Here is a 576,716-nt window from a genome sequence, read left to right on the forward strand (position 1 = left end):
TAGGTTTAAACTATTAAATAGAAAACATGACATAAATATGACATGACGTGTTCTCGGTAGAGTGCTGCTGCTGTTTTACATTTTTGGCTAAGTTATTTATTTTGCATTATGTATCGAGCGCAGTCAGCATTACTGCCTAATGAACAGGGGTGTGTGTGTGTGAGAGAGAGAGAGAGAGAGAGAGGTGTTTCCTGCAGCGTTAGGGCGGGACCAGCCGGCCTTCCAGGAACGAGCAGGCGCAGAGGGAAGAAAAGGACCACAACATGCTGAGTGTGAAAGTGTGAACGCGTCCCTGTAGTGATTTCCAAATCGCTCATGCTTTAGCTTTTCGGCCTGTTAGGGTGTGGTCGTGTTTCCGCTGATCTTTGCTGCGTGTTGGCGCGGTTTGTACGCGCGTCAAACTTGTCAGAGGCGCCTGGAACTGGCGGACGCCATCTTTAGGACTGCTCAGGGAAGAGTCGAGTCTCCGGGCCACCGTTAGCCCCGCCGGAGTCTCACTGTCCTGGACTGTCTGCTTAATGCACTTCCATAAAGTTAGCGACGACCGCGCGGTGTGGAAGTCAACCCAGAGCTCACCCGGAAGCTCTAGACATCTGACAGTGACTTGACTTAAAACTGCTGTCGTGCTGGAGTCGTACTTTATGGACTGTTTATCGAGTTGAAACTCTGAAGACGCTGCACTCGCTGGCTGTCGCAGGGTAAGTCAATTAGCCTGCTAGCTAACTTTGCTCAAGCTAGCTCTGAGCACTGCGCTAAGGTTATTGCCAAAAAGAGCTGCTCTATACAACTGTGTTAACATTAGCCACATTTATCCGCATAGAAAGAGTTCCTGAATGTGAGTAGAGTTTTCAATATAACGCTAACACAATAATAACGTGAACATTTCGATATTTCAATCCTACGGTATTGTGGAGTATTGCCTTTCCGTGTTTAAGCTTGCAACCTAAGCTAGTGGCGCTGCATTTGTAAACATAACCTAAAGCCTGAGCTTACAGGAATTACATTTTGTATGGCGGTATATATTACTACCATGTTATTGTTTCTTCTATGTGATTATAGAGGTAAGGCAGCTCTGCAGCCTTTGGTATGTAATTAAAGTGATAACGTTAACATATAGCTCGCTGTACATCATATGTTAGGTTTTCTCAGATGTATTTTAGCCACAGACCCAGTCGTATAATATGAACATTACTTACGTGTGCATAGTAATATTTAGTATGCTTTTGAAGAAATTGATTTTTATGTTCTTGGATTTTCCACTGAATGAACACATTAGGTCCACTACTTGTATTTTAGTCATTGAGCTCAGATTATTTCAAGTTAAGTTAAGTTCTGTCACAGTAACTTCAAGTAAAACATACACAGACTCCGGCTACGTTTAAATACACCTTTAGGGTTCTCCAGACCTTACATCGGGAACCCTGTGTCTTCAAGTACATCTTCAGTACAAAGTGTTATCCCTTGTTTTATATGAAAACCTAGCAGCTTTATTGATTTAGTTTGTGCTTTGAGACATGGTGTGAACTATATTATTCCCTGTCTATAACAGCTCATTCTTGCTTTTCATGATTCAAAATGATGAGTGAACCAAGGTGTGGTTGCCACCTTAAGTTGACTCTAAAAGAAGGGATTCACCATGATCACACACAGTCCTCTCATTCTAATCTTCTCTTCTCAGCTAGTCAGTCTTTCCATGTGCCAGGACACACATGCTTGCTTGTTTGCTTGCTTATGCTCACTTTCAAACCATGACCTTGCTGTAGGATTAAATAAAGCGGGGTGAATTTAAAGGGATGAACTAGATGCACCTCGTGTCTCCGTAAATGTTTTCTCCCTTTAAAGTAAGTAGCAGAGGCACACTGTGAGTCCCCCCTCCCCCCACCCCAAACAGGAAGTTTGATTCCATTTCATTGGAATCTAGATGCTAGATTAGAACTTGTTTTGGGATAAATTAGTATTGCTTGTCGTGGAGTTTTGCAACTTTAGTTTTGTTTATGAGCTGGCATATGTGTGTAAAACATCAAAACTCCACCATTGTGTGTGTCTACCATATGAGCTGACATTATTCTCATTACACTGATTGTAAAGAAGAGATGTGCAGTCATTATAATCTTGTAAGCATGTGCTTCACTAACCGACCCGATTTGTTTATGGGCTTGTTTCACAGACACATGCAAACCAAGGGAGTGTCAAACAGACTGAATGGTGCGTCTGTTGATGGGAGACACTGTCCTCTTTCTCTCTTTTTTCCTGATCTTATTGCCACCACTTAAAGCTAAACCTCAAGTCTTTTTTTTCCTTCATAACTTGAAGCTTCTTAGAGTCTCTCCACACTAACATGCAAATTGTATTTGCCTTCTGATTGACACTGATGTCTTTAAGTCTTCAGAGAACATTTGTCTTCAACTTTAGCTCATCAATTCTGACTTGTTATTGTCATATTATGCTAGTGTGTACTTGAGAAGAACACTAGCAGATTGGAATCTTTTCTTGTGTGAGAATAAGAGGTCTTTCAGATCTTTTTAGTGATTATATTCATTGCAGCTTAATTTTTAAACACTTATCATATCAGTGGGATCACTGTCTGATTTTTTTTTATCTGTTACCCTTTTGTTAACGGTAGTCTCACTTTTCCGATTTATCACAACTTAAATATGCTTGTGTCCTAAAGCACAAATTGCTGTTTGTTTTAGAGGAACAAATATATTATGTGTAAATCAGGAGCTAACAGTGCATGTGAGTGAAAAACAGTTACAGTTAAAAACATATAAATCACATTACAGACAGATTTTTTTTACAGACTTTTTTAACAAATTAAAATTAAGTCATTTGCAATGGATTTTGTCCCCATTTTAAAAAGTTCTATCTATCTACAGTACCCATCTATCTAATCTATCTATCTATCTATAGTGTGTGTGAGACACTATATTATCTGTAGTACAAATGTAAATGTTTATCTTGTCTGGATTATTTTATTCACCATACACGATTTCCAAATGTACCTTAAAACTGTATAATAAAAAAAGAAAAATATATAATAACATTATAGAAGAATATATGCCTGTAAAGTAGGCAACATTTTACATAACAGACCAGGTTTCAGATGAAGAAGAAACTAATATAGGCTACCCTAAGAAAAAATGCTTTTGGAAACATCATAAAATCTGTAAGATCACTAAAGAATAATAGAATAAACGTTTGGTCTGAAAACTCATTGTTTGAAAATGGCCAATAAGATTAGACAATTGAGAGGGTAAAATAACTTAGGTTTTACTGAGCATGCTGGAGAATATAAGCTTCTGATTACTTTGTCACACTTGTTTCTTAGTATTTTCATGCAAAACCCTGGATATATGTATGTATGTGTGAAATAGGTGTTTATTATTTATATTTTTTATAAATGAGGACAAACTTCGTTACAAGTGTTCTAATGGAGAAATATATCAAGGTGTTTCTTGTGTATTCCCTAAGGTTAATAATCACATGAATTAGATTTGAAGATCTTGCCAAATGAAATGATCAACACAGGTGGAGTAGCTTGTTGTTGTGACTCACAAGGTTACAGTCAGGCCATACTTGAGTACTCAGTAATCATCTGTAGGTATTACCTCGCAACTTAAACACCATTGTGGATAGAAATGACATACATCCATCATTTTTTATTTAAAGGATGGTGAAGGCAGCTTTCTGTTGTGATTGTTTACCTTCAGTGCATGATTGACAACGGTATAAATACCTCAGATAATTTGGAAGTTACATGCTTTTAAGGTGCTGATTAGGTGTCCAGCTTGTGTGATGAGGAAGTCGCTGAACCGTAAGACAGAACCGCATGCACAAGGAATTCCTGCCCTCCTGCCTTGTTGTCCTGCCCTGCTGCATTCCATGTGGTTGTGTTGGATGGCATGCTGTGGCCTTATTCAGCATCTTGCCTCTAGGTCCTTTTTGTCTTAAATAGAACTCTGTAATGAGAAGCCATGCAACATATCGACACAGTGAGAAATCGGTCAGTAGGTTCTCTTTGTGTACAGTAGGAGTGTGTATGGTGACTGATTAACAGTCCAAAAATATTTTACATATTACATTAATTAAGATTATATTAAAATCTCTCAGTTGTCGTCGGTTGGTGTGGGCAGCGTATAGGTCAGTGAGACACGTGATTGACTGTGCAGTGCGGTTTTACTGTGGTGTGTGTTGGGATTGAAAGAGTAGAGCTCAGTGCCAGGGTGTGAGGCAGCTGGTGAGTTGGTGGGAGGCAGAAGCACAGTCCGGTCTTGTGACCATCGCATCAGATCATTTCTCTGCTTTCAGCATTGTGTCTGTGCAGCTGATCATCTGAGCAGCACTCAGCAGGGTGGGGTGATACTGAGCAAAGCAAAAGCAACAAACAAACAAAGCACTATTTTACAATGAGTGAAGCTATGTTCACATTGCAAGGAAAAGTGGCCCCTATCAACCAAATCCATTTTTGGTAGACTGGTTCGTAATGTTTTTGACATACCCTTTATGTGACATTAGTCTAAACCAATTACACTCCTAAAATTACTGAGGTTGCGTTGCGCCCAAGAAATACAAGTAAATAAATAATTTAGCCTGTATTTGATTTAGGACCACATATAGAAGAGGCTCAAATCAGAATAAAAATATTAGATTTTGTGGTGTTCACACTGTTATAAAAACAGACACGAGTCACATATGGGCAAAATTCGGCAAGATTTGGGACACTTTCTACCTGCAGTGTGAAAATAGCCTTAATTGCCATATGGTTGACCACACAAATGGACCAGTTAATAATGCTTGGAATTATAATGGAATAATATCAAATAATTTGACTTTAGGCTTTTCCATTGTGTAAAAAGACAGAACACTTGATGGAACATCAATGCTTCGTTGTAAGCATGAGTTAAGAATTTGATGATGCAGGTGGGGACAGGTGAAGTTGGCCACCTATCATACAGCAGGGAGTGATGGAGCAGTGTATTTGTAAATTCTGGATCCTTATGCTGGTGTAATGATTCTTGCTAGTTTACTCTCTACTACACCCTACTGATTTAGATTTTTTTTTTTTCATATCTGTCACATTTAAAAAGTTAGATTAGTTGATTGAAAAGCATTTTTCTGGATTGTTAGACTACATTCACACATGAAAGTCAGCATAATTGAGGTTAAGCAGTCTGGAGTCACATTTTAAATATTAGTCAAAAACATGTACAGTAGATTAAAACGTTGCTTGAATGTGTTTGATTACAGTGAAAGCGTTCCTTTTTCACCAGTCATTATGAAGGTAAAACAGTAGCAAAACCCGAGAGCTTGCAAATTCGAATGTGGGAACTTGTAAAATGAATATTTGTATTTGTAAGTTGAAATTTGTACTCACAGCTCTGATGTGAAAAGCTGCATCTATCGATTTGCACACCTGTGTTTTGAATTCGAAGTTGCAGATTAACAGGCACAATTGTGTACTACACATTTATCTTTGCGCTTTACTTCAGTTTCGCTGTACAACCACAAGTCAGCGCTCACAACCTCTCAGATCTGGCAGTACAACCTCAAATCCCAGCGCTCTGACTTTTGCTACTCATTTTGCGATATTCCTGTAACAAAACTGACTTGTGCACTTGTAAACGCTGGGGCGGGGCTGGGGTGGAAATGAAGTCATTTTATTGGTCAATGCCTCACCATGCTAGGTATCCAGAGATGATTTCTGCTCACAAAGGTTGTAAAGAATGTTTATTTAGTAATTGTAAGTTACTGTAGCCTTCCTATCAGCTCAAAACAGTGAGCTCTCTCTCAGCACTAAGACATTTCCCACAGAGATACTTAAACCAATCCATCAAGCACTGTCAACCATGCCATGATCAAAGGCACATCAAAGTACTGTAACTGGAGCTCTTGACCTGTATCTGCATGAATTATATATTGTGCTGCTGCCACATGATCAGTTGGTTCAATAATTGCTTGAATAAGCAGGTTCAAAGGTGTTCCTAATAGAATGGCAGGCAAGTATAGTCAGACCGACTAGAGCACAGATGTAACTTGTACTACAGTACTTATTTGCCGATTGATTTCGCCACAACATCTGTGTTGCTTAGGGAAATGTTTTTAGGTCATCGCCTTTCATTAGATCATTTCTTCAAGCTTTAGTCACAGCAGTCATAGACTGCTGAAGCTAAACAAAACCTAACTTATTGCGAATACCTGTAAGAACTTTAGCATGAAATATGCCTAAAACCTTAAAAAAGGTTTGTCTGAAATCAAGCATAGAAATTTGTACTTTTATTGCAACATTGAAGTTCTTAATGACACCACCTAAGGTCCTTGATCAAGGTTTGATAAGCGATTTAGGATTCAGCCTTGTTTAAGGGGCTGTTTAGCTTTTTAGCAGTAAAATAAAAGAACTCAGACATTTGCATTAGATGATTATCTTGCAGCATTATCTTGTGTTTTCTTGCTGAAAATGCTTCTGTGACTGATCTTGATTGTGGTTTTCGGCAGCCAGTTGCTCTCTCCTCAGTTCTGTGGACCATACAGGCCTACTTTCACCATAAGATAGTGTAATTAATGCTTATTGGAACATCTGTGACGTAGGGTAATATATAATATATGATGTAGTTTAACATTCCTGTGCTGTTATTGTTAATTTTCATGCCTTTCTTCCAATCAATGAACAGCCTGTTCACTGTGCGAAACTGTTTCTCTACAGTGCATGTGAGACCATCAGTCATGACATTTCTATACTTTACAGTTTACTTCACTATGTCTGAGTACAATGCTCTGGCACTACCCCTCCTGTATCTATTTATTCTGCTTGCACAAGAACAAACTGCTCGCTACTAGGTAATTGATCACGGAAGACAGATGGATAGATTTTTTAAAAGTATAGGTAAATACTCCTAAGTCCGCCTGAGTATACTCTCTGTGGGGAAACACTGCAATATATGTTTACATTTAAGGTGCTCTTTAATTGTTCACATCGTGTGCTCCTGAATATTAGTCTTTGTGCCATATCTAGTATTAGAATACACTTCCATCATAAGGAAGACTGGTAGGAAGACTTGGTATACTGGGAATGCTTTGCTCCATGTGTGGGCTGATTAGTCTTATCTATCTCTTTTCCTGTCCCTCTGTTTGTGCATATCAGACGGTCAGTCAGTGTGCATGTAAGTCTCACTTGCTGTGTCAGAGAGCCTGGCACATAGCAGAGTTTGGTGGCCCTTCACATCACTGTCGATGTGGTTTCCATGGAAACCAGGGTGTGTGTTCCGTAGAACTAGAACAAAGGGATCTCTCTCGTGCCTGCACTGTGCAGTCCAACATGATGGGATCATGGCATGACCTCAGTGAACAGGTGTAAGTTTTTTTTTATTTTATTTTTATTTAATAGCTGCAAATAAACTTTTAATTAGGGTCAGTTTAGGTTGCACTTCACTTATTAATTCTGTTTTCATGATAAGAGACCAGATTATGGTTTATGTTAAGAAGTTCAGAAACTTTACATTGTATCTTTTTTTATTTATTTTTTTATTTTCCTTTTTTTTTTTTTTTAAAGACACCAGCTGTTATAATATCTTTATACAATTAAGAGGATAATGCTCTGGCAGTTGTAAGATATGTTGATATTTACAGTTATCTCAAGTAAAGTTGAATGCTAAACTATCATTTAGTAAAATCAAAACATTGTTTTGATCAGCATTGTTTGTTCTGTTTTAAATGCATCTGTTTCTGACCAGTTTTCTCTCCGTATTTTGCTATTTACCTGTCATTCTGCTATCTGTGCTGTCTGACAAGTCTCACTCTTGTGTATTTAGAGCGTAAAGCGCAGCTCTGGTTCCAAAATTGGGAACCGGTATGAGCAGTGGAAAAGGGGTACAACAGGAGCTTATCTTTTATCAGTACCCCCAGTGGGATACTGATAAGACTGTCTTTCAGGTTTTTGACTTTGTATGTTGTGGCACAACGTCTGTCCAGTATTCTAAATCCACAGACAAATTGGCAGACAAAATGGTGGCTGGTTTGGTTTTAAATCAGGTCTGACATTAGCTATATCTGTGCTGAGAAAATACAGGAAAGTGGTTTGGGTTGATGGTGTTTGTTTTTTTGTAATGAAATGGTAATTGCAGTTCTTTTAAGTGATATAAACGTGGTTTGCTGAAATGATTCATGTACTTCAGCACTTGCCATGTACTCCACAAAGGCCTGACTGAGGAAGTGAGAGCTGATGAGTGCTCAGTGCTGTGAGTATCTGCTGCACAGTTCCTCTCTCTCACTCAGCAGACGAACAAATTATACAGTCAGCTCAGTATTTGGTCATCTGTCATGAACTTTGTTGGCTAAGGCTGACCACAAAGCTTTGTGGTTTGAAACAGTAAAAGAACTGGTTCAATTTTAAGCTGTTTAATGTAAACCTTATGTTCAGATCAGCTCAAAATAAACTGTTTTTTACTAACATTAGAGTAATTACTTGCATAAATAATTACATACTTAATTACATTACATAAATTCCTTATGTATGGGTTATTGACTTGGGTTAATGGCAGTCAGTATTAAGTGTTTTAAAAATGGCTAAACTTTGCTATCTCATTCCTTCAGTCTTTCTTTACACCTACTTTTGAACATGCACTTGCCAAGTATGATAAGGACTGTGTGTTTCTATAAATACTGCCTATTTTGACGATTATAAATAGCTTGGTTATTTTTAAATGGTTGTACGGCTGTAATGTTTATAAAATTAGTTCAGACTAGGGCTGGGCGATATGGCTGAAAACTGTATCACAATATCATTTTTATTTTAAACTTAACCTTCCTCTGATCATAGTCCCCAGTTATTAAGACAGAAATGTCAATAACCATGGAAAACTCAAATAATTAAAATGTAAACATAAGTCTAAAGTCACAATGAACACTTAACAATTATCACTTAACATTTACGGTGCAAAATGAAAGAAAATGTAAGAAATGCTTAATAAAATGTAATAAAATAAGTGCATTTTCTGCTTTTAAAGAGGAATCCAGTTGTGATACTGTTACATGATTGATGTTAGTGTATCACTCCCTACGTTGCTAGGTTACCAGAGAGCGAGTGCCTTTGTTGATGCAACGGTCACGGGCAACCGGAAGCGGACCAGAAGACTAGCAGTTAGCCCTTTTAGCGTGGACGGTAAATCCAAACGCGGAAATAGCGCGAACAGGCTGGGATAACCACGCCGAGAGCAAGAGTTTACACAATTATACCCGCTGTTGCGGGAAAGAGGTTGATTTTACGGCAGCTGTTTTACGGGAGTGTAGTCCAATGCGGGCAGTGCTTTGTGGGTAATGCAGTCCAATGTGCGTGAGCGCGGAAATGTGAGATGAGCTGGAATATAGAGCATGAACTTGTTTTCTTTTTGTAGTTTTTGGTTTGATTTAAGTACGGATTCCAACTGGAAGTTTGTAATATCACCGACAACGCAGAAAATAAAAGAATGGGCATGCATCGACTCGTTTGTTTTTTCATCACTGCATGGGCATGAATTAACGGGCTGTTGCGCTACCGCGAGAAACGGCAAAATAAAGCGGAGAAGTTAACACCGCGTTCTAGCAACACACACTCAATCAGGAATTGGACCCAAAATCACATAAGATCTGGCGAAGCGTCGGACACGGCATGGGCAGACTCTTGTCTCCTTTTATACTTCCTGAATCGCAACCGTACTCATTCAGGGTCCTAGTGCCGGTCGCGGAGCGCGTTCGCATGACGGCAACCAAACTAGCTTCGCGACCTCTGTTTTCTTCCAAAAAGAATAAAAATTATCGAACGTTTTATCGAACACAATTTATATTGATATCGATCACATGTCTATCACAATACATATCGTTTTATCGCCCAGCCCTAGTTCAGACCTTCATTGCTATTTATGAAACAAAACAAGGCTTAAACAGTAGAGATGAAAGAAAAATCGATTCAGTTATGTTTGGTGATTGTGTTATGTAGCAATTCATGTATATTATTATTATTATTATTATTATTGTTATGGAATTTTTATCTGTGTACATTTGTTGTGGTGTATTCTAAACTAATCAAAAATTGGCAGGCAACGCAGCATCCTGCATGGTAAGAGCAAATTATTTGGCAAGTTTGTTTACAATTGTAATAAAATAAAAAAATAGAATCAGGGTATTTATAAAAATTTGTTTATATAAAATTGTATATATAAAATTGTGTTTTTAAAAGAATCATAGTGCAAATTGCATCAGCATTTAGGTATCATGATAATATTGTATCAGGTGGTCCATCCCTGTTAAAAAGTGTCCAGTGGTTTACAGTGAAACCTCAGATTGCGAGTAACACAGTTTGCGAGTGTTTCGCAAGACGAGCAAAGACTTTTAAAACATTTTTACTTGGAAAACGAACAAGTCTTGGTTTACAAGTGCCGAGTATCATGTACCACACATGCGCTTCTTGTGATGCGCTTCAGTGATCACAACAACGGTTTTTCTCTCTTGTGCTGCAGAATTGTGGGTAATCATCTGCCCTGCTTGGCCTTAGTGCGTTTCTCTTACAGGCATAATCAACATCGGTGCACGCGTGTACAGTTTACTATAACACTGTGGCCATGTGTGTGTGCGTGAAACATATTTCATTTTGTGTCTGTATACGTGTGCGTACAGCACGCGTGTAAAGCAAAAGCAAGTCTCATTAGAGAGGTTAGATCCAGTTTATCTCTCTGCTCAAGGCTCAGCCTGCTCTTTGTGTCTGTGTGCGCACGCGTCATTGGACATCGCCATTCTGCGCCATTCAGCTGAATATTAGGATTTTTGTTCATATTTGTGAATAGGTTTTAATGTATGTAGCCTACAATTCTGGCTAATTGTTATTTACAAAGGGTGTTCAAGTCAAACCAGACCTTGTGATTAAATTTCTCATGACTAAGGGCATAAAACCCATTGACATTCACAAAAGTCTTTAAAGCACAGTACAGTGATGAGACTCTTAGTCGCAGTAAAACATTTGATTAGTGCAGACGTTTTAAAGAACGCAGTACATCCAGAAATCCCCACATACCTGGTATTTGAAAGTCAACAAATAACTTGTTACCAATAAAAGAGATTGATCTGTTCAGGACCTCGGCTGGGAAATATTGCCCCATCCCCCGTACAGTCCTGACCTCACTCCAACCATATGCTTGGACCATTAAAGGAATTCCTGGGAGGCCAGCATTTCAAATGTGTTTCAGATTGTTTTTAGATCATGGCTCTGGTGTACTGAGAACCTTCTACCCTGATGGTATCCAAGCACTAGTGAAATGTTGAGATAATGCATTAGTATGTAGCAGGGGATTATATAGAGAAAGAAAGGAAGTTTTTACTCTCATAACTGTTCTGTTTTTATGCACTATATTATAACAAAAGTCTGTTTCATGAAGTCTCTACACACAGCAGGTGGTTGTTTCTTTCTCTCTCTTTATTTCATGGATGAAAGATCAGAACATCTGTGCACAGCTTTTCGTTCAACAGGTGAAACAGCAATCATGCTAGCTACCGCAACGATCAAAATGGCAGTGGCAGAAATTTCAGTAAAGGGTTAGCCAGTGGATCATAACGCACATCATTTGTTTATTTTTACTCATGTGGTAATTAAATTTGTTAGCCAGAGATAGCAAATATTAGAAATGTGGTTAAAAGCTGATGCGGTAACCATGCCATGATCATGATATCAGGGACTTGGGCTTGAATCTGAGTACCCATGACCCAGGTTCCAGTTCATTTGATTAGTGTGGATACAGTGCATCATACCCAGGCGCACATCATAATAATCGAACTCAGGCGCACTTGAAAATGTGCTCTCGATTATTGTAACCAAACATGAGAATACGACAATATAACTATTTTACTGTCCTGTTCAAACATGGCTGCAAAAAAATAGCTCTGGTTTAATAATGAAATTTTAATTATTGCTTGATATTCATTTATTAAATGCTTGCTTGAACTAAAAGCAAATGATAGTATTGTTAAAATAGTGCGCGTGCGTGTGCGTGTACACTGGTGTAACCCACTCGGAGGGCAGCGCTTTCTGCTTGCATGAGCTCACAGGTGCCCATGATTGGCTGTAGAGCCGTAATTAATGTAATGCCTCCCACCCCACTGAGAGCTCGGCCAATCAGCTCTCTCTAGGCCCTCGGGAATCGGGTAATGCTGCATGGTAATCGGGTAATGCCGCATTTACCACTGTGCCACTCGACAATCTCTTTCTCACACAGACTCTCAACCAGACTCTCCTGTCTTTGCTCTGTGCTTACTAGTGTCAGATAACACTGAATAATTTGGCATATTATGGCCTATAATAGCAGTACTAAAATATCATACTGTAGCTTAATTTTATAGGCACATACACAAAATTAACCGATTTAACAATTTTTATAACCTGCCCAAACATTGGTTTCAGTCAAAGGTGATAAAAGTATAATATAATATTTCTATCTCTAAATTTATATCCCTCCTATTTGTCTGTTTGTTTTTGTGTATGTTCAGGTGTGTATCTGTATGAGGCCATTGTCCTGCAGATGAGCCATATCCGGGGGCTGTTGCGTCGCAGACCCAGATAATCCCTGGTGGCTGCGGCCCAGGCCCCGCCCTACCCAGCATGCCCAACTCTGTTCGAGCGGGGAGTCTGAGGGACCCCGAGATCGCTGAGCTCTTCTTCAAGGAAGATCCTGAAAAACTCTTTACTGATCTCAGAGAGATCGGCCATGGCAGCTTTGGGGCAGTTTATTTCGTAAGTATCAACCGTATATGTAGGCTACAAAGTTCAATCATCTAGTTTTGCAGCTGTTTAAATCAATATTGTTGGTTAAAAATGGCAAGAATTGTTTATTCTTACAACAATTTGTGCTTTGACCACAGGCACGAGACGTGCGCACCTCAGAGGTGGTGGCTATCAAAAAAATGTCCTACAGTGGAAAACAGACCAATGAGGTTAGTGTTTGAATTTCATTATAATTTTTATGATAATCATTAAGAAGGCTCGAATCTTGTCATGTTGCCGTGTTTACATTCACCCACTTGTAAACTGACAATCTGTCCTGTTCATAACCATACACAGCACTCAACCCTCCCAAACATTTTTTTATATTTAATTTAATTTAAATGTTGGAGTCACATACAGTGGAACCTTGGATTACGAGCATAATTCGTTCCTGAAGTGGGCTCGTATTCCAAAACATATAAGAAATAATGGAAACTTAAATTATTTGTTCTACAGCCCCCAAAAAATAAATACATAAAAATAATTAATACAAAATATTAAGTAAAAATAAAACAAATTAACCTGCACTTTACCTTTCAAAAATAAATCCCGGCAGATAAGCGTTTCCCTTTGTGGACGCAGGCGCTGTGTATGTGTGTGTGTGAGGCTAGAGTAAGTGCTCTTGCTTTCAGCCCCTCCTGTATCCCCCTCCTCATCTTACACATTAAAACTTTCTTCTCTTGTTTAAACACACTTACACAGACATTAACGGAAAGACTGTTGTTCTCCTCTAAATTATTAAAGCTCCTCCACTTTATTTTAATGTTGCTCGCGGCAGCGTAACAGCCCGTTAATTCATGCTCGTGTAATGATGAGATCGACAAACTCGCCGATGCCTGTTCTTTTATTTTCTGCATTGTCAGGTTACAGTACAAACTTTGGGTGGATCCTGTACTAAATCCAACTAAAAACAACTTAAATCCAACTTACAAACAAAACTCAGACTCTATATCCTAACTTAAATCTCGCATTCGCGTTCACACACACCGGACTGCATTACCCACAATGGATCTCCCGCACTGGACTACACTTCCGTAAACAGCGGTCATAAATCATTTTTTTAACAGGGATATTACAGGGTAGACATGTAATGTTAAAAACCTCCTTATAAATCCCTATAACACCCACCCCACCCCTCCCTAGCTCCAAGCCAGCTTTACAAGTACAAGGAAAGGCTAGACGCCAGGCACAACAAAGGAGAGAAACTAAAAAAAGAAAAAAGAACCTGGAGCTGGAAGTCTTTTAGTTTTGTGTACAACAACAAAAAGAGAAAAGAGAACAAACAAACAAACGATTAAATAGAAAAGGAATCAAACTATAGATGTATATGAAAAAAGCGAAGGAAGGGCCCCCACACCTGTTGGAATTTTAAGTCTGGATAATGGATTGAGTAGTGGATCTTCTCCAGGGACAGACAAGACATAATATCTCTGAGCCACTGGGCGTGAGTGGGTGAAGTGGCATCCTTCCATTTGAATAAAAGAGAACGCCTGGCCAGGAGTGTCGCAAAAGATAACAAACGCTGTTTAGCTGGAGTTAAACGCTTGTCTTCCTCTCCAGTGACACCAAAGAGAGCGATCAGAGGATCTGGTTCAAGGTTACATTTCAATATGTACGACAAGGTTTTAAAAACATCCCTCCAGAATTTTTCCAAATTCGGGCATGTCCAGTACATATGAATAAGAGACGCCTCTCCACTTTTACATTTCTCACAACAAGGATCAATGTCTGGGTAAAAACGGGAAAGTTTAAGTTTGGAGAAATGAGCCCTGTGTACAACCTTAAACTGTAATAAAGAGTGGCGAGCACATAAGGAAGTTGAATTGACAAGTTTAAGAATTGAATTCCAAGTATCATCTGACAGCGAGAGATTTAAATCTTTCTCCCAAGCAGTTTTAATTTTACTTAAAGGGGTGTAACTCAAACCCATCAATCCACCATAAATAGTGGATATTAGGCCTTTACGCAGCGGGGACAAACATAGGAGATTATCTATAATATTTGCAGCAGGAGCTTCAGGGAAGTTCGGTATTAAAGAGCGAATGAAGTGTCTTACTTGCAGGTATCTGAAAAAGTTTGAATTGGGTAGGTTAAACCTTTCAGAAAGCTGCTCAAACGATGCAAACTTATGGTCAACAAACAGATCTTTGCAAAGCTTGATACCCTTGTTGTACCATTCCTGAAACACTGAGTCATGTAAGGAGGGTTGGAAGAGATGGTTAGAGACAATAGGACTGGACAGAGAGAAGCCCAGAAGACCGCAGTGCTTTCTGAACTGAGCCCATACTCTCAAGGTGTGCCTAACAACTGAGTTATTGATTAATTTTATTGAGGGGATGGGGAGTGCAGATCCAAGGAGTGCAGAGACAGAGAGATTTTTGACAGACTTTATCTCCATTTCCACCCAGGCAGGCCGATTAGGTTGGTTATGAAAATATGCCCAAAAGATGACAGATCGAATGTTTGCTGCCCAGTAGTAAAAGCGAAAATTAGGCAGAGCCATGCCACCATCTCTTTTAGATCTTTGAAGTAGGGACTTATTTAATCGTGGATGTTTACCTTTCCAAAGGTAAGAGGATATAATTGAGTCTAAAGCACCAAAGTAAGATTTGGGAATGAAAACAGGTACAGACTGAAAGAGATATAAAAATTTAGGAAGAATACTCATTTTAATGGCATTAATGCGGCCCACCAGGGACATGGACAGTGGTGACCATTTTTCCAAGTCCTTTTTAGTTTGGGTTAACAACCTAGTAAAATTTTCTTTAAAAAGGTGTTTATGTTTCCTTGTGATTGTAATACCGAGATAGGTAAACTGATTTTTCACTATCTTGAATGGAAAATTGTACATACCAGTTGTTACTGCTGTATTATTAAGCAGAAAAAGTTCACTTTTGCGCAAATTCAATTTATACCCTGAAAAGTAGCTAAATTCACTAAGCAATGACAGCACAGGTGGAAGGGAGGAGATTGGATTTGATATAAAAAGTAGAAGATCATCTGCATAAAGGGAAACTTTATGTTCTTCTCCCTGCCTCCAAATCCCAGATATATCCCTACAACTGCGGAATGCAATTGCTAGTGGCTCAATGGCAAGGTTAAAGAGCAATGGGCTAAGAGGACACCCCTGACGAGTTCCCCGCTGAAGGCTGAATGGTTGGGACTGCTGAGCATTTGTCAGAACTGAGGCAGTAGGGTTTGAATATAATAATTTAACCCAAGCAATAAAACTTGGACCAAAATTAAATTTTTCTAAAGCCCTAAATAAATACTCCCATTCCACACGATCAAAAGCCTTTTCAGCATCTAAAGAAAGGACACACTCAGGGATCCCCTCTGATGGTGTGTACAGGACATCCATAAGACGTCGAATGTTAGAGTAAGAAAAGCGATTTTTGACGAAACCGGTCTGGTCCTCAGATATAATAGAGGGTAAAACAATCTCTAATCTTCGAGCCAAGACTTTAGCAAGGATTTTAACATCCACGTTGAGAAGAGAGATTGGTCTATATGAAGAGCACTCTGTTGGGTCTTTATCTCTCTTTGCTATAAGAGTGATGCGAGCCTCATTAAATGACGCAGGCATCTTACCTTGCTTAAAAGATTCAGAAAGAACCAAAGCTAGTTGTGGTGCAAGGTATGAGGAGAAAGATTTAAAAAACTCTACAGGGAAGCCATCAGGACCCGGGGACTTACCAGATTGCAATGATGAGATAGCGGAACTAATCTCCTCTTGTGATATGGGCTCTTCTAATCTTAATCTAAAATCAGGGGACAGTGTTGGGATATCTAGTTGATTCAAGAAATTCTCAAGTGAATTACAGTCCTTTGGAAACTCAGAAGTATATAATCGAGAATAAAAATTCTTGAATGCATCATTAATTTTAGAATGGTCGGTAGTAATGGTACCATCCTCCATCTGAATTTTTGTAATGTGTTGTTGTGCTCTAAAACCTCTTAACTGATTAGCTAAAAGTTTCCCAGATTTATCACCATGAATGTAAAATTGGCTCCTACTCTTTAATAATTGGCATTCGATTACATGCGTCGAGATGAGTTCAAAATTAGTTTGCAATTCTATGCGTTTTTTATACAGATCAGGGTTTTTAAATAGAGCATACTGCTGATCGATTTCTTTAATTTGGTTGGTCAAATCTTTTCGTTCTTTATATGCCTTCCTTTTCATATTTGCAGTATACGAAATTATCTGTCCCCTGAGGTAGGCTTTTAGAGCATCCCAAACAGTTAAACATGACACTTCAGGTGTTTCATTTGTGTTCAAGAAAAAAACTATCTGGTCTTCCATAAATTTTTTAAAATCATTCTCTATCAATAATGAAGAATTAAAGCGCCAATGTTTATTAATTTGAGGAAGATTGGGGAGCTTTATAGACATAACAACTGGTGCATGATCCGATATCACAATGCTCTGATAAGCGCAGGAGCTAACCATGGGGATCAGTTGATTATCTAAAAAGAAATAATCAATTCTGGAGAAAGTATGGTGGACATGTGAGAAAAAGGAGTATTCTCTCTTTTTTGGATTAAGAAAGCGCCATATGTCAGAGATACCAAAACTGCAAAGATAGGACTGAAGTAGCATGGCGGATTTACTCAGAGGTATAGGATTGGGAGATGACCTGTCAAGTGATGGATCTAAACAGCAGTTAAAATCTCCCCCTAATATGAGAGAGTATGAGCTCAGATCTGGTAGAACAGAGAAGAAATGTTCAAAGAAGGAAACGTCATCGTAATTAGGGGCATATAAATTAGCCAACACTACATTAGTATTAAATAACTTCCCTGAAACAATGATATAACGACCATGTATATCTGCAATAATATTATGCTGCTCAAAAGAAATGTTTGGATTAATGAGAATTGAGACACCCCTAGCTTTGGCCTGAAAGGTCGAGTGGTAGTGCTGCCCTCCCCAACGCGACATAAGACGAGAATTATCGGAACTGCGAATGTGAGTTTCTTGTAAAAATGCGATGGCAGTGTTAAGTTGTTTAAGGTGTGAGAGCACCTTCCTTCTTTTGACCGGATGGTTTAAACCCTTAACATTCCAGCTCACAAAGTTTAAAGAACTATTCATTCTCCCTAAGAGGAGATGCAGGTAGATAAACATAAATAATAATGAAATGCCCAGCGTCAGTCCTAAAACAGAAGTGTAAAACACAGAGCAACCTATCAAAGATACACCGTGTATACTGAACTAACACAATACTGGCTTTGGAGAACCCCCACCCCTGCCCCACACACCCCTCCCCCACACACCCCACTACCCCCAAACAAACAAAGATAGCTGCTAGGAAACATAGCAGCAAGCTCTTCCATCTTTCCATTTTCCACCTAACCAATCTTCCTGCCGCTAACCACACCATCTTCTGCTCCGACACAGTTTACAAAAACTAAGAATTAAATATATAAATAAAACATTTCCCCACTCCAATACTGAAATCTCTCAATAAGAGAAAAACACAAAACAACCCCCCTCCCCCCACATCACATTGTAACTCTAAAAAAATAAACAGACATGTAAATTATACGTGACTAGAAATAGAGAAAATAATAATAGAAAACCAACAACAACTACACGTGTTTAACACAATACTCTTACCAGGAAAAAACGTAAAAATGGCTGGATTTAAAGTTAAAAAGGGTACTTTCCTGAGAATTGTAGTATTAAAAAGAAATAAAACTATAGTGCACTAGGTAGTTTTCGGCAGACTGTCTATGTGTTTCTGCGCCTCTTCTACCGAGCGAAGCCACTTCTTCTGTCCGGTAGAGAGAGTGATCCGGAGCCGTGCTGGATACAGGAGAGAAGGCCGGAGTCCACGGTTGTATAACTCAGACATAACGTCTCTATACTCGGCTCGCTGGCTTAAAACTTCGGGAGCGTAGTCTTCCACGATACGAACCTGCTGACCGCGGTATTCCAGCTTCCCTCTCCGCCGAGCCTCCCGAACCAGAAGGTCTTTAACCTGGTACCGGTGTACACGGAGAATGACGGGCCGAGGTCTCTGACCTGAAGCGGGTTTGGATGCAGGTATGCGGTGGGCTCTGTCAATCTCAGGCGGGGATGGGAGCGTTTCACTTCCAAACACCTCGCACAGAAACTTCGAGAAAAACTCGGTAGGGAGTCCACTCTCAGTACCCTCCGGAAGACCCAGGACACGCAGGTTCTGTCTCCTGCTCCGGCCTTCTAGGTCTACGACTTTGGCCGTTAACTTAGTGTTGTTTTCCCGAAGTCCGGAGCAGATGTTCTCTAACTCGCTCACACGCTGGCTCAGGTCATCTGTAGCGAGTTCTAACGAAGGTAAGCGCTGTCCATGGTCCTCTACTTGGGATTGAATTTGGTCCAGTTTACTTTCCAGTAAACTTAACGAAGATTTAAATTCAGCCACTAACGCTTCACGTTGTTTATCTAACAGCGCAGAGATGGCCTCGACTGTTAGAGGGGTCACAGTGTCGTCTTTTTTCCCGGCCTTAACACTCCTTGTAGCCATTTTAAATGTGAAAAGTATGTAACCGTGGGGAAGAGTACAAAGTTATTGTATCCTAAAGATTTAGTTTAGCATTTAGAAACGAATAAGGGAGTGAAGGAATGTAAAATTGTCGGAGCACCTAACTTACACGTCTACTCCATGTGGCTGCTAACCGGAAGTCCTAATAAGGCTGTTTAACAATAACAAAACTTGCTTCCAAGTGCTTCCAAACCGCCGACATACTCCGTGTTTGATGCGTAATGACAGTGCGAACGATAATGCTATTTCGGCCGAAAATTTTCGGCGGCCGAAATTTCGGTGCATCCCTAGTAAACGGTGCACGCGTGCACAGATGTTGATTATACCAGTAAGAGACGAGCACTAAGACCCAGCAGGGGAGACGATTCCTCAGCGCAAGAGCGAGAAAAACCTTTGGCTTAGCTGTGATCACGTGACGCTCGGCGTCAAATGAAGAAGCGCATGCGTGAAACATGATACTCGGTGCTCGTAAACCAAGACAATGCTCGTTTTTAAGTTAAATTTTATTAAAAATCTTTGCTCATCTTGCGGAACACTCGTAAACCGTGTTACTCGTAATCCGAGGTTCCACTGTATTCTGTTTTAACCTAAATTAAAATAACAGCTCCCTGTCATCCAAATGCAATAACCTTCTTTGAACAGTTGATATTAAGATATTTCTGCTACGTATGCTCTGTAAAGCCTTCATAACTCCTCTAACCTAAGGTGCTGTTAATTGGTGAGGCTGGTAACTTAAATTAACTTCTTCTCTGTAGCAGAGTAAGTTTTGGTCTTGCTTTCTTGGGATATTCTAAATGAGAGCCAGTTTTATCATGGTGTTTGATAGGTTTTGTAAATGCCCTTGACAATACCGTTTTTGCAAGAACTATTCCAGAACAGCCAACCTTTATGTTTTAAAATCACAACTCACTATTGTTGTAACTTAATTACCCAATGCGCCATTTTATAGTTTTGAAATCTTCAGTATTGTTCTAGAATTTAGAAAATAAATCACAAAACAAAAAACTTCGAATTAGAAGGTGTGTCCAAACTGGTACTATACAAATTCACAGGTAAACAGTAAGATTAGTGGTGGTATTGTGAGACAGGCAAAAGTCCAGTGTGTTTTCATTGGCCTTGAACATTTGCCTTCTGCAGGGAACATGCGTTAGGACAGTGCCATGTCTGAATTATTTTGTTTGGTTCTGCGTTCCTTAGTTCATGTATTTTTGTTGTCTTCTTTCTCTTAGAAATGGCAAGACATAATCAAGGAGGTGAAATTTCTCCAGAATATAAAGCATCCAAACAGCATTGAGTATAAAGGGTGTTACCTGAGAGAACACACAGCATGGGTCAGTGTTCTCGATCTGTGACGACTGTCTTATATACCTTGCTGAAATGTGTGGAAGAATTAAAAAATTTAAATTGAATTTTTTTTTTAATTAGTTTTATGTACGCTGCCTTTAAAACTAATGTAATACATCACAATACACAATGTTCCAAGACTGATCACTGTGTGAATTTGTAACTTGTGGAGGTAAAATCTTTGCTGTCTTCGCTTTATGTTCCCTCTGTGTGTCTAGCTGGCAATGGAGTATTGTCTGGGTTCTGCTTCAGACATCCTAGAAGGTAAGATCTAATGTTTTATTCTTGCGTAATGCTCGACCACTGCAGAGATATGGAGATTGCAGACTTAGCTCCTAATTAACACTCAGATTAAATGAATGATTATTAGGCTAATATGTTTTAATAAGCTGACAGTTTTTATCTTCTAAGAGCTTTCACAAAGATCAGATTTATTACTTGATATCTTGCAGTACACAAAAAGCCATTGCAAGAAGTGGAAATAGCAGCAATTACCCATGGTGCTCTACAGGGGCTGGCATATCTTCACTTCCACAACATGATCCACAGGTGAGGGCAAATTCTTTAAGTGGATATTATTACCTGTTACTGCATAAACATATGGCTGACAGAGCAATCTTCTTAGTCCTAAATCCTTTAGATATCTTTGAATGCTCTTTTATAATTGTCTCTCTACGCATTATGTTGGTCTTTTATTTTTAATTTTCATTAATTAGTTTTTTTCAATATAAACAGTATAAATCACCCAGTCTGTTCTCAAATTGTACACTCTGGTTAGGCTTTTTAGTGTTTTTAGAAGCTAAAATACATTTGTCCTGTTTTATATAACAGAGACATCAAGGCTGGGAATATCCTGCTGACTGAACCAGGCCAAGTGAAACTGGCTGACTTTGGCTCTGCTTCCATTGTGTCTCCTGCTAACTCATTTGTGGGAACTCCATATTGGTAAGTGATGTTAGCTCTGCATTGCTTCTGTCATCTCTTGCCAAACCCACAGCTCCGTATTCAGTTCAGGGCAACCACGTTTGCCCCTAAAACAGGTGGGCTGCTCCATGTGTTTACTTGGCTTAAAGATCTGCATCTTTTACATCCTGTTTCTGGAAGCAGTTCCTTTTGCTTTACTTTTAACTTAATCTTGTTGATGTATGACTAATTTGTGAATTTGCTAATCAGTTTTGTATGTCAATAAATAAATAAAAATTAAAGAATTGATCAGTGGTCTGTTCCTCCACCTAAAATAATTGAGGAACCACTGAAAATTAAGTTTTCTTGGCGGTAAATTAGTGTCCTTTTTCCACTTTTTCTACATGCTAGGATTTCCTTCCTAACTGTTCTAGAATTATGTATAATTTATGGACATTTCGGTCTTATTTTAAAAGAACTAGTATTAAAATAAGCCTGACATATTATACTTTGAACTTTTGGAATAGCAACCTTGTATACATCATGAAGAAACTTCTATCACTAATGGGAAAACAGTAAATGTGATTTATATAATAATTGCTTCAGCAACAGTGTAAATATTCCTGGAAATTGTATTCTGTCTAAATCATAAGCTGATATTGGACAATTACATTAACACTATAACCCCTAAATCCTCATGTACTTTAAGTTGTTTGTCTAAAGAACGCCTAATGCTATTTGGCAGAAAATGTAAAAAAAAAAAAAATTAAAAAAAAAATATCTGTTTATCAATCGTTTTTTTTTGTCTTAGGATGGCCCCTGAGGTAATCCTGGCGATGGATGAGGGTCAATATGATGGCAAAGTGGATGTCTGGTCCTTGGGAATAACGTGTATTGAATTAGGTAAGTGTGTAATTGCTACAGGAAACATGCTCATACAGGATTTGTTGTACATTTACCCCATTTATTTTTTCTTTCTTTTTGTTTTTTAAAAATAAATATAAAAGTATGTTGGTTCACTTGGTTGTTACACACATTCTACTTTATTTTTTTTGCAGCGGAGAGAAAGCCTCCACTTTTCAACATGAATGCAATGAGTGCCTTATACCATATAGCACAGAACGAGAGCCCAACACTGCAGTCAAGTGAATGGTGAGTGCAGTGCATATTGATTTTCTCTGGTTCAAGCCGAGTGCCTATGCACCTACTTAATTAGGTCTTCAGTAATGTGAGTTGTGTGAAAAAAATCAGCCTGTTTGCTCTGTTTTCAGGACTGATTTCTGTAGAAACTTTGTGGACTCCTGCCTACAGAAACTCCCTCAAGATAGACCTACTTCTGAAGAGCTTTTGCAGGTAAATCAACGAGAAACCTTTTGTAGAACTTTGGTTACTAATTGAACACTACTTAAAAATGTATTTCTTGCACAGTTCAGAATGTTTGCATGATGAAGCATGCTGACTAATATGGGTCATGTTCTTACTAGTGTTGTAGTGGAATAAACTGTTCATGCAGATTGCAGAATAAAACATTTGAAAGCAAGGATTTTGGGTGTGGTCGAGCAGGCGTTTTAAAGCAATTTAATGAAAAGACGGCAACAACTGCTGAGTTGTGTTTTGCTGTGACTTAGATAATCTATTATTATATATTATATTATTAATATATTTTTAATGCACAGAGAAGGTGACTATAAACTTTATTAAAACAGCTGTGCTGTTAGGAAAATTAATCACTAAATGCCATTAGTTAGATATGCATAACCATCTACTAAGATTACATGTACATGGAAACAGTGATTTTCAATGGAGTGCTGAGTTTAAGGCGCCTTATTTAACTACAAACTGGGATTCTTCATTTGTCTATTAAACCCAATGACTTATATTGTCGAATATTTCACTATAAACTGTCTATGAATATACTGTCATTACATAAAACGTATTAAATTATTCTCATTGTGGTTCTTCCTGCTCTACTGCAGCATGCATTTGTTGTGCGTGAGCGAGCTGAGTCTGTGCTAATGGATCTGATCCATCGCACCAAAGATGCTGTGAGAGAGCTGGACAACCTGCAGTACCGCAGGATGAAGAAAATCATCTTCCCTGATCCACAAAATGGGCTCGTGGCAGAGGCTCAGGACGAGGAGGAGGTTAGCTCTTTGAGTTAGAGGGTTTTTTTTGTTGTTGTTTTTTTCACACTTCATGTCATTGTTGCTTGATGATTTCTGATTAATTGATAGTCACAATTTCTAAGCCATAATTTGTCCCTTAATGTAATATGTTTGCTGAGAAACCCCAGATGGCTGTAGTGAAAGTGTTTGTTCTGCAGGAGCAAGAGCACAGCACAGGGCACACAGGCACAGTGAACAGTGTGGGTAGCAGCCAGTCCATTCCTAGCATGTCCATCAGTGCCAGCTCTCAGAGCAGCTCTGTCAACAGCTTGCCTGATACTACTGAGGATAACAAGAGTGAACTGGACCTGCTGGAGGGAGACCACACGGTCATGTCCAACAGCTCTGTCATACACCTTAAACCGGTCAGTGCATTAACTTCATATTAATTAGTACAAAACTTAAGATTGTTTATCTTAAACATGTAACTCCAAAGCTTTAAAAGCTGGAAAAAGTCTTAAAATAGTAAGTCCATAATGTAAATAATGTACTTAAATTATTTTCGATATGTCTCTTAACTGAAACTGAAAAAAGGTAAACATTTGTAACTGATTTGTTTATCTGTATACATCATAAAAAGGGAACATTGGTATATTGTGGATTGCCGATAAATAATTTTTCACACTATAGACAAAGTATTTTATTTTTATAATTAACAAACAATTCATCTTTTTTTCCCTGAAGGTTAATATCTAAAGGTCTTGACCTTTAGATCCACGATTAATTTTAGTATTATAACTGAAAGTGCTTGAAAATATGCTTGAAGTTTCCAGTTTTTGCTGGCTGTCTGTTTTCAGCTATTCTTTTGAATCAACATATAACATTGTCAACCACTTTTTTTTAAGTGGCCTGTGTTCACACTAAATGTCAGCAAGCTAAAACTAAAATGTTAGATGTTGCAAACAGTCATCAAAAAAGTGCTAAAGCAATTTCACTTAAAATAAGCAACATGCCTATGAGGAAAAAACATGTTTGTTTTTTGTTTGGCTTGTTACAGGAGGAGGAGGTGGAGGAGGAAGAAGAGGGGGAGGAGGAAAGTCAACAGGAGACCCCAGAGATTCCTACGGAGCCAGCTGAAGAGCAGTCTCCTCCTGCACAGACTCGCCGTCACTACCGTAACAGAGAGCATTTTGCCACCATCCGCACAGCCTCACTGGTGTGACATTATTTCACTATTTGTAACTGAGTATTTATTTCCATCAGGCCTAAATTGTATGTAGTTACCTGCAACAGCTTGTTGGTAAGTTGCTGAATACATACGTTTGCCCAGTATTAATTGTGTATATTCTCCAGGTGACGCGACAAATTCAGGAACATGAGCAGAACTCAGAGCTGCGGGAACAAATATCTGGGTACAAGAGAATGCGGCGGCAGCACCAGAAGCAGCTGTTGGCTCTGGAGAACAAGCTCAGGGCAGACCTAGATGAGCACAGGCTCAAGTTAGACAAGGAGCTGGAGAACCAGAGGAACAGCTTCGCTGCTGAGATGGACAAACTTGTCAAGAAGCATCAGGCAGCCTTAGAAAAAGATGTAATTGACTTCTGGGGCTAACTCATTGTTATCTTGTTCGTCTGCGTTTGAATCTGATAGTCTTTCAATTGAATTACAGATAATTTGTTTATGGCTAAAAAAAAAAACATTGTTTCCTCATTTAGGCCAAGAACTTTGCCAATGATGAGAAGAAATTCCAGCAGCATATCCAGAGCCAGCAAAAGAAGGAGCTCAACAGCTTCCTCGAGTCTCAGAAACGTGAATACAAACTACGCAAGGAGCAACTTAAAGAGGTTAAATGTTCTCTTGACTAGCCTGCCATTTAGCTGAGTCTCGTATTACGTAACATCTACTAATAAACTCTTTAATTCTTTTGATTGTGTAAAGCTGCTTTGTGATGATGTAAATCGTTAAAAGCGCTATACAAATAAAATTGAAAATTTAATTGAATTGAATAATAAGCAACTATTTGTTGCTTATTCTGTGTAATGTACTTAAAGCATAAAAATAAATTATGGGTGAATTTGTTTAACCTAATAATAGCCATCAGGTGTGGCCTTTACCCTCTCTGTGTGCCGGCTGTTTTATGATGGGCAATAGTTGCCGCATGGGTGGAAATTGTCAGGAGCAATTAAGTCTTTAGTATAAATTGAAGAAAAAATAACGCAAGACGATAATGCTTCTTAATAATAAAAATGGGGATTTTGTCGAAGTTTGAGTCTTTTCCCCTAAAAGTTCACATTGGGAGCTTTCCCTTAGCATATAATGCAGTATTTATTTACCTGCTAGTTTCCTATGTAATTCTATATTTGTATTTTATATTATAAGCGAGCTATTACTGAATTACTTGGTTTCTTGGCATTACCGAATAAAATCTCCACATTTTCCTTTTTCAGGAACTAAGTGAGAATCAATCTACACCAAAGAAAGAAAAGCAAGAGTGGCTATCAAAGCAGAAGGAGAACTTGCAGCACTTCCAGGCTGAAGAGGAAGCAAACCTTCAGCGCAAGCAGCGTCAGTACCTGGATCTTGAGTGCCGAAGGTTCAAACGGCGTATTCTTGTTGTTCGTCACAATGTGGAGCAGGACCTGGCAAGAGAGGTGAGGACGACTAGCATTTGCCAAAGTACTCCGTGCCTATGAAGTGTGTGATCAAAGTTTTAATAACTTTCTTCACACTAATACTAATGGTTTTCTACTCTTGGTTGTTTAAAGGAGTTAAACAAGCGGCAGACACAAAAGGACCTGGAGCATGCCATGCTACTTCGACACCATGAGTCCATGCAAGAGCTGGAGTTCAGGCACTTGAGCACCATTCAAAAGACACGGGCTGAGCTTATTCGCTTACAGCACCAGACTGAGCTTACCAACCAAATTGAGTACAACAAACGCAGAGAGAGAGAACTTCGACGCAAGCATGTCATGGAGGTCCGCCAGCAGCCCAAAAGCTTGAAGGTAACGTTTGCAATCTGATGTTTACAAGTGTAGTTATAATCCTGAACTACAGGTAACATGACTGCCTTAGTCATCCATTTCATTTAATTTCATATATACACAGCTCAATACACAGGAATAATATCAAGAGGAAGATGGATTGTCACAAACCATTAAGAGAAACTAAGCTGTTGGGTTTTTTTGTAAAAAGAGTGGTATAGCGTTACCCAGCAGCAATGTCAAAAACTGGTGGAGAGCATACCAAAACGCATTAAAGCTATAATTACAAATCGGGGTTATTCCACCAAATACTGATTATCATAGTTATATTTTGAATTTAGAAGAAATATTGTCAGCAGTTCACAAAAAAATAAAACAAAAGTGATTTTTTTTTTTGTATATATGGGTATATAAATAAAAACACAATCCAAATTGGAGATACTGTGTGTGTGTGTATGTATATATACAAACACGCTAAACTCTTTTTAGGCCTAGTGTAATTGAGGCTGTTTTTTGTGTTCTTTGAACAGCATGGTGTAGTGCAGTAGTTTCAGCGCTACTGCCCCCAGTGATTTCACTAGAGTATTACATTCGGTCTGAAATAAGAGACCTGTGAGTAGATGACTTGTTACATAGTCAGTATTATTGATTACTCAGACTAATACCAGTCCACTTTTCCTGTCCTTCTCTCAGCCCAAAGAGGTTCAGATCAAGAAGCAGTTTCAAGAAACATGTAAAATCCAAACACGGCAATACAAGGCCCTCAAGAATCAACTGCTAGAGAGCACACCCAAGGCAGAACACAAAACCATGCTAAAGAGGCTGAAGGAGGAGCAGACACGCAAACTGGCCATTCTTGCAGAGCAGTATGACCATTCAATCAATGACATGCTCTCAACACAGGCTGTAAGTGACATGCATTCAAGTCATCGCTGGAATTTCTGGCGAGGAGCTGATTTTTATATAATTTATTTAAATGGTCAATTTTTCTGTCTGTCACAGTTGCGGCTCGATGAGGCACAGGAGTCTGAGTGTCAGGTATTGCGGATGCAGCTGCAACAGGAGCTGGAGCTGCTGAACGCGTATCAAAGTAAGATCAAGATGCAGACGGAGTCACAGCAGGAGCGAGAGAGGAAAGAGCTGGAGCAGAGAGTATCTTTGCGTAGGGCTCTGCTGGAACAGAAGGTCTGGTGCATTGCACAAATACAGTCATAAGCAAATCACTTATCAGTTAATAGAGAATGCAACATTTTGACTTAGAGCTGAACATTAAACATGTTTTGTGATTCATCCTTCTGAGCTTTTTTAAATCTACACAACCTCAGCCTCATCTGCACTGGCTCAAATAATAACTTCCAAAAGTGCTAGTGCTACTGGTTTTTAAGAATAATAAATAAGAAAATTAATCAAACCACACACATGCTCTTAATAATGCACAACCACAAGCTAATTTGTGGTCCCACCTGTAATTTCTTCTTGCTGATGCTTGGTATTTCTTGACATGGATGTGATTTTGATCAGGGTTAAGGGAATCAAGTAAAGTATGACACGATAATGAAGCAAGGATTTTAATAAAGCAGTGTTTACTATAATGTGCATCTGTCATGTGCTGTGGCACGGTGCAGCAAACTTGAAATAATCTGGTACCATACTATGTGTAATGTACAGGTCCTTTTAAAAAAATTAGCATATTGTGATAAAGTTCATTATTTTCTGTAATGTACATTACATGTACAATGAACATTAGACTTTCATATATTTTAGATTCATTACACACAACTGAAGTAGTTCAAGCCCTGTTTTAATATTGATGATTTTGGCATACAGATCCTAAAAATAAAAATTCCTATCTCAAAAAAATAGCATATCATGAAAAGGTTCTCTAAACGAGCTATTAACCTAATCATCTGAATCAACTTATTAACTCTAAACACCTGCAAAAGATTTCTGAGGCATTTAAAACTCCCAGCCTGGTTCATTACTCAAAACCGCAATCATGGGTAAGACTGCCGACCTGACTGCTGTCCAGAAGGCCATGATTGACGCCCTCAAGCAAGAGGGTAAGACACACAGAAATTTCTGAACAAATAGGCTGTTCCCAGAGTGCTGTATCAAGGCACCTCAGTGGGAAGTCTGTGGGAAGGAAAAAGTGTGGCAGAAAACGCTGCACAATGAAAAGAGTTGACCGGACCCTGAGGAAGCTTGTGGAGAAGGACCGATTCCAGACCTTGGGGGACCTGCGGAAGCAGTGGACTGAGTCTGCGGTCTGAGTGATGGTCTGGGGTGCCATGTCAGCTGCTGGTGTTGGTCCACTGTGTTTTATCAAGGGCAGGGTCAATGCAGCTAGCTATCAGAAAATTTTGGAGCACTTCATGCTTCCATCTGCTGAAAAGCTTTATGGAGATGAAGATTTCATTTTTCAGCACGACCTGGCACCTGCTTACAGTGCCAAAACCACTGGTAAATGGTTTACTGACCATGGTATCACTGTGCTCGATTGGCCTGCCAACTCTCCTGACCTGAACCCCATAGAGAATCTGTGGGATATTGTGAAGAGAAAGTTGAGAGACGCAAGACCCAACACTCTGGATGAGCTTAAGGCCGCTATCGAAGCATCCTGGGCCTCCATAACACCTCAGCAGTGCCACAGGCTGATTGCCACGCCGCATTAAAGCAGTCATTTCTGCAAAAGGATTCCCGACTAAGCATAACTGAACATAATTATTTGAAGGTTGACTTTTTTTGTATTAAAAACACTTTTCTTTTATTGGTCGGATAAAATATGCTAATTGTTTGAGATAGGAATTTTGGGTTTTCATGAGCTGTATACCAAAATCATCAATATTAAAACTATAAAAGGCTTGAACTACTTCAGTTGTGTGTAATGAATCTAAAATATATGAAAGTATAAAGTTTTTTCAGTACATTACAGAAAATAATGAACTTTATCACAATATGCTAATTTTTTTGAGAAGGACCTGTATATTGTGTCACTGTTGTTTGCCCTTAATATTTTTATGATGTCTCATTGGGTCCATGAAGTCATCATACACTTATTAAGGGCAAACAAAAGAATTGAAGTGATATATATATATATATCACACACACACATGCATCAAATGGACTTTAACTAAATCTGGACACTGTACAAGCCCCTGTAAATGTTTTTAAACTGCAAGCCTATATTTTTGTTTGCTTTTATCATACACTGAAAACCTTTTGGTTTGGGACTAAAAGATGAATATAAGAGACTAGATCAGGATTTTATTATTCTAAGTTTAACACATCTTAAATTCTAATTTATTGTCTCATTTTCATCCCTTGATCTCAAACCTAAATGTCTTCAGTTCATATCAAAAACAGAAGAATTGGCCTTGACATTCCAGTTGATTCGGTGAGGTTTATATACAGTGCATCCGGAAAGTATTTACAGCCCATCAACTTTTCCCACATTTTGTTATTTTACAGCCTTATTCCAAAATGGATTAAAATAAAAAAAAATCTCAGAATTCTACACACAACACCCCATAATGACAACATGAAAAAAGTTTGAGATGTGCACTGTATATACTACAAATGTTAGAACATATACTTAGTGCTGCCTGTCTTGTTTTACTGTTGACACCAATATCCTCTGCTGCGTGACCCACAGATTGAAGATGAAATGCAAATTCTGCAGAATGAACGCTCTGAGCGTATCCGCAGCCTGCTGGAGCGTCAAGCTCGAGAAATTGAGGCCTTTGACTCAGAGAGCATGCGTCTTGGCTTCAGCAACATGGTGCTAGCCAACATTTCCCCTGAGTCACTAAGCAACAGCTTTCCTGGAGCACCAGCCAACTGGGCCCAATCAGCCAATTCCCAGAGTTCTCAGTGGAGCTGTTGCTCAGGCCCTGGCCATCAGTACCAGGCAAATCAGGGAGGAGCACCTGGCCAGCAGGTCTGGGGAGCATCTGTCTCAGGAGCAGTACCTCCACAGTGGAGCCATACACCGGGGGGCCTCCTAGGGGCTGTGCCAAAGGGCAGCGGGAGTATGGTCATGAAAAACAGCCCACAGGCCCTTAGGAGGACCACGTCAGGGGGGCACAATGAGCAGAACATGAGCAGGAGCACCAGCATCACCTCTCAGATATCCAATGGCTCCCACCTATCCTACACATAGACCCCAGAGTACCAGTTCCAGGCCTCCACACACTTGTACAGGTTCAGGGACTGCCAAACTGCAGACAGGCACCTAGAATCAGCTGAATGGCACATCACATGCTAGTCCTGCCCTGTGTTTTGTCTTTTTGTGTCCTGATTGAAAGTGTGAGGTATAGATAAACATTGCTCAGGTCAATAGCTGTTCCATCTGTGCATGACGGTTAACTGGCACATATGCGGAGCTAGAATTTGTCTAATATTACAACTTACATGATGCTCTGTTGATTTCCGTAAATCCTTTTAACTGTCTCTGCAATCCTAATTAACTGTTTAAAATGCATGTATATTATTTGTAATGAAAACAAAACATTTTAAACATTTTGCCTGCCTTTTGAACACCATAGTGTCAATTAAGGTCAGATTTAAGGGGGATGTAAAAAAGACAGCGACACATAAGTATAGTAATAATAGACTAAATGCCAAAATAAACTTAAATCAAACATGTAGATGCTTCTCATTCTGCTACATTGCCAGCCTGTTGTTATGCCCCAGGTGAATCCCATGAATGTTCCTCTTCAGGTAGAGTGTTAAACTATAATTTGTGTTGAAAAAAAGCTATTGGCTGCTGCGTGGTGTGTAATATGAGGCTGAGTGTCGAAAAGTAGTCAGTAAACTTCAGTGTAGATGTGCAATCATAAACCTGTTAGCGGATTAGAGGATTTTTATTTTTAAGATTTACATGTTTGAAGAGACATACTTTTACTGTCAATAACAGTGATCTTTTTAAAATCCAGGCTAAAATGTTAGTGCCAGCAGGACTATTTGTCATCATTATATTTTAAATAGTATCTGGATATCTAAAATATTTGGTTTCCTTCTGGCATGCCAAACAAATCTTTCCCATAATCCTGTAGAAAGTCTAAAACACAATATAGTTTTTTAAAGTTTAAACTGTATGTTAAAAGTTATTAAGCACTTTGGAAAACGAGGGAAATATTGCGCATCATGTCCTTTACAGTTTTACTCCTACATCTGCTTGTGAAACTGGTTTGTTTTTATGCTTTTTAAATCTCATCTAGCAACATATTTAACCAAAGACATCAGGTTTGTTTTACCTGTTTTGAACTTGAGTGCCTTTTTAAAGCCTTTCCTTGATTAGTCATCACATGACCCTGACAGTTTTACTCTGTCCAGTAAATTTTGCCAATTAAAGGATTAATTCGAAATTGTATTCAATGGAAGGACGTGAAACAAAACCTGGTGCAAACATCTTTCATGCTCCCATAAGTGTTGCGGCCTGGAAAATCTTTGCTATAGTAAAATTCTGAAAAGGACAGATTTCCATAATTTGATGTCCCTAAAAGTGAAAAATATATTTAAACATTCCAGCTGTTTAAAAAGTATTTAGTTTCTTAAAGTGTCAATGTGTGTTAGAATGGTGGAAAAATATATATTTTGTGGGGTTTTGGTTGTCAGAACGCAGCTACTGTGTATTCATCTTATTAAACTGCAGGGGAGTGTGTTTATCAGCAGTGTGTGATGTACGGTTGAATCTGAATGCCATGCTAGAAGAAGGTTGACTTAAAATGAATGCAGAGGGTATGTGCACCTGAACATGGGTATTATTTCTGCCTTATTCTGTAGACAGTAGTCTGTGGCTCCTTTTTTTTTTTTTTTTTTTTTTAATGCCAAACAGGATCACGCTTATGTTATGGGATTTTTTTTTAGCAAAATGCTTTGACCATGAATTTTAAATACTATGTTTAGTATGCCATTTTTTTACTGTCCCACTAAAGGACAAGCCACAACACTGTCTAAAACACCAAGTAGGGACACAGAGTAATTGTTACTGCATTGCCATGTATCAGTCCAAAGTTTGTTTAAACCTTTCTGAATGAAGGACTTGAGGATTATTACTGTATCAAGAGTTCTTAGCAAAGTGGGACAATGAAAACATGATTGTATGTAAGCTAGCAGTTGCCTCATAGACTGAAGGACTGCATGTTGGGAAGAGGGCTGCACTTTGTGTTTTTTAAGGTCATGACAGCAGGCTTAGCAGTGCAAATGGGCAGATCTGTATGGGAGCAAGCACTCACTCTGAACTAAAAGTCACTAGTTTTATTTCTTGTGAATGACAGTCGGAAGATAAAAAATCTTTTTTTTTTATTTAAAAGATAAAGAGGTGACCAAACACAAGCAGGGAATATTAGTGTATGGTTTTCATTTTCACTCTTGCTTGGTCTTGTACTCTGTGGAGTAGGTAGTGCTGCCTGGAGCTCTGGGTACATGAGTAGTGTTGCTGATGCCCCTGTTAGCCCTTAATCTCAGACCACCTCCTCCTTCTCCTCCTTGGCTTCACACAAAGCCAAGCTCTGCCTGGATCAAGTGTTTCAGCTGATGGATGAGTGAATGCACTTTGAAACAAAATTTGTTTGCTCTTCAAATCAGTTTTGTTTACACTCTGAATACGGTGACTAACTGGATTCATGGTGATTGAATTATTATTTTTTTAACCTTTTAAACTGATACTGATGCACGCTTTTTGTTTCTTTCTGGTATGTTTTTTTTTTTTGTAGTGCACTTCTGAGTAAAGTAACTTCTCTTTCTCTTAAGGCAAAACAAATGAGATGAGCACTGGTGTTTTTCTGTTTGTTTGTTTAGTTTTGTTTTTAATTAAAATCTGATTTTATAACCATAAATCCTTACTTACTGAAAGGCACCATCCTTTAAAGACAATTTTATTGATAAAGTTTATTTAATTAATAATCAAGATACTTTAATCCACATTTGGGTGTTTGTGGAATGTTCATATTGTATAATAAGACAAACTAAAGTCATCTATGTGCAACCTCTCATAGGGAAAGATGCTGAGATATATGAACTGTTTTGATTTAGGTTTTGCAATTGGGGAATTACTCTGGAGGGGTCTCCAGGTTGGATTTCAGGGATTTGTGTGTTTTACACTGCACACTTTGTGTTCTCCCAATTTTATGAAAGAGTTTAGACTTCAGTTCACAGCACCGAGTCTGCATGTGTTGTACTCTTCATGATTCTTTTTTATTCTCCATTGCATTTATGATCCACCTTAAGTGAAAGCCTCCGAATATTATGCTTCCATTGTACAAGAAAACTGATATCTCTTCCCATAAGCAAAGGCTATAGTCTTCAACTTTGTTGAAAAGTTAGGTTGTAGACTTAGTTCGGCCAAATCAGTTTTCTGATTTAAATGTTTTGTGTTATTTTGTGGTTAAATACATTAACATCTTTTGCTTTTCATGTTTTTGTTTACTTCCATCATTTGGATGAAGCATTGATTCCTTTTTTTGTGTATATTATCTTTTGTTAATTTTAAAGTTTTGTCCTACTGACTAAATTTAGGGAATGTGTAATACTGATCTAAGAAATACTGGTATCAACTGTATACATTTATTTTGCATTTTATATATGTTGGAGGTTAAACCTCCAATAAAATACTGTGCCATTTCACAGCCACCAAGCTTAGTTACTACTGCAGTGTCTCCACACCAGTAAAATCAGCAGTGGTTATTTTACAGAGTTTTGCCACTCTATTGCCAACATTGAAGAAATAAAATGGATAAAGGGGCTATTAAAAGTAGAAATGGTACATTTCTGTAAAGAATTATGTCAGTATTCATTATTTTCTGGTTGAGCATCACCACTACAATTCATATGTAATCTGTATCAAAATGTATAGTTTGTGAAACATGTTACTGAATGTCTAAAAGATTATGGCTTGAGATTATATTAAAGTATTCATAAATCAGAAAAAAAACATCTAGGATTTAATGAACAATTTTCCTTGTACTGTATTGTCTTGATGAAAGAATAATGGAGAGAGGATTAGCTGTAATAAAATAAAAACATTTTAGTATAATGGATTGTCTGTCTTTTATTTGTTTGAGTGGGTAATTAGTTGTTTATTATATACATGAATCAGTCATAACTTTAAAACCACATAAAGGTGAAAATAACATGAATTATTCATTGTATGTTTTGAAAGCAGGGACAATGGGTAAGAGAAGCATCTGATTGACTCTGATATGATACTATTTGTGATGGTTAGACATTGGGTCAGAACATCTGTAAAATGTTCCTGGTATGCAGTGGTTAATACCAAAACTGGTCCAAGAAAGGATGACTGGTAAACAAGCAACCAGTTTGCAGTTTTATGGGCATACGAGGCTCAGTGATCTGTGTGGGGAACTAAAGGCTAGCAACAACATCAAGAGTTAATTAAAAAGTTAGTTCTGAAATTTTTTTATACATTCCATTACAGTGTGTATGGCACTCGAACCAGTCTCAGACCACTGACTAGTCAGGGTGCCTGTTCTGATTCCTGTCCACCATGAAAGTGCCTGCAATGGGTGTATGAATATCAGAAATGGAAGAAGGTTGCCTGATCTGATGAATAGTATTTTCTTTTCATTTTGGTGGCCTAGTGCATTGCTTACCTGGGAAAAAGATGGATTTGCTGAGAAACCTTTGGCCATGATGTCCATCTGAGTGTTATGTTGGCATTTACCACCTACCTAAACATTATTGCACACCTTTAGGGGTATTATGGATTTCATACCTTAACAGGTTAGAGCTGTTGTGGCAAAAAAAGGTGAATTAATAATATTATGCAGGTGGTTTTAATGTTATGAATAATGCAGTTTAGATAATTAACTAAAAATAAAGCATTTTACTTGGCAGATAGCATTTTGGCATATTGCAACTCAGTAAAATTTTACCAAGAACTATAATCAAAATATTTGAAATGTTGTTTTCCTGTTAATGTATGAATACCTTTAACACTGTCTTCCATTTCTCCTTTCCTCAATTAAACATGTATGGCTAAATGTATGCTTAACACCTGTCCTTAATCATCTATTTAAAATGTACTCCTTTTTTAGTCATGCTGTTGTTATAAAGTTCCCTATACTGAGGAGGCCTGGTTTTTGGAGTGTGGCTGGGCTTATTCATTTCATTGTAAATTGTATGCTTCAGCACACAAAGGCAATTGTGGCAACACTTCGGGGAAGGGCCGTGTGTGTGTGAGAGAGACAGTCAGGTGTCTCAATAAACTTGCAGCCATATAGTGATGCTTATGGGGGGGAAATATCTGACCACATTTACCCCTTTTGTATTACAATATTTGGAATATTCCATAGGTCACACTGCCCGCTGAGTATCCTGTAGATCAGAAAATAACTTGACATGTTAAAAATGTACTTTATGTTAACATAAATGCATTTTCTACTAATAAACAACTTGACTTTCAACCTTAGAACACATTAAGGAAGGAATGTATTTATGGCCGTGCTATCTAGTATCATCCAAAAGGCTTTTCTTTCGAATCTGGTTCCTTTTGAGGTTTTTTCCTCATGTTGTCTCAGGGACTTTTCCTGGCCATTGTCGCCTCTGGCTTCCTCATAGGGGACAAACTGATAAAGCTGAAGAATGTATACATTTTTCACTTTATACCCAGATATTTTTTTTCAGTTAAGCTATTAAAATTCTATACACTCACTCACTCATTCTCTTTACTGCTTTATTTTATATACAGGGATTAAGCGGTATACAGGATTGCGTGGGGCCTGAAGTCTATCCCAGGAGACCGAGGCAGGGTACACTCTGGACAGGGTGCCAATCCCTCACAGGGCACACATACAGAAGCGCTCATTCACACACTACGGGCGATTTGAGAAGGGCAATTAGACTCACCTGCATGCCTTTGGACTGTGGGAGGAAACCGGAGTTCCCAGAAGAAACCCTGCAAGCACGGAGAGAACATGCAAACTCCATGCACTCAGACCCCAGGTGGCAATCGAACCCAGACCCTGGAGGTGCAAGGAGACAGCGCTAACCACTACAGCACTGTGCCGCCAAGTGCTATACAAATCAATGTCGTTTTTTTATTTCAAATTATGTTGTGATATTGACAGTCACCCTGAAATTAATGTAAAGTAATTGAAGTATTTACTATATATAAGGCCTCTTAAAACCGTGTCTCTTTAAAACCAGTGAAATATCAAGATCAGGTTAGCTCACGGTTACTTCCTGTACATTACTAGCTGTAAAATGCTTTATAATTGTCGTTCTACATTCTTTATCCCACTAATTAGTCCGCCTATCTACTGCGATGTATGTGGGGGATATCAAGACTGCATGGAATATTTCCTGTGCGAATAATAAGGTAAATCCCTCCCAAGTGAACTAGGGTTAGGAACTAGCTAGTGAATGCAGGGTGTTTGGGACAGGCCACTGGAATGTAAAGTCTGGTATAACCCATGTGGGCCACCGTAGGGAAAATGTACTCGTGGTTAAAGGGGGGAGTATTATTTACCAGTGACGTGAACGCTGGAGGTAACTGGTGTGTCGGACATGTTGCAGTTCTCCAGACTTCTCCCACAGTCCTGAGAGTTAGAGAGAGTTCCAGGTGCTGAGAGACGGAGGAGCTGTTATTGTTGTTATGAGGACGTTGTTAGCTTTGATTTAAGTCGAGTAACTGGTTTACAGCGACACACAGGCGTTAGTATGGAAATAATACACACGTTCACGGACTTCACTGCTGAACACTGAGAGAGAGAGAGAGAGACGCTCCTGTTCGCTTCAGGGTTCTGGTTCCGGGCGGAATGGAGTCCTCCTGCGCCTCCTCGGGAACCTGCGCAGTGAACAGAGAGCAACCCGAGGGAGTGTGTGTGTGTGTGTGTGTGTGTGTGTGAGTGTGAGTGAGCGGGACTGAGGAGCTATGGGGCTCAGAGCTCAGGGGCTGATGTGTGGACTTGCGGCTCTGTGTGTGATCCAGCACCACTCAGGACTGAGCCAGCTCTGCGACAACGGCAAGGTAACCTCAGCCCAAGCAGAGCTCAAGCATGGAAAGGGTTTAAAGGGCGAGAAATTCCCGCCTCGGGTCTGTGTGCGTGGAGTTTACATGTTTCAAAAAATTTTTTTTTTTTGCACTTTCCTATTATTTACTACTGTTAGGTGATAAACTGATCATTGTCTCTCTGTTTTACATGTACTTTGCAATGACAACACTTGTTATGTCTGTCTGTCTGTCGCATTTATATATTCTCAAATATGACCTAAAGACAAAGCTGGAGACAGACCTCCCATCTCCGGATGAGTTTCTCTGCCTGAAGCCAAGTCCACTAACATCATCAGCTCCGGTAACATGTTTTATCATAATCACACTGGAGAACACACCACTAGCATGGTGTTACTGTTTATATAAGAAAAATATTCTCATTATGTTTTTTTTTTTTTTTTTTTTTTGTAAAATCTCAAACAATGTCTCACATATTGGTCTCTTAGTAAAACGAAAGAGACCAATATGTGGTCTCTCTTTGCCTAAGCAAACCAAATGAAAATAATTTTTCTAATCCACATTTACTAATATTTTGGAAAAGCTGATTTTCATGGTGCTTGTATACGTATGCTGATAACACATTTCCGACACATTTCATCTCATGTGTTGATGCCCACTTAACCAGCAAAAAAAAGTACAAAGCCTAAGGCAGAAATAAATTTTATTTTGATTTACTAATGTGCAATTAAATATATTAAATAATCTTTAATATTTATAATAATAAGTGAGCGCAGATGAGGCATTTGTTTACAGCTATACATGGACAGACTGGCTCATTTCTCTTTCAAAATAAGCACCATTTCTTTTGTTATAATTTCTTCTTTTGTTCACCATTTCTTCATCCCTAGGGATTGGGGTAATCCATGCACTAATCCTTGCCAGTTAATTGATTTGAAGTACAACACCTCGAGGTTTACTTTAGTCAGACTTCCTATACATAGGAATACATAAATTTTACATTTACACACACAGGCGCACAAAGAGCATTTTCATGAACACCAAATTTCTTCTTTTAAGCTAAAAAAAGATGCTGTGATTGAAAGACTGCCTATTGATCCAGAAATACGTGTTTTGTTTAGTTATGGTCAGGATGCCATGTTTTTTGTGTAATTGGCATGTGTCATGTATGATAATGTGAGCAACGTGAACAATTTTAGGAGAGGCAGCAGAGGTAAAAGTGTAATGTTTTCAATGCGTTAAAATTAAAATGCCCAATCTGATCTGCTACCAATTCATCACCTCACATCGGTATCTGGTTGGTACATCCCATACATCTCCAGGAAAAATCATAACATGAAATGAGAGAGTTCTTATTTCTGTAGGGATAAATCTCAGTAGACAAGTGTGAACATGTGAGGCTTAATGTGTGGTGTAATGAACCTTGTCCTGTATTGGAAATTTGACCTAATTTGTTATCTCCCCCTCCTTGTGTTGCAGGAGCTCCTGGATATTTCCACCAAATATATTCCACAGGTAAAACATTCACCACTCCATGTTTAATTAACTACCTTACTATCTGAGTGTTTTTCCCCTCACCTATACAAATATAATTGTAAATCTAATGCTGGCCCACTTTGTTGACCCTAGATACTGTCATTATAGTAATTCTTAATAAAACACAAAACAGCTGAAGCCACGTCAGACAGACAGATTTAAACATGTCATTGGTCCCAGCTGGAAATGGGGCACACACACTCAAGATCCTTTTAGATCCTTATAGATCCTATAGAGGGAATTGTAATTAGCAAAACTAATGTTCAAGTATTTATCAAGTGAAATATTGACCTCATCAAAACAACCCAGACCATGAAGCTATAGCATACAAGATGGTCAGGAAAAAAAACTCAAAAAAATCTGCTATATTGTCCCAGCATGTGAAATATAGGTGGATAGCTTTTAGTTATAAACGGCATGGTGGCTTAGAGGTTAGCGCTGTTACCTTGCACCTCCAGGGTCCATGTTTGGTTCCTGCCTTTGTGTCCATAGAAGACATTCGGATTAGGCTAACTAGCGTTCTCAAATTGCCCTGAATGAGTGTGTGGATGTGTGTACGCTGCCTCATGCCCTAAGTGTCCTGGGATAGGCTCCAGGCCCCCAACGACCCTGTGTACAGGATAAAGCGGTATACTGTGTGTGTAAGAGTGAGTGGGTGAGCTTTTAGTTGTGTCTTCAGCTTTGCATCTGAAGCATCAGTGCATGTCAGGACAAATAGATATATTTTTTATGGATTTTGTTATACACTGTAAATAATGGTTTTTATCTTTTCAGTCAGCTAGGCATGTCTGCATGGGTTTACCCATAACATACCATCAAACAATCCCTAACAGGTATGTCCACACACAGTGTGCTGCATTCTCAAGGGTTGTTTTGTGTTCTTGATTTGCTGAAAGGGTTTTGTATGGAGACCTTTTATAATGGAGTTGTTACTCTTTATAATGAAGTCAATCACTTGTTATAGGCAAAATGAAAATGTTAGTAGGTTTTATTTTTTTTTATTGTACAGTTTTTAAATATAGAGTGTTTTCTGTTGTGTGTGTTTTCTGTTTTTTACTCCAGTGGAGCTCACAGGCCTATAGGAGCTCAGAGTGGAGAATACTTGTACTGCCCTCCTCAACGCTGGCTTAACAACCTGAAGGTAAAAACTCCAGTCAAATTTTCCATTTATCTTCTAATTTCATGCTACAGCTTCATTTTTTTTTATTATTTTTTTTTTTATTGTGTGGAAAAACCTTTTACACACAGGTTCAAGACATTACCCAAAGTGGCATTGTAATTCAAAAGCCAGATTATCCAGATGTTGGAGCATGTGGTATGCACAGGTTGTAGCAAAGCCTGGCACTTATGCTTTTGGGGAGTTGATGAGTTTGTTCATTAGCTTGTTGACTGTAATGGTGCAACATTGGTGGTGGTTAATGGGTGGTTAATGATCACCGGGTTGAGCTCAGCAGTGAAGACCAGCGGAGAGGTGTCAAATCTAATGAAAACAAGTCAAACATGTTTGCTTTTGTCTTGGCTGCTCCCCTGCCTGGTATGCTGCTCTCTTACAAGTTTCTCTTCAGATTCAGTGGTATGTTGTTGAGGAAAGACTTTTTTAAATTGTATGTAGTCTGTCATAACAGTGGTGAGGCCATTAATATCTGTAGTCATCAATGAAACATTCCACAGCTTTGCAGAATCACGTTTCAGACTTTAATTAATTTGGTTAGATGGAGGTGCCCACGCTGACACAGGTGAGGTAGTGAGGCTAAAGGTGCAACTAACATTAACAGATCACTAGTACTTTATTTCCTTGTGTTACTTCAAGTTACAAATTGTGTGAACATTGACAGCATGGAGAAAGGAGGTGCTAACCAGCCCCAAGCCTAAATTAACAGATCAGTGAACAGGGGGGAAAAAACACATGACTACCAACATCCGTCCAATCAGGACAAAGAGACATTTCAACATTCTTATCAGTCATATTGGTTTCTCTCACTCTCTGAACCTGTCTGTTTAATGGTCTATTTCACCTACCAAGAACCAATTTAATTCAAGACTTACCTTTACCAACAGAGAATCTCTCTTGGATACTCTCTTAATCTTCACATTAGCATTTAAAGTATCTAGTCTGGACGTGTGTGTGGCATTAAATGGAAAACTGAAAAGGAAAAATTAGGATATTAATGAAGTTTGCTCATCAAAACTGTTAGGCAGGATGGGACAACTTTGGTCATTCAGGACACTCAATCAGTTGACTTAATTTTGTTGCCACATAATGTTGCAGAGCCTAAACTTGACCAACTAATGCAACCCCAGATCATAACACTGCCTCCAGAGGCTTATACAGCTGACATTATGCATTAACCCTCTACACAGATTTGTGGCTACAAGAAAACCACTTCTTTGTGAAAATAATTAGACAAAGGCTGCGATTTTTAATCTAGTTGAAATATCACCCTATTTGATGGGTGCATCAGGGTATGAAGGAAAGCACATGAAGCATTGCATCCATTACTCTGTAACAGGATTAGTCTGGACTCCTCAGTCTACATAACTTTATTACATTGCTCAAATGTCCAAACTATATGCTCGCTTGAAAATATAAGCCTTTTTTCTGGCTATTCTCACTAACAAGTAGTTTACTTATGGCCACACAGCTGTTTAGCCCTAGTTGTGTGTGAAAATCTTCTTACTTTCATTATTTAACATATCTGTAATTTCCACTGTTGTTTATTACAGCGCAACCTCACAAGTGATTGAGTTCTTTAAAAAATTTTTAACCACATATCCTCCACGAAGGTTCACCACTATCATTTCAGGTTATAATAATGTGTTTTCTAAATTGACCTTAGTTTTTCTAATGCAGGCCTTAACTAGTGAGGTTTTTTTTTTTTTTTTTAACTGACCGTGTAATTTCTCAAAGAAGACTCTCAGCGGGAGCCCAGTTAACACAGTTGTACATGTGTTTATGTTTCTGCATGTTACAGATTAAAATAAAAATGTGGTTTTATGATGCAAAACTTAAATAAAACTGAAGTAATTTCCCTACCTCCACAGGATGGCGCCACAGTGCTCCTGTTTCACCCCTGTGCTTCTCAGGATGCTCGCAATAGTCTGGCGGCCGTGGCTCATTCCTGTCTGCCTCACTTTATCCTCACAGCTTATCCTGATCTCAGCCAGCAAAGAGTGAGTCAGTGTTTCACACCACCACCATTCTGATGAGCAAAGTGTGGAAACTTGCTGACTCAGTGTATTACTCAATAATGAATGTTGTCTGAAATGAATTAATGTGTCTGGCCAACAGAATAAAATTATCTACAAAAACTATAATATGTTAACAAAAACATATATTTAAAAATAACTACTTATTTTAAATTCCATAAAAAATAAGGTATTCTTTTCTGTGAATAACTATTGGAGTAGATGTACCATCAATAACCATGAGCATTTTGACTTGTAGCAATTAAGCATAATGTACATCATATCATAACCCACTTTAGCTAATGCTGTTTGTTTGAAATGTGAATTTATATTCAAGTGCATCTCAGTAAATTAAAATATCATTGAAAAGTTGATTTATTTCAGTAATTAAATTCAAAAAGTGAAACTTGTATTATATTATATTATATGCATCAGTCTCAGTATCTATAGACTGATGCATTTCAATTAAAAAAATAATATTTTTAACACAGAAATATTAGACTTCTAAAAAGTATGAATATGTACAGTACTCAATACGGTGAACCCTCCGATTGCGAGTAACACGGTGTGTGCCACACACAGACCCCTCCTACTTTCGCCTTCACACACACTCTTTCTCTCGCGATTCTTTTCAAAGGTAAAGTGCAGGTTAATTTGTTTGATTTTTTACTTTACAGCAGTAGTTTCTGATTAAAAGGTGTTTTCGTTGTGTGCGCACGCGCGTGTGAAAAGAGTGGAGGAGGGGTAGCTGTGTAAGACGATAAGGGGGAGAGGGGAGCTTACTTTAGATTCACTTACACACATGCACACAGCCCTTGCACACACAAACAAACACTCATCTGTCGGGATTTATTGTAACTTGTAACTGTAAAGTGCAGGTTAATTTGTTTTATTTTTACATTTTGTGTTAATTATTGTTATGTATGTATTTTTTGGGGGGCCGTGGAACAAATTATTTGAATTTCCATTATTTCTTATGAAAAAAAAAAATTGGTTTACGAGTGTTTTGGAATACGCTCGTATTCCGCAGGGGTGATAGCGTTCCGGCACCACGCCGGATTTCCGGCGTACTGTGGCTGCGGGGGGGAAAAATCAGCTTCGTGGATATCGATCTGTCATTTCTCTAGATCTGAGATGCGCAGGTCAGAGAGCAGCTTTAACGCTCAACGACTCAAACAATACACCTACTAGCCGATGAGCCAATCAGAAGTAGGGAAGGGGACAATTCATTCCATGATGTTTTTTGATGGGTATGCGCTTTTCAGCAGAGAAAATTAATATAAATAATTTGAGCCTCCTAGCTACAAAAGAAAAGAAAAAAAGAGTTCCATTGCGTTTACTTTGCTTCAGCACTTCCTTCACAGGAAGGATTTGTTTTAGCTTTGTAGATGTTCAGAGCTTGTATGGCTGTAGCATCTGTAGCATTTACTTCCAGTGTGAGAAACTTAACCAGACTGAGAGACTATTTATTTTTGAATTAATTAGCTGATTAAAATGTGACACCATGAGTCTCCAATATTGAACATTATTACAATATTCTAATTTTCTGGGATACTATTTTGGGCTTTCATTAGCTCTAAGCCATAATGATAAATAAAAAGAATGAAACACTTAAAATACATCAGTCTTTGTATAATAAGTTTCACTTTTTTGAATTGAATTCCTAAAAATAAATCAACTTTTCAATGATATTTTAATTCATTGAGATGCACCTGTACATCCAAAGTCATACATGCCTAAAACAATTAATGTAGCAGAGCTTTTATTACATTGTATATAATGCCATTAACTCTCATTAACTGGCATTATGAACAAGCGGATTATAAATAGGAGGCGGTTTACAGTTACTTTTCTGTTTTATTTCCTACAAGCCAATTGCTTTGGTTTCCTGGGGTCGCACACTAGAGATGTCCCACATCAGCACAGCAGGATTGTGTGAGTGGTTGTTTACATCGTCCTCCAGCTTTAACCAAACAACAGCAAGCCACAATTACAACCTGTATTTGACAAAAGCTGCACCAATAGACCGTGCACTGAATACATCTGTGAAGGTCAGTGATCATGAGTTGCTCTTAATACAAGACATACTTTTTACAGTGTATTGTTAATATTTGTGTAATATTTTGTCAGTCCCTGAAAGCATGCTGTGTGGAGACTCTATCTGCCTACGAGGCTACAGCGAGAATGAGGAAGGTCCGATCAGTCCCGCAGCCTGCAAAAGAAGAAATGGAGAAAGAAGAAGTGAAACACTCTAAAACTGCTTTTTCCATCAGCTCTGAGTCTGCCACACTAAATTCTACACACAGACAGGAACTGAACAATAGCGAGGATAAAGATTCTCTTTCTAAAGACCCTCACAGCAATGTCAGCACTGTCCATACTGCTGTGCATGCAGAGGAACGTGGAGGTGGTGTGAGGACGGACACAAAGACAGCAACCACACAGATGAAGACACTAAAAGACCCACATGGCGACACCAGAGGAGATAAACCTGTGATTAACACACATGATTCACAAAATGATGTTAAGTCTCCAAAGTTGATCAACACTGACACTTCAAGGAAGCAGCGCATTAAGACTGATCTAGGTGAGCTGAGTGCAGTAGGGTGTGCGGGTTCCGGTCACTGCGGAACTCCTGACATGGACCCTGCAGTAGTAAGAGGACCACTGAAGGGACGCAAGATGACTGTCCAGCGCACCGACGAGGCTGTGTGGGCAGCAGCAGCTCTGGGTTTCCTCCTGGTTTTGCTCACACTTTCAGTGCTCCATACACGCTTGTACCGAAACTGCCGTGCACCGTCCAGCCTGTACTGGCGAGAGAGCCAGCAGGACTATGAAAGTGTCGCAGGTATTAGCTTGCATATCAGATACACCTGCATTTAAAATATATTTAGTGTGTTACTAGCATTTTGATAAATATCTTGGGGAATACAAACAGACTGGTCTCCTCAAAGCCTCAAGAGTGCTTTATAGTAAAAAAAAAAAAAACTTAAAACTTAAAGAACTGAATATTTTATCCTTTCTGTTGCTCATCTTATCTTGCCTTGCTTTTGCATTTTAATATTTAAGGTCATTAATAAAATCTTAAGCCTCATTTTGAGCCACTTTAAATAAAATCCTGTTAGATAAGGCATTTTCAGCTGATGCATTTCATTACTTTTATTTAGATATTTATTGTTGGTGTTATATGCAGTTGAAGACTGTGTAAGCTTTCAGTAGTAATTACAGCTGTATAAAATCTGTAACAGGATGTGCCTTTTTGTTGCAGACATCATTCGCAGGAGGCTGAAGAAGGTGGGCAGGAGGAAGAGGAGAGCGAGCCAAAGCAGGCGGCAGGAATGTCCTTTGCTCTCTGACTCCAGCACTGATAATGACTGACTCACTGTAGGACAGTGGATGTGAGGAGTCCAGTCTCTTCCCAATTCACTAAATGCAAGTCTGCATTTAACAGCACTGTAGTTCCCTGTTGTGCACAGGAACCTAAATGAAGGACCATCTATTACATGACCCAAAACAGGTTTTTGTTTTTTTCTAAACCAATGAAGTTTGTAAACATGTACTCTGACTTTATTTAAGCCTTTTAATTGTGTGTTTTTAGACGGTACAGTGCCTCGATATAGAAGTCTTCACTACCCCCTTTATTTATTGACTTTTTTTTTTGTACTGTATTTTAACATCAAATTTAAGCATATCAGAGTAAGACTTTATGTGCTCCTATCAAAGTGACGACAGAAATAAACTACACAGATGTCCATTAGAATTATTTTTGTAATTTCAAATTGGAAAACTTAAAAAGATTTGTGTTGTCTCAGATTTAGACTTGTTGAGCTTTGTAAATTTTTATTTAGACATTTTCTTTCATTCCTGTTAAATGAACATTGATGGTTAGCAGTTATTATTCTTCAGTAAAATTTATGTCTGGCCTTTGATTGTAACTTTAAACTGACCAAAGAAATTCTGAATTCTAAAGCTGTGTAATAAAATCAAATATAAAGTTGCAATACAGTAAAACAGTAGTTATCACCAGGGATGGGGTGTTTTACTTGTAGATTGCAAGATGTGTAAAAACATTTTTGCGTACTGTATGATGCAAAGGATGAATGGGAATGCTGAAGTATTACTGCTAAATATTACTGCATATTCAGTACGTTAAAATATAAAAAAATTACCAGTGCAAAATATATTTTTTAGGTATTTTCATTTTATAATGCAGTAAAGGTTTTCTAAACCTGTGATAATTACATTTCAGAAACCTTTTGAAATCAGCTCCTTTTTCAACTGAAGCAGAAGTGCTCTTCTCAGCTCGGCCCTGTTTCTTAAAAGTTCCATAAAAACAAAATTTTGTTGTAAAACCAAAATTAAGATTTTTTTCCCCAATTTTTACTAAATATTGTTAGTTTTAAATTCTCCTCGTTTTCTCAAACTGTAATGTTTTTGACCATACTTTGTTTCGTATGAAGTATAACTGAATTGATTTAAGTAATAACCCAAGGAGTGTTGTTATACTGAGTATATCAGCATGGCTATAATGCTTTTGTAGATCTCACAGCTGTGAAAACAGCACGACCTTGATGGGGTCAGGGGTAGCTCAGTGGTTAAGGCATTGGACTACGGTTCGGAAGATCCCAGGTTCAAACCCCACAACCACCGAGTTGCCACTGTTGGGCCCTTGAGCAAGGCCCTTAACTGCTCGGATGTATATGAGATTAAAAAAAAATGTAAGTCGCTCTGGATAAGAGCGTCTGCCAAATGCCTAAATGTAAAAATCACACATCAGTCGAGATTTTTTGCCCTGATGGCACAGGGATGCTCTAGGACCTATATTGTGAAAGAGTGGTTCTGGAAACATACGGAATCATTCTCACACATGAACAAGCCACCACATTGTGTGCTGTCTTAAAGAATAAAGGGTATTGAATGTGAATTTTTTTAGCCTTTTTTATTTTGGCCTTAAGATGTTTTTGGGTTGTTTTAATGGTACGCTTTGGGTCATCTTCAGTTTTGTAGAATTTGCCTGAATCTAAACAAAAAGTACAAATTAAGAATTCATCCGAGCGACCCAGTTTCACAGGCAGCTGTACATACTGTAACACTGCCTTCACTATGTGATACAAAAATCATGTGGTATGCTTTGGATCTTGACCTCTGAAGTTAATTTTGGATTCTTCTGTCCAAAGAATCTTGTTCCAAAACTGGACATGTTTTTTTCATGTCTCTTGAGTGTAGACTTTGACAATGTTATGCTACCCTTCCAAGAGTGTTCTTGACTTTGCTAGATTTTGTGAAGGGGTTTCTCTTCACTAAGGAAATAATTTTATGATCATCCACTGTAGTTGACTTCATTAATTTTGGCCATTACTAAAGTTTTTGCTATCTCTCTGTTGGGTCTGGGGTTTGTTTTTTTTTTCAGCTTAATGATGGCCTCCTTCACTTGCATCAATACTTTAATGGACCTCATTTTAAAAGTTCCCATGAACAACTACAAGATGCAAAGTCAACACTTTTATCTCCTGAATTCGTCATAAGTAAAACTACAGGCCATACCTGGCTGTGAAGCTGCTTATCAGTTAGTTGTCTGATTTACGTTTTAACCTGTTTAAATAGAGGCACTAGATTCCTAAATGATTAATAATAAATATTTTAAAATAAAAACTCAAAGTTTACACTATTTTTAATATCTTAATCTATTATGGCAATGTACAGAGGCAAAAACACAAAAGCTGTGTCACTGTCTAATACCCAACTGTATGTAATAATGGCCCTTACAATCTAAGAGTCAAAGAATCAAAGAGTTATGAACACCATATTATTATTAATATTATTACTACTACTACTACAGTTAACACCAACCAGCCCTTACAAACAAACAACTTACTGAGACTCATTGGTAATCTCTATGCTCTTACACAAGTGGGAGTGTGTGTGTTCTGGATACTGTTTGTAATTATCACAGCATTAAGCAAGAGAAGCAAAATAATAGATCCAGTGCAATATGAGGATCATTCGCCTTAGGCTTCATATTGTGAAACTGTTGTAGTAAATAAGAGACACAGAAACAGTATGACAAGCTATTAGGATTGCACTCAGGCAGGTGGCATTACACAATTTGCTGCGTGTTAATATATACTGAGTGTAGACAATTCTAAAGGACAAACAATCGACTAAATGGCATGTTTATGACTTCATATGCAAGCCTGTCATGTCTTTCATTCACTGCCACCCCTACATTTCCATTCCCAACTGGCAAATTCACATTTCACAGTTAAAAAAAACAGCCCACAATTTACCTCTAATAATTCCAAATCTTCTTTAGATCCTCTTTATAAAAGATATATTTTTTATTTTCTATTTTCTCCCCCCAAATCTGAGAGGGAGTCTGTGGCTGGCAGAAACTGTAGGTAAAATGAAATGTTAGTACAACAGCATCATGTTAGATTTACATCTATGTGAAAAATTATTAGCTCCCTGAATATTTTCTTTTGAGCAGATCAAGCTGAGATTTTCAAGCTTTCCTTTTTAATTGAACATCATATGGACAGTCTCTAAACTACAATTATAAAGGAACCTTATAAATATTGACAAATGTTCTTTAAAATCCTTTTTATCATAATTTACTCATAAATGAACATGCAGCAAAAAATGGCTAAGGGGATGGAATTATTATGGTTTAAGAACAGATTCATTAACACATCAATGAATTAGCTCTGTAGCTGTAACAGCTGCCATTGCTGCTGCCGCTGATGAGAATGATTCTCATTATTATTATTATTATTATTATTATTATTATCTATACATTTCCAAAAAAGTGATTTTAGTGTCCTGCGTCCTTACCGAACTCCTCCCAGCGTGTGAGCTTTTTCATCCTCAGCGCTCATTGAGTCATAGGTATGTGTTAAAAGGCCTTTCCAGCTACCTTCCTCTTCCAGTCCAGCTCTTCTCTAGCTGGCCGCTTTCAGCAGCTCTGTGATTCAGAGCCGGACGATGGGGCTCTTTTTGGGTTTAGTATGTGTCTTTGCTCTTTTTGCCCCTCTGTATCTTGGAGCTCCTATGCAGCAGGTTGAGCAAAAAATTGCGACATTGCATCAGAGGGAAAAACGCAAGGATGACATGGAACTGGCAGCTGTAAGGTTTTTTTTCTCTCATTTTCTTTAATAATACATTGTTTAATTGTTTACAGCTAAATTATTAAATTAATTTAAATATTAATTTAAATTATTAAATTAAATAAAAGTGAATTATTAAATTCACTTTTGTGATCATAAATGGTATGCTTTATGTAAAACTAAAAATTTGTTGCTAATTTATTGAAACGTGTTCTTGTCTCTAACTTTACACTAGTACGTTTTTAATTGAAAAGATGCTCATTGATCCTACACATTGGTTTGGTAATAAAATATAAAATAAGCCAAAAAAAGCATAATCGCTAAAGACGTGTGATTAGAAAAGTAAAAATATACTGAATAGCTATGATATTGAAACAACTTGCCTGATATTGTGTAGGTCCAATGTAGTACTGATAAAAAAAAAAAAGCTCTAACTTGTCACGGCATGGACTCCGCAAGATCTCTGAAGGTGCGCTGTGGTATCTGTCACCAAGACGTCAGTAGAGCTTTTGATTACTGTAAGTTGTGAGGTGGAACCTCCATGAATTGGACTTGTTAGTCCAGCACATCCCACAGTCGCTTGTCCCGAGTTATAGAATTTGGAGGTTGAGTCAACACCTTAAACACTTTGTCTTGTCTTCAAATCATACTTGAAATTTTTACTGTGTGGCAGAGAGTATTATTCTGCTAAAAGATGCCCCTGCCAACTGGGAAAATCATTGCCATGAAGAGGTGTAATGTCTGCAACAATGTTTAGGTAGGTGGTACGTGTCAAAGTAACATCCACATGAATGCCAGGACCCAAAGGTTTCCCAACAGAACGTGCCTTCTTCCCATAGTTCATCCTGGTCCCATCTTTTCCCCAGGTAAACAACGCACATCCACCCAGCTGTCAACATGACGTAAAAGAAAATATGATTTATCACACCAGGCCACCTTCCTCCATTGCGCCATGGTCCATTTCTGATGTTCACATGTTGAATGTAAGCACCTTTGCGAGTGGACAGGAGTCAGCATGGGTATTCTGACTAATCAGCAGCTACTCAGCCCCATATGCAGGAAGCTGTAAAGCATTATGTGTTCTGATACCTTTCTATACAGTAGCTTTGATACAGTAGCTTTTCTATCTGATTGGACCAAATGATGAAGCTTTTGCTCCTCACATGCATCTGTAAGACTTGGGTGCTCACAACCCTGTTGCTTGTTTATTGGTTGTATGTTTTATTAGTTGCAGTTTTTAGTTGTTTGGACCCAGTCGATGGGGCAAAACAATTTGGCCTTTGTCAAATTCACTCCTGGCCATATTTCCTGCTTTCAGTTTCCATCCAACTTCTTGCCATTGTAACAAGATAAGCAATGTTTTTCATGTGACCTGTAAGTGGGTTAAATTTTATGGCTGATCTGTGTATCTACACAACAAAACACGTCCAACTGTTATAAAGAGAAAATAGGAAAGTCATTCGAACTTCCACTGCTGTGATTTCTTCCTTCTCTTTCACAGAAATACATCGAACATTTCTACAGTTTTCAGACAGGTCCCCCTGGTCACAGGAAGAGAAGTCATCCTTCATTTTCCTCTAAACTGATTGACATGCAGAGCTTTTTCGGACTGAATCAGACAGGCAGACTGGACACAGAGACACTGGCTGTAATGAAGATGCCCAGGTGTGGTGTTCCTGATATTGAGGAATATGTTTACAACCGAGGCAACAGATGGAAGAAAAACACGATTTCTTACAGGTAATAAACTTCACCTGTATATGTGTTCAGAACTGGTAATTAGCTGTACTGCTGGGGCCTAAATTTTAAATAAACTTAAATGACAGATATTTAAACCCCAAACATTTCACATTACCTATGTTTAGGCTAAGAATAAGGGTAACTACTTTATTTTATTATAGGAATTTATTTTAGAGTAATACTTGAGACAAATTAATAAAAAATTTCATTTACTATATATTTTTATTATATATATATATATGTTTTACTAGATTTTCGGTTTATCAGAAGTTTACATACAATCGCTGTGTATTTGTTTGAAATGGTTATTCATTATTAATCAACACCGGGGCTAGGCCAAAGGCTTCCCACAGTACTTTGCTAGAATTTCCTCTGAGAGAACTGGTGTAATGCAGGCAGGGCTTCTCCTATACGTTCATTTTGTAGTCTTTAAGCCATTTTTCTACTAATTCTAAGCTATTTTCGGGATCACAGTCCTGCTGGTAGACCAAGTTGCAACCAAATTTTTTGCTCATGTCCTTAGGTATTGCTTCAGTATTTCTCCATAATCCTGCTTTCCTATGATACCATCTGTTTTCCAAAGAGCATTAATCCTTCTTGTAGCAAAACACCAAAACTACCTCCACAGTTGTGATTGTGTTCTTCTTGACTTTTTTGACAAAACTAATTAAATCACTTGGAGATCATTTCTAGCTCTTTTCGAACAGTGCAGTGTTTGTTTGGTCTTAAGTTTTTTTATTTTATTTTAAAATGCAGATGTTTGTGCAGATGTGTGTGGTATGTGCAGTTGTTTGGCTATTGCTCCTAAGGGGCGACTAGACTTGTGGAAGTCCTTGATTATTTTTCTGAGGTCTCAGTTGAGTTGTTTGGAGTTTCCTATTGTACCAAGGGCAAAAGGGCACTGACCTTTAAACACAGCCACAGGTACATCCTCAGTTAAATATCAGTAATGACCATTGACCATTGATATTATTTCTTAGCATCTTTCAGACTGTTTAAAGACTGAAATGCCTGGGACTGAACACAAATCATTGAACACGCTATAAACTTTATGTCTAAACTGTATACAGTATGCCATTCGCTCAGTTTTAGAATAAAACCTTTACATTTCTCTTGACATTTCAGCATTGGGCGGTACACCAATGACTTACCTATGAAAACAGTAGACTCCTTGATTGGAGCAGCTCTGGATGTGTGGGCAAAGGCCAGCCCTTTACATTTCTTTAGGTCCTTCTCTCAACAAGCTGACATCATGGTGGAGTTTGGCTCCAAATGTAAGAACACTTGTGGTGATTTCAGACCTACACAAAGTTTACTGGACAGAGACGAATGCTCTATGGGCTCTTAGATTCTAATAATGAGACATTGAGAGATAATTAGTTGTACACTCTTATATGTTATATATGTATAACTATACCAGTTCCTTTTTTGGGCTTGTCTTTATACAAAACAATCCAAGACCATGGAGACAACTATCCCTTTGATGGACCTAAGGGTACACTGGCTCATGCTTTTGACCCTGGAGAGGGCATTGGAGGAGATGTTCACTTTGATGAAGATGAACTTTGGACAGCAGATTCCAGAGGTACTTCTTTAGTTTGTCAAATTAAATATGCACTACATGAATGACTATGCTAGTGGGACAATTTAATCAAATATATTTCTAGAATTGAAGTTCCTGGGAGAGAAGAATAGTAATTTCTGAAATTTCTAAAACCAAGTTATATGTCCTCTTTCTTAAAAAAAAAAAAAAAAAAAAAAGGACCTAAAATAGTAATATTGCTAGGCTAGCGTCAATTTTAAGCTACTTTGAGCTCAGGTTCTTGTTGAACATTACACCTTTGAACATTTTAACATTAAACATTTCACCTTTTTTTTCAAATAATCCCACAAGGAGTTTAAGCTGTGTTGACTTTGCAAAAGACTGTTTACTTTGCAGGGGAGTAATACACAGATTTGGTCCTTAGCACCCAGTTGTCATCCTCCAAAGCCTCATAGGAAGATGGAAACTTTAAAAGGGTTTGTTTTTCTTCGTGGTGTATTTGAGAACGACAAGTGATTTTACATAGGATTTCTGTCTCCCACTCCAGGATTTAACCTGTATTTGGTTGCAGCACATGAGTTTGGACACGCCTTGGGTTTAAAACATTCTCAAAACCCACAGTCCCTCATGTATCCCACATACAGAAACCGTCAAACACAAAACATGCTTTCCAGTGAAGATATTATGAACATCAACGCCCTGTATGGTATAAATTCACTTACTTTTTTTTTTGCCCACATTTAAAGTAAAAAAAAAAATTAAAGTCACTGACATTTGCTTTCTTTTTCAATTAAACATAAAATTATAAATAATGTTCTGATGTTCCACAGGGCCAAGCGTTACAGCGCCGTATTACCCACGGCTGAATTGGAATTATCCGTTCAAATCTTGGCTCTCTGGCTTTTACTATTCAAGGGCATTTAAGGACAAATGTGATCCTGACCTGTCTTTTGACTCTGTTACTAATTTAGGGGCAGCAACTTTATTTTTCAAAGATCGGTAAGTCACTTGCCAACATTTATAGCATATTTATAGAATCATAAAAATCCCTTAATACAGTGTTTTTTTCATGCTGTGAGAAACCTTCATTGACATGTTTGAGTCCACTTGTGGAAAATTATTAAATAAAATTTTTTTATTACGATAAAGTCTTTCATCTTAATGATCTCTTTTAGGATTGTCCTCATACACTGAATGTGTGAAGTACGATATTCATATTAACAGTTTTCAGGTCTCAACCCAATTAAACACCTATGGGGGACGAGTTGGACAGTGTTGTCCACCACTATCATCTAATCATCAACTGGTGGAATGTCTTTTGGAAGAATTATGTTAATCTCTCAGAAACTTTAAATATCTTTGCAGATGTACCCAAAGCTGTTGATGCAGCTGCATGTACTTTTTCCTTTAATTCATCACCTGCCTGTACATATGATCTTTAGACCTTTTCGGGCATTTGATACAGTCATCACTGTGCATGTAATTAATTTTCATTACAGTACCAGATGAACCATACCACATTGTTTACTTTTCCTAACATAAGTGCTATCCTTGTTTATCTGTGAAGGTATTTATGGATCAAGAAAAAGAAAAATGACATAATAGAGGGTCCCATTAAAAGTTTCTTTCCAAAAATCAATTCAACCATTGACGCTGCCTACTGGTTTCCACAACACTCCACTACCTTCCTTTTCAGCGGTATTTACCCTCACTTAAACAGTTTAGCACAATTACAGTATGTATGTAGGTACTATGGTAATAGTCTTCAATTTATTCATCTTTATATAGGTTCCAGCTACTGGACAGGGAAGAGCTTTTGGAAGAAAGGCTGGCATCATCAGAAAATCACCAGATTTGGTTTCCCAGCCTCAGTCGACCACATTGATGCAGTGGTTCACATTCCCAACACTGGCAACACCTTATTCTTTACTCAGGATCACTACTGGAGGTATGTGATACATGAATCAAATGTCTTGTATGTAAACATACTTAGCAAAATAATACCAGATTCTAATTCTGATGTAGATGAGTCTATATTAATAATAATAATAATAATAATATATAAGATATATTATTATATCTACATTATATTTATTCAAATGATTTGCTTCTTTAGATATAATGAAAATCGTAAAGCCTTGGAAAAATCTAACCCACACATCATCTCAGATGATTTCCCTGGCATCAAGTCTCCCATCAGTGCGGCTGTTTATAAGCATGGTGGGTAAACAACACAAGTCTATATCCTATTTTAATCTAGTTCAGTGTAATATATTGTTAAATATTTATATGGATAATGCTCATATTTTAAAAATTATTTATGTCTTCCTTTCCAGGTTTCCTTCACTTCTTTGTTGGAGCAGAGGTGTACAAATATGATGTAAATGTAAGGGAGGTTATTAGAATTAAAAAAGCTAATTCTTGGCTTGAATGTTAACAGATAATTTAAATTATATTTTTATAGGCTCATACAACCTACACTTATAATTGTGCAGGAAATCATATGAAATTTGTAATCTACTTGGCATATAGTGTGTTAAAGTTTACCAACTGGTTTTAAAGTACTTTTTTCAGAGGGCATGAGAAACAGATGTGTGTGTGTGGGGGGGGGGGTGTAAGTACAGTCACTTATGTTATGTTTGCATTCATTCATATCAGTCCATTAACACTTGTATGAGCATTAAATACATTGTAGAATACCTCTACTGCTAATTAGATAGTGTGTTATTTTTTCAGTATCGGTACATTTAGCATGAGATGAGAGAGCATCTCCTTTAAAAGTGTTTATTTTTTTAATAACTGATACTGTAGAATTTGCCCTAAATTTGCCTAATATTTAAAATGTAAAAGATGTAACTGATTTCATACATGACAGACTGTTTAAAATGTATTATTATTGTTTAGATCAAATTTAATTGTCATATTCGGTCAGACTACATGAATAGTTAGATTTTATGCATAACTGGAACTAGTGGTGGACAAAGTACACAAATTCTGTACTTTAGTAAAAGTAAAGATAGGTAAAATATTACTTCGATTAATGTACAGTGGAACCTTGGATTACAAGGATAATTCGTTCTGGAAGCGGGCTTGTATTCCAAAACAATTGTAAATCAAAGCAAATTTTTCCATAAGACATAATGGAAACTCAAATTATTCATTCCACAATATAAAGTAAAAATAAAACAATTTAACCTCCACTTTACCTTTAAAAAACAAAACAAAACAAAAATCCCGACAGATAAGTGTTTCTGTTTATGTGCATGAGTAAAAATAAGAAGCGCATGAGTAATAAATGATCCTCGGTACTCGTAAACCAAGACTTGCTTGTTTTTTTTTTAAGTCAAAATTTATTAAAAATCTTTGCTCGTCTTGCGGAACACTCGCAAACTGCATTACTCGCAATCCGAGGTTCCACTGTATGTAGCAGTGTTCTTTTTATATTTCCACTTAGGCAAAAGTATAAAATTGCTTGCCTTCAAATATACTAAAAATAAAAGTATAACATTATTATAGTTTGGTATCTTTAATTAGGTCAGGGGGTAGCTGGGGGGGGGGGTGACTTCAGGGGTAGCTGAGTGGTTAAGGCATTGGACTACGGTTCGGAAGATCCCAGGTTCAAACCCCACAACCACCGAGTTGCCACTGTTGGGCCCTTGAGCAAGGCCCTTAACCCTCAACTGCTCAGATGTATAATGAGATAAAAATGTAAGTCGCTCTGGATAAGAGCATCTGCCAAATGCCTAAATGTAATTTGACTCTTGTTGATTAATCTACTTATTTTAGGTGAGAAGGCTCTAAAGTCACTCTCAGCTCACAGATCTGTTAATACAAGGTCATTAAAGTAGTCTGACACTTGTATGACGCAAGTACAGTATGACAGAAGGAATTACTTACTTGCGATCATGTTGTACTGAATATCAGCATTGCTATGATGTTGCCATATATGCATATGTATATAATAGTACAAACTCATGTGTGATATTGATTTTGTACTATAGTTCTTTAAATGCACTTTTCAACAGATTATGAACCCTGACTGGCAAAGCTGGTGACAATTAAGTGTAATTACCAGAGGTGGTTTACTTATGAGTATTATGTAGCAAAAATGTGAGAAAAATCAACCATGAGGTGGTGCACAGTCCTGTAAATCCTATAAGTTTTTCTTCATATTTCTATTTATTCTTCTTTAGGACATCACCTAATTTCAGGGGTTCCAGTCTTTGAGATTTAGGCTTGTGTTAGAAGGTGTGAAGTTCACGTTAGCTGTGAACAGAACAATACAGACAGGTCAGAGGAAAATTGGATCAACTTAGTAAGCAATTACTAAGGAGACAGAGTCTTTCCAATGACAACACTATCAGATGTATTTTCACATGGGTTTTGAAGGTAAGTTGAGAGACCTGAACATTCATCATGCAGCTATTGAATCACCCAATAAGGTAGAAGCAGCCCAATGCATAAAATCTTACTGTTACAATTCAGGAGTATTCTGTAAAGTGGTCATTTGAAATGAAAGTTAAAACATTTTTCAGAGATTCAAGTTCATATTCACATGCCTGAATCATTTGGTTTAACTGCTACAAATCTCTCATTTCACCTCAACCCAAAGATGTTCTACTAGATTCGGTTCTGGTAACTGAGGAGGCCAATAAAGTACAATATTTAAGTTAATTATATTTATGAACCAGTTTAGGAAACAATAAGATTTGTGACATAGCACATTACAGCGCTGGAAGTAGCCATTGCACGAAGATCGGCAAATGTGGGCTTTAATTTGTCAAAAACCCGACATGCCGAATATTGCTGTTGTAGCCTACCGATATCAATATATAGACGTATATATGCATAATGTTCTGCTCACCTCAGTTGTAAAAACTAAAATAATGATAAAATAATGAATAAAAACATTAAAATCATTCTGGTCATTTACAACTGATTTCTCCCTCATCTCCAATGCATTTCTGCCCATAGAACATATGCTCAGCTGAAGTTTTTTTTTGTTTGATTGTTTTTTGCATCATTTGTGTAAACTCTATAGACTGTTGCATCAATCACATTAGATCAACAGTCTGTGTCTGAAAAACCACTCCTTTCAATAGTATTGCCATGGTCCTGTCCCTGTCAATGAGATCGCATTTTCTTATTCTGATGTTTATATTAAGAACAGTAACTGAAGCTCTGAACATATCTGCATTATCTTATAGATTAAACTACTGCCAGATTATTATAAAAAAAGAGAGATTTTCCTTATTTAGAAATTCTATTTAGTTTTAAAGTTCTCCAGACATGTTTCAAGATAACTTTAAAAAATAATTGTAAAAGTCCATAACAAAAGTACCCATTGCATTTTAACTACTATACAACATTGCAAAACTGCCAGTAAAATATAGTACTGAATATAAATAATTTATCTTAAATGTACTATATTTAAGTGAACATTAAGCAGTGTGCAAGTGTGGCTATACAATAACTAATCTTTTTATAATAACTTTTCCTGGGACAGTAAGTATTACACATTTACAACTATACATAACCATAATAAGAAGCATTAGAAATGGAAGTATTTCGTTCTTGTGTCCTTTCTTGTGACCTCCTTCTTTGTTGCCTCTTCAGCATTTATTCTGAACTTTTTGCCCATTTCACTCATTCGTCATAATGCAACGATGACAGGAACTTGTCCACATCTAGGTCATGTGGGAAGGAATCAAGAAGCTTCTTCTGTTTCTACAAGATAAAGGAAAATGGCAGATATCTTCTCAACAAATGTTTCTTCAAAACAGATTATTTAAATTTTATTCACTCCTACATGACAGGAAATATCTTTTAATTTCAGGACCCATGGGGTCAAATTCTTTTTCCAGTGAACATTTAACTCCACTCACCTTGGCCTTCTTCTTACTGCCTGATGAACTCGTGAGGTGTAAATCTTTCTTCACTGTAGGGCTCAGGTCAGTGTGCTTGCGCTTCTTTCCTTTGGAAGCACTCGATTTGGCAGCACCAGCCTCCTCCTGGCGCAAGCTGTTTTTTAAAGGCCCTCCTGTTCTGGCAGCACGCGAGAGGATCATGAGTGTATGGGCGGCCATGTTGATGCTGTTCTCGCTCCCTGCCTCGCTGGCTGGGCTGCAGGTTGGAAGGTCAGGTGTAGCAGGAGGAGCCAGGTGTCTGGGTGTGCCCTCTCCTTCGTGCCCGTGCCTTTGCCTTGAGGGTGTTCTCAAACTGTCCAGCAAATCATCCTGGAGATGCCCAGGTACAGGGGTTTTTGGAAGAAGCAGGTCTGAGGAGGTTCTCTTTTTGGGTGGTGTGGAGACAGGACTCTGACTCTGGATGTCTTGTAACATCTCCACTGCCTGCTTGGTAAGTGGACTTGTTTTACATGTTGTTTTTCCCAAACCACCCTGAGACACTGGAGTAGGAGATCTTAGTGTAGACACTATTGGGGCAGCTGCTTGCCAACCACCTTCGACTTCATTCTCCTTGTTTGCAGTGATGTTAGGCGAGTCCTGTGTGACGCTGCTCTCAGAGGGTCCCTCAGGTGTTTTAACAGGTCTTTGTTCACGTTTTTCCTCCTGTAAAACGTCTTTTGTGAAGCTAGTAGACATGGGCTTGAGGCTCTGAGAAGAAGACTTGAAACTGTGCTCAGGGTTTGATAATGCTGCTGAGTCAATATTTTTGGGCTCTAATCTACTAGACGGACTGTTTAAGGATGTGCTGGAACTGACAGTCTGTTCAGACCCGGTTTCTGTTCGAGTGCTTTTTGCAGCCTCTATTTTCTGTTGATTTGTAAAAGCCCTTTCGGATTCCTTTGTTCCTGTACTTTGACTTGGCTCTGATAATCGTATGGTCTCGACCCTTCTCTTGGCATTAGTGTTGCCTAAAATGCAAGGGTGGGGTTGCTCTGTCCTTGTGGATTCCTCCATAACAGGAGAAGATGAAGCTGAATTTGTACTTTTCTGGCTAGTGTTCTCATCAAAGCAAAGTATTCTTCTGTGACTAGAGCTGGCACTGGTTGTGAAGTTTGACTGCTCTAAGCTCTGAGAACTGTTTAAGACTTGATTAGAACCGCTAACTGGTGTGCCACTTTTGCCTGAAAAATGTAAACACCTCCATTTTAGATTTAAAAAATAATGAGGGGAAAAACATGTACATAAAAATTAAGATGATCATTCCTATGTAAAGCTTCTTCCGCATTCCATAAATCTTACCCGATTCCACATTATCCTTAGGCACTAATTTAGGTTTTGACACAACCTTTGCTGACTGGTTCACCAATTTCGGACTTGGCAACGCCAACACCTGTAAAGAATGTTAAGTTACAATTTTTTTTATCTACAGATTTCCAAACAATAAACTCAAGCTTAATCTTCCACCAAAAAACTGATCTGTCTATCAGCACAACATACCTGACTGGGTACCACTGTGAGTTGTCCTGTACTGTTCTGTCCCAAAACAGACACTGGGACTGCCACATTCTGTATCACAGGCTGAACCGGTGATGAAATGATAATGGCTGATGCTAGAAATATACACAGCACTGATCAAGCCACAAAAACACTGGCAATGCTGAATATGAATATGACAAACATCTGATTAAAAATGCAACTAATGCAGCTGTCTACAATTCTTTGACTTACCGGGTGGGAATGGTTGAGCTGCAGTTGGTGCAATGGAAACCACAGTCCGAGGTCGTGGTGGTGTAGCCATAACATGTGAGGGCGAACATACTGCTCCTTCACTTGCACCACCTGAAAGCAGCATCATACTGGAACGCTGGTCAACTCCTGAATTTCGATCGGTCACAACAAAATAGCTGCTTGGTCCTCCGAATGTAGGGTTAGCAGGCAACAGCTGGATGAAACCAGTCTCTGGTGCTATGGGCCGTGCCTGTGCAGGTGGCAAATTTTTCTGCAAACTTATGACTGGGTCTCCAGCAGCCTCGGATCCCTGCAAACAGCTCACTGCCTGCTCAGTCTCCTCTGGGGTAATGGAAGAGCCAGGAGTAGAAGGTGGTACCTTGGTCAGAGATTTGGCTGGGGAGGACAGGAAGATTGTGGGGATAGGCTCACTGCTGATGCTAGAGACAGCTTGGTTTAAAGCAGAATCACTGCCCTGTTGCTCCTGCTCATCACTAATGATGATCTTAAGTGCAACTATCTTATTAGGATCAGACTCAATAGTTTGAGACTGGGAAGGATTAATAACTAAGGAGGCAGAGGAGGTGGGGGTGGTGGCGTCGGCTGTAGATACAACCGAAGCTAATGGCTCAAAGGAAATTGATGCTGTGCTGTTAGTCCTGGTTGTATTGGGGCTAGACTCCATCTCCTGCATTACAGTGTTGAATAACGGAATCTTATTTGTTGCTTGTTGATGACTCAATGTTTGATTCAAAATTGAGGTTTCATTGGTGCTGTAGCATGAAAGCTCCCTTTGATCTGAAACTTCATGAGCTCTTGCAACTAGTTGTGTTTTTCCCCCTTTCTCTGCTCCACATGTATTCCCTGATGTGTCTACTCCCACTTTGGAAGGGGCTTCTGGTTCCTCAGTGGAAACAGAAGCAATTTCATCATTTAATGGAGTCTGAGAAATTTCCTGATGGACTTGCTGTGTCATCCCTTCGGTACTGCATTCCAAGGACATTTCGAACGTTGGATCATCCACCTCCATGCTTGCTCCCTCTTCAGATAAAGATGGGCTTGGTATGTATGGATTAGATGTTGATACAGAATGTCCTTTGTTGTTCAGCTGCCCTTGCAAGGCCTGCTTCTTGCTGACTGGGCCTCTGCTTCTGCTGGTGCCTTTTTTGTTTTGTGCGGTTCCTGGTGAAGTTGCTGATTTCTTAGTAACTGCACATGACTGAGAGGGTGCTGGAACCTGCCTACCTGTGTTTAAAGGAATAGCGGTCTTCCTTTTACTTTTTGCCTCTTTTATGTTCCTACTTCTTAGTATTCTTGTGGCAGTTTCTCCGCCTAATGTGGAACCTTCCAGTCCAGTCCCTTATAAGATTTAAAGAAATACATTAATACATAATTAAAAATAAATAAATAAAACACACAATTATCTTGTGTTAACAAGTAATAATAATAATAAGTAATTTTGTGGTCAAAGAGCTTCAGTGCTATGAATAAAACATTCCCTGTCTGGACATGTAAAAATGATATGTAAATAAGAAAGTAATCTTTGCAGAAGGGTCAAATCATTGTAAATAAGTTCCTATGATTGGAATTGGTTTAAGAATTGTCCAACATATTATTACAGCTATTCTGAAAGGATAGTGCTAAAATGTCTATTTTGTGAAATTAGAAAAAAATATTCATTACTTATATGCTTGATAAAGTTGGATCATAAGAAAAAAAAAACTATACTATAGACTAAACAGGGAGAATGCTAGGGAGAATGTATACTGGACTTTTGAGCAATGAAAAAAGGTCATGTGGTCTGATCAGGTCAGATTGACCCTGTTTCAGCAATGAGTGCATCAGGATAAGAAGGAAAGTGCATCATGCATAGTGCCCACTGTGTAAACCTCTGGAGGTAGTGTTATGATGTGGGGTTGCTTTAGGCTCAGCACCATCCAAAAAAAAATTACATTTTAAAAATGCTGAAAACGGGAACATTTCCCAAAATTCATCACAATGACCGTTAATCAGAATTAATTAAAGCCCGTGGGACAGTTATACTAGAGCTTACATAATGTGACCGTACCCGTGTCTGTAGCACTATCCACAGGAGCAGGCTCATCGCTCTCCTGAGTACTGTTACTTCTATCAGCAATCTCACAACCTTCAGAAGTTTTATTTTTCCCTGCAACCAGTTAAACAGTTACCTGCTAGTAAGCAGTGCGTACAAGATAGATACAAAATGCACATGACATTGTATATCAATTGTCAACTAGTAGCTTGCAAACCAAAATGAAACAGTTTTAAACACCCAGATAAGTGCTCTGTGGGTGTATGAATGAATGAAGTAATTTGCTTGAACTAATATATATATATATATATATATATATATATATATATACACACAAACAGTAATTCAATCAAATGAATGCAGGATGATCTAGAATTATGATTAATGTTTTTTTTGTACAATATCAATATAATGCACTCATTTTAGTATATATTTATATATACCTATACAAATACACCAGCTCATTTTTACAGTTAAAGAGGCCAACCACATGGCAAGGGCACAATGGATAAAATCGTACAGATGGAAGGTTTTTCCATACTCTTTCAAGTAATACTTAAACCTGCAAATAACTATACAATGGTTGAGGATACAAAGATCACATTTTTCTTTCATTCTGATGTTCGATGTAAACATTCACTGAAGCTCTTAACCATACTTTGATGCACTGTGCCTCTGCCAGGTGATTGGTTGATTGGACAATTACAGTGGTGTGAAAAACTATTTGCCCCCTTCCTGATTTCTTATTCTTTTGCATGTTTGTCACACAAAATGTTTCTGATCATCAAACACATTTAACAATTAGTCAAAGATAACACAAATGAACACAAAATGCTGGTTTTTATTATTTAGGGAGAAAAAAATTCCAAACCTACATGGCCCTGTGTAAAAAAAGTAATGGCCCCTGAACCTAATAAATAGTTGGGCCACCCTTAGCAGCAATAACTGCAATTAAGCGTTTGCGATAACTTGCAACGAGTCTTTTACAGCGCTCTGGAGGAATTTTGGCCCACTCATCTTTGCAGAATTGTTGTAGCTTTATTTGAGGGTTTTCTAGCATGAACCGCCTTTTTAAGGTCATGCCACAACATCTCAATAGGATTCAGGTCAGGACTTTGACTAGGCCACTCCAAAGTCTTTATTTTGTTTTTCTTCAGCCATTCAGAGGTGGATTTGCTGGTGTGTTTTGGGTCATTGTCCTGCTGCAGCACCCAAGATCGCTTCAGCTTGAGTTGACGAACAGATGGCCGGACATTCTCCTTCAGGATTTTTTGGTAAACAGTAGAATTCATGGTTCCATCTATCACAGCAAGCCTTCCAGGTCCTGAAGCAGCAAAACAACCCCAGACCATCACACTACCACCACCATATTTTACTGTTGGTATGCTGTTCTTTTTCTGAAATGCTGTGTTACTTTTACACCAGATGTAACGGGACACGCACCTTCCAAAAAGTTCAACTTTTGTCTCGTCGGTCCACAAGGTATTTTCCCAAAAGTCTTGGCAATCATTGAGATGTTTTTTTTTTTATCAAAATTGAGACGAGCCTTAATGTTCTTTTTGCTTAAAAGTGGTTTGCGCCTTGGAAATCTGATATGCAGGCCGTTTTTTGCCCAGTCTCTTTCTTATGGTGGAGTCGTGAACACTGACCTAAATTGAGGCAAGTGAGGCCTGCAGTTCTTTAGATGTTGTCCTGGGGTCTTTTGTGTCCTCTCGGATGAGTTGTCTCTGCGCTCTTGGGTAATTTTGGTCGGCCGGCCACTCCTGGGAAGGTTCACCACTGTTCCATGTTTTTGCCATTTGTGGTACCAGACTGATAGATCTCAATTACTTTTGTTCTCATTTGTTCCTGAATTTCTTTGGATCTTGGCATGATGTCTAGCTTTTGAGGTGCTTTTGGTCTACTTCTCTGTGTCAGGTAGCTCCTATTTAAGTGATTTCTTGATTGAAACAGGTGTGGCAGTAATCAGGCCTGGGGGTGACTACAGAAATTGAACTCAGGCGTGATAAACCACAGTTAAGTTATTTTTTAACAAGGAGGCAATCACTTTTTCACTTTTTTGGGGGGGATTTTTTTTTCTCCCTTAATAACGTAAACCTTCATTTAAAAACTGCATTTTGTGTTCAATTACGTTATCTTTGACTATTAGTTAACGTTTTTTGATGAGCAGAAACATTTAAGTGTGACAAACATGCAAAAGAATAAGAAATCAGAAAGGGGGCAAATAGTTTTTCACACCACTGTATATGAATGCGCAGTTGTATGTGTTCCTATAAAACAGGACAATGTGTTTACACAGCATACATATGCACGCACATGCATTAGGGTCTAGAAATGGCATGTCTGCTTGAATTAACATGATAAATCTTACCATAATCAAAGAGGTCAAAGAGAGCCTGAAAGGCAGGATCTGACTCTGTCTGTTCTAAAATATCCTGGATGGCATCATCAGTCATATGAATCTCGCCCTAAACATAACCCAGAAAACATTAGCCACAAATTTTACTTCTATAATATTTTTCATGAACAAAGGACAATGTTTATCTCTTACTACATGAAGACAAAATAAATACATTCACATGGCATTACTTCATACCCCAATTTGCACTACATTCCCTTTGAAGCCTCTAGACTAGTTTAAATCCCATTAAATCCCATCAAAAAACAAAAGCATGCATTTTAAGTCTTCTCTGTCCAGTGATTGGACAAACACCCACTGATGGAGACTGAAGCCCTACCTCTTCATCAATCAAAGTACTAAATTTAAATAACTATTTTTTAACAGTATTCTTAGTCCCTGACCCATTTATCTTAGCAAGATATTTTTTAGGATTATGAAGCACTTCTGCAAGTGAGTCTGGATAAAGGTATCTACTGAATGCTGGAAACATCAGTTAAAATGATTAAATGAATCCTTCACCTGTAGGCCCAGTATTTCATCTATGGATTGTTCTTGCTCCACTGTGCTGCACACAGCCTTTGATGACTGCGGGCTGTTATCGCTGTTAACAGATATAACAAAGAATCATTACTTACATACCTGAACACCAGCAATGTGACATCTAAATATCCATAACAAGAACAGGAAAATGTTGCACATCTGTAAAAATTCATTACCTGGCCAGAATTTTGTTGATATTTTCTGCAAGTTTTTCTTGTAAAGATCTGTCATTTAGAATCTTTTCTCTGGCATTCTCAATCACCATTTGCTGCAAAGGAAAAAAGCATACCACTAACGATAAAACAGTCCTACACTGTGATTTAAGTAAACCCTTAAAGCAGCAATGTGCAAGGTGAGGAAATTGTTTTCTTTAAACTTACAGACAAATTCTCCGTCACAGCCTCCTGGCTCTGTGATTCCACAGTGAGCATGCTTGTCACTGTAATTCCTCTGCTGATTCCAATCTGACCCGCTCTTCGTCTTGGAGAGTCACTGGATTAACACAGAACATGCCTTGATGTCATGGTTAATTTCAGCACCAAGCTGACTGGGATCATGACTACTTGTTGTGACTTCGATTTGCATAGAGTAAAGTTAGAATAAACTCCCCATAAACTTTGTCTTACCATTTCCTGCGACCTGGAGATAATGGCCCTGGTGTGAATCTATGGTCAGGTACTATTATTTGCAAAGGTGTGTCTTCTGTGAATGGAAGAACACAAATAACAAACCATTATTTTAAAACCTTCTGGAACATAACTGTACACATACATGTTTAATTAATTAGTTTAATATTCAGGTCTCACCTGACTGAGAGAGGTTGATGGTAGAGGGTCTAGTGTGGGATGTATAGCACACAGGGGTGGAGTGTCCCAAGATGCCCTGGGAAGCCGCGACAGGCCTGGCGACACAGTTCCCTGGAGTAGAAACAGTCAGACCCGCAGTGGAAGGAGTCTGAGACAAGGCCCTCTGACGCCGCATACTCTGAATGCTGTTCTGGGTGCGGACTGTTCGCAATACAAGAACCAGTAATAATGGTTAAAAATTTATAAACACTTCCATAATGAAAAAAAATGCATTGTAAAGTTATGCTTCCTATGCACGTCACTATTTAATGACTTGAATTTCTGATCACAACTTTTAGTTAAAGTAACTATCAAATAAACTAGGGATGCACCGAAATGAAAATTCTGGGCCGAAAACGAAACCGAAATTTTTGGATGCACTTGGCCGAAAACCGATACCGAAACCGAAAATGGCTTCATTAAAAAACATGTTTAAAATATTTTTTTTGTTTGTATTAAAAAAACTACAAATTAATTAAGCAATCAAACTTTTATTGATAATAAATAACAGTAATAAGGCTGTTTAACAATAACAAAACTTGCTTCCAAGTGCTTCCAAACCGCCGACAAACTCCGTGTTTGATGCGTGATGACAGCGCGAACGAGACGGGAGGATGGGAGAGGCGTGGCGACAATTTCGGCTTTTATTTTCGGCGCTTTCTTACGTTTCGGCCGAAACCGATAATGCTATTTCGGCCGAAAATTTTCGGCGGCCGAAATTTCGGTGCATCCCTAAAATAAACATCATGTATATTAATCTTAAAGGGTGTACAAGATTTATTTTAGTATAGAATAGAGTTGACACTTTTTATCAACATGTTGGTCTAGTTTCTACATTCTGTTTAATGCTGTTTAACTACCAGCTGATAGTAGAGCCAGTTGGATTTATCATGTCCTCTACTATAAATTCTGTTTAAAGAGATAACCTTTTAAAGCTATAACGTTCACATTAATACTTCTATCTACATCAGTGTGTCATCTTCCAGATTGGGAACTCCCCAAGCCAGGTTAAAGTTAGTTAGCTTTCTCACTTTGGGGATTTTTTTTTTTATAATGTGATATTGAATCCTACTTAGGAAAAAGAAATATGGTTTAACACCAAACCCTGACCTTTATCCTCATGTGTGAAATCAATGTATCCTTGCAATTAATATTGAGTCCCAGACAATATTAACTGCTTATAAATATAAACCCCTATCCCCCATCCCCCCAAAATCAATAAAATTTCTTTTCACATCACAAATATTTTAATATAAAAATAGTTTCACGGTGGACCTTAATTTCATAGCTTAAATAAACAGTGTGTTTGATGTTTAACTAGTTTTTAGTTTACCTTAGCAATTTAGTTTATCAGAATATGCTGATTGGTCAGACTGCTATAAATGCATAAAACTAAAATATACCCTCTACTGAGCGATCAATTTAGCTGTTCAATTTAACAGAATACAACTGGCGAGTTATAAACTAGGTACTAGGTAACTTGTTCTCTAGTGCAGTGGTTTTTACAGCGTACTTTATGAAGCATGGCCAGGGGGTCGAAAACGATGTGATTTTGTTTCAATGGAATAAATCATTTCCAGATTATAAAATCTATTATATTTAAAGATTTAAGCACTAACCAAGTCAACCTAATTCTAATGTGTTCAGAAATAAAACGATATATGACACCAAAATTTTTTAAAATATAAAATGCTTTTTACATGCAGCAAAACTGAGAGGATCAATGGGATTAATTTTACAGTTAAAGAGGTGTATGGCTAAAACAATATTTGAAAACAGTTGCTCCAAAGCAGTACTCATTATAACTTTTTAGATTAGACACAGATTCAACTTACGCCGCTGGATTTGTTGAACAGCAGGAGAGTTTTGCATAGATCTGTAAAAAATTAAGCATACTTTTTAAGCAAGAAAGTTTTGTTAAAAAACTAACTTCAAATATCCATATTAATACTAAACACATATGAGCTTTTGGCTCACTTGATTTGGTTGAGGGTGAAGTCCAGCCTTTTCCATAATGAGGTCATTACAGCTGGTATTTGATTCTCTTGACATGTTTCTATAAAAGAAATACATGTGAGTAATGACAGTACAACTGATTTAAGTCAAAGAGACATCATAACTTATGTATGAGCTGCTACCTTTTGCTTTTGCAGCAACGTATTCATTTAGTATTGTGGTCAGGTTTTTTCCAAAAAGGGACTGTAAAAACAAGATCATTCATATTAGACATCTATCAGGTGTTTATGTGTTAATTATACCGGGTCACTCCATGGATATTGCAGCCATTTGCTAGCCACTTGTGACATTTCAAGCAGGGCATTGTGAGGTCACTCTTATACCATTCTGTAGATTGTATGTAGATAAAAACTAAAAGAACAGATATGGGCTTCATCACTAATCACTGCATTCTGCTAATTTGTGGCATCCATTTTTGCTTATACCGCAGTTAAAAATTCACTGATGCAACACGTTCACACCTGCACAGCAGTAACTGGAGAGGCGCTTGCCTTGAACGAAAAAAAACGGACTGATAAGACAGTGTGGCCAACAGAAGTTTTAATATCGTTTTTAATTCATCCTTGTGCATGTAATAGTATTTCGTTGCTTAATCATGTTTGGGTGCTGATGTGGGTCTTTTGCCACATATGTCATGTCTGATTGGCTTGTCACCATAAGCATAGGGATGTTCTTTAATATACATGTTGAATTTTACCCTAGTTTGGCTGCAGTGTTCCTGGAGTGACCCTACTGCATATCAGCATTTAAACAAAATGTTGGATTATTGCTATGAACAGCATCTACAATGACCAAATCAATCATGTGGAAGAATCATGAACATAAACAGGTTAAATAGGGGGTTCAAAAAGTTGCCATACAAACACGCAGGCAGGTATAACTCCATCCTCAGAGCTGTGTTCAGCATACTCTCTCAGGTTAGGGCTCTCCAGGATAAACGCCCGACTTGTAGCACTCAGTCCTTCCTGCTGCAGATATCCTACACACACACCACCAACAACAGCTGTGCTTTCACCAGGACAATAACTCATAATTCTAGCCGTCCAGCAGGGTGGACCGACATAAATTAGTATTAAAATGTGTATTCTTATCATTTTTAATGTTGTTATTGTTGTTTCTCTCTTGTGTTCAGAGCCCGCAGCTGCTCTGCGTGCTAGTCTGTAACCTTAACAACGCAGTGCAGAAATGTCTGAACTTACCCAGCACAAGTCTCGCGACATCAGACGGAAGCAGCATGTTTAGATCTTAGTTTATCTGGAAAACGAAATTAAATTGTATACGAATGCTTTGTAAAGGCATCTATTACCAAACATCATTATGCTTAATAGAAATATCGCTGTCGGTTTGGGTCAAATGTTCCATAAAGCGAAAAGGCGCGGAGAAGCTCGAGTCACCCGGATGTGCTTCAGTACCAGACGTGCTGGGAATTGTAGTTTTCCGGTATTGCCCAAGAGTGTTCGGTTGTTTTTTTTTCTAACCAGTTTTTAATTAGGTTTTCTTTCAGATCTTCTGTATAGAGTATTAGCACTAGTGTTTGTCTGTTTCTGTTTACCAGTTTTTGTCTGTTCCAAAATGATATATTTCAACAAATATATACAGTCTTATATTCCTTCCACAGGTGCTTATTTAAAAATGCATGTGTGGGTGTTAGAGCTTACAATAGGTGGGTGGACAGTGGTGGTGAAGTGGATGTCACTGAGGGGCCCAACTTGGAAATTGTGTCCTCCTGTCCTTAATCTCTAATTTATAATGTCTGGCCTGTTCCCTAGTTTCATATCAGGAGTCTTCCAGTCTGGCTTTAAGCTCTTAATCATTATCTATGCAGACCGATTTTTTTGTATGGATTGGATGACACTCAGAGCCTCTGGAATGCTAAGATATTAGCATTGGCAAAAAAAAAAACAAATACTCTACAATGGCAAGGTTTGTGATTCCAACTTTAACAGAGTTATCACAGTCAAGAAGGAAAGAAGAAACTTAGCTGGAAAGAGAACAGAGAGTAGCATCAGGAAGGCTACGAATATCTTCTTCTTTAAGGATGATAGATGGTATTGACTGCAGATTCTTCTAATACACTTGATAAATTAAGATAACTACAGAACAAAAATGGCATGTGTTACTGTGAATTGTGCAGAATTTCAATTAAATTTAATTGTACATTTACAGTGCTTTTAACAATTGTCATTGGTGCAAAGCAGCTTTAAACAATCAAAAGAAAACTATGGAAATTTGTATGAAATGTGAAAAATATGAATCAAAATGATCAGATAATCCCTGATGAGCATGCCAACGATGACAGTGACAAGGAAAAACTCCCTGAGATGGCAATCGGAAGAAACATTGAGAAAAAACAGACTCAACAGGGAACCCATCCACATTTGGGCTATTTATGAATTTGGAATAATTGTGGATACTTTTATTATATAAATGCTGGTCTAAAATATTTATGTCTACCTTTTTTAGGATTGTCATTCATAAAAACCAAATTATCCTTTTTCCACTGGTACATGTCATAACTCTCTGTCTATATCATTATGTTGTACACAAAAGTGCATGCAGGTGTCTCCACCTGACACTGTTGTTCTGTTCTGCCTACTCCAGATGCTACACTTTACCTTGTTGTAGTTTTGCACATATTCTGTTATAGTAATTCTGATGCAGTCTTTATGCACCTTGGATCTTACATTTTTAAGTCTTACATTTTTGCACATTATTCCTTTTATCTCTTTGCACCACCTTAACTGATAATACATATTGAATATCATTATTAAATGTTATGTCCTTTTTGTCCCCAATTTTCTCATTTTACAAGGATAGCATTAAGACCTTCTCTGATTATGTACAAATATATTTTTTAAAATATATCCAAGTAGGACATGAATGCTCTGAAATAACATAGATCAGTTAATAGCCTTAACCACCATATTATTTGTAATACAAATGTTGTTATATGTTTACGAAGTCTGCATTATTATGTACATAATCATTCGCCATTTTCGAAAATAAATTAAAACATTAATAAATGACCAACACTACATTTTTGTCTGTAAAGAAAGCATCATATTACGTGACAGACCTAATGTAGGCTTATCATATATACACTCATCATATACAATATACCACTTTGTCCTGTATACAGGGTTGTGACAATGGCATTAGGCGGCGTACACCCTGGACAGGATGCCAATCTATGCTCCTGGGTTTTGTAAGAAAATAGAAAGTTGCAAATGTGACAAAGTAACCAGAAGAATTATTAAACTGCACAAACCTATATGTAAAATTACTGGTATTTTTAAACAGTTTTTACACAAAATATTAACTGTGTTTATTTTATTACTGTTTAGTGATTTTATAGAAGTTTATTTCATGTAGAAATGTTTTCAAAAGCATATTTTATTATGCCTTTTTTCTAGGTTCCCAGCTGTTAGGTTTTACTGTGTGTGCTGGAGAATATGACTTCTTCTAATAACTTGCTTCTTTTTATTTAAGAGCATATATATATATATATATATATATATATATATATATATATATATATATTTTTTTTTTTTTTTTTTTCTGAAATCTGGTCTGTCATGTAATATGTTGCTTACAAGCATGCAAATAGTTTTCTGTACTATTATTTATTAATTTATAAGACATGTTTGAAAATAGTGAGTGGTTTTGTACATAACAATGCAGGCAGATTTAAAATATATAACTACAATTCGTAGCACATGTAATAAGCATTTGTGAGGTCAGACGCTGATGTTTGATGAGAAGACCTGGCTTGCAGTCTCCGCTCTAATTTATCCCAAAGGTATTCTGTCGGGTTGAGGTGCAGGCTAGTCATGTTCTTCCACACTAAAACTCACTCATCCATGTCTTTATGGACCTTGCTTTGTGCACTGGTGTGCAGTCATGTTGGAACAGGAAGGAGACATCCCCAAATTGCTCCCACAAAGTGCATATATATATATATATATAGAGAGAGAGAGAGAGAGAGAGACTATATATATATATATATATATATATATATATATATATATATATAGTCTCTAAATATCCTGTTTTAGTAAAAACTGCACAAGACTTTTATTGTAGTGAAATACCGCCTCCTGCCCAGGCTGAGATAAACAGAGAGAGAGAGAGAGAGAGAGGAGTAGAGAGGGAGAGAGAGAGGGGTATAGAGGGAGGGCTGAGCTGCTCCTCGCGGATTAACCTGCGTTGAAGGAATATTATTATTGTTATTATTATTTACGTTGGAGTCTGTGAGTGTAACGTGCACTATGACGACTACTGTGGCTAAAAGGTCAGTATTACATATTTTCTCTTATTGGTTTATTACACGCATTTGTTCGGGAAATGTGCCTGAACTAAAGAACAGCTGGCTAACTGCAGCTAACAGGCTAACTGCAGCTAACATGCTAATACACACAGAGACACACAGGCAGGGAGTAAAATGTCTGTGAGATGAGGTCTCCCAGCGTGCTCGGGTCAGGAGACCAAGGCTCCACTACAGACTTCTGTTTATTTCTCATGAATTGAGTTTTTGGTCTGAAAGCGTGAATGTGAGCAGTGTTAATTTTCATGTAAAGGTCAGGAGTGGAGCAGAATAAACAGGTTTGCAGCATAAAGTGCAAAACAAAGCCCCAGCACTCGGCTAGGAGCAGCCAGCCATGTTATTATTAGGTTTTGGTCTGAGACACTGTTCAATGGAGAGTGTGTGTTTGTTGATTGAAATTGTTAGGAAGTTAACCCATTCATAAAATTTCAGAAAAAACACCGTTGTACATCTTTATATTTTCTTATTTACTTATCTGATGTTTTTGTTATCTTTTTAAAGATAATATATAATTTGCAGTTTATTTCAGCATGTTCTAACAAAAAGAAACTGTGTGTGTGTGTGTGTGCATGCAGATATACATAGACAGATACAAACATATATGCATTTCATCTCACACACACACACATATATACATTTTTTATATATAATTTATGTATAGATACATTTTTAAGAATTATATTTTGCCTGTGTTGTGTGAGTTGGTGTGTCTGTCCCATAATCTAGTATCTGAGCTGCAGGGAACACTATGTTTCTTTCATACACTCCGCCCCTCCAGCTCAGCTATGTTTATGACCCTCTTATGGACACGCCTCCCGAAGTGAACTTTCATGAACTAAGTACACTTGAAGAATGTTCAGCAAGACACCCTTTCGGTCAGTATTTTGAACAAATCAAATTTGAAAAGTGTTAAAATGAGTGGTTTGGCTCAGACTGAGTGATGGGTTTCAAATGTTTTGGGGTGTATCGTGTCTGTCCTTCACAGACAAGCACAGAGGAGAGTTGCATGCAAAGTGTTGGGACTTGATGTCAGCAGAGTACTCAATGTTCCTAAAATATGGCGGAAGTTCGTCAGAGCCATGGTCGAAAGACACACACATGCTCTAACTCTCACATGCTCACACTCTCTCATGCTCTCATACCAAACAACTGGCCTTTTGAATTAGAGCACAGGTCTTCACCTTTTATTCTACTTGGAGCTCACATGTGAGCTGTGCACAAACATTTGATTAGTGTAATCTAATTAATCATAAACAAGTTTTTTTTTTTTTTTTTAACATTCCACCTTTGCTCCTGTTTTAAAATGATGGTACAAAACATTTTGTATGGAGTTACCAACACTTTTCTTTATTAAAATTTACAATATAAAATAGTTTAAAACTGGCATATTTGTGTTTTTTAAAGGTACTAGTTGCTTAAGCTTATAACTAAGTTTGTTTAATAATAATCATAACATCTCTCATGGTAAAAAGTCAATCATTGATCATGGGCTCCTTGCAGGACTTTGAGGCCCATCTTAAGAACCTAAAAATTATAAGAGATGTGAATGTTTAGATTTTTTTTTTTTTTTTTTGCAACTTTTTGAAATATATTTAATAATCAATTATACTTACCCATATTGCCAAGTGTTTATCCTATCATATCTAACTTTGACATAACTCTCACTTTGATAGAGTTTGTAAGAACGTAACTCCGAAATCCTAGTGTTTGTGACTCTGACTCCTATGTACATTAGAAAACTCAGCAGTTTATTAAACATTTTTTCTCCTGCCACCTCCTACATTGGCTGTTTGGTTTTGTTTCAACTTGCACAGGCCTGAGGCGAAGTGGCTTGACCTGCATGACCTTAAGCATTGTTCGTCTGCAAGAACAAGTTTTTGACAATACTAAAGTACTTCAGGATAAAGAGAATTATCACATTCAGCTCTCACACATATCCCAAAACTGTTTATTGATTTGAAATGTTCCTGAATTATGATTAAAATGTGTTTTCAACCGCAGATATACCATATTTATTAATATGTTACAAATATATGATGCATATTATTACAGGCTAGAGATGGGAATAACCAGGGTACCATATTATTAGGATACCTAAGGGCAGATTCAATTTGTATTGAATTCAATTCTGTAAGTGGACAATTTTATAAACATCTCGATTCTATAGTAAACTTTTTTTTTGTATTTTGTTACAATTCTAAAAAAACTTAGCAAATAGTTTTCACCTGCCTGCCAATGTGTGAATAGTTTAGAGCACCACCTGTAGGATTATCAATAAACAGCTAAATTTTGCCACCTCAAATGAAAACATATATAAATTCTGAAAAGCTTTAGATGCATGAATTGCCACATGAGTGAAATGTGATATGTAACTAAAATCATTTTTTCCCTCTCAATTTTTTTCCCATCTCTATTACGCCTCTAGTTCTATCCTAGCCTCAAAAAGGAGTAGTAACCCAGCTCTGATTTTATATTGGCAGTTGTCCTGGTTATATATGAGCACTGCATGCCCACTCTATATGTGAAGTTGAGAACTCATGTCATGGTTAGGTTCTGTACAGCATTTTCTACACATTCCACAAGTTTTTGTTTTGAATGAACAACAATATTTCAATGAGACAAACTCCACCAGGGTTTAGAATGAAGGCCATACTGAACTGATGAAGTCAGTCATCTTCTTGCACCAGTCACATTTTTTTTTCATTACCCTGTACAGCTTTGCGTCATTCGTATGATGTTTATTCAGGGTAAGGTTTTAAGCTGGTTGTTCATTCCCTGGTTAGGATAACAGCCTGTGTACTATTGCAGACAGCTGTGTGTTTGTTTTGGATTTAGTGTCCTTCAAGGAGTATTAAACTTACATCCTGGGTTTTTGTGCTGTTTGTTATTAAACTGTCCACTAAGTCCAGACATGCCTTTTCTGCTCATTCTGAAAAAAAAAAGCAAAGAGGAGTAGAACACAGACATGTTTTCTATTTTTGAGATTGTTTTTTTTACACATGAACTGTTTAAGGGGAAGTTATTGTAAAGGAAAGACGATGCTCCAAAACAGGCATCTTAATTTTTCAAGTATATGGTTTCAGTGTTGTATTGTGATTTAAGAATTCAGGATTTAATGAATCCAAGCGTCTGATTTGTTCCTGGAGCACACCCTACAAGGATGTTTTCATGTTTCCGAACTACGCTTTAGTGAGTTTATTGGTTTAGACGATAGTGAACAAACAGCTGCTAGTTTTACTCCTGTTACGTCATGAAATTTATTATTTTTCTGCTCATCTTGTCAGGTGTTTAAAACAACCTCACCATAATATTTGCTAAGGTTTGTTCGAAAATTATCATGCAACTAGTTCATATATGTCTTTTTTTTTTTGTTCTTGTAGTTAATAAATAAACAATAAATTTGTTTCTTTGGTTTTAACCATAATTTTGTGTGGAGTTTTAAAGACGTTAAGTACACCTTTAGGACACTGAGTTACATAACAGGATTTTAAATTCTCTGGGCTTTCTTTCATTAAAAAGGGCATGTCTTTTAAACCAGTTTCTTGTCACAATGCAAGCTTTGATTGAAAGACTGAAGCTTTTCTTGTAAGTGGTAGAAAAGTGTGGCGACCTCGCATATTGTGACTGACATTCTGCAGGTCCCAGCAAACAAAGTCACAAGACAGGTTGAATTTTACTTTTATGGGGTCAAAGAAACGTTAGAAATGAAGCTCCTTGGACCAACAGCAACCATGTTGATTATCATTGATCATCATACATATGAAAAAGTTTCGGGTATATACAGTACGCTGAGCAACAGATTTACCTATTTAGTTTTTTTGTTCAGGGTCTCTTTATATATTTGAAATATAATAACATAAGTTAATAGAAAGTGCTGCAAGCATTATCCAAAAACAGAAGAGGCCATATTGGTCATTTGGGTGCGGGGGGTGGCTTGAAAACAGTCCGGTGCACAACTCTACTTAGGGGCATATTGAGGATTCAGCTGGTGTCTCATGATGGGGTGTTGGGGTTAGGGTGCACAGGAGGGGGCCTGGAGGATGGGCTCTGATGCCTAACAGACATCAAGCATTTCTGTGGGGGAAGGGGGTTGAGTGGGAAGAGAGTTAAACGGGGGTTTTGCCTTAGTGAAAGTTGATCTGGCATGCCCTAATTGACAAAACAAAACCTGACAGCCCCGGGACACTGGCATTAATATTAGGGTGCAGAAAGAAAAAGTGGATTAGTCCTAGTTGGGTGTTTTTGGGGGTAGTTCTATTTTAGTTTTATCTAGGTATAAAAGTTTTTCTTGCGAAATTTGAATCTGAACTGTAATAAACTTACTTTTGTTTTTTTCATAAACAAAAGCAGCCACCTATTTAAGTCAGGTTTGTGTTTGTGACACATTGTTAAATTGTTTTCAGTTTTAGGACACTCACTCACTTCCTCACTAACTAACTATCTAAAGTTAAGTTCAGCCTTTATTTGCCACATACATTACTGCACAGTGAAATTCTTTATTCTTCGCATATCCCAGGTTCTTGTTAGTAGAAAGGGGTCAGAGCGCATAGTCAGCCATTTTTTACGGTGCCCCTGGAGCAGACAGGGTTAAGGGCCTTGCTCAAGGACCTAACAGCAGCAAATTGGCGGAGCTGGGACTCGACCCGCCGACCTTCCGATCCGTAACTCAAAGCCTTAGAACACTGAGCCACCACTGCCCCCTAACTAACTAGACGGGGTACACCCAAGAACAGGGGGCCAATTTGTTATGGGACATAAGCATGCACACACTCGCACACACTATGGGCAGTTTGGAAATGTCAATTAACCTAATGGCTTTAGATTGTGGAAGGAAATCGTAATACCCAGAGGAAACCTACCAAGCATGGGTAGGACATGCAAACTCCACATGTACCGACCCAACAGCGAGACTGAAGCGCTCACCGTATAATTTTTTTTTACATCACTCTCTCTGTAGGCCAAGCTCGGAGCAGAGGAAGGTACGTCTGCGTGATGCAGCTCGCTGTAGGCGGAGTCAGGAGACAGAGGTTTTCTACGAACTCGCCCACTCGTTGCCCCTGTCACGCCGCATCACCTCCCACCTAGACAAAGCTGGGATCATGAGGGTGACCCTTAGCTACCTGCGTATGCGCCACCTTCTCCACTCCCGTAAGTTGATGATCAGATCCGAAAATCACTGAGAATGCTGGTGACATTCTGACTGGGGCAAGAAATTTTTTCCCTTTCGATATTTTTTTCAATAATCATCTTTCTGAAAGAAGAGAAAAATATTTTTAAAAGTTATGCTTTTGGCCTTTTTATTAATACTTTTGTTTTTGCTATCTGTGACTTGGTTTTCTATGCAGCTTGGACCAAGGTACCAGATACCTCGGAGGAGGAAGAGGAACCCACTGATGCTTTCTACCAACAGGCGCTCGCTGGATTTATCCTGGTGTTGAATGAAGAGGGAGACATGGTCTTCCTTTCTGAAAATGTCAACAAGTTCATTGGGATCACACAGGTCTGTGCAGCACTTAAAGTGCTAATTCCTCTCTGAAGAATGAATTCTGTGTATAATGCAATAGTCAGGTCCATACATTTTGGAATAAAGATAAGTTTTTTTGGCATTTCGCCTCCGTATACAACCACATTAAAATGAGGTACTTAGTATCTGAGGAAAAACAAGACCATTTTCATCAGTCCAAAGAATCTGGCAAAGCTCTCTGGCAGAGTCTAATGTGGCCTTTCTGTTCTTGAGCGTTACCAGTGCATTGTGCCTTTGTAAACCATCTATATTTATGACATCTATTTCCTTAAGAATGTTCCTGACTTGATGTTGTGAAAGGGTATTTCTTCACCACTGAATGTCTGGTCATTCCTTGTGTAATCTTCTCTAGCTGGAGCTGCTTGGCCAGTGTGTGTATGATTATGTCCATCCATGTGATCAAGAGGAGCTGAGAGACCTTCTTACTACCAAACCCGGTAAAATAATTTTTAAATGGAAGTGCCTAAAGAAATTCATGTTAACTTATGTAAGCTAATTGCAGTGTCTTTTTTTCCAATATAGGACTCTTTAAGAAAAGGTCTGAAAGTTGTACAGAGTGCAACTTCTTCCTGAGACTGAAAAGCACACTTACAAGCCGTGGCAAAACAGTGAACATCAAATCAGCCACCTGGAAGGTATTCTCAACTTGATTTTGCAGTAATGACTGAATGACGTGAGATAACATGTTTGTTCCAGAGGATTTGATGTCCCAGTTGCAATGCTGCAATCTAAATTTAAAGGAGAGTAGATAGTCTATTGACAAAATCAGAATAGTAATGCTGTACATGATCTTCTCTATGATAAAGGCTTGTTTTGTTTATTTTCATTCAGAGTTCTAATCTTTAGCCCTTAGGCACTGTACATTAAGAAAAAACTGATTTAAACAAACACAATGCACTGAGTTAATTTAAAAAGTGAAAATGTTTCACTTTTTAAAAAGAAAATGCACCATTAAATTGATCAGGTTTAGTGTACACAGAACAGCAAAAAGTAAAAACACACCTGCAGGTTAATGATGACATGTATAAATAAATAAACCTTGAATTGCTTTAACATTTAACAGACTTTGATGCATACATTATTAATACTGTGTAGATTTTCTTTTAGCAGTTTTAAGAGCAACAACTTGCAGAGGCATAGAGTGAGGGAGCTGTTCTTAACAAATATTTGAACAGCACTAAGACGTCTTTTAGATGGCCCAGGTCATGACACTGTTCATATGTTACCCTTTTCCTTAAATTGAACTATAATTAACTATGTTAATAATAAAGAAGCATTACAAGATTCCTAGTAAACAATCTTGCCTCTATGAAAATCAGAAATTTCTTTGGATTTTTACTTTTTCTTTGTTTTTTTTTAAAGTTATAATATGTTATATAAAGTTATATTCCAATCTGAAACTAAAGAAACAAATCATGGTCAAAATATCAGCAACATATTTTAGTGCACAAATTTATCAAAAACCCTTTGGTGTTTAGTTACTTGTTGCATATCTGGGGACATTCATGCCATAGCTAAAATCCAAGAAATGATGCAGCAGTTGATTAAAAGGCCTGAAACTAGTACAATCCCTGGAGCATCATCACAAGGTTTCAGCTGTCAACAGAAGACAGTACAGAAGTCTGGTTTTACCTGGCTGGAATTTGCCAGGCAGAGATTTTACATTTCTCTTCCCATATGCAGGTGATTCACTGCACAGGCTACATGAAGACGCTCAACCAGGAAGGGGAAGCATCATCCCTGGGAGAAAGCTACATGACCCTGTTGTGTGAGCCTATCCCCCACCCGAGCTGCGTGGAGTTCCCTCTGGACAGCAGCACCTTTCTCACACGCCACACCATGGACCTGCATTTCAGTCAGTGTGACGGCCGGTAAGCATGCAGCACCAGATGTGACTCAAGCGTGGACACCCCAGCTTGTATTCATCTGTCAGGCCAGCACAGTTTATGTTTTTATATATATATATATATATATATATATATATATAATAGTGTGTGTGTGTCTGTCCATGAATGCACTCTATACATTCTTGGCACTAAGAATAACTGTGCTGAGCCTACGTGCAGGAACCTTGTTTTTCTGCTGGAACTGTACAGCCACTGGTAAACATAAATAGCTGAAGTTTACTAAATCTAGCACAAATATTTTTCAGCACACACTGTGGTAAAATGTTTTGCACCTGGGTAGTAACCGTGCACACCCCTATTGGCATGAAACTGAGAGTGTAGATAGTTTTTCTTTTGTTTAGTCAGCTGTTGCTTTTCGAATTCTATGAGATGGCAGAGCTTGGAAAAACTTCTGTTATGATGAACATACAATGTCCTATTTTTTTGGTACATGGTGCCAACCATGAAAAAAATTACATGTCCTAAAGTCCTGTGTTATCTGTTCAGCTATTAGATAGGACACAGATAAGGTGATTAGATTTTTGGAATTTATCCAGACAAGGTCAAATTTACAACAAGCTAAAATCCCTGAGATTTTTTCCTGCAATGAAGTGTTCTGTAGACTTCAGCATCATGTCCATTTGACCATTTTCTGTTTAAAAAAAATGCTATTGCTAATCATTTATTAAACATGACCTGGTGTTATGTCTTTAAAACAGATTGTTACCACATGCCAATATGTGAACCTTAAAATTAGTAGATAGCGACAGAATTTCTTTTATGACCTGTGGATGTTAAGAGTAGCTTCTGAAAGAAATGAGCAATTGTTTATTCTATTTAGATCTTTTCTCACTCTAACCACAAGGGGGCGATGCTGATCAGAGCGTGAACAAATTTTTCATTCGCTGTACTCTGTCAAGGACAGTGTGTTCAAAACAATATTTCACCATGAACATGTGTTTACAGGGTGACGGAGCTTGTTGGGTACCATCCCAATGATCTGATTGGCCGATCTGCCTATGATTTTTTCCATGCACTTGATTTTGATCATCTGACAAGAAGCTTGCATGTCTGTAAGTAACTGTGTCAATATTTACAGTTAATAAAAGCAGTGTTAAAATTGTTAAAAAGACTTAAAGAGCTCAAATGGCGAACGTTCTGCCCCTGTCCTCCCTCAGTGCTCTCCAAAGGTCAGGTATGCACTAGCCGTTACCGATTTCTGGCTAAGAACGGGGGATTCGTTTGGACTGAGACCCAGGCCACAGTGCTCTATAACAGCAAGACTTCCCAGCCTGAAGCTGTGGTGTGCCTCAACTTCATCCTCAGGTGCTTAGACCATTGCAAGATCCTTATATACTTATGTGTTGTATCTAATAGCTGTTCTTCCTGTTTATCTTGTAGTGCGGTGGAGGAGGCAGACGTCGTGTTTTCCATCGAGCAGACACGCAGTGACTTGATGCAGGACAAACTGAGTGTGATTGAGGTGGAGGACTCGGATGATGAGATGAGTAGCAGCAGCAGTAGCAGTGAACTTTACCATAGTTTGAAGGACGATCCAGAGGATCTGCTGCAGCTGGCACCGGCCCCTGGAGATACCATCATACCACTGACAGGTGAAGCCTGAACGCACTTCTCATGTTATAGGATTCTGTTAAAAGATGCTTAGTGAATGGATGCACTTGGCACTTCTCTGGTTTCTTGTTTGGCACTAAGCCAAGAATGTTGCTGAGTTTATGGCATGCATTAAAGGAGTGGCTTATCGAAAAGCTTTCACATTTTCACTGCTGTTGTATGTTTTTTTTCCCCCATTCTGCAGGGCATACAGAGTTGTTCTTTGTCCCACCATCCAGCCCCAACTCGGTGCCCAAATGTCCAAAGGAGCTGTGTACTCCCAAACTCCGCCAGCTCCTCTCACCCATATTCGACAGCTCTTGCCCCACTTCCCCTGATCATGTGGGTCACACGCTCTGTCTTATGTAGCTTGAGCTTTTGAGTTTTCTTTCCATTTTGTGGAATATTATTTATTCGTCATTGTTGTTGTGGCCTTTAGAGTTCAGGAGATGAGTTTCCCATGGACACTGGTGAGGTGGAGAAGTTCTTTGCCGACAAGCCAGAGGAGACTCAGAAAAAAAAAATGGAGGTACATGCTTGCTACCATCTAAAAAGTTTCAGGATCTTAAAATAGTACAAGCAGCAAATAAAAGCTTATCCTGATTCTGCTGTCTTTCAGGATATGGATGACATAGATTTAGATATGTTGGCACCGTATATCTCCATGGATGAAGACTTCCAGCTGACCTTCTTGCCGCAATTGCCTGAGGCAGACACACAGACTCCTGAGGCACAAATCACAGCTTCTAAGAAAAGGTAGTGCTCTAGTGTAGAACATAGAGTGTTATAGCTAAACTGCCTGCCATCTAACACACAGTATGAATGCAGATCAATTCCTGCTTTCTGTTTCACCCCAATGAGGATGGGTTCCCTGTTGAGTCTGGTCAAGGTTTCTTCCTCTTGCCATCTCAGGGAGTTTTTCCTTGCCATCGTCACCCTCCGTTTGCTCATCAGGGACAATCTGACCATTTTGATTTATACAAATTCACATTCCATACAAACTTAAATATTTTTTTGACTGTGTAAAGTTGCTTTGCGACAATGACGATTGTTAAAAGTGCTATACAAATAAAATTTAATTTAATTTAATTAAATAGAGTAGTAACTTATGGCTGCTCGTTTCTTGTGTTCAGCAACAAAGAAACCCTCATAATAAATAGTGTTAAAATATAAACACTGGGTGTAATTTGGGAATAGACTTGTGTATATAAATTGCAAAATACTCATGTATTTATTTCTATTTTAAGGAATCTGATCAGCTTAATTCAGAGTTTGTGAAGGTATAGGAAAGTGTGCACTGACGCACAAAGCTGTTTTCTTATCCTAAACAGAGCTCTGGACGAGGAGGACGACATGCCATCTCTAACATCCAACTGGGAGAAGAGACGGAAGAACTGCCCCATAGAGGATGAGTTTCTGCTTTCACGGTCCTCACTGGTAAGAAGATCGCTGATGGTGTTAAAGATACTTAACAGTAAAAGCAGGAGTCTGTGGTCTGTGTTAATGTTTAAATTATGTGTTTTGGATCAGATGGACCTGCAGGTTGCTGGTGGTTTAGAGGAGCTGGACCCTGACCGCTGGAAACCGAGTCAGCTCCTGACCGACAGAGACCCTGTCCTGGGAGCAACACAAGCACTGTGCGATACAGCAGGTATACACTAGAGGGCACTGTTTGTTACATTCCAGTTCACTTGTGTCACCCTTAATCTAAATAATTTTAGATATTTCATGCAGCTATATGTTTATATAGTAACTAATGAATAGTGCAGACCCTTACCTTCATTTCATTCAGTTTAATGTATTTTTATTTATTTTGCATTCAAATCAGGCACCTATCCCACCTTCTTTATTTGTGTGGATTGAAGTCAGATTGGTTTCATATTTCTTTTACAAAATTTATATACATATAAATGTATTTTGTGATTTTACATATAAATTATTCTCTACAAATATATTTTTCAGCGCACACAAAAATATTTCTTAATTTTGCATTTCTTTTTCCAAACACATGGGGAGTAATTCGAGGGTATGATTGAAGGTGAACATGTTGCGTTACATCTGTGTAACATCTGTTAAGCCCAATTAAAGATGTGCATGATTACACGTTACTTAAATATACTCATGTTTGAAGGCTTGCATAGTCAGTGATGTGGCATGTACATATGCACACTTGCTCAAATGTAATGCAGTGTAAACACATTCATTCAGAACTTCATATTTATCTTTCTTTGATATGACTGAAAATTTCATAGACATCTGATAGGCTGCAGGAACGTCCTTTGCAAAAAAATGGATTTTTTGAATTTTGCATGTCGGAGTAGTTTCACACAAATGCAGGAATGTTCATGAATGGCGAGTGGTTTGTAAATGCAGGTTTATCAGTCTGTAAAAAAATTTAAGTATAATAAATTTGTGAGTCTTTCTATGCAAGTCAAAAATACATATGTGAATTATGTGACATTTATATGTGAAATACATTTGTGAATATGTTGTTCCAGATCCCTAAAAACTTTTTTTTCTTCTTTTTTTTTTTTAAGTGTTAGAGCTCACCAGTGTGTTATTATTTTAAAGTGATCCAGATAGTTGATCTGACCACATGTCATGTTTTTGCTAAGTATCCGATGGATTTGTTTTGATTATATTTTTCCCTAACCACTTAATAAAAAGTGATATAATTTCTTTACCGTTCCTGATTTGGGTGTACCTGAAGAGACTGACTGAACTGAAGTGTACCATACCAATTCTTTTTAAATGTATTCAATTCAATTCACTTCAATTTTATTTGTATAGTGCTTTTAGCAATTGTCATTGCCGCAAAGCAGCTTTACACAAACAAAAGAATTATTTAAGTTTGTAATGTATGAAACGTTTACTGTAGGAGCGTTTTGTGTATGCATGTTTGCCCATTAACATTGTGTTGCTGTCTTTTCAACAGCTTTAATGAGGAATTCTTTCTCATCACAACCACCGGATTTAATGGCTTAATTAACTGGGACTATATTGCCACTCGCCTGAGGAGAGAAGTGTAATGTAAATCCTAAAGCTACAACCAAGGAGCATAATTATCTTTTTACACATTATATTACACATAACTCAGTTCAGGAAATTCTAATGATGCATCATCTGTGAATTAAAACCACTTAAGAAAGAACAGATTCTTAAAGGTTTCTTGTGCCATTCTCTCAAGACTGAGTGTACCTGGGTTGTGAGAACTAATCTCGCTTTACTATGGTTTAACTAACCATCCTTTGAGCAGAATCGGTCACTGGTTTTGAAATCAGTCACACCACACTTGCTTCACAAGTGTGCACCTCAGACTCGAGCAGAGCTGGCTGATGCTGTGAAACCAACTATTGTCCAGACCCTAACACATACAAAAACAGACAGAACTCTATCCGATGAGTAAAAGTTTGCAAAATGTGCTATCTCAAACCTGGACAACCAGTTAATTCAGGTTTTTATTATTACATTTTTCTGCTGCATAAATAAACATGATTAAACATCAGTTTAGTGTCACATATTGCAGAAGATGTCAAAGTAAAGTAACCACAATATTTCATTGTAAATGAAAATACTTTTTTTTTTCTATTTGAAATGAGTGATTTTTTTTTTTACAGTAGGTTCATTTTGAGCCTCACTTTTAAATCGAGGAATTATCATGTCTGATTAATGCCATACGTAACGCACACAAAATCCTCACCTATTTCTGTAACGTCTTTTTATTAAAAATTTTATATACCTTTGCATATGTAAAGTGTGAGTCTAAATACAGATGTTTGTTTTGTTTATACAATGTATGTTCCTTTTGTTTCTATTTGAAATTCACAGTAATCTCTGCAACATGTCTGCTCTTCTTGTAGTGTTCATGTTAACAGAAACATGTCATGTATAAGCTTTAGCAGTTTGGGGGAAAGTGGCTGGGAAATGTTTTTAATAGTCTTTTACATGTAAGCACTGAATGTGTTGCATTTTGGTCATATAGTTTATCAATATACAAGCTAGCAATATGTGAAATGATGCAGTATTCAATTTTCATGGAATTGTGTTCTCAGTACTTTTTGTTTGTTTATTTTTTGAGGGGATGGAGGAACACTTGCCCCTATTTTAAAGATCCTGGTTGGAATGCCTTACAGGATATGTTGATGGCCAGTAAGGCATGCCTTGCTTGTACTTTTCTTTATTACTTTGTTCTTTAAATCCTGTTTGTCGTTTCAGTTCAGAATATTACATCCTGAATTTGACCTGTGATGTTTAACCATGGATTAATTTTTTTTTTTTTTAACAGAAATACAATAAAATGAGTATATGATGATGTAACAATCATTTTTTTAAACAAAGAAGTAAGCAGAAACGAATCAATTGGAAATTAAATATTATAACCCAGCCCGATGTGAACACTACTCATCTAGAAAATTTGCATTATCCTTGCCTTGCCTTAAATTGCAAAATCTTCCAGGATTTATTAGGTTATTACAAATATTTTTAAATATAAATTTCTTCATATTAAATTAAATTATGCAGCTTAAATTAAAGCAATGAAATGTTTTACTGCAGCAGAAAACAAGCACTTTGCACTGCCAAGTGCTTAAAGATAAAATTTTTCTTTGGTAAAAGTACAAAATCGATTGTTTATGTAACAGCCTTGCCTTGTGGTGTAGTGGTTGCCAGTGATGTGTGGATGAGTGTGTGAGTGTTGGTATGTGTGTGCCCTACAATGGATTGGCACCCTGTTCAGGGTGTACCCCACCTGGGAGAGACGATGAGTGAGTGATGTAACAGGCTCAGAAGGAACCTCATTTCCCCTCGTGTCTGTTCCACTCAACCTTCAGCATCATCGGTATCCTGATCACTCTAATCCGGCATCTGTTTCTCACTGATTTGTGCCTCAAGTTAGATGGTTTAATGTTTAAATGATTTAAAAAACTCTAAAACTGGTCAGGTACAAGGATTAGACTGAAAATTAGAGCCAAAAAAGGCCTTCAAGGAGCTAGAAGAAAATGTTAAATGTTTAAAATACATGATTGTCTGGCTCATTGGAAGCAAAATATGAAGAAATGAGGGTTGGCTTAGGATATTTACGCAATGCCATACCTATTATGTTTTGTTTTATGGAGTTAATTATGTGCCAAAATGTAACAAACAAACACAATCTGCTTTGCGAAGAAAAAATCGACTCACAAATGCAATGGAGCAACTTCCTCGTATGCGACATGATGCATCAAAATCTTTTATAATTAGTGATCATATCCCCATTTAAATAGTCTGTTTCTGTAGTACAATCCTACATTGTAGACAGCTGTTGCAGCGTGAGGTGTAGATACAGTAAGATTCAGGAATCATTGTATTTGACTGCATGAAATTAATGAAACTTTTTACAGCAGGTTTGTAATAGAATTCTGTCTGTAATTCAGTATGTTTACTGTTCATTTAAAGCTTTTTCCCCCTTATAACTTTGTTAAAGTTTATTTAAATGTAGATATGATCACAATATAAAAGATTTTGATGCATCATGTCGCATACGTCCATTATGGATATAAAAAGCCAATGGCAGTTCTTTCAGCCTTCAATAGTTCATTAAAATGCAACTGTGGTTTGATATAACTGTATTCCCCTACAGGGCTCTATCCTAAAGATAGTGGAGTGTTAATATGTCTGGCTGTCTGGATATATAATGGACACCTCAAAACTGTTCCCCACTCATATTCCTCTGGGACATAAGGGTAAACCATATAAACATGTTGTTTGAGGTCTCGGGAGAATAGAGTAAATTGACCGATAGCGCCATCTGCTGTTTTGGAAGAGGAAGTTGCTCCATTGCATTTGTGAGAAAATACGGTGGGCGCATTTGTGAGAATGTCGATTTTTTATTTTTTTATTTTTTGCAAAGCAGATTGTGTTTGTTTGCAAAACGCTGCATTTGTGAGAAAGTCGATTTTTTTTTTTGCAAAGCAGATTGTGCTTTGCAAGCGTTTTTCTTGCATTCGTAGCATCCGGTCAGGGTGGATCAAGCGGCGAGTGTTTTCTACACATAGGAGTCAATGAGAGTATTCACACAAGCTTTGGTGACGTCCGTTTGTCCGGCATTAAAAAAACGTTGCATGCAGCTTTATCTTGTCGTTCAAAACCCAATGAACGTAAGGAAACCGCTTCTAGAGCGTTTTCTTCGCGTTCATTTTACGCTTCGGAGGACCGGATATATCCCATGGTCCTACATGCTATACATAGCATGTGAAAATATGTGAGAATAGCGGGAAAAGGCAAAATAAAAAAAATTAATTGTTGAAAAACTTGCGCGGCATTCCTTCATAAACCACAAAAAATGTCCTTTAATCCGACGTTGTGCAGTGATCCCGGTAGTGGCGGGCTTTCATATCCAGTTCCCGACACACTGCCCCCACAGGTTAACACACAAACTACAGTTTGGGCTGCAGGCTGACGTTAGAGACAAACTAACGCCGGTGTAGAAGTCAATCAAGCGCCACTACAAAACGCAACATAATGTATAGGACGTTTAGAGCACGTTCGTTTATCCAAAAATTTAACGCCCGTGTGAACAAGGCCTTAGTGTGCATTTTCTCTCTTCTGAGTTCCTTTACCCATCAACCTCACTCCTTGCTGTTTCCTCACCACTTCTGCACCCATGGTTTCTGTCAATAAAAAAATTGTCTTAGACTTCCCTTCTCTTATACAATTTCACAATGCTTCCTCACTGAGTAGTGACACATGTTCTTATACTTAGTCAAGGTCACAGACTTGTACTTTCAGTATGCCTCACTGGTACTGATATACAGTAAATTAGCTTTCTTTAGTCATTTAGGGGAATGTTAGCTTCAAGTGAGAAGAGGGAAGAGGATTACAGGATTACTTGCAGGTGAATTTGAGGTCATCCCAAAATTTTATCAGAAATTAGCAAGGTATCACAGGGGTCAATCTGAAAATTAGTTTTAATAATTTTCCCTTTAAAAAGATTTATACTATATATGAGAGTATAAATATACATACATATATACACACAAACGAAAAAAAAAAAAAACTTGTAATAATATTATTGATTACTGTTTGTAGATAAAGAAAAAAGCAAAAGTGCACATTCAAATACACCCCATCTTCTGTGAACCAGCATCAGAGAACAGATAGCATGGCTTTATGTGGATAGTTTGACTTCATAAGCATTCATATATTAAACATTATACAATAAAGTTCCTCATAACTAACCTTATTTTAGTTATTGTAAACAAACCATGAACTTTAGCATTAATGCACTCATTAACAATGGAACTAAACATGTGTTAATTGCTGTCTTTTTTTTATAGTAAGCTGTATAATTATAAATTAGTGAAAATGAATCCGTAATAAACAAAATGAACTAACAGAAAAGCAAGTTGCAATATTTACACATGGATCAAAGTTAAGTAAATTAGCAACATTTAGAAAAATGTTGTAATCTAACTTCCGTCAGTTTATGTTCTTTAATAATCTTAAAGTTATGGACTAAATATACATTTTGTATTGGCGTATATTTCATTACCAGTTATACCAACATCAATGAGTTTGTGTTAACTTACTTTATTCAATTGTTAACATTACTTTCAGTTTACTAACATTGAAGTTCAAGGCTTCTTAATGTTTACTAATGCAGTAAATATTAAGAAAGGAATAACTAGGGGACCCTCAATGCAAAGCATCATATACACCCTATATGCCAGCTGTTAAATAAGGGTTTTCAGCAGCAGTCACAGGTAACTGACACTGCAAACATGAAAGAACAAATAGAATGAGGAATCCAACAAGGGAAAAGCTTCTCACGTGGCAGAAATGAATCATTAGTCCACCCTCAGCACCTAGGCAAGCCCTTTTCCTTTACATTATCCATACTAATGGAAGTTCTGCTAGAGTCACATTCATTCATTTACTCAACATGGGCAACCTAGTAAGTTGCAATCCTTCAACAGAAAATCACAATCCACTAAGGTAATGTCTGTGTTATTACAGTCCTTGAGACCACTGTGGTCAAGTCCCCTCACTGAGGGTAATAATATGCATGTCTCCAGCAGCACTGAAAACATTTTCTCTTGAGCACGTCACAAACTCTCACTCACTTGCTAAATACCTACGCCCTCTCAGCTGCATTGTTTTATTTAAATAAAAAAATACCCAAAACTTTGTTCAATTAAAAACGTTGGAATCTGACAGTAAACTACACCAAGAGGCACGAAGCATGGCAAGAAAACTAACAATCAATTAGCTGAAGGTGAGCTCAAGCACCTAAGAGTTAGTTGTCCTTTTCAACAGAAAGTGCAATGTGTGAGGCCCGTGCTTCTGCATCATTTCCTCCATCCACAGAACGTGACTGCATCTCCTCATAAGGTGGTGGCAGTGCCTCTGTGCTCTGACTCAAAGTGTCTGTGCAGTTAGTGGAACCTGACTGGATAAGAGACGATAATGGGCTGTTGTCTGACGAGGCTAGCAAGAGCTGCGTAGGTCCACGTAAGGGCGGGATCCGCTGACCCCAACTTCCGTACACCGCCTCTTCATAGGTGGGGAGAGACACAGGCAGGCCATTGACCATCAGGTCCAACTGATCAGACGATCTCCTGCTGAAAAAGCATCAACCGTTATTTTTAGACTCTATTAGGCTGGTGAAGGCAATTTTATGAATGATTTGCTAAAAACATTATTGTAAATTGAGACTGATTATTTCATCATTTCATGAGTTATACCAGCAGCTCATTTTAGCTTTTTTCAGGAACACAAACAGGTTATGGATGTCCATACACACAGGTGAAAGGTATGGAAGAATAGAAAGGTAGACAGATATTCATGGACAAAAAATGTTTGTTGTACTATAAAAAAAAATGTACATGCATGTACATGCAAAAAAATCCCATCTGATTATATCCAGATGACATTTTGGTATTAAAGGTAATGGAATTATTCTGACTGTGAATTTTATCTTTATATTATCATGCCCCATTAGACAATGGTAGTAGAAAGAGGTTCATCGAAATGTGTCAATTTCATAGGCTGGAAATACTATTTCCAGGCTATGAAGAAGATTTTAAACAACTGGTCCTAGGGCTGGAAGTCAAGATAGATCTAGATAATTGAATGGCATAATTTAATAAACTGTACAGAAAATCAATCTGTACAGAATTGTACAGAAAATTACAGCCTAGTAAATTTGCCTCCACGTAATTGTCAACATTGTTTGAATTTAGAATTTCTGGTGCTGATGGACTCCCAGATTTTTGTAAAAAACTGAACTCTCATTTCTATAACATTAGTTTTATAAGAAATGTATATTTGCAAGGATTCTTTTGTCCATGATTACAGATACAAACATATGCTGTAAGTGGCTATATAAATGAACAAGTGGGTCGATAGATAGATGTATAAATAGACAGAAGGATGAAAACATTTACATTTGTCAGATGCCCCTGTCCAGAGTGATTTATTTCATTATACATTTAAGTAGGTAAGTGTTAAGGGTGTTGCTCAAGGGCCTAACAGTAGAAGCCTGGCAGTGCTGGGGTGTAAACCTGTAAACTTTTGATCAATAAACCAACGCCTTAACCACTAAGCTACCATTGCCCTAGATGCTATGCACTACCCTGCCCTAGATAGACGGATGGATGGATAGATAGACTTCTAATCTAATGTTTTATACTAATGTAAAATTATAAATTGCAATAAATTCTAATAAACATAAAATTGTGCCACTCTACCCAAATGGAGTAATGTACTCAGAGCACTGTACCTTTGAGACTGACAAGGGAAAAGCCGTGACTTGATGACCATGCAGGCTGTGGTTGTGAGAAGAAAGATGGATACGCCCACGGCTGTAGTAGCCACACTCGGGATAGAATTAGTCACTTTGTCTTCATATTTAGCATGTCCAGCTGTAAGAAGATAAACAGCACAGGATTTAATCTACGCACAAGCCTGATGGAGGCATCACCCCAGATGTACAGTACTTTAATTGTAACGTAGACAGGAAGTTATGCCAACATTAGAAAAGTGTCTCTACTAGTGGTTTTTCAAAATCTTTGAAACTGATGACACAGTACTTTCTGGGTCTTTAAATGCATCACAGAACAAGAAATATTGGTTAGTATGGTGACCATGTTCACTTCCTGTTCTCACTATTGGTTTCCTGTCTCTGTGTGGCTAAGCTCAAAAGAGGAAGCTAACACATGCTGTGAGCGAAGTCAATCTTCCGCTTTTCACTTCTCTTTCACAGTGGCACAACACAGAGCTTATGTAGGTCATTCAATAAATATTTCCTACCTAGAAGCAAAGATTCCCAGCACTGGCCCTGGAGTAACTCCTGTCCTGTACATTTTAGCGTTTTCTTTGCTCCAACACACCTCATCCAATAAGCTAAATAACAGCACTTTCTGATTGGCTTTTGGGGTGTTAGAGCAGAGAAAATATTATAATTATTGGGGCACGTGGTACTTCAGTTTTAGAGTTGGGAATTCCTGCTATAGAAAGTTAATTGTCCAAAATGTCAGAAAAAGTAAATGGGTTTTTATTTCTATTAATATATAATACATACTGTATAAATACACTATTCCCATATATTTGTGGACACCTGATCATCATCATACCCATATGTGCTTCCAGATTTAGTCCCCTTTTCCTGGGATAATCATCTTTACTCTTTTAAGAAGATGTGCACCAGATTTTAAAGCATGGTTGTGAGAATTTTTTATTAAATATTTAACCACATGAGCATTACTGAAGTCAGGTATTAAGTTTGGGCAAGGATGTAAGGGGCACAGTATGTGTTTCAGTATATCCCGAAGGGTTTTAGTGGTCAGAGCTCTGTGCAGGCCAATTAAGTTCTTCCACACCAACCTAAACAAACCATGTGTTCATGGTCCTTGTTTTGTGGACATGGGAATTGTCGTGATGAAATTGGTTAAAGCATCCTGTACAAAGATGTTCTTCCAACTTTGTGGCTACACTTTGATAGAAGAACCACGTATAGGTGTAATGGACAGGTGTCCACATACTTCTGGTCTAAAATTAAATAATAGGTGCAGCCATGGTGTCTTACCTGTGCTAGGTATGCATGTGGGAATACTGGGGTCCCATCGGCCTTTGCGGCAGGTGGAGTGGTGGACGCGGTTTGGCAGGACATACCCCGACTCACAGAAGAAGTAGATACGGCTCTTTGCAGGAAAGCCCTTACAGGGAGAAGGTTTACAATAGAAGCCGCCATGCTCAGGGATAATCGGGTGAGAACAATTCTGTCCTGAAAGATTAGGAAAAAAAAAAGATTTATAGTGGATATTTCTTTGAATAATTAATATATAATAACATAAAATATAATACATATAAAATAATATCTATTTGAATATATAAAAAGGAGTGCTAATGTTAATTAGTTCTGGTGTCTGTCTGGGGTGGTGGTTTGGGTGTGTACAATAATAAACAAAAAGCATACCTGTGCTGATTTCTGGCAGAAAAGTCAGGATGAAGACCATATAGCCCATTAGAGCGTGTAAACATGGCCAAAGAGGGAGTCGGTATGTAGACATCAAAAACACTCGTCCTATATATATATATATATAGAGAGAGAGAGAGAGAAAAAGAGAGAGAGAGAGGGATGATGCATAAGCGCAAGGGTCTCTGGGAACTTTTTGTTGCGTTGTGTTTACTGAAAGAGGTGGGGCATGTGCACAGCTGCACATGCAACAACTAGCTAGTTAACAATCACCACACCCTAATCCTGACCAGAGGAGAAGTGAACCTGAGCAAGACCTGCACATGCAAACGAGGTCAGTAAAAAGCATGCTTTAAATATGTGCATAGTGCACAAGATTGGTGGTGAAATGACTCGCTGCTGTGCCACAACTTCCTGAACTGAATTCTGAAAGTAATTCACAGAGGTGAACAAAAATATAAACACAGTGCACTGGCATGCCTATATAAATGCCAAGAGGTAGTCTGAGGGGAACGCTGCCTTCTATACTATATAACATTTGCACAGACTGATCAAGTGCAAATCAGACCACAACGTAGGTGGCTGCTAGCTATGTAATGATAAAAAGTATCAGAATGAATAGGCACAGCATACATCAAAGGGTTTTGGGGTACTGAAATCAACACCTTGATGGTTTGTAACAGAAAAAAATAAAAAATAACTTGAAAAGAAGGTTTTGAGTGAGACAATTTTTACTATTGTACTATTCTTTGAAATAATTTCAGCTTAACTGAAAAAACTCTTTTGCACAATTTTAGGAATTCGCAAATCAATTCACATAAAGTTTCTTTCTCTTTTGGGGGATAATACCAGCTTTACCTTTTTAAATTGTAGCATGCCATCAGGATGACAAGATCGCTTATCCATGTAAAAAGTAAAGCTGGAATTATCCCAAACAAAGGAAAAACTCTTTCATAAATCAATTCATATCAGGTGTCTGTCAATAATAATATTTCTGTATGAATAGTTATCATGATTTCTAACAGGCTTTATATAAACCTTCAATGAAACACCTTCAGTACACAATTATTGTTATTAAATATACTGATCATCATTACCATCAGCACCAACATAATTATAATATATATTTATACACACAGTATATATAAAATAGATTATTAATATTTTTATTATTATTAAGTATATATTACTTAAAGATGAAAGAAAACACTCTTTACACCTTATTTGAAGTCTTCACGGGAAAAAGATCCCCTGAAGACTTCACATCAGATGTCTGTCAGAAATAATACCATAAATAATATACAAATAAAAATTCAAATGTATATTAAAGATACATAAAAGTATATACATTATACAAATATTTCTGCTTAAATACAGTTATCATGATTTCTAATGGGGAAACCAGAACCTACAACATTTTTATGCATCTTAATACATCTTAAAATCTATTAAGTTTTTTTTTTCTGAAAGTATATAATAATGTGACCTTTCTCAAAAATATCTACCCTGTTAAAAAAAAAAAAACCTCCAGATAACTTGTGTAACGTGTTTGTATCTGTATAAAAGTAGAAATGCTCAGAGGCAGGCGTGCTGCTGTTCTGCCCTGTGCTGCTGTGAATGCGCTTCATTATCAACAGTGTGAGACAACAAACACACAGTAATAGCTAGAAACAGCCCTGAATGCTTGCAAAGCCAATTTCTAGACTTTTCTCTCGGGATGCCGTCCTTCTGGAAAACGCTTTCTCTCTCTCTCTCTCTCTCTCTCTCTCTCTCTCACACACACACACACACACACACACACCTATTTATTGGTACTGTACTCTCACACCGTCACAAAACACAAGGAGTACTGTAAAGACGGTTACCTGGAGACGCAGCTACAGGCGATGAAACGTCGATTAACTAACAGACTGGAGATTTACATAAAGGTCCTGTTTATTATTGCATGATGTTGTTGTTGCCGTTGTTGTTTTCCCTGAGCGTAAGAACCGCTGAACGAACGAGCGCGCCGCAACAAGTGCGTCTCTTTAAGCGGCGCTGCCAGATGACTCACCGCACAGCAGCGTTGCCAGGACGGGCGAGACCTCTGATTGGCTGCTAGAGCCGCGCGCGCAAGGACAACGCGACTTCTGATTGGCTACTTGAGCTGAAGGCTCTCCTCGGTTCTACCCGAGGCTGTCGGGAAGAGAAGCCGCCCACACACACACACACACACCGTCTTGAAATGCGCACTAATTCCGTGGAGGCATTTAGATTTACTGTTTCAAGCAGTGATTTTGCCCGCACTGCCATTCTACAGATTACACTTCATCTATCACACATACATATATATTATTGACTAATAACATTAAAACTAATGTTATTAGTCAATAACTTGATAAACACACCTTCAGGTACACACTGTACCAAAACTGTTGTAATGGCTCAGGCATGTTGTTCTTACTCAATAGTGCTCACGCAATGTTTACGCATGTCCGAGCTCATGTACAGGCAGGTGAAAAGGAAATTTCATCTATCAGCATCCTTTCGGATGTGCTTAAGTCTGATCATGTGATGATTCGTTTTACTGCTTATCCTGTGTCCCATCAGGGGCCTGGAGCCTATCCCAGGAAGTCAGAGCACAAGGCAGGGGGCACCCTGGATTGGGTGCCAACACATTGCAGTGCACTGGCACAAACATACACACACACACACACTACTGACAATTTAGCAAGACTGCAACACATGACTTAAACTGTGTCACCCCCAGAGAAAACCTACAAAGCTCAGGAACAAGCAAACTGCAATTACCATATATTTTGATTAATTTTGCCCCAGTCAAAATTACCATGTAATTAGCATAGCAATATAGTGTGGCGTGTAGTGAAGCTCACTCGTCTCTCCAGTATTCTTCCCGGCGTAAAAACGCTACAATATATATTTTTTTGCATCAAGTGCCTAACATGGTTTTAATGTTCAGTACTGTATGTTAGCACAAAAACCATGAAAGCAACATTATATACACTCACCTAAAGGATTATTAAGAACAGCATAATAATACAGTGTTTGATCCCCTTTCGCCTTTAGAACTGCCTTAATTCTATGTGGCATTGATTCAACAAGGTGCTGAAAGCATTCTTTAGAAATGTTGGCCCATATTGATAGGATAGCATCTTGCAGTTGATGGAGATATGGACATGGTCAGAAACAATGCGCAGGTAGCCCGAGGCATTTAAACGATGCCCAATTGGCACTGAGGGGCCTAAAGTGTGCCAAGAAAACATCCCCCACACCATTACACCACCACCAGCCTGCAGAGTGGTAATAAGGCATGATGGATCCATGTTCTCATTCTGTTTACGCCAGGTTCTGACTCTACCATTTGAATGTCTCAACAGAAATCAAGACTCATCAGACCAGGCAACATTTTTCCAGGCTGAAACTGTTTTTCAATTGTAGCCTCTTCTTCCTATTTGTAGTGGAGATGAGTGGTACCCGGTGGGGTCTTCTGCTGTTGTAGCCCATCCGCCTCAAGATTGTGCGTGTTGTGGCTTCACAAATGCTTTGCTGCATACCTCGGTTGTAGCAAGTGGTTATTTCAGTCAAAGTTGCTCTTCTATCAGCTTGAATCAGTCGGCCCATTCTCCTCTGACCTCTAGCATCAACAAGGCATTTTCACCCATAGGACTGCTGCATACTGGATGTTTTTCCCTTTCTTTGTAAACCCTAGAAATGGTTGTGCGTGAAAATCCCAGTAACTGAGCAGATTGTGAAATACTCAGACTGGCACCAACAACCATGCCACGCTCAAAATCGCTTAAATCACCTTTCTTTCCCTTTCACACCCCTAAATGCATTGAAGCAACTGCCATGTGATTGGTTGATTAAATAATTGCATTATTAAGAAATTGAATAGGCGTTCCTAATAATCATTTAAGTGAGTGTACATGGTTGAAATACCGTTTGTAAACTTTGGATAAAAAAATCTTGGACCAGGATCGTCGTTTATGGTTGTACGGATGTATGGGTTATACAGCATTCTTTAGGCTCTTAGCTGCAGTAAAACATTTAAAATGTTTTACAGCAGCTAAGAGCCTCATCACTGTACTGTACTTGAAATCTTCTGTAAATGTGATCCATCACATCAAGTGAGGTATTGAGTCAGATTTTCTGCTTCAGTTCATTTTTGATACAAAATTTATTACTGTATCATGTCCAGTTGCTGAGATATGGCCAGTGCGAGTTTGTTAAAGAGGGGCATTACAAGTCCCAGCTAGACTTGAGTGCCCCTCATAATACTGATTCTACATATTATAATTAAGATTAGAATCTTATAAAGCCAGGAATCCCAAAATTTAAGCATGTGATATGAGTGGAAAGTTTGAGTTACTACAAAAAGGGATTTTTAAAACTTCTTGCAGCATTACTTTAAAAACACTGTGAAGCCGTATCAGCATATATTTATTTTATATACACAAACTATTATTTAATTGTGCAAACAAACAGGGTGTGTCAATATTCTCCATACATCCAGAGTGTTTTGAACTGGAAAAGTGATGGTATGGCATGGGATAAGAGAATGTTAAACCTTATTTAATCAAAAATGTCATGCTCGATGAGTGATCAAACTGCTGACAGTTTGATAGACTCGCTACCCAAGTGGTTGTATATGGAGGCTCGGTCAGTTGTTGGTAGCTCCTTAGCCACTATTCTTTTCTCTAAAACTGTATCTTTAAAAAAGTCACAATGTAAAAACTTTGTTGTGCTCAACTCCATTAGAATTCTGAATCAAATTAAGACTGCTTTGAATATTACATGTCCCTCAGTACACCTGCCTATCTGCAATAATTTTTTGCCTGGCAAGTCGGACAAGGTATTCTTACTGTGGAGAGGCAAAGGACTCGCCACAGTTAAGGACTTTTATATAGATGGAAAATTTGCCTCTTTTAATCACTTATATAAACTCTTTGATCTTTCCCAGTCACAATTTTTTCGATATCTACAGGTGCGTCATTTTATAAAAAATTATTTTATTGAGTTTCAGAAGCTACCGCAAGACCATGATTTGTATAATTTTTTGGGGCAATCTCCCATGGCCAAACATTTAGTGACACAGTTTGTTTCTTTGTTTGTCTCCCATTTTGCAGTGTCTTCGGATCACCTTAAAGTAGCTTGGGAAAGTGATACTGGACTCAATATTTCAAAGGAGATTTGGGAGGAGGGACTGAAACGAATTCATTCCTGCTCTATTAATGCAAGATTACAACTTATACAGTTTAAAGTGCTGCATAGGTTACATTATACTAAATCTAAACTCAATAAAATTTACCCTTCAGTTTCCCCACTATGTGATAGATGTAGAAGTATTAGGTTTGACACATTTTCAGCAATTGTCTCTTATGTTTGGTATGGTGGTTACTAAAAGGGTGATTTTGATGCATTGGAAGTCCGCTTTACCACCCACTTTTCATAAATGGTTGGTTGAAATGGTTGCTGCTCTCAAGCTTGAAAAGATTAGATTCTCTAAGATTGACGCTTATAAAAATTTTGATAAAATTTGGGGCTCCTTCCTCACTTATCTCTTTAAGAGTTGAAATTTATGTTATTTGTTTTTCACTCCATGTTTAATATTTTTCTAAGTCTGTGGTTTTGTTTTAGGTGTGTATCTTTCACTGTATCTGGTGCATGTTTTGGTATATGTTGTTGTTGTTGTTTTTTTATATATATATATATATATATATATATATATATATATATATATATATATATATATATATATATATATATATATATATATATATATATATACAGTTTGTGGGATTCTGGTTTTTGTATCTTCAAAAAATGGTTTGAAAATCTGTCAAAAAAAAAAAAAAAAAAAAGTCATGCTCTTCCTGGTAAAAGAAGATGGAGAATTAATTTCACCATCTATGGGTATGTTTGTTACACTATTTGGACTTTGGGCTATGTACTGAAGCAAATATGCCTAACTCCTAAACTTTAAAAGTGTCATTAGACTTGAGTTTGCATTTTTTATTGGTCTAGTATTTATGTTTATTTATTTATTTAAAAAAAATCCAATTTATCTGTTCAGACAAATAGGTTAATAACTATAATAATTCTGATTAAGGTGTATTCTACTATAAAATAAATGCCATAGGGAATTGCGCGTTTTAATTAAGCTGTGTTTGGTTTTAAAAGCAGGAAAAAGAAGAAAATTACATAAATTTAAAAAGCAACCAGGTTTAAAGGAGCTCAGATGTCACACATCTTTTCAGGAAAGTGTATTCCATAGAATAATAATAATAAAAAAAAAAGTTCTTTTAACAATAAAAATTCACAAATCATGAAGGGAATGGACATTAAAGTGTAACCAATTGTTAACAAAAGTAACCATTCTGCATGACTACAGTTAACACAATAAGGGGCCTGGACTCAGAGAAAGAGAGACAAACATGAACAAGCCAGTCAGTAGTAGTCACAGTTGTCACAAACAGGTTTCAGAGATTGTGTTTGAGGAAATTAGTCTAAAATTATAATTCGTTGTTTACATGCTATTAATCAAATGTTCCTTATCTTGTTCATTCATTGCAAAATATTTAATCAAACAGTTGATCATTTAAAGTATAAACTACTGCTGACAAATTGTAGAATTACAGATGTTGCTTTAAAAAACACTTGAAAATACTGTATATAATTGGTTTAGAATGTAGTGAACATGACAAATAAACACGGCCCATTAGTGGGACTTGTGGTACGGCAAACTGACAGATCTGACAGGAAAGAAATTCATAACGCACAATGGACAATATCAGTACCATATCTGACTCAGCACTCAGACTAAATAAACATTGATATCAGAAAATCTAGCCGCGATATGACACATCTACACAGTGAAAGTACACAGTGAACATGAGGCGTTTCTACTGTTACTGTCTGCACTCAAACCATATTTTTAGTATTGAATGTAAAGAATGGCATTAGTGTAAAAATGTTAGTGCATCTTCAATATGTAGAAAGTAGCACATGAGTGAGCATGGGCGAAATCGTCAAACTTTACAAGTGGGAATGCAAATATGAGATAGACAGAAGGGTACAAGACATTTCATACATCTATAAAGGGTTTGCACATTTAAGCCATATCACTCACAGTACAGTATTTCCCATTTAACAACAAAGCAAGGCTTATGTTTTTAGGGCATGTAGCGGGTATGTTAAAGATCTAGATTTGGGAGACTTTTCCTCTCCGTCACAACCCGTAGAGCAGATTGGTAACTGCGTGTCAGCGAGTGGTGTAAAAGCTTTATACGCATTTCTGCTATTTGCTACTGAAGGAATAATAATTATTCCAGGATCCTATTTCTGTTGTGCTCTTTCTACTTACAAGCAATCCCATTATATATATATATATATAAAAAGTCTAGTAATCCTTACAAACTTCTGTACATTTATAAACCTAAGTAAACCTACTTTTACTGACATCAGCATGTTACTTAGATGTTTGATTGTCTTTTAGTTACACCTCCAAAAAACTGAAGTACTCTGTTGTAAGATAAAGGCTGGTAAGTATTATTAGTTTAAAGACAAATACACTGGTTTCTAGATCTATACATGGGTTGGTTTTGTAACTAGGATTGTACCTACAATTACAATGAGAGATGTTAGGGCATCTGATAAGATTTTTAACATTTCTCATAAATTATGTACAACACTATTCCCTCAGTTTTCCTACTTTCTAAAGAAGCCTTTTTCAACTCATTTAGATTAAACCTACAATACGGCAAAGTTCTGTACACCAAAATGATGTAAATGACCATCAAAATCTTCTTCAGACCAATTTGCTTTTAAACATCTTTCTAGGCCTCAACCTGAAGCATGAACATGTACAACAAAACTGTGTGTAGTGTGAAAAGTCTCTCTCTTAGTTCATAATCTTTGGTTGGTTTCTTGGTGCAAGCCAATGAGCTCCCAGCTTCAGGAACTCAGGAATAGAAGATAAAGGCACAGTTACTTATAGTGCTCTGCACTGAAATAGAACACATGCGCTCATACAAATTTGTACTGTAGCTACATTATCCTATGTGTGTCTCCTTAGTGTTAATATGCAGCAGGACACAAGGATGGCAGCTGTTGAAGAGTCAAATTAAGGGAAGCATCAACTTCTGAAGCTGACATTCCTTGTTAATAACTCCTAACAAACTTGGCCCTTAACAACTTGTCACCAGTCCTAGTGAGCTACAAGGTAGTGTTCACTATAATGCATCAAATTAAATTGGTATTCTAATTGCTTAAGCCTTCACAAGCACTGCCTGCTCGGATTAATCCGACCCTAAGGCCTAAGTTATGTCTTTATGTAGTCGTGTACATTTCTTTTATCCTGTTCACATCTTACAGGACTTCTGCACAAGAATGTACACTGCATGTTGAAATGCAAAGCTACAGGTTAAGTAATCCCTTTACACATTTGGTAATATTTTATCCTGTTTGATATTTTTTTTGTAGAATAAAAAGAGAGAAAGAAATAGGAGTGCATCTTCAATTTTAGAACAGTGTAAAATGTCACTGCCACCTGTAAAATGTAAGATGAAAAAAAAAAAAAAAAAAAAAAAATCAAGACCAAGTTTCATTAAACGCTCAATAACTTGGAAGGGGTTTAAATTTAAATCACACAACCAGTGTTTACCAAGTCTAGTGTTGTAACAGAACCCTAGGGTTTTTTCCTTCCTTTTGATGAAGTAAATATAGCTCTTCAGTAGTTAATATAATCTTTAGATTGATTAAAAGTCAAAAAGTGGTTATGGTGCAGGAGGTGAAGTTTGAGTTTAGAAACAGAGCACTGCTTCCACAGTAGTAGTGAAACAGGCAGCTGCAAAACGTTCCAGGTCATAAAAAGTTTTAAGTCAGAAAGTAATCGCTTCACACAGAAAGAGACAGTTCAAACTTCAAAATCATCCAAAACCACTTCTAAGTAAAAGAGGAACACTCCAACACCGAGTTCTCACTTTACCAAAGATGATACCATTGTTTCCAGTGATCACACAACTAGTGTAAAATCATCAGTGTTGACTTTGCAGGGCATCTTTTGATTTAGTTTTTTCCAAAAACCTCAGCTCAAGCCAACAGCAGTGTTTAGAGTATTTGGAGACAAGTCTGGTATTTTCAAATACTTGCTTAGAAGCATTAAGTGTGCAGAGCTGCAGGCCGCATGCTGCAAATTGTCTGTACTTTGCATGCCGCAAATAGTCCGTACTTTGAGATAACCAAATGGTCCTGGTGGAATGGATGTCACAAATGCACTCATCTCATGCGGTTTTGCCTCATGAGGGGCACAATACAAGAAGGAGGACCAGATTTAGAAAGAAATGGATGTTTAAGCAGCTCCTGGGCTGTGGCCCTCTGAGCAGGGTCCCGAACAAGCATCCTGTCCAAGAAGCCCTTGAGAATCGGTGAGACCTGATGGAGTCAAATGTGATTGATGAGAAATCATACCATAAAATAATTTTAAATGCATTTACTTCATAAGTATTTTAAACAAGAAATAGAAGAATGTTGAAGGACTTACCTTGTGAAGGTTCTTTAGCTTGGGCGGCAAATTGTCTCGAATCATCTTCATTGCTTTGAGTGGAGGTTCGTTGAAATATGGAGGCTCTCCATCGACCATTTCAATTACCATAATGCCAAGAGACCAAATGTCCACCTGCGAACAAAAAGGTAATTTTCAGGATCCCTTTAAATGCACCAACTTTTAATTTACATCAGATATTAGTCAGAGTGCAGTGAGATTGAATGCAAAGAAAGGCTCAACATAATGGTTAAAGACTAAACATGTTTAAGTGTGGCATGACAGGAAAGTAAAAATGGAGTCTCACCTCTGGTCCATACGGCAGTCTTGAGATGAGCTCAGGTGCCATCCAATAAGGAGTTCCAACCAACGATTTTCTTCGCTGCACCTCTTTTGAAACTTGTGCACAGAAGCCAAAGTCAGACAGCTTTATCTGAAGATGTTAAAAAAAGGACCATGTTTATAAAAACATCTGATGAGAATAAAACATCAAATAATGCTGTACAAATAATGTCCACACACTGAAATTTTACAGAGGTCATTTCCTGTCAAGCTTTTATCTTGATGCAACACCATTCAATGTTGTCAAGTTGGCAACTACAATCTGAGCCAATACTATTGTTGCATTTCACTTTTTTTGGTTCACATTGAGCAAAAAGTAATTTGTCCGGAACATTAGCGTATTAGCAGATACATAGATTCTCAGCTTTTAAAAGAATAATAATACGGACAGTGCTTTTCAGGCTATTTTAAAGAATGATGTAATGTGATTTATTAAGTACACAGAAATAATTTTAAAGCTAATTAAATTTGTTAAACTCCTTGCACTACATGGCTGGCTAAACACAAGAGGGTTAATGACCCCACGATGGCTGGCCAACATGACATGAGGAAATGAAACATGAAAAAAAAATGCAAACACTCAAAGCTTTGCTGAGAAACATCTGATGATTGCTGAGAACAAAAAAAAAAAAAAGAAAAAAAAAAAAAAAAAAAAAAACACTTCCTCTTACAGCAACCACAAAATGAAACCTTCTCCCTGTGTAACACATTAGTGCTTGTTTTAGGGGCACTGTCAGTGCCTAAAACTCTCCACACTCTACTACATGGTGATTTTGCCCTAGGTCAACATACACTTATTTTTTTGTTCTCACACATAGCATCAAGCTTATTAAAACAAAGTGTTGCTAAAAGGAGTTTAAACCACAACAGACAACAGGTCATACAGGACAGGTAACGGTAGTAATGGTTTTTAAAACCATTTTAAACAAATTCCCAAATCTGTGTTTGGAATACCTGCTCTGTGGCACATTTGAATATTTTCCCATCATACCCACATTAACCCAGCTTATTAACTGACTCTGGTGTATTGAAAACACAACAAAATAAAATACGCAAAACACGAGGGGTACACCATTATCAAAACATTAAACCTGTTCTTTAAGCCAAGTGGTATGACTTCTCTTAAACTGAAAAACACTCACTCTGCCATCATGAGTAAGTAAAATAGAGTCACTCTTGATGTCTCTGTGGATGACACCCTGAGCATGCAACACTGACAGGGCTTTAAGGACAGACAGGCACACAGTGGCAATCTGCTCTTCATTCATTCTGAAACACAAACAACACACATATATCTATAAAGTCTGATTCGGTTGTGAAAACAAGTTAATGACTAGACTACAAACCTGCCCTCTAGTGGTGGACACTAAATTAAATTATGTCTAAATTAAATTATTATGATGATTAAAGAAGTTCGGTGGAGGCTTGGATTGCGAGTACCTTGGTCAAAGAATTTCCTTACAGGGAAATTTGCTTTAATAAACAAGTGTTTTGATTTACAGTGAAACCACTGATTGCAAGTAACACGGTTTGTGAGTGTTGTGCAAGACGAGCAAGGATTTTTAAGAAATTTTGACTTAAAAAACAGTCTTGGTTTACGAGTGCCGAGTATCATGCATCACACATGCGCTTCTTGTTTTGATGCCGAGCGTCACATAATCATTGCATTGAGGCAATGGTTTCTCTCTCTCTTGCACTGCAGAATTGTGGGTAATCATCTTCCCCTGCTGGGTCTTAGTGCTCGTCTCTTACTGGTATAAATCAACATCCGCGCACGCGTGTACTGTTTACTATAGTCTGTTTACACTATATGTGCGCGTAAAACATCTTTTATTTTTGTGTTTTTAAGCGCTTGTGTACAGCGCTATATTCACAAATACACAAACACAGCGTGCATAAACGGAAACACTTATCTGTCTGGATTTTTTTTTTTTTTAGATAAAGCGCAGGTTAATTTTTTTTCCTTTATATTTTTTCTAGTAATTATTTGTATATATAAATTTTTGGGGGGCTGTAGAACAAATAATTAGAGATTCCATTATTTCTTATGGGAAAATTCACTTTAATTTACAAGTGTTTTGAAATATGAGCCCACATCCAGAACGAAATGTGCTTGTAATCCAAGGTTCCACTGTACAAGTATTTTGATCTACAAGTACGCTTCCAGAACGAATTATGCTCACAATCCAAGGGTCAACTGTAATGTTACGTGCCAACATGAGATGAAACACCGGTTGTTGAACGCAACAGTACGATGTGAGTAATCTACTTTAAACAGAGAGCGTATTTGGTTGACAATAAAAAAAGTACATTCAAAAAACTTTATTAACCCCAGAGGGAAACTGCTTAAAGGAAAGTATAATAAAAAGTAAAAACACATGAAAATTCCGAGAGCAACCGCATGCCATCATTTACATCCAAGTGTAAAAGAAGGTTGTTTACAGTAAGATACTTAATCTTACAAAAAAAAAAATTCTGCCACTAGTAAGTTAGGCAGAGAATTCTGCCGAACAGACAGACATGTACGTGGGCTTCAACCTCTTCACCCGTCAATAACAGGTTCTTACACTAGTACACCATAAACAGTAGTCAGATCCATTACATTAATATGGTAAAATAATTATTCATTTAGCAACTGTTGCACATTTATTTAATTCTACTCATTCACATAATCAGTGAGTGTTAAGAGAAGTTTGCGAGGAATAAGAAATAACCAAACCTTGTATGTGTGACTATATCAGTGAGTGCGCCACCTTCAAGGAACTCCATGACAACCCAGAGCTCATCACCAACTAAGTAACTGTTGTACATGTCCACAACATTCTCATGGTGATAGTCTCGCATGATCACCACCTTAAATAAATAAATAAATAAATAAAAAACCTTTCTAGATATATAATTAAAATATTAATAAAATAGGACAATAAATTAATTAATTTACGAAATTTACAACTGTGTGTATGCTGTTTTTAACCTGAAAAAGTTAGCGATAGTCACAACAAAATTTACCTCATTAAACAGCAGCTCTCGTCGCTGTTGTTTGCGCAGATCCATCTTTTTCACAGCCACCAGTTTGCCTGTACTCTTAACTGTTGCAATACACACAATACCGGTGGAACCCTCGCCAATTTTGATGTAGTGGTCCAGGTAGGTGCGAGGGTCACCAGGATCCACCACCATCTGAAGAGCCGCACGAAACTGCTCGTGAGAGACACGCTGGGGTTGCTGGGGTGGTCCAGGCGGAGCAGCAGGTCGGGACACTGGCGGAAATGGTTGACTCTGGGGGGGATCTGGACCCAATGCAGGATGAGAAGCATGATGCTGCTGAGAGGAGACCTTACCCCCAGTGTTCCCACTTCGGCCCGACCCACTGGATGGGCCATTCGGGGGAGGGTCTTGAGTCCTGCTTGGCTTCAGGTCCTACAATGAAAAAAAAGTATAAGATTAAGATTTAATTATTGGTCACATGCACCTTACAGCGAAGTGATTTTTTTTTTGCATACCCCAGGAAGCTGGGGTCAGAGCACAGGGTCAGCAAGGATATAGCGCTTCTGAAGCACATAGGGTTAAGGACCTTGCTCAAGGGCTCAACAGTGGAAGCTTGGGTGTTTTGGGGCTACCGCCGTTCTATTTCTAAGCATAGACATATCCTAATGATTTCCTGCATTATGCTCTGCTGGGATTTGAACCCATTCTCCTGCTTATTAGACAAACCATAACCACAGTGTCAAAAATAAATAAGAGAAAAAAGCAACAAAAAAACAAAAAAAACTTCAGTGTGAATTTTCTCAGCTGCTCCTAGTCATTGTTTTCTGGCCTGTACTCACCTGACTGCTGGGGTTTCTTGCTGAATCACTTTCAGCACGAGGATAAGTGTTAAAACCCCGGTTTTGCTGTGCCGTCTTTATAGACCCCTCTGCAACAGGCAGGTTGGGGGTTCGAACATTTGGTCCAGAGAGAGGTCTCTTGTCCCGTGGGGACTGTGGGCTTTCGTCCTGACTTGTGTAGCTGGATTTTGGTCTTTTGTCATTGGCCGCTTCCCTCCACACCACTGGATTGTGGTGGTCTCGATCCTTGTCTCTCTCTCTCTGAGGCGGTGCATGAGGCTCAGTGGGTCGTTCTTGTTCTTTGTGTTTGCCTGTCTCCTGGCCACGAGGTTGCATTGGTTTCCCGTCTTCTGGATAGGCTCGAGCTGGTCTCTGGGAATTGGGGCGAGTTTTCTCTCTAAGGACACAAATAAAGGAAAAAGCATCAGCCAACTAAAATAAAAGAGCACAAACACAGCACAGCATAAAACAAGCTCTACCTGTCTCTGGTCTCGCCTGCGATCTCATGTTGCCGGTGAGAGTGCTCCCCATTCTCCTGCATGCCAGAGGGGCCTAAGTCACTGCGAGGCTGTATGGGAGGACTGCCCCGTCGAAGTGAGTTTGAACGGATCACCGACATGGTTTCAAACTCATCCAGGAGCCACGTCAGAGAGCCGTCAACGCCTATCTTACTGCCTCGCACTATGGTCTAAAAAACAGACATTGGACCAAAAAAAAAGAGCAAAGGTCAACAAAGCAGACACTATTTAATTACCCTAAAAACATCTGTTGCCTTTTAGCACTGACAAAAAACAAAACAAAAAAAAAACAACAAATTGCCATCTGTACCACAAAGAACTGTGTATTATACATATCTAACACACGTCCTGCCGGATAAACAAAAAAAAAAAAAAAAAAAAAAAAAAAAAGATTTTAAGCACTGTTAATGGTCAAGTTCTGCTCTCAGAAATTCATGCAGTAACTGATCATTAAGAATTAACATTCACGCATGCCACAAACATACCATAAGTGTTTCTGAGCATCTCTTAACAATTAGTTTCTCTGAACAGATAAGTGACAATTACTAAGAAAAGTGGAAAGTAATCAGATACAATAATATTTTAATCATGCAGTTGTTGCAAAGCAAAACAATTATATGGAAATACTTATTCCACCCAGAAACTAACCTTGCGAGGCTCCACAGTGGTGATGACTGTTGCATCGATGAAGGGCTTGGGCCTTTTGGCAGTGTCTTCGATGAGACTCTGCCATTGGCGAGGAAGCCCAACAAACTTCTGCTCCTGCTCATCAAAGTCAGTGTGCACACGGTGCTCAAAGTTGGAGGGAGCTGAGATCTGAATGCGCTGCTTTTTCTTCTTGCTGAACATGGCTGCAGCAGAGCATCAGAACTAGAAGGGAGAAAAGCATGACCATAAGTACACATGATCCTGTGTTCTACACACGAAAAAGGCCCTAAAATGCCATACCAAACACAGGAAATCAAGTCAAATGATTTAAAGGTCTGTTAGAAAACTGTGTATGCAAAGGTTAACAATAATGTGCTGTATTTTACTTGTTTCCTTTTGGGCTAATTTGTAGCCTATATAAGCCATAATTAGAAGCAGAATAACAAACACCTTACACACAGAGTAACAGAATGGATAAAGCCAAAATTAGCTCCAAAACACATGTACAGTAGTTTACATCAATATATAAATAAAAGACTCCATGTTCATTAGTGCTCACTGAATTCCTTAAAAATGTCAATTCAGAATTAACACACTTAAATTATTTAGAATTTTGTAGCAAACAAATGTACAAAACAAAGTTATTTACAAAACTGGTTTTGCATTTTGAGTTTATGGTAGTTGCTGCAATACTGCCACCTACTGACCTGGAATGTGGAGCAGTCGAAAAAAATATTCTTGCTTGTTTACAATGTAAAAATGTAAAACTCAAGTTACAGTAAGCATTAGTAATTTTTAATCGAATCAAAAAATTAAATAAATATATTGCCCAAATATCTCATTTAAATGAATCGACAGGCTATAATTGAGTTATATCCAATACTGCTATTAACTAAAATCAATCGAACTGCTAAATTTTATTCATGTATAAACCCTGTCTAACAAAGTATTTATTTCTAAATTTACAATTCAGTGATTTAAATCTGAATTCTTTTGTGTTTTTATTTATTAAGTTTATTGAAATAAACATAGGAACATTTGCAGCCAAAGATACACATTCAAATACAGACTAAATAGCGTAGAGTGTCTTTATACAGTAACAAACTCTTTCTTCTGTTTCTGTTTCAATAAAGCACAAACTCTTCCAGTAGGAATGAGACACTCCCTAAAGTCAAACACACTTATGTCTTGTAGAGTTTGATGGAACCCCCGCCCCTCATCCCGGCCAGTTAGGCCTGGGAAACTCACTGTTTATTGGTTTGCGTCTGTATTGAATCTTTTTTTCAAAAGTGCAGCAGCTTTTGAAGTGAAATCAGATGGTTTGTAAATATGTCAGGAAGCACATGAGCTCAGCATGAATGTATTACTAGGGTTGATGACATGCTTTTTTTCCCCACCAAGAAGTGTATTTTTAAAATACCACAGAAGGTCAACTAAAAAGATTACAGGAAATGTTGTGCAAAAGCTGCCATAATAATGTATTAAACTTAACATGCATATGGGATGTGTGGAACAAAAATTACATTTACATTGGGCATCATAGTGACTGTAGTTTATTTTTTTCTGCAAAACCTGATAACCATCCTACTTCATCACCGGAAAAGAACCACTAATATTTAATTGGTGCGCCATTCTGAACACAGTGAACATGGTAACACAACAGTGACACTTTAGTGTGCATTTGTATGAAATTTGAACCCTGTAAATATTTACTGATCACTTCATCAGACATTATACATGCCTACCTTGTTGTTCCAGCCTTGTACATATACAGACTACAGAACAGGCCGTACTATTTAACCTTTAGCCCTAATCACAATGACAACCAACAATACAGTACACAACTATATACAGTGAAACCTCGGATTGCGAGTGTTCCGCAAGATAGTACTTAGTTTACGAGTACCGAGTACCACGTATTAGCTTCATGTTTTGACGCAGAGTGTCACATGATCACAACTGGGCCAACATTTTTCTCTATCTTGCGCTGCAGAATTGTATGCGTGTGTGTGTGTGTGTGTGAACAGCGCGCATGTAAAGCAAAAGCAAGTCTCATTAGGGAGGTTAAAGATCAATTTTCTCTCTGCATCAGCCTGCTCTTTGCGTCCGTGTTCGCACGCGTCATTGGACACCGTGCGGGTCAAGTGTTCTCCGCTTCCGGAACAAATTATGCTCGTAATCTAAGGTTCCAGTGTAATGGTTTTTCAGTAGCTTTTGAGTAACACCAGCCCTTAACTTAACTGAGCTGCCTTGAAGTCTCGCCTTCGTGCTCTATGATTGAATCCAGCTGCACTTTAAACCATTTAAACCAAGATATTTTTGGGTTACCTGCTGTTTACTGTTTTTTAAAATGCTTAACATCTTATAATCACACACACATCACATTTCTCAAAAGGTCAGACCCCTGTTCCCCCTTTTCACACATATGTAGTCTCACCCCTGTCACTACCTCTATTCCTGTATTGAAGGCGAGTCAACACTGATCCCTATTTCAGACTTCAACCCTTCTATATGAAATGCAAAGGCGCAACAATGACAGAATGTTCCTGCACTGAACTGAGTGCGTAAATAGGTCTTTCTTGTCATTTTCTTTGCTGAACAGAAAAAAGGGTGGTGAATTGGATATGACGAAACTAGGGAAATATAAAATATAATATTAAAAATATATATAAATAAATAAATAAAAAGAACCTATTAGAGACAAAGGAACAATCCAGCTATTAACACTATGGTGAAATATAGGATGCATTTTTTCATAGTGCTAAATTTTTTTTAACAAATAAGCATCAAGGTGGCACGGTGGTGTAGTGGTTAGCACTGTCGCCTTGCACCTCCTTGCATGGAGTTTGCATGTTCTCTGTGTGCTTGGTGGGTTTCTCCGGGTACTCCGGTTTCCTCTCAGTCCAAAGATATGCAGGTTAGACTAAATGGGGTTCCCAAAAAATTGCCCGTAGTGTGTAAATGAGTGAGTGTGTGTATAGATTTGCACCCTATCCAAGGTGTACCCCGCCTCATGCCCCAAGTCTCCAGGTCCCCGCGACCCTGAATACAGGATAAAGCGGTATAGAAGATAAGTGACTCTAAGGCTACGTTTACACTGTCAAGTAAATGTGACCCAATTCCGATTTTTTGCTCATATGTGACACATATCGGATATGTTCCATGTCCGTGTGAACAGGAAAAAAAATGCATGCATTCCGATATTTCATGATCGGTTTCAGGCCTCCTTCATATGTGGAAATAAATCAGATATGTGCTAATGTGATTGTCGTTCAAACAGACAGATCGGATTTTCTGAGTCGTCGTGTTCTGTACGTCATTAAAACTGCGACTTCTTCGCGGTTTAATGACGCAATGTTATTCTCTGGTGGAAGCGCGTGTGGAATTATAACATCACAGGTGACATGTAAAAAGAAAAGCACCCAGCACCCCCCCCCGCCCCTTTTTTAATGCTTAATGGGATAAATAACATTAAGAAATCATTATTTGGTGAATGAAGCATATGCGCAGGCTGCAATTATGCAGTTTTTTTTCTCCTCGTCTGTTTTAAAAACATGGTGACGTTTCGTAAACTTTGCATATATCGCAGAGCGTCATCATACTTTACCTTCATCTATTCTGGCTAGTTTGTAGCGCAAAAACCTCCCTTTAAGTATGCGCAATGTTTCAGGTGACGTGGCAAGTGTACACTTGAAAGAACGTGTAAACAGACGGTCAAAAAAAAATCTGATATAGGCAACAACTCAGAATTGGGCATCGAGACCTGCAGTGTAAACGTAGCCTTAATAGCGTAGATAAACATGCACATTTATGTACTATGTCACAGCATATAAAATCTAAGCACCTTAAAACTAGGTACAATGGAACCTTGGATTACGAGCATAACTCGTTCTGGAAGTGGGCTCGTATTCCAAAACACTCATAAACCAAATTTTATTTTCCAATAAGAAATAATGGAAACTCAAATTATTAGTTCCACGGCCCCAAAAAATAAATACATAAAAAAATTAATACAAAATATTAAGTAAAATAAGTAAAAACAAAACAAATTAACCTGCACTTTACCTTAAAAAAAATTGTTGGCATGGTGTCAAATTACGCGCACACAGGCTAAGGAAGAAAATGGATTTTTAACCTTCTAATGAGTCTTTCTTTTGCTTTACATGCGCGCACACACGTGGGTTATAAGAATCAGTATGTACATGCTGTAAACACAAAATAAAATATTTTTTACACACATGGTCACAGTGATATACTACAACATTCGTGCACGCGTGTACTGTTTACTATACCAGTAAGAGAGACGATTACTCACAATTCCACAGCACAAGAGAGAAAAAAAACGTTGGCTAAGTTGTGATCATGTGATGCTCGGCGTCAAAACAAAAAGCACATGCGTGATACATGATACTCAGTGCTTAAATTTATAAAATTTATTAAAAAAATCTTTGCTTGTCTTGCGAAACACCCGCAAACCGCGTTACTCACAATCCAAGGTTTCACTGTATTCCAAAGCCCATCATTATAAACAAACAGGTTGTTATAAAAATATTAAAACCCCACTGAAAAAACCCACAAGCCTAATATTGTAAAAGTCTAATACGTCAAGACTTTAGCAGGAGATCCTTTAAGTTCTGCAAGTTGTGGTGGTCTGCCAGCACATCCCACATGACCGAATGAATTGACATCTGGGGAATATGGAGGCTAATTCCTAAACAGTTTTGCAGCCTGGCAGGAGTCACAGCCAGATGGTATTTGCCAAGTAGCATATACATGAATCACTTAAGGTTTCAAAGCAGAGCAATGCCCAGAGCATCACATGAACTTGCCTTTTTCCTGCATCGCATCCTTTTGCCATCTCCTTTACAGGTCAACAACAGACACACACCAGATCATTGTGAGTAACGTGGTTTGCGGGTGTTTCGCAAGACAAGCAAAGATTTTTTATTTTTTTTTATTTTGACGAGCAACGAGCAAGTCTTGGTTTACAAGCACCGAGTATCATGTATCAAGCATGCGCTTTTTGTTTTGACGCCGAGCGTCACGTGATCACAACTGAGCCAACGGCTTTTCTCCCTCTTGTGCTGTGGAATTGTGAGTAATCGTCTCTCTTACTGGTATAGTAAACAGTACACGCATGCACCAGACCAAACACATGATGTTACCATGATGACACCTTTCTAGCCCTCACAACTTTTTTCAGTTTAGCATGTAACAGTATTTGTATAACAGTATCTCTTCCATTAGACAAGGTAGGCTTGCCTTTACGTCCCAAGTGCTTCCATTAAACACAGGTGTCCCTAACCCGGTTGCCTGTTCATTGGTTGCCCTAATGTTCCATATAATTTTTCACAGCTTATTTGGTTATATTTGATGTTGATTCTACATTAAGTGCCAAAAGTCCCAAAACATATGGGATAATAACATTTGACAATTACCTTTTCGAATGCTTTTAACATAAGAACGCCATACTGAAAGCATTATCATGGCCAGATTAATAAGAACACACTCAGAGTGCAATTACTGTCAAACTCCACAAGCTCATGAGTGGGAGAGACAGACAATTGTGTCCTAAAAAATAATCATGCAAAGAATGCTTGGTAAATAAAATTATATTTTGTCAACTGGTATGGTACCTTTTGTACCACTCTGTGTTTTTATTTATTTTTACATAAGGAATAACATTTTAGACCTGAAAATAATATTCCGTAGCTGTGCTTGCAGCTATGAAATGATTCCTCGCAATTTGGTGAGAGACGAAATCAACATAGTCAGGGCTTACTGAAGTGTACCTTTAACATACTGCAGGAAGATGAAAACACTATGTTTAAGGTACAAAGCTGACACTACTAAAGAATCAGGAATGTATGAAACTTATTTTGATGTGTTTTATTAACAGCAGCAGAAATCAAACAAAGATTTAAGTGGGGCTGTGCAATTAATCAAATTTCGATTTCGGGTCTCAACAATCACAAAAATGGTTTTTATTCACTAATTAATTTTTCACTAATTTAATTATTATTCACTTTAAAAAAAGTTATTTTGACCTGCGTTCTGACGCGCGCACATCCGCACTTTCGCCCTTCCGGAAGCCCGAACTCTCACTCTATTCGGTCACCAAAAAAGTTGCGTATGTGGTATCTAATCACATTTAAAAATCAGGTCAAGTGAAGATGGCAGAAAAAGAGCAGCCACAGAAGTCTTTGGTCAACAAAAGAGGTAGAAGCAATTCTGTTGTTTGGGAACAGTTTGGATTCATTAAAGCGGACGTGGATCCAAAACATTAGGTGCAAGATTTGCTACGCGATTGTGTCGGCACCGGTAGGTAACATCACAAATCTTTTTAACCATTTAAAATTTAAACACAGACCGACATATGACCAACTAATAAAGAAACAGAAAGAACAACGAACAACCCCCACAACATAGTCTGGAACACAGTCATCCATTAAAGACATGCTCTTCAGTGCAACTCCGTATCCATCCAGCTCAGAAAGGCATAAAAAAAAATAACAGATGCCGTTGCATACTTTTTAGCCGAAGACATGTGCCCTATTAGCACGGTTGAGAACGAAGGATTCATGAAAATGATAAATACTTTTGACAAGCGTTATGCTTTTGCTTTGACACCATTAATAATAATTTATAATTGATTTATTATTTTATTTAATATTCATATTTTATTTATTACTTGTTTTCAAAAGATTGTGGAAGTGCACTACATTGTTGATCTTGTTTGCCTTTATCTGTTTTATCTGTCTTAATCTTACTGTTCTGTTCAATAAATGCAACATATTTCCAAAGTCATTTAATCGTGAAAAATAATCGTGATTTCAATCATGACCAAAATAATCGTGATTATGATTTTTTCCATAATCAAGCAGCCCTAAATTTAAGACACAACATCTAAAGGAGTCTTTTTAATGCAAGAAAAATATCTTAAGAGACTGCACATTCGAAACGAGCATCTGTTTATGCACTTAGTATGCCAGGAATGTATGCAGCGCCCAGTACAGATTTCATCCATCTAAATTGTCTAACACGCTGTCCCTCAAAGTTCAGGATGTGAGCTACCGTAAAATAATCGAAAAAGCATTACAATAACTTGACTACAGAAAAATATAACAAACTAAAAAAAAAGAATAATTTACTGATTACATTTCGAAAAAACTCCAGAAAACCTGGATGCTTTTTACTGGATTAGAAAAGTAAAAAAACAAAATGGCAACATTTTGTTTTTAAATGGTCGCTATAAGCAGCATGTATACTAAGGCTTCATAAATAATCTTTAAATCCTAGTAACAATACATACACAAAAAAAAAGCATGACCAGCTCAGCCCTTAATGGTTTCAGGTTTTACTGACTATTCTGACCTCACCATGGTATCACCAATAAGAATAAAATCCTAAAAAAAAAAAAAAAAAAAAATTCATTACACCATGTCAAATTAAAATGACAGAAATCACCACACGGATTTATTCTAAGGTCTAACTATTTTAATATTAAACGCAGATCAAGCGCCAATTTTTGACGCACATGCGAGCCAATTTACCCTTTATTAAAGTAATTATATCTTTTTAATACTAAATTTCCCATTTAAAGACAAATTTAATTGGAATAATCTTTGACTTGTGTCTTAAGTTCCTTTCAGTTTTGCTTTTAAACTTCAGGTTCCTCTATAACCACGTTGTGCCATTACTTTTTAGACCTCTTCAAACAGAAAGTAATTGCAAATTTGCATCTTCTAACTTTAACTCTAATTTTGTTTTATAGCAACATCACCCTAAATGTTTAGCATAACGCCATTTGTTTAAGCACAGGAGCTAAATCTGAAGCCTACACATGATTATGCGCCCTCATTTTTGTTAGATAACGTCGTGTGCCAACAGAGCTGAGCTGCTAAAATCCTACTAGCAGCTTTTATGGTAGAATGCGATTATTGTGTTTGGTCAACCATTTCATTTGATTTTTAATAGTTCTCTTACATGACATGAGCATTACTAGGCTAATGATAGGATATTCAGGTGCTTACATAAACATACACAAATTTCAGCCAGATCAGAATGCAGATTTCAGTGCCTCACAAATTTTTTAGAAATATCTGTCCTCTGGTTCTCTAAAACAGACGTAAGAAGCATCACCCTCCTCTCTGCATGTGAAAAATTATTTCCCGACTGAAAAAATTCATCAAGAATGCAAGCCAGAATGCTTTAGTAATACCAATCAAACTGATCTTAGTAGTAACGCATTATTAGGTAGTAAGTAAATTAGTTGTGCTTTGTATTTACTTACATTGATGTATACTTTAAACTGTAAAAAAATTTTTCAATAAAAATACATTCTTTAATGTAATCCACCATTTTTTGTGGATCTTTTTTTAAATATTTGTAAAGCATCGGTTCAGGCAAAGTTTAGGTGCCGTTACCACTTTAAAAAGTATCAAAACAATACCCATAAATAAATAATTTTGGTCCACTTCAACCACTAAAGAGAACATCATATAATAATAATAATAAAAAAAAAAAAAAAATAATAATAATATATATATAATAAATATAAATAAATTATAATAAATAGTAATTATAACACGCAAAAGTAATGTTTACACCAGATCTAGAGACTTTTTTTTTTACATTAGGCACAATTGATTCATACCATGCCTAGGAACGATTGCTCCTCCCCTCCCCACTGGCCAGCATTCGCATTATTTTTCCTATCTGTTCTCGGATAGGCTTGCATGGTGGACAGGCTTGCTCAGTCTTCAATAAGGCAGGTGGCAGTGTGTAACATGTATTTGGTTTGTGAGCCCCTATTAAACACAAGAGAAGAAGGGATCTAGGAGGTTAACCTTAGCGTTATATTATTGTTATTTTGGAAAAAATGTTAAGAGCCATGCTCTCCCTATTTTATCAGCTATGGCTATGAAGATCAAAAGAAGAGATCGGTGCTATGCGCACACAGCTTTCAAAAGCGACTGATGACACTGCATCTAAACAGCAATCTACATCCATGCACAGGTACAATCGGCTTCCATATCTGATTTGATCCATGCCCGAGTATGCCGTATCTTTCTCGAGACTACCTTTTCCAGCAAAGATGCGTACAGTTCCTGAGTGTAAAACAAACCTGACTTTGGAGTCAAATATTTAGAAACAATCCCAGGGACCTAATGTAAAAACGCTGAGGTTTAATTAATTTTCTACAAAAGCAGCTTTGAAAGTAGAGCTGGCTATAATGCAAATTACATCATTTGGCAGATGCCCTTATCCAGAGTGAATTACATTTATCTCATTATGCATACGAGCAGGGGAGGGTTGAGGGCCTCTCTCTAGGCCCAAACTGTGGCACTTGGAAGTAATAGACTTTAAACCCATGTCCAATGTCTACCAAGCAGAGTCACTCCTGTCCCCGCACTTGTATTAATACTTGTTTCTACAGTAATGACACTTTGTTATGGTGGACACCCACATGATCCCACACTACCAGAAGAGTTATTCCCAACACTGGCCCTTGAGTTTTGTGTCAGCTCCCAGCACATTTGTTTTAGTCAATCAGCTTATTAATCTCATTTTCTTTAAAGCGAGTGTACAAGAACACTAAAATGTGCACAACAAGGGGTCCGACCCAGGACCAGGGTTAGGAACCACTGTACCAGGAAAACACTTTAACAACATGCTGCTATTTGAAAGTTTGCTATTACTTGAAATTTTTTACAAGTAACTGTTAATTTTATCTCTTGACTGCAAGTGTGTTGTAATGATCAGCCATTTTTTTTGACATTGTAACAAGAGGATGACCAGTTGCTATTTTTTTTTTTTTATTAAAAAGAAGAAGAAAAGACTGGTGATGGAAAACAAACTTGTTAAATAGAACACGAAAAAAAAAGTTTAAAAAATGATCTATTCTTCATTAATACATTAAATACAAATAAACAAAAGCTAATTTTAAACAGTGCGCCCTTGTTTGGTGGAGTTATATTCCTTACCTGATAGTGTCCAAGGGTATAGCGTTATAAGAGTAATATCAAAGTCGTAATAGGTTTAAAAGTGACAAGTCATAAACTAGTGACAACATAGTAATTAACTATACATTAAACAATTGAGAAAGTTCAGATTACAGATTTCTAACTTTATATATCATGTTATACCTTTACAACTGATAAACCAAGATAAACCTACACTGATATAACAAACATAATTCAGACTGACACTTTCTTTAGCTAAATACAAATAATATAGCAACAAGTAAAACTTCAGACTTGTTTAGTTATTTTCTTACGATAACAAAACTTTATAAAACAGTGAAAACCTTATATTAATCATAAAGGGTCTGAGCTAACCAAGAAGCTTAGCTAGTTAAGACGAACACAGGTGACTAGCTAGAAAGAAGGGTGTCGATATATAATGTAAAACTGTGACAATACTAACTAAAACACATTAACTTTTCATAAAACAATGAATCTGCTTATGTTTTAGAAAAATTAAGTTGAAAACTAAAACATTCTTCTAACAAATCCGCTTTTAACGTTACGATTTTTAAAATGAATATGCTAGGCTAACTGACTCTGCCATGCATGTAAGCGACTAGTTAGCTCACTAGCTAGCTGCTCCTTTAGCTAACCATTAGCTTCCCGAATCACCGAAACTCAAGTCTTTAGTATAAAACTTTTGTCGAAAAAAATGCACAAAAGTTATCAGAACTCAGACGTTACCTGGTGTATAATGTCAATTCCGTCAAGCATTCAACTCCATAAACTCCACAGAGCGCCTTGTTTAACTGGGAGACGATTATAAAGTTTAGTACAACTGGCTAAATGCGCTTATCGAAAGTCAACCCCCTCGGCAACAGTACCTCCCCCGCGCCATGTTGGAAACTGGAACAACATCCGGGCACCATCGTGACTCCACAGCACCCACTAATGGCGACCCAACTGGCTCGTCATTCGGTTCTGTTACGTAAAATTTGATCATTGATTTATATGTTTTACCGTCAATTAAACGTTTATGTCGTTAAAGTATCAAAATATGTAAAATGTGCTTTACAGTTGCCTTAGAGTTGCTGTTGTGGTTCAGTAACCTATTTTTCCCATGAGAGGTTGCACATGAGGCTCAAGATGACCTCTTAAGGTTGCAGCATTGCAAAATGATTGCAGTTACTGTAGGGACTCCTTTTACTGAAAATCTAAAGTTAAAAGGCCCAATTCATGATCACAGTACACTAGTCTACAGCTATAAGAGTAAAACTATGTTTATTTCTCTATATAATATTGTCCTGCATCAAGTAAAGAGAACAACTAAGATTAGAAACTACTAAAATTAGAACTAAAAAATGCATTATTAAAACTATAATAATGAAAAAAAAAAACCGGCTATGTTTAATAAGGGCCACTTATCAGTGAGGTTAATCGAAAAACAGGCATCAATTTGTGAGGGAGTATAAAGAATAGATTGTTAAGCATTGGAAAAAAAGTAATGTGATAATTCAGCAATGTTATTTCCCCCATGTGATCAGCTGATGAATATACTAAATATACTGAATGACCAGGTTTTTTCATCAATGGATTTTTTCTTCCCTGATGGCAGAGGCACATTTCAAAATTTGAAGCACATGTAGATAATATTACCAAGATAGCATTCCTTCACATCAGAAATATTGCTAAGATAAGGAATCTATTGTCTATTATTGAAGATAAATTACAGTATTTCATGCTTTTATCACCTCTAGGTTGGACTATTGTAACACCTTACTGTCTGGTTATTCAACTGGGTGCATAAATAAGCTTTAGTTATTCCAGATTCCAGCAGCGAGATTCCTTACTAGAACCAGAAGATACGAGCACATCACCCCTATCTTATACACACGGCACTGGTTCCCTGTAAAATTTTGCATCGACTTTAAAATACTACTTTTGAAGTATAAAGCATTAAATGGTCTCGCGCCGCAGTATCTGAGTGAACTGCTAGTGTCATACGATCCACCACACCTACTTTGATCAAAGGATGCAGGCTGCTTGTCAGTACCCTGTTATGAAAACCACAGCTGAGGGGAAGATTTTTTTCTTACAAAGACACAAAGTTATGGAATAGTCTTCCATTTAATGTTTGGGACTCAGACACAGTGTTAGTGTTAAAGTCTAGGCTAAAAACCTATTTATTTAGCAAAGCATTTTTGTAAATAGGTAAAAGATCAGATCTGGGCATCTACATCTCAGGCAAATTTGCATATTAAACTTAATTACATACAATTCCAGACAGTACCACAAGCTTCAAATCTACAAGCTTTATATGGAACATTTACAGTAAGGTCAATAAGTATTATCACCCTGTGATTTTGCAAGTTCTCTTACTTAGAAATTATGGAGGGGTCTACAATTTTCAGCATAGGTGCATTTCCATAGAGAGACAGAATCTAAAAAGAAAAATCCGGAAATCACATTGTATGATTTTTTAAACAATTTATTTGTGAATTACTGTGTCAAATAAGTAGGTATTTGATCACTTGCTTATTAGCCAGATTTCTGACCCTCAAAGACCAGTTATTTTTTGCTTTTAAATAGTCCAGCTACACTCTGCTTATGATTCTAAATTAGTAGCACCTGTGGAGGAGTCATGGGAGAAAGTCCTGTGGTCAGATGAGACCAAAGTAGAACTTTTTGGTCTTAACTCCAGTCTCCGTGTTTGGAGAAAGAAGAATGATGAGTATCATCCCAATAATACCATACCTACAGTGAAGCATGGGGCTGGAAGCACAGGGGCCAAAAAAATCCTAGCATTTTGTGGTTTCCACTGTATTAAGGAGAGGATGAACGGGGCCATGTATTGTGACATGATGGGCAAAAACCTTCTTCCCTCAGTCAGAGCATTAAAGATGGGTCGTGGCTGGGTCTTCCAACATGAACATGACCCAAAGCACACAGTCAGGAAAACCAAGGAGTGGCTCCGTAAGAAGCATATGGATTATTTAGAAGCAAAATAACTGGTCTTTGAGGGTCAGAAATCTGGCTGATAAGCAACTGATCAAATACTTATTTGACAAAATAATTTTTTTTAAATAAATTTTAAAAAATCATACAATGTGAATTTGCAAAATCACAGGGTGATCAAATACTTATTGACCTTATGCAGACAAATTTAAGAAATAACAATTATGTAACACAATTCTACTGTTTTTTAATGGCTCCTTAAATAATGCACAAACTGCTCTCAATTCTCGGAATTTCTATTACAACAAATGGAAAAAACTACTAACAATACAACAGCTAAAGCCAGAAGAGAAAGGAGCAACAACGAAACGAGAAGCAACCAAGAGAACATATGTTATAACCACAAATTACAGATGATGTGGAATATAGATTCAATCATCTTAAATATAAGAACAATTTAAAGTAAACATGTAAATATAACATATTAAAGAAAAGGTTTCAAAAGTAATCTTTCTTTATTTATGCAGTATGAACGCTGGTGCAGAAGCCAGTGTCTGATCTTCACCTATTTTGCATCACGAGATATATATGTTATGTTAAAGCAAAATTAAAACGCATGGGCAAAACAAAGGTGATGATCCACCACATGACTATTGTATTCAAAATGTGTGCTGGTCCTCAAGTTCACTCTCAGTAGTAAAAGGACTTTTGTAAATAAAGATGCACGTGGTTCATCTAGGGGAGCTGCAACCATCCGAGGTCCTGTGATCTGTGAATAAGGAAATTGTCAATTTCATGTTTTCTTAATACCTAAAGCATATTCTCTTTACTCAAGTAATTGTATAAAACAACTTAAGTTTTATACAAGTTATATGAGCCTAATTACAAGAAGATACACCCAGGACTGGTCTGTTTAATCATGTTTTGGGATGAAGATTATATGCAGAATTTACACGGAAATGTGCAAGGTGTTTTTAAATGCTAACCGTTTTTTTTAAATATGTAATTTAGTGTTATGCAGTCTTGTGCAGGACCTCCATATGAGTTACTACTTTTACATCCAACGTAACACCAAATTTCAGAAGACTATCTTCCTTTTCCTCTGCTGTGTTTAAATTTATTTTTTTTTAAATCTGTACGTATTTAAAAAAGAGAAAGTTAGCGTTTTGTGGTTTCTAAAAAAACAAACACTTATAATAATAAAAAAAAAAACAATGCACTGATGAGTAAAGTTTCTTATTAGTCAGTTTCAGCAAGAGTCTCACACATGCATAAGTCACGCTCATGCTTCTGCACTTAGATAATTGCACAGGTCCATGTCACGTTTTAATGCAATTAAATAATGACTGACTAAACAAAATGTAATACAAAATGCATGCAACCTTTATATACTATTATACATAAAATTAACATAAAAGAACATATAGTTGTGTTTAGTTATCTTGCTTACATTTCTGAACAAGGACACTTACTTAGCATCTAATTTAGAAATTTTTTTCCCAGTTGCCATTATTTCTGCCACCCTTGAGACAGCCGGGTCGAAGTCCAAGCTGGCTGCTGCAATAACTTCATCATCCCTGTAAGGTGACACAAATATTGTGAGAAAAGATTATGACATTATTGACTGTTAATCAATAATGTATGTATTTACAATGTATTTAGTTATTTTAGCTTTAAAATAATTAAAGCTAAATCTTGCAATTTACTTTATATAAAATGCAAGAAACTTTCTCTCATCAGCACTTCCTTTGAAAACAATGTCCGTATAGCCTTCAGCATAACCTTGACAGAAAAGAGAGGGAAAAAGCGATACTTTGTTAAAAAATATTGCCCATTTTCAACTACCCGTAGCAAAATTACTGGATATTACTACACTATGAGGATGTTAAATCAGCTTTCTTTTTTACTGCCCAACAAATAAACAAAATCACAGATATGACACAAAACAATTTTTAGTAATTTATTTGTAATTAATCATTTGATAGCTCTTTTGTTGGTGCCAATTCCTCCAGTGTGTTATGGTTTGTTTAGGACTCTTTTTTTAAATGGAGACTAATCATCATTTTTAGATTTGTGTCAATATTTATTTTAGAAATGCAAATTACAAAAGGATTCCATAAATTTTAAATCCATTAATTAAAATCATTTCATTTATTGGTTTGAGTTATGTTTCACAAGAGCATCATATTCATATTTAGTTAAAATTAGTTTTGTGTCATATGTGGGATTTGTTTATTTTCTATAAAGGCAAAACTGTGTTTATATTCTTGTAGTGTGGCAATTTCATAATTTTGGTCCATACAGTAAATTTGTTAAAGTGCATTTCTAATGGTCACCTGTGTATCGGATACTTTTTCCCAGCAACACAGTCCAGAAGTATGGGACAGAGTGGAGTTTAGTCTGCTTCTTCAGCATGTTTAAAGCTGCAACCCGACCTAAATTAACATTTATAAACAGAAAATTTAAATTATTCCATTTTTGTAGTTATTATGAATATTTTTACTTGTCTTTCCACCTTACCGTGTGCTTGTGCCAACTGCCAGTGCCCAATATTAACCATTTTATCTGCATGAATTGAAAGAGGAAAGGATGCCACATCCCCAGCAGCAAAGACATCTGGAATGTTGGTTCTCATAAACTTAAAAACAAAATTAGAAAAGAAGTAATGTTTTAAGCCTTTTACAATCTGTAATAATTTGGGGGTTTATTTGGGGTAAAAATTTCTGGGGTTTGGGTTTCTAAGAAGAGCTTTCTTTTCTTTTTTTTCTTTATTAGCTCAAAGAATGCAAATGGCAAAATTATGTTTTCTGGTGTCCATTTACTTAGTGAAATCCAGTGACTTCTCAGAGAATTGTGACTCTTCTTATCACTAGCTCAGAAAACCTTTTATTCTATACCTCAGTCAAAAATTTTAATTTCAATACACCTTCTGGTGCTACTTGGACACGTCATCAGCGAAGAACCCGGGGTCATAGGGGTTTTGGTTTTTAATCTTCATACACCCTCGCCCGGGGGACACAGCCAGGGGTGATCAGTCCCCGGCCTGTGTCCAAGTGGCCTTTAGCTCCACGGATCCCCCCTGCGAATCCACAGCCAACGTGAGGCTCTCTCTGCGACATCTTAGATGTTCGTGGTGGCTTTTTTCAATTGCAGTCCTCTCACTCCAAGGAGTTTGAGGGTTTGCAGCAGTGAGTGGCTTGCAAAGCCTCTGCACCCGACCTTGACTGGCTCACAGTGAACTATCCAGCTGCTGTCCCGGCACACCGAGCTGAGCTCCGCGTACTTAGCCCTCTTGCGTTTGTGGGCCTCTTCAATGCGGTCCTCCCAGGGGACTGTCAGTTCCAGGATGACCACTTGCTTGGTAAGCTCTGATGTTAACACCATATCTGGGCGGCGGGAAGTGGCTTTGATGTTGCCTGGGAACTTGAGCTGTCTACCTATGTCAACTTGAAGCTGCCAATCGTGAGCGGTGGAGAAGAGCCCCCCTGTAGGGCTAGACTGGCGGTGTTGTACCTTCTGCCCTGCTCTGATGAATTGTTTGTTGGGGGGCTGCCTGGGTCTTGCTATGCTGAATCACTGTACAAATGATGTCCACCAAGGCTTTTAGCACCCGGTCGTGGCGCCAGCGGTACCGCCCCTCCCCTAGTGCTTTTGAGCAACTCAAAATGTGCTCCAAGGTGCCTCTTTTCTGGTACAGCTTGCACTCGAGAGTGTCTACCAGGCCCTAGGTGTGCAGGTTGGCTGGGCTTGGAAGAACGTCATAAATGTCATAAACGGACTGGACCAGAAACTTGATCCGAAATGGCTTGGCTTTCCAGAGCTCTTTCCAGGTGATTCTGTAGGAGTTTGCATGTTCCCACCTGGTCCACGTTCCGTGCTTGGACATGCCGACCATTTTGGTGTATCATTCTTCCTCCTCCTTTGCTCGTATCTCGTCCTGAATCAGTCTGCGCCTTTCTGACCCACGAGGCAGATCGTAACATGGCATGGGAAAACAACCGAGACCTGCACGCCCCGTTGCCATGGAACCCACCAGTGTTTTGTGCCTTAGCCTCAGCTTCAGAGACGGCTTTTTGCGCCTGCCACTTCCTTCCGGTCTCCACCAGGATTCCTGCTGCTGCGACTTTTGTATCACTGGAGTCCTTGTACATCAGCACCTCTCTTGAGCGGGTGACTTTAAACTCCTCCGATAGTCCACTCAAGAAAAAATTCAGCTTGGTGAGTGGCCGTACAGGGCAATGCTGCTTAGGGACTGAGGGAGCCCCAGTCATCTCCTGAGGAACTGGCTTATAGACTTCTCTAGAGCCTCGACTGTTGATATTGATACCTCGTAGACTAACAGGGGCCAGAGTAAGACTCCGTGCTGGTATATAATCCAAGCTTTTGAATTTTCCGGGAAGGCCAGATCTGTCAATCGCTAAAAGCCAGATGTTTTTTTTTCCCCCCAAGATCGCCACGAAGAGGATGACAGCCTAATTTTCGAGCTCCCTGACGGTTTTATAAAATAGCCCCCAAATTTTTTTTTTGAAACACTTTGTGAATATTTTACACAACAATGGAGAAAGGGGTTATTACTAGAAGTAGGATAATGGCAACTGTAACATAAAAGGACCATAAAGCAAAACAAAATAGCAGAAGCAGCTCTCCGACATCATTCCCTTATGGCAAAGATAGCTCCGAAGTTAGCTTTCAATGTATTTTCAATTAACTTCGAGGGTTCAGAGCGGACAATAAGGTACAGCTTTCCGATATTAAACAAGAGTTGAAGAGAACAAATGACAGACTGCAGGAGGCAGAGGAGAGAATTAATGAAACAGAGACAGGGCTTCAAGCTACATCAATGCTAATCAAATGACTAACACAGCGTCAAGCTAATCTGAAAGCCAGACTGATAGATCAGGAGGGGCGCACTAGTAGAGACAATTTGAGGATTTACGGAATAGCCGAAGATAAAGAAGGTATGGACATGGTTGGCTTTCTAGATCACCTGTTGAAAAGTGCACTAGACTTTCCCCAGGACAGAGAGCTTGGGATTGAACAAGCACACCGGGCACTGACACCGAAACCCAATAATTCGCAAGCAAGGCCGCGGTCAATCATAGTCAAGTTCTGCAGTTACCAAACAAAGAAAGAGGTGCTTCGAAGAGCATGGCAGAAAAAAGAAGTGTTCTGCAACAATGCTCGTTTTTACATCGACCATGACTTCCCCCCTGAAGTGCTTAAGAGACGAGGGGAGTATGCCGAAGCCAAGAGAGTGTTAAAAGGAAAACAAATAAAATTCCAGACACCGTATCCGGCAAGGATGCACATATTTTATGATGACGGCATTCGGCTGTACCAGGATGCTACGGAGGCAACGAAGGACATGGTTTCACAAGGATTTTCCGTTATAGGATGGTGAAGTCATCCACTAATACAGATCAGGAACAAGTCGTGCTATTATCTACTTGGCAAGTGGCGGGGAAGCGACACGACTGGGGCAAGGATCAGGAATCTGGAGCAGCAGAAGGTTGCACTCAACCCAATAAAAATGCCCGCTCGCAATATAAAGAAAAACTCCAGAAGTTCAGGAAATGATCATCCAAGAAAAGTCCATCTAAGTCATAATTGCAGATAAGTTCTAGCTGACTTTCACAGATGTACTTTGTATTTTGATTGCTACCAACTTTTATGTAGTGTAAATCCTACGGTTTATTATTTGAATAATTAAAGTAGTCAGGACTTGTTAATTGGCGTGTTATCCGAAAAAAAAAAAAAAACTTTTTTTTTGTTTTTGTTTTGTTGTTTTAGTTAAATTATTTACAATTTCATTTGGAGTACCGTACGACCATATAGTAGGGCCCCACTTCTGTCACAAGCTGGGACTTTCCCTCACGGAGGCTTTGATTGTATGACGCCCCCCAAGGCTCTTTTAAAACGAGCCTCAACACCGGAAACAACTGTTCCTGTTTGTTATGGTGGCGTTTTGTTGTTTAAAATTGTTCTAGTTTGGATCTTGTTTAGTGTTTGTAGTTTGGGAGAGGTACTGTTAATGTGTAAGGTGAATACCAGTGGAAGCACTGGGAGGGGTTAATCTTGGTAACCAAAAAAGACTATGGATAAGCACAATCTTAAAGTTACTACATTTAATGTGAATGGTATTTTGAACCCAGTTAAGAGAAGTCAAATACTGTTAAAAATGAAAAGGGAAATTCAAGTGTATTTAAGGTGTAATACTCATCCTATAAGTCAGACCATAGAAGAGGAGTAGCAATTTTAATATCACAAAAATTTACATTTGATTACCCCTTTAGAAATCTCAGATAAGGAAGGGAGATATATAATAATTACAGAAAAAATAGATGACACTATCATAACAATATGTAATGTTTATGTCCCTCCTGGAACTGATTTTGCTTTTTATAGGAAAATATTTGACTTGATAGGAGCCAAAGGAATTGTCTTGTGTGGTGGAGACTGGAATATCCGTCTTAACCCAAAATTAAATTAATCGAAAATCTTAAATTCCACTTAATTACACAGGAAAATAAATGTTCTAATGGCAGGGCTGGGTATACTATATTTTTGAGAGATTTTTATCCATCAGGTCGGGACTATACTTTTTACTCGTGCCTCCATGATGTATACTCAAGGATAGATTATTTTTTTGTACTAAAGCGGGATCGCCATAGAATACAAAGCTGCGATATAGGATCTATTGATTTGTCTGATCATGCACCTCTCTCTTGCATTATATATATCAATTAAAGACAATCTGGGAACAACACGGTGGAGGTTAAATACAAACATTCTAAATAACCAACAATTTCAAACTCAAATTAAAGAAGGTATAAGAATATTCCTTGAAGAAAATGATAATGAGGAAGTTAACTCAGCCATAGTATGGGATGCTTTAAAAGCCGTCATTAGGGGCAAAATTATATCCTTTTGTACTTATGAAAAGAAATTAAACAATTAAGACTAACAAATCTTAATAACGAACTAATAGAACTTGAGAGACAACAAAAAAGAACAAAAATGTTATGAATAAAATAAAGAAAATCATAAATGAAACAAATATAATATACTCTAAAGAAATTGAAAAAAAGATGATATCTATGAAACAGAAATATTATGAATCAGGCTCTAAATCAACTAAACTTTTGGCAAGGAAGCTATAGAAACAACAAATGGATAATACAATATATATAATAAGGGATTTATACTCTTAAAAACTTACAATATAAACAAAAACGAAATACAAAAAACGTTTAAAAAATATTATGAGATATTGTATACACAACCACGCCTAGAGGATGAGCAGCAGATTAGACAATTTCTCTACTCCCTCACTTCACCAGTTATAACAGTGAAACAAAATCAAACACTAATAGCCCCGATGGCTTTACGTCAGAGTGGTATAAGACTTTTCGGTCTGAATTAATACCAAGTCTTCTTCGGGCTTGCAATGCATCATTATTGGAGGCCAAAATGCCTCCATCATGGAGCAAGGCAGTCTTCTCAGTTATTCCAAAAGAGGAAAAAGATAAAGTAGAATGCATTTCATACAGACCAATTTCAACAGTCAATTACAAACTATATGCAAGCATCCGTGCCGGAAGACTAAAAAAGATTCTACCGCAAATAATACATAATGATCAGACTGGGCTCCTTATTTCTCAAAGACAAACTCATGATAATATTAGACGATCTCTGCAGATATTAAGTCATATTCAACAAGACGAACTGGAAGCTCTTCTAATTAGTTTAGATGCGGAGAAGGCTTTCGATTCTGTAAGTTGGTCTTTCCTGTATAGGGCTCTTGAAAGATTTGGCATTCACAACATTTTTGTTAGGAGAATCTGAACAATATATAATAAACCATCTGCCCGAATAAAAATAAATGGGTGCCTTTCAGTTACCATTATCCTAGAACGTGGATTAAGACAGGGATGCCCAATTTCACCACTGCTTTTTGTGCTCCATATAGAGCCTATCGCACAATGGATAAGGCAAACTGAAAACATTAAAGGCATCCGTGTACATAGAGAAGATCATATTGGCTTTATATGCTGATGATATTTTAATTTATTTAAGTAAACCCACTCAAATTTGGCAGATATGCAGGATATAAATTAAATGTACAAAAAACGCAAATTTTGACCTTGAATTATACACCTCCAAAATAAATTAGAGATAAATTCCTACTTAATTGGCATCAAAATTCATTGAAATATTTGGAAATACATTTAATGAAAGAAATCTCAGGGCTAGCAGAGGCAAATCTAGACCCACTGTTAACAAAAATCAAAGATAATATTCATAGATGGAATGCCATCTCTTTCCTAGGTCTCAGTCATAGAATTGACTCAATAAAAATCAACATCCTCCCACGGTATCTTTATCTGTTTCAAGCTCTCCCAGTAGAAATTCCCTCAAAACACTGGTCTGAATTAGATAAGATAATTTCTAGGTTTATTTGGCAAAGGGAAAAAACCCAGGATTAAATTCAAAACATTACAGCTTTCAAAAGCGGAAGGAGGTATAGCATTACCCTATTTTAGGGATTATTTTTATGCGGCCCAAACTAAATATTTAATTAACATATGTAATCCGGTGTATAAAGCTAGGTGGAAAGATATTAGCAACAATGAATGATCCACCAATTCAAGCAGTATTGGTACATAAACATTTGAGAAGATTTATAGATGAGGTCCAAAATCCATGGATTAAAGCCCAACTAAAAATCTGGAATACAATAAAAGAAGAGTTTAAATTGGATTGTAAATTACAAATAATGGTGTGCTTATGACCCTGGTTTTAAACCAAATAGAATGGATTATAGATTCAAATCATGGACCTCAAAAGGAATAACAACATTCTATTCTCTTACGAAAAATAGAGATTTGAAAGACTTTAAAAGTTTAAAGAAAGAATATTATCTTGAGAAACATGATTTTTATAGATATCTTTAACTATGCAATCACTTTGAAAACAACATCAAAAGTAAAACAGACTTTGACGACCCAATTGTAATATTTATAGGTGCTTATCAAGGTGATTCAAATAAAGGTGTCATATCCAAATTTTATAAAGGTTTTAGAATAAAAAAAATTAACTTTACAGAATATATTAAAGAAAAATGGGAAAAAGAGGGTAGTTTGATTGGTGGTAGTTAGAGTGGGTTGATGTATATAAATTCCCATGGAAATGTACTAACTCACTCACATATGGCGGGAATTTGGGTAGAAATGCCTTATCAGATTCTTTATTACACCAAAACAGAGGGCACATATTGAGGGAGGGGACACCAAATGCTGAAGACAGTGTGGGTTTCGGGAAGCCAATCATTGGCATATATTTTGGGAGTGCCCAGTGATAAAACCTTTCTGGGCAGACCTTAAAGCAGTGGAAAGCATAATTAAAACTTCAATGAACCCTGAACTTTTCCACATTATTTTTAGAAAGTGTTGACTTCCAAATAAGATCCTCAGAGAGATACATGGCTATTTGGCATTTTAACAACTGCTGGTAAAAAAAGCACTTACAAGACGTTGGTTGCTTCCTGAACCCCCAACAGGGATGGATATAGTAAATGATATTTATTTTATGGAAAAGATAACTTTTTCTCTTCGTCTGCAAAAGAGTGTGTTTAGAAAGGTCTGGTCCAGGTGGGTCAGATATATAAAACCATTACGGCCAGACTTTGTGGAAGTATAAAACAATTACTCTTGCTTTTCTGAATGGTAAATATTGTAATTTCTATGGTATGCCTTTTCCTTGTCGGAAGCCAGCGGATTTTTCCCCATAGTTTACAACGTAGACCAGGAACAAACATTTGACATTATTCAGTACAGCGTAGGATTATTAAGTTTGTGTCTAACCTGCCGCGAATTGTAAAAATGATTATTGTTATTAATTATATTATTTGGATTTTATTTTGTTTATCTAGTTCTGTTTAAAAAAGGAAATTGATTGGCAGAGAACTATGTAATTACATTTGTTTGGAAATAATGTATTGTTTAAACTGCTACATCAAAATAAAAATAAAAAATAATAAAAATAATAGTAAAATAAAAGCCAGATGGTCAGGTCACACCTAGTTCAGTCCATATAAACTAGCACTGTTAATTGAATGTTTGGCATTAAAGTTTTGTATTTTTTGTTTTTGACATATAATAATAAACATTACTTATACATTCAATAACACTTCCACAGCGTATGTTGTAGTTGATAATCAAGTAACTTACCTTATCGACAACAATGGCATTTTTTGAATCAATTTCCACCATGCTCCCCTTCAGGAAATTAGAGTTTGGAATGACACCTAACGAAGAATAAAAATCAGATATACAGAAACATAATCTATTATAAAATTAATAGTTTTATTCTTACCAATTCCCACAATTATAACATCTGCTGGCAACACATCACCATTTTCCAGTACAACTTGCTTGACCTGCAAAAAGTGACAAAAGCACTGTTACAAAAGCACGTTATGCTTTTTTAAAAACTTTTTTAAAAGTCTTACCTTTCCATTTTCCCCTTGTACCTCTGCCACACCATTATTCATGTAGAACTTTACATTTTTCTCCTCCAACATCTGTTAAAAAAAACTATTTAAAAGATGGACACTTTTACAAAAAACAGTATAAAAGTGAGACGAGACAAAGAAAGCCTCTGACCTGCATAGTCATTCTGCCAATTTCTGGTCCCAGTGAAAACTGATAAGGCACGTTAGATTTGCCCACAACAGCTACACTAGCTGCTTTGTCAGACAAAAAAGCTGCTGCTTCCATTCCTGTATTTATCAAGAGATTCATACAGTATTTGATTTTGTAAAAGGGTCAAATATTAAATTTTTCCTTTTTATACATTTGAAATTATAATATTTGACCCATCCTTACCATCTGGGGTGTGGGGAATCAACAGAATAGCCTTGTGTTTGTTGTTTTATTTTTGTATAGTGTAATAAAACACTTGCAGTCAGGGTTACAATGTATCCTAATCTCTAAAACTAGGGCTCTAAACCCCTTTTCAGTGCCTTTTATCTTGGTTCATGTGTTATTATTAATTATAAACATTTTTGTAAAAGCCCTGTTAGTAAAACAGGAGTCTCTCCATTTATCTAATTATCAAACCAGGGTTTGATTGCAAGACAGGCAACTCCAGCCTCAAGATGCACAAGATAATGCGGTCTCAGTGGCAGTTCCAAGCCGAGATGAAGTAGATCAAATATGCAGATTGGACGATCTGCTTTCGCAAAATCTCATGCTAAAAGAACTTGACATTTGTGTATAAAATTATAGAGCGTTAAGGCATTTATTATTTTTTAAGCTTTTATTACTTACTATCACTCACTGTCACAGAAGGAGCTGGAACATCTTCTTTTTAAGGTGATAAATTTTAAATGTACCTCTCTGTGAAGTCGTTGCTTTGGCTATCTGACCATCGTCATACTCGTAGTCCAGATTCTACAAGGTAAGCATCACCCCTCTGAACACCCTTCAACTTAACTGAGTTTAATTAACACAGTTTTCACCTAAAATGTGTTTTCTTCCATGATACTGCAAGCAAACTTTATCCAGAAACTCTCAGAATCTGTACAGACTTGAGAGGAAGATGCCAGTGATAATTGGTGACCTTGCTGAAAGCCTAGGCATGTGCAAGAAGGTTTTCATTTGATGCTCATTGCTGTTGGTGGTTCATAAAATTAGTTACATGCATACACAAAGCAAAATATACCTATACCTATAAAAGATGTTCCGATGATCACCACCCTGTTGCCAACACTCATCTGATAAATGTCAGCTGCATCTTTGTGGCTCTGCAAGAATTTCACATTCTCCAGTTCAGCACCAGAACACTGCAGACTCCGAGGTCTACAAAATCAGAACTGTTAGCTATAAGTACCTGAAGAAAAACAACAGGAAGAGAAAACACAAAAAGAAAAAAACTGACCTTGCTCCTGTAGCAATCAAGAGCTGATTATAGTGCTGAGTGGTACCATCGTGAAAACTGACTGTGTTTTCTTCTGTATCCATGGACACCACCTGCAATTAAAAAAAATCTGTAAGCCAGGAAGTAATTAAAATTTTAGTAACTTATTTTTATCTCTATCATCTTTGATTCATTAGACATAGCTATACACAGTACAGTATGCACCAAAATATACACTATACAGTATATCCTTTTGCAGGTGTCCACAGCAACATTTGTTCCGGGAATCAGGGTTAAGAATTTGCGTGAACGGTATAAACACTGTCTACAGCAAGGCAGTGCACACACTTTGAACACTTGCATTACACATACCATGGTAAATCAACATGCTAATAGTGTGTATGTTAGTTACTTTTAGGAGAAATAAACTTACAAATGATAACAAAGTCATACTGTTTTGTCTTTTCAATTCAGTACTGTATATTTTGGCACATACAGTAAATAACTCCCTGCTAGAAGGATACAGGAGCTACACAGGAGCCATTTCACATAAATGTGAAATGAAAATTAATTTTGTTTTAGAGATGAAATATGTTGGATGCTGCTCATGAAACTGCAGCTCAGCTTGGAACATGACTGAAATTAAAATTTGTGTCTTCTCCACACACATATGCTAAAGTTGTGGTAAATTCAGAATTTTATTTACTTTTCATTAGAAATGTTGACCAAAAAATTTTTTTTTTTATCTTTTAGTGATCCTTCACTATCAAAACAAACCAAATGGCTTAATGTGCAAATGGCAAATAGTGAAATTAAAATACTGTAAGGATTTTAGTATAAAGTTAGTATAAAGCAATCCCCCTTCTAAATATTATAAACATTGTCTTTTACCTTGTATTGATGTTCATTGTTCCCTATTGCACAAAATCTTTTCCCATTCATCTTATTTTTTATTGACATGTTGTGTGCTGCTATCTGTTTAATACATACACATTATAATCTCACTATTACACCAATGGGGATCTGCCTCAAATTGTGGCCATGAAGTTAAAAAGCAATTTCCCTTCACTGGAACTAAGAGGGCCAAACATGACAATGCCCCACAGAAAGGAATGTCAATAAAGACATGATGTGCCAAGTTTGAAGTGTAAGAAGTTTATATGCACAGAACACAGACCCCAACACCCTGCTTAATGCCTTTAGGTTGACTAGCACCTCAGGCCTTCTTGCTTAAACATATCTGACCTCACTAATTCCTCTTGTGATTAAAGGGCAAATCCCCACAGCACTTTTCCCCAGAAGATTATAACTAGCAAAAGAGGACTAAATCTGGAATGGAATTTTCAACAAGAACAGGTGGATGTGATAGTCAGATATCCACAAATGTGTGATCATATAGTGTATTGTGATAATATTGTGAAAAAATTTCGGCTTACTTCCTTTTCTGTCCATACTTCAATACCATGCAGTTTTAGGAAGTCATTTGGTCGAAGTAATATTTTTTCACTCTCTATATTCATGGCCTGTAAAATTCACATGCATTTTTTTTTCAGTCAAAAACACCAGATTGACAGGTCTAATTAATATTACACAATAATAATATATGAATACATTTTTATTTAATTCTCACTTTGCTCAATTTTGTCTTGTCAAGGGGCAGCTGCTCATCTTTGGTAACCATTATAATCCGCCCCAGGTAGTTATTCTGTCTAAGGGTTTCTGCACATTGCAAAGAGGCAGGCCCTAAAAAAGCACACAGTTAATACAAGCATGTGGATGTTTCCCCAAATATCATTAAAATACATCCAATGAAAAGTTATTGTAAAGCATAGTTTATATAATTCAGATAAATTAATGTTCATAATATACAGTACAAGTGTAACCATTTAGTCCATTGATCATTAACTTAATTTTTTGTAGCAATGCAGATAATGCAAGGATATGGTTATAACTTAGATAGATAGATTGACAAATAGATAGATAAAAAACTTAATTAATCCCGAAGGGACTGTCTCAGATAGCACTAACATTAGCACTAGCACTAAGCTCCTTAATTAAGGCTGACTGGAGTGTTCCTAGTTGCAGTTTACAAAGCATTTTATTGTTTGTCTTAGATTAATCTTCAATACTGACCAGGAAATTATGACCCACTTTTTATATTACACAATATATGTATTTTATGACCTACAAAAAATACAATGCATACAGTATTGTTGACACAAAGCAACAGGGGGCAATGAAGCCAGCTAATCTGTTACAGTATTTTCAAACAGTCGTTTCTCACATGATCTGCAAACTTAAATTTCATGGTCAATGATTTCTGCAGATTTTTACGATTATATAAACATATTTTAAAAAATAAAATAAAACCCTTCAATTCTCACCTCCTCCAATTAAAAGTATGTTGTGACAGACTCCAGGCCTTCTACAGCTCATTTCTTTAACACGTTTAGTCATGTTCTGGGATGAAAGAACAGCAGGTAAGCTATCATTATGCAAACACTATGACTACATTTTACATTTGTTTTCTTGTGCATCACCGGCTTCCAGCAATATGACTGTAAAGTAAGTCCAATAAGCACTAACCTGTTTCTTTCTTGTAACATGAACTTTGCCATTCTCAACTTTCACCTTTAGAAATGAGACAAAAAAAATACATGTTCAACACTAATACAGTATGGTTGGTGGCGGTAATTTTCCCACAAAATTCAAAAATAAATGTCTTCTCACACTACCTTGTATGTGGGCAAAGAATCCAGGCCTGGAAACTCTTCAATGTCTCCTGTTTTAGTGTTAAAACAAGCCCCATGCCAAGGACATCTCACTCTATTTCCCATCAACGCACCTGTTCATGCAATACACATAGAGTAAATGATACTAATGCTGAATTAGAATAACAAGGTGAAAAGACAGCACACTTTTAAGCTTTAAGACTAAAGAACTATATATATATATATATATATATATATATATATACAGAGAGAGAGAGAGAGAGAGAGAGAAAAGGCAACCTTATTTAACTATCAACTAAATACCAAAAAAAGCTGTCTGGATCAGATTACCTTTAACAAGTGGAGCTCCATAATGAGAACACAGAGCTCCCATGGCCCTGAACTCTCCTTCATTTCGAACCAACAGGATTTTCTGATTATCCAGCTCAACCTCCTTCATTCTGCAATAAACAACAGTTGTAAGAAACAGTGACAAAAAAGAATACACACTGCAAGTGTAAGTAACTATTCTATGTTAGAAGCAGTAGTAGCAAATAATGTGTTATGATGATAAGGGGTGAAAATATTACTGTCCATCCTGAAGCTCTGACTCCAAACACACCACCTCTGTAACTTCATCACACTTAGCGTGGGCCATGTTTGTTAATTCTGCAAATACAGTATGATATACAAATTAAAAATATTTACATGAATAAAAAAGAGGAACATGAAAGTGGAACTAAATTATACATACAGTAGTAAAAAATAAAAGCTTTACCTCGTCAACTTCTGAAAGAACTGGGTTTCTTAATGTTTTATGTTGTTGGTTTCCTCACAGGTACAATGACAATCCTCAGGTGTCCTTGGATGAAGATTTTCCAACCTTAAAGGAAAGACAAACAACATAAACCCTTGTAACAAAATAAACCCTTCCTCAAACAACTGGTAAGCACCTATGGGACTGCAAATAATCTCATGATCTTAATCACATACTAGATCTATAGTAGTTCCTGATATAAACTGAGAAATTTGAGAAGTATCTACTCATATTTCATTTAACAAAGACACAAGAACCATGACTCACTCAAACTTCTTGTTTCTTTGTGGTGATGTAACGGAAGCTTCTGTGCTCCACTGTATCGCTCACATACCCCTATAGTATAGGTTTTCCAGGCCTTATAACAATCTTTCTATGTCCTAGTTAAACACAAGAGCACTAGTTCAGCATCGGTACTAACCGCGGCAGTGCTCCATCTGCTAGCGTAGTGTGGTGATGTTAGTCTGTGGTGAAAACAGCTGACGCACGGTGACTCAGTGTATCAGAGCAGGAGGAAGGTGCCGCCTACCGCCCCTCATTGTACGGTTAATAACGCTGCAGGCAGGTGCACAAAGTGTGTATTGTTATTGCGGAAAAAATCATTCGTCTTCCACAACCGCTTTTAAGGCCGGTGAATCTAAAGCACTGGCTCCGTCAGAGACTCAAACAATTAAACATGTATTCGGCTAATAGTTTATTCCAAATAATCACAATACGAGTGTAATAATTTCAAATGATTGTTAAAACAGAATATGAAATTATTTCTAAAGTTAAAACAGTTCGTATTACATGAAAAATCCCCAAATAAATAAATGCGCTAATATGAAAAGACAATAAAAATAATAATAGGGATTTTTTTCGACGAACATTTTCGAGCTGTACTTGTCACGTGGCTAGGGATCACTTGATATTTGAGGAAGAACCATGGCCGTGACAAGGAGGAAAAGAAACAGGCAAAACAAACAATAACAGATTTTAGAAAGAATTAAAAAAAAAAAGAGACATAAAGTGGCGCCAGATACCTTTCAGCCAAAGTAGAGTTTACACATGACACTGAAAATGGCCATCATGTGATTACGAGCTTTGTATACAGTACGTTTGAGTAGAGAAACTGTAAGCGATACTTACAGTTTCATACTAATGGCGGAAGTTATGCGCATTTAAAAAACAAACATTGTAATATATGTCTGTATCGTGATAATTTCGTATCTTTACAGTTTTAAAACATTCAGCAATAAGACATATAAATGTCTATGAACTAGTCCTCTTGTGCTTAACCTAGACACCGAAGGACTAAATATTATTTTAGACATCACCAAAAAGAAACAAGAAGTTTGAATGAGTCATTAGGCCCCATGCTCTCTTATATATATATATATATATATATATATATATATAGTGCCCTGTGTTGCTGCCAAGTTCATCACCAGGCTGCTCACCCAGGAGCAGAAGGAACATTACATTGTTTGCCAAGTCTGCCAAGAAGTCTGTCAACATGCCATGGATGACATGGATGACGAGGATCATTACTTTAGTGTATGTTTACTACTGTACCCTGAGACGAAGCAACAGTCTTCTAAGTGGAAGAGCACATCATCACCATGACTGAAAAAGTCAAGGCAGGTCCACTTTTCCCCCCTTGTATATGGCAGCACGGTGGTTAGCACGGTAGTTATGGACCTCCAGGGTCAAGGGTTCAATTCCCATCTCAGGATCTGTGTAAATGGAGGACCTCCGGGTACTCTGGTTTCCTCCTACAGTCCAACGGCATGTAATTGGCATACCCAATTTGTTTTGTGTGTGGCCCCTACATCTACAGTACGTACTATAACAGGAACAGGCCAAAGAAATAAAAATAAACCTTTTTTCAGATATTAAATATGTTTTACTATAAGATTTGTAATGTGCTTACAGCTTTTTTTTTAATGTACATGTGTTCTATATTTTTATTTTTTAATACCATTTTAAGCATATTTTATTGTACCATGTAAATTTGTAGATTTGTGTATGTAATCACAAATGTTTCTATTTAATTTTTTTATTTTCATTTCAGTTTTTACTTGAAATTCTATCTTTAGTTTAATTGTATTCTTATTCTGCAATTTTCCTTTTATTGTAGCAAAATCTTTCTACAGTATTCTATCAAATCTTTCCACTTTAGGTCATAGACTGTCATAAAAGCATTACACTGCACATCATTCTGTCTACAAATAAAAATGTAATTAAAGTGGTATAAATCTTTTATTCTTTTGTCAAAGTTAGTGGTTGCTGGATGTTTCTGCTTTTGGAGTTTTTAATTAAATCCTAAGTAATAACATCCAATTTTTCCTGTTAACTCAAAATAAAGTGATGTTCAATATGCAGTTTTTCTACAATAAAAGATGCAAAGAAAAATAAACTCTTTGCAGTAGATTTAATGTGCTGTCACTAGGGCTAAAGCTTACACTAAAGCCCAGGGGAACAAGACAGTTTCCAAGCAGTTGTTTTTCTTGCATACCTGGATGTTTGTGTTACACATGGCCATGTGTTATTCCATAGTCTTTATAAATTGTGATCTTGTTCTTCTGATTACTTAAGTTAGAAATTGCTTTATATAATTATATGTTTTACACAGCACAGTAAATAGTGGTGTTTAATTTTTTTTTTTTTTCAAAATAACAGACATCAGCCTGCACTATTAAACATGTGTACATTTAGATAAGACTAAAATGATTAAACTACTACGTTGTAATAAAAAAAAAAAACATTTGGTAATTTTGTGGTTAATTTGCTTACTGGAGAGAGGGCTGAAAACATAGTCTATCTGAATGGAAATAAAATCACAGAGTTATGACTGAAAGTGTTGAAACTACCATTACACCATATAAATCTCATCCTGCCAAACATGCTGTAATGTAGAATGAACAATTCTAAAGGAAGTTGTTTGCAATTGTATTGGGTGCACACAATTTCCATTAATAGTTGCATTTTGCTTCAGTTAATATGTTGACATTTTGGGGAAATTTTGCTGTCTTCTGAAATGTTTTAAGTAGATTTATATTTAGTAAAGTCACTTCCTGAATGCTCATGCAACATACAAATCTTCTTGCAAAAAATTGAAGAACGTTTTTAAAACTTATATGCTTATGCCAAATACAGTGCTTGAACACAATTCTCATTAACCACTGCACCTCTTCAGATCACACTGCATAACTGTTGAACCTAAAGGGAAAGGGGAGCTACGCAGCCTTGTAGTCTGAACAGCCTCAACCCCTTTATCCTTATGCCTCTGTGATAGGGCAGTGGTCTCTCGGCCAATCAGGGTGGGTCATGACATCATATTGTTGTTCATCAAGGCAATAATCCACAATAATACTTGTGTCATGTCTGGGTAAAATGTATGGCTACAAGTGGCTTTTATTGTTAAAATATCTTATTAAGATATGGCATGACTTATTATTAATATTTGCAATAAACAAAGTCTTGCAAAATACGGTGTAGGCTAGTAACAGATGAGGTATTCTGTGGACAGAACAATGACTTAATGATAGGGATGATGCATTTACTCCTTTGCGGTAACTGCTTCAATTCAGAAGCCTATAAGGGTAACAACTTATATAAAATACATTACAGTACCACTAGGTGTTGCTCAACCTCAAGGAGAATTATTTAGAAACTGCTTTGTACTCTGTACAGTTTTTGACTGGTTTCAGTAGCTAAAATTCTAACATGAGAGGCACTTCAGTATGAAGGTTAGAGATGAATGCCGCAATGATGTATAGATGCTTTCAACAGTATTTGTTTTAAAAATCTACCCTAATGTAAGAATGTCAATATCTGTTCTTTTTCATAAAACATAATGTAGAAGCACATATTGTATTGGGAAAACTACAGTTTAACATGTTTATTGTTTTAACATAAATTAAACATATGTAAAATATGTAGATTCTCCCAGTAGAGTTCGGTGATTGCTCAGTGGGATATTTTACCAACCACAAGAACATTATTCAGACACAGATGTGAGGAGCATTTGCTGTTGCTGTTAAGGTGTTGAGACTGAAACTAAAGCCAGTCATATCAAATTCTTCCACACCAAAACTAACGTGTCTTCATAGATCTCACATTATGCACAGGGGTATTGTCATGCAGGAACAGGTTTGGGCTAGACTGCTTAGTTTCAGATAATGGAATGTTGTTAAAGCTATTGCATTTAAAGACATCCCAGACAATAGTATGTTTAAAAACTTTGTTGCAACAGTTTGGGAAAAACCTATGTAGGAATGTGAAATCCAAAATCTTTTGGCCATGTAGTGTAGCACTATGTTTTATGTGTTTCTTTATAAATTGTAGATATAGGTTAAACTTGTGGGAATAGGTGTCGATAGATAGATAGATAGATAGATAGATAGATAGATAGATACATAAGAAATATTTTATATCATGCTGTTGACCATGTGTCATTATGTTAAAGAAATGACCTCACAAGGATAGTGAAATGTGTGTGTGAATTAAAGTTATATATAAACCAAGATTGTTCCCTCACTCACTTGCACTGTTTAATCAGAGTTTGAGCAGAAGAATGAATGATGTTGAAAATGTTTTTTTAGTAAGGCAGATGAAGAAACAACTGGAGCTTCAATGCTACTATTAAGAACAAACAAAATACTAAAGAAGTGATGATGCACTTCTTTAATACATCATAAAGAAGTGATGATGATGACAATGATGATGTATGGTCACAGGTTTGTGCTCTTTTGATTTGATTTACTTCTCAATATAATTTCATGTCGTGTGTTATGGCATAATTTTTTATAAAACAACTCCTGACCAATCAGATTTAAGAAGTAAAGTATAACGAATCAGACAACAAGGTTTGAGGGTTCGATCCCCGCCTCAGGGTCTGTGTGCATGGAGTTTGCATGTTCTGTCCGTGCTTAGTGGGTTTTCTCCGAGTACTTTCCTCCCACATGGCATTGACTGCTCAGTGGTAGATTTCTTGCCTGCCATGCGGAAGACCCGTTCCCACCCAATGCCCAAACCCTAGCTACTGGATGCAGTGCCAGTCGCAAGGATAAAATGGGAGGGATGCCTCAGGAATGCGTAAAACCTGTGTGGTATGTGCGGATCGGATGGTCCACTGTGGCGCTTCGACAGAAGAGGCTAAAAGACTAATATAATACATAATTAACCAAACTATGCATGCAGAAGGACCTTTCTTACTTACCAGGATATGTTAGATTTTACTTGGTATATAAGTAAATGTACTTACACTCTAAAAAACTGGTGGGTTAAAAAACAACCCAACCATAACCCAGTTGCTGGGTCACTATTGGACAAAACACACGCTGGGTTGTTTTGACCCAAGTGCTGGGTTTAAACATTTACCCTGAAATTCTGGGTTGTTCATCTGACCCAACCAGTGGGTAAAATTAACATTCTTGCTGGGTTAAATGTTAAAGTGCTGGGTTATTTTATTTGACTCCACCAGTGGTTAAAATTAACACTCTTGCTGGGTTGACACAGTTCATTTGATTATTTTTTATATATACACACACACACACATATATATATAATAGATTAAATAGATTGTCATATATATATATATATATATATATATATATATATAAAAGCTGCAAAATGCACATAACCTTACATAATGTAAATAGATTGTCAAAGAATAAGAAAATGTGAATAACTCAATTGTGCCAATACATTGCAGAGCACATACACATACACACGTCAATTAACCTTACCTACATGTCTTTGGAATGTGGGAATGTGGGAGGAAACCGGAGTACCCGGAGGAAACCCACCAAGCACAGGGAGAACATGCTAACTCCATGCACACAGAGACGGGAATTGAGCCTGCCTGGGAATCGAACCTGGACCCTGGAGGTGCAAGGCGACAGTGCTAACCACGACACCATTGTGCCGCCCCCAAGGTGACCATTTGTTAAATATAAAATAAATGTACATAAACACTCTATAAAACAATAAAAACAAGAGGCCCCTGTAAATCTGATTTAAATTGCATTTTTCTTTCATTTAATACAATGTTTAAAGACTTTTTATATACAGTAAAATTTTTCAATACAAATCTTATATTGCCCACATGACATCAAACATTCCCCATCTAATATTTTAACAATTAATTATTTAATAGTTAAAATAACTATTTATCTATTTAATTTCCTGCAAAATGACATTAAAAACAAAAATAATAAAACTTTTTAAAATATTATTAATTGAATGTGGGGTGAAAAAACTATTGTTCTCAAAAATTTAACAGTTGAGTACTCGTGTCCATCAATATGATCTACAGTATGCTGGAGGAACTCCTAGGAGGAAAGACAATGCTTTGTGTAGTTAACATCAAAGATAAAAAAAAACTTTAAACCAAACATCAACGGCCTCCACCAAATAGTCTGTATCAATAGCGTTGCCTCTAAATGGGAAAGGTTCCTCTTATCACATTCCCAAGGCACAAAACCTAGTGGTCCCACCAAGGTCCCCACCTGTGGATTACACACCATCACTTAGTGTTGCAATATTTACGGTAAGCATTTTTGTTAGGGACATACATCTATGTATGCTATGAAAACATTCACCCCTATGAAAACATTTACCCCTTTTCAAATTCTCAAACCCTAAATAAATACCTGTTTAAGTGGTCAATTTACAACTTACAATAAATAATTCATAAGGATGAAGAAAAAGCTTGTTTTAAACGATGATGCATTCTCATTTATTGAATAATAAAAACAGAATGAAAAAGCATTTAATTTGAACAATAAAATATGCTTGCTCCTACCCCAACTTACTATAAAAATAAGTGAAAATGTACATTAACGTTCCACACACAGCTTTAATGAAGATTACTAGTAATTTACCTAAAATTACATTTAAGATTACATTTAGTTAAAAAAAAAATGTTTTGTGCTTCAAACGCACTTTTCTCATAAAATACAGTATAGTCGACTATTGGCACAGAATATAAAAACATGAACACCCTACAGTTTCATATCAAAGTGCGACTTAAAAGATGGAAAAGTGAATGAACATGAAAATGAGCTTGCTCCTACCACAACTACAACATTGAAAATTCAGGTACAAATTCATTATAACTTACCATAAAATACTGCCAGCTTTAAGTGGCGTGCCCCTCGCTTCAGAAGTGAAGAATCAAGAAAGTTCGTCAAACCGTGTCTCAATTCCAAAAACGCAAAGAACAGCCTTGACTTGGAAGTGCACACTCGAGGGTTTGAGGACACCGGGTATATTGCAAATGGAACGCAGCGTACAGGATGCGTCACACAGCCGCGATATATTATATTATAACTGCATTATACACACGATTGGATTTTAGAAATACACTAAGTGAAATAAATCCGCTGTTTTAACCACTACAGAGACATCACAGCCAGCGGAAGTTTTCAGAAGTTCTTTCCGTGGTGAGGCAGCGTTGGGCGGCTACATGAGCGCAGGGCACCTGTATTGCCTGGAGCTCAAATCTCCGAAATCGTTGTGGCACTTTTTTAAAATAGACGCTATCTTTAATAACCGAAAAAGTTACCAGAGAGAAACCAGAGAATAAGTAAAAAAAACAGTTGTTGGGTCAATATAACCCAAACAGGTGTCATTTGTAAACGACCCACTACATCTCATTTGACACAACACAGGGCAACCCAACAATGTGTTTAAAGTACCCAAAATTACCCAGACTTTTTAGAGTGTACTTAGTTTTGTACCTCCCTCGGATATCGCGGTCCCTCCCTTCCGCAGTCGTCAGTGCTGATGGGCGGGGATCCTCCTCTGTGCATAGTGTGGAGAGAAAATGTTACACAAGCACTTCAGTGTTTTGTAACACATGATTGTAGTGAGACTACATACACTGACTTTTCCCACTCATAACCAAGAGTCCACGCTGAATCAGAGCTTGTTTCCAGGTAAGAGGGCGTGGTGTTTGGTTTTATTTATTTATTTATTTGTGTTTACTACACGAGGGGCAGCAAACCAACGCTTTAAAACAGCGAGAGGAACATTCATCTTTAATGTAACACACCCTGAAATAGTGAGAAAGTAAGAAAGCCTTCCGGACGCGGGGAAATAAAGGATAGAGACAGCAGAGACGCGAAGAAAGCAACATGGAGTTCCACTCAGTCCTGCTGACCACCGGCGCGTCCGCGGGCTTCTTCACCCTGGTGAACCGTGGACTAGAGACGCTCTACATACCAGAGACAGCTCAGAGAAATATATGGAAATGGAGAAATATCTCGACATCTTTCATTCACAGCCTCATCACTGGAATATGGGCTGTGCTTTGGTAAGTGCGCGCGCGCACACACACACACACACACACAAACACTAGCCTGTTGCTTTCAAAACACTGTTCACTTCTTTATACCGAGAAAAATCAATCCATGTTTTTTCCACAGTTTTTATATGCATCCTGAAATGGCTGAGGATTTGATAGAAACGCACTCTGTCTTCTCACATGCTTTGGTGTGTGTATCAATTGGTAAGTGAAGCAGGTAGAAAGCTGTACCACATGATTCACACAAGCTTACACAATATTTAGTAGATTAGTCTCTATATGGTTAGCACTGTTGTCTTGCACCTATAGGGTCTAGGTTCAATTCCCACTGTGGGTCTCTTTGCATGGAGTTTGCATGTTCTCATTCTTTGTTGGTTGGCGTTGGCAGAGGTTAGGTATGGCTGCAGAGTCAATGAGGGGCTTTGTGGCTTTACTGTCCATCCCAGGCACAAGCACCCAGGCCTTTAGTCACATGACTTCATGAATGGGCCAGTAGTCCAAATGCACATTTTATTATATGATTATCCAGTAATGGCATCAATAAGCATCAGAACGACAAATACTGTTAGGCCGCAGGGTAATGTGTTAGATAGTGAAGTAAATTATCCCCTGGGGGTTTCATGAGTTGCAAAACTCTTCACACTCTTTTCTTTTACATAACGAACAGATTGTTACATTGCTAGTGTTTAACATTTGACCATAACAAACAGCAAATTGTATATGACGTGTGTCATAGACATGTACTACCGTTCAAAAGTTTTAAAACACTTTATAACTCCATGATGGTTCCTGATTTTTATTTCTTTCTACATTGTAAAGGAATGCTGAAGGCGTCCAAAAATGCATTAATTTCCTATGAACAGTTGATATTGAGATGTTTCTGCTACTTATGGTCTGTAAAGACTTCATAACGCCTCTAATCTGAGGTGCTGTTAATTGGTCATTTTTCAGGCTGATAACTCTAAATGAACTTCTCGTCTGCGGCAGAGGTAGGTTTTGGTCCCGCCCTCCTGGGATGGTCTTTATGAGAGCCAGGTTCATTATGGTGCTTGACGGATTTTACAAATGCACTTGACAATACTGTTCTTGCAAGAACTATTACAGAAAGGCTGACCTCTGTGTCTTAAAATAACTAATAACTGTTGTTTTTCTTGTTGTTATGTAATAACCTAATCCCATATGTGTTATTTTATAGTTTTGAAATCCCCAGTATTGTTGTAGAATGTAGAAAATAAATCACTAAACAAAAACAACGAAATTTGCAAGTGTTTTAAAACTTTTGAACGGTAGTGTATACGTTTGTGGAAATAATAACTGTTTTATGGATAACATACATAATGGTTTAGTTAGTTCTGGAAAGAGATATCAGATCTGTGGTTAATATATAAGGAATAAACATACTGTTACAATAAAATACTTCTCAGTGTGACTTCTTAGAAACATGTATGGGTGAAATAAATTCCAAAGGGTTAAAAGCTTTAAATCAGCAGAACAAGCATTAAAGTTTTCCATCTAACTGAGACTGAAGCCACAACACTTCATCATTAGGTAATGGCAAGTTGCAAGTTCTGTTCATTTCTGCACTTTTAATGGGCTGTCTCCATGGATACATACATGGTGGGAGATGTTTTATAAATAGCCATTTGTCACTGACATCTTGGTTACCATTGTCATGGGAGCTATGCTAAAAATAATTGCTTGTAATTCTGCAGGCAATGTTTTCATGAGCGGGTTTAATTGATACAGTAATGAGTGTGTTTTTCTTGTAGGATACTTCATGTATGACTTCTTTGACATGGTTTTCAATCAAAGGATTAACCAGTCATGGGAGCTCCTTTTTCATCACATGGTGGTGAGTATAGATGTAGAAATACCTCTGACGATGTAAGGCAAGGTATGAGTTGATTAATAACTTTATGGTAAAAAAGGTTATTGTAGAAAGCAGACTGTGTGATTCCTGATATTCTTGATATTCCTGCCTGCTTGTCATTTCCATAAACTGTACAACCAGTCTCGTAACATGTTACCCAGCAAATATGTAGACATCCCCATTTAACTTCTGTGGTCTGTGGTTTAGAAACACTCCTGAATAAAAATGCATTTATTGTATGCACTACACAGTCCGAGCAAAGCTGCCTTAAACACATCGAGTATGTCAGTTAAAAAAAAATAAAAGAGCAAAATTTGTACAGTCCTAATCAATTTTTTTTAATATACATTATATACAGTACTGTGCAAAAGTCTTAGGCACCATATTATATGCTGTACCTGTTTTGTTATATAGTATGTTTATCATGTCTGCATAATTATGTTAAGAATCATTTAGTATTTCCATATATAACTTAAACATTATTAAATAAATAACATTACAGGAGAATATATGCATGGCTGTAAAGAAAAAAATATATAGTACAAGACAGACCAGTTTTCAGATGGAATCAAAACCTAATGTACGCTCCTGGGAGTGAGTGTGACAAAGTTGCCAAAAGAACTCTTATTCTCCAGCAAGCTCAGTAAAACCTAACAGCTGTTTTACTTATAGTACTGTGCAAAAGTCTTGGGCACGTACAAAAATATGGCATAAGCAAAGGTGCTTTTGAAAACGTTTCTGCATAAAAGAAACTTCTATAAAGAGTAATAAAATAAAAAGTGAATATTTGGAGTAAAAACTCATTGCTTAAAATTAGGAGTTTTAGACACAGATTTGTGCAGCTTTATAAGAAAACAGCTGTTAGGTTTTACTGAGCTTGCTGGAGAATATGAGTTCTTCTGGTAACTTTGTCACACTTAGCCTTGGTTTTGCTGTTTTCCAAGCATTGTCTAGGAGCTCATTCATTGAAATGTCTGGACAGGACTAATCGCACTGTAATTACTTTTTCACTACCAGATATCACTTCCTTCTTGCCTTATCTGTTTGGTGAATGATTCTGATTGTTGTTAAACCTGAAATGATGTTGCAGTTGCCCATGGCTTTACTCAGGACGACGCCCATTACCGAAATTCCATTACCATTGGATCATTCCATTACAATGCTGGATGTTTGACATATATTTTGACCACACAAATACGGTTTAGTTAGCTTAAAAAAAAGTATAAAGTTCTATAAACAGGCTTTTTTTGCAGCCATTTTCTATTATAACTGAATGTTCATGTGGATCAGTGAATTATTGTTACTGGCTTTCTCCCGGCAGAAAAGAAACTTTCCCCTGCAACTCCTTGACCTTCCTGTTCTTCCAGAGAAACTCAAAAAGACCCTGAAGTGTGGAACAGAAATAGGGAGAGGATGTATTGATTGAGCAAATATTCATAAACACAAGCAGAACAGTGGTTTAGTTGTGGAAAACAGAAGTACTCCTTAGTACTATGCGTTTAGTTGGGTAAAATAAGGAATAATTTATTGTTCTTGTTAAAGTGTTCAGTTTTTTATATAGGCGAGTACCACTTGGCAGTTGTGTCTGGAAATATTGTGGTTTCCCAAGGTGGTGGAGTGGAAAGAAAAAGATTTGCCCTAAAGTACAAGTAATCCAAAGTAAACTAGCAGATGAAAAACAGTTTCCTCCGATTATAATTTCCAACAGGATTCCACCAGTATGTGGTTTAGTTTGCTCAGGTGCTCCAAGCACATATTGATCTTATCCATGTGTCATTTAATAGAATCAAGTTTGCTAATTTGAAGTGAAATGCTCAAGAGGCATGAAACATCAATTATTGCCTAAAGACAAATTTAAGCTATTAAGCTTGCATGTCTTCAATCAGTTATCTTTAGTAACTGTGTTATCTGGGCAGGGTCGCAGTGGATCTGCAGTCCATCCAGTGAACACTGAGCTTGTAATAAAATTTACTGATTTCTTCCTAGTTAAAAATCATTAAAACAAAGTCCCTAGAACAGTTTTGTTGTCTTAAAACTGAAGATTTCCATTCTGAGCTAAAGCTTTCCCTTCTGAGTTATATAAAAAATGTAACTGAAGTTTGTGGTAGAAATTGAGAAGAAGGTAATAAATAATAATTTATTATTAATAATAAATGTAATAATAAATAATACATTTCTTTTGTGACAATTTTTATTTAAATAATACAGATCAGATGCAGTATAGGCTAAAATAACACATAATTAATTATATTTAAAGAAGTGTTAAACTCTCTTTTACTTGAGAGGTCATCCTTGTAGCCACTTGGTTATTAAGACATATAGGTCAAGGGTTATACTTCTTAGGCTGGCTGGAAGTAGAATTAAAAACAATTACAAATGGAAGGTTACAAACGACCACATCTATATATAGATCTCTATTTTTCTCCCAGTCATGCTTACTAATCCTTTCAGCCCAAAACTCTGATCTGCCCAAACATCCATAAATGCCTCAGCAATTCACTCTATGTAAACAGAACAATATTTGTGATTTAATTTTGAGGGTTGAGTCTTGAATTTTGTCATATAAGGTAGTGTCCTGACCGTGCATTTTTAAATTAATTTTCTTTTATTTGAATTCATGAATTTCCCAATTTAAATGAAAAGCTATATATGCTCAGGGGTTAATAACCAGTTTCTCTATTTCCATAGAGAATAATACTAATACTAATACTAAATACTACTACTACTACTTGGTGGTGTAGTGGTTAGCACTGTCGCCTTGCACCTCCAGGGTCCGGGTTTGATTCCTGGCCAGGCTCGATTCCCGTTTTTGTGTGCATGGAGTTTGCATGTTCTCCCCGTGCTTGGCGGGTTTCCTCCGGGTATTCGGTTTCCACCCACAGTCCAAAGATATGCAGGTTAGACTAATTGGCTACGTAGACTACGTCTAAGTGCTTTCTGAATAACCCTCAGACTAAGCCGGAAAAGGTGCAGCTTGTTTAAAATATTTCTACAACTTGCTTTTTATTTTTGGTAAATGTTGTCTGACAGCTTCACCAATGTTTCAGAGCTTCTGTGCACCCCGCAATTAAGTTGTTTAGGAATTTGTAAATGTTGTAAATTATTGGGTTTCCTCCGGGTACTCTGGTTTCCTCCTACAGTCCACAGATGTGCAGGTTAGGCTATTGGCGTTCCCAAATTGCCCGTAGTGTGTGAATGAGAGTGTGAGTGTGTGTATTTGTGTGTGCCCTGCGATGGATTGGCATCAGGGTGTACCCTGCCTCGTGCCCTAAGCCTCCTGGGATAGGCTCCAGGTCCCCGCGACCCTGAATACAGGAGCGGTATAGAAGGTGAGTGAGTGAGTGAGTGTAGCCCAACTAGTTGTTCTAAATACCATATGTGACACTCTGGCAGAACTTACCTTCTAAACACTAGCACACAACTTTAACCATTAAGCTTCTACTGCTCCATATCTTCCTCTGTTCTATGTAGCGTCGGTGGGTGAAAAGCCCTTATAATTGTTATTGTTTTACTGAGAAGATTTTTGGTTGTGTCTCTTTTTTCTAATAGATAATTGGGTAGCAGTTGAACTATGGGTGCTGTAAAGTTTAGACAATTTTTTTAACCTGTAGTCAGGAATGGACTAAACATTTATCACCTTGGCTAGGTACCAACTGGAATCTTTATTATTATTTGAAGTTGGGAATAAAATCTGAAGAAAAAAAAAACTGTTTTAAGAAATACAATGTAATATCCTGGTTCTCACAGACAGCATGTGATCAGTGGTCAGTTATGCACTTTATACGGTATTTTAATACTACTTCTACTACTACTTGTGCTTTAGGTTTTACTGCCATTCATGGTTTTGTGTTAATGTGTTTGTGTGACTTGTTTTTGTGTCTTACTGGGGACCAAATGCTCCCATAAGGATCAGAATATGTGACAGGTATGGGATGATTTAACTGTCCATTTGGAGAAATCTATCTATCCATCCATCCATCCATGCATCACGTTAAGAGACAAATCAAGGCCAGGAAGAAAGCTCTTGGATGCTTGCGCATTTACACTAACTACACTCATTATCCTGTTCGCTTCCCACTGCATCTTAACTGCCCTTCTTCCTTTTCACTTTTAAGTCCACAATCACATGCAGTACATTTTGTCCTATACTTTCGTTTACTGTACAGTACATTTTGGTGGTGTAATTTATAGAAAAATTGAGTTTGCTTTTAAGTACTGTGCAAACATAAGCCTTTGTTGTGGTACCATACGAGAAGGTGTAATATGTCCCGGCCAGGGAAGGAGACATTTAAAACACATTTAGATTTTATTGTCTTGCAGATTGGTGAAAGGTTTGACTTAAGGATTGTACTTCCCAGACTGATTTTCTAGTCAGTGTGGTATTTTTTGTGTTTTTGAGTAAAGGTTTTCCAGTAATTTTTTGGTCACATTACCTCTCTATCCCTTTCACCCATGACCGAAATACCACTGGTATGTGTCAGAAATATACTTGTCATTTAAGTATGTGTAGCATGTGCTAAATAACCTGTTTTTTCACTGCTATGTTAAGACACACCTCAATATGCCACTTTGAGTTTATCTCTATTTCTCATCTACTGTTTGCTCTCCCTTGTACCATCTGGTGCATGTATTTTACACACGAGTGTTTTGGCAGTGTCTGTGTTTGTTACTGTATGTTTAGTATAAGACATGAATGGGCTTCAAAATAAAAATGGGTATTATCAAAATAAAAATTGTGTGGGCATTACAGCTACTAAATACCTTTAACTTCAGCACATAGGGCCAAGTGAATTTTTGTGTGTGGTTCTGTAGTGTTTGCTCACTCATACTTGGAAGTTCTGCCACTTGTCCTCTTAGCTCTCAGCTGTTCAAAGTCTGCCCTGAACCTTAATACCTGAAGTCTCATGTACACTGCAGGCTGTCAGGCTTACTACGTGCTTTCTGGATAACCCTCAGACTAAGCCGGAAAAGGTGCAGCATGTTTAAAATATTTCTACAACTTGCTTTTTATTTTTGGTAAATGTTGTCTGACAGCTTCACCAATGTTTCAGAGCTTCTGTGCACCCCGCAATTAAGTTGTTTAGGAATTTGTAAATGTTGTAAACTATTGGGTTTCCTCCGGGTACTCTGGTTTCCTCCCACAGTGCTAAGATGTGCAGGTTAGGCTAATTGGCGTTCCCAAATTTCCCATAGTGTGTGAATAAGTGTGTGAGTGTACTGTATGTATGTGTGCCATGTGATGGATTGGCACCCTGTCCAGGGTGTACCCTGCCTCGTGCCCTAAGCCTCCCGGGATAGACTCCAGGTCCCCGCGACCCTGAATACAGGATAAAGCGATATCGAAGATGAGTGATAAGTGTAATTTATTGTTCTGGTAAGATTCCCGGGTTGTGTGCATGGAGTTTTTCCATGTTTCTTCCAGTGCTTGGTGGGTTTCCTGCAGGTACTCCAGTTTCCTCCCACAGTCCAAAGACATCCAGAGTAGGATGACTGGCGTTTCCGAATTGCCCATGATAGGTTAAATTACTGTTATACTTTATATATTGATATATATCATAATATCATAAAAAGATTAATAAATGTTTCAAGATGCTCAGTTTAGTGGATGTATTAATTATTATAACTTCCATAACTGATAGATGAAATGTTTTTTTCTGATACTGCATTCTAAAAACTACAGTTTTGGTTTTACTCTACTTAACTCATAAAAGGGCTTTTAAATAGCAGGAAAATACAGAATTTTCCATATGGTGTATATATTAAGTTTATAGTTTGTACCCATGTAGTCAACTGCCATACACGTCCTGAATATAGCAGTGTAATATACATGTGGTTTTAAACACTTAAAATATTGTTGTTTGTTGATTATTTTGTCCTAGCCCTGGAAATGGTCAAAAAAAGATTTCGGTAATAAATTGCAACAAAAGCAGTAACATGGGGGTTAAACAAAAATAAAGAAGGCAGGATAATAACTATACAGAACCTGGGCTGTAAACTCTAAACAATTGGTAAGATAGCAGCAATAGGTTTATTGTTAAATAGAGTGCCTGATGCAGCTTTGTAAAGTGCTTAATCATAAAATAAGCATGCGGCTTTGGGAAGTGTCAGTGATTAGTGTGGTGGTGCTGGAGGTTTCTGTCACAGAGGCAGGTGTGTAGAGAAGCTTCTTGATGTCCACTGCAGACAGATAAATTACTTGGTCAGTTCTTGGGGTTGGTTTTCACTGCTGGCATGTTGTTTTTGTGCTTTGAACTACGTGTAGAAATTGTTCAATGCACATCCGAGGATCACAATCACAGACAAATGGTAAAGCTTTGTAGTCCAGGATAGCCTAAATGCCTAAACGACACGTACACTTTGTGTAGTTACTGTTCAGGAAGTGATTATTGATTCTTTCTGCATAGTGTTATTTTCCCTCTCTGACAGCCTGGGACAAAATAACTGTTGCTTTTGTCTGATCTGAAGGCAGAGTGTGTTTTAGCAATCATCTACAGTTCCTTTTGTGTATCATCATCCATCCGTGCACTTGCTGATGTAACTTTTCTTTGATGCTGTATATTCCTCCAAGCATGTGTAGTGGTATGTAGCAGTCCCTCTATGAACACACAGACATATTCCAGTCTGTGTGTCCAAATCTGTCTTCAACACCTGAAATGAGTAGGCTCAAAGAGGTCCTCACCTGTTCAGAATCAGTTTGGCATGTTTTAGAATTGGTTTGTTTTCTGGGATAAACATAACCGTGTTGTGATCCGAGCAGCCGAGTTGGGGGTGAGGTGGAGACATTGATCTGAATTTATAATGTGATATTTGTAGATTTTTACATCAAGGTGGTAGGTGTTTCGCCTGCCATGCGGAAGGTCCGGGTTCGATTCCCAGACAGTGCCCAAACCCCAGCCACTGGATGCAGTGCCGGCCCCAAGCCCAGATAAAATGGGAGGGTTGCGTCAGGAAGGGCATCCGGCATAAAACCTGTGCCAAGTGGGCCTGGGCATTCCGCTGTGGCGACCCCTTGCCGGGAGCAGCCGCAAGACCAACCAACCATTTGTAGATTTTTACATAGACATTTTACAAGACTATAAAGTCTTGAGTGTTCATATCGTTAATAATTTCTTCCTTTTTAAGAATTATATTACTTCTGTTTTACATTAAGGAATTTATAGGTGGTGGAGTTGTTTATTGCCACAGAGGATCTATGAGACTGTAGTTGCTTAGTGAATCGTGCTTGGGGGATTTCTGGGGACAAAAAGAGGATTTGCATATAGACAGCATATAAACAGAAAAAATTAGGCCTCGGGGATTCCAGTGTACATATTTTCACAATACTGTCTCACAATATTGTATGTTCAGCATTGTAGGAGCACTAAGATCTAGTAATATTAATTCTGTGGTGGAAATCCACTCCTGTAATTTAAAACTCAATAATAAATTAAATGCTCAATGAATATGTATAGAACATTCACAAGATCACAGATGCTCAGGTAATTGTACTCATACCGTACCTTACGTCATAGGGCTACGAGGGACTGGAAATCACACAGTATAGTTAGGAAATTCATACACACATCATATCATGTACAGTATATGTACATGTATATGTATACACACATCATATCATGTATATGTACATTGTCATTCCAAAAGACACAGATCAACTAATAATTTGTTCCAAGTTATGTACTCCAACATCACATCAAGCTTCATATTTTCCTATCTAGTCTTGCTCTTAAGTGCAACTATGTCTACAACATCTTCATAGTTTAACGTTTTACTCAGCATGAACAGATACAACGTTCAGGGTACAGTTCATATTATACAAGGCTGAAGATGTTTAGTGCACAGCTATCTTTGAGAACACTATATCATATCAGTTGTTTATGTTCTACACACACAATGACCCTGGCCTCATTTAAGGTGACAGCATGTCTGGAACATATTGAAGGCGTTGGAGAAGACAACAGTAACACATTTGGTTAACATACAGTACTTCATATCAAATTATGTAGTTAAATTTAAAGAAATGGGTAAAAAATTTTACTTTGACGAAGTGCCTAAAGATGGTTTTGTTGGTCCGTTTGAGGGGTCGCCAAAACGGACCAACTGACCAATTTTATCTGGGCGTGGGACCGGAACTGCCTAAAGTTACAATTTAAAAATTGGTACAGGGACTGGACTTAAATCAGAGCCAAAAAGCTGACAAAAATGAGAGCCAAAAAAGTCCTTCAGGAAGCCTGAAGAACTAGTCCTTAAGACTATATTAAAATTCAAGAAATTCTGGTTCTTTGGAAGCAAACTATGAAGAAATGAGCACAAAACCCAGTGTCAAAACTGTCCTTAAGGGCTGAGGGGGGTAGGCTCCTTCAAAAGAGGTTCTCACCTGTTTCAGAAACAGTTTGGCATGTTTTAGAACCTGTTTGTTAGCTGGGATTCACATAACCAGGATGTGATCTGAGCAGCCGCATTGGGGGCGAGATGGAGACATTGATCTGAATTTATAATATGATATTTGTACTTGTATTTGTGTTCCAGAACTATAAAGTCTGTAGTAATAATTATAAGTATTTTTTTTTTCTCTAAAAATTTTAATTACTCCTGTACATGTGATTCTTTTCACAGAGGGTACTAAATTAAAAATAGTAATTTGGATATTGGGACATACTCACTTCATTTGAATTCTTTGATCAGAACATTTTACCACAGTACTTATAGTTGTTTTCATTTCAGGCAATATTTCGACTCCAGTCTTTATACTGCAATAGATATGTTCACAACCCAGAAATTTAAATTTGTCAAAAAGGATGTTTTTATTTTAAGGAGCTGCTGAGCTGCTGGAAATAATGCTTTCTGTAACGTTGCTTATGGAGGATTTGAGACAGGGCTGTAGTTATTTGGTATGGAAACACTTAGGTTTCTTTTTTTTTGGAAGGAATTGTAGGTTTTGTTTTTTTATACAAATCTGGGGGAAATTATTTAAAGAAATAGGAAGCAGTGGACGATCCGATCCACACACTACTTGGCACAGGCTTTACACTGAATACCCTTCCCGACGCAACCCTCCCAATTTTCTCACCGCACGAGTAGTATGGGGTGTGGCAACCCACCAATAGTGGGGCTCAATCCTCATTTCTCCAGAAACCCCCAATCAACAACCTAGAGCATTAGCTGCATAAGCCACCACTCCCTTAGTGGGATGTTTTTAAGTAATCCCCCATAAAAAGCAAACACTTTTGCACAGTTGTGCAGCTCACACACATTGGAGGAGCAATAAGAATTTGGAATGTTTGAATACACTGTGAAAAAGTATTTTAAAAAATAAAGAAATAGGAAAAGAAAGAAAGTATGTATATAAAAGATGAATTAAACTGAAAGGAAGATGAGGGAGGTAGCAGAAATGCATCTTATTGGATTCCAAAAGTTGTAAATCAAGAACGAATGAACGAGTTGCGCACTTAGTCCATTATTGCCTCATAAAGGGATCATCATAAAATAATTTAATCCACAGCACTTACAGTTCATGTCCTCTACTCCTTTTTTTTTTTTTTTTTTTTTACAATTGAGGCACACCTTACTGACCTTTACACAAGGGCTCCTACAGAGTCTTTTTTTTTATTATTTGTAGTGCTTAGATACTTAGTTGTTGCGCAACCTTTTCTTACAAGTTGTCCAGATGTTTAAGGTTTTTTTTTTTTCACCATAAAGAATCAGAAGAAAGAAGATAAGGAATTATAAAGCTTATAAGGGTCTGTCTTATCAGTGTTTTATTTGTTGTGCATTGATTTAGTAATTGCTATGTACAGAGTGCAGTAGGTGTTGTACAAATGTGTGACTAAGTGATGATTAATTGTTTAATACTATTGCTTCTGCCATTAATGCACATGAAGTCAACTGACCTCATTTTATATTCACACATGCAGATTACAGTGAAACTCGTAAGGGAAAAGAGTTTTAACTCTGATGGACTGAGAATTTTCTTTAATCATTAATTCCGATGTAGTTCAATTTTATTTGTATAATTCAACAATTGTAACAATGCTCATTGTCATAAAGCAGCCTTACAGAATCATAAGAAAATTAGGGAAATGTGTATGAAATGTGTAAGGGAAATATGCATGAATCAAAATACATTAATACGTATTCATTGTCCCTATTCATTGTAGCAGGGATTGTTTTGCAGTCATACTGTGTGCTAGGCTGCTGGAAGTTCAATATTACAGGCAAGGTGTTTAAGTTAATATGACCAGTTTGTTACTGCAGGCTTTCTTTTCAACAAGATTAAATCAGATCAGCTATAAGGGTAAGCTGCTTCCAATACTTAAGCCTTTCATGGTTATAGTGTGACCAGCACTATACTGTTACAGCACACTGTTGTTTGTATTTAAAATAAAAACCACACATCACATGCTTGGTTGAAAACACACAGATGCCACTGGCTACAGATAAGAGTCATATGCTCTCAGTAAAGAACACACAGTTTGTGCAGTGTTAGCAGCCACTGTATTGCCTGTCAGTGTTAGTCTTCTAGCAGTTGTGACTTTGTGAAAGCCGTGCACAGCTGTGTGTTTGTTTGGGACAGGCTGTGTGAGGTGGTTCTAGCTTTTCTGACTGGGCCGGAAGTCTCAGCTAAAATAGTCACCTATGTTTAGGTGTTTGTTTACACCTACATTGATTCATTTCTGGCTTATTGACTTAGAAGTCAGAATACAGATCAGTGAATTTGGTCATGATGATGTTTCGTCTTAGACTGACAATACCTGAAGAAGAAAGTAATGGCTAAAGTGAGCACATGTTAATAAAACCTAATATTTTAATAAACATTAAATAAACTTGTTAAAGACCTAAAAACCTAAGGTTATCGCGCTTCTGCAATGGATTGGCACCCTGTCCAGGATGTACCCCGTCTTATGCCCTAAGCCTCCTGGCTCATAGCACCATCTAGTGGAGGGGATTTTGTAGATTAATGGCAACGTGGCACAATGATTGGTTGATCAAATGTGAAATATTCATTGGGAATGGGACAGTTAGAATAAACCTTCTAAATAATTGTTGTGGCATTTTTTTATGCTGTGGTATTTTTAGTTTGTAAATTTTCTCAATATCACAAATACTACAAATAGAATAATAATAATAGAAGAAGAAAAAGTAGATGTTCTGTGCTTTAAATATATTTAATCTGTGAGAATAGATCATTAATATATTTAAATGCCAGAGCAGTGCTGAGCAATATCATGATTAATTGAATATTTTACCTCGATTTTAATTAATGAACGCTTATTTTGCACTCCTAGTACACTGACGAGGTTTGTAGTATAAATATTTTTTTTAATAGGGATTTTTTTCTCTAATGAAAGAGGTCTCCATGTTGCATCTATGTTGCAGACTACATGGGGCGGTGTCATGTGATTACGTATGCAGTCGTATGTTTTAAAGGGGACAGTACATGAACACACACCGTGGGGAAACTATCAGCAGAATAAAAAAAATAAAAAATTAACATGGGAAAGATTATGTCGATTGCAGGTTCTGAATGTCGGTTTGATTAAGTGCGAAGTTCTGGTATGTGTTCATATGCCAACATGGGTTACAAAAGGAAAAATATTTACTATTTATAAGGTTTATAGATATAGATGTAACAAAAATGTAAAAAAAATATTAATTGTACTATTATATTTAATATGAATAAATACTATCTTACCTTTATGTGGACGGGAGCTTAGCTTTGTAATAGGAACCGTTACTGATCTTAAAGCACTGGGGTACATTTATACATAAATAGAATTTGGATTTCAGCATTCCCTGTGTAAAGTGTCGAATTATTATACACCAACAATCCCAGACAGATCATTTCTGTTTAAGATCAGTGCATTCTTTGTGATCTCAGTTGAAGATCTCTCTGCTGATGCCTGTTCAATTGTGTCTTTGTGCTCATAACCTCAGCTGCTTAGCATCATGATGAGATGAGACTGGATGCAAAGGGCTGATTCATTCGGCTCACATTTAGCAGAAACTCAGAGCAACATCATGTAAGGCTTAGCCACTTGTATTCATATTATTTAAATCTTAAAGTTATGTGCACTATAGAAATGGGAAAAGGTGATTTATAATCCATATCACACTGTCTATCTATCTATTTATCTATATCTATCTATCTATCTATCTATCTATCTATCTATCTATTGTATCTGTCTACTGTATCTATCTACCCATCTATTTATCTTTCCATTTATAAAAACAAGCAACATGTTAAGAGTTTACAGGATTACAGTTACAGTTAACATCTTATAGAGTAACTACAGCATTTTTTAAATGCAGGTTTGCTTTTTTATCATGTACAAGTACACACCGCAAAAGACATCCAAATATTATGCAGAGTTACTTTCTTTTTAATCGTCTGAGTTATGTGTGCGTCATGTAAGTTATGTACACATTTAATTTGCAATATTTCTTTTCACTCAGATGACACACCAATAGATAGGCACACCTATACACTTCAGCTTAATTTTACATGACCTCATCTCCCAGTCATATACACACATACCCATTACTAACCCATCAACCCAGGAGTTATTCAGTCTTGCTATTATTGCTGCATAAAATCCATCTTTGATGTTATCATTATTCTTTGTTGTTTTTAATGTACAACATTATGAAATGTAATCTTATAAAATGCATTAAACTGAATTAACACATTCTGTTTTTGGAGTAAATTTAAGCAAAATTACTTGTTAGAAGGATTTAAGTAAAACTTGAAGATGTCAAGAAGAAATTTTTTTTTTGTATTAATTCTGTAATATCAGTATTTTAAAACCAGATGGTAGAATGTATAGCTCTAATATATAACTATAACACTCTGTTTATCTGTGGTTTTTCTTTATTTGTTTATTTTTTTCAAACAGGTGATCACTTGCTTTGGCTTGTCAGTCCTGACGCGTCGTTACGTGGGCTTCGCGGTTGTGGCCCTGCTGGTGGAGATCAATTCCATCTTCCTGCACCTCAGGCAGATGTTGCGGATGGCCAGTATTGCCAAGAGCACTGTGTACCGTGTAAATAGCATGATTAACTTGGGCACATACGTGGTGTTCCGCATCAACACTCTGGCATGGATGACGCGCTGGTTGGTGCTGAACCGTGATCACATTCCCCTTTTCAGCTACACAGTGGGGAGCGTGGGTATGGCCATTATGACCCTCATGAATATTGTTCTGTTCTACCGCTTGCTTCGTACCGACTTCCTTAAGTCCAGCCGTGAGAAAGAGGTCAAGAAAGACAAGGACGTGTAGTAGGAGCAGGAACGCACTCTTGTCTGAAGTATACATACTTCGTCCAGAGCCTCACGTTCCACATGTTGCTGATGCCAGCATCTGATGACAGGTTGTTCTGTATTATACCAGCTTCTGATGTAATTCCTCCTAAAATTATAATTCCCTTAGAAGAAAATACGCTTAAAGATTGTCAGTAGTTTATAGCAAAGAATCTGATCAGGTGATGAATGAAACCAATACTTAAATATGAGGGGCGTTTTAGTCAACCCGAGACTTGTGATGAAATTTCTTGTGAATGAAGGCGTAAAACTCTAGGACACAGTTAAACATCTGAATGAGGTAAAACTTTAAAAGAAGGCTGTTTGTCTGTGAACAACAATCCTGGCCAACATCCTGTTAATGTTCAGCAAGTGGAACGCCTGATCTCTGAAAATCTACAGATAACTTTAGTCACCAATTTTTGTAAATGATGTATTTTTCTGTGGAAACTGTAAACACTCATGCGCAACATTCACGCATATTACCTCACTTGCACATTTTAGGAACATGGCTGGGAGATTCCCTGTACAGTCCTGTCCAGCCATATCCACATGTTTGGGCCATTAAAGGAGTCTCTGGGTCGCCAGCATTTCAGACGTGAAGCAGGCAGTCCAATTATGGCTTCCATGTACTGAGAAAACTACCTAGATTGTATCCAAGCACTAGTGAAATGTTAGTGTAGCTGGGGATTATATAGAGAAATAAAGACAATTTAAATTCACAATCAAAAGTCCCGGTTTGACTTAAACTCCCCTCGTACCTAAATTACAGAATGAATGGTGTCTGTCTGTAGTTATGATTTAGTTAAACCACAGCAATTTTTTTCAATATAATTATTAATTAAAAACTTACAACTAATTATACCAGTTACTAAATGCACTAACAATATTTGTACGATCCTTTGCCTATTGCAGACCTCAGAAAGGTTTGTTTAACCTTTTAACACCTACCTCTGCTGTCTCATAATCATGTAGCGATTGAACAGTAAGTCTTTGCCTAGTTCCGTCTGTGTATTCAGGGTCTGTTAGCAGTTCTAGCAGAGTGACCAGAGTTTTGCCTTTTTGGGAAAAGATTACTGTTGAATTGTAAAAATGTTGTTTGTAAAAATGCTTTAAACCAGGTTTACCTGTTTAACGATGATTGCAAGACTGCTCTGAAAATGTCATCAGTCTCAGATGTATGCAGGACCACCACCTTAATGCTGGACTAAAATCCTCTTCTTCTCGTCCATGCAACACTGACATAGTGCATGATATAGTGCAACAAGTCTGATGTCTGATAAATATCACAAGCTTGGTGTTGACCGTCACTATGATCTCATGGTAGCTGTATTTACAGGAAACTGTTAACACTGTGCCAATATTGTGAAATGTTTGAACAATTTCTGAAGACGTTTTGTATATTTGTGTGTGGGAACATTTTGTATATTTTTGTAATTTATTTTTACATAAATTTTGTTCAAAAGTCATACTAAAATGCATTTATTGCTGAAAAAAAATTTAGTTATGGTATAAATTAGTTGATAGTGTCTTTATAAAATATTTATACACTACAGATACACTACAGATCTTTTTTTTTCTAATCCATATTTTAATGTTTCATGGTGTTTTGACATTAAAGCATAAAAAAAACTAATCAGATGTTAATTGGTAGTGTGTAGAGTTTATGCTGGCTTTGTCAGGGTTATGAGGCATTACATATCATATGTAGCACTTTGGTAACCATGCAGCATACCAGTATGTGCCACAAATGAACAGTTTTAAATAAAATTACATCAATCATTACACTTTTTGACATTAAACAGTTCTTGAAGATTCACCTCCTGGTGAATAGAAGCTCCAAATGGAAAAACTCTTAATTTCATCAATTGTATCTAGTTGATTAGCTAGGGGGAAAACACCCATTACACATTACCCATTAACATTACAAACAAAATTTTACAGAAAATAATTACCAAAATGATAATTAACTTATTCATATATAATAATGAGCTCAGTTAAAAGATGTATAAAATGCCAAATTAACTTTGTGTCGTTATTGTGAGGTTTACCGTGCAACCAAGCTTTAGGATGTGAGCTCAGGTTTTAGTGAGAGATTCAGATTCTTTTAGGATGTACTGGTAACACACTTTCACATCATTAAATTAGTAAGGTTGTAATCTTTTTCGTCAATTCAATGAAGTGCAGTTCTATTTTATGCAGTGACAAAAACTGTTGTTACATTTTAAAGAAGTGCATCATCACACTGTTCAAAGCCAGGGTTGTATCAAAGTGGTTTCTTTGTGAATGTAATAAAAAAAAAAAAGGTTGCTATTGTTCCAGCGTGAAAATGACAAGCTGACAAGCCTTATAATTAATATGACTGTGTTTAAATTGTACATAGCAGTAGTTTGTATACATTGATGTTTTGTAATTAATATTTCCATTCATATATAAAGAGGTGCAAAAAATGTATACACACTTCAACAGCTGTTATTTATGGTCTTTAAATTTATGCTCTCTAAAAATGTAATTATGGCAGCAATGTGTAGTATTATGTTTCCTTATGATATCAGTAGTTGCACCATCGTGGATGCTTTCATGTGACCACCAGAGGCATATATTTTTCAGGTTGAAGTGTATATACATTTTTTGTGCCCTTACAAATATTTAAAAATAAAGCAACACTTGCCATTTGGACTGGTCATTTTGGATTTTGTCATGCATTTATAGGCAGATGTAAAAACAATGCAGTGTGACAATGCTATATAAATAATAGAATTAAACATTTCCATATTTATTACACTGCATTATACTGCAAATACAATATGTAACTATATTATTTATAATTCCTACTACTACCTCCTACAGTCCACACTAAGCATAAATTATATATAAATTAAATTATTACAGTTTATTGATTTATTAATTAAATTGAACATTATTCGTAAACACTTAAATTAACCATCATTTATTAAAATTGTTCATGTTTAGGAAACTGCAAGTTTGGGGAATGCTTTTGTTATATATATATATATATATATATATATATATATATATATAATGTATTTACACTGCCTGTCCAAATTAAATTTTAGAAGGGTTAAATTATTGTGCTGCATCAAGCAAAGAAAACAACTAATGATATTTAAATTTACTGGAATTGTAAACATTATCAAAACCTGGAAGGATAGTGCTGGCCCATGACCTCTGTGGAAGAAATGTGGTCGGAAAAAAAATCATGAATGGAGATGACCTGGTAAAGTTGCATGATAAAAAAATCAACACTAAAAACCATAGTTAGTGTTTAATAGTAGGAGTGGGAGCACTTCCATACGCGATAGGATGTGATAGGAGAACTCCCAGGATTTAGAAGCAGCTGTTTGACCTTAAGAAAACCAGTTCTGGGACCATGAGGAATAATTTTTAGACATAAACTGGCCACTACCTTGTGCACTGTAATCAAAGCTAAATGCGACTGAATTAAATTTTTGAAGTGTGACTTTTTTGGCGAGGCACTGTATATTGAAGCCTTTAAAAGGCTGCCCTGGTGTGAAACCTAATGCAAGGTTTATACTTTTTGTGTATTTTTTAAGCACCTTTGCTCAAAGCTGTTTCATGAGGCTATTGGAAAAAAAAAACTATTCAAAAGAAGAAATGTTTTTAATATTTCACCTCGACAGCCAACAAATACAACTGCCCACATGGCACAAACACTTTGCTCATGGGGGTAAGGCGAGATTATCATGATCAACTAAAAGTTTGTAACTGCCATCTTTAAACAATGGATTCAATATGTAGGACTCAGTGACAGCTCAAATGCTTTTTCGCAATGATAAAGCTAATAGAACTGTTCTTAAAGTTATGTTTAAGTTCACCATTGTTGGTGTTGTACTTGCTGCTAGCATTTTTTATTTTATTTTTTTTGCTGCTAACAGTAGCATTGCTACTATCATTTCAACTAGCATTGCCTCTATCGCTAGCATTGTCAGTATCATTGCAGTTAGCATTAACATTGCCGCTAACATGGCTAGAAAAGTGTAGACATGTAAATGGAGGTATATAAGTGACATAATGACACAACACTCTAGCCCATGGAAAGCTAGTTCTGAGTTTTATAACATTATATTGTATGTTCATATATGTTCATGTCAAAGGCATATAAAACCAGTAAGTTTGAAACGAACATACAATATAAATAAATTTAGTCAATTCATTTGACAAAATCTGTCTTCTTTCCAAGCACTGTCATCATATGGCCAAAAACCATAACCACGCCTAAAGAAATGAATCTTACAGTGAAATGTTGTCTCTATGATTAATAGAAAATATAAAGTAAAAATAAAACTAATTAACCTGCACTTTAGCTTTGAAAATCCGCTGGAGGACTGTGTGGGAGGGAGATGACAGGAGAGGAAGAGGGGCAGGAAGGGGGGGGGGGGTTATTGTGTAGGATGACTTTTACACACAAGCACACACATGCACAGATGTTAACTTTAATTAGACTGCAAACTTATATAAAATATAACAGTTTTGTGTCTGTGCCTTTAAATCGCGTGGAGAATCTTAAATGCCATTCTGTCAGCTGTTTTCCACATTCTTGGACTGTGAACACTGTTTCCTTGAGGATTTTCCAAAATTAGGATTATTCACCATCAGGACATCTTTACAGGACAGCCATTTGCTATCATCGTGCTTCCCGGATTCTTTGAAACTGGTGAGGCAGACTAATTTCTCCCGCATTCCCACACGCACATACATAAAATATACCTGACATTAGACATCTTATACATTTATCTACACACATAGATCATATAAAATAAAATAATCCTGAATTTAATTGTAAATATTGGTATCTGGTACACTAAAATGTTTATTTTTTGTACAATACACAGCTACTTCCGTGATTTGTTCGCGTCAATGAATGTGGAAATTCGTAACTCGAATACAGTATTCGTAAATTTGGGACTACCTGTAGTTCTTCCTCCTTTTTGATTTCTGATGACTGTCGCTAAATGTTTCCTCTCCCGTTCTGTGCACAAGCACAGGCTCCTCCCCGCAGCGGTGATTGGCGGGATGTTTTGCTGCTCGGGTAGGACGCCAGTTTCTATTTCGCATGTATAAAGCCAGGGCTGCGCTGTCTTCGGCCAGAACTGACAGCTAGCGAACCGAAAGGAGGTATTCCATATTTTTTATTATAATATAATCAATTAGTGGACATTTAAAAGCCCACTGCTGCTGCTGGATTCATGCAGATGTGCTCGGGTTTGCTGTGCCAGCGTGCGCGTGCTGCTCGCTCTTCTCGTCCAATCAGACTGAACGCTGATCCTGTGCTCTCCGCTCGCGGGCGGGTAGAGAACACGGCACGCGCCCGACGTGCAGAGAGAAAAGAAGAAGATCGGGTCACGCGCAGGGATTCAGGACCGAGCTATACTGTGAATGTGTCGTTTAATAAAACCACAGGCTAGTGAGATGCTTTGATATTCGTTCGCATTGCTTCATGCAGCCTTTGTGATAGCGATGTTTAAATGCTTCACTGGACATCAACAATTAGCCTCGTCGAAAGATGTCGTCTCGGCTTCATCCTGCATTGTGTGCACGGAGCGGATTTCACTTCGGACCTTATAAAAACCTCCACCTTAATTTCGGGGATAGGTTACGCTCATTGTAAAGCTTTGTCTTCCTCGTCTGGGTGTCAGTGCAGCCTGCGCTCATGGAGCGCCCGGTAAGTGTCACACAGGCAGTTTATGCTGCTGATTTTCATGCAGCACTTTTTTTTTGTTATCAATTAAACTCGTTTTTTACACATGTTACAGATGCATGTCTTATGAATATAATTTTAATGACAACCTAGTAGTGTTTGTCATTGTGCTTGCAATATATCAACCATGCATCAGTTAAAGGTGAGGACTAGGGTGGGGGTTTACTGTGCAGGACCATAAATAAATTGCAGTCAACAGACAGGGTTTATTTGCAGTAAGGGTGTCAGATGAAATAGGTTAGATCAAAAAACTAAATTCCTCATTTAGCATATGGAAAGTCATAGCAGGATCACTGCAGTGCTCATGTATTTAATTCGTCTTTACTACCTTTTTTTCTGGTCATGGTTGTGGTGGACCCGGGAATACATTTTGCATGGTTTATCAGTTGACACCCTGGGGCAAATTAGACTAGCCAATTCACTAGCATATTTTAAACAACTAGGACAAAAACTCAGAAACAGAAACTTTGAACATACAGTAAAGTAAACTAGGGTGGCTAGGGTCATTTAAAAAATCTATTATTTTGGTCAGTATTGAGGTCATAACTCGATATAGGCCTATATCTACAGTATAATTGCCACAGCCTCACTGCCACAGAGTCAAACGGAAGTGCTGCAATTATAGCACAGAATGAGAACATCATTGTGAAATGAAATGCAACACAATAATCGTTCACCAATTTATTGATTATCTTGTTTTTATGATTATTAATTGTGAAAATGGTAAATCGTTATGTAAATAAGAGATATATTGTTTTTCTTTAACACTTTTTTTTCTTTGTTAAGCGGACGCAGGTGGTGATGGACAGGAGCGCACTGGCGAGGCAGGTGGAGAGCGTGGAGAGAAGCATCGTATTCCTGCGCCAGGAACAGCTGACGCTACTGCACGGCTTACACCTGGAGATTCTGTCTCTGCAGAAACGCTGCACAGGTGAGATACACATTCTCTGTGTATCTGTGCAAAAATCCTGAGCAGTTGCATGTAGTAGGGCTAGTAAATGGGACAGCTTTAGGAAGTGCTGAAACACAGCCTTTTATCAGCAGGACAGCTGAATTCACAGAAGTAATGTCAGAAATGCTAACAGTACCACAGCAAAGCAAGCCATAAATACTGCCACTTTCGCCAATGAGATATTATTGCTTACCTGTCTTATTATAAATCAATATTTTCAGAGCTGGACTGTAGTGTCAGAAATAGCTGACACAGTGTAATAAATTATGTACTACAGAAATACACAAATCATACTTTTTAAGTTTTGTGTGCATGAAATGCAATAGCTGCAACCAAGGTGACTCTTTGCAAGATTTTGAATTTGATTATGTGAAACATTATAGTTGTGATGGCACAAAACACATCAGTTGTTGATTCTCGAGACCTTAAAAGAAGGATGGTAGTGTAATATCCATATCAAACCTCTTACAGTACAAAGCCTGTACTAAAGAATGCTATAATGTATAATATATGTATAAAGTATATATTTTATATTTATAAATATAAAATATATATGTTATAAAGTATAACAAAGATTCTTATGTAAGCACACTGTATGCTGCCACACCCAAAGAATGCACATTAATGTGAGTGCATGCTATAGCTGGATCATACCACTCATCTTTTTGCTTGGGGAAGGGATGCAGTGCTGTTTTCCCCCTCTCTGTCTCTCTGTGGGATGGTATAGACTCTACCGAGAGCAGTGCAGGTCAATAGCTTCCTGGCAGCATGGGCTTTGTGTAATACAGTAGGTCCACATGATCCTGTCTGTGGAAATGCTGAAACAGCTCAAGGAGGAAAAAGGGAAGCGCTTCTGCATGTTCATGGCTTTGTCTCCCTCTTATTGCTGAATGAGACTTTACTATCACAAAATGCCCTGTGCTGTGCAGTTTTTGTTTTTTTATCTCTGGGGGAATGAACCAGGGCTGTAGTGGATATGAAAATGTGAGCACATGCATATGAATTTAAGTAACATCCAATTCTTAATCAATAGGGTTTAATATGACGTTGGCTCAACCTCTGCAGCTACTGCATGACAGCTTCAACTCTTCTGGGAAGGCTTTCCACGAGGTTTAGGAGTGTCTTTATGGGAATATTGACAGTTCTTACAGAAGCGCGTTTGTGCGTCCACTGATGTTGGACGAGAAGGCCTGGCTCCATTCTAATTCACCCCAAAGGTGTTCTTTTGGGTTGAGGTCAGGACTCTGTGCAGGCCAGTCAAATTATTCCACACCAAACTCCCTCATCCATGTCAATATGGACCTTGCTTTTTGCACTGAACAGTAAGGGCCATACCCAGACTGTTCCCGACAAGATTGGGAGCATGAAATTTTCCAAAATATCTTGGTATGCTGAAGCATTAAGAGGTGTAAAAAGTGTGATAAAAGTTTAATCACATAATGAAAAAGTGTGGAACATCAGCCACTGTTCAAATAACTGAACAATCCATCATTGCAGTTCAATGAGGAAAAAATGTGAATGTTATAAGAGTTCCAAATCATATCACCTATAGCCCTGTACTAATATGAAGAATATTTACAAGACAGTTATATCTTGCTGCTGGTGTTTTTTTGTGTTCAAGGTCTTCTGTCCTTTCAAGGCTTCAAACATTGTCATATATCCATGTTGTCAAACTTTAACTGGCTGATACAAGAGATAATGTGATTGGACCTAGGAGACAGTCAGGGTTCTGCAAATGCTGATTAGGCAGCACAATACAGAATACACTACAGTTTGATCTAGCATAACAATATGAAAAACCCGAGTTGTTGAGAGGCTGTTCAAGGAATAACTTTAGCACATTTTAAAGCTGCATTAACACTAATCAGAGGTGCGTAAACATTATTTCAGAAATGTAGGATGTGCGTAAATACCACTTACTATCATGTATGCACTTTAAGCATCCACTACAGCCCTATGATATTAGCAATGGTAAAAACGGGTACAATTGTTTAGTCACACAGAACAGTACCTACTTCAGTCAGTAGGGGAATTTCTTGTCACTAATAGCTTCCTTAATGATTTATCTTACAGAACTGACCCATGAGCTGAATTTAAAGCCTCCTGGCAAAAGTGAAGAAGGTGAGTGCTCCAACATTCACATGTAGTAGATAGAGAGACACAAAGAAGAGTTCCAGATTGCTTTGACCTTGATAGCCTTTATCCCTACTGTTTTATTAAACTAGGCTTCTTGTAATGGCTTATATTTTATAAACCCCAGGCTGGAACTGCTATAAAAGCACAACAGTCCTCTACTGCACAGCATTTCTGTTTGAGGATACTAATCAGTTAGAAAAAGTGCAAAATGTGAATATGCAGTATGCTATATTAGAGGGTTTCCAACGTGAGCTATAATCAACAATAAGTTATGCCTAAACAAAATTTCTGCATGAAAAAAGCAGTCTTTTGTTTACATTTCCCATCATCCTGTATGTCAGCCCTGGTATACCATGTAAAAATGTGAAAAGGGCTCCCAAGTGATGCAGCAGGATAGCTCTTGCCCCAGTGTCAGGAGATGCTTATATCCTGACTCTACCTGAGACCAGTAGTCAGGGTGGGAGGGATGGCGCACCTTCTCTCATTTCTGTTAGTCACCAATGTCTATGAGACCATGTATGCAGAAGAAGGTAGCCACTAACTCTCCAGCTTCTGTTGTATAATAGTGTTGAGCTTTTTTATTTCTGAATTTTATATCTAATCAATAATATATTGTGACTTCAAATCTGCTGCAAAACTTTTTTTTTTAATATAAGGGGGTATAACATTGTAGTAATAAAATAAGTCCAATAATTAACATTTAACATTTAGTCATTATTAAACAAACCAAAAAAATCTCATTAAGGCTGTGATTAACCAAAAATGCTAGTAGTAATGTAGACTACAATTCTTACTAGTTTATTATCTGAGAAGATTTTGTCTGCACTGTGGACAAAAGTCTGTGACACCTGTTTGTCACATAATATGTGTACCTCACTAGTGTTGCCACAAATCTGGAAGCAAACTGTTCTAGTATGACTTCACTTGAGAAAGGGGCCCGAACTTGGTCCACCTTGACAGTGCCCCATGCACAATGTGAGGCTGATGAAATAACTCAAGGGTCTTGAATAGAAATATTAGAGGCGCTTTTACTATAGTGCAACCTCGGTTTATGAATGCCCCGGAGTACTAACAAATCGGTTTACGACCAAAGAAATTGCAAACAAGTGGCCAAGAAACAAAAGAGAGAAACCCCCGGAAGAGAATTACTCAGTGTTATTATGTAAGGGCACTCTTCTTCTAATCAATAACCTCCTCCACATACCATATATTTGTATATAGTTTTATGTATATATTTATATTTAGTTCTGTATTATTTGTGTATAATTAAGGCTTTTCATACGTTGTTTTATATTTTGTGATATAAACAAAATGCATCAAAAGTTAAATATAGTTAATGATGACAGAGACCGGATTAATTCTATTTTATGAATAGATTTTTTATTAATGAAAAAAATTAATTGGTGTACAACCAAATCGGGTTACGACCAGAATTTAGGAATGAATTATGTTCATAAACCGAGGTTCCACTTTTTATTATTGCATTTAGTATATTCCTAAAACCTTTTCATTGGAACCCGAGACATACCAGTATCCATAGGATAACTTTAAGTTTACAGAAATCCAATTAATTTGAAACTTTAAACTTTTATTTAAATTGCCATCCTGGCCACAATTTTTTGAAGTACACAAACCAAACATGATATCCTTCAAAATGAAAGCTGCCTCTTTCAAATATTCCGTAATACATTCCACTAGCCCGAATGACTCCAGAGATGTCCATTTTACAATCTGTCGTCCAAGTAAATAAAAGAGATCATGTGTTTCTCTGTATATGAGTTAACTGTGCAGACAGGGACGTTGCTATGTCAACCAGGCTAAAACACACCCTCTCTGTTACACACGCTCACTGGACTCATAGCCAGTATGGATGCTTATATCTTGGGAACTGTGTAGGGCAGGAATAAGCTATTTTCACCATTTTGCCAATTGCATATTACACCCCATTTCACAATTTCTCTATGAATTCTTGTCTTCAAATTGATATTGACCATCCATTTTGTTGTTTTGTCATCTAATAATTGACATTTTAATGATTAAATGGTTCCGGACATTTCCACTTTGTGTCACACTGCAATTTTTTCTCATTTTTCTTTGTATTTTTCAAATAATCTATCTATTTTAGTAGATGAAGTGTAACAAAATGTTTTACTGTTTTAGTACTGACGCCAGAATTTCACAATCCTTCTGTCTCATCAGGACAGAGATCTCTCCTGGTCTCTTCCCCCACAGTCTTGCTCCTCCTCTCTGATAAACTGATCTCTCCACTTCCCTCCCTTTTCTCCTTTTCAGTACAGTGCCAGTGGGAATATCCAATTACACCCTTTTCTTTTTGTCTCACTGAGAAAGTATTAGTCAGGGAGACAGAGAGGATGAGGCCAGTAGGGGTGTAGTCATATTTATTAAAAACTATGCAGAGACAGTGAAATGGATCCAACATTAAAGGGAAGTGGGACAAACAGCATTCTTATTCAAAGGAATACTTAAGAATCATGTGTTTCAGAATTTTGCTGTTAATACAAATGGTTTAAAATGGTCTAATTTCATTCAATATTGTGTCAGATCTGGGAAGCTGGATCAGTCAAGGTTTTAGAAGGGAGAAGGGAGGAAGTCTAAACAATAGAGGGAGTAGAGGATCAGATAACACTGCATTTTCTATATTCACTCCATGAGCTCATCTGAGTCTGACCTGCTGGGTGGCTGATGGACTGGAGGTGATCAGGGGAAGGAAATTACTGTAGCATCAAGGAATACCTGCAGAGGCATCAGCGCCGATCCAGGCACATGAGAGAGAGAGAGAGAGAGAGAGACGTACAAGTGGGAAATCTTAAAAAAAAAAAAAAAAAAAAAGTATTCAGTATTTCCAAAGTTTCTGTGTTGTCAGTAAAATATTTTCCTTATAGCATCTGCTGCTCAAGGGTCCACTAAGAACCTTACGCACAATTAGTTCAAATTTCTACCTATTAGGTAGAATAGCTAAATTTCTATCTATTAGTTTAAATGTCTCATTTTAAAGTTCTAATTTCACTTTTCAATTTGAGATTCAATTTGTAATTTAAGTATACCTCACTTTTTCTCATTTCTATTTTTGTCTTTTTACTGTTCTGTTCATCAAGATTGATTTTTAGAGTTCTGCTTTCTGTTCATCTCATTTAGAGAACTAACTATTGTTTTTTGGAATTGTAATTTCTGTTTATATTTGTGTTCTCATTTCTATTTATTTATTAACATTTAGAGTTCTAATTTCTGTTTATTTAATGTTTAATATAAAAACCCAGTGTCTAAAAACAGGCAAGTTTTAAGCGATCAAACGGCATAAAGTGGGGCAAAGTTATAGACCTGAACAGGCAAACAAGGTAAACAACTGATGATGGGTAGATGGAGGATTATTATACAGTATTTTCAATTTCTAGCTAGATTCTTGTAGTGTTCATTACTATCTATTTTTTATGAGTTTTAATATTCATCTCTAATCAGGCTCACCACTTTAGAATTGCTTTAGTGGCTTTAGACTTCTATGTTGAGGTGACCTTATTGGTCATACTAAAATAATTTGCTAAAAATGTAATTTTCCTGTACTTTTAGTTATTATTATTATTAGTAGTAGTAGTAGAAACTTCTGTAAAATTTTCAACTAGACGTTCGCCCTTGATTTGGCAAAGGGCTTGAATTTGTGACGAGCTTGATATATTGCATTATTACGTGCATAAGACATCCCAGTGTCTACGTAGTTGTTTGGCTTAAGTGAATGTCCTTGAATAATTAGCCATCTGTCTCCCTGAGCTGCAGTATTATCTTATTTTCCTCCTATATTTTGGATGGATAGCTCAGACTTTATTTGACCGGCTGCAGATTGAAGAGTAACATTCTCCTTTTACAAAAAATACACTGAAATGTAATGTTAACAGATAATAACAGAAGAGCAGACGCCTAGTCAGCTTTTTGTATGGTGTCTAATAACCTTGAACAGATGGCACACCCTGCTAGTGGTCTGGTCACAACTGATTGGAGGTTTAGGATTTACTTAATAGTTCTCAAATTCTTGGCTGTAGTCTCCTTGTTTTTTGCCATTGCTTTTATTTTTTTAAACCCCATCAATTAATAACTTTAGCTGTTAATATGCTAACAGAGCCATTCATAAGATTTCTCATATTTAGATTAATTAGTTCATTTGACATATAAAGGGTTTGTTGTATTATTTTAAACTCTTGTGGGAAATAAGCATGAGCTGTGGAGTAAAGCATACTGTATGATAGCTATGATGAAGAACAGTGCTTAAAAAGGTTAAATTTTTTGTGTGTTTGTGTGTGTGTGTTTGTGTACATTGCTAGCGGTGCATGAGGAAGAAAAGCTGCTAGAGGCACGCAGTCAAGCCGCAGAGAGCAGACTAAAAGAGCAGAAGCACTGTCAGGATGAAATACGTGAGGAACTGAGCCACAAGGGGGTGCTGGTGGGAGCCCTTAGGGCAAGCCTGAAGGAGAAGGAGCGCCGTTTCCTGGACGAGCTCAAACAGCGCAGCCACAGGAGCACTGCACTGAACTCCGAGCTACAGAAGCAGACCAAGACTGCCGCCTACCTGTCTTTCCAGTTGCACGCTGCCAGGCAAAAGCTGCAGCAAAAACAACAGCAGCAATATCGCAGGAGACTAGAAGTGGTTGGTACAGATAATCCCTCCTCTCTTAGCCTGTCTCAGCATGATGACTTTACCGCACCTGTGGTCAAACCGAAACGGCGCAGTGGAGTCAGGATATGCTCACACCTCCGTGCCGAGCGTGCCAGGGAGTGTGTTCCTCGTGAAAGGGTGACGGGTCCCGAGGAGCCCATGGCCATGCCTGACCCTGCACTCTTCCTCCATCCGCGCAAACCTGCAGCCACTCGAGCATTTCAGCATCAGACACAAACTGCAGTGCAGGGGGCAGAGGGTGGAGAGGAGCCAGATGAAACAGAGCAGGGAGACTCAGCCAACAGGCTGGTTGCCACGGTCCCAGTAAAAACAGCAGCTACTGCTGGGAGCAAAGCAAAGTGACAGTCCTGAACTGCAAACATGGCCTGCTTATTTCAATGCTGTTTACCTCTAATCACTAACTGCGTTGGCACTGATGGACATGCTTTTTATCCCTATATTTAATTTATAATTTTTTCTTGGGTGTTGTTTCAAAGAAAGACAATGATGGCCCGCGATTTGGCCATAGTTCACTGCACCGCTGAGTTTTTTTGCCTTGCAGTAGGAAGGACAGCCATAGGGCAGCTCGTAGTCGTCTACATGTTGGGGTTCCTGTGTGTCTGGCTATTTGTTACTAATGCGCCCTTGCTCTCGAGCCCAGGTTTGCACAGGTTTTGTTTATATACACTATAATCTACATCATATTTCCATACTTTTTCAAGCCTGCACATTCTAACTTTTATGCTTATGTTTTGCCCTTTTTGCCAATATAAAAGATCAATCTGTTTTATAAGTACGGATGTGTACAATAGTCGAGATTTGGGAGCTGTTGACTATAGATCAAGGCTCAGGGGTTACTTAGTGTAGAGATTTTAAGAGACTGTGGTCTAGGTACTTAAGCTTTAGGAGATTCAAGTAAGGGATTGTATTTTACTAGCGTTAGAAATCAGCAGTTTGCTTCAAATCTGTTAAGCACCTGTTGTTTTTTAGAGTGTTTCACATTTGGTCAAAGGTGGTCTCCAATTGATTTATCTCAACAGTTTTTTGCATCTGTATAGTAAAAAAGCTTACTAACTCATTTAAAATGACCCACAAACAAACTACTCAGACTAAACTTTTTTTGTGGCCAGTTCATTTATGCATTTATACATTTCCTATCTGTATCTCTTAATGTAGATAACACACAAATTAGAAAAGGCAAATAAAAAAATGGAAAATGTTTGCTAGTGGATTATCAGGTCTTAGGTGGAACGTGCAACACTACTCAATATGTGGAAGGAGCATAGTCACCCTCGACTTCCAGAAGAATATAAAGTTATGGTCAATCTGTCATACCAAGTGTCATACCAGGTGTTAGGTCACACAGGTTGCTATTTGGAGCTATGGCCAATAATGTGCAGTAAGTGGAATGTATCAAATCTTCAATTTTTGATCTTTCAATTTCTAAATTTTTCGTATCTTTCAACCTCATAATATGGTTAAGAAAGTTTATCTAAACATTATATTAAAGAACTTTAATGAACACTATCCACACTAGTTACTCGAGTTGTAGGGTTAGCAGGGAAATCCTGGTGTCGAAAGGAGCCTGATGGTTCCCTTTTTCTTATTATTTCACATAATCCTGGTTTAAATATTCTAAAAGCAGGATTTCGACTGAGTTGTCCGAGGTGCTCCTTGTAAACAAAACTTGAATTGATACAGTTAGATACTAGGTATAAAAATGGAGCTTATTGGAATGGGAATCTGAAAATATACATAACTCGAATCATTCATATGCAACTTGAAATGATGGGTCCCATATAAGGCAAATATTTGATTTAATGAGGGTGAGCAGGGAGTTGAAATCAAGGATAGGTGTCTCTTTAAGCAATGAAACTAACAACAAAAGTGGCAAGTAGAATTTATATAGCAGGTTTATATAGCTGTGAGATCTTACTAATAGTAAAATGAGTTAAAAGAGAATACAGGCTTTTTAAAACTATTCCACTTACACTTTTAACACAAAAAGCAGCAAGAGTTATTCAGTAGAGTTATTCAGCAGTTAGAGTATTTCCAGCTAAGTCTGTTAAAAGTAAAGAGTAGTTAGTGCAGATAATGAGAACATCATTTGTAAATGTAAAGTTATGACTTTGGGATTTTTTTTCAGGCAGCCCAAAATGGCTCTAGGGGTGTGTGTCTTATGATGAAGTGCGTTTGGAGATCAAAAGGGATTTAGTGAACGTTCTGTGCAAGCATAGCAATATTTAAGAATGGCTTAATGGTACGGTTGAAACTTAGATGATGACGATGTTTGAAAGTCAGCTTTCCTGAGATAGATTAAGCTCAGTCCAATAGAGAATCCACAGTGCAAAGGCTGAGGTGTCTGTGGTAATCTGTTTCCACAGAGTGAACTTTTAGAATCAGTGTTCTCATCATCATGCACTTGAATTTCACAAAAGAGCTAGTGTCTGTTATTTCACTAGGGGGTGAGAATTGTGCAGTAAACTCAGGGCCATAAAGTCAGCTACAGATAAAATGTGCTAATGATGTAATTCTTCATTAGTTAGCTAAAAAAATGTAACAGTATGATTGTGTTTTTTAAAAGGTAGTGCAGCAGTAGAGATGAATACTTGTGCAATCACCACTTGCAAAATATACAGACTTCCCCTTCTCATGTCAGTAAAGTACACTTATGAGGATAATTGCTCATTTAGGACATTTAGGTTTAGCAATGTGCTGTGTATCGAATCATGAAAAAGTTCTAGACAACCTGATTTTTAATTTTATATTATTTTTTTTTACCTTTACTTTGTTTATGCTTGCTCTTTTTTTCCATAATGAAAGTAATATATTACATTTTAGATTTAAACATCATATAGTCTGTTTAGGGTTTTTACCCAGTGTAGAAAGTGAGAGCTTAGGTCTCCAGAAGGATCACAACAAGTTCTCCAATTAACTTGAAAACTCATGCAGCCAAGGTTACTATAAAACTTCTCAACAGTCTACATGACTTGATGCAAATTTAAAGTTAATCTATATTTACACCAAATGTTGCTTTGAATTGGTTGCTGGTTACTGTTATTTTTGAAAGCATGTTCACTTTACATGTGTCATTTTATCACATGTCCCTAAAATACTATTCAGATGGTTTACGATTTTTTAAATGATCCTGAAATTATATCCACCTCATATTAATGCAAACTGCGTGCTTCGGGTTTGTGGCTACACCTGATCGTTAGTAAGTCACATGACCATAAAGTGTTTGTGAGCGGTATCTGTGCTAGGAACATAACTTGTAAAAATCCCTGGTAGTGTTGCTTCTCTGAGAAGTCCTTTTAAATGTCATGTGTGCATTTCTTGTTTTGTTCTTTAAACTCGGCCAGTTCTAATTTTAATTTGATTTTTGTGAGACATACCCAAACAATAAGTAGAAAACCTCTTTTCCAAAATTATGTAGGAGATTTTTTACCAACATGTCAATTTGGACAGTGTTTATTTAGATTAAGATTTTTATTTAACATAATCTTTCCAGAAAATTACTGATATGCTGGCTTCAGGTGTGGCTAAAATCCCAGAAAATCTGTTAATCGTGTAAACCAACTCATCTGAATTGGGCTTACTGCTTTTGCACACTACTGTGTAGCCATTATCTAACCATTATGCTGATTAATAGGATTATAGTTTTATATAATTATAATTATAATGAGGTTTACTTGACTTGACCTTTTGTTTTATACATGTATTGCTTTATCTCTCTTATTACTGTGATTAAACTTCCAGGGCTTGTAGTGACATGCCATTCAGTACATACGTACGTACAGTACATACCGTATATAATCAGCTGTTTATCATGCACCACTTTACTCATTTAAACACTTTTCTAAATGCTTTACTTTTTACTTAATTGAGGTTAAAATTTGAGACTGAGAAACTGTCTTCCTTACTCAGAGTCATAAAACTATTTGACTGTTACACATTATGTAGAAGTTTCGTTATTATGCAGTGGCCGCTTAGTGCTGAATTTACTACCGAAATTTGTTTGCTTCAAACCAGTTATGTGTTTAGTTTCTATATGAAATGAGACTTTGTGCTCCAAAAGTTTGCAATAATACACTGTATTCTCTGCCACAATATTAAAATTGTTGTATCCTTTATTGTCTGTTGAGGCATCTTTGTAAAATTATTTGTCTTTAATCACAGTCTCATCATGCTTTTGATCAAGATACAAGGGTAAGTCAAAAATCATTTGCACTTGATTGGACTTATCAGTGCTTTTCCTGCAAGGCTATTGACTCCCCATGTTACATCAGTTTATCTGTAACTGTGGTGTGGGGCAGTGGTGGCTCTGGAGTATTGATCGGAAAGTTGTAGGATTTGAGCCCCAGCAACATCAAGTTGCCTATATTATTATTATATCTATTCCAGGGGTGCAGTATGCTGGCTGACCCTGCGCTCTGACCCCAGCTTCTTTACTGGAATATGTAGAATTTTTTTTTTTACTGTGCTGTAAGGTTAATGTGATAAATAATTGTATCTTAATATTGACTCTAAATGAACTTCTATGCAGAGGTAAGTTTTGGCCTTGCTCTCTTGGGATGGTGTTCATGAGGGGCTTGACGGGTTTCATGGTCTTGACGGGTTTTGTAAATGTGCTTGATGATACTGTTTTTGCAAGAGCTATACGAGAGCAGGTGACCATCATGTCTTAAAATAACAAGACATGTCTAAAAATAACTGACTGTTGTTGTTACTTAAATACTGAATGGCAAACTTTTGTGTCCAACTGGTACACCCTGGACGGAGTCCTATTCCATCGCAGGGCATACACATATGTGCACTCATATGCCAATTGACACACTATGGGCAATTTGGGAACATCAAATACCTAATATGCATGTCTTTGGACTGTGGAAGGAAACCGGAGCACCCAGAGGAAACCCACCAAAAACAGGGAGAACATGCAAACTCCATGCACACAGACCAGAGGCAGGAATCGAAGCCAGACCATGGAGATGCAAGGCATGGTGTTAATATATGTAATAAATACAAACTTTTGAATGGTAGTATATTTCGTTACAATTTATTGCAACGCACTGCTGCCAGATGATTGGCTGACTTGATAATTGCATGAATAAGGTGGGATAGATATTTTCTATAAACTCGAAACTAGTATTAGACAACACTGATAAAAAAGATATTTATGATGTGTATTTACAGTATAATTCAAATCTACACCATGTGTACAAAAGAATATGGCAAAATCTGCAATGACATTATATCCAAATACATATACGTCAGGGGCGTAGATTTAGGGTGGACAGAGGGGATGTGTCCCCACCAATATCCTCTGACCATTGAAATGTCCCCACCAATAATTTAATCCACTTAAAAAAATCGTGCTGTCAACATTAACCTAGACACGCAGAAAGGGATAAATCACGTTCTCTCCGTGAGTCCTCCCGCCCCCAAAACACATATGAACATTTTGATTGGCTGTGCCTTTCCATGCTATCATGTGAGAGCCTATGGCTGCGTTCAGATACAAGCAGCGCCAAATGCAGTGGATTTTTTTCTCGTGCAAGTGTGTGTTGGATGACATACATGTGAGGATGGCAGCAGCAGCAAAAAAAAAAAAAAGCTGGACATAAGGAGCTTTTTTTTCAAAGAAAAGTGTAAGTCACTTCAAGTTCGCTAGTGAATCTATCAAAGTCCATCAACGTAACGACAACAGTTAACGTTAACGCTAGTGTTTTTTTTTTGTTTTGTTTTTTTACCGCTTTGACGCACATTCATTCTAGCAGGAGAGGCTATAGTCTGTGAATACGGACTTAAAACTAACAGCAGATTAAACAGCTAAATGTAAAGGTATAAATATGATCCCTGTCAGTTCTCCTAATGTAATGACGACTATTAGTCAGAAATCAGTCTTGTGAAAGAAATTGATGTGCTACATAGTAATATTGCCATGGCTAGAATTTTGTTGACAGGTTACCAATAGACAATCCGCTTTGCACAAATAGTTTTTAAAATGCATTCACTGACTTGAAAAACATTAATGATTTGATTCGAGATTTGCACACTAAGACTCAGAAAAAGTGGAATAAAATGATTGCTGAAAAAGTGAAATAAAATGATTGCTGTTTAAATGGCATGTGTTTTTCCTGTTTTGTCAGGTGACAGAACCTAAACAACTGCTGTATATCAGACAGCGATGGAGAGAAGGGTCTTTGGCTCCAATAGGCATTGAGCTGTTGTGTGGTACCTAACAGTAGTTCATGTTAAGATGTAATCTACTTTTATATATACTGATGTTTGAGATGTTTCATTTGCACTATGGCTCAATAAAGAATAGTCATAGGTCCCCACCAGATTTTGGAGTGTTTCTGTGGAAATTTCATTTTGTAAAGCATTCATGAGGGCAGGCACTATTGTTGAATGAGAAGGCCTGGCTCGCAATTTTTCGTTCCAGTTCATCTTGAAGGTTGAGGTCAGGGCTCTGCGTGGGCCAGTCACGTTCTTCCACATTGAACTCATTAAACCATGTCTTTATAGTGCATAGAAGGGACCTTCTCTAAACTGTTGCTGCAAAGTAGGCTTGATTTAAGATTTGCTGGGGATAAGGGACCTGATTGAAACACCTAAACTCAATAATAAACTATTTTGGCCACATACTTTTGTTCATAATGTGTATTTCATTCACATGTAATTTCCTCTTGGCTAGATTGTAATGAGATCTTGGTGGTAGGTGAAATGTTCCTGTATGCTTGCCGTAGCTGTAGATGGGCGGGACAAATACAAAGGCAGAGAGGTCAAGAGGAGGAGAAAACACGTGGGTCGGCTTGTGTCCGGAGACCTGTCCTTCTTCCTTCTGATGTCAACTTGTTTTGTGCTGTTGATGTGTCTGCATGTAACGTTAGCTGGCTCACCTTGCTGACCCGACAACGCCGGTGAACTCTATTCATTCACATCTGACGTCACAAAACAACGGATTTCTGTTGCTCATTCTGTAAGCTGGTTGTTTGAGCAAATTTACATCATGGTGAGCAAAACAGATGAGATGCCAGCAGCAGCATCAGTGGCGACCTGCGCCTCGGTGCAGGAAGGAGAGACAACGAACAGCCAGGACACCAGCAAGAAGAACCTAAAGAAGGGCTGTCCATGCGGTATGTCAGCCCCAGAGTATGGGGTCTGTTTATTCTTCAGCCTCATCTCTGAGGCAGGTAGTTTGTTAGGTAACGTAAAATTACAGAAAACATTGTGAAGCTGTGTCATGTTTGAATGGAGAGAGAGAGAGCTCAAAGAAAAGCACAAGCAACGTCTCTTCAGTCACCTTAGCTAGGCTAGCTGGCTAACTGTAACAGTGACAGAGATCAAAAGGACGTATCACGTGGATGACATAGATCAGTGTGTGTGCGTGCGCGCGCGCCTGGGGGGAGGGGGTTCTCAGAGTTCCCCCTATTGCCTATTTGTTAATTAAAAATGCAGTCGAATGAGAGATGCCGGTGTGTGTTTGTGTAATGGGTTTATACGATGGGTGATGAATTTGATTTCCTGCGTCTAGGAAATTATTCGCTAGCATAGTCGCACAATTGTTAATGATTTATTCTGTTCTCGTTATCTAAACTTACTCGTATCTCATAATAAACCTCTGCATGTTATACTGTGTAGCACGATCTGGTCAGCTCTGCAGCCTGGCCGCACATGTTCTGTACCAGCGTGCAGCGGCGAATGAACTGAAGGTCACCTTCATTGGAACAAACCAAGTCATGACACAAAATAGGGGTGTCTTTGTGGACGCCTTCCTCTGCGCTGACTTCACTAAGCTCCGGTTGTTTTGAGAATATTTTCATGTGGAGTAAAATGTTACTGACAGAACTTCGATGTAGTGACGAGGTGAAAGCACACCGGGTTTACGTTTCATACCTCCCCCCTCTCGTCTCCTCCCCCTGTGCGTGTAGCGCTGTGTGCTCTGACCCGGGAAGCGGAAGTTACTGCACATGGAAAGTCGTGGTGCTTGTATGCCGATAGAAGGTTATTGCTACCTGTTCAGTATAGAGTGATTCTGTCGGTAAGTTTTTAACTGATCACTTTACCAAGATTAATTCCAACAGATTTTTAAATCTTGCAAATCGCAAATTATTCACATTTGATTGTGTGTTTATTTTATTCGAACACCCGGCCAAGTTATACAACTGAGTTGGCTAGCAAACACATTCAGTGTCATTTTCCAAGGACCTTGGAATAGCTGTGCAGCTCGATTGAAGTTGATCACTCGGGTGTTAGAAACGAGCTCAATGTTTCAGTACGCTATCAGGGAATGACATCAGTCTACACCAGTTTAACTTTACTATTTGCCTAAATGCATTGCAGTTGCATTCACTGCAGATCAGATTCTGACCTTCTACCAGAGCCAGACCTGTGTGCATTCGCTTGTTAGTCTGTCAGTAGGCTTTGTGTGTGTGTGTGTGTGTGTGTGTTGGCGGTTTTGACAGAAGATTAGTCCAGACAGCAGGGGGGCTGTCTGACCCCAGGGTGAACACAGCTCTTCTCCAGTGCTATGGCTTCTTAAGCATTCTTTCATCCTTCGTGCATCTGGCTGATCCACTTGCAGACCGTACCAGCCTGTCAGGTTTCATCCTGTTGACAGACATCCTGTTTTCAGAGGAGTCCTAACATATCTGCATTTCTACGTCTCTTGTAAATTGATATGCGTTCATTGTGATGTCCAAAACATAGCTCTGGCATTGTTTCCTGGGGATTATGGGTACTGATGGGGTTAATGATTTGTTTCCAAACTCCTGAAGTTGCCATGAGCATCTAGAGCAAACTTGATATTTCAATGGGAAAGTTGCGTTATGAAATTAGAACTTGAATCCTTCTTGCTTTTTATCTACCTTGCTAGATTTGATGTCTTATTATTATTTAAAACATTACAGTACATTATATTTTACTGTCAAAGTCCTCTCTCTTTTTGACCTGACAGGATATAGTGTATGTGTTTAGTAAAGTGAATAAGACATGCTGTTTATAATTGCACACCTTGGTTGCTCTTTGAATGATTTACCAACAATGAGTGACCTGCTTGTTTCATGATAACACTGAATAGTCTACTTAAGATTCTCCTCAGCAGACATTCTTGCCTAATACTGCGAACCTGAAGTGAAGAGAATTTCAGTATTTTGTTTAAAAGGAAGGGAGATTGTTCACAAATACTTGGCCTATGTCTGGTGCTTCTTTTCATGGAAATAGGAAGACTAGGGTCATGCTTAATAAAACATTTGTCTCATAACAGTTATGCAAAATAAGTGGTTATTGGTCAGGAGTGAAAAGGGTGTAGGGCGGATGGACTTCACTCAGACCCCAGGGAGGGGACAGAAGAGCACAAGGGATTGCCTTTGGAGTTGTGCAATATAGAGGTAAACTTCCCTCATGCACACTTTGTCCCATTTGTAAAGCCAAATAGGCCTGTTTTGCAATGTATTGGATTGAGCTGATAATAATGCTGGGGGCTTTTATAAAACATTCTAGATTCTGTTTGCATGAAATCTATTTTAAACCTAAATTATTATTATTGTAATCGGTCTTATTACAAGGTTTATACTTAATAGAAAGATTTACAAAGAGTTTATGATGCTTGATGCCCTTAAAACCAGTCTTGTTAATTTTTTTTCTTTATTTACGGTTTCAGTTAAAATGTTTCCAGTTATACAGTAAAAGTAGTTCTGTTCCTTCCGATGCAGAGCTGATTGAATGTCGTGTAATGACTTGTGTGCAGATTAAAAGTAGGGAGGACTTGGGGTGTGTCATTTGTGTGGATCAAGAAGCATTGTCAGTATTTTAGCAGAATTTAAATTGCAACTTTCCTGACTGGAATGAGCGATATCCGAAAACAAACTGCGTGTTTGGATGTAGGTGCAAAAATGACTCATTGCTGTATGATTTGTAAAAAACAAAATTTCATACACTTCAATGATGGATGGCTGTGTGTGCCTTTATTATTATCCAGCTCTTATTGTATTTGTTTGATTTACACCCCATGTGTAATGAGATGCCTAATGTTTGTTGCTAGAGCCGTGACCCCTTGACTGGTTACCTTGAAAGCAGTCAAGGACAAGTTGCATTTGTCCGAAAGCAAACAGTGAGCCTTCTCTGGCCCTTGCTCTGTTCTAGCAAAAGCAGCTGTGATAAATTAGAGGCTTTGATAAAGTTGTCTTTTATCCTCCAACTTTGAAGTAGAAGTCTAGTTTATGTCTAATGAACGCGCAGGTTCTGGGTGAGAGAGATTAAAGCAGATTCAGAGCTCTGGGTGTTTGTGATATGATGTTACTGGCATGGATGTATTCAGCTGTGGAGTTTGGCTGGAATTTTCACATTCTCAGGATGATCAGCTGTTGTTGTCTTTAAAGAAATCCTTTTGAATAGCCTTATTGAATATGCAGTGTGTCTGAGAGTGAGCAACTGATCTGTGATCAGAAATATGAACAGTAATAAATCTGGCACATGCAACTAAGCTAGATTTCACACACTGTCAAGAAACATCAAAAGAAGAGAGAGGCTAAAGAGTAAAAAGAAAAAACAAAACGTATGTGTTTATATAAAAAAGCAAAACAATGCAGATTAGTTTTCCTGTTTCACACAGGCAATAGGTCAGTACTGGTTTGACTTGTTTGCTTATCTAGACTGAATAGCTAGCATGCTGGTACATGTGTTTATTTGTTTGTCTGATAATATTGCATTACTTCTGCACAAATATTCAGCTTACCTCCTGGTATGCCAGTTCTGGAAAACTGTGTTTATGGGACAATAGCAATATAAGCGAAAAGTTTTGGAATTCAAGTTGATGGGCATTTTAATATTAGGGCCCCACACTCATTTCTGAGAACACTTGACCCCAAAGTCTGGTTCATTTTGATCAGTGAGAGCACAATTCTTTAGCACTATGGAACCATGCTTGAGGTGGCATGCAAATTGACTTCCTTGTTCCCTTCTTCTTTTGTGTGTCATGGTGGCTCACAAACCAAGTATGTGCATACTGCCACCTGCTGTATCGGAAGGTATAAAAACATAAGTGTACTGTAGCACAAAAAAATAATGTGAAGGCTGTCTAGCTGGGGAGTGGGGAGGGTGGAGTAATTGTTGCTTGCTATGCTACAAATACAGTGGAACCTTGGATTGCGATTAACTTAGTCTGCAAACGTTTTGAAAGACAAGTAAAATTTTAAATAAAGTTTAACTTGTATCAAGACGTTGTTCATTTATTATGAGTAGTATGCATGTGCTTTGTCTGCCGAGCGTCACAGCTTAGCCAATGTTTCTCGTGGATAGGGGACTATGGGTAATCGTCTCCCATGCTCAGTCTCAGTGCGCATGCATCACTCGTATAGTCAACATCTGTGCACGCGTACACTGTTTATTAGAACATTGTGACCACGTCTGTGCATAAATCAAAAATAAGGGTCATTAGAGAGGTTCCTTGTTTAAGACGTTTTTCAAGAGAGCAGTGTTTCCGTTAGTGTGTTTGTGTGAAATTTGTCCTACACTGTAGCCCCCTCCCCCTCCTCTTGTGTACACACACACTAATGGAAACAAACTAACTAATGGAAACACTACTCTGCTTTTTTTTTATTTTATTTTATCATCTTTTAGTTTAATTGTGTTCTTCTGGTGCAAATGTTTCTTTAGTTGTAGTGAAACCTTTTTGTTCTATGCTATCTTTTTTTATTTTAGGCCTCAAAAAGTCTTCAACATTTCACGGTGTATCGTTCTGTATATGGTTTAATGAAATAAAAATGTAAAAATTTGTGACTAAAGAACTGGATAATGGGTTGCTTGCTGTCTGACTCATTGTTAGATTGGCCCCAAACGTTGTCATTTAATTTAGTTTTGTTAAAAATGTTAAAAATAAAAGAGCTACTATCGTTATAGCTACTATAAAGAAACGTCCTCTGACTTTCAACTGTTTTTACTTTCAGTAAACTTAGTGTAAATATTTTTATGAACACTAAAAGAGTCAACACCATAAGACATGAACTAAAAATGTTTCAGAATGTGTCCCTGAATGAAGGGAGGCTCAAAATCAAAAGTACCAGTCAGTATCTGGTGTGGCCACCAGCTGCTTGAAGTACTGCAGTGCATCTCCTCCTCATGGACTGCCTATTGCAGACAGTCTGAGCACTGATGGAGGGATTGTGTGTTCCTGGTGTGACTCGGGCAGTTGTTCTGGCCATCCTGTACCTGTCACGCAGGTGTGATATTCGGTTTTACCGATCCTGTGCAGGTGTTGTTACACGTGGTCTTCCACTGCGAGGATGATCAGCTGTCCTTCCTGTCTCCCTGGAGCGCTGTCTTAGGCGTCTCATGGTGCGGACATGGCAATTTATTGCCCTAGCCACACCAGCAGTCCTCATGCCTCCCTGCAGCATGTCTAATGCACGTTCACGCAAATGAGCACACACATATATATATATATATATATATATATACACACACACACACACACACACACACACACACACACGAATTTATGAACTCCAAGCTCCTCAGTTAACTTACGAACTGGAATTCCCAACTGGTGATGTTTGAGGTAACGCGATGTTAAGTTGTTTTACATACTGGGCTTTTTGTTTTGTCATTAGGTTTTTTTGTAACAGACAAACATGCTATGTTAGCTTGTCCAGTCTCATGTCAGTCAAACTTTTAACGGACAAATCTTCCTGATACGATATTTATCTTACTCTCTTAGACATCACTAAAATTAGTAATATCCCCCATATTGCTGGCTGTATTTATGAAATTAATGCTTGCCTCTTAGTCTAGTTTAGCCTTAAACATCAGCCTTTAACTTTACAATGCAGTCAGACGTTCCCTGTTATTTTTTTAGTATTAAGTGCATATAAAATATAGAATAGCTTCTAAATACTATCTACAAACAAGTGAACGACATCAAGACACTGAGTACGTTTCCATAAAAAGTTATTTTCTATTTAAGAAGATGGACAGAGCCAGTAAGAGAGCAAGAGGCCATTATCTTACCATTCTTGTAATTCAACATAAGGTGACTGAATTGTCATCACTGTTTTTTTGGCACTCAATAATTGTGTAGTTTTGGGATTCTTTTGGTCATTTTCAGCAAAGCAATCAAGAAATCCCTGTTGAATCTAAAATAAGGATAGTTTAAGTCAAACTGTGAAATTTCTTATGAATGTAGACATAAAATGGATATTTGCAAAGGGTAGGGGTGATTAGCCTTTTAGCTGCAGTGATACTATTGTTTTATAAAAGGTTGTACATCTGTAAATTATGATGCCGGCTGAGTTGGAAAACCTGATTCTTGGAAAATTGACGGATAACTTGTCACCACTTGTCTTGGCTGGGAATTATGTCCACATCCCCCGTACAGTCCTGACTGCACTCCAGTCATTTCCACTAGGGCTGAGCGATTTGGCCCAAAATCAAAATCTCGATTAATTGAAGATTTTAACTCGATTACGATTAATGAAGGATTATTTTATTAATTTTTTTGCCCTCATAACACATTTTGTTATGTGCTTTAAGTATTTTGATTGTGCTTTAAGTGTTGAAACAAACTGGTGGTGTTACCTTTGGGCGTCGAAACTGTTTTTCTACAGTATCTACATCTGACTTCATTTTGTTCAGTGTCATCCTTACAGAAGCCAAAATGTGTCCAAATAACGGAGACTGCATTTTTCTTTGGTACAAGCTGCTCTTGTTGCTCAGTTGTCAGTGTTTAAGCTCTCCATGCTCGACATGTTGGCGAAATAACGTCACGGAGCGGGGTCACGTGACTCCACACGCGGTAATGTTTTTAATGGGAAAGTAATGGAAATAATCGACCTGGGAAAATTTAATCGATTATAGGTTCTAATTGTCGATTTTGATTAATCGCCCAGCCCTAATTTCCACATGTTTGACCCATGAAATGAATTCCTGGGGGGGGCTAGTGTTTCAGAAGAGAATCAGGCAGGCCTATCATGTCCTGAGACATCTTTATATCTTGATGGCAGCACTAGTGAAACGCTGGGTTGAGTGCATTAGTGTAGCAGGGGATCATATAGAGAAATGAAAGTTTTTAACTCTCATAACTGTGTTCTGTTATTCTACACAACTAAAAGTCCTAGTTGGACTTAAACCCCCATTGTATAATTGTTTTTTATAATCAGCTGTCTATGCAATGTGTTTAATTTCTACCATAATCAAAATATTTCTTTTGCCTCATAGCCCACAGTGCAGCTACAGCAGTAATGAATGGTGAGGGAGGACATGACCAGTCCGAGGAGACAGAGTCCAAGCAGGACGGCAGCACTGATCCTGATGCTGGTGATGACTCCAATGAGCAGGAAGTGATTGTTATTCAGGACACTGGCTTCACTGTGAAGATTCAGGCGCCAGGCATCGAGCCCTTTGACTTGCAGGTACATCAGCTCTGGTCCTGTTTTTACATAGTGAAAGATAAAAAGAGGAGTTTCTTTATTTAACAATTCTCCTCCTTTCCTGTTCAGGTGTCTCCTCAGGAGATGGTGCAAGAGATCCATCAAGTGCTTATGGATCGTGAAGACACCTGCCATCGCACTTGTTTTTCTCTGCAGCTCGACGGCAACGTGCTGGACAATTTTGCCGAGCTAAAGTCCATAGAGGGTCTCCAAGAGGGGTCCCTGCTCAAAGTGGTGGAAGGTGTGTTTTATAGACCAGTGCTGTTTTTTTACAAATGTTTTTTTTTTTTTTTTTTTTCCCTGCCTACATTCTTTCTATATCTGTGTCTTGCTTTCACTCTGCACAGAGCCCTACACAGTACGCGAGGCTCGCATTCATGTTCGTCATATAAGAGATCTGTTAAAGAGTCTGGATCCCTCGGACGCTTACAACGGAGTCGACTGCAACTCTCTGTCCTTCCTAAGTGTCTTCACAGATGGAGATCTTGGAGGTGTGTTTGTAACAGTTCATTAATTTGCCAACAGAAACAGCTGCAGCCTGATCTGCTGTGATTTAATACCCGTTATATTCTCACATCTGCAGATAGTGGCAAACGCAAAAAGAAGGGCAATGAGCTTGAACAGATTGACTGTACTCCTCCTGAACACATTCTGCCTGGCAGCAAAGAGCGCCCCCTAGTCCCCCTCCAGCCACAGAACAAAGACTGGAAGGTAAGCATCGCCCCGCTTTTTACAGTAGCATTCGACAAACTGAGCATTTTCTATGGATGTGCCCAAACAATGGGCAATTTTGAAAATGCTAATTAGCCTGTTTTGCGAAACCTTGTCTTGATCGATCTCATGTTGTGCACATAGGCGTTGCCATGCTATTACATTTGTATTGATGCACCTTGATATTGTCTGACACGAACATTCATCTTTCCTTGTACTGTACGTTATCTGCAGCCACTTCAGTGCCTCAAAGTCCTCACAATGAGTGGCTGGAACCCTCCGCCCGGTAACAGGAAGATGCACGGAGACCTCATGTACCTGTACATTGTAACTGCAGAAGAGCGGCATGTCAGCATCACTGCCTCCACACGCGGGTTCTACCTCAACCAGTGAGTCCATCCAGAACCTTTTTTTTAACATCGTCCTTCTTTTTCTGCCTTTTTCTATTTCTGTATTGCGTGTGTATATATAACGTTTCTCCTACCTTTGTCCTATATGGTGTATAATTATAATGTTTTTGTTTAGGTCCACCACCTACAATTTTAACCCTAAGCCTGCCAGCCCCAGCTTTCTGAGCCACTCTCTGGTGGAACTGCTAAGTCAGATCAGTCTGGCCTTCAAGAAGAACTTCACCGCCCTGCAGAAGAAAAGGTCAGGGCTTAATTTAATTAAATACTTTTCCAAAGTTTCCAATGAGTGTGAAAGTAATTTCTCACATGCTTTTTTTTGCAACCAGCACCATGTGCTCTCCTGAAATATGTTTGAAATCTCATTAATGTAAACTTTATTTTAGCACTGTGGAAACTTTTTTATTTGCTGGTGATGTGCTTCTTATGATTTTTAAAGTTAAAAATATAGTTAGTTGCAAGCAGTGATAAGCGGGCCCAAGCACCTGTGTCATCGTCACCTGGGCACAACACACAAACCTGTGTGCCTTTTGAGCATGTTAAGACCTCTATTAAGCACACTAAGACTTGAATATGCAAACACGCTAAGCACGCTAAATATGGCATAAGTATAAGGTATCGACATGTCTTTCTGGTGCGCCCAGAGAGCGATGTCTCTATTTTTTTTTTTTTTTTTTTTTTTCATTACTAAAGATAGGTGCTTGCTTAATTACAGGGGTTACCGCATGTTTGGGCCATGAAAAGAATTCCTGGGGGGCTAGTGTTTCAGAAGAGAATCGGGCAGGCCGATCATGTACTGAGAAATCTTTATATCTTTATAAGAACCATTTTTATTGACCACAAAATACTCTACAAAGACTTAGTTAAAATAGTTGTTTGGAGTATTTTGGCAATTTATGGAAAAAATAATAAAAACTTAAATATCCTACTTACATACATCCATCACTTGGGTTTTTAACGATACTGTTGCTTTAAAAAATCACCGCCCAGTCCATCCCTGGCATGTATGTAGAAAAGCATTCCCTGTAAGAGTCCTGATCTTGCTTTATCTGACTTCCACATGTTTGGTCCCCTAAAAGCAGCCCTATGAGGGCTAGCTCGCAGCTCAGCCCAAAATATTTTTGAATGTGGTAATGAATGCTTGTTGACAGATGGACAAAGTATTTTTTTATGTCCATTTTGAGTCAACTAAAATAATGTCTACAGCCAGAGTATGAATAATTTTTGTCTCACCCTCCTATTTCTCATTAGCCAGTTCTTTAAGGCGTGCAGTGCCACTTTTATTCTTCCTTGCGCAATATGAAATTATCTTGCCTCGTAAATATGCCTGTGACTCCCATATAGTTGAAGAGGACATCCCTGGTGTTTGGTTGATCTCAAGGAATAATGCAATCTCAGAGGAAATGAATTCAGTGCAAGCCTTCTCTGATAGAAGCAAGGAGTTTAACTTTCAGGGACGGTAGATGGATTGTGTATTGGGGATGCGCATTTTCATAGTTAGGGGACCATGATCAGACATAACTATAGCTTCATAATGACATTTGGTAATAAAAGGAAGAAGTCTCGTCTAGAAAAAAAGTATTTATACGGGAAAAGGTCTTATGAACAGAAGAAAAGAAGGAATATTCTCTGGAAGTAGGGTTACGAAACCGCCAAACGTCAGCTATACCATATGATTTAAGAAAAAAGTTGAATTGAACGTGCTGATTTAGAAAGGGGAGCTTTTTTGGACGAGCTACGGTCCAAAACGGGGGACAGTACACAATTTGTGTCGCCACCAAGAATAAGGTAGTGTGATGATATATCTGGTAACCGAGAGAAAATATTTGAAAAGAATGCAGGTTTATCCCAGTTTGGTGCATAAATATTGGCCAGGATGACTGGGAGGGAATAAAGCTGGCCCACCACAATGACACATCGCCTCAAGGAATCAGCCTCTACACTAGTCAGGTGAATGGCGTATTTTTCTTGATGAGTATGGCCACACCTCTAGCTTTTGAATAGAAATTGGATATATCTGTTCCGCCCAAATCCCTCTGAGCCGGAAATGAACAGCCATCCAGCCCTTTGGAAGTTTGGATTGCTGTCATCTTAAGGGGAAGTGTATGTATGTATGTGTGTGTATATGTATATATATATATATGAAATCCATAAAAGCAACTTGAAAGTAAGTGAAAATTAACATGGACATCTGACAGAATAAGTCTGGTAGAAAAAAAACAACGAAAAAAACCCTCCACCCCCCATCACCTACAAGAACATGGTGAACAAAATACCCTGCAAAAAATAAAAAACACACATTAAGTGTTTGTGTTGGGAGCTCTACAGAGCCAACAGCTCATGCTCCCGCCGAACTCACCAGACTGAAGTTACTCAAATAGCGCATTATGATATGTTGTAGAATCTGCGGAATAAGATGGTAATAACAACAAGAAAAACAGTTAAAGTAAGCCTATTGACTCCGGCAAAGGCAGTAAGATTAGACGCTTCTCTTAAACTGCAACTAAGCAACACAAGCTCACAATTAAGGAAGAGCTATATTATTAATTAAAATATATAATAAAATAATAATAATAATAATAATAATAATAAAATAAATAAACCAGAAAAAAAAGTAGGGAAGAAAACCTTAACGGTATATTAGTGATGTTTCCATCACCAGTGAGATTATTAAGTAAATATTGTCGTCAGTATTATCCGTGGAAAGTCTCCTGCTCATGACTGAATAGTACCTTGTACGCCCTCTGGGAGGAGCTAAAAACAATGCGAACAAAAGGTCACTGCTCCACTAAAACGCAGTCTAGGCTGGAAAACGGTATAGACGGATAGAAGTTAAGTGTTTTTAAAGTTTTAAGCCTCTGTGTGGATAATGTTCTTCCTGATATACCTCATGGCTTCCTCTGCATCTGTGAATACCATTTCTGTCCCGTCGTGTGAAACACGTAAACGGGCTGGATATAGGATGCCATACTGGACGCCCTGACGATTACGCAGTAGTTTCCGAGCCTCGGTAAACACAGCCCTGGCTTTGGCAACACAGCCCTGGCCTTGGTGTAATCCAAAAAGATGGCGACTGATTCTCCGTTAAATCTCAGCGGAGCCCGAGCGCGCGCACGGCTCAACACCTCGACACAGTCTTGGTGATAGTGAAGTTTAGCCATGATGACATGCGGTTTTCCATCCGATCTTCTTTGAGCCTGAAGTCTATGCGAGTGGTCCACAAGCACATCCTTCTCTAGTTGTAGTGTCTTTTAGCAGCCTTGAAACAAACATAGTAGAGTTTGATCCCTCTGTCTCAGCCACCCCCACTATCCTGAACCTTCTCATTCTTCCCTCCATGTCCTCGCATTTCCCTCTTGGCTCAGCTACCTCTGTTTTTAAACAAGTGACCACAGATTTTAAAGTTGTCACCTCGTCTGACCACGTTGATAGGCCGCCTTCCACCTCCTGTATCACGGTCTTCATTTGTTCTATTTCCGAAAGAGTGAAAGGCCGCCGCATTATTTATAATTTCCCTTTTAATGGATTGTATCTCGTTTTTAAGGGCGCTGAAGTCATCAGCAAGCGCATTTTTTTTTTAGTTCAGCCTTAATTACTGCCGAGATGTCTTCTTTTAATGAGTGAATGGGGACCGGGTAATGGACCGGGTGATGGTGGAGCACGAAGACGAGGTGACATTGGGCCTACTGTTGGATGATGCATCGTATTTATATTTGCGTAGTTTTTCCGCCATTGACCCGCATGTTAATTTTCCCCTTATTTCAAAGTGAAAATCATATAAAATTTTATATAGTGTTTTCGTAAAATAAAGCACTTATTATTATAAAAAACAAGAGTTCGGCGAGAGCACAAGCCAAACACGTCCCCGCCCCCGTCAACCCCCCCCCCCCCCCCCTATTTCTAACTACATATTAAATGTAATTTGTTGATACCCCGTTTGATTAAAGGCCTATTTTACTCTTTGTTAGTTTCCACCTTCTATGTTGTAAACAACTGAAATATCTTAAAATATTTGTGCTGCAGAGTCCAAAGACATCCATTTGAGAGAATAGCCACACCATTCCAGGTGTACAACTGGACTGCTCCCCAGATTGATCATGCAATGGACTGTGTGAGGGCAGAGGATGCCTATACTTCCCGTTTGGGATATGAGGAACACATTCCTGGCCAGGCAAGCTGTTTTTGTCCATTTGCAATTTTTTTAATGCTGTATAAGAGAGTGGTCTTGCTATTGAGTTGTTTATGCCTCTTTGTAGACCAGAGACTGGAATGAAGAGCTGCAGACAACAAGAGAGCTCTCACGGAAGAACCTGCCAGAGCGTTTGCTGAGAGAAAGAGCCATTTTCAAGGTAAGTGCACAAAGAACATTTTGAGACTCGTAGTATAAGGGAGTGTTATCCCCTTAGGACTCTGACCCGAACTTCTTTCAGGTTCACAGTGACTTCACTGCAGCAGCTACGCGGGGTGCCATGGCTGTGATTGATGGAAACGTAATGGCCATAAATCCAGGTGAGGAGACACGGATGCAGATGTTTATCTGGAACAACATCTTCTTCAGCTTGGGCTTTGACGTCCGTGATCACTACAAAGAGCTGGGAGGAGACGCTGCAGCACACACCGCCCCCACCAATGACCTGAATGGAGTGAGAGCGTATGGTGCGGTCGATGTGGAGGGGCTGTACACTTTGGGCACTGTGGTTGTTGACTACAGGTAGATATGGCCCATGCATCATTTTCCCTCAGTCTTTTAGCATTTTAGCAGTCTTTATTTTGTTCATTACTAAAGATAGGTGCTTGCTTAATCACAGGGGTTACCGTGTGACCGCCCAGTCCATCATCCCTGGCATCCTGGAACGTGAGCAAGAGCAGAGTGTCATCTACGGCTCCATTGATTTTGGAAAGACGGTAGTGTCTCACCCCAAATACTTGGAGCTGCTTGAGAAGACGAGCCGGCCACTGAAGGTGCAGCGTCATGCTGTTCTAAATGAGAAGGACACGGCGGTGGAGCTCTGCTCATCTGTCGAGTGCAAGGGGATCATCGGCAACGATGGCCGCCACTACATCCTGGACCTGCTACGCACTTTCCCTCCAGATCTCAACTTCCTGTCTGTGGAAGGGGAGGAGCTTAACCCTGAAAGCCAGAAGCAGGGTTTCCCTCGACAGCATCGCCACCGCCTGGCCTGTCTGCGTCAGGAACTCATTGAGGCCTTCGTAGAGCATAGGTAAGCTTGACAGATGAGTACTAATGTTGTATAGAAATCTATCAATTTAAGTAACTTGAAATGGGCCAGACCAGTGACTAATAACACTCTAATACCTAAAATGCCTCAGTAGCTCGACAATGAATCTGCAGGATACAAGGGTAATGAATCTGCAGGATACAAGGGTAATGAATATGAGCAATATGTTAAGATATAATATGTTATGAGCAATATGATAAGAGACATTTTCATTGACCTTTTCAAGCATTTTATGTTTTACACTCATCTTAAAATGGATTTTAATAGTTTTTTTTCCTCATTATTCAAAATTACACAAAATACTCTACAAAGACTCAGTTAAAATAGGCGTTTGGAGTGTTTTGACTATTTATGGAAAAAAGAATAAAAACGTAAATATCCCACTTACATACATGCATACCAATGGCGGCTGCTCTAAGACTACAAGGGAAGCTCCGCTTCCTCTACTGTGTCAAAAAATAAATGCTCATATCTGCACTGTCGTATTTATATTGGTTTTAATGAAAGTGCGCTAGAACGCGTTCAACTTCATGACTAGCTCGTTCAGAGTCAGGTATTTATAGTAGATTGTTTGACGCGATTTTTTTTGTCATACATTTCCGTGCAGCACAGCGCATTAAACCCTCCTGAAGCCCAGCTTCACTGGAGCTCTATGGGCAGCACAGAGTAGCTTTTTTCACTGCAGAAAAGCTGGACGGTAATTGTAGAAATGCACCAAAATCATTACTTCCAGGCAAGCTCAGCTTCTCTGGGAGTGAATGGAGCAGTGGGCGGGCCAGGACACTGGGCTGCTGCATGATGATTGGAGGAGCTGTTTAAAGGGCGGAACCCCTTTTTTGATTGACAGCATGTCTTAAGTATACATCAGCGCTACAGAGATTCCAGTTCAGTCCCATGCGGATTTGCAGGTGAAGTGGTACGACTGGTGATGTAAAACATTTTTGTTTGTACAAATCATTCTTTAAATAATAAAAAAAAACGTATTATAGCGTTCTTGACTTTGCTCCTTGTTTCAGCACTTTAGAGTTAGTTCGTTCATATAATTAAAGTAGCTTGTGAAAGGGGAAACTAGCTAGCTAGCAAGCTGTGCATAAAGGCAGACGGTGCTAATATTGTTGACCCGCTTTTGGCAAAACCATTTAGTAGTCTTCCTTACGGCAGGGTAGACCAATGCCCAAGATTGATCTGGTGCAAAAATCTGGAAAAAATAACAGGTCTTTTCAGCTCTCCTGGTATGACAAGTAAACTGGCTGACTGGAAGTGCTGTGACAAAGAAAATGTACTGTTGGTCATGCCTCTTGACGAAACCTTCTCAGGGAATGGGATGTGTTTGGTCAAACGTGGGTTTTGGAGATCTGGGTAACTTTGCCAGGGCATACAAAAGGCATGAAAAGTGCAAAGAACATGTGAGTTCATGTGCAAGGTTAAGTTGTCTGGGCAGGGTCAGGTTTGAACACGCAATCAATGAAGGTCTTCGCATTCAGGTGGCAAAACATAATGAAACAGTAAAAAAAAAAAAAAAACAGGGCTTTCCTAAACCGTCTAATTGATGTGACTTCCTTGCTTGGCCGTCAGGAGCTGGCATTCAGGGGGCATGATGAGAGTAGTGAATTAGCAAATAAGGGGAATTACAGGAAATTTACAGAAACATTAGCTAATTATGACTCTGTCTTGGCCATACAATTTCAGTCATCAGCTGTGTTTTTTGGGATGTCCCACTCAATCCAGAATGACTTGATCTCTGCTCTCGCAGCCACTGTTTTTGATCATATAAAAGGTGAAATTCAGACTGCTCCTTTTTTTTTTTTGCATGGCAGGTGGATGAAGCGACTGACATATCTTGCCATGCCCAACTGTCTGTCATTGTTAGATATGTGGATGGTGCAGGTAAAATTCAAGAGTGCTTCTTTGGATTTTTGGATGTGTCGGGGGTCGAGATGCTCAGTCTGTCTTTGAAGTTTTAACCGAGAACATGCAGGGCTACAGTTTTAGAGAAAAACTTGTGGCACAAACCTACGATGGGGCTGCTGTCTTTGCTTCATCTCTCAATGGCCTACAGGCCAAAGTTAAAGTAATAGCCCCTTGTGCAGTGTTTGTGCAGTGCTATGCACACAGACTGAACCTGGTGTTGTCCCAGGGTGCTAAATGCTTGCCTGAGTCAAGAATATTTTTTGCATCTCTCTCTGGGTTCGCCACATTTTTTTCAAAGTTCACAAAAAGGATGACTTTTCTTGAGTCTGCAGGGTCTTCAAGATTGTCCAGAAATGCTCCTACTCGATAGAATTTCACATCACAGATAGTGAGCACTGTGGCAAACACTTATGATGGCCTCCTGCAGACTTTTAAAAAGATTACCCAGGATGAGAGCATGGATCATGACACATTAGATGCTGCCAAAGGCTTCATAATGAAACTGGAGGATTTTAAGTCTGTGTTCATTGTACACATATGCACAAATATTCTCTGAGACAGATGTCTTTGATATTGTCCAGTAAAGGGCTATGGATGTTCTTTACTGCAAAAAAAGAATTGGGTTTCTCCTTGCTTTCGTCAAGGAGAAGAGGTCAGAGGAGGCTAATCAAGCAGTTTATTCAAAAGCAGCAAATCTCACATCAGGCGCTCGAGATGAACCTATTAGAAAGTGCCGTTTGTCACAATTACAGGATCCCCAGGACCGTTACAGAAATTTGTACATGGCCATCCTAGATAATCTCATGGAGCAGATTTTTCAGCGTTTTTCGAATTTGGAAAGCATGAGCTTCTTAGAATTAGTCAATCCAGGGAAATTTTATGAAATGTTTCCAGAGGAGGCATTTGAAAGTGTGCTGAAAAGTTATGGCCATTTCTTTGACTCAGGGAGACTGAGATCTGAACTTTAGATCCATATTCCGATCATGACTTACAGGGGAGCAGGGGGTAAGCTGTGTGATTTCTTGGTGTTTTTTAAAGACATGGAGTTGGATAGTGCAATGCCTCAGCTATACAAGCTGTTGTCATTAGTGGCAACAATTGGCGCTACATCAGTAAGTGTAGAGAGGAGCTTCTCTTAAAACGGGTCAAGTCATACATCTGCAACACGATAGGCCAAGACCGTTTGAGCAACCTTGCTCTCCTGGCCATTGAGAGGAAACTGGTTAAGTCCCTGGAAAAGACCGCCAATTGGTACGACAGTGTCACAGACCATTTTCTGCAAAAGGAACGGGGGGCAAAATTTAGATACAAATGACATAATGAATTTTATGATGAAGGCATAATATGAACTTTCCCTGTTTCAAAAGCTAGCAGCCGCCACTGATGCATACATACATAAGTGTTTAGATCAATCATTTGGTATTAAGGTTGGGTATTGTTTGGGTTTTTAACGATACTGGTGCTTTAAAAAGGGTACCAGTGCCTAAACCAATACTTAAAAAAAAAAAAAAAAAAAAAAGTAACATTTTATAGACTATTTATTGAAAGAACATTTATTTTAAATATACTCTCTCTCTCTCTCTCTCTATATATATATATATATATGATGTATATAAAAAATATTATATTAACGCACGCACTGCCAGCTAATGTCCGCAAGTTGTTAAACACTATGCATCCTTCTGCTTTTAATCCATGTGTCCTCAAATGTTTTATTAAGTTTGCCGTGTTTCCCCCTTTACACTTGCTGCATGTGTTGATGTCCGAAAATACAGCCATACTTTACACTTTGTTTAGTTTAGTGAGTTTTTAGGGTCCAATGTGAAAACGACATGACACTCGCATTACTATAATAATTAGTTGGATTTGTATTATCAAAGCTTTCCGACTTACGTCCATGTGCATTTTCTTAGTCTGGAAATTATTTTTCACATGCGGTGAGGGGGGGGGGGGGGTTGATGCATCCGTTTCAGGGAATCAGAGGACAATCAAGCATTTAATTGGCACTGGGTTTTTCTGTAACCAAACCAACATAGTACTTGGTTAAAGTACCTTTGGCAGCAGTGACGGCCTAAAGTCTGATTATGGATGATGCCACAAGTTTCTATAACTTTTTTGGAAGTTTCTTCCGTTTTTCTTGGCCAACTCGGGCAGGGTCAGTGCACAGCTATTTTCAGGTCTCTTAAGAAATGCTTATTATTGGGTTAAGGTCTGGACATGGGTCTTTTACAGAGTTATTATAATGTCACTCCTTAGAAAAAGGCACATGGCAGCGCGCCTGAAGTTTGCCAAAAGACACCAGAAGGACTCTCAGACCATGAGAAACAAAATTCTCAGATCTGATGCGACTCTCTGCCCACTTTACCATATAGGCCTGATTGGTGGATTGCTGCAGAGATGGTTGTTTTTTTCTGTAACCTTTCCCAGATTTGTGCCTTGAAACAATCATGTCTCGGAGGTCCACAGACAATTCCTTTGACTTCATGCTTGGTTTGTGCTCTGACATAAAATGTCGTCAACTTTGAAACCTCATATAGACAGGGGTGTGCCTTTCCAAATCATGTCCAATTAACTGAATTTGCCACATGTGGACTCCAATTAAGCTGCAGAAACATCACAAGGATGATTAGGAGAATCAATTTCTCCTAATTGTTAATTCTCTCAATTTTGAGCTTTATGGCAAAGGCTGTAAATACTTATATACACATGCTTTTTCAATAATTTTTTATTAATTAGCAAAAATCTCAAACTTTTTTCATGTTGTCATTAGGGGGTGTTGTGTGTGTGTGTGTGTGTGTATATAGAATTCTGTGGGGGGGAAAATTTTTAAATCCTTTTTAGAATAAGGCTGTGATATAACAAAATGTAGAAAAAGTGATGCCCTGTGAATACTTTCCAAATAGTGATGCGCGGGTCGTCTGGGTTGGGGCGGGTAAAGATATTGTCACTTTATTTGCGGGGCGGGTCATTAAAAACAAAATTAAATAAAAAAATCCATGTATGTTGCGTGCAATTCCCTATAGCCTATATTGAATATTTGGGAATATCTATTTTATTTTATTAAGTTCTTTGATAAGGTTACGTCACGTGACCAGTCACGAAAGCACCAAGCAGCTACCGCTGCCAGTCACAACAAAAACAAAGAAATCAAAGTGAAGATGGAAGACGAGGTGCGGGGGAAATTGAGGTCGGGAATTTACATCATTAAAAGAAAAAAGGTTAGGCTGCTAAATCTAATGTTTTGGAATTCTTTTTTTTGCACAGCGAACGTAAAAACGCTAAATGAACATTTCCGTGTGATAAATGGAAAAAAATGTCAGTGGTTATTTAGTGTAGGCTGTAAACTGTAGGCCTGCCCTATACAAATCCAAAAAAAAAAAATTGTTTAGCCTAGATTACAAACGCTGCTTTATAAATGTTTAAAATGTGTATCATTATCTTGTTATTAATATGATCTGATTTATCGTTCATATTCATATGATATGAATCATAATCATATAATATAATATGATATGATGAACTGAATTTTATTTACTCACTCACTCATCTTCTATACCACTTTATCCTGTATTTAGGGTCGTGGGGACCTGGAGTCTATCCCAGGAGGCTTAGGGCACGCGGCGGGGTACACCCTGGACAGGGTGCCAATCCATCGCAGGGCACACACACTATCATTCACACACTACAGGCAATTTGGGAATGCCAATTAGCCTAACCTCCATATCCCACTAAGCACGGGGAGTATATGGAAACTCCATGCACACAGAGGCAGGAATCAAATCCGGACCCTGGAGATGCAAGGCGACAGTGCTAACCACTACACCACTGTGGTGCCTGAATTTTATTTAATTATCAATTATACAAACATGACTTAATGAAAAAATGTTTGTCATAATTAGGTCACATAGAGATAGAAATAGAACAGATTGATAAGATCACACATTTTTATAGAAGCTTTTGGTTGTTTCTTTGACCAATAATAATATTAATACTATTAACAATAATACATATTAACAATAATGCACGTTTTAAATTGTACATTTTTTGTGACATCATTCCCATATTTCGGGAGTGGTACAATTTCCATGTTTTAAATGTTGTGGTAACTTTGGTTCTACGTTAAATATCAGAATACCACAATGCGCAGTGTGATGTCTGAAGCCTCTGCTGTTGACGAACACCAGCTTGCATATAAATTTTTTTTTTTTTCCCGGTCCAGTGCTGTGACAGGTTTTGCCACACAGATCCGCGCTGCTTGAGTTGCAAGGGTTAATTCTTCGTTTTTTTTCTTTTTTTTTTCTTTTTAAGAGCAGCTCGTTCACTGTGTGACACTGTGTTTCTCTGCATGTGCTACGACCCTCTTATACTTTTGATGGCAGTTGTCATTTTATTCTTTCACATATCTGTCTTGCAGGTCTAAAGACAATTCTCTCAACCCCATGGCTTTGTTTTGACTTTGCATTTACTGCCTCGCAGTACACCATGCTCATAGTAATGCTAATACCTGGTTATTCTTCTAGTTCGAGAGGGAACTGTCCGCTAATAGTTAATCGATTACAGAAGGGCATATTTTCAAAAGGGTCAGCAAATATACTTTTGGCGACTGTCAATATAGGTGTGGGAAAACACTGTGATTCCACTTGTTTCTTTTTTTAATTTTTTTTGCCATTTAATAGATTTAATAGCAATATCGGTTGTGTCGCATCTGCTTGGTTGGAACTAAACTCTGCACCCACAGTTACCCTTTCTGGGTATGTTTTGACACCACTGCTCTATACTGACTAGTGTCCCAGTTGCAGAAAAAATCCTCACAGCATGATGCTGCCACCTCAGTGTTCGACTGTAGGGACGGTTTTAATGAGCTGATGCACATTGCCAGATTTAATGATTCCGAATAGGTTGGGGCATCAGAACACAGGATTCAGTTTCTCATTTACGGAGAGTCCTTCACATGCTTTTTGGCCAACTCCTAAGTGGCTGTCATGTGCGGTTTAGTAAAGAATGGCTTCTGTCTGGCCACTGATTAGTGAAATGCTGGAGTGATGGTTCTGTAAGTCTTCCCAAGGGAACTCAGGATCTCACTTATAGTGACACTTAGGTTCTTCCTTCGTCTGCCCAAGGCCCTTCATCCTGATTACTCCCATGTGTGTGTGTGTGTGTGTGTGTGTGTGTATATATATATATATATATATATATATACAGGTGTGTCCCTTGTCCAATGAAGTCAGGTAGGCACAGGTAGACTCCAGTTAAGTTGTAAGTAGAAGTCGGAGCAGAGCTTAATGTCAAGTGTCATAACAATGGGCCTGAATACATGTGTAACTGAGGTATTCCCTTACTTTATGAACAAAACCCCATTTTTTTTACTTTGTGGAATATTATGTGTAAAATAAGTAATAAAAGTATTTACATCAATTTTTAAGGTGAGTGTGAAACATATGTGGAAAAACTTGAAAGGGTCTAAAAACTTTTTATTGTGGTTGTAAGCATATCTTATTGATTGAATGGTAGGAATCATGTGGGGCAACTCTACACATTTACACACACTGTGTTCATGATTAATTCTTTTGTCTATAATGCTCTACTGTGTTTGTTTCCTTTTAATTCCACTTACAGATACAGTACAGAACAATTATGCTTTTCCCAAATATTATTAAAAATCCTAAAGTTGTAATGAATGTCAGCAGCCCCATCCTCACAAATTCTTTATATTTATATTATTATTTTTTGTCCTAATGGCCCACATAATCTGTCCTGTATTACTTAACAGCAAACAAACTCATTGGCATAGATGCCTTAAATAAAATGTTAATGATAAAAGAATATCTTTAAAATACAGAGGACTTCTCCTTGCAAGCCCATATATATTAGCCATCCCTGGCCTAAGGATTAAAGATTACTGTTCTAAAAAAGTACAGACAGTTCTGTGACTCCTCATTAACTGTTTGAACTTTTTTATGGACCAAAGGTATCTTCTTTTCATGAAGATGGCAGCACTTCAGCTAATGCAGCACAAAGCAAATAAAGATGCCAAGCCTGCAGCCTTGTCTGAGAACTCGGCAGACGAAACCGAGAGTAAGCCAGCATCAACTCTGGAGACCTATGAGAACGCCACTGACACTTCAGTTCCAACCTCTGTTCTTCCAACCGTTTCCGAATCTACGCAGACGTCCAAGGCGGCCGAGCACCAGCAGGCCATGGTTACAGAAAACTCTGCAGTAACCACTAATGGTACCGTCTCATTGGGTGCTGATCAGAGCCACAATGGAGGCTGTGACAGTTCTGTGGAGGGTAAGGAGGCCCTTGAAACTATACCTGGATTAGCCCAGGCTAAAGAGCTGGCTGAATCTTTAGCAGCAGACGATGGATCTGGGATTGGTACGTCATGTGAACAGCTAAATATGAGCTGTGAGAAACAGGAGCGCACACCTAACAGAGATAAAACAGATCTTTTCTTGTACTGTCTTCTTTGTCTGTCCTTGCACTTCAGAATAACTTTCTATTTGTGTTTTTTAGTGCATTAGGAGCTTTTTCTAGCCCGTTCTGGCATAAAATCAGCATCTCTGTTAGCATGTGTGCTCCTGTTCCTGTTCAAGGCTCATTTATGGAAAAATCTTAAGAATTGACATGTTTGTTTTTCTCCCTTAACTCCTCATCTCAAACTCTTATTGACAAATTGTTTGATTAACAATATTGGGATCTGAATAACTTATGGTGATGGTCTGATGGTCCTGCTAATCAGTCTGCCTTCCTCATACACTGTGTTATTGTCTAATTGGAGTGGGTTCGAATAGCGTTAGCATTGCAGTACGTCATATAGTCGTAAGGAATTGTTGTTCACTTTGTATTTTGTCTGTGGGCTGGAAACAGACCCAAAAAGCAGAGAAGTCGTCCTGAATGCCTGTAAAGCGGTGGGCTCCATCAGCAACACCTCCTTTGACATCCGTTTCAACCCAGACATTTTTTCTCCAGGTATGAAAAAAGAGTGCACCGTAATTACTAGGTTTGTGTTTTTTTTCTAATTGAAGTGAGGCAGCTGTGGTGATTGTTTTTGTGTTAAACTTAGGAGTGCGTTTTCCAGAAGAGCGTGCTGAAGACATTCAGAAACAGAAGCAGCTTCTCAAAGATGCAGCAGCCTTCTTGGTGTCTTGTCAGATCCCATCTTTGGTGAGTGATGATTATATGGTGAAATAGTGTGTTAGCCCTACAGCTCTATTGTCCAGGGTTCCATTAAATATGTCTGCAAAAAACACGTCAGTATGTAAATTGCATACTCTACACTATTCCATGTGTCTAATGTTTCCTGAATGTATGGAATGTCCGTTTTCTGTGACCGTGACCAGGATAAGAGGTTACTGGTCATGAAAAGAGAAAATGAATGCAAATTCCATACTTGGTAACTGCTCTACTTCTTATCCTGCAGATAAAAGACTGTTTAGACCACACAGCCCTGCCAATGGATGGGGCCACGCTGACTGAGGCCCTCCATCAGCGTGGTATCAACGTGCGCTACCTTGGCAATGTGCTCGAGTTTGTGGACAAGATGCCTGCAAAACCACAGCTTGATCATTTCTATGTATGTACTGAGGATCTCTGTTCTTATCTCATGTTTTTGTTTCTCGGAATTATCCCTGTGCTGTACTCGATCCATTTTTTTTGTTCTCATTACAGAGAATAGGAATTACTGAGCTGATCACAAGATGCACCAAACATATATTTAAAACCTACCTCCAGGTGAGCTTTCAGTTTTCATAACCTGTGACATTTTAACTTTGACAAAGAATTTTGTGTTCCATGCAAATATTTCTATTTGTGTGTCGGATTATAGGGTGTCGAGCTTTCAGCCCTGTCTGCTGCAGTGAGCCACTTCCTGAACTGCTTCCTGAGCTCTTTCCCAGATGCTGTGGCCCACCTGCCTGCAGACGAGTTAGTCTCACGGAAGAAAAACAAGAAGAGACGAAACAGAGTGCCTGGAGGAGGAGACAACACAGCCTGGGCCAGTCTGACCCCAAGTGAACTGTGGAAGAACATCAGCACCGAGACTCGCACTTATTACCACTTCGCTCTACTGTGGTGAGGAACTTTTAATATTTTTTTTTTTGTTTTGTGTTCTGTAGTAATGATGGGTTTTATGTGCCTTATGGATGAATTTGATTTCAATTCAGAGGCTCAAATTCCTTAAGGATAAAATATATAGGGTACATTTAGTGCGGCCATTTGGAAAATAAATTAATTTGTAACATATTTATTGCTATTTTTAATGAGCACGCGTTACACAGATTACACTTAAATCTTATAAAACCCAAACATTTAAAAATGCGAACCAAAACCAGATAAAAATGCAATGTATGCAACCTTGTTCTCTGTGCCTGTTTTGGCAGTGAGAGTGTCGACCAGGCAGTAGAGAAATACGGTCTGCAAAAAATCACACTCCTGAGGGAAATCTCCATCAAAACTGGCATCCAGGTAATGCTTTTATTGATCTTGCCATTGTAGCAAATGTCTGTGTGGTAATGGACACTTGGGTCTTCAATAAGGCATTGCTTTGTGCTGTCTCTGCAGATCTTAATAAAGGAGTACAACTTTGACAGCCGCCACAAGCCGGCTTTCACAGAAGAAGACATCCTGAACATCTTTCCAGTCGTAAAGCACGTCAACCCTAAAGCCTCTGATGCCTTTCATTTCTTCCAGAGCGGACAAGCCAAAGTCCAGCAAGGTAATGTACATGATAAACAACATTTTAAATGCAGAATATTGAAAAAATCTTTGTACTATTGTGTTCGAATATTCTGCAGGTGTTGTGACCAAGTGTGAGGTACAAAGTGGTACTGGGGTTTAAATTTTTAGATTCTCTTTACGTGATTTAAAAGTAATACTTTTTTTAAATAGAGTTTTAACAAGAGCAGCTGTAAAGAAATCCAGATATAAATGGACCATTGTCAGCAGTGGTTTTTAACCCTGATCCTGGAGAAATGCCTGCCCTGCACATTTTAGTTTTATTCCTGCCTTGTACTGTACATCTACTTCAACTAATAAAAAGCTGTTTATTTTAAATCAGTTGAGCTGAGAAACTGCTAAAATGTTTAGGGCAAGAGTTGAGAATCACTGATCTACAGCATCACCAGTGCACAAAGCTCCAAAACCTAGACCAAGCATTTTGATTGCATTATGTCACTAACTAAGTAATATGTGCTTCCCACTTGCGTCTTTAGGTTTCCTTAAGGAAGGTTGCGAATTAATCAACGAGGCATTGAACCTCTTCAACAACGTGTATGGAGCCATGCATGTGGAGATTTGTGCCTGTTTGCGCCTCCTTGCACGCCTCAATTACATCATAGGAGACCACCTTGAGGTCCATATGTCTACCTGTATTTTACATTCTATTCATCAGAGCAGTCTGAATTGTTCCTCATCTGGATTGTCTTCCTTTCCAGGCTCTTAGTAACCAGCAGAAAGCTGTTCTGATGAGTGAGAGAGTGCTCGGTATTGAGCATCCAAACACCATTCAAGAATATGTACGTGCCTAGACATAAACTACTCGCACCTCTAATAACGTAATTATCCTTCGATTGTTAATGTGATATTGATTGAGATTTAATTGACCTTTACTGTTACGTTTCTTACAGATGCACTTGGCACTGTACTGCTTTGCTAATGGCCAGCTGTCCACTGCACTGAAGCTGCTGTATCGTGCCCGATATCTTATGCTGCTAGTGTGTGGAGAGGATCATCCTGAAATGGCTCTGCTAGATGTAAGTTGGAAGCAATTAGTATATGGATAGTACCTTCATAAATGTTTGGTAGTGCTTCAATCTTAGACCGTTCTTCCTACTACCAGCATTCACATTAGTAATATTAAGCTGCATTCCGATCCGCAAGTTAGTCCTGGGTTGTATACTGCATAGGGTGGTCAGCCATGTTGGGTAAGATTCCAAACCATACGGAGCGAAACTGCACACACTCTGGAGCGCAAAAGAGAGAAACACACACATAACGCACACACAGTAAAGTAGAGAGAGTGTGAACCGGCACGGTGCAAATTATGTGCGCGCGCACACATAAGGCACACACTCCGCAAAGCAAAAGAGAGAAATGCACACACAGTAGAGGCGAGAGAGAGAGTGTGTGAGACCCGGCACGGTGTCAAATTACGCACGCACGTGCACACAAGCTCACACAGGCTGAAACAGAGAGGCTGAGGAAGAAAATGGATTTTTAACCTAATTAGATTTTCTTTTGCTTTACACGCGCACGCACATGTTATAAGAAACGGTACACGCACCCTGTACACACATGCTTACAAACACAAAATAAACAATGTTTTACACACACTGTCAGTGTTATAGTAAATAACACAGAAGGGCGCACGGATGTTGATTATACCAGTGAGGGACGAGCACTAAGACCCAGTAGGGAAGACGATTACCTGCAATTCAGCAGCACAAGAGAGAGTAAAACCGTTGGCTCAGTTGTGATCACGTGATATTCGGCGTCAAAACAAGAAGAGTGATACACGATACTCTGCTCGTAAACCAAGACTTGCTCGTTTTTCAAGTCAAAATTTATTAAAAATCTTTGCTCGTCTTGCGGAACACTCGTAAACCATGTTACTCGCAATCTGAGGTTTCACTGTATCCCTAACTTTTTGTGAGTAGTGTAAATCAAAAGGGATTTATATCTCTATTAGCGTTATTAATATCATGTCTTCAATAGTAATACACAGAAAAAATAATTAATGTAATAAAAAAAAGAATAATAAATGTATCCTTCCTACTATATATCTAAAAAGAATGTGCAAAAAAAAAATCGCAATTAATAATAAAAAAAATGACTAGCTATACACATTTCAGTAATATGTTTTATAATCATATATTTACAGTTTCAATATTTATTCAATATTTAATTTCCCATAGTGTGAAATTTCCACATTAGCAGCAACCGGTATCCGAGGTGTTTGGATTACCAGGGTAACACGCTGAGGAAGTGATGTCTGCGCTGTAAACTTGCAGGGTGTTCTGAATGCTGGAATATCTCATGGAAGTTCTCTTAACTGACTTTCCCTGCACAAGGGAGTAGGAAGGCACCCTGTAAAGTTCACTGTAGAATGGAATGCAGCCTTATTCTGTCCTCGAGTACACTTTACACTCCCCGATTGTACAGTATGGCTGGATAGTTCATAGTATCAGATTAGTGTGTGCTGTAAGGAGAAGACAGCCTGCACTGACGACCTCACGTTCCAAACAGCGGCCCACTTCTGTGTTCTGGTATGATTGGCTTCTTATTTGGTTAAATTCATGCCTGTATGAGCTGTACTGTGCTCAGAACCTCCTCTTCATGTGGATTTGAGCGTGTGTGTATGCTTATCCATTTCTAGGCGTGAAACTGCATTACATTAATATCGGTGAAAGCACCTTTATGCTTAATATACAAAAAGTGCAGATTTATACAATTCTTAACTTTAGGCATGTTATTCTAATTTTAAGTGAGGCAGTGATTCTCATTAATCATGTCTGTATTGCAAATATCTGTGGTTTTCACTCATTATTACTATTATATATATTATTATTCATTATTTCACCTCATCATTAGGTAAGCTTTTCGATCTTTGTCTAGGATCCAGAGATTTGCATGTCCTCTATGTGCTTGTGTGGGTTTCCTCCAGGCCCTATGAGGTTTTTTTTTTTCCTTTTTTTTTCTTTTCTTTTTTTCTGGTCATACAACTTTATATTTCTTATGTCCAGTTTATAATGCTTTGCAAATCCCAAAGTTTATTTATTTATCTTTTTTACTTTCTCTCCATGTTTTACAGAGCAATATCGGTTTGGTGCTACATGGAGTTATGGAGTATGACCTCTCGCTACGCTTCCTGGAAAATGCCTTGGCAATTAACTCAAAATACCATGGACCCCGATCCCTTAAAGTTGCTCTTAGGTAAAAGGAATGTTATATAGTTTGAGTTTAACACTACTAAACTGGAATGTGAATTTTACCCTGACTGATCCTGCTCTCTGCATGTGTGTCTGTGCAGTCACCACCTTGTGGCTCGGGTTTATGAGAGCAAGGCTGAATTCCGTTCAGCTCTGCAACATGAGAAGGAGGGCTACACCATTTACAAAAACCAGGTACATTCTTCCACTTACACAACCAGGGTTACAGATGATGTAAATTTGTAGAGAACTACAGTTAAAACTTGGATTACAAGCATAATTAATTCCAGAAGTGTCCAAAGCACTTGTGTGCATGTATGTATGTGTGTGTGTGTGTATATATATATATATATATATATATATATATATATATATATATATATATATATATATATATATAATGTATATATAATGTATATGTATATATATAATGTGTGTGTGTGTATGTATGTGTGTATATACATATACATACAGGGGAACTTTGGATTATGAGCATAATTCATTCCGGCGGCAGGCTCGTATTTTAAAACACTCGTATACCAAAGCGAATTTTCTCAGAAGAAATAATGGAAACTCAATTAGCCCAAAAAAATAAATACATAAAAATAATTCATACAAAATATAAAGTAAAAATAAAACAAATTAACCTGCACTTCACCTTAAAAAAAAAAAAAGGAAAAATCAATTCTGACAGATAAGTGTTTATTCGTGCAGGCCCTGTGTGTGTGTGTGTGTGACGATAAAGAGGAGAGGAGGAATTGGACCCTAGGAATCGGTCTCACACACACACTCTCTCTCTCTCTTTCTCGCGGACGCGCATTTAGAGTGTGTGTGAAGCAGAAAGGGGGTTCTTCATACACACACACACACGCTCTGTTCCTCACAGAAACTCTGCTCTGTCGCGATTCTTTTCAAAGGTAGCGTGCAGTTTGGTTGTTTGTTTCACTTTACAGCAGTGATTCCGTTATTAAGCGCTCACACAAGTGTCATTAGCGATGGTCCTTGCAAATTTTTCAGACAAAACAGTCTTCTCGTTAATGTGTGTTTATGTGAAATTCAAATAAGCAAAGTTTAAAATCGATTTTCTCCCTCAGCCTCTCGTGTGTGTGTGTGTGTGTGTGTGCGCGCGCGCATGCGTAATTTGACACTGTGCCGGTTCATACACTCTTTCTCGGGTGGGGCTAAACACACACACACACACACACACACACACACACGGAAACATTTATCTGTCGGGATTAATTTTTACTTTTTTAAGGTAACGTGCAGGTTAATCTGTTTTATTTTTACTTTATATTTTGTCTTAATTATTTTTATGTATTTATTTTTTGGGCTGTGGGACGAATAATTTGAGTTTCCATTATTTCTTATGGGAAAATTAAATTTGGTTTACAGGTGTTTTGGAATACGAGTCCACTTCCGGAACGAATTATGCTCGTAATGCGAGGTTTCATTGTATGTATATACACTGTATGTATATACACTATGTATGTATATACAGTCAAATCTTGGATTATGAGTAACTTGGTCTAAGAGCATTTTGCAAAACGAGCAAAAGTTTATAGCCATAGTTTTAAACTATTGTTTATAGTTTTAAATACAAGTAGAATGCATGTGCTTGGTCTGCTGAGCGTGTGTTCGTAAGAAATAACGGAAACTATAAAAATAATGAATTCGTTCCACAACCCAAAAATATTCATATAAAAATTAATACAAAAAATATAGTAAATATAAAATAATCTGCACTTTGCTTTTCAATTAATTAAATGTATTCATAAAGCTCATTTAAAACAACTTCCGCTGACCAAAGTGCTGTGCAAGTATAGAACAATGAGTCAGCAGGTACTATATAGGGTATCTACTTAATATTCATCGCTCACTATTACAAACCACAAGGCAGACATCCATAGGATAAAATTAATAATAATAATAATAATAATAATAATAATAGTAATAAATAAAATAAAACTAGCTTAATAAATCAAATGGAATAAAATGCACAAAAGGAGGCTGTTTCACAGGCTGGGGGCTACTACCGAAAAGGCTCTGCCACCTCTGGTTTTGAGCTTTGTTCTGGGGATGTGCAGTAGAGAATGATCAGAGGATCGCAAGTCTCTGGAAGGGGAGTACGGAACAAGAAGCTCCGACAGATAAGCAGGTGCCAAATTATTTAAGCTTTTAAAAACAAGAAGTAATAATTTAAACTGGATCCTGAAATGTACAGGAAGCCAGTGAAGGGAAGCCAGTATGGGTGTAATATGATCACGTTTTCTCTTCCCAGTCAGAAGGCGAGCTGCTGCATTTTGAACAGCTTGTAGCCGTTGAAGTTGTGACAGACTGAGACCTATGTATAACGAGTTACAGTAGTCAAGGCGTGACGTGATAAAAGCATGAATTACTGTCTCAAACTGTTCAGGGGGATATAGTGCTTAACTTTGCTAAGAAGTCGAAGTTGGAAAAAGCTGGACCTTACAACTGAGCTGATCTGTTCATTCAACTTAAAGGCAGAGTCAAAAATTACCCCAAGATTTCTGGCAGACGTGTTGAGAAAAAGATTCCAGCGATCCAATAACATCATAACCACTGAGGAGATTAGACTTTCCAAAAACAATAATTTCTGTTTTATTTTTGTTCAGAGTGACAAAGTTTATCTCCATCCATGTTTGAACATTTCTGAGACAGTTCAGCAAGGTCTGAATAAACGGATGACTATTTGTTGGGATAGACGGATAGATTGGAAGATCATCAGCAAAACAGTGGAAGGCAATTTTATGTTTCCTGAAACTGGACCCAATTGGAAGCATATACAGTGAGAAGAGAATTGGACCTAAGATGGAGCCTTGGGATACGCCACAGCCAAGAGAAGACACAGTGGATGTATACTTCCCTAGATGTACTGAGAAGCTCCTGTCTGACAGATATAATTGGAACCATTTAAGAACAGAACCTTTAATTCCAACGCATGTCTCGAGGCGTGATAAAAGGATGTTATGGTCTACTGTGTCAAAAGCTGCAGTCAGGTCCAATAAAACCAGAATGGCAGAATCACTAAATTCAGCAGCTAAAAGCAAATCGTTAAACACTCTTATGAGAGCAGTTTCAGTGCTATATCATGACTTAAAACCAGACTGAAATTTTTCAGAGATCCCATTAAAATCAAGGTGTGCCTGTAACTGATTATAAACAACCTTTTCTACAACTTTTGATAAAAAGGGGAGCTTAGAAGTGGGCCTGAAGTTGGAAAGATCAGAGTGATCCAGATTGCTCTTTTTGATCAGTGGTACTACAGCATGTTTAAAGGCAGCTGGAACACAACCGGACATCAAAGATGAATTAATTAAGTCCACAAGTTCACTTTTGAAAAGAATCCTAACAGAGCAGTTTGTATGTGGAAGTTTCTGTTTGTATGTGTAAAGGCGAGTGGAGGAGGGAGGGGGCTACTGTATAGGATGACGCACGCGCACACACGCACGCACTAACGGAAACACTGCTCTGTTGGGAAACTTTAACAAGAAACCTCCCTAATGACGGTTGCATGCGGACGCAAGCACACTAATGGAATCTCTGACCGAGAGAAACTCTGGAAACTGGATTTGTAACAAGGAACCTCTCTGACACTTGCTTTTGCTTTATATGCGCACACACACGCACGTGATCACAATGTTGTAATGAACGGTTGACGCACGGATGTTGACTATACGAGTAACGTATAGTCAACGTGGCTCAGTTATCATGTGATGCTCAGCAGACCAAGCACATGCATTCTACTTGTATTTAAAGCCCTGGCTATAAATTTTTGCTCGTCTTGCAAAATGCTCATAGACCAAGTTACTCCTAATCCAAGATTGATTTGACTGTACTCCATCTGCATATATTTTATGAATATTAAGGGCATTAAAATGTAAACCTTGTCTGCATACTTGAACTAAAACGTTTAGAATGTTTATTTTTAATTGCAGAGCTAAACTAGTGTGTTTTATTTAATGTATATATATTTATTAGTCTATTTTATACTATTACTATTTTTCGGCCCTTTTTTTATTACTTTATTTTATTTAATACTTTTTTCTTTTTTATGTCTATTTTTGTTCTTCTCTGACTTATTTCTAAGCTTTGCCAAAACTAACATATTTGTCATGCCAATAAGGCACCTTAAATCTAGAATGAGATATGTAGCATCCATCAATCTTGACAGGTTGGTGAAGCTCATGAAAAGACCAAGGAGAGTTCAGAGTACCTGAAGTACCTCACCCAGCAGGCTGTGGCCCTCCAGAGAACCATGAATGAGATTTACAAGAATGGCTCAAATGCCAGCATCATGCCTCTCAAAGTAATTTCAATGTTTCTTTATTGTTTTGAAGGTGTATATATCATGCATTCTTCATTTCGTTTTTGGTAGTCGGCTCCGAGTTTGATATTTAATTCTGTTTGTTTTCTGTGCAGTTCACAGCGCCAAGCATGGCCAGTGTCCTGGAGCAGCTCAATATTATCAATGGCATCATCTTTATTCCTCTAAGGTATGTTACATTTTATGAGACAACATTCACTCACTTAATCTTTTATATCTATTTATTTATTTAAACCGGCCATAAATGGTACTTAATCAAATCATGTACTACAGTGTTAAGCTTGCAAAGTGTTAAACAAATGTTTGAAAGACAGAACTGTTGCTTTGCATTAGAAAATACACAAAGGCAAGATCCCTGTTGTTGTCAAGGACTGATGGTTAAATTATAGGTGAACACTTCCAGAAAGCTTATGACAGTTAAGGACATGCCCGATGCAATTAATAACCATTCATTTTAATTCTCACCGATTTCAGTCTACCTTAATAATAATTTAAAAAAAGGGCCATTTATATTACCTTTGTTCAAGGATTATGATTTGAGCAGCCTCTAGTTGCATCGTGAAGGGCTTATATGGTAGTGGTAAGCATAGGTAACCACGAGAAAGATGTACCGTGGTTACTCAAGGGGAACGTCTATTACTGCCGCGCACTCTGTTGCGGCCAAACGGCAACAGCCAAAATAAATCAGTCGTAATTCAAAGTAATTTGTGAAATGATTGCCAGGTGGTGCAAAGGGCCATTTAGCAAACGGCTGCAATTATTTTTGTTAGACAGACTCTCTGTTTCTATCTGTCTATTGATATTATTAAAGCAAACAGCAGAAACAACAGCTCAAGGGCTTGTAAAAACATTATTTTTAATAGTAAAAATGTCAATTTTGGAATCCGCAGAAGCTCAGTGGTCCGAGCACAACATAATCTTTGTATAATAAAATGACTCGTGGCATGAATCTACGTGAAACGCTTGTTGTTTCTTGCAGTTGTAAATAATCATTCAACGCTGAACCCAACAGCAAAAGAACATGATGATAATAATAATCAAAATAATAATAATAATCGTGCTTTTTGCTGTTTCTGTCCAGCATTAAATATTTATTTAATTGTTAATGATTAAAGCTGCTTACATCGCGCACTCTTTCACTTTTAAATAATGCAGTTATGAATCAGCAAGTATATGTCGCCCCTCTTTATGATAGATGAATGTTTATGACTGGAACAAAGCTGCTTGTGCCAGCTCATATCGGGAGCATTTTGATCAAAGGGGAGGTGAAAAGTAAAAGTGTGTACCAACAACACAGCACAATGCATGTCTGTGAACAGCTGAAATGTAGTTGTGAATAAGCCTTTTAGTAGGGATGCACCGATACCACTTTTTTGGAAAACGAGTACTTGCATTTCAGTACTCACCGATACCGAGTACCTAATAAAAACATGATTTAAATTTACAGGTAACAGCTTTAGTCATATAATTTAACAAAAAAAAAAAAAAAACCAAGGGACTAGTTTGGAATTAAGAACATTTATTTAAAATGAAAAGCATGTTGTATGCAACATATTACAGAATAAATAATAAAAAAAAAAATGTAAACAGTGACAGTGCAACTTAAGTATTTTTTTCAGTTTGTTGTAAACTCTGCCGCTTTGGAGAACACTTTGTCATGTTGGGATTTTAGGTGCTTGTTTAAATTACTTGTGTTAAATGCGCTACCTTTTGAGTCTCCTCCGGACAATTTCGCTGAGCACAATTTGCAGTCCGCCTTTGTTTTGTCGTCTTCATTCACTTTGAAATAGTCCCACACGGCTGACATGTCTCGCCTCGCCTTCTCCCCGCTCTGAGTTGCACCTGAGTTTCCCCCTTACACAGCGCTTAAACATAGACATTTCTCAGACCGTGGTATCGGTCCCCGGTATCAGGGAACTTGAACGAGTACGAGTGCTTTAGAAAATGTGGTATTGAGGCCGATACCGGTATCGGTGCATCCCTACCCATCCCTTGCGTGAACCCGCGGCGCGTGTGCTCTTTCACTTTGGAAAGTTTTGATCCTAAGAAAGATGAACGCGCGCGTCGATTTGAGAGATTTATAGAATGCGTCGGGGAAAACGGCAAGGAAACTCACTCTGGCCATTTTACTAACTCATTGATAAGTTGATGTCTTTGGTTTCGGCTGTGATGAAGGTGATCATGTCATCACGTCATCTCTGCAGCAGTGGAGCGCCAATAAGTCACCATTAATACAAATGACATGAGCTGATTTATGTATGTATGTATGTATGTATATAAAAGCAGACATTACGCTTTCTGCAAGTATATATTTTTCACGTCTGTGAGGCGAGTATACACGGAGTTTCGTACAGAATACTGCTTGAGTACCTACAATCTATAGGCAAATTTTTTTTTAAGTTGATTGTTACAGCAGCTGCTTAAATTTTAGGCCTCTTACTTCATGGCATTTGCATATTTTTTTTAATATAAGAAGATCTGAGTTTAGATAAAAAGAAAGAAACATGTTGACTGGTGTATGGTCTGGTTTTATCAATCTGTAATCCTGTATGGAATTTTATATGAGGAAAATGCCTATGGGTCCAGACTTTTGGGTCATGCTGTAATTAGAGCTGTAAAAAAGTTTTGAATACAGGTTTTGGTAAAAATGTCATTATCTTGCCTGATTGCTTCAGTTAAGTGGTAACTGTAACCTGATGCCTTGCAGCCAAAAGGACTTGGAGACCCTGAAGGCAGAAGTTCAGCGCCGGCAACAGCTACAAGACACTGGGAAAAGTGAGGAACATCAGGAGAACGGTCAACCTGCTCTGGACGACAAACTTCCCGTCGACGATTAATCAAACATGCGTAAACCCTGTAGCAGGGAAGGCCATGATGCAACAGTCATCTGCTTGAACCTTTAGAACTGAGAACTAAGCTGTGTAATTTAAATGAGTATATTTTGAGCTTAAAGCAGAGGGAACAGGCAGTGAAATGTATAGCGGTCGGTACAGTGAAAAAGCAGTCATAAATAGCATGGAACCAGTGTTTAATGCGGGCAGGCAGAGGGCCAGACTGAGGCCTTCTTGTTACTGTTTTCCTACCAGTTTGTTTGAAACTGGTAACCAAGAAATGACCATGACGTTATATGCTAGAGCCTTATCTATCCATCCATCCATTCATCCATTTTCGCATTTTGCTATCCATCTATTGTGTCGAGCCCTCCTGATCTTCTTTTCTCTAGAAGCTTAGGAATCCAAGCCCTAAACTTACTGTGAGCTTCAGTGAAGTAAAGCCCAACACCACCACTTTCAGCCACTACTATCTGCAAACTCAGGTGATGTCTATGCTGCTCAAGATGAGAGCGGAAACAAAGTTTAGATGGATGCACAAGAAGTAAAACGCTGGCTACAGAATGTACCCGCAATGGTCTAAATTTCAAAGACCATTTACGTATAACAGTCATGTTATGTCCCGTATTATTAATGTACCAGGTGGTGGCTGCTGTATCTTCACAATGTTGTACCCGTGTTCTCATCTTGATCTTTTCAGATTGATTTTGATCTTTTCAAATGATGTTCTGTAAAAAAAATTTTTTTTTTGGTAATAGTATGTGTGTGTGGGGGAATTAAAGCCATTTTATATCCTTCCATAATTCAACCATTTAAGCTTTGTCTGTTTTATAGAGATATGTTCAAAAGATGTGTATGTCTGTGATGTGTGAAAAACTTGATTAATGTTGATCGAAATGCAGGTTCAAAAGGTCCAGTTTAAATCTGATCATTTGAATCTTTTCAGTTTTGTCTGTGTGTTTATTATACTAGTGCATAAAGCTCCCACTGCTGCTGTGACAAAATCATTTTTTACATAAATTTACAATCATAAAATGACTAGCGCAAAACTTGAATAATGTAGAAACATGCAGTATTTGACACAAAAGCATGTTAAATCATCATTTAGCTGACGGACTGGACTTCTTTGATACTGACTGAACAGTTTTTGTGACACTATTCACTTATTTCCAGTTATACAGGACCATTCCTGTATTCCATCTTTTTCTTTACCAGTATTTGGCACACATTTCCAACTAGCACCAGGAAGAGAGACTGCTTTTGTGTAATGCACCAAAAAAAGGGGACGAATGCCATGCTTGCCTGTATAAATGCTGTGCAGATCTACCTTCCAAATGCCAAAATTATTGCCGTAATAAATGTACAAGTTTAAAGCAATAGAAATGCTGGAACTTGCCATCTATGTGCTGCAATAGTTTGCACTTAGAGGAAAGATATATTGCTACACTGATTGTGTGTTTAGTCATGGGATATGTGGGCTTTTTCTAAAAACTGGGAAGGAGTAATTAAATGTTTTCCTGCTTATTGAACAAAAAAAAGCAAATCACCTTGCAAATGTGTGAGATTCTGCCTGTTTATGCGTTGCAAAGGAACCAGGCTGGTCTGTTTTGTCTTTTTGTGCCGTCCAGAGGGTTAACCCTTTTCTGATTAGACTCTTTTTTTTTTTGCTGTTGCTTTAACCTTTGTCTGCCTATCAGTGCTTACGAAGGAGCCACGTTGTATGCTGGGCTTGTCCCAGGCTGCAGTACTCTTAGTAGCCACTGAGGAGTGTTCTAGTCTCACAAAGGCTCTTGGCGCTCAAATTGCAGTTGACAATAAATGCAGTTTCTAATGGAACACAAAGTGTCATTACTAATTTAGACTTTATGCAATTGCTTCCAACTAGATGTTAAATAGCTTCATTATTTGAATTTGATCTAAGTCCCGTGGTTCTAAATGGCTGGGAATATTTAAAAACAATTGCTGTATACCCCTTTATAACACCTAAAATGTTTAATATAGTTGATTTTCATTGCAATTATGCCAGAATTTTATTGGTGTTATTAGTTCATTGTTTTTTTTGTTTTTTTGCATTTTATTCAAGATAATTAGTGCAATATAAAACAAAATTTGTCATCTACATATTTAGTTATGGGTTTGTGTTTTTTTTATGTAGACTAAGAAGATATGATGCAGGTTACAAATACACTTACAGTTTTAAATGGGAACTGTTGTTTTAGGATTACTAGTGTTGACAAGAGGTGAACGTGTGATAATTTGCATAGAAAGGAATTTAAATTTTGACTTAACTTCACCACACATCTCATTTTGAAAATGTTCTACAAACGAGTCAGCATCATACACTCCTCACAATCGACCGTTCTTATTCCCACCGTTCTGGATCTAGTTTTAAGATAATTGCTTGTATGTATATGATCTGATATCCCAGAATAAATCCAGAAACTCAGCTATCATTAAAAAAGGCCATCAGTGTCCTTTAAAGACCTAGTGTCTATTATGGTCACCTTAGCTTCACCAGCTGTCTAACCCACAATCACACCTGAACCTCAATGTTTTCCTCTCATTTCAGATCATTAACCTGCAAAATTTGTCCAGACCCTTGCCTACCTTTCTCTTATTTTCTTTTTAATGTGAAATGTTTGTTGAGCTCCATAAATAATAATTCAATTATTTTTGATCCAAGTATGCTTTTGTATTAAAAGAAATAAAGGAACTGGCAAATATGGAGTTGTCTCAGTAAAGTTTAACAGCCTACGTTCTCCATGTTTCACAATCATTTGACTTACTCTGTAGTAAGTGATTTTTTTTTTTCTAAACCATTACAAGTCCATTACTTACCTTGGCTATAACCTAAATGTGAGGGGGTTTGTACGCATGAAATTTAGAGCATCTGAAGTAATTTGATCTGATTTGCTTTTATGGCACATAATATTGCTCATGCTTTCATTGTTAAACTAGTTACCAATTTAGATAATATTTAAAATAAAAATTTATTTAAAAGTAATGAGGTGCACAGTGGTTCAGTGGTTAGCACTGTTGCCTCTTCGGGACTGAGGGCTTGAATCTTGCCTCTGGTCTATGCTTGGTGGGTTTCCTCCAAAATGTTGTGGGATGATTGGTGTTCCAAAATTGCCCATAGTGTATAATTGCGTGTTTGAGTGTGTGCACCTGTGCAGTATACAATTCTTTTGATTTCCATGCATCTTCTGCATGGTGGTGTAGTGGTTAGCACTCTTGCCAAGGTCCGGGTTCAATTCCTGTCTTTGTGTGTATGGAGTTTACATGTTCTCCTTCAAGCTTGGTTGGTTACCTCCTGGTACTCCTGCGACGGATCGGCACCCTGTCCAGGGTGTACCCCGCCTAGTGCCCTAAGTCTCCTAGGATAGGCTCCAGGCCCACCTTGATCTAGACGATAAGTGAGAGAGTGTGCAAAGCTGATTTGCGACAATGACAATTGTTAAAAGTGCTATACAAATAAAATTTAATTTAATTGTTTGCACGCCCATTGAGGGCGGGGTGTATACACCACCTAATAACCCAAGTTCCCTGGGATAGGCTTTAAGTCACTGGATACCCTAAACAGAATATGAGATTTACAGTATTAATTAATGCAAGCTAATGTTAGCTAAAGCACACACAGTTCCAGATGAACAGTATTTGTGGCTTAATTTATGTCTCCCCCATTTTCTCAAACATCTCTGCCCTTATTCAGTATGTCATAGAAATAATATTTAGTGCAACCACTTGGCATGAAGCATAATGCCTCTTATTTACACAGGACAACGAAAGACAGTAACAAATCACAAATTTTGTACTTCACGTTTAAGTTTACCATTAATATGAAATCTGCTAGGTGACGTCATTAACAGGTGCCTCGTGGGGCCGGATTATTCATGAAAAATTATCCTGTGACCACGCTCACTTTGAGGTTATTGACAATTTCTATACATATAGATTTTAATTCAATCTTAAAGCCGCTGCAGTAAAAAGAGGTAAAGCCTGTATAATGAGACTGCTAATGCTTAGTTATAACAACCTAATTAGCTAAAATCAGGCTGTAAGAAAGTGAAGGGCGTGCGCTCGGCGTCGCTGTAAGTCAGGTCCGACGCATGCGCAGTCCACCTTAGTGAATGCTGTACAGAAAACAACGGTAGCTGCTAGGAGCTAACCCGGGAGAAGCGGCACGGAGGTGTAGCCCTACAGCTTTCAGGTCCTTTGCTTTACCAACATTTAATTGCTTTCTGTTTGTCTTCTACAGATACGAATTCGGTGGTGACAGTATACGGTAAGTGTCTTTCTTGTCATTATGTTTATGGCTGTAAATGCAGGAGAAAAATGCACCTCCTTTTTGCAGTGTCTCAAAATGGCGGCTGGGCCGTTAGAGAAATAGTTCTCATAGTCTTCTTTTGGCTTGCTGTAGTAAAATTACCGGAGGACACTTTGAAATGATGTTACTTTCAAGTGTGTGTGTATTATTTTGCACTGTGTGCTTTAGTGTGACCGTGCAGTTTCGGGTAGATAGCTATCAGCTTAGCAGCCGGTGAATCAACACGTCATTTCACCAACGCCAAGCTGCGCGAGCGTTCTAGCGCGCGAGGCTGCTATCAACAGTTGGCTAACGTCGCTAATGATGCAGGAGGATGCGTCGCTGATGTGCTGGTAATGTTTTAACTGAGCAGACATAATTAAGCCCCTGCGCATATAATGCCAACCGGTAGCGCCTGTAACACCTTGATAAATCTGAAAGTAAAGTATTTAGCGGGTTACTGAGAGATGTTGGAAGATGAACGTTAGCGGGTGAGCTAGCTGTTTTGCTCACAGCTGTACGGTTGACATCTGTGTGTCTGGTTAACATACAGTCGTCTTCTATACCTGTATTCAGGGTCGCGGGGACCTGGAGTCTATCCCAGGAGGCTTAGGGCACGAGGTAGGGTACACCCTGGACAGGGTGCCAATCCAACGCAGGGCTGGTGCAAACCTATTTTTAAATAAAAAGTGTTAATCATCATAAATCCTCTAATGTAAAAAATACTCTAAATTTTTGCTTAATTGCACCGATATGTTATTTGAATAAAGTGTTAAACTATTATCATCTAATATTAATATATTGGTAACCCTGGCCAAAGTGCCAGGTTAGTGCAAGGTGCATGGACTTCAGTTAAATACTGAACCGTTTAATGACAATCACAACAGACTGTCTAGTTATTTAATGGATCTTGAGCTAAGGCTTTAAACATTTCAGCTCTCTGTTGTTGTATTATGTAAGTGGATTAAAAGCACACAAAGTAAAAAGTTAATTTGTGAAAAAAAAACTTAAACCAGATGTTTACCCATCTGAAGTGCTAACAGATTAACTACACTTGAACTGATCACCAGGTGGCTGTTGATTTCATGTAAACTAAACTGTACATTGGCTGAAGATGATCAGGCCATGATGGATGGCTGAAGCATCCCAGGCAGGGTAGGGTGGAGCTTTAGTAAGCGTGCAGCCTAGTCCCAGCATTCAGACAAATAACCCAAAAATAAACTAGTTGGCTTGTTGTAGCATTTTTATCGGATGTGTGTACACTTTGAGAAATAAAGGTACTAATCTTCTGAAGCAGCACCACCAAGGGTACAGCTTTTGAACCTATAGTATATATCGTTTACCTGTTTAGGTTTATGTGATATTCTTCAATTCACATTTGTTCACAAAGTGATAACTGGTCCTTGTGTATTTTGGATTATTTACAAAGCTGCCAAATTTGTAATTGATGTAAAAAAAAAAAAACTACAGTTTGTTAGCTGGATTTGTAAGAATGTACATTAAAATGGGTATTTAGCATGTATATCTATTTGTATAAATACACGTTTTGAGCAAAGTCATGTTTTGATGCTTTAACTAACACATTATTTAGTGCATTATCTAAGGTGTCCTGCATTATTCAGAATAGGCTTTAGTCATCAACTTTTTCTTTTTTGGCAGAAATGTATACTATATTTCGACTCTCGAGTTAAAGCAGTAATGGATAATTACCGCTGGACTGCACCACTGTGCTGTGATTCTCCTCTACACGGATAGTTGCTAAGAAACCATGCAAAGTTGCTTCATGAAATAAGGCACTAAGAGATTGTGTTTTACTGGGATTCCAAGATGTACTGTGTAATGAGCCAAGTGAAACAGGTTGTCAGTAAGGCTGTGTAACTTTAGTGTGGAGATAAAGAAACATGTTAGAAGCATCTGGAATATGTTTCAAAACCGGATATACTCTGTATAGCCAAAAGTTTGAAGACCTCTTACCATCGCAACCATGTGATTTTTAACCATCCAGTTCCAGATTTATTCCTCCATTGTGCTTATAATAATAGCTTTCTATACTGTTGGGAAGGGTTTTTACATCTACAGGGGTTGGACAAGGAAACTGAAATGCCTGGTTTTAGACCACAGTAATTTATTAGTATGGTGTAGGGCCTCTATCTGCGGCCAAAACAGCATCAAATCGTCTTGGGAATGACAGATACAAGTCCTGCACAGTGGCCAGAGGGATTTTGAGCCATTCTTCTTGCAGAATAGTGGCCAGGTCACTACGTGATGCTGGTGGAGGAAAACGTTTCCTGACTTGCTTCTCCAAAACAGTCTAAAGTGGCTCAATAACATTTAGATCTTTGTGCAGCCAAAGGGAGATGTTCAACTTCACTTTCATGTACATCAAAACACTTTTTTACCAGTCCTGCTGTGGTGTATTGGTGCATTATCATCCTGATACACTGCACCGCCTTTAGGATACAATGTTTGGACCATTGGGTGCACATGGTCCTCCAGAATAGTTCAGTATTCCTTGGCAGTGACGCGCCCATCTATCACAAGTATTGGGCCTAGAGAATGCCATGATATTGCAGTCCAAACCATCAGTGATCCACTCCCACGCTTCATTCTGGGCATGCAACAGTCTGAGTGGTACGCCTTTTTTGGGGCTTCTCCACACCGTAACTCTCCCAGATGTGGGAAAGTGAAGTTTGCCTCATCAGAGAACAATACATGTTTCACATTGTCCACAGCCCAGGATTTTCGCTGCTGGCACCATTGACATTACTGACATTTGGCATTGACACGGGTGACCAAAGGTTTGGCCATAGCAGCTCGGCCATGTACATTGACCCTGTGGAGCTCCCGACGAACAGTTTTGGTGGAAACAGCACATTTAATTGCAGTGAATTGGGCAGCTGTGGTTTTATGTTTTTTGGCCACGATCTGGGTTAGCACCCGGACATCCCTTTCAGGCAGCTTTCTCTTGCGTCCACAGTTACTCCTGTTGGATGTGTTTCGTCCTTCTTGGTGGTATGCTGACATTACCCTGCGTACTGTGGCTCTTGATACACCACTTGCTGTCTTTGTGCATCCGCTGGTGTATCTGTGACACCAACAATTTGTTCTCTTTTAAACTGATATGTCACCCATAATGTGCATTGCAATATTTTAATCAAAACTGCAGTCAATTAATCTTGGCCACCAGGCTGGTCAAATTTAGTCATGAAACCTCCAACACTAAATTGGCTCAGGTCACTGTTTCATTGTCCAAGCCCTGTGGATTTTAACACTTGGCTATGGGGATTTGTATACATTTAACCACAAGATCATTATTAAGGTTGGTAAATTGAGATCTGCAGGACAGTTGACATTCTTGTTCATCCCAGAGTTCAGTGGGGTTGAGATCATGGCTCTGTGCAGACCACTTTAGTTATTTTATATTTAACCTTGGTAAACCATATGTTTATGGAGCTTTTTGTATGGAATTGTGATCTGGAACAGCTCTGGCCTACTTGGTTCTCCTGAAAGGAAATAGTAATGCTACAGCTTACAGATGATGGTCAGGTGTCCACAAACTTTTAGTCTATTATTGTATCTAAAAATCGTTGTCAGTTGTGTTATGTGCAAAAAACATTTTTGTAAAAGATTAAACATGGTTTGTAATTAAAGAGCTTAATATTTCTTTTCCATCCTCTTAATATTTCATTCTATCTGCATCAAAAGCACGAACTGATTGCTGTCAGAGTGATTTCATCCTGAACCTGTCCACAAATTGAACTAAACCAGCTTCTAAACGAACCAAATAACAGGGCTGTAATGATACTAAAACATGACGTTTTTTTAAAATATTTGGAACACTGTTTTAAAAAATTGGATGTGAAATTTTCACAGGATTTATAATAAGTTACGTGTTTCAAATGCTGGGGTGTTGTGTATGATGTCTTGGAACAAATCAAGCTTGTCAATTTTTGCTCTGACTAGTCAGGGCCCTAAAATCAGACATCTAGGTTTACTCAGGTTTATTTGAATTGACTATAATTCTCTTTCTGTTTTGTGTAGGTCAGGAAATTATAGTAGGAAATTATATACCACCTCTGTGCTTTACTGAAAGTACTCTCACTTAAACAGCATTATATTTTTAATATCTAGCTAATTTACAGAACACTTCCTTTTCTTGTTTTCTCTTATTTGCATATTGTGTGGGATGCATGCTGCTTTTAAACCAAAACATAGAAAAGTTACAGAATTCTCAGGGCTTAATGAGTTTAAAAACAGGATGGGAATCTAACTAGATTTTATTGTTGCTTTGGGCATAAAATCTTTCAGATTTACCACATGAGCTGTGCTTTCTTTTCAAGATATGTGAGTATGTTCTCATGAAGATTAATATAGATGAGGCATCTCTTCATCAAATTAAGAAACCTGTTTGTTGTTATTAAGCAAGGTGGGGCATTAGCTTTCTGAAATAGGTTGATGCTTGAATCTAGGTCATTAGACTTAGAGACATTAGAGTTTTGCATGTCTGAAGCACCAACTGGGGCAGTCTGAATCCATAACATAATACTCAGCATGGTGATCTGGTGCTGAGGGAAAATATATTTTATATATTTAGGTAAAAAAAAGATACACATTTAGATAATAAAAGTTTGAAATATGATTTTTTTTTTCTTCCCTTTTTCCTTTCATTGCATGCTTGACTTCCCTAAAGTGTTCTTGGCTTGGTCTGACGTTCTCACCACTTTGTGTCTCACCTTCCTTCTGCAGATGCAGTGACAGTCTGACTGGTGGATGTTCGCAGACTGTCTTTGTGCAGTGTTTACCGGAGCCAGCCTGTCAGACGAAAAGCACGGTGTGATCAGTGTACATCCCTGTAAGCCACAGTCTGTGTTGGATTGGTGATCTCCTGCCAAGGAGACAGCAGCTCCTGCGCACCTTTCACCTGAACCCCCTCCCTCCCCACTGCCACCATGGTGCTGTCACAGAGACAGCGGGATGAACTGTAAGTCCACAAGCCTACAGGACCATTATGCACATATTTACTTCTGCGCAGAGCAGCCTCAGGAATGTGGGTTTTTGTAAAAAAAAAAAAAACAGTTCTACCAATTGTAACACACCCGTCTACTCAGTACAGAGGATGAATCAACCCAAGTCACATTGCAGTCGTGTGTTCCACTGTTATAATTGTTGGATCGTCTGCCTAGCCACTTGATTTACTCCATTAACCATTTTACAATCACCCTGTTACAATTTAAATGTATTAGAGATAGTTAGAAAGACTATCTGTGGTCAAGAGAAATAAGTACTGGATAAAATAAGACCATCACCTGCATTAAGTCAGACATAATGTCATTAAGCATGAGAGCATAGACAGTGTTTAATCAGCACTAGTATGAGGAAACAACTGGACAGAGATTAGTCTAAGCTATGTATATTACCCTTCCAAAGTGCAAGCTAAAACTTGTTTCTTACATGTTCATGTAATAAAGATTTAATTTGGTTATTGACATTTAGTAGTTTTATCAGTGGTGAAAACACATTATTAAAACCTGAAAGAATAGTGGTGAATTTCTTTTTCGAACAACAAATGTGGTCAGAAAAACTTCCTTAATGAGCTCGATTGGAGATAAATTAAACACTTTGTAAAATCTAATATTTATAAAACAACATTAGAACGTGCAGCTATGTTTAATGGTGAAAAGAAGAGCATTTTCACAGACACCATGCTTAGCACCTACTGTAAGCCTTGTTGTTGGTCAGGTATAGATTCAACAATGTTATGTGCCCAAAAAATATGATCAGCTGACTACATTAATATACGGAATAACCAGGATTTTTCAACATGATGGCACAGGCATATTACAAGATGATAATGTCAGGGCTGATCGAGTTAAATTGTGAAATAGTGGTTTTAGGGAGCACAAGAAATCATTTTCACACATGACCACCTGGCCACCATAGAGTCCACACTTAACTCCATTGAGAATTTTTTGGATGTGTTGAAGAGGCTTTATGCAGCAGTTTGACTCTTCTGCCGTCTTAGAGGGAAATTATTGTGACTCTTGATAGAAATATGTTGTGGCCAAATAGGTACAACGGTGTAGTCTTGTAGACAATTCGGTTCAGTTTATATTTGTATGTGTGTTTGGTCTCTTGCAGTGACCTGTTAGCCCATTCTGTTACTCTGCAAAGTTAAACAGCAGCTATGTTTTGTCAGTTGTTAGGGTAACTGTAAGTCAAGTAAGTAGACATTACCACAAACATTTCACATACAACCTCACTGGGCACTTTATTAGGTGCACCTACACACCTACTCATTCATGAAATAGCCTAATCTGGCAATTCTTTGGCCAGCATTATTTGATAGGTGATGGGAATCCCCAGTCACCACCCGATACGGTCTCCCAATACCTTGGTGCTGTTTCGATTAATATTGCGATTTTGAAACCATCACAACTTTTATAAATATGTCAGTTTAATAAGTCTTTTTTTGTGATTGTTACAATTTTAAAACCTACTTGTTTCACAACTGAATTGATGAAAGGATGGCATTTAAACAATACAAACTAACTTTGATAATAGGTAAATAATTTTTTTTTTAAAGCTTAATTTTTACTGAGCAGCATGTCTGTCTGTGTGTGTCATCCACTATAGTTATCATTTCTAAACACACTTAGGTTGCCATCGTGGGAACAGTTCAGAGTGTTCAACCTGTAGGACTATAAAGAAATGTTTTACTATCTCAGATGCCTTCAAAGTCTTGAGTGCGTGTTGATCAATTGTAAGCCAGAGGCCTTGTGCAGCTTCTAATGTGGTCATGTGTGGCTTCTAAAGCCTTTGCTTCATGACTAATTGGAACTCAGTGTCTTAAGACCAGTGTAAGCATGTGTAATGAGTGGGTTTCGAGACTGATTCGCTTATAGAATTTGGAAAAAGGCAGGCAAAAGGTATATATAGGTAAATATAGGGCCAGGGGTAGCTCGGTGGTTAAGGCATTGGACTACGGTTCGGAAGTTCTCAGGTTTAAGCCCCACAACCACCAAGTTGCCACTGTTGGGACCTTGAGCAATGCCCTTAACCCTCCACTGCTCAGATGTGTAATGAGATTGAAAAAAAGTAAGTCGCTCTGGATAAGAGCGTCTGCCAAATGCCTAAATGTAAATATATATAGTATAAAGGTATATATATAGTTTTTGGGGGATTAAGTTAATTTTCATGGCAAAGAAGGACTATGAAATTCATCGGATCATTCTTCATAACATTCTGGAGTATATGCAAATTGCTATTTTAAAAACTTAAGCAGCAACTATTTCACTTTCCAATATTTATGTAATTCTCAACTTTTGGCCACGACTGTACACGCAATTTTTTGTCCCATATACTATGACAGCAGTGTGCGGAATAGGGGGGGAAAAAAAGTTAAAAGCTTTTTTCTGTTTTTTGTCCTTTTAATCTTATTATATAGTCTTGCAGGTCACATGGGCTTTTGAATAGCTTTTCAGTCAGTCACCTTCCTTAGAAACGGCTTTATAGACCTTTTAAGAAATATTTTTGAAAGTCTCTGTCTGGGTGGCTGTAAATGGTTTGGTTATTTAATTAAATGTATTTTTTAGGGATGCACCGGAATGAAAATTCTGGGCCGAAAACGAAACCGAAATTTTTGGATGCACTTGGCCGAAAACCGATACCGAAACCGAAAATGGCTTCATTAAAAAACATGTTTAAAATATTTTCTTTTTGTTTGTATTAAAAAAATGTTGCATATTGCAACTTTGCTGTCCTCATCTGAAACTTTGAAGTGCTTCCAAACCGCCGACATACTCCGTGTTTGATGCGTAATGACAGCGCGAACGAGACGGGAGAATGGGAGAGGCGAGGCGACAATTTCGGCTTTTATTTTCGGCGCTTTCTTACGTTTCGGCCGAAACCGATAATGCTATTTCGGCCGAAAATTTTCGGCGGCCGAAATTTCGGTGCATCCCTAGTATTTTTAGAACTGCATCATTTTATTTTCAAGGTTTTAAAAAAGTGCATCAGTTTCAAATAAGTAGTTTGTTTACCCCCTGTCTCTTTCCCTAAAGCTAAGCTTTTCTCATGCGCTACAGTTGCACAACATTTTGTATTAATAATTTAAAGGTAAATTCATAATTAAACCATTCGTTCATGAGTACGTTTTTGTACATCCTGCAAGGGATTTTTGTTAGAAATGAAAGAGACAAGTTTGCATGGCATATAGAGCAGCAAATTGTTTTACATTTGTTAATTTTGTGGGATATGTGTGCATGTGCACATATAGCAGGGAATATACAGTAAGTATTTAGTCAGCCACCAATTGTGCAAGTTCTACCACTTAAAAAGATGGGAGGCCTGTAATTTTTATCATGGGTAAACTTTGTCACCTTAACTATGAGAAACAAAATAAGAAAGATTTTTATAGAATTTATTTGCAAATTATGGTGGAAAAATAAGTATTTGATCAATAACAAAATTTTTAATTTTTTGTTGGCAATGATGAAGGTCAAGCGTTTCTGTAAGTCTTCACACACTGAAGGTTTTCACACACTGTTGCTGGTATTTTGGCCCATTTTTCCATACAGATCTCCTCTAGAGTAGTGATGTTTTGGGGCTGTCGCCAGTGATGTTTTGGGGCTGTCGCCAGTGATGTTTTGGGGCTGTCGCCAGTGATGTTTTGGGGCTGTCGCCAGTGATGTTTTGGGGCTGTCGCCAGTGATGTTTTGGGGCTGTCGCCAGTGATGTTTTGGGGCTGTCGCCAGTGATGTTTTGGGGCTGTCGCCAGTGATGTTTTGGGGCTGACTTTCTCCCCCCAAAGATTTTTTTTATGGGTTTGAGATCTGGAGACCTCCTAGGCCACTCCAGGACCTTGAAAAGCTTTTTACGAGGCCACTTCTTTGTTGCCCAGGAAGTGCGTTTGGGATCATTGTCATGCTGAAAGACCCAGCTACGTTTCATCTCCAATGCCCTTGCTGATGGAAGGAGGTTTTCACTCAAAATTTCACAATACATGACACCACTAATTCTTTCCTTTACACGGATCAGTCGTCCTGGTCCCTTTGCAGAAAAACAGCCCCAAAGCATGATGTTTTCACCCCCGTGCTTCACAGTAGGTTTGGTGTTCTTTGAATGCAACTCAGCATTCATTCATTCTCCAAACACAAAGGTTTAATTTGGTTTCATCTGACCATATGACGTTCTCCAAATTTTCTTCTGGATCATCTGGATCTCTAGCGAACTTTAGACAGCCTGGACATGTACTGGCTTAAGCAGGGGGACACGTCTGGCACTGCAGGATTTGAGTCCCTGGCCGCACAGCGTGTTACTGATGGTAGCCTTTGTTACTTCGGTCCCAGCTCTCTGCAGGTCATTCACTAGGTCCCCCTGTGTGGTTCTGGGATTTTGCTCACAGTACTTATGATCTTTTTGACCCCATGCAGTGAGATCTTGCGTGGAGCCCCAGATCGAGGGAGATTATCAGTGGTCTTGTATGTCTTCCATTTTTTAATAATTGCTCCCACAGTTGCAGGTCTGCTGCAGGTCTACAATTTTGTTTCTGGTGTCCTTTGACAGCTTGGCTATCATGGAGTGTTACTGTTTGAGGTTGTGGACAGGTGTCTTTTATACTGATAACAGATCGCATTAATACAGGTAACAAGTGAAGGACATAAAAGCCTCTTAAAGAAGTTGTTACAGGTCTGCGAGAGTCTGTGTTTTCCACCATAATTTGCAAATAAATTCTTAAAAAATTCAACAATGTGATTTCCTGGATTTTTTTTTTCCTATTTTGTCTCATAATTGAGGTATACCTATGATGAAAATTACAGGCCTCTCCCATCTCCCAAGTAGGAGACCTTGCACGATTGGTGGCCTACTAAATAATTAATTTCCCAGCTGATTATACCTTTTCCATTGCAGTGCTTTATTAACTTTGACAAGGTTTTGTGAATAATGGACAAATTTTTTTTTTTGGTGCCTAAAAAGAGCCTAAAATGGTTGATGAAATTTCAGCCCAGATACAGTGGAACCTCGGATTACGAGCATAATTCTTTCCGGAAGCTCGTATTTCAAAACACTCGTAAACCAAATTTTATTTTCCCATAAGAAATAATGGAAACTCAAATTATTCATTCTACAGCCCAAAAAAATAAAAATAATTAATACAAAATCTAAAGTAAAAATATAAAACAAATTAACTTGCACTTTACCTTTAAAAAAAAAAAAAGGAAAAATAAATCCACAGATATATGAAATTACTTTAGTCACACCTAACAGAATTTTAATATGTCACACCTAACAGAATTTTAATATGTAGTCCAATGTTTTATTTTTAGTTGAGGATGTAAACCGTTCAGCTGTCGCTTGCTGCGGGTAATGGGTAAAGGCGGATGTGTGTGTATGTAAGTACCCACCACTGGCTTGTGTCCTTACTTACATGACTAAACACAGCAAAGCCTTTCAAAGCCTCTCAGTCCTTGTAGTCTCAGGACCATCAGCACTTTGGTGTCTATACAAAACAATAATTGTTCTATATTTATAGTGCCACTGAAAATAACGCCAGAGTTTATATCTTTGTATTGTTTCCGTTTCCCCATTTGCCTTCTTTTGCATTTACATTTTCTGCATTTACAGAGGAACTATTCACCTTGATATCCTCGTCCAATTTCCATGTGGTGTCAGACGTGATTTTTCTGGACAAAATCTTAAGACTGGGCGAAACCTTCCAAGTATTCGCATTTCGTGCTGGTGGGTCATTTCGTGCTGGTGGGTCTTACCAGGTTGTAAGAACTGTCAAAAGAAGGAAAAGGAGCAAAAGTAAAAAATAAAAATAAAAAAAGATAGGCAGTTGATTTAAAAACAGAACTGAGCGGTCTTTCTCATGGGTCTACTAGTCCGAGTCGTTCGTTCTTTTGTCTCTTGATTCCCATAGACCCTATGCAGTGCACTAGATTCAAAAGAACTTCTCAAGACTTGCACTACAATAGCATCTATGAGAGTCAAGTGACAAAAGAATGAATGATTCGGACCAGAAGATATGAGAGGTGAGCTCTGCTTGTTCTGTTCATCATAAAATGTTCTTAGTTGCATTGTAATATTTTCATTACTGGAACTTGTTGGTTTTTTGTTTATTGAAAATGTCATATTTTCATTAATTTTTGATCAAAAGAATGAAATTAACTAAATGACTCAAACAAAGATTTGTTAATTTTGAAGAACGAGATTCTGAGAGTTCTGAGTTTTGGGGGGTTTATCACTTGATTGTCCCATCTCAGGAATTTTTTAAGAAATTTAAAATGACTGTCTTACTGCATCCAGCCTCGGCAGCAGTGGTGCGTTGCAAGAGCCCTTTTTTGTGCAGCTTAGCAATCCTGCCGGCGCTAGCCGCTCCTTCCGCGTGCACGAGCTCACAGACGCCACTGATTGGCTGTAGAGCCGTGATTAATGTGGGAGCGCGAGTACCTTTCATCCCTCCCCCCTGAGAGAGCTCGGCCAATCAGCTCTCTCTGTGCCTCCGGCTGTGGATCTCCGGATGATAGGGCGAGCGCTTTACCACTGCGCCACTCGGACGCCTCAGATTTTATCTTTTAAAGGCTATTGTCTTAAACTTTTGATCAGCTAATGACCAGCTTGTTTGAATTTAAATGCGGTTTTTAATAAATTTACCTACCTCTATTCTTTAACTTGTGATGATTAAGTTGGCTAATTGACTGTTAAGTCCTGGGGGAATTGCTTTATGCTGTGGACTTACAGTTAATGCTGTAAATTATTGTCTATGACTTGATTATATTTTTGTTTGGCATTAAGAATTTCAATTCAATAACATTGTTTAATTTCTCAGCTCTATCTAATAAAGTGTAGTTAATTAAATGTAATAAATGTTAAAATGCTAATTCGATTAAAATTGCGTTTCTGTAAATATCACGATATTATATTATTATGAATATTCCCAGTTTTTGTTAGAATTTTAAACCTACCGGGCAGAATTTAAACAATACAAACTAATTTCAAATCCAAGTGTTTAACATTTAACTTAAAATTGAAATCAAACAAAAAAGCTACATTGTTACTAAAGCACCTACTGAAGTCATCCGCCCTAATTATTATTTCTAAACAAAATTAGTAGATAATTTGCGGGTGCGTGCAGCTTTTTAACTCAGATATGCATGGCTTCTACCACATGCAATTCTGTTATGAGTGGGATAAAGAATAATTTACTCAGAGTTTTGAGAAAAAGGCAGATCACTGCTGTCACCGTTTAGTAGAAGCATTACCACTAGAATCTCCTTTCCTGTTCCTGCACACTGCAGTCCTCTGATGCTGCATGCTAGTCTGTGACAGCCTCAGCTGAATATCAAAGCAGTATTCACTTTCCTGAGGCAGTGTTTTAAAGAGATTCCAACAGAGACTTAGAACAAGCTGGTTTGTGCAGAGCAGTTTACTTTTTAGTTTGGATGGATGAATGGTTTGTGCTTTGTGTTTGACTTGGATGTAAATGCGGAAGTAAATGTAGAGAGGACAGGAAGTGATAAGCGCTAGACGCGCTCTATATGAGGTTATTTTGGTTGTGCACTTGCACTTTCACAAGCTGCTGCCATAGATTTCCTTGGAATTATGAAGCAGCTTCTAAGCTGTTGAGCAAATCAGTGCTTTCACTGAAAATCAAATGTTCCCCTTGTCATCTCTGCCTTTTCTTGCATGCTTTTAAGGTGTTACTTCTTGTCAATAAGTTGTCTTCGTGCCAAACTTTACAATCAAGATATGAAGAATTGGCAGCATCAAAGTTTCCCCAGGTAGAGTTTTTTTTTCATGGATTTTTCCATGCTGTTCATCCACAGTTCCTCTGCAAAAACACTATACTGTCTGTCTTTGAATAAAATATTGCTATTTTTTGATATTCATATAAAATTGCTAAACACTGCTAAAAATTGTAGAAATGTTTAAACTAGTAATTCTTTTATTAGTTCTCTGGTTATCACTGCTAAATAAATTGTTGGTGATTCTTTATTTACATATACAGCAGATCTTCTCCTGTGTTCTCTCCCCTCAGATATAACCTAGCTTCTTTAATTTGATGTTTTGCTTATAACTATAAAAACAAATCAGATTATTATTTATGCATAAAAAACTTAAAAAATGCAAAAGCCACATATAGAGTTTAATGATCTTTAATTTTGACATTTTAAACCTTAAATGAAATGTAGTATATAATATACAGTTTGTGTATGTATATATGTGTGTGTGTATATATATATATATATATATATATATTATATAATTTTTTTTAAATACACTGACGTATTCAGTTGTTAAGATATAAACAGCTAAAATAATGTTTTTTTTTTCTATAATAAAATGTATGCATAAGTAAAGCCACAGTAAATTACATTTGTTACAAGTTAACTTTGTAGTGGACTATAAAAAAAAAACTGTAGAAATGCATAAAGCTAATAGTCACAAATGTACTGTTATTTGCATTCGCTGAAAACCACAACAATCACATCAACAATGTGATGCTAGCGAGTAGCACGTGAACAGATCTAGCGCGACTGTCCCGAAGTTAGCAAACGGTTTAAACAAAAACACTTAGACTATACAACTTTTACACGATAGAGATACAGTTTTTACTGACCCATCGCCATCCGTAACACCACGTTTTCTTTGTAAGTGTTCGTGCATGACATGCCATAAAAGCTCGGTCTTGCATAGCATGCAGGTTACCGTCTTCTTGGAGGCGTTTAATATAAATCGCTCCCATACCTTGGGGGACTCGGGGCGCGTGCTTTATCCTGCAGACGGTTTGTTACCTCCATTGCGCGAGCGGCTGTGTATCTGTGTGTATATGTGCATCTTGTGGTCGCACTCCTCAGTGACGTGAGCAGCCCAACTAATTGATAACAGCATTCGTTGACAACGAATTTCATTATAATCGATAATTATTGATTTTATCGATTAGTTGTTGCAGCCCTACTGTGGTTTTCACTTTTTCCCTGTGGTTTTCGCCACTTACTGAACAAAACTTTCATCACTTCTTTTTCTTTTGTTTTCCTTCAAACCAAACTAGACATCACATAAACCTTTTTTTATTATTATTATTCTGTTGAGCCATACATTGTTTGATTTTAAACACGAAACAGACAATATGAATTGATCCTTTTCATTTAATTTGTCACATAAATTGTGGAGGGTAAATACTAAGGGGTTGTTAGTCTCTTACAAACATTTGAAGCCTTGCACTGCAACGTTTCAAACTGCTGCTTATGTTGAGCCACAAAGTAGCATAACACAATAAGAGCACATGTTGTGGGGATAAGCTTTAGGTTCACAGCACAAAGGGTGAATCTACCAAGTTAAAAAACCAAGCCCCTGTCCTGCTTCTAAAACATCTGCTAAAAGGCAATCATAATTTGAATATATCTCATTACTTTAAATAGGTCAGTGTATCAGGCTGTATTCCATCAGCCTGGGATAGGGATGATGATGATGATACTGTTGTATTGTCTCGTACAATGTTTAGGCATTCTCTCATCTCTTTTATAATTTGTTAAATATTAGCAGGTTTTATTAATTTTATGTTCTTTTTTTTGTATTTTAATTTCAATTTTGTATGTGCATTTTCTTTCTTTCTTAATTTTTTAAAATTTTTGGTAGAAATGCAACTGGCTCTTTTAGTGTTCTGTTGTAAAATTGAATATCAGTTTTTGTAACTGAAAATAGGTAGTAAATAGTGATGCGCGGGTCGGGTATTTTTCCAACCCGACGGTCCCGCTTTTATGAAATTATTCGGCCCGCCCCAGCCCGCTCCGCACCACTGTATTTATTTTAACGCCACGCCCCGCCCCGCACCCGCGACCATTAAATAGACATACTAGGCGTTGTAATTCAAATGAAAACAGCCTTTATTTCAGCTTGAAAGTGCTTGAAAATATCGCCCTGTAAACTGGCAACAACATATGAATATGAACGATAAATCAGGTAATATGAATAAGATAATGATACACATTTTAAACATTTACAAAGCAGCGTTTGTAATCTGAGCTTAACTTCTTCTTTGCCTTTCGTAGTTTAAAGAACCTCAACATCTTCAGCTCTGCCACCTCCAACTCTGCCTTCTGTCTTTTCTTCAGTGCCATTGTCTCTAAGCCGTAGAGCATCGCTGGTCTCACCACTGTCCTGTACACCTTTCTTTTCATTCTCGCTGATGCTCTTTTATCGCACAACACTCCTGAAACTTTTCTCCACCCATTCCAACCTGTCTTTACCCGCCTCTTCATCTCCTTTCCACACTCACCGTTGCTCTGGACCGTTGACCCTAAGTACTTAAAATCCTGCACCTTCTTTACCTCCGCTCCCTGTATCCTCACCGTTCCTCTTGGGTTCCTCTCATTCACACACATGTATTCCGTCTTACTGCGGCTAACCTTCATTCCCCTGCTTTCCAGAGCATACCTCCACCTCTCCAAATTTTCTTCCACCTGTTCCCTGCTCTCGCTACAAAGCACAATGTCATCTGCAAACATCATAGTCCATGGGGACTCCTGTTTAACCTCATCTGTCATCTTGTCCATCACCAGAGCAAACAAAAAGGGGCTTAGAGCCGATCCTTGATGCAGACCCTCCACCTTAAACTCTTCTGTCACACCTACAGCACATCTCACCACTGTCTTACAGCTCTCATACATGTCCTGCACCACTTTAACATACTTCTCTGCCACTGTAATCTGAGCTAAACATTTTTTTTATTTAGATTTGTATAGGGCAGACCTACAGTTTACAGCCTACGCTAAATAACCACTGACATTTTTTTCAGAAATGTTCATTTAGCGTTTTTACGTTTGCTGTGCAAAAAAAGAATGCTAAAACATTAGATTTAGCAACCTGACCTTTTTTTCTTTTAATGATGTAAATTCCCGACCTCAATGTCTCCCGCGCCTCGTCTTACATCTTCACTTTGATTTCTTTGTTTTTTGTTGTGACTGGCAGCGGTAGCTCCTTGGCACTTTCGTGACTTGTCACGTGACGTAATCTTATCAAAGAACTTAATAAAATATGAAAATATATATTCCCAAATATGTAATATAGGCTATAGGGAATTGCACGCAACATACATGGATTTTTTATTTAATTTAGTTTTTAATGACCCGCCCCGCAAATAAAGTGACAATTTCTTTACCCGCCCTAACCCGACCCGCGGGGTCCGCAGGTTACCAGACGACCTGAGCATCTACTATGCAGAATAAAGAATGAAAAGACATAATGAAACCAACAATATTATTTTAGCCAGCTGTGTTTTCTCCTTAGATGTGTAGTTGATTCTGTGACATGAAAAACATGTGGCCAGGGATCATGGTCTAAAATTTGTACTTTGTCATGAAGTAAATACTCATTGGTGTATGATGCCCTTCAGGGGGATTAGTTGTGTTTCTTTAGAGTTGTGTCACATGAGTGATAACTTCAGGTTGGCCTTGACTTTACTTCATTAGGGCTTGCAAAATAAAAAAATCCCTGGTAGCCTTCCTCTTTAGTTTTTGGTGATCAACCTCCATCACATGTTTAAGCTGCAAAAGATTTCACTTGTCACGTTTGAATAGTAAGCTAAAGAGTGATAAGATGTCAGAAGAACTGGTGCGCAATTTATTTGTCACTAACCAATCAGTACTGCCGCTCTCTATATACACAGTTTGCGCAATCGCAAAGTGAAATTAAAAAACAAGCGCAAATTTAAACGTGATTTTAATATTTCACATATTGACATTGGCTCATCGATGCCCGAAAATGACATAATTACCCAGCTACATTTGCAAAAGAATGCAAAAGCATTCTTAGAACCTAATGCAAATTTTGGGGTGAAAATAAATCTATCTAGATCCGTAAAAATGGTGTACTGAGGCTGTTGTTCTGTGTTAGGCTGGGTTAGTGCTTCCTTTTATGCTCATCTCGTCTGATAACACAATACCAGGAAGCATCAGGGCTTCTGCAGCATCTATGTGCCTCGCATGTTTTGTGTCTGTTATCTCTGAAACCAGTCTTAGCATTTACATTTCACTAACTTGCCTAAAGAGGATATTTGAGAGACCCCACCCCCTTTACCAAATGTATTATATTTATGTATATTATTGGACTATGAAAAAAATTAAGTACAAGAAAAAGCATATATTTGATTAGATTAGAGGAAACTCTTGCACATTCCAAATGTTATCACATTTTTAATGTTGCAGCTCCAAATTTGATATCCAGCACGAAAGTCCTGCATGTCTAGATCCAACACACATTTGATAAAAACATGTCTTTATGACTTGCTGTAATAATGTGACTGGTAGAAGGGTACATATAAGTGCTTCAAATTTAAATTTTATTTATCACATACACAGTACAATATGCAGTGAAATGCTTAGAAAATGGTAACATGCTTGCATGGTAACAGTATAAACGGCTGAAAAATTGTAAGAAGGAGAAAATGGTAAATGGCAAACAACTAGAATAACAATTGTACTTAGTTGTAAGATTTCCGTTTCATTTTAGGATGGGGGGTATAGGATTGTTTAATGAATATTGCAAAATGACTGATCTTATTATTGTGATTACATTTGTCAATGGGTTGAAATAAAATGGCCAAAGTGTGCCATTGGTGCTTATCTGGAATTTCTTTGGGGATCAGTAAAGTGCTGCTCTGTCTTTTGGGTTAAATGCTGAGTTTAAAGCAATTTTCCTATTTTTGGGTTTGATCAGTTGGTGGGAAACTGTTGCATTTAAGCAGCCTGTTCACCATTAAAGTCAGATTTCTTATAATATTCTTGGAGACCTTTTATGCAGGTGTTTAGCCTCCTGTTATTTAAATTTCTTGTCTCTAGATGGTTAATTCTGATCATTTTAACTTTGTTTTATGTTTAAAATTTTGTAATTCACTTACAGTATATGTTGTATCATGTCAAATAGGTGCAGTCATGCAGTTTTTCTTTGACACCAGAAATATAGAAATGATAGCTGTGAATGTTCCCCTCAGACTTTGTTTTCTGTTCATTTTAATAGAATCATCAGCCTGCCCGTCACTACAAACTAATTACTCTTCTCTTCCAAACCCCCAGAAATAGAGCAATAGCTGATTACCTTCGTTCCAATGGCTATGAAGAAGCGTATTCAGTTTTCAAGAAGGACGCGGAATTAGACATGGTGAGTGGGGGGAATACCTTTTCAATTTCTCCATATACAAACCAAGGACTGAACAATGTTGCTTAATTTCACATAAATCTTGGTTAATTAAGCCAGAATTTTATTTGTTTTAAATACTGCGCATGCGTGAGCGTGCAGCAGCTTGGAATTTTCGTGTGTTTTTACTTTTTATTATACTTTCCTGCTATTATTTGCTTCCATCAAGTAAGGTCGCCCTTTCAAACCATGCGTTTTGAAAGTGTTCTTGTTCTGAGTTACGCAATATTAATTGTTAATTAAAAATAATTAGTTTTCGGCGCTCCGGGTGATCAGCGCGCAACAGCAAGGAGCCAGCTCCTTTGTTTACACCAGGGAACAGCTGATTGCACTGAAGACGGCCGGCATCAGAGACCTGATTCTGTATAGAACTCTAAACATTCCGGATGAGATACGGAGGAGGACGACAAGAGGATGCAGAGGTGGAAGGAAGGGGCGCAGAGGAGCAAAAGAGGAAGAGAAATGCGAAGTGCATAAGGAAAGGATAAGAAAGTAAAGTCGTATGTCCTGTCTCTCATCATGGGCAATGTGAGATCTCTGGACAATAAGATGGACGAGTTGACAGCTTTGTTAAGGACTGAAAACATCTTCCGGGAGTGCAGTCTGATGTGACCCCGGGGAGGTCGGATCACAACCTGGTCCACCTCATGCCAACATACAAACCCCTTGTTCAGAGACAGCCTGCCATAGTGAGGCGTGTAAGAAGGTGGTCAGAAGGAGCCACTGCTACATTACAGGATTGTTTCGAGGCTACGGACTGGGAGGTTCTCAGTACATCATATGGCGAGGACATTGATGGAATGACGGACTGCATCACGGAGTACATCAACTTCTGTGTTGACACATGTGTACCGATGAGAGATATTCGTTGTTTCCCCAACAACAAACCCTGGGTCACCAAGGACATTTAAAGCGTGTATAAATGCAAAACAAATTGCTTTTAGGTCTGGTGATAAGAAAGCAGTGAAGAAGGCTCAAAAAATGCTAACTGGGAAAATCTAGGAGGTGAAAGAGTCATACAGGAGAAAACTGGAACAAAGGCTGAAACAGAACAACAAAAGGTGTGGAGGGGCATGAGGAGCATCACTGACTATAAGACAAGCGGCCAGGCTATTGAGGGAAATGTGGAACGTGCAAATGACCTCAACACTTTCTTTAATAGATTTGATGTCCTTAAGTCTCTCACTTCAGCCCCAATTCACACTTTCCTGCTCCTATGTCCTCCCCTACACAGAGATCAGTTACTACTCCTGCACTCCCAGCAATCAATATCTCAGTGGATCAGGTAAAACATGGCCTCAAAAAGTCAGCCCTACAAAAGCTATAGGTCCAGATAATATAAATCCAAGAGTCCTGAAATCTTGTGCTCCCCAACTATGTGGTGTCCTCCAGTACCTCTTTAGTCTGAGCCTGTCCCTGCAGAAAGTCCCTGCACTGTGGAAAACATCATGCATTGTGCCGGTACCCAAAACACCACGTCCTTGTGCCCAGAACGACTTCAGGCCTGTTGCTTTGACATCGCACATTATGAAGGTGTTTGAGAGACTGATCCTGGATACACTTCGTCCCCTGGGGTCCGTTCTTCGTACGTCGCTAACTCAGTTAGCTGGATTTGATTGTTGTGGATTTGTCCTGATCTTGGATTGTTTCGTTCTTCGATGCGCTTCTAGCATTTGTTGTCATAGCAACATATCCGTAAGCTTGAACCTGCTCGGGAGCAGGTTTATTTCATGTAAACAGGATTTAGCCTGCGCTCCTGCCAGGTTATGATTGGTTGAAATGGCGAGGTCACATCTGATTGGTTAAAGAGCATGACTGACTCACGTGGAAAAAGAAAAGTATATGCCCCCTGCCATGGACTCCCCCCCACTCTCACACACCCACACACACACACACACACATAATCGCTATCAAATATTATATATGAACATAAATTCATAGGTTTAGTATTATCAAATATGATATTACTTTTATAATAAACCCTAGGCATGAGACAGCCGAGACCATTATTACAAACTTTTGTATAATGTTTATTTTGTAACATTTATTTTTCAGGGGTTTGTCATAAAAATATGCTAATAAATATTTATATATATTAAAAATTAATATTTTATAATGATAAATTGGACGAAACTAATTTTATTATAAAATAAACAATATAAAAGTATACATAATATTTCTATTTTTTCATGTACAACATATTTATTTTCATATTGCTTATTTTATTTTATTGTCTCATGTAATTTGTAATTTGTAAACCATTAACCTATGAATTTATGTTCTAATATAATATTTGATAGCGATTATGTAGGGGGGGCAATCCATGGCAGGGGGCATTTCAGCGCATATAAAAAAAATTGAGCCGCTCTTTTTCCATTTCGTCAACCAATCGGAGGGCTTGTGATCAGTGTTTCTACTGTCGATGCATATCGCCTTTTAAACCAACGCACGAGCGCGCAATAATCCTAGACAACTCAGTCCAGCTATACTAATCATCAACCACAGGTGAGCTCAAAGAACCAACTTAGCCGGATCGTAATTAGCACGATGATCTCATCTTAGATGTGTCAATTCATCTCGGATGTGTCAAGCGACGTACGAAGAACGGACCTCTGGTGAAGTCCTCTCTGGACCCTCTTCAGTTTGCTTATCAGCCGTTCATGGGAGTTGATGATGCCATAATACCCCTGCTACATCGTACCTACTCTCACCTTGACAATCCTAGGACCACCGTAAGGATGATGTTTTTTGACTGCTCCAGTGCCTTCAACACCATCCAACCGGCAGTACTGGGGGAGAAACTAATGAACATGAACATTGACACCCGCTTGGTTTCGTGAATCATGGACTATCTGACCTGCCGTCCCCAGTATGTCCGACTACAGAACTGTGTGTCCGAGACTTTGATCTGTAGCACTCGAGCCCCCCAGGGGACTGTACTGTCTGTTTCTTTTCACCCTACATACATCTGACTTTAGATATAACTCAGAGTCATGCCACCTGCAGAAGTTCTCTGACGACTCTGTGGTTGTTGGGTGTATAAAAGAGGGTGACACCTTGGAGTACCAGTCTGTAGTGGATGACTTCGTTTCCTGGTGTAAGCGTAATCACCTACAACTGAACATCAGGAAAACAAAGGAGATGGTTGTAGACTTTAGGAGAAGCAAGACCCCTGTGACTCCTATATCTGTAAAGGAGGAGATAGTGGACATGGACTCTGAATACAAATATCTGGGAGTCCATCTGGACAACAAACTTGACTGGTCACTTAACACAACGGCACTCTACAAAAAAGGACAGAGTCGGTTGTACTTTCTTCGAAGGCTCAGGTCTTTTAACGTCTGTAACACCATTCTGCGGATGTTCTATGAAACCGTTGTGGCGAGTGTAATTTTTTTACGCTGTGGTCTGTTGGGGTGGTAGCATTTAAGGTGTGTGATGAGAACAAACTGGACAAGTCAGTTAAAAAGGGTGAATCTGTGCTAGGCATGAAGCTTGACTCTGGATGTAGAAGCGAAGAGGAGAATTTTATTCAAAGTACAATCCATTTTAAACAATCCTTCTTACCTGCTATACAGTGTCTTCGCTGAACAGAGGAGCAGTTTCAGCCAGAGACTGATTACTATCAAGTGTTCCACAGAGCGCCACAGGAGATCCTTTCTCCCAACGGCCATAAAAGTTTACAACTCGTCTCTGTAACTCATACACACATGTATGTGAATTTTTCACTAACTGTAACACAACAGGACATTAACACTTACCATATTAATAATATGATGACTGCAATACTACTTAACAATAAAATATGTACTACAAGATTACATATAATAATACAATATTACATACATATACTAGATTACCGTGCAATACTTACAAGTGGCCTTAATTCATATTCTGATGGTACTTACTGTTTTAGGAACTTTTTTATTTATTTAATTTTTTTCTTTTCTTTTACCTTTATTATCTTTTCTTAGTTAACAAGTGTGAGCACCTGTAACCAAGCATGGGCAATTTCCCTCTGGGATTAATGAAGTTATTTGAATCTTGAAATGAATCTTGAGAAGGAAATTGTGCTGAACGCAGAGAGATTTCCAGAGTTTTAATGAAAATACTCAAAAGTCAGAGGTTCCCTACAAGGCAAACGGAACTCCCTAGCCAGTGATGTTTATATTGTATGAGCGGTAGCTGTTTCAATTATCTATCTTGTTTATAGAAGAACCACAATAAATAATTGATTTCATTGGTCGAGAGAGAAGCACCATATCGGATAAGCTTGCAGCTGCTGGTTGCACAGGGCTAAGAGGTATTGGTTTACTTAGCCTATAGGAGGTATTCTGAAGTAATTTATGCAAAAGACTAAATCCATAAAAGACAAATAATATGCTGCCATTTGTTGCTGATATGAGATGACTTTTCATTTATTGTTCTCCTTTTCCTTTTTCCATATCTTAGCTGTTTAATTATAAACAGGCAGTTTAAAAGCATGCAGCATGAATTGCTTTTATATGCTGGCTTTACGTTAGTCCTTTGTGCTGTGTGATCAGGCCATGACCATTGACTGTGTTTAGGCTATATAAACAAAAATATATTCTGTTCAAATACCATAAAATAAATGTTATTGATATAATTTTACATATAAAATGTTATTTTATATAAGATTATTGATTCAATACAAGAAACATATACTACATATATTATATGTAATAATACATGTGTTAAAATAAAATGCCTACCAAGGAAACCTCGGATTGCAAGTAACCCGGTTTAAGAACGTTCCGCAAGACAAGCGAAATCTTTTTATTAATTTCGACTTTAAAAACCAGCAAGGTTTGGTTTACGAGTATCATGCATGCGCCTCTTGTTTTGATGCCGAGCGTCACGTGATCACATCCGTTCCAGTGGTTTTTCCTCTCTCGCACGCGGTGCAGAATTGTGGATAGTCGTCTTCCCTGCTCGGTCTTAGTGCGCATCACACACACACACACACACACACACACACACAGACTAATGGAAACAAGGCTCTGTCACGATTCTTTTTAAAGGTAAAGTGCAGGTTAATTTGTTATATTTTTACTCTACAGCAGTGATCCCATTAGTGTTTGCGCATTTGAGTGTCATTATAGATGTTTCTTTTAAATTTTCCCATAAGGCATTGTTTCCGTTAGTGTGTGTATGAAAGTCATCCCATACAGTCGTACTCACCCCTCTCAAATAAGAGAGGAGGAAGGGTTACTGTGTAAGAAAGAGGAGGGAGATGGGTGGCTGTCATTTCTTCTTTCCACACACACAGCGTAAATAACGAATAATTTGAGTTTTTAATCATTTCTTATGGGGAAATTTGATTTCGGAACAACTTATGCTAGTAATCCAAGGTTCTAATGTATGTGATATTAAACTATTATAATTATTGTTTAATACAAGACACTACATTCTATATGTGTATATGCAGTTATATACACACCTTCCTCTACCAATAATTAAATTAAACCATAATTCAATTATCCAATTGAAGAAAATATACAGTAAATCAAGTTTCTTTTTTTAGTGCAGGCAGTATTTGCCAGTTTATTCTGTGTTAACAGTAAGTGGCAGATTAAGAGTTTAATATAAAAAAAATATCTTCTAGATTGAAGAATGTAAACAATGGGGGTGCAACGGAGCGCTGTTGATCCGTGATCCGTGCGGATCACAGCCCACAGTTCGGCATGCATGTGACCCCTTGGATTAATCACACTTTTTATTTTTTTTATTTTTTTTTATTGCAGATTAATCTTACGTTTTTAAAGATTGCAAAGTGATTCTGCCGATATTGGTTTTTAAGTAATGAATTAGAAGGAACAAAAGAATGTCATAAAAAAAAAGATCACATGAATAGTAGCATTTTGGTAAAATATAATGACGGAAGAAGGGACAAAATGGTTAGTGTGTAAGCACTGTGGTACGAGAAAGCCGTATAAAAGCGGCAAAACATCGAGCATGGCCACGCGTCTGAAGTGACATCACCCTGGTGTGCGGTTACGATGCAAACCGCAACAACCATAGCAAGCTCACCGGTGTATTTAAGCAGCCCTTTGCAACAGAACCAGAGTGAGAAATTCCCAAATCTATTGGGAGTTTATCGCAGCAAACATAAGGCCATACTCTGCTGTGGAAAAGAAAGGATTTATAAACATGTGGAACGTGCTCGTCCCTGCTACGAAATGCCCACTTCAGCATGAAATTTACGAACAGGTCTGTGATTACCACGGATAGTTGGACATTAAGGTCTATGGAAAGCTTTGTAACTGTGATAGCTCACTACATTGGTTATTTGTGTTAAAATAAAAAGTTGCCTCCTTTTTTTGCTGATGCGAAAAATTATCTGATCCTTGACTCTCAATCCGTGATATGATCCGAACCGTGATTTTTGTGATTCGTTGCACCACTAGTAAACAATGTTAATAGTATTACACTCTTAGCTTGATGAAATCAAGTCAGATTTGATAGTAGGGATCAGGTATACATTTTCCAAGTACACATTACACTGTAATCTCAGTGAGCTGTCGTGGTCCATATGAGATTAACACATGTGAAGGGATTAAGAGGAATTGACAGTTGCCTACTTGGTGATGGGTGTATATTTACGGTTAGAGTATATCCAGAGGCTCTTTCTCTTATATGATTGCAATAATTATTTGCAAAATGCATTACTCTGTTTGGATCTAATGTTTCCTGCTTGTTTTTGTCATTAGAATGAAGAATTGGATAAAAAGTATGCTGGTCTTTTGGAAAAGAAATGGACTTCAGTCATCAGATTACAAAAGAAGGTGTGTACACAGCTTGTATAAAACAAAGAAAATATTTTGTTGTATAACTTGTAGATGATTATTCAACCAACACCCATTAAAATAGCAGTGTTATTTTATGACCCTTACTAGCTCACATTCTCTTATTCTTCTTATTTTATGGATACCCTTAAGGTGATGGAGTTAGAATCAAAGCTGAATGAAGCAAAAGAGGAGATTACTTTAGGAGGACCTATAGGACAGAAGCGAGACCCCAAGGAATGGATCCCTCGCCCCCCTGAGAAGTATGCCCTCAGTGGCCACAGAAGTCCTGTCACCAAGGTCATCTTCCACCCAGTCTTCAGTGTTATGGTGTCAGCCTCAGAGGATGCTACAATAAAGGTGGGTTTTCTTGATTTGTTCTTCTCTCACGAGGCATGCAAAGTAAGATGAATTATACAATTATAAATGAATAAATTATATGTTATTCTTGGGTGATTTATTATGTTACTTTTAAATCTATTCATTGTGTTTTTGGTCTCAAACCGGTCAGTTTCCACTGGTCTTATTTAGGCTCCATTGAACTTCTCTGTGTCTTGCTATCAGTGATAGTTATTAATGTAATTGGGAATTTTGTCCTTAGACTCTTCCTGTGAAACTCAAGCATCATGAATGCCTGTTATTTAAAATACAAGCTCTATGGTTAAAGTATGTGCCCCACTTTCACCAACTTGGCATCAACAGCAGAACTCTGTAGTTTTGCTTACAGCTCCAGCACTGGCTCCAAACTCGCTGTTACATAATTACACATAATTGTAGCTGGTTATTATTATTTTTACTGTGTTTAAAAAGTAGAAGGAGATGCTTTTATGACTAGTTCATAAAAACGACTTCTTTCTGCTTCTACTTCGTTCTTTAAAAAAACTATTTTCCCCCAGTGCAGCTATGGTCTCACACATTCGCACAAGTAGACTGTGTACCTTTTACAAAGTCCATTTAAATGAATTTAATAATTCATTAATAAATTAGTATTTTTTTTTGGTTTCGGCTGTGATGAAGGCGATCGTGTCATCTCGTTGTCTCCGCACCAGTGAACGTGCCTATAATTGACTTTTCATTTGAATTATTTATATTTCCTTTATTTTAGTAAAGCAGACATTTCGCTTTCTATAAGTATATAATTTTCACGTCTGTGAGGCGAGTATACACGGAGTTTCGGTTCTTTTTCTGACGCGCTCAAGTTCACCGAAAACAATATAGAATAGCGCCCCCTGTTTACTTTCTTTATTTAACATATTCATAATGTTTTTTCATCATTGTGAGCACACTTAAATAAAAGTAGTGTCTTATAAAGGTTGTGTAGCTTATATAATTTTACTATATAGTATTTGCACATTAATCTGACAATGTTTTAATTGTATGGTCATTTAGTTTCATTTATTTCAGTTAATAAATCTACTAAAAAGAACACAAAATATAAGATGACACAAGGCCCTACACACTTTACTTTTTTTTAATTACACATAAAATGTAAAGGATCAATGTGTTACCGTTTACATTGCTTAAATTCAATCCTAAAAATATTTTATTTAAATTATTAATTTGTACTGTAATGTTAGTACTGTGATTATAAATTTGTTTTACAATGTTAATTCTGTGAAGAGAATGAATGATAGTTATATAGCGCCACTCAGCGGTAAAAGCCAGCAAACGCACAAACCCGAATGCTGTCGCTGTGAGGTGCGGCGGTAAAAGTAGACTACAGCTTGTCTACCTACTGTAGTCCTAGATTTTAATTCTATAGAAAATTCATACAACATTGAAGAAACTGAAACATCGAGTTTGCCAAGTGGCAGGCAAGAAACCTTAAAACTTAGGAAATCTTGAAAATCAAACTGTATGTGTGGCCAGAAATGTGTTTCGCTTCCAGACAAGAAAGAAATTATGGTGTTGGATGGAACCAAAAATAACTTTTGGTTTTGCATTCAGGTATAAGGGGCAGTGGTAGCTCAGTATGTTAAGGCTCTGAGTTACTGATTGGAAGGTTGGTGGTTTAATCTCCAGCTCCTCTAAGTTGCCACTGTTGGGACTTTGAACAACGTCCTTAACCATGTCCTCTTCGAGTCACAATATAATGGCTTGACCCCAGCTTACTAACAAAAAGCAGGGATATGCAATTAGAATAAAGAATTTTACTGTGCAGTAATGTACATGTCATAGATACTTGGCCTAACTGAATTTACAGTATTTATTCCCTGGAGTTGTTATAATCTTGGCTAAATCATTTAAAAAGCCTTTTAAATCCAAGGGATTAAAATGTAATTACAGCTGGGTTGGTTTGCATGCTTGCTTTTTCACTAGACCGAATGAAGAGAGGCACATGGCTGTCGTTTCTGCCACCAGTAGACCAGTTGAAATAAAATCCTGTTGTTTTTCCTCAGGTATGGGATTATGAGACTGGAGACTTTGAACGTACCCTAAAAGGCCACACAGACTCTGTGCAGGATATCTCCTTTGACCAGACTGGAAAGCTGCTGGCTTCCTGCTCAGCAGATATGACCATTAAACTCTGGGACTTTCAAGGCTTTGAGTGTATTAGGACCATGCATGGTAAGTGTGCAACATCTGAATCTGAACATTTTCACATGAATTTTGTAAACCTGATGCTTGATCTGAAATTGGTGTTTCCTAAGGGAATGGGGTATTAAGGGGAAGTTGTTGCATGGTACTTGTTAGCATGTTCATTTCCTATAAGTTTATAAAAGAAGAGTTCAGTATAATAAGACCCACCCTATTTTGGGGTAATATTTCACCTCCTGTTATTGCTGCTTGTTGAGGTATTGTTCATTCATGCTTGAAAATCTATTTCTTCTTGAATTCCATCCTAAATAATTTCTTCCTCCATAAACATTAAGGGTGCTGTCCTTGCTCACTTAGACCTTAAACAATACGTTCTTTCAGATTTTAATCGCTCTGCAAATTGCTGTCCTATATCTGAATAAGCTTGCAGGCTACTAAGACAGGGGAAGACAACAGAAATTTTGCATTTTAATCTGTCAAAATGTATAAATCCTTAGTGATACTAATCCAGCACATGAATATAAACAGCATAATAAACAGCACATGTGCAACAGCTTTTATGTTTAAATGTGGTGCCTTGTAATTTACACCCTGTCAGTTAAACTGGCACATTGCCGTCAGACCAGCAGACCGTACTGATTGAGGGGAAACATAACAGGAATCCCACCCACTGCTCCATTCCACTCAATCTGTTTCTCCCTCTCCTGGCTGCATGCAAGACAATTCTTTATTTCTATTTCTGTGGTTCCTCTCTCCCTGTGCTTGCTTTCTCCTTTTCATAGTAATTTAGATTTTATATATATATAAAATATATTATTTCTATTTTTTTTTTAATCAAACTACATATTTAATTATTTATCTAATTACCCAAATTAATATTCAAATATCCTGCTATGGTGAACACACAATTGGCTAGATTATGTATAATTAGGTATGAATATCTAGTGAAATAGACACTGTGGCAGGCTTTCTTTTGCTCTCATTTTCTTTCTATCCAGGTAGGAGATAGAGATTTGTGTGGCAGTTTAATTATCCTTCCTAGAACGAAACGAAAGATCATTTTCTGTGGAGCTTTCTCAATATTCAACCCTCTTTTTCTTAGGTACTTATTTTCAGTACATGTTCAGTAGCTTTCATTTGTGCAAAGAGCAGTGATCGATTTTTTTTTTCCTTATGTTCTTTTGAGGACAAAGCCACCCGAGGCAAATTGCCCGTCACTTTCCTTTTATGGTATTGCCTAATGTGTTTTAACATTTGGTCATGGTGGCAATTAAAAAGCCATTATTAAGTTTTGCTGGAACAATCCGATTTGCATGGTAAAAATGTGAGTGGTGTTATGGCTGAAGATTTAACAGTACCAAGTGCACAATATGAGGTTATATGAATATGAATGTTGAGTCTGCTTCCTCGCAAGGTTTCTTCCTATTCCCATCTCGGGGAGTTTTTCCTTGCAACCTTTGACCTCAGCTTGCTCATCAGGGACAATCTGAGCATTTTGATTCATACACATTCAAATTTCAAACACACCATAATTTCTTTTGTGTGTAAAGCTGCTTTCCGACAATGATGATTGTTAAAAGCGCTATACAAATAAAATTTAATTGCATATTCACCATCTTCATACAGTGGTCTGATGTGACTTTGTTTATATGTTAATTATAGCAATTCATCTCATCATCCCTTTGTCTTTTTATTTTTTTTATTTTTTTTATTTTTAGGGCATGACCACAATGTTTCGTCTGTAGCTATAATGCCCAATGGAGATCATATAGTATCTGCTTCTAGGGATAAAACCATTAAAATGTGGGAAGTTGCCACTGGGTAAGTACTGTTATTTTAACCATTGTTTAAAATGACAAAATCATACTTTTGTGTCTTTATTTTGTTTTATTCTGCAGCTATTAAGACACCTTTTACATTTGAAAAAATACCTAAGATTAAGTTTGTGTTTAGACTTGTAAAATTGTTTCTTTCTTCTCATTATCTCATGGCTGTTGATTAAAATTTTCCATCTGTTCTATAGATACTGTGTGAAGACATTTACTGGCCACAGAGAGTGGGTGCGTATGGTACGGCCCAATCAGGACGGCTCCCTGATTGCAAGTTGCTCTAATGATCAAACTGTGCGTGTGTGGGTGGTGGCTACGAAGGAGTGCAAGGCAGAACTGAGGGAACATGAGCACGTTGTGGAGTGCATCTCATGGGCTCCTGAAAGTGCCAGTCCCACTATACTGGACGCCACTGGCTCTGAGGTGAGAACAGCTTTTTAGAAGCTTTGAAAGATCTGCAGTCACTTAAATGAGGCAGCATGATGTTGAGTTGCAGTGCTTTTAAAACTTTTTTCGTTGTGTAAATTTTCGAGAATCTTGACATACTCCTAGTAAAATAGACACTGTGGGAGCCTTTTTTTGTATTGTGCAAACAAGATTGCACATGCCCTTTGATCGGAGAGGGAAGATTCCAGAAAATCAGGGAAAATAATTTACTGTAAAATAGAGTAGGAAATACCAACACTTAATTGCCTTGGGAGTCTAATTAAACGAGTTTGATCTTTATGAATATCCAATTTTCTGTTTATCAGTTGGAACATTGGCTCGCACAGCACATGTTTCCTTAAGGCAGCATTAGTACAATGACTTTTAGTTGTAATCACAAGAAAGGGATCTTCCTATCGTTCCCTCAAGCTAAAATAAACACTTTTTTTGGCCCTGCCAAACCTGTTCATATCGAATAGTTATGGGATTTTTTGACATCAATTATACTGTCACAACTGATAATAGTGCAGCCGAATGTTACTGTAATGGCTTCTTTACATAATACACTTGCTTGTGTGAACATATTCAGCCCTTTCATTTAGAAAAGGTAATTCAACTTTGTCTTCCCCTCTGTTTTTAACTCTGTAGCCTGGGTATATGTACAAATTTTGCATGTGAATAAAATACTTAGATTAGACTGTGCTTCGGGTTTATTACTAAATATCGAACAAATATGTGGAACCACATAGTTCTTAATTTAGGAAAGGGTCTGTTAAAGATTCATAATTGAATGTAAGTTAACATGGGTTGTTTCATGAGAAATGTAGGAAAAGGGTTATCTAAAATAAATGTTCTTTTAATAACAGCAAACATGTCATAAATTGTGTAGCTGAAAAATGTCTTTAGAATAACAGGAGACATTGATACTTTTGCAACCAGCTATTTAGTTTGTTTTTTAAAATTACTGGACTTAGTATCCATTCAACCAGTACAAAGGGTTAATCAGATATGTCAACAAACACACATGTTCAAGAGTCAAGCTAAGTAATAATGCTAATTGTAGTCCTTTGCTCTTGGGTTACTGGAGTCTGTCTCACTGTGTTGAAAGGGGAGGCAAAATCTGCATTAAATTTTTCTTAATCTTCCCTATAGTGACCATTTATTCTGAAGAGCTCTACATACACACACAAACTGTAAACTGTATCACTGTGTCTTTGGCTCATCTACTTGTTTGCTTTTCAGACTAAGAAGAGTGGGAAACCTGGACCTTTTCTTCTGTCTGGCTCCAGAGACAAAACTATCAAAATGTGGGATGTCAGCATTGGCATGTGCCTTATGACGCTGGTGGGTAAACGTAGTGGAATGAGCATTGTCTGTACTTGTTTGGCACTTGTGCAAGTCAAACATGAGCATAACCAATCTGAATCTGTACCAAATGTACAGATACTTCATTTACATTTATATAATTAAAATATAGTATTATATTAAGTGTAGTAAATTAAGCTGATTTGATGCAATAAAGCAAATTTTGCATGCAGTGTATATACACTGTGTACAATTATTAGGCAAGTAAGTATTCTGACCAAATCATAATTTTTATGCATTTTGTCCAACTTCAAGCTGTATAAACTTGAATGCTTATTAGATTTATGCATATCGAATGTGCATTTGGGTAATATGTGTGTGTGTGTGTGTGTGTGTGTGTGTGTGTGTGTGGGGCCTAAGGAGATCAGCACCCTATATCAATTATTAGGCAGCTTCTTTTTCTTTAGGCAAAATGAACCAAAAAAGAGGTTTAACTAACTCTGAAAAGTAAAAAAAAAAAATTGTAAGATGTCAGTTAAATCATCAAGACTGGGCCAAGAAATATCTAAAGACAGATTTTTTAAAGGTCCTATGAACTGATGAGATGAGTGTCTCTTGACTGACCAGATGGATGGGCACGTGGCTGGATCAGTAACGGGCACAGAGCTCTACTTCGTCTCAGACGCCAACAAGATGGAGGTGGGGTACTGGTATGGGCTGGTATTATTAAAGATGAGGTAGTTGGACCTTTTCAGGTTAAAGATGGACAATCAACTCCCAAACCAACTGCCAGTTTTTAGAAGACACTTTCTTCAAGCAGTGGTAAAGGAAAAAGACTATCGTTTTAAAAGACCATGATATTTATGCAGGGCAATGCTCCATCGCATGCAACGAAGTACTCCACTGCATGGCGAGCCAGTAAAGGCTTTAAAGTAGAAAGAAAAATGACATGACCCTCATCCTTACCTTATATGAACCCTATTAAGAGCTTGTGGGCCCTTCTTAAATGGGTGATTTATAGTGAAGGAAAACACCTCTCTGAACAGTGTCTGTGAGGCTCTGTTTGCTGCTGCAAAAAAAAGTTGTTAGTCAACAGATTGAGAAACTGACAGATTCCATGAATTCAAGGCTTATGACCTTGGTTATGAATTTGCTATTGGAAAGAAGTGTGGCTATATTGGACACTGATTTATTTTTTATGTATGAAATGTTTATTTGTAAATTTTTAATTGTTTATTATTCTCACTTTAACAGATGAAAATAAACAAGTGAGATGGGGAAGTTTTTCATTTAGTTGCATAATAATTATGACACTAGTAGTTGGCCAATAATTGTGCGTACACAGATATTCTCCTAAGAGAGCCAAAACCTCACTTTCACTTTCTTAAATATTGAGATTTTGGATTGATCAAGAACATTGTAGTTCAATAATGCAATTAATCCTAAAATGCAACTTGCCTAATGATTGTGCACACACTACCTGGTATTAATCAAACTACCTGGTATACCTACCAGGATTTGGTGTGGTGGTCAGTTAAGACTGTACTAATTAGCCCTTTATCTGCATAATAGGCATCTACATACAAAACCATCATAAAGCACTGACCTGAATGTTGACTTGTGATGCTTGAATAGATTTTTTTTCTGCAGCACAATTTTATTCATTGTATTTAAACAAATTCCTTTAAAAATTATTCAAGAAATAATTTTTTGTCATCTCTTGAAAAATTCTGTGACACATTTTGTAATTTTTTTTGTAATTAATTAAATCTGTGCACTTCCAAGTATGAGATTCATCGGTGTGTTTGAGACCTGAGCAGTACACCGATGAATCTCATACTTGGAAGTGCACAGATTTAGTTAAGACATGCGTTTCTATGATAAGTAATGATGAAAGGCCAAAATTTATTATCATTGAAGCTTCTTCTCCTGATCTCCCAATCACCAAACTTTACCCTTTTGCTATACAAAAAAGTATTACAGGAATAGCAGGAACGGTAAAAGTAAAAAAAAATGACGAACTGGAAAAAGTCTTGTGTAATGTAACAAAAAGGCCAATGCTGAAAATGTATTACATGCCAACATGTTAGCTGGGGTACATGTTAAGACATCACCAAACCCAACGCTGAACTACAGTAAAGGGGTAATCCGTTCCAGAGAACTGGATAATGTTGATGAAGAAGAAATAAAAAACGACCTTAAGACCCAAGGAGTAATAAATGTAAAAAGAATAATAATCAAAAGAGAAGAACGAGTAATTAAAACAAATACCTACTTCATCACATTCAATAAACCTAAGATACCCAATCAGAATTCTTTCTGGTATTTAAGTGTTCCAGTAGGTCTCTTTTATACCCAATCCTAATAGGTGTTTCAACTGCCAAAAATATGGTCATGGATCGAATGGATGTAAAAATAAACATCTGTTGTAATTGTGGCGAAGGAGGCCAAAACAAAGAGCTGTATATAGAACTTTAATTCGATCAAAACTGGATTATGGAAGTATAATTTATGGTTTAGCCATAAAATCATACATTCGCTTTCTGGAGAGTGTACATCACCAAGGCATACGAATGGCATTAGGAGCCTAAAGAACATTACCAATCCAAAGTCTGTATGTCGAAGCTAAATAACCCTCCTTGGAAAACAGACGATTAAAATTGGCGCTACAATATACAATCAAGCTGAGAGCAAATAAGGAAAATCCAGCATATCCAGCAGTCTTCACAAATCAACATTTAACAATCTATCAAAAGAAACCAAACTTTATCTGGTTTACGTATTAAAACACATTTAGATAACCTGAAAGTTGACTTGAACATCCTAGAACAGACACATTTTTGCAGAATTGGCACCTAGAATCTCAAAAACCCGAACAGCTATCTGGATCTAGAAAAAAAAAACAGAAGTCTAAAGCCCAATTAAGCGAATATCAGCAGCACTTTCTGGACATTCTGGAAAATTACCACAGCATACCCCAGTTTATACGGATTAATCAAAATCAGGAAATAAAGTGGCAGCAGCCTTTGCAACAAATCTCCTATAGCGGGGTGTACGCATCCCAGATCAAAGCTCAATTTTTACTGCAGAAGCTATTGTTCTGCTCATGGCTTTGAAATTCATTGAAACCACATCACGAAAGGATTACCTGTTAATAACAAACTCAAAATCATGTCTCCAAGCATTAGAAAATATAAAAACAGATCATCCAAAAATTTTGGAAATCCTAACCAAGGTATCATTCTTAGAAGAAGCAGAGAAAACTGCCAAAGAAGCATTTTCTAAAAAAAAAAAACAATCAAATGCTTTATATCCTTCTTAGATTTAAAACCAATTTTTAATGAATACATAAAAAATAAATGGCAATTGGAATGGGACCAATGCTTAAATAATAAACTATATTAAATAAACTTTGATGTTGGATCAAGACACACATTTTCTTTTAAAAATCGCTGGGATCAAGTGACCTATACAAGATGCAGGATAGGACACTCAAAAGCAACACATACATTTTTACTGTCAAGAGAAAAAAACACCACAATGTTTATCATGCAGAACCCAGCTGTCCATCAAACATATATTATTTGACTGTAACTCTTTTACTTCTTTAAGGAACTTGTTTTACTCTGTTGACACTTTTTAAAAGGTTTTTAAACAAGTAAATCCAAATATGGTTTTAAGGTTCTTTAGAAAAAAATAATTTTAAACATCTTATCTAGTTTTTGAATAACAAAAATGCTTCTCGTCATGAATATAGCCATAGAAGCTGGCATGGCGTTAAAAAAAGAAGAAAAGTAGTATACTCAAGTAGTAAGTACTCCTAAATGAACTGTTTAGAGTGGTATTATGGAATTATGGCTGGTTAACATTAGGTGACTAGATTAGGTTTCTGTAGGAGGGGGGTTTGTGTGTAAAGGCGGGAACAGGAGGGGGGTTTTGTGTGTAAAGGCGGGAACAGGGGGGGGGTATGCGTGTGTAAGGGCGAGAGGAGGAGGGGGGGTGGGGGTGCGTGTGTGAAGGCAAGAAGAGTAGGGGTGTGTGAGAAAGGTGCCCAATGACTGGACATATATATATATATATATATATTTTTTTTTTTGGTATAGCCAGCTAAAATATGAATCATTTAGCTCACTGCTAAATTTATATTACATATTTCATGTAAATGTATATAAGGTTAAAATCATGAGTGCCATAAATGTGTGCATTAGCTTGTTTTTCCATGAGCTGAAGATAATGCATCAGTTGCACCAACACAGCATGTTTTGATGTATACCATTTTAATGATTCAAAAGCTGATTTGTTCATAAAGCATTTCCTGCACTTAAATATGTTCTTGTTGCAGGTTGGCCATGATAACTGGGTGCGTGGGGTGCTCTTTCACCCTGGAGGGAAGTTCATTGTGAGCTGTGCTGATGACAAGACTTTGAGGATCTGGGACTACAAAAACAAGCGTTGCATGAAAACCTTGAGTGCCCATGAACATTTTGTTACCTCTCTGGGTAAGCTCCTGGAGCCATCTTGAATCACTCACTACTGTCTGGCTTTTAAAATGTTTTACTTTTACTTGAACAACAATAACTCCAGGCAGCGTAAAACAAATCTTTGTGTAAGGATAAAAGATAGGCTAGGATATGAAGTGTTCTAAGAGTCAGAGATGCGATTGTTCATCTTCCAAGAACAGAGCAGCATCCTCGGGGCTCTTGACTTTATGGAATTTTTTTTAGTTGAGAACTCTCTAAATATGCCTCAACCGTTCACCTAGTTTTTAGCAGACAAACCTTTTTGTTGTTTTAAGGTCTACCATTTTTTAAATTACTTTACTTTATTCATAAGATGTTTATATATGTTTATATATGTTTATCTCACTTAAAGAATTATTAGGAACACCATACTAATACAGTGTTTGACCCCCTTTCGCCTTCAGAACTGCAAATTCTACGTGGCATTGATTCGACAAGGTGCTGAAAGCATTCTTTAGAAATGTTGGCCCATATTGATAAGATAGCATCTTGCAATTGATGAAGATTTGTATGATGTACATCCAGGGCACAAAGCTCCCGTTCCACCACATCCCAAAGATGCTCTATTGGGTTGAGATCTGGTGACAGTGGGGGCCATTTTAGTACAGTGAACTCATTGTCATGTTCAAGAAACCAATTTAAAATGATTCAAGCTTTGTGACATGGTGCGTTACCCAGCTGGAAGTATCCATCAAAGGATGGGTACATGGTGGTCATAAAAGGATGGACATGGTCAGAAACAATGCTCAGGTAGCCCGTGGCATTTAACCGATGCCCTATTGGCAATAAAGAGCCTAAAGTATGTGAAGAAACCATTCCCCACACCATTACAACAACACCACCAGCCTACACAGTGGTAACAAGGCCACTTTCTGTTTACGCCAAATTCTGACTCTACCATTTGAATGTCTCAAAAGAAATCGAGACTCATCAGACCAGGCAACATTTTTCCAGTCTTCAACTGTCCAATTTTGGTGAGCTCGTACAAATTGTAGCCTCTTTTTCCTATTTGTAGTGGAGATGAGTGGTACCCGGTGGGGTCTTCTGCTATTGTAGCCCATCTGCCTCAAGGTTCACAAATGCTTTGCTGCATACCTCGGTTGTAACGAGTGGTTATTTCAGTCAAAGTTGCTCTTCTATCAGCTTGAATCAGTCGGCCCATTCTCCCCTGACCGCTAGCATCAACAAGGCATTTTCGCCCACAGGACTGCCGCATACTGGATGTTTTTCCCTTTTCACACCATTTTTTGTAAACCCTAGAAATGGTTGTGCATGAAAATCCCAGTAATTGAGCAGATTGTGAAATACTCAACCATGCCAGGCTCAAAATTGCTTAAATCACCTTTCTTTCCCATTCTGTCATTCAGTTTGGAGTTCAGGAGATTGTCTTGACCAGGACCACACCTTTAAATGCATTGAAGTAACTGCCATGTAATTGGTTTATTAGATAATTACATTTATGAGAAATTGAACAGGTGTTCCTAATAATCCTTTAGGTGAGTGTGTGTATGTGTGTGTGTGTGTGTGTATGTATGTATGTATGTATGTATGTATGTATGTATGTATGTATGTATGTATATATATATATATTACAGGTCTTTTAAAAAAAAAATTAGCATATTGTGATAAAGTTCATTATTTTCTGTAATGTACTGATAAACATTAGACTTTCATATATTTTAGATTCATTACACACAACTAAAGTAGTTCAAGCCTTTTATTGTTTTAATATTGATGATTTTGGCATACAGTTCATGAAAACCCAAAAAATCTCAAAACATTAGCATATCATGAAAAGGTTCTCTAAACGAGCTATTAACCTAATCATCTGAATCAACTAATTAACTCTAAACACCTGCAAAAGATTCCTGAGGCATTTAAAACTCCCAGCCTGGTTCATTACTCAAAACCGCAATCATGGGTAAGACTGCTGACCTGACTGCTGTCCAGAAGGCCATCATCGACACCCTCAAGCAAGAGGGTAAGACACAGAAAGAAATTTCTGAACAAATAGGCTGTTCCCAGAGTGCTGTATCAAGGCACTCAGTGGGAAGTAAAAAGTGTGGCAGAAAATGCTGCACAACGAGAAGAGGTGACCGAACCCTGAGGAAGATTGTGGAGAAGGACCGATTCCAGACCTTGGGGGACCTGCAGAAGCGTCTGGAATAGAAACATCCAGAGCCACCGTGTACAGGCGTGTGCAGGAAATGGGCTACAGGTGTTGCATTCCCCAGGTCAAGCCACTTTTGAACCAGAAACAGCGGCAGAAGCGCCTGACCTGGGCTACAGAGAAGCAGCTTTCGGATGAAAGCAGATTTTGCATGTCATTCGGAAATCAAGGTGCCGAAGTCTGGGGGAAGACTGGGGAGGGGGAAATGCCAAAATGCCTGAAGTCCAGTGTCAAGTACCCACAGTCAGTGATGGTCTGGGGTGCCATGTCAGCTGCTTGTGTTGGTCCACTGTGTTTTATCAAGGGAAGGGTCAATGCAGCTAGCCATCAGGAGATTTTGGAGCACTTCATGCTTCCATCTGCTGAAAAGCTTTATGGAGATGTAGATTTCATTTTTCAGCACGACCTGGCACCTGCTCACAGTGCCAAAACCACTGGTAAATGGTTTACTGACCATGGTATTACTGTGCTCAATTGGCCTGCCAACTCTCCTGACCTGAACCCCATAGAGAATCTGTGGGATATTGTGAAGAGAAAGTTGAAAGACACAAGACCCAACACTCTGGATAAGCCTAAGGCCGCTATCGAAGCATCCTGGGCCTCCATAACACCTCAGCAGTGCCACAGGCTGATTGCCTTCATGCCACGCCGCATTGAAGCAGTCATTTCTGCAAAAGGATTCCAGACCAAGTATTGAGTGCATAACTGAACATAATTATTTGAAGGTTGACTTTTTTTGTATTAAAAACACATTTCTTTTATTGGTCGGATGAAATATGCTAATTTTTTTAGATGAATTTCATGAGCTGTATGCCAAAATCATCAATATTAAAACAATAAAAGGCTTGAACTACTTCAGTTGTGTGTAATGAATCTAAAATATATGAAAGTCTAATGTTTATCAGTACATTACAGAAAATAATGAACTTTATCACAATATGCTAATTTTTTAAAAAGGACCTGTATTTGTATGTGGTTTAACTGTGTTAAAATCTGGCTGCTGTTTAGTTTATTGTATTTAAATACCCATGATGTTTTGTCACATTTTTTTTTATTGCACTTGCTTGATTTGAAAGTCTCATCTGTCCACAGATTTTCACAAGACTGCTCCGTATGTGGTGACTGGGAGTGTAGATCAGGCATTAAAAGTGTGGGAGTGTCGCTGATGTTAATCTGCAGGACCCTCACGGTTACCACACCCCTTTCACCCTCTGACCCATTTCACTCTCCCTTCTCCGTCTCACCTGGATGCACTCGACCACCATGGTTATGACTCACCTAGCTCTGGTTGAATAACTATTGTCCTTTTATGTAAATTATTCTGGATGTCAAGCTATTAAATGTTACACACAAAAAAGTATTCTTGCATGGTAAATCCAAAATTGTATACTGTAAATTTGCATAATGTTGTCTAGAAGTACCATAGGTTTAACCCAGGCTGAACCCTGATTCAGCCTTACCGGCCGAAAGCTTCAACTGATTAGGTTAATGTAGGGCACCATACTAATAATTTAATGACAGTGTCATTCTAATTTTTTTTTTTTGGTCTGTCCTATTTTTTTAATTATTTTTTTTTACCTCGACTTTTTTCTCCTTTTTTTTCTGTTTATTATTAATATTTTGTCACTGTCATAATCTGTTGGTGCCTAGCTTGGTGATGTTTTAAGGGGGAAGGACAACAAAAAGGATTTCCCATCTTCTTCAAATGGAAACATGTCTATAGGGATTATCAGAATAATCTGTAGCTTTGTAACATCATTCTGAAGTATGCTTACCATTCTCTTATTGTGGAACTAGATACAATTTTAACAGCTTTATATAAAAATTATTCAAACTGTTGTCTGGGGAATAATCTTTGTAAATTTGCCATGAAATGTCCTACTGAGAGCACCCAGAGATTTGACTAAATCCATGAGAACTCAGAAGAAAACCTAACTTGAAATTTCTTCTTCATCGACTGGCCATGCTGATTATGAAGCAACAAAGCCACATAGATTTCGGACCCAACCCCCGTCCTACCAGCCTACTTTTTTGGCCTTAGAAGCCATTAGAAGAAGAATTAGAGCACTAAAATATTTCTGCTGTAAAGAACTTAAATTGGCCATTCTACTCTGAGTTAATTTGTTCCTGGGTTTTATGTGTCTAGTTGCCAGGAATCATGTTAAATTAAAGTTGTTTGGGATATGACAGCGATTTATGCAGAAAAACTTTCTGTAGAATATATAAATGAGTCCCAGTTTGGATACAGAATACCACATGACTTGGTCTTAGAGTTTCCCAGTGTTGGGTGGGCTGTGCATAGATCTTTGATCTGTTTAAAATATGTGGGATAATGACAACATCTCTAATATGTCAGTATAAGTTTGCCACTGTTAAAATGTCTACCCTGACTGACAGGTTATGGGGGGATTTATCTTAAGGAGTCAAATGAGATGCTAACCGAGGTCATGCACGTCTGCCTGATGTTTCTATGGTTTTAAAATTATTACATGCACAGGAGCTTTCTCTCAGTATGGCACAATCAGCCATTTAGGATAGAGTGCAGGTGACTCTGTGAATAGAACGCAACAGGAACTAACCAGAAATTAATTAATGTTTTACGAGCAGCTCATTTTCTCCTGTTCAGCTTGTAGTCTGTTGGTAAATGTAAAATATAGACGTTGTGGGAAATGTATTTAACGAATCCCAATGTGGAAGTAAACCATTCCACGTGTTAATAAAAGGAAAGAAGCCTGCCTTTGTTTTTGGCAGCAAAGCAAAATGTTTAAAAAGAAGAGAAAATTCTAACTTGCACGTCCCTGCTCCTAGATCTTTAGTTATTTAAGACTAAAGGTGTAAGCCATTTAAGATTTATTAATATGTGAGTAAAACAATATTTTAATTTGCCCTTTTCATTACAATGCAATTATATAATAAAGAATTCCACTGCTTAACCAGTCTTTTATCTCGCGATTTCCTGTTGTGTGCCTCTTCAAATCTGGTTATTGATGGTCTTGGATTTACACCAGTCAATTTGGCACTGTCTGTACTGGGGTGGAAGGAACACAAACACCCTGCCGAGATATCATCTGACATGCTACCTGTGAAGAGTTCAGTTTGTGGTCGTAGGCGGCATGATCTGATTTTGTCCAAATCATGTTATTTGTGATGTGATTGCAGCACAAAATAGCATGGAGAAGGGAGAATAGTTCACCACATAAACCCACTGCTGGTGCCTGCTGTCAAAAAGAGAGTAGCAGCATGATATAGATGTGCACATTGTCCCTTTTTGTGACGTAGCTGAATGATTGAAAAAGCAGAAATGTGTCCCTAGAGTAGTTGAAAGTCTTTGTTTCACAATGTTAAAACTACCCCAAACAATGTACAATATCTTTATCTGTGATCTTAATAAAGATCTTTAAGAGTCCTAAAATCAAATTGAAATGTCTAAACAAAGCTCTCCACTCCTTGTATTGTCATGGAAAGTTAAATATTACATTTCTTGAACACATTATTTAAATGCTTATGTGGGGTCTCCACGGTTGTGTGTCCTCTGAGAAAATAATGTTTGCTATTCAGTCCTAGGCAGTCCCATTGCTGCACTCAGTAAATGGGCTAATGTACAGAATATTTGTAGATGCCTTCTCCTCTAGCTATAAGTTCATCTGTCGGCTCTACTTGCTTTGTAAATAGAGCAGAGGCTTTGGTCTTCACAGCTCTAATTTTGCTGTCATGGTATCACTTTACACTGTTAACAATGTAATCTGAATGCCTTCACTGTTTGCAAAATAATTAAAGAAAAAAATTCAAATGTTACTCTGGTAATGCTTTTCATGTGAATAGTGAGTTGAATAATAAGAATTTTCATTCAATCCTTACAATTAAGCACATGGGTCATTTAAGTTAAGTGATGGCCCACTAGTCATTTAATTGTGTGGATGTTTTACATTCCTATTAAAATGTGTAAGCAGGATTGGTTGTGAGAAGAAATAGATTTGATCAGGGTCGCTACAGCTTGATATGACAATGAATCAGCATAAAGAATACCCAAATAAAATAAAAATGTATTGTGATAAAGGAGGTGAAAATGGTCTCTAATGTAAAAAACTGTAATTTCTTATAAAAACCCTTATTACTGAGTAATACGGATACTTAAGGATACGTTTAATCCTTAAGTAAAAGGATTAAACGTATATACTTTTAAATATGACAAAATGGCTTAAAATAAAGTTCATATTTATACTGCGAGAGGGAGCGCTATGTTGGAAGGCTTTCACTCCCTTTCAGCTTTCCAGCTCCGTCACTCGTTACGTCATATTTTGGTGCCGGCGCATGTTTATGACTTCACCCCAAACCCGGAACAAACAACGTAGAAACAACGTGATTAAATCTGCAACTGATCCTACAGGACACCGATCATCTGTTTGTTTTTATCAGGTTATAAAGCGCATTTAGAGAAGCGACTAAACGACACAGAGGTGCTTGTTTACACTCGTGTTTCTTGCTGTACAGGAATGCATGATTAGAACCCATTATTATGCTGTTTACTAAAAGAGCCTGACTCTCAAATGACTCCCTAACCTCTATTTAAAAGATAGAAAAGTGACTTGTACGCTGTGTGTAGTGCACTTTAAGTCTAATAAGAGTCATAAATTAAAGTGGTATAAACGCAAGCACTACGAAATAAACTGTGGCTGATGTCTAATTCTTTCCTATTAGTTTGTATTGCTAATTTAATGTGCATCACTGATTATAAACTGTGTCGGCAGGATGGCACTGAACAAATCCATGCATCCGCGAAACCGTTATAAGGACAAACCACCTGACTTTGCCTACCTGGCTTCCAAGTATCCGGATTTTCAGAAGCATGTGCAGACTACATTAACCGGCCGGGTGATGTGAGTAAACTCCTCTTCTCAGTGTGTCCTTGCTCTTTCTTAATATTCTTTAGCCAAAAAGTTTCCCAGCAGATCATTGCCCAAAGCATGCGGATCTCCTGGCATGCCTTCTTCATGTAGTGCATCCTGGTGCCATCTCTTCCTCATTCAAGCAATGCACACACACCTGTGCATCCACATGATGCAAGAAAATGCATTCCAATTTTTAAACTTGCGTGGCAGTTGTAGGTGCTTTTGAAGAGGGACGCGAGTCATCGAGGGCCTTCTGACCAGTCTGTGGCTTTGCACGGTGCACTGTGTGTTCTGGCACCTGTTTATCAGAACCAGCATTAGCTTTTTCAGGAAATTGAGCTGGCCAGGCATCATTGTGCTTTGGCCCCCATAACCCAGTGAACTCGGGTATGGGGGCCAAGGCTCACTAGTTTTCTTTCTTTGGTCCACTTTTGGTATGTCCTTACCGATGCAGACCAGGAACATCTCAGTTTTGTAGTTGCTCTGACCCAGTTGTCTAGCCACCACAATTTGGCACTTGTCAATGTCACTCAAATCCTTATTCTTGCCCGTTTCTTCTGATTGCAACACAACGTTTACCTGCTGCCTTATATATCCCACCCACTTCCAGCTGCCACTGAAATTGGCTGGTCTGCGCATTGGCTTGTGCATCTAAACATTAGGTTGTATGAGTCGAGTGTTGCCAACTTTTTTAAAAGGGCAAGTAGCTAATGCATGCTTGTACGTTACTAGAAGTTGCCAGATGACACCACAGACTTTATTTATTCATTATCATCGTCTGTGTATCAGCACAAATTATGTGAAGAACGAATATAAATAAAGCGAGAATAAAACTCACTTGTGTGATGGTAGTTATTCCATGAGAAGGTGGTGTGTTGGAATTTAGAAAGTTATACTGTAGGTTCAATAGTCTACTTAAAAATAAATAAATAAATAAATAAATATATATATATATATATATATATATATATATATATATATATATATATACATACACATACACACAGTGGTGTGAAAGTATTTGCCCCTTACTGATTCCTTATTTTTTTGCATGTTTGTCACACTTTAATGTTTCAGTTCATCAATTGTTATAATGTTCTTTTTCTGAAATGCGGTGTTTACTTTTACGCTGCAATCATGGGGTAATTTTGGTCAGCCGGCCACTCCTGGGAAGGGTGGTTCGCTGCAGTCCCAAAGCTTTAGAGATGGCTTTATAATCTTTTCCATTTTTTTTGATAGATCTCAAATATTTTTTTTTTCTTATTTGTTCTAATTTCTTTGATCTCGGCATGATGTCTAGCTTTTAAGGATCTTCTGGTGTACTTCACTTGTCAGGCAAGTGATTTCTTGACTGCGAACAGGTGTGGCAATAATCAGGCCTGGGTGAGGCTAGAGAAATTGAACTCGCGTGTGTAAATTGAGTAATTCGATTACAAAAAATAATCTTTGTTTAATTAATTTTAAAAGCTTGCATTATGTTTTTGCACAATTATTTGTTGACAGCGCGCTTTTGACAAAGTGTGCTTTCGGATCCAAGCCGCCATTAAAAACCAACGAAGAAAAAGCGCTTATGTCACCCACAAAGCGGAAGGAGACGCAAACAGTTAGCTGTGTATTTGATGACGCGTTCTATTATGGGTTGCAAAATGGAAGAGAGCGATAAAAATATTAGCGAGCCAAGAGAAGAAGAAACCAGCAAGAGAAAACGACAGAAATTGTCAGTAAAGGTTATTTTATGCCTGAGATGTAGATTTTGAAACTTTTAGTTCTGAAAGTTTAGTTGCACACTTTAGTGTTTTTGTATAATTCTTTAGTTCAACGTGTGCCTTAGTTTTTTTGATCCTTAAAGTTATTTGTAATACATTAAAAAAAAAAAGGCTTTAAACACTTTTCACACCACTGTGGGTCCCATAAGAAATAATGGAAATTCAAATTATTTGTTCCACAGCCCAAAAAAAGAAATACATAAAAATAAGTAAAAAAAATAAAACAAATTAACCTGCACTTTACCTTTTAAAAAAAAGTCAAAATAAATCTCGACACAAAAGTGTTTCCGTTTGTGTGCGCAGGCGCTGTGTGTGTGTTTGTGCTTGTGTGTGAAGCTAAAGTAGGAGGAGGGGAGGAATCAGATCCCCCTCTCCCTCTTCTTGTCTTACACAGTAAACACTTCCTCTCTTATTTGGATTTTACACACACACGATATTCGTTATTTTATAGACAAGCTATTCTGTTGATTCTACAGTCCCCATCCCCTGTCTCTCTCTCTCTTGTGTCTCCCCCTGTCTCTCTCTCTCAACAGTCCCTACCCCTGTGTCTCACTCTTGCTCTGCTGTGAATACATTCAAGGCACAGACAGTAGTGACCGCTTCCAGTGGTGTTAATCATTTTCTCACAGCAATCTTTGCTACAACAACAATTTAACAAATAACAGGACATTTTTAACCTGTTCAGTTTTTAGCTTATGCATGTTGTCCTCCACTCTACGTCGATTGACACATCCGAGATGAACTTACACATTTAAGATGAGATCATCGTGCTAATTACGATCTGGCTAAGTTAGTTCTTTGAGCTCACCTGTTGTTGATGATTAGTATATCTGGATTGAGTTGTCTAGGATTATTGCGTGTTGGTTTAAAAGGCGATATGCATCGACAGTAGGAACACTGATCACAACCCCTTTGATTGGTTGACGAAATGGAAAAAGAGCGGCTCAACTTTTTGTAACACGTGTTATGCGCTGAAATGCCCCCCTCGCATGGATTGCCCCCAACCCCCCCCCCACACACACACACACATAATCGCTATCAAATATTATATTAGAACATAAATTTATAGGTTAATGGTTTACAAAGTACATGAGACAATAAAATAAAATAAGCAATATGAAAATAAATGTTATATATGAAAAAATTGAAATATTAATATTTTTCTCAAATACAACATGTATACGTTTATATTGTTTATTTTATAATAAAATTAGTTTCGTCCAATTTATCTTTATAAAATATTTTTATACCCCTGAAAAATAAATGTGTTACAAAATAAATATATACAATAATTTGTATTAATGGTCTTGACAGCTGTCTCGTGCCTAGGGTTTATTATAATAGTAATATCATATTTGATAATAAACCTATGAATTTATGTTCATATATAATATTTGATAGCGATTATGTGGGGGGGAGGAGTCCATGGCAGGGGGGCATATACTTTTCTTTTCCCACGTGAGTTGGTCCCCGTCAGTCGTGCTCTTTAACCAATCAGATGTGACCTTGCCATTTCAACCAATCATAACCCGTCAAGAGCGCAGGCTAAATCCTTCCTGTTTACATGAAATAAACCTGCTTCCGAGCAGGTTCACGCTTACGGATATGTTGCTATGGCAACAAATGCGAGAAGCGCATCGAAGAGCGAAACAATCCAAGATCAGGACAAATCCACAACAATTAAATCCAGCTAACTGAGTTAGCGACGTACGAAGAACAGACCTCAGGTAGAAACAGCAATACAAAACACACACACTCAAAAAAAACTTTGCTGATCTAGAGATCCCCCCACCAACCCAAACCCGCCCAAACCAACCATGGTAGGCTCTAAAAATAGAATATATTCTCTATAATAAGCGATGAAATACAAAAAGGGAAAACTAAATCAGTAAAAAAAATAAAAATAAAATAATAATATTAAGTAATAATAATAATAATAAGCAATAATAGTAAAATAATAAAACAAAAAATTTTATAATGACTTCATAAAAGCTGAACATTAAAAGCTGCATTCAACAAACTCACAATTTTCAAATTCAAATTTTATTTGTCACATACACAGTCATACACAGTACGATATGCAGGAAAATGCTTATACGACCGCCGGTGACCTTAAAAAGAAAATAAAAAACTATATATAAGGAATAAATATTAATAAAATAAATAAAATATTCATGCTAGATCCATGTATCCAACAAGTACACAGCCCATATTTGTCTGTTCATTGTGTGAGGAGGATTCCAGTGGTTGACTAACGTTTTTAGATTTGTAAATTTAATTGACGTGGAGTCAAACTCATATTAATACTCACCAAATATGATAAGTCCTGTAAAAGTTGAGTCTAGAATGGAGAGTGAGAAGAACACTCCCGAAATGGATTACATTTTGGAGAAGAGGACAAGTTCATATAAAAACGGTTCTTAGGGGTCAAGTAGACCCTATGTAACAGTTTCCAGTGTAACATTTGATAATTAGGATTTTTTTGAAGACAATTTAAACATGCCCTACACTTGATCCAAAAAAAGAACATGCACATCCTAATTAAGATCATTTGCCCGGACAGTTGTAATGGATAAGGGATTGTATAATTGCTCAACCAGAAACCGATAAATAACTGAAGCAGATGATGGAGAAATCAGTATGTTTATTTAAATATAAGTTAATTTTTTTATATTAAGTGTAATTTGCTGGTCAGAATATATAATTTACATCTTTGGCATTTTTAATGGTGACCTGTGATTGGCTGATGGGAAAAATGGTGGCCTGTGATTTTCTTTTGGGAACAGTCGTGTCCTATGATTTGTTGTTGGAAACAACGGTGACCTGTTTTGGGTCGTTGGGAACAACGGGGACTTGTGATTGGTTGCTGGGAACAACAATGACCTGTGATGGGTTGTTGGACATTGCTTTGTGCAACTATAACTCAGTCAGGTTTTACACATGTAAGAGTGAGTCAACTAAACCTGTGCTCTCATATACCTGTATAACCAGCAGCTGTGATGTGAGCTAAAGAGCTGTATGGAGTGCAGGACAGTTGTCTTTATAGGTTGATTAAAAGCCATTAAACGTCAGTAATTTTGCAGGACATGTTGGTTAACAGGTGTAATTTAAATGTGGGATTGTCTATAGAGGCTGCCGTTAGCATTTTCATTTTTACATTTTTGTGATAAAGGAAATGCCTTGTGTGCAGTTCAGCCATCCGCATTACAATTTTCGATTTCATCTCGGAGACACTCGTGTTTATTTCTAACCTTGCCAGGAGGCACACAGACACCCTAAGTGACTCCAGGGCAGGAGCATTGTAATGATTGTTAGCTTCAGGGCTTTTTAAAAATAGGTCTCCAACCTTGTCAGGCAGAGCGGGAAAGAAATCCCCGCAAGAGTCTCTGAGGGTTGGTGTGTATGTAAGTGCTGGTGTCTGGTGGTGCTGTAGGCTACAGTCAGCAGGGAAATCTCTTCAACTACAGGCCCAGGCTCAGCTGCTATTCTTCAGTACATCTCTCAGACTGAACAACACTGTCTGCATAGCCTTAGGGTTTACACACACAATGCATAACCTTGCACACTCTCCCAGATTTAGTACTGGTCATAATGGCTCATTTTTTATTTTCATTTTTAGTTTTTTGATGAACCAAAATATTTTAGCAAATTCGGTTTAGTTATTAATATGTTACTACTACTATAATACTCTTTTACTTTAGTCTCCCAATTAGTAATTGGAATGTAAATTCTTCAGAGCTGCAAGAGAGCTACCTGTCTACATGGATCTTTATGTTAATAAACCCTACTTAAGGTGTCCCTGCAATTTGGACAACATGTTTTTGGGCTGGACACTAAAGGCACTCAAAATATCCAATAATCTCCTTTAAATAGTTGACATTAAGATGTGTCTTCTACTTACAGTATCCTCTGTAATTCCTTCATAACGGTTCTAATCTAAGGTGCTGTTAATTGGTCATTTTTGAGGCTGTTAACTCTAAATGAACTTCTCCTCTGCAACAGAGGTAAGGTTTGATCTTGCTTTTCTGGGATCGTCTTTTCATCATGGTGCTTGATGGGTTTTGCAAATGCACTTAATCCTGTTCCTGTAAGAACTATTCTTAAAATAGCAGCTGACTGTTTTCGTTGTATATAATACCATATGTGTTATTTCATAGTTTTGAAAAATATTGAAAGTATTGTTTTCTAAGCAGTATAAAAGATAAGATGAGGTAAACTTATTAATGTAAATTAATTTCACCAGGCATAATTATTTATTTTTGGCCTGTGGGTCTAGGCCCTAATTTATTTTGGCCTGACCTAATACATAGCCTGAATATGGACACCTCTGCCTTGAAGGGTCAGAAAGTGTAGCCACAAGTCCATAAGAGCACATCAGAGGACATCATGTCACATATAGTAGCCATTAAGGCTACTGAATTATAATGACTTTCAATAGAAGAAAGATGTAAGGTAAAAGAAAACATCTTGCTGTTAGATCTCGCACAGATAAATATGTAAAAGTTGAAACTTATAGGTTTTAGTACAATGTACGGATGAAAAGATGAAAGAGTCTCTTTAGGCAGAGATGAATTTGCACTGGTGACAGTATCAAAGAGCAGTCAGATCGCGTAATATAGGAATATTGTGGGTAATATAGAAAGCTTTTTGCACAACTGAAGATCAAGTATTGATTATCAATTTTGATATGCAGATCTCTCGGGATGGATGTTTCCTTTAAATCCACTTGTGTATAATGTTCTTCACTCACGTCACACTGCCTCAGCAGGACAGCCATTATAGCCTGACAAAGAGACGTCTATCAGTGTCTCCTCACAGAAAAAGAAGAAAAGAAAGCTGGACCTTGGAGATGTGCTTTTTCTCAATCTCATCTCATCTCTGCTGACACCTGGAGAGAGTGAGCTGGGTCTGTGATCTGCACCCCATCTGTCTTTGTCTTTCTCTCTTTATCTCGTCTCTCAATCTCAAATGTGCTGTCACGGGCCGCTGTGGATGCTGCTTTTGAAGGTGAAGCATGAAAAGGATCCCAAGTTGCAGGCCTCTTCTTTGATTCCTTATAATGATGGTGTGGGAGCGCTAACAGTCTCCTGCAACTTGGTGTTCCACTTATATTGCAGTCAGTTCCAGAATTACTGGCACCCATTTTTATAAAAGAATAAACAGGTTTTTGTTTTTTTATTGAACATACATAATTATATGTATCTAATCTATACATTAAGATATTTTTTTCCATGTTTATTGATTTTGCATGTAAGTTTCTAAAAATTAAGGATTTTTTTTTTTTTATTATAAAAAGAAAATACTCAAATTATTAACAACTCATACATAGCTCATACATAAATTCCAGGCCTATGTGTATTAGTGTCTGGATTAAATTGCAGACTTTTGCAACTAAATACCCGCACAGTTCCATATAGCCATTTTAATTTTTATAAGATTAATGGTGCAGTACTACTGAAGATGCCTATTTTCCTTTAGTTCAGTTTGTGTGTGTCTCACACTCTACATTCAGCCCTGGTTATTTTCTACCTGACCTCTCTTAATGTCATGGTAGTTCCTCACAACCTAAATCTAACCTGGTATGAAGGTAGAGTCATTTGAAGATACTTGAAAGCATTTTACAGTATTTGTTGCATATCGCTGTTTAGGTTCATGGTGTATAAAAAAAAAAGAAGTGGGATACTTTGATGTGAATGAAACCTTAAAATAAACACCTACTGATTTACCATAATTTATTAAACATTCGGTTTAGTTATGTTGTTCGTCTGAGGCTGTATTTGCGGAATACCGAGATCCACTATGATCAGATGATTTAGGTTTTTTTTTCACAAAAACACAGAATTAAACGAGGTGGTAGTAACTTTTTAATCTGCATGTAAATTACACCTCTGTTCTTTAGTATTAGTTAGGGAACCTGCTAATATGTTCCTAAGAGATTTGCCGATTACCCTCAGTGATTTATTCCACCAGTCTAGAAATACAATACCTATTTTTCCTATAATAAATAGATGACACAAAATTCCTGTAGCACAGTTTCACAAAATGCACAGCACTTACGAATTAGGTGAGATTTTTGTATAAGTAACATTATAATTTTGTAAATTTATGACTAATGTCATAAGCCTGATCAATTAGACCGTCCAATGGTAAAAATGTCATGCTTTTTTGAATTCCTGTGCAGATCCATTTTCAAATCTCTTATAACACACACACACTTGTACATTTTTAGTACCGTTTACTGTGCAACACTAGTACCGTTACATTTGTGCTGCAGAATTACTGTACATAAAAATCAAAATCACAAAGTGGACCTGTGCAGTTATTTCATTGAAGTTGCAATTTTTTACAGATGAAAAAAAAACACACAGTGGGGAATTTATGTGGAGTTTGGCAATAATTTTAGCATTTGTTTATTTTTTGAGTTTACCAATATTGGCAAGCTTATTTTTTTATTAATTTTTGTTAATTCTCTTAATTAACTTGTTTGTGTCAGAATTTGCTGTTAGTCTACATACATATGTTTTGAATACAAAATTTTACATTTAACAGTTAAATAGAAATAAAAAAAATCATATTTGCAACATGTGGCAAAATAATCACAGTGTGATTATTATTATTATTATAACTACTGTTATTTTTTTATCAAATTGTACAGCCATATTATGAACAATATATTGTTGTGACTACCTGCAAGGCATGGGACCCCTGAGCTCATACTGTGTATTCCTAAATCATGCCTAACACTGGTTAATAATCTGACTTGATTGCATTTTTCCTAGTTTCGTATTTGCAATTTTTTCTTCGTTTGTAATCCAAGACACACATGACAGATACCCACTGGGGAGGGTCGACTCCCAAACACACGACTTTGAAATCATCAGGAATTGAACTTGTAATCTACTTAACTTGGTGACACTGAGTGACATAACACAGCTTTTTTGTATAACATCGGCCATAATTCATTTAAGTGTACAAAGCTTAAATAAAAAATTAAAAAAAATGTTTTTAATACTCACTTACTCACTCACTTATCACATTCTGTTATCGCTTTTGCACCTTGCAGATGGGACTCTCCTAAACATACACATGATGTTGCCTTGTCCTGTTGGAACCAGCCCACACATGTACACAGCATGTGTGAAAGGAGGAAAATTGCATTGTGTAAACGCAGATGAATTCAGTGCTCCGTTGATTTCTTTGTGCATGTGCGTGTGTGATGACCTGGAGAATTTACACAGCTACCCCCACTTCCGCTCAGTATCTGCAAAGTGTGTGGATACTGAGAGAAAGTGGGGGATAGCTGTGTAAAATCTCCAGGCAATTTTAACAGGTATAGGTTGCAGCACACATCGGTCTTTTGCAGACACCAAAAGTCTCGGTGTTATTTGTTTCCGGCAGTCTCCAAGTCTATTCAGGTTCAGAAAACACTTACATTTGCACAAGTCATTAGTCCTTCTTAAATATTATTATAAATATTTCTTAAATATTATTATTATTATTATTATACGGTTTAAGACCACCCTATTAATACTTAGATGTAGTCACATGACTTTGATATGCTTCCTTATGCACTGCCTGCCCCCCCCCAAAAAAATCACTTGGATTTAACTAAGCAAACAGATAAGAGCCTTCCATTACATAATTACTGCAGTGATTAATATAGTTTAGCTGGCAACAAGTTATTAAACTCTAACTGATGCAGGTAGTAGCTTCTCATTTCTTAAACAACCATGTCAGAAGACATTCTGTAGTCATGTCATTTGTTCATCAGTATTAGAAAGGTCAAATTTTTGTCCTGCATCAGACAAAGAAAACAACTAAGGAGATTTTCCAAAACTGCTAAAATTGGGTTCCAAACTGTAAAATGCATTATTAAAACCTGGAATGATCATGATGAACCAATATCTTTTAGAAAGAAATGAGGTCCAAAAAAGATCCTGAATGAATATAAGAGATCGCTTAAATGCTTAGTAAAATCAATTCTTAAAAAAAAAAAAAAAAAGTAGAACTCAAAACTATGCCTAATAGTAAAATTAAGAGCATTTCCGTACACACAACGCAAAGGTATCTCAAGAGGGACGAGGGACTGGGATTAAACATTTGTGTAACCTTAAGAAAACTACTTGTCCGTGAGGCTATTAGACAAATGCTTCAATTTGCTCTGCAGCACAAAGAATGGATTGTTGAGCATTGGAAAAAGGTCTTGTTCCAGAGTGACCTGTGGGGGCTGTTTTTTGATCTGGCATTGTTTCTGTTGGTCAAGTCTAGTTTCAGCAGCGTTGTGTGTCCAAAAATGAGGTCAACTGACTACCTGAATATACTGAATGACCAAGTTTCTCCCCCCATCAGTGGATTTTGTTCTTCCCTCATGGCACAGGCATATTCCAAGATGATAATGCTGGGATTCATCAATCTTTTAAGAATGTTTGGGATTTGCTGGAGAAGACTTTATGCAGCGGTCTGACTCTTCCATCACCAGCACAGGATCTTGGAGAGAAATTACTGCAACTCTTGACTGAAATCAATGTTTTGGCATTTTATCAGGTCATCGAAATGGTGGTTGGCAGTAATCAAAGTAAAAGAAATGTTAATGTATTTAGCTTAAGTATTTTAGGCCAGAGAGAAATAATCAGAGTATACAGTGGTGGAAGAGAGAGGATCAGGAAGCATTGAACAGACACAATTCATCATGGTGGTCTCAGCAACCTGGACAATGTGCTCTGGGAAATTATAAAAAAAATCAGTTTAGAAGCATTTTAAATTGTGGTCTGCTTTGACCAGAGGTATAGCTTTAGTCAGTTGCTTGGTTTATACGAGGTGTATTAATCCTCACAGCCTGCTGCCAGTGGGAGCTGCATTATTAATGCTGAGGACCCTTGTCTCACATAAGGGAAATAATTAAGGGGGTAGGCAACAGCCCACTTTAAAATGACTCGCATACAAGTCAGGGGGTCTTAGCTGGAGGTCCCTTAATACCACATCCTGTAAACAGGACATTCGACTGTTGCTAAATGTTCATGTGTTTCAGTCTTTTCTGATTGAAATGTGTATGCTATTGTAACGACTGGCCATCATCACGCAACTGCTTAATTTTCTTACTGGGTTTAAAAAATTAAATAAAAATGAAAATTATTGAAATGAAATGTAACTGCATGTAACATTTTGGTTACTGAGGTTACAGTTAGATTTTGTTGTAGCGTGTAAGGTTGTTGCAAGGATAGTGTTCTTGTGCAGGATTATCTATTAATGTAACTGTATACAATGCAGAATTGTGCCATGTTGAAAGTGTTAGAGCAATTAAGACTGCCTTCCTAAATTTCACAGAGAAGTGACCAGGGTGCCATAAAGCCAAAACATTATTTTGCTGTTAGATTAATGGAAAAGTGAAGAAGTCAGGGGATTGTTTATATTTTTATTTTTTATTCTGATCAATGGGCACTTGTGTGTGTCATGGAAAATATTTTCCTAGAAACAGAGGGAATGCTGATGGTGTTTATTCTGCATGTTTAGTTTGGACTGTTATGCCAGGCTATAATAGTCATGAACAGTTTGTGAAAAGATTTTCAATGAGGTTTAGAGGTGACCTTCTGCGAGGTGATGCTTAAATTTAGAGCTGTTTTCAGTCAACACCACAGGGTCTTTGTCTGAGAGAAATGTCTGTTATTGGTATGCATGTGTGTGGGGGACGGGGCGTAATTGGACACGACTTTGTGAAATTACAGTATATTTACTTTCCTCCTGCTTTCTTTCTTCCAGTCCTCTTATGCATGTTATTGAGCAGAGCATTGCAGGATAGTGCTCTATATCAGTGTAAACTATTAAACTCCTGTTACATCAGTGTGGCAACATTCCCGTTATTGAACTTTCAGTGTTGTATCATCTCGCAGCAGCAATGACATCAAGATACCCAGTCAGCAGCACATACTTACAGTGCTGTGCAAAAGTCTTAGGCACCATATTTTATGCTGTACCAATTTTCAAATTCAAGATTCAAAGAACTTTACTCCTAATCTTACTTTACTAATCTCCTATTAACAGTTGATATTGAGATGTTTCTGCTACTTATGGTCTGTAAAGACTTCATAACGCCTCTAATCTGAGGTGCTGTTAATTGGTCATTTTTCAGGCTGATAACTCTAAATGAACTTCTCGTCAGTAGCAGAGGAGGTTTTGGTCTCGCCCTCCTGGGATGGTCTTTATGAGAGCCAGGTTCATTATGGTGCTTGACGGATTTTGCAAATGCACTTGACAATACTGTTCTTGCAAGAACTATTACAGAAAGGCTGACATCTGTGTCTTAAAATAACTAATAACTGTTGGTTTCCTTGTTGTTATGTAATAACCTAATCCCACGTGTGTTATTTTATAGTTTTGAAATCCCCAGTATTGTTGTAAAATGTAGAAAATATATATATATACTTTATAAAAATATTAACTTTGTTATACATGTTATATATGTCTGCATAATTATGTACAAAATCATTCAGTATTTAGACAAGCTAGTTGTGTTAAAATGGCCCTATGTCTTAATGTCACATTCCCATTTGAAGTTATATGTCAATTACGGTCTATATCTAATGGACTAGTTTTTGCCTCAGATGTATTGATTATGCAAGACTCATTGCACACATTTCTGGCCACATGCTCCAGAGGTCACGATGTTATGGCATTTCAGCACCTCACTGTGTGTGCACACATACATTAGAACTTTAGAGCACTTTTAGTGCATGGTATGGTCATGGTACTGAAAACTAATTCGCAGCGTCTTTTCTTTAATAGTATGTTAAGAGATTTCTTTAAAGGAATCGTGGGTGAGTAAATCTGATACCTTTGCAAGTTTGCAGACTGATCCTATAAAATGTTTGCTGTGATTTGTTATTTAGTAATTAAAAGCAGAATCTAGCTGTCTGTGTTGCTTAAATAAATGAACTCCAGTTACCTACATTTGGCTGTAAACTGCTTGTGCAGTTTATTATGCATTACATTTTTTAGAGAAGCGCATGTGTCAGACCCAGCATGGAAGCAGTTTTTAATTCAAGCTTTCAGCATAGGAAACTGAATACAGAGCCAAATAAGCATATACTGTAGAGAAAATCAGCATAATAGAGAAAGTGATGCTGCTCCACAAACCAATCCATTAGAGTGCATAACCTATTGGTGGTTAATAAAAGCATTTGAAAAGAAGTGAAAAGATTCAAGTCCAAACTAAACCGATTTAGTGCGCAGATCTTTGTCTTCTTTAATGTCTCATTTATTTATGTTGTTTAGAGTACTTTTTCTCTGAACACTTGACTGTTTCATTATATCGACTTTCTTTTCCACCCTATTTTTTTATCAATACATTTTACCCAATTAAGCCGTCATGGAAACCTTCTGTTACAACCAAATTCCTGAAGGTCACATTAATAAATTATTAGGCCTTGGGAAAATGCTGGGTTAGTTAAAGTTAATCTACTTTTCATTTAGAACAAATTATCTATTCACTAAAACCTGCTAAAGAATATGTAAAAGGATAATGCTTTAAAAATGTCAGTATTGACGGAGAATTTTTTTTAAGAGTGGGGAAGGAAGTTCTGTGTTTGTAGCATGTCTTTTTTATCTGGTTTTTTTTTTTTTTTGTATTGCACCTCTTGGGAAGTCAGTCTGTGTTATCCACACTGCATTATAACACTGCAGCCCACTAACTGCAATGAATTCAGGGCTGAAGCAAACATGACCTTTCTCTTCATAGCTGGTGTTATAATTAATGTGAGCAGTCTATAGGGTCTTCTAGAGGAGAAGTGAAGATCAATAATCAGGTATAGCAGATGCTACCTCCGTGATTTTTCTCTTTAGAGTAGCTTGAGGGTTTTGCAGAATGCTAATAAAAGTTTTAAATTATTGAATTATTTCTAGTGCAGTTTGAACTTGCACATGCATTGTGGTTAGATCACTTTCTTTGCATATGTCATATTTAGCTTAAAGGAAGAGTCAGCGACACTGGAGAAAGGTTGTTGATGTTTGAATTGAACAGCTAATCAAAACTCTTCTCTTTTTGCAATATCACAGAAATGGGAACCTACCAACCTTGAGTGTGATATTGCTTTTATACAACATTTTTACAAACATCATTGTTAATACAAATTACAATTTCAAAGTGTAATTAACTATGTGAAAGTAGGTTCAATTCTTATTGATACTATGTACCAAAAAGGTGAGGAGAATAAACCATAAAGATTGTGCACAATCCTGTTAATCTCCCAAGTTTTTTATATTTCAACTTAAGTTCAGGGTTCCAGCATTAAATCCCAAATAGCGTCAAATGGAATGCTAGTGCGCTGTTTAGGGTGTACAATCCCTTGTCTGACACAGTGAGTAGGGCTGTTGATCAGGGGTTAGAGAGGGAATTGAGATTCAGCCTTGTGTTTAGGTGCTTTGTAGCCCATGGTAGCTGTAAGGGCCATATTTCATTCTTGTGATTTGTTGTTATGTTTATCTTATTTCAGTTTATTAGTTAAGCATTAAGCATTAAGTATCATACATATAATTTGTATTGTGACATCATGTCATGTGTTGTTCTGTGACATCATCCCACAGTTATGCAGTTCCATGTCTATCACGCATGTTAGTTGTAGTTGTTGTTAAGACACGGAAGGATACAGAAAGGTGTGGAGCACACAAGCTTTTGACCGTGATAACGTGAGACAGTAAGCTAAAAGGAATACAGTAAAATAAGTTGTTGTAACTGTAATCTATCGAAGCTACAGAACACAGCAAGCAACTTGTCGTGACTACAGTGGATTTATGCAAGAAACTGTAACAACCGTTGTTTTTGATGTTGGAAATAAACAAGAGACAAAGAAATCAACGAAACGTCTGATGTCGTCAGTGACACTGTGTAACTAAAGACACGCGTCAGAACTTGTGAATAACATGCACCTACAGTAGCCATGAACTAAACATGCATGGTTTTTTTTGTTTTGTTTTTTTAACTCTTTTATTCCTGGACCCTGATGTATCGCTCTGTTCATGTTCATGAACTTTGTCCTTTAAACATGAATTAACATCCTGAGAGAAATTAAATTCCATAGTTTCTTTATAGCATAAAGACACTCCTGTGACTATTTTTTTTCTGTCAGCATTCACAGAAACCAAACCAAACCTCATGGAGGGTTGGGGTTTGAGCTTCGTCACTCCCTGGTTGCCAATTTTGGACACTTAGGGCCCTTAACCCTGTGCCCACACAAAATTACATAGTTGTTGCCTGATCTAACGCTTACGTTTCGAATGCAAAATAAGAAATGCTTACTCATTCACGTCTAAAGACAATTTAGTAATGACCATGTACCTACTATTATTTTTTTGATGTGCAAGGAACCAAAGAAACCAATAAAAAAAAAAAAACAGGCAGTTACGTGATCTCAGGATTAAACTGGAATCCATTGAGCTTTGACACCATAAAGTGAAATCAAGATGTTGAGAGAACAAGTTAAGTGAGAACAAGTGACAGAACAAGTGGCTTTACGTGCTTTAGTTTAATATGATAGTCTTTTAACGATCTTTGAATTCCTTAAATTTAAAGATTCTTCAAAATGTTTTATTGTGTTTCTGTTGTTGCTTTAATGTATCTTAGAAACCATATGATTTTGCGTTATTGTAAGCGGATCCTCAATGTGCATTGTAGTGTAGTATGGCGTTTACATTGTGCAGCACTAGCTTTATTGAGATTTGCAGCTCACTGCTGGTGTTTTAAAGTGCATTGCAGTCTGACAACTCAACAACACAACAACGTTTTACAAGCCAAGACTCGATTCTAAGCTGTCCCACTGAGAAGCACACAAAACACACACATGCAAACCCCCTCTTTCAAGACGTGCCAGACTCCCCTCTTTACAAGGAAGCATCTAATTACATATCGGGAGGTGTAAATGAGGCTCCTTGATTACACCTATTCTTCCCTTTGTGCTCCACATGTGCTGCAGAATGCATTAAGAATGGATCGCTGCAGGGAAACTGGGGAGTTTCTAGTGTTGATCATGCGCACACCATCAGGGAGCCATTACACATGGAGAGAGTTGGAGTTAGATACACTCTGTTGTATCTAAACTAGTGTGGATGTCGGAGTTTTCAGCACTAACGAGCTGAAAGCCACTATACTTTTACTAATGCACATTAAGGAGGAGGAAAATAATCGATTCCTAGGCGCCTCACAAATCTAAATCTCATCTGCAAAACTGTGCTTTAAACCATACAGTTCCACAAACCTCTAGAGAATTATTATTTTTTTATTGAATAAATGATTCTAAAATATTTTGCAATATTTCTTCTTCAATGTTATAGTAGCAGTGGCATACTCTTATAATCCTAAACCATTGAAACCCTTTAAGAATATAAGGCTTAATTTTGATGCATGATGCAAGTTTTCTTGTCATTGATATTTGGATCCACGTAAACATCAACCATCTTAACTAATGTTCACACAGATGAGTCAAATCCCAGAAGCACACTCATTCACTATACTTACATAGGGTGTGGCACAAGGGCATTTCTTGTAATCAAGAAAAGAATTACATTAAACAGTCACCTGTTGTTTAAGAAATTAATATGTGCTTTAAATTTAAATACATTAGGCTACACTCATATTACCAGCCTGAAAGCCTGAAGTGACTAAAAAACAGATTTTTAAAGCTAACGTTAGGCATATGTTTTTTGGGTCATCTGAATGCACAAATTTAGTTTTTTTGACGGGATGAGTGGACCTAGATTGTATATATATCCGATAAGACATTTGCTGTTAAAATAGCTAACGTGAGGCATCTGGCTTTCTTTGTTTTTCTGAACCTTACAGCAACTGCTTACTGTCCTCCAGAGCAAAATCCCAAGAGAATTAGTGGTGACACAAATATGACGTATTTTAAACCAGATGGCACAAGCAAAGGCATTTCAGAGGACATTAGAGTCAGATCAAAATCACTTGTAATTATGAATGTGAATACTATGAATTTTTGTGACTAAAAGGTAAAACAAAAAAAAAAGTTTAGAGCTTTTCTTTAGGTTTAACAGCCGGAAAACGTTAATAGTGAAATTAAATTTTGAAAAGCTCTAACAAAAGTGCCTATTGTTTTTCATGATGAATACAATATGAATTATAAAAGCAGCAGTTAGTCATACTGTGGAAAAAACATCTGAAATTGAGTTGCATCATTATACATATTGTAGCACCTTTATCTATATTGTAGCTCTCTTTACGACGAGAATCCCTAGAAATTCCCACTTCTACATACCTAATCCACAGACTATAATACGACAATGTTGTTTCTCTTTTTATCTCTTTTACTCTTTCTCCTTTTTTTTCTCTGTCCTGTAGGCTGAATTTTAAGGACCCTGAGGCGGTGCGTGCTCTAACATGCACCCTGCTGAAGGAAGACTTTGGCCTGAACATTGAGATTCCTGTTGAGCGGCTCATCCCCACTGTCCCACTGCGCCTCAACTACATCCACTGGGTGGAAGACCTGATTGGAGGGCAGGGCAGTCCACGCAGAGGCATTGATATCGGTACACACGGTTCTTTAATGCAGTACCACATTCCTGGTTCTTTGCTCCCAGCAGCACACAAGCATGCTTCATGGACAGCAGGCTTCAGTTTCTGTTTTCTGTTTGTCAATCAGACGAGGTGACACTAACTTTACATTCCCTCGAAAAAATCTGAAATGTGAAATTATAGTTTTTGTAGCCAACTCTAGTAGTAGTTAATTATCACACAACGTGCCTTACCCACATCATTGGCATTTCTGTGTTTAATATATGCATCCAGTGGGTTATGAGTATTGGAGTTTTTATTTGCACATAAATGAAAAAGGCATTGGGTACAATCCAGCTATTTTACACTTATATACTGTATATTGTTTGAACCAGTAATCAAGAAAGCTAGCAGTTAATGTAATGCTAATTATTTTACCATTTGAACTTGTAGATTTGATCATTAGAAAACTATCTAACATTAACCTATAATGTAATGTTATGTTAGGTTAATAATGTAATGAACCTAACTTGATTCTGTACAGGCTACCGAGTGGTGCAACAGAAATCTCTTTTGGTGTGACGATTACCAAATGTTGCACACATTTAAAGTTTCCTATCTGCTTTTATCTCTAAAGTCCCTGTGTAAATTAGTCTTGAAACCCAGTCGTTACACACTCTTACACCAGTTTTAGAACACAGCGAGCACTAATTACTCTTGAAATACGTGAGCTATAAGTTGCAAGTGCCTGTTTTAGAAGCTGCACATGCTCACAAAAAGCTGCCAAAACCAATAGTCACACGTTTAAGACTTTGAAAGAGTATTGGGAGCTGTGTAACTGGTGCTATTTTGACCATATGTGTTTATGTAGACTACGTCTGCAATTTCATCATAAACAGCAAGTTGGAACAAAGAGCGAATGTGAAATTCTGCAGTACAGTTACTAAAGCACCAAAGCACATGCGTACTACTCACAAAGACCTCCCTACCTTGTCTGGAATCCAAGATTCCACTGTATACTGTACATCAGCGGCCGTTGTGAAAATTATTTCTGCCTTTTACTTTGCTTAGGAGCTAATCTAAGCAGCAGAATTCTGACTTTTCATACAGGAAGCAGATGGAAAGAGACAGACCACTTTGTCACCTGCTGTGTGAAAAGCCCTGGTTCAGCTGTGCCAGTAGGTTTACAAACAGGCAGATGTCTGCTGGTGAATTCTAGAAAGCTCCTCCAAATCTTTTATCCCCCTCGCTCATTGCATTTGAGCCACTAGGATGTCCTCGTCTCCGCTCTCTCTTTGTGTGATGGACGCAGCTGTCCATCTGTTTATTTTTCCTATCCCGGTTTTTCACTGTGGCTTTTATTAAATTGAGGTGATGTTATTGAGTTATTCGCTTCTAGACGGTGTTGTACTGTCAGACACATGATAAATTGGCCCTGTGTACCTGCTTAACTCTTCAGAAGCCTTTTTATCTGTTAGGCATTTTAGGAGGAGCAGACATGGGTGGGTAAATAATGGATGAGTGGAGGTGGCCTGCTGCACATGATTGTATTAGAGATTTATTTTCCTGAGTTGTCTGTCAATTCAGGTCATTGTGTTAACAGATTCTTGCTCTTACTGACTTGCACATGTCTTCTCACACCTTGTAGCTCTTTTTACACTAAGCATGTCAATATGAAAACTGTAAAAATATTTTTTTTCACATTTTTACTTTTCTCTTGTTGTTGGTTTTATCCATATTGGTTTTAAATGTATTTCCTTCTTCCTATTTACTAAAAGAATCAAAGCATACACTGATAATAGGTGTATCTCAGTGAAATTGACTCACTTCATTAATGAGGTTCCACAACATTGTGTTATTCAGTTGGAATTACGTGTGTAATGACATATTATTAAAATGGCAGACCTGGGGTGGATCTCCCTGCAAGCTCTTTGACTTTTGTGTGTCTGTGTGTGCGCACGCGTTTGTGTGTGGTTGCAGGTACGGGGGCCTCCTGTATCTACCCCCTGTTGGGAGCCTCAATGAATGGTTGGTACTTTCTCGCAACAGAGGTGGATGACATCTGCTATGATTATGCCAAGAAAAATGTTGACCAAAACAATATGGCAGACCTGATAAAAGGTACTAGTTTGTTCATTCACTGATGAGGGTTTCATGCTTTCTGTAATTCGATTTTAATTGGGATATGAGCCATTTTGTGTGTGTGTGTGTGTGTTACAGTGGTGAAAGTGCCCCAAAAGACCTTACTAATGGATGCACTAAAGGACGAGTCGATAGTATATGATTTCTGCATGTGCAATCCTCCTTTCTTTGCTAATCAGCTGGAGGCTAAGGTAACAGTGTTTTCTCTGCCTCAGACCTGAACGTCAGGCCATTTGCTTTTAATGTGAACATCTGTCTGTTGAATTTACTTGACTCCCCATGTCCAATACAAGTTTCTGTATAATTCCACTCGTTTCAGTTACGAAAGAAGTTTCTATTGGTTTGTGGCTTGTGTTTCATTCGCTCTGTCAGGGGGTCAACTCAAGGAACTCACGCAGACCCCCGCCAAGCTCCATCAACACTGGAGGAGTGACCGAAATCATGGCTGAGGGGGGTGAGCTGGAGTTTGTGAAAAGGATTATTCATGACAGTGTGCAGCTTAAAAGGAGGCTCAGGTTTGGTATTCACATAAACACACGTATGATAGCATACATACATTATAGTAATTAAACATAATACACAGCATTATGCATCAACTAAATACTAAGTGCACACCTGTCCATACCATGGTTGGGATGTGTTCTGTCATTTTTCCATCAAATAATTTGTTGCATAAAAGTAGGTTATGTGACCACTTTGTGGTAGTGGTGATTAATGATAAACTAATTCAATACTTAATATAAAATCAAATTTATTATTATTTATTATTATGTCTTTTGCTTTCTTACTTGATGTTAAAATGTGTGAAACTTCTCAGAAGGAGACACTTCAAGCATATGTTGTGATGATCAGATTAAAAAGGGGTTGCCAATACCTTTTCATTTTAGAAACCGAAAATGTTGAAAGTACACTTTGAACAAATGTCCTAAAAATTAACAAAAGAAATCCAGTTTTTATAAGTTCTAGAATGCAGAACTGTTATATGATGTTACACCCCATGTAGTAAACGTAGGGATGGGAATTACTAGGAACTACCTGATACAGTACTATCAAGATACCAAGGTGCTAATTAGATTTATATTGCAATGTATTACGATTTTACTAATATCCAGATTTGTTATTATTCTTATTATATTAGGATTTGTTACAATTACAAACAAATAATGTGCTAAGGACGCTGTCCTGTGTGAATAGTTTAGAGCACACCGTTTGTAGGATTATAGAGGAACAGCAACATTTTACGTATTTTGCAAATAATTTTTCATCTCCACTTCTATATCATGGGTAATGTCCATTTAAAAAAAAAAAAAAAAAAAGAAGTATAAATCAGCTAACGCGTGAAATGTGTAGCGCACTTTCAAATGGAGAAGTGGCTCTAGTCCCATGTTGCCACTTTTGCATGAATGAAGAGAGTGCATTTGGCTGTCTTTTGATTCTGATATATTTGCCAGATTCATGTAATTAGTATACATGTCTTAACACGATGAGCTGCTCAACAATCTCAGCGGACAGCAATATAAAAAGTCCTGTTTGGCTTTACGTATACGAGAGCTGGGTGCTGTAGTCAGAAAATCAAATGCTTGCATGTAGCCGTTGAGACTTTTTTTTCATTCAATAGATGCTATGGAAGGTTTTTTTTCTCCTGAGGGGATGCGGAGGGGAAGAAGCTGTCCTGATAAAGGGGCACAGCAGATGGAGTCAGAGATGGAACTGTCATTCAGAGTTTGTTTAATTAATTGGCAGGAAAAGCAAACGATTACCCGTGCAGCATCCGGCTTGTCCGATGGGAGGGTGTGTGCGTGTGTGTGCGTGTGTGTGCGTGTGTGTGCGTGTGTGTGCGTGTGTGTGCGTGTGTGTGCGTGTGTGTGCGTGTGTGTGCGTGTGTGTGCGTGTGTGTGCGTGTGTGTGCGTGTGCGTGCGTGTGCGTGCGTGCGTGTGCGTGCGTGTGCGTGCGTGTGCGCGTGTGTGCGCGTGTGTGCGCGTGTGTGTGTATGTATGTGTGCGTGTGTGTGCGTGTGTGTGTATGTATGTGTGTATGTATGTATGTATGTATGTATGTATGTATGTGTGTATGTATGTGTGTATGTATGTGTGTATGTATGTGTGTATGTATGTGTGTATGTATGTGTGTATGTGTGTGTGTATGTGTGTGTGTATGTGTGTATGTATGTGTATGCATGGCAGTGAACATTAGACCTGATTAACAAAGCAACACCAGGAAGTACCAGGGGAGTTTTTACCTGCATATGCGAGTACATGCATGAGACAGTGCAGAACTGCAGGGTTTTCTGCTTTGTGATACATTTCATTAGTGTAATGCAGTGCAAATGAGCGCTTTTTTCCTCTTAAGCGAACTGTTGGCAAACTATAGATAGGGATCATACACAGTGGTATGTGTGATTTATTGTAATTTTCTCTTCTGCCTTCTCCTCTGTGTCAAACATTTACATGCAAGGTGACTGTTATACATATGTACACGGTTCCACCTCAATACAGATTTAGTTTCTTCTTCATGATTTAAAGTCTTTACATCTTATTTCTAATAATTTTATTTCAAATATCTTAAGTTATTCTCATGGTGATAGAGCAACTGTAGTTGGGTTTCTGATTTTAGCCTAGCACTTTTGTTTTTGTACTCCATGAAAAACAGATGTTTTTCAGAGAACCTCTGGAGCTCTGGTGGAGTCACCATCTATTTTTTTATTTTTTTAGATTATTTATTTTTTATAAATTTGCAAAAATCTCAAGTAATCGTTTTTCATGTTGTCAATGTGGGGTGTTGTATGTAGAATTTTGAGGAACAAATTAATTTAATCCATTTTAGAATAAGGCTGTGACATGACATAAAATGTGGAAAAAGTGATGCGCTGTAAACACTTTCCGGATGCACTGTATATTTTTCCTTCTGTGGTGTTTCTGAGTCCAATGATGTTGGTGAAGTCCGGTTAAAAGACCGGATGTGGATGAGATTGGAATCGGACATTTATTGGCTTTTATAAAATGCGAGCATCATTGTTTGCTTTGTATAACTTAGCAGTCAATAATATTAACACTGTTAGAACAGAAGATTTATGAAAGAGCTTTCGGCTGAAGGGTCAATACAGAAAGATGTGTTCCGGGAGTTTACAGCAAGTGTAAATGAGAAGTTTCTGTCAAAATCATTCGAGCTTTCAGGCTCTAGGTTTAATCTCTGATTGCACTGTTCAATAATTAATTGTTTGACTACAGATTTGTGGACACCTTACCATCACACCCATGTGTGCTTTCTTCCCTGACCATGTCTTCATGAATTTTGCTTTGTGTATAGTAGTGCTGTCATGCTGTCATGTTTCAGTAGATGGACATAATGTACGAAGACATTTAAAAAATCCAACTTTTGACTTTATGGCAACTTCTTCTTCTTTGTCTTTCGGCTGTTCCCTTTCAGGGGTTGCCACAGCGAATCATCTGCCTCCATCTAACCCTATCCTCTGCATCCTCTTCACTCACACCAACTAACTTCATGTCCTCTCTCACTGCATCCATAAATCTCCTCTTTGGTCTTCTTCTAGACCTCCTGCCTGGCAGTTCCAACCAATTCACAATCTCTCCTCTAAACATGACCAAACCACCTCAATCTGGCCTCTCTGACTTTATCTCCAAAACATCTAACGTGGGTTGTCCCTCTGATAAACTCATTCTTAATCCTATCCATCCTTGTCACTCCCAAAGAGAACCTCAACATCTTCAGCTCTGCTACCTCCAACTCTGCCTCCTGTCTTTTCTTCAGCGCCACTGTCTCTAAGCCATAGAGCATTGCTGGTCTCACCACTGTCCTGTACACCTTTCCTTTCAGTCTCGCTGATACTCTTTTATCGCACAACACACCTGACACTTTTCTCCACCCATTCCAACCTGCCTGTACCCGCCTCTTCACCTCCTTTGAACACTCTCCGTTGCTCTGGACCGTTGACCCCAAGTACTTAAAATCCTGCACCTTCTTTACCTCTGCTCCCTGTAGCCTCACCGATCCTCCTGGGTCCCTCTCATTTACACACATGTATTCCGTCTTGCTGCGGCTAACCTTCATTCCTCTGCTTTCCAGAGCATACCTCCACCTCTCCAAATTTTCCTCCACCTGTTCCCTGCTCTCGCTACAAAGCACAATGTCATCTGCAAACATCATAGTCCAACAATTTCTATGGCAACTTTATGGCAACAATTTCTTTAAAACCCACATATTCATGTGATGAACATTTGTGTTTGTTTTGTTCTTAATTTAATCACAGTTGGTGAGACATTTTACAGAATTTTTTCATTCGTCACTTTTGCCACTAAAATGGTCATTTGTTAATATGTGTAACTTGACTTATTCTGATCAAGTTCATAGAAGATCTAGTGCGTATCCCAAGAACAAAGCGTATAAGGTGAAAATCCACAACAGGTGGGACACCATTCTGTTTCAGGGCACCATGCATACACTTTCTTTTTCTTTGTCTTTTGGCTGTTCCCTTTCAGGGGTCGCCACAGCGAATCATCTGCCTCCACCTAACCCTATCCTCTGCTTCCTCTTCTCTCACACCAACTAACTTCCTGTCCTCTCTCACTGCATCCATAAATCTCCTCTTTGGTCTTCCTCTAGACCTCCTGCCTGACAGTTCCAACCTTACTATCCTTCTACCGATATATTCACAATCTCTCCTCTGAATATGTCCAAACCACCTCAATCTGGCCTCTCTGACTTTATCTCCAAAACATCTAACATGGGTTGTCCCTCTGATGAACTCATTTTTGATCCTATCCATCCTTGTCACTCCCAGTGAGAACCTCAACATCTTCAGCTCTGCTACCTCCAACTCTGCCTCCTGTCTTTTCTTCAGTGCCACTGTCTCTAAGCCGTAGAGCATCGCTGGTCTCACAACTGTCTTAAACACCTTTCCTTTCATTCTCGCTGAAACTCTTTTGTCACATAACACACCTGACAGTTTTCTCCACCCATTCCAACCTGCCTGTACCCACCTCCTTACCTCCTTTTCACACTCTCCGTTGCTCTGGGCCGTTGACCCTAATTATTTAAAGTCCTGCACCTTCATTACCTCTGCTCTCTGTAGCCTTACTGTTCCACTTAGGTTCCTCTCACTCCCACACATGTATTCTCTCTTGCTACGGCTAACCTTCATTCCTCTGCTTTCAGAGCATACTTTCATCTCTCTGGATTTTTCTCCACCTGTTCCCTGCTCTTGCTACAAAGTACAATGTCATCTGAAAACATCATTGTTCATGGAGACTCCTGTCTAACCTCATCTATCATCCTGTCCATCACCATAGCAAACAAGAAGGGGCTTAGAGCCGATCCTTGATGCAGACCCACCTCCACCTTGAACTCTCCTGTCACACCTACAGCACATCTCACCACTGTCTTACAGCCCTCATGCATGTCCTGCACCACTCTAACATACTTCTTTGCCACTCCAGACTTCCTCATACAACACCGCAGCTCCTCTCCCGGCACCCTGTCATACGCTTTCTCCAAATCTACAAAGACTCAATGCAACTTCCTGTTACCTTCTCTGTACTTCTCCATCAGCATCCTTAAAGCAAATACTGCATATGATGTACTCTTTCTAGGCATAAACCATATTCCTGCTCACAAATTCTCACCGCTGGCCTTAACCTGGGTTCTACTACTCTTTCCCAAAGCTTCATTGTATGGCTTATCAACTTTATTCTTCTGTAGTTGCTACAGCCCTGCACATCCTCCTTGTTCTCTCCAAAATCTTGGTAAACAGACTAGTCAGAAACTCTACTGCAACCTCTGCTAAGCACTTCCATACCACCATAGGTATGTCATCAGGACCAACTGCCTTTTCAGTCTTCATTCTCTTTAACGCCCTTCTCACCTCCCTCTTACTAACTTTTGCTACATCCTGCTCCACAACAGTCACGTTTTCTACTCTTTGTTCTCTTTCATTTTCCTCATTCATCAACTCTGGAAAGTACTCCTTCTATCTTCCCATCACCCTCCTGGCACCTGTCCGTACATTTCCATCCCTATCTTTAATCACTCTACATTACCATGCATACACTTTAAACATACTTTATGTTAGAGTCCTGAGATTGTTTTCAAGAAAACGGAGAGAACATAATCGTTCTTTGCATAGGAACTGTGCCCATGTCTGCTGGAAAAGGTGGGCCCAAGAACGATACAGTGTACTCGGGCACACATCAAATCAGATATGAAAGCCAATTGTACCTGAGCTCGGAAGTGGACAGAATTTTCTTGAAGCTACTCCATAATTGTGGCATAATTCATTTTTACAATTTTATTTGTATAGCGATTTTAACAATTGACATTGTCGCAATGCAGCTTCACACAATCAAAAGAATTATTCAAGTCTGTATGAAATGTGAATGTGTATGAATCAAAATAATAAGACTATCCATGATGAGCAAGCCGAGGATGAAAGCGACAGTGGCAAGGAAAAACTCCCTGAGATGATAATAGGAAGAAACCTTGAGAGGAACCAGACTCAACAGGGAACCCATCCTCATCTGGGTGAAAATGGATAGCAGAGATTGTTCTGCATAAAACTATGTGAGACTGGAAGTTCAGTATAACAGGAGATGTGTTGTGTATTATTTGTTCCATAAAAAAAATAATTAATAAAAAATAAATACAAAAAAATAATTAATACAAAATATAAAGTAAAAGTAAAACAAATTAACCTGCACTTTACCTTTAAAAAAAAGTTTAAAATATATCCTGACACATAAGTGTTTCCGTGAATGCGCACGCACTATGTATGTGTGTGTATTTGTGTGTGTATGCGCTGTGTATGTGCACATATGCGCTGTGTGTGTGTGTGTGTGTGTGTGTGTGTGTGTGTGTGTGTGTGTGTGTGTGTGTGTGTGTTTGTATGTGGGTGTGTAAAGCTAAAGTAAGAGGAGTGAAGTAATGACACTTGTCTTACACATTAACCCTTATTGACAGGGGGGAGGACTACTGTGCGGGACAACTTTCACATACACACACACTAATTGAAACAGTGCCTCATTGGGAAAATTAACAAGAAACATCTATGATACTAGAGTGCGTGCACACACTAACGGACTCCCTGCTGTAAAGTAAAAATAAAATAAAATAACCTGCACTTCACCTTTGACAAGAATCGCAACAGAGCCCTGTTTCTGTTAGAGAGAGTGTGTGCGTAAGTGTAAAGTGAGAGGAGAAGGGGCACGGTGTCCAATGAAGGCAAGAGGTGGAGGGGGAAGGGGCGCGATGTCCAATGACGCAAGCACACATTACAAAAGCAGTGCGGGCTGACGCACGAAGAGAGAAAATGGATCTTTAACCTCTCTAATAAGACTTGCTTTTGCTTTTACACTTGCGCCGGGGGGCGCGGGCGCGATGTGTACTTTTGGTTACATGTAATGATTTTTAGCAGTTTGTTTAGTGTAGGCTACATGCAAACAGTTCATGCAGAATCTTCGATCGGAACTGACTTGAATTAACAGATACCCCTGCATGTAAACACAGCTGCTGTCTTTGTCTTTTACAGATGGTACAGCTGCATGCTGGGGAAAAAGTGTAGTCTAGGACCCTTAAAGGAGGAGCTGAGAAAACAAGGGGTGAGTTGTGCTGCTCGTGTCCGCTTGTAGGCTACACAATTGTTTGGTGTTTTTTATTAACCCTCTCCAGATTGAACGTAAAAATCTGAAGTACTGAAAGAATCTGCAGGTTAATTGATCTAAATCAGTTTTCCTCAAGTGGTCCCCAAAATGCCCAGTGAAACGGAGAATGATGGTCTGGATTTCATTAGTTCATTAGCATTCATTAGCAGATGTCCCCACCTCCATGAACAAATAAGCCCCCGGTTTGGCTTTGTGTGTGAGCAGGATACTTTAATAGCTGTGACTGCAAGCTGTTCTCCCCGTTTACAGGTTATTAGGCTGGTATCGGTCTTCTCTCCTTTCTTTATCCGGAGGTGTCAGAGTGTTGTCACTTCTCATCAGAGCAATGGTGCACTTGGCTGTGTTCCAACACTGAAGCCTGATGCCTCTGATCTGCCCTGTAGCCAACTAATGGGGCTGTAATTAATATGCTAATGAGACTTTCTCACTTTCACTTGCTCATTTCCTGCTCTTCTCCTTTTATCGTTTGTTTAAACAGCCATCGCGTTTAGAGGTCACTTAGCAGTCTAACCATCCTGTTTTCTGTGAAGACAGTGGGATTATAGCAAGGATGTCGCTGTCTGATTCTGTACACACAGCCGTGATCCATGATGAATGTTTATAAAGGCATCATTTTACACCCAGCCACAGACTCTCTTCAGATGGAAAGGGATTGATTGATGACCTACTGCTACTCTTAGTTCTCTCATGCTATCTTAAGCCAAGTAGAAAGTCCAGACTGCTTTTGGGTCACACATGATTTGTGTGTTTTGTTTAATCGAAATATTCTTTCAGAAGACTATTATTCTTTATTATATTATTTTATTATATTATTTATATCATATTATATAGATTGCAGCTGTGTGTAGGCAAGACTAAACCTCATCTTTGTTCATTTAAAACCAACTTTTAAGTACAGCCATTAAAATAACATATTTCTAAGAACATTTACTGTGCAAATCATTTTATGATCACACGTTTATGGCCATCATAATACCTCCTTTCTAAGTACTATCATGATAAGATATTTGGATATATATTATTTGTATTGTGCAAAAAAAGTCTTAAACCACCCCATATTTATTTATATTAAGTTAAATTATGTGGATTGAATTAAAGAAATGGTAGCAAATGAGCAAATGTGACAGGCTGCAAAGTGCCTAAGGATACAATTATAAAAGTTGGGTGTTTATGTAACAACCTCAGCAGCCATCCTCATTTGCCCCCTTGTCAGTTCCAATCACTCAGCATTCAGCATCACCAGTGTACTAATCAACAGCTTAAACATTTCTTATCATTTGTTAAAGATTCTCTTTTTCACTGGTTTATGCTTTAAGTTAGATGTTTTTATGATTGAATGATTAACGATTACTGTGAAACTGGTCAGATAAAGAGACCAGACTAAAAATGAGAGCCAAATTTTTTTTTAGGAAGCCTTAAGACTATTCCTCAAGACTACATTACAAAATGAAAAAGTGTGGCTCTTTAAGAGCAAAATATAAACTAATGTTGGGCTTTGCACAGTATTGTATGTTTGTTAAGTAAGAAGTAAATTTAATCACAAAGATTGAAGTGGCTTCATGATTATTATGCTTATAATTCATGAGCCCTACATGTACTTACCTCCTATTCCTTTTGGAACTTTATTATATAGGGTTTATTTGGAACTTTATTATAAGCATCTGCCGTAGTATGTGGCTTGGTTAGTTCTGCTTGATCATTAAATCATGTGACTATAATTTGTTGGTAGGCTGTACCACTGTTAGGAACTCATTATTCTGATGAAATTCTTTTGAATCTAAATTGTATTGTTCAGTGTTAAACTCTGCCAATACCAAATTTCTTTGTTGTTTTTTTTCACAATAGGAAAGAGTGCTTCCTGAGTTGTCTGTACCTCCAAAGCCTAGAATGTAATCTTTATCGTTATAAAATGTCATTTTGTAAACTCAGATGAGATGTATACTCTGATATTTCTTTTGGTCATTTTATGGAAAGTGAAAAGGCAGCACAGTCTTTGCAGAAAAGTAGCTGATGTGACCGATTCAGACAGGTCTGAGATAAAAAAGATAATTTTGTAATTGTTGGTTTCTTAAAATAAAATGTGTATTGTGTCTCTTAAAGAATCCAATCTCTGTTCTACTGTTGATCACAGCTCTCGTTTTGTACTTTGTGAACAGGTCCTCAAAGTAACACACACAGAGTTTTGCCAGGGGCGCACCATGCGCTGGGCTCTGGCCTGGAGCTTCTACGAGGATGTAACCATGCCAGTAAGTTTGAGCTTCAATTCAATTCAATTCAATTCAATTTTGTTTGTATAGCGCTTTTAACAATTTACATTGTCACAAAGCAGCTTTACACAATCAAAAGAATTAAGTTTATATGAAATGTGAATGTGTATGAATCAAAATGATATGATTGTCCCTGATAAGCAAGCCGAGGACGACGGCGACAGTGGCAAGGAAAAACTCCCTGAGATGGTAATAGGAAGAAACCTTGAGAGGAACCAGACTCAACAGGGAACCCATCCTCATCTGGGTAAAAACAGATAGCAGGGATTGATGTGCATAATATTATGTGAGACTGGAAGTTCAGTATAAGAGGAGTTGTGTAAGATTAAAATCCAGTTTGTTCCTGGAGGCTCAGGTAGACTGTAAGAAATTCCAGTCCTGAACAATTGAGCAACTAAAGTCACAGGTCCACAGGACCACCTTCATGGAAAAGTGGAGCCATCCCCAGTCACCATACGCATCCCAGGCAGACCACACGGGGCATCCATGTGATGAGATCTCCAACCAGAAGCAGGATGAGAGGACAGGTCCAGAGGGCAGAGGAGGTCTAGATCAATGGCAGCTCAGGAGCGACATGTATAGCTCGACAGAGATAGGTAGAGGAAAAGGGAGAGAAAGAGAGAGAGAGCAGAAGAGGATAGAGCAAAAGAAATGGCAGTTAGGTATGGTCACAGTCAAACAATGTATAAGGTGAATGTATATTTAGTGCAGAGGGCAAGCAGAGACTCCGGCAGGACTATGACAGCATAACTAAAAAGGGAGAGCCAGAAGGAAACACGGACATAAGGGCTTCCTGAGATGTAAAGCAACCAATCACCTTACCGTCAACAAACCTGAGTGATCAATGAGAGTGGGGAAGACAGCATCTAAACATACCAGTTCACCTAATACTCTACGTCCATAAGTCCCCCAGATCTGCTCCTTTACCTAAGGCTAGTTTTTTTATTACAAAAATGCTTGGCTAAATAAATAGGTTTTTAGCCTAGACTTAAACACTGAGACTGTGTCTGAGTCATTAATTGGAAGACTATTCTCTGACAAGCAGCCTGCATCCTTTGATCGAAGTAGGCGTGGTGGATTGTAAGACACTAGCAGTTCACCCAGATACTGCGGCGCGAGACCATTTAATGCTTTATACGTCAAGAGTAGTATTTCAAAATCGATGCGAAATTTCACAGAAAGCAATGCAATGTGGATAAGATAGGAGTGATGTGCTCGTATCTTCTGGTTCGAGTGAGGACTCTCGCTGCTGCATTCTGGACTAATTGAAGCATGTTTAAGCACCTTGTTGAAAAACCAGACAGTAAGGCGTTACAATAATCCAACCTAGGCGTGATAAAAGCATGAACTAGTTTTTCTGCATCATTTGGTGACGATATATTTCTTATCTTGGCAATATTTCAGAGATAAGAGAATGCTATCCTGGTAATATTATCTACATGTGCTTCAAATGAAAGGCTTGAATCTATAATCACACCAAGGTCTTTTACTGTTGTACTTGATGGAACAAAAAGGTCATTTAAAATCACAGTGTGTTTAGAAAGCTTACTTCTATCTGCTTGTGGTCCTATGACTAAAACTTATCAGGATTAAGCAGAAGAAAATTAATTAACATCCAATCTCTTATGTCCTGCACACATTGCTTAACTTTAATAAACTGGTTTTTCTTATCTGGTTTTGCTGAAACGTATACTTGTGTGTCATCAGCATAACAATGAAAACTAATACCATGTTTACGAATTATGTTGCCCAGAGGAAGCATGTAAAGGGAAAAAACAGTGGGCCTAAAACAGAACCCTGTGGAACACCAAACTCAACTTGAGAACATGAGGAATGGTCACCATCTAAATCTACAAACTGATAACGATCAGTCAAATAGGATCTAAGCCATAAGAGGGCCGTTCCCTTAATTCCTACTACTTTTTCTAATCTGTGAAGGAGAATACTATTATCAATAGTGTCAAAAGCTGCACTGAGGTCGAGTAACACAAGTATAGTGACGCAACCCTGATCAGAGGCCACTAGGAGGTCATTTACTACTTTAACAAGTGCTGTCTCTGTGCTGTGATAAGGCCTAAATCCTGACTGATACAGTTTGTTTATGCTATTTCTATTTAGATATGAACATAGCTGCTGTGATACTACCTTTTCCAGAACTTTAGAGATAAAGGGGAGGTTTGATATCGGCCTGTAATTGGAAAGCTGACAGGGGTCAAGGTCGGGTTTCTTGATTAGTGGTTTAATAACTGCTATTTTAAGGGATTTAGAAACATACCCACTGCTGAGTGAACAGTTAATTACTTTCAACAGGGGTTCTGTTATTGCTGGAACTATCTGCTTGAGAAAATGTGTCGGTATAGGATCTAATTCACAGGTTGACGATTTTGAAGAGGAGATGAGTGAAATTAGTTCTAGGTTCTGATGTGATGTGATTAATTTATCATCTGTATCACTTAAATTGTCTGGTTTCAAAGCCTGATTGTTTTACCTAATATTTATGATTTTTTATTGAAAGAGTTAATGAAATCCTTACTACTTTATGTTGTTGTTGTGGAGATTCCTGCAGTGGTCTTGTTTTTAGTTAATTTAGCTATAGTATTAAATAAAAAACTAGGATTATTTTTGTTATTTTCTATAAGAATAGAGAGATACATTGATCTAGAAGCACTGAGAGCTTTTCTATAGTTCAGGATGCTCTCCTTCCATGCTATTTGAAATACGAACAATTTAGTTTGATGCCATTTGCGTTCTAGTTTCCGAGCGGTTTGTTTTAGAGTGCGTGTGTGGTCATTATACCAAGGAGCGAGTTTCTTATCTCTTCTTCTTCTTTGTCTTTCGGCTGTTCCCTTTCAGGGGTCGCCACAGCGAATCATTTGCCTCCATCTAACCCTATCCTCTGCATCCTCTTCTCTCACACCAACTAACTTCATGTCCTCTTTCACTGCATCCATAAATCTCCTCTTTGGTCTTCCTCTAGACCTCCTGCCTGGCAGTTCCAACCTCAGCATCCTTCTACCGATATATTCACAATCTCTCCTCTGAACATGTCCAAACCACCTCAATCTGGCCTCTCTGACTTTATCTCCAAAACATCTAACGTGGGTTGTCCCTCTGATAAACTCATTCTTAATCCTATCCATCCTTGTCACTCCCAAAGAGAATCTCAACATCTTCAGCTCTGCTACGTCCAACTCTGCCTCCTGTCTTTTCTTTAGCACCACTGTCTCTAAGCCGTAGAGCATCGCTGGTCTCACAACTGTCCTGTACAACTTTCCTTCCATTCTGGCTGATACTCTTTTATCGCACAACACACCTGACACTTTTCTCCACCCATTCCAACCTGCCTGTACCCGCCTCTTCACCTCCTTTGAACACTCTCCGTTGCTCTGGACCGTTGACCCTAAGTACTTAAAATCCTGCACCTTCTTTACCTCTGCTCCCTGTAGCCTCACCGATCCTCCTGGGTCCCTCTCATTTACACACATGTATTCCGTCTTGCTGCGGCTAACCTTCATTCCTCTGCTTTCCAGAGCATACCTCCACCTCTCCAAATTTTCCTCCACCTGTTCCCTGCTCTCGCTACAGAGCACAATGTCATCTGCAAACATCATAGTCCATGAGGACTCCTGTCTTACCTCATCTGTCATCCTGTCCATCACCAGAGCAAACAAAAAGGGGCTTAGAGCCGATCCTTGATGCAGACCCACCTCCACCTTGAACTCTTCTGTCACACCTACAGCACATCTTACCACTGTCTTACAGCTCTCATACATGTCCTGCACCACTCTAACATACTTCTCTGCCACTCCAGACTTCCTCATACAATACCACAGCTCCTCTTTTGGCACCCTGTCATACGCTTTCTCTAAATCTAAAAAGACACAATGCAACTCCCTGTTACCTTCTCTGTACTTCTCCGCCAGCATCCTCAAAGCAAATACTGCATCTGATGTACTCTTTCAGTTTCAGATAAGAGTTTATCTCTAATATTTTTTTTTTTAACTGGAGCTACATTATCTAAGCTATAACGACGTGTTGACTCTAGATGTTCAGTCGCTCGATCAAGTTCTGTGGAGTCAGATGGCGATCCAATCAAAGTTGATAACTCTGGGAGATTATTGATAAAGCTCTGTGTGGTATTTGATGTAAACGTACGTTTAAGACGGTAGCGCGGTGCTGTGCGTACATTATTACTATGAGACACTTTAAATAACTTCAGACTGTGGAATTGTAATTAAGTTTCTTATACTTAATCCAAAGGATAATATTAAGTCCAAAGTGTGACCTGCTTTATGAGTGGGTCCTACTACACACTGATATACTCCTACTGAGTCCAGAATGGACATAAATGCTGTTCTCAGAGGGTCTATTGGATTCTCAAAATGAATATTAAAATCTCCAGTAATTAACGCTTTGTCTACGGAAACGACTAGGTTTGAGAGGAAATCTGCAAATTCACAGAGAAACTCAGAGTACGGCCCTGGAGGTCTGTAAATGATAATTAGTGGAATCGTCTGAGCTGACTTTGTTACTATAGAGAATTTCAAATGCATTAAATTTAAATCTGTGTTTTTGTACGATAGCCAGATTATCGTTGTAAATAACTGTGACGCCTCCTCCTCTACCAGTTAACCGAGGCTGATATATGTAGCTGTATCCAGGAGGACTAGCTTCGTTTAGAGCTACATACTCGTTCTCTTTAATCCAGGTTTAAGTTAAACGTAATATATCAAACTCCTGGTCTTTGATAGTTTCGTTAACAATAACTGCTTTAGATGCGAGAGATCTAATATTTAACAGTCCTGTCTTCAGATCAGAGGTGCCGGCTGTGCATTCAGTGTGATCCGAGTTTGTGGTATCTATGTTAATTAAATTACTAAAACAGACTTTCTAAGTCTTTCTAAATTTGTTTTTAGCTCGGGGAACAGACACAGTCTTAATACAGTGAACCCTAAATGACGACTCTATGTAGCTAGCAGACGGTTGGTTTAGCCTGTCTGTCTGCTCCCTGGCCTGGGCTCTGGATTGTCACCGATTAACTAGGCCTCTTCTGAGACTATGAGCTATATTACAGGAAATAAGAGCAGCACCTTCCCGAGTGGGATGGACACCGTCCCGCCCTAACAGGCCAGTTTTGCCCTCAAAGATCTTCCAATTATCTATGAAGCCCACGTTGTTTTCAGAGTGCCACCTGGACATCCAGCGGTTCAGTCACCATAGCCTGCTGTAAACTATGTCACCACATCTCATTAGGATGGGACCAGAGCATATTACGTCATTGGACATCGCCTTTTAAACACATTTTAAACACCTCTGAAAAGTTATTCTTGCTAACCTCTGACTGACGAAGGCGTATATCATTAGCTCCAGCATGTAACACTATCTTGGAGAACCTGTGCTGTCCTAGAGCCCTAAGATTACCTGCTATGTCCGGTGCTCTGGCTCCCGGGATACACCTAACCACTGCCGCTCGCGCCCCTAAAGGCCTGGCTAATTTCACATGTCTCAGTATAGTGTCTCCTTTAACCAGAGCTCTTTCAGGCTTCTTAGTGGGTGCATCACTGAGGAGAGCAAACCTGTTGGACACGTGTTGGAGCTCTGTGTTCTAGCTTTCTGTGACTTTAAGGAAAAGATCCTACTGTGACCTACTAAGTTACTTGGGAGTTTTATGTCCAAGTCTGTGTCTCTGTGTGTGTCTGTGTCTGTGTGTGTGTCTGGGTTCAGTTTAGAAAAAGCCACACTGGCAGAATATTCACGCTGCTCCAGATTGGTGCCTGTGTTAATAATGCAAACCCGGGCCATTCCATTAGACACACTCTGACTGCTCCCTGCCGTCTGGCTCTCTTCCCCAGTTGCTGTAGCCTGGCAACAGTCTCCAGGGCTGCAGGGCTCTGTTGTAAAGCTGTGCTGTTGTATTGAGAAGTAGCGATACAGAGAGCAAATGAAAGATGTTAAGCATAATGAAAGGGGCAGGAGGTGGAGTGTTTCTAGTCTTTCCCAACTTCCCTACATGGCTTTGTGCAGAGGGCACTTAAGCAGAAAGATTGGCCTACATTTGTGTCTACATTCTGCTTTTCTCCTTATTACACTGTCACGAGCATACCATGCGATATGCCACATGTACACCAGTGATCATTCTACACAAGACATGTTTGAAATCTTTAAATGAAAAAAACTATGTATATAATTATTAAATATATAAAATGTATCTTTTAAATTCATTTTAGTAATTTCATACTAATCAGTGTTAGCCCAGATTTAATTCCCCCCAAAATCCCAAACACTCCCCAACCTCCAGGCTGAGACCCAGAAACCAAATCTGTCTGATTTACAGTTTGTTCTTTAATTTAGTCGTAATGGAAGTCATGAAAAGTTATGACAGTATCACATTTGCGGAATATGATCCTCTTGTCACAAGGATGAAAGCAAGAGACACAGAAAGGCAGGAAGGAAAGAAGCGAGGGATTCATGGAGAGAAGTCGTGCTTTGCTGTCTGCTTATCCAACAAGTGAACAGAAGATTTACAGTGTTCGGCTGCAGGGTCAGAGGTCAGGCTTGTGAGCCACTAAAGGAAACAGTTTTAAGAGCAATACAGAATGGAAAAGTGTCAAAATCAGTGCAGCTCTTAGGCTCAGAGTTTAACCTTTGATCATCCTGTCGCTCATCCACATCTGTGTACGTTCAATAATTAATATGTGTAGCCTTTTAGTCATACTTAGCCATACCAGACATTTTAAATCTATTTTGGTCTTTCTTCCTGTCCAAAGCACAGATGGTGTTGGACAAAAAAAGAATGCGGATAAAAGATTTGAAAAAAGTATTTCACAACCGGAAAGGGAAGTGTTTGTCTGTGTCTGGATTCTTAATATGTGTATTGTAATGTGACTAATCGAAATAGAGTGGCTCCTTGGTGCACTTTATGTATGTATTTCCTACCAGCTCTTGTGGAAGTGTGGACTAGTTGGTGCTGTGAAAAAGCTACGAGGCAGATGGTAAATAATACAGGCAAAAATTACTTTTAGTCTGAAAATACTGTATCTCCAACTAGATCAAGCCATTTCTAGAGTCAACTGCTATTACGATAGTATTACGATAATGCTATTACGATATAAGATTACATGAAATGTCTATTTGTTTAAATATTTCCTTTTACTTTAAAGGTCCCATACTTTACAATTTCTTTAAGTTAACAAGATAAAAATTCCCCCAAAGTGTGTTGTAACATTTTAGCGAAAATTGGAATAATGCTTTTAAAAAAAATATATATATATATATACAGTAAACTCTGTTTCACTCCTCATACAAATGTGCAGTTGCAGTGTCTGTGTACAAAGATTAATTCCAATGAAGTTGGGACGAAAAATGTAAATAAAAACAGAATACAATGACCTGCAAATCCTTGTTGACCAATAGTCGATTGAAAATACCACAAATAGAAGATATGTAATGTTTAAACTGATAAACCTGATTGTCTCTTGCAAATGTTAACTTATTTTGAATTAATGCCTACAACATGGTCCAAAGAGGACGTGTAAGGAAATGTTTCATCACCTTTTCTTTTAACTACTATTAAGCGTTTGGGAACTAAGGACACTAACTGTTGAAGCTTTGTAGATGGAAATCTTTCCCATTCTTGCTTGATGTTTAACTTCAGTTTCTTCACAGGATCTATGTTGTCGTAATTCATAATGTGCTTTATAATGCGGCATTATCAATGAGAGACGAGTCTGGACTGGATGCAGGACCATCTAGTACCTGCAATCTTTTACTATGAAGCCATGCTGTTGTTACACGTGCAGTGTGTGGCTTGGCATTGTCTAGCTGAAATAAACAGGGATATCCCTGTAGCCAAGTCTGTTTGATTCTGGCTTTAACACATTTTCTGCTTTTTCTTTTCAACATCTGATTTTTCTAAAAGTGCACCATATGAGGTAACATCCATACTGTAGGTTTTGAATTCCTGTAAGCGAGTACAATACATCTGTAGATATAGCGGTAAATTAGTTCACAGCTGTGTAGATACAGCAGGGTTTTTTTTAGTGAACATTTGTTTTTATTACATTTGTAATAAGCGCTAACAAATCCCCGCCCCCCCCAATACCTTCACAGATGCTGACTTTTGAACTTTAAGGAAGTGACGTCCATGATTTCCAAAAACCTATTTGAAATGTGACTCTAACTAGTGTTCTAACTAGTGTAATACTGTATATGACTGTGTATGTGACAAATAAAATTTGAATTTGAATTTGTTTCCAAATTGCCCATAATGTGTGAATAAGTGTGTATGTGTGTGCCCTGCAATGGATTGGTAACTTGAAATAAGGAAACTAACCATATCTTCTGTGTGGAAATATGGTGAATCACATTTTTGCTTATTGAAATTTTATCATTTTTATAGTATTGATTTTGCAAGCACAATTTTATTGCAGATCCTGCTGGAGCTGGACATATTTACAGTGGTGTGAAAAACTATTTGCCCCCTTCCTGATTTCTTATTCTTTTGCATGTTTGTCACACTTAAATGTTTCTGATCATCAAACACATTTAACTATTAGTCAAAGATAACATAATTGAACACAAAATGCAGTTTTTAAATGATGGTTTTTATTATTTAGGAAGAAAAAAAATCGAAACCTACATGGCCCTGTGTGAAAAAGTGATTGCCCCCCCTTGTTAAAAAAATAACTTAACTGTGGTTTATCACACCTGAGTTCAATTTCTGTAGTCACCCCCAGGCCTGATTACTGCCACACCTGTTTCAATCAAGAAATCACTTAAATAGGAGCTACCTGACACAGAGAAGTAGACCAAAAGCACCTCAAAAGCTAGACATCATGCCAAGATCCAAAGAAATTCAGGAACAAATGAGAACAAAAGTAATTGAGATCTATCAGTCTGGTACCACAAATGGCAAAAACATGGAACAGTGGTGAACCTTCCCAGGAGTGGCCGGCCGACCAAAATTACCCCAAGAGCGCAGAGACAACTCATCCGAGAGGCCACAAAATCCCAGGACAACATCTAAAGAACTGCAGGCCTCCCTTGCCTTAATTAAGGTCAGTGTTCACGACTCCACCATAAGAAAGAGACTGGGCAAAAATGGCCTGCATGGCAGATTTCCAAGGCGCAAACCACTTTTAGGCAAAAAGAACATTAAGGCTCGTCTCAATTTTGCTAAAAAACATCTCAATGATTGCCAAGACTTTTGGGAAAATACCTTTTGGACCGACGAGACACAAGTTTAACTTTTTGGAAGGTGCGTGTCCAGTTACATCTGGCGTAAAAGTAACACAGCATTTCAGAAAAAGAACATCATACCAACAGTAAAATATGGTGGTGGTAGTGTGATGGTCTGGGGTTGTTTTGCTGCTTGAGGACCTGGAAGGCTTGCTGTGATAGATGGAACCATGAATTCTACTGTCTACCAAAAAATCCTGAAGGAGAATGTCCGGCCATCTGTTCGTCAACTCCAGCTGAAGCGATCTTGGGTGCTGCAGCAGGACAATGACCCAAAACACACCAGCAAATCCACCTCTGAATGGCTGAAGAAAAACAAAATGAAGACTTTGGAGTGGCCTAGTCAAAGTCCTGACCTGAATCCTATTGAGATGTTGTGGCATGACTTTAAAAAGGCGGTTCATGCTAGAAAACCCTCAAAAAAACAATTCTGCAAAGATGAGTGGGCCAAAATTCCTCCAGAGCGCTTTAAAAGACTCGTTGCAAGTTATCGCAAACGCTTGATTGCAGTTATTGCTGCTAAGGGTGGCCCAACCAGTTATTAGGTTCAGGGGGCAATTACTTTTTCACACAGGGCCATGTAGATTTGGATTTTTTTTTCTCCCTAAATAATAAAAACCATCATTTAAAAACTGCATTTTGTGTTTACTTGTGTTATCTTTGACTAATAGTTAAATGTGTTTGATGATCAGAAACATTTTGTGTGACAAACATGCAAAAGAATAAGAAATCAGGAAGGGGGCAAATAGTTTTTCACACCACTGTAGCTGCTGATCATATGACACATTGGAGGGATAGTGTTTATTACAATGTGTTTATTACTCCCCTTGGTAGTTGTTTTTAAATGTGTGCACTTTAACTCAACCAGTTAATTGATTGTCTTTTATAATTGCAAATGTTTTTCACCAGTAAAGACTTCTGCCCATGAGGCATGATACTCTCTTAAGCAAAATTACTTCAAGCTCACTGTTTTTACCTTTCCAAATTTCTCTTGCCTCTTCTGTGCTAGGGCCACAATAAGGGCCTGATATTATTTAAAAGCAAAAAGCTCAATTTATTACAGAAAATATATGCCTTGTTAGGAATTTATGTAGGGGTTGACAATAATTTAGGTATGTTATGTTTATTTTTTTTATTAAATAATATTGAGTTAATGAATATTACTGAAAATCCTCTTGATCCTTTTTTGGCGTTAGCCTAGATAAATGTGCTTGAATATAAAATGTGGTACATTTAATAAACTATTAAATCTCTCAGCGATACTATGATTACAGTTTAAAGTTCACGTATGTCTGAGAGAAGGATCTCGCTTTGTTCTCATAGCATATTTAGGTGTAGCTTGTACGTTGTTTTAATGCTGATTTTAAGGAAGTGCTTTATTTTGGGTTTGGGTTGGCCATTATCAATTTTGTAAAAACTGATCAGCTTAGGCTCAAGGCCAAATGAGTCACAAACATTGTTGCATGTGTCCTGACCTCATTATGCAGAGGTGCAAAATAATTATGTTTCGTATTAATGTTAACAGATCTTCATGATTGTAATGGACAAATACAGTGAAACGCGAGTGTCCCACAAGACAAGCAAAGATTTTTTTATTTTAACTTGGAAAACAAGCATTTAGTATCATATAGTATCATTTATATGACGCATGCGCTTCTTGTTTTGACGCCGAGCGTCACGTGATCACAGCTGAGCCAACGGTCTTTCTCTCTCTTGTGATGTGGAATTGTGGGTATTCATCTCCCCTGCTGAGTCTTAGTGCGCATCTCTTACTGGTATAATCAATTTCCATGCATGCGTCTACTGTTTACTATAACACTGTGACTGCGTGTGTTTGTAAAACATATTTTATTTTGTGTTTGTAAGCACGTGTGTACAGCGCCCGTGTACTGTTTCTTATAACACATAAAAATTCCTTTCTTCCTGTCCTTACGTGTGCCCGCGCGTAATTTGACACCGTACCGGTCCTCACACACACTCTCTCGCCTTTTAGTTTGTAGAGCAGAGTTTGTGTTCACACACACACACACCGTTATTCCGTTATTATGCGCTCACACAAGTGTCATTAGCGATGTTCCTTGCTAATTTTCCAAACAAAACAGTCTTTCCTGTTAATGTATGTGTGTGGGAACAGTGGGTGGGCATTACAGGCTCAGCCTTGTGGTGGTTTAGGTCCTACCTCTCTAATAGAACCTTCTGTGTTAATATAGATGGTTTCACTTCCAACTCTGCTGCCCTTCCTTGGGGGGTACCACAGGGCTCCATTCTTGGTTCACTTTTATTTTCAATGTATTTGCTCCCACTCGGAGCTATTTTCCGAAAATAAAACATCTCCTTTCATTTTTATGCAGATGACTGTCAAGTTTACCTCCCATTAAAGCACAATAGTGCATGTTCTGTCAAGCTTCTTTTGGACTGCCTTGCTGATGTTAAAAGGTGGTTGGCTTTTAATTTCTTAAATGTCAATGATGAAAAGACCGAAGTTATGTTGTTTAGAGCAAATCTGCTCGCTTTAACCTCGCCTCCTTGGCCCCATCTGAGAAAGCCTTGATTACAAATTTGGGTATTAAAATGGATCCTACTCTAAAAATGGATAGTCAAGTAAATGCTGTGGTAAAATCCTGTTTTTTCCATTTGAGGCGAGTAGCAAACATTAAGTCTATATTGTCAAGGCGGGACCTGGAATCGGTTGTCCATGCTTTTATAACCTCTCGTCTTGACTATTGCAATGCTTTGTTCTTTGGAATCAGCCACACCACTATGGCGCGCTTACAGTTGGTGCAAAATGCCACACCACGTTTTTTAACTGGTATAGGCAGATGAGAGCATATTACCCCAATCTTAGCTTCCCTTCACTGGCTTCCAGTGTATTTTCGGATCCGTTTTAAAATTATTTTATTTGTATAAATAATTTATTTGTGTTTAAATGGTCTTGCTCCAGCCTATCTGGTGGAATTGTTGCACCCATATGTTCCACCTCGCTCTCTCAGGTCTACTGACAAGCTGCTTCTTGAAATTCCAAAAACCCGTTGCAAACTTCGAGGTGATCGTGCCTTTTCAGTAGCTGCTCCTCAATTATGTAATGAGTTACCCTTACTCATTCGACAAGCTCCATCAGTGGCTGTTTTTAAATCACGGTTAAAAACTCATTTTTACTCTCTGGCCTTCAACTCAGTGTTAAGCATTTTGAGATGTTTTGTGTTTTATATCATGTTTCTCTTTGGATTATTATTATTTTTATTATGACTATTATTAGTAGTAGTAGATTATTGTGTCATGTTCTTAGTTGTTTCCTTTTCTTGTTACGATCATTTTAAATTTTAATTTTTCGTTTTTATTTATCAAATTTAACATTTTTTATTATAAAACACCCTACAGTATATGTCCTGATTGTTGTCTTTTGTACAGCACTTTGGTCAGCTTTGTTGTGCTTTAGAAATAAAGTGGTATGGTATGGTATGTGTTTGTGTGAAACACAAATAAGAGAGGAGAAAGGTTTACTGTGTAAGATGTGAGGGGCTGTCTCCTCTTACTTTAGCTTTACACACATAAACACACACACACACACACACACACACACAGCGTCTGGATGCATAAATGGAAACACTTATCTTTCTGGATTTATTTTTACTTTTTTTAAAGGTAAAGTGCAGGTTAATTTGTTTTATTTTTACTTTATATTTTTTATTAATTATTTTTGTGTATTTATTTTTTTGGGCTGTAGAATGAATAATTTGTGTTTTCATTATTTCTTATGGGAAAATTTAATTTGGTTTACGAGTGTTTTGGAATACGAGCCCACTTCTGGAACAAATTATGCTCGTAATCCAAGATTCCAATGTAGTGTAATTGTGAGGGAAAGAGAATTTTGCTCTGTACTTTATTTTTTTTTCATTGAGTGTATGTCTGTTTTATAACAGTTTAACCACATTATCAGACCCTTGTACTGTAAACATCAACCCTGATACTTACAATGTCTTACAGTAATTGTAAAGTATTATGACATACAATGGAATGTTTTTTGGACCTCTTAATCCAATGCCTTTCCCAGACATCACTGGTCATGTCCCGGTGGGTCAGACTCTCGACACATGGTGCACACACGTCACATACTGTGATATTGTGGTATTTGATGTACTGTAAACCCAAGGTCAGGGACAGGAAAAGCAGCCACACCTTTAACATTCTAATTTGTGCATTGCTGCCATCTGCTGGTAAAATCTAGCTTATATTAGAAGATCATGGTAATGTCAAATTACAGTCAACGTTTAATGCTTTTTACAATATTGAAACGTCAGAATTCAAATGCATTTTACATGAACAGCAGTGCTGTTTAGAAAAATCAGACAGTGAAAGTTGTTACTGTATTAAAGAAAAAACAGTGTGGTTATATCAGATCATATTTTATATTAGGCTTTAAGAATTTAACTACTCTTTTCATTAAAAAAAAAAAAATTCCTACCCTGTACCCAATGTGTTTTATTTATTTTTATTTTCGAAAGTTGATTTTTCTTGTAAGTTAGTCTGATTCTCAAATGCCAGAGTAGTTGTGTGCAGTAAATATCAGTTTGAAAAATATTTTTGAATGTAAAATGTATTAAATTTAATAAATAAAGTCTAATATAATATGTTACTAATGACATACATTTATTTAAAGCAATTTTCTCAACAAATCAAAAGGTAGGATTTGTTTTTTTGGGTTTTTTTCTTCCCCTTGAATAAGAAAGGTTCTTCTTTTAGCCTATAGTAGGTTAATTCTGAGATGAGAGGGAATATTCAGTAGGAATTACTTAGCATAGCACGTTCCAGATAATAATGTCACACTTGCCAAATTCATACATTCTAAATAAATGCAAAACAAAAATCAGTTTGTCTGATTGCGCAGTCATTTAGTCTACTGACATTTATTTTGTGTCTGTGTGTTCTAGTCTCCGCCAAACAAGAAGCGTAAGCTGGAGAAGGCACGTAAGCCACTTAGCTTCACCGTGGTAGAAGCCACAGCAGCAGAACTGCACTCTCAGGCTCTCCGCATTGGACAAACACACACCAGCAATGTAGAGAGCATCACGTACTGGTTGGAGAGCATTCTCACAGAGCTAAAGGTATATAATATACACATGCAAGCTTTATTTTATTTTGTTTATTTTATTCATTATTTTTAATAACATTATTAATGGAAGGTTGTAATAGTCACAAATGTAACTAAACAAAAAACTCCCTAGTTACGCTTACTAGAAGAAGAACAGGCATGGTATGACACTTTTGCACTATGTCTTCAGGTCTTGCACAACCGTGTTCCCTCCTGCGACTCTGAACTCAGCCTCTTCCTGACTGCTGTGGAGAACACCTGGGTCCATGCTCGGCAGAAACGGCGTGAACAGAGACGTCAGCTCTGTGAGCTGCCTAAAGCCTCAGAGCCTGAAGCCCCTGCTGCCCACTGCATGGACCTGACCCTGAAACAGGACCTCGCGCATCCTCCAAGTAATGAAGAAGAATCCAAGACAAAGCGGCACTTTGTAAAGGATACAGATGTCCCCTGTAAGACCTCCAGTTCAGCTATTTCCCCAAGCTCCAGCTCAGTCTACAACTTCCTGTTTAAGTGCCTGATGAATGTAAAGGTGGAGGACAGTGATGTGTTGGTTGAGATGCACTGGGTAGAGGGTCAGGATAAAGATCTTATGAACCAGCTCTGTACAAGCATGAAGAACTCACTCTTTCGCAGAGTAGCCAAGTCTGTTTGATTCTGGCTTTAACACATTTTCTGCTTTTTCTTTTCAACATCTTATTTTTCTAAAAGTGCACCATATGAGGTAACATACTAATGTTTTGATTACCTGTAAGTCTGCAAGTACATCTGTAGATACAGCGGTAAAATAGTGCACAGCTGTGTAGATACAGTAGTTTTTTTGTGAACATTTGTCTTTATTACATTTGTAATAAACATTTTAATTGTTGGTGGCTCAGAATTTTTTTTTATTTGTTCTTTCATACATAATCCGTTGGGTTCTCTGCATTCATATGTTTCAACTAAGTGATGCCTGTCATTTATTGTGTTCATGTTATTTGTTTAAGGGGCATTCAAGTAAAATTTGGACTTGTTGTGAAATTTCTCATAAATAAAGGACTAAATCCAATTGATAATTACTGCGGCTAAGGATCCCATCACTGTACTCTACTGTACCACTGTATACTGTCTTCCATAAAACTTTTGAATGGTGTAAAGTTTTTAAAGAACGCTGTACATCCGTGGTGGCTCAGAGCCCACTCCATTTGTTCCCATAAGCATTCAGCAAATGGAACGTCTGATCCTTGAAAATACGGATAACTTGATATTTATATATTTATTTATTGATAACTTGATTTGTGTAAAAGATCAATCTGTCTGTGGGAACTTTACAAACAATTATTTGTGAACAACACTAGCACAAGGGCCATTAAAGGAGTTCCTTGGGGGCCAGCATACTGAACTTTTTACCTTGATGGTATCCAATCACTAGCAAAACGCTGGTGCTTTAGTTTAACAGGGAAATATAAAGAGAAATAAATGTAGTTTTGTTTTTATAATGATGTTATTCTGTGCAATCAGAAGTCTGATTTGAATGTCTCACTTATTTGTAAAATATTTTTAAAAAGGAAAGGATAGCTAGTATGTAGTTAGTCCCTTAATATTTAGGTTAGCTCTGTTAAATAGGACATCTCATGGTCATGTCACATTTTTTTTCTCTGTGATTCCAACTTCCTCATTTGTTGATGTTAAGAGCTAAAAGCATTTTATAGGACTCAATGGGTTCTTAGTATCCAGTTGTAGTTTGCATGTTTGATTTTGATTTACATCTTTTCGTTAAGATTTTTGTGCGGAGTAGGATTTCCTGTCTGCAGTTTCCCCTGCAGGAAATCACTGCCTGTGGACTTCTGTGAGTGGGAACGGCATGAATAACAGGAAAACGGCACCAGTTAAGGAAGTAACCATTAGAAGCAGTGATGTTTTTCTAGAGTGGTGGGTCATGTGACGTTTTTTTTTAACCTAGAGATAAATCATCTGCTGTGTGCCTGTTCTAGCTTACACTTTTTCTGGCATGAGCAGGGACTTTGCTCTGCATTTGCAAAACTTGTGGAAATCATGTGACATTTTGTGAACAGAATGTTTGAATGATTGACACCCTGTCCAGGCCCTGTGATCCTGTACACACAGGACAAAACTGTATAGAAAATAAAAGATTTTTATCTTTTATCTGTGGATGTGTATTTATCTTGTGCACTTAAACTGGTGTGATCTAAAATTATGCAATAAGTCATAATTTTCCTCGAATGACTCAATAATTATGTAAAAATCCTACAAACTTTAGCTTTAATTAAAGTTGGGTTAAATATTATTTCAGGATTTCTGTACATTTTATAACTTTATATATATATATATATATATATATATATATATATAATCATGTATGGCCAGCTTTCATCATGTGGAGGTTATGTACTGTTTTGGGGCCAGGGGTCAGGGGTAGCTCAGTGGTTAAGGCTTTAGTGTGTGGATGATGTTTTATAACTGCTACAACGAACTAACTCGTCAGGACGAGATCCGTTCACTTGGGATAGGTTTTTATGTGAGCCTTCGGGCCTGGTGACGTCAACCCGCTGAATGTTGTGCACGTGATCCGTTACCATGCCGCCCTGTTCTCTGTTCCTATTGGCTGATCGAGCCTGGTGTTTCATTTATCACGGACACGCGCGACTGCGCAACTATCCTGGGTAAAATCCGGAAACCGGCACATAGTGGTTTGTTAATGCATGTGATGTGGTTTTTAATGATACTGTTAGAGAGTGTTACATATTGTGTAAATGCTCAGTTTATATATAGCTCATAGTTTGTAAACGTACAGTAAAATATATTTTGGAATCCACTCCGTGTTTTGGATGTGGGCAGAGTTACACATTGTATCGGCGGGGTCATGTGGGCGGCGCTAAACTCGGAGCGGGCTGTGCTGTGGGTTTTGGGCGCTCAGGCGCTTACAGGCCGCCATCTTGTTGTTGCGGTGCTACTACGTGTGTGCGCGCGCGTGTTCGTGTTCCTACAAGAGGCGGGGATCAAGTTGTTTTTCCCCTGTCAGTTAGGTGGAGATACAGGGTGAAGGACGTAGGATTACTCCAGAGGTTTGCTCAGGTGTTTTATTTTGCGGTGCTGAAAACAACACAACAGAGATGAGTATCGAGACGCTTTTGGAAGCAGCCAAGTTTTTAGAATTGCAAGCAGAGCAACAACAGAAAACACGTGGTAAGAAAAAAAAGACTGTGTGTGTGTGTGTGTGTGTGTGCGTGCGCGTGCTCGCGCGCGCACACACATACTGCTAAAACTGTAATCTCGCACATTGTCCTGGAAGCTCTTGATGGTATGATTTTTAACTATTATCACAGTTATAAAGGCCCCCTTTGAGAAGAATGCATCATTTACATTTATAACGGTATTGTTTAAAAAAAAGGGGAGGGTGTGTGTGAATCGCGTGACATACTACTTAAAATGTAATGTATTTGTTCACACAATGTTTTTGCGCTTGATGAAAGCTTGTCAAATACACGTCACACAACGTGAATGTCAAAGATATCAATTTGCTTTTCAAATGTTTCCTATCGTATTTTCTGTTTAAACCCGTCTGCGCTGCTCCTCAGGGCGGTGGCGGCTGGAAGCAGAGAGTGTCAGTTGAGTTTTTACAGAATGACGCGACACTGCCGCGGTGTCAGATTTCGCGTTTTTTTTTTTTTTTGTAGGGGCGGGACAGAAATAGTTTTGCGCCTCGTAGCACACACACACTCGGGTGCTTTGTGACTTAGTCGCTGTTTATACGGAACGTTATTACAGTATTCTCTTGTTTTCTCCTGTGTTTCTGCGGAACTGCGCGTTCTTGAGGGTGACGTGTGTGCCATGGCCACGCCCCCGTAGTAGAATCCGCGTGGACAAACTCCGCCCCCGCAGCCACGTGCGCGCCAGCAAGCGCGCGCTCTTCCCAGATTTTCGGGGGGCGGGTGCGGCTAATAGGTCATGCAGTGTGTTGCACAGTTCTACAAACTATATTTACCTTTACTGCTCCTTCCATTGTTTATGTAATTCTCTTTGTGTACGCACTCGAGGCTAAATACCGTACGAATAGTGTGTTAAAAACAAGTTGTTGTTTTTATCATGAACATTATTACCTTTGTGTTTGTTCTGTACACATTGTCATCAGGGCAAGAGTGCTGAAGGTTTGATTCAGTTTAGTTGTGCAAAGATTAAAAGAATGGTCATGTTTCTCCAAACATTTTTTTTTGTGTGTGTGTGTCCTGCATTGCTTTTAAGCGTGTTGCCATGGTAACTGGATAGCCTTTCTCCACACACTTAGTGTATGCCTGCTTGTTAGATGAGCATCACACTGCTTGGTTGGGAAGGGGTAGTTTACGGTCAGCTGTTGTGACTTGTACAATGCTCATGTAGCAAGGCTCAGTAAACACTTAGGGCTCATACTGACACATTTAAAAATGAAAAGCACTTCAGGAGGGTAGGGATGATTCGATTCAATAAAATTTTATTTGTATAGCGATTTTAACAGTTGTCATTGTCGCAAAGCAGCTTTACACAATCAAAAGAATTATTTAAGTTTGTATGGAATGTGTATGAATCAAAATGGTCAGCCGAGGGCGACAGTGGCAAGGAAAAGTTTCCTGAGATGGCAATGGAAAGAAACCTCAAGAGGAACCAGAGTCAACATGGAACCCATCCTCATTTCGATGAAACAGAGAGCAGGAATTGATCTGCATTTATACTGTGTTAGGTGGCTGGCAGTTCAGTATAACAATTCATGTTAATTAATGTTATTATTGAGTCCAGGTAGTTATTGAAGGCTCAGGTAGACTTTGTGGGAAATTCCAGTCCTGACCTATTGAGCAACTGCTGCCAAATTAAGTCCTCTGAGAAACAGCTGTCAACATCAGTCGTGGCCAGAACCGTCTTCATGGTAAAGTGAAACCATCCCCAGACACTGGACGCATCCCAAAGAGACACGGGGCATCTATGTGATAAGATCTCCAACCAGAATCGGAGCACCAGGATGAGTCAGACGGGTCCAGTGGGATTCTGGATAAATGGCAGCTCAAGAACGAGATGTGTAGCTTCGCAGAAGAGGAGAGATAAATTAGGTATGGTCACAGTCACATAACGTGAATGTATATTTAGTGTAGAGTGCAAGCAGAGACTCCGGCAGGATTAACTATAACAGCATAACTAAAATGGAGAGCCAGAAGGAAACACAGACATGAGGGCTCCCTGAGATGTAAAGCAACCAATCACTTTACCGTCAACAAACCTGAGTGATCAATGAGAGTGGGGAAGACAGCATCTAAACATACCAGTTCACCTAAAACTCTACATCCATAAGTCCCCCAGATCTGCTCCTTTACCAAAGCAAAGCTATAGTGGTGTAAAAAACTATTTGCCCCCTTCCTGATTTCTTATTCTTTTGCATGTTTGTCACACTTAAATGTTTCTGCTCATCAAAAAACGTTAACTATTAGTCAAAGATAACATAATTGAACACAAAATGCAGTTTTTAAATGATGGTTTTTATTATTTAGGGTGAAAAAGTGATAGCCCCCTTGTTAAAAAATAACTGTGGTTCATCACACCTGAGTTCAATTTCTGTAGTCACCCTCAGGCCTGATTACTGCCACACCTGTTTCAATCAAGAAATCACTTAAATAGGAGCTACCTGACACAGAGAAGTAGACCAAAAGCTACACATCATGCCAAGATCCAAAGAAATTTAGGAACAAATAAGAACAACAGCAATTAAGATCTATCAATCTGGTAAAGGTTATAAAGCCATTTCTAAAGCTTTGGGACTCCAGCGAACCACAGTGAGAGCCATTATCCACAAATGGCAAAAACATGGAACAGTGGTGAACCTTCCCAGGAGTGGCCGTCCGACAAAAATTACACAAGAGCGCAGAGACAACTCATCCGAGAGGCCACAAAAGACCCCAGGACAACATCTAAAGAACTGCAGGCCTCACTTGCCTTAATTAAGGTCAGTGTTCACGACTCCACCATAAGAAAGAGACTGGGCAAAAAACGGCCTGCATGGCAGATTTCCAAGGCACAAACCACTTTTAAGCAAAAAGAACATTAAGGCTCGTCTCAATTTTGCTAAAAAAAAAACATCTCAATGATTGCCAAGACTTTTGGGAAAAAACCTTGTGGACCGACGAGACAAAAGTTGAACTTTTTGGAAGGTGCGTGTCCCGTTACATCTGGCGTGAAAGTAACACAGCATTTCAGAAAAAGAACAGCATACCAACAGTAAAATATGGTGGTGGTAGTATGATGGTCTGGGGTTGTTTTGCTGCTTGAGGACCTCGAGGGCTTGCTGTGATAGATGGAACCATGAATTCTACTGTCTACTAAAAAATCCTGAAGGAGAATGTCCGGCCATCTGTTCGTCAACTCAAGCTGAAGCGATCTTGGGTGCTGCAGCAGGACAATGACCCAAAACACACCAGCAAATCCACCTCTGAATGGCTGAAGAAAAACAAAATGAGGACTTTGGAGTGGCCTAGTCAAAGTCCTGACCTGAATCCTATTGAGATGTTGTGGCATGACTTTAAAAAGGCGGTTCATGCTAGAAAACCCTCAAATAAAGCTGAATTACAACAATTCTGCAAAGATGAGTGGGCCAAAATTCCTTCAGAGCGCTTTAAAAGACTTGTTGCAAGTTATCGCAAATGCTTGATTGCAGTTATTGCTGCTAAGCGTGGCCCAACCAGTTATTAGGTTCAGGGGGCAATTACTTTTTCACACAGGGCCATGTAGGTTTGGATTTTTTTTCTCCCTAAATAATAAAAACCATCATTTAAAAACTGCATTTTGTGTCTACTTGTGTTATCTTTGACTAACAGTTAAATGTGTTTGATGATCAGAAACATTTTGTGTGACAAACATGCAAAAGAATAAGAAATCAGGAAGGGGGCAAATAGTTTTTCACACCACTGTTTTTACAAAAATGCTTGATAAAATAAATGGTTTTTAGCCTAACGCTGAGACTGTGTCTGAGTCCCGAACACTATTTGGAAGACTATTCCATAATTTTGGGGCTTTGTAAGTAAAAGCTCTGCCCCCAGCTGTAGTTTTCATAATACGCGGTACTGCTAAGCAGCCTGCATCCTTTGATCGAAGTAGCCGTGGCGGATCATAAGACACTAGCAGTTCACTCAGATACTGCGGTGTGAGACCATTTAATGCTTTATATGTAAAAAGTAGTATTTTAAAATCAATGCAAAATTTCACAGGGAGACAATGGAGAAGTGAAGATAAGATAGGGGTAATGTGCTCATATCTTCTGATTCTAGTGAGGACTCTCGCTGCTACATTTTAGACTATCAAACGGTAAGGCGTTACAATAGCCCATCCTAGAGGTAATAAACGCATAAACTAGTTTTTCTGCATCGTTTTTTTCAGAATCTTCGCGATAAAGGGGAGGTTTGGTTTGATATCAGCCTGTAGTTGGACAGCTGACAGGGGTCAAGGTCAGACTTCTTAATTATCGGTTTAAAAACTGCTAATTTAAAAGTTTTTGGAACATACCCACTGCTGAGTGAAGAATAAATTATTTTCAACAGGGATTCTGTTATTTTTGGCACTGTCTGTTTGAGAAAATGTGTCAGTGTAGTAGGGATGGGTAATATAACCAAAATCTTCTATATAGAAAAAGATATATAGAATATTTTTCTTTCTTCACGGTAAAAGCAATTTTCTACCTCAATAACGATATATCGTTATTATATAGATCACAATATAGCAATTTGTATCTGTAAATGCATAAATAAAAATTCAAACACAAAGAAACTGTTTTACATAATGTAATTTTATTTAAACTGTGAATTGCTGAGGTTTGATGCATTTTTTACTTTGGCCATATTCGTTTGGATGCTTGGATTTCAGATGATTGAAAAGGTTTTACGTGTTTCCACCGCTTGCTAAAACAGTGCACTTGCATACCTTGCAAACCACGTTCATCTCATTTGTATCACTTTTTTTTATACCCAAACCAAATTTCTCACCACAGACGATGCACCTTTTTTTTTCTTTACAATCTCCTCGTTGTTGGTTTCGTCACATGTAAGCAAACTCACTGCTGCGTCTTCTTCCAATGTCGAAATGTATGTGAAGCCAATCACATCGAAAGTGAGACAATACCTTGGCAACCGATTGAACCAAATATCTGCGCGACCTAGTGGACAGCGCAGTGCGACTATCTGGATAGCGCAGAGAAGATCTGGTTTATTCGCATAGCCCGGTGAATCCAACTTAAGCAGCGCTCAGCACTTTGATAGAAATAGAACGCGCCGACCATCAAATTACATTTTACCTACAATTCCCGCTGTAGTTTAGAGTGCACAAAGTGGAAGCTGTTTTTTTCATACTTAGGCTAAAACAATATTGGCAGACATTATGAAGTTAAACTTTATTAAATTTATTACGTTTATTTTTCCTTTATGGAAACTGCAGTGTTTGACGACAATTTATTTAAAATGTCAGGACTGTTTAATATTGTTTCCGCCTTGCCATGCCTGGTTTGTATGTGCGCATCCCAGCTGGGTAAAATGTAATTTGATGGTCGGCGCGGTCTATTTCTATCAGCGATCTATTTCTGCCCAGTGGGTCGCACAGGTTTGTGATTCGAGCAGTTGGTCCGCGCTGCGCGATCCACCTGCCTGCGCAAATAAACCAGATCATCTTTGCGCTATCCAGATGTCCACTGGGTTGCGCAGATATTTGGTCTGCCCACACCGGCTCAATCGGGTGCCACAGTTTTGTCCCACTTTAGATGTGTTTGGGTTCCTATAGAAGTGAATGTGTATTGCGTGGTTACGAAACGTGCATTGTCAATCGCGATTAAGACGATCTCTATCGGTTGACAAATTTTTACCGGTTAACCGTGTCTACCTGTATATCGCCCACCCTTACGGTGTGGGATCTAATATACAGGTTGATGAATTTGCAGAAGAGATGAGTGAAATTAGTTCATTCTCTTCAAGGGGAGTAAAGTATTTTAGGTTCCAATCTGACATCCGGTTAGTTTAACATCTGCATCAATTACATTGTTCAGTTTCAAAGCCCCAATTTTATGCCTTATATTTACAATTTTATTATTTAGAAAAGTTTGTGATGGTCACTACTGGATGACGTTGTTGTGGAGATTTCTGCAGTGGTCTTATTTCTGGTTAATTTGGTTACGGTATTAAATAAAAATCTCGGATTATTTTTGTTATTTAATATAAGAGTGGAGAGATATGTTGATCTAGTTACACTAAGAGCTCTTCTATAGTTCAGGATGCTTTTCTTCCATGCTATTTGAATTACTAACAATTTAGTTCGACACCATTTACGTTCTAATTTCCAAGCGGTCCGTTTTAAAATGCGCGTGTGATCGTTATACCAGGGATCAAGTTTCTTATCTCTATTAATTATTTTTAAACTGGAACTACAGTCGTGGCCAAAAGTTTTGAGAATGACACAAACATTAGTTTTCACAAAGTTTGCTGCTAAACTGCTTTTAGATCTTTGTTTCAGTTGTTTCTGTGATGTACTGAAATATAATTACAAGCACTTCATACGTTTCAAAGGCTTTTATCGACAATTACGTGACATTTATGCAAAGAGTCAGTATTTGCAGTTCCTTCTTTTTCAGGACCTCTGCAATTCGACTGGGCATGCTCTCAATCAACTTCTGGGCCAAATCCTGACTGATAGCAACCCATTCTTACATAATCACTTCTTGGAGTTTGTCAGAATTAGTGGGTTTTTGTTTGTCCACCCGCCTCTTGAGGATTGACCACAAGTTCTCAATGGGATTAAGATCTGGGGAGTTTCCAGGCCATGGACCCAAAATTTTAACGTTTTGGTCCTCGAGCCACTTAGTTATCACTTTTGCTTTATGGCACGGTGCTCCATCTACTGGAAATGCATTGTTCTTCACCAAACTGTTGTTGGATTTTTGCTGTTGGAGGGTGTTTTGGTGCAATTCTTTATTCATGGCTGTGTTTTTGGGCAAAATTGTGAGTAATCCCACTCCCTTGGATGAGAAGCAACCCCGCATATGAATGGTCTCAGGATGCTTTACTGTTGGCATGACACAGGACTGATGGTAGTGCTCACCTTTTCTTCTTTGGACACGCCTTTTTCCAGATGCCCCAAACAATCGGAAAGAGGCTTCATCGGAGAATATGACTTTGCCCCAGTTCCAGCAGTCCATTCACCATACTTTCTGCAGAAGATCAATCTGTCCCTAATGTTTTTTTTTTTTTGAGAGAAGTGTCTTCTTTGCTGCCCTTCTTAACACCAGGCCATCTTCCAAACGTCGTCGTCCCTCACTGTGCGTGCAGATAGGCTCACACCTGCCTGCTGCCATTCCTGAGCAAGCTTTGCACTGGTGGCACTCCGATTCTGCAGCTGAATCCTCTTTAGGAGACGATCCTGGCGCTTGCTGGACTTTGTTGGATGCCCTGAAGCCTTCTTAACAAGAATTAAACCTCTTTCCTTGAAGTTCTTGATGATCCTATAAATTGTTAATTTAGATGCAATCTTAGTAGCCACAATATCCTTGCCTGTGAAGCCATTTTTATGCAACACAATGATGGCTGCACACGTTTCTTTGCAGGTTAACAATGGAAGAACAATAATTTCAAGCATCACCCTCCTTTTAACATGTCAAGTCTGCCATTCTAACCCAGTCAGCCTGACAAAATGATCTCTGGCCTTGTGCTCGTCAACATTTTCACCTGAGTTAACAAGACATTTACATTTAGGCATTTGGCAGACGCTCTTATCCAGAGCGACTAACAAAAAGTGCTTTAATGTTTACATCATTGGATACATACTTACACTGGGTTAACTAGGTTAATAACTAAGTGCCATTAGTCCAACACAACTGGGAAGAGGTTTTTCTTTGGGGGGGGGTTAGTCCAAGTACTGGAGAAACAGATGCGTCTTGAGTCGTCGTTTAAAGGTAGTCAAAGTCTCTGATGTACGGACATCTAGAGGAAGTTCATTCCACCACCTAGGTGCAGACGATTACTGTAATGATCTCAGCAGGTCCTTTAATGACAGCAATGAAATGCAGTGGAAGGGTTTTTTTGGGATTAAGTTAATTTTTTATGGCAAAGAAGGACTATGCAATTTATTTGATCACTCTTCGTAACATTCTGGAGTAAATGCAAATTGCTATTATACAAATTAAGCAGCAACCTTTAAAAATTTCCAATATTTATGTAATTCTCAAAACGTTTGGCCACAACTGTGTTATTTAAGGTATAACGGAATGTTGACTCTAAATATGCAGTTGTCTGATCGAGTTCTGTGGAGTCAGATGGATAGTGATCGGAGATAACTTCAGTGAGTGGAATTGTGAATGAATTTCTTATACTTAATGCGAAAAATATTATTAAATCTAAAGTGTGACCTGCTTTATGAGCGGGTCCTACTACACACTAATTTACTTTTACAAAGTCCAGTATGGACATAAATGCTGTTCTCAGAGGGTCTACTGGATTCTCAAATGAATATTAAAATCTCCAGAAATTAACGCTTTGTCTACAGAAACGACTAGGTTTGAGGGGAAATCTGCAAAAACCCAAAGAAATTCAGAGTACGGCCCTGGAGGTCTGTAAATGACTATTTGTAGCTACAATTATGTTACTATAGAGAACTTCAAATGCATTAAAGTTGTGTCCGTGTTTTTGTACAATAGTTCGATTATCACGGTAAATAACTGCGACGCCTCCTCCTCTACCAGTTACTCAAGGCTGGTGTATGTAGCTGTATCCAGGAAGTCTTGCTTCATTTAAAGTTACATACTCGCCCTGTTTAATCCAGGTTTTTGTTAAACAGAGTATATCAAACTCCTGATTTGTGATAATTTCATTAACAATAACTGCTTTAGATGCAAGAGATCTAAGATTTAACAGTCCTAGCTTCAGATCAGAATTTTTCAGATTCAGATCATTTAATTACTATACAGTAGGGACAAAAAATTCAGAACACACTGAATACACAGTCAGCACATTCGGTGTGTTCTGAATTTTTTGTCTCTACTGTATAGTAATTAAATTACTAAAACAAACTTTTAGTATTTTTACATTTTTGCTTAGCTCGGAAAACAGACACAGTCTCAATATGATGAACCCTGAGTGACGATTCTATGCAGCTAGCAGACAGTTGATTTAGCCAGTTTGTCTGCTCCCTGGCCTGGGCTCTGTATTGTCAACGATTAACTAGGCCTCTTCTAAGACTATGAGCTATACTACAAAAAATGAGAGCTAACCTCTACTAACCTATGCTGTCCTTAAACCCTAAGACTACCTGCTGTACCCGGTGCTCTGGCTCCCGGGATAACCACTGCTGCTGGCATCCCTAAAGGCCTGGCTAATTTCACGTGCCTCAGTATAGAGTCTCCTATAACCAGAGCTCTTTCAGGTTTCTCAGCGGGTGTATTACTGAGGAGAGAAAACCTGTTGGACACGTACACCGTGGTTATCTCCACCTGCGGCACCCAATCTTTCCGCTATGGGAATAACACTGGTCTCGCACGCTCTGACCCTCTCTAAAGTCTGGATGCGCTCCTCTAATGCTGATATTTTCCCCCGTCAGAGTGCTCACTAACACAAACCTATCACAAGTAAAATTATCACTAACGACGAGGGAAGAATGTTTAAACACCGGAAACTGGTCCCCAAGCTGTGATAAGGATTTAATTGGGACTGAAGCATCAGATCACACAGAACATCATTAGTGATGTTTTTAGTCTGTAGCACTTTAATTCTCAGAAATCATGCATCTTGCACAGAATATATCTGGCCTGATTTGTTTCTCGACATTGGGAACACTTTTGTTTTCTCTAAATGTAGATTTGGTCTATGTAAGCCCTGAAGTATTAGGCTTATCTGAAAAATTTGTGTTACCTTATCTGGAAAAAAATGTTACCTGTTGTTAGTGTTGGGTCGATGGCCAATAGACATCACAAAGCTGAGGCGAAAAACACACACTTAATCACACTATATAGCCAAATGAAATGCATGCTTTCAATTTCCGCATCTTTACTTATTTTATTATTATTATTATTATGAGAAAATAATAACAAGGAGGTTGTTAGCGATCACAATACAAATTACAGTGAACTTCAAATAAATTACACGAATTGGTTCGTTTACATTAATAAATGAGGCATACAAAAACAGCAGAAAAAAATCTAAATAATTTTAATTTAATTAGATTGAATAAACTACACCAAATATGGCTTTTTTATGCTTTTACCATAACGAACAGAGCTTGGAACTAAAAACAAGTTTAAATATGAAGGTTTCTGAACGGAAATACTAATGTTCACCTTTTCTGGCTTTAATAAGCTGCGAAGTGGAGTAACAACATTACCCGCTAATCACACATTCAGATGGAGCACTGGTTCACTTGTGCGTGATGACACTGGCAATGAGCTATATTCCGCGGGATGGTAAACACACAAATGGTCATGTAAATTTGTTGTCTGCGCATCTTCAGACGTTTCTCGTGGCTGTCCTCTCTTATTCGGTCTAAAGCCAAGTATTGCCAGGTAGGTGAATTTGCACCTTTTTTACCAAACAAGTTTGTTGACGCCATTATAGCGACACAAATCACTGTGCCTATTCATGCCAAAGTCCTGCGGAAAAAGTGATTGACAGGTGGTAATTTGTGTGTAACTTGACTTAGTAAAACCAAGACCATGCGGGTCAGGTAGTAGAAACGGTAGGCTACAATTAATTAATTCGTTATGAAATAATTGTTTAACAACACCCCCCCACGACGACGACTGATTTGTAGGTTAATGCGCAGTTCTTACAGTGCTTGCAGCCTAAATGATTAATCACTAGCTTGAACAAATGTTATGTTGTATTTTACCAAGGCTGCATTTCCATACTTACAACTTGCTTTTAAAATGCCAACCAAAACAACTAGAAACTTTTTTTTCCCACTTAAGTTTATTTTAAAAGCATTATCTTTTTCCCTGTCTTTATATAGTCTTTATATCAGACTGCCTGTCTAAGTGGAAAATTTGTTTCAAGGTTTTTATGCTTTAGAATTGTATATATGGACCACTGCACCATAGGTCCCAGTTTAACTGGTCTCAAATTTTTTGGAGCCACATTTAAGATTTGATAACGGTCCAGCAGCTAGTATTGTGCGTTTGTGTATGTTGAAAGTTGGTGTTGAAGTAGTCTTTGGAAGCAAGATTAGAAACGTTATAACCTAAAGGCGATGTCCTAATACTGAGTGATCAGGAAGTGATAATTTTTTTGTCCTTTTTAGTGGCTTACATAATTTTGTAACATGGCAGAACACAAGAGGATTGTTCAGCACAAGCTCTCTTTAGAACTGTCATAGTTTCATTAATATCAAAAGTCACTCTACTTTCAAAGAGCATCTGCATTTTTAAGAGTCAGACCGGATTCAAACCGATGTGTGACACTGGTTAACTTTACCTAATTAACTCTTTTCTGCAGAGGAGAACGAGCTTCATGAGAGATTGCACCTCAGACAGAAAGCAGGAAAGCAAACGGTGCATGATAACCACCTGACCTCAAGGGAGGAGTTAAGTCCTAAGCATAACCCAGCCACTCCACCAGCCCTGTCCTCTCCCCCTCCTGCTCCCTCCGTTCCCATCACAGTCATTCCCGTTCCTGTGGTGTCACCCAGCTTGACGACATCACCTGCATCCCCACACCACAGTGTGCCCCAAAAAGACACCCACTCAACCCCATCTCACCATGTTCTGCCCCAATGTCTCCTACCCTCTCAGACCAATGGCCCAAAACATGCTCAGACTCTGCAGCCCTATCCTGGATCCATTGTTCGAGCTTCCCAGCATGCTTTGCTCCCCCAGCCGACAAACACACCAACACAGTTAGGCCTCATGTCCAAAACCGACCCTCGTGATGATCATCGTGGCTTGGATGGCAAGAAAAGACCTGGAGGGTGAGTTAAGGGTTCAAGTAATCTATTAGTGATAATGTACAAATATGATTATAACTGCATTAAAGAAGCGTCCATTTGCATGAAAGTATTTTTTTTTCCACTCTCATTTGAGGAATGATATTTGTGTGTGTGGCCTCTGTGTTTTCAGGGCAGGAACAAGGGAAGTGCATAACAAGCTTGAGAAAAACAGGTGAGTTATTGTGTAGTCTCTATGTTGTGGCGATTTGTTGCTTAATCCTTTTCCCTGGAGAACACAGACATTACACATGAGCCTTTAGGGTTGTACTGTTACAATGAAGTTCACTTTTTATTGAACTCAAATGTTCACTGTGAGGATATGCTAAACACTGTAAGAACAGAGTGAAATTAAGTGTTTTTTTATTTGTTTTTTTGTGTATGTTTTTTTTTTTTTTTTAAACAGACGTGCACATTTAAAAGAATGCTTCGAAACACTTAAGAAGAACATCCCCAATGTCGATGAAAAGAAAACATCCAATCTGAGTGTGCTGAGAAGTGCGTTGAGATACATTCAGGTAGAGCTGGCTTTTGCATCTCATGTCGGCTGGCGTTTGGTGGGTGTACTCTATGATGTTGTTTTAGTTATTCCAATTAATTGAACTGTAATTAAAATTTGGTATTAGAAGTCTTAAGATTTCTCAAGCTAAATCCAAAATTTGTGTGGGTGGGTGGGTGCCACCTTGTCGAGGATGTTCCCCGTGTCATGCGGAACAAGGGAACAACGCATGGAATTTAGCTTGGGTGCTTTACTTTTCTCTTGACCACTACTAACATGCTTCTACGCCTTGGTTGCAGTCCACCTGCGGTAAATTAGACTGGTTGGACATGATTTGGGAAGGCTTACAGCTGACAAAAAAGGCCATAAGGTCAAGGGAACTTAGAGACAGGATTACTTGTAGGCACAGATCTGAGGAAGGCTACAAAAATTCTGCTGCACTGAAGGTTCTGATTTAATGAGTCTAAATACATTCTTAAATAGACTGTACCTCATAAAATCACAAATAATAATCACAGTGTACACCATCATCATCATAAAATCTAGCACTTAGCTCCCTGCCAGTGAGTTCAATTTAAGATAATTTTTTTTCTCTCCCCTTAAAATTATTAAATTTTTTATCCCCGTACTTTATTCATTTTTTTTCATGATCAAAAATAATAGTAAATCATTTAGCAGGCACACTGGCTGACATATTTAAATTTATTCTTCTTATTATTATTCTTATTATATATTTTTTTATAAATATCAGCATTTGTTCCAGATATAAAATTGGATATTGACAGCCTATTCCTTTTGCACTTGAAATTATTCACTTGGTGTTTTTCTGGATGCTCAGATTCTCCTGTCCGTGTTTCTTTGGTAGTCTGCACCCTCTGTAGTGTTTACTCAGATGGTTACATTGATAAACATTTAAGCTGTTTTCTTCTGGTACAGTGTGAATACATGATGACTGACTCCCTCTATTGCTCTCTCTCAGTCCAAGCAGACTAGTGTAAGTTGTCTGTCACAAATGACTGCTTTTGACAGGTACTGCACTTCATGCAGGTGTGTGTGTGGAAGTGTCGAGTGGTTGTTTTATGGTGTTGCAGTAGCTGTTTGTGTGACCAAGACATTTCAGGCGTCAAGGCCTCTGCAAGCTGCATAGAGAAAGCCAAAGCTGTTCTTGAGGACGAGTGGCTTTAAATTGCTTTTCATTTTGTTTCATCCTTTCATCCTTCTGTGATCTGGCACTTTGGCTCCACTAGTGCAGCATTCCCCTTGACTCCATGTGACCTGGACCTATAAACTTCTAGTACAGTCACACTTCCTTGTTTCACTTCTTTGTGAATATGCCAGAAGGCAGTGAATATAACAAATGTAGAAAAAACCATAAGCTGTTAAAGACGGATTCGTTTTTTTTTTTATGCGAATGTTGATTTTGTAGGTGTTTATATTTTTCAAAATCTGTAAACATGTATGTTGTGGCTTTTCAACGTGCTGATGTAAAACCATATAACTTCCTGTAGACCCCTGCCTTCCCCTCTCCCCTTTTTCCTCGATCATACTGATTTAGCTTTATTCTGGTCCAAGCCACATGAGCGCTGAGCCACATGGCTAGCCTGAGATGTGTGATGTCAGCTCACCTCCACCCCCACCCCTGTTATCCAGTGCTTAGTCGTGCAGCTCAATATGCACCTATTGCTTGAGCTATATTAGCCTGGCAGCCTCCAATCGTGCTTATAACCTTTCTGGGTTTTTACATCTTACTTTAAGAAGGATAAGAACCATGTTATTACATCTAGCAAACTAGACTGGCCTTTTACTGTCATTCTTCGTGTGATTTTCTTTTTTTCTTGTATTAAATTTTTTTTTTCTCTGATCCTGTATGTTTTGATGGCTTAACATTAAGCCTGTAATGGTTGTTCATGTGTTTCAAGCTTAAATTCCCGCACTTTTTTTCACATCTAACTGTTTAGCTTCTTTTTTTTAAACCATGTTGTCTGTCACTAGTTGAGATTCTGTGTAATTGCAGCAATACCTAGGGTGCCAACACAATTAAACCATCTAGGAATATGCAGTAGTGAATGCAGCAGTCAGTTATCTCAATGATGCACTTCTGAAAAAAGCAAGTTTTATCTAGGCTGCACCTTTGAGGCCTATTGGCTGTCTTTCCGATTAGCAGTCCAAATGGCAGTATAAATCAGCATGTCCTGGTACGTTAGCTGTTTTTTTTTTTTTTTTTTTCATCAGTAGGCATCACAGAGGGTCTGCATGCTCATTAAAGGCCCTAAAGCGAAATAGTTTCTCAGCCTTGTGCTCTCTGAAAAAATAAAACCGGGAGGCTCTTTCAGCTCACTCGATTGTCATTTTCACTTCATCCCAGACAGTACTTGCTTCCCCAGCTTATGTTCTTACAGGATATAATGCTAGTCTGGTGAGCTTTTTTGGTTGATTAACCTATAAAAAAAATAACACCTAAAGCATTGTGTAAGACAATGGATTTTTCTTTTCAAGCTAATAAGTAGTACTCTAATTGACAGATTTTTCAGAACAGATTTTTCTTTTGCTTCCTCTACCTTGAAAATCATTTGTTTTTCTAATTACATGGCAAATTTTGGTGGTTTTTTTTTTTTGCAGGTAATAAGACTCTCAAAACAGTCCTTTCTGAACAATTATTAATGCAGCATGTCTGCAATGTGGCTATATATGCCGCCAGTCTTACTGCTCTAGCCCCATTTCTTTTACTCTTTGCTACAGAAATGAGTCAGTAAGCACCCCACAGAGTCAAGTTAGTCAAGGCCCTCTTTCTCCCTGGCTCTGACCATGTGCTTAGCACTCGCATTGCATGTGACTATGCCTAAAGTGTCAACCTTCTCTACACAGCATGACCTGCTCCACTTACATGTACACAGGTGGTGCAGGAGGCTTTGGGTCTATAGAGGAGGGGGCTGCCTTTCTTCTTGATGTGTAATAAGAAACTGTTTTCTTTAGTGTCAACCTTTTATTTTTTGTTCTTCAAAACCAGTTGTAAGCTTTAATCCCCCAGTAATATGTTTAAACTAAATTTCCACGTTACTTTTTGAACTCTCTGGTTTTAAACAGGTGAATAAAAACTAGCATCACTGGGAGAACATTTAAACAATGAATCTAAAACCTGGTATTTAAATTTAATAAAGCTTATAAAGCTTGTATGATTGAAGCCACATTAAAACTTTTTTAGTGCTTGTGGGTGCGGTGCAAAGCAGATAAATTTAAACTAGCATAGTACAGCATGGAGGAAACTAAAATACAAATTTTATGTAAATAAAATACTTTTTTTTAAATATGACTAAGCAATTATGACTGAAGGACACAAAATATGGTAATTAATTTATCAAGTAATTTTTTTATACAGTATATACAGTGGTGTGAAAAACTATTTGCCCCCTTCCTGATTTCTTATTCTTTTGCATGTTTGTCACACAAAATGTTTCTGATCATCAAACACATTTAACTATTAGTCAAAGATAACACAAGTAAATACAAAATGCAGTTTTTAAATGATGGTTTTTATTATTTAGGGAGAAAAAAAATCCAAACCTACATGGCCCTGTGTGAAAAAGTAATTGCCCCCTAAACCTAATAACTGGTTGGGCCACCTTTAGCAGCAATAACTGCAATCAAGCGTTTGCGATAACTTGCAAGGAGTCTTTTACAGCACTCTGGAGGAATTTTGGCCCACTCATCTTTGCAGAATTGTTGTCATTCAGCTTTATTTGAGGGTTTTCTAGCATGAACCGCCTTTTTAAGGCCATGCACAACATCTTAATAGGATTCAGGTCAGGACTTTGACTAGGCCACTCCAAAGTCTTCATTTTGTTTTTCTTCAGCCATTCAGAGGTGGATTTGCTGGTGTGTTTTGGGTCATTGTCCTGCTGCAGCACCCAAGATCGCTTCAGCTTGAGTTGAAGAATAGATGGCCGGACATTCTCCTTCAGGATTTTTTGGTAGACAGTAGAATTCATGGTTCCATCTATCACAGCAAGCCTTCCAGGTCCTGAAGCAGCAAAACAACCCCAGACCATCACACTACCACCACCATATTTTACTGTTGGTATGCTGTTCTTTTTCTGAAATGCTGTGTTACTTTTACGCCAGATGTAACGGGACACGCACCTTCCAAAAAGTTCAACTTTTGTCTCGTCGGTCCACAAGGTATTTTCCCAAAAGTCTTGGCAATCATTGAGATGTTTTTTAGCAAAATTGAGACGAGCCTTAATGTTCTTTTTGCTTAAAAGTGGTTTGCGCCTAGGAAATCTGCCATGCAGGCCGTTTTTGCCCAGTCTCTTTCTTATGGTGGAGTCGTGAACACTGACCTTAATTGAGGCAAGTGAGGCCTGCAGTTCTTTAGATGTTGTTCTGGGGTCTTTTGTGGCCTCTCGGATGAGTTATCTCTGTGCTCTTGGGGTAATTTTGGTCGGCCGGCCACTTCTGGGAAGGTTCACCACTGTTCCATGTTTTTGCCATTTGTGGATAATGGCTCTCACTGTGGTTCGCTGGAGTCCCAAAGCTTTAGAAATGGCTTTATAACCTTTACCAGACTGATAGATCTCAATTACTTTTGTTCTCATTTGTTCCTGAATTTCTTTGAATCTTGGCATGATGTCTAGCTTTTGAGGTGCTTTGGTCTACTTCTCTGTGTCAGGTAGCTTCTATTTAAGTGATTTCTTGATTGAAACAGGTGTGGCAGTAATCAGGCCTGAGGGTGACTACAGAAATTGAACTCAGGTGTGATAAACCACAGTTAAGTTATTTTTTAACAAGGGGGGCAATCACTTTTTCACACAGGGCCATGTAGATTTAGAGTTTTTTTTTCTCCCTTAATAACATAAACCTTCATTTAAAAACTGCATTTTGTGTTCAATTATGTTATCTTTGACTAATAGTTAACGGTTTTTGATGAGCAGAAACATTTAAGTGTGACAAACATGCAAAAGAATAAGAAATCAGGAAGGGGGCAAATAGTTTTTCACACCACTGTATATTATCATTACCTTACTAACTAGGAAGCCAAGGGCATTTTCACCTGTACTTTGGTTCACTTGTATTTACATCCTCCAATTTCCTGGTGGCAGTATGCGCGCACTTGGTTTATGAGCCGCCATTAAACGCAAAGCAAGATGATGACGAAGAAGCTAATTTTTCCGCTATGCCTAATATTGTTGATGTTTTCTAAGAAATGTCAAGCAGCACTCTCACATGCCTTCCTGCTTTATCAGCTGTGTAGGTCAAAGGATGAGATGGCACTGATTTCGTGTCTAAACGGAGATCTAATCCCATGTTCAGATACGATCGGCTTCCATATCTTATTCGATCTGTGCCAAAGTGTGCTGTACTATGTCCGAGATCATCTCTACAAATGGACTCATGCATGGTTCTTGAGAGCGAAAAAATTGTGATCTCCCTAATCAAAATGAACCAGACTTTGGAGACAAGTCCCCACCCGGGGCCCTAAACACCTTAAAGAACCTACCAATCAATGTTAAACTAACACAATTTCAGAAGTTAATGCATGGTAATCAGCATAGTCAAGTATTTTATTTTCCTCAAACTTAAAAACCTTTCTCTGTTCATTGGAGCACCAGTATTTCCACATTTAGTGCCGGGTTAATGTGGAGCACGGACGAATTTTGAACATTCGCCGAGATTAAGCAGAAATTGGAACGTGCTTTAAGAAAAATAAGAGTGTATGAGGAAATAAAAGAAGAAGAATAGTCGCAGGCTTCACATGAATAACCGACCAAATAGTGTATAAACTAAAAAACTGAAGAAAGACTTTCAGCGGTTATAACACGTTGAATAAGCTGCTTTTGGATACTGAAATACATTTTCATACTAGTTTGGAGAATAACCAGTAAAATGACTTCGGCCATGGTCGTTTCTGTTTAGTGGGCGTGGCCTTTGACGTATTATCATGCAGCTCCCGCTGAGCTCCTGTCTAGTGTAAATGTGGGCCGGTTCTGGTGCTCGGCCGGTGGACTGTTTTTTTTTTTTTTTTTTTTTTTTTTTTGATTGTTTTTTTTCTTCCTCTGTTGTCTTGACAAAAGCAGGGAATCCCAGTAGGGATCCAGATAGTTGAGGGAGATTTCCAGTAAATACTTTGTCTGCTGCATGCACTAATCTGTCTTTCTGTCTGTTTGTTTCTTCTTAAGATTTCTTTAAGTTTTGGTGCCTGTTCAGTGAAAAATGTCGTAATCATCTTATGTGATGTGTGATACATCCCACCTTCCTCCACAGCCATTTGCACTATGCTGTTTGACTTGCAAGAGTATTTAGGAGAAATTTCAAAATTACAAGTCATATTAAATAGTTTCACAGACACAAAGTAAAACCTAACCTGTGGTAGTAACTGGACATGTCCTGTTTCCTCCCATTTTAAAGTTCAGTTTTGTTTACAGGAAGGTGTCTCGTTTATCTGAGCTGCAGGTCACTGACGCACTGTTTATTGTTAACTTTGTACAGACAGCATCAAAGTTTCTTGGATCCCTCTTTGGACAATTAATGGGTGATTTTGTTTTATTCTTTTAATAAAAATGTACATATAGCAACATCATGATCTGCCATAAGAATACAGCACAACTAGTACCAAGTCAGTACTAGTTGAGGAGTCAGTACCTTAATACACCAGGACAAATTATATAGATAGATATATATAGATAGAGAGAGAGATAGATAGATAGATAGATAGATAGATAGATAGATAGATATGCAGGCTGACACGCTGGTGACACTGTTCTGGATTTCCTATTTACACTGATTTGAATCAAAGCATGCATTTACATACTTCAGATACTCATAACAATTCTTCCCCAAAAATTATTTTAGCTGATACACAGTTTAGAGCTCTTATTTGTCCAGCTGACTCCAGAAGCTTTGTGCAATAAACCCTACTGTGGGTAACTAGTAGAATCCATATCTGTATAAAGTTTTTTGTATATATATATATATATATATATATATATATATATATATATATATGGACATGAAGGTTCACAGACTGGTTTTCTAATCCAGGATAAAAGCTTCAGACCGGTTCAGGTTTACATGGAGCTTCTAGGACCCTGCAGAGAGAGCCTTTAACCACAAAGGCCACTTAACACTGAAATTTTAAAGCCATTTAATTTCTAGGTTTACAAATCATGCATAAATCTTAGTGTGCTATAATTTCGTGTTAAAACGTAATTAGTTGCATACTTGTGAGAGATTTGCATTTTCTTTTCTTTGTACAATTTGATCATTTTCACCAGTTTTAGTAATTTGCAACCTAAATAATTCTGATCAATAATAAAATCACAGTTATGACAGTTTTGATCTTTATTCATCCCTTTCAAAGCTTTTTAAAAGAACTTGGTCGTGTTGCTTATTGCCAGCACGTGGATCCTGCACCAGCTGACTAAGCTTCGAAACTGGGTCACTGAGGCACAGGGGTGACCCAGTTTAACGTACACCCTACCCCTCTCACTGAGATCACTACTGTTGTGGATGAAATCAGGAATGATGTATTCGAGTGTGTGTTGATCAAGAGCTGCGATGTTCCTACTTGTGCTAGTATTCGTGGGGCCTCTGACTCAGTGCTTTCTGCCCAGATGTCCACCTCCGATTGGTTCAGCTGACATCCCACAGTCTCCACCCACCACACTACTGCACTGACTGAACCTGTTTATTCATGGTGTAACTGCCTTCTTCCCAGAAGTGGGAAGGGCTTTACAGAGCCGCACGAATACAGACTGGGAACCAAAAACGGGAGGGCTTTGTGAGAAAGCATAAAAAGTGGCCTTTATGGGGAAGCATGACTAATCATTCATACACAGGCTTGCTCTTGTTCTTGTTATAAAGCCAATGATCTTAGCAGTTTCAAGATTAGTGCAGGACTATTAGTTGGTCCTAATGCAGATAAGACCGGATCAGCGGTTGGGAGAAGCGCACATGCTCAATGTTGATGTTGGACCAGAGTGACCTGTTTTTCTGCTGTGGAACAGGGAGATCTTTCCTTCCACCAAGCATGACATTAGCTTGGGCTTGATCTCGGCTTCAGAGAGTATTAATAGGCTTCTGACTTATTTCTAGAATGCTTTTAAATGACTGTTGAATAAAGCTGAAAGTTTAGTGTGTTTTGATTTTGTATTAAATCTAGTGAATCAATTTTATCTGCCAGTAAGGATTTTGCATTTTAGTGTAGCACGAGACTTATAGATAATCTTATTCAACTATAAGCAAGAAATGTTAAATTTCCTGTGTATATCTAATTATCGTGATTATTCAGCTTATATTGCTGCACTGCTGCGTTTTATATAAAGTCCTGGACAAAATAGTTATATTTTTTCCTCCAGTATTGCCCATTTATTACCATGTAGGGCTTTTGTGTAGGTTTTTCTGCTAAACAATGGCCTTGCAGGCTTTAACCGTGATGCATTATGGCATTATCAGTTTGTTTTTAATAAATTCCTGGGTATAGCAGTATTTTTATTATTATTCTTTTTTTCCCTTATTTTGTTGGTCTAAATGATGCAGCTCCATTAACTACAAAACTTCTGTTTCCATTATCTTACCTTATTTGACTTAACATGTGAGTCAATAGTTCCATGCATTCCTTATTTGTTCTGAAGTTTCACTTATTTTGGTTTCCAACATATTTTCAGCCAGTTGCTAAAGTTTAGCCGAGTTAAAACCTGGTCCACACGCACAGGGCAGATTGCATAACAAGGGGCTTTGTTTTTGGATGCCCTTTAGTTATTTTGTAAAAGCACAAAAAAATTTCATATAAGGTCATGTAGTTACCCACTCATGCATTGTAGAATTGTGTGTGGGAGAACAAGAAAGCAGTTCCTCTCCTTTGTTTTCATAGACTCTGAAGAGGAAAGAAAAGGAGTATGAGCATGAGATGGAGCGCCTGGCCCGAGAGAAGATCTCCACCCAGCAGAGGCTGGCCGAGTTGAAGAATGAGCTTAACCAGGGCATGGACATGATGGAGATTGAGCAGTTGCTACGTCAGACTGTCCAGCCCGAAGATGACCAAGCATCCACCTCCACAGCTTCCGGTAATCTTATTATCTGCACTTAATTTTTTAAATCTGTTGTATTTTTCCATCTGTTTTATTTTTCCATGTAGTAAGTTTTTTTTATTTAAAATGTATTTGTTTTTTTGAGTCAACAAAGTAGCAATAACTACACTTTAGAGTAACTCAGCGTGTCATTGTTTTTCATTTGCTTCCCATAGAAGGTGAAGATAACATAGACGAGGACATGGAGGAAGAAGGCGTACTGACCTCACCTTGCTTCTTACCCAGAGTGTCTCAGCCAGAGCTCAGGAAGCAATTTTCGTCTCTGCCTCAAACTCTTTCTGTCCCATCCAAACCCTCCCAACCTCTACCATCTGCTACTTCGTCCTTGGTCTCAGCCTTTGTCCAGCCTTCCTCGCCTTCATTCTCCTTGCCCCCAGCACAAGTAGCAGTGACCAAGCAGCCCCAGGCCATGGTGGCTCCTCAGACCCTTACATATGGGCATATCGTTGCCACTCCAAGCATCCAGCCAACAGTAATAACACATGCTTCTTCACACGCCTCTGTCATTCAGGCTGTCAATCACACCACCAAGACGGGCACCAAACACATAGCCCACATCTCTCCCTCCTCCCCATCCTCTTCCACCAGCGCCCTACAGCTGGCACCTGTAACTCAGACCATCGGGCACATCACGGTGCACCCAGTGACGCACCTTCCCACGCTATACCAACAGCCAGTCACCATTTCACACACCCTATCACATGGCCAGGCCAGCGGAGCCACAGCGTTGGCCAAACAGACGCCCGTTGGGCATCAGGTGCTCACACATCACCCGCAGCTGGTGGGCCAGACTGTTCTCAACCCCGTTACCATGGTGACCATGCCCTCCTTTCCCGTCAGCACATTGAAGCTGGCATGAGCGAACCGCCTGACGTGGGCTTTGCACTTGCCTGGCACTTCCAGCATTACAGAAGACAAAAGCAGTACATTCCAAATCAAAACAAATCTATGAAGAGTCTAAAACAAATTTATAAACAAATTTATATTTTTTTATATATAGCTATTGCTATTGTGTTATATGTTAAAAGAGATGTGTAGCTAAAATTAGGTTGTGATGTCCTTCATGCTGCTATGTATGTGTTTGTGTGTTTGTGTGTGTGTGAGAGCGATAGTAAACAGAAGAGTGGATGATTTGGCAAAAATGTATTACATTAACTTGACATTTTTACAATATATAATTTTTAACTTCATATTTCCACTTGCTCACAAAGTGCCAGGAAGAGATCAGCGCTACAGTAAAAAATAGCATGAAAGGGGAAAATTAAATACTTAGGACAAATATATAATTTGAAATACTTTTAAGGGGGAGTAACAAGTTTAAGAAGTATTACTATATTACCCAGCACCAGCAGCATATATTTGGGATACACGTAAAGTTTTGGGGTAACCATGTTGATTTCAGCAGGCTATGATGTCCTAAGAGTATACAGTGCATAACTGTAGTAATCTGCACTTTAGGGCAGAACCAGATGGGATCTCACTCTCATTGGCTAATAAAACGAAGTTTTACATTTAGCAGACGCCCTTATCCCAGAGTGACTTACATTTTTATCTCATTATACATCTGAGCAGTTGAGGGTTAAGGCCATTGCTGAAAGAGCCAACAGTAGAAACTTTGATTGTGGGGTTTGAACTTGGAAGCTTCTGAACCATAGTCCAATGCCTTAACCACTGAGCTACCCCTGACTTGATAGTAAATCAAGCTTTAAAATAAGATCAACTGAGTTTCAGAATTGAGCTCTAGAGCTCTATCAGTTTCGTACCTGCCCTTTAATATGGCCTTTATTTAAAGTTGTTGGTCCACCTTTATCAGAACATAGCAGTTTAGCATGCGATTTTCTTGAAAGTCTTCTTGAATTTTTCCTATCTAGCATTCTGAGTGTTGCACAGTTGTTTTTTTTTTTTTTTTTTTTTGATCAATGGTTCTGTATTGTGGCCTGAGGGACTAGAGTGAAATTTTCTCCTGTGCCTTTAACATGCTTTTGTGGTGCTGCTGTTCTCTCCAATGCTGCAGAGACGTCCTCTGGTGTCCTCTCTCTGTAACTGCACTCTCAGCTAACTCACTAGCAATTAACCGCAGAATATGATTCTGCTCAGCCTAGCCAGCACAACACGAGGTCACGGTTTTATAGCCATCATTGTGCCATGAAGGGGTTACGGTATATAAAACAAAACAAATATGAAATTTCAAACTCCATTGTAAATGTTTTTTTTTTTCCTGTGTTCAGATGGAACATGTTCAATGCCTTCATCATGTTGTAGCTGATAAATGAGCTTTATGCTTGGCAGTGCATAGGCATTGTTGCTATGGAGGTTGTGTGTGCTTGTGGTAGGTGTGTATGGCATATTTTATACCTTGTCAACTTCCAACTGATTTAATGCTGATTCATTTGACTGTATGTATTTGATAGTGTGTTTGTAACCAATAGTACGTGGTAGAAATGCAAAGAAAAAATACAGTACATCAGCCAAAGCTTCTGTGAAAACATGAATGTGATTCTGTAGGAGTGTAAATTTAGAAAGACAGGTGTTTATAATCACTTAGCTACTTGAAGGTGGTGGTGGTTTATAATACCAATCTAGATGCCTGTTGCTTTTCTGAACTACACCAAACACTCCCCAGACCTACAAATCCAACCTATCCTGGTTGTCCTCTGAGATTTGACTCATAAACCTCTAACACTGTGATATAGCTTATGTGGCCCACTAAAGAAGAGCCCAGGTTTATGATATGAATATTACCAAGCACTCAATTAACCTAGCAGTCCCTTCATTCATTTTTATGCTTAAACTTCATCTTTACTGAAACCAGCCTGGAATTTGCATTTATACACACAATAAGAATGTGTGGACGTATTTGCCAGTTAAAACATCTTTTTAACTGGTACATGTTTAATTTTATCATCTACATGAATGACTTGTCAGGGGGAAAACTGTTTTAGGGGACCATATAAAGTACTGTATACTATGGGCAACTTTTCTGACCTCTGTCCATGTTAATATCATATATACAAAAAGTGTGTTTTTTCCCTATGGAGAAAGTTAATGTGTATATGGCCTGTACATTTGGGGCTGCACAGATGTAACTGTCCATCATGTTCAAGTTCTGAATGAAGAGGAAAAGCAAGAACAAATGTAAAATAAATGACATCTTATATTTGCATGGTGTCTTTTCGGTCATTTTTTTTGTTTTATTATTTAATTTGCATTAGCTACATCATGTTCATCCTTTTGTATTAATTACTTTATCCTGGCCAGGCTGGTGGTGAATCCAGAGCCTATGTCTGAATAACTGCCTATAACTGGGCAGGAGGTTAGCCTGGATCTGATGCCGATTCTCTTCTCGTGGGCAGATTGCCAAATACACTAGTGAAAATTCTATTCAAATTCTTTCAGTAGTTTTTATGTGATCTGTGCATAAACAGATGGAAAAAAAATTCAATAATCATCTAGTTTGTTACTTATTGTTACTCATCTTGCCCCCCCCCAATAATTTTTTTTTCAAAACATCTTCAATGTACAGACACTTAAACTTTACAGTTTTATTATATTTATAGATTAGCTGCTTAGTTTTACTGAACATCCTGTAGAACCAGCCATAGTCCTTTGTCTCATCTGCTTTTTTTATGCAAGTGAAACCCAAAAACCTTTTTTTTTCAAAATAATTTTAAAATGAAACATTAAACATCATTTACTGTTCTTTTTTGACTACAAATATTTCTCTGCTCGTTTAAATTACTTTCTGTGGAATACTAATTTATAAAAATAATATTATTGGCAGTGGCATCGGACCTTCTTGTAATTGATTTTATGAAATATGTTCTTGAAACTTAATGCAACACACATTTTTATATATCTTTATATATTTTTTTATTCAGTATATTTCTCAATTATTGTTGCTGCTAGCGTCTAAATTCCTAAAGCGATATCGTTTCTTTGGTCATCCCCTTTCTCCTTTTCTAAGGCTTTTTTTTTTTTTTGAGATTTTTATAATTCCATAAACAGCTTCTTCCAGAATTTGTTCATCTCTTATTGTTATATGGTGATGGTGAGAGTCAGGTGTGGGCCTGAAGAAAAGTAAACCCAATAGCAGACAGACAGTGTTTATTGCTTTATTGAAAGGAGTTTCATTGTGTGGATGAAGCAGGAGAAGGGGAGAGAAGAAGCTTGAGTGAATAGGGAGTCTCCTGTGATGCGAAAGGAGGTGGGTCGATGATGTAGGGAAGGAAACCCCATATCCCCGAAGTGGAAGGCGAAGTGGGAGTCTCCCATGACGACTGAGTGAAGGATAAGAATGTGTGTGTGTAATCGCGGCGTCTGATGTCTTGGGAGCTTGTATCTGGCAGAAAGTGAATTCCCGCTCGTGTTGACAAAACTCTTTTGTCCAATATCTGCGAACGCGGAAGTGCGCACAAGCACACACACACGCACGCACGCACGCACAGCTTGAAAGGAATAATGTTCCTTGTGGGCATGATCGAATGGGCTTGATCTGGGAGACATGGAATGAGGGGTTGATGAGGCGCATAGTGTAAAAGCAGTCTGACTGTGCACGGGTTATTGATCTTGGAGACGGTAAATTGGACAATAAATCGAGGAGAAATCCTACATAAGACAGTATTAATGGGGATGTTCCGGGTGGCGAGCATGACTCTCTGTCCAACACGGTAGGTTGGGGCAGTGGAGCGGCGGCAATCTGCATGATGTTTGAAAAGAGATATCGAATGCCGAAGGCTAGCCCTTGCCCGTAGCTAGGTCCTCCTGCCACGGCGTATGAAAGCTTGGGCTGAGGGGACTGCCACCTCCTCCTCTTGTGATGGAAATAAGGAGGGTTGGTAGCCCGACTGCATTGAAATGGTGAGACACCTCTGGAAGCTGAGGACTTAGGGTCGAACAACCTGAGGCACGAAGGTTCAACGCCTGCTTAACCAGGGCCTCAACATCAAGAGAGGTGGCCCAAATGAGACAGTCTGAGGGCAGGATGGTAGATATTGGAGTCCGAGGTGTCTACCAACACCACGAACTGGAGGGAGGGATCCAGTTGTGTAAGGTGAATCATTTCTTTAGTTTGAAAAAGGAGTACTCCGCCTGATCTGACCACTGAAAAGGAATCTTGGTGGAGGTGAGGGTAAGGAGTGGGGCTGCTACTGATCTATAATTGCGGATGAGCCATCGATAGAAGTTGGCAAACCCGAGAAAGCACTGGAGATCCTTTCGGGTGGATGGTCTCGTCAAGTCGGTCATCGCCTTTATCTTGGCTGGTCCATTTAGATCTAAAACAAGGCAATGATAAAGCCCGGGAAGGATGCTGGCGGTGAAATTTACACTTCTCTGCCTTCTCCAGGAGTCTCTGTAGGACTTGGCGAACATGCAGCCGGTGTTCTTCCAGGGAACGAAAAAAAAAAAGAAATCAGGATACCATCCAAATTTACAAACACAAAGATATTTAGGTAATCCCTGATAATGTTGTTTACCAAGAATTGGAAAAAACACTGGGGCGTTAGCTAGGCCGAAGGACACTACGAGATATTCGCAGTGTCCTGACGGGGTGTTAAATGCTGTCTTCCATTCGTGACCCTCTTTAATCCTGATCAGATGATAGGTATTTCGCAGGTTGAGCTTTGTGAACATGTTGACTCCCTGCAGAAGGTCAAAAGCTGTGGACATTAACCCCAGGAGAGGGTAGCGGTTCTTAATGTTGATCTTGTTTAAGCCTCGATAGTCGATACATAGCCAGAGGCCTCCCTCTCCTGAGGCAACAGGGAATATAGTCTACCCTTGGGGGGGTCGTGGCCGGTAGAAGGTCAATGGCACAGTCATAAGGTCTGTGAGGTGGTAAAGAGAGGGCCCGCAATTTCCTGAAGACCTGGTTGAGGTCGGCGTAGTCAGGAGAGACGGCTGAGATGTCAGGGAACTCCATCTCGATAGGGGATGAATCGTGGCTAGGGTGCAGTGCTCTGACTTGAGACAGGACAACAGACACAAAGAACTCCATTCTTGAATTTTGTTCTTGACCAAGTCAATGCGAGGATTATGACGGGTCAACCAAGGGCATCCGAGAACCAAGGGCGAGTGAGCGTTATGCATTACGAGGAAGGAAGTTTCTTCAGAGTTATTGCCAGAAATCCGTAGGGTTATCAGTACTGTGTGTTGGATAATCAATGGCAGAGGGGTCCCATCAAGGGCTCGGACAGCTAATGGTGGTTCAGGGCTAGTGTAAGAAGATTGAGATCCTTAACCTTCGATGGAGAGGTCAGATTCTGGTCAGAGCCGGAATCAATTAATGCAGGGATCATGTAAGCATCCAGAGGTAACCTGCTGGATGCTTTGCATAAGGGAGCCAAGCAGCTCCCCCTGCTGTAAAAGGGACATCCTTAACTGCTCCAAGTCCGCTGGGTTTGTCAAGGCCGATGTATACTGTCAGGTGTGGGACTGAAGGAGAGTGAACCCAATAGCAGACTGACAGTGTTTATTGCTTTATTGAAAGGGAAGCACAAAGGAGTTTCAGCATGTAGATGAGACAGGAGAAGGGGAGAGAAGAAGCTTGTGAGTGAATATGGAGTCTCCTGGACGCAAAAGGAGGCGGGTCAATGACGTAGTGGGGGAGAACCCCACAGCCCGAAAGTGGAAAGTGAAGCTAGAGTCTCCCGTGACATGTAAGTGAAGGATAAAAATGTGTGTGTATAATCGCAGCGTCTGATGTTTTGGGAGCTTGTATCCGGCAGAAAGTGAATCCCCGCTCGTGTTGACAGAATTCTTTTGTCCGATATCCACGAACGCGGAAGTCCGCACAAGCACACACACACACACACACAGCTTGAAAGGAATAATGCAAGTCGAGGTCGGAGAGGCAGGCAAAGTCGTGACCAGTAATCCAGCCACAAGAGAGATTAAATCCAGAGCGTGATCCAAACTCAGCGTAGATAAACAGACGAGGTCATACACATAGGCAAATCCAGAGGGCGAAAACACAAAAACGAAATCCAAAACAGGCACGGTCGAAAGACAGATATAGGACAATAAGAATTTTTTACAAGTGAACGAGACAAGAGGCACGCAGTAAGATACATCGACAAGGTGAGAAACTCACCTAGCACCTAGCCTTATTTTTAAAGCCCCTGGCTAATTGCCAAATTGGTAACAGGTGTGCTCCTGGCCTTGGCGCAGAGAGTATTAGCAGGAGTTATGACTTGGATGTGCTGGGCTGACCGGGCTGGTTCGTGACAGGTGAGTCTGAAATTATCCGGTATTTTTTTACTGCTTCTTTTAATACTTTCCTCTAGATGTTTCCATTTTTGCACAATGATTTTACTACTTAATTACCTATCTCATGTGTATATGAAAGGATATCATACATATTTCTTGTTTCTGTAATATTTTCTCAGGATCATTTGGTTTTAAATCCCCTCTTTTTTTATCTTGATCTCCAATTTTATATTTATTTGATTATGTTCAGAGTATGGGTATGTTTCACATCATTTACACTGTATCTATATGGACAAAATTTAGTTGGTACACTGTTGTCTAAGTTGAGATTTATTTAAGATAACTTAATTAGATCAGTGACTGATTAATCACTAATAAAATTTTGCTGTACCAATAAGGTTCCTGATACCTTCTTTCTAACATTCAAATTAAAAAGCCTCTCAAGGATCTCATTGTTGGGAAATATCATTCAGGACAGCGTTATGAAAAAATCCAAGGCATTAAATATACAGTACTGTACTGGTATAGTGTAAAAGCAATAATAACTATACCAGTAAGTACTGGAATAGTGTAAAAGCAATAATGGTAAAGCTACTAAGAATAGGACACCCTTCTAACATTGCTAAGACTGGTCATGAAGGCTATGGCAGTGTGTAGAAATTTCTACAGTTTTATTAGTTTTTACCTACATGTAAAATGTTGGTTCGTTTCACTTTGACAATATGACAATAAAAACCTACTTGACTAGACATCAAGCAAAGAAAACAACTAAGGAGTTTGCTAAAACTTTTACAATTGAGTTAAGAATTGTAAAAGCGTGATAGGGAACCTGGACCATATCCCAGGAGACTTGGTGCATGAGGTGGGGTACACCCTGGACAGGGTTCCATTTCATAACAGAGCACACACACACACACACACACACACTACATGCAATTTCGCAATTCGGAAACGCCAATTAACCTAATCTGCATGTCATGGACAAGAAAATCCACCAGTTGACCCACCAGACGACCGTGCTAACTACTTAGCCACCATGCTGCCTTGGTAAAATAAAAAAATAAAAAATTGTAAAAACAAAGACTGTTAACACACACAATGTAAAATAAACTTTAGGGATTGGCACAAAACAGCAGTGTAGCCTTAAGACAACCGCTTATCAGTGAGGCTAGTCAGAAAAAAAGGTGTCAGTTTGCAAGGGAGCAAAAAGAATAGATTATGGCGCACTGGAAGAAAAATATCATGTGGTCATTTACAGATTTACCCTGTGCTATAGTAATGGGTCAATCAGAGAAGTAGATGAAGTGATCCATCCATCATGTCTTAAGCTTAGTGTACAAGCCTGTAGGGGCAGTGTTATGATCTGGGGTTGCTTCAGTTGGTCAGCTCCAAGTTCTGCAACATTATGTGTCCAAAAATTAAGGTCAGCTGATTACCTGAATATACTAAATGACCGGGTTTTTTCATCAATGTATTTTTTCTTCCTTGATAGCACGGTCATTCCAAAATGACAGTGCCAAGATTCATTGGCCTCAAAATGTGAAAGAGGGAGCATGAGACATCATTTTCACACATGGATTGCCCAACACAGAGTACAGAATTTAACCTCATTGAGAATCTTTGTGATGTGCTGGAGAAGACTTTATGCAGGGGTCCCACTCTCCCATCATGAAAAAAAGATTTTAGAGAGAAATGAATGAGACTCTGGATAAAAAGGAATTTTGGACATTGCACAAGCTTATGGAATGATTCCACAGTAAATGCATGGCATAATCGAAGTATTATTAGATTATTAGACAATATTAGAGTGTCTCACTTTTTTAAGCCAGGCAGTATAGTATAGTATGGCAAGGTATAGATAGAGAGAGAGAGAGAGAGAGAGAGAGTCTGGGTTTCTAGTTCATCCCAGTCAATATCCAAAACATAAAAAGAGTTACAGTTGATATTTTTAAATTTGACAAAATCCAACATACTCCTAAGGTAAACTAAATGCAACTGAAGTACAGGCAATGACACTACACTGAGAGACATACAGTAGCATCAACCTAAAACTAAATCCACATGGAATGTTTACCTCAGAGCTACATTTGAACACTGTTTAAAACAAATCCATTTTTATTCTCAGCTGGAAGACTCTTTCCACTGCAATCAATTGCACCTTTCTCTTGATTCTCAACTTCTGAGCTCATTTGTTCATCATCATCAAATTCAGCAGCCTGGTTGTCATGTCCTCCCTCCTCAGTCACTGGTTCAGGAGTTTGGTTTGGTGTAGGGATTATATTGAACATTATGAAACCCACCATGATCACCATTAAAGATACAACATAGAGTCCTGAGAACTGAATAGAAAAAAACAGATCACTCACAACATACATAAAATGACTCAATTGACTCAAAATGACTTAATTTCATATTTAGTCCTTATATTAGAAAATGATTTAGCCATTTGATTTTCTATTAAGTTAGACTTTGAGAATGATATATAGAAAGGTACAAAAGTTAGATTATACATTAACAAAGTCATGAACAGTAAGCGCAGGTCAATGTGACCCAGTACTAAGGTGTCTACGGCTGTTTAAGCAGAGCAGAGTGCACATGAACAGCGATTACAGGTTATTGATTAAAGTAAAATTTTTTTTTTCCAAAGTCGCTGCAATGTGCTCTGTAGTACTTTTGTGCATCTTAGCATGTGTGCATGGTTGTACTGTAACCACTCACAGTGAACTGGAATAGGAAAAGTCCACAGAAGATGCTGAAGAGATCTGCTGTGAGCAGAGAGAGGTTAACTGCCGTGGCGCTGGTCATATTGATCACCACAGGCATACAGCTGTACAGTGCATACATACATACGGCAAAGCCACACAGGAGCAGAGCTAAGGAGAGGGCCAGAGACATAATTAAGACAACCTAGAAAACAAATGCAACTCAAACACTGAGAACTTAAACAGGTTTTAAGATGCGGGATTGCAAAAGGTTATGGAAATAGTAGATTTACATTTACATTTAGCAGTTATGTTGCCTACGTATATGCTTCCACAATTGGCAAAACTAACTAATCACAACTGGTGGAGCTGGAAACCAACAGTTAATGTAAATAACAGCAGTGAAAGTAGTTTTAAATGCTTACTGGTACTATTTAGCCAAAAGGTGATGAGAATTACCCATGGAGAAGAAGCTACAAAAGGCAAGCTGACTGCAGGTTCTCTCAGGCTCCTAAATTCAGGGTGGGGCAAAGGGTCATGCTTGCCTTGACCATGCAGCAAGTCATTCCCACATTTCATGTCACCCAGCTATGCCGTCTCGCCTCACGCCTCATAACTATATGTACAGTACCACTTCATGCTGAGGAGAAGGCAGCCAAAACCCACATTCTAAATTTGGATGCACTTTCAGCTAGAAAACACATCTGATAACCTTATGTCATCTTAAACAACACTTTGTTTAGTTAATAACTGCTTCTATCTCACTCTGAATTAACACAATTCTGAATCCCAAATGCCTCTCTACCTTTAATCAAGGTCACTACTTCATGTGTGGAAAAAGTAATTGTACATTCAAGCAAAGTAGCATTGCATTTAAAGCTATCTGGCATTTAACCCTGGAAGCCGGAAGTTAATAGAGCTGATATTCTAAATAGTTCCAAATAGTGTTCGGGACTCAAACACAGTCTCAATGTTTAAGTCCAGGCTAAAAACTATTTATTTAGCCAAGCATTTTTATGAATAGATTTGCCTTAGGTAAGGGAGCAGATCTGGGGGATCCATGGACGTAGAGTATTATGGTGAACTGGTATGTTTAGATGCTGTCATCCTCACTCTCATTGATCACTCAGGTTTGCTGACGGTAAGGTGATTGTTTACTTTACATCTCAGGAAGCCCTCATGTTTGTGTTTCCTTCTGGCTCTCCCTTTTAGTTATGCTGTCATAGTAAGTCCTGCCGAAGTCTCTGCTTGCACTCTACAGTTAATATACATTATACATTGTGTGACTGTGACCATACTTAACTGCCATCTTTCCTCCTCTTCTCTTTCTCCCCCTCGTTCTCTTTCCTCTCTTCCCCTGTCTCCCCCTTTCACTCTTTCTCTCTCTCTGTCGAGCTACACATGTCGTTCCTGAGCTGCCAGTGATCCAGACTCCCTCTGCCCTCCGGACTTGTTTGACCCATCCTGGTGCCCCACTTCTGGTTGAAGATATTGTCACATGGATGCCCCGTGTGTCTCTTTGGGATGCGTCTGGTGTCTGGGGATGATTCTCTCTACCTAGAAGACGGTTCTGGCCTTGACTGGTGTTGGCAACTGTTTCTCTGGGGACTTGACAGTTCGATAGTTCAGGACTGAAACTTCCTACAAGTCTACCTGGGTCTTCAATAACTACCTGGACTCCATATTAACATCAATTAACATCAGCTATTATAACTGAACTGCCTGCCACCCTACACACTGTATAAATGCAGATCATTTACTGCTTTCTGTTTCACCCAAATGAGGATGGGTTCCCTGTTGAGTCTGGTTCCTCTTAAGGTTTCTTCCTATTACCATCTCAGGGAGTTTTTCCTTGCCACTGTCGCCCTCGGCTTGCTCACCAGGGACAAACTGACCATTTTGATTCATACAAATTCACATTATATACAAACTTAAATAATTCTTTTGATTGTGTAAAGCTGCTTTGCGGCAATGAAAATTGCTAAAAGCACTATACAAATAAAATTCAATTGAATTGAATTAAATACAATGCAGTTGACCAGCCAAACATTAAAACGCAATTTGCAGCGATCGCCGGTTTTCCTAATGTAATCGGAGCGATCGACTGCACGCACATTGCTATAAAGGCGCCATCCGAAGATGAATTTGCATACGTGAATCGGAAATATTTCCAATTAATTCTTCTTTGTCTTTCGGCTGTTCCCTTTCAGGGGTCGCCACAGCGAATCATTTGCCTCCATCTAACCCTATCCTCTGCATCCTCTTCTCTCACACCAACTAACTTCATGTCCTAAATATTTCCAATTAATAAATGTGCAAATAATATGTGATGCTCAAATGCGCCTAACAAATATTGTGGAAAGGTGGCCTGGGTCAACCCATGATTCATTCATCCTCACAAACAGCATGGTTGGGATGAGGCTCCAAGGTGGCAGGGGGTGCGATGGTTGGCTTCTTGGTGTGTGATGTATTTAAAGATATTATTCCAGCTAAGTTTTTTTAAATTTTGTTATTAATTCCAGAGGATAAACAATTATGCAAATAACAGTTTTTCTCCGGTCTACCTCCGAAAGGAGCACCTCCAATTCACATTCTGTGAAGTTTCTTTTCTTGCTTGCTTTTGCCATTGCTTTTTCGTTTGGTTTTGCCAAAGTGGAGTCATTAACATATTTATATGGGGGAGAAGGCAGGAAGGGGTTTTGCGCTCGTGCACGTGCGTTCAATTTCACGTTAATTGGGATGTACAAAGAGAAATTGCTGGGATTCCGCGTACGCAGTGTTTCATACATCAGATTTTTTTGCTGCGTATGCACATTTACAGCTTCGTCCGCATGCAATGTTTTAGTATGAATTCAACGCAAGTCTTTGTACATGAGGCCCCAGCTCTGCCAGTTGTGAAAATATATGTGTTGGTGGAGCAAAAGCAAGTGACTAAATAAACAAACAAATCATGAGGTGCTAAAATTTGTAGAACAAATTATTAAAGTACAAATGTACCATCACACTCAAGGCCATGCTTTTGTACTGGATATTTACATGGTTGTAATAACTAACCCAACAGCACTCCCTTTTGTGTGATATTGCCTAATTATTCTACTTTAGAATATCAACCAACTTCTGTGCTTTTTGGGTTCTATCCTAAAAAGCTTCAAATGGAAAGCTAGAGTGCTGGGGTGTACTAGAGTGATACAGTGCATCCGGAATGTATTCACTTTTTCCACATTTTGTTATGTCACAGCCTTATTCCAAAATAATTATTTTTTCCTCAGAATTCTATACACAACACCCCATAATGACAACATTAAAAAAGTTTACTTGAGATTTTTGCAAATTTAGTAAAAATTAAAAAAATTGAGGAAGCACATATACGTAAGTATTCACAGCCTTTGCCATAAAGCTCAGAATTGAGCTCAGGCGCTTCCTGTTTCCCCTGATCATCCTTGAGATGTTTCTGCAGCTTAATTGGAGTCCACCTGTGGTAAATTCAGTTAATTGGACATAATTTGGAAAGGCACACACTTGTCTCTATAAGGTCCCACAGTTGACAGTTCATGTCAGAGCACAAACCAAGCATGAAGTCAAGGGAATTGTCTGTAGAGCCCCGAAACAGGATTGTCTGGAGGCACAAATCTGGGGAAGGTTACAGAAAAGAATTCTGCTGCTTTAAAGGTTCCAATGAGCACAGTGGCCTCCATCATCTGTAAGTGGAAGAATTTTGAGACCACCAGGACTCTTCCTAGAGCTGGCCGAAACTGAGCGATTGGGGGAGAAGGGCCTTAGTCAGGAAAGTGACCAAGAACCCAATGGTCACTCTGTCAGAGCTCCAGAGGTCCTCTGTAGAGAGAGGAGAACCTTCCAGTAGGACCTCCATCTCTGCAGCAATCCACCAATCAGACCTATATGGTAGAGTGGCCAGACGAAAGCCACTCCTTAGTAAAAGGCACATGGCAGCCTGCCCAGAGTTTGCCAAAAGGCACCTGAAGGACTCTCAGACCAAGAGAAACAAAATTCTCACGTCTGATGAGGCTCTCTGCCCACTCTACCATATAGTCCTAATTTGTGGATTGCTGCAGAGATGGTTGTTCTTCTGGAAGGTTCTCCTCTCTCCACAGAGAGCTCTGACAGAGTGACCATTGGGTTCTTGGTCACCTCCCTGACTAATCGCTCAGTTTAGATGGCCCGCCAGCTCTAGGAAGAGTGCTGGTGGTTTTGAACTTCTTGCCACTCAGCTCATTGGGACCTTCAAAGCAGCAGAAAATTTTCTGTAACTTTTTCTGTAACCTAAGGCTGTAAATACTTATGTACATGCGCTTTCTCAATTTTTTATTTTTAGTAAATTTGCAAAAATCTGAAGTAAACTGTCATAATGTCAACATGTTGTCATTATAGGGTGGTGTTTGTAGAATTCTGAGGATTTTTTTTTCAATCCAATTTAGAATAAGACTGTGAGTGCCTCCGAGTGGCGCAGTGGTAAAGTGCTCGCCCTATCAACCTGTCTATGCACATTTTAGCATGTTTTCCCAGTGTTCTGGTGCATTTACTTAAGGTTCACTGGTTTGTTCCAAACACCCAAAACAAGCTATGAGATACAGTATCAGCTTGATAGGAGTGAGTATCTTGATATGATAAGACTGACTGCTCTAAATTTCCTATGGTAAAAGTATTCACTCACCCATCCAAATCATCGAATGCAGGTATTACAACCACTTTCATGGTTACCTAGGCATGCAGACTACTTCTACAAACATTTGTGAAACAATGGATTACTCTCCGGAGCTCAGTGAATTCTATTGGTAACGTGATAGGATGCCACCTGTGCAATAAGTCCAGTCGTGAAATTTTCTTGCTGTTAAAAATTCTGTTAGTGGTATTATAATGAAGTGGAAGTGATTGAGAAGGACAGCAACCCAGCCATGAAGTGGTAGGCCACATAAAACCACCAGAATCACGCTTCTGAAAAATTGGTTAAAAAATTCCCATAATCACACTCCTAAACCTTGTGAAAAGCCTTCCCAGAAGAGCTGTTATAGCTGCAAAGAGTGTGCCAACATCATATTAAACCAGGTGGATTAAGAATAGTATGTTACAGGCAGGCAAATACTTTTGGCAATATAGTGTATATCTAAATGTGCATCTAAATGACTTCTCTAAGACTTCTCTAATAGATAGGCAATCTAACAGTGATATGATATGATAAGAATTGGGATACTAAGGATTATTTTAAGGGTCACTTTCTTTCTGTGTTGTTCAGTGTGGCAACATACTTGGGGAAAAATATCAAATAATCTCACACTGTAAAAACGCAATAAAAACTATAATGTGGTGCTCTTACCAATTTGCCATGTCCACTGAATATTTGCCACCTCCATATGTTCTAAAATACCTCTAAAAATACATGGTGTTAATACATGGGTAGACCCATTCATCATGACATTTTATGAAAAAAATCTTCTACATAGCTGATTCTTCATGTACCTCAGCATGCAATTTGATAAACATCCAAATGAGTCTCACAGCTGTATTCCGCTGATCAGTGTCCCAAAGAGGCCGACCATGCCCAGATACTCCATCCGGTTCCTTTTCTTCACAATGTACTCCTGACACATGTTGGAGACTGCATACAGAGTGGCACTGATGATAACTAGGCCATCGCCCAACAGAATGTTACTGCCTGTATAAGTCAGGATGATATACCATTCAGTATAATAGAGTATGATTGTGAACATATGTTTGTTACAAATCATTACAAAGGTCAGCAGGCAACCATACTAGTGGAGTAGTGGTTTATCATTATTATATACAGTATAAAGCAATTAATTTTATTGCTTTTTTTGCTGTAACACTGCGAAACTCTCAGTTCTGATTGGTCAGAGGGTATTGATAAGTTCCAGCACCAGTATCAGTAGCTCTACTATTTTTTAGAAGCACTAACAATAATTCAATATTGTTTTTATAGTTACTGCTTATTCATGGACATGTGTATGTCAAATGCTCCAAATCATCTAAATGTTTAATAATAAACATATTTTTAAGGTATAAGTATTTATGTTGAAACTTCCAGTAAGGAGCTATTTCTTTAACATTTATGGAAGGAGCCCCAGCTTCGGATAAGGTAAAAGGGAGGCATAAAATTGTTGTTTTACATTTTGTTTGTGATGTTCAGTTCATATGTGAAAATTATTCCAGTTACAGCTAAACGTCGTTTTTTTGTTCTTCTGCGACACTCCTGCCCAGACGTTCTCTTTTATTCAAGTGGAAGGATGCCACGTCACATACTCACGTCCTATGGCTCAGAGATATTATGTCTTTTTCGTCCCTGGAGATGATTCACTACTCAAACCGTGATTTAAGACTTGGTATGGGGGCACATCCTTAGGTTTTTTCATATACATTTATTGTTTAATCCCCTTAGTATTTGTTTTGTTGTTTGTTTTTTTCCCTTCCCCTACTCCCTTTTTTCTCTTCTCTTTTTTTGCACACAAAACCCAGACTTCCAGCTCCACGTTCTTGTTTCTTTCCTTCTCTTTAAATATGACTGATGTTTAGCCTTTCTTAGACATGTAAAGCTGGCTTGGAGTCAGGGATTGGCGTTCCCAAATTGCCTGTAGTGTGTGAATGAGTGTGTGAGTGTGTGCCCTGCGATAGATTGGCACCCTGTCCAGGGTGTAACCCTGTCTAAGCCTCCTAGAATAGGCTCCAGGTTCCCGTGACCCTAAATACAGGATAAAGCGGTATAGACGGAGAGTGAGTGAGTAAGAAAATGACTCCTCATGCTTTCAGAATCAGTCTTATGATTATACAATATGAGTCCTGAAACATGCTTGTGCCATCAGGAAAATAAACTCCATAAATGTGATAACCTGGTCATTCACTATATTAAGGTCATCAGTTGACTTGCTTTAGGTCAGCAGTTTATTGCCAACACTCCCTCCAGACGCTTGTGCAGTGGGCACTATGCATGATGGGTGCAAAACTTCTGGCAGTTTCCTTCTTACCCTGATGTACATTCAAAAGATTTTTAAATGACTCTCTCTAACAAGTGTTTTTTTGATGCCCAGACAGCTGTTTAGTTCCAATAATGTGATTTCTCATCATATTGTGTGTGTATGGACATGCTTTTACCTTCACTATTAAAACAGCAAAGCGATCTCAATTCTTTATTTGTTTTACCTATTTTTTTTCCACAAAGTTGACGGTTTAAAACTATCCTTCCAGGTTTTGATAATGTGTTGATAATGTGATAATATGTATTGGGGCTTAACCCCAGTCTTAATAATTCTGAAAAACTGTTATTTGTTTTCTTTGCTTGATGCAACTTAATAAATTGACCCTTCAGAAATGTTGATTTTTTTGCCAGGCAGTGTACTGTATGTATATTAAATATAAGATTTTTTTTTTTAAATAAATAGACAACTGTAAAACAATGTAGCCTTTGATGATTGTATACTTAACAGCATGCTTCTACTTTTTTTTTTATAACTTACTTAACATTGAAGGAAAAAATTAAACTTTAAACTGTTAAGCTTAATATTTATTCAGTAGAAAGTCAATAACTAACGCCCTTACTTGATCCTTGGTCTCTCCCTGAGACTAGATCTGCCCCTACCATGGCTCCTACACCCCCCAGACACACACACACAGCCACATAGTGAATGATTCTGTAGCGTGTTTTCAGGAAGACCCAGGATAGGATCAACAGCATTGGAAGAATAAAGCAATCCAAAAGCTGTAACACAGATAATTAGTCAAAACAGTCATGCAACAGCATTAACATATCTCCTAGAAATTTTTAGGCAGATACAAATCCAACAAATTGTAAACCTTTCGATAACATGGCTATACATAAGTCTGTTTCACCTGTATGCTGGTTAATGTGGTGTACTGGTAAGCCTTCACCACTGCATAATTTGCCTCCACATCTACCAGCCCTAACAATACATACTTCCACCATTTTGTCCTTAAGATCTGCAGAATATTTTCATCACCTATAGTATATTGAAAGAAAGAACACAAATACAAAACATTAACACTATGTCTATGTATTAAATAAAATAGAATGTAGCATTTCTTAAAATAAGCCCTATAAAAAGAATATCTCTATCAATCTTGCCCAATAAATCTCTGGCTCATATACTTTTTAAAACATAATTACTGTTACTGAGAAAAAAGCAGAAATGTGTTAAATGTAAAAGCAGTTATAGAATTAAAAAGCAGTCCACAAACTGTAAAAAATAAATAAATAAATAAAAAAATCTAAACGTATGTATTTGTATAATACCTCATTATAGAGGTTAAACTACATTAATTCACATAGCAACTAAACTTCTGGCAGAGTAACTGACTGGTACCACTTTTTACTAACTAGCAACAGTTTATGAAAAGTGGATGGTAATTACAAATGACTATATTCAGTAAAAAGAGCTTAAGTTACATACTGTAGATTTTTTTTTATTTTATTAAAGTTAACATTGATGTAAACTGAAAAAGCCCAACCTCTTTTGAAACAAAGTGCAGTAGTGTATGTGAGGCAAAGAAGTATATAATTGATGCAGCTCTGAAGCATTGGTACGTCCAGGTGAAAATCTGTGGCCAGGTACTGAGATGTGACTGCAGTTCCACAAATCAGTGCTGAGAGACCCTGACCCATGGCTATTGTTTTCAGAAGCTTCCTGTAAAACCATGTACAAAGAGTGCCCAGTTAAGTCAGGGCTAAATTACTATTTCAGAAACTAACCCTGTTGCTTACACTCTCAGAAAAATACTGTATCGTGTTTTGGCCCTGTGTAAATACAATCAAGTGTACTCTCAATATGTGAACAGATTGTAAATCAGTAAATTAGTATTCCTTTAAAATCTTTTAAGAGCTGATTGGCCGAGCTCTCTCAGAGGGACTCCCTTGCGCTCCCACATTAAACACGGCTCTACAGCCAATCAGGGGCGTCTGTGAGCTCGCGCACGCGGAAGGAGCGGCTAGCGCTTTCCCCTGAGTGTGTTACTCAAATTAAAATTTAAATTCAAATTTTATTTGTCACATACACAAACATACACAGTACGAAATGTAGTGAAATGCTTATACGACTGCCATTGACCCTAAAAGAGAATTAAAGTTTACAAATAAGAAATAAATATGAATAAAAGAAATACGATAGAAATTAAATAGAAAAATTTAATTAAACTAGGAAAAATAGAACTAAAAATAAAAATAGAAATGTGCTAGGAAAAAATAGAACTAAAAAATAAAAATAGAAATATGATGTACATAAAAATAGAAATATACTGTGCAAATTGAAATATACTGTACTGGGTGTGCAAATATGCATAGAACCAAAGTGTCTTTGTGCAGAGGTTAAACATGTAGTGTAGTTGTGAAGGTAGGTATGCAAAGTTATTAAAGTGTCTTTGTGCAATGGTCCAGGATGTAAACGTACAACATGTAGTGTAGATATGAAGGAAGGTGTGCGTGTAATTGTACATAGTGTTCATGGATGTAAAAAGATTGATAGATTTGATCAATTATGAAAAGATTGTGTTAGTTCTGCAACTAACTAACTCCTCCCCTAAAGGTGCATTTAAAAAAAAAATTTTATTCAGTTTGTGAAAAGCAAACAATAACAAATGGTCTCAGTCCAAGGGAAGTCCAAAGTCCTTTAGCAAAGCCATCGTTCTTATTGCTTTTAAGTTCTTTGATAACTCAATTGATTCAAAATACATTTTCAACTCAAGTTTAAATCTTAAAAAAAGAGGTTTGCATTTAGAAAATTTACATTTATGAATATGATATTTAGCAAACAAGAAAATAAGGTTTATGAGATAAGTATCACCATTTTTTTCACATTCGTGAAAACCAAAAAGTACATTTCTGTAAGTAAACTCAAAATTAGGATTCACATAACATTTGACAAATTTAAGAATGTCACACCAAAATGATGTTGTATAAGAGCAATTCCAGAATAAATGTAGAGAAGTTTCAAGGTTATCTAAACAGAAACAACAGTTGGTGTCAATATCCTTCTTCAGTCTTTTAAGAAAGCACTTATCCGGATAAACTCTATAAATTAACTTAAACGCTATTTCTCTCATTTTGTTAGTAATTAAATATTTGTGAGGTAATGACCAAACTTTCTTCCAGGGAATATCACTAACTAAACCATTCCAATAAGAGAGTACATAAGGCACAGAAATAGACTCCATCTGAAATAACACTCCATGTGGAACTGCATCAGCAACAATGGCAAACTCTTTCGGACTAACAGGAATTCCATGCTTAACTAAAAATTCTGAATAATTACAAAGCAAACCATTCTGATTGAAAAGTTGAGACACAAACATAATACCATTTTTAAACCAATTTTCAAAAAAAAAAGATTTATGTTTATACAGTAGATTCTTATTGTTCCAGATTAGATACGAGTGAGGTGTAAAATTATGTTTAAAAATGAGGGACCAAGCTAATAACATTTGTCTATGAAAAAGAGATAATTTGACAGGGATTTTCATGATATTATAGTTACAGATTAATAAAAAATTTAAACCACCTAGTTTAGAAAAAATAGCATTAGGGATCAGATTCCATATAGATGAGGGCTTATTGATAAAGTTTTTTATCCAATTTATTTTAAAGGTGTTGTTCAGTGGAGAAATCAAGAAAGTTCAATCCCCCTTTCTCAATGGTGTTCATCAGTACAGATTTTCTAATAAAATGAGTTTTATTCTTCCAAACAAAGTTGAGAAGCATTGTATCGATTTTTTTAAGAATGGCAGTGTCAACATTCAGAGAGAGAGCCGCATAAGTTAATCTTGACAAACCTTCAGCTTTGGCTAGTAAGATTTTTCCCTTCAATGAGAGATCACGTTGGAGCCACATATTTAATTTTTTCTTAGTGCTTTCAATTAAAGGATTAAAATTTAAGGAGCATCTTTCTAATTCATTTTTATTTATAAGAACACCTAAATAAGAAATCTGATCTTTGATTTGAATATTACAAATTTCTGCCAAATTACATTCTTTGGTGGACATTAATTCACACTTTGAGAGGTTCAAGAACATCCCTGATGCTTTGGAGAATTGCTGAATATACTTCAGTGCTAAAGGAACCTGTTTAGCATCTTGCAAAAAAAGTGTGGTATCATCAGCCAGTTGACTGATAAGTGCCCCTAACGGTGCGTGAGCGAGCAGTTCGAAAAGATGCGGTCGGCTGACGTCATGCGGTTCGGAGGAAACACGTGATAGTCTTCGCCCTCCCGGCTGAATGGTAGTAGTAGCCTTAATGTGGGAGCCCCCTAGTGATGGGGAGAAATTGGCCACGACTAAATTAGGGGAGATATGCCACATATATGGACTACAATTTGTTTTTAGAATTAATATTTAAAGTTTTACTATATTAAACTTTGCCTTTAAAGGGGAAACTAATCAGCCATAATGTTACAAAGCAAAACATTATGTGTTGGGTTCCACTTATGTTGCCTGGGCAGCGCTGGCTCCTCAAATAATGACACCACAAGACCTCTGCGCGTGTGTTGTGGTCTCTAGCACTACAACATTGGCAGCGGATTCTTCGGGTGCTGTAGGTTACAGGATGGGCCACCATGGATCAGACTTGTTTGTCTTTTGCATCCCATGGGTGTTTGGAGGCCGAGTCAGCAGCGTTGAGCTCTTTGCAGCATTTACTTTTTTCATCAAGTTGTGCTACATTGGCTTTTCTCTGGGATCAGACCAGACAGGTGGGTTTTTTCTTCCCACTGGCATAAATGATCCTTGGCTGCCCATGATCCTGTCACCAGTATACCAGTATATAACTAATAATTAATGTTAATGTGCAATATCATGTGGTATTAATGTTATGGCTGGTCGGTGTACATACTAAAGATACAAAAAAGCGCCCACTTAATAATATCACCCCAACAAAAAGAAAATGTACAGTTTAGCTTCCTTTTTTCTGAATAATGGTTACACCGAATAATGGTTACACATCTGTAGGATATTATTACACATTTAATAATGCTAGCATGTACTTTGGTAATCACTTGACATTTAGAATGACCTATTTAAGAAGTAAATCAGCTTGACAACATTCTTTGTTAGCATGGAAAGGAAAGGGGTAAAAGGGATGACATATCCTCACTCACCATGTGAACATTTCCCTCCATTTGAAATCTTTGAATTCTCTTGAGAGCTTTTCACAGACTGACTCTTGTTGTTCATGACTCATCTTTGCTTCTCTGTTGTTCTTACTCCTTGTGCTCCAAAGTGAGCTTTGGACAGCCGTTGTGTGACCGAAAGGAACACAGTACCATGTCTTAACTAATGATGTGAATCATTTACTGTGCAACTTTCAAGGTTAAGAATGATAACACATTTTACAACCCAAGCATTAGCATTTAATTCATTTATTCAGTCATTAATTTTCTATACCCCTTTATCCTGTGTACAGAGTGGCGGGGACCTATCCCATGAAACTTAGGGCACAAGGTTGAACAGGGTGCCAATCCATCGCAGGGCATACTCACACACACACCACAGGAACCTAATCTGCATGTATTTGGACTGTGGGACACAGAGGAAACCCACAAAGCACAGGAAAAACATGCACACCTGAACCGGGGATTGAACCCTCAACCCAGGAAGTGCGAGGCCACAGTTAACCACTAACCACTACGCCACCATGTCCCCTAGCTTTTATACATATAGATTATATATGTATTAGTGTTTGTTTAAAAAGAACCTGATCTTTAGTCAGTTACCTTTGATGTCATAAACATTTATGCCCTATGTGTATATAACTGGGTGTGACAGAGCGAGAGACTTTGACTTTAACTATTAAACGTAGTGTCAGTGATTGTGGAACAGGTTAATCCAAATCAATTGATGAGGACTCCAGCATCACAGAGGCTGCATTCCATTCTCAGTCAGTAGAGAATAGGGAATAGATGTAGTATTTCAAAGGGTACAAATGTCTCACTCCTGATCCATCATTCCAGCCCTGTTTCCACCATTGCTTCACTCCTTTTCACAACACACTCCTCTACTCCGACTTTGACAATTTGATAGTGACCTCAAAATCCACTTTTCTGGTTGCTTTTTTAGCCAACTTGTCTGCTGTCTTGTTTCCTCACATATCTGAAAGGCCTGGGACCCACAGGAAATAATTTTTTTTTTTTTGTTTAACTATTTTTAAGTTAGCTAAAAAGATTTTACTCACAAGTTTCTGGTGCCTTCCAGCTGTAACTGTACTAATGATTGTAAGTGCTGCTCCTGAGTCACCACAAATAACGGTGACTAATCTATTCTACTGCCACCAATAATGCATATAGCTTCCGGGTACATAAACTATGACAATTAGAAATTTCTAATGTGTAACTAGGTATAGTAATGGCAGCCCCAGTTTTCTCTGATTTCTGGTCCTTAGACCCATCTGAGAAGACCTGTATGCTACATGCTGTATGTATCTTTATATTTCTAGTCGATATATCTATAATATTCGCCAACTAGGCCAGCTGTCTCATCATTATGCTTGATCATTAATAATTTCAAATACACATTTGCCATTTTTTAACATACAAAAGGGTCAAATATGCCACACTACGGTTGCAGCAAAATCTTTTCCATACACACACATCTCTATTGCTGGCTGATCTCATTTCCAAGCAAAGATTTCCTTCTGAGGCCTCTCCTTCTCCCAACACTCCTCCAGCTCTATCTCCATCAGGTGGATTTCTCCAAGCCCTCCTATGTTGATCCGATAATTAACCACTAGCTGTTTTCTTCATAGCCAAAATGGCATTTCACCTGCTTCAACTTGAAGAGCACTTACTTGGGAGGTTTTAGAACAGCATATAGTGCAAGCTCACTTCACAGATTGGAAAATGTAGTAGGAATTAAGAGAACGGGCTTCTCCTGACTCCTATTTGACTGATCGTTATCAGTTTGTAGCTTTAAATGATGACTATTCTGCATGTTCTCACGTGGAGTTTGGAGTTCCACAGTGTTCAGTTTTAGGCCCACTGCTTATTTCTCTTTACATGCTTCCTCTGGGCAACATAATAATTATAATAATAATAATTAATAGTTAACATAGTAATGCTGTGACGTAGCTTCCTGTTTTCATATTGTTACCGCGAACGGTCCTTGTTTGTTTGTATCAGGGTTTAAATTATACTGCTTTTCCATTAATACAAAATAATAACAATAATAATAATAATAACTAGATTTTACATTTTAATACTACTGGACTTTTTCAGTTTTTTGTGCTTTTTCGGAGAATGTGCATATCTCTTCGTTTAGGAACAACAAGCGGAATCCATTTTCAAACAACCAAAACTCAGGTACGTTACAGTATGTCTAGTATTCAGCTCGTTCAGTGTGTGGATTGCAGGATGTTAAGACTTTCTTCCTCCGTCATTAGCGATAACTTTGCACTCTGACGGAGAAGATATTGGGGTTGAAGGAGCGCATCCAGACTTTAGAGAGGGTTAAAGAGCATGAAAGTAGTGTTATTCCAGTAGCAGAAAGTCTGGGTGCCGCAGGCGGAGATAGCCAGCCCCCGACTCTGGCGCCATACTCGTTTAGAAAAGGCTTAGGCTAACCAACGGGTGCACACCTTGTGCTTCACTTGCTCTTCTCAGTCATGCACCCTGTGGGACGGTTCCACTTTGGTCCTGGCCTTGGCTGATGCTGACAGCTGTTCTCTGAGGACTTGTGACTGCAGTCGCTTGATAGTTCAGGACTGGACTTTCCCACAGTTTACCTGAGCCTCCAATAACAAACTGGACTCCACAACAACATCATGCAATAGTGAGGACTTCATGAACTTTTTTAATAATAAAATTGTAAATATTAGGCATAAAATTGAGGTTTTGAAACCGAACAATGTAATTGATGCAGATGTTAATCTAGCCATGTCAGACCAGAACCTAGAATACTTTACTCCCCTTGAAGAGAATGAACTAATTTCACTCATCTCTTCTTCAAATTCATCAACCTGTATATTAGATCCTGTACCGACACATTTTCTTAAACAGATAGTACCAGCAATAATAGAACCCCTGTTGAGAATAATTAATTCTTCACTCAGCATTGGATATGTTCCAAAATCTTTTAAATTAGCAGTTATCAAACCAATAATTAAGAAACCTGACCTCGACCCCTGTCAGCTGTCCAGTTACAGACCAATATCAAACCTCCCCTTTATCTCTAAGATCCTGGAAAAGATAGTAGCGGAGCAGCTATGCTCATATATACATAGGAATGGCATACATGAACTGTATCAGTCAGGATTTAGGCCTCATCACAGTACAGAGACGGCGCTCGTTAAAGTAGTAAATGACATTCTATTGGCCTCTGATCAGGGTTGTGTAACTATGCTTGTATTACTTGACCTCAGTGCAGCTTTTGACACTGTTGATCACGCTATTCTTCTTCACAGATTAGAAAATGTAGTGGGAATTAAGGGTACAGCCCTCTCCTGGCTCAGATCCTATCTGACCCATCGTTATCAGTATGTAGACTTAAATGGTGATTATTCTGCATGTTCTCTAGTGGAGTTTGGCGTTCCGCAGGGTTCAGTTTTAGGTCCACTGCTTTTTTCCCTTTACATGCTTCCTCTGGGCAACATAATCCGTAAGCATGGTATTAGTTTTCATTGTTATGCTGATGATACACAGTTATATGTCTCAGCAAAACCTGATGAGAAAAAACAGCTTACTAAAATTGAGCAATGTGTGCAGGACATAAGAAATTGGATGCTAACTAACTTCCTTCTGCTAAATCCGGATAAGACAGAAGTTCTAGTCATAGGACCGCATACAGCTAGGAGTAAAATTTTAGATCATACCGTAACTTTAGATGGCCTTTCTGTTCCATCAAATGCAACAGTGAAAGACCTTGGTGTGATTATTGATTCCAGCCTTTCATTTGAAGCACATGTAGATAATATTACCAGGATAGCATTCTTTCACCTCAGAAATATTGCCAGAATAAGAAATTTATTGTCGCTAAACGACGCAGAAAAACTAGTTCATGCTTTTATCACCTCTAGGTTGGACTATTGTAATGCCTTACTGTCTGGTTGTTCAGCTAGATGCATAAATAAGCTTCAGCTAGTCCAAAATGCAGCAGCGAGAGTCCTCACCAGAACCAGAAGATATGAGCACATCACCCCTATCTTATCTTCACTCCATTGGCTCCCTGTGAAATTTCGCATTGATTTTAAAATACTACTCTTGACATATAAAGCATTAAATGGTCTCGCGCCGCAGTACCTGAGCGAACTGCTAGTGTCTTACGATCCGCCACGCCTACTTCGATCAAAGGATGCAGGCTGCTTGTCAGTACCGCGTATTATGAAAAATACAGCTGGGGGCAGAGCTTTTTCTTACAAAGCCCCAAAGTTATGGAATAGTCTTCCAAATAGTGTTCGGGACTCAGACACAGTCTCAGTGTTTAAGTCCAGGCTAAAAACCTATTTATTTAGCCGAGCATTTTTATAAATAGATTTGCCATAGGTAAAGGAGCAGATCTGGGGGACTCATGGACGTAGAGTATTATGGTAAACTGGTATGTTTGGATGCTGTCTTCCTCACTCTCATTGATCACTCAGGTTTGCTGACGGTGAGGTGATTGTTTGCTTTACATGTCAGGAAGCCCTCATGTTTGTGTTTCCTTCTGGCTCCTCCCTTTTAGTTATGCTGTCATAGTTAGTCCTGCCGGAGTCTCTGCTTGCACGCTACAGTTAATATACATTCACATTATACATTGTGTGACTGTGACCATACCTAACTGCCATCTCTCCTCTTCTTCTCTTTCCCCCCCTCTTTCTTTTTCCTCTCTCCTCCTGTCCCCCCCTTTCACTCTTTCTCTCTCTCTCTGTCGAGCTACACATGTCGTTCCTGAGCTGGCAGTGATCCAGACTCCCTCTGCCCTCCGGACCTATCTGACCCATCCTGGTGCCCCGCTTCTGGCTGAAGATCTCGTCACATGGATGCCCCGTGTGTCTCTCTGGGATGCGTCTGGTGTCTGGGAATGATTCTCTCTACCTAGAAAATGGTTCTAGCCTTGACTGGTGTTGGCAACTGTTTCTCTGGGGACTTGACAGTTCGATAGTTCATGACTGGAACTTCTTACAAGTCTACCTGGGTCTTCAATAACTACCTGGACTCCATATTAACATCAATTAACATCAGCTATTATAGCTGAACTGCCTCCCACCCTACACACTGTATAAATGCAGATCATTTACTGCTTTTTGTTTCACCCAAATGAGGATGGGTTCCCTGTTGAGTCTGGTTCCTCTCAAGGTTTCTTCCTCTTACCATCTCAGGGAGTTTTTCCTTGCCACTGTAGCCCTCGGCTTGCTCACCAGGGACAAACTGACCATTTTGATTCATACAAATTCACATTTCATACAAACCTAAATAATTCTTTTGACTATGTAAAGCTGCTTTGCGGCAATGAAAATTGCTAAAAGCGCTATACAAATAAAATTGAATTGAATTGAATATTAACTTAAACACATCTCCTGTTATACTGAACTTCCTGCCTCCTAACACACAGTATGACTGCAAAACAATCCCTGCTATCCGTTATGACACAAATGAGTCTGGTTCCTCTTCCTACTGCCATCCCAGGGTTTTTTTCTATGCCACTGTCGCCGTCATCCTTGGCTTGCTCATCAGGGACAATCTTATCATTTTAATTCATACACATTCACATTTTATACAAACTTCAATAATTCTTTTGATTGTGTAAAGCTGCTTTGCGACAATGTCAATTGTTAAAAGCTCTATACTGATAAGATTGAATCGAATTTAAAAAAAGTGCACACTTGCACAGAGCCCGCCACTTTTTCCCTGTAATGCATCTCATGACATTTAATACTTTGTTTAATTTATTAATCACATAACAGGTTATATGTTCAACATTTTTTCACAGTTTCTATAAAGCTCCATTATTACTTTAGCAAAAAGTGATTTCCCCATATCTGCTAAAATATTTCCAAAAATCATAATAGAGAACAGAGTTGAACATACTCCCATTTTTTTTTTACCTTACACTGGCTTGATACTTCTGAGCCTATTTTCATCTGAATAGTTCTGCTGTCCAACAAGTTCTTAACCTAATGAAACATCATGTGCATTTTTATTATCATCCCCTCTTTCTACAACATATTATATGCTTTTTCTATTATACTGTATGCTTATATTATCAAAAATACTGCAGCCATTTTCTCTTTATTGATTTGAGCTGTTCTTACTATGTGCTTTAGGCATATTACTGGCCTGGCTGTAATGTCTCAATCCACTTTAATAAAAAGCCATCAAACTCCTCTTTTATAGTAAGTATAGTAGCATCTGATTTACCATTCATTCCATGGGTTTACAGACATGCAGTGTCAAAGCAGTTGGTCTATACAAGGGGCATCTATTTTTAATGTACTTATTAAAATAATTATTGCCTATACTTCTTTTTCTTTATTGCTTAACAGTGGTTGAATTCCAGTGGGTTGGTTACTTACCGCCAACTGTACGTCTCATTGACCCTCATCTTCCCGGCCTTTTAAAGGCAATTTTCCTGACTGGTCCTCCTTAAAACATCTGACATTCTTCCCTGATCTTGTCTTTTTTTCTGTCTTGAACATTTCATTTGCTTCATCTGCAGAACTTCCACTAACTCTCTCTTCTCGACATGTTTACCTTTCAGTTCTACTTAGCAGCAAGTTGATTTCTGTAAGTTGCATCACCGACACCTATAGATCTTACTCTCCTCAACTTCCCAGTCTTTTAAAGCTGACTTTCCAGTCTTCCTCAAAAACAACCTTAAATTAAATTTATTATTAACAAACAAATTAAATTAATTATTAAATTATTTCTGATCAGTGACTTCCATTCTAAAAGACTCAACATTACCTTATACTTTCCCTAGTTCTTGGTGCTGTGCCACCATATCTAGCGTCCCTATCCATATACAGTGGTGTGAAAAACTATTTGCCTCCTTCCTGATTTCTTATTCTTTTGCATGTTTGTCACACAAAATGTTTCTGATCATCAAACACAGTTAACTATTAGTCAAAGATAACACAAGTAAACACAAAATGCAGTTTTTAAATGATGGTTTTTATTATTTAGGGAGAAAAAAAATCCAAACCTACATGGCCCTGTGTGAAAAAGTAATTGCCCCCTGAACCTAATAACTGTTTGGGCCACGCTTAGCAGCAATAACTGCAATCAACCGTTTGCGATAACTTGCAATAAGTCTTTTAAAGCGCTCTGGAGGAATTTTGGCCCACTCGTCTTTGCAGAATTGTTGTAATTCAGCTTTATTTGAGGGTTTTCTAGCATGAACCGCCTTTTTAAAGTCATGCCACAACATCTCAATAGGATTCAGGTCAGAACTTTGACTAGGCCACTCCAAAGTCTTCATTTTTTTTTCTTCAGCCATTCAGAGGTGGATTTGCTGGTGTGTTTTGGGTCATTGTCCTGCTGCAGCACCCAAGATCGCTTCAGCTTGAGTTGACAAACAGATGGCCGGACATTCTCCTTCAGGATTTTTTGGTAGACAGTAGAATTCATGGTTCCATCTATCACAGCAAGCCTTCCAGGTCCTTAAGCAGCAAAACAACCCCAGACCATCACACTACCACCACCATATTTTACTGTTGGTATGCTGTTCTTTTTCTAAAATGCTGTGTTACTTTTACGCCAGATGTAACGGGACACACACCTTCCAAAAAGTTCAACTTTTGTCTCGTCGGTCCACAAGGTATTTTCCCAAAAGTCTTGGCAATCATTGAGATGTTTTTAGCAAAATTGAGACGAGCCTTAATGTTCTTTTTGCTTAAAAGTGGTTTGCGCCTTGGAAATCTGCCATGCAGGCCGTTTTTGCCCAGTCTCTTTCTTATGGTGGAGTCGTGAACACTGACCTTAATTGGGGCAAGTTAGGCGTGCAGTTCTTTAGATGTTGTCCTGGGGTCTTTTGTGGCCTCTCGGATGAGTTGTCTCTGCGCTCTTGGGGTAATTTTGGTCAGCCGGCCACTCCTGGGAAGGTTCACCCCTGTTCCATGTTTTTGCCATTTGTGGATAATGGCTCTCACTGTGGTTCGCTGGAGTCCCAAAGCTTTAGAAATGGCTTTATAACCTTTACCAGACTGATAGATCTCAATTACTTTTGTTCTCATTTGTTCCTAAATTTCTTTGGATCTTGGCATGATGTCTAGCTTTTGAGGTGCTTTTGGTCTACTTCTCTGTGTCAGGTAGCTCCTATTTAAGTGATTTCTTGATTGAAACAGGTGTGGCAGTAATCAGGCCTGGGGGTGACTACAGAAATTGAACTCAGGTGTGATAAACCACAGTTAAGTTATTTTTTAACAAGGGGGCCAATCACTTTTTCACACGGGGCCATGTAGGTTTGGATTTTTTTTCTCCCTAAATAATAAAAACCATCATTTAAAAACTGCATTTTGTGTTCAATTATGTTATCTTTGACTAATAGTTAACGTTTTTTTGATCAGCAGAAACATTTAAGTGTGACAAACATGCAAAAGAATAAGAAATCAGGAAGGGGCAAATAGTTTTTCACACCACTGTACCTATGGAGGTATGGAAGTGCTTACAGTAGCAGAGCTCTGGAAAGCAGAGGAATGAAAGTTAGCTGTATCAAGACGGAATACATGTGTGTGAATGATAGAAGAACTTAAGTGGAACGGTAAGGCTACAGGGAGCAGAGGTAAAGAGAGTGCAGGACTTTAAGTAATTAGGGTCAACGGTCCAGAGCAACGTAGAATGTGAAAAGGAGGTGAAGAATGGTACAGGTAGGTTGGAAGAAAAGTGTCAGGTCTGTTATGTGACAAAAGCGTATCAGCGACAGTGAAAGTAAAGGTGTTCAAGACAGTGGTGAGACCAGCGATGCTCTATGGCTTAGAGACAGTGGCACTGAAGAAAAGACAGGAGGCAGAGTTGAAGGTAGCAGAGAGGAGTGACAAGGGGACAGTAGATAGGATCAAGAATGAGCTCATCAGAGGGACAACCCATGTTAGATGTTTTGGAGATAAATTCAGAGAGGCCAGATTAAGGTGGTTTGGAGATTGTGAATATATCGGTAGAAGGATGCTGAGGTTGGAACTGCCAGGCAGGAGGTCTAAAGGAAGACCAATGAAAAGACAACAAAGAAGATTTTTAGGAGGTCAGGAAATTTGAGGAGAGAGAGAGAGAGAGAGAGATCTATGGGTGGCAGTAATGTAACTTACAGTAAACTTACAGAAGCCCAAATAAAGACTTAGAGTGGTACTGGGAGGAATCATGTCAAAAAGAGTGTCGGATAAAGCAGACAAAGAGTTCAAGACACAGAACAGGACCAGACAGAATTAGGGGAAGAAACGTTAAACTTTTTTTAAAAAAAAGACAAGCTGGTCTGGAAAATCGGCTTTAAGATGCAGGTGTTCCGGGAAATTCAGTTTCCCTACGTTTCCCCGGCGCGCAGATTCGAATCATGACGTCACACGCTACCAAACGCTTAGAAGGCGAACGAGGATTTTAACAGTTTTTCTCTCGTTTTAAAGTGTTTTTACGAACTTTGTGAATTAAACAGATAACCTATACAAAATAATCGAGTGTCTTTTTTTGTATATTTGAAGATAATTCAGACGTTTTAAGCCGCTGCAAAAGGCTGGTTTGCTGGGCAAGTACTGACATCACGACTACTTTTATTACACGTACATTGGCTGTGTGATGATAGATGTGATCCTGATTCATTCTAAATATATTTAAGGTTATACTTTGTAATTTATTATACTCAAGGGTAGAGTGTCTACTCTTTTTTTACCCACTCAAACATCCAGTTATATGGTGTACAAACACACATGTACAGCGATTATAGGAAACCACACTTATAGTTATTCATCTTATTCACATCTATCTATCTATCTATCTATCTATCTATCTATCTTTCTATCTCAGCACCCACATATGATGGGGAAACATGATATCCTGAAATCCATGATATACTGTATGGATATTCATGATAAAACAGACATACATAATTGGCACAGCACTTATTATAATAGCATTTTTACATTAAATTATGTATATACATTTGTTATTTTTCTTTAATTTCACAAAATATGAAAACTTGAAGTTTATTACAAATGTTAACTGGGTGAATTGATTTTCAGGAGTCTCTTGTTAAAAATAGTGTTTTTAAAAAAACATCATCTCACTGTATTACCTAAGCACACATGTCTCTAAGGCAATTTCAGACATCCCTGATACTTCTACGTCCAGTAGGAGGAGGGAAACCGATTTTTCTGATTCCCAGGAAAATATGTTTCCCATACCTAAATTAAAAGACAGTGTTTTTTAAACATTTTGTGCATAATGTGTTACCTGTGCCCCATGTATACATGTCTTTGAGGTAATTTCAGACATCCCTGATACTTCCACAGCTATTAGGGCGGGCGAAACTGATTTTCCTGATGATCAGGAAAATATGTTTCCCATACTTCAATTGAAAGACAGTGTTTTTTTTAAAATATATTTTGTGCATTGTCTTACCTGTGCCCCATGTACACATGTCTCTGTGGCAATTTCAGACATCCCTGATACTTCTACGGCCAATAGGAGGAGGGAAACCGATTTTTTTCCTGATGACCAGGAAAATATGTTTCCCATACTTCAATTGAAAGACAGTGTTTTAAAAAACATTCTGTGCATTGTGTTTCCTTTGCCCCAAGTATACATGTTTCTGAGGCAATTTCAGACATCCCTGATACTTCCACAGCTAGTAGGGAGGAGGAAACCGATTTTCCTGATGATCAGGAAAATATGTTTCCCATACTTCAATTGAAAGACAGTGTTTTAAAAAACATTCTGTGCATTGTGTTTCCTTTGCCCCATGTATACATGTCTCTGAGGCAATTTCAGACATCCCTGATACTTCCACAGCCAGTAGGAATAGGGAAACAGATTTTCCTGATGCCCAGGAAAATTTGTTTCCCATACTTTAGTTGAAAAGACAGTGTTTTTTAAACCATTCTGATCACTATTTTATCTTTGCTACGGGCACACATGTCTCTGAGGTAATTTCAGACATACATGATACTTCTATGGCCAGTAGGAGGAGGGAAACCCATTTTCCTGATGCCCAGGAAAATATGTTTCCCATACTTCAATTGATTTTTTAAAAGTGTTTTTGAGTGTTTTTAAAAAACATTCTGATCAATATTTAATCTTTGCTACAGGCACACATGTCTTATATTCCAAAATAATATTTGCATGTCAGGTTCTGCTTGAAAATAGAAAAGCGAATGTGACAAAGTAACACAGAAGAACTGAACACACACACACACACACAGTATGTATTTATGTACAGTACCAGTCAAAAGGATGGACACACCTTCTAATTCAATGTTTTTTTGATTTGTGATTTATTTTATACAATAAAGAACAATACTGACTATTTGTTAATTGGATTTGATACCATTTGTAAATGGTATTAGGCAATTAAGTAACAACCACAACACTGCCAACAGTCAGCTGCTATTTTTTAAATGCAAAGGTCAGGTCTGTGTGCTGAACATAAATATACCTTTCAGATTGTGAAATTAAACATTTTAAAAATGTTAAAAATAAATTAAAAAAGAAAAAGGAAAACAAGCAAACTTTTAATTAAATAAACAAATTTTAAATTCAAATAATAAATGAATTACAAAGGAATTGGGGGGTCCTAATCTGTTAAAACAGTCTTACAACTTCACACTGCGCGCAAAAAAAGTCCACATCCGTTCGTGGGTTTCCACTTCAAAACATGTGAATCCACCTGTCGCAGGCACTGCAGGCAATCTGAAAGGTAAACAAAATCACATCAACTGAAGAAAAACCTTGCAGGGTTGGCCTTTGTCTACTAAAGCTGGCACAATCTCCAGATGCCTCGGGATGGGTAGAAAAATACAGAAAAGATGGAGAGAATTAGCGTAGTTGCCATTCAGGATAGGTGTACTGGAGTATGAGGTTATGGGATGAGTTACGCGAATGCCAGATTAAAGAGATGCGTCTTGAGTCTACTTTTGAATTGGGAAACCGTGTCTGCTCCCCGAACAGTGTCTGGAAGGCTATTCCAAAGCTTTGGAGCCAAATATGAAAATGCCCTGCCCCCTTTTGTAGATTTTAAAATTCTGGGAATTACCAGAAGTCCGGAGTTTTGTGATCTTAAGGGACGTGGTGGATTATAGCGTATCAGAAGACTGGTTAGGTATGTGGGAGCTAAACCATTTAAAGCCTTGTATGTAAGTAGTACTATTTTGTAATTAATTCTAAATTGAACAGGTAGCCAGTGCAGGGATGATAATATAGGTGTTATATGATCATATTTTCTGGATCTAGTGAGAACCCTGGCGGCTGCATTTTGGACTAACTGTAGCTTGTTTATTGAGGATGCAGGACAACCACCTAGTAATGCATTACAATAGTCCAGTCTGGAGGTCATGAATGCATGAACTAGCTTTTCTGCATCAGATACGGATAGGATACTCCTAAGTTTGGCAATATTTCTAAGATGGAAAAAGGCTGTTTTTGTGATATTGGAAATATGATTTTCAAAAGACAAGTTACTGTCTAATATCACGCCCAGGTCTTTTACTGTTGAGCTGGTAGTAACAGTACATCCTTCTAAACGCAGGCTGAATTGTGAAAGCTGTTGTGTGCTGGTTTTTGGGCCGATGAGCAATATCTCTGTCTTATCTGAATTTAGTGAAAGAAAGTTATTGGTCATCCAATCTTTTATGTCCTGGACACACTCTGTTAATCTAGACAACTTGAATACATGTGCTTAGGTAATACAGTGAGATGATGTTTTTTTAAAACACAATTTTTAACAAGAGACTCCTGGAAATCAATTCACCCAGTTAACATTTGTAATAAACTTCAAGTTTTTAATTAAAGAAATTTTTTTAATTTTAAATTAAAGAAAAATAACCAATTCAGATACATAATTTAATGTAAAAATGCTATTATAATAAGTGCTGTGCCAATTATGTATGTCTGTTTTATCATGGATGTCAATACAGTATATCACGGATTTCAGGATATCATGTTTCCCCATCATATGTGGGTGCTGAGATAGAAAGATAGATAGATAGATAGATAGATAGATGTGAATAAGATGAATAACTATAAGTGTGGTTTCCTATAATCGCTGTACATGTGTGTTTGTACACCATATAACTGGATGTTTGAGTGGGTAAAAAAAGAGTAGACACTCTACCCTTGAGTATAATAAATTACAAAGTATAACCTTAAATATATTTAGAATGAATCAGGATCACATCTATCATCACACAGCCAATGTACGTGTAATAAAAGTAGTCGTGATGTCAGTACTTGCCCAGCAAACCAGCCTTTTGCAGCGGCTTAAAACGTCTGAATTATCTTCAAATATACAAAAAAAAGCGAAAAGACACTCGATTATTTTGTATAGGTTATCTGTTTAATTCACAAAGTTCACTTTAAAACGAGAGAAAAACTGTTAAAATCCTCGTTCGCCTTCTCAGCGTTTGGTAGCGTGTGACGTCATGATTCGAATCTGCGCGCGCACTGCGCGCGACCGGGGAAACGTAGGGAAACTGAATTTCCCGGAACACCTATTTTACAGGAGAGCGTGTGAAACCAACAGTTGGCAGTAATGTACTGGAGTTACAACCGCCGTTTTTCAGAAAAAAAAAGAGATAACTTTAGCTCCATTTTTTCACGCATTGAGGCGCAGTGACTGATGTGAATTTACTTCCGGTGAAGTGAAGACCCGTTGTTCACTTGTTCCCTACACCGTTTACAGTTCCCTTTGAGCTGAGCAGTTCCGCTCTCAGCGGTTTGGAATCGCACTTAACATGACTGATCACTTCTTAGGGAACTACAAGCTGATCGAAACACAGCCACAGAAATAGCTAACTCTCCTCCGGCTGTTTTGATACCATGATGGAAGATGAAGAATTAGAGCTTGTGGAGGATTTGGACGCGATATTACTCCTTACCCCTGAAGTGCAGCTGGCAATCGAACAGGTAAAGAGTTTCGTGTTACTGTGCTCCTATAGCGCGATAGCTACTGCATTCTATCTGGCCAAGGTAGGCTAGCTGTTATTGAGAGAGGTTGTTGAGTGGTAAAGGTTTGCTAGTTAGCTTTTGTTATCGTGTCTATTATTGTCATTTTATTCATTGATTACACTGAACAGTGATTTTGTCGAAATCATCGACGATATCGTAACAAACAAGTATAACTACTTTAGTCTCGTGCTCTAGCTGAAGTCGTTTTTGACAGTTATTTAGCTATTTCAGCTATAAGACTAGCTGGCTAGTTTGGTATTACAGTATATTAATCATATCTGTACTGTCACAGTGATATATAATAAGTGTGCAATAAGTAAAAAGACGCTACAAGAAGTGCGGTTCTCACATATAATCTAAATAATTACATTTCTCCTCTTCTCTTTTGTTTTAAGGTGTTTCCCAGCCAGGACCCACTCGATCGAGCGGATTTCAATGCAGTTGAATACATCAATACTTTGTTCCCCACTGAGCAGGTAACTTATCTTACTGCTTGCGTTAAACGTTTGGCAAATTTCTCTGAGGTATGTTGGTCTTTTTACAAAATGAGGGATAATGAGAATACTTAAGAAAGAAACTAGGAAGAACATATATGAGCAATTGAAAAGTAAGATGGTAAGGGGGCTCTGATTAGGGTTTTAAGGAACAATCTAAAATACAACTGTCTTACTGCACTTACTCAGTATAATGTGCAGCACATTGGGCAAAGCTGCCTCAATGAGTAACAAATCAAAACTCTGCGCTGAACATTTAAAATAAATATAGACATCAGTCACTTTGTACTTGGCAAGCCAATCATGGCTATTCATTAGTAAGAAGTGAGAGCAGGCTGTTCTTCATAAATATCAGAATTTCTGTATTTTTTGGAGAAAGTATGTTCCTCTTATCATCCAGAATGTGTGCAACCGTACTGAATATTTGCTTAATGTCAGCCTGCAATATAATTTTTTACTGCAATTATATTTTTGGGCTCTTTACTCTTTTACATGGCAGGCTGGGGTACATTGTGTGTTCTGGTCCCCTTTTATCGTGGTCACTATTTACTTTTTTCTGTCACTTTTATAACTGTAGGCATGAGTGAGCCTTGAGTGCTCATGATTCTATTACCACTTTATTGGTATATAACTAATGTTCAGTGTTGCTAGAGGTGGTATTAATGTTATGGCTAATTGGTGTACACACTGTATTAGACTATATTACTCTTTACCTGTTGATGAATATTAAACAATGTGGGATATAGGTTGTGCAATATGTTTTCTAGCAAAAAAAAAAAAAAAACCTTTCTCCTTGAAATTTGGCCCCTCAGACTAAATTTATAGTTTTTCAAGATTGCCTTTTGGGAGTTAGTTTTAGGAAGACATGCATCCTTTATTGGGACTGACCCATAGAGAGTAATAGTGGGAAAAAGAAATGCTCAGTGCAAACGGAAATGATTATCATTTCTTAAAAAGTGTATAACAGTAATTAAAAAAAGACTTTCTGTTGGAGAAAGGCATGTACTGATCTCCTCATACTGGTCTACCAGCTTTTGTGCGATACATAATGTTCTGATTTTGGGGCACCAGTGAGTATCTTAGAGTTACTACCCTTTCCCCCCTCCCCTTTATTTCACCACTAGGTTGTGCTATCATACTGTACCCTTTTTTATCCTTCACTAAGGCAGTGCTTAATAGGGCCATAGGGAAAGGGTAATATTAATTGCATGGATAAATTTTTCGTGAGTCATATTCTAAATTTGATCTTGCTTTTCAGTCACTAGCGAATATCGATGAAGTGGTGAACAAGATTCGACTGAAAATCAGGTGAGCTTTAAGTTTGTCTCTTACGATGCCTGATACTAGGGCTGCACAGTTTAATTAAATTGACATTGTGATTATTTTGATATTAAACTACAACATTTACCTATCAAATGTGACACTTTTCACTATTTTACTATTTTTATATATGTATACATATATAAAACCAGTCACCGCTTCTCATCTTACACAGTAAACCTTTTCCTCTCTTATTTGAATTTCTCTCACACACACACACACACACACACACACACACATTAACGGAAAGACTGTTTTGTCGGAACCATTAGCAAGGAACATCGCTAATGACACTCAGGTGAGCGCATACTAACGGAATCACTGCTGTAAAGTAAAAAAAACAAACAAACAAACCTTCTTTTTACCTTTGTAAAGAATCATGACAAAGCAGTGTTTCTGTGTAAAGCACAGTGTGCGTGCGTGCGTGCGTGCGTGCGTGTGTGTGTGTGTGTGTGTCTGTCTGTCTGAAGCTAAGAGGGGATGGGGGGTGTAAAGGCGAGAGAGAGTGTGTGTGAAAGGGCATGGTGTCAAATTATACGCGCGCACATAACGACAGAGAGGGAGAAAATGGATCTTTATCCTCTCTAATGAGACTTTGTTTTGCTGTACACGTGCGCGCACACGTATGTTATAAGAAGCAGTACTCGTTTGACATTGTTGTTTAATTAATCAAAAGTACATTTTATCCGATCACTTAATTAATCGATACATTTTTTGGTAGAATACTAGATTACTAAAATATTCAATAGCTGCAGCTCTACACCCGTGCATGGATGTTGATTATACCAGTGAGAGACGCGCACTAAGATCCAGCAGGAGAGACGATTACTCACAATTTCAATGAGAAAAAACATTGGCCCAGTTGTAATCACTTGATGCTCGCCGTCAAAACAAGAAGCGCATGCGTGATACATGATATTCGGTACTTGTAAAGCAAGACTTGCTATATATATATTAGACTGAAAGCAAATAATGGCACTAGAAGTAGTGGTATGAAGGAAAATTATTTCTAATATATTTCTGGTGTATGTGTTTAATTTCTGAAATCCATTTTTCACAACATGGCCACCGCGAACTGAGCTAATATCTGGTGGCCTTTGTGATGTTCTTGTCTCTTTGACGTTTTCTGGTTTGGCATGACGGGAAATATTTATATTAATAAAAAAAAACAAAGAAACAGCTTTTCATGGTTACCAAAACCACACACACACACACACACACACACACACACACACACACACACACACACACACGACTGATTTAAAACAAACAATGCACTGATGAAAGAATCTTTTGGTTGGACAGATTTATATAGTCCAAAGGTCTGGTGTACTTTACATAAAACTCTTGATTAATTACCGACTATGCATCCATTACTTGTAATAAATTACTCCTTTTTTTGCTACTAGATAATTGCACATCCTCATATTGCAATTTGATTTATATATGTAATTCATTGATTCGCTAACAAGTGATTTAGCTGATTTGTGTGATCTTTTTTTACCAGGCGGCTAGATGACAACATCAGGACAGTGGTGAGGGGACAAACTAACGTAGGACAGGATGGCAGGCAGGTGGGTGTCTCACATCATCACATTATCAGCCCATGGCGCAGTCCTGTGAGAATGATCCACCCAGAATTAAACCGTAATGAAAGAGTGTATGGGCTTTATTGATGTGTACTTTCAGCTCTCTCGTATGAGAGAGTTTATGGAAAGGGGCCTTAATAGTGTGTTTGTGTGAGATGATGTACAGTATTGTTGAGTGAGATGAAAAGGTGAATTGAGGTAGCAGAGAGCTGTTAGTAAAGCTTTTTTGAGGGCTGCTTTAATCTGTAGGGTTGGATGTGAAACTGGATCCTGTTGAGCTGCTGTCAGGAGTCTTCTGTCTGCATGCACACAAATAATTGTCAGTGCTTGAATTTTTCTTTAATAGATATTAGGTATTCCATGTCATAGGGAGTTATTTTTCAGTGACATCTAATTTCCAATGTATTTTTGTTCATTGTGTGCATCTAAGCTATGATTATTCAGAACTGTTACGTTTCCATCTTCTGTACATTGCTATGTGTACACACACACACACTGGAAGAGAAGGCACATTCCTTTTAGGTTCTCCTATTTTTCGGCTATGCTGGCATTCCACATTGTGGTTTTGAGTCCCGCTGCTTCTTGGAGCTGGTGGAAAACCCTGATTCAACACAGATCCATGCTCAATCGGAGCAGCAGGCAGAGGTGAAATGTGACACCTGTTTGTGAGGTATGAGCAAGCGAAGACTGCAAGGAGCTTGGTGGTCGTCCCATAACCTGCTCACTTGGTGCTGTGGAAAGTCTCGGAAAGTCTCGGGGCCGGTATTCCTCTAAGATGTTTTCACCGAGCAAAAAGAAAATCCCTTCTGTAGATGGAAATGCTGGATTACAGATGTAGAGGCCAGGGGCTGATGGAGAAGAGATAGAAAACACACCGGCTTGTTTTTTGTTTAGTCTGAGGAATATTTATTATTAGGGTGGAGACATGTGCTTCTGAATCAAAGTCTTAGGGGCCTTTATAATGATGATTAATTTTAGTTGTGTGGAGTGATGGGAAAACGCATTTCCTTGTTTCGGTGATTTTGAAAAGATCACTGTCATTTTTGTAACAAGGGGGCGTCGCTGAGTGTTCATATTGTGGTGGAGGTCATGGCCAGATAAGCAGTGACTTCAGAATAGCACAGTCATATTACAGATGTTCACCTTAATTAAATGCTTTGCGGGCATCTTGGACAGAGAAAAAAAAGAAATGGCGTTGTCTGCATGTTGATCTGGTTCACTCTTTGGAAGTTATGGGCAGCTGTGCACCCCTGGAGAAAGCCGATTCACTAAATATCTCGCTTTGAAGAAAAACCTTAATTACCCTGTATTCAGTTCTGCAAAATCCTACATACCTGTCTTCACACTGACACTTTGATACTGTTTGGTCAACACATTTGCAAAATAAGCATCATTTCAAGTTCAATAGTTTTTAAAATAGAAAGCAGTTTTACAACAGGGTGAAATTTGCGCACATTGAGTATAGCCCAAAAGACACCAAAATACCAAAGCATCTGAATGTCAAGTTATTGCTGACACTGGAACCTATTGGTTCTCTGTTGTCTAACCTTGGCAAAACTATGATGTGTATTAAATTCTTTGATGCAATTTAAACGGGTGATTCTCACGAAATCTTGGTTTAAAAAATTGCAAGCATACAAATTAAAAAAATAAAAAATATTTTTTCTAGCAACAAAGTCTGAAGTATTTGTAAACATTATTTTAAAGCTTTACTCACTATTCAACATCTTTTTGAACATAATTTTTAAAGTAAATTCTCATTACTGCAACATTCTGAAAACATCAACATTGTTAAAAAAGCAAATAACATTACATTTTTACATACATCATACACTTGCATTTGATATCAAAGTACTATTTTCTATTAATTAAATTAACATCTAATAAGCATCTGATCTGATTCCAGAATGAATTATGCTTACAATCCAACATGTAACTTTGTCGTGGTAAAGTATAGCATTACTGCAACAAAGTTACATGTTGGATTGCGAGCATAATTCGTTCTGGAATCGTGCTGGTATATTAAAACACTCCTATATCAAAGCAAATTTACCCCATAAAAAATAATGGAAACTCAGATGATTCGTTCCAAAAATATTTATATAAAAATAATTACTACAAATATAAAGTAAAAATAAAACAAATTATCCACTTTACCTTTGAAAAGAATTCTGACAGAGCAGTTTCCGTTTGTGTGTGCACCCAGTGGGTGGGTGGGTGTGTGTGTGTGGGTGTGTGTGTGTGTGTGTGTGTGTGTGTGTGTGTGTGGCAAGTAAGTAAGGAGAGAGGGAGGGAGGGGGCTACTGTGTAAGGACAACTTTCACACATGCGCGTGCACACAAACACACCCACGCATGAGAGGAAGAACTATTGGCTTAGTTGTGATCACGTGACGCTTGGCAGACAAAGCGCATGCGTACTACTTGTATATAAAGACCTCAGGCGTTAATCAAGTAAAAAAAAAATGTACATCTTTAAAAGAGCTTGCAATCCAAGGTTTTATTGTATAGATTTGGGAAATTAGGTTAATTATTTCAGTAACAGTTTTATTGTGTAGTGGTTAAAAAATACAAAAGCCAAAAAAAAAATTAAGCATTAAAACAGAAATAAACAGCCATGCTACACAACAGTTCTACAATGAAAGAGAGGGACGTGGAACAGTAAGAATACAGTGCAGTACAGGAGTTTAATTACTTGGGGTCAGCAGTCCAGGGTAATGAAGATTTGGGAGGAAAGAGGAAAAGAAGCAAGTGCAGAGGTTGGAATAGGTGGAGAAAGGTGTCGGGTGTTCCGTCCGAAAATATCTGCAAAAATTAAGGGGAAGATGTACAAGACAGTGGTGAGACCGGCCATGGTGAATGGTTTAGAGATGGTCACTGAGGAAGAGACAAGGGTCAGAGCTGGAGGTAGCAGAGCTGAAGATGTTGAGGTTCTCTTTAGGAGGGCCACAGTTTTAGGATTAGGGATGAGTACATCAGAGGAAAAGCTCATGTTGGAGGTTTGAGAGACAAATGGTCTATGGAGGCCAGTTAAAGATTGTTTGTTCAGAGGAGGTAGAGTGAGTATGTTGGTAGGGGAAGGCCAAAGAGGAGGTATATGGATGTAATAAATGAGGAAATTAAGCTAGTGGGATATTTTTTTTTCCTACATTCTACATTAGGTTAATTTGGTTAAGTTACAACATGACATATTCAAACTCAGCAGGTGATGCTTCTAATGCTTTTTTTTATATCACAAAATCATTAGTGCCGTGGTGTTCTAATGGTTTCGTGAGAAACACCAAAACATTCCATATAAAAAGCTTGCCGTATTAGGTTTCCAGATGGGTTTGGGGTTAGGGCTTTTGTATGAGGATTTTATAGCTGTCAAAGAGCGAGTTGGAATCAGGATGTCTACCCTTTTATATAAAATATAAATGCGTAAATGTCGAAGGTGTATAGCCTATGTATGTGTATTTTTAAATCACTCAGCCCTGTCTTTTTTATGTCTTTTATATGTAGGGTAGGACATGTGCTTGCTTTTAAAAAAAATAAGAATTAAGGTCAGACTGATTACTGTCAGTGCTTTATTGTCTTCAGTTTTACTAAATAAATTCCACTGTTCATACTTTGTTCTGCTCCCCTCTCTCTTCTAATAGTTATTAATATATTGGTTGGTTGTCGTGTTGTGTTTTTACTTTTAAAATTTATTTTGTAAGTTACAGTATTTTTGTTATACAGTGGAACCTTGGATTATGAGCATAATTCGTTCCAGAAGCAGGCTCGTATTCCAAATCACTCGTAAACAAAATCAAATTTTCCCATTTAAAAATAATGGAAACTCAAATTATTCGTTCCACAGCCCAAAAGAATTAATACATAATATTGACTAAAATATTAAAGGGGTCATACGGGCCAACATGCACTTTTTTAAGCTGTTTGGACTGAACTGTGTGTTAGGAGAGTAACTCTACGATGATAAAGAGTGATTTTCTTTTCATTTATTAAAATAACATACCCCTTCTGAAATCAGGCCAATCTCCAATGCCTTGCAGTGTGACGCCACACCAAAAGAGGCCGCTCCTACTATAGTTGATTGACACTGGTGTTTTAGCAAAGACCCGCCCCGAGTGAGAATAAGCTTTCGGCCATTGTTTTTCACCGCTGTAGCAAAATGTCGCCTAAGCGAGTGTGGTGTACAGTTGTTGGGTGTAATAGCGAACACAGCAGTCGTCATTCACTACCGACATCTGAGCCGCTGAGGACGCAGTGGCTGAATTTTGTTTTTGAAGCTAACGTCCCCGCCGATCTCCCTAAATGCGTTCATGTTTGCACTAATCATTTTTCGCGGGTCAATATAAAGCAGGTTTTGCTAGGAAGCAGCTCCTAAAAAATGGATCTGTACTAACGCTTCGTGTTCCTGCTTCATCTTCACCAGGCTTAGTGAGTAATTTCTAGGGCTGCAACAACTAATCGTTAAAATCGATAATTATCGATAATGAAATTCGTTGTCAACGATTGCCGTTATCGATTAGTTGGGCTGCTCACGTCACTGAGGAGCGCGACCACAAGATGCACAAATACACACAGATACACAACCGCTCGCGCAATGGAGGTTACAGGAGCGTCTGCAGGAAAAAGCGCGCGCCCCGAGTTCTCCAAGGTTTGATAGCAGTTCACATTAAACGCCTTTAAGAAGACGGTAACCTGCAGGCTATGCAAGACCGAGCTTTCATGGCATGTCATGCACGAACACTTAAAGAGAAAACATGTTGGTGTTACGGATGGCGAAACGTCAGCAGGGTCGGTAAAAACTGTATCTCTTCATCGTGTAAAAGTTGTATAGTTTAAGTGCTTTTGTTTAAACTGTTTGCTAACTTCGGCACAGTCGCGCTAGATCTGTTCACGTGCTACTCGCTAGCATCACATTGCGCAATCACCTCATGAGCAATAGTGATTAGTTAAATGGCGCTATTTTAGATTAGCTTAAATAACACGGTGCAAATAACAGTAGAATATTACATTTAGTGATTGTTGTGTCGCAAATAACAGTACATTTGTGACTATTAGCTTTTTGCATTTCTACAGTTTTTTTATAGTCCACTACAAAGGTAACTTGTAATTTACTGTGGTTTTACTTATGCATACATAGTTTTATTATACAAAATTACATTATTTTAGCTGTTTATATCTTATCAACTGAATATATCAGTGTATTTTTTTAAACTATATATATATATTAACTGTATATATTATATACTACATTTCATTTAAGGTTTAAAATGTCAAAATTAAAAATTATTAAACTCTATATGTGGCTTTTGCATTTTTAAAAGTTAATTTTTATACATAAATAATACCCTGATTTATGTTTTTTTTAATAGTTATAAGCAAAATATCAAATTTAAGAAGCGGTTTTATCCGATTAATCGATTAATCGAAAACACAATCGCCCAACTAATCGATTACCAAAATAATCGTTAGTTGCAGCCCTAGTAATTTCTTTTTTTTATGAATCTTTGCAGATCGCTTGTCTAATAATCACGATGAATGCGGAGTGTAAGTTAACTTGTCTTTATGTGTTATGTTGTCTTCTCTATGTACAGCCGTCTCTATATAATCCCTAATTGCCCGTTTATAATAAACAATGCATTAAGGTGATTGTCTAGTTGCAAACTGTGTACGTAGTCGGAAAACTATATTATGCTTACCTTTGTAACGTTAGATGTTTTATAATGATGTCTGTCGAAGATTAAGAAGTCATGTAAACACATCAGTAAACACATCGCGTCCATATCTCTCTCAGTGAGTTTCTCCGCTTTTGTTGTTGTTGCTCGCGGCAGCGTAACAGCCCGTTAATTCATGCCCATGCAGTGATAAGAAAGACAAATCGAGTCGATGCATGTCCATTCTTTTAATTTCTGCGTTGTCAGGCGATATTACAAACTTCCGCGTAGGTTCCGTACTTAAATTAAACCAAAAACTACTTAAGAAAACAGGCTCAGGCTCTATATTCCAGCGTTTTTCAGTTTGGACTGCATTACCCACAAAGCATTGCCCACACTGCACTACACTCCCGTGGCTATACCCACGTGTGTTGTGAAGACACGCCCCACAGAACTGGGGGGGGCAGGCTCAGCAGAGATCATAAGCATTTAAAGGAACATGTACTAAAACAGGTTGCTGAGAACAGAGCTAGTTTTTACCAGTTAAAAGTAGTGTTTTTTTTACACAACCATTGAGAATTTTTAATTAAATATATTACAAACTTTTCATTAGGACCCTAAAGATCATATTAACATTTTATGAAAAATGTTTCTGGATGACCCCTTTAACTAAAAATAAAATATTAACTAAAAATAAGACAAATTAACCTGCACTTTACCCTAAAAAAAAAGTAAAAATAAAATCCGGAAAGATAAGTGTTTCCGTTTGTGCACGGAAGATTTGGAAAAAGTAATGCGCTGTGAATACTTTCCGGATGCATTGTATATAACGACATGTGTATTAGGCTGCTGAAAGTTCAGTATAACAGAAGTTGTCTAAGTCATCATGACAGAGGGGGATCTGGATCACTGGGAGCTCAGGAGCAGCATGTGTAGATCCAAACCATCAGGAAGCAGAATCCAGCTGAAGGTGGTCCTTCTCTGGATGCCATAAGATCCTCGCAGGGTTGGCCTTTGTCTATTGAAGCTGGCACAATCTCCAGATGTAGAAAAATAAAGAACAGGTGGAAAGAATTAGCGTAGTTGCTGTTCAGGATCAGCACTAGATAAGAGTGTGCAATTAGATGCACTGAAGTACAAGGTTATGGGATGAATTATGCCTATGCCCGGCCATGTACATTGACCCTGTGGAGCTACAGACTAAAAGATTTGGTGAATACAGAAAAGTTGAGGTGCACATTTAATTCTGCATTAAGTTGGGTAGCTGTGGTTTTGTTTTTTGTACACTCCGGGTTGGCACCCGGACGTCCTTTTCAGACAGCTTCCTCTTGCGTCCACAGTTACTCCTGTTGGATGTGGTTCGTCCTTTTTGGTGGTATGCTGACATTACCCTGGATAACGTGACTCTTTATACATCACAAGACTTGCTGTCTTGGTCACAGATGCGCCAGCGAGACGCGCACCAACAATTTGTCCTCTTTTGAACTCTGTCATCCATGTTTTGTGAATTGCAATATTTTAAGCAAAACTGTGCTATTAGGCCTTGTTCACACGGGAGTTAAAATCTAGCATTTTTTTTGCGTTCGTAGCGTCCAGTGAACGCGGATCAAGCGTCGAGTGTTTTCTACACATAGGAGTTATTGAGAGTGTTCACACGGGCTTTGGTGGCGTGCGTTTGTCCGGCTGCGCGTTTATACGGCATTAAAAAAACGTTGCATGCAGCTTTTTCTTGGCAAAACCGCTTCTAGTTAGTTTTCTGCGCGTTCATTTTACGCTTCGGAGGATCGGATATATCCCATGATCCTACATGCTATACATAGGGAAATGCGGAAAAAGGCAAAATATTAAAAATTAATTGTTGAAAAACTTACACGGAAATTTTAGCATTTCTTCATATACCACAAAAAAAACTTCCTTTTAATCCAACCTTGTGCAGTCAGAGAGTGAACCCAGTAGCGGTGGGCTTTTATATACAGTTCCCGATACACTGTCCCCACAGGTTACCACACAAACTACGATTTGGGATGCAGGCTGACGTTAGACCGAGACAAACCAACGCCGGTGTAGAAGTCAATCAAGCGCCACCACAAAATGCAACATAAACGTCTAGGACGTTCAGAGCACGTTCGTTTACCTGAAAACTTAACACCCGTGTGAACTCTGCTTATGAAACCTTTACACTTTGCCATTACTTTGTCGAATGTGCAATCAATGAAGATTGGCCACCAGGCTGGTCAAATTTAGCCATAAAACCTCCAACACTAAATTGGCCAGTGTTTCAGTTTCATTGCCCAATCCCTGTATTTATATTTCTTTATTTACATTTAGGCATTTGGCCTAAATTGAGCAGTTGAGGGTTAAGGGCCTTGCTCAAGGGCCCAACAGTGGCAACTTGGAAACTTGGTGGTTGTCGGGTTTGAACCTGGGATATTCCAAACCGTAATCCAATGCCTTAACCACTGAGCTACCCCTGGCCCATTAAATACAATACATTAAATCATGTGTGCCACAATTATTGGCACCCCTAATGTTAATACTTTTGTACTACACGCTTTTGCCAACAATGAAACGTTTAACATTTTACAAGATTGAAGACAACAGATAGTTAAACCTTGGATTGCGTGCATAATTTCGTTCCGAAAGCGGGTTTGTATAAGGCCTTTTGAAAGAAAAACAGCATCACAGATTATTTTTACCATCCTTCACAGTGGGCATGAGAAGCTTTTCTAAAAACTCATCTCACTTAGAGTGTTTGTTGCCAAACTATCTTGGTCTCATTTAACGACAGCACATGGTCCCAGTTGAAGTCCCAGTCCCAGTACCTCTTAACAAACTCCACATGTTTATGTTTGTAGATGAGAAAAATGTTTTATTTTGCATGGCTCCCAAACAGCTTGTTAGCATGTGGATAGTGTCTAATAGTTGTTATGGAGACTTTGTGATCCCAAGATGTCACTCTTTGATGCAGGTCTCTAACAGTGATTAGTCCAACCTTGTTGGACGAGGAGTCCTTATCCAACCTTGTTTGTCACTTCCAGTTATTTATATTTTCTAATTGTATTTATTAATTTTACATTATTAACAACCACCAGATTAAAAACATAATTAAACATTTCACACTTGCCTAAAAAAAAAAATACACACACACACAAAAACTAACAATTAGACGATTACGATTGAAAACTTAAATAACTAAGCTGCCGGAGGGGGGATATAATAAATGTACAACATGCATCAGTAGGATATGAGTAGTTAAATCTGAACATTAGTCCTGTCTTTGTCGTTATCCAGATAGCCAAGAAACAGAGCCCCATTATCTAAAATGTATTCAAGGATTTGGATCTTGTGTACCCTAATTTTTCCATCCAGATAATAGACACCATCTTCAAAATCCACCTTTGAAAAGATGTCTGTGTGTGATTAGATACCCTCCTGTATCCAGAATTTTACACCTGTCACATTGAGCTGAAACAGATTGTAACGCGCTACACCCAACACTGCTGATCAATTTATCAAACTACTTGGATTATTTTTTCGATGTAACAAGTAATTTAACGCGATAGGTCCACCATTTAAGTACTCAGTTATTTAGTTATGTTTTCAAAAATGGAATGTTATTCAGACAGTTTATGTAATCCGTAAGCCAGACAGCAACTTAAACTTAAAATTAAGTTAATTTTAACTTGAAAACATCTTTAAGCTGGCTACAATGTAAACAATATGTCCCCTGTAACTGCAAAAGGAAAACTTTATCCACTGGACTTTTATTAGGGCAAATTACCTGAAACAGGTAAATACAAGAGGAGTGAAACTTTTCACTTACTTTAGTATTAATATTATTAGAGAGCGGTACCATGTCTTTAGCTAAGTGGAAAGTAATAGCGCTGGTAATATCGTTCCACCATTTGCTTTTCTTGACGTAGGCAGTCCCCTTAGTAAATGCGTCTTTAAGTGACGTCTGAGTCGCGTTTTGTGTTTCAGTGCCAACTTTATCATCACCTGCAGATGTGGAAGAGGATGCAGATCTTAAGTTTTATTCTTCATATTCCAGGACATGTTTGTGACGGAGGTGGTGAAGCAAATTGCTGGTGTTACCTCCTGCGGCTACAACTTTAGCCCGACTACATTTACATATGATGGTTGTTTGATTAACGTCAGATTTTTTAAAGCCGAAGTATTTCCACATAACCGACATGGCTCCTCTTTTCGGAAGAAGTTCCTCTTTGTCTGACATTTTCTTCGTCCATGCTGTTTACCGCTCAACACACACAGGCCGTGCTTCCACCGCTCTCATGCAGACGCATACAGTTAGATGTCCGGGGAGTTTTGTAATTCCAAATATAAGAGAATAACTGAATCCAAGGTTTTAAAAAATGCAGATATTGGTTCGAACCCCGGGTGATGCTGTTTTCCTCTCACAGCCGGAGGCACAGAGAGAGCTGATTGGCCGAGCTCTCTCAGGGGGGAGGGATGAGAGGTACTTGTGCTCCCACATTAACCACGGCTCTACAGCCAATCAGGGGCGTCTGTGAGCTCGCGCACACGGAAGGAGCGGCTAGCGCTTTCCTCCGAGTGTGTTACTCCGCCCCTAACGGAGCGTGAGCGAGCAGTTCGAAAAGATGCGGTCGGCTCGCGTCACATGGTTTGGAGGAAACACGGGATAGCTTTCGTCCTCCCGACTGAGTGGTGGTAGTAGCCTTAATGTGAGAGCCTCCTAGTGACGGGGAGGAATTGGCCACGACTAGATTGGGGAGAAAAATCGGGGAAAAAAGAATTGGACAGGACTAAATAAAAAAAAAAATAAATAAATAAAATAAAAATGCAGATATTACAGTAAATTTTGACACAGACAAAGAAATCTGGGGACACCATTTTAATGAAGTTAATACAGCCAATCATGGATAAAGGGTGAATTTTACAGCAATCTATGTTCTGCTTAAATCTAGATGTAAAAATTTTTGTATAAATATTAATTTAGGGTTTTTTAGGAATTTTTAAGCCCAGGTAAATGATCTGATAGCTGACGTTTTATCACCGGAAAGGATGTTGGAGAGACGAGTGAGCTTGATTGCTGCCCAATGCAATGGCTGGGAGTACTTTTTCACACAGCATTGTATAGCATGAGCAACACATTCACACGAGAACCAGACCCAATTCAGCCTTAGCATGAACCGGAGCACATTCAACAGGTCACACACACTTAACACACCCAAACTTGGCCGAAGCCACCAGCCCAAACAACCTTTCCGAACAGGGTGAACACATAGAGAACCCCCGCAAGGCATGATGGTCGTCAGCCGCCGCCCCGCTTATGCCACACTGCCCCCACCCGAGCTGTGACAGTCCCCGGTCACCATGACTCTTAGTCTTGGAGGCGTGAAGGCGGTCGGCACTGTAAACGCCAGGGGCCTTTTGTGGGGAAGGGAGGAGCGCAAACATTGTCCTGAGGCGGTCCGGCCTCCGCAGAGTTCGACGTTTCGCCGGTGTGTGTCCACGCCCATACGTGCCCCCACCTCACCTACGTGACCATAGGTGCCTTACCGTGCAGAGGTCGCATCGGTGGACAAAGAGTTTACTGTCGTTTTGACAGCCCGGCCAGTAGAAACGAGCGCGCAAACGCTGCAGAGTTTTATTCACCCCGAAGTGTCCTTGGTACCAGCAGCTGAAAGCATTCGCCTGCGCCGTGCGGCCATTCCCAGTGACGGTAGAGTAACCCTTCACGCAACGCTAGGGGAGTAAACTGGAAGCGAAAGAGCTTTTACCTTTCGCCCTAGATGAGCGACTGTGGTATAATCAGGTCTCTAGCACCCTGTGAAGAACCGAATTGATTTCCTACACGTCCAGACCGGAAGTTGATTGCACTAGTTGGGGGAACAAGGACGGTTGCAGGAGGCGGCTTCCCCTTAGCATACCCAAAAAACTCTGCTAGTTTAACGGCTGCTGGTGTACACTGTCCCTCGGGCCTGAGAACATTGCAACGGTAGTCCCGAGGTCCCGTGCCTCGGCATCGCCGCAAATCCTCGGAGACTTGTTCGTTGTCTAACCGTGACGGGTAGCTCTGTCCCCGGCTAGATTCACCTACCGAGCGCCCCTGAGCTGCAGGAGGTCGCTCGGCTCTTTCGCCGTGATGCCATTATGGGTTCTGCGCGCTCCGCCTCGCGTATTGCTTCAGAAAGGGAAGCTGATGCCACTAACCTGATGTGCTTGCGGAGCCGCGGCGGTCGGAGAAATGCCCGCGGCGGTCGGGGACCAGCCCGCGAAGTTGGCAAAAACAAGCATACTGGACTGTTGTAGATTATTTTTACCCAAGAGATAAATAATTCACCAATGCCAAAATGCTGCAACGACTCAAGCCTATACGGCCGTTCTAAGTGGTTTAAAGCCTTCTGTGCTTCCAAGGATATAATAGTAGTTTAATTAGTCTAGACATGATCTGCATATATTGTATTAAGTAGTCGTCTGACATTAAAAAAGGGAAACCTTCCTGGGATGAACCCAGTCTGATCAGGATAAATAATAGATGTAAGATGTTTACTCCATCTTTTTGCCAGCACCTTTGTAATAACTTTTCTGTCAATGTTTTGAAGAGCAATTGGCCTGTAATCGGTGGGGTCACTGTCTTCTTTTCCTTTTTTCAGTAAGAGACAGATATTGGCCTCATACAAAGTTTTGGATAATGTCTTCTCTTTTGCGGAATGACGAATCATTCTGAGTAGTAGTGGAGTTAGTAAGTCTGAAGATGCTTATAAAATTCGCTGAAAAACCCATCAGGATCCACCCGGTAGTAGGGCAGGGCAATATGGCCAAATATATTTATCACGATATATATTTGAAAATTTGCGATTAAGATATAACCATGTATAATATCCACAAAACTTAAAAAGAGTTGCTTTGCAACATAAAACTGCAGTGTGCCAAATATATAAGGCAAATAATAAAATTGCACAAACTCTTAAGTAAAAACTAAATAAGCAAACAAAAAAATGGATAAATTATGCTACTGCTCATTGAGGTTTTCTACATTTCAAGCTTTAAGATTCTTTGTCATAAACACTAACATGTTCACAGATGTCAACAACCAGTGCTTCTGCTTTAAATGATGAAATAGGTTTGTGGTGTTTCCTCTCTTCGCCACGAAGACACGCTTATATGTTCTACAAAAAATTGTGCTTTGTTGGGTATTTGACGGGCGAAAACCAAACCAGGTCCACACCACTGAAGTTGCACCATTTTTACAAACCAATTCTGGTTCATCTGTTTTCCGCTTTCGCCCTTCTCATTCTACGCCGCCGCCGCCATGCTTTTTCCGCCATGTGCGTTTAAGCGTATGAAAACAAAGGCACTGCACATGCGTGTTTTACCCATATTCTATCGCGATATTTAATTTTCTTATCATTGCTTAACATTGTACCGGTATTACCGTTATAATATTACGGTAATTACGGTATAATATGGCCCAGCCCTACCCGGAAGTAAATTAATTACCGAAAGTAAGTCTTCCTTGGTAAAATCAAAGTCCAATTCTTCCCTAGCCAAATCTCTGAGCTTTGGATTCTTCAGAGTGTCAAAAAAGATATCTAGGTCAGATTGTGTGACATTACATTTAGAGGAGTAGCGGTCACTAAAGAACTCTCTAAACCTGTTGTTGATGCCCTTTAGGGTTAGTAAGAAAACACATGAATTTGATTTAATTTTGTAGATTGACCTAATAGCTTGTAAGCTTTTAAGTCGCTGTGCTTACAGCTTCTGCGGCTTTTCTCCTAATGCAAATAGCTTTTATTTCACTTTAGGAAGTGAATTATTAATATTGCATCCTAAAATACAGTTGTATTCATATTTTAAGCTTCACAATTTCATTAAACTTTAATGGTAATTTTGAAATTTGTTATGCTGATTCAAGCATGGGTACCTGTAGGATGCTTTCAATTTCTATTTGATGCTTGTCTATTTGCTTTCAAACAGTAGACTGATAAGAAATTATATTCCCACGCATTACCACCTTAAGGTTTCCCCGAGGGTTGAATCTGAGACCTCCCGTGTCGTTTGTTTCAGTAAACTCCATTATCTTTACTGCCATGCTTTTACGAAACTTATTGTCAGCTATTAACAATCTCTAACAATCTCTAATCTCTCCTCTGAGATACGGTGCCAATGTACCGGACCGAAAAAGAATGCGAATTTCAGTTCGTCATTTCGGTGCGCCACTTAAATGCCTGAACTGTCGATTGAAATATTTGTTCTCTTATCTTAGCTTGTTAAATTAAACTTTCGTTAAAATGCCTAAAACTAAACGGTCGAAAGTGTGGCCATATTTTACAAGAAAGGATTCCGACACCGCGACGTGCAGCAAATGTTTTACAGCAGCAAAATCTTGCATTCATGCTAACAAATGGTCAAACGATTACATTAGTATTTGTAAAATAATAATGTAACATGGATTCTGTTCATAATTATGTCTTTCCAGCTCGTACCAGTGGTACTACAAGAGTGACTTCATTTACCATTGCCAAGAAGGCTATGCATATCCTGTGCAGGGCATGCAATAAGTCAGGAAATGTGTTGTATTTTGCCAGAAAAGGCAAATATGGTGAAATTTCTGCAAAAGAATTGCTAAAATTTGAAGCGGTTTAGTGATTGTAGTTGGGTTAGGTGGCTTATGGTTTGTTGTTGTTGTTTTTTTGGATTTACTTATATATTCATATATTCTTTAAACCTTTAATATATTGTTAAATTTTAAGCATTACATTTTTTGTTTAACAAAAATGTAGTCTTGAGTCATCCACCATCATTTTGTGGCTTTTTTAAAGTATCGGTTCAGGCACCGTTTTGGCACCGGTACCGTTTTAAAAGTATCGATTTGGCACCCGTATCGAAAAAAAAACAAACGATACCCAACCCTACCATTTTAACAAAAGTTTAACGTTAGTTGCTGCATTCACGCGCATCTCGGATGGTCTCTCATTTCCTGATGATTCGTACTTTTTTTTTTGGATGTAATTTTAGCCCCACCTCTCTGATCTTTACTAACTCCAAATGTCTTTCCCAGCTCGTCCTCTTTGCAAGGAAAACAGTCTTGAAATTCCATTAGTAGCTGCCACAATTGCCCATGCTGTTGCTCATTAAGATCACTGACACTCCGCTGCCATACCTTGCGCAGACAGCCCATTCTTCTGTCCATGCTGTTCATTGTGACAACTGGGTATGTAGTGCAACTCTGAGTAGCAGAGCTCCCCATGGCCTCCCCTCGAAAGCTATACTGAGCTGGTCCCCCCCTTTGACTCTCCCATGTCTGCCATCAAACAAAATTGTGTTCACTAGGCATCCCCCCACTGTCTGTCTGTCTGTTTTGTCTTTCGTAGTCTTTGAGGTAGTACTGCCTGCTCTGCCCTGTACTGTCATTGCGGTCCCATATTGACTGAATGTTTCCTGCCCAAAGTCATTTTGGCTTTCCCTAGGTGCAGCTTACAATCATATTCCCTCAGGAAGTCCAGGCCCAAAATGCAAGTATCTTTCATGTCCGCTACCCACACAGGGTGCTTCACAGTCTTTTCCCCAACAGTTAATGTCAGCTGTCCCCTCCTATTTATTGGTGCTAGCTTCCCTGTTACTGTCCGAAGCTGAACTGTTGTGGCCTCTAGCTTCGTACCCACAGGCACTACCTCTGGGTGGACCACTGGGTGGACCACTGTGACTGTTGACTGTTGATTCTGTATCTACCAGAGCTGTTAGCTCTATGCAAACAGGTATGTGGCAAAAGTCTGAGATAGAAGTCCATCCGACGACCACAACCTCCTGCCCCTCACCACAGGTAATCTGCATGTTTCGGAAAAAGTAGTGGCGGCAGTGAAAATGATGAATGGGACATCAATGTTGGGGTATGTAACTGTACAGTATTAACTGTCCCATCTACAGACCCCCTGTTGTTTCTCGTCGCCTTGGTCAGAACAGGGCAGTCCCTTACCTGGGACTCCTGACCACAACCTCAGCAGAGGCGAGTCTGAGCCGGTGATCTTGTCTGCTGACGCCTGGCTGCGGGTAGGGCCAGCTCCCTGATCACCTGTCACCTCCTCTACCCAAGCTGCCCTCTCAGTCTCAACCCCGTGTCCCCCCCATCTTACTAACTACTGCGGGAGTGTCCCTGCCCGCATTGTTTTGTGCTGCTTTTATAACCATCTCTCTCCAGTGCATAATCCAAGGCCTCAGGCAAGGTGCGAGGACGGGCCAGCTAAGTATGAACAGTCAGTTGGAAAGAGTGCCCCGATGAACTGGTTGCGGGCCAGCTCTGTCTGCACTGAAGGCGGCATATGCGCGTATGCCTATCTTGTCAAGCATTCAATATCATTTGCCAACGCCCGTAGCGATTCTCCTGCACGCCTTTGACGGCCATGAAGCTCTGACCTCAGGAGTTCTGCGCGAAAGAACTGACCAAACCGCCTCAGCACCCTAGTTAATGCATCATAATTAGTTCTCTCACTGGGATCTAATAATAGTGGGCAAAGACAATGCATCCTCTGTTAAACAAAGAGCAAGTTGGAGAGCTTTCTGTTCCTCTGACTAGTCATTTGCAAGTGCTAACAGTTCAAACTGGGCATGGAAAGCCTCCATATCCGATTTGCCTGCATACTTAGGCATTTTAATGCCTGAAATGCGCCGCAATCTTTGTTTGCCTCCATGCTTGGAACAGTATATGCGCCGCCATCTTTGTTTACCTTAACTCTGGAAACCGCATGGGTGCCACCATCTATGTTTACCTCCGCAGCCCCCACGCCTGAATAGTCGTCCACCTCCTCCTCCTCCATTTTAATGTACACCGCCGGCTCCATTCTCGCACATTTGTCAGGTGGCTAGGGCTCCATATCCACGCTGAAAGTTTTACTTTACTTCGGACACCAGTTGTAGTGCTCACCGCTATAGAAACCACATCACGAGTACAACAAAAGAGTTTTATTAACTTGACTGTTGTCGGCCACAGCCACCCCAAAACAAAAACAAACATAATCAGAACAATATCCTGCCTCTCTAACTCAGAAGCAGACTTGACTCAAACAGCGCTGTGTATCTTCGTCTCTCCAACTTCTCGCTTCTTCACGGCAGCGCTTTAAAAGTGGACCAGGTGACCTCCTGCGTCACCGCTAAACTCTTGCTACCTGAATGCATATTCTCGTGAGAGCACCTTCATGGGCCATCACCTTTCGTATGGAACAAAACAAAACGTAAAGGACACTTATGGGGCACAGCTGCTCTACCTTTATATAACCTTTAGCGTATGCCATTTTTTTCTGTGGCTGTGCTACAATGTATATGGGCTTCAACCTGAAATATCATCATCACTGATTACATTAAAGCTGATTAGTTTACTTGTAACTTTTTAAATATTTCTAAAAACTTTTTACCAGTCAACTACGGGTACTAATCCTAGAAATATGTGTAATTTTGTTTCAATTTTAAACAAGTGGGCTAATTGCAAATTCATTGCTGCTATTTATACTATTTAAAAAAATAACAATAAATAAAATAAAATATATAATATATATATATATATTTTTTTTTTTAGAGTTTAGGATTATAGAGGAACTGCAACATTTTACCACCTCAAATGTAATAATGTAGTAGTAGTAGTAATAATAATAATAATAATAATAATAAATTAAAAATCTATTTGGATTCAGTGTGGCAATACATCTCTACTAACCAGTTTAGGCTGTTCATCCTTGACTAAAATATAATTTTTAGGTCATTGCTGATTCGTTTCTGAAAGCTTTAATTAGTGCTAAGAGTATATACTGTATGATGTGTTCTCATTAGTCAGTGCAAACATCTCAATCACACAGATATGTCAGGAGTTTTTATGTTAAGATTGATATTCTGTTGCTGTATTTAGTCAATGGGATAAACACAGTTTCGGTGGGCAGCTAAAGTTGTCATTAGAATTGAATTCTTGTATGGAAATTTTTGCAAATGCCCTGAATGATTTAGAAGGTTACTCATGTGTCTTATGTCTTTTGCACAACCGTGATTTAACTCTGATTTTAGATGATTAGCTCTGAGTTCATCAGACAAGGTCCTGTATTCTTTTTGTTCTGTGATGATTTAAGTTTATGACTGGAGCTTTCCCTTAAAGAGAATTTTTTTGTATTTTAATCTGAAGCATTTAAACAACACTGATAAATCTGTTGAGTCCTATTATTATCTGATTTTATCAGCCAACAGTATATTATGGTCATGGATATTGAGGGATTCAGACTTTTACTTTGGGTAAATGATTTTTCAACTACTCTCCTACATAGACTTTATCAGGCTTGGCGACAGAGATATCGAGAGACCGCTAAGTTAGACTTTTTAACTGCCAAGTTTCCAAAGGGCCTTCAGTTTTAAAATATGTTGCTCTTCACAAAAATATTCTGTAATCTGTGTGTGCGACAGAGTATGTCTGTGTCCATCTGTGTTCTAAGGAGGCTTTTAAAAGTGGTAAATTCCACAGGCAGTTGGTGCCGGCTGTTACAGTAGCATTCCAACTGCTTGTAAGAGAGTGGGTGGTCAGCTTTGGGCCTGGCAAAATACACTAACAGTGACTGCCATTTTTAAGAACCAACAGGGCTGTGTTACAGGACATTGTATATTGTTGTAAAGTTTGGCACTGTTTATAACTGTTGGTGTGGAGGTCAGCCCACTTTAAGGGCTAGGCTGGATGCTTCATCGATGCCAGTGGGTTAGATAAGTGAAAATGTTACAGGCTTAAGTGCAGCTGCTGTACACTTATGTTGGAATGTGAGGACAAACTGTGGATGAGGATTTTTCAAGTCTTCCCATTTGGTTCTCATTTCTCTGCTTGTATGAGAGGAAGACCACTCACTAAAAATAATGAAAGGAAAGGGGAAGAAAACAGTATTTAAAAAAAGCAACATAATCGCCATCTCTTCTTCAGAATTTTAACTGTATTCACTGGGGATTGCAACTGGTGAAAAGGTTAATTGCTTTGATCTGTTTTAAAGATTTAGTTTGCTATTGATTTTTTTGAGATTTACTAACCAATGGAAATTCTATATTAATGTGCAGTAGATTTTCCCCTTTAAACCTTCATAGCTATTATGTATTAATTATCATTTGACTGCAGCGTGAAGCCAGTAAACCATTATGACACATTTGGGTGATTACGATGCAGTGTTTCTGAACTTCTGCCTCTATTCCAGGCTCTGGAGGAAGCTCAGATAGCCATCCAGCAACTGTTTGGCAAAATCAAAGACATCAAGGATAAAGCGGAGAAATCTGAGCAAATGGTAAGTAAAAATAAACCTAACAAGGCCTAACTTTGTTCTTTCTGCTGCTTGACAGCTACAGATGTTACTCATGCGGTATTCTGGTTTTACCGCTACGCCTCACGGTGGCAGCATTTGGGTTTGTGCGTTTGCTGGCTTTTACTGCTGAGTGGCGCTATATAACTATATACTGATGCCTCAGGCATCAGTTCATTTTCTCAAGGATTGATGAGCCGCAGCTCCTTTAGAGCTGGACGTAGTAACGAATAAAAGTGAAATATTGTAGTTAAACAAATTTATAATCACTGTGCTAAAATTAAGTACAAATGTAGAATTTAAATTAAATTAAATCCTATTATGATTGAATTTAGGCAAAATAAATGTTAACACAGGTGAGCCTTTAGATTTTATCATGTGTAATTAGAAAGTCTACGCATGTATGTTTTTTTTTGTCATCTTATATTTTGTGTTTTTTAATTTTGTAGTAAATTTATTAACTAAAATAAACAAAACTAAATGACCATAAAAATTCTTACATTGTCAGGATGTGTTTCAGCAGTTGTCGATGTGTTCTTTCATTATTATAAGAATTAAATGCAGTAGTCTGTTGTGATCATCATAATGTTCTTTAATAAATAATGAAAACGTTTTAATAAATTACGTTTTTAAATCCCAGCACCCCCGTTGCGCTGTACCACCGCTGGCAAAAACCTAAAAAAATACAAGTGAAACGTTAAACGAATTTACAATCGCAGTACTAAAATTACAGTACAAATTTAGAATTTAAATTAAATATAGGCGTTGCTTAGTTCCATCAAATTTAAACAAATGTTAACACAGTGATCATGTGTAACACTTGTGGAGCCTGGGTGTGTATCAGAAAAAGTGGGTGTGTCACAGGTGTTGTCAGATTAATGGGAAAAAACGATATAATAAAACTATATAGATACATAGCCTTTATAAGACTATACTTTTATTTGAGTGCATGCACAATGAAGACAAAACGTTATGATTTTGTAAAATAATGAAAGCAAACAGGGATACAGCGCTATTCTGTATCGGTTTCGGTGAACTTAAGCGTCAGAAAATGAACCGAAACTCCACATCAATGAATTATTAAAATGGCCAGAGTAAGTTTCCTTGCTGTTTTATCCGATGCATTCATAATCATTAGTCTACTTCTGCCGGTGCAGTGTTTCTTAACCCCACCCCTGTTAAAACCGCATATTCTGAGAAAGGCTCGCCTGCGAAAGGTTGTGCGTGTGCGGTCCACGACACAGCAAATATGTTGCCGCTCACGTCGGCGCGTGTTTTGCACAGCGCCGCAAAGACAGCGCTCATTTAACACCTACAAATTTGTGTTTGTTGTATTTCTGGGAAAGAGAAATCTCTTATAAATCTCTCATATCGGCAAAACTCGTCTTCACACACATGCATTGTTCTGTGTGTACCAACACAAGCAGCTTTGTTCCAATATTCATCCTTCATAAAGAGAGGTGACATATACCTGCTAATTAAACACTGCATTTTTTAAAAGTAAAAGCGTGCGCGATGTGAGCAGCTTTAATTATTAATAATTAAATAATTGTTCAATGTTGGACATAAACAGCAAAAGGCACGATGATATTATTTTTTTTATTATGAATTTCATGTTCTTTTGCTGTTTGTGTTCAGCATTGAATGATTATTTGAAACCGAAGTGCTCGGACCACTAAGCTTTCGATTCCAAAATTGACATTTTTACCGTTAAAAATAAAAATGTTTTTACAAGTTCTTGAGCTGTTGTTTGTGCTGTTTTCTATATTAATAACAATAGACAGATAGAAACAGAGAGTCTGTCTAAACAAAATTAATTGCAGCCGTTTTGCAAAATGTCACTTTGCGCCACCTGGCGGTCATTTCACAAATTACTTTAAATTGCGACTGATTTTGGCTGTTGCCGTTTGGCCGCAACAGAGGCGCGGCAGTAATAGACATTACGCTTGAGTAACCACTGTAGGTGGAAAATTGAGATACCTGCAGTTTTTTTTATGCTGTACCCTTTTAAATTTTTTAGTTATGCACTGGCTATTTGTATGTTAGCAGTGCTGAACAGGTCAGAGGAAGGGCAGGGTATGGGTTTCCGGACTAGTGGGAAAGGAGAACAATAGGAAGCCAGAAAATTCTGGCGTAATCAGCTCTGAGATGTTTGTTTCCTTGCCCAGGTAAAAGAGATCACCCGGGACATCAAGCAGCTGGACCATGCAAAGCGTAACCTAACCACATCCATTACTACCCTTAATCACCTGCACATGCTAGCAGGCGGAGTGGACTCTCTGGAGTAAGTGGCCTTACAGAGCAGAGACCGAGGCACTAAACCATGTGCAGTTTGCTTAGTTATATAGGTTCAAAATGTCTTTTTTTAAAAATCTTAAAAGATCAAGATGTCTTTCAGGGCAATGACACGCAAGAGGCAGTATGGGGAGGTGGCCAACTTGCTCCAGGGGGTGGTCAACGTACTGGAGCACTTTCAAAAATATATGGGCATCCCTCAGATTCGACAGTTGTCTGAAAGGTAAGCGCAACCTGTCCTGCAGCCCTTCCCCACCTACTTATGCCCTGTTGCACAAGATGCTCTAAAGGGCATTCAGTGTTTATATGACTAAGTTTCTGGTGTAATTCGCTAAATTGAATGATGTTGAGGGTATGAAGTTCCTGTTTATGTTTACCACAGATGCAACACAGGATGGAAATCTTTTCCACTTTCCGCTGTTTTTTTTTTTTTTTTTTTTTCCTTGCAGGACAGAGGTTGCTTTTTTTTCAACTTTTTTCAAGTTCTGTTGTATTTATAATAAACCATTTAAGTGTATAAAACAAGTTCATGTGTCTGGCAACTCCAGGATTAAGTGTAATCGTATCGGGGTGTAACCAAAACCTAGATCGGTTATTCCAATTCAGAAATGGGGGAAATTAACTATTTTCATTCTGAGCCGTTGCTCCACCTTAAACAAAAATGAATAAAGATGATAAAGACATTTCATCAGGGACAACAGCTGTGAATCCCACCACACTTCAGACCTTGCTGGGTTTCAAGAGTATTTGAGAAAGCAGACATGTATCAAACTGGAGTTTGGATGATGTCTGGGTAGAGAAAGTTGGCTCCTCTTTTCCTGAGTTCTTGTTTATTCTGGAAGGCACTTGTTGTTCTACTGATTGGGTTTGACTACATCCCAACCAACAGTCAATTTAAAAATCTAATTTGAATTTCACATCCACAATGTTCTGATACTCCTAAACGTGTTTATTGTAATTATTTTTTTTCAACTTGCCATGAATTGTTACAGCTGTTCATATTAAGCAGAAAGGGGCACAGAATGTGATGTACCCACATCCCCACAATGCTAAAGTATTTTTAGGTAATGTTATAATAACAAAATATGTCTTCGCATATACTCTCTTTGCAAGAGATTTTTAGTCTGTCTGTGGGGTTTCTTTTATTGAAACTTATATGTCTGTCTTTCCTTCTCCGCAGAGTGAAAGCAGCACAAAGTGAACTAGGCACACAGATCCTAGCTGATTTTGATGAGGCTTTTCCTGCACAGGGCTCAAAGGTACTGCGTTGTAACAATAAAATTCAACAACTGTATTACTGCATTTATTATACAGATTATAATAGATGTTTATATGCTGAATACATGAATCCTATCCATTTTTTATTTTTAATATTTATTTCTCTGGATTTTTTTAATTTTTCATTTTTTTTCCCCCAATAATTTAGTCAAATCCAATTCCCACCTGTCATTAAGGCATTCCCATCAAGGCTGCAACCACCAACCAGGGTGAAGGCTATCTGCCATAGAAGGGTTTTCCTCTGCCATCATTTTTCAAACTGCTTGGAGAGCACCATACGCTTCTCCCGTCTGCATGAGCTCATTGACGCCCATTATTGGCTAGCATCGCAACTGGTGTTCCTCTGATTTGGCCAGTCAGATTTTTTTACTCTCCCTGGCCCTGTGAGGCTAAAGCGTCACACTGGGATTTGAACTTGCAATCTCTGAGAAATAGGTGTTACAGTACATGTAGATTTTTTTCTTCTTTAATTGACATTAATCATCTATTGTTATTTTCAATAGAAATAAATGAAATAAAAAGCCAGACTTTTTCTGCCCCCATGTATATAATATGACCGTCAAAATTCTTTAAACTATTATGTTTGGTTGCATGTGAATTAGAAGTAGAAAATTCTATAGAAAGTAGAAAGTAATTAATAAAAAAAAATATATATATATATATATATATATATATATATATATATATATATATACAGTGGTGTGAAAAACTATTTGCACCCTTCCTGATTTCTTATTCTTTTGCATGTTTGTCACACAAAATGTTTCTGATCATCAAACACATTTGACTATTAGTTAAAGATAACACAAGTAAACACAAAATGCAGTTCCCTTTCAGTCGATTCACTCGGTACAACACATATAGTATGGGATATCACGCCCTCTCGTGTCCTGGCTGAAGCCACCTTTATTCACGCCGTAAAGGCAGGCAAACCTGTGGTGACGTAGGTGTAGCCCCGCCTACACCTATAAACCATCGTCGCCACGGTTGACCCTCAGTTCTTACGCTCTTCACCTCGCTGTGAACACCTTTTCCGTAGAGTTTTCTAGGTGCTGCTAGTAAACTCTACGTTTTACGTTGAAAGACTGCGCTTAAAATCAGCTTAACTGCTCTTGTTGGCGTTAGCGACAACAGCCTCATTTTGGTGAGTCGTCTACCCGCGGGGCGCTGACTTTTAAGTTTTCTGACAGTCAGAACATTAGCAACATCTCAGTTAGTTGGCTTCTGTTTAGCTGTGCTAACAGCGCTAGCTAAGATGAGCATGCAAGCTAATGTAGCTAAGAAGAGGTCCGCTGTTCGCCCCTGTCCTCAGGAGTGCGGCTTCTCCTTGCACGAGAAGGACCAGCACGAAGCGTGCCCCGTCTGTCTGGGGATTCTCCATGCTAGGAGAGCTCTAGCTGAGCCAGAGTCATGTGAGCTTTGTCGCCAGCTCCGGCGTTCAACGCTGGAAAGACGGGTCACGTTCGTGGAAAGGACCCTGGGGAGAAATACAGTCGCTCAGCAGGACCCCCTCCTTTCCGAATCAGCAGTCCCAGCTTCGCCTGTGTCTGCTGACGAGGAATTTCCGTCAGAAGTCCCCGCACCTAGCTGGGCGGACCAGATGGAGTATCTCGAGGGTTCGGAGGACCGTGGGCTCTCCTACAGCGCTGGCCAGCAGCCAGGCACCGAGCAGCATGCTTTCGAGGACGATGACGTGCTCGACATCGGCCTAGAGATACATGGCTTGTCGGAGGACGAGCATGAAATTGTGCCGCCTGTTCAGAGCTCCGCTGCTACTGCGTTAACCGCTCGGGACGACACTTCATTTTTTGCTCTCTACCGCCGAGCGGCTGAGAAGCTGGAGGTGGAGTGGCCCTCCCCGCAGCCGGCTCAAAAACCGTCAAGGTTCGCGGGATTTTTTCTTCCTCCTGAACCGACAACAGTTAAGAACTGCTTGCCCATGTTTCCCGACTTTGTCGGCGAATTAACGTCGTCATGGAGCAAGCCGCTGTCGACCCGTGTATCAGTGCCCGGTTACGGACAATATTTGGAATTAGACGGAGCTGAGAAGGCAGGACTAGTTAGCCCACCGCCAATGGAGCCATCTTTGGCTGCTTATTTGGCACCCTCGCACAATCATGGAGTGTCTGGACCTACTCTCCTTCCGTCTAAACATTGTAGATTCTCCTCTGCCCAGCTGGAGAAGATTTATCGCGCTCAAGCGGGCACTGCTCGTGCGCTCAATTCCGCTACGCTGCTTCAAACATATCAGGCAATGTGTTTGGCAGAGCTCGGCTCACTGGTGCCTCAGGAGAGCCCGTTCTGTGCGCTGCTTAACGAGGTCAGGACAGCGACAGACTACATTTTGCGCATGTCTCGTTGTGCGGCTCTTTCCCTCGGAAGAGGGATGGCGAGCGCAGTAGTAGCACAGAGGCATTTATGGCTCACGCTCTCTGACATTCCTGATAGAGACAGGGCTGTCTACTTGGACGAACCGCTGTCTGCTGAGGGTTTGTTCGGCCAGTCACTCGATGCCATTCAGGCAAAGTTTGACTTCAGAAGGAAACAGGCCGAAGCGTTGCGAGACATTATTCCGCGACGAGAGGTGAAGCCCAAACAGGCTCGAAGTATGACCACTCCGCGACCACCTCATAAGAGACCACCGCCGGCAGCTAGCTCGAGCTCTTGACCGGAGAAACAACAGCCTCCCAGGCAAAACCCACGGCAGTCGGCCTGGGGTATGGGCCCCCCACCGGGCGTCCGAAAGGATTCAGCAACTAGGAGGAAGAATCCTCACTCCTCCTAGCTCAGATTTAAAGAGAGAGGAGCTCTGGCAGCAGGGAGACACTGCTTCTCCTCTCTCAATGCCGCCCAAGAGGCCGCTACGTTATGTTCAGGAAATCAGTCCCAAACGGCGCTGCACTTCCCTAACACAGTCTCCCAAGCACAATCCCCCCCCCTCACACACAAGTGTTTATGTTCGAGTTATGAACCCCAGTTGGGGCGTGTTAAAAAGTTCTCAGGGACTTACAGCAAGTACCCTCGATGTTTGCAGTGTGATTGCCCCAAAAATGGTGCATTTTGTAAATCATGTGAATGTTACATTATTAAAACCAATAAAGAATTTTCCTGTTTACAATGTTGCAAAACAAAAAAGCCCAGTGCCATCGATGAGGCTGCACTCTGGCGAAACGCCAGGGGGCAGCAGACCCCTTTCAGAAACCAATGCGGGCCGGTTGGCGTCCCACGTTCTCGAGTGGCGCGCATGCGCAGTCTCGACATGGGTGCAAAACACAGTCGCTATGGGATATCGACTGCAGTTTCGCGTAAAGCCACCGCGCTTCTCTTCCATAATCAACACCGAGGTGTCGGACGACGCCGCAGCGGTGCTTCGGGAAGAGATAAATTCTCTTCTGAGCAAAAGGGCGATTCAAGTGGTGCCTCCTTCGGAAGCGAACTCAGGTTGGTACAGCCGGTATTTTGTCGTTCCGAAGAGGGGGGGAGGACTGCGTCCTATTTTGGATCTGAGAATATTGAACACGTTTCTAAGAACGTACAAGTTCAAAATGCTTACTCTGAGGCAACTGCTAAATGCAATAGGCCCGGGAGATTGGTTCACTACGATCGATCTCACAGATGCTTATTTTCATATAGCGATCTTTCCGCGCCACAGAAAGTTTCTGAGGTTTGCATTCGAGGGCGTGGCCTACGAGTACCTAGTGCTGCCGTTCGGCCTGTCACTAGCTCCCCGAACGTTCACGAAGTGCGCCGAGGCGGCGCTGTCTCCTCTTCGGGAGAAAGGCATTCGCATATTAGCCTATTTAGACGACTGGGCACTGATAGCGAGCTCAAGCGAGCAGGCAGAGAAACAGACAGCACTAGTTCTGTCTCACATTCAGACTTTAGGGTTCTCAGTAAATATGCAGAAAAGCTCACTGATTCCGAGTCAACAGTGTTCATTCCTGGGTCTGGAGATATGCTCCGTTACCAGCCGAGCACGTCTCTCAGAGCACAGAATAGCCGCGTTTCAGCGCTGCCTTGCTCTGTTTCAGTTGCAACACAAACTTCGTTTCCGAGTGTTTTTACAACTAATGGGAATGATGGCGTCTATGATCACTGTGGTGCCTCTCGGGCTGTTGAACATGCGTGCGTTTCAGCGCTGGGTGCGCTCTCACCGCCTATGTGCGGCGCGCCACCTCAACAGGAGGCTGACGGTGACACCGTCATGCATGTCAGCCCTTCTGCCCTGGAGGGAACCCAGGCTATTACGTCAGGGCTCTCCGATAGGCAGGGTATCGTTTCGCAAAGTGGTGTCAACAGATGCCTCCCTCAGCGGCTGGGGCGCTCTGTGCGACGGCTCCGCGATCAGGGGGGCGTGGTCACAGAAACAACGCAGGCTTCACATCAACTATTTGGAGCTGTTAGCAGTGTTCTTAGCCCTGAGTCATTTTCGTCTGGCTTTAACAGGCCATCATGTTCTAATCAGGACAGACAATACAACAGTGGTGTCGTATATAAACAGACAAGGGGGGACTCGTTCACTTCCCCTGCTGAAACTCTCTCATTCTCTATTGCTATGGTCCAGTGTTCATCTTCTGTCACTCAGGGCCACTCACATTCCAGGGCACCTGAATTTGGGGGCGGACCTTCTATCCAGAGGGGGCCCGCTTGTGAGGGAATGGAGATTACACCCATGGGTGGTAGCTCAGATCTGGGAGCGCTTCGGCAGGGCAGCAGTGGATCTTTTTGCATCCAAAGAAAATGCTCACTGCCCACTATTCTTCTCCATAACGGATCGCAATGCCCCACTGGGGATCGATGCGCTGGCACACTCATGGCCCCCAGCTCTATTGTATGCTTTCCCTCCGGTAGAACTGATTCTGCCTGTCACAGAGAGGGTACGTCAGCAGGGCCTGTCACTAATCCTGGTGGCACCTCATTGGCCGGCGAAGTTGTGGTACGCAGAGATAGTCAGCCTGCTAGCAGCAGAACCATGGAAACTTCCTCTCCTCAGGGACCTTCTATCTCAGGCAGGGGGAGAGGTAGTGCACCCGCGTCCCGAGCTGTGGAACTTGCACGCTTACCTGTTGAAAGGTCCAATTTGTTAGCAAAAGGGCTTCCCCCGAATGTGATTGAGACAATCCAAAGTGCTCGGGCCTCGTCTACTAGAGGTTTATATGCTTACAAGTGGCGAGCATTTGAGCAATGGTGTCAAGAACATAATGTTCTTCCATTTCAGTGCTCCATGGTGGAGATTTTGTCTTTTCTACAAGAACTATTAGAGAAAGGCCTTTCCTTTTCTACTATTAAAGTGTACTTGGCGGCTATATCAGCCTGTCATGTTGGTTTTGACGGAGTGTCACCAGGGGCTCATCCGCTGGCAGTACGGTTTTTAAAGGGAGTGCGACGTCTGCGACCCACTACGAGGTCCAGTGTTCCGTCCTGGGATTTATTGTTAGTGCTTGAGGCCCTCTGTGGTCCTCCTTTTGAGCCAGTTGAGTCTATAGATATGAAAATTCTTTCATATAAGACGGCACTTCTTCTTGCTTTAGCATCTGCTAAACGAGTGGGCGATCTCCACGCTTTATCCGTGCATCCATCCTGTACGCAGTTTGCTGCTAATGGGTTAAAGGTTACTCTACGGCCGAACGCGGCCTATGTACCGAAGGTCGTCTCCACTGATTATAGCTCTATGGTCTTTGACCTTTATAGCTTTTTTCCTCCTCCTTTTGCTTCTGATGAGCAGAGAAAATTGCATAATTTGTGCCCCGTACGTGCACTACGAGTGTACATGGACCGTACAGTAGATATGCGCTTATGTGATCAACTGTTTATCTGCTTTGCCAGTCCAGTAAAGGGTAAAGCGCTGTCTAAACAGCGGCTTTCCCATTGGATTGTGGAGGCTATTACACTAGCTTATAGTAGCAAGAGTGTCCCATTGCCTCTGGGTGTGAAAGCACATTCAACGAGAGCTATGGCAACATCATGGGCTCTGTTCAAAGGAATGTCTGTGGGCGAGATTTGCGCGGCAGCCAGTTGGTCCTCACCACACACTTTTGTCCGGTTCTACCGACTTGATATAACGGCCCCCTCGGTGGCTCATTGTGTCCTCTCTGCGGGGTCCTTAATGCAGTAGAGTAGCTGTCAGGGTTCTTGTGACTAACTTTGATAGATACTCGGCGGGGCGTGAATATATGTCCCATACTATATGTGTTGTACCGAGTGAATCGACTGAAAGGGAACGAATGGTTATGACTATAACCTCTGTTCCCTGAAGGAGAGGAACGAGGTACAACACATTGCTGCCCCGCCTCATAGTTACGCTCGGCGAAGAGCGGCTATCGAACTGAGGGTCAACCGTGGCGACGATGGTTTATAGGTGTAGGCGGGGCTACACCTACGTCACCACAGGTTTGCCTGCCTTTACGGCGTGAATAAAGGTGGCTTCAGCCAGGACACGAGAGGGCGTGATATCCCATACTATATGTGTTGTACCTCGTTCCTCTCCTTCAGGGAACAGAGGTTATAGTCATAACCATTCGTTTTTAAATGATGGTTTTTATTATTTAGGGAGAAAAAAATATCCAAACCTACATGGCCCTGTGTGAAAAATTAATTGCCCCCTGAACCTAATAACTGGTTGGGCCACCCTTATCGCAAACGCTTGATTGCAGTTATTGCTGCTAAGTTGCAACGAGTCTTTTACAGTGCTCTGGAGGAATTTTGGCCCACTCATTTTTGCAGAATTGTTGTAATTCATCTTTATTTGAGGGTTTTCTAGCAAGGTCATGCCACAACATCTCAATAGGATTCAGGTCAGGACTTTGACTAGGCCACTCCAAAGTCTTCATTTTGTTTTTCTTCAGCCATTCAGAGGTGGGTTTGCTGGTGTGTTTTGGGTCATTGTCCTGCTGCAGCACCCAAGATCGCTTTAGCTTAAGTTGACGAACAGATGGCCGGACATTCTCCTTCAGGATTTTTTGGTAGACAGTAGAATTCATGGTTCCATCTATCACAGCAAGCCTTCCAGGTCCTCAAGCAGCAAAACAACCCCAGACCATCACACTACCACCACCATATTTTACTGTTGGTATGCTGTTCTTTTTCCGAAATGCTGTGTTACTTTTACGCCAGATGTAACGGGACACGCACCTTCCAAAAAGTTCAACTTTTGTCTCGTCGGTCCACAAGGTATTTTCCCAAAAGTCTTGGCAATCATTGAGATGTTTTTTAGCAAAATTGAGACGAGCCTTAATGTTCTTTTTGCTTAAAAGTGGTTTGCGCCTTGGAAATCTGCCATGCAGGCCGTTTTTGCCCAGTCTCTTTCTTATGGTGGAGTCGTGAACACTGACCTAAATTGGGGCAAGTGAGGCCTGCAGTTCTTTAGATGTTGTTCTGGGGTCTTTTGTGGCCTCTCGGATGAGTTGTCTCTGTGCTCTTGGGGTAATTTTGGTCAGCCGACCACTCCTGGGAAGGTTCACCCCTGTTCCATGTTTTTGCCATTTGTGGATAATGGCTCTCACTGTGGTTCGCTGGAGTCCCAAAGCTTTAGAAATGGCTTTATAACCTTTACCAGACTGATAGATCTCAATTACTTTTGTTCTCATTTGTTCCTGAATGTCTTTGGATCTTGGCATGATGTCTAGCTTTTGAGGTGCTTTTGGTCTACTTCTCTGTGTCAGGTAGCTCCTATTTAAGTGATTTCTTGATTGAAACAGGTGTGGCAGTAATCAGGCCTGGGGGTGACTACAGAAATTTAACTCGGGCGTGATAAACCACAGTTAAGTTATTTTTTAACAAGGGGGGCAATCACTTTTTCACACAGAGACATGTAGATTTGGAGTTTTTTTTCTCCCTTAAAAACGTAAACCTTCATTTAAAAACTGCGTTTTGTGTTCAATTATGTTATCTTTGACTAATAGTAGAAAAATTTAAGTGTGACAAACATGGAAAAGAATAAGAAATCTGGAAGGGGGCAAATAGTTTTTCACACCACTGTATATATATATATATATATATATATATATATATATATACATATACACACACACACACACACTCTCACACGCACACACACACACACACACACACACACACACACACACACACACACAACTAACTTATATTGTGTGTGTGTGTGTGTGTGTGTGTGTGTGTGTGTGTGTTTAATAGAGGCCTGGAGGCCCCAGCATTGTGCTAAGGGATGCCTGTTTGGTGGCCAGTGTTCTGGATCCTCGCATTAAGCAGGAAATAATCAAGAAGTTTATTAGGCAGCATCTCTCTGAGTATCTTGTGCTCTTTCAAGAGAACCAGGATGTAAGTGTGTGTTCTAATATGTTCTCACAATGAAAAATATGCAGATCTGAAATCTGACAGTCGTAATTTAAATGTAGGTGGCATGGTTGGACAAGATTGACCGGCGCTATGCATGGATAAAGCGTCAGCTAGTGGACTATGAGGAGAAGTACGGCCGCATGTTTCCCGAAGAGTGGTGCATGACCGAGCGGATTGCTGTGGAATTCTGCCACATCACCAGGTACCTCTAGACCAATTTTGTTTATATGATGTCTTTCCATTCCTTTTTTTTATAGTAACCGTTGCGTTCCTCTTCATCATTATACGCTTCAGTGATTTCTATTCTGTCAGGCTTCATTAATAAAACCTAGAGCAGGTGGAGCTCATTTTGGCATGACAGATTTTTCACCTTAAATTGCGGCTGTGGTTGCTGTGGTCAGTTTAACCAAGTACACGTTTTACCCTACAAACTGCCTGTCCTGAAGAAAACTCCACATCTTGCTCGATGTCCTGCTGATCACTGCCTGTGTTTCGTCTCCCAGGACTGAGTTGGCCAAGCTGATGAGAGCTCGTGCCAGGGAAATTGAGGTCAAGCTCTTGCTCTTTGCTATTCAGAGGACCACCAATTTCGAGGGGCTGCTGGCTAAGCGCTTCTCAGGCAGCACCTTGAGCGACAGCCCAGGGGTAAGTCTAAGAGGATGTTTCGCTGAAACTGAAGTGAGATCTGATGTCTCACTTTTATGTTTAATGTTTCTTTGTTTCCAGAAGAGACCTGAAACTCCCTTGGAGCCCACTAACCCTTTTCTGGAGGATGAGTCAGGAGAGGACAATGTTTCTGAGAAAGACGATGATCTGGTCAAGGTAATGTTATTCCTCCTTGTCATCATTACCACTTATGTTGTCTTTACAGATTACATTCAGCACTGCAGTTTGTCTTTGTATAAGTGTGAAATTATCATTGTAATTTTGCGTTACGAAAGCTAAAACATTTGCATGATGGGCAGCTGGTGTGGTGGAGCATATAAAACGTGCTTTCAATGTCAATAAGGGACATGACACTATTTCCTTACCGGTTTTTATGCAATCAGCATTTTTTTATAAAGTACAGTTTAATTTCACAATGGTGGTGACATGGTAAGCAATTAATCTGTGTGTGTGTCATATCATTTTATGTGAATTTAGATAATGTTTAGCATTGTTTATAGTTGTAAAAAAGTAGTTGACACGTCATGTTTAACATTTCAAAATCTTGGAAATGTACAAGGTTGCAGATGTACACACAATGCAATTTCCTTCCACATTCCACACATTATTAGATATTCGGTCAAACTGTTTTTTAAGAAAGACTTTGTGATGCCCTGCCAAGGTGAATAAGGGCCTGACTAAATGATTTCCTCCTTTCAGCCAAAGAAGCCTAAGACCCCAGAGAACCCTTTCCATGGCATTGTTTCCAAATGCTTTGAGCCTCATCTCTATGTCTACATAGAATCACAGGACAAGTGAGTGCAATGTGCAAGCCATTACACAAGGACAAAGTGACCCAACACCCACTACAAGAGGCTTTTGTATCACAGTGTAAATTGAACTTTTCTTTACTTCCAAACTGGTTTAAGTCGTTTGCTTTCATGCCCTGAATGCTTGTGTATTCACTGTGTATTTAAATGTAATCCTTTATCACTATGCTACATGCGTTAAAAGTATCCCTGTCATTAAAATTTCATCAGTTATCTCCAAATCCTATTGTTCTATTTTTATCTTTCTAATAAAGCAAAAATGTTTCCCATGTTAATCATAGCCCATTCAAAAATGTGTCTATTTGAATTTTCAATCTTACAATCTTATTTCCATTCACCCTTTTTTTTTACACACCAGATCTCCCAAAGCTGGCCTCTAAAGAAGGATTTGTAATGGTACATTGCCTAAAGTAGACTGACCTTTTCTTGACAATAGCATTCTTTGTTCTAGTCCAGCTTGACCTGTTTGGCATGAAAAATGCCCACATTCTTCACTTGGGCATTTGCAGTAGTTACTGAGTGCTGAAGGAGATGACCCACGGTGGCGGCTTGAAAAATATGTTTCTTATTCCGCAAAGTTCTCAGCACATTGCTAATCGCATTACTGATGTTTTAGCCCTCTATTGTTTTCTCATTGTAACAGGAACCTTGGGGAGCTGATTGACCGCTTTGTGGCAGATTTTCGAGCCCAGGGTCCCCCTAAGTCAGGCACAGAAGAAGGGGGAGCTGTGTTGCCCAGTTGTGCAGATCTTTTTGTATACTATAAAAAGTGCATGGTGCAGTGCTCTCAGCTGAGCACAGGAGAACCCATGATTGCCCTCACTACCATCTTCCAAAAGTACCTGCGAGAGTATGCCTGGAAGATCCTGTCTGGGAACCTGCCCAAGTAAGTGATGGCCTACAGCGGTGCACTCAGCCCCTCATATGGTTTAACTTTGGCTTGCTTTTTGTCTTCTATTTCGGTCATGACTGGCCTTCATGATCATAGCAGTCACTGTAGCTGTTTATGCTATTGTAATGGCTAATGCTCAATGAACAAAAGCATTTTGGAGATTACCCTTTGTGATGCCCTGCCAAGGTGAATAAGGGCCAGTCTCCATCATGGGTGGCTAACCCTTTAATAAATTTCAAGCTCAAACTAAAGGAGATTATAACAAGTTCTTGTGGGGTTAAAGAATAGAGCGACTATATATATATATATATATATATATATATATATATATATATATATATATACAGCAGTATATATACAGCGAGTTCTCTTACTTAGAAATCATGGAGGGTCATACATTCAGCATAAGTGCATTTCCACTGTAAGAGACATATTCTAAAAAGAAAAATTCGGAAATCACATTGTATGATTTTTTTTTTTAACAATTTATTTCTGAATTACTGTGTCAAATAAGTATTAATTCTAAATTAGTAACACCTGTTTGAGGTCGTTAGCTGTCATAAAGACACCTGTGCACCCCACAATCAGCCAAAGTCTAAGTAGATACATGGGGTATCAATGATGCTAAGAATGGTGAAGAATCAGCCCAGAACTACCTGGGAGGAGCTGGTCAATGCCGTGAAGAGAGCTGGGACCATCGTTTTCAAGATTACTATCAGTAATACACTAAGACGTCATGGTTTAAAATCTTGCATCGCACTTAAGGTTCATGTCCAGGCCCGTCTGAAGTTTGCCAGGGACAATCTCGATCCAGAGGAGTCATGGGAGAAAGTAGAACCCCCATGAGACCAAAGTAGAACTTTTTGGTCTTAATTCCATTCGCCCTGTTTGGAGGAAAAAGAATGATGAGTATTATCCCAATAATACCACACCTACAGTGAAGCATGGGGCTGGAAGCATCATGCTCTGGGAGTGTTTTTCTGCACGGGGGAACAGGACGACTGCACAGTATTAAGGAGAGGAGGAACGGGGCCATGTATTGTGACGCATTGGGCAAAAACCTCCTTCCCTCAGTCAGAGCATTAAAGATGGGTCGTGGCTGGGTCTTCCAACATGACAGGGACCCAAAGCACACAGCCAGGAAAACCAAAAGGAGTGGCTCCGTAAAAAGCATATGGACTATTTAAAAGCAAAATAACTGGTCTTTGAGGGTCAGAAATCTGGCTGATAAACAGGTGATTAAATAATTATTTGACGCAGTAATTTACAAATAAATTGATAAAAAAATCATACAATGTGATTTCAGGATTTTTCTTTTTAGATTCTGTCTCTCACAGTGGAAATGCACCTATGGCAAAAATTGTGGACCCCTCCATGATTTCTGAGTAAGAGAACTTGCAAAATCACAGGGTGACCAATACTTATTGACCTCACTGTATGTATGCATGTATGTATGTACGTATGTGTGTGTGTACAATCACCTAAAGAATTATTAGGAACACCTGTTCAATTTCTCATTGATGCAATTACAGTATCTAATCAACCAATCACATGGCAGTTGCTTCAATGCATTTAGGGGTGTGGTCCTGGTCAAGACAATCTCCTGAACTCCAAACTGAATGTCAGAATGGGAAAAAAAAGGTGATTTTAAGCAATTTTGAGCGTGGCATGGTTGTTGGTGCCAGACGGACAGGTCTGAGTATTTCACAATCTGCTCAGTTACTGGGAATTTCCCTCGCAACCATTTCTAGGGTTTACAAAGAATGGTGTGAAAAGGGAAAAACATCCAGTATGCGGGCAGTCCTGTGGGCGAAAATGCCTTGTTAATGCTAGAGGTCAGAGGTGAATGTGCCGACTGGTTTAAGCTGATAAAAGAGCAACTTTGACTGAAATAACCACTCGTTACAACCAAGGTATGCAGCAAAGCATTTGTAAAGCCACGACACGCACAACCTTGAGGCAGATGGGCTACAACAGCAGAAGACCCCACCGGGTACCACTCATCTCCACTACAAATAGGAAAAAGAGGCTACAATTTGCATGAGCTCACCAAAATTAAACAGTTGAACACTGGAAAAATGTTGTCTGGTCTGATGAGTCTCGATTTCTTTTGAGACATTCAAATAGTAGAGGTTGAACTTGGCGTAAACAGAATGAGAACATGGATCCATCATGCCTTGTTACCACTGTGCAGGCTGGTGGTGGTGGTGTAATGGTGTGGGGGATGTTTTCTTGGCACACTTTAGGCTCCTTAGTGCCAATTGGGCATCGTTTAAATGCCACGGGTTTCCTGAGCATTGTTTCTGACCATGTCCATCCCTTTATGACCACCATGTATCCATCCTCTGATGGCTACTTCCAGCAGGATAATGCACCATGTCACACAGCTTGAATCATTTCAAATTGGTTTTCTGAACATGACAATGAGTTCACTGTACTAAAATGGCCCCCACAGTCACCAGATCTCAACCCACTAGAGCATCTTTGGGATGTGGTGGAACGGGTGCTTCGTGCCCTGGATGTACATCATACAAATCTCCATCAACTGCAAGATGCTTCCTATCAATATGAGTCAACATTTCTAAAGAATGCCTTCAGCACCTTGTAGAATTAAGCCAGTTCTGAAGGCGAAAGGGGGTCAAACACTGTATTAGTATGGTGTTCCTAATAATCCTTTAGGTGAGTGTGTGTGTGTGTGTGTGTGTGTGTGTGTATATATATATATATATATATATATATATATATATATATATATATATATATATATATATATATATTCATATTCGAATGTGGAAATCTAATATTGAGTGAGGCTTACGGCACCACTTTGGGCCGCACTTACTAACATGTTGACCATCTCTTCATTTCTCAGAATCGAAGCAACCAAGTTTTTCGCGAACTCGCTTATTCTTCCTAAAGATGGCACTTTGTTTTGATGATGTCATGTTTCAATCAATACATTCAGACTTTTTATTCAATATATTTAGAATCCATTCAATATATATAAAGTTTCATTCAATATATTCAGAATCCATTCAATATATTTAGACTTTCATTCAATATATATAGAGTTTCATTTAATATATTCAGAATCCATTCAAAATATGTCAAGTTTTATTCAATATATTCAGAATTCATTCAATATATATTGAGTTTCATTCAATATATATATATATATATATATATATATATATATATATATAGAGTTTCATTTAATATATTCAGACTTTCATTCAATATATATAGAGTTTCATTCAATATATTCAGAATACATTCAATATATATCGAGATTGATTCAATATATATAGAGTTTCATTCAATATATATAGAGTTTCATTTAATATATTCAGAATCCATTCAATATATATTGAGTTTCATTTAATATATTCAGAATCCATTCAATATATTCAGACTTTTCATTTAATATATATGGAGATTTCATTCAGTTCTCTTATGAAGATTTTCCTAAACGGCTTGTTTATGTTGTGTTATGTCGTTGTTGCTCGTTTGCACATTTGCCCGTGCACTTTATGCTGTCTGTAAAACATGTAGGTAGTTTTCCTTAGTTAGGTAGTTTTTGTTAATTTATGTTAGGACTATCTGCCTTGTCTCTGCTAGCCAGCTAACTAGGCCTCTTAGTTAGCTAGTTTAGCTTCTGTTAATTTATGTTGTAGGTTTATGTTGCATGTTTCCACTATATTATGGCACGTTGTTTCGTTTTACTGTGTACTTACTGTATATGGTTGAATTGACTATATATATATATATATATATATATGTGTCTGTATATATATGTATGTATGTGTGTGTGTGTGCGTATATATGTATATAAATATGTATATATGTATGTGTGTGTTTGTGTTTTCTTTACAGAACAAGTAGTAACAGTGGAGGTCTGACCATTAGCAGTCTGTTAAAGGAGAAAGAGGGGTCAGAGGTGGCCAAATTTACCACAGAAGAACTTTGCCTAATTTGCAGTATCCTAAGCACAGCTGAATACTGCCTTGCTACCACACAGCAGGTCATTACACACACTGACCTCGAATAGAAATTACCTGTAGAAATTAACAGATCTTTTGTTGGTCACAAATTTCACCCTGTCCATTAATTTTTTCAAATTTTTTGCTTATCAGTACCTATTTTAAAAGGTATAAAAGGGAAATGTAAGTAAGTACATTTTTGGCTTTTTTAGGCAAAAAATGTTTTTTAGGCAACTTTGTAAGCTATCTATCATGTTAGTAATGACAGGAAACAAAAATTGTATCAACATTACAATGATTGAAAAAGCAACACTGAATTCCACTGAATCAGATTATTCCACGAAGTGGTGAAATTGAACAGAGTACTCAGGAAAATATTCAGGAACCATTCATACATTATTCACTTAGCAAAGTTCATGTTACTGTAATTTAGGGAACTGTCCTTCTTGTTGGTCATGGATGCCTGGCATTTAAAGCTCGAGCTGCAATTCCAACATAGCGAAAGATCTTATTGATGGTTGGAGGTTTTTTTTTTTTTTTTTTTTTTTTAATGGTATGCTATTTTATCCACAGCTAGAGGAGAAGCTAAAGGAGAAAGTAGACAAGTCGCTCATGGAGAGGATCAATCTAACAGGGGAGATGGACACCTTTAGCACGTAACTGTCAACTGCCTAAATATGCATTTGGCTTTGTATAGAAAGCTTTTTAAAAGTTACTTTTTCTGTAACTGCTTTTATTTGTCATAGTGTGATCTCCAACAGCATCCAGCTTTTGGTTCAGGACCTGGATGCTGCATGTGACCCAGCCCTTACAGCTATGAGCAAGGTGGGTTAAAGACCTACCTCTGTTTTGTTTCTGAATAAACCATTGGTATTTTTTTTTAAACTGTTGGTTAATTTCACAATAATGGCTGAATTTGTGTAATTCGTCTAGTACAATACTGTTTGTATCTGTTTATGCAGATGCCATGGCAAAGTGTTGAGCATGTTGGTGACCAAAGCCCCTACGTCACGTCTGTCATCATGCATATCAAACAGAATGTACCAATTATTAGAGACAACCTGGCTGCCACTCGCAAATACTTCACCCAGTTCTGCATCAAGTTTATTAAGTCTGTATTTGAACTTAATCAAATAACTTATTTTTTACATAAAAAATTTATTTCTATTCATAGCGCATGTCTTTTTCAGCTCATTTATTCCAAAGTTCATAAACCACCTGTTCCGGTGTAAACCCATCAGCATGGTTGGAGCTGAGCAGGTAAACAAAAAGCTACAGTTAGCAGATTTCCTACTTAAAGATGTATTCTGCTCATTTTCTTTCTTTTTTTTTTATAAAAAGATTACACTGTGTTCCAAACTATTACGCAAATGATATCTTTCTCTGATTTTCATAATTAGTCAATGCAAATGACAGTTAGTATAATTTTCTAGTCATCAACTATCAGGGTAGGCTATAATTAGAATTTTATTGAACAAACTTCCTAACAATATTTATAAAAAAAAAAAAAACTGAAAACGCACTGTTCGAAATTATTATGCACAACAGAGTTAAAACATTTTATAGGTTGTAAAGAACTGAAAATGGGCTTTTGTTGAATTTGCAGCATTAGGAGGTCATATTTACTGAAATCAAAAACTATTTCACTCAAAAACATCCTAACAGGGCATGTTACAGCTTAACATAGGCCCCCTTCTTTGATATCACCTTCACAATTCTTGCATCTATTGAACTTGTGAGTTTTTGGACAGTTTCTGGCTGCATTTGAATTTATTTTGAATCAAACTGCCTCCCACCCTCATAGATCTTTTGAGGATTCTCCAAAGGTTCTCAATGGGGTTAAGGTCAGGGGAGGGTGGTGGCCACACCATGAGTTTCTTATCTTTTATGCCCATAGCATCCTACACCTTGAGGTTCGCGGGACTCCAGAGGCACCAGCAGCTTCAAATACCTGTTTGCTGCTTTGTAATGGCATTTCAGCAGCTGCTCTTTTAATCTGATGAATTTGTCTGGCAGAAACCTTCCTCATTCTGCCTTCATCTGCACGAACCTGTCTGTGCTTTGAATCAGCCACAAATGTCTTCACAGTACGATGAGTTTTCGTGAAATATCTAATGTTTTTATACCTTGTCCAATTTGACGCTTTTCGGCAACAGAGAGATCCTTTTTTTTCTCCATATTGCTTGAAACCTGTGGCCTGTTTAATAATGAGGAACAACCTTTTTCAGTACTTTTTCAATAATTTTGCTCATCTGGCAAACTAATTATCACAGGTGTATGAGATTCATTTCAGTAATCCAAAGAGCCCTGAGACGCAATACCATCCATGATTTTAATTTAAAAACTAAACATTTATTGTTTATGACACTTACATCCAATTTGCATAATAATTTGGAACACAGTGTACAGGTCCTTCTAAAAAAATTTGCATATTGTGATAAAGTTCATTATTTTCTGTAATGTACTGATAAACATTATACTTTCATATATTTTACATTCATTACACACAACTGAAGTAGTTCAAGCCTTTTAATTATTTTAATATTGATGATTTTGGCATACAGCTCATGAAAACCCAAAATTCCTATCTCAAAAAATTAGCATATCATAAAAAGGTTCTCTAAACGAGCTATTAACCTAATCATCTGAATCAACTTATTAACTCTAAACACCTGCAAAAGATTCCTGAGACTTTTAAAAACTCCCAGCCTGGTTCATTACTCAAAACCGCAATCACGGGTAAAACTGCTGACCTGACTGCTGTCCAGAAGGCCATCATTGACACCCTCAAGCAAGAGGGTAAGACACAGAAAGAAATTTCTGAACGAATAGGCTGTTCCCAGAGTGCTGTATCAAGGCACCTCAGTGGGAAGTCTGTGGGAAGGAAAAAATGTGGCAGAAAACGCTGCACAACGAGAAGAGGTGACCGGACCCTAAGGAAGATTGTGGAGAAGAACCGATTCCAGACCTTGGGGGACCTGCGGAAGCAGTGGACTGAGTCTGGAGTAGAAAATCCAGAGCCACCGTGTACAGGCGTGTGCAGTAAATGGGCTACAGGTGCCGCATTCCCCAGGTCAAGCCACTTTTGAACCAGAAACAGCGGCAGAAGCGCCTGACCTGGGCTACAGAGAAGCAGCACTGGACTGTTGCTCAGTGGTCCAAAGTACTTTTTTCGGATGAAAGCAAATTTTGCATGTCATTCGGAAATCAAGGTGCCAGACTCTGGAGGAAGCCTGGAGAGAGGGAAATGCCAAAATGCCTGAAGTCCAGTGTCAAGTACCCACAGTCAGTGATGGTCTGGGGTGCCATGTCAGCTGCTTGTGTTGGTCCACTGTGTTTTATCAAGGGAAGGGTCAATGCAGCTAGCCATCAGGAGATTTTGGAGCACTTCATGCTTCCATCTGCTGAAAAGCTTTATGGAGATGAAGATTTCATTTTTCAGCATGACCTGGCACCTGCTCACAGTGCCAAAACCACTGGTAAATGGTTTACTGACCATGGTATTACTGTGCTCAATTGGCCTGCCAACTCTCCTGACCTGAACCCCATAGAGAATCTGTGGGATATTGTGAAGAGAAAGTTGAGAGACGCAAGACCCAACACTCTGGATGAGCTTAAGGCCGCTATCGAAGCATCCTGGGCCTCCATAACACCTCAGCAGTGCCACAGGCTGATTGCCTCCATGCCACGCCGCATTAAAGCAGTCATTTCTGCAAAAGGATTCCCGACCAAGTATTGAGTGCATAACTGAACATAGTTATTTGAAGGTTGACTTTTTTGTATTAAAAACACTTTTCTTTTATTGGTCGGATGAAATATGCTAATGTTTTTAGATAGGATTTTTGGGTTTTCATGAGCTGTATGCCAAAATCATCAATATTAAAGACAATTAAAAGGCTTGAACTACTTCAGTTGTGTGTAATGAATCTAAAATATATGAAAGTCTAATGTTCATCAGTATATTACAGAAAATAATGAACTTTATCACAATATGCTAATTTTTTGAGAAGGACCTGTGTGTGTATATATGTGTATATGTATATATGTGTATATGTATATATGTGTATATATATATATATATATATATATATATATATATATATATATATATATATATATATATATATATAAAATAATACATAAAATGCACACGATTTGGGATTATTGCCTTGAATGAACAGAAAACACGGACGGTCCAGAAGCGATGCTGAACGACTTGAAAGCAATTTAGGAGACAAAGATGACTTAAAGATATCGGATGTATTATCTTGCTGAAAGTGCTTCCATATCTGGTTTTAAATGTGGGTTTTTGCATGCAGCTGCTCTCCACTCTTTCCAGTACTGTACTGACCTAATTTTATTTATGCTGGCTACTTACAGCTAGAGTAGTTTATGATTATCCGAACCTGTGACACCGAATGATACATACTGTATAGCTAAACATTCCAGTGCTGTCATGCTTCATATCGCCTCTCGTGAAATTACTCATCCGAATAGATTACTCTTTCAGAAGTGATATTCTATAATCATAGTTTAAACAGTCAGCCATTGAAATGATTATATAAATTTTTTTTAGCCTAAATATAAGCTGAAAACTATTTTAACCCTGTGAAGCCCACTGTTGCAGAATTACATCACATTTAACAATTTAAAAAAAATTAAAAAAAACAAGCAAATGTGGGTTTTTTTTTCCTCAAAACCACATTTTTCCCAACTTTTTCAGTTTCAGAATGCCACCAGTACAGAAAGGTCATCTATTTAGTGTGCAGGATGTGATTGCTGCAGTCCAAAATGGAGAAAGCGATTTTGAAATGGACTCGGATTACACTGATGCAAGTGACTCAGAGAATGAAGATGCAGGTGAAATGGTCAAACAAAACCACCAACCCACTGACTGCTCAACCAATGATGATGTGGACATCAAGCCCCAACCAAAAAAAACACACCATGGCCTGTGACAGGTTTCTGACTTTTCTGGTTCAGAAATCACCAATGATGCTACCTCCCTTCTCACCCCACTGGCGTACTTCCAAAAGTTTGTGACAGAAGATATGATTGAGGCTCTGACAAGAAACACAAATGAGTACAGCTTGCAAAAAAATGGAACATCTGTAAACACCAACAATAAGGAAATTGAGAAGATGCTTGGCATGTACCTGAAGATGGGCCTAATGCAAATGTCTGGTGTCCGTATGTATTGGGAGACAGACACACGGTACACCTGTTTCTGATGTGATCCTGCAACACATTCCAATCTCTGTTGGCTTTATTACACTTCATAAACAACTTAACTGTGTCAGAGATGGAAAAGAAGGACAAACTCTGAAAATTCAGACCATGGCAAAACTGGATGTATGCAAAGGCATGATTGCACATTTCCCAGTAAAGACGAAGAGAGGACGCTGCAGACACTGCAATAATGGATGCACAAACACACTGTGTAGCAAGTGCAATGTTCACCTGTGCTTCTCAGATAAAAAGAATTGTCTTAGGGACCATTACTGCAAGTAAACACAGACTTCATTCAAATCACGCTGAATGTGGCCAAATAATTTTTTCCAAATATTTTAATGAATAAATACTTATTCATAAAAAATATGATTGTTGTGTAATTATTACTTATGATATATACTGCTATGGCGCTACGTAAGTGAACAACCCTGCAAATGAATGCCTAAATGTTCTGTATACAGTACCTGTTCAGACAAAGTGAGAACAAGCACAGAAATACTGTTCACAACTAGGCCCAACATTGCAATATTACAACAGTCCCCTAAAAACTGACTAAAATGTTAAAAATCTTTAATTCCTACATCAGAGGCCTCCTAAAACAATATCTAAGAGGTCAAAAAATGTTTTGCTCATGTTTTTTTTCATATTTGGGTCTTACAGGGTTAAAACAAATGGAGTTTTGTTTGTACAGTTGCTAAATAACAAAGTTCTGTTCACTAAATATATAATAAAGTACATTTCTTCCTGTATCTGTACAAACATTTCTATGTTTTTCTTGCTTTCTCAAATGAACAAGCAATTAATACATTTTATTTAAGCTGTTTTTTTTTTTCTTAATTTTTTTAATATAGCTTTTATTGGACACACACTCTCTGAAGACAGTTTTGTTAGATCTCCCATCCATTGGCTCTCAAGTCCTTCGCAAAGCTCCAGCGAGTTACACAAAAATAGTGGTCAAAGGGATGACTCGGGCAGAGATGATACTAAAGGTAATAATTTCACTTCATCCATTCATACACTATCCATCTTAATTTTCTACTGTTCTATAATATTAATGAGGACAATAATGCTATTCAAAATTTATTAAAATGTGTATAAAATGTAAGAAAAAAGGTGGGAATTAGAATGACAGGTTTGTTAATTGAATTGAAATACCTTATAATTCTGAATAGTATTCGTAATGAAGCTTTTTATACTCATCTTTTCAAACAGCATTGAGTTTTCTTTTGTTTCTTTTTTTTTTTTTAAGAAATTAATTTCTCAATATTTTAAGAAATTTCAAGTCCAAATTGCTTAAGCACTGTTTAAAATAAAACTGCTTGGACAGCAACTCGTCCATTTCAAATTGTCTTTGAATAGAACTTCAACCATAAGCCCATATCAAAGTTCATTCTGGTGTGTTTAGGCTTTTGCCTGATAATATACATGACCAATAAAAAAAAACATCACTTGGAAACTCATTGGAAGCTTATTTTCCGAGATTTCTTATTTAACAGCTTTGCCCTTCAGACTGCAGGTTTGACCTCCTGCAGGAAAGTATTTGATTATGATCAGCTCATAAAGGCCCTCATGGCTGTGCACTGCAGAAGCTCTTGCCTGTGTTATAATGAACTCTGTTGCCCTGGACAGGAAGTACCTAGGCTCAGCAGGCTACTACTCAAAGTGGAACAGCTGCTCACATACAGAGATGTTTTAATGTGCATTGATCCAGGTTTGGTTCTTTTTTTAGTCTAAACAGAAGACATGGTTGGATGTTTTTTTGTTGCATTTTTTTTTTGGTCTGTCTGCGACTTTCCCTAAAAGAATAAGGAGGAAGGCTATAATTGAAAAAGTACTCCTAGCAAAAAAAATTGAATAAACACACACACTCCTGGTACACTATGTAGTTTGTATTTCAAACTCTGTGACATGACTTGTTTTCTACTTCCAAACTTTCCAATTCTTGTAATCTTTTTTTTCCTTCAGGTTTTCTCAGTAATGGGGCACATCTACTGTAGTCTAGAGCCAGCTCACATAATACCTTGTTTTCCTCTCCCTAAACCCTATTCCCTTGCCACCCACCAGGATCCCCTGTGACTTTCTGCTCTTTTACTTATCTGCCTGTTATTCAGCCTTGATCTTCCTAACATGCAGACTGGGATCAGCTCTAGTCATGTATTATCATGCTACTAAACAGGTTTTCTAACAAATATTTCTAACAAAGTTTACTGAGAAGTGATAGCTTGATATTATTATAAGTCAGTTTAAAATTTTGCATACATCAAATCATCCTGTTCTTTACAGGAATGTTTCCTGGTTCAGTTTGCATCTAAACTGCTGTCATACTGGTATTGCCGCGTTTTTTCTTTTTACTAATATTAAAATTGCTGTCATTAAGCATAAACTTTTCATGCGCATTAATGACAGCAATTCAGTCTGTAGACTTATGTATATCTGTATAATAAAGTAAGTTATAATGCATATTTAAATGAAATAATTTCCTTTTCCCCAAAACCTATATCTGATCTTTATTAGTTAAATGCTGGACTTATTTTCTTATATAGTTCTAATGTATATTTAGCCTATTGTAGGATCTTGGGGAAAGTCAGCAGTATACTAGTAGTACAAAATGTAGTATACTTTTGTCAACTTCAGCTAATATTTCCTCACGGTCAGCTGGCTTGCCATGATGCGTATAACGTAAAAAAAAAACTATTTGTTGTTTGTACACAGACCTGGTACTATAAATAGAAAACACTTTGGTACAGAATGCCACACAACATTGTTTTAGCAAATCAGCAACAGTTTGTTTAGATTCGATGACCTTTTTAATAATATTGGTCAGCTATTTCAACAGTTGTTTCAGTTGTTTAACTTCTGAAGGAGCCCTGAAGAGAGAGGTTTTTTGTGTTTGGGTTTTGCATTTAAATATCAACAACCTTTTCGATATCTCTGAATTCTTATTTAAGAAAACCTTTTTTAGGTAAAATGGCTAATGTAATTTGTTATATTATATAAATTCTATTATTTTTTTGTTGGGTTTAATTGGCCATTTAGCTACCTCCTGTTTGTATCAAACTAGATATGGATTATTGATCTGTGTCAGAACATGGGCTGATGACCTTGTTTAAATTCCTGGTCATTAATGTTTACAGTGGTGTAAAAAACTATTTGCCCCCTTCCTGATTTCTTATTCTTTTGCATGTTTGTCACACTTAAATGTTTCTGCTCATGAAAAACCGTTAACTATTAGTCAAAGATAACATAATTGAACACAAAATGCAGTTTTTAAATGAAGGTTTATGTTATTAAGGGAGAAAAAAAACTCCAAATCTACATGGCCCTGTGTGAAAAAGTGATTGCCTCCTTGTTAAAAAATAACTTAACTGTGGATTATCACACCTGAGTTCAATTTCTGTAGTCACCCTCAGGCCTGATTACTGCCACACCTGTTTCAAGATCCAAAGAAATTCAGGAACAAATAAGAACAAAAGTAATTAGGATCTATCAGTCTGGTAAAGGTTATAAAGCCATTTCTAAAGCTTTGGGACTCCAGCGAGCCACAGTGAGAGCCATTATCCACAAATGGCAAAAACATGGAACAGTGGTGAACCTTCCCAGGAGTGGCCGGCCGACCAAAATTACTCCAAGAGTGCAGAGACAACTCATCCGAGAGGCCACAAAAGACCCCAGGACAACATCTAAAGAACTGCGGGCCTCACTTGCCTCAATTTAGGTCAGTGTTCACGACACCACCATAAGAAAGAGACTGGGCAAAAACTGCCTGCATGGCAGATTTCCAAGGCGCAAACCACTTTTAAGCAAAAAGAACATTAAGGCTCGTCTCAATTTTGCTAAAAAAAAAAACATCTCAATGATTGCCAAGACTTTTGGGAAAATACCTTGTGGACCGACGAGACAAAAGTTGAACTTTTTGGAAGGTGCGTGTCCCGTTACATCTGGTGTAAAAGTAACACAGCATTTTAGAAAAAGAACATCATACCAACAGTAAAATATGGTGGTGGTAGTGTGATGGTCTGGGGTTGATTTGCTGCTTCAGGACCTGGAAGGCATGCTGTGATAGATGGAACCATGAATTCTACTGTCTACCAAAAAATCCTGAAGGAGAATGTCCGGCCATCTGTTCGTCAACTCAAGCTGAAGCGATCTTGGGTGCTGCAGCAGGACAATGACCCAAAACACACCAGCAAATCCACCTCTGAATGGCTGAAGAAAAAAAAATGAAGACTTTGGAGTGGCCTAGTCAAAGTCCTGACCTGAATCCTATTGAGATGTTGTGGCATGACCTTAAAAAGGCGGTTCATGCTAAAAAACCCTCAAATAAAGCTGAATTACAACAATTCTGCAAAAATGAGTGGGCCAAAATTCCTCCAGAGCGCTGTAAAAGACTCATTGCAAGTTATCGCAAACGCTTGATTGCAGTTATTGCTGCTAAGGGTGGCCCAACCAGTTATTAGCTTCAGGGGGCAATTACTTTTTCACACAGGGCCATGTAGGTTTAGATTTTTTTTCTCCCTAAATAATAAAAATCATCATTTAAAAACTGCATTTTGTGTTTACTTGTGTTATCTTTGACTAACAGTTAAATGTGTTTAATGATCAGAAACATCTTGTGTGACAAACATGCAAAAGAATAAGAAATCAGGAAGGGGGCAAATAGCAAAAACCACTGTATATGCATTCCTTTTGCTATTGATAAGCTGCATGAATAAAAAATGACAGAAAACACAGATGACTGTTAAATCTGGTTAGCATTAATGATTAACTTTGCGCTGCCCCAGTTACCTCCTGGGTAATTGCTCCCATCCTCTACACCACTTTGCCCTTTGCAGGGCTTTATAGTTTGCTTCACAGGTGAAGGTAATCATACACTGTACTGTTGCTTTGCCTTCAAATTAGTTTTACCTCAAAAGACCGATGAGTTATTGTGCTCAGTGGACTGATGTCAGTTTTCGCCTTTCTAGTGCTAGTCTTTCCAGTCTTTGAACACGCTCCGTTGGTCAACGGTCCAGAGCAACGAAGAGTGTTCAAAGGAGGTGAAGAGGCGGGTATAGGCAGGTTGGAATGGGTGGAGAAAAGTGTCAGAAGTGTTGTGCGATAAAAAAGTATCAGCAAGAATGAAAGGAAAGGTGGTACAGGACAGTGGTGAGACCAGCAATGCTCTACGGCTTAGAGACAGTGGCGCTGAAGAAAAGATAGGAGGCAGAGTTGGAGGTAGCAGAGCTGAAGATGTTGAGGTTCTCTTTGGGAGTGACAAGGATGGCTAGGATACAGAATGAGTTTATCAGAGGGACAACCCACGTTAGATGTTTTGGAGATAAAGTCAGAGAGGCCAGATTAAGGTGGTTTGGACATATTCAGAGGAGAGATTGTGAATATATCGGTAGAAGGATGTTGAGGTTGGAACTGCCAGGCAGGAGGTCTAGAGGAAGACTAAAGAGGAGATTTATGGATGCAGTGAGAGAGGACAGGAAGTTATTTGGTGTGAGGATGAGAGAAAAGGATGCAGAGGATAGGATTAGATGGAAGCAGATGATTCGCTGTGGCGACCCCTAAAGGGGACAGAAGGAGTGTTAGTTTTTCCAGAGCATCATTAAGTTATTTGTGTGAAACATTGTTACTTTTATGACACATTTAATGGTTTCGGGATAAATTGTGAACCCGCTGTGGTTTTTAAGCTAGTTTTTAGCTGTACTTTTGGTCTGTAATCCATGTGTTCTCTAGCCCTGTTAGAAATATGAATGGTTACAAGTTTATTCTCAAAGTGGAAAAAAAAGATATTCACGGTATGGACCCATGCCTTTTTAACTGCTTACTTGCCCAGACTCTCTCATTATAGCAAAAACAATTACTAACATGTTAATTCAGCTTCGTTTAAGTGTGAAGTAATTACTCAATTTAAAAAAAAGTCCTAAATATAACTCCGGTGTGTTGCTTTGTTTGCAATTTAATGACACTCTAATGCTCTCTTGCTGGCTCTACTTGGATCATGTGGGAACATTTAACTGTTAGGACAAAACCAATGTCTTATTGAGTTTTACAGAGCTTTCTGTTCTTCAGGTGGTTATGGCTCCTCATGAGCCATCGGTGATCTTTGTGGATAATTATATCAAGCTTCTTGCTGATGGGAACCCAGAGACTTTCCAGAAAATTCTAGACATGAAGGTAAACCCCATTTAGATTAAATGAATGAATAAATAAAGGATAAAATGACTGCCTTGTTCAGTCCTTTTGTCAAGGCAGGTCTGTCTTTGTGTTTGTGGCCCTCTCATTTCCTCTTTCTCTCTAACTCTTTTTTTCTTTCTTTCTGTGTGTGTGTGTATCCTTAGGGACTGAAGCGCAGTGAGCAGAGCAGTATGCTGGAGCTCTTTAGACAGAGGTTGCCCACTCCTCCTTCAGGGCCAGAGACGGGGCCTACCATGTCTTTCAGTGCCCCAACCCCTGAGCAGGAGTCCTCCCGCATCCGTAAATTGGAGAAGCTAATCAAAAAGCGAATTCAGTGACATTTTCTTCATAATTGTAATTCACAGGACTTGTTAAAGCTATATTTAATTATGGCTTTATTGCAATGCAATTTATAATATTGCAATTTATTGCATTCAAAGATCAAAGTGGCATTATTTAAACGGGTAAAAGAGAACAATTCCATATTCATACGAATCGGGTGTCTTGCATTGAAAACCTTCAAATTAATTAAGCTTTTATACTATTAATTAATGTAAACCACATGAATTAAAAGTTGTTGTCAAACTTTCTAGAACATTGATGGCATGTATTGCACCCTTTTGTCAATGTTTTTTCTTTTTTTTTTTCTTTTATAACACTAATTTGCAGGCTTTCCATAGTGGTAGAGTCATTTACTCTGCACATTTCTGTATTTCTTCCGGCATGTGAGTCTGTACATCAGAATGATTTAACGGCAGTGTTTTCTCTAAAAGTCCCCTACACCCTCACCATTACAGTAAATGGCTATGAGGCAGTTTGTGAATGATGTGTTTTTGGGGACTCTGCGTGTAAATTATCTTCATCTGTAATTTTGGCTTCAGTTTTAGGAGTAGAGCCCTAGGCATGCTGAGCTGCAGAGAAACTAGGGATTTCTTGTCTCTCAACAGGACACGAGTTGCCTTTTTCCCCCTTGGAATGAACAAAACTGTAAAAGAGGTTTAAAAAAATTCAAATGTCTTGTCTCATGGGTCATGTAGTATACTGTAGAGTCATGTCTTGTACATTATATTTGACGTTTAAAAATCAAGGGTGAATTTTTTTTTTTTTTTTCTGTCCATACATGCCTGTTAAATGTGAGTTTAATTTTTTTTTGCTGTGTGCTTGGCTCGCTCTCTGTCTCTATCGCTGATATACTTTTTACCCTGACTACTGCTCCTAATTATGCGATTATTATAACGTCTAAACAAGTATTCTTGGAATGAAGTGTAAGGTATCTTAATGTGTACTAACAATGTAAATGTTGTAAACACACTATTCTGAAAATAGTAAAATACTATATTACTGCATGTACGCTACTGTATGTGGACACATGACCATCACACCAATATGTGTGCCTATCCCAAAATGTTTCCACAAAGTTGGAAGCATTGATTGAATTGTCAAAACTGTCTTTGTATGCTGTACAATAAAAAAAAAAAAAAAGAAACATGTTTTTCAACGTGAGTGTTCATGTGCACTTCTTCTTTCGGCTGTTACCTTTCAGGGTTCGCCAATCGGACAGCGAATCATCTGCCTCCATATAACCCTATCCTCTGCATCCTCTTCTCTCACACCAACTAACTTCATGTCCTCTCTCACTGCATCCATAAATCTCCTCTTTAGTCTTCCTCTAGACCTCCTGCCTGGCAGTTCAAACCTCAGCATCCTTCTACTGATATATTCACCATATATTCTTTTCTTCAGTACCACTGTCTCTAAGCCGTAGAGCATCGCTGGTCTCACCACTGTCTTGTACACATTTCCTTTCTTTCATCGCACAACACTCCTAAAATATTTTTTTTCACTCATTCCAACCTGCCTGTACCCGTCTTTTCACCTCCTTTCCACACTCTCCGTTGCTCTGGACCGTTGACTCGAAGTAACTAAAGTCCTGCACCTTCTTTACCGTTGCTCCCTACTCTTTCCCACAGCTTCATTGTATGGCTCATTAGCTTTATGCCACTGTAATTGCCACAGCTCTGCACATCTCCTGCACAAAGCTTGCTTTTTCAGGAAATGGTTTACCAAGGGTGCTGTGAATGAACTCCGGTGTCTTGCACAGAGCTCTGGCCTCAACTTCAATCTTTTAGGTGACAGTAAACTAAGCTTCTTTACTATAAATTAGAGCCTGATATCACTAATGCTCTTATGGATGAATGGGCAAATTCCCATAGTTGTGCTGCAAAATCAAGTGGAAATCCTTTTCAGAAGATTGTAATATACAGTAACGGCAAAAGGTGGACTTAAATCTCAATAGTCAGTAATGCCATGTATGTGATTAATCTAATGTCCACATACATTTTGCCAAGGTATGTTTCATTGTTCATGAATATTAAATTATGTGTTTAGTTGTTTGGCAACCCAGCTCCTAATTTTCCAATCTTGAAATCTGTCTCATTTGTTGTAGCGCTATATCACTACTGTACAGTACATGCTGGTGTAAGTCTGTGTTCGTGCATGTTTGCTGCCTCTTTGAACTGCCAAGATGGATAAGGTATTTTAAAGAAATTAAAGTTTAAAGGAATACCCAATCAGTTTTTCAGCATAATCCTTATCTACTGCATCTGTACCACATCTTAAAGATGTAGCAAGTCATATTGTACTGAGTAAAGACCCAAAACTGTATTTACTCAAAGCTTAAAAAGATGTTTAAAATGCATGACTGTGTAAGAGCAAAATAAAATAAAAAAACCCTGTAACTGTTACAATCAGTATGGGTCTTCAAACAAGATGGACATGAGGAAGTGTCTTAGTATGTTTGTTTGTTAATAGACCTTAAGTATCAGACTTCAGTGTTGGAGCATTGTAAAAGTAAGTCTTGTACATAGCTACATGTCAACTATAACAATCTCATCTTTGTGAGCATTGGGTGCCCATGACTCTGTCACATTATTGTTAATGTTAAGTACAGTTAATGATGTAGTTGATAGTGTAAGCGAGTTTTGAGTAACCAGGTTTTTTTTTGTCTCTGTGTTTCACAGCACAGGGGAAATCGATGTGGTAATCTCAGTTTTGTTTTGTTTTTTAAAGGAAGAGGTCAACATCTTGTTCTACACTCCTTTTATATAGTCTGCATCATAAAAAAAGATTAATTACAGACTGTTTTTGACTGGGGTAACTGGGTGAAGGGGGCGGTGACCCTTTGGCGTACGGAGGCAGTTATAAAAGCGTTTCCGTTTCTCCTGCTAAGGGTAAAACAATGAGCGTTTTTGAAGGGAAACACATTTAATCATACACATAGCAAGCCCAGCGCTGGGGGATTTTGTGGGGTTGATTGATCGCAAATAAACTCAGGTGAGTATAATATGTAGTCGGTGATTCTGTGCTGCTCACCAGGTAAAAGGTGCACTTTTTTTTTTTTTTTAAATAAAGAGCTCTCCAACAAAGGAAATAAAAGTCGTTAGGCGACGAGTGGATTTAAAGAAGGAATCGCTAAGGGAACTGAGGACAGTCAGAGACAGAGCTGCGGGTTTAAAGGCAGCGCACACGCACGCGTTAGGCTGGCAATGGTGGGGAGGCTCAATTTGCGCAATGTGTGTGACGAAGACCTGCTGGAGATGAATCTAAAAGCTGAGAGACTGTTGGACAGTCCGGATTCTGGACTTCCTCCCAGCCCCAGTGTGAGTCCGAGCCCCTGGCTGAGCGGGGACAGGAGCACGGCCAGCTCCGTGTGTGAGGACGAGAGCAGAGCTGCAACTCTTGCTGCGGTAAGTTTTACACACCAAACACAAAGGGTAACTCCAAACCAGGTAAGGTTAGGTACCTTTAAGTTTTACGCTGAATATAATTACACTTTAGTTATGTATTCCAGCTCTGGAATACATGTCTCATGTGAAACATCGCATGAAAAGCAGTTAAGGGACATAACAATGGGCAGTGATTTGAACTCACTACCTTCCCTCCAATAGCTCAAATCCTTAAACAGTTGGGAAGAAGAGCACCGTATAATTATTTTACTCACACATTGGAGACAGAGTGCAGGGACTTGAAGCAGATAGGGTTAAGGGTGCAGCTTGGTGGTGCTTAGGCTTTATCCCCTGACCTTCTGTTCAGAAACACCAAATTGTGAACATTTACTGTGCGTGAGCACCTTAAACACAATTTTGCATTTTAAAACAACTTCTTAAACTGTATAGATGGTAGGACACTCTAAAAACACGTTTTAATCCTTTGCTATGTATGTAGCCCATTATGTTTTACATAATGATCTTGTGAGACTTTACTATAAGTGCCTTTTAAACACACTATATTCTTAGAATTGCAGATAAAATTTAATTCAATTGTCTGGCTCAAAAATGCTGAATTGAATTTGACTAATTATGTGCTTTATGGCATTATTGCATATGATCTTTAATTAAATACAGGGCAGACTTGTTTTAAAACATTGTTGTATCAAAAAAGAAATTCTTGCTTTTTTCTTTCAGGGTCCTCCTAAGCTTGTTAGAGGCGTGTTTCAATTGCACCCGTTTTCCTATGGTGAGGGAATTGAACTTGATCCTCTACCCCCAAAAGAATTAAGGTGATGCTCATTTAAGTTCAGCTGACTGCACTTTGCTTTTAGAGTGTGAAATTATTTAAACATGCAATGAACTACCTCTTATCATTTCAGATACACATCATCAGTGCGGTATGGCTCGGATCGTCACTATATTCAGGATGTGTGTTTACAGCCTACAGGTTTAGGGCTGGAGTTGTGCAGCCAGACCATCATAGCTAGCGCAAAGAGCACATGGAGACGATATAAGACCCAACTGGAGTTAGTGCCCCGTCAGCGGGTACATCACTACCAGAGCACCACCATTGTGTACCCAAAACATGCCAGGACCCTTTACACCACACAGCTCAACTATGATGGACGCAAGTTGGCCAAGCGCTTTCTGTCCAGTGTGGAACTGAAGGTGTCCAACTGTAAGGCCAATCAATATTAAGAAATGACTTTCTGGAAAAATTATAACAGAATTTGTAAAGATAAATCTTACTTTACTTAACTATGATTGCCATTAAGGGTGTTTAGAACCAGATGGGTGGAATTGCCAAAGTATGTATGTTAATGGTTCAATTAGAAGGTTTGCTTTTAGATGGATGGTGTATCATGCATTTGGGGGGGTTGGATGAGTTTTAATGTTGCTTCTATTCAAATGTATATGAAATATTTTATGTAATATTTTCAGACCAGTTAGTTTTGCGATTCTGCTCTGTGATGTTGATCAATCACTTATTAAACTTTTATAGTAATATAGTAGCACTGTGCTCAGTAAAAGCACTGAAGAGCTAGGGTGAAACAGGAAAGTGATGAAATAGGAAAAAAGTGAAAGAGTTAAATTTAATTCAACCTATGTAAATGTTTAGTATTTTGTTAATTGGTGTCCATACTGAGTTGTTTTGCCTCAGTAATTTGTGGTGTGTAAATGGTTTTCTTGAGTTCTGGAATAGTGTGAAATGTTGCACAGTCATGTAATGAGAACAGGTATATGGATGTCTGAAAAACAAAAAACAGTAGAATGGGTTGATAAAGGTTGTCTGTCTACTACTGTAAGTTTATATTCTGGCTTTTTTATGTCCCTTTTTTCTCTATTTCACTTTGTTTTTTTCTCAAACATTCACTGCTCAGTCAGAGTGAATACAATTTAGGCATGTTCTCAGAGGAACTGAACAATTTTTAATAATTGTAAAATCTGAATAGCTGAACTTGCAGACAAAATCAGTGTTTTTGTGATGACTTTAAATTAGTCATGTGAAGTTATAAAATCAATATTGCATTATATTTATTTAACACTTTTTAACTGTACAATACACCAGTACTTCAGTTCTGCTACATTAAAGTTAACCACTAATTTATTCTTAGATAGATATTTTGATCATTTTAGTCTGAACTTAAAATAACAATAGCAATCTATCAATAGATGCATGAGCAGAGCATGAAAATGCTAATCATGATAGAAACATTGCAAGCAGGAAGGTTAGAGCCCCAGGTAAAAAATAAAAAAAAAGTGTTTTAATGTCCTCTAAGCGGTGTTATTAAAGCGCAGACTCCTATAGAAGCTTGATCAACATCAATTTTAAATATGGTCTGTGTTATTTATTTTATAGTTTTTTTTTTACATTTTGCTTCTTTATACTACCACAAAAGATTTGAAATGAATCTACAAATATGTGATTAAAGACTGAAGATGTTTGATTGTGAACTTCAGCTTTACTTCAAAGGGTTTAACCTTTTAGGAATTAGGCATTATGTACATAGCCACTCCTTTTCACAGGGTCAAAGGTACAATTAAATAATAAACAGTTTTGGGCCTGTTGTGGCCTGTTTCCACGTTATTTTATGATGTGATACATTTGCATTTAGTAGATGTTCAAGGGAAGTCTCAATATGAACTCTGCATATTATTAGTCTCGCATATTATTATGCATGTTTTCACCCAGATACTGTAAGTCCTCAGCTTGCTCATCAGGGACAATCATATCATTTTGATTCATACACATTCACATTTCATACAAACCTAATTCTATTGATTGTGTAAAGCTGCTTTGTGATAATGGAAAGCGTTAAAAGCGCTATACAAATAAAATTGAATTTAATTGAACTCTGGTGAAGTGCCGATTTTGTATTTTCTTGTTGATGAGCTTAGCAACACCATAAAGTCTGGATGACCACAAAAGACAACCTAAGTGGATGCTTTTAGTTTTTCCTTGTCTTTTACACTTTTCCTATTTCATCACTTTCCTGTGTTACCCTTTCACAACATCTCAAAAACACTAGTATGCATATCATATTAAAGTCTAAGTACAATCAAGAAACAACTTAATGAATGTTTTACCTCAAGATGCAAATATCTGGTAACAAGAGTAGAAGGCCAGATTAGACTTTGCTAAAAAAAAAAAATTAAAAAAGTCATCTCACTCTCTCATTATCTTTACTGCTTAACCTGTACAGGAGGCAATGCGTCTATCCCAAGGGGTTCTGGGCACTAGGAGGAGTACTTTTTGATCAGGGTGCCAATCCATCACAGGGCACAAGCATGCACACACAACTAGCAATTTGGAAAAGACAATTAGTCTAAACTCCATTTCATTGGACTGTGGGAGGAACACAGTGAGAAAATGAAGACACACACACCTGATGGCGGGACTCTACCGTAGCGCGAACCACTACGCTACATTGTTAGTTTATTTGATCAATTACTTTGGAACCGATAACAATGACAATGGAAAGATTTTGTAAAAATGTCAAATATTCCTGAATGACTAATATAATGTTTTTGGTTAAGCTTCTTGAATTAAAGCTGAAATTCTAAGTTTTGGTTGCTTCAATTCAGATCCAATGTGGTGGTTTACAGAGGCTAAATTAAAATAATTGTTTTCAGTCACTAATAAAGCAAGTATTAGAACTAACAATGTTATCTCACTCACTCACCATCTATACCAGTTAATCCTGTTTACAGGGTCCCTGGAAACTTAGGGCATGACAATCCATCGCAGGGCACACTCTTGCACACTCATTTACACGCTATGGGCAATTTTGATGCCTTTGGACTGTGGGTGGTACCCAGAGGAAACCCACCAAGCACAGTGAAAACATGCAAATTCCATGCACACAGAGCCGGGAGTCGAGCCTGGCTGCTAGAAAGGTTAGTGGGCTAACCAATAAGCCACAGTTATCTCAGTCCCTGAGAAACATAATATTTGAACCATGAACTTATTTCTAGCACTTTGCCCCCCCCTAGAGGTGAGAAGAAAAAAACGCACCACTAAAACCTTGTTGAAATGTTTGTCGGTATTTGGAAAAGCAAAACATATTTGAAGTTCAATTCAATCCAATTCAATTTTATTTTATTTGTATAGCGCTTTTAACGATTTACATCATCACAAAGCAGCTTTACACAATCAAAAGAATTAAGTTTGTGAAATGTGAATGTGTATAAATCAAAATTATGATGATGCAGCAAGCCTAGGACGACGGCGACAGTGGCAAGGAAAAACTCCCTGAGATGGTAATAGGAAGAAACCTTGAAAGGAACCAGACTCAACAGGGAACCCATCCTTATCTGGGTGAAAACAGATAGCAGGGATTGATGTGCATAATAATATGCGAGACTGGAAGTTCAGTATAAGAGGAGATGTGTAAGATTAAAGTCCAGTTTGTTCCTGGAGGCTCAGGTAGACTGTGAGAAATTCCAGTACTGAACTATTGAGCGACTGAAGTCACAGGTCCTCAGAGAACAGCTGTCTGCATCAGTCGAGGACAGGACCACCTTCATGGAAAAGTGGAACCAACCCCAGTCACCACACGCATTCCAGGCAGACCACACGGTGGCATCCATGTGATGAGATCTCCAACCAGAAGCAGGACTTCAGGACGAGTTAGAGAGGTCCAGCGGGCAGAGGGGGTCTGGATTACTGGCAGCTCAGGAGCGACATTTATAGCTCGACAGAGAGATAGGTAGAGGAAAAAGGAGAGAGAGAGAGGAGAGAGAGAGGAGAGAGCAGAAAAGGAAAGAGCAAAGAGATGGAGAAATAACAGTTAGGTATGGTCACAGTCGAACAATGTAAAAAGTGAACGTATATTTAGTGCAGAGTGCAAGCAGAGACTCCGGCAGGACTAACTATGACAGCATAACTAAAAGGGAGAGCCAGAAGGAAACACAAACATGAGGGCTTCCAGAGATGTAAAGCAACCAATCACATCACCGTTAACAAACCTGAGTGATCACTGAGAGTGGGGAAGACAGCATCCAAACATACCAGTTCACCTAATACTCTACGTCCATGAGTCCCCCAGATCTGCTCCTTTACCTAAGGCAAATCTATTCATAAAAATGCTTGGCTAAATAAATAGGTTTTTAGCCTGGACTTAAACACTGAGACTGTGTCTGAGTCCCAAACACTATTTGGAAGACTATTCCATAACTTTGGGGCTTTGTAAGAAAAAGCTCTGCCCCCTGCTGTAGTTTTAATAATACGCGGTACTGACAAGCAGCCTGCATCCTTTGATCGAAGTAGGCGTGGCGGATTGTAGGACACTAGCAGTTCACTCAGATACTGCGGCGCGAGACTATTTAATGCTTTATACGTCAAGAGTAGTATTTTAAAATCGATGCGAAATTTCACAGGAAGCCAATGCAATGTGGATAAGATAGGGAATGTGGATAAGAAGTGTGTTTTTCTTAGCCTCACCCCCGCGTAAACGACCGCAATAAATTTGTTTTTATATTGGACATTTGCCACACATTCATGGTTATATCTTCTGTATCTTGAGAAATAAAGACACAAAAATAGCGTATTTTCTTAATCTGGAGTGGACAGAGAACCGATTACAAATGAATCTGTTATTATATCTCCTGCTGGTGCTAAATCTCTCAGATGATTTACCAGCGCTTTATAGCGACGAAGTCAGCAAGGGACCGTCTAAAAAGTGTATGACCAAGACAACCATTACAGAGGAATACCTCACAGGACTTCAAACATATTACAGTGTTAGGCTTCTTCTTCTTTGTCTTTTGGCTGTTCCCTTTCAGGGGTCGCCACAGCGAATCATCTGCCTCCATCTAACCCTATCCTCTGCATTCTCTTCTCTCACACCAACTAACTTCCTGTCCTCTCTCACTGCATCCATAAATCTCCTCTTTGGTCTTCCTCTAGACCTCCTGCCTGGCAGTTTCAACCTCAGCATCCTTCTACCGATATATTCACAATCTCTCCTCTGAACATGTCCAAACCACCTCAATCTGGCCTCTCTGACTTTATCTCCAAAACATCTAACGTGGGTTGTCCCTCTGATAAACTCATTCTTAATCCTATCCATTCTTGTCACTCCCAAAGAGAACCTCAACATCTTTAGCTCTGCTACCTCCAACTCTGCCTTCTATCTTTTCTTCAGCGCCACTGTCTCTAAGCCGTAGAGCATTGCTGGTCTCACCACTGTCCTGTACACCTTTCCTTTCATTCTCGCTGATACTCTTTTATCGCACAACACACCTGACACTTTTCTCCACCCATTCCAACCTGCCTGTACCCGCCTCTTCACCTCCTTTCCACACTCTCTGTTGCTCTGGACCGTTGACCAACGGAGAGTGTTCAAAGACTGGAAAGACTAGCACTAGAAAGGCGAAAACTGACATCAGTCCACTGAGCACAATATATATATATTCAACCCTTGATAACTCATCGGTCTTTTGAGGTAAAACTAATTTGTTAAATGAGAGTTGGGGTGGTTTTATTATTTAAAAAAAATTATTGTAAAGGTAGGTTTAAAAATAAATGCACTTTGATTATTATAAGTTGCAAAAAAAGACAACTAAACTAACTACAGAATTCAATAACTTTTTTGCTATAGAAATTTCACAAGTAAAAACCAAAACCAAAAAATATAATTTTTTGATTATATAAAAATATTATACAAAAATAATAAAAAAAATACATTTTGTTTGTTTTGTTACATAGTTCAAGCTTAATTTGCTTTGGTAGGACATTATGGAGGTTTTTCCCCCCCGAATCAATACACATAAGAAAAAACTAGATGGCGACTGCATGTTGATGACATTAGGCTCTATTCAACATATTCACGTCACTCTCACTTACTTACTCATCTTCTACCTCTTTATCCTGTATTCAGGGTCGTGGGGACCTGGAGCCTATCCCAGGAGGTTTAGGGCAAGAGGCAGGCTACACCCTGGACAGAGCATTGCAGGGTATACATACATACACAAACTCATTCACACGCTACGGGCAATTTGGGAACGCCAATTAGCCTAACCTGCATATCTTTAAAAATATGAGGAAACTGGAGTACCCAGAGAAAACCCACTAAGCATGGGGAGAACATACGCCATGCACACAGACACGGAAATCGATCCTGGCCGATAATCGAACCCGGACCCTGGAGCTGCAAGGCGACAGTGCTAACCACTACACCATCGTGCTGACTATTCACATTCACATAATAAACAATTAAGGATTTGATAAATGATCAAAATAGGTGCCACATACTGAATGGGGAGAAGTTCTAAAGTTAAATCATCCATCCAGTTGGTATGAGAAAATCAGCTCAAAATCTTCTACTTAGTTTTGTTTACTTCTGCTTGAAGGTTTGGTATTTCCCCTAAATGCAGTTTTAAGGTATAGTAATATACATACCCCAGGATTGTTACCACATTTTGCTGGGTACATTTCCTAATGTTAATAAACTCCACTTTTTAATTACAAAGTTTCTTTACAGCCAGATAAAACACAATGGAAAGATTTAAGAAAGGTCCAAAAATGAGACAAGATTTATGTTAAAATTTTTGTTATAAAAGTTTATTTTGTTCTAAATGATGCTCAGAAATTTGGGGATTACTTTCAAATTAAATCTTTGGAGAAACAGACATTGGCTCTGGGTTGTGGGGAATGAAAATCATATAAGTGTAAAAAAAAAAAAGTGGAGGTGAAGTCATGCAGGAGGGGACAAAAGAGGATCCAAAAAACTTAAATGCAAATGCAATGCATGACAGAAAGGCAGATGAGTCAATAAAGACAGGGAACAGGCATTGCATTTTACAATACTCAATGAGATACAGTTGACGTGCATGTTGAAAGTAAAACATAAAATTATACAAAGAAGACTGCAGTTCCATCAAGGTAAAAAAGCAAATTTTGGTGAATGGTCAGAAACTGAAACACTAAGTTCCCCCACATATGAAACTGAAAATCAAGTGTCTCAAAATGGAAGAGGGAAACACTTAAAAGAGAGAATAAAAAGTAAAGATAATCACTCTTACCACCTGTGGCTGAAATGCTTGCACTCTGTACCATCATTAACTTTTTGGTAAATGCAGTTTATTTAAAAAGTCTCCAAATTTTCAATTTTGAAAGTGAAGCAAGTCGAGACAGTCTTTAGTTGGGCACATATTTCTTGAAAGGTCATACAAAATCTGCAATAGACAGGCCTCCTTGACAGAGATGTCAAATTTACCCCTGTTGCATCTGTGTGCAACACATGTAATAAAGGCTGTAAAACAAATCATCCACAAGCAAACAAATGATAAGGGTCTTAAGGGTTTTGCAACATTTGTGTTTCCCCGACTCTTAAACATGACATCATTAAATGTTGCATTGCATATATTTAAGCATTTAAGCATAGTGTTGACTGCAAAAGACTGCACCCAAAGAGTCCAAGACAGCATCAACTTGCCTAAGGATCTCATTGCCAAAATAAGTATCTGAAGTATCTAATGAGGACTCTTGTTTTAAAGAAAAAAACGTGGATCATGAGAATTCCTGACCATTGTGGGATGTCACCTTTTTCCAAAGTGTTTAAATCAGTTCATCATAAATCATGTAAAAAGGCTAAACAAACACTTAAAAAGAATGCCTTTCACTGTCCTGGGACTGTAAAAGCCTTGATTCTTAACTAAATGGGCATATTTGCTTTATGGAATGGGGTACTCCTTGGAGACTGGAGTAGAAATGTTAAGAAAAATGAGAAACTTAATCAAGGGAAGGCTATTCATGTAACTCATAGCACAAACTGTCAGGGTGAAACATGGTTTGGCATTGTCAAGTCATCCATTCTTCAGGGAAAAACACACTTGAGACCAGGGGTCTTCCTGAGAAAGATGCATTTATCCTTGGCTGGAAGGTATAGAGAACATATTCTTTATAACCAGCCCCCTTCAAAGCTTTTAATGTAGCCATTGCAATGCAGAAAAAATGAAGATGCTGACCAAGCTGAGGAAACATGGGCAAAGAATGTGACAATCAAAGTACTTTACATCTCCTCCAAATGTACCGAGGCCTAAACATAAAAAAAATATGTACAAAAAAGTGTAATGACAATGGATGCAATTAAGAGTAAAGTAAAGGAATTAAAAGAAGTTCCTGTGCAAACCAAGAAAATAATAACAGAAAAAAAAACACAGCAACGGCAAAGACACTGATCCTGAAGAACACAAATCCACAGATGTCTACGAATCTAAAAGTCCTAGCATTAATGAAAAGGTAATAAATCATGCTTAATTACATTGGGTATAAGTGTAAAATATGCTAATACAATGATGTTTTTACTAAACTTTGTGTTTAATAGGTTCACAGTTTGTGGAAAATAAAGAATAATGAGCCTGTTGTTGCAACTGTAAAGACATCGGACAAGAAAATGACTTTCCAGTTGCGTCACACTGGATTTCTCACTATAAAGCCCCACAACTGTAATAAAACCATTACACTACTAAAAATATAATAATAATAATAATAATAATAATAATAATTTGTTTTTTAGACTATGGAGATGTATATACAAGCACTACTTAACCAGAAGGACAATGCCAAATGACTGTTGCAAATAAACTTTGCTTAGCAAATTGTGTTTTGCTTATGTGTTCTTGTAATTCTGTCAAGAGTGTCTTTCTCTTTTGGATTCCCGATGAATCATCTCCTGAAATCTGAGAAGGTGTACTTTACACTTCTGATAAATATTGATATGTTATTTGTGTGGAATGCCTATTAAATGTATTTGGATTTCTTGGAATATGAGCTTGTTGTTTTGTCCTTGGTCAGCATGATACATTTTGGTGTTACTGTAAATGCTTCACTGAAAATACATGTTGCCATTGTGCTCTTTGTCATTTACATTTACATCACACTTTCAGTTTTCTTTCTAAACCTTGCCTGTGGTTTAGCTACTGGAATATGCATGCTCATACAATATATATTTTTTTACTTTAACTTATTACATGTTTATTATCTTATTTATTACAGGATAACTTTGACAATTGAGATGGAGAGGTAAGCTTTGTGAATACAGTATGTTTTAAGAAAATTAAATTTAATTTATCTGCACTTCTTAACCTGCGCAAGCTGAGCAGTACATCCTCAATGATATCTGAAAATTCTATCAAAACTAGTTAAGTTATGTTAAGACAATGTTTTTTAAACACTGCGTAATTTTAAGAATCATGCAATCCACTTAGTGACTACTTCAAAAGGCGGCTCAATTGGTAAAGAAGAATAGACAAGCAAAAATTGGAAGCCAGGTTTTATTCAACACTCTACCCAACAAGATGCCACCAGCTGTTGAGTTCTTGTAATGCAAGTAATATCTCTCTCTCTCTTTATATATAAGAACTGCTATACATTACATATTGATATGATAATATTATTAATATTATATTAGTATAATGTACATTTACACATAGTATGTTCCTTTTTCTGATTCTGTATTTATACATTTTTGGGCTGACTCTGTGTACATACTGTATACACACACCCACACACCCACCCACACACACACACACACACACACACACACACTTACACATACATACACTGCCCCCGAAAAACCCCAAAAAACCCCACTACTAATCACTTTATCTGATTTATTTCCATACTGGACTCAGTAGGAGTAAATCAGTGTGTAGTAGGACCCACTCATAAAGCAGGTCACATTTTAGATTTAATAATATTCTTCGGATGAAGTATAAGAAATTTATTTACAAGTCCATTGTCTGAAGCTATATCAGATCACTATCTTGTCTCAATTCAAGTGTGTCATAGTAATAAAGTACACACAGCGCCGCGCTATCATACTAAACGTACATTCACATCAACTACCACATAGAGTTTTATCAGTAATCTCCCAGAGTTATCAACTTTGATTAGATCTCTGACTCCACAGAACTCGATCAGGCGACTGAATATTTAGAGTCGACGTTCCGTTATACCTTAGATAATGTAGCTCCAGTTAAAAGAAAAATTATTAAAGATAAGGAACTTGCTCCCTGGTATAACAATTATACATGCTCTTTAAAACAGACCGCTCGGAAATTAGAACGTAAATTGCGTCAAACTAAATTGTTAGTATTTCAAATAGCATGGAAGGAGAGCATCCTGAACTATAGAAAAGCTCTTAGTGTAGCTAGATCAATGTATCTCTCCACTCTTATAGAAAATAACAAAAATAATCCTAGATTTTTATTCGATACTTTAATTAACCAGAAATAAGACCACTGCAGAAATCTCCACAACAACTTCGTGTAATAGTGAGGACATTTTTAATAATAAAATTGTAAATATTAGGCATAAAATTGAGGCTTTGAAACCAAACAATGTAAGTTATGCAGATGTTAAACTAGCCATGTCAGATCAGAACTTAGAATACTTTACTCCTATTAAAGAGAATGAACTAATTTCACTCATATCTTCTGCAAATTCATCAACCTGTACATTAGATCCTGTACCAACACATTTTCTTAAACAGATAGTACCAGCAATAACAGAACCCCTGTTGAGAATAATTAATTCTTCACTCAGCATTGGGTATGTTCCAAAATCTTTTAAATTAGCAGTTATTAAACCGATTATAAAGAAACCTGACCTTGACCCCTGTCAGCTGTCCAATTACAGGCCAATATCAAACCTCCCCTTTATCTCTAAGATTCTGGAAAAGATAGTAGCGGAGCAGCTATGCTCATATCTACATAGAAATGTCATACATGAACTGTATCAGTCAGGATTTAGGCCTTATCACAGCACAGAGACAGCACTCGTTAAAGTAGTAAATGACCCCCTATTGGCCTCTGATCAAGGTTGTGTAACCATGCTTGTATTACTCGACCTCAGTGCAGCTTTTGACACCATTGATCATAGTATTCTTCTTCACAGATTAAAAAATGTAGTAGGAATTAAGGGTACAGCCCTCTCCTGGCTCAGATCCTGTTTGACCGATCAGTATCAGTATGAAGACTTAAATGGTGATTATTCTGAATGTTCTCTAGTGGAGTTTGGTGTTCCATATGGTTCAGTTTTAGGCCCATTGCTTTTTTCCCCATTACATGCTTCCTCTGGGCAACATAATCCGTAAGCATGGTATTAGTTTTCACTGTTATGCTGACGACACACAGTTATATGTCTCAGCAAAACCTGATAAGATAAACCAGATTACTAACAGACCGAAGGGCTGTAGGATGTGCTAGGAGGTGAATGTTACATAGTAGGCTGCAGTACAATTGTCGAAATTCATGGTATACTTGTGCCATTTTGTCGAGATGATAGAGTCATAAAGTCTGAGCTATCTCAAACAGCTCACAATCACTTTCCCCAGTCTTATACAAACAGGTATTCTCAAGGAGTTAGGGCCAAAAAAAACTTGCCCCCCCCTCCCCAAAAAAAGATCCTAGGATCTTTTCCTACAATCAATCTCCACCCAAATTTGTTACCATCTACACATATTCCCCAAAATAAGCCCCTAAGGGATGTTAAAACCGAGAAGTGGGCCATGAAGCCTTAAAAAAATAGTTGCAAGACACGATGAGCTGGCCCAAGCACCTGTACCATCACCACTCAAGTGCAACATTGACAACATCCCTTTTCAGCAACATGTGTCCCTTTTTAGCACGTTAAGACCTTTTAAACAAATATGACATAGGTTTAGGTCATCGTCATGTTTGGACGTGTCTTTCTGATCCGCCATTGCTAACTGTCACTCAATGTGGGTTTGGTGGTGACTGTAATGACTAATGTACTGAGAAGTATAGGTGTGTGTGTGTGTGTGTGTGTTTTACGATAAATATGACTGTGTGTAGGATTCGTTGTGTGTATTTAGCATATATATTGTGTCTGCGTGTTATGTGTCTTTGTAATGTGTGTGTTTATATGTGTGTAGTATGCCCATGTAATGTTTGTGTGTGCAGTTTGTGTGAGTGCAGTATGTGTGAGTGTAGGATTTATAGTGTTTGTGTCTGTGGTAAGTGAGTGTGTGTTCAGGATGTGTCTGTATTCCTGGAACCAACCCTAAACCCCCGGCTCAGTTTATCGCTGCTTTCTGCCACAACCTTTCCTAGGACCCACCCTTGTGGCACAGAAATGAAAAGCATGTGGATGACGCTGAAGTGCTGTATGTTGTGCTATGTGAATCAATCACACTCCAGTATTTTACAAACAGGTGGACTTATAGGAGATATTCTTAAGGGGTTAGCGCCAAAACCCAGGCCCCCTACCCACCACAAAGATCTTAGGATCTGGTCCGTGCAGACAATTTGGCTACCGTCTCCCGATTATTCCAGTGCAAGCCTCTAAGGCCCAGGGCCCGGTTTCTCGATAACGCACACTATTCGTGAGCTAAGAAGACTCTTAAGATATATCTTACGTAAAGTGACAACTTTTCTGAATGTATTTCTCGAACTGTCTCTTAGGAGTCTTCTTAAGTCGCTGCCTCTTATCTGTCCGGCGCTACAAGTCGCTGTCTACAGTGAATGTACTGAATTAGCTGACACCGGTTGCTCAAGAATCGATTTTTGGCTCCTTTTGCATGACAGTGTTAAGGAAGATGGCACTTATATGCAAATTAAACATGGCACTAAATTCTTTTAATAACATTTATTTCGACATGGGTTAACTTTAATCAATAGCATGCCATAATAGACAAATATATAAATGAAATCACCAAACCGTCGCTAATATTTTTATGTAACCTGTAGTGACAGTGAAACGAACCGAGTATACAATCATAGTTGATTGACAAACAGCTGACAACACTCATGTCAGTGGTTGGGGTTGTATAACGCACTTATGGAATGAGATGACAGAGTAGAGGTTTAATACCCCTACAGTATCTCATCTTAACGGTTTCGCGCGGTGGCCGTAAGTATGGTTCATCATGATTCAGCGCGAGTTTTGGTGCCGTGGTTAAGTGCCATGGTTTGGTGCCGTGGATAAGTTTCCATTTTACCACGCAAAAAAATTAAACATGTTTAACATGGGGAAGCTCGCGGACCTTGCAGATCTTCGCGGAACGTCGGGCGGGCACTCGAGGCGGCTCACGGTGCCTAATACCCCTCTCTTACCTGTGCGGCTTGACTTAGGTGAGATGCGATGTTAGGCACCGTGAGCTGCCGCGATTGCCCGCCGACATTCTGCAAAGTCTGCAAGCTTCCGCGAGGGCCGCCAAAAAAATTTACGTTTAATTTTTCAGGTGGAAAGATGGAAACGTAATCACAGCGCAAAAACTCGCGGTGAATCATGATAAACCCTACTTACGGCCTCTGCGCGAAACCACGTAGGTGATATAGGGGTATTACGCATTACAATCACTCAGAAAAATGAATAGATGCGAGGTTTTAAACTCCCAAGTTTATTTTCTCATTTAACAAAAACAAATTTCATAAAATAAAACGTGTCAAAAGAAAAGCCCTTCCAGTTATGGATAATGGCTAATGATCAATGAAACATATTTTAAACAAAAAGCAGCAAGCAGCTGGACATCGGGATGTAGAGCGTAAGTACGACGCATTGGCCTGGCAAGAGCAGGTCAAGAAGCTCCATAATCTGTTGCCTTGGAAAGCGAAACATTTTTTTTAAATAGCCACCTCAGGGAAAATATGAAAAGGGCTAAATTTTTGTCTAAAGAAAAAATGTACATGAACCACACGGCTCCGCGGACGGCGCCGTCTTCAGTTTAGCACAACACGCTGTATTGCTGCCAAATTGTTTGCCACCTGTTTAATATTAAAAGTGATCGCCAATTTTAATGCATTAGTCACATTATGAAATAGGCTAATTAAAAGTCACTCAATTAGTTTGATATCAAATAAAATAAAATTCTTAAACAGGCTTACAGTACATTCCATCATTTTTACGACTTTGATAACGTGCCATACTGTGCATCCATATGCCGCTGATTTATAAAGACTGCTGCTTAGTAGCGGCGACGAGCGTCTTAAGCTGAAACTATGCTAAGAATGAGTTAAGGTTGAATCCAAGAGGTTATTCCTGTGTCCTTTTAAAATTAAAAGAAGAAAAATTGTTACAATCAACAATAGGCCCAAGCACTGTGCCATTGCCTCTTGGGTGCATCTCACAACCTGTGTACTTTTTCAGCACACTAAGACGTCTTAAAAATATATGACATGAGTTTAAGCCATCATCATGGCTGGACTCGTCTTTATAATTTTTATTGTGACTGTAATGGCACAGGGGCTTGAGCAGGCCATCGTTTGTGTGGGATGCGTTATGCCTGGGTAAAGCGTTTCCTGCGTTCTTAGTGCTGTACGCAGTCAGAAAAGCGGTTTTCTCACACAACTAATAAATAATTATGAAAAACATACAACATATGTTTACAAACATTTTTCAGCATCAAAATGTGAAAAAGAATAACATATAAGTTGTTTTTCTACATGTACGCCAAAATGCATGAATGTTTTGGAAGTGATCAATTAATTGCTTAGGTATGTATGGATAAAGCGTTTGCTGCGTTCTTAGCGCTGTACGAACTCAGGAAAGTGGTTTTCTTACACAACTAATGCATGTTCATTGTAAAACTTACAAAATGAGTTCATATACAGTTTTTATGGAAAAAAACATAAGAAGAGTAACACAACAAGTTGTTTTTCAACATGTTTGCCAACATGCATGAATCTTTTGGAAATGATCATTTATATTAATTTTTTTGCTTAGGTATGGTGAGATAAAGCGTTTGCTGCGTTTTAAGTGCTGTACGAGCTAAGGAAAGCGCTTTTCTCACACAACTAATGAATAGTTAGGAAAAACATACAACATGTGTTTACAAACATTTTTCAGCATCAAAATGTGAAAAAGAATAACATAAAAGTTGTTTTTCAACATGTACGCCAAAATGCATGAATGTTTTGGATAAGAATCATTTATTTGATTTGTTTTGCTTAGGTATGGTGAGATAAAGCGTTTGCTGCGTTCTTAGCGCTGTACGAGCTCAGGAAAGTGGTTTTCTTACACAACCTAAGAATAGTTATGTAAAACGTACAAAATGAGTTTATATACAGTTTTTATGGTAAAAACCACAAGAAGAGTAACACAACAAGTTGTTTTTCAACATGTTTGCCAAATTGCATGAATGTTTTGGATAAGAATCTTTTTTTTGATTTGTTTTGCTTAGGTATGGTGAGATAAAGCGTTTGCTGCGTTCTTAGCGCTGTACGAGCTTACGAAAAATAGTTTTCTCACACAACTAAAGAAGAGGTATTTAAAACGTACAAGATGAGTTCATATAGAGTTTTTTATGGTCAAAACCATAAAAAGAGTAAAAAAAAAATGTTTTTTAACGTGTTTGCCAAAATACACGAATGTTTTGGAAATTAACATTTATTTGCTTAGGTATGCATAGATAAAGCGTTTGCTGCATTCTTAGTGCTGTATGAGCTAAGGAAAGCGCTTTTCTCACACAACTAATGCATGTTTATTGTAAAACTTACAAAATGAGTATATGTACAGTTTTTATGGTAAAAACCATAAGAAGAGTAACAAAACAAGTTGTTTTTTAACATGTTTGCCAAATTGCATGAATGTTTTGGAAAAGAATCATTTATTTGATTTGTTTTGCTTAGGTATGGTGAGATAAAGCGTTTGCTGCGTTCTAAGTGCTGTACGAGCTAAGGAAAGCGGCTTTCTCACACAACTAATGAATAGTTAGGAAAAACATACAACATATGTTTACAAACATTTTTCAGCATCAAAATGTGAAAAAGAATAACATATAAGTTGTTTTTCTACATGTAGGCCAAAATGCATGAATGTTTTGGAAGTGATCATTTATTTGTTTAGGTATGCATAGATAAAGCGTTTGCTGCATTCTTAGCGCTGTACAAGCTCAGGAAAGTGGTATTCTTACACAACTAAACCATAGTCATTGTAAAACTTACAAAATGAGTTTATATACAGTTTTTATGGTAAAAACCAAAAGTAGAGTAACAAAACAAGTTGTTTTTCAACATGTTTGCCAACATGCATGAATCTTTTGGAAATGATCATTTATATTTATTTTTTGCTTAGGTATGGTGAGATAAAGCGTTTGCTGCGTTTTAAGTGCTGTACGAGCTAAGGAAAGCGCTTTTCTCACACATCTAATGAATAGTTAGGAAAAACATACAACATATGTTTACAAACATTTTTTAGCATCAAAATGTGAAAAAGAATAACATAAAAGTTGTTTTTCAACATGTACGCCAAAATGCATGAATGTTTTGGAAGTGATCATTGACCTGCTTAGGTATGGTGAGATAAAGCGTTTGCTGCGTTCTAAGTGCTGTACGAGCTAAGGAAAGCGCTTTTCCCACACAACTAATAAATAGTTAGGAAAAACATACAAGATATGTTTACAAACATTTTTCAGCATCAAAATGTGAAAAAGAATAACATAAAAGTTGTTTTTCAACATGTACGCCAAAATGCATGAATGTTTTGGAAGTGATCATTTAATTGCTTAGGTATGGTGAGATAAAGCCTTTGCTGCGTTCTAAGCGCTGTACGAGCTCAGGAAAGTGGTTTTCTTACACAACTAATGCATGTTCATTGTAAAACTTACAAAATTAGTTCATATACAGTTTTTATGAAAAAAACCATAAGAAGAGTAACAAAAAAAAGGTCTTTTTTCAACATATTTGCCAAAATACATGAATGTTTTGGAAATTATTTTTTATTTGATTTGTTTTGCTTAGGTATGGTGAGATAAAGCGTTTGCTGCGTTCTTAGCGCTGTACGAGCTCAGGAAAGTGGTTTTCTTACACAACCTAAGAATAGTTATGTAAAACTTACAAAATGAGTTTATATACAGTTTTCAGCATCAAAATGTGAAAAAGAATAAGATAAAAGTTGCTTTTCTACATGTAGGGTCAAAATGTTTTGGAAGTTTTTCAACATGTTTGCCAAATTGCATGAATGTTTTGGAAATGATCATTTAATTGCTTAGGTATGTATGGATTAAGCGTTTGCTGCGTTCTTAGCTATAAACGAGCTAAGGAAAGCGGTTTTCTCACAAAACTAATTAGGTAGGAAAAACATACAACATATGTTTACAAACATTTTTCAGCATCAAAATGTGAAAAAGAATAAGATAAAAGTTGCTTTTCTACATGTAGGGTCAAAATGTTTTGGAAGTGATCATTTAATTGCTTAGGTATGCATGGATAAGGCGTTGGCTGCGTTCTTAGCGCTGTACGAGCTCAGGAAAGTGGTTTTCATACACAACCTAAGACTAGTTATGTAAAACATACAAAATGAGTTTATATACAGTTTTTATGGTAAAAACCACAAGAAGAGTAACAAAACAAGTTGTTTTGGAAGTGATCATTTAATTGCTTAGGTATGTATGGATAAAGCGTTTGCTGCGTTCTTAGCTATGAACGAGCTAAGGAAAGCGGTTTTCTCACAAAACTAATAAATAGTTAGAAAAAACATACAACATATGTTTACAAACATTTTTCAGCATTAAAATTTGAAAAAGAATAACATAAAAGTTGTTTTTCAACATGTAGGTCAAAATGTTTTGGAAGTGATCATTTAATTGTTTAGGTATGCATGGATAAAGCGTTTGCTGCGTTCTTAGCGCTGTACGAGCTCTGGAAAGAAGTTTTCTTACACGACTAATGCATGTTCATTGTAAAACTTACAAAATGAGTTTATATACAGTTTTTTTGGTAAAACCTATAAAAAAGAGTAACAAAAAAAGTTCTTTTTTAACATGTTTGCCAAAATGCATGAATGTTTTGGAAAAGAATCATTTATTTGATTTGCTTTGCTTAGGTATGGTGAGGTAAAGCGTTTGCTGCGTTGTAAGTGCTGTACGAGCTAAGGAAAGCGCATTTCTCACACAACTAATGAATATTTAGGAGAAACATACAAAATATGTATACAAAAATTTTCCAGCATCAAAGTGTAAAAAAGAATAACAAAAAAATGGTTTTGCCACATGTAAGCCAAAATGCATAAATGTTTTGGAAATGATCATTTAATTTATTATTAGCTTAGTTTCTGCCAGGGTAAAGCGTTTGCTGCATTCATAGCACTGTACGAGCTTAGGAAAGTGGTTTTCTCACACAACTACTGAATAGTTATGTAAAACATACAAAACGAGTTCATATACAGTTTTTATGGTCAAAACCATAGAAAGAATAACGAAAAAGAAGTTTTTCATCATGTTTGCCACAATGCATGAATGTTTTGGAAATGATCATTTATTTGCTTAGGTATGCATAGATAAAGCGTTTTCTGCGTCCTTAGCTATGTACGAGCTCAGGAAAATGGTTTTCTCATGCAAATAATGCATGGCCATTGTAAAACATACAAAACGAGTTTATATACAGTTTTTATGGTTAAAACCATAAGAATAACAGCAAAAAAAAAATGTTTTTCAACATGTATGCCAAAATGCAAAATGTTTTCAAAATGATCAATTATTTGTTTTTGTTTTTTTTCCTTAGGTATGGTGAGATAAAGCGTTTGCTGCGTTCTCACTGTGCGAGCTCAGGAAAGTGTTTTTTTCGCTTATGCATAGTTATGTAAAGCATAAGAACTATTTCATGTAATATTTTTCAGCATCAAAGTATGAAAAAGATCAACAGTTCTCATTCATAATATAACATAATAATTATAAATGCTTTTTAATATGTTTGCCAAAATGCATGAATGTGTTGGAAATTAACATTCCTTTGACCTTTAGCCTGCTGATGTTGAGATAAAACGTATGCATTGCTATTTTCATCAAAATGTGAAAAAGAATAACAAAAAAATTGTTTTTCAACATTTATGCTAGATTTCATTATTTTGACTTTTTGGCTACTGATGCTGAAATTATAATGCTGATGCTGAAATAATGCATATAATGAATGACGAATTGTCTAAAAGACATTTTTAGCATGCATTGAATTAAAAAATATTTGATTTTGTGAACATGGAACAAGGAATTTTCAATTGACATTCCAGTAATTTAAACATGTTTATGAAATTTTTATAACTGTTTAATGTGCCATCAAATTTGTTGTGACAAATTGTCAACAAAGTAAAAAAAAATGTTTAAAAAAGTAAATTTTTTAATGCTTTAATCTAAAGTATAATGAATTAGAGTGAAAGAACATAATTTTTAAAGCACTAATATCATTTTTTTTTAAATAATAATAATTATAATATTATATGATTGGTAAACGTATGCACAAAGCATGCGAGTTCTACACATTGTTCAAGCTCAGAATCCCAGAGATTTTGCAACACTTGTACATCGTTAAGTAAAATAAAGTTACAATTTCTAGGTTAGGCTTTCACATGCGGGTCAAATAAAAATCATGGGTATTTAGCTTGTTATTTGCTGTATGTGTGGTACCAAGCTCAAATGGGATTTTCTTTTCATTTTAACCATATAAAGTTTAGTACACAGTGAAACGAAAACACTTTGCTCCAGGACCAAGGTCCTACATCCAACATAAATTAACAACATAAATGAACAAAAACTAACTAGCTTACTAAGCATCCTAATTAGCTAACTGACTGAGACAATTTTTACGTTAACAGAAAACTAAATTCTATACTATAAAAAACTGACAAAATAAAGTGCTCATGCAAATAGTGACAAAGAGTGACAAAGTCACAATGCAACAAAGGGACTCATTTCAAAACCTTTGAATGTTGACATAATGAGGTAATGAGTTGAGGTAGTGGGGGAAGAAACAGTAAACAGGACACATTCCTTTGAAGTAGCAGCAAAGATCAAATAGGCTTGTGCAAATGACAAGTAATGGATATTATACAAAAGCGCAATTACAGATTGGTGTGAAAACTTTTTAAATGTTGATCAGTGTGATTGCAAATGTGTCGTTTATCAGTTCAGACTCAATGATTTGAGGTAGTTGAGTTATATGAGTTATTGTGTGTGTGTGTGTGTGTGTCTGTGTCTGGTGTGTGTGTGTTTACACACACACACACACACACACACACACACACACACACACACACACACACACACACACACACAATAACATATATTTGTATTTGTTTATCAGTCCAGTCCCTTTTTGTTGAGGAGACAAATGGCTTGTGAAAAGAACCTGATGCACAGTCTGGATGTGAGTGCTTGAATGTTTCTGGTTGGTCGTGAGATGATGTTCTTAGAGAGAGTGAACTCCTCCAATGCAGTAAGTTGCAACCTTCTTAAACAGAGTTCTCAAAACTGTCCTGAAAAGCAGAGATGGCTTGTATTGGTCGGTTTTCACCTGCTACAATCTTTGCTAGGAGTCGCAAAGAATGAAAAGCAGCCAGGAATGTAAAGCACACGGAAAAGGCTGAAGGGCAGTATGATGTACTAGGTGGTGAGCATTCCATGGAAGGCCGCAGAACGTTTGATGAAATGCCTGGGTTACTTGTGACATTTTGTCAAGCAGATATAGAGTCATAGTGTCTGAGCTATCTGAACCACCCACAACCACCTTTCCCAGTGTTTCACAAACAGGTGAACATTTACATTCACATTTACATTTACATTTAGGCATTTAGCAGAGGCTCTTATCCAGAGCGACTTACAAAAAGTGCTTTAAAGAGGTAGGACAAAACTGCCACCTCCAGAAAGAACCTAGGTTTGCATGATCAATCTGCTCGCTGCAGCCAATTTGGCCACCGTCTACCCATGTTACCAGAGCAAGAGCCCAAAGGCTCAGAGCCTCACCCAGAACAATGCGCCTGGAAGTTCCCCAAGAACCTCCTGCCGAAGGTGGAAGCCAAGAAGTACATCTGGCCATTTAAGATACAACAATTAATTTTAGTCCAAGTGTGTAAATTCATATAAAAAAAGTTTTAAACACTGTCCATACTGCCTTTATTGTTTTGTTGTTACGAAAACATGGACATGCAGCAGTTGTTGTCACAGTTAAAAAGAAATACAATTAACTGAAAATATCAGATGAAAAAATAAATTTTAAAATGTTACATTAACATTATATGTTATATGTCATGAATAATAAAACCCTTAAAAAATGGGTTTGGACTAGAATAGATTGACAGTTGGGATAATTAATAATAATCTTATTACTAAAATGTAATTGACTACATGTCGAACTGAGAGTAGAAGCTATTTAGCGCATCTGGAAAGGACAGGCAGGTGATGATGTCTTGTAGTTGGTAATGGGTTGTTGTTCTGCCACATGTGCCGTATGTCACCGCTGTTCCAGAAGTGGTTGAGGATTCTGGGTGTAAGTGCACTTCGCCTCTCTGCCCCTTGCTGTTCTTAGGGCCACTTAGCCCCCTGCTCTGATGGCGAAGTGCACCCAGCCCCCCATCAGTAATCCACTGTTTCTGGTTGGTCGTCTGGTTGGAGACACTGATGTCATTGGTGAACTTGATTTTAGCTGGTCGTTGATGTCGTGTGCTCCATCAAGTCAGTGAAGTTGCCATAAATTGCGGCTTTCCTAAACATGTTCCTGTGTGTCAAAACAGTTCTAAACAGCAGAGATGGCGTTTATTGGCCAGGTTTTATCTGCTTCAGGACCACGTGTCCCTGAATCATCAACTGTAAACACTGGTCAGTTGATCAAGAACACAAAGCTGTAACTAGGCCTTTCACACCCAGGGAGACAGAAGGTGTTGTACATTTACCATGCTTTGCTACAGTAGGTATTACTGGAACTCCGAGTCTGCTCGGTTCAGCTTATCGCTGCTGTCTGCCACGACCTTTGCTACAAAGAATGAAAAGAACCCAGAAATGAAAAGCACATGGACAAGGCCGAAGGGTTGTATGATGTGCTAGGTGGTGGGTGTCAAGCGGATAGTGTCACAAACAAGTGGACATATCAGAGGTATTTTCAAAGAGGTAGGGTCAAAAACCGCCACCCTCACCCCCACAAAAGTCCTGGGATTGTGTGATCAATATGCTATGTGCATCCAATTTGGCCAGAGTCTACCCATTTTCCCAGAGCAAGAGACCAAGACCCAGACCCTCACCCATGACAGTGGGTCTGGAAGTTCCCAAGAACCGTCCTCTGAAGGTGGAAGCCAAGAAGTACATTGGGCCATTTAAGATGCAACAAGGGTTCATTTCGGTTGTGTACCACCGCACACTCTCTGGTTGATGAAAATAAACCCCACCTCAAGCTGGTTCCAGCCAGACCTGTGCAGCACTCTGGTCTCTTGGTCTCTTGCTCATCGCCACCAACATCATGATGGGGCTCTTGCATGCACGCTCAGGCGAGAAACACCCGTGAGCCTCAGGCCGACACACACAGGACTGGTAGTCCACTAAAAGAAAAATTGAAGGGATTCCCGAAGGAGTTGAAGCAGGAAATCCAGCTCGATTCATCAAAGATCTGCTACTGAAGTTATTCGGAGCTGATGATTTTAACATGACAGTAGACCACACGCACAGGACTCTAGCACCAAAACCGAAACCAAGAGAAAGACCTCGGGCAATAATTGCTCGTTTCCACTACTATGCGAACAAAGAAAAAATCTAGAAATAAAGGCCGCCTCCACTACAAAGGGTCCTCGATGAATATTTTCCCTGATGTATATTTTTTCCGCTGAGCATCAACGGCTCCTCCGTGGAGATTGTCGAAAACACCAAATTCCTGGGTGTCCACCTGGAGAAGGACCTCAACTGGTCCCTCAACACCAGTTCCCTGCACAAGAAAGCCCAACAGCGTCTCTTCTTTCTGAGAAGACTGAAAAAGGCCCAGCTTCCACCACCAAACCTGACCACCTTCTATAGAGGGACTATCGAGAGCATACTGAGCAGCTGCATCACTGTCTGGTTTGGGAATTGTGCCATATCGGACTGCAAAACCCTACAGCGGATAGTGAGGACAGCGGAGAAGATCATCGGGGTCTCTCTTGCCTCTATTGAAGACATCTACACCACACGCTGCATCCGCAAAGCCACCAGCATTGTGTCTGATCGGACACACCCCTCTCACACACACTTCACACTCCTGCCATCTGGAAAAAGGTACCAAAGCATTCGGGCACACACATCCAGACTGTGCAACAGTCAAACACAAGCCATCTGTCTTCTCAATAAAAAGGGACTGAACTGATAAACACACACACACATACACACACACACACACACACACACAAACACACAAACATTATCACTCAGCTTAACTCAACTACATTAAAACATCAATACATTAAAACTTTGAGACTGGACTGACAAATCAACACAAGCGCAGACACACTGACCTACACCACCAAACTATCGTACACACAAATCTGTAAATGCTTCACTGTTTATCTCTTTCTTGCACAATATTCATTACTTTTTGCACTAATTCCTCAATTCTTGCTGCTATGTTTACTACCTCAACACCATATTTTATGTTCTGATATGTCGTTGTTGCACTGTCACTTAGTTGTTGCACATTTTGCACATTTGCATGTGCACTTTATGTTGTCTTTTGTCTGTAAAACCTGTAGATAGTCTTCCTTAGTTAGTTTTATTTAGTTTTTGTTAATTTATGTTGTAATTTATGATAGGACTATCTGTCTTGTCTCTTGCTAGCCAGCTAACTAGACCTCTTAGTTAGCTAGTTTAGCTTTTCTGTTAATTTATGTTGTAAGTTTATGTTGCATGTAGCACCTTGGTCCTGGAGGACGTTGTTTCGTTTCACTGTGTACTAACTGTATATGGTTAAAGTGACAATAAAGCCTACTTGAACTTAAACTTGAACTTGATGTAAGTCTAGAGGTCGGCAAACTTCGGGCTGCGTTCAACCTACTGAAAGCTGCGAGCCGCGGGGATAAGTTACAGCTTGTTTTATCCGGCTAGACTGACGATTACGGTGGATGGAATTAGATACACGTTTGAACGTCCCGGTGAAGCTGAGAAATTTCTGGAGGAGAAATCTCAAACTAAAATGGACGAGATGTGAGAGGTTGGAGTAACTCTTTAAGCGAAAGTGCGATGTCCGTCATAATTTTCAGTATGCACGGACAGACACAAAAATAAACTAGAATTTAGATCAACTTTAGAGTTCACCAAATTTATCTGGTAAATAATTGTAATTAAAAAAAATGGAAATTGGAGCTAAGTGGTAAGTTTACTAGCCTATTTTGTTGATGTAATGGGTAAAAAGGCTTTTCTAAATTTGCTCCGTTTTTTGTTGTGTGATTTTCAACCAGATAAAGGTAAAAGGAGCCTTTGTTCAATTTGTTCTTTTTTTTTTGTGGTTAAGAAAAAGAAATTGACACTTACCCCCCTCTCCACCTCCTAATATTTTATGCTTTTATTTATCTTTATTTATTAACTTCTCTCGTTCTTCTTTTTTTCCACTTTAAATGCTGCTTTCTATATCATTTCTCAAGTTTCTGATCATGACCAGTAGGATAACAAATTCTGCCAAAACAAAATGTGTTCCGTTTGTCTCATGGAATTGCAAAGGGCTTAATGGGGCTGTAAAGCGGGGAAATGTATTAGCTCATCTAGAGAGACTAGAAGCTAATATTGCATTTCTACAAGAAACACATATATGGAACCAAGATCAGAACCGATTTAGGGGAAAATGGGTTAAGCAAATCTTTCATTCAAACTATGATCTTAAGGCTAGAGGTACAGCAATTCTCGTGAAGAAAGGTATACAATTTACCGCAACAAAATTTATTTCTCAATGATGAACGATTTATATCTTCTTCTACACACCAAATTATAATGAGAGGGGATTTTAACTTTGTGATAAATCTTAGACAGATCATTAAGTAGAATTATACCCCTACGCAAGTCAGCCAACACTTTTTCTAGGATAGATTATTTTTTGATAGATTATAAACTTTTATCAGCAGTTACATATTGTGATTATGAGGCAATGATATTATTTAACCATAGCCCCTTAGTTAACCAAATATTATTTGAAACCAAACAAGACAATAAATTATTAGCTGAAAAAACATTAGTAGAACAGACCAGATCATGGAAAGTAGGGAGGTTTTGGAACAATCGCTTACTATTGAGGAAATCAAACAAGCAATATGTAACATGCAAAGTTCAAAATCCCCTGGTCCAGATGGCTTCACAACAGAATTTCATAAATGCTTAGTGATCAAATATCACCACTGCTTCTGGAGGTCTTTAATGAATCGTTTGAGAGGGGTTGTCTGTTGACAATAAAATTTTGGCCAAGGTATTAGCCACCCGTCTTGAAAGAGTTCTCCCCTCAGTAATTTCCAAAACATTCATGCATTTTGGCAAACATGTTAAAAAACTACTTTTATGTTATTCTTTTTCACACTTTGATGCTGAAAAATGTTCACTAGTGTGTTCCTGGCCTGTTTGTACAAGATCCTGTCCCCACTCCTGTAGGCATCCTCTTTGGCCTGACGAAGCTGTCTGAGTTTTGCTGTAAACCATGGTTTGTCATTGTTATATGTTAAAAAAGTCCTGGTAGGGATGCACATGTCCTCACAGAAACTGATGTAGGATGTTACAGAATCTGTGAGCTCGTCCAGATTGGTGGCAGCAGCTTCAAAAACACTCCAATCAGTGCAGTCAAAACAGGCCTGTAATTCCTGCTCTGCTTCACTGGTCCATCTCTTTACTGTCCTTACTACAGGCTTAGCAGTTTTAAGTTTTTGCCTATAGGTCGGGAGAAGATGAACCAGGCAGTGGTCAGAAAGTCCTAAAGCTGCTCTGGGGATAGAGCGATATGCATCCTTTATTGTGGTGTAGCAGTGATCCAAAGTATTTTTGTCTCTGGTGGGGCATGTAATGTGCTGTTTGTATTTAGGCAGTTCACGTTTAAGGTTTGCTTTGTTAAAATCCCCAAGTATAATTAAAACCAAGTCCGGGTGTTGTTGCTCCGTGTCTGTGATGTGAGCAGCCAGCTGTTGCAATGCTGCGTTCACACACGCTTGTGGAGGGATGTGTATTGTTGCTTGTAACAATTTTTCTTCTTTTAATTTTAAAAGGACACAGGAATAACCTCTTGTATTCAACCTTAACTCATTCTTAGCATAGTTTCAGCTTAAGACGCTCGTCGCCGCTACTAAGCAGCAGTCTTTATAAATCAGCGGCATATGGATGCACAGTATGGCACGTTATCAAAGTCGTAAAAATGATGGAATGTACTGTAAGCCTGTTTAAGATTTTTATTTTATTTGATATCAAACTAATAGAGTGACTTTTAATTAGCCTATTTCATAATGTGACTAATGCATTAAAATTGGCGATCACTTTTAATATTAACAGGTGGCAAACAATTTGGCAGCAATACAGCGTGTTGTGCTAAACTGAAGACGGCGCCGTCCGTGGAGCCGTGTGGTTCATGTACATTTTTTCTTTAGACAAAACTTCAGCCCTTTTCATATTTTCCCTGAGGTGGCTATTTAAAAAAAGGTTTTGCCTTCCAAGGCAACAGATTATGGAGCTTCTTGACCTGCTCTTGCCAGGCCAATGCGCCGTACTTACGCTCTACATCCCGATGTCCAGCTGCTTGCTGCTTTTTGTTTAAAATATGTTATATTGATCATTAGCCATTATCCATAACTGGATGGGCTTTTCTTTTGACACGTTTTATTTTATGAAATTTTTTTTAGTTAAATGAGAAAATAAACTAGGGAGTTTAAAACCTCGCATCTATTCATTTTTCTGAGTGATTGTAATGCGTAATACCCCTATATCACCTACGCGGTTTCGCGCAGAGGCCGCAAGTAGGGTTTATCATGATTCACCGCGAGTTTTTGAGTTTCCATCTTTCCACCTGAAAAATTAAACGTTAAATTTTTTGGCGGTCCTCGCGGAAGCTTGCAGACTTTGCAGAACTTCGCGGAATGTCGGCGGGCAATCGCGGCAGCTTACGGTGCCTAACATCGCATCTCACCGTGAGTCAGGCCGCACAGGTAAGAGAGGGGTATTAGGCACCGTGAGCCGCCTCGAGTGCCCGCCCGACGTTCCGCGAAGATCTGCAAGGTCTGCGAGCTTCACCATGTTAAACATGTTTAATTTTTTTGCGTGGTAAAAAGGAAACTTAACCACGGCACCAAACCACGGCACTTAACCACGGCACCAAAACTCGCGCTGAATCATGATGAACCATACTTACGGCCACCGCGCAAAACCGTTAAGATGAGATACTGTAGGGGTATTAAACCTCTACTCTGTCATCTCATTCCATAAGTGCGCTATACAACCCCAACCACTGACATGCTTTACTTTGTTTCTGAAGCAGGTGAAGAGTGTTGTCAGCTGTTTGTCAATCAACTATGATTGTATACTTGGTTCGTTTCACTGTCACTACAGGTTACATAAAAATATTAGCGACGGTTTGGTGATTTCATTTATATATTTGTCTATTATGGCATGCTATCGATTAAAGTTAACCCATGTTGAAATAAACGTTATTAAAAGAATTTAGTGCCATGTTTAGTGCCATTTGCATATAAGTGCCGTCTTTCTTAACGCTGTCATGCAAAAGGATTAAAAAATCGATTCTTGAGCAACCGGTGTCAGCTAATTCAGTAACTTTAATGTAGACAGCAACTTGTAGCGCCGGACGTAAGAGGCAGCGACTTAAGAAGACTCCTAAGGGACAGTTCGAGAATTACATTCAGAAAAGTTGTCACTTTACGTAAGATATATCTTAAGAGTGTTCTTAGCTCACGAATAGTGTGCGTTATCGAGAAACCGGGCCCTGGGCCTTAGGGGCTTGCACTGGAATAATCGGTAGACGGTAGCCAAATTGTCTGCACGGACCAGATCCTAAGATCTTTGTGGTGGGTAGGGGGCCTGGGTTTTGGCGCTAACCCCTTAAGAATATCTAATATCTCCTATAAGTCCACCTGTTTGTAAAATACTGGCGTGTGATTGATTCACATAGCACAACATACAGCACTTCAGCGTCATCCACATGCTTTTCATTTCTGTGCCACAAGGGTGGGTCCTAGGAAAGGTTGTGGCAGAAAGCAGCGTTAAACTGAGCCGGGGGTTTAGGGTTGGTTCCAGGAATACAGACACATCCTGAACACACACTCACTTACCACACATATTTACCACAGACACAAACACTATACATCCTACACTCACACATACTGCACTCAAACAAACTGCACACACAAACATTACATGGGCATACTACACACATATAAACACACACGGTCATTACAGACACATAACACGTAGACACAATACACATCCTAAATACACACAACGAATCCTACACACAAACATATATATCATAAAACACACACACACACACACACACACACATACACACACACACCTATACTTCTCTGTACATTAGTCATTACAGTCACCACCAAACCCCGCACACATTGAGTGACAGTTAGCAATGGCGGATTAGAAAGACACGTCCAAACATGACGATGACCTAAACCTATGTCATATTTGTTTAAGAGTTCTTAGCGTGCTGAAAAGGGACACATGTTGCTGAAAAGACACACATGTTGCACTTGAGTGGTAATGGCACAGGTGCTTGGGCCAGCTCATCATGGCTTGCAACTATTTTTTTAAGGCTTCATGGCCCACTTCTTGGTTTTAACATTCCTTAGGGGCTTGTTTTGGGGAATATGTGTAGATGGTAACAAATTTGGGTGGAGATTGATTGTAGGAAAAGATCCTAGGATCTTTTTTTGGGGAGCGGGGCACGTTTTTTTTGGCCCTAACTCCTTGAGAATAACTCCTATAAGTCCACCTGTTTGTAAAAGACTGGGGAAAGTAATTGTGAGCTGTTTGAGATAGCTCAGACTTTATGACTCTATCATCTCGACAAAATGGCACTAGTATACCATGAATTTTGACAAACATACTGCAGCCTACTATGGAACATTCACCTCCTAGCACATCCTACAGCCCTTCGGCCATCTCCGTGTGATTTTAATTTTTGTAGCGCAAGGGGGCTCCTAGCAGGAATACACACACATCCTTCACTCAAACACACACACACACACACACACACAAACACACACACAAACCCACGCACACACACACACACACACACACACACAATACGCAGCCTACACACATCCTACGCGTCCTACACAAACCATGACCGGCCCGAATAATGCATAGATGTACGACTATGACAATGCCTTAAACTTATACAATATTTTGTGACATCAGTGTCCGGGGCTTTTTGGGGTCTTAGCATCCTCAAATGGCACACAGGTGGTGCGGTGAACCTGGGTGCCGATGGCCGATGGTTGGGTGCGCCCATTGTCGCTTGCAACCATATTTCTTCTTTTTATTTTAAAATGCCGCAGGGACAAGTTCTTATCTTTCTTTCTTTTTTAAACAATCTCTTTATTGAGTTTTTTATATTGGCACATTTCAATAAACCTCTTACTGTATTTATCTCAAATAGTACTCTTATTGTATTTATCTTAAATGGTAAAAAAAAAAAAAAAAAAAACAGACAAAGAAAGAAAAAAAGGGAAAGTTTAACTAAAACAAACTGAAAAGGGGGGGGGAGTTAGGGTTCCACTGCTGCTCTTTTTTGGAAAAAAATAATAAAAGGCTTCCATGCTGCATAAAATTTTTCAGTCTTTTTTTTTGTGAGAATCTGATCTTTTCTAATTGTAGGTGAAGCATAACATCTTTAATGAGAGTTGAATGGTGTGGTGGATTTCTTTGTTTCCAGTTGATCGTGCTAAGAGTACCACACTTTCAAGCATTGTACGCTGACCCTCAGTCAGCTCCACTTTATCACTACTCACACCAAAAATAGCTAGTATTGGGTCTGGATCCAATGGTCTTGGCAACACCTCTGACAATAATTGAAAAACCAAAATCCAATAGTTACTGATGTTGGGGCAATTCCAAAACATATGACCTAGTGATGCTGAAGCTTGACCACACCTGTCACTTTGCGGATCCACTGAGGGAAACATTTTAGAGAGCTTTAGTTTGGATATGTTATGTCTATGTAAGATCTTTTATTGTATGAGACCATGCCTAATACACACTGAAACAGAATGAACCTTTTGTTGTGCTTCATCCCACTGCTTTTCTGTAATATCTATTCCAAGGTCTTTTTCCCATGCCGCTCTTAAATGATCTAATGAAACATCACATTCTAGCTGTGATAGTTTATTATACATAATGGATATTTCTCCTTTAATGAATGGATTTTGCACTTAAAATGCTTTCGTATCTGTTTCTAAATTTTAAATGAATTAGAAACCACTGGATTGAAGTCGTATTGGAGCAGGGGCAGAAATTAATGCTGGCCAAGAGGAAGGTGAACATGATTTAATTTCCATGTCACACAGTTCTATTGACCCCTCATTTATTTAAAATGAAAGTGCTCTTAAATTACATGCCTAATAGTACAGTTGAAAATTAGGTGAACCCATCCCTCCTTTCGGCTTAATCCTTTGTAAGGACATCTTCTTAATTATAGGGTTCTATTATAGGGTTCTTTTTGTTCCAAATATATTAAGTTATTAATCTGCCCAAATTCCTAAAAAAGATTTTATTAATAAAGCCTGTTATACACTAAAAAAGAAATAAATATTTGGGCAAAATACTCATTTTCACCGTAGTGATACGGCCTGCCAAAGAAAGATTGAGATTGGACCACTTTTTAAGAATATGTTGAGTATATTTATATAGCTTCAATTTATTTTCTTTAAAAAGTGTAGAAAAACATTTAGTTATAGCAGTGGTTTTCAAACATTTTCTGTCATTCCTCACTTAAGGGGGTGGGCGAATTTTCAAGCCCCACTTGTCAACAAAATGATAACCAAAACGGCCAAGTGTACTATTTATTGAAAAATCAATTTCTAAACCAGTAAGATCAAATAACACCAAGTTCAAAACAGATAAAATTCTCGTGCAATTGTTATAACAGGCTTACTTTGTTACTTATCTAGAGCTTTCTTTCAAAGAAGTCGAGTGGCTTATTAACGTAACTGGGGTGTGTTGTCTCTAAGTGTCTTCCTACTTTGTCTCATGCTGTCTGCTGCCAGCGGTTTAAGACACAAAACACACAGCGGTCTCTCCTCTGCCCTCACCATCCTCACCATAAATCCAAGCGCAACATAGGCTTCATCATAGGCTTTTTGGTTGATTAGGCTGATGATGCTGAATCACCTGCTTTTTTGTGGTCCATGTAACAAATGTATCCATTGACGTTATTATGCTCACTACATACAGTTCGCTACTGTGTTATGGTCTAAAATGCCCCCTGCCACGAATTGCCCCCCCCCACACACACACATAATCTCTTTCAAATTATATATTAGAACATAAATTCATAGGTTTATGGTTTACAAATGACCAATTATAACAAATGAATTTAATTATAAAATAAGCAATATAAAAAAAATTTGTATAGGAGAAAAAATATATAAATTAGGCCTATATATTATTTTCATATGCAACATGTATATTTTTATATTGCTTATTTTATAATAAAAATCGTTTCCTGTAATTTTTCACCACGAACAATATTTATTTAGTGTAATTTGTGATAAATAATTTGTTATTTGTACATTGACAAACCCCTGCAAAATAAATGTGCCATAAAATACTTATTTTGGGGGATTTGTATTAATCGTCTCGACGAGTGTCACGTGCCTAGGGTTAATTATAATAGTAATAATATATTTGATGATAATAAACCTTTTGTTAGGTTTTAAATGAAGATGTGTGTGTCCGAGCTAAGTTTTAAGCTAAGAGAAGAAGAGTTTTAGCTTGTTGTGTCCGCCGCACCTTGATACACTTACCGGTCCGGGCCCGATCGACCGGGAGAGACAAACACACACACGCAGGCATGATGTCTGAAGATCTCTGTTTATTCTCAGCAAAGAGAGCACATTTAAACGGTGCTACGTCCCGAACATCAAAAGAACCATCATTAACATGTCAGTCATAGAGGAACCTGGAGACAGACAGGTGAGAGGAGATACATTTGCATTCTCCTGATTAAACAAAAGGATTCTAGCAGACAGGAGCCATTTGGATGTCTCCTCGTCTGGATACAGGATATAGAAGGTGTTACGACAGAAGACATGAGGAAACACAGTGGGGGGTCTGTTCTCAGAGCACAGGAATCTTCTTATTAGATTACATTGTCTTACTACTTTATAAAACCTTACACCTTTGAATGCATGTCCTAATATAATATTTGATAGAGATTATGTAGGGGGGCAATCCGTGGCAGGGGGGCATTTTAGCGAATAACACCTGTTTGTGTCCGCGGTAAAGTGTTTAACAAAAATACAGAAACATCAGCATACACATAGGAATAAATTAAATTACATATATAATACCGAATGTTTCCTTATATATTGTTCCTCTGGAATTGACATGCCGACGTTAAACCGTTATTGTTGCACTATGGCTCCACTTTTTCTCTGACGTTATTTTAATTTACTTGTATTAATGATCCATTTCTTTGTGTGTCATTATTTAGTTTCGAGTGTCCAATAAAGAAAATAAAGATTAAATAAATTAATAAAGAAAAGCATGAATTAGAATAGGTACTTTCCTATTATTTTCCACTAATTTCCTCCCATTCATTGCGCCCCACCTGTCATGTCTGTATTCCCCACTAGTGGGGCGCACCCCACACTTTGAGAACCACTGAGTTATAGCGATCCCTAGGTATTTAAATGAGCATACTGCTGAAAGAGTTTGCAGCTTAGGGTTGATTGGAAATATATTACTTTGATCAAAGTTGATCTTGTATCCTGATATTTTCCCAAATTTACTAAAATTGACATAATGTTTGGTATTGATTGTAGAGGGTTGGAAACATATACTAAAAGGTCATTAGCATATAACAATACTTTATGTTCTTTCCCCCTCTCATTATTTCACAATAGGTTGTAGATTCACGTAAAGAATTTGCCAAGGGCTCTATAACTAAAGCGAAAAGCATGGATGAGAGAGGACAACCCTGTCTCATGGAGCGACTTAATGGAAAATAATCAGAGTTGTTATTATTAGTTTGTACAGAAGCTTGAGGGTGGGCATATAATGATTTAATAAATGAAACAAATTTAGACCAAAATCCAAATTTCTCTAGAGTGACAAAAAGATAATCCCACTCAACCCGCTCGAAGGCTTTCTCTGCATCCATTGAAATAAGTACCTCAGGTTGAGTGGGTTCAGGATTTGGGGTGTGAATAATATTTAACCTGTCTAATATTGAAAAATAGGAGACGATTCCTAATGAATCCTGTTTGATCCGTGATCACTTCCAAATTGCATGAATGTTTTGGAAAAATGTTTTGGAATGTTTTGGATTGTGTTTTCTCACACAACTAATGAATAGTTAGGAAAAACATACAAGATATGTTTACAAACATTTTTCAGCATCAAAGTGTGAAAAAGAATAACATAAAAGTTGTTTTTCAACATGTATGCCAAAATGCATGAACATTTAGGAAATTAACATTTTTTTTCATTCTTTTTGCATAGGTATGGTGAGATAAAGCGTTTGCTGCGTTCTAAGTGCTTTACGAGCTAAGGAAAGCGGCTTTCTTACACAACTAATGAATAGTTAGGAAAAACATACAAGATATGTTTACAAACATTTTTCAGCATCAAAGTGTGAAAAAGAATAACATAAAAGTTGTTTTTCATCATGTATGCCAAAATGCATGAACATTTAGGAAATTAACATTTTTTTTATTCTTTTTGCATAGGTATGGTGAGATAAAGCGTTTGATGCATTCTAAGTGCTGTACGAGCTCTGGAAAGTGGTTTTCTCACACAACTAATGAATAGTTAGGAAAAACATACAAGATATGTTTACAAACATTTTTCAGCATCAAAATGTGAAAAAGAAGAACATAAAAGTTGTTTTTTAACATGTATGCCAAAATGCATGAATGTTTTGGAAGTGATTATTTAATTGCTTAGATATGGTGAGATAAAGCGTTTGCTGCGTTCTAAGCGCTGTACGAGCTCAGGAAAGTGGTTTTCTTACACAACTAATGCATGTTCATTGAAAAACTTACAAAATGAGTTTATATACAGTTTTTATGGAAAAAAACATAAGAAGATAAACACAAGAAGTTGTTACTTAAAAATGTTTGCCAAATTGCATGAATGTTTTGAAAAAATGTTTTGGAATGTTTTGGATTGTGTTTTCTCACACAACTAATGAATAGTTAGGAAAAACATACAAGATATGTTTACAAACATTTTTCAGCATCAAAATGTGAAAAAGAATAACATAAAAGTTGCTTTTCAACATGTATGCCAAAATGCATGAACGTTTTGGAAATTAACATTTATTTTATTCTTTTTGCTTTGGTATGGTGAGATAAAGCGTTTACTGCGTTTTAAGTGCTATACGAGCTCAGGAAAGTGGTTTTCTTACACAACTAATGCATGTTCATTGTAAAACTTACAAAATGAGTTTATATACAGTTTTTATGGAAAAAAACATAAGAAGAGTGACACAACAAGTTGTTATTTAAACATGTTGGCCAAATTGCATGAATGTTTTGGAAAAATGTTTTGGAATGTTTTGGATTGTGTTTTCCCACCCAACTAATGAATAGTTAGGAAAAACATACAAGATAGGTTTACAAACATTTTTCAGCATCAAAGTGTGAAAAAGAATAACATAAAAGTTGTTTTTCAACATGTATGCCAAAATGCATGAACATTTAGGAAATTAACATTTTTTTTATTCTTTTTGCATAGGTATGGTGAGATAAAGCGTTTGCTGCGTTCTAAGTGCTGTACGAGCTCTGGAAAGTGGTTTTCCCACCCAACTAATGAATAGTTAGGAAAAACATACAAGATATGTTTACAAACATTTTTCAGAATCAAAATGTGAAAAAGAATGACATAAAAGTTGTTTTTTAACATGTATGCCAAAATACATAAATGTTTTGGAAGTGATCATTTAATCGCTTAGATATGGTGAGATAAAGCGTTTGCTGCGTTCTAAGCGCTGTACGAGCTCAGGAAAGTGGTTTTCTTACACAACTAATGCATGTTCATTGAAAAACTTACAAAATGAGTTTATATATAGTTTTTTTGGTCAAAATCATAAAAAGAGTAACAAAAGAAGTTGTTTTTCAACATGTTTGCCAAAATGCATGAATGTTTTGGAAGTGATCATTTAATCGCTTAGATATGGTGAGATAAAGCGTTTGCTGCGTTCTAAGCGCTGTACGAGCTCAGGAAAGTGGTTTTCTTACACAACTAATGCATGTCCATTGTAAAACTTACAAAATGAGTTTATATACAGTTTTTATGGAAAAAAACATAAGAAGATAAACACAAGAAGTTGTTACGTAAAAATGTTTGCCAAATTGCATGAATGTTTTGGAAAAATGTTTTGGAATGTTTTTGATTGTGTTTTCTCACACAACTAATGGATAGTTAGGAAAAACATACAACATATGTTTACAAACATTTTTCAGCATCAAAATGTGAAAAAGAATAACATAAAAGTTGTTTTTTAACATGTTTGCTAAAATGCATGAATGTTTTGGAAATTATCATTTAATTGTTTAGGTATGCAAGGATAAAGCGTTTGCTGCGTTCTTAGCGCTGTACCAGCTCAGGAAAGTGGTTTTCTCACACAACTAATGAATAGTTAGGAAAAACATACAAGATATGTTTACAAACATTTTTCAGCATCAAAATATGAAAAAGAATAACATAAAAGTTGTTTTTTAACATGAATGCCAAAATGCATGAATGTTTTGGAAGTGATCATTTAATTGCTTAGATATGGTGAGATAAAGCGTTTGCTGCGTTCTAAGCGCTGTACGAGCTCAGGAAAGTGGTTTTCTTACACAACTAATGCATGTTCATTGTAAAACTTACAAAATGAGTTTAAATACAGTTTTTTTGGTCAAAATCATAAAAAGAGTAACAAAAGAAGTTGTTTTTCAACATGTTTGCCAAAATGCATGAATGTTTTGGAAATTATCATTTAATTGCTTAGGTATGCAAGGATAAAGCGTTTGCTGCGTTCTAAGCGCTGTACGAGCTCAGGAAAGTGGTTTTCTTACACAACTAATGCATGTTCATTGTAAAACTTACAAAATGAGTTTATATACAGTTTTTATGAAAAAAAAACATAAGAAGAGTAACACAACAAGTTGTTATTTAAACATGTTTGCCAAATTGCATGAATGTTTTGGAAAAATGTTTTAGAATGTTTTGGATTGTGTTTTTTCACACAACTAATGAATAGTTAGGAAAAACATACAAGATATGTTTACAAACATTTTTCAGCATCAAAGTGTGAAAAAGAATAACATAAAAGTTGTTTTTCAACATGTATGCCAAAATGCATGAACATTTAGGAAATTAACATTTTTTTTCATTCTTTTTGCATAGGTATGGTGAGATAAAGCGTTTGCTGCGTTCTAAGTGCTGTACGAGCTAAGGAAAGCGGCTTTCTCACACAACTAATGAATATTTAGGAAAAACATACAACATATGTTTACAAACATTTTTCAGCATCAAAGTGTGAAAAAGAATAACATAAAAGTAGTTTTTTAACATGTTTGCCAAAATGCATGAATGTTTTGGAAATTATCATTTAATTGCTTAGGTATGCAGGGATAAAGCGTTTGCTGCGTTCTTAGCGCTGTACGAGCTCAGGAAAGTGGTTTTCTTACACAACTAATGCATGTTCAGTTTAAAACTTACAAAATGAGTTTAAATACAGTTTTTTTGGTTAAAATCATAAAAAGAGTAACAAAAGAAGTTGTTTTTCAACATGTTTGCCAAAATGCATGAAAGTTTTGGAAATTATCATTTAATTGCTTAGGTATGCAAGGATAAGCCTTTTGCTGCGTTCTAACCGCTGTACGAGCTCAGGAAAGTGGTTTTCTTACACAAATAATGCATGTTCATTGTAAAACTTACAAAATGAGTTTATATACAGTTTTTATGGAAAAAAACATAAGAAGATAAACACAAGAAGTTGCTATTTAAACATGTTTGCCAAATTGCATGAATGTTTTGGAAAAATGTTTTGGAATGTTTTGGATTGTGTTTTCTCACACAACTAATGAATAGTTAGGAAAAACATACAAGATATGTTTACAAACATTTTTCAGCATCAAAGTGTGAAAAAGAATAACATAAAAGTTGTTTTTCAACATGTATGCCAAAATGCATGAACATTTAGAAAATTAACATTTATTTTATTCTTTTTGCTTACGTATGGTGAGATAAAGCGTTTGCTGCGTTCTAAGTGCTGTACGAGCTAAGGAAAGCGGCTTTCTCACACAACTAATGAATATTTAGGAAAAACATACAAGATATGTTTACAAACATTTTTCAGCATCAAAATGTGAAAAAGAATAACATAAAAGTTGTTTTTTACCATGTTTGCCAAAATGCATGAATGTTTTGAAAATTATTATTTAATTGCTTAGGTATGCAAGGATAAAGCGTTTACTGCGTTCTTAGCGCTGTACGAGCTCAGGAAAGTTGTTTTCTTACACAACTAATGCATGTTCATTGTAAAACTTACAAAATGAGTTTAAATACAGTTTTTTTAGTCAAAATCATAAAAAGAGTAACAAAAGAAGTTGTTTTTCAACATGTTTGCCAAAATGCATGAATGTTTTGGAAATTATCATTTAATTGCTTAGGTATGCAAGGATAAAGCGTTTGCTGCGTTCTTAGCGCTGTACGAGCTCAGGAAAGTGGTTTTCTTACACAACTAATGCATGTTCATTGTAAAACTTACAAAATGAGTTTATATACAGTTTTTATGGAAAAAAACATAAGAAGAGTAACACAACAAGTTGTTATTTAAACATGTTTGCCAAATTGCATGAATGTTTTGGAAAAATGTTTTAGAATGTTTTGGATTGTGTTTTCTCACACAACTAATGAATAGTTAGGAAAAACATACAAGATATGTTTACAAACATTTTTCAGCATCAAAGTGTGAAAAAGAATAACATAAAAGTTGTTTTTCAACATGTATGCCAAAATGCATGAACATTTAGGAAATTAACATTTTTTTTCATTCTTTTTGCATAGGTATGGTGAGATAAAGCGTTTGCTGCGTTCTAAGTGCTGTACGAGCTAAGGAAAGCGGCTTTCTCACACAACTAATGAATATTTAGGAGAAACATACAACATATGTTTACAAACATTTTTCAGCATCAAAGTGTGAAAAAGAATAACATAAAAGTTGTTTTTTAACATGTTTGCCAAAATGCATGAATGTTTTGGAAATTATCATTTAATTGCTTAGGTATGCAGGGATAAAGCGTTTGCTGTGTTCTTAGCGCTGTACGAGCTCAGGAAAGTGGTTTTCTTACACAACTAATGCATGTTCAGTTTAAAACTTACAAAATGAGTTTAAATACAGTTTTTTTGGTCAAAATCATAAAAAGAGTAACAAAAGAAGTTGTTTTTCAACATGTTTGCCAAAATGCATGAAAGTTTTGGAAATTATCATTTAATTGCTTAGGTATGCAAGGATAAACCTTTTGCTGCGTTCTAACCGCTGTACGAGCTCAGGAAAGTGGTTTTAAACAGCAAAATCTTAAAAATAATAAACAAAAAAGTTGTTTTTTAACATGTCATTCAAAAAACATGAATGTTTTGGAAATTATCATTCATTAGACTTTCTGCCTTGTTGAGCTGAGAAAACGCGTTTGCTGCGTTCTTAGAGCTGTACGAGCTCAGGAAAGTGGTTTTCGCACACAACTAATGGATATTTATGTAAAACATTCAAAATAAGTTTGTAAACATTTTTAAACAGCAAAACCTAAAAAATAATGAACAAAAAAGTAGTTTTTTAAGATGTATGCCAAAATGCATGAATGTTGTGGAAATGATCATTCATTAGATTTTTTGCCTTGTTGAGCTGAGAAAACGCGTTTGTTGCGTTCTTAGAGCTGTACGAGCTCAGGAAAGTGGTTTTCTTACACAACTAATGGATATTTATGTAAAACATACAAAATAAGTTTGTAAACATTTTTAAACAGCAAAATCTTAAAAATAATAAACAAAAAAGTAGTTTTTTAAGATGTATGCCATAATGCATGAATGTTGTGGAAATGATCATTCATTTGATTTTTTGCCTTGTTGAGCTGAGCAAACGCGTTTGCTGCGTTCTTAGAGCTGTACGAGGTCAGGAAAGTGGTTTTCTCACACAACTAATGGATATTTATGTAAAACATACAAAATAAGTTTGTAAACATTTTTAAACAGCAAAATCTTAAAAATAATAAACAAAAAAGTTGTTTTTTAACATGTCATTCAAAAAACATGAATGTTTTGGAAATTATCATTCATTAGACTTTCTGCCTTGTTGAGCTGAGAAAACGTGTTTGGTGCGTTCTTAGAGCTGTACGAGCTCAGGAAAGTGGTTTTCGCACACAACTAATGGATATTTATGTAAAACATTCAAAATAAGTTTGTAAACATTTTTAAACAGCAAAACCTTAAAAATAATAAACAAAAAAGTAGTTTTTTAAGATGTATGCCAAAATGCATGAATGTTGTGGAAATGATCATTCATTTGATTTTTTGCCTTGTTGAGCTGAGAAAACGCGTTTGTTGCGTTCTTAGAGCTGTACGAGCTCAGGAAAGTGGTTTTCTCACACAACTAATGGATATTTATGTAAAACATTCAAAATAAGTTTGTAAACATTTTTAAACAGCAAAATCTTAAAAATAATAAACAAAAAAGTAGTTTTTTAAGATGTATGCCAAAATGCATGAATGTTGTGGAAATGATCATTCATTAGACTTTCTGCCTTGTTGAGCTGAGAAAACGCGTTTGTTGCGTTCTTAGAGCTGTACGGGCTCAGGAAAGTGGTTTTCTCACACAACTAATGGATATTTATGTGAAACATACAAAATAAGTTTGTAAACATTTTTAAACAGCAAAATCTTAAAAATAATAAACAAAAAAGTAGTTTTTTAAGATGTATGCCAAAATGCATGAATTTTGTGGAAATGATCATTCATTAGATTTTCTGCCTTGTTGAGCTGAGAAAACGCGTTTGTTGCGTTCTTAGAGCTGTACGAGCTCAGGAAAGTGGTTTTCTCACACAACTAATGGATATTTATGTAAAACAAACAAAATAAGTTTGTAAACATTTTTAAACAGCAAAATCTTAAAAATAATAAACAAAAAAGTTGTTTTTTTAAGATGTATGCCAAAATTCATGAATGTTGTGGAAATGATCATTCATTTGATTTTTTGCCTTGTTAAGCTGAGAAAACGCGTTTGCTGCGTTCTTAGAGCTGTACGAGCTCAGGAAAGTGGTTTTCTCACACAACTAATGGATATTTATGTAAAACATTCAAAATAAGTTTGTAAACATTTTTAAACAGCAAAATCTTAAAAATAATGAACAAAAAAGTTGTTTTTTAACGTCATTCAAAAAACATGAATGTTGTGGAAATGATCATTCATTAGATTTTCTGCCTTGTTGAGCTGCGTTCTTAGAGCTGTACGAGCTCAGGAAAGTGGTTTTCTCACACAACTAATGGATATTTATGTAAAACATTCAAAATAAGTTTGTAAACATTTTTAAACAGCAAAACCTTAAAAATAATAAACAAAAAAGTAGTTTTTTAAGATGTATGCCAAAATGCATGAATGTTGTGGAAATGATTATTCATTTGATTTTTTGCCTTGTTGAGCTGAGAAAACGCGTTTGTTGCGTTCTTAGAGCTGTACGAGCTCAGGAAAGTGGTTTTCTCACACAACTAATGGATATTTATGTAAAACATTCAAAATAAGTTTGTAAACATTTTTAAACAGCAAAATCTTAAAAATAATTAACAAAAAAGTTGTTTTTTAAAATGTCAGTCAAAAAACATGAATGTTGTGGAAATGATCATTCATTAGATTTTCTGCCTTGTTGAGCTGAGAAAACGCGTTTGCTGTGTTCTTAGAGCTGTACGAGCTCAGGAAAGTGGTTTTCTCACACAACTAATGGATATTTATGTAAAACATACAAAATAAATTTGTAAACATTTTTAAACAGCAAAATCTTAAAAATAATAAACAAAAAAGTTGTTTTTTAACATGTCATTCAAAAAACATGAATGTTGTGGAAATGATCATTCATTAGATTTTCTGCCTTGTTGAGCTGAGAAAACGCGTTTGCTGTGTTCTTAGAGCTGTACGAGCTCAGGAAAGTGGTTTTCTCACACAACTAATGGATATTTATGTAAAACATACAAAATAAATTTGTAAACATTTTTAAACAGCAAAATCTTAAAAATAATAAACAAAAAAGTTGTTTTTTAAAATGTATGCCAAAATGCATGAATGTTGTGGAAATGATCATTCATTTGATTTTTTGCCTTGTTGAGCTGAGAAAACGCGTTTGTTGCGTTCTTAGAACTGTACGAGCTCAGGAAAGTGGTTTTCTCACACAACTAATGGATATTTATGTAAAACATACAAAATAAGTTTGTAAACATTTTTAAACAGCAAAACCTTAAAAATAATAAACAAAAAAGTAGTTTTTTAAGATGTATGCCAAAATGCATGAATGTTGTGGAAATGATCATTCATTTGATTTTTTGCCTTGTTGAGCTGAGAAAACGCGTTTGTTGCGTTCTTAGAGCTGTACGAGCTCAGGAAAGTGGTCTTCTCACACAACTAATGGATATTTATGTAAAACATTCAAAATAAGTTTGTAAACATTTTTAAACAGCAAAATCTTAAAAATAATAAACAAAAAAGTAGTTTTTTAACATGTCAATGAAAAAACATGAATGTTGTGGAAATGATCATTCATTAGATTTTCTGCCTTGTTGAGCTGAGAAAACGCGTTTGCTGCGTTCTTAGAGCTGTACGAGCTCAGGAAAGTGGTTTTCTCACACAACTAATGGATATTTATGTAAAACATTCAAAATAAGTTTGTAAACATTTTTAAACAGCAAAACCTTAAAAATAATAAACAAAAAAGTAGTTTTTTAAGATGTATGCCAAAATGCATGAATGTTGTGGAAATGATCATTCATTTGATTTTTTGCCTTGTTGAGCTGAGCAAACGCGTTTGCTGCGTTCTTAGAGCTGTACGAGCTCAGGAAAGTGGTTTTCTCACACAACTAATGGATATTTATGTAAAACATTCAAAATAAGTTTGTAAACATTTTTAAACAGCAAAACCTTAAAAATAATAAACAAAAAAGTAGTTTTTTAAGATGTATGCCAAAATGCATGAATGTTGTGGAAATGATCATTCATTTGATTTTTTGCCTTGTTGAGCTGAGAAAACGCGTTTGTTGCGTTCTTAGAGCTGTACGAGCTCAGGAAAGTGGTTTTCTCACACAAATAATGGAAATTTATGTAAAACAAACAAAATAAGTTTGTAAACATTTTTAAACAGCAAAATCTTAAAAATAATAAACAAATAAGTTGTTTTTTTCAGATGTATGCCAAAATGCATGAATGTTGTGGAAATGATCATTCATTTGATTTTTTGCCTTGTTGAGCTGAGAAAACGCGTTTGCTGCGTTCTTAGAGCTGTACGAGCTCAGGAAAGTGGTTTTCTCACACAACTAATGGATATTTATGTAAAACATTCAAAATAAGTTTGTAAACATTTTTAAACAGCAAAATCTTAAAAATAATGAACAAAAAAGTTGTTTTTTAACGTCATTCAAAAAACATGAATGTGGTGGAAATGATCATTCATTAGATTTTCTGCCTTGTTGAGCTGAGAAAACGCGTTTGCTGCGTTCTTAGAGCTGTACGAGCTCAGGAAAGTGGTTTTCTCACACAACTAATGGATATTTATGTAAAACATTCAAAATAAGTTTGTAAACATTTTTAAAAAGCAAAACCTTAAAAATAATGAACAAAAAAGTAGTTTTTTAAGATGTATGCCAAAATGCATGAATGTTGTGGAAATGATCATTCATTTGATTTTTTGCCTTGTTGAGCTGAGAAAACGCGTTTGTTGCGTTCTTAGAGCTGTACGAGCTCAGGAAAGTGGTTTTCTCACACAACTAATGGATATTTATGTAAAACATTCAAAATAAGTTTGTAAACATTTTTAAACAGCAAAATCTTAAAAATAATGAACAAAAAAGTTGTTTTTTAACGTCATTCAAAAAACATGAATGTTGTGGAAATGATCATTCATTAGATTTTCTGCCTTGTTGAGCTGAGAAAACGCGTTTGTTGCGTTCTTAGAGCTGTACGAGCTCAGGAAAGTGGTTTTCTCACACAACTAATGGATATTTATGTAAAACACACAAAATAAGTTTGTAAACATTTTTAAACAGCAAAATCTTAAAAATAATAAACAAAAAAGTTGTTTTTTAACATGCCTTTCAAAAAACATGAATGTTGTGGAAATGATCATTCATTAGATTTTCTGCCTTGTTGAGTTGAGAAAACGCGTTTGCTGTGTTCCTAGAGCTGTACGAGCTCAGGAAAGTGGTTTTCTCACACAACTAATGGATATTTATGTAAAACATACAAAATAAATTTGTAAACATTTTTAAACAGCAAAATCTTAAAAATAATAAACAAAAAAGTTGTTTTTTAAAATGTATGCCAAAATGCATGAATGTTGTGGAAATGATCATTCATTTGATTTTTTGCCTTGTTGAGCTGAGAAAACGCGTTTGTTGCGTTCTTAGAGCTGTACGAGCTCAGGAAAGTGGTTTTCTCACACAACTAATGGATATTTATGTAAAACATACAAAATAAGTTTGTAAACATTTACACAACTAATGGATATTTATGTAAAACATTCAAAATAAGTTTGTAAACATTTTTAAACAGCAAAATCTTAAAAATAATAAACAAAAAAGTTGTTTTTTAACATGTCAATGAAAAAACATGAATGTTGTGGAAATGATCATTCATTAGATTTTCTGCCTTGTTGAGCTGAGAAAACGCGTTTGCTGCGTTCTTAGAGCTGTACGAGCTCAGGAAAGTGGTTTTCTCACTCAATTAATGGATATTTATGTAAAACATTCAAAATAAGTTTGTAAACATTTTTAAACAGCAAAACCTTAAAAATAATAAACAAAAAAGTAGTTTTTTAGGATGTATGCCAAAATGCATGAATGTTGTGGAAATGATCATTCATTTGATTTTTTGCCTTGTTGAGCTGAGAAAACGCGTTTGCTGCGTTCTTAGAGCTGTACGAGCTCAGGAAAGTGGTTTTCTCACACAACTAATGGATATTTATGTAAAACATTCAAAATAAGTTTGTAAACATTTTTAAACAGCAAAACCTTAAAAATAATAATCAAAAAATTAGTTTTTTAAGATGTATGCCAAAATGCATGAATGTTGTGGAAATGATCATTCATTTGATTTTTTGCCTTGTTGAGCTGAGAAAACGCGTTTGTTGCGTTCTTAGAGCTGTACGAGCTCAGGAAAGTGGTTTTCTCACACAACTAATGGATATTTATGTAAAACATTCAAAATAAGTTTGTAAACATTTTTAAACAGCAAAATCTTAAAAATAATAAACAAAAAAGTTGTTTTTTAAGATGTATGCCAAAATGCATGAATGTTGTGGAAATGATCATTCATTAGATTTTCTGCCTTGTTGAGCTGAGAAAACGCGTTTGTTGCTTTCTTAGAGCTGTACGAGCTCAGGAAAGTGGTTTTCTCACACAACTAATGGATATTTATGTAAAACATTCAAAATAAGTTTGTAAACATTTTTAAACAGCAAAATCTTAAAAATAATAAACAAAAAAGTTGTTTTTTAACATGCCTTTCAAAAAACATGAATGTTGTGGAAATGATCATTCATTAGATTTTCTGCCTTGTTGAGTTGAGAAAACGCGTTTGCTGTGTTCTTAGAGCTGTACGAGCTCAGGAAAGTGGTTTTCTCACACAACTAATGGATATTTATGTAAAACATACAAAATAAATTTGTAAACATTTTTAAACAGCAAAATCTTAAAAATAATAAACAAAAAAGTTGTTTTTTAAAATGTATGCCAAAATGCATGAATGTTGTGGAAATGATCATTCATTTGATTTTTTGCCTTGTTGAGCTGAGAAAACGCGTTTGTTGCGTTCTTAGAGCTGTACGAGCTCAGGAAAGTGGTTTTCTCACACAACTAATGGATATTTATGTAAAACATACAAAATAAGTTTGTAAACATTTTTAAACAGCAAAACTTAAAAAATAATAAACAAAAAAGTAGTTTTTTAAGATGTATGCCAAAATGCATGAATGTCGTGGAAATGATCATTCATTTGATTTTTTGCCTTGTTGAGCTGAGAAAACGCGTTTGTTGCGTTCTTAGAGCTGTACGAGCTCAGGAAAGTGGTTTTCTCACACAACTAATGGATATTTATGTAAAACATTCAAAATAAGTTTGTAAACATTTTTAAACAGCAAAACCTTAAAAATAATAAACAAAAAAGTAGTTTTTTAAGATGTATGCCAAAATGCATGAATGTTGTGGAAATGATCATTCATTAGATTTTTTGCCTTGTTGAGCTGAGAAAACGCGTTTGTTGCGTTCTTAGAGCTGTACGAGCTCAGGAAAGTGGTTTTCTCACACAACTAATGGATATTTATGTAAAACATTCAAAATAAGTTTGTAAACATTTTTAAACAGCAAAACCTTAAAAATAATAAACAAAAAAGTAGTTTTTTAAGATGTATGCCAAAATGCATGAATGTTGTGGAAATGATTATTCATTTGATTTTTTGCCTTGTTGAGCTGAGAAAACGCGTTTGTTGCGTTCTTAGAGCTGTACGAGCTCAGGAAAGTGGTTTTCTCACACACCTAATGGATATTTATGTAAAACATTCAAAATAAGTTTGTAAACATTTTTAAACAGCAAAATCTTAAAAATAATAAACAAAAAAGTTGTTTTTTAACATGTCATTCAAAAAACATGAATGTTGTGGAAATGATCATTCATTAGATTTTCTGCCTTGTTGAGCTGAGAAAACGCGTTTGCTGTGTTCTTAGAGCTGTACGAGCTCAGGAAAGTGGTTTTCTCACACAACTAATGGATATTTATGTAAAACATACAAAATAAATTTGTAAACATTTTTAAACAGCAAAATCTTAAAAATAATAAACAAAAAAGTTGTTTTTTAAAATGTATGCCAAAATGCATGAATGTTGTGGAAATGATCATTCATTTGATTTTTTGCCTTGTTGAGCTGAGAAAACGCGTTTGTTGCGTTCTTAGAGCTGTACGAGCTCAGGAAAGTGGTTTTCTCACACAACTAATGGATATTTATGTAAAACATACAAAATAAGTTTGTAAACATTTACACAACTAATGGATATTTATGTAAAACATTCAAAATAAGTTTGTAAACATTTTTAAACAGCAAAATCTTAAAAATAATAAACAAAAAAGTTGTTTTTTAACATGTCAATGAAAAAACATGAATGTTGTGGAAATGATCATTCATTAGATTTTCTGCCTTGTTGAGCTGAGAAAACGCGTTTGCTGCGTTCTTAGAGCTGTACGAGCTCAGGAAAGTGGTTTTCTCACACAATTAATGGATATTTATGTAAAACATTCAAAATAAGTTTGTAAACATTTTTAAACAGCAAAACCTTAAAAATAATAAACAAAAAAGTAGTTTTTTAAGATGTATGCCAAAATGCATGAATGTTGTGGAAATGATTATTCATTTGATTTTTTGCCTTGTTGAGCTGAGAAAACGCGTTTGTTGCGTTCTTAGAGCTGTACGAGCTCAGGAAAGTGGTTTTCTCACACAACTAATGGATATTTATGTAAAACATTCAAAATAAGTTTGTAAACATTTTTAAACAGCAAAATCTTAAAAATAATAAACAAAAAAGTTGTTTTTTAACATGTCAATGATAAAACATGAATGTTGTGGAAATGATCATTCATTAGATTTTCTGCCTTGTTGAGCTGAGAAAACGCGTTTGCTGCGTTCTTAGAGCTGTACGAGCTCAGGAAAGTGGTTTTCTCACACAATTAATGGATATTTATGTAAAACATTCAAAATAAGTTTGTAAACATTTTTAAACAGCAAAACCTTAAAAATAATAAACAAAAAAGTAGTTTTTTAAGATGTATGCCAAAATGCATGAATGTTGTGGAAATGATTATTCATTTGATTTTTTGCCTTGTTGAGCTGAGAAAACGCGTTTGCTGCGTTCTTAGAGCTGTACGAGCTCAGGAAAGTGGTTTTCTCACACAACTAATGGATATTTATGTAAAACATTCAAAATAAGTTTGTAAACATTTTTAAACAGCAAAATCTTAAAAATAATAAACAAAAAAGTTGTTTTTTAAAATGTAGGCCAAAATGCATGAATGTTGTGGAAATGATCATTCATTTGATTTTTTGCCTTGTTGAGCTGAGAAAACGCGTTTGTTGCGTTCTTAGAGCTGTACGAGCTCAGGAAAGTGGTTTTCTCACACAACTAATGGATATTTATGTAAAACATACAAAATAAGTTTGTAAACATTTTTAAACAGCAAAACCTTAAAAATAATAAACAAAAAAGTAGTTTTTTAAGATGTATGCCAAAATGCATGAATGTCGTGGAAATGATCATTCATTTGATTTGTTGCCTTGTTGAGCTGAGAAAACGCGTTTGTTGCGTTCTTAGAGCTGTACGAGCTCAGGAAAGTGGTTTTCTCACACAACTAATGGATATTTATGTAAAACATTCAAAATAAGTTTGTAAACATTTTTAAACAGCAAAACCTTAAAAATAATAAACAAAAAAGTAGTTTTTTAAGATGTATGCCAAAATGCATGAATGTTGTGGAAATGATCATTCATTTGATTTTTTGCCTTGTTGAGCTGAGAAAACGCGTTTGTTGCGTTCTTAGAGCTGTACGAGCTCAGGAAAGTGGTTTTCTCACACAACTAATGGATATTTATGTAAAACATTCAAAATAAGTTTGTAAACATTTTTAAACAGCAAAATCTTAAAAATAATAAACAAAAAAGTTGTTTTTTTAAGATGTATGCCAAAATTCATGAATGTTGTGGAAATGATCATTCATTTGATTTTTTGCCTTGTTAAGCTGAGAAAACGCGTTTGCTGCGTTCTTAGAGCTGTACGAGCTCAGGAAAGTGGTTTTCTCACACAACTAATGGATATTTATGTAAAACATTCAAAATAAGTTTGTAAACATTTTTAAACAGCAAAATCTTAAAAATAATGAACAAAAAAGTTGTTTTTTAACGTCATTCAAAAAACATGAATGTTGTGGAAATGATCATTCATTAGATTTTCTGCCTTGTTGAGCTGCGTTCTTAGAGCTGTACGAGCTCAGGAAAGTGGTTTTCTCACACAACTAATGGATATTTATGTAAAACATTCAAAATAAGTTTGTAAACATTTTTAAACAGCAAAACCTTAAAAATAATAAACAAAAAAGTAGTTTTTTAAGATGTATGCCAAAATGCATGAATGTTGTGGAAATGATCATTCATTTGATTTTTTGCCTTGTTGAGCTGAGCAAACGCGTTTGCTGCGTTCTTAGAGCTGTACGAGCTCAGGAAAGTGGTTTTCTCACACAACTAATGGATATTTATGTAAAACATTCAAAATAAGTTTGTAAACATTTTTAAAAAGCAAAACCTTAAAAATAATAAACAAAAAAGTAGTTTTTTAAGATGTATGCCAAAATGCATGAATGTTGTGGAAATGATCATTCATTTGATTTTTTGCCTTGTTGAGCTGAGAAAACGCGTTTGTTGCGTTCTTAGAGCTGTACGAGCTCAGGAAAGTGGTTTTCTCACACAACTAATGGAAATTTATGTAAAACAAACAAAATAAGTTTGTAAACATTTTTAAACAGCAAAATCTTAAAAATAATAAACAAATAAGTTGTTTTTTTAAGATGTATGCCAAAATGCATGAATGTTGTGGAAATGATCATTCATTTGATTTTTTGCCTTGTTGAGCTGAGAAAACGCGTTTGCTGCGTTCTTAGAGCTGTACGAGCTTAGGAAAGTGGTTTTCTCACACAACTAATGGATATTTATGTAAAACATTCAAAATAAGTTTGTAAACATTTTTAAACAGCAAAACCTTAAAAATAATAAACAAAAAAGTAGTTTTTTAAGATGTATGCCAAAATGCATGAATGTTGTGGAAATGATCATTCATTTGATTTTTTGCCTTGTTGAGCTGAGAAAACGCGTTTGTTGCGTTCTTAGAGCTGTACGAGCTCAGGAAAGTGGTTTTCTCACACAACTAATGGATATTTATGTAAGACATTCAAAATAAGTTTGTAAACATTTTTAAACAGCAAAATCTTAAAAATAATAAACAAAAAAGTTGTTTTTTAACATGTCATTCAAAAAACATGAATGTTGTGGAAATGATCATTCATTAGATTTTCTGCTTTGTTGAGCTGAGAAAACGCGTTTGTTGCGATCTTAGAGCTGTACGAGCTCAGGAAAGTGGTTTTCTCACACAACTAATGGATATTTATGTAAAACACACAAAATAAGTTTGTAAACATTTTTAAACAGCAAAATCTTAAAAATAATAAACAAAAAAGTTGTTTTTTAACATGCCTTTCAAAAAACATGAATGTTGTGGAAATGATCATTCATTTGATTTTTTGCCTTGTTGAGCTGAGAAAACGCGTTTGTTGCGTTCTTAGAGCTGTACGAGCTCAGGAAAGTGGTTTTCTCACACAACTAATGGATATTTATGTAAAACATACAAAATAAGTTTGTAAACATTTACACAACTAATGGATATTTATGTAAAACATTCAAAATAAGTTTGTAAACATTTTTAAACAGCAAAATCTTAAAAATAATAAACAAAAAAGTTGTTTTTTAACATGTCAATCAAAAAACATGAATGTTGTGGAAATGATCATTCATTAGATTTTCTGCCTTGTTGAGCTGAGAAAACGCGTTTGCTGCGTTCTTAGAGCTGTACGAGCTCAGGAAAGTGGTTTTCTCACACAACTAATGGATATTTATGTAAAACATTCAAAATAAGTTTGTAAACATTTTTAAACAGCAAAACCTTAAAAATAATAAACAAAAAAGTAGTTTTTTAAGATGTATGCCAAAATGCATGAATGTTGTGGAAATGATCATTCATTTGATTTTTTGCCTTGTTGAGCTGAGAAAACGCGTTTGTTGCGTTCTTAGAGCTGTACGAGCTCAGGAAAGTGGTTTTCTCACACAACTAATGGATATTTATGTAAAACATTCAAAATAAGTTTGTAAACATTTTTAAACAGCAAAACCTTAAAAATAATAAACAAAAAAGTAGTTTTTTAAGATGTATGCCAAAATGCATGAATGTTGTGGAAATGATCATTCATTTGATTTTTTGCCTTGTTGAGCTGAGAAAACGCGTTTGTTGCGTTCTTAGAGCTGTACGAGCTCAGGAAAGTGGTTTTCTCACACAACTAATGGAAATTTATGTAAAACAAACAAAATAAGTTTGTAAACATTTTTAAACAGCAAAATCTTAAAAATAATAAACAAATAAGTTGTTTTTTTAAGATGTATGCCAAAATGCATGAATGTTGTGGAAATGATCATTCATTTGATTTTTTGCCTTGTTGAGCTGAGAAAACGCGTTTGCTGCGTTCTTAGAGCTGTACGAGCTTAGGAAAGTGGTTTTCTCACACAACTAATGGATATTTATGTAAAACATTCAAAATAAGTTTGTAAACATTTTTAAACAGCAAAACCTTAAAAATAATAAACAAAAAAGTAGTTTTTTAAGATGTATGCCAAAATGCATGAATGTTGTGGAAATGATCATTCATTTGATTTTTTGCCTTGTTGAGCTGAGAAAACGCGTTTGTTGCGTTCTTAGAGCTGTACGAGCTCAGGAAAGTGGTTTTCTCACACAACTAATGGATATTTATGTAAGACATTCAAAATAAGTTTGTAAACATTTTTAAACAGCAAAATCTTAAAAATAATAAACAAAAAAGTTGTTTTTTAACATGTCATTCAAAAAACATGAATGTTGTGGAAATGATCATTCATTAGATTTTCTGCTTTGTTGAGCTGAGAAAACGCGTTTGTTGCGATCTTAGAGCTGTACGAGCTCAGGAAAGTGGTTTTCTCACACAACTAATGGATATTTATGTAAAACACACAAAATAAGTTTGTAAACATTTTTAAACAGCAAAATCTTAAAAATAATAAACAAAAAAGTTGTTTTTTAACATGCCTTTCAAAAAACATGAATGTTGTGGAAATGATCATTCATTTGATTTTTTGCCTTGTTGAGCTGAGAAAACGCGTTTGTTGCGTTCTTAGAGCTGTACGAGCTCAGGAAAGTGGTTTTCTCACACAACTAATGGATATTTATGTAAAACATACAAAATAAGTTTGTAAACATTTACACAACTAATGGATATTTATGTAAAACATTCAAAATAAGTTTGTAAACATTTTTAAACAGCAAAATCTTAAAAATAATAAACAAAAAAGTTGTTTTTTAACATGTCAATCAAAAAACATGAATGTTGTGGAAATGATCATTCATTAGATTTTCTGCCTTGTTGAGCTGAGAAAACGCGTTTGCTGCGTTCTTAGAGCTGTACGAGCTCAGGAAAGTGGTTTTCTCACACAACTAATGGATATTTATGTAAAACATTCAAAATAAGTTTGTAAACATTTTTAAACAGCAAAACCTTAAAAATAATAAACAAAAAAGTAGTTTTTTAAGATGTATGCCAAAATGCATGAATGTTGTGGAAATGATCATTCATTTGATTTTTTGCCTTGTTGAGCTGAGAAAACGCGTTTGTTGCGTTCTTAGAGCTGTACGAGCTCAGGAAAGTGGTTTTCTCACACAACTAATGGATATTTATGTAAAACATTCAAAATAAGTTTGTAAACATTTTTAAACAGCAAAATCTTAAAAATAATAAACAAAAAAGTTGTTTTTTGACATGTCAATCAAAAAACATGAATGTTGTGGAAATGATCATTCATTAGATTTTCTGCCTTGTTGAGCTGAGAAAACGCGTTTGCTGCGTTCTTAGAGCTGTACGAGCTCAGGAAAGTGGTTTTCTCACACAACTAATGGATATTTATGTAAAACATTCAAAATAAGTTTGTAAACATTTTTAAACAGCAAAACCTTAAAAATAATAAACAAAAAAGTAGTTTTTTAAGATGTATGCCAAAATGCATGAATGTTGTGGAAATGATCATTCATTTGATTTTTTGCCTTGTTGAGCTGAGAAAACGCGTTTGCTGCGTTCTTAGAGCTGTACGAGCTCAGGAAAGTGGTTTTCTCACACAACTAATGGATATTTATGTAAAACATTCAAAATAAGTTTGTAAACATTTTTAAACAGCAAAACCTTAAAAATAATAAACAAAAAAGTAGTTTTTTTAAGATGTATGCCAAAATGCATGAATGTTGTGGAAATGATCATTCATTTGATTTTTTGCCTTGTTGAGCTGAGAAAACGCGTTTGTTGCGTTCTTAGAGCTGTACGAGCTCAGGAAAGTGGTTTTCTCACACAACTAATGGATATTTATGTAAAACATTCAAAATAAGTTTGTAAACATTTTTAAACAGCAAAACCTTAAAAATAATAAACAAAAAAGTAGTTTTTTAAGATGTATGCCAAAATGCATGAATGTTGTGGAAATGATCATTCATTAGATTTTCTGCCTTGTTGTGCTGAGAAAACGCGTTTGTTGCGTTTTTAGAGCTGTACGAGCTCAGGAAAGTGGTTTTCTCACACAACTAATGGATATTTATGTAAAACATTCAAAATAAGTTTGTAAACATTTTTAAACAGCAAAACCTTAAAAATAATAAACAAAAAAGTTGTTTTTTAAGATGTATGCCAAAATGCATGAATGTTGTGGAAATGATCATTCATTTGATTTTTTGCCTTGTTGAGCTGAGAAAACGCGTTTGCTGCGTTCTTAGAGCTGTACGAGCTCAGGAAAGTGGTTTTCGCACACAACTAATGGATATTTATGTAAAACATTCAAAATAAGTTTGTAAATATTTTTAAACAGCAAAACCTTAAAAATAATAAACAAAAAAGTAGTTTTTTAAGATGTATGCCAAAATGCATGAATGTTGTGGAAATGATCATTCATTAGATTTTCTGCCTTGTTGAGCTGAGAAAACACGTTTGCTGCGTTCTTAGAGCTGTACGAGCTCAGGAAAGTGGTTTTCTCACACAACTAATGGATATTTATGTAAAACATTCAAAATAAGTTTGTAAACATTTTTAAACAGCAAAACCTTAAAAATAATAAACAAAAAAGTAGTTTTTTAAGATGTATGCCAAAATGCATGAATGTTGTGGAAATGATCATTCATTAGATTTTCTGCCTTGTTGAGCTGAGAAAACGCGTTTGCTGCGTTCTTAGAGCTGTACGAGCTCAGGAAAGTGGTTTTCTCACACAACTAATGGATATTTATGTAAAACATTCAAAATAAGTTTGTAAACATTTTTAAACAGCAAAACCTTAAAAATAATAAACAAAAAAGTTGTTTTTGAAGATGTATGCCAAAATGCATGAATGTTGTGGAAATGATCATTCATTAGATTTTCTGCCTTGTTGAGCTGAGAAAACGCGTTTGCTGCGTTCTTAGAGCTGTACGAGCTCAGGAAAGTGGTCTTCTCACACAACTAATGGATATTTATGTAAAACATTCAAAATAAGTTTGTAAACATTTTTAAACAGCAAAACCTTAAAAATAATAAACAAAAAAGTAGTTTTTTAAGATGTATGCCAAAATGCATGAATGTTGTGGAAATGATCATTCATTTGATTTTTTTGCCTTGTTGAGCTGAGAAAACGCGTTTGCTGCGTTCTTAGAGCTGTATGAGCTCAGGAAAGTGGTTTTCTCACACAACTAATGGATATTTATGTAAAACATTCAAAATAAGTTTGTAAACATTTTTAAACAGCAAAATCTTAAAAATAATAAACAAAAAAGTTGTTTTTTAACATGTCATTCAAAAAACATGAATGTTGTGGAAATGATCATTCATTAGATTTTCTGCCTTGGTGAGCTGAGAAAACGCGTTTGCTGTGTTCTTAGAGCTGTACGAGCTCAGGAAAGTGGTTTTCTCACACAACTAATGGATATTTATGTAAAACATACAAAATAAGTTTGTAAACATTTTTAAACAGCAAAATCTTAAAAATAATAAACAAAAAAGTTGTTTTTTTAAGATGTAGCCAAAATGCATGAATGTTGTGGAAATGATCATTCATTCGATATTTTGCCTTGTTGAGCTGAGAAAACGCGTTTGCTGTGTTCTTAGAGCTGTACGAGCTCGGGAAAGTGGTTTTCTCACACAACTAATGGATATTTATGTAAAACATTCAAAATAAGTTTGTAAACATTTTTAAACAGCAAAATCTTAAAAATAATAAACAAAAAAGTTGTTTTTTAAGATGTATGCCAAAATGCATGAATGTTGTGGAAATGATCATTCATTCGATTTTGTGCCTTGTTGAGCTGAGAAAACGCGTTTGCTGCGTTCTTAGAGCTGTACGAGCTCAGGAAAGTGGTTTTCTCACACAACTAATAGATATTCCTGTAAAACATACAAAATAAGTTTGTAAACATTTTTAAACAGCAAAATCTTAAAAATAATAAACAAAAAATTTGTTTTTTTAAGATGTATGTCAAAATGCATGAATGTTGTGGAAATGATCATTCATTAGATTTTCTGCCTTGTTGAGCTGAGAAAACGCGTTTGCTGTGTTCTTAGAGCTGTACGAGCTCAGGAAAGTGGTTTTCTCACACAACTAATGGATATTTATGTAAAACATACAAAATATCTTTGTAAACATTTTTAAACAGCAAAATCTTAAAAATAATAAACAAAAAAGTTGTTTTTTAAGATGTATGCCAAAATGCATGAATGTTGTGGAAATGATCATTCATTAGATTTTCTGCCTTGTTGAGCTGAGAAAACGCGTTTGTTGCGTTCTTAGAGCTGTACGAGCTCAGGAAAGTGGTTTTCTCACACAACTAATGGATATTTATGTAAAACATACAAAATAAGTTTGTAAACATTTTTAAACAGCAAAATCTTAAAAATAATAAACAAAAAAGTTGTTTTTTAAGATGTATGCCAAAATGCATGAATGTTGTGGAAATGATCATTCATTCGATTTTGTGCCTTGTTGAGCTGAGAAAACGCGTTTGCTGCGTTCTTAGAGCTGTACGAGCTCAGGAAAGTGGTTTTCTCACACAACTAATAGATATTCCTGTAAAACATACAAAATAAGTTTGTAAACATTTTTAAACAGCAAAATCTTAAAAATAATAAACAAAAAATTTGTTTTTTTAAGATGTATGTCAAAATGCATGAATGTTGTGGAAATGATCATTCATTTGATTTTTTGCCTTGTTGAGCTGAGAAACCGCGTTTGCTGCGTTCTTAGAGCTGTACGAGCTCAGGAAAGTGGTTTTCTCACACAACTAATGGATATTCATGTAAAACATTCAAAATAAGTTTGTAAACATTTTTAAACAGCAAAATCTTAAAAATAATAAACAAAAAAGTTGTTTTTTTAAGATGTATGCCAAAATGCATGAATGTTGTGGAAATGATCATTCATTTGATTTTTTGCCTTGTTGAGCTGAGAAAACGCGTTTGCTGCGTTCTTAGAGCTGTACGAGCTCAGGAAAGTGGTTTTCTCACACAACTAATGGATATTTATGTAAAACATTCAAAATAAGTTTGTAAACATTTTTAAACAGCAAAACCTTAAAAATAATAAACAAAAAAGTAGTTTTTTAAGATGTATGCCAAAATGCATGAATGTTGTGGAAATGATCATTCATTTGATTTTTTGCCTTGTTGAGCTGAGCAAACGCGTTTGTTGCGTTCTTAGAGCTGTACGAGCTCAGGAAAGTGGTTTTCTCACACAACTAATGGATATTTATGTAAAACATTCAAAATAAGTTTGTAAACATTTTTAAACAGCAAAATCTTAAAAATAATAAACAAAAAAGTTGTTTTTTAAGATGTATGCCAAAATGCATGAATGTTGTGGAAATGATCATTCATTAGATTTTCTGCCTTGTTGAGCTGAGAAAACGCGTTTGCTGTGTTCTTAGAGCTGTACGAGCTCAGGAAAGTGGTTTTCTCACACAACTAATGGATATTTATGTAAAACATACAAAATATCCTTGTAAACATTTTTAAACAGCAAAATCTTAAAAATAATAAACAAAAAAGTTGTTTTTTAAAATGTAGGCCAAAATGCATGAATGTTGTGGAAATGATCATTCATTAGATTTTCTGCCTTGTTGAGGTGAGAAAACGCGTTTGTTGCGTTCTTAGAGCTGTACGAGCTCAGGAAAGTGGTTTTCTCACACAACTAATGGATATTTATGTAAAACATACAAAATAAGTTTGTAAACATTTTTAAACAGCAAAATCTTAAAAATAATAAACAAAAAAGTTGTTTTTTTAAGATGTATGCCAAAATGCATGAATGTTGTGGAAATGATCATTCATTTTGATTTTTTGCCTTGTTGAGCTGAGAAAACGCGTTTGCTGCGTTCTTACAGCTGTACGAGCTCAGGAAAGTGGTTTTCTCACACAACTAATGGATATTTATGTAAAACATTCAAAATAAGTTTGTAAACATTTTTAAACAGCAAAACCTTAAAAATAATAAACAAAAAAGTAGTTTTTTAAGATGTATGCCAAAATGCATGAATGTTGTGGAAATGATCATTCATTTGATTTTTTGCCTTGTTGAGCTGAGCAAACGCGTTTGTTGCGTTCTTAGAGCTGTACGAGCTCAGGAAAGTGGTTTTCTCACACAACTAATGGATATTTATGTAAAACATTTAAAATAAGTTTGTAAACATTTTTAAACAGCAAAATCTTAAAAATAATAAACAAAAAAGTTGTTTTTTAAGATGTATGCCAAAATGCATGAATGTTGTGGAAATGATCATTCATTAGATTTTCTGCCTTGTTGAGCTGAGAAAACGCGTTTGCTGTGTTCTTAGAGCTGTACGAGCTCAGGAAAGTGGTTTTCTCACACAACTAATGGATATTTATGTAAAACATACAAAATATCTTTGTAAACATTTTTAAACAGCAAAATCTTAAAAATAATAAACAAAAAAGTTGTTTTTTAAGATGTATGCCAAAATGCATGAATGTTGTGGAAATGATCATTCATTAGATTTTCTGCCTTGTTGAGCTGAGAAAACGCGTTTGTTGCGTTCTTAGAGCTGTACGAGCTCAGGAAAGTGGTTTTCTCACACAACTAATGGATATTTATGTAAAACATACAAAATAAGTTTGTAAACATTTTTAAACAGCAAAATCTTAAAAATAATAAACAAAAAAGTTGTTTTTTTAAGATGTATGCCAAAATGCATGAATGTTGTGGAAATGATCATTCATTTTGATTTTTTGCCTTGTTGAGCTGAGAAAACGCGTTTGCTGCGTTCTTACAGCTGTACGAGCTCAGGAAAGTGGTTTTCTCACACAACTAATGGATATTTATGTAAAACATTCAAAATAAGTTTGTAAACATTTTTAAACAGCAAAAGCTTAAAAATAATAAACAAAAAAGTAGTTTTTTAAGATGTATGCCAAAATGCATGAATGTTGTGGAAATGATCATTCATTAGATTTTCTGCCTTGTTGAGCTGAGAAAACGCGTTTGCTGCGTTCTTAGAGCTGTACGAGCTCAGGAAAGTGGTTTTCTCACACAACTAATGGATATTTATGTAAAACATTCAAAATAAGTTTGTAAACATTTTTAAACAGCAAAACCTTAAAAATAATAAACAAAAAAGTTGTTTTTGAAGATGTATGCCAAAATGCATGAATGTTGTGGAAATGATCATTCATTTGATTTTTTGCCTTGTTGAGCTGAGCAAACGCGTTTGTTGCGTTCTTAGAGCTGTACGAGCTCAGGAAAGTGGTTTTCTCACACAACTAATGGATATTTATGTAAAACATTCAAAATAAGTTTGTAAACATTTTTAAACAGCAAAATCTTAAAAATAATAAACAAAAAAGTTGTTTTTTAAGATGTATGCCAAAATGCATGAATGTTGTGGAAATGATCATTCATTAGATTTTCTGCCTTGTTGAGCTGAGAAAACGCGTTTGCTGTGTTCTTAGAGCTGTACGAGCTCAGGAAAGTGGTTTTCTCACACAACTAATGGATATTTATGTAAAACATACAAAATATCTTTGTAAACATTTTTAAACAGCAAAATCTTAAAAATAATAAACAAAAAAGTTGTTTTTTAAGATGTATGCCAAAATGCATGAATGTTGTGGAAATGATCATTCATTAGATTTTCTGCCTTGTTGTGCTGAGAAAACGCGTTTGTTGCGTTTTTAGAGCTGTACGAGCTCAGGAAAGTGGTTTTCTCACACAACTAATGGATATTTATGTAAAACATACAAAATAAGTTTGTAAACATTTTTAAACAGCAAAATCTTAAAAATAATAAACAAAAAAGTTGTTTTTTAAGATGTATGCCAAAATGCATGAATGTTGTGGAAATGATCATTCATTAGATTTTCTGCCTTGTTGAGCTGAGAAAACGCGTTTGCTGTGTTCTTAGAGCTGTACGAGCTCAGGAAAGTGGTTTTCTCACACAACTAATGGATATTTATGTAAAACATACAAAATATCCTTGTAAACATTTTTAAACAGCAAAATCTTAAAAATAATAAACAAAAAAGTTGTTTTTTAAGATGTATGCCAAAATGCATGAATGTTGTGGAAATGATCATTCATTAGATTTTCTGCCTTGTTGTGCTGAGAAAACGCGTTTGTTGCGTTCTTAGAGCTGTACGAGCTCAGGAAAGTGGTTTTCTCACACAACTAATGGATATTTATGTAAAACATACAAAATAAGTTTGTAAACATTTTTAAACAGCAAAATCTTAAAAATAATAAACAAAAAAGTTGTTTTTTTAAGATGTATGCCAAAATGCATGAATGTTGTGGAAATGATCATTCATTTTGATTTTTTGCCTTGTTGAGCTGAGAAAACGCGTTTGCTGCGTTCTTACAGCTGTACGAGCTCAGGAAAGTGGTTTTCTCACACAACTAATGGATATTTATGTAAAACATTCAAAATAAGTTTGTAAACATTTTTAAACAGCAAAACCTTAAAAATAATAAACAAAAAAGTAGTTTTTTAAGATGTATGCCAAAATGCATGAATGTTGTGGAAATGATCATTCATTTGATTTTTTGCCTTGTTGAGCTGAGCAAACGCGTTTGTTGCGTTCTTAGAGCTGTACGAGCTCAGGAAAGTGGTTTTCTCACACAACTAATGGATATTTATGTAAAACATTTAAAATAAGTTTGTAAACATTTTTAAACAGCAAAATCTTAAAAATAATAAACAAAAAAGTTGTTTTTTAAGATGTATGCCAAAATGCATGAATGTTGTGGAAATGATCATTCATTAGATTTTCTGCCTTGTTGAGCTGAGAAAACGCGTTTGCTGTGTTCTTAGAGCTGTACGAGCTCAGGAAAGTGGTTTTCTCACACAACTAATGGATATTTATGTAAAACATACAAAATATCTTTGTAAACATTTTTAAACAGCAAAATCTTAAAAATAATAAACAAAAAAGTTGTTTTTTAAGATGTATGCCAAAATGCATGAATGTTGTGGAAATGATCATTCATTAGATTTTCTGCCTTGTTGAGCTGAGAAAACGCGTTTGTTGCGTTCTTAGAGCTGTACGAGCTCAGGAAAGTGGTTTTCTCACACAACTAATGGATATTTATGTAAAACATACAAAATAAGTTTGTAAACATTTTTAAACAGCAAAATCTTAAAAATAATAAACAAAAAAGTTGTTTTTTTAAGATGTATGCCAAAATGCATGAATGTTGTGGAAATGATCATTCATTTTGATTTTTTGCCTTGTTGAGCTGAGAAAACGCGTTTGCTGCGTTCTTACAGCTGTACGAGCTCAGGAAAGTGGTTTTCTCACACAACTAATGGATATTTATGTAAAACATTCAAAATAAGTTTGTAAACATTTTTAAACAGCAAAAGCTTAAAAATAATAAACAAAAAAGTAGTTTTTTAAGATGTATGCCAAAATGCATGAATGTTGTGGAAATGATCATTCATTAGATTTTCTGCCTTGTTGAGCTGAGAAAACGCGTTTGCTGCGTTCTTAGAGCTGTACGAGCTCAGGAAAGTGGTTTTCTCACACAACTAATGGATATTTATGTAAAACATTTAAAATAAGTTTGTAAACATTTTTAAACAGCAAAATCTTAAAAATAATAAACAAAAAAGTTGTTTTTTAAGATGTATGCCAAAATGCATGAATGTTGTGGAAATGATCATTCATTAGATTTTCTGCCTTGTTGAGCTGAGAAAACGCGTTTGCTGTGTTCTTAGAGCTGTACGAGCTCAGGAAAGTGGTTTTCTCACACAACTAATGGATATTTATGTAAAACATACAAAATATCTTTGTAAACATTTTTAAACAGCAAAATCTTAAAAATAATAAACAAAAAAGTTGTTTTTTAAGATGTATGCCAAAATGCATGAATGTTGTGGAAATGATCATTCATTAGATTTTCTGCCTTGTTGAGCTGAGAAAACGCGTTTGTTGCGTTCTTAGAGCTGTACGAGCTCAGGAAAGTGGTTTTCTCACACAACTAATGGATATTTATGTAAAACATACAAAATAAGTTTGTAAACATTTTTAAACAGCAAAATCTTAAAAATAATAAACAAAAAAGTTGTTTTTTTAAGATGTATGCCAAAATGCATGAATGTTGTGGAAATGATCATTCATTTTGATTTTTTGCCTTGTTGAGCTGAGAAAACGCGTTTGCTGCGTTCTTACAGCTGTACGAGCTCAGGAAAGTGGTTTTCTCACACAACTAATGGATATTTATGTAAAACATTCAAAATAAGTTTGTAAACATTTTTAAACAGCAAAAGCTTAAAAATAATAAACAAAAAAGTAGTTTTTTAAGATGTATGCCAAAATGCATGAATGTTGTGGAAATGATCATTCATTAGATTTTCTGCCTTGTTGAGCTGAGAAAACGCGTTTGCTGCGTTCTTAGAGCTGTACGAGCTCAGGAAAGTGGTTTTCTCACACAACTAATGGATATTTATGTAAAACATTCAAAATAAGTTTGTAAACATTTTTAAACAGCAAAACCTTAAAAATAATAAACAAAAAAGTTGTTTTTGAAGATGTATGCCAAAATGCATGAATGTTGTGGAAATGATCATTCATTTGATTTTTTGCCTTGTTGAGCTGAGCAAACGCGTTTGTTGCGTTCTTAGAGCTGTACGAGCTCAGGAAAGTGGTTTTCTCACACAACTAATGGATATTTATGTAAAACATTCAAAATAAGTTTGTAAACATTTTTAAACAGCAAAATCTTAAAAATAATAAACAAAAAAGTTGTTTTTTAAGATGTATGCCAAAATGCATGAATGTTGTGGAAATGATCATTCATTAGATTTTCTGCCTTGTTGAGCTGAGAAAACGCGTTTGCTGTGTTCTTAGAGCTGTACGAGCTCAGGAAAGTGGTTTTCTCACACAACTAATGGATATTTATGTAAAACATACAAAATATCTTTGTAAACATTTTTAAACAGCAAAATCTTAAAAATAATAAACAAAAAAGTTGTTTTTTAAGATGTATGCCAAAATGCATGAATGTTGTGGAAATGATCATTCATTAGATTTTCTGCCTTGTTGAGCTGAGAAAACGCGTTTGTTGCGTTCTTAGAGCTGTACGAGCTCAGGAAAGTGGTTTTCTCACACAACTAATGGATATTTATGTAAAACATACAAAATAAGTTTGTAAACATTTTTAAACAGCAAAATCTTAAAAATAATAAACAAAAAAGTTGTTTTTTTAAGATGTATGCCAAAATGCATGAATGTTGTGGAAATGATCATTCATTTTGATTTTTTGCCTTGTTGAGCTGAGAAAACGCGTTTGCTGCGTTCTTACAGCTGTACGAGCTCAGGAAAGTGGTTTTCTCACACAACTAATGGATATTTATGTAAAACATTCAAAATAAGTTTGTAAACATTTTTAAACAGCAAAACCTTAAAAATAATAAACAAAAAAGTAGTTTTTTAAGATGTATGCCAAAATGCATGAATGTTGTGGAAATGATCATTCATTAGATTTTCTGCCTTGTTGAGCTGAGAAAACGCGTTTGCTGCGTTCTTAGAGCTGTACGAGATCAGGAAAGTGGTTTTCTCACACAACTAATGGATATTTATGTAAAACATTCAAAATAAGTTTGTAAACATTTTTAAACAGCAAAACCTTAAAAATAATAAACAAAAAAGTTGTTTTTGAAGATGTATGCCAAAATGCATGAATGTTGTGGAAATGATCATTCATTAGATTTTCTGCCTGTTGAGCTGAGAAAACGCGTTTGCTGCGTTCTTAGAGCTGTACGAGCTCAGGAAAGTGGTCTTCTCACACAACTAATGGATATTTATGTAAAACATTCAAAATAAGTTTGTAAACATTTTTAAACAGCAAAACCTTAAAAATAATAAACAAAAAAGTAGTTTTTTAAGATGTATGCCAAAATGCATGAATGTTGTGGAAATGATCATTCATTTGATTTTTTTGCCTTGTTGAGCTGAGAAAACGCGTTTGCTGCGTTCTTAGAGCTGTACGAGCTCAGGAAAGTGGTTTTCTCACACAACTAATGGATATTTATGTAAAACATTCAAAATAAGTTTGTAAACATTTTTAAACAGCAAAATCTTAAAAATAATAAACAAAAAAGTTGTTTTTTAACATGTCATTCAAAAAACATGAATGTTGTGGAAATGATCATTCATTAGATTTTCTGCCTTGTTGAGCTAAGAAAATGCGTTTGCTGCGTTCCTAGAGCTGTACGAGCTCAGGAAAGTGGTCTTCTCACACAACTAATGGATATTTATGTAAAACATTCAAAATAAGTTTGTAAACATTTTTAAACAGCAAAATCTTAAAAATAATAAACAAAAAAGTTGTTTTTTAACATGTCATTCAAAAAACATGAATGTTGTGGAAATGATCATTCATTAGAATTTCTGCCTTGTTGAGCTGAGAAAACGCGTTTGCTGTGTTCTTAGAGCTGTACGAGCTCAGGAAAGTGGTTTTCTCACACAACTAATGGATATTTATGTAAAACATACAAAATAAATTTGTAAACATTTTTAAACAGCAAAATCTTAAAAATAATAAACAAAAAAGTTGTTTTTGAAGATGTATGCCAAAATGCATGAATGTTGTGGAAATGATCATTCATTAGATTTTCTGCCTTGTTGAGCTGAGAAAACGCGTTTGCTGCGTTCTTAGAGCTGTACGAGCTCAGGAAAGTGGTCTTCTCACACAACTAATGCATATTTATGTAAAACATTCAAAATAAGTTTGTAAACATTTTTAAACAGCAAAACCTTAAAAATAATAAACAAAAAAGTAGTTTTTTAAGATGTATGCCAAAATGCATGAATGTTGTGGAAATGATCATTCATTAGATTTTCTGCCTTGTTGAGCTGAGAAAACGCGTTTGCTGCGTTCTTAGAGCTGTACGAGCTCAGGAAAGTGGTCTTCTCACACAACTAATGGATATTTATGTAAAACATTCAAAATAAGTTTGTAAACATTTTTAAACAGCAAAACCTTAAAAATAATAAACAAAAAAGTAGTTTTTTAAGATGTATGCCAAAATGCATGAATGTTGTGGAAATGATCATTCATTTGATTTTTTTGCCTTGTTGAGCTGAGAAAACGCGTTTGTTGCGTTCTTAGAGCTGTACGAGCTCAGGAAAGTGGTCTTCTCACACAACTAATGGATATTTATGTAAAACATTCAAAATAAGTTTGTAAACATTTTTAAACAGCAAAACCTTAAAAATAATAAACAAAAAAGTAGTTTTTTAAGATGTATGCCAAAATGCATGAATGTTGTGGAAATGATCATTCATTTGATTTTTTTGCCTTGTTGAGCTGAGAAAACGCGTTTGTTGCGTTCTTAGAGCTGTACGAGCTCAGGAAAGTGGTCTTCTCACACAACTAATGGATATTTATGTAAAACATTCAAAATAAGTTTGTAAACATTTTTAAACAGCAAAACCTTAAAAATAATAAACAAAAAAGTTGTTTTTGAAGATGTATGCCAAAATGCATGAATGTTGTGGAAATGATCATTCATTAGATTTTCTGCCTTGTTGAGCTGAGAAAACGCGTTTGTTGCGTTCTTAGAGCTGTACGAGCTCAGGAAAGTGGTCTTCTCACACAACTAATGGATATTTATGTAAAACATTCAAAATAAGTTTGTAAACATTTTTAAACAGCAAAACCTTAAAAATAATAAACAAAAAAGTAGTTTTTTAAGATGTATGCCAAAATGCATGAATGTTGTGGAAATGATCATTCATTTGATTTTTTACCTTGTTGAGCTGAGAAAACGCGTTTGCTGCGTTCTTAGAGCTGTACGAGCTCAGGAAAGTGGTTTTCGCACACAACTAATGGATATTTATGTAAAACATTCAAAATAAGTTTGTAAACATTTTTAAACAGCAAAACCTTAAAAATAATAAACAAAAAAGTTGTTTTTTAAGATGTATGCCAAAATGCATGAATGTTGTGGAAATGATCATTCATTAGATTTTCTGCCTTGTTGAGCTGAGAAAACACGTTTGCTGCGTTCTTAGAGCTGTACGAGCTCAGGAAAGTGGTTTTCTCACACAACTAATGGATATTTATGTAAAACATTCAAAATAAGTTTGTAAACATTTTTAAACAGCAAAACCTTAAAAATAATAAACAAAAAAGTAGTTTTTTAAGATGTATGCCAAAATGCATGAATGTTGTGGAAATGATCATTCATTAGATTTTCTGCCTTGTTGAGCTGAGAAAACGCGTTTGCTGCGTTCTTAGAGCTGTACGAGCTCAGGAAAGTGGTTTTCTCACACAACTAATGGATATTTATGTAAAACATTCAAAATAAGTTTGTAAACATTTTTAAACAGCAAAACCTTAAAAAATAATAAACAAAAAAGTTGTTTTTGAAGATGTATGCCAAAATGCATGAATGTTGTGGAAATGATCATTCATTAGATTTTCTGCCTTGTTGAGCTGAGAAAACGCGTTTGCTGCGTTCTTAGAGCTGTACGAGCTCAGGAAAGTGGTCTTCTCACACAACTAATGGATATTTATGTAAAACATTCAAAATAAGTTTGTAAACATTTTTAAACAGCAAAACCTTAAAAATAATAAACAAAAAAGTAGTTTTTGAAGATGTATGCCAAAATGCATGAATGTTGTGGAAATGATCATTCATTAGATTTTTTGCCTTGTTGAGCTGAGAAAACGCGTTTGCTGCGTTCTTAGAGCTGTACGAGCTCAGGAAAGTGGTTTTCTCACACAACTAATGGATATTTATGTAAAACATTCAAAATAAGTTTGTAAACATTTTTAAACAGCAAAACCTTAAAAATAATAAACAAAAAAGTAGTTTTTTAAGATGTATGCCAAAATGCATGAATGTTGTGGAAATGATCATTCATTAGATTTTCTGCCTTGTTGAGCTGAGAAAACACGTTTGCTGCGTTCTTAGAGCTGTACGAGCTCAGGAAAGTGGTTTTCTCACACAACTAATGGATATTTATGTAAAACATTCAAAATAAGTTTGTAAACATTTTTAAACAGCAAAACCTTAAAAATAATAAACAAAAAAGTAGTTTTTTAAGATGTATGCCAAAATGCATGAATGTTGTGGAAATGATCATTCATTAGATTTTCTGCCTTGTTGAGCTGAGAAAACGCGTTTGCTGCGTTCTTAGAGCTGTACGAGCTCAGGAAAGTGGTTTTCTCACACAACTAATGGATATTTATGTAAAACATTCAAAATAAGTTTGTAAACATTTTTAAACAGCAAAACCTTAAAAATAATAAACAAAAAAGTTGTTTTTGAAGATGTATGCCAAAATGCATGAATGTTGTGGAAATGATCATTCATTAGATTTTCTGCCTTGTTGAGCTAAGAAAACGCGTTTGCTGCGTTCTTAGAGCTGTACGAGCTCAGGAAAGTGGTCTTCTCACACAACTAATGGATATTTATGTAAAACATTCAAAATAAGTTTGTAAACATTTTTAAACAGCAAAATCTTAAAAATAATAAACAAAAAAGTTGTTTTTTAACATGTCATTCAAAAAAGATGAATGTTGTGGAAATGATCATTCATTAGATTTTCTGCCTTGTTGAGTTGAGAAAACGCGTTTGCTGTGTTCTTAGAGCTGTACGAGCTCAGGAAAGTGGTTTTCTCACACAAATAATGGATATTTATGTAAAACATACAAAATAAATTTGTAAACATTTTTAAACAGCAAAATCTTAAAAATAATAAACAAAAAAGTTGTTTTTGAAGATGTATGCCAAAATGCATGAATGTTGTGGAAATGATCATTCATTAGATTTTCTGCCTTGTTGAGCTGAGAAAACGCGTTTGCTGCGTTCTTAGAGCTGTACGAGCTCAGGAAAGTGGTCTTCTCACACAACTAATGCATATTTATGTAAAACATTCAAAATAAGTTTGTAAACATTTTTAAACAGCAAAACCTTAAAAATAATAAACAAAAAAGTAGTTTTTTAAGATGTATGCCAAAATGCATGAATGTTGTGGAAATGATCATTCATTAGATTTTCTGCCTTGTTGAGCTGAGAAAACGCGTTTGCTGCGTTCTTAGAGCTGTACGAGCTCAGGAAAGTGGTCTTCTCACACAACTAATGGATATTTATGTAAAACATTCAAAATAAGTTTGTAAACATTTTTAAACAGCAAAACCTTAAAAATAATAAACAAAAAAGTAGTTTTTTAAGATGTATGCCAAAATGCATGAATGTTGTGGAAATGATCATTCATTTGATTTTTTTGCCTTGTTGAGCTGAGAAAACGCGTTTGTTGCGTTCTTAGAGCTGTACGAGCTCAGGAAAGTGGTCTTCTCACACAACTAATGGATATTTATGTAAAACATTCAAAATAAGTTTGTAAACATTTTTAAACAGCAAAACCTTAAAAATAATAAACAAAAAAGTTGTTTTTGAAGATGTATGCCAAAATGCATGAATGTTGTGGAAATGATCATTCATTAGATTTTCTGCCTTGTTGAGCTGAGAAAACGCGTTTGTTGCGTTCTTAGAGCTGTACGAGCTCAGGAAAGTGGTCTTCTCACACAACTAATGGATATTTATGTAAAACATTCAAAATAAGTTTGTAAACATTTTTAAACAGCAAAACCTTAAAAATAATAAACAAAAAAGTTGTTTTTTAAGATGTATGCCAAAATGCATGAATGTTGTGGAAATGATCATTCATTTGATTTTTTGCCTTGTTGAGCTGAGAAAACGCGTTTGCTGCGTTCTTAGAGCTGTACGAGCTCAGGAAAGTGGTTTTCGCACACAACTAATGGATATTTATGTAAAACATTCAAAATAAGTTTGTAAACATTTTTAAACAGCAAAACCTTAAAAATAATAAACAAAAAAGTAGTTTTTTAAGATGTATGCCAAAATGCATGAATGTTGTGGAAATGATCATTCATTAGATTTTCTGCCTTGTTGAGCTGAGAAAACACGTTTGCTGCGTTCTTAGAGCTGTACGAGCTCAGGAAAGTGGTTTTCTCACACAACTAATGGATATTTATGTAAAACATTCAAAATAAGTTTGTAAACATTTTTAAACAGCAAAACCTTAAAAATAATAAACAAAAAAGTAGTTTTTTAAGATGTATGCCAAAATGCATGAATGTTGTGGAAATGATCATTCATTAGATTTTCTGCCTTGTTGAGCTGAGAAAACGCGTTTGCTGCGTTCTTAGAGCTGTACGAGCTCAGGAAAGTGGTTTTCTCACACAACTAATGGATATTTATGTAAAACATTCAAAATAAGTTTGTAAACATTTTTAAACAGCAAAACCTTAAAAATAATAAACAAAAAAGTTGTTTTTGAAGATGTATGCCAAAATGCATGAATGTTGTGGAAATGATCATTCATTAGATTTTCTGCCTTGTTGAGCTAAGAAAACGCGTTTGCTGCGTTCTTAGAGCTGTACGAGCTCAGGAAAGTGGTTTTCTCACACAACTAATGGATATTTATGTAAAACATTCAAAATAAGTTTGTAAACATTTTTAAACAGCAAAATCTTAAAAATAATAAACAAAAAAGTTGTTTTTTAACATGTCATTCAAAAAACATGAATGTTGTGGAAATGATCATTCATTAGATTTTCTGCCTTGTTGAGCTGAGAAAACGCGTTTGCTGCGTTCTTAGAGCTGTACGAGCTCAGGAAAGTGGTCTTCTCACACAACTAATGGATATTTATGTAAAACATTCAAAATAAGTTTGTAAACATTTTTAAACAGCAAAACCTTAAAAATAATAAACAAAAAAGTAGTTTTTTAAGATGTATGCCAAAATGCATGAATGTTGTGGAAATGATCATTCATTAGATTTTCTGCCTTGTTGAGCTGAGAAAACGCGTTTGCTGCGTTCTTAGAGCTGTACGAGCTCAGGAAAGTGGTCTTCTCACACAACTAATGGATATTTATGTAAAACATTCAAAATAAGTTTGTAAACATTTTTAAACAGCAAAACCTTAAAAATAATAAACAAAAAAGTAGTTTTTTAAGATGTATGCCAAAATGCATGAATGTTGTGGAAATGATCATTCATTTGATTTTTTTGCCTTGTTGAGCTGAGAAAACGCGTTTGTTGCGTTCTTAGAGCTGTACGAGCTCAGGAAAGTGGTCTTCTCACACAACTAATGGATATTTATGTAAAACATTCAAAATAAGTTTGTAAACATTTTTAAACAGCAAAACCTTAAAAATAACAAACAAAATTTGTTTTTTAAGATGTATTCCAAAATGCATGAATGTTGTGGAAATGATCATTCATTTGATTTTCTGCCTTGTTGAGCTGAGAAAACGCGTTTGCTGCGTTCTTAGAGCTGTACGAGCTCAGGAAAGTGCCTTTCTCACACAACTAATGGATATTTATGTAAAACATACAAAATAAATTTGTAAACATTTTTAAACAGCAAAATCTTAAAAATAATGAACAAAAAAGTTGTTTTTGAAGATGTATGCTAAAATGCATGAATGTTGTGGAAATAATCATTCATTAGATTTTCTGCCTTGTTGAGCTGAGAAAACGCGTTTGCTGCGTTCTTAGAGCTGTACGAGCTCAGGAAAGTGGTCTTCTCACACAACTAATGGATATTTATGTAAAACATTCAAAATAAGTTTGTAAACATTTTTAAACAGCAAAACCTTAAAAATAATAAACAAAAAAGTAGTTTTTTAAGATGTATGCCAAAATGCATGAATGTTGTGGAAATGATCATTCATTTGATTTTTTTGCCTTGTTGAGCTGAGAAAACGCGTTTGTTGCGTTCTTAGAGCTGTACGAGCTCAGCAAAGTGGTCTTCTCACACAACTAATGGATATTTATGTAAAACATTCAAAATAAGTTTGTAAACATTTTTAAACAGCAAAACCTTAAAAATAATAAACAAAAAAGTTGTTTTTTAAGATGTATTCCAAAATGCATGAATGTTGTGGAAATGATCATTCATTTGATTTTTTGCCTTGTTGAGCTGAGAAAACGCGTTTGCTGCGTTCTTAGAGCTGTACGAGCTCAGGAAAGTGGTTTTCTCACACAACTAATGGATATTTATGTAAAACATTCAAAATAAGTTTGTAAACATTTTTAAACAGCAAAACCTTAAAAATAATAAACAAAAAAGTAGTTTTTTAAGATGTATGCCAAAATGCATGAATGTTGTGGAAATGATCATTCATTTGATTTTTTTGCCTTGTTGAGCTGAGAAAACGCGTTTGTTGCGTTCTTAGAGCTGTACGAGCTCAGGAAAGTGGTTTTCTCACACAACTAATGGATATTTATGTAAAACATACAAAATAAATTTGTAAACATTTTTAAACAGCAAAATCTTAAAAAAAATAAACAAAAATGTTGTTTTTGAAGATGTATGCCAAAATGCATGAATGTTGTGGAAATGATCATTCATTAGATTTTCTGCCTTGTTGAGCTGAGAAAACGCGTTTGCTGCCTTCTTAGAGCTGTACGAGCTCAGGAAAGTGGTCTTCTCACACAACTAATGGATATTTATGTAAAACATTCAAAATAAGTTTGTAAACATTTTTAAACAGCAAAACCTTAAAAATAATAAACAAAAAAGTAGTTTTTTAAGATGTATGCCAAAATGCATGAATGTTGTGGAAATGATCATTCATTTGATTTTTTTGCCTTGTTGAGCTGAAAAAACGCGTTTGTTGCGTTCTTAGAGCTGTACGAGCTCAGGAAAGTGGTCTTCTCACACAACTAATGGATATTTATGTAAAACATTCAAAATAAGTTTGTAAACATTTTTAAACAGCAAAACCTTAAAAATAATAAACAAAAAAGTTGTTTTTTAAGATGTATGCCAAAATGCATGAATGTTGTGGAAATGATCATTCATTTGATTTTTTGCCTTGTTGAGCTGAGAAAACGCGTTTGCTGCGTTCTTAGAGCTGTACGAGCTCAGGAAAGTGGTCTTCTCACACAACTAATGGATATTTATGTAAAACATTCAAAATAAGTTTGTAAACATTTTTGAACAGCAAAACCTTAAAAATAATAAACAAAAAAGTAGTTTAGCATGAATGTTGTGGAAATGATAATTCATTAGATTTTCTGCCTTGTTGAGCTGAGAAAACGCGTTTGTTGCGTTCTTAGAGTTGTACGAGCTCAGGAAAGTGGTCTTCTCACACAACTAATGGATATTTATGTAAAACATTCAAAATAAGTTTGTAAACATTTTTAAACAGCAAAACCTTAAAAATAATAAACAAAAAAGTTGTTTTTTAAGATGTATGCCAAAATGCATGAATGTTGTGGAAATGATCATTCATTTGATTTTTTTGCCTTGTTGAGCTGAGAAAACGCGTTTGTTGCGTTCTTAGAGCTGTACGAGCTCAGGAAAGTGGTCTTCTCACACAACTAATGGATATTTATGTAAAACATTCAAAATAAGTTTGTAAACATTTTTAAACAGCAAAACCTTAAAAATAATAAACAAAAAAGTTGTTTTTTAAGATGTATGCCAAAATGCATGAATGTTGTGGAAATGATCATTCATTTGATTTTTTGCCTTGTTGAGCTGAGAAAACGCGTTTGCTGCGTTCTTAGAGCTGTACGAGCTCAGGAAAGTGGTTTTCGCACACAACTAATGGATATTTATGTAAAACATTCAAAATAAGTTTGTAAACATTTTTGAACAGCAAAACCTTAAAAATAATAAACAAAAAAGTAGTTTTTTAAGATGTATGCCAAAATGCATGAATGTTGTGGAAATGATCATTCATTAGATTTTCTGCCTTGTTGAGCTGAGAAAACACGTTTGCTGCGTTCTTAGAGCTGTACGAGCTCAGGAAAGTGGTTTTCTCACACAACTAATGGATATTTATGTAAAACATTCAAAATAAGTTTGTAAACATTTTTAAACAGCAAAACCTTAAAAATAATAAACAAAAAAGTAGTTTTTTAAGATGTATGCCAAAATGCATGAATGTTGTGGAAATGATCATTCATTAGATTTTCTGCCTTGTTGAGCTGAGAAAACGCGTTTGCTGCGTTCTTAGAGCTGTACGAGCTCAGGAAAGTGGTCTTCTCACACAACTAATGGATATTTATGTAAAACATTCAAAATAAGTTTGTAAACATTTTTAAACAGCAAAATCTTAAAAATAATAAACAAAAAAGTTGTTTTTGAAGATGTATGCCAAAATGCATGAATGTTGTGGAAATGATCATTCATTAGATTTTCTGCCTTGTTGAGCTGAGAAAACGCGTTTGCTGCGCTCTTAGAGCTGTACGAGCTCAGGAAAGTGGTCTTCTCACACAACTAATGGATATTTATGTAAAACATTCAAAATAAGTTTGTAAACATTTTTAAACAGCAAAACCTTAAAAATAATAAACAAAAAAGTAGTTTTTTAAGATGTATGCCAAAATGCATGAATGTTGTGGAAATGATCATTCATTTGATTTTTTTGCCTTGTTGAGCTGAGAAAACGCGTTTGTTGCGTTCTTAGAGCTGTACGAGCTCAGGAAAGTGGTCTTCTCACACAACTAATGGATATTTATGTAAAACATTCAAAATAAGTTTGTAAACATTTTTAAACAGCAAAACCTTAAAAATAATAAACAAAAAAGTTGTTTTTTAACATGTCATTCAAAAAACATGAATGTTGTGGAAATGATCATTCATTAGATTTTCTGCCTTGTTGAGCTAAGAAAATGCGTTTGCTGCGTTCCTAGAGCTGTACGAGCTCAGGAAAGTGGTCTTCTCACACAACTAATGGATATTTATGTAAAACATTCAAAATAAGTTTGTAAACATTTTTAAACAGCAAAATCTTAAAAATAATAAACAAAAAAGTTGTTTTTTAACATGTCATTCAAAAAACATGAATGTTGTGGAAATGATCATTCATTAGAATTTCTGCCTTGTTGAGCTGAGAAAACGCGTTTGCTGCGTTCTTAGAGCTGTACGAGCTCAGGAAAGTGGTTTTCTCAGGAAAGTGGTCTTCTCACACAACTAATGGATATTTATGTAAAACATTCAAAATAAGTTTGTAAACATTTTTAAACAGCAAAACCTTAAAAATAATAAACAAAAAAGTAGTTTTTGAAGATGTATGCCAAAATGCATGAATGTTGTGGAAATGATCATTCATTAGATTTTCTGCCTTGTTGAGCTGAGAAAACGCGTTTGCTGCGTTCTTAGAGCTGTACGAGCTCAGGAAAGTGGTCTTCTCACACAACTAATGGATATTTATGTAAAACATTCAAAATAAGTTTGTAAACATTTTTAAACAGCAAAACCTTAAAAATAATAAACAAAAAAGTTGTTTTTGAAGATGTATGCCAAAATGCATGAATGTTGTGGAAATGATCATTCATTAGATTTTCTGCCTTGTTGAGCTGAGAAAACGCGTTTGCTGCGTTCTTAGAGCTGTACGAGCTCAGGAAAGTGGTCTTCTCACACAACTAATGGATATTTATGTAAAACATTCAAAACAAGTTTGTAAACATTTTTAAACAGCAAAACCTTAAAAATAATAAACAAAAATGTAGTTTTTTAAGATGTATGCCAAAATGCATGAATGTTGTGGAAATGATCATTCATTTGATTTTTTTGCCTTGTTGAGCTGAGAAAACGCGTTTGCTGCGTTCTTAGAGCTGTACGAGCTCAGGAAAGTGGTTTTCTCAGGAAAGTGGTCTTCTCACACAACTAATGGATATTTATGTAAAACATTCAAAATAAGTTTGTAAACATTTTTAAACAGCAAAACCTTAAAAATAATAAACAAAAAAGTAGTTTTTGAAGATGTATGCCAAAATGCATGAATGTTGTGGAAATGATCATTCATTAGATTTTCTGCCTTGTTGAGCTGAGAAAACGCGTTTGCTGCGTTCTTAGAGCTGTACGAGCTCAGGAAAGTGGTCTTCTCACACAACTAATGGATATTTATGTAAAACATTCAAAATAAGTTTGTAAACATTTTTAAACAGCAAAACCTTAAAAATAATAAACAAAAAAGTTGTTTTTGAAGATGTATGCCAAAATGCATGAATGTTGTGGAAATGATCATTCATTAGATTTTCTGCCTTGTTGAGCTGAGAAAACGCGTTTGCTGCGTTCTTAGAGCTGTACGAGCTCAGGAAAGTGGTCTTCTCACACAACTAATGGATATTTATGTAAAACATTCAAAACAAGTTTGTAAACATTTTTAAACAGCAAAACCTTAAAAATAATAAACAAAAATGTAGTTTTTTAAGATGTATGCCAAAATGCATGAATGTTGTGGAAATGATCATTCATTTGATTTTTTTGCCTTGTTGAGCTGAGAAAACGCGTTTGTTGCGTTCTTAGAGCTGTACGAGCTCAGGAAAGTGGTCTTCTCACACAACTAATGGATATTTATGTAAAACATTCAAAATAAGTTTGTAAACATTTTTAAACAGCAAAACCTTAAAAATAATAAACAAAAAAGTTGTTTTTTAAGATGTATTCCAAAATGCATGAATGTTGTGGAAATGATCATTCATTTGATTTTTTGCCTTGTTGAGCTGAGAAAACGCGTTTGCTGCGTTCTTAGAGCTGTACGAGCTCAGGAAAGTGGTTTTCTCACACAACTAATGGATATTTATGTAAAACATACAAAATAAATTTGTAAACATTTTTAAACAGCAAAATCTTAAAAATAATAAACAAAAAAGTTGTTTTTGAAGATGTATGCCAAAATGCATGAATGTTGTGGAAATGATCATTCATTAGATTTTCTGCCTTGTTGAGCTGAGAAAACGCGTTTGCTGCGTTCTTAGAGCTGTACGAGCTCAGGAAAGTGGTCTTCTCACACAACTAATGGATATTTATGTAAAACATTCAAAATAAGTTTGTAAACATTTTTAAACAGCAAAACCTTAAAAATAATAAACAAAAAAGTAGTTTTTTAAGATGTATGCCAAAATGCATGAATGTTGTGGAAATGATCATTCATTTGATTTTTTTGCCTTGTTGAGCTGAGAAAACGCGTTTGTTGCGTTCTTAGAGCTGTACGAGCTCAGGAAAGTGGTCTTCTCACACAACTAATGGATATTTATGTAAAACATTCAAAATAAGTTTGTAAACATTTTTAAACAGCAAAACCTTAAAAATAATAAACAAAAAAGTAGTTTTTGAAGATGTATGCCAAAATGCATGAATGTTGTGGAAATGATCATTCATTTGATTTTTTGCCTTGTTGAGCTGAGAAAACGCGTTTGCTGCGTTCTTAGATCTGTACGAGCTCAGGAAAGTGGTGTTCGCACACAACTAATGGATTTTTATGTAAAACATTCAAAATAAGTTTGTAAACATTTTTGAACAGCAAAACCTTAAAAATAATAAACAAAAAAGTAGTTTAGCATGAATGTTGTGGAAATGATAATTCATTAGATTTTCTGCCTTGTTGAGCTGAGAAAACGCGTTTGTTGCGTTCTTAGAGCTGTACGAGCTCAGGAAAGTGGTCTTCTCACACAACTAATGGATATTTATGTAAAACATTCAAAATAAGTTTGTAAACATTTTTAAACAGCAAAACCTTAAAAATAATAAACAAAAAAGTTGTTTTTTAAGATGTATGCCAAAATGCATGAATGTTGTGGAAATGATCATTCATTTGATTTTTTTGCCTTGTTGAGCTGAGAAAACGCGTTTGTTGCGTTCTTAGAGCTGTACGAGCTCAGGAAAGTGGTCTTCTCACACAACTAATGGATATTTATGTAAAACATTCAAAATAAGTTTGTAAACATTTTTAAACAGCAAAACCTTAAAAATAATAAACAAAAAAGTTGTTTTTTAAGATGTATGCCAAAATGCATGAATGTTGTGAAAATGATCATTCATTTGATTTTTTGCCTTGTTGAGCTGAGAAAACGCGTTTGCTGCGTTCTTAGAGCTGTACGAGCTCAGGAAAGTGGTTTTCGCACACAACTAATGGATATTTATGTAAAACATTCAAAATAAGTTTGTAAACATTTTTGAACAGCAAAACCTTAAAAATAATAAACAAAAAAGTAGTTTTTTAAGATGTATGCCAAAATGCATGAATGTTGTGGAAATGATCATTCATTAGATTTTCTGCCTTGTTGAGCTGAGAAAACACGTTTGCTGCGTTCTTAGAGCTGTACGAGCTCAGGAAAGTGGTTTTCTCACACAACTAATGGATATTTATGTAAAACATTCAAAATAAGTTTGTAAACATTTTTAAACAGCAAAACCTTAAAAATAATAAACAAAAAAGTTGTTTTTGAAGATGTATGCCAAAATGCATGAATGTTGTGGAAATGATCATTCATTAGATTTTCTGCCTTGTTGAGCTGAGAAAACGCGTTTGCTGCGTTCTTAGAGCTGTACGAGCTCAGGAAAGTGGTCTTCTCACACAACTAATGGATATTTATGTAAAACATTCAAAATAAGTTTGTAAACATTTTTAAACAGCAAAACCTTAAAAATAATAAACAAAAAAGTAGTTTTTTAAGATGTATGCCAAAATGCATGAATGTTGTGGAAATGATCATTCATTTGATTTTTTTGCCTTGTTGAGCTGAGAAAACGCGTTTGCTGCGTTCTTAGAGCTGTACGAGCTCAGGAAAGTGGTTTTCTCAGGAAAGTGGTCTTCTCACACAACTAATGGATATTTATGTAAAACATTCAAAATAAGTTTGTAAACATTTTTAAACAGCAAAACCTTAAAAATAATAAACAAAAAAGTAGTTTTTGAAGATGTATGCCAAAATGCATGAATGTTGTGGAAATGATCATTCATTAGATTTTCTGCCTTGTTGAGCTGAGAAAACGCGTTTGCTGCGTTCTTAGAGCTGTACGAGCTCAGGAAAGTGGTCTTCTCACACAACTAATGGATATTTATGTAAAACATTCAAAATAAGTTTGTAAACATTTTTAAACAGCAAAACCTTAAAAATAATAAACAAAAAACTTGTTTTTGAAGATGTATGCCAAAATGCATGAATGTTTTGGAAATGTTCATTCATTAGATTTTCTGCCTTGTTGAGCTGAGAAAACGCGTTTGCTGCGTTCTTAGAGCTGTACGAGCTCAGGAAAGTGGTCTTCTCACACAACTAATGGATATTTATGTAAAACATTCAAAATAAGTTTGTAAACATTTTTAAACAGCAAAACCTTAAAAATAATAAACAAAAAAGTAGTTTTTTAAGATGTATGCCAAAATGCATGAATGTTGTGGAAATGATCATTCATTAGATTTTCTGCCTTGTTGAGCTGAGAAAACGCGTTTGCTGCGTTCTTAGAGCTGTACGAGCTCAGGAAAGTGGTTTTCGCACACAACTAATGGATATTTATGTAAAACATTCAAAATAAGTTTGTAAACATTTTTGAACAGCAAAACCTTAAAAATAATAAACAAAAAAGTAGTTTTTTAAGATGTATGCCAAAATGCATGAATGTTGTGGAAATGATCATTCATTAGATTTTCTGCCTTGTTGAGCTGAGAAAACACGTTTGCTGCGTTCTTAGAGCTGTACGAGCTCAGGAAAGTGGTTTTCTCACACAACTAATGGATATTTATGTAAAACATTCAAAATAAGTTTGTAAACATTTTTAAACAGCAAAACCTTAAAAATAATAAACAAAAAAGTTGTCTTTTAAGATGTATGCCAAAATGCATGAATGTTGTGGAAATGATCATTCATTAGATTTTCTGCCTTGTTGAGCTGAGAAAACGCGTTTGCTGCGTTCTTAGAGCTGTACGAGCTCAGGAAAGTGGTCTTCTCACACAACTAATGGATATTTATGTAAAACATTCAAAATAAGTTTGTAAACATTTTTAAACAGCAAAACCTTAAAAATAATAAACAAAAAAGTAGTTTTTTAAGATGTATGCCAAAATGCATGAATGTTGTGGAAATGATCATTCATTTGATTTTTTTGCCTTGTTGAGCTGAGGAAACGCGTTTGCTGCGTTCTTAGAGCTGTACGAGCTCAGGAAAGTGGTTTTCTCAGGAAAGTGGTCTTCTCACACAACTAATGAATATTTATGTAAAACATTCAAAATAAGTTTGTAAACATTTTTAAACAGCAAAACCTTAAAAATAATAAACAAAAAAGTAGTTTTTGAAGATGTATGCCAAAATGCATGAATGTTGTGGAAATGATCATTCATTAGATTTTCTGCCTTGTTGAGCTGAGAAAACGCGTTTGCTGCGTTCTTAGAGCTGTACGAGCTCAGGAAAGTGGTCTTCTCACACAACTAATGGATATTTATGTAAAACATTCAAAATAAGTTTGTAAACATTTTTAAACAGCAAAACCTTAAAAATAATAAACAAAAAAGTTGTTTTTGAAGATGTATGCCAAAATGCATGAATGTTGTGGAAATGATCATTCATTAGATTTTCTGCCTTGTTGAGCTGAGAAAACGCGTTTGCTGCGTTCTTAGAGCTGTACGAGCTCAGGAAAGTGGTCTTCTCACACAACTAATGGATATTTATGTAAAACATTCAAAATAAGTTTGTAAACATTTTTAAACAGCAAAACCTTAAAAATAATAAACAAAAAAGTAGTTTTTTAAGATGTATGCCAAAATGCATGAATGTTGTGGAAATGATCATTCATTTGATTTTTTTGCCTTGTTGAGCTGAGAAAACGCGTTTGTTGCGTTCTTAGAGCTGTACGAGCTCAGGAAAGTGGTCTTCTCACACAACTAATGGATATTTATGTAAAACATTCAAAATAAGTTTGTAAACATTTTTAAACAGCAAAACCTTAAAAATAATAAACAAAATTTGTTTTTTAAGATGTATGCCAAAATGCATGAATGTTGTGGAAATGATCATTCATTTGATTTTCTGCCTTGTTGAGCTGAGAAAACGCGTTTGCTGCGTTCTTAGAGCTGTACGAGCTCAGGAAAGTGCCTTTCTCACACAACTAATGGATATTTATGTAAAACATACAAAATAAATTTGTAAACATTTTTAAACAGCAAAATCTTAAAAATAATGAACAAAAAAGTTGTTTTTGAAGATGTATGCCAAAATGCATGAATGTTGTGGAAATAATAATTCATTAGATTTTCTGCCTTGTTGAGCTGAGAAAACGCGTTTGCTGCGTTCTTAGAGCTGTACGAGCTCAGGAAAGTGGTCTTCTCACACAACTAATGGATATTTATGTAAAACATTCAAAATAAGTTTGTAAACATTTTTAAACAGCAAAACCTTAAAAATAATAAACAAAAAAGTAGTTTTTTAAGATGTATGCCAAAATGCATGAATGTTGTGGAAATGATCATTCATTTGATTTTTTTGCCTTGTTGAGCTGAGAAAACGCGTTTGTTGCGTTCTTAGAGCTGTACGAGCTCAGCAAAGTGGTCTTCTCACACAACTAATGGATATTTATGTAAAACATTCAAAATAAGTTTGTAAACATTTTTAAACAGCAAAACCTTAAAAATAATAAACAAAAAAGTTGTTTTTTAAGATGTATTCCAAAATGCATGAATGTTGTGGAAATGATCATTCATTTGATTTTTTGCCTTGTTGAGCTGAGAAAACGCGTTTGCTGCGTTCTTAGAGCTGTACGAGCTCAGGAAAGTGGTTTTCTCACACAACTAATGGATATTTATGTAAAACATTCAAAATAAGTTTGTAAACATTTTTAAACAGCAAAACCTTAAAAATAATAAACAAAAAAGTAGTTTAGCATGAATGTTGTGGAAATGATAATTCATTAGATTTTCTGCCTTGTTGAGCTGAGAAAACGCGTTTGTTGCGTTCTTAGAGCTGTACGAGCTCAGGAAAGTGGTCTTCTCACACAACTAATGGATATTTATGTAAAACATTCAAAATAAGTTTGTAAACATTTTTAAACAGCAAAACCTTAAAAATAATAAACAAAAAAGTTGTCTTTTAAGATGTATGCCAAAATGCATGAATGTTGTGGAAATGATCATTCATTAGATTTTCTGCCTTGTTGAGCTGAGAAAACGCGTTTGCTGCGTTCTTAGAGCTGTACGAGCTCAGGAAAGTGGTCTTCTCACACAACTAATGGATATTTATGTAAAACATTCAAAATAAGTTTGTAAACATTTTTAAACAGCAAAACCTTAAAAATAATAAACAAAAAAGTAGTTTTTCAAGATGTATGCCAAAATGCATGAATGTTGTGGAAATGATCATTCATTTGATTTTTTTGCCTTGTTGAGCTGAGGAAACGCGTTTGCTGCGTTCTTAGAGCTGTACGAGCTCAGGAAAGTGGTTTTCTCAGGAAAGTGGTCTTCTCACACAACTAATGAATATTTATGTAAAACATTCAAAATAAGTTTGTAAACATTTTTAAACAGCAAAACCTTAAAAATAATAAACAAAAAAGTAGTTTTTGAAGATGTATGCCAAAATGCATGAATGTTGTGGAAATGATCATTCATTAGATTTTCTGCCTTGTTGAGCTGAGAAAACGCGTTTGCTGCGTTCTTAGAGCTGTACGAGCTCAGGAAAGTGGTCTTCTCACACAACTAATGGATATTTATGTAAAACATTCAAAATAAGTTTGTAAACATTTTTAAACAGCAAAACCTTAAAAATAATAAACAAAAAAGTTGTTTTTGAAGATGTATGCCAAAATGCATGAATGTTGTGGAAATGATCATTCATTAGATTTTCTGCCTTGTTGAGCTGAGAAAACGCGTTTGCTGCGTTCTTAGAGCTGTACGAGCTCAGGAAAGTGGTCTTCTCACACAACTAATGGATATTTATGTAAAACATTCAAAATAAGTTTGTAAACATTTTTAAACAGCAAAACCTTAAAAATAATAAACAAAAAAGTAGTTTTTTAAGATGTATGCCAAAATGCATGAATGTTGTGGAAATGATCATTCATTTGATTTTTTTGCCTTGTTGAGCTGAGAAAACGCGTTTGTTGCGTTCTTAGAGCTGTACGAGCTCAGGAAAGTGGTCTTCTCACACAACTAATGGATATTTATGTAAAACATTCAAAATAAGTTTGTAAACATTTTTAAACAGCAAAACCTTAAAAATAATAAACAAAAAAGTAGTTTTTTAAGATGTATTCCAAAATGCATGAATGTTGTGGAAATGATCATTCATTTGATTTTTTGCCTTGTTGAGCTGAGAAAACGCGTTTGCTGCGTTCTTAGAGCTGTACGAGCTCAGGAAAGTGGTTTTCTCACACAACTAATGGATATTTATGTAAAACATTCAAAATAAGTTTGTAAACATTTTTAAACAGCAAAACCTTAAAAATAATAAACAAAAAAGTTGTTTTTTAACATGTCATTCAAAAAACATGAATGTTGTGGAAATGATCATTCATTAGATTTTCTGCCTTGTTGAGCTGAGAAAACGCGTTTGCTGCGTTCTTAGAGCTGTACGAGCTCAGGAAAGTGGTCTTCTCACGCAACTAATGGATATTTATGTAAAACATTCAAAATAAGTTTGTAAACATTTTTAAACAGCAAAACCTTAAAAATAATAAACAAAAAAGTAGTTTTTTAAGATGTATGCCAAAATGCATGAATGTTGTGGAAATGATCATTCATTTGATTTTTTGCCTTGTTGAGCTGAGAAAACGCATTTGCTGCGTTCTTAGAGCTGTACGAGCTCAGGAAAGTGGTGTTCGCACACAACTAATGGATATTTATGTAAAACATTCAAAATAAGTTTGTAAACATTTTTGAACAGCAAAACCTTAAAAATAATAAACAAAAAAGTAGTTTAGCATGAATGTTGTGGAAATGATCATTCATTAGATTTTCTGCCTTGTTGAGCTGAGAAAACGCGTTTGTTGCGTTCTTAGAGCTGTACGAGCTCAGGAAAGTGGTCTTCTCACACAACTAATGGATATTTATGTAAAACATTCAAAATAAGTTTGTAAACATTTTTAAACAGCAAAACCTTAAAAATAATAAACAAAAAAGTTGTTTTTGAAGATGTATGCCAAAATGCATGAATGTTGTGGAAATAATCATTCATTAGATTTTCTGCCTTGTTGAGCTGAGAAAACGCGTTTGCTGCGTTCTTAGAGCTGTACGAGCTCAGGAAAGTGGTCTTCTCACACAACTAATGGATATTTATGTAAAACATTCAAAATAAGTTTGTAAACATTTTTAAACAGCAAAACCTTAAAAATAATAAACAAAAAAGTAGTTTTTTAAGATGTATGCCAAAATGCATGAATGTTGTGGAAATGATCATTCATTTGATTTTTTTGCCTTGTTGAGCTGAGAAAACGCGTTTGTTGCGTTCTTAGAGCTGTACGAGCTCAGCAAAGTGGTCTTCTCACACAACTAATGGATATTTATGTAAAACATTCAAAATAAGTTTGTAAACATTTTTAAACAGCAAAACCTTAAAAATAATAAACAAAAAAGTTGTTTTTTAAGATGTATTCCAAAATGCATGAATGTTGTGGAAATGATCATTCATTTGATTTTTTGCCTTGTTGAGCTGAGAAAACGCGTTTGCTGCGTTCTTAGAGCTGTACGAGCTCAGGAAAGTGGTTTTCTCACACAACTAATGGATATTTATGTAAAACATTCAAAATAAGTTTGTAAACATTTTTAAACAGCAAAACCTTAAAAATAATAAACAAAAAAGTAGTTTAGCATGAATGTTGTGGAAATGATAATTCATTAGATTTTCTGCCTTGTTGAGCTGAGAAAACGCGTTTGTTGCGTTCTTAGAGCTGTACGAGCTCAGGAAAGTGGTCTTCTCACACAACTAATGGATATTTATGTAAAACATTCAAAATAAGTTTGTAAACATTTTTAAACAGCAAAACCTTAAAAATAATAAACAAAAAAGTAGTTTTTTAAGATGTATGCCAAAATGCATGAATGTTGTGGAAATGATCATTCATTAGATTTTCTGCCTTGTTGAGCTGAGAAAACGCGTTTGCTGCGTTCTTAGAGCTGTACGAGCTCAGGAAAGTGGTCTTCTCACACAACTAATGGATATTTATGTAAAACATTCAAAATAAGTTTGTAAACATTTTTAAACAGCAAAACCTTAAAAATAATAAACAAAAAAGTAGTTTTTCAAGATGTATGCCAAAATGCATGAATGTTGTGGAAATGATCATTCATTTGATTTTTTTGCCTTGTTGAGCTGAGGAAACGCGTTTGCTGCGTTCTTAGAGCTGTACGAGCTCAGGAAAGTGGTTTTCTCAGGAAAGTGGTCTTCTCACACAACTAATGAATATTTATGTAAAACATTCAAAATAAGTTTGTAAACATTTTTAAACAGCAAAACCTTAAAAATAATAAACAAAAAAGTAGTTTTTGAAGATGTATGCCAAAATGCATGAATGTTGTGGAAATGATCATTCATTAGATTTTCTGCCTTGTTGAGCTGAGAAAACGCGTTTGCTGCGTTCTTAGAGCTGTACGAGCTCAGGAAAGTGGTCTTCTCACACAACTAATGGATATTTATGTAAAACATTCAAAATAAGTTTGTAAACATTTTTAAACAGCAAAACCTTAAAAATAATAAACAAAAAAGTTGTTTTTGAAGATGTATGCCAAAATGCATGAATGTTGTGGAAATGATCATTCATTAGATTTTCTGCCTTGTTGAGCTGAGAAAACGCGTTTGCTGCGTTCTTAGAGCTGTACGAGCTCAGGAAAGTGGTCTTCTCACACAACTAATGGATATTTATGTAAAACATTCAAAATAAGTTTGTAAACATTTTTAAACAGCAAAACCTTAAAAATAATAAACAAAAAAGTAGTTTTTTAAGATGTATGCCAAAATGCATGAATGTTGTGGAAATGATCATTCATTTGATTTTTTTGCCTTGTTGAGCTGAGAAAACGCGTTTGTTGCGTTCTTAGAGCTGTACGAGCTCAGGAAAGTGGTCTTCTCACACAACTAATGGATATTTATGTAAAACATTCAAAATAAGTTTGTAAACATTTTTAAACAGCAAAACCTTAAAAATAATAAACAAAAAAGTAGTTTTTTAAGATGTATTCCAAAATGCATGAATGTTGTGGAAATGATCATTCATTTGATTTTTTGCCTTGTTGAGCTGAGAAAACGCGTTTGCTGCGTTCTTAGAGCTGTACGAGCTCAGGAAAGTGGTTTTCTCACACAACTAATGGATATTTATGTAAAACATTCAAAATAAGTTTGTAAACATTTTTAAACAGCAAAACCTTAAAAATAATAAACAAAAAAGTTGTTTTTTAACATGTCATTCAAAAAACATGAATGTTGTGGAAATGATCATTCATTAGATTTTCTGCCTTGTTGAGCTGAGAAAACGCGTTTGCTGCGTTCTTAGAGCTGTACGAGCTCAGGAAAGTGGTCTTCTCACGCAACTAATGGATATTTATGTAAAACATTCAAAATAAGTTTGTAAACATTTTTAAACAGCAAAACCTTAAAAATAATAAACAAAAAAGTAGTTTTTTAAGATGTATGCCAAAATGCATGAATGTTGTGGAAATGATCATTCATTTGATTTTTTGCCTTGTTGAGCTGAGAAAACGCATTTGCTGCGTTCTTAGAGCTGTACGAGCTCAGGAAAGTGGTGTTCGCACACAACTAATGGATATTTATGTAAAACATTCAAAATAAGTTTGTAAACATTTTTGAACAGCAAAACCTTAAAAATAATAAACAAAAAAGTAGTTTAGCATGAATGTTGTGGAAATGATCATTCATTAGATTTTCTGCCTTGTTGAGCTGAGAAAACGCGTTTGTTGCGTTCTTAGAGCTGTACGAGCTCAGGAAAGTGGTCTTCTCACACAACTAATGGATATTTATGTAAAACATTCAAAATAAGTTTGTAAACATTTTTAAACAGCAAAACCTTAAAAATAATAAACAAAAAAGTTGTTTTTTAAGATGTATGCCAAAATGCATGAATGTTGTGGAAATGATCATTCATTTGATTTTTTTGCCTTGTTGAGCTGAGAAAACGCGTTTGTTGCGTTCTTAGAGCTGTACGAGCTCAGGAAAGTGGTCTTCTCACACAACTAATGGATATTTATGTAAAACATTCAAAATAAGTTTGTAAACATTTTTAAACAGCAAAACCTTAAAAATAATAAACAAAAAAGTTGTTTTTTAAGATGTATGCCAAAATGCATGAATGTTGTGGAAATGATCATTCATTTGATTTTTTGCCTTGTTGAGCTGAGAAAACGCGTTTGCTGCGTTCTTAGAGCTGTACGAGCTCAGGAAAGTGGTTTTCGCACACAACTAATGGATATTTATGTAAAACATTCAAAATAAGTTTGTAAACATTTTTGAACAGCAAAACCTTAAAAATAATAAACAAAAAAGTAGTTTTTTAAGATGTATGCCAAAATGCATGAATGTTGTGGAAATGATCATTCATTAGATTTTCTGCCTTGTTGAGCTGAGAAAACACGTTTGCTGCGTTCTTAGAGCTGTACGAGCTCAGGAAAGTGGTTTTCTCACACAACTAATGGATATTTATGTAAAACATTCAAAATAAGTTTGTAAACATTTTTAAACAGCAAAACCTTAAAAATAATAAACAAAAAAGTTGTTTTTGAAGATGTATGCCAAAATGCATGAATGTTGTGGAAATGATCATTCATTAGATTTTCTGCCTTGTTGAGCTGAGAAAACGCGTTTGCTGCGTTCTTAGAGCTGTACGAGCTCAGGAAAGTGGTCTTCTCACACAACTAATGGATATTTATGTAAAACATTCAAAATAAGTTTGTAAACATTTTTAAACAGCAAAACCTTAAAAATAATAAACAAAAAAGTAGTTTTTTAAGATGTATGCCAAAATGCATGAATGTTGTGGAAATGATCATTCATTTGATTTTTTTGCCTTGTTGAGCTGAGAAAACGCGTTTGCTGCGTTCTTAGAGCTGTACGAGCTCAGGAAAGTGGTTTTCTCAGGAAAGTGGTCTTCTCACACAACTAATGGATATTTATGTAAAACATTCAAAATAAGTTTGTAAACATTTTTAAACAGCAAAACCTTAAAAATAATAAACAAAAAAGTAGTTTTTTAAGATGTATGCCAAAATGCATGAATGTTGTGGAAATGATCATTCATTTGATTTTTTTGCCTTGTTGAGCTGAGAAAACGCGTTTGTTGCGTTCTTAGAGCTGTACGAGCTCAGGAAAGTGGTCTTCTCACACAACTAATGGATATTTATGTAAAACATTCAAAATAAGTTTGTAAACATTTTTAAACAGCAAAACCTTAAAAATAATAAACAAAAAAGTTGTTTTTTAAGATGTATTCCAAAATGCATGAATGTTGTGGAAATGATCATTCATTTGATTTTTTGCCTTGTTGAGCTGAGAAAACGCGTTTGCTGCGTTCTTAGAGCTGTACGAGCTCAGGAAAGTGGTTTTCGCACACAACTAATGGATATTTATGGAAAACATTCAAAATAAGTTTGTAAACATTTTTAAACAGCAAAACCTTAAAAATAATAAACAAAAAAGTAGTTTTTTAAGATGTATGCCAAAATGCATGAATGTTGTGGAAATGATCATTCATTAGATTTTCTGCCTTGTTGAGCTGAGAAAACACGTTTGCTGCGTTCTTAGAGCTGTACGAGCTCAGGAAAGTGGTTTTCTCACACAACTAATGGATATTTATGTAAAACATTCAAAATAAGTTTGTAAACATTTTTAAACAGCAAAACCTTAAAAATAATAAACAAAAAAGTAGTTTTTTAAGATGTATGCCAAAATGCATGAATGTTGTGGAAATGATCATTCATTAGATTTTCTGCCTTGTTGAGCTGAGAAAACGCGTTTGCTGCGTTCTTAGAGCTGTACGAGCTCAGGAAAGTGGTTTTCTCACACAACTAATGGATATTTATGTAAAACATTCAAAATAAGTTTGTAAACATTTTTAAACAGCAAAACCTTAAAAATAATGAACAAAAAAGTTGTTTTTGAAGATGTATGCCAAAATGCATGAATGTTGTGGAAATGATCATTCATTAGATTTTCTGCCTTGTTGAGCTGAGAAAACGCGTTTGCTGCGTTCTTAGAGCTGTACGAGCTCAGGAAAGTGGTCTTCTCACACAACTAATGGATATTTATGTAAAACATTCAAAATAAGTTTGTAAACATTTTTAAACAGCAAAACCTTAAAAATAATAAACAAAAAAGTAGTTTTTTAAGATGTATGCCAAAATGCATGAATGTTGTGGAAATGATCATTCATTTGATTTTTTTGCCTTGTTGAGCTGAGAAAACGCGTTTGCTGCGTTCTTAGAGCTGTACGAGTTCAGGAAAGTGGTTTTCTCACACAACTAATGGATATTTATGTAAAACATTCAAAATAAGTTTGTAAACATTTTTAAACAGCAAAACCTTAAAAATAATAAACAAAAAAGTTGTTTTTTAAGATGTATGCCAAAATGCATGAATGTTGTGGAAATGATCATTCATTTGATTTTTTGCCTTGTTGAGCTGAGAAAACGCGTTTGCTGCGTTCTTAGAGCTGTACGAGCTCAGGAAAGTGGTTTTCGCACACAACTAATGGATATTTATGTAAAACATTCAAAATAAGTTTGTAAACATTTTTGAACAGCAAAACCTTAAAAATAATAAACAAAAAAGTAGTTTTTTAAGATGTATGCCAAAATGCATGAATGTTGTGGAAATGATCATTCATTAGATTTTCTGCCTTGTTGAGCTGAGAAAACACGTTTGCTGCGTTCTTAGAGCTGTACGAGCTCAGGAAAGTGGTTTTCTCACACAACTAATGGATATTTATGTAAAACATTCAAAATAAGTTTGTAAACATTTTTAAACAGCAAAACCTTAAAAATAATAAACAAAAAAGTTGTTTTTGAAGATGTATGCCAAAATGCATGAATGTTGTGGAAATGATCATTCATTAGATTTTCTGCCTTGTTGAGCTGAGAAAACGCGTTTGCTGCGTTCTTAGAGCTGTACGAGCTCAGGAAAGTGGTCTTCTCACACAACTAATGGATATTTATGTAAAACATTCAAAATAAGTTTGTAAACATTTTTAAACAGCAAAACCTTAAAAATAATAAACAAAAAAGTAGTTTTTTAAGATGTATGCCAAAATGCATGAATGTTGTGGAAATGATCATTCATTGGATTTTTTTGCCTTGTTGAGCTGAGAAAACGCGTTTGCTGCGTTCTTAGAGCTGTACGAGCTCAGGAAAGTGGTTTTCTCAGGAAAGTGGTCTTCTCACACAACTAATGGATATTTATGTAAAACATTCAAAATAAGTTTGTAAACATTTTTAAACAGCAAAACCTTAAAAATAATAAACAAAAAAGTAGTTTTTGAAGATGTATGCCAAAATGCATGAATGTTGTGGAAATGATCATTCATTAGATTTTCTGCCTTGTTGAGCTGAGAAAACGCGTTTGCTGCGTTCTTAGAGCTGTACGAGCTCAGGAAAGTGGTCTTCTCACACAACTAATGGATATTTATGTAAAACATTCAAAATAAGTTTGTAAACATTGTTAAACAGCAAAACCTTAAAAATAATAAACAAAAAAGTTGTTTTTGAAGATGTATGCCAAAATGCATGAATGTTTTGGAAATGATCATTCATTAGATTTTCTGCCTTGTTGAGCTGAGAAAACGCGTTTGCTGCGTTCTTAGAGCTGTACGAGCTCAGGAAAGTGGTCTTCTCACACAACTAATGGATATTTATGTAAAACATTCAAAATAAGTTTGTAAACATTTTTAAACAGCAAAACCTTAAAAATAATAAACAAAAAAGTAGTTTTTTAAGATGTATGCCAAAATGCATGAATGTTGTGGAAATGATCATTCATTAGATTTTCTGCCTTGTTGAGCTGAGAAAACGCGTTTGCTGCGTTCTTAGAGCTGTACGAGCTCAGGAAAGTGGTTTTCGCACACAACTAATGGATATTTATGTAAAACATTCAAAATAAGTTTGTAAACATTTTTGAACAGCAAAACCTTAAAAATAATAAACAAAAAAGTAGTTTTTTAAGATGTATGCCAAAATGCATGAATGTTGTGGAAATGATCATTCATTAGATTTTCTGCCTTGTTGAGCTGAGAAAACACGTTTGCTGCGTTCTTAGAGCTGTACGAGCTCAGGAAAGTGGTTTTCTCACACAACTAATGGATATTTATGTAAAACATTCAAAAAAAGTTTGTAAACATTTTTAAACAGCAAAACCTTAAAAATAATAAACAAAAAAGTTGTCTTTTAAGATGTATGCCAAAATGCATGAATGTTGTGGAAATGATCATTCATTAGATTTTCTGCCTTGTTGAGCTGAGAAAACGCGTTTGCTGCGTTCTTAGAGCTGTACGAGCTCAGGAAAGTGGTCTTCTCACACAACTAATGGATATTTATGTAAAACATTCAAAATAAGTTTGTAAACATTTTTAAACAGCAAAACCTTAAAAATAATAAACAAAAAAGTAGTTTTTTAAGATGTATGCCAAAATGCATGAATGTTGTGGAAATGATCATTCATTTGATTTTTTTGCCTTGTTGAGCTGAGGAAACGCGTTTGCTGCGTTCTTAGAGCTGTACGAGCTCAGGAAAGTGGTTTTCTCAGGAAAGTGGTCTTCTCACACAACTAATGAATATTTATGTAAAACATTCAAAATAAGTTTGTAAACATTTTTAAACAGCAAAACCTTAAAAATAATAAACAAAAAAGTAGTTTTTGAAGATGTTTGCCAAAATGCATGAATGTTGTGGAAATGATCATTCATTAGATTTTCTGCCTTGTTGAGCTGAGAAAACGCGTTTGCTGCGTTCTTAGAGCTGTACGAGCTCAGGAAAGTGGTCTTCTCACACAACTAATGGATATTTATGTAAAACATTCAAAATAAGTTTGTAAACATTTTTAAACAGCAAAACCTTAAAAATAATAAACAAAAAAGTTGTTTTTGAAGATGTATGCCAAAATGCATGAATGTTGTGGAAATGATCATTCATTAGATTTTCTGCCTTGTTGAGCTGAGAAAACGCGTTTGCTGCGTTCTTAGAGCTGTACGAGCTCAGGAAAGTGGTCTTCTCACACAACTAATGGATATTTATGTAAAACATTCAAAATAAGTTTGTAAACATTTTTAAACAGCAAAACCTTAAAAATAATAAACAAAAAAGTTGTTTTTTAAGATGTATTCCAAAATGCATGAATGTTGTGGAAATGATCATTCATTTGATTTTTTGCCTTGTTGAGCTGAGAAAACGCGTTTGCTGCGTTCTTAGAGCTGTACGAGCTCAGGAAAGTGGTTTTCTCACACAACTAATGGATATTTATGTAAAACATTCAAAATAAGTTTGTAAACATTTTTAAACAGCAAAACCTTAAAAATAATAAACAAAAAAGTTGTTTTTTAACATGTCATTCAAAAAACATGAATGTTGTGGAAATGATCATTCATTAGATTTTCTGCCTTGTTGAGCTGAGAAAACGCGTTTGCTGCGTTCTTAGAGCTGTACGAGCTCAGGAAAGTGGTCTTCTCACGCAACTAATGGATATTTATGTAAAACATTCAAAATAAGTTTGTAAACATTTTTAAACAGCAAAACCTTAAAAATAATAAACAAAAAAGTAGTTTTTTAAGATGTATGCCAAAATGCATGAATGTTGTGGAAATGATCATTCATTTGATTTTTTGCCTTGTTGAGCTGAGAAAACGCGTTTGCTGCGTTCTTAGAGCTGTACGAGCTCAGGAAAGTGGTGTTCGCACACAACTAATGGATATTTATGTAAAACATTCAAAATAAGTTTGTAAACATTTTTGAACAGCAAAACCTTAAAAATAATAAACAAAAAAGTAGTTTAGCATGAATGTTGTGGAAATGATCATTCATTAGATTTTCTGCCTTGTTGAGCTGAGAAAACGCGTTTGTTGCGTTCTTAGAGCTGTACGAGCTCAGGAAAGTGGTCTTCTCACACAACTAATGGATATTTATGTAAAACATTCAAAATAAGTTTGTAAACATTTTTAAACAGCAAAACCTTAAAAATAATAAACAAAAAAGTTGTTTTTTAAGATGTATGCCAAAATGCATGAATGTTGTGGAAATGATCATTCATTTGATTTTTTTGCCTTGTTGAGCTGAGAAAACGCGTTTGTTGCGTTCTTAGAGCTGTACGAGCTCAGGAAAGTGGTCTTCTCACACAACTAATGGATATTTATGTAAAACATTCAAAATAAGTTTGTAAACATTTTTAAACAGCAAAACCTTAAAAATAATAAACAAAAAAGTTGTTTTTTAAGATGTATGCCAAAATGCATGAATGTTGTGGAAATGATCATTCATTTGATTTTTTGCCTTGTTGAGCTGAGAAAACGCGTTTGCTGCGTTCTTAGAGCTGTACGAGCTCAGGAAAGTGGTTTTCGCACACAACTAATGGATATTTATGTAAAACATTCAAAATAAGTTTGTAAACATTTTTGAACAGCAAAACCTTAAAAATAATAAACAAAAAAGTAGTTTTTTAAGATGTATGCCAAAATGCATGAATGTTGTGGAAATGATCATTCATTAGATTTTCTGCCTTGTTGAGCTGAGAAAACACGTTTGCTGCGTTCTTAGAGCTGTACGAGCTCAGGAAAGTGGTTTTCTCACACAACTAATGGATATTTATGTAAAACATTCAAAATAAGTTTGTAAACATTTTTAAACAGCAAAACCTTAAAAATAATAAACAAAAAAGTTGTTTTTGAAGATGTATGCCAAAATGCATGAATGTTGTGGAAATGATCATTCATTAGATTTTCTGCCTTGTTGAGCTGAGAAAACGCGTTTGCTGCGTTCTTAGAGCTGTACGAGCTCAGGAAAGTGGTCTTCTCACACAACTAATGGATATTTATGTAAAACATTCAAAATAAGTTTGTAAACATTTTTAAACAGCAAAACCTTAAAAATAATAAACAAAAAAGTAGTTTTTTAAGATGTATGCCAAAATGCATGAATGTTGTGGAAATGATCATTCATTTGATTTTTTTGCCTTGTTGAGCTGAGAAAACGCGTTTGCTGCGTTCTTAGAGCTGTACGAGCTCAGGAAAGTGGTTTTCTCAGGAAAGTGGTCTTCTCACACAACTAATGGATATTTATGTAAAACATTCAAAATAAGTTTGTAAACATTTTTAAACAGCAAAACCTTAAAAATAATAAACAAAAAAGTAGTTTTTTAAGATGTATGCCAAAATGCATGAATGTTGTGGAAATGATCATTCATTTGATTTTTTTGCCTTGTTGAGCTGAGAAAACGCGTTTGTTGCGTTCTTAGAGCTGTACGAGCTCAGGAAAGTGGTCTTCTCACACAACTAATGGATATTTATGTAAAACATTCAAAATAAGTTTGTAAACATTTTTAAACAGCAAAACCTTAAAAATAATAAACAAAAAAGTTGTTTTTTAAGATGTATTCCAAAATGCATGAATGTTGTGGAAATGATCATTCATTTGATTTTTTGCCTTGTTGAGCTGAGAAAACGCGTTTGCTGCGTTCTTAGAGCTGTACGAGCTCAGGAAAGTGGTTTTCGCACACAACTAATGGATATTTATGGAAAACATTCAAAATAAGTTTGTAAACATTTTTAAACAGCAAAACCTTAAAAATAATAAACAAAAAAGTAGTTTTTTAAGATGTATGCCAAAATGCATGAATGTTGTGGAAATGATCATTCATTAGATTTTCTGCCTTGTTGAGCTGAGAAAACACGTTTGCTGCGTTCTTAGAGCTGTACGAGCTCAGGAAAGTGGTTTTCTCACACAACTAATGGATATTTATGTAAAACATTCAAAATAAGTTTGTAAACATTTTTAAACAGCAAAACCTTAAAAATAATAAACAAAAAAGTAGTTTTTTAAGATGTATGCCAAAATGCATGAATGTTGTGGAAATGATCATTCATTAGATTTTCTGCCTTGTTGAGCTGAGAAAACGCGTTTGCTGCGTTCTTAGAGCTGTACGAGCTCAGGAAAGTGGTTTTCTCACACAACTAATGGATATTTATGTAAAACATTCAAAATAAGTTTGTAAACATTTTTAAACAGCAAAACCTTAAAAATAATGAACAAAAAAGTTGTTTTTGAAGATGTATGCCAAAATGCATGAATGTTGTGGAAATGATCATTCATTAGATTTTCTGCCTTGTTGAGCTGAGAAAACGCGTTTGCTGCGTTCTTAGAGCTGTACGAGCTCAGGAAAGTGGTCTTCTCACACAACTAATGGATATTTATGTAAAACATTCAAAATAAGTTTGTAAACATTTTTAAACAGCAAAACCTTAAAAATAATAAACAAAAAAGTAGTTTTTTAAGATGTATGCCAAAATGCATGAATGTTGTGGAAATGATCATTCATTTGATTTTTTTGCCTTGTTGAGCTGAGAAAACGCGTTTGCTGCGTTCTTAGAGCTGTACGAGTTCAGGAAAGTGGTTTTCTCACACAACTAATGGATATTTATGTAAAACATTCAAAATAAGTTTGTAAACATTTTTAAACAGCAAAACCTTAAAAATAATAAACAAAAAAGTTGTTTTTTAAGATGTATGCCAAAATGCATGAATGTTGTGGAAATGATCATTCATTTGATTTTCTGCCTTGTTGAGCTGAGAAAACGCGTTTGCTGCGTTCTTAGAGCTGTACGAGCTCAGGAAAGTGGTTTTCGCACACAACTAATGGATATTTATGTAAAACATTCAAAATAAGTTTGTAAACATTTTTGAACAGCAAAACCTTAAAAATAATAAACAAAAAAGTAGTTTTTTAAGATGTATGCCAAAATGCATGAATGTTGTGGAAATGATCATTCATTAGATTTTCTGCCTTGTTGAGCTGAGAAAACACGTTTGCTGCGTTCTTAGAGCTGTACGAGCTCAGGAAAGTGGTTTTCTCACACAACTAATGGATATTTATGTAAAACATTCAAAATAAGTTTGTAAACATTTTTAAACAGCAAAACCTTAAAAATAATAAACAAAAAAGTTGTTTTTGAAGATGTATGCCAAAATGCATGAATGTTGTGGAAATGATCATTCATTAGATTTTCTGCCTTGTTGAGCTGAGAAAACGCGTTTGCTGCGTTCTTAGAGCTGTACGAGCTCAGGAAAGTGGTCTTCTCACACAACTAATGGATATTTATGTAAAACATTCAAAATAAGTTTGTAAACATTTTTAAACAGCAAAACCTTAAAAATAATAAACAAAAAAGTAGTTTTTTAAGATGTATGCCAAAATGCATGAATGTTGTGGAAATGATCATTCATTTGATTTTTTTGCCTTGTTGAGCTGAGAAAACGCGTTTGCTGCGTTCTTAGAGCTGTACGAGCTCAGGAAAGTGGTTTTCTCAGGAAAGTGGTCTTCTCACACAACTAATGGATATTTATGTAAAACATTCAAAATAAGTTTGTAAACATTTTTAAACAGCAAAACCTTAAAAATAATAAACAAAAAAGTAGTTTTTGAAGATGTATGCCAAAATGCATGAATGTTGTGGAAATGATCATTCATTAGATTTTCTGCCTTGTTGAGCTGAGAAAACGCGTTTGCTGCGTTCTTAGAGCTGTACGAGCTCAGGAAAGTGGTCTTCTCACACAACTAATGGATATTTATGTAAAACATTCAAAATAAGTTTGTAAACATTTTTAAACAGCAAAACCTTAAAAATAATAAACAAAAAAGTTGTTTTTGAAGATGTATGCCAAAATGCATGAATGTTTTGGAAATGATCATTCATTAGATTTTCTGCCTTGTTGAGCTGAGAAAACGCGTTTGCTGCGTTCTTAGAGCTGTACGAGCTCAGGAAAGTGGTCTTCTCACACAACTAATGGATATTTATGTAAAACATTCAAAATAAGTTTGTAAACATTTTTAAACAGCAAAACCTTAAAAATAATAAACAAAAAAGTAGTTTTTTAAGATGTATGCCAAAATGCATGAATGTTGTGGAAATGATCATTCATTAGATTTTCTGCCTTGTTGAGCTGAGAAAACGCGTTTGCTGCGTTCTTAGAGCTGTACGAGCTCAGGAAAGTGGTTTTCGCACACAACTAATGGATATTTATGTAAAACATTCAAAATAAGTTTGTAAACATTTTTGAACAGCAAAACCTTAAAAATAATAAACAAAAAAGTAGTTTTTTAAGATGTATGCCAAAATGCATGAATGTTGTGGAAATGATCATTCATTAGATTTTCTGCCTTGTTGAGCTGAGAAAACACGTTTGCTGCGTTCTTAGAGCTGTACGAGCTCAGGAAAGTGGTTTTCTCACACAACTAATGGATATTTATGTAAAACATTTAAAATAAGTTTGTAAACATTTTTAAACAGCAAAACCTTAAAAATAATAAACAAAAAAGTTATCTTTTAAGATGTATGCCAAAATGCATGAATGTTGTGGAAATGATCATTCATTAGATTTTCTGCCTTGTTGAGCTGAGAAAACGCGTTTGCTGCGTTCTTAGAGCTGTACGAGCTCAGGAAAGTGGTCTTCTCACACAACTAATGGATATTTATGTAAAACATTCAAAATAAGTTTGTAAACATTTTTAAACAGCAAAACCTTAAAAATAATAAACAAAAAAGTAGTTTTTTAAGATGTATGCCAAAATGCATGAATGTTGTGGAAATGATCATTCATTTGATTTTTTTGCCTTGTTGAGCTGAGGAAACGCGTTTGCTGCGTTCTTAGAGCTGTACGAGCTCAGGAAAGTGGTTTTCTCAGGAAAGTGGTCTTCTCACACAACTAATGAATATTTATGTAAAACATTCAAAATAAGTTTGTAAACATTTTTAAACAGCAAAACCTTAAAAATAATAAACAAAAAAGTAGTTTTTGAAGATGTATGCCAAAATGCATGAATGTTGTGGAAATGATCATTCATTAGATTTTCTGCCTTGTTGAGCTGAGAAAACGCGTTTGCTGCGTTCTTAGAGCTGTACGAGCTCAGGAAAGTGGTCTTCTCACACAACTAATGGATATTTATGTAAAACATTCAAAATAAGTTTGTAAACATTTTTAAACAGCAAAACCTTAAAAATAATAAACAAAAAAGTTGTTTTTGAAGATGTATGCCAAAATGCATGAATGTTGTGGAAATGATCATTCATTAGATTTTCTGCCTTGTTGAGCTGAGAAAACGCGTTTGCTGCGTTCTTAGAGCTGTACGAGCTCAGGAAAGTGGTCTTCTCACACAACTAATGGATATTTATGTAAAACATTCAAAATAAGTTTGTAAACATTTTTAAACAGCAAAACCTTAAAAATAATAAACAAAAAAGTAGTTTTTTAAGATGTATGCCAAAATGCATGAATGTTGTGGAAATGATCATTCATTTGATTTTTTTGCCTTGTTGAGCTGAGAAAACGCGTTTGTTGCGTTCTTAGAGCTGTACGAGCTCAGGAAAGTGGTCTTCTCACACAACTAATGGATATTTATGTAAAACATTCAAAATAAGTTTGTAAACATTTTTAAACAGCAAAACCTTAAAAATAATAAACAAAAAAGTTGTTTTTTAAGATGTATTCCAAAATGCATGAATGTTGTGGAAATGATCATTCATTTGATTTTTTGCCTTGTTGAGCTGAGAAAACGCGTTTGCTGCGTTCTTAGAGCTGTACGAGCTCAGGAAAGTGGTTTTCTCACACAACTAATGGATATTTATGTAAAACATTCAAAATAAGTTTGTAAACATTTTTAAACAGCAAAACCTTAAAAATAATAAACAAAAAAGTTGTTTTTTAACATGTCATTCAAAAAACATGAATGTTGTGGAAATGATCATTCATTAGATTTTCTGCCTTGTTGAGCTGAGAAAACGCGTTTGCTGCGTTCTTAGAGCTGTACGAGCTCAGGAAAGTGGTCTTCTCACGCAACTAATGGATATTTATGTAAAACATTCAAAATAAGTTTGTAAACATTTTTAAACAGCAAAACCTTAAAAATAATAAACAAAAAAGTAGTTTTTTAAGATGTATGCCAAAATGCATGAATGTTGTGGAAATGATCATTCATTTGATTTTTTGCCTTGTTGAGCTGAGAAAACGCGTTTGCTGCGTTCTTAGAGCTGTACGAGCTCAGGAAAGTGGTGTTCGCACACAACTAATGGATATTTATGTAAAACATTCAAAATAAGTTTGTAAACATTTTTGAACAGCAAAACCTTAAAAATAATAAACAAAAAAGTAGTTTAGCATGAATGTTGTGGAAATGATCATTCATTAGATTTTCTGCCTTGTTGAGCTGAGAAAACGCGTTTGTTGCGTTCTTAGAGCTGTACGAGCTCAGGAAAGTGGTCTTCTCACACAACTAATGGATATTTATGTAAAACATTCAAAATAAGTTTGTAAACATTTTTAAACAGCAAAACCTTAAAAATAATAAACAAAAAAGTTGTTTTTTAAGATGTATGCCAAAATGCATGAATGTTGTGGAAATGATCATTCATTTGATTTTTTTGCCTTGTTGAGCTGAGAAAACGCGTTTGTTGCGTTCTTAGAGCTGTACGAGCTCAGGAAAGTGGTCTTCTCACACAACTAATGGATATTTATGTAAAACATTCAAAATAAGTTTGTAAACATTTTTAAACAGCAAAACCTTAAAAATAATAAACAAAAAAGTTGTTTTTTAAGATGTATGCCAAAATGCATGAATGTTGTGGAAATGATCATTCATTTGATTTTTTGCCTTGTTGAGCTGAGAAAACGCGTTTGCTGCGTTCTTAGAGCTGTACGAGCTCAGGAAAGTGGTTTTCGCACACAACTAATGGATATTTATGTAAAACATTCAAAATAAGTTTGTAAACATTTTTGAACAGCAAAACCTTAAAAATAATAAACAAAAAAGTAGTTTTTTAAGATGTATGCCAAAATGCATGAATGTTGTGGAAATGATCATTCATTAGATTTTCTGCCTTGTTGAGCTGAGAAAACACGTTTGCTGCGTTCTTAGAGCTGTACGAGCTCAGGAAAGTGGTTTTCTCACACAACTAATGGATATTTATGTAAAACATTCAAAATAAGTTTGTAAACATTTTTAAACAGCAAAACCTTAAAAATAATAAACAAAAAAGTTGTTTTTGAAGATGTATGCCAAAATGCATGAATGTTGTGGAAATGATCATTCATTAGATTTTCTGCCTTGTTGAGCTGAGAAAACGCGTTTGCTGCGTTCTTAGAGCTGTACGAGCTCAGGAAAGTGGTCTTCTCACACAACTAATGGATATTTATGTAAAACATTCAAAATAAGTTTGTAAACATTTTTAAACAGCAAAACCTTAAAAATAATAAACAAAAAAGTAGTTTTTTAAGATGTATGCCAAAATGCATGAATGTTGTGGAAATGATCATTCATTTGATTTTTTTGCCTTGTTGAGCTGAGAAAACGCGTTTGCTGCGTTCTTAGAGCTGTACGAGCTCAGGAAAGTGGTTTTCTCAGGAAAGTGGTCTTCTCACACAACTAATGGATATTTATGTAAAACATTCAAAATAAGTTTGTAAACATTTTTAAACAGCAAAACCTTAAAAATAATAAACAAAAAAGTAGTTTTTTAAGATGTATGCCAAAATGCATGAATGTTGTGGAAATGATCATTCATTTGATTTTTTTGCCTTGTTGAGCTGAGAAAACGCGTTTGTTGCGTTCTTAGAGCTGTACGAGCTCAGGAAAGTGGTCTTCTCACACAACTAATGGATATTTATGTAAAACATTCAAAATAAGTTTGTAAACATTTTTAAACAGCAAAACCTTAAAAATAATAAACAAAAAAGTTGTTTTTTAAGATGTATTCCAAAATGCATGAATGTTGTGGAAATGATCATTCATTTGATTTTTTGCCTTGTTGAGCTGAGAAAACGCGTTTGCTGCGTTCTTAGAGCTGTACGAGCTCAGGAAAGTGGTTTTCGCACACAACTAATGGATATTTATGGAAAACATTCAAAATAAGTTTGTAAACATTTTTAAACAGCAAAACCTTAAAAATAATAAACAAAAAAGTAGTTTTTTAAGATGTATGCCAAAATGCATGAATGTTGTGGAAATGATCATTCATTAGATTTTCTGCCTTGTTGAGCTGAGAAAACGCGTTTGCTGCGTTCTTAGAGCTGTACGAGCTCAGGAAAGTGGTTTTCTCACACAACTAATGGATATTTATGTAAAACATTCAAAATAAGTTTGTAAACATTTTTAAACAGCAAAACCTTAAAAATAATGAACAAAAAAGTTGTTTTTGAAGATGTATGCCAAAATGCATGAATGTTGTGGAAATGATCATTCATTAGATCTTCTGCCTTGTTGAGCTGAGAAAACACGTTTGCTGCGTTCTTAGAGCTGTACGAGCTCAGGAAAGTGGTTTTCTCACACAACTAATGGATATTTATGTAAAACATTCAAAATAAGTTTGTAAACATTTTTAAACAGCAAAACCTTAAAAATAATAAACAAAAAAGTAGTTTTTTAAGATGTATGCCAAAATGCATGAATGTTGTGGAAATGATCATTCATTTGATTTTTTTGCCTTGTTGAGCTGAGAAAACGCGTTTGCTGCGTTCTTAGAGCTGTACGAGCTCAGGAAAGTGGTTTTCTCACACAACTAATGGATATTTATGTAAAACATTCAAAATAAGTTTGTAAACATTTTTAAACAGCAAAATCTTAAAAATAATAAACAAAAAAGTTGTTTTTTAACATGTCATTCAAAAAACATGAATGTTGTGGAAATGATCATTCATTAGATTTTCTGCCTTGTTGAGCTGAGAAAACGCGTTTGCTGTGTTCTTAGAGCTGTACGAGCTCAGGAAAGTGGTTTTCTCACACAACTAATGGATATTTATGTAAAACATACAAAATAAATTTGTAAACATTTTAAAACAGCAAAATCTTAAAAATAATAAACAAAAAAGTTGTTTTTGAAGATGTATGCCAAAATGCATGAATGTTGTGGAAATGATCATTCATTAGATTTTCTGCCTTGTTGAGCTGAGAAAACGCGTTTGCTGCGTTCTTAGAGCTGTACGAGCTCAGGAAAGTGGTCTTCTCACACAACTAATGGATATTTATGTAAAACATTCAAAATAAGTTTGTAAACATTTTTAAACAGCAAAACCTTAAAAATAATAAACAAAAAAGTTGTTTTTGAAGATGTATGCCAAAATGCATGAATGTTGTGGAAATGATCATTCATTAGATTTTCTGCCTTGTTGAGCTGAGAAAACGCGTTTGCTGCGTTCTTAGAGCTGTACGAGCTCAGGAAAGTGGTCTTCTCACACAACTAATGGATATTTATGTAAAACATTCAAAATAAGTTTGTAAACATTTTTAAACAGCAAAACCTTAAAAATAATAAACAAAAAAGTTGTTTTTTAAGATGTATGCCAAAATGCATGAATGTTGTGGAAATGATCATTCATTTGATTTTTTGCCTTGTTGAGCTGAGAAAACGCGTTTGCTGCGTTCTTAGAGCTGTACGAGCTCAGGAAAGTGGTTTTCGCACACAACTAATGGATATTTATGTAAAACATTCAAAATAAGTTTGTAAACATTTTTGAACAGCAAAACCTTAAAAATAATAAACAAAAAAGTAGTTTAGCATAAATGTTGTGGAAATGATAATTCATTAGATTTTCTGCCTTTTGAGCTGAGAAAACGCGTTTGTTGTGTTCTTAGAGCTGTACGACCTCAGGAAAGTGGTCTTCTCACACAACTAATGGATATTTATGTAAAACATTCAAAATAAGTTTGTAAACATTTTTAAACGGCAAAACCTTAAAAATAATGAACAAAAAAGTTGTTGTTTAAGATGTATGCCAAAATGCATGAATGTTGAGGAAATGATCATTCATTTGATTTTTTTGCCTTGTTGAGCTGAGAAAACGCGTTTGTTGCGTTCTTAGAGCTGTACGAGCTCAGGAAAGTGGTCTTCTCACACAACTAATGGATATTTATGTAAAACATTCAAAATAAGTTTGTAAACATTTTTAAACAGCAAAACCTTAAAAATAATAAACAAAAAAGTAGTTTTTTAAGATGTATGCCAAAATGCATGAATGTTGTGGAAATGATCATTCATTTGATTTTTTTGCCTTGTTGAGCTGAGAAAACGCGTTTGTTGCGTTCTTAGAGCTGTACGAGCTCAGGAAAGTGGTCTTCTCACACAACTAATGGATATTTATGTAAAACATTCAAAATAAGTTTGTAAACATTTTTAAACAGCAAAACCTTAAAAATAATAAACAAAAAAGTTGTCTTTTAAGATGTATGCCAAAATGCATGAATGTTGTGGAAATGATCATTCATTTGATTTTTTGCCTTGTTGAGCTGAGAAAACGCGTTTGCTGCGTTCTTAGAGCTGTACGAGCTCAGGAAAGTGGTTTTCGCACACAACTAATGGATATTTATGTAAAACATTCAAAATAAGTTTGTAAACATTTTTGAACAGCAAAACCTTAAAAATAATAAACAAAAAAGTAGTTTAGCATGAATGTTGTGGAAATGATCATTCATTAGATTTTCTGCCTTGTTGAGCTGAGAAAACGCGTTTGTTGCGTTCTTAGAGCTGTACGAGCTCAGGAAAGTGGTCTTCTCACACAACTAATGGATATTTATGTAAAACATTCAAAATAAGTTTGTAAACATTTTTAAACAGCAAAACCTTAAAAATAATAAACAAAAAAGTTGTTTTTTAAGATGTATGCCAAAATGCATGAATGTTGTGGAAATGATCATTCATTTGATTTTTTTGCCTTGTTGAGCTGAGAAAACGCGTTTGTTGCGTTCTTAGAGCTGTACGAGCTCAGGAAAGTGGTCTTCTCACACAACTAATGGATATTTATGTAAAACATTCAAAATAAGTTTGTAAACATTTTTAAACAGCAAAACCTTAAAAATAATAAACAAAAAAGTTGTTTTTTAAGATGTATGCCAAAATGCATGAATGTTGTGGAAATGATCATTCATTTGATTTTTTGCCTTGTTGAGCTGAGAAAACGCGTTTGCTGCGTTCTTAGAGCTGTACGAGCTCAGGAAAGTGGTTTTCGCACACAACTAATGGATATTTATGTAAAACATTCAAAATAAGTTTGTAAACATTTTTGAACAGCAAAACCTTAAAAATAATAAACAAAAAAGTAGTTTTTTAAGATGTATGCCAAAATGCATGAATGTTGTGGAAATGATCATTCATTAGATTTTCTGCCTTGTTGAGCTGAGAAAACACGTTTGCTGCGTTCTTAGAGCTGTACGAGCTCAGGAAAGTGGTTTTCTCACACAACTAATGGATATTTATGTAAAACATTCAAAATAAGTTTGTAAACATTTTTAAACAGCAAAACCTTAAAAATAATAAACAAAAAAGTTGTTTTTGAAGATGTATGCCAAAATGCATGAATGTTGTGGAAATGATCATTCATTAGATTTTCTGCCTTGTTGAGCTGAGAAAACGCGTTTGCTGCGTTCTTAGAGCTGTACGAGCTCAGGAAAGTGGTCTTCTCACACAACTAATGGATATTTATGTAAAACATTCAAAATAAGTTTGTAAACATTTTTAAACAGCAAAACGTTAAAAATAATAAACAAAAAAGTAGTTTTTTAAGATGTATGCCAAAATGCATGAATGTTGTGGAAATGATCATTCATTTGATTTTTTTGCCTTGTTGAGCTGAGAAAACGCGTTTGCTGCGTTCTTAGAGCTGTACGAGCTCAGGAAAGTGGATTTCTCAGGAAAGTGGTCTTCTCACACAACTAATGGATATTTATGTAAAACATTCAAAATAAGTTTGTAAACATTTTTAAACAGCAAAACCTTAAAAATAATAAACAAAAAAGTAGTTTTTTAAGATGTATGCCAAAATGCATGAATGTTGTGGAAATGATCATTCATTTGATTTTTTTGCCTTGTTGAGCTGAGAAAACGCGTTTGTTGCGTTCTTAGAGCTGTACGAGCTCAGGAAAGTGGTCTTCTCACACAACTAATGGATATTTATGTAAAACATTCAAAATAAGTTTGTAAACATTTTTAAACAGCAAAACCTTAAAAATAATAAACAAAAAAGTAGTTTTTTAAGATGTATGCCAAAATGCATGAATGTTGTGGAAATGATCATTCATTTGATTTTTTTGCCTTGTTGAGCTGAGAAAACGCGTTTGCTGCGTTCTTAGAGCTGTACGAGCTCAGGAAAGTGGTTTTCTCACACAACTAATGGATATTTATGTAAAACATTCAAAATAAGTTTGTAAACATTTTTAAACAGCAAAATCTTAAAAATAATAAACAAAAAAGTTGTTTTTTAACATGTCATTCAAAAAACATGAATGTTGTGGAAATGATCATTCATTAGATTTTCTGCCTTGTTGAGCTGAGAAAACGCGTTTGCTGTGTTCTTAGAGCTGTACGAGCTCAGGAAAGTGGTTTTCTCACACAACTAATGGATATTTATGTAAAACATACAAAATAAATTTGTAAACATTTTTAAACAGCAAAATCTTAAAAATAATAAACAAAAAAGTTGTTTTTGAAGATGTATGCCAAAATGCATGAATGTTGTGGAAATGATCATTCATTAGATTTTCTGCCTTGTTGAGCTGAGAAAACGCGTTTGCTGCGTTCTTAGAGCTGTACGAGCTCAGGAAAGTGGTCTTCTCACACAACTAATGGATATTTATGTAAAACATTCAAAATAAGTTTGTAAACATTTTTAAACAGCAAAACCTTAAAAATAATAAACAAAAAAGTTGTTTTTGAAGATGTATGCCAAAATGCATGAATGTTGTGGAAATGATCATTCATTAGATTTTCTGCCTTGTTGAGCTGAGAAAACGCGTTTGCTGCGTTCTTAGAGCTGTACGAGCTCAGGAAAGTGGTCTTCTCACACAACTAATGGATATTTATGTAAAACATTCAAAATAAGTTTGTAAACATTTTTAAACAGCAAAACCTTAAAAATAATAAACAAAAAAGTTGTTTTTTAAGATGTATGCCAAAATGCATGAATGTTGTGGAAATGATCATTCATTTGATTTTTTGCCTTGTTGAGCTGAGAAAACGCGTTTGCTGCGTTCTTAGAGCTGTACGAGCTCAGGAAAGTGGTTTTCGCACACAACTAATGGATATTTATGTAAAACATTCAAAATAAGTTTGTAAACATTTTTGAACAGCAAAACCTTAAAAATAATAAACAAAAAAGTAGTTTAGCATGAATGTTGTGGAAATGATAATTCATTAGATTTTCTGCCTTTTGAGCTGAGAAAACGCGTTTGTTGTGTTCTTAGAGCTGTACGAGCTCAGGAAAGTGGTCTTCTCACACAACTAATGGATATTTATGTAAAACATTCAAAATAAGTTTGTAAACATTTTTAAACAGCAAAACCTTAAAAATAATAAACAAAAAAGTTGTTTTTTAAGATGTATGCCAAAATGCATGAATGTTGTGGAAATGATCATTCATTTGATTTTTTTGCCTTGTTGAGCTGAGAAAACGCGTTTGTTGCGTTCTTAGAGCTGTACGAGCTCAGGAAAGTGGTCTTCTCACACAACTAATGGATATTTATGTAAAACATTCAAAATAAGTTTGTAAACATTTTTAAACAGCAAAACCTTAAAAATAATAAACAAAAAAGTAGTTTTTTAAGATGTATGCCAAAATGCATGAATGTTGTGGAAATGATCATTCTTTTGATTTTTTTGCCTTGTTGAGCTGAGAAAACGCGTTTGTTGCGTTCTTAGAGCTGTACGAGCTCAGGAAAGTGGTCTTCTCACACAACTAATGGATATTTATGTAAAACATTCAAAATAAGTTTGTAAACATTTTTAAACAGCAAAACCTTAAAAATAATAAACAAAAAAGTTGTCTTTTAAGATGTATGCCAAAATGCATGAATGTTGTGGAAATGATCATTCATTTGATTTTTTGCCTTGTTGAGCTGAGAAAACGCGTTTGCTGCGTTCTTAGAGCTGTACGAGCTCAGGAAAGTGGTTTTCGCACACAACTAATGGATATTTATGTAAAACATTCAAAATAAGTTTGTAAACATTTTTGAACAGCAAAACCTTAAAAATAATAAACAAAAAAGTAGTTTAGCATGAATGTTGTGGAAATGATCATTCATTAGATTTTCTGCCTTGTTGAGCTGAGAAAACGCGTTTGTTGCGTTCTTAGAGCTGTACGAGCTCAGGAAAGTGGTCTTCTCACACAACTAATGGATATTTATGTAAAACATTCAAAATAAGTTTGTAAACATTTTTAAACAGCAAAACCTTAAAAATAATAAACAAAAAAGTTGTTTTTTAAGATGTATGCCAAAATGAATGAATGTTGTGGAAATGATCATTCATTTGATTTTTTTGCCTTGTTGAGCTGAGAAAACGCGTTTGTTGCGTTCTTAGAGCTGTACGAGCTCAGGAAAGTGGTCTTCTCACACAACTAATGGATATTTATGTAAAACATTCAAAATAAGTTTGTAAACATTTTTAAACAGCAAAACCTTAAAAATAATAAACAAAAAAGTTGTTTTTTAAGATGTATGCCAAAATGCATGAATGTTGTGGAAATGATCATTCATTTGATTTTTTGCCTTGTTGAGCTGAGAAAACGCGTTTGCTGCGTTCTTAGAGCTGTACGAGCTCAGGAAAGTGGTTTTCGCACACAACTAATGGATATTTATGTAAAACATTCAAAATAAGTTTGTAAACATTTTTGAACAGCAAAACCTTAAAAATAATAAACAAAAAAGTAGTTTTTTAAGATGTATGCCAAAATGCATGAATGTTGTGGAAATGATCATTCATTAGATTTTCTGCCTTGTTGAGCTGAGAAAACACGTTTGCTGCGTTCTTAGAGCTGTACAAGCTCAGGAAAGTGGTCTTCTCACACAACTAATGGATATTTATGTAAAACATTCAAAATAAGTTTGTAAACATTTTTAAACAGCAAAACGTTAAAAATAATAAACAAAAAAGTAGTTTTTTAAGATGTATGCCAAAATGCATGAATGTTGTGGAAATGATCATTCATTTGATTTTTTTGCCTTGTTGAGCTGAGAAAACGCGTTTGCTGTGTTCTTAGAGCTGTACGAGCTCAGGAAAGTGGATTTCTCAGGAAAGTGGTCTTCTCACACAACTAATGGATATTTATGTAAAACATTCAAAATAAGTTTGTAAACATTTTTAAACAGCAAAACCTTAAAAATAATAAACAAAAAAGTTGTTTTTTAAGATGTATGCCAAAATGCATGAATGTTGTGGAAATGATTATTCATTTGATTTTTTTGCCTTGTTGAGCTGAGAAAACGCGTTTGTTGCGTTCTTAGAGCTGTACGAGCTCAGGAAAGTGGTCTTCTCACACAACTAATGGATATTTATGTAAAACATTCAAAATAAATTTGTAAACATTTTTAAACAGCAAACTCTTAAAAATAATAAACAAAAAAGTTGTTTTTTAAGATGTATGCCAAAATGCATGAATGTTGTGGAAATGATCATTCATTTGATTTTTTGCCTTGTTGAGCTGAGAAAACGCGTTTGCTGTGTTCTTAGAGCTGTACGAGCTCAGGAAAGTGGTTTTCTCACACAACTAATGGATATTTATGTAAAACATACAAAATAAATTTGTAAACATTTTTAAACAGCAAAATCTTAAAAATAATAAACAAAAAAGTTGTTTTTTAAGATGTATGCCAAAATGCCTGAATGTTGTGGAAATGATCATTCATTTGATTTTTTGCCTTGTTGAGCTGAGAAAACGCGTTTGCTGCGTTCTTAGAGCTGTACGAGCTCAGGAAAGTGGTTTTCTCACACAACTAATGGATATTTATGTAAAACATTCAAAATAAGTTTGTAAACATTTTTAAACAGCAAAACCTTAAAAATAATAAACAAAAAAGTAGTTTTTTAAGATGTATGCCAAAATGCATGAATGTTGTGGAAATGATCATTTATTAGATTTTCTGCCTTGTTGAGCTGAGAAAACACGTTTGCTGCGTTCTTAGAGCTGTACGAGCTCAGGAAAGTGGTCTTCTCACACAACTAATGGATATTTATGTAAAACATTCAAAATAAGTTTGTAAACATTTTTAAACAGCAAAACCTTAAAAATAATAAACAAAAAAGTAGTTTTTTAAGATGTATGCCAAAATGCATGAATGTTGTGGAAATGATCATTCATTTGATTTTTTGCCTTGTTGAGCTGAGAAAACGCGTTTGCTGCGTTCTTAGAGCTGTACGAGCTCAGGAAAGTGGTTTTCTCACACAACTAATGGATATTTATGTAAAACATTCAAAATAAGTTTGTAAACATTTTTAAACAGCAAAATCTTAAAAATAATAAACAAAAAAGTTGTTTTTTAACATGTCATTCAAAAAACATGAATGTTGTGGAAATGATCATTCATTAGATTTTCTGCCTTGTTGAGCTGAGAAAACGCGTTTGCTGTGTTCTTAGAGCTGTCCGAGCTCAGGAAAGTGGTTTTCTCACACAAATAATGGATATTTATGTAAAACATACAAAATAAATTTGTAAACATTTTTAAACAGCAAAATCTTAAAAATAATAAACAAAAAAGTTGTTTTTTAAGATGTATGCCAAAATGCATGAATGTTGTGGAAATGATCATTCATTTGATTTTTTGCATTGTTGAGCTGAGAAAACGCGTTTGCTGCGTTCTTAGAGCTGTACGAGCTCAGGAAAGTGGTTTTCTCACACAACTAATGGATATTTATGTAAAACATTCAAAATAAGTTTGTAAACATTTTTAAACAGCAAAACCTTAAAAATAATAAACAAAAAAGTAGTTTTTTAAGATGTATGCCAAAATGCATGAATGTTGTGGAAATGATCATTCATTAGATTTTCTGCCTTGTTGAGCTGAGAAAACGCGTTTGCTGCGTTCTTAGAGCTGTACGAGCTCAGGAAAGTAGTCTTCTCACACAACTAATGGATATTTATGTAAAACATACAAAATAAATTTGTAAACATTTTTAAACAGCAAAATCTTAAAAATAATAAACAAAAAAGTTGTTTTTTAAGATGTATGCCAAAATGCATGAATGTTGTGGAAATGATCATTCATTTGATTTTTTGCCTTGTTGAGCTGAGAAAAGGCGTTTGCTGCGTTCTTAGAGCTGTACGAGCTCAGGAAAGTGGTTTTCGCACACAACTAATGGATATTTATGTAAAACATTCAAAATAAGTTTGTAAACATTTTTAAACAGCAAAACCTTAAAAATAATAAACAAAAAAGTAGTTTTTTAAGATGTATGCCAAAATGCATGAATGTTGTGGAAATGATCATTTATTAGATTTTCTGCCTTGTTGAGCTGAGAAAACACGTTTGCTGCGTTCTTAGAGCTGTACGAGCTCAGGAAAGTGGTCTTCTCACACAACTAATGGATATTTATGTAAAACATTCAAAATAAGTTTGTAAACATTTTTAAACAGCAAAACCTTAAAAATAATAAACAAAAAAGTAGTTTTTTAAGATGTATGCCAAAATGCATGAATGTTGTGGAAATGATCATTCATTTGATTTTTTGCCTTGTTGAGCTGAGAAAACGCGTTTGCTGCGTTCTTAGAGCTGTACGAGCTCAGGAAAGTGGTTTTCTCACACAACTAATGGATATTTATGTAAAACATTCAAAATAAGTTTGTAAACATTTTTAAACAGCAAAACCTTAAAAATAATAAACAAAAAAGTAGTTTTTTAAGATGTATGCCAAAATGCATGAATGTTGTGGAAATGATCATTCATTTGATTTTTTGCCTTGTTGAGCTGAGAAAACGCGTTTGCTGCGTTCTTAGAGCTGTACGAGCTCAGGAAAGTGGTTTTCTCACACAACTAATGGATATTTATGTAAAACATTCAAAATAAGTTTGTAAACATTTTTAAACAGCAAAATCTTAAAAATAATAAACAAAAAAGTTGTTTTTTAACATGTCATTCAAAAAACATGAATGTTGTGGAAATGATCATTCATTAGATTTTCTGCCTTGTTGAGCTGAGAAAACGCGTTTGCTGTGTTCTTAGAGCTGTACGAGCTCAGGAAAGTGGTTTTCTCACACAACTAATGGATATTTATGTAAAACATACAAAATAAATTTGTAAACATTTTTAAACAGCAAAATCTTAAAAATAATAAACAAAAAAGTTGTTTTTTAAGATGTATGCCAAAATGCATGAATGTTGTGGAAATGATCATTCATTTGATTTTTTGCCTTGTTGAGCTGAGAAAACGCGTTTGCTGCGTTCTTAGAGCTGTACGAGCTCAGGAAAGTGGTTTTCTCACACAACTAATGGATATTTATGTAAAACATTCAAAATAAGTTTGTAAACATTTTTAAACAGCAAAACCTTAAAAATAATAAACAAAAAAGTAGTTTTTTAAGATGTATGCCAAAATGCATGAATGTTGTGGAAATGATCATTCATTAGATTTTCTGCCTTGTTGAGCTGAGAAAACGCGTTTGCTGCGTTCTTAGAGCTGTACGAGCTCAGGAAAGTGGTCTTCTCACACAACTAATGGATATTTATGTAAAACATACAAAATAAATTTGTAAACATTTTTAAACAGCAAAATCTTAAAAATAATAAACAAAAAAGTTGTTTTTTAAGATGTATGCCAAAATGCCTGAATGTTGTGGAAATGATCATTCATTAGATTTTTTGCCTTGTTGAGCTGAGAAAACGCGTTTGCTGCGTTCTTAGAGCTGTACGAGCTCAGGAAAGTGGTTTTCTCACACAACTAATGGATATTTATGTAAAACATTCAAAATAAGTCTGTAAACATTTTTAAACAGCAAAACCTTAAAAATAATAAACAAAAAAGTAGTTTTTTAAGATGTATGCCAAAATGCATGAATGTTGTGGAAATGATCATTCATTAGATTTTCTGCCTTGTTGAGCTGAGAAAACGCGTTTGCTGCGTTCTTAGAGCTGTACGAGCTCAGGAAAGTGGTCTTCTCACACAACTAATGGATATTTATGTAAAACATACAAAATAAATTTGTAAACATTTTTAAACAGCAAAATCTTAAAAATAATAAACAAAAAAGTTGTTTTTTAAGATGTATGCCAAAATGCCTGAATGTTGTGGAAATGATCATTCATTTGATTTTTTGCCTTGTTGAGCTGAGAAAACGCGTTTGCTGCGTTCTTAGAGCTGTACGAGCTCAGGAAAGTGGTTTTCTCACACAACTAATGGATATTTATGTAAAACATTCAAAATAAGTTTGTAAACATTTTTAAACAGCAAAACCTTAAAAATAATAAACAAAAAAGTAGTTTTTTAAGATGTATGCCAAAATGCATGAATGTTGTGGAAATGATCATTCATTAGATTTTCTGCCTTGTTGAGCTGAGAAAACGCGTTTGCTGCGTTCTTAGAGCTGTACGAGCTCAGGAAAGTGGTCTTCTCACACAACTAATGGATATTTATGTAAAACATTCAAAATAAGTTTGTAAACATTTTTAAACAGCAAAACCTTAAAAATAATAAACAAAAAAGTTGTTTTTTAAGATGTATGCCAAAATGCATGAATGTTGTGGAAATGATCATTCATTTGATTTTTTGCCTTGTTGAGCTGAGAAAACGCGTTTGCTGCGTTCTTAGAGCTGTACGAGCTCAGGAAAGTGGTTTTCGCACACAACTAATGGATATTTATGTAAAACATTCAAAATAAGTTTGTAAAAATTTTTAAACAGCAAAACCTTAAAAATAATAAACAAAAAAGTAGTTTTTTAAGATGTATGCCAAAATGCATGAATGTTGTGGAAATGATCATTTATTAGATTTTCTGCCTTGTTGAGCTGAGAAAACACGTTTGCTGCGTTCTTAGAGCTGTACGAGCTCAGGAAAGTGGTTTTCTCACACAACTAATGGATATTTATGTAAAACATTCAAAATAAGTTTGTAAACATTTTTAAACAGCAAAATCTTAAAAATAATAAACAAAAAAGTAGTTTTTTAAGATGTATGCCAAAATGCATGAATGTTGTGGAAATGATCATTCATTTGATTTTTTGCCTTGTTGAGCTGAGAAAACGCGTTTGCTGCGTTCTTAGAGCTGTACGAGCTCAGGAAAGTGGTTTTCTCACACAACTAATGGATATTTATGTAAAACATTCAAAATAAGTTTGTAAACATTTTTAAACAGCAAAATCTTAAAAATAATAAACAAAAAAGTTGTTTTTTAACATGTCATTCAAAAAACATGAATGTTGTGGAAATGATCATTCATTAGATTTTCTGCCTTGTTGAGCTGAGAAAACGCGTTTGCTGTGTTCTTAGAGCTGTACGAGCTCAGGAAAGTGGTTTTCTCACACAACTAATGGATATTTATGTAAAACATACAAAATAAATTTGTAAACATTTTTAAACAGCAAAATCTTAAAAATAATAAACAAAAAAGTTGTTTTTTAAGATGTATGCCAAAATGCATGAATGTTGTGGAAATGATCATTCATTTGATTTTTTGCCTTGTTGAGCTGAGAAAACGCGTTTGCTGCGTTCTTAGAGCTGTACGAGCTCAGGAAAGTGGTTTTCTCACACAACTAATGGATATTTATGTAAAACATTCAAAATAAGTTTGTAAACATTTTTAAACAGCAAAACCTTAAAAATAATAAACAAAAAAGTAGTTTTTTAAGATGTATGCCAAAATGCATGAATGTTGTGGAAATGATCATTCATTAGATTTTCTGCCTTGTTGAGCTGAGAAAACGCGTTTGCTGCGTTCTTAGAGCTGTACGAGCTCAGGAAAGTGGTCTTCTCACACAACTAATGGATATTTATGTAAAACATTCAAAATAAGTTTGTAAACATTTTTAAACGGCAAAACCTTAAAAATAATAAACAAAAAAGTAGTTTTTTAAGATGTATGCCAAAATGCATGAATGTTGTGGAAATGATCATTCATTTGATTTTTTTGCCTTGTTGAGCTGAGAAAACGCGTTTGTTGCGTTCTTAGAGCTGTACGAGCTCAGGAAAGTGGTCTTCTCACACAACTAATGGATATTTATGTAAAACATTCAAAATAAGTTTGTAAACATTTTTAAACAGCAAAACCTTAAAAATAATAAACAAAAAAGTAGTTTTTTAAGATGTATGCCAAAATTCATGAATGTTGTGGAAATGATCATTCATTTGATTTTTTGCCTTGTTGAGCTGAGAAAACGCGTTTGCTGCGTTCTTAGAGCTGTACGAGCTCAGGAAAGTGGTTTTCGCACACAACTAATGGATATTTATGTAAAACATTCAAAATAAGTTTGTAAACATTTTTAAACGGCAAAACCTTAAAAATAATAAACAAAAAAGTAGTTTTTTAAGATGTATGCCAAAATGCATGAATGTTGTGGAAATGATCATTCATTAGATTTTCTGCCTTGTTGAGCTGAGAAAACACGTTTGCTGCGTTCTTAGAGCTGTACGAGCTCAGGAAAGTGGTTTTCTCACACAACTAATGGATATTTATGTAAAACATTCAAAATAAGTTTGTAAACATTTTTAAACAGCAAAACCTTAAAAATAATAAACAAAAAAGTTGTTTTTTAAGATGTATGCCAAAATGCATGAATGTTGTGGAAATGATCATTCATTAGATTTTCTGCCTTGTTGAGCTGAGAAAACGCGTTTGCTGTGTTCTTAGAGCTGTACGAGCTCAGGAAAGTGGTTTTCTCACACAACTAATGGATATTTATGTAAAACATACAAAATAAATTTGTAAACATATTTAAACAGCAAAATCTTAAAAATAATAAACAAAAAAGTTGTTTTTTAAGATGTATGCCAAAATGCATGAATGTTGTGGAAATGATCATTCATTTGATTTTTTGCCTTGTTGAGCTGAGAAAACGCGTTTGCTGTGTTCTTAGAGCTGTACGAGCTCAGGAAAGTGGTTTTCTCACACAACTAATGGATATTTATGTAAAACATACAAAATAAATTTGTAAACATTTTTAAACAGCAAAATCTTAAAAATAATAAACAAAAAAGTTGTTTTTTAAGATGTATGCCAAAATGCCTGAATGTTGTGGAAATGATCATTCATTTGATTTTTTGCCTTGTTGAGCTGAGAAAACGCGTTTGCTGCGTTCTTAGAGCTGTACGAGCTCAGGAAAGTGGTCTTCTCACACAACTAATGGATATTTATGTAAAACATTCAAAATAAGTTTGTAAACATTTTTAAACAGCAAAACCTTAAAAATAATAAACAAAAAAGTTGTTTTTTAAGATGTATGCCAAAATGCATGAATGTTGTGGAAATGATCATTCATTTGATTTTTTGCCTTGTTGAGCTGAGAAAAGGCGTTTGCTGCGTTCTTAGAGCTGTACGAGCTCAGGAAAGTGGTTTTCGCACACAACTAATGGATATTTATGTAAAACATTCAAAATAAGTTTGTAAACATTTTTAAACAGCAAAACCTTAAAAATAATAAACAAAAAAGTAGTTTTTTAAGATGTATGCCAAAATGCATGAATGTTGTGGAAATGATCATTTATTAGATTTTCTGCCTTGTTGAGCTGAGAAAACACGTTTGCTGCGTTCTTAGAGCTGTACGAGCTCAGGAAAGTGGTTTTCTCACACAACTAATGGATATTTATGTAAAACATTCAAAATAAGTTTGTAAACATTTTTAAACAGCAAAACCTTAAAAATAATAAACAAAAAAGTAGTTTTTTAAGATGTATGCCAAAATGCATGAATGTTGTGGAAATGATCATTCATTAGATTTTTTGCCTTGTTGAGCTGAGAAAACGCGTTTGCTGCGTTCTTAGAGCTGTACGAGCTCAGGAAAGTGGTTTTCTCACACAACTAATGGATATTTATGTAAAACATTCAAAATAAGTTTGTAAACATTTTTAAACAGCAAAATCTTAAAAATAATAAACAAAAAAGTTGTTTTTTAACATGTCATTCAAAAAACATGAATGTTGTGGAAATGATCATTCATTAGATTTTCTGCCTTGTTGAGCTGAGAAAACGCGTTTGCTGTGTTCTTAGAGCTGTACGAGCTCAGGAAAGTGGTTTTCTCACACAAATAATGGATATTTATGTAAAACATACAAAATAAATTTGTAAACATTTTTAAACAGCAAAATCTTAAAAATAATAAACAAAAAAGTTGTTTTTTAAGATGTATGCCAAAATGCATGAATGTTGTGGAAATGATCATTCATTTGATTTTTTGCCTTGTTGAGCTGAGAAAACGCGTTTGCTGCGTTCTTAGAGCTGTACGAGCTCAGGAAAGTGGTTTTCTCACACAACTAATGGATATTTATGTAAAACATTCAAAATAAGTTTGTAAACATTTTTAAACAGCAAAACCTTAAAAATAATAAACAAAAAAGTAGTTTTTTAAGATGTATGCCAAAATGCATGAATGTTGTGGAAATTATCATTCATTAGATTTTCTGCCTTGTTGAGCTGAGAAAACGCGTTTGCTGTGTTCTTAGAGCTGTACGAGCTCAGGAAAGTGGTTTTCTCACACAACTAATGGATATTTATGTAAAACATACAAAATAAATTTGTAAACATTTTTAAACAGCAAAATCTTAAAAATAATAAACAAAAAAGTAGTTTTTTAAGATGTATGCCAAAATGCATGAATGTTGTGGAAATGATCATTCATTAGATTTTCTGCCTTGTTGAGCTGAGAAAACGCGTTTGCTGCGTTCTTAGAGCTGTACGAGCTCAGGAAAGTGGTCTTCTCACACAACTAATGGATATTTATGTAAAACATTCAAAATAAGTTTGTAAACATTTTTAAATGGCAAAACCTTAAAAATAATAAACAAAAAAGTAGTTTTTTAAGATGTATGCCAAAATGCATGAATGTTGTGGAAATGATCATTCATTTGATTTTTTTGCCTTGTTGAGCTGAGAAAACGCGTTTGTTGCGTTCTTAGAGCTGTACGAGCTCAGGAAAGTGGTTTTCGCACACAACTAATGGATATTTATGTAAAACATTCAAAATAAGTTTGTAAACATTTTTAAACAGCAAAACCTTAAAAATAATAAACAAAAAAGTAGTTTTTTAAGATGTATGCCAAAATGCATGAATGTTGTGGAAATTATCATTCATTAGATTTTCTGCCTTGTTGAGCTGAGAAAACGCGTTTGCTGTGTTCTTAGAGCTGTACGAGCTCAGGAAAGTGGTTTTCTCACACAACTAATGGATATTTATGTAAAACATACAAAATAAATTTGTAAACATTTTTAAACAGCAAAATCTTAAAAATAATAAACAAAAAAGTAGTTTTTTAAGATGTATGCCAAAATGCATGAATGTTGTGGAAATGATCATTCATTAGATTTTCTGCCTTGTTGAGCTGAGAAAACGCGTTTGCTGCGTTCTTAGAGCTGTACGAGCTCAGGAAAGTGGTCTTCTCACACAACTAATGGATATTTATGTAAAACATTCAAAATAAGTTTGTAAACATTTTTAAATGGCAAAACCTTAAAAATAATAAACAAAAAAGTAGTTTTTTAAGATGTATGCCAAAATGCATGAATGTTGTGGAAATGATCATTCATTTGATTTTTTTGCCTTGTTGAGCTGAGAAAACGCGTTTGTTGCGTTCTTAGAGCTGTACGAGCTCAGGAAAGTGGTTTTCGCACACAACTAATGGATATTTATGTAAAACATTCAAAATAAGTTTGTAAACATTTTTAAACAGCAAAACCGTAAAAATAATAAACAAAAAAGTTGTTTTTTAAGATGTATGCCAAAATGCATGAATGTTGTGGAAATGATCATTCATTTGATTTTTTGCCTTGTTGAGCTGAGAAAACGCGTTTGCTGCGTTCTTAGAGCTGTACGAGCTCAGGAAAGTGGTTTTCGCACACAACTAATGGATATTTATGTAAAACATTCAAAATAAGTTTGTAAACATTTTTAAACAGCAAAACCTTAAAAATAATAAACAAAAAAGTAGTTTTTTAAGATGTATGCCAAAATGCATGAATGTTGTGGAAATGATCATTTATTAGATTTTCTGCCTTGTTGAGCTGAGAAAACACGTTTGCTGCGTTCTTAGAGCTGTACGAGCTCAGGAAAGTGGTTTTCTCACACAACTAATGGATATTTATGTAAAACATTCAAAATAAGTTTGTAAACATTTTTAAACAGCAAAACCTTAAAAATAATAAACAAAAAAGTAGTTTTTTAAGATGTATGCCAAAATGCATGAATGTTGTGGAAATGATCATTCATTTGATTTTCTGCCTTGTTGAGCTGAGAAAACGCGTTTGCTGCGTTCTTAGAGCTGTACGAGCTCAGGAAAGTGGTTTTCTCACACAACTAATGGATATTTATGTAAAACATTCAAAATAAGTTTGTAAACATTTTTAAACAGCAAAACCTTAAAAATAATAAACAAAAAAGTTGTTTTTTAACATGTCATTTAAAAAACATGAATGTTGTGGAAATGATCATTCATTTGATTTTTTGCCTTGTTGAGCTGAGAAAACGCGTTTGCTGCGTTCTTAGAGCTGTACGAGCTCAGGAAAGTGGTTTTCTCACACAACTAATGGATATTTATGTAAAACATTCAAAATAAGTTTGTAAACATTTTTAAACAGCAAAACCTTAAAAATAATAAACAAAAAAGTAGTTTTTTAAGATGTATGCCAAAATGCATGAATGTTGTGGAAATGATCATTCATTAGATTTTCTGCCTTGTTGAGCTGAGAAAACGCGCTTGCTGCGTTCTTAGAGCTGTACGAGCTCAGGAAAGTGGTTTTCTCACACAACTAATGGATATTTATGTAAAACATACAAAATAAATTTGTAAACATTTTTAAACAGCAAAATCTTAAAAATAATAAACAAAAAAGTTGTTTTTTAAGATGTATGCCAAAATGCATGAATGTTGTGGAAATGATCATTCATTTGACTTTTTGCCTTGTTGAGCTGAGAAAACGCGTTTGCTGTGTTCTTAGAGCTGTACGAGCTCAGGAAAGTGGTTTTCTCACACAACTAATGGATATTTATGTAAAACATACAAAATAAATTTGTAAACATTTTTAAACAGCAAAATCTTAAAAATAATAAACAAAAAAGTAGTTTTTTAAGATGTATGCCAAAATGCATGAATGTTGTGGAAATGATCATTCATTAGAATTTCTGCCTTGTTGAGCTGAGAAAACGCGTTTGCTGCGTTCTTAGAGCTGTACGAGCTCAGGAAAGTGGTCTTCTCACACAACTAATGGATATTTATGTAAAACATTCAAAATAAGTTTGTAAACATTTTTAAACGGCAAAACCTTAAAAATAATAAACAAAAAAGTAGTTTTTTAAGATGTATGCCAAAATGCATGAATGTTGTGGAAATGATCATTCATTTGATTTTTTTGCCTTGTTGAGCTGAGAAAACGCGTTTGTTGCGTTCTTAGAGCTGTACGAGCTCAGGAAAGTGGTTTTCGCACACAACTAATGGATATTTATGTAAAACATTCAAAATAAGTTTGTAAACATTTTTAAACAGCAAAACCTTAAAAATAATAAACAAAAAAGTTGTTTTTTAAGATGTATGCCAAAATGCATGAATGTTGTGGAAATTATCATTCATTTGATTTTTTGCCTTGTTGAGCTGAGAAAACGCGTTTGCTGCGTTCTTAGAGCTGTACGAGCTCAGGAAAGTGGTTTTCGCACACAACTAATGGATATTTATGTAAAACATTCAAAATAAGTTTGTAAACATTTTTAAACAGCAAAACCTTAAAAATAATAAACAAAAAAGTAGTTTTTTAAGATGTATGCCAAAATGCATGAATGTTGTGGAAATGATCATTTATTAGATTTTCTGCCTTGTTGAGCTGAGAAAACACGTTTGCTGCGTTCTTAGAGCTGTACGAGCTCAGGAAAGTGGTTTTCTCACACAACTAATGGATATTTATGTAAAACATTCAAAATAAGTTTGTAAACATTTTTAAACAGCAAAACCTTAAAAATAATAAACAAAAAAGTAGTTTTTTAAGATGTATGCCAAAATGCATGAATGTTGTGGAAATGATCATTCATTTGATTTTTTGCCTTGTTGAGCTGAGAAAACGCGTTTGCTGCGTTCTTAGAGCTGTACGAGCTCAGGAAAGTGGTTTTCTCACACAACTAATGGATATTTATGTAAAACATTCAAAATAAGTTTGTAAACATTTTTAAACAGCAAAATCTTAAAAATAATAAACAAAAAAGTTGTTTTTTAACATGTCATTCAAAAAACATGAATGTTGTGGAAATGATCATTCATTAGATTTTCTGCCTTGTTGAGCTGAGAAAACGCGTTTGCTGTGTTCTTAGAGCTGTACGAGCTCAGGAAAGTGGTTTTCTCACACAACTAATGGATATTTATGTAAAACATACAAAATAAATTTGTAAACATTTTTAAACAGCAAAATCTTAAAAATAATAAACAAAAAAGTTGTTTTTTAAGATGTATGCCAAAATGCATGAATGTTGTGGAAATGATCATTCATTAGATTTTCTGCCTTGTTGAGCTGAGAAAACGCGTTTGCTGTGTTCTTAGAGCTGTACGAGCTCAGGAAAGTGGTTTTCTCACACAACTAATGGATATTTATGTAAAACAAACAAAATAAATTTGTAAACATTTTTAAACAGCAAAATCCTAAAAATAATAAACAAAAAAGTAGTTTTTTAAGATGTATGCCAAAATGCATGAATGTTGTGGAAATGATCATTCATTAGATTTTCTGCCTTGTTGAGCTGAGAAAACGCGTTTGCTGCGTTCTTAGAGCTGTACGAGCTCAGGAAAGTGGTCTTCTCACACAACTAATGGATATTTATGTAAAACATTCAAAATAAGTTTGTAAACATTTTTAAACGGCAAAACCTTAAAAATAATAAACAAAAAAGTAGTTTTTTAAGATGTATGCCAAAATGCATGAATGTTGTGGAAATGATCATTCATTTGATTTTTTTGCCTTGTTGAGCTGAGAAAACGCGTTTGTTGCGTTCTTAGAGCTGTACGAGCTCAGGAAAGTGGTTTTCGCACACAACTAATGGATATTTATGTAAAACATTCAAAATAAGTTTGTAAACATTTTTAAACAGCAAAACCTTAAAAATAATAAACAAAAAAGTTGTTTTTTAAGATGTATGCCAAAATGCATGAATGTTGTGGAAATTATCATTCATTTGATTTTTTGCCTTGTTGAGCTGAGAAAACGCGTTTGCTGCGTTCTTAGAGCTGTACGAGCTCAGGAAAGTGGTTTTCGCACACAACTAATGGATATTTATGTAAAACATTCAAAATAAGTTTGTAAACATTTTTAAACAGCAAAACCTTAAAAATAATAAACAAAAAAGTAGTTTTTTAAGATGTATGCCAAAATGCATGAATGTTGTGGAAATGATCATTTATTAGATTTTCTGCCTTGTTGAGCTGAGAAAACACGTTTGCTGCGTTCTTAGAGCTGTACGAGCTCAGGAAAGTGGTTTTCTCACACAACTAATGGATATTTATGTAAAACATTCAAAATAAGTTTGTAAACATTTTTAAACAGCAAAACCTTAAAAATAATAAACAAAAAAGTAGTTTTTTAAGATGTATGCCAAAATGCATGAATGTTGTGGAAATGATCATTCATTTGATTTTTTGCCTTGTTGAGCTGAGAAAACGCGTTTGCTGCGTTCTTAGAGCTGTACGAGCTCAGGAAAGTGGTTTTCTCACACAACTAATGGATATTTATGTAAAACATTCAAAATAAGTTTGTAAACATTTTTAAACAGCAAAATCTTAAAAATAATAAACAAAAAAGTTGTTTTTTAACGTGTCATTTAAAAAACATGAATGTTGTGGAAATGATCATTCATTAGATTTTCTGCCTTGTTGAGCTGAGAAAACGCGTTTGCTGTGTTCTTAGAGCTGTACGAGCTCAGGAAAGTGGTTTTCTCACACAACTAATGGATATTTATGTAAAACATACAAAATAAATTTGTAAACATTTTTAAACAGCAAAATCTTAAAAATAATAAACAAAAAAGTTGTTTTTTAAGATGTATGCCAAAATGCATTAATGTTGTGGAAATGATCATTCATTTGATTTTTTGCCTTGTTGAGCTGAGAAAACGCGTTTGCTGCGTTCTTAGAGCTGTACGAGCTCAGGAAAGTGGTTTTCTCACACAACTAATGGATATTTATGTAAAACATTCAAAATAAGTTTGTAAACATTTTTAAACAGCAAAACCTTAAAAATAATAAACAAAAAAGTAGTTTTTTAAGATGTATGCCAAAATGCATGAATGTTGTGGAAATGATCATTCATTTGATTTTTTGCCTTGTTGAGCTGAGAAAACGCGTTTGCTGCGTTCTTAGAGCTGTACGAGCTCAGGAAAGTGGTTTTCTCACACAACTAATGGATATTTATGTAAAACATTCAAAATAAGTTTGTAAACATTTTTAAACAGCAAAACCTTAAAAATAATAAACAAAAAAGTAGTTTTTTAAGATGTATGCCAAAATGCATGAATGTTGTGGAAATGATCATTCATTAGATTTTCTGCCTTGTTGAGCTGAGAAAACGCGTTTGCTGCGTTCTTAGAGCTGTACGAGCTCAGGAAAGTGGTCTTCTCACACAACTAATGGATATTTATGTAAAACATTCAAAATAAGTTTGTAAACATTTTTAAACGGCAAAACCTTAAAAATAATAAACAAAAAAGTAGTTTTTTAAGATGTATGCCAAAATGCATGAATGTTGTGGAAATGATCATTCATTTGATTTTTTTGCCTTGTTGAGCTGAGAAAACGCGTTTGTTGCGTTCTTAGAGCTGTACGAGCTCAGGAAAGTGGTTTTCGCACACAACTAATGGATATTTATGTAAAACATTCAAAATAAGTTTGTAAACATTTTTAAACAGCAAAACCTTAAAAATAATAAACAAAAAAGTTGTTTTTTAAGATGTATGCCAAAATGCATGAATGTTGTGGAAATGATCATTCATTTGATTTTTTGCCTTGTTGAGCTGAGAAAACGCGTTTGCTGCGTTCTTAGAGCTGTACGAGCTCAGGAAAGTGGTTTTCGCACACAACTAATGGATATTTATGTAAAACATTCAAAATAAGTTTGTAAACATTTTTAAACAGCAAAACCTTAAAAATAATAAACAAAAAAGTAGTTTTTTAAGATGTATGCCAAAATGCATGAATGTTGTGGAAATGATCATTTATTAGATTTTCTGCCTTGTTGAGCTGAGAAAACACGTTTGCTGCGTTCTTAGAGCTGTACGAGCTCAGGAAAGTGGTTTTCTCACACAACTAATGGATATTTATGTAAAACATTCAAAATAAGTTTGTAAACATTTTTAAACAGCAAAACCTTAAAAATAATAAACAAAAAAGTAGTTTTTTAAGATGTATGCCAAAATGCATGAATGTTGTGGAAATGATCATTCATTTGATTTTTTGCCTTGTTGAGCTGAGAAAACGCGTTTGCTGCGTTCTTAGAGCTGTACGAGCTCAGGAAAGTGGTTTTCTCACACAACTAATGGATATTTATGTAAAACATTCAAAATAAGTTTGTAAACATTTTTAAACAGCAAAATCTTAAAAATAATAAACAAAAAAGTTGTTTTTTAACGTCATTCAAAAAACATGAATGTTGTGGAAATGATCATTCATTAGATTTTCTGCCTTGTTGAGCTGAGAAAACGCGTTTGCTGTGTTCTTAGAGCTGTACGAGCTCAGGAAAGTGGTGTTCTCACACAACTAATGGATATTTATGTAAAACATTCAAAGTAAGTTTGTAAACATTTTTAAACAGCAAAACCTTAAAAATAATAAACAAAAAAGTTGTTTTTTAAGATGTATGCCAAAATGCATGAATGTTGTGGAAATGATCATTCATTTGATTTTTTGCCTTGTTGAGCTGAGAAAACGCGTTTGCTGCGTTCTTAGAGCTGTACGAGCTCAGGAAAGTGGTTTTCTCACACAACTAATGGATATTTATGTAAAACATTCAAAATAAGTTTGTAAACATTTTTAAACAGCAAAACCTTAAAAATAATAAACAAAAAAGTAGTTTTTTAACATGTCATTTAAAAAACATGAATGTTGTGGAAATGATCATTCATTTGATTTTTTGCCTTGTTGAGCTGAGAAAACGCGTTTGCTGCGTTCTTAGAGCTGTACGAGCTCAGGAAAGTGGTTTTCTCACACAACTAATGGATATTTATGTAAAACATTCAAAATAAGTTTGTAAACATTTTTAAACAGCAAAACCTTAAAAATAATAAACAAAAAAGTTGTTTTTTAAGATGTATGCCAAAATGCATGAATGTTGTGGAAATGATCATTCATTAGATTTTCTGCCTTGTTGAGCTGAGAAAACGCGCTTGCTGCGTTCTTAGAGCTGTACGAGCTCAGGAAAGTGGTTTTCTCACACAACTTATGGATATTTATGTAAAACATACAAAATAAATTTGTAAACATTTTTAAACAGCAAAATCTTAAAAATAATAAACAAAAAAGTTGTTTTTTAAGATGTATGCCAAAATGCATGAATGTTGTGGAAATGATCATTCATTTGACTTTTTGCCTTGTTGAGCTGAGAAAACGCGTTTGCTGTGTTCTTAGAGCTGTACGAGCTCAGGAAAGTGGTTTTCTCACACAACTAATGGATATTTATGTAAAACATACAAAATAAATTTGTAAACATTTTTAAACAGCAAAATCTTAAAAATAATAAACAAAAAAGTAGTTTTTTAAGATGTATGCCAAAATGCATGAATGTTGTGGAAATGATCATTCATTAGAATTTCTGCCTTGTTGAGCTGAGAAAACGCGTTTGCTGCGTTCTTAGAGCTGTACGAGCTCAGGAAAGTGGTCTTCTCACACAACTAATGGATATTTATGTAAAACATTCAAAATAAGTTTGTAAACATTTTTAAACGGCAAAACCTTAAAAATAATAAACAAAAAAGTAGTTTTTTAAGATGTATGCCAAAATGCATGAATGTTGTGGAAATGATCATTCATTTGATTTTTTTGCCTTGTTGAGCTGAGAAAACGCGTTTGTTGCGTTCTTAGAGCTGTACGAGCTCAGGAAAGTGGTTTTCGCACACAACTAATGGATATTTATGTAAAACATTCAAAATAAGTTTGTAAACATTTTTAAACAGCAAAACCTTAAAAATAATAAACAAAAAAGTTGTTTTTTAAGATGTATGCCAAAATGCATGAATGTTGTGGAAATTATCATTCATTTGATTTTTTGCCTTGTTGAGCTGAGAAAACGCGTTTGCTGCGTTCTTAGAGCTGTACGAGCTCAGGAAAGTGGTTTTCGCACACAACTAATGGATATTTATGTAAAACATTCAAAATAAGTTTGTAAACATTTTTAAACAGCAAAACCTTAAAAATAATAAACAAAAAAGTAGTTTTTTAAGATGTATGCCAAAATGCATGAATGTTGTGGAAATGATCATTTATTAGATTTTCTGCCTTGTTGAGCTGAGAAAACACGTTTGCTGCGTTCTTAGAGCTGTACGAGCTCAGGAAAGTGGTTTTCTCACACAACTAATGGATATTTATGTAAAACATTCAAAATAAGTTTGTAAACATTTTTAAACAGCAAAACCTTAAAAATAATAAACAAAAAAGTAGTTTTTTAAGATGTATGCCAAAATGCATGAATGTTGTGGAAATGATCATTCATTTGATTTTTTGCCTTGTTGAGCTGAGAAAACGCGTTTGCTGCGTTCTTAGAGCTGTACGAGCTCAGGAAAGTGGTTTTCTCACACAACTAATGGATATTTATGTAAAACATTCAAAATAAGTTTGTAAACATTTTTAAACAGCAAAATCTTAAAAATAATAAACAAAAAAGTTGTTTTTTAACATGTCATTCAAAAAACATGAATGTTGTGGAAATGATCATTCATTAGATTTTCTGCCTTGTTGAGCTGAGAAAACGCGTTTGCTGTGTTCTTAGAGCTGTACGAGCTCAGGAAAGTGGTTTTCTCACACAACTAATGGATATTTATGTAAAACATACAAAATAAATTTGTAAACATTTTTAAACAGCAAAATCTTAAAAATAATAAACAAAAAAGTTGTTTTTTAAGATGTATGCCAAAATGCATGAATGTTGTGGAAATGATCATTCATTAGATTTTCTGCCTTGTTGAGCTGAGAAAACGCGTTTGCTGTGTTCTTAGAGCTGTACGAGCTCAGGAAAGTGGTTTTCTCACACAACTAATGGATATTTATGTAAAACAAACAAAATAAATTTGTAAACATTTTTAAACAGCAAAATCCTAAAAATAATAAACAAAAAAGTAGTTTTTTAAGATGTATGCCAAAATGCATGAATGTTGTGGAAATGATCATTCATTAGATTTTCTGCCTTGTTGAGCTGAGAAAACGCGTTTGCTGCGTTCTTAGAGCTGTACGAGCTCAGGAAAGTGGTCTTCTCACACAACTAATGGATATTTATGTAAAACATTCAAAATAAGTTTGTAAACATTTTTAAACGGCAAAACCTTAAAAATAATAAACAAAAAAGTAGTTTTTTAAGATGTATGCCAAAATGCATGAATGTTGTGGAAATGATCATTCATTTGATTTTTTTGCCTTGTTGAGCTGAGAAAACGCGTTTGTTGCGTTCTTAGAGCTGTACGAGCTCAGGAAAGTGGTTTTCGCACACAACTAATGGATATTTATGTAAAACATTCAAAATAAGTTTGTAAACATTTTTAAACAGCAAAACCTTAAAAATAATAAACAAAAAAGTTGTTTTTTAAGATGTATGCCAAAATGCATGAATGTTGTGGAAATTATCATTCATTTGATTTTTTGCCTTGTTGAGCTGAGAAAACGCGTTTGCTGCGTTCTTAGAGCTGTACGAGCTCAGGAAAGTGGTTTTCGCACACAACTAATGGATATTTATGTAAAACATTCAAAATAAGTTTGTAAACATTTTTAAACAGCAAAACCTTAAAAATAATAAACAAAAAAGTAGTTTTTTAAGATGTATGCCAAAATGCATGAATGTTGTGGAAATGATCATTTATTAGATTTTCTGCCTTGTTGAGCTGAGAAAACACGTTTGCTGCGTTCTTAGAGCTGTACGAGCTCAGGAAAGTGGTTTTCTCACACAACTAATGGATATTTATGTAAAACATTCAAAATAAGTTTGTAAACATTTTTAAACAGCAAAACCTTAAAAATAATAAACAAAAAAGTAGTTTTTTAAGATGTATGCCAAAATGCATGAATGTTGTGGAAATGATCATTCATTTGATTTTTTGCCTTGTTGAGCTGAGAAAACGCGTTTGCTGCGTTCTTAGAGCTGTACGAGCTCAGGAAAGTGGTTTTCTCACACAACTAATGGATATTTATGTAAAACATTCAAAATAAGTTTGTAAACATTTTTAAACAGCAAAATCTTAAAAATAATAAACAAAAAAGTTGTTTTTTAACGTGTCATTTAAAAAACATGAATGTTGTGGAAATGATCATTCATTAGATTTTCTGCCTTGTTGAGCTGAGAAAACGCGTTTGCTGTGTTCTTAGAGCTGTACGAGCTCAGGAAAGTGGTTTTCTCACACAACTAATGGATATTTATGTAAAACATACAAAATAAATTTGTAAACATTTTTAAACAGCAAAATCTTAAAAATAATAAACAAAAAAGTTGTTTTTTAAGATGTATGCCAAAATGCATTAATGTTGTGGAAATGATCATTCATTTGATTTTTTGCCTTGTTGAGCTGAGAAAACGCGTTTGCTGCGTTCTTAGAGCTGTACGAGCTCAGGAAAGTGGTTTTCTCACACAACTAATGGATATTTATGTAAAACATTCAAAATAAGTTTGTAAACATTTTTAAACAGCAAAACCTTAAAAATAATAAACAAAAAAGTAGTTTTTTAAGATGTATGCCAAAATGCATGAATGTTGTGGAAATGATCATTCATTTGATTTTTTGCCTTGTTGAGCTGAGAAAACGCGTTTGCTGCGTTCTTAGAGCTGTACGAGCTCAGGAAAGTGGTTTTCTCACACAACTAATGGATATTTATGTAAAACATTCAAAATAAGTTTGTAAACATTTTTAAACAGCAAAACCTTAAAAATAATAAACAAAAAAGTAGTTTTTTAAGATGTATGCCAAAATGCATGAATGTTGTGGAAATGATCATTCATTAGATTTTCTGCCTTGTTGAGCTGAGAAAACGCGTTTGCTGCGTTCTTAGAGCTGTACGAGCTCAGGAAAGTGGTCTTCTCACACAACTAATGGATATTTATGTAAAACATTCAAAATAAGTTTGTAAACATTTTTAAACGGCAAAACCTTAAAAATAATAAACAAAAAAGTAGTTTTTTAAGATGTATGCCAAAATGCATGAATGTTGTGGAAATGATCATTCATTTGATTTTTTTGCCTTGTTGAGCTGAGAAAACGCGTTTGTTGCGTTCTTAGAGCTGTACGAGCTCAGGAAAGTGGTTTTCGCACACAACTAATGGATATTTATGTAAAACATTCAAAATAAGTTTGTAAACATTTTTAAACAGCAAAACCTTAAAAATAATAAACAAAAAAGTTGTTTTTTAAGATGTATGCCAAAATGCATGAATGTTGTGGAAATGATCATTCATTTGATTTTTTGCCTTGTTGAGCTGAGAAAACGCGTTTGCTGCGTTCTTAGAGCTGTACGAGCTCAGGAAAGTGGTTTTCGCACACAACTAATGGATATTTATGTAAAACATTCAAAATAAGTTTGTAAACATTTTTAAACAGCAAAACCTTAAAAATAATAAACAAAAAAGTAGTTTTTTAAGATGTATGCCAAAATGCATGAATGTTGTGGAAATGATCATTTATTAGATTTTCTGCCTTGTTGAGCTGAGAAAACACGTTTGCTGCGTTCTTAGAGCTGTACGAGCTCAGGAAAGTGGTTTTCTCACACAACTAATGGATATTTATGTAAAACATTCAAAATAAGTTTGTAAACATTTTTAAACAGCAAAACCTTAAAAATAATAAACAAAAAAGTAGTTTTTTAAGATGTATGCCAAAATGCATGAATGTTGTGGAAATGATCATTCATTTGATTTTTTGCCTTGTTGAGCTGAGAAAACGCGTTTGCTGCGTTCTTAGAGCTGTACGAGCTCAGGAAAGTGGTTTTCTCACACAACTAATGGATATTTATGTAAAACATTCAAAATAAGTTTGTAAACATTTTTAAACAGCAAAATCTTAAAAATAATAAACAAAAAAGTTGTTTTTTAACGTCATTCAAAAAACATGAATGTTGTGGAAATGATCATTCATTAGATTTTCTGCCTTGTTGAGCTGAGAAAACGCGTTTGCTGTGTTCTTAGAGCTGTACGAGCTCAGGAAAGTGGTGTTCTCACACAACTAATGGATATTTATGTAAAACATACAAAATAAGTTTGTAAACATTTTTAAACAGCAAAACCTTAAAAATAATAAACAAAAAAGTTGTTTTTGAAGATGTATACCAAAATGCATGAATGTTGTGGAAATGATCATTCATTTGATTTTTTGCCTTGTTGAGCTGAGAAAACGCGTTTGCTGCGTTCTTAGAGCTGTACGAGCTCAGGAAAGTGGTTTTCTCACACAACTAATGGATATTTATGTAAAACATTCAAAATCAGTTTGTAAACATTTTTAAACAGCAAAACCTTAAAAATAATAAACAAAAAAGTAGTTTTTTAAGATGTATGCCAAAATGCATGAATGTTGTGGAAATGATCATTCATTAGATTTTCTGCCTTGTTGAGCTGAGAAAACGCGTTTGCTGCGTTCTTAGAGCTGTACGAGCTCAGGAAAGTGGTCTTCTCACACAACTAATGGATATTTATGTAAAACATACAAAATAAATTTGTAAACATTTTTAAACAGCAAAATCTTAAAAATAATAAACAAAAAAGTTGTTTTTTAAGATGTATGCCAAAATGCATGAATGTTGTGGAAATGATTATTCATTTGATTTTTTGCCTTGTTGACCTGAGAAAACGCGTTTGCTGTGTTCTTAGAGCTGTACGAGCTCAGGAAAGTGGTTTTCTCACACAACTAATGGATATTTATGTAAAACATACAAAATAAATTTGTAAACATTTTTAAAAAGCAAAATCTTAAAAATAATAAACAAAAAAGTAGTTTTTTAAGATGTATGCCAAAATGCATGAATGTTGTGGAAATGATCATTCATTAGATTTTCTGCCTTGTTGAGCTGAGAAAACGCGTTTGCTGCGTTCTTAGAGCTGTACGAGCTCAGGAAAGTGGTTTTCTCACACAACTAATGGATATTTATGTAAAACATTCAAAATAAGTTTGTAAACATTTTTAAACAGCAAAATCTTAAAAATAATAAACAAAAAAGTTGTTTTTTAACATGTCATTCAAAAAACATGAATGTTGTGGAAATGATCATTCATTAGATTTTCTGCCTTGTTGAGCTGAGAAAACGCGTTTGCTGTGTTCTTAGAGCTGTACGAGCTCAGGAAAGTGGTTTTCTCACACAACTAATGGATATTTATGTAAAACATTCAAAATAAGTTTGTAAACATTTTTAAACAGCAAAACCTTAAAAATAATAAACAAAAAAGTTGTTTTTGAAGATGTATGCCAAAATGCATGAATGTTGTGGAAATGATCATTCATTTGATTTTTTGCCTTGTTGAGCTGAGAAAACGCGTTTGCTGCGTTCTTAGAGCTGTACGAGCTCAGGAAAGTGGTTTTCTCACACAACTAATGGATATTTATGTAAAACATTCAAAATAAGTTTGTAAACATTTTTAAACAGCAAAACCTTAAAAATAATAAACAAAAAAGTAGTTTTTTAAGATGTATGCCAAAATGCATGAATGTTGTGGAAATGATCATTCATTAGATTTTCTGCCTTGTTGAGCTGAGAAAACGCGTTTGCTGCGTTCTTAGAGCTGTACGAGCTCAGGAAAGTGGTCTTCTCACACAACTAATGGATATTTATGTAAAACATTCAAAATAAGTTTGTAAACATTTTTAAACGGCAAAACCTTAAAAATAATAAACAAAAGTAGTTTTTTAAGATGTATGCCAAAATGCATGAATGTTGTGGAAATGATCATTCATTTGATTTTTTTGCCTTGTTGAGCTGAGAAAACGCGTTTGTTGCGTTCTTAGAGCTGTACGAGCTCAGGAAAGTGGTTTTCGCACACAACTAATGGATATTTATGTAAAACATTCAAAATAAGTTTGTAAACATTTTTAAACAGCAAAACCTTAAAAATAATAAACAAAAAAGTTGTTTTTTAAGATGTATGCCAAAATGCATGAATGTTGTGGAAATGATCATTCATTTGATTTTTTGCCTTGTTGAGCTGAGAAAACGCGTTTGCTGCGTTCTTAGAGCTGTACGAGCTCAGGAAAGTGGTTTTCTCACACAACTAATGGATATTTATGTAAAACATTCAAAATAAGTTTGTAAACATTTTTAAACAGCAAAATCTTAAAAATAATAAACAAAAAAGTTGTTTTTTAACACGTCATTCAAAAAACATGAATGTTGTGGAAATGATCATTCATTAGATTTTCTGCCTTGTTGAGCTGAGAAAACGCGTTTGCTGTGTTCTTAGAGCTATACGAGCTCAGGAAAGTGGTTTTCTCACACAAATAATGGATATTTATGTAAAACATACAAAATAAATTTGTAAACATTTTTAAACAGCAAAATCTTAAAAATAATAAACAAAAAAGTTGTTTTTTAAGATGTATGCCAAAATGCATGAATGTTGTGGAAATGATCATTCATTTGATTTTTTGCCTTGTTGAGCTGAGAAAACGCGTTTGCTGCGTTCTTAGAGCTGTACGAGCTCAGGAAAGTGGTCTTCTCACACAACTAATGGATATTTATGTAAAACATTCAAAATAAGTTTGTAAACATTTTTAAACAGCAAAACCTTAAAAATAATAAACAAAAAAGTAGTTTTTTAAGATGTATGCCAAAATGCATGAATGTTGTGGAAATGATCATTCATTAGATTTTCTGCCTTGTTGAGCTGAGAAAACGTGTTTGCTGCGTTCTTAGAGCTGTACGAGCTCAGGAAAGTGGTCTTCTCACACAACTAATGGATATTTATGTAAAACATACAAAATAAATTTGTAAACATTTTTAAACAGCAAAATCTTAAAAATAATAAACAAAAAAGTTGTTTTTTAAGATGTATGCCAAAATGCATGAATGTTGTGGAAATGATCATTCATTTGATTTTTCTGCCTTGTTATGCTGAGAAAACGCGTTTGCTGCGTTCTTAGAGCTGTACGAGCTCAGGAAAGTGGTTTTCTCACACAACTAATGGATATTTATGTAAAACATACAAAATAAATTTGTAAACATTTTTAAACAGCAAAATCTTAAAAATAATAAACAAAAAAGTAGTTTTTTAAGATGTATGCCAAAATGCATGAATGTTGTGGAAATGATCAATCATTAGATTTTCTGCCTTGTTGAGCTGAGAAAACGCGTTTGCTGCGTTCTTAGAGCTGTACGAGCTCAGGAAAGTGGTCTTCTCACACAACTAATGGATATTTATGTAAAACATTCAAAATAAGTTTGTAAACATTTTTAAACGGCAAAACCTTAAAAATAATAAACAAAAAAGTAGTTCTTTAAGATGTATGCCAAAATGCATGAATGTTGTGGAAATGATCATTCATTTGATTTTTTTGCCTTGTTGAGCTGAGAAAACGCGTTTGTTGCGTTCTTAGAGCTGTACGAGCTCAGGAAAGTGGTTTTCGCACACAACTAATGGATATTTATGTAAAACATTCAAAATAAGTTTGTAAACATTTTTAAACAGCAAAACCTTAAAAATAATAAACAAAAAAGTTGTTTTTTAAGATGTATGCCAAAATGCATGAATGTTGTGGAAATGATCATTCATTTGATTTTTTGCCTTGTTGAGCTGAGAAAACGCGTTTGCTGCGTTCTTAGAGCTGTACGAGCTCAGGAAAGTGGTCTTCTCACACAACTAATGGATATTTATGTAAAACATTCAAAATAAGTTTGTAAACATTTTTAAATGGCAAAACCTTAAAAATAATAAACAAAAAAGTAGTTCTTTAAGATGTATGCCAAAATGCATGAATGTTGTGGAAATGATCATTCATTTGATTTTTTTGCCTTGTTGAGCTGAGAAAACGCGTTTGTTGCGTTCTTAGAGCTGTACGAGCTCAGGAAAGTGGATTTCGCACACAACTAATGGATATTTATGTAAAACATACAAAATAAATTTGTAAACATTTTTAAACAGCAAAATCTTAAAAATAATAAACAAAAAAGTTGTTTTTTAAGATGTATGCCAAAATGCATGAATGTTGTGGAAATGATCATTCATTTGATTTTTTGCCTTGTTGAGCTGAGAAAACGCGTTTGCTGCGTTCTTAGAGCTGTACGAGCTCAGGAAAGTGGTCTTCTCACACAACTAATGGATATTTATGTAAAACATTCAAAATAAGTTTGTAAACATTTTTAAACAGCAAAACCTTAAAAATAATAAACAAAAAAGTAGTTTTTTAAGATGTATGCCAAAATGCATGAATGTTGTGGAAATGATCATTCATTAGATTTTCTGCCTTGTTGAGCTGAGAAAACGCGTTTGCTGCGTTCTTAGAGCTGTACGAGCTCAGGAAAGTGGTCTTCTCACACAACTAATGGATATTTATGTAAAACATACAAAATAAATTTGTAAACATTTTTAAACAGCAAAATCTTAAAAATAATAAACAAAAAAGTTGTTTTTTAAGATGTATGCCAAAATGCATGAATGTTGTGGAAATGATCATTCATTTGATTTTTCTGCCTTGTTATGCTGAGAAAACGCGTTTGCTGCGTTCTTAGAGCTGTACGAGCTCAGGAAAGTGGTTTTCTCACACAACTAATGGATATTTATGTAAAACATACAAAATAAATTTGTAAACATTTTTAAACAGCAAAATCTTAAAAATAATAAACAAAAAAGTAGTTTTTTAAGATGTATGCCAAAATGCATGAATGTTGTGGAAATGATCATTCATTAGATTTTCTGCCTTGTTGAGCTGAGAAAACGCGTTTGCTGCGTTCTTAGAGCTGTACGAGCTCAGGAAAGTGGTCTTCTCACACAACTAATGGATATTTATGTAAAACATTCAAAATAAGTTTGTAAACATTTTTAAACGGCAAAACCTTAAAAATAATAAACAAAAAAGTAGTTCTTTAAGATGTATGCCAAAATGCATGAATGTTGTGGAAATGATCATTCATTTGATTTTTTTGCCTTGTTGAGCTGAGAAAACGCGTTTGTTGCGTTCTTAGAGCTGTACGAGCTCAGGAAAGTGGTTTTCGCACACAACTAATGGATATTTATGTAAAACATTCAAAATAAGTTTGTAAACATTTTTAAACAGCAAAACCTTAAAAATAATAAACAAAAAAGTTGTTTTTTAAGATGTATGCCAAAATGCATGAATGTTGTGGAAATGATCATTCATTTGATTTTTTGCCTTGTTGAGCTGAGAAAACGCGTTTGCTGCGTTCTTAGAGCTGTACGAGCTCAGGAAAGTGGTCTTCTCACACAACTAATGGATATTTATGTAAAACATTCAAAATAAGTTTGTAAACATTTTTAAATGGCAAAACCTTAAAAATAATAAACAAAAAAGTAGTTCTTTAAGATGTATGCCAAAATGCATGAATGTTGTGGAAATGATCATTCATTTGATTTTTTTGCCTTGTTGAGCTGAGAAAACGCGTTTGTTGCGTTCTTAGAGCTGTACGAGCTCAGGAAAGTGGATTTCGCACACAACTAATGGATATTTATGTAAAACATTCAAAATAAGTTTGTAAACATTTTTAAACAGCAAAACCTTAAAAATAATAAACAAAAAAGTTGTTTTTTAAGATGTATGCCAAAATGCATGAATGTTGTGGAAATGATCATTCATTTGATTTTTTGCCTTGTTGAGCTGAGAAAACGCGTTTGCTGCGTTCTTAGAGCTGTACGAGCTCAGGAAAGTGGTTTTCGCACACAACTAATGGATATTTATGTAAAACATTCAAAATAAGTTTGTAAACATTTTTAAACAGCAAAACCTTAAAAATAATAAACAAAAAAGTAGTTTTTTAAGATGTATGCCAAAATGCATGAATGTTGTGGAAATGATCATTTATTAGATTTTCTGCCTTGTTGAGCTGAGAAAACACGTTTGCTGCGTTCTTAGAGCTGTACGAGCTCAGGAAAGTGGTTTTCTCACACAACTAATGGATATTTATGTAAAACATTCAAAATAAGTTTGTAAACATTTTTAAACAGCAAAACCTTAAAAATAATAAACAAAAAAGTAGTTTTTTAAGATGTATGCCAAAATGCATGAATGTTGTGGAAATGATCATTCATTTGATTTTTTGCCTTGTTGAGCTGAGAAAACGCGTTTGCTGCGTTCTTAGAGCTGTACGAGCTCAGGAAAGTGGTTTTCTCACACAACTAATGGATATTTATGTAAAACATTCAAAATAAGTTTGTAAATATTTTTAAACAGCAAAATCTTAAAAATAATAAACAAAAAAGTTGTTTTTTAACATGTCATTCAAAAAACATGAATGTTGTGGATATGATCATTCATTAGGCTTTCTGCCTTGTTGAGCTGAGAAAACGCGTTTGCTGTGTTCTTAGAGCTGTACGAGCTCAGGAAAGTGGTTTTCTCACACAACTAATGGATATTTATGTAAAACATACAAAATAAATTTGTAAACATTTTTAAACAGCAAAATCTTAAAAATAATAAACAAAAAAGTTGTTTTTTAAGATGTATGCCAAAATGCATGAATGTTGTGGAAATGATCATTCATTTGATTTTTTGCCTTGTTGAGCTGAGAAAACGCGTTTGCTGCGTTCTTAGAGCTGTACGAGCTCAGGAAAGTGGTTTTCTCACACAACTAATGGATATTTATGTAAAACATTCAAAATAAGTTTGTAAACATTTTTAAACAGCAAAACCTTAAAAATAATAAACAAAAAAGTAGTTTTTTAAGATGTATGCCAAAATGCATGAATGTTGTGGAAATGATCATTCATTAGATTTTCTGCCTTGTTGAGCTGAGAAAACGCGTTTGCTGCGTTCTTAGAGCTGTACGAGCTCAGGAAAGTGGTCTTCTCACACAACTAATGGATATTTATGTAAAACATACAAAATAAATTTGTAAACATTTTTAAACAGCAAAATCTTAAAAATAATAAACAAAAAAGTTGTTTTTTAAGATGTATGCCAAAATGCATGAATGTTGTGGAAATGATCATTCATTTGATTTTTTGCCTTGTTGAGCTGAGAAAACGCGTTTGCTGTGTTCTTAGAGCTGTACGAGCTCAGGAAAGTGGTTTTCTCACACAACTAATGGATATTTATGTAAAACATACAAAATAAATTTGTAAACATTTTTAAACAGCAAAATCTTAAAAATAATAAACAAAAAAGTAGTTTTTTAAGATGTATGCCAAAATGCATGAATGTTGTGGAAATGATCATTCATTAGATTTTCTGCCTTGTTGAGCTGAGAAAACGCGTTTGCTGCGTTCTTAGAGCTGTACGAGCTCAGGAAAGTGGTCTTCTCACACAACTAATGGATATTTATGTAAAACATTCAAAATAAGTTTGTAAACATTTTTAAACGGCAAAACCTTAAAAATAATAAACAAAAAAGTAGTTTTTTAAGATGTATGCCAAAATGCATGAATGTTGTGGAAATGATCATTCATTTGATTTTTTTGCCTTGTTGAGCTGAGAAAACGCGTTTGTTGCGTTCTTAGAGCTGTACGAGCTCAGGAAAGTGGTTTTCGCACACAACTAATGGATATTTATGTAAAACATTCAAAATAAGTTTGTAAACATTTTTAAACAGCAAAACCTTAAAAATAATAAACAAAAAAGTTGTTTTTTAAGATGTATGCCAAAATGCATGAATGTTGTGGAAATGATCATTCATTTGATTTTTTGCCTTGTTGAGCTGAGAAAACGCGTTTGCTGCGTTCTTAGAGCTGTACGAGCTCAGGAAAGTGGTTTTCGCACACAACTAATGGATATTTATGTAAAACATTCAAAATAAGTTTGTAAACATTTTTAAACAGCAAAACCTTAAAAATAATAAACAAAAAAGTAGTTTTTTAAGATGTATGCCAAAATGCATGAATGTTGTGGAAATGATCATTTATTAGATTTTCTGCCTTGTTGAGCTGAGAAAACACGTTTGCTGCGTTCTTAGAGCTGTACGAGCTCAGGAAAGTGGTTTTCTCACACAACTAATGGATATTTATGTAAAACATTTAAAATAAGTTTGTAAACATTTTTAAACAGCAAAACCTTAAAAATAATAAACAAAAAAGTAGTTTTTTAAGATGTATGCCAAAATGCATGAATGTTGTGGAAATGATCATTCATTTGATTTTTTGCCTTGTTGAGCTGAGAAAACGCGTTTGCTGCGTTCTTAGAGCTGTACGAGCTCAGGAAAGTGGTTTTCTCACACAACTAATGGATATTTATGTAAAACATTCAAAATAAGTTTGTAAACATTTTTAAACAGCAAAATCTTAAAAATAATAAACAAAAAAGTTGTTTTTTAACATGTCATTCAAAAAACATGAATGTTGTGGAAATGATCATTCATTAGATTTTCTGCCTTGTTGAGCTGAGAAAACGCGTTTGCTGTGTTCTTAGAGCTGTACGAGCTCAGGAAAGTGGTTTTCTCACACAACTAATGGATATTTATGTAAAACATACAAAATAAATTTGTAAACATTTTTAAACAGCAAAATCTTAAAAATAATAAACAAAAAAGTTGTTTTTTAAGATGTATGCCAAAATGCATGAATGTTGTGGAAATGATCATTCATTTGATTTTTTGCCTTGTTGAGCTGAGAAAACGCGTTTGCTGCGTTCTTAGAGCTGTACGAGCTCAGGAAAGTGGTTTTCTCACACAACTAATGGATATTTATGTAAAACATTCAAAATAAGTTTGTAAACATTTTTAAACAGCAAAACCTTAAAAATAATAAACAAAAAAGTAGTTTTTTAAGATGTATGCCAAAATGCATGAATGTTGTGGAAATGATCATTCATTAGATTTTCTGCCTTGTTGAGCTGAGAAAACGCGTTTGCTGCGTTCTTAGAGCTGTACGAGCTCAGGAAAGTGGTCTTCTCACACAACTAATGGATATTTATGTAAAACATACAAAATAAATTTGTAAACATTTTTAAACAGCAAAATCTTAAAAATAATAAACAAAAAAGTTGTTTTTTAAGATGTATGCCAAAATGCATGAATGTTGTGGAAATGATCATTCATTTGATTTTTTGCCTTGTTGAGCTGAGAAAACGCGTTTGCTGTGTTCTTAGAGCTGTACGAGCTCAGGAAAGTGGTTTTCTCACACAACTAATGGATATTTATGTAAAACATACAAAATAAATTTGTAAACATTTTTAAACAGCAAAATCTTAAAAATAATAAACAAAAAAGTAGTTTTTTAAGATGTATGCCAAAATGCATGAATGTTGTGGAAATGATCATTCATTAGATTTTCTGCCTTGTTGAGCTGAGAAAACGCGTTTGCTGCGTTCTTAGAGCTGTACGAGCTCAGGAAAGTGGTCTTCTCACACAACTAATGGATATTTATGTAAAACATTCAAAATAAGTTTGTAAACATTTTTAAACGGCAAAACCTTAAAAATAATAAACAAAAAAGTAGTTTTTTAAGATGTATGCCAAAATGCATGAATGTTGTGGAAATGATCATTCATTTGATTTTTTTGCCTTGTTGAGCTGAGAAAACGCGTTTGTTGCGTTCTTAGAGCTGTACGAGCTCAGGAAAGTGGTTTTCGCACACAACTAATGGATATTTATGTAAAACATTCAAAATAAGTTTGTAAACATTTTTAAACAGCAAAACCTTAAAAATAATAAACAAAAAAGTTGTTTTTTAAGATGTATGCCAAAATGCATGAATGTTGTGGAAATGATCATTCATTTGATTTTTTGCCTTGTTGAGCTGAGAAAACGCGTTTGCTGCGTTCTTAGAGCTGTACGAGCTCAGGAAAGTGGTTTTCGCACACAACTAATGGATATTTATGTAAAACATTCAAAATAAGTTTGTAAACATTTTTAAACAGCAAAACCTTAAAAATAATAAACAAAAAAGTAGTTTTTTAAGATGTATGCCAAAATGCATGAATGTTGTGGAAATGATCATTTATTAGATTTTCTGCCTTGTTGAGCTGAGAAAACACGTTTGCTGCGTTCTTAGAGCTGTACGAGCTCAGGAAAGTGGTTTTCTCACACAACTAATGGATATTTATGTAAAACATTTAAAATAAGTTTGTAAACATTTTTAAACAGCAAAACCTTAAAAATAATAAACAAAAAAGTAGTTTTTTAAGATGTATGCCAAAATGCATGAATGTTGTGGAAATGATCATTCATTTGATTTTTTGCCTTGTTGAGCTGAGAAAACGCGTTTGCTGCGTTCTTAGAGCTGTACGAGCTCAGGAAAGTGGTTTTCTCACACAACTAATGGATATTTATGTAAAACATTCAAAATAAGTTTGTAAACATTTTTAAACAGCAAAATCTTAAAAATAATAAACAAAAAAGTTGTTTTTTAACATGTCATTCAAAAAACATGAATGTTGTGGAAATGATCATTCATTAGATTTTCTGCCTTGTTGAGCTGAGAAAACGCGTTTGCTGTGTTCTTAGAGCTGTACGAGCTCAGGAAAGTGGTTTTCTCACACAACTAATGGATATTTATGTAAAACATACAAAATAAATTTGTAAACATTTTTAAACAGCAAAATCTTAAAAATAATAAACAAAAAAGTTGTTTTTTAAGATGTATGCCAAAATGCATGAATGTTGTGGAAATGATCATTCATTTGATTTTTTGCCTTGTTGAGCTGAGAAAACGCGTTTGCTGCGTTCTTAGAGCTGTACGAGCTCAGGAAAGTGGTTTTCTCACACAACTAATGGATATTTATGTAAAACATTCAAAATAAGTTTGTAAACATTTTTAAATGGCAAAACCTTAAAAATAATAAACAAAAAAGTAGTTCTTTAAGATGTATGCCAAAATGCATGAATGTTGTGGAAATGATCATTCATTTGATTTTTTTGCCTTGTTGAGCTGAGAAAACGCGTTTGTTGCGTTCTTAGAGCTGTACGAGCTCAGGAAAGTGGATTTCGCACACAACTAATGGATATTTATGTAAAACATTCAAAATAAGTTTGTAAACATTTTTAAACAGCAAAACCTTAAAAATAATAAACAAAAAAGTTGTTTTTTAAGATGTATGCCAAAATGCATGAATGTTGTGGAAATGATCATTCATTTGATTTTTTGCCTTGTTGAGCTGAGAAAACGCGTTTGCTGCGTTCTTAGAGCTGTACGAGCTCAGGAAAGTGGTTTTCGCACACAACTAATGGATATTTATGTAAAACATTCAAAATAAGTTTGTAAACATTTTTAAACAGCAAAACCTTAAAAATAATAAACAAAAAAGTAGTTTTTTAAGATGTATGCCAAAATGCATGAATGTTGTGGAAATGATCATTTATTAGATTTTCTGCCTTGTTGAGCTGAGAAAACACGTTTGCTGCGTTCTTAGAGCTGTACGAGCTCAGGAAAGTGGTTTTCTCACACAACTAATGGATATTTATGTAAAACATTCAAAATAAGTTTGTAAACATTTTTAAACAGCAAAACCTTAAAAATAATAAACAAAAAAGTAGTTTTTTAAGATGTATGCCAAAATGCATGAATGTTGTGGAAATGATCATTCATTTGATTTTTTGCCTTGTTGAGCTGAGAAAACGCGTTTGCTGCGTTCTTAGAGCTGTACGAGCTCAGGAAAGTGGTTTTCTCACACAACTAATGGATATTTATGTAAAACATTCAAAATAAGTTTGTAAATATTTTTAAACAGCAAAATCTTAAAAATAATAAACAAAAAAGTTGTTTTTTAACATGTCATTCAAAAAACATGAATGTTGTGGATATGATCATTCATTAGGCTTTCTGCCTTGTTGAGCTGAGAAAACGCGTTTGCTGTGTTCTTAGAGCTGTACGAGCTCAGGAAAGTGGTTTTCTCACACAACTAATGGATATTTATGTAAAACATACAAAATAAATTTGTAAACATTTTTAAACAGCAAAATCTTAAAAATAATAAACAAAAAAGTTGTTTTTTAAGATGTATGCCAAAATGCATGAATGTTGTGGAAATGATCATTCATTTGATTTTTTGCCTTGTTGAGCTGAGAAAACGCGTTTGCTGCGTTCTTAGAGCTGTACGAGCTCAGGAAAGTGGTTTTCTCACACAACTAATGGATATTTATGTAAAACATTCAAAATAAGTTTGTAAACATTTTTAAACAGCAAAACCTTAAAAATAATAAACAAAAAAGTAGTTTTTTAAGATGTATGCCAAAATGCATGAATGTTGTGGAAATGATCATTCATTAGATTTTCTGCCTTGTTGAGCTGAGAAAACGCGTTTGCTGCGTTCTTAGAGCTGTACGAGCTCAGGAAAGTGGTCTTCTCACACAACTAATGGATATTTATGTAAAACATACAAAATAAATTTGTAAACATTTTTAAACAGCAAAATCTTAAAAATAATAAACAAAAAAGTTGTTTTTTAAGATGTATGCCAAAATGCATGAATGTTGTGGAAATGATCATTCATTTGATTTTTTGCCTTGTTGAGCTGAGAAAACGCGTTTGCTGTGTTCTTAGAGCTGTACGAGCTCAGGAAAGTGGTTTTCTCACACAACTAATGGATATTTATGTAAAACATACAAAATAAATTTGTAAACATTTTTAAACAGCAAAATCTTAAAAATAATAAACAAAAAAGTAGTTTTTTAAGATGTATGCCAAAATGCATGAATGTTGTGGAAATGATCATTCATTAGATTTTCTGCCTTGTTGAGCTGAGAAAACGCGTTTGCTGCGTTCTTAGAGCTGTACGAGCTCAGGAAAGTGGTCTTCTCACACAACTAATGGATATTTATGTAAAACATTCAAAATAAGTTTGTAAACATTTTTAAACGGCAAAACCTTAAAAATAATAAACAAAAAAGTAGTTTTTTAAGATGTATGCCAAAATGCATGAATGTTGTGGAAATGATCATTCATTTGATTTTTTTGCCTTGTTGAGCTGAGAAAACGCGTTTGTTGCGTTCTTAGAGCTGTACGAGCTCAGGAAAGTGGTTTTCGCACACAACTAATGGATATTTATGTAAAACATTCAAAATAAGTTTGTAAACATTTTTAAACAGCAAAACCTTAAAAATAATAAACAAAAAAGTTGTTTTTTAAGATGTATGCCAAAATGCATGAATGTTGTGGAAATGATCATTCATTTGATTTTTTGCCTTGTTGAGCTGAGAAAACGCGTTTGCTGCGTTCTTAGAGCTGTACGAGCTCAGGAAAGTGGTTTTCGCACACAACTAATGGATATTTATGTAAAACATTCAAAATAAGTTTGTAAACATTTTTAAACAGCAAAACCTTAAAAATAATAAACAAAAAAGTAGTTTTTTAAGATGTATGCCAAAATGCATGAATGTTGTGGAAATGATCATTTATTAGATTTTCTGCCTTGTTGAGCTGAGAAAACACGTTTGCTGCGTTCTTAGAGCTGTACGAGCTCAGGAAAGTGGTTTTCTCACACAACTAATGGATATTTATGTAAAACATTTAAAATAAGTTTGTAAACATTTTTAAACAGCAAAACCTTAAAAATAATAAACAAAAAAGTAGTTTTTTAAGATGTATGCCAAAATGCATGAATGTTGTGGAAATGATCATTCATTTGATTTTTTGCCTTGTTGAGCTGAGAAAACGCGTTTGCTGCGTTCTTAGAGCTGTACGAGCTCAGGAAAGTGGTTTTCTCACACAACTAATGGATATTTATGTAAAACATTCAAAATAAGTTTGTAAACATTTTTAAACAGCAAAATCTTAAAAATAATAAACAAAAAAGTTGTTTTTTAACATGTCATTCAAAAAACATGAATGTTGTGGAAATGATCATTCATTAGATTTTCTGCCTTGTTGAGCTGAGAAAACGCGTTTGCTGTGTTCTTAGAGCTGTACGAGCTCAGGAAAGTGGTTTTCTCACACAACTAATGGATATTTATGTAAAACATACAAAATAAATTTGTAAACATTTTTAAACAGCAAAATCTTAAAAATAATAAACAAAAAAGTTGTTTTTTAAGATGTATGCCAAAATGCATGAATGTTGTGGAAATGATCATTCATTTGATTTTTTGCCTTGTTGAGCTGAGAAAACGCGTTTGCTGCGTTCTTAGAGCTGTACGAGCTCAGGAAAGTGGTTTTCTCACACAACTAATGGATATTTATGTAAAACATTCAAAATAAGTTTGTAAACATTTTTAAACAGCAAAACCTTAAAAATAATAAACAAAAAAGTAGTTTTTTAAGATGTATGCCAAAATGCATGAATGTTGTGGAAATGATCATTCATTTGATTTTTTGCCTTGTTGAGCTGAGAAAACGCGTTTGCTGCGTTCTTAGAGCTGTACGAGCTCAGGAAAGTGGTTTTCTCACACAACTAATGGATATTTATGTAAAACATTCAAAATAAGTTTGTAAACACTTTTAAACAGCAAAACCTTAAAAATAATAAACAAAAAAGTAGTTTTTTAAGATGTATGCCAAAATGCATGAATGTTGTGGAAATGATCATTCATTTGATTTTTTGCCTTGTTGAGCTGAGAAAACGCGTTTGCTGCGTTCTTAGAGCTGTACGAGCTCAGGAAAGTGGTTTTCTCACACAACTAATGGATATTTATGTAAAACATTCAAAATAAGTTTGTAAACATTTTTAAACAGCAAAATCTTAAAAATAATAAACAAAAAAGTTGTTTTTTAACATGTCATTCAAAAAACATGAATGTTGTGGATATGATCATTCATTAGATTTTCTGCCTTGTTGAGCTGAGAAAATGCGTTTGCTGTGTTCTTAGAGCTGTACGAGCTCAGGAAAGTGGTTTTCTCACACAACTAATGGATATTTATGTAAAACATACAAATTAAATTTGTAAACATTTTTAAACAGCAAAATCTTAAAAATAATAAACAAAAAAGTTGTTTTTTAAGATGTATGCCAAAATGCATGAATGTTGTGGAAATGATCATTCATTTGATTTTTTGCCTTGTTGAGCTGAGAAAACGCGTTTGCTGCGTTCTTAGAGCTGTACGAGCTCAGGAAAGTGGTTTTCTCACACAACTAATGGATATTTATGTAAAACATTCAAAATAAGTTTGTAAACATTTTTAAACAGCAAAACCTTAAAAATAATAAACAAAAAAGTAGTTTTTTAAGATGTATGCCAAAATGCATGAATGTTGTGGAAATGATCATTCATTAGATTTTCTGCCTTGTTGAGCTGAGAAAACGCGTTTGCTGCGTTCTTAGAGCTGTACGAGCTCAGGAAAGTGGTCTTCTCACACAACTAATGGATATTTATGTAAAACATACAAAATAAATTTGTAAACATTTTTAAACAGCAAAATCTTAAAAATAATAAACAAAAAAGTTGTTTTTTAAGATGTATGCCAAAATGCATGAATGTTGTGGAAATGATCATTCATTTGATTTTTTGCCTTGTTGAGCTGAGAAAACGCGTTTGCTGTGTTCTTAGAGCTGTACGAGCTCAGGAAAGTGGTTTTCTCACACAACTAATGGATATTTATGTAAAACATACAAAATAAATTTGTAAACATTTTTAAACAGCAAAATCTTAAAAATAATAAACAAAAAAGTAGTTTTTTAAGATGTATGCCAAAATGCATGAATGTTGTGGAAATGATCATTCATTAGATTTTCTGCCTTGTTGAGCTGAGAAAACGCGTTTGCTGCGTTCTTAGAGCTGTACGAGCTCAGGAAAGTGGTCTTCTCACACAACTAATGGATATTTATGTAAAACATTCAAAATAAGTTTGTAAACATTTTTAAACGGCAAAACCTTAAAAATAATAAACAAAAAAGTAGTTTTTTAAGATGTATGCCAAAATGCATGAATGTTGTGGAAATGATCATTCATTTGATTTTTTTGCCTTGTTGAGCTGAGAAAACGCGTTTGTTGCGTTCTTAGAGCTGTACGAGCTCAGGAAAGTGGTTTTCGCACACAACTAATGGATATTTATGTAAAACATTCAAAATAAGTTTGTAAACATTTTTAAACAGCAAAACCTTAAAAATAATAAACAAAAAAGTTGTTTTTTAAGATGTATGCCAAAATGCATGAATGTTGTGGAAATGATCATTCATTTGATTTTTTGCCTTGTTGAGCTGAGAAAACGCGTTTGCTGCGTTCTTAGAGCTGTACGAGCTCAGGAAAGTGGTTTTCGCACACAACTAATGGATATTTATGTAAAACATTCAAAATAAGTTTGTAAACATTTTTAAACAGCAAAACCTTAAAAATAATAAACAAAAAAGTAGTTTTTTAAGATGTATGCCAAAATGCATGAATGTTGTGGAAATGATCATTTATTAGATTTTCTGCCTTGTTGAGCTGAGAAAACACGTTTGCTGCGTTCTTAGAGCTGTACGAGCTCAGGAAAGTGGTTTTCTCACACAACTAATGGATATTTATGTAAAACATTCAAAATAAGTTTGTAAACATTTTTAAACAGCAAAATCTTAAAAATAATAAACAAAAAAGTTGTTTTTTAACATGTCATTCAAAAAACATGAATGTTGTGGAAATGATCATTCATTAGATTTTCTGCCTTGTTGAGCTGAGAAAACGCGTTTGCTGTGTTCTTAGAGCTGTACGAGCTCAGGAAAGTGGTTTTCTCACACAACTAATGGATATTTATGTAAAACATACAAAATAAATTTGTAAACATTTTTAAACAGCAAAATCTTAAAAATAATAAACAAAAAAGTTGTTTTTTAAGATGTATGCCAAAATGCATGAATGTTGTGGAAATGATCATTCATTTGATTTTTTGCCTTGTTGAGCTGAGAAAACGCGTTTGCTGCGTTCTTAGAGCTGTACGAGCTCAGGAAAGTGGTTTTCTCACACAACTAATGGATATTTATGTAAAACATTCAAAATAAGTTTGTAAACATTTTTAAACAGCAAAACCTTAAAAATAATAAACAAAAAAGTAGTTTTTTAAGATGTATGCCAAAATGCATGAATGTTGTGGAAATGATCATGCATTTGATTTTTTGCCTTGTTGAGCTGAGAAAACGCGTTTGCTGCGTTCTTAGAGCTGTACGAGCTCAGGAAAGTGGTTTTCTCACACAACTAATGGATATTTATGTAAAACATTCAAAATAAGTTTGTAAACACTTTTAAACAGCAAAACCTTAAAAATAATAAACAAAAAAGTAGTTTTTTAAGATGTATGCCAAAATGCATGAATGTTGTGGAAATGATCATTCATTTGATTTTTTGCCTTGTTGAGCTGAGAAAACGCGTTTGCTGCGTTCTTAGAGCTGTACGAGCTCAGGAAAGTGGTTTTCTCACACAACTAATGGATATTTATGTAAAACATTCAAAATAAGTTTGTAAACATTTTTAAACAGCAAAATCTTAAAAATAATAAACAAAAAAGTTGTTTTTTAACATGTCATTCAAAAAACATGAATGTTGTGGAAATGATCATTCATTAGATTTTCTGCCTTGTTGAGCTGAGAAAACGCGTTTGCTGCGTTCTTAGAGCTGTACGAGCTCAGGAAAGTGGTCTTCTCACACAACTAATGGATATTTATGTAAAACATACAAAATAAATTTGTAAACATTTTTAAACAGCAAAATCTTAAAAATAATAAACAAAAAAGTTGTTTTTTAAGATGTATGCCAAAATGCATGAATGTTGTGGAAATGATCATTCATTTGATTTTTTGCCTTGTTGAGCTGAGAAAACGCGTTTGCTGTGTTCTTAGAGCTGTACGAGCTCAGGAAAGTGGTTTTCTCACACAACTAATGGATATTTATGTAAAACATACAAAATAAATTTGTAAACATTTTTAAACAGCAAAATCTTAAAAATAATAAACAAAAAAGTTGTTTTTTAAGATGTATGCCAAAATGCATGAATGTTGTGGAAATGATCATTCATTTGATTTTTTGCCTTGTTGAGCTGAGAAAACGCGTTTGCTGCGTTCTTAGAGCTGTACGAGCTCAGGAAAGTGGTTTTCTCACACAACTAATGGATATTTATGTAAAACATTCAAAATAAGTTTGTAAACATTTTTAAACAGCAAAACCTTAAAAATAATAAACAAAAAAGTAGTTTTTTAAGATGTATGCCAAAATGCATGAATGTTGTGGAAATGATCATTCATTTGATTTTTTGCCTTGTTGAGCTGAGAAAACGCGTTTGCTGCGTTCTTAGAGCTGTACGAGCTCAGGAAAGTGGTTTTCTCACACAACTAATGGATATTTATGTAAAACATTCAAAATAAGTTTGTAAACATTTTTAAACAGCAAAATCTTAAAAATAATAAACAAAAAAGTTGTTTTTTAACATGTCATTCAAAAAACATGAATGTTGTGGAAATGATCATTCATTAGATTTTCTGCCTTGTTGAGCTGAGAAAACGCGTTTGCTGCGTTCTTAGAGCTGTACGAGCTCAGGAAAGTGGTCTTCTCACACAACTAATGGATATTTATGTAAAACATACAAAATAAATTTGTAAACATTTTTAAACAGCAAAATCTTAAAAATAATAAACAAAAAAGTTGTTTTTTAAGATGTATGCCAAAATGCATGAATGTTGTGGAAATGATCATTCATTTGATTTTTTGCCTTGTTGAGCTGAGAAAACGCGTTTGCTGTGTTCTTAGAGCTGTACGAGCTCAGGAAAGTGGTTTTCTCACACAACTAATGGATATTTATGTAAAACATACAAAATAAATTTGTAAACATTTTTAAACAGCAAAATCTTAAAAATAATAAACAAAAAAGTTGTTTTTTAAGATGTATGCCAAAATGCATGAATGTTGTGGAAATGATCATTCATTTGATTTTTTGCCTTGTTGAGCTGAGAAAACGCGTTTGCTGCGTTCTTAGAGCTGTACGAGCTCAGGAAAGTGGTTTTCTCACACAACTAATGGATATTTATGTAAAACATTCAAAATAAGTTTGTAAACATTTTTAAACAGCAAAATCTTAAAAATAATAAACAAAAAAGTTGTTTTTTAAGATGTATGCCAAAATGCATGAATGTTGTGGAAATGATCATTCATTTGATTTTTTGCCTTGTTGAGCTGAGAAAACGCGTTTGCTGCGTTCTTAGAGCTGTACGAGCTCAGGAAAGTGGTTTTCTCACACAACTAATGGATATTTATGTAAAACATTCAAAATAAGTTTGTAAACATTTTTAAACAGCAAAATCTTAAAAATAATAAACAAAAAAGTTGTTTTTTAAGATGTATGCCAAAATGCATGAATGTTGTGGAAATGATCATTCATTTGATTTTTTGCCTTGTTGAGCTGAGAAAACGCGTTTGCTGCGTTCTTAGAGCTGTACGAGCTCAGGAAAGTGGTTTTCTCACACAACTAATGGATATTTATGTAAAACATTCAAAATAAGTTTGTAAACATTTTTAAACAGCAAAACCTTAAAAATAATAAACAAAAAAGTAGTTTTTTAAGATGTATGCCAAAATGCATGAATGTTGTGGAAATGATCATTCATTAGATTTTCTGCCTTGTTGAGCTGAGAAAACGCGTTTGCTGCGTTCTTAGAGCTGTACGAGCTCAGGAAAGTGGTCTTCTCACACAACTAATGGATATTTATGTAAAACATTCAAAATAAGTTTGTAAACATTTTTAAACAGCAAAATCTTAAAAATAATAAACAAAAAAGTTGTTTTTTAAGATGTATGCCAAAATGCATGAATGTTGTGGAAATGATCATTCATTTGATTTTTTGCCTTGTTGAGCTGAGAAAACGCGTTTGCTGCGTTCTTAGAGCTGTACGAGCTCAGGAAAGTGGTTTTCTCACACAACTAATGGATATTTATGTAAAACATACAAAATAAATTTGTAAACATTTTTAAACAGCAAAATCTTAAAAATAATAAACAAAAAAGTTGTTTTTTAAGATGTATGCCAAAATGCATAAATGTTGTGGAAATGATCATTCATTTGATTTTTTGCCTTGTTGAGCTGAGAAAACGCGTTTGCTGCGTTCTTAGAGCTGTACGAGCTCAGGAAAGTGGTTTTCTCACACAACTAATGGATATTTATGTAAAACATTCAAAATAAGTTTGTAAACATTTTTAAACAGCAAAACCTTAAAAATAATAAACAAAAAAGTAGTTTTTTAAGATGTATGCCAAAATGCATGAATGTTGTGGAAATGATCATTCATTAGATTTTCTGCCTTGTTGAGCTGAGAAAACGCGTTTGCTGCGTTCTTAGAGCTGTACGAGCTCAGGAAAGTGGTCTTCTCACACAACTAATGGATATTTATGTAAAACATTCAAAATAAGTTTGTAAACATTTTTAAACGGCAAAACCTTAAAAATAATAAACAAAAAAGTAGTTTTTTAAGATGTATGCCAAAATGCATGAATGTTGTGGAAATGATCATTCATTTGATTTTTTTGCCTTGTTGAGCTGAGAAAACGCGTTTGTTGCGTTCTTAGAGCTGTACGAGCTCAGGAAAGTGGTCTTCTCACACAACTAATGGATATTTATGTAAAACATACAAAATAAATTTGTAAACATTTTTAAACAGCAAAATCTTAAAAATAATAAACAAAAAAGTAGTTTTTTAAGATGTATGCCAAAATGCATGAATGTTGTGGAAATGATCATTCATTTGATTTTTTGCCTTGTTGAGCTGAGAAAACGCGTTTGCTGCGTTCTTAGAGCTGTACGAGCTCAGGAAAGTGGTTTTCGCACACAACTAATGGATATTTATGTAAAACATTCAAAATAAGTTTGTAAACATTTTTAAACAGCAAAACCTTAAAAATAATAAACAAAAAAGTAGTTTTTTAAGATGTATGCCAAAATGCATGAATGTTGTGGAAATGATCATTCATTTGATTTTTTGCCTTGTTGAGCTGAGAAAACGCGTTTGCTGCGTTCTTAGAGCTGTACGAGCTCAGGAAAGTGGTTTTCTCACACAACTAATGGATATTTATGTAAAACATTCAAAATAAGTTTGTAAACATTTTTAAACAGCAAAATCTTAAAAATAATAAACAAAAAAGTTGTTTTTTAACATGTCATTCAAAAAACATGAATGTTGTGGAAATGATCATTCATTAGATTTTCTGCCTTGTTGAGCTGAGAAAACGCGTTTGCTGCGTTCTTAGAGCTGTACGAGCTCAGGAAAGTGGTCTTCTCACACAACTAATGGATATTTATGTAAAACATACAAAATAAATTTGTAAACATTTTTAAACAGCAAAATCTTAAAAATAATAAACAAAAAAGTTGTTTTTTAAGATGTATGCCAAAATGCATGAATGTTGTGGAAATGATCATTCATTTGATTTTTTGCCTTGTTGAGCTGAGAAAACGCGTTTGCTGTGTTCTTAGAGCTGTACGAGCTCAGGAAAGTGGTTTTCTCACACAACTAATGGATATTTATGTAAAACATACAAAATAAATTTGTAAACATTTTTAAACAGCAAAATCTTAAAAATAATAAACAAAAAAGTTGTTTTTTAAGATGTATGCCAAAATGCATGAATGTTGTGGAAATGATCATTCATTTGATTTTTTGCCTTGTTGAGCTGAGAAAACGCGTTTGCTGCGTTCTTAGAGCTGTACGAGCTCAGGAAAGTGGTTTTCTCACACAACTAATGGATATTTATGTAAAACATTCAAAATAAGTTTGTAAACATTTTTAAACAGCAAAATCTTAAAAATAATAAACAAAAAAGTTGTTTTTTAAGATGTATGCCAAAATGCATGAATGTTGTGGAAATGATCATTCATTTGATTTTTTGCCTTGTTGAGCTGAGAAAACGCGTTTGCTGCGTTCTTAGAGCTGTACGAGCTCAGGAAAGTGGTTTTCTCACACAACTAATGGATATTTATGTAAAACATTCAAAATAAGTTTGTAAACATTTTTAAACAGCAAAATCTTAAAAATAATAAACAAAAAAGTTGTTTTTTAAGATGTATGCCAAAATGCATGAATGTTGTGGAAATGATCATTCATTTGATTTTTTGCCTTGTTGAGCTGAGAAAACGCGTTTGCTGCGTTCTTAGAGCTGTACGAGCTCAGGAAAGTGGTTTTCTCACACAACTAATGGATATTTATGTAAAACATTCAAAATAAGTTTGTAAACATTTTTAAACAGCAAAACCTTAAAAATAATAAACAAAAAAGTAGTTTTTTAAGATGTATGCCAAAATGCATGAATGTTGTGGAAATGATCATTCATTAGATTTTCTGCCTTGTTGAGCTGAGAAAACGCGTTTGCTGCGTTCTTAGAGCTGTACGAGCTCAGGAAAGTGGTCTTCTCACACAACTAATGGATATTTATGTAAAACATTCAAAATAAGTTTGTAAACATTTTTAAACAGCAAAATCTTAAAAATAATAAACAAAAAAGTTGTTTTTTAAGATGTATGCCAAAATGCATGAATGTTGTGGAAATGATCATTCATTTGATTTTTTGCCTTGTTGAGCTGAGAAAACGCGTTTGCTGCGTTCTTAGAGCTGTACGAGCTCAGGAAAGTGGTTTTCTCACACAACTAATGGATATTTATGTAAAACATACAAAATAAATTTGTAAACATTTTTAAACAGCAAAATCTTAAAAATAATAAACAAAAAAGTTGTTTTTTAAGATGTATGCCAAAATGCATAAATGTTGTGGAAATGATCATTCATTTGATTTTTTGCCTTGTTGAGCTGAGACAACGCGTTTGCTGCGTTCTTAGAGCTGTACGAGCTCAGGAAAGTGGTTTTCTCACACAACTAATGGATATTTATGTAAAACATTCAAAATAAGTTTGTAAACATTTTTAAACAGCAAAACCTTAAAAATAATAAACAAAAAAGTAGTTTTTTAAGATGTATGCCAAAATGCATGAATGTTGTGGAAATGATCATTCATTAGATTTTCTGCCTTGTTGAGCTGAGAAAACGCGTTTGCTGCGTTCTTAGAGCTGTACGAGCTCAGGAAAGTGGTCTTCTCACACAACTAATGGATATTTATGTAAAACATTCAAAATAAGTTTGTAAACATTTTTAAACGGCAAAACCTTAAAAATAATAAACAAAAAAGTAGTTTTTTAAGATGTATGCCAAAATGCATGAATGTTGTGGAAATGATCATTCATTTGATTTTTTTGCCTTGTTGAGCTGAGAAAACGCGTTTGTTGCGTTCTTAGAGCTGTACGAGCTCAGGAAAGTGGTCTTCTCACACAACTAATGGATATTTATGTAAAACATTCAAAATAAGTTTGTAAACATTTTTAAACAGCAAAACCTTAAAAATAATAAACAAAAAAGTTGTTTTTTAAGATGTATGCCAAAATGCATGAATGTTGTGGAAATGATCATTCATTTGATTTTTTGCCTTGTTGAGCTGAGAAAACGCGTTTGCTGCGTTCTTAGAGCTGTACGAGCTCAGGAAAGTGGTTTTCGCACACAACTAATGGATATTTATGTAAAACATTCAAAATAAGTTTGTAAACATTTTTAAACAGCAAAACCTTAAAAATAATAAACAAAAAAGTAGTTTTTTAAGATGTATGCCAAAATGCATGAATGTTGTGGAAATGATCATTCATTAGATTTTCTGCCTTGTTGAGCTGAGAAAACACGTTTGCTGCGTTCTTAGAGCTGTACGAGCTCAGGAAAGTGGTTTTCTCACACAACTAATGGATATTTATGTAAAACATTCAAAATAAGTTTGTAAACATTTTTAAACAGCAAAACCTTAAAAATAATAAACAAAAAAGTAGTTTTTTAAGATGTATGCCAAAATGCATGAATGTTGTGGAAATGATCATTCATTTGATTTTTTGCCTTGTTGAGCTGAGAAAACGCGTTTGCTGCGTTCTTAGAGCTGTACGAGCTCAGGAAAGTGGTTTTCTCACACAACTAATGGATATTTATGTAAAACATTCAAAATAAGTTTGTAAACATTTTTAAACAGCAAAATCTTAAAAATAATAAACAAAAAAGTTGTTTTTTAACATGTCATTCAAAAAACATGAATGTTGTGGAAATGATCATTCATTAGATTTTCTGCCTTGTTGAGCTGAGAAAACGCGTTTGCTGTGTTCTTAGAGCTGTACGAGCTCAGGAAAGTGGTTTTCTCACACAACTAATGGATATTTATGTAAAACATACAAAATAAATTTGTAAACATTTTTAAACAGCAAAATCTTAAAAATAATAAACAAAAAAGTTGTTTTTTAAGATGTATGCCAAAATGCATGAATGTTGTGGAAATGATCATTCATTAGATTTTCTGCCTTGTTGAGCTGAGAAAACGCGTTTGCTGTGTTCTTAGAGCTGTACGAGCTCAGGAAAGTGGTTTTCTCACACAACTAATGGATATTTATGTAAAACATACAAAATAAATTTGTAAACATTTTTAAACAGCAAAATCTTAAAAATAATAAACAAAAAAGTAGTTTTTTAAGATGTATGCCAAAATGCATGAATGTTGTGGAAATGATCATTCATTTGATTTTTTGCCTTGTTGAGCTGAGAAAACGCGTTTGCTGCGTTCTTAGAGCTGTACGAGCTCAGGAAAGTGGTTTTCTCACACAACTAATGGATATTTATGTAAAACATTCAAAATAAGTTTGTAAACATTTTTAAACAGCAAAACCTTAAAAATAATAAACAAAAAAGTAGTTTTTTAAGATGTATGCCAAAATGCATGAATGTTGTGGAAATGATCATTCATTAGATTTTCTGCCTTGTTGAGCTGAGAAAACGCGTTTGCTGCGTTCTTAGAGCTGTACGAGCTCAGGAAAGTGGTCTTCTCACACAACTAATGGATATTTATGTAAAACATTCAAAATAAGTTTGTAAACATTTTTAAACGGCAAAACCTTAAAAATAATAAACAAAAAAGTAGTTTTTTAAGATGTATGCCAAAATGCATGAATGTTGTGGAAATGATCATTCATTTGATTTTTTTGCCTTGTTGAGCTGAGAAAACGCGTTTGTTGCGTTCTTAGAGCTGTACGAGCTCAGGAAAGTGGTCTTCTCACACAACTAATGGATATTTATGTAAAACATTCAAAATAAGTTTGTAAACATTTTTAAACAGCAAAACCTTAAAAATAATAAACAAAAAAGTTGTTTTTTAAGATGTATGCCAAAATGCATGAATGTTGTGGAAATGATCATTCATTTGATTTTTTGCCTTGTTGAGCTGAGAAAACGCGTTTGCTGCGTTCTTAGAGCTGTACGAGCTCAGGAAAGTGGTTTTCGCACACAACTAATGGATATTTATGTAAAACATTCAAAATAAGTTTGTAAACATTTTTAAACAGCAAAACCTTAAAAATAATAAACAAAAAAGTAGTTTTTTAAGATGTATGCCAAAATGCATGAATGTTGTGGAAATGATCATTCATTAGATTTTCTGCCTTGTTGAGCTGAGAAAACACGTTTGCTGCGTTCTTAGAGCTGTACGAGCTCAGGAAAGTGGTTTTCTCACACAACTAATGGATATTTATGTAAAACATTCAAAATAAGTTTGTAAACATTTTTAAACAGCAAAACCTTAAAAATAATAAACAAAAAAGTAGTTTTTTAAGATGTATGCCAAAATGCATGAATGTTGTGGAAATGATCATTCATTTGATTTTTTGCCTTGTTGAGCTGAGAAAACGCGTTTGCTGCGTTCTTAGAGCTGTACGAGCTCAGGAAAGTGGTTTTCTCACACAACTAATGGATATTTATGTAAAACATTCAAAATAAGTTTGTAAACATTTTTAAACAGCAAAATCTTAAAAATAATAAACAAAAAAGTTGTTTTTTAACATGTCATTCAAAAAACATGAATGTTGTGGAAATGATCATTCATTAGATTTTCTGCCTTGTTGAGCTGAGAAAACGCGTTTGCTGTGTTCTTAGAGCTGTACGAGCTCAGGAAAGTGGTTTTCTCACACAACTAATGGATATTTATGTAAAACATACAAAATAAATTTGTAAACATTTTTAAACAGCAAAATCTTAAAAATAATAAACAAAAAAGTTGTTTTTTAAGATGTATGCCAAAATGCATGAATGTTGTGGAAATGATCATTCATTTGATTTTTTGCCTTGTTGAGCTGAGAAAACGCGTTTGCTGTGTTCTTAGAGCTGTACGAGCTCAGGAAAGTGGTTTTCTCACACAACTAATGGATATTTATGTAAAACATACAAAATAAATTTGTAAACATTTTTAAACAGCAAAATCTTAAAAATAATAAACAAAAAAGTTGTTTTTTAAGATGTATGCCAAAATGCCTGAATGTTGTGGAAATGATCATTCATTTGATTTTTTGCCTTGTTGAGCTGAGAAAACGCGTTTGCTGCGTTCTTAGAGCTGTACGAGCTCAGGAAAGTGGTTTTCTCACACAACTAATGGATATTTATGTAAAACATTCAAAATAAGTTTGTAAACATTTTTAAACAGCAAAACCTTAAAAATAATAAACAAAAAAGTAGTTTTTTAAGATGTATGCCAAAATGCATGAATGTTGTGGAAATGATCATTCATTTGATTTTTTGCCTTGTTGAGCTGAGAAAACGCGTTTGCTGCGTTCTTAGAGCTGTACGAGCTCAGGAAAGTGGTTTTCTCACACAACTAATGGATATTTATGTAAAACATTCAAAATAAGTTTGTAAACATTTTTAAACAGCAAAATCTTAAAAATAATAAACAAAAAAGTTGTTTTTTAACATGTCATTCAAAAAACATGAATGTTGTGGAAATGATCATTCATTAGATTTTCTGCCTTGTTGAGCTGAGAAAACGCGTTTGCTGTGTTCTTAGAGCTGTACGAGCTCAGGAAAGTGGTTTTCTCACACAACTAATGGATACTTATGTAAAACATACAAAATAAATTTGTAAACATTTTTAAACAGCAAAATCTTAAAAATAATAAACAAAAAAGTAGTTTTTTAAGATGTATGCCAAAATGCATGAATGTTGTGGAAATGATCATTCATTTGATTTTTTGCCTTGTTGAGCTGAGAAAACGCGTTTGCTGCGTTCTTAGAGCTGTACGAGCTCAGGAAAGTGGTTTTCTCACACAACTAATGGATATTTATGTAAAACATTCAAAATAAGTTTGTAAACATTTTTAAACAGCAAAACCTTAAAAATAATA

General features: G+C 36.8%; 17 protein-coding genes across 27 annotated transcripts; 12 read left to right on the forward strand and 5 right to left on the reverse strand.

The window, feature by feature from the left end:
• The first annotated feature begins 208 nt into the window (after positions 1 to 208).
• On the forward strand, positions 209 to 34,679 carry taok1a (TAO kinase 1a). Its single transcript, XM_053506948.1, is given in 21 exon segments — positions 209 to 698; positions 12,505 to 12,748; positions 12,877 to 12,948; positions 20,538 to 20,639; positions 20,871 to 20,916; positions 21,105 to 21,201; positions 21,484 to 21,597; positions 22,367 to 22,458; positions 22,614 to 22,707; positions 22,827 to 22,908; positions 23,532 to 23,699; positions 23,879 to 24,085; positions 24,718 to 24,876; positions 25,014 to 25,250; positions 25,376 to 25,504; positions 26,108 to 26,311; positions 26,426 to 26,665; positions 27,338 to 27,550; positions 27,647 to 27,829; positions 30,297 to 30,485; positions 30,487 to 34,679. Coding segments are annotated over 20 exon segments (2,922 nt in total). The 5' UTR covers positions 209 to 698; positions 12,505 to 12,616; the 3' UTR covers positions 30,649 to 34,679.
• A 2,473-nt stretch (positions 34,680 to 37,152) lies between these two features.
• Positions 37,153 to 46,366, forward strand: tp53i13 (tumor protein p53 inducible protein 13). Its single transcript, XM_053506745.1, has 9 exons — positions 37,153 to 37,634; positions 37,882 to 37,959; positions 39,096 to 39,131; positions 39,927 to 39,985; positions 40,215 to 40,293; positions 42,195 to 42,323; positions 44,210 to 44,389; positions 44,469 to 45,186; positions 45,607 to 46,366. Exons 1-9 carry the CDS (start codon positions 37,539 to 37,541, stop codon positions 45,714 to 45,716), a joined length of 1,485 nt encoding a protein of 494 aa, XP_053362720.1. The 5' UTR covers positions 37,153 to 37,538; the 3' UTR covers positions 45,717 to 46,366.
• A 2,953-nt stretch (positions 46,367 to 49,319) lies between these two features.
• Positions 49,320 to 55,186, forward strand: LOC128533585 (collagenase 3-like). Its single transcript, XM_053507871.1, has 10 exons — positions 49,320 to 49,460; positions 50,943 to 51,181; positions 52,307 to 52,455; positions 52,641 to 52,766; positions 53,272 to 53,430; positions 53,555 to 53,723; positions 54,292 to 54,422; positions 54,513 to 54,672; positions 54,841 to 54,944; positions 55,061 to 55,186. Exons 1-10 carry the CDS (start codon positions 49,320 to 49,322, stop codon positions 55,159 to 55,161), a joined length of 1,479 nt encoding a protein of 492 aa, XP_053363846.1. The 3' UTR covers positions 55,162 to 55,186.
• A 2,997-nt stretch (positions 55,187 to 58,183) lies between these two features.
• npat (nuclear protein, ataxia-telangiectasia locus) lies at positions 58,184 to 69,595 on the reverse strand. Its single transcript, XM_053507768.1, has 17 exons — positions 69,413 to 69,595; positions 69,074 to 69,192; positions 68,336 to 68,396; positions 68,175 to 68,253; positions 68,033 to 68,073; positions 66,159 to 66,359; positions 65,979 to 66,054; positions 65,733 to 65,844; positions 65,529 to 65,620; positions 65,332 to 65,413; positions 64,783 to 64,879; positions 62,427 to 62,525; positions 60,359 to 61,717; positions 60,128 to 60,240; positions 59,930 to 60,020; positions 58,610 to 59,811; positions 58,184 to 58,451 (listed from the first exon to the last, which is right to left on the reverse strand). The coding sequence occupies exons 1-17, from the start codon at positions 69,447 to 69,449 to the stop codon at positions 58,371 to 58,373; spliced, it is 3,942 nt and encodes a 1,313-aa protein (XP_053363743.1). The 5' UTR covers positions 69,450 to 69,595; the 3' UTR covers positions 58,184 to 58,370.
• A 2,755-nt stretch (positions 69,596 to 72,350) lies between these two features.
• hif1al (hypoxia inducible factor 1 subunit alpha, like) lies at positions 72,351 to 85,870 on the forward strand. Its single transcript, XM_053507894.1, has 15 exons — positions 72,351 to 72,504; positions 77,495 to 77,685; positions 77,883 to 78,037; positions 78,414 to 78,498; positions 78,584 to 78,696; positions 79,745 to 79,932; positions 80,914 to 81,020; positions 81,126 to 81,273; positions 81,349 to 81,560; positions 81,764 to 81,900; positions 81,998 to 82,087; positions 82,178 to 82,314; positions 82,890 to 82,995; positions 83,089 to 83,209; positions 84,494 to 85,870. Exons 1-15 carry the CDS (start codon positions 72,482 to 72,484, stop codon positions 84,541 to 84,543), a joined length of 1,863 nt encoding a protein of 620 aa, XP_053363869.1. The 5' UTR covers positions 72,351 to 72,481; the 3' UTR covers positions 84,544 to 85,870.
• Positions 85,871 to 88,484: 2,614 nt separating this feature from the next.
• zgc:152863 (uncharacterized protein LOC562658 homolog) lies at positions 88,485 to 95,065 on the reverse strand. Of its 2 annotated transcripts, none has more exons than XM_053507895.1 (5): positions 94,876 to 95,065; positions 93,011 to 93,118; positions 92,621 to 92,818; positions 91,316 to 91,457; positions 88,485 to 90,155 (listed from the first exon to the last, which is right to left on the reverse strand). In XM_053507895.1, the coding sequence occupies exons 2-5, from the start codon at positions 93,102 to 93,104 to the stop codon at positions 89,831 to 89,833; spliced, it is 759 nt and encodes a 252-aa protein (XP_053363870.1). In that variant the 5' UTR covers positions 93,105 to 93,118; positions 94,876 to 95,065; the 3' UTR covers positions 88,485 to 89,830. The 2 variants fall into 2 exon arrangements, with proteins under 2 accessions (XP_053363870.1, XP_053363871.1); XM_053507896.1 differs by having other exon boundaries at positions 88,485 to 90,152; positions 94,876 to 95,064.
• Positions 95,066 to 99,258: 4,193 nt separating this feature from the next.
• Positions 99,259 to 118,739, reverse strand: pak4 (p21 protein (Cdc42/Rac)-activated kinase 4). Its single transcript, XM_053507505.1, has 10 exons — positions 118,599 to 118,739; positions 107,887 to 108,108; positions 107,200 to 107,408; positions 106,721 to 107,117; positions 105,903 to 106,313; positions 105,613 to 105,746; positions 104,036 to 104,162; positions 102,859 to 102,984; positions 102,552 to 102,686; positions 99,259 to 102,442 (listed from the first exon to the last, which is right to left on the reverse strand). The coding sequence occupies exons 2-10, from the start codon at positions 108,085 to 108,087 to the stop codon at positions 102,287 to 102,289; spliced, it is 1,896 nt and encodes a 631-aa protein (XP_053363480.1). The 5' UTR covers positions 108,088 to 108,108; positions 118,599 to 118,739; the 3' UTR covers positions 99,259 to 102,286.
• A 1,664-nt stretch (positions 118,740 to 120,403) lies between these two features.
• aifm4 (apoptosis inducing factor mitochondria associated 4) lies at positions 120,404 to 136,730 on the reverse strand. Of its 2 annotated transcripts, none has more exons than XM_053507590.1 (20): positions 136,524 to 136,730; positions 136,218 to 136,322; positions 136,030 to 136,108; positions 135,791 to 135,900; positions 135,464 to 135,573; positions 135,315 to 135,359; positions 135,113 to 135,188; positions 134,359 to 134,471; positions 134,165 to 134,251; positions 132,750 to 132,841; positions 132,540 to 132,670; positions 131,474 to 131,589; positions 131,320 to 131,391; positions 131,184 to 131,247; positions 131,039 to 131,115; positions 123,330 to 123,447; positions 123,146 to 123,244; positions 122,516 to 122,591; positions 122,282 to 122,386; positions 120,404 to 121,578 (listed from the first exon to the last, which is right to left on the reverse strand). In XM_053507590.1, the coding sequence occupies exons 3-20, from the start codon at positions 136,095 to 136,097 to the stop codon at positions 121,545 to 121,547; spliced, it is 1,593 nt and encodes a 530-aa protein (XP_053363565.1). In that variant the 5' UTR covers positions 136,098 to 136,108; positions 136,218 to 136,322; positions 136,524 to 136,730; the 3' UTR covers positions 120,404 to 121,544. The 2 variants fall into 2 exon arrangements, with proteins under 2 accessions (XP_053363565.1, XP_053363566.1); XM_053507591.1 differs by having other exon boundaries at positions 136,678 to 136,716.
• Positions 136,731 to 144,077: 7,347 nt separating this feature from the next.
• tlcd2 (TLC domain containing 2) lies at positions 144,078 to 161,500 on the forward strand. Of its 2 annotated transcripts, XM_053506690.1 has the most exons (5): positions 144,109 to 144,181; positions 144,308 to 144,558; positions 144,671 to 144,753; positions 146,319 to 146,401; positions 159,310 to 161,500. In XM_053506690.1, the coding sequence occupies exons 2-5, from the start codon at positions 144,380 to 144,382 to the stop codon at positions 159,691 to 159,693; spliced, it is 729 nt and encodes a 242-aa protein (XP_053362665.1). In that variant the 5' UTR covers positions 144,109 to 144,181; positions 144,308 to 144,379; the 3' UTR covers positions 159,694 to 161,500. The 2 variants fall into 2 exon arrangements, with proteins under 2 accessions (XP_053362664.1, XP_053362665.1); XM_053506689.1 differs by having other exon boundaries at positions 144,078 to 144,558.
• A 3,307-nt stretch (positions 161,501 to 164,807) lies between these two features.
• ccdc92ba (coiled-coil domain containing 92Ba) lies at positions 164,808 to 177,329 on the forward strand. The gene is made up of 4 exons (XM_053507964.1): positions 164,808 to 165,417; positions 166,240 to 166,384; positions 168,479 to 168,526; positions 172,873 to 177,329. The coding sequence occupies exons 1-4, from the start codon at positions 165,406 to 165,408 to the stop codon at positions 173,565 to 173,567; spliced, it is 900 nt and encodes a 299-aa protein (XP_053363939.1). The 5' UTR covers positions 164,808 to 165,405; the 3' UTR covers positions 173,568 to 177,329.
• Positions 177,330 to 179,997: 2,668 nt separating this feature from the next.
• On the forward strand, positions 179,998 to 217,731 carry cluha (clustered mitochondria (cluA/CLU1) homolog a). Of its 3 annotated transcripts, none has more exons than XM_053507300.1 (27): positions 179,998 to 180,346; positions 187,422 to 187,615; positions 187,703 to 187,874; positions 187,981 to 188,124; positions 188,217 to 188,344; positions 188,579 to 188,733; positions 188,870 to 188,995; positions 192,775 to 192,922; positions 193,008 to 193,100; positions 193,182 to 193,462; positions 193,560 to 193,973; positions 201,871 to 202,280; positions 202,773 to 202,874; positions 202,969 to 203,069; positions 203,326 to 203,478; positions 203,574 to 203,636; positions 203,731 to 203,975; positions 204,284 to 204,368; positions 204,465 to 204,618; positions 205,115 to 205,254; positions 205,337 to 205,417; positions 205,529 to 205,654; positions 207,712 to 207,833; positions 207,931 to 208,024; positions 212,025 to 212,159; positions 212,273 to 212,346; positions 214,885 to 217,731. In XM_053507300.1, exons 1-27 carry the CDS (start codon positions 180,220 to 180,222, stop codon positions 215,012 to 215,014), a joined length of 4,197 nt encoding a protein of 1,398 aa, XP_053363275.1. In that variant the 5' UTR covers positions 179,998 to 180,219; the 3' UTR covers positions 215,015 to 217,731. The 3 variants fall into 3 exon arrangements, with proteins under 3 accessions (XP_053363275.1, XP_053363276.1, XP_053363277.1); XM_053507301.1 differs by having other exon boundaries at positions 201,871 to 202,193; XM_053507302.1 differs by lacking the exon at positions 179,998 to 180,346 and adding an exon at positions 181,171 to 181,251.
• A 1,411-nt stretch (positions 217,732 to 219,142) lies between these two features.
• pafah1b1a (platelet-activating factor acetylhydrolase 1b, regulatory subunit 1a) lies at positions 219,143 to 260,898 on the forward strand. 4 transcript variants are annotated; one of them, XM_053508009.1, is made up of 11 exons: positions 219,143 to 219,293; positions 224,061 to 224,295; positions 237,389 to 237,473; positions 244,241 to 244,315; positions 244,469 to 244,675; positions 246,715 to 246,883; positions 248,572 to 248,674; positions 248,877 to 249,105; positions 250,351 to 250,452; positions 254,756 to 254,912; positions 258,196 to 260,898. In XM_053508009.1, the coding sequence occupies exons 2-11, from the start codon at positions 224,264 to 224,266 to the stop codon at positions 258,267 to 258,269; spliced, it is 1,233 nt and encodes a 410-aa protein (XP_053363984.1). In that variant the 5' UTR covers positions 219,143 to 219,293; positions 224,061 to 224,263; the 3' UTR covers positions 258,270 to 260,898. The 4 variants fall into 4 exon arrangements, with proteins under 4 accessions (XP_053363984.1, XP_053363987.1, XP_053363986.1 ...); XM_053508010.1 differs by having other exon boundaries at positions 219,160 to 219,218; XM_053508012.1 differs by lacking the exons at positions 254,756 to 254,912; positions 258,196 to 260,898 and adding an exon at positions 251,000 to 252,137.
• A 524-nt stretch (positions 260,899 to 261,422) lies between these two features.
• On the forward strand, positions 261,423 to 306,718 carry mettl16 (methyltransferase 16, N6-methyladenosin). The gene is made up of 10 exons (XM_053508008.1): positions 261,423 to 261,560; positions 261,852 to 261,980; positions 279,105 to 279,292; positions 281,238 to 281,378; positions 281,478 to 281,590; positions 281,772 to 281,914; positions 288,938 to 289,007; positions 291,227 to 291,316; positions 305,503 to 305,676; positions 305,854 to 306,718. Exons 2-10 carry the CDS (start codon positions 261,853 to 261,855, stop codon positions 306,313 to 306,315), a joined length of 1,509 nt encoding a protein of 502 aa, XP_053363983.1. The 5' UTR covers positions 261,423 to 261,560; position 261,852; the 3' UTR covers positions 306,316 to 306,718.
• Positions 306,719 to 308,365: 1,647 nt separating this feature from the next.
• On the forward strand, positions 308,366 to 331,285 carry mnta (MAX network transcriptional repressor a). Of its 2 annotated transcripts, XM_053507410.1 has the most exons (7): positions 308,787 to 308,846; positions 310,431 to 310,738; positions 320,129 to 320,600; positions 320,749 to 320,790; positions 321,022 to 321,133; positions 329,981 to 330,173; positions 330,353 to 331,285. In XM_053507410.1, the coding sequence occupies exons 2-7, from the start codon at positions 310,651 to 310,653 to the stop codon at positions 331,054 to 331,056; spliced, it is 1,611 nt and encodes a 536-aa protein (XP_053363385.1). In that variant the 5' UTR covers positions 308,787 to 308,846; positions 310,431 to 310,650; the 3' UTR covers positions 331,057 to 331,285. The 2 variants fall into 2 exon arrangements, with proteins under 2 accessions (XP_053363386.1, XP_053363385.1); XM_053507411.1 differs by lacking the exon at positions 310,431 to 310,738 and having other exon boundaries at positions 308,366 to 308,846.
• A 7,998-nt stretch (positions 331,286 to 339,283) lies between these two features.
• On the reverse strand, positions 339,284 to 352,351 carry slc35f2l (info solute carrier family 35 member F2, like). The gene is made up of 8 exons (XM_053508019.1): positions 352,232 to 352,351; positions 348,599 to 348,774; positions 347,963 to 348,090; positions 347,672 to 347,831; positions 345,620 to 345,776; positions 345,438 to 345,490; positions 340,122 to 340,276; positions 339,284 to 339,742 (listed from the first exon to the last, which is right to left on the reverse strand). The coding sequence occupies exons 1-8, from the start codon at positions 352,312 to 352,314 to the stop codon at positions 339,485 to 339,487; spliced, it is 1,170 nt and encodes a 389-aa protein (XP_053363994.1). The 5' UTR covers positions 352,315 to 352,351; the 3' UTR covers positions 339,284 to 339,484.
• Positions 352,352 to 365,801: 13,450 nt separating this feature from the next.
• Positions 365,802 to 419,639, forward strand: vps53 (VPS53 subunit of GARP complex). Its single transcript, XM_053507086.1, has 22 exons — positions 365,802 to 366,142; positions 366,580 to 366,660; positions 367,937 to 367,986; positions 369,506 to 369,572; positions 388,422 to 388,508; positions 390,692 to 390,807; positions 390,922 to 391,041; positions 391,999 to 392,077; positions 400,248 to 400,391; positions 400,469 to 400,611; positions 400,913 to 401,054; positions 401,136 to 401,231; positions 401,775 to 401,869; positions 402,528 to 402,770; positions 406,650 to 406,797; positions 407,330 to 407,412; positions 407,503 to 407,581; positions 407,719 to 407,867; positions 407,947 to 408,016; positions 412,840 to 412,977; positions 418,049 to 418,153; positions 418,318 to 419,639. Exons 1-22 carry the CDS (start codon positions 366,056 to 366,058, stop codon positions 418,489 to 418,491), a joined length of 2,496 nt encoding a protein of 831 aa, XP_053363061.1. The 5' UTR covers positions 365,802 to 366,055; the 3' UTR covers positions 418,492 to 419,639.
• Positions 419,640 to 421,244: 1,605 nt separating this feature from the next.
• On the forward strand, positions 421,245 to 423,728 carry rflnb (refilin B). Of its 2 annotated transcripts, XM_053506755.1 has the most exons (4): positions 421,245 to 421,486; positions 421,565 to 421,899; positions 422,617 to 422,711; positions 422,802 to 423,728. In XM_053506755.1, exons 2-4 carry the CDS (start codon positions 421,699 to 421,701, stop codon positions 423,118 to 423,120), a joined length of 615 nt encoding a protein of 204 aa, XP_053362730.1. In that variant the 5' UTR covers positions 421,245 to 421,486; positions 421,565 to 421,698; the 3' UTR covers positions 423,121 to 423,728. The 2 variants fall into 2 exon arrangements, with proteins under 2 accessions (XP_053362730.1, XP_053362729.1); XM_053506754.1 differs by having other exon boundaries at positions 421,245 to 421,899.
• The last annotated feature ends 152,988 nt before the right edge of the window (positions 423,729 to 576,716 follow it).

This window comes from Clarias gariepinus, chromosome 11 (genome assembly GCF_024256425.1).
Source record: "Clarias gariepinus isolate MV-2021 ecotype Netherlands chromosome 11, CGAR_prim_01v2, whole genome shotgun sequence".
Lineage (NCBI taxonomy): Eukaryota > Metazoa > Chordata > Actinopteri > Siluriformes > Clariidae > Clarias > Clarias gariepinus.

Bases quoted from the DNA above. Each gene is read 5' to 3' on its own strand.
- tp53i13 (XM_053506745.1), top strand. From the start codon at position 37,539: ATGGGGCTCAGAGCTCAGGGGCTGATGTGTGGACTTGCGGCTCTGTGT. The intron at 40,294-42,194 runs GTAAAAACTCCA...CTACCTCCACAG, and splicing joins GCTGGCTTAACAACCTGAAG to GATGGCGCCACAGTGCTCCT. The intron at 44,390-44,468 runs GTCAGTGATCAT...ATATTTTGTCAG, and splicing joins CACTGAATACATCTGTGAAG to TCCCTGAAAGCATGCTGTGT.
- LOC128533585 (XM_053507871.1), top strand. From the start codon at position 49,320: ATGGGGCTCTTTTTGGGTTTAGTATGTGTCTTTGCTCTTTTTGCCCCT. The intron at 49,461-50,942 runs GTAAGGTTTTTT...TCTCTTTCACAG, and splicing joins ATGACATGGAACTGGCAGCT to AAATACATCGAACATTTCTA. The intron at 53,724-54,291 runs GTAAGTCACTTG...TTATCTGTGAAG, and splicing joins ACTTTATTTTTCAAAGATCG to GTATTTATGGATCAAGAAAA.
- npat (XM_053507768.1), bottom strand. From the start codon at position 69,449: ATGCTGCTTCCGTCTGATGTCGCGAGACTTGTGCTGG. The intron at 68,397-69,073 runs GTATGGCAACTT...TTGTTTTTACAG, and splicing joins TTATACCTGCCTGCGTGTTT to TCCCTTTTTGGAAAAAACCT. The intron at 60,021-60,127 runs GTATGTTGTGCT...CATTCTTTACAG, and splicing joins TCACAGTGGTACCCAGTCAG to GTGTTGGCGTTGCCAAGTCC.
- hif1al (XM_053507894.1), top strand. From the start codon at position 72,482: ATGACGACTACTGTGGCTAAAAG. The intron at 77,686-77,882 runs GTAAGTTGATGA...TTTTCTATGCAG, and splicing joins GCGCCACCTTCTCCACTCCC to CTTGGACCAAGGTACCAGAT. The intron at 78,697-79,744 runs GTATTCTCAACT...TCCCATATGCAG, and splicing joins TCAAATCAGCCACCTGGAAG to GTGATTCACTGCACAGGCTA.
- zgc:152863 (XM_053507895.1), bottom strand. From the start codon at position 93,104: ATGTCTACATACCGACTCCCTCTTTGGCCATGTTTACACGCTCTAATG. The intron at 92,819-93,010 runs GTATGCTTTTTG...CTAATCTTTCAG, and splicing joins TCTGCCAGAAATCAGCACAG to GACAGAATTGTTCTCACCCG. The intron at 91,458-92,620 runs GTAAGACACCAT...ATCTTCTTACAG, and splicing joins CACATGCATACCTAGCACAG to CTGGACATGCTAAATATGAA.
- pak4 (XM_053507505.1), bottom strand. From the start codon at position 108,087: ATGTTCAGCAAGAAGAAAAAGCAGCGCATTCAGATCTCAGCTCCCTCC. The intron at 105,747-105,902 runs GTAAATTTTGTT...TATTTATTTAAG, and splicing joins GAGAGCTGCTGTTTAATGAG to GTGGTGATCATGCGAGACTA. The intron at 102,985-104,035 runs GTGAGTGTTTTT...TAACATCTTCAG, and splicing joins TACTTACTCATGATGGCAGA to ATAAAGCTGTCTGACTTTGG.
- aifm4 (XM_053507590.1), bottom strand. From the start codon at position 136,097: ATGGCCCACGCTAAGTGTGATGAAGTTACAGAGGTGGTGTGTTTGGAG. The intron at 135,574-135,790 runs GTAATCTGATCC...TTGCATGAACAG, and splicing joins TGGAGCTCCACTTGTTAAAG to GTGCGTTGATGGGAAATAGA. The intron at 132,671-132,749 runs GTCAGTTTTTTT...CTGATTTTGTAG, and splicing joins TTGATTGCTACAGGAGCAAG to ACCTCGGAGTCTGCAGTGTT.
- tlcd2 (XM_053506689.1), top strand. From the start codon at position 144,380: ATGGAGTTCCACTCAGTCCTGCTGACCACCGGCGCGTCCGCGGGCTTC. The intron at 144,559-144,670 runs GTAAGTGCGCGC...TTTTTTCCACAG, and splicing joins GGAATATGGGCTGTGCTTTG to TTTTTATATGCATCCTGAAA. The intron at 146,402-159,309 runs GTGAGTATAGAT...TTTTTCAAACAG, and splicing joins TCCTTTTTCATCACATGGTG to GTGATCACTTGCTTTGGCTT.
- ccdc92ba (XM_053507964.1), top strand. The intron at 166,385-168,478 runs GTGAGATACACA...TTTATCTTACAG, and splicing joins TCTGCAGAAACGCTGCACAG to AACTGACCCATGAGCTGAAT. The intron at 168,527-172,872 runs GTGAGTGCTCCA...GTACATTGCTAG, and splicing joins TCCTGGCAAAAGTGAAGAAG to CGGTGCATGAGGAAGAAAAG.
- cluha (XM_053507300.1), top strand. From the start codon at position 180,220: ATGGTGAGCAAAACAGATGAGATGCCAGCAGCAGCATCAGTGGCGACC. The intron at 203,976-204,283 runs GTGAGGAACTTT...CTGTTTTGGCAG, and splicing joins TACCACTTCGCTCTACTGTG to TGAGAGTGTCGACCAGGCAG. The intron at 207,834-207,930 runs GTAAAAGGAATG...GTGTCTGTGCAG, and splicing joins TCCCTTAAAGTTGCTCTTAG to TCACCACCTTGTGGCTCGGG.
- pafah1b1a (XM_053508009.1), top strand. From the start codon at position 224,264: ATGGTGCTGTCACAGAGACAGCGGGATGAACT. The intron at 237,474-244,240 runs GTGAGTGGGGGG...TTTTGTCATTAG, and splicing joins AGGACGCGGAATTAGACATG to AATGAAGAATTGGATAAAAA. The intron at 244,676-246,714 runs GTGGGTTTTCTT...GTTTTTCCTCAG, and splicing joins CAGAGGATGCTACAATAAAG to GTATGGGATTATGAGACTGG.
- mettl16 (XM_053508008.1), top strand. From the start codon at position 261,853: ATGGCACTGAACAAATCCATGCATCCGCGAAACCGTTATAAGGACAAA. The intron at 289,008-291,226 runs GTGAGTTGTGCT...CTTTGTGAACAG, and splicing joins AGGAGCTGAGAAAACAAGGG to GTCCTCAAAGTAACACACAC. The intron at 305,677-305,853 runs GTATATAATATA...CTATGTCTTCAG, and splicing joins GCATTCTCACAGAGCTAAAG to GTCTTGCACAACCGTGTTCC.
- mnta (XM_053507410.1), top strand. From the start codon at position 310,651: ATGAGTCAGACGGGTCCAGTGGGATTCTGGATAAATGGCAGCTCAAGA. The intron at 310,739-320,128 runs GTATGGTCACAG...TCTTTTCTGCAG, and splicing joins GAAGAGGAGAGATAAATTAG to AGGAGAACGAGCTTCATGAG. The intron at 321,134-329,980 runs GTAGAGCTGGCT...TTGTTTTCATAG, and splicing joins GTGCGTTGAGATACATTCAG to ACTCTGAAGAGGAAAGAAAA.
- slc35f2l (XM_053508019.1), bottom strand. From the start codon at position 352,314: ATGAGTCATGAACAACAAGAGTCAGTCTGTGAAAAGCTCTCAAGAGAA. The intron at 348,775-352,231 runs GTGAGTGAGGAT...ATGGTTTTACAG, and splicing joins TGGAGGGAAATGTTCACATG to GAAGCTTCTGAAAACAATAG. The intron at 345,491-345,619 runs GTGAGACTCATT...ATGTATTTTTAG, and splicing joins CTGATCAGCGGAATACAGCT to AGGTATTTTAGAACATATGG.
- vps53 (XM_053507086.1), top strand. From the start codon at position 366,056: ATGATGGAAGATGAAGAATTAGAGCTTGTGGAGGATTTGGACGCGATA. The intron at 400,392-400,468 runs GTAAGTGTGTGT...ATTTAAATGTAG, and splicing joins TCTTTCAAGAGAACCAGGAT to GTGGCATGGTTGGACAAGAT. The intron at 401,232-401,774 runs GTAATGTTATTC...TCCTCCTTTCAG, and splicing joins AAGACGATGATCTGGTCAAG to CCAAAGAAGCCTAAGACCCC.
- rflnb (XM_053506754.1), top strand. From the start codon at position 421,699: ATGGTGGGGAGGCTCAATTTGCGCAATGTGTGTGACGAAGACCTGCTG. The intron at 421,900-422,616 runs GTAAGTTTTACA...TTTTTCTTTCAG, and splicing joins GAGCTGCAACTCTTGCTGCG to GGTCCTCCTAAGCTTGTTAG. The intron at 422,712-422,801 runs GTGATGCTCATT...TTATCATTTCAG, and splicing joins CTACCCCCAAAAGAATTAAG to ATACACATCATCAGTGCGGT.